Source organism: Barbatula barbatula (assembly GCF_947034865.1).
Source record: "Barbatula barbatula genome assembly, chromosome: 15".
Taxonomy (NCBI): Eukaryota; Metazoa; Chordata; class Actinopteri; order Cypriniformes; family Nemacheilidae; genus Barbatula; species Barbatula barbatula.
This window is the reverse complement of record NC_136778.1, coordinates 2,321,133-2,871,360: the sequence shown is the minus strand read 5'-3', so window position 1 is coordinate 2,871,360 and position 550,228 is coordinate 2,321,133. Positions and strand designations below refer to the sequence as shown.

The 550,228-nt window shown below is 39.0% G+C and overlaps 16 protein-coding genes across 26 annotated transcripts; 11 read left to right on the top strand and 5 right to left on the bottom strand.

Moving 5' to 3' along the window:
• Positions 1 to 18,705: 18,705 nt before the first annotated feature.
• Positions 18,706 to 28,771, top strand: fermt1 (FERM domain containing kindlin 1). Its single transcript, XM_079474701.1, has 15 exons — positions 18,706 to 18,778; positions 21,036 to 21,194; positions 23,460 to 23,693; positions 24,018 to 24,155; positions 24,265 to 24,454; positions 24,626 to 24,728; positions 25,206 to 25,313; positions 25,504 to 25,635; positions 26,569 to 26,618; positions 26,743 to 26,867; positions 26,962 to 27,068; positions 27,240 to 27,464; positions 27,582 to 27,706; positions 27,838 to 27,979; positions 28,140 to 28,771. The coding sequence occupies exons 2-15, from the start codon at positions 21,044 to 21,046 to the stop codon at positions 28,311 to 28,313; spliced, it is 2,004 nt and encodes a 667-aa protein (XP_079330827.1). The 5' UTR covers positions 18,706 to 18,778; positions 21,036 to 21,043; the 3' UTR covers positions 28,314 to 28,771.
• Positions 28,772 to 29,444: 673 nt separating this feature from the next.
• trmt6 (tRNA methyltransferase 6 non-catalytic subunit) lies at positions 29,445 to 34,169 on the top strand. Its single transcript, XM_079474191.1, has 11 exons — positions 29,445 to 29,745; positions 30,493 to 30,632; positions 30,709 to 30,818; positions 30,908 to 30,999; positions 31,091 to 31,174; positions 31,255 to 31,379; positions 31,530 to 31,855; positions 32,418 to 32,503; positions 32,648 to 32,750; positions 33,129 to 33,215; positions 33,394 to 34,169. Exons 1-11 carry the CDS (start codon positions 29,636 to 29,638, stop codon positions 33,544 to 33,546), a joined length of 1,416 nt encoding a protein of 471 aa, XP_079330317.1. The 5' UTR covers positions 29,445 to 29,635; the 3' UTR covers positions 33,547 to 34,169.
• chgb (chromogranin B) lies at positions 33,818 to 38,126 on the bottom strand. The gene is made up of 5 exons (XM_079474190.1): positions 37,926 to 38,126; positions 37,687 to 37,733; positions 37,519 to 37,612; positions 35,863 to 37,121; positions 33,818 to 34,269 (listed from the first exon to the last, which is right to left on the bottom strand). The coding sequence occupies exons 1-5, from the start codon at positions 37,969 to 37,971 to the stop codon at positions 34,210 to 34,212; spliced, it is 1,506 nt and encodes a 501-aa protein (XP_079330316.1). The 5' UTR covers positions 37,972 to 38,126; the 3' UTR covers positions 33,818 to 34,209.
• Positions 38,127 to 48,475: 10,349 nt separating this feature from the next.
• On the top strand, positions 48,476 to 62,572 carry gpcpd1 (glycerophosphocholine phosphodiesterase 1). Of its 3 annotated transcripts, none has more exons than XM_079474753.1 (20): positions 48,476 to 49,024; positions 49,511 to 49,582; positions 50,627 to 50,717; positions 50,814 to 50,898; positions 54,296 to 54,371; positions 55,100 to 55,141; positions 55,228 to 55,351; positions 55,501 to 55,729; positions 55,847 to 56,009; positions 56,299 to 56,428; positions 57,292 to 57,346; positions 57,436 to 57,528; positions 57,752 to 57,829; positions 57,911 to 57,950; positions 58,063 to 58,121; positions 58,206 to 58,271; positions 58,356 to 58,492; positions 58,589 to 58,724; positions 58,972 to 59,132; positions 61,525 to 62,572. In XM_079474753.1, the coding sequence occupies exons 2-20, from the start codon at positions 49,534 to 49,536 to the stop codon at positions 61,718 to 61,720; spliced, it is 2,010 nt and encodes a 669-aa protein (XP_079330879.1). In that variant the 5' UTR covers positions 48,476 to 49,024; positions 49,511 to 49,533; the 3' UTR covers positions 61,721 to 62,572. The 3 variants fall into 3 exon arrangements, with proteins under 3 accessions (XP_079330879.1, XP_079330880.1, XP_079330881.1); XM_079474754.1 differs by lacking the exon at positions 48,476 to 49,024 and adding an exon at positions 49,151 to 49,416; XM_079474755.1 differs by lacking the exon at positions 48,476 to 49,024 and having other exon boundaries at positions 49,428 to 49,582.
• A 1,283-nt stretch (positions 62,573 to 63,855) lies between these two features.
• napbb (N-ethylmaleimide-sensitive factor attachment protein, beta b) lies at positions 63,856 to 72,558 on the top strand. The gene is made up of 11 exons (XM_079475271.1): positions 63,856 to 64,066; positions 68,862 to 68,941; positions 69,177 to 69,293; positions 70,158 to 70,204; positions 70,443 to 70,520; positions 70,621 to 70,676; positions 70,749 to 70,833; positions 70,919 to 71,023; positions 71,103 to 71,171; positions 71,395 to 71,445; positions 71,525 to 72,558. Exons 1-11 carry the CDS (start codon positions 63,969 to 63,971, stop codon positions 71,624 to 71,626), a joined length of 888 nt encoding a protein of 295 aa, XP_079331397.1. The 5' UTR covers positions 63,856 to 63,968; the 3' UTR covers positions 71,627 to 72,558.
• Positions 72,559 to 72,933: 375 nt separating this feature from the next.
• On the bottom strand, positions 72,934 to 78,311 carry gzf1 (GDNF-inducible zinc finger protein 1). Its single transcript, XM_079474594.1, has 6 exons — positions 78,211 to 78,311; positions 76,234 to 77,531; positions 76,023 to 76,117; positions 75,563 to 75,730; positions 74,939 to 75,096; positions 72,934 to 74,760 (listed from the first exon to the last, which is right to left on the bottom strand). The coding sequence occupies exons 2-6, from the start codon at positions 77,517 to 77,519 to the stop codon at positions 74,083 to 74,085; spliced, it is 2,385 nt and encodes a 794-aa protein (XP_079330720.1). The 5' UTR covers positions 77,520 to 77,531; positions 78,211 to 78,311; the 3' UTR covers positions 72,934 to 74,082.
• A 38,295-nt stretch (positions 78,312 to 116,606) lies between these two features.
• trib2 (tribbles pseudokinase 2) lies at positions 116,607 to 122,357 on the top strand. The gene is made up of 3 exons (XM_079474098.1): positions 116,607 to 117,821; positions 118,711 to 119,003; positions 120,415 to 122,357. The coding sequence occupies exons 1-3, from the start codon at positions 117,552 to 117,554 to the stop codon at positions 120,887 to 120,889; spliced, it is 1,038 nt and encodes a 345-aa protein (XP_079330224.1). The 5' UTR covers positions 116,607 to 117,551; the 3' UTR covers positions 120,890 to 122,357.
• A 9,111-nt stretch (positions 122,358 to 131,468) lies between these two features.
• Positions 131,469 to 304,691, top strand: klhl29 (kelch like family member 29). 2 transcript variants are annotated; one of them, XM_079475406.1, is made up of 14 exons: positions 131,520 to 131,702; positions 144,784 to 144,852; positions 190,921 to 191,214; positions 225,459 to 225,606; positions 228,597 to 229,097; positions 250,026 to 250,164; positions 258,567 to 258,763; positions 260,999 to 261,258; positions 272,993 to 273,191; positions 287,530 to 287,712; positions 288,048 to 288,228; positions 299,538 to 299,731; positions 303,601 to 303,745; positions 303,838 to 304,691. In XM_079475406.1, the coding sequence occupies exons 3-14, from the start codon at positions 190,951 to 190,953 to the stop codon at positions 304,019 to 304,021; spliced, it is 2,595 nt and encodes an 864-aa protein (XP_079331532.1). In that variant the 5' UTR covers positions 131,520 to 131,702; positions 144,784 to 144,852; positions 190,921 to 190,950; the 3' UTR covers positions 304,022 to 304,691. The 2 variants fall into 2 exon arrangements, with proteins under 2 accessions (XP_079331531.1, XP_079331532.1); XM_079475405.1 differs by lacking the exon at positions 144,784 to 144,852 and having other exon boundaries at positions 131,469 to 131,702.
• A 303-nt stretch (positions 304,692 to 304,994) lies between these two features.
• On the bottom strand, positions 304,995 to 362,715 carry atad2b (ATPase family AAA domain containing 2B). Of its 2 annotated transcripts, XM_079474480.1 has the most exons (28): positions 362,408 to 362,715; positions 360,023 to 360,180; positions 359,778 to 359,809; positions 359,329 to 359,476; positions 358,388 to 358,484; positions 358,023 to 358,149; positions 357,765 to 357,914; positions 357,573 to 357,648; positions 357,340 to 357,441; positions 356,955 to 357,066; positions 356,403 to 356,518; positions 356,105 to 356,279; positions 355,723 to 355,811; positions 355,197 to 355,356; positions 354,415 to 354,505; positions 353,923 to 354,234; positions 352,939 to 353,083; positions 351,904 to 352,090; positions 350,856 to 351,041; positions 344,645 to 344,780; positions 343,283 to 343,476; positions 342,105 to 342,264; positions 339,083 to 339,205; positions 337,293 to 337,412; positions 319,923 to 320,477; positions 318,383 to 318,507; positions 310,146 to 310,274; positions 304,995 to 307,871 (listed from the first exon to the last, which is right to left on the bottom strand). In XM_079474480.1, exons 1-28 carry the CDS (start codon positions 362,516 to 362,518, stop codon positions 307,830 to 307,832), a joined length of 4,158 nt encoding a protein of 1,385 aa, XP_079330606.1. In that variant the 5' UTR covers positions 362,519 to 362,715; the 3' UTR covers positions 304,995 to 307,829. The 2 variants fall into 2 exon arrangements, with proteins under 2 accessions (XP_079330606.1, XP_079330607.1); XM_079474481.1 differs by lacking the exons at positions 304,995 to 307,871; positions 310,146 to 310,274; positions 318,383 to 318,507; positions 319,923 to 320,477 and adding an exon at positions 336,569 to 336,727 and having other exon boundaries at positions 362,408 to 362,705.
• An 846-nt stretch (positions 362,716 to 363,561) lies between these two features.
• On the top strand, positions 363,562 to 367,168 carry ubxn2a (UBX domain protein 2A). Of its 3 annotated transcripts, none has more exons than XM_079474598.1 (7): positions 363,562 to 363,684; positions 364,272 to 364,338; positions 364,429 to 364,555; positions 364,898 to 365,007; positions 365,185 to 365,322; positions 365,631 to 365,792; positions 366,272 to 367,168. In XM_079474598.1, the coding sequence occupies exons 2-7, from the start codon at positions 364,292 to 364,294 to the stop codon at positions 366,453 to 366,455; spliced, it is 768 nt and encodes a 255-aa protein (XP_079330724.1). In that variant the 5' UTR covers positions 363,562 to 363,684; positions 364,272 to 364,291; the 3' UTR covers positions 366,456 to 367,168. The 3 variants fall into 3 exon arrangements, with proteins under 3 accessions (XP_079330724.1, XP_079330725.1, XP_079330723.1); XM_079474599.1 differs by having other exon boundaries at positions 363,598 to 363,684; positions 364,422 to 364,555; positions 366,272 to 366,943; XM_079474597.1 differs by having other exon boundaries at positions 363,598 to 363,996; positions 366,272 to 366,943.
• A 784-nt stretch (positions 367,169 to 367,952) lies between these two features.
• On the top strand, positions 367,953 to 385,468 carry mfsd2b (MFSD2 lysolipid transporter B, sphingolipid). Of its 2 annotated transcripts, XM_079474642.1 has the most exons (15): positions 367,953 to 368,017; positions 368,711 to 368,882; positions 373,371 to 373,496; positions 373,701 to 373,825; positions 376,447 to 376,570; positions 378,963 to 379,041; positions 379,163 to 379,344; positions 380,693 to 380,783; positions 380,946 to 381,067; positions 381,562 to 381,645; positions 382,001 to 382,084; positions 382,511 to 382,620; positions 383,394 to 383,537; positions 384,430 to 384,606; positions 384,767 to 385,468. In XM_079474642.1, exons 2-15 carry the CDS (start codon positions 368,793 to 368,795, stop codon positions 384,816 to 384,818), a joined length of 1,590 nt encoding a protein of 529 aa, XP_079330768.1. In that variant the 5' UTR covers positions 367,953 to 368,017; positions 368,711 to 368,792; the 3' UTR covers positions 384,819 to 385,468. The 2 variants fall into 2 exon arrangements, with proteins under 2 accessions (XP_079330768.1, XP_079330769.1); XM_079474643.1 differs by lacking the exon at positions 367,953 to 368,017 and having other exon boundaries at positions 368,693 to 368,882; positions 384,767 to 385,193.
• Positions 385,340 to 390,241, bottom strand: wdcp (WD repeat and coiled coil containing). 3 transcript variants are annotated; one of them, XM_079474641.1, is made up of 5 exons: positions 390,105 to 390,213; positions 389,448 to 389,616; positions 387,426 to 389,349; positions 386,295 to 386,415; positions 385,354 to 385,790 (listed from the first exon to the last, which is right to left on the bottom strand). In XM_079474641.1, exons 3-5 carry the CDS (start codon positions 389,307 to 389,309, stop codon positions 385,618 to 385,620), a joined length of 2,178 nt encoding a protein of 725 aa, XP_079330767.1. In that variant the 5' UTR covers positions 389,310 to 389,349; positions 389,448 to 389,616; positions 390,105 to 390,213; the 3' UTR covers positions 385,354 to 385,617. The 3 variants fall into 3 exon arrangements, with proteins under 3 accessions (XP_079330766.1, XP_079330767.1, XP_079330765.1); XM_079474640.1 differs by having other exon boundaries at positions 385,340 to 385,790; positions 387,426 to 389,616; positions 390,105 to 390,239; XM_079474639.1 differs by lacking the exon at positions 389,448 to 389,616 and having other exon boundaries at positions 390,105 to 390,241.
• A 1,775-nt stretch (positions 390,242 to 392,016) lies between these two features.
• Positions 392,017 to 400,319, top strand: fkbp1b (FKBP prolyl isomerase 1B). 2 transcript variants are annotated; one of them, XM_079474251.1, is made up of 4 exons: positions 392,048 to 392,200; positions 394,361 to 394,408; positions 399,357 to 399,469; positions 399,622 to 400,319. In XM_079474251.1, exons 1-4 carry the CDS (start codon positions 392,164 to 392,166, stop codon positions 399,748 to 399,750), a joined length of 327 nt encoding a protein of 108 aa, XP_079330377.1. In that variant the 5' UTR covers positions 392,048 to 392,163; the 3' UTR covers positions 399,751 to 400,319. The 2 variants fall into 2 exon arrangements, with proteins under 2 accessions (XP_079330378.1, XP_079330377.1); XM_079474252.1 differs by lacking the exon at positions 394,361 to 394,408 and having other exon boundaries at positions 392,017 to 392,200.
• Positions 400,320 to 401,193: 874 nt separating this feature from the next.
• mmut (methylmalonyl CoA mutase) lies at positions 401,194 to 416,109 on the top strand. Its single transcript, XM_079474901.1, has 13 exons — positions 401,194 to 401,262; positions 401,826 to 402,268; positions 402,338 to 402,705; positions 403,380 to 403,537; positions 403,732 to 403,903; positions 404,214 to 404,462; positions 404,900 to 405,011; positions 406,038 to 406,153; positions 408,819 to 408,934; positions 409,958 to 410,089; positions 410,325 to 410,472; positions 411,876 to 412,043; positions 414,878 to 416,109. The coding sequence occupies exons 2-13, from the start codon at positions 401,869 to 401,871 to the stop codon at positions 415,004 to 415,006; spliced, it is 2,268 nt and encodes a 755-aa protein (XP_079331027.1). The 5' UTR covers positions 401,194 to 401,262; positions 401,826 to 401,868; the 3' UTR covers positions 415,007 to 416,109.
• A 2,419-nt stretch (positions 416,110 to 418,528) lies between these two features.
• On the bottom strand, positions 418,529 to 447,512 carry opn8b (opsin 8, group member b; the record flags this gene model as incomplete). The annotated part of the gene is made up of 8 exons (XM_079474539.1): positions 418,529 to 418,882; positions 420,578 to 420,903; positions 421,384 to 421,677; positions 423,038 to 423,115; positions 429,196 to 429,451; positions 430,167 to 430,498; positions 431,371 to 431,664; positions 447,443 to 447,512. 8 exons carry the CDS (start codon positions 447,510 to 447,512, stop codon positions 418,529 to 418,531), a joined length of 2,004 nt encoding a protein of 667 aa, XP_079330665.1.
• A 69,657-nt stretch (positions 447,513 to 517,169) lies between these two features.
• On the top strand, positions 517,170 to 538,560 carry runx2b (RUNX family transcription factor 2b). Its single transcript, XM_079474589.1, has 6 exons — positions 517,170 to 518,055; positions 519,122 to 519,278; positions 521,304 to 521,408; positions 531,792 to 531,965; positions 532,637 to 532,798; positions 536,207 to 538,560. Exons 1-6 carry the CDS (start codon positions 517,792 to 517,794, stop codon positions 536,692 to 536,694), a joined length of 1,350 nt encoding a protein of 449 aa, XP_079330715.1. The 5' UTR covers positions 517,170 to 517,791; the 3' UTR covers positions 536,695 to 538,560.
• The last annotated feature ends 11,668 nt before the right edge of the window (positions 538,561 to 550,228 follow it).

The window sequence follows — 550,228 nt, the reverse complement described above, 5'->3', positions numbered from 1 at the left end:
ACCTTGTTGACTAAACATCAGGTCATGAACATAGCGCTCTAAGCTTTCCATTGGCCAAAGGTGCTTTAGATTCAGGGATAACACTTCACAATGCATGTTAAGTAGCCTTAATTACTCAAAACAAGAGGACTGCGCGGAGTGAAAAGAATGTTTATCTTTGCCTTATTGTCTACCAGTGTGGGCTGAACCAGTAGATTGTGTCCGCATGGTATTTTGGTGTTTGTGCTTGAATTTTACCCGACTGCCCCATTAAAAAAACCTAAAGTCATTATCCAATGAATTGATTGTTGATCTAATTACGCTCTGATTGGATAAAATGTTATCTCTTTAAGTTCTATCCCATTATTTGGTCAAAGTGATCTCTTTTCGGTCTCCGAGGGGTAAAATTCTGGTCTGATGCTTTTAACTGAGTATGAACTCATGGGTCCCATAAAAATGGAAAAATAAAGGATTGACCTGTATGAATCATTCTACTTTTGGCCATGTGGCAGCATGTTTGATCCTTACATGACCATTTCAATGATGAGACCTTCAAGATCATTTCTATGTTAAGAGCTGCGTGCTGCCGATAAGATTATTGGGTCAGATCGGCCTGACTGAATTTATGGATGCCTAAGCAACCTCCGAAGCCCCAATAACTCAGTTTTGTGTAAAAGGTTCTGCAATGCTGGCACCTATTAGTCAATCCAAAAATTATTTTCTCACTCTCCTGTCATTCCGAACCTAAATGACTTTGTTCTGCAGAGGATGATTTTTTGAAGAACGTTGGTAAACGAACAACATTGACTCTCTTGGACTTCCACTGCATGGACACAAAGGCACAGTCACATTTCTCAAAATATCTTCTACCGTCATATTCAGGAGTTTTTAATCATATGAGGGTGAATAAATGATGACATAATTTTTATATTTTGGTGAACTGTCCCATTAACAGGTTCCAATATTTAAAGTACAGTACATCACCACGTATCTGAATAGCATATTTTTTAGTAGTAATTGTAATATATAGTGAGAATGCACACTGTAGACTTATTTTTCAACAAAATTTCTTTCAATTCATGTTTTTTAAGAAAAAGAAACAGATATATTGCCACAAACTATTTTTGTTTGAAATAATGTCATAAAAGCACAAATCAAGCCTGCAATCTAGCGCTATGTGTTTATAGACCTTAGTGTGAATGTGAACAGAAAGCCAAGGCAATTTAAGCTTGGCAACCCAAAACTCAGAACAACAGTGAAAGAATGTTGGTTTCCTGTAACCGTCACAGCTATTTCAATAGGCACAACGCTCCACACAGAACAAAATATTCAGCGTTCAACCCACAAATCCTTTTGACTCCATCCCAAACCTCCATGAGAGCAGAACACGGGTTTTGTCAGTCATCTGTCTGCATGGCCGAATCAAGCAGCATGTTATTGAGCAGTCCGGCTAACCGATGAAGAGCGGCCATCATTAAGGAGCATCAAAGTGACAGAGGTTCTCTCTCGTGTCCTCCAACAGAGCCGAGTGCAGATTCTGTCATCGCCTACATTCCATGGGTCTGTCTGGGAAAAGACACGGAGAGGACTCGGACGATTGTGCCCCTTACATCGTGCTAACAGTTGTTTGGCAGAATGCTAGACATTCCTCTGGTCATTGGGCAAGCTTGTCTTCAGTTCCCTTAAACCCTGACCCAGACCACCCCCTTGAGCCTTAACGGTGATGCTAGGTTCTCACAAAAAGGCTGAATAGCTCAATTTACATAATATATGTTTCTAACATTTATATTCTTGTTCTTCTTACTGTAATATAATGCAGGCCTACTGGTTTCTCAAAAGGACAGTTCACCTAAAAATAGAGAAATGTGTCAGTGGTTTTGTGTCTTTACAATGTAAGTCAATGGGCTTCAATGTTGTTCGGTTACCAACATTCTTTAAAATGTATCTTTTGTGTTCTGCGGAAGAGAGAAAGTCCAACCTGATCTCACAGGAATTCGTAACTATTTTACGGGGTAGCTTATTCGTATGAATTCATACATTGTGAATCGTTCGAAACCGTACGATTACTAGAAAAAAAAGCAATACTGAGGACCCCACGTAACAAAATTTTACTGGCACAAAGGCAAATCTCACTAAAATGTACAAATGAGATTGTACCTACATCGTGAAATACTTATGTTTTTTGCACTGAGCTTGTGTTGGAATACAAACAAAATCAGGATTTACAAAAAAATTGCGTAAATATGTGCAATTCATACGGACACTCTTGACGGCACGTACACACATTTTAAGGATAAAATCAACTCAAAGAGGCTCATTGTGCTTTGGAGAGTTGAAGTGTTGTTTTATGTACAAGGCCTGTATATAAACTGTAAAAAAATGCAACATTCATGATACAGGTAAAACAGCTATTTTAACAGCTACTGGTTAGGCACAGGTGTCCATTACACAAGTTCCCTTCCAAGAAAAGTTACTACGTTGAAATGTTTTACAGGAAGCATGAGTTCAGGTTTTCCTACAGCTCTATACATTTGGATCTACACAGCGTTCTTTGAAACATATAGGATTTTGACGACTGAACCCTTTGAAAATGCTCGACAGTAGATCTAAAGAATCGAGATGAGAGATATAACGCACTCAGGGTTCAGAGAGATTGGTAAATACAGGGATCTGCCCTTTGAATCAAACTGGCCTCGTAAAGACACCACATGTCACGGAATTATACGTTCGCATGATTAGAAGCTTGGGCTGCATAAACATCCCGTGTCAAGATTTACATTTCTCCGCTTAAGCGCATGCAGCTGTTTATAGACTCCTCCGCAGACATGAGAAGCTCCGGCTATACATAGCAGCAAAAAAAACTTTAAAACTACCATCTCCAGGGGCTCATTTAGATTAATGGATGCGATGTCAAATTAAATGTCAATTACAGGAAACCCAGCTACCGATCACCCATGTTACCACGTTCGCATTCATCCAAGAGGCGTGCTGTCTACAGAAACATTTAACGCTGTAGGACATGGCCTGCACAATTCCATAACACACACACACACACACAGAGAGAGAGAGAGAGAGAGAGAGAGAGAGAGAGAGAGAGTCCGGTCGGGTTTCTCAGGACAAGCCAAACGCTCTTTTTTTTCCCACAAATATAATTTTCTGCTTAGGGTTAGACGTGACCTCGAAATGGGCAGTCTGTGTCTCACCTATTCCACATATATCATTTGACAAGTAGAGAAAACAAGGCATTAATCTTTCCCCTTCAATCTCCAACAGCCACTTGGACTGACTGACAGCACGTGTACAGAGGGGTTTTTGGAAGCTTGCGACGGCGGGGCTGTGTCTCCTGGTCTGCAGGTTTACACTTGAGGCAAACTGAAGTGCACATACCAAAGATAGACAAACCTAAACATTGCATTTGGGCGCACGTCAAACAAATAAGGGAGAGTTCATGTGAGAGGCTTGTGTTATTTCATGGAAAGATACACAGTTTACATCAGATCCTCACAAGTGCTTCTCATACTTCACATGAGCTGGTTAAAGGGACGACTGTCGAATAGTTGAGTTTGGATGGTTTTGTTTCGTCCAAATCTATTTCTGCCCTTCCGCTCACCCCTGACAGGACACTTACATGGCGTTTTTGGGATAAAGGGCATAAACACAAACACCTAGCAAGCAACTTTTTCAACTTATGCAATCAAAAAATTAAGGGTTATAATAAACAAATAAATCGTAATTAAAATGATTGCCATATTTTATATGTACTATATGTTTTGTAAACATATATACATTTATATATAATATATGCGTGTTTGTTTTTAATGGTAATATGAGTATAGGTATATTAATGACTATATATACAGGATACGGTATAAAGGTGCTGTATAGGTTATATAAAACTATATAGTATTATTATAACATTCCTATAGAATATATACAATAATCTATACACACACATATTTATTTATGTATACTAAATTCTGTCTTTTGTTCGCCAACGGAACAAAATATTTGAAATTATGCACTTTTTAGGATCTTTCTCAAGCTATTTTTATGAAATAAAATGATTTTAATAATGATTCAAAAGCTCTGTAGAATTGTCCACATGTGTTTGAAAATAACAATCACTTGAAGTCGGGTTTGTTTTAAGTCACATGGACCATTTAAAAGCTTTTTGTGGCACGTTTTCCTTTTTTGTTTAATGGAGGGAAGTAAGTAACAAGCTTGGAAAGAACATGATGGCGAATCAATAATGACAGGAGTGTTTGTTCCTTTAATAAAAATCACTCTCAGTGCACAATTATGGCATTATATGTAGAAAGCTTAAAATGAAAGACCCAGTAAGCTACAGATGGAAGATTTTTTTCTTGAAATCAGCACCATCCTCTATATTTATATCTTGTAAAACATGGCTGTGTATATGTAAAATACATAACGGCTCAATGTTGACAGCATTATATACTGTATATATGCGTTTCTATCACTTTTCCTCGAAGCAATATGGGGCGAGTTGGAGAGCTGTAAGTATTCAGAAGGGAAGTAAAGAGCAGACACATCTTGGCATCCACACAGCAACATTAAAACTGTGTGGTTTCACAATAATAATAATCTTGAAAGCAGCTGTGTAAACATTTAACTGAGCACGCCTCTTGTGGCACGGTACAGGATCCTCGTGTTCTCGTGTGTATTTTAGTAGATGCGATTGTGCACTTATCAACACTTATCTAAATGCCTGCGCTTGTCTTTTCTGCATACTAGCCGTTATTGACATAACCCCAGGCCGCGATGTTTTCATTGCGCCCGGCTTCAGGAATTTAACAATCCGATTTAATCCGCTTTATGAAAGTGTGTCTATACTTCCAGATATTATGTAATTGCATTCCCAGTAAGGAGATCTCTTGGGTTTTACAAACATTGGCTTTTAATAAAAGACGAAAATCCATGAATTACAATGATCTTCCACTGAAGGGACACCCAATAATAAAAATGATTTCCTCACCTTCCTGTCGTTCCAAATCCATTTGGCTCTCCGTGTCATGTGAAAATGAGACAAAAGAAGTAGATCACCAATGCTATATTTCAGGTGTTTGTGTGAGGGACGGACCTAAATTTGATCATGTACATTAAACCTGACTGTCAACAAGGATGTTCTTGAGTCAACATCCTACTTTTTACGGTTACGTTTGGTTGAATCAATTATTTATCACCAAACAAAGCTATAATGTAATGCACGAGTTTATGGGCTGGCATATGAGCTCTGGAACAAGTTGAGTAAATAGCAACATTTTCAATTATGAGTGAACCCGTAACTGTAAGTGAATTCACACGTGCAGTATTCCAGATGAATCTGTACAAAGTATAACTCACCCGGCCAGTGAGTAAGACTCAGTCTGCAAGTTTCCAGCCCTCTGGGGTCACGTGACTTAATTGCCTGTTTGCTCTATTTATCTCAGTGAAAAACTGCTGGAGGTTCACAGAGTGTGGAGAATAATCAAGTGAATCAAACGCTGCCTTAAATTACAGCAGAATCAAATAGCGACTGATGCCTATTCATCCGCATGAGTAAACACTGTAATTCACTGTAATTCTCTCTCTCGCTTGCTCTCTCTCTCCCTCTCTCTACACACACTTCATTACCGTGATGTGCCACTAAGGCTGTCATAAACAAACTCCAGATGCTAAAGAGCACACCTCTTTTATGCAGGTTCTGAGACCTCCCTGAATCTGCTGGTACCCTCTTCATCTGATCTATTGCCCAGAAAGTGAAAAGAGGTTATGTGCAGAATAAATACTTGCTTACATGGACTGCATGTCTACTTTTATCTTTGTCCTACTAGGTTTAAAAAAACATCAGGAGTAGTGTGCTACATTTGTTAAAATCTATTGTCTCATAGGAGTCTAATTGAATAACAGTCAAAAAAGGATTTATTATATATTCAGTATATAGAAAATCAGAATGTACATTTATTGCATTTTTACATCTGTATACTTCAGTGACGTAAACACAACAGATTTCTGTGGAAATGTTTTAACATCTGTTTTGAAAATACAGTTCTGAAAATAGCAATACAAAGAATATTCCTGTTTATTTACAACTTAAGGTGTACGGCATTTGTGGCATGCTTTTGGTTTCAACAACTTAAATAAAAAAAGAATGGAAAACATGTTACGGTGTAATGCAATTGAGCAAGCTTGTTGACTTCAGGGTTTAAAGGAAAAATGTTCAGGGGTTACATTCATTACGTGTCTTTCTTAAACCCAAAGTTGAAATCCGTTCATCATTTATTCACCCTCATGTCGTTTAAAACCTGCATGTGACTCTTTCTTAACAGAAAAAAAGAAGGTACTTTGAGCAATGTCTCCGTGGTTTGGTGTCCTCGTAACGGAAGTCAATGGGGGCCAATGTTGTTTGGTTACCAACAAGTTTGTCAAAAATATATTTTTTGTTCTGCAGAAGCAAAAAGTCATACATACATGTTTAGAATAACAGGGCAACGTTTTTTATTCGGTGCAAACTAATGTTTGTAACTCGCTGCATGGATGACGTCTGGTTAAACTAAACTTCTGTGGGGGAAGCCTGCACCATAAATCAATAAAACAGTATCTCCATTCAAGAAATATGGTTTAAGGTTAATCTGACATATCAAGACAAATCGTTTTTGAGATCTAATCTAAAACTCCATTCAACTGATAATCATCTCCTCATTTCTCTTCATTCTGACAAGACTGTAAATCATAAAAAGCCTCCAAGAAAGCAAACTGCACGAGAACTAAGTGATAATCTAAGTCTGACCAGAACCGACTCTTAAAAGTGTCAGATCTCTTTAAAAAATAAATTCATTTTGATCGGCCTCATGAAACAGGAATGTAAACAACACAGATGATCTCAGATCGCACAGTTATCTTAAACTAGTCAGTAATTCATCTTTGATTCATTTGGTTTTTCCGCTCCCGTAGCTCAGAATGAGAGAATTCCCTTTCACCGGGTTTATGTATGGATCATTGAGAACACAGGGCCTCCTTGTCATCATGTCAAATTCTACCTAAGAACGCAACATTTTATTTTCCTAACCTGGTTAAGTAATCATATTACCTCAGGCTCCATAAAGTGGAACAAACAGTAGCATAGACGTTCAGCTTCTTTTCGCGTGCTTTGAGTGACAGATTGGCTTTCATCAAAGGGGCCAGAATCGAACTTATGGAGTCATTTCGCGTTGCTAAGAATACTAAATTGATTCTCACATGCGGAACATCTGGCAAAAAGCAATTTCCACCCCAGTGTTTTAGTATTTCCTCATAATTAATTTCACATGTACATGACAAGAGCTACTGGCCTCCCAGAACCGGCGCACAAAAGCCCGCTTTGTTCGTCGAAAAGTACGCTGCGGTCCCTAGTTAAATCATACTCGTTCTTTGACGCTCGAATCCATGATGAAAGGTTTGCTCCCAGTCATATCTCCTGCTTCAGAAGTCAAGAGAAGCCACAGTTTACACTCGCGTTGGCTTTGCCGGCCACCGTTCTGGCACCAAAAGTGGGGGAACTGAAGATAAGGGAGTGAACTTTTATTTGAAATCCGTTTGAAGCGTCGCTCAATCCCACATGCGTCGGAGGGACACGTGAAAAAAATCAAGTCTGGTTATCGCACTCAAATATGGTACTTGTAAAATTCGCAGTGTTTACAACATTACTCATTCTTTTCCGTACACAACAACGTTTTTATTTTTCCAAACATCTTCACTGACCCCTACGATATTCCACAATGCTTCAGAGCTGAAGAGAACAGAGGCCTTCAACTTGAGACATAACAGCACCTGTTCTTACTTGCCTCCAAAGTGTCTCCAGATAAAAGTCAGTCACATCAGATTAATCACTAAAACCACCAGGCGAGCCAGTGTCCGATCAAACGCGTCTGTTTGTATAGCACATCTGGGACCACCTGCGCGAACGCATGTACAGTAATGCTTTCTTGGCAGAACCCGGTGCCGTTTGTAAGCATATTGTTTTTTTAAGGACTTCCCCCTCTTTTGAGGTCAGCGCTTCATACGTAGTGGCTTTTCAGACGTCTCGTGTTGCCGTGAATGAAGTTGAACAAGAATGGAAAATATGTTGCTGTTCCGATAGCGAGCGCAGATAAAAGCAGGTGTTTGGGGGAACCGCTGTATTTAAAGCTATGAAACATCCTGTTTTCCAGAGCTCCAACACAAATCAAAGTGTCTAATTCCTCTTTATCTGTTTCATTTGTTCTCTTTGAGTCGGCCAGATGTTTTTCTACCTTTTAACTCGATTCTTCAGCAACAACCAACCCATAGGCTAGAAAAAACACATATGAGATCTCTCTAATGTCTCCTAGACGGCAATGCGACGACAGAGAGAAAACAAAGACTTTTGCTTAAACTTGGATTTTCTTACAAAAAAAAACAATCGCATGTGTCTACTAGTTTTATCATGCTCATACAAAGGTTAAATATCAGAAAATAATTTTATATCTTGTAAAGGAGTGATCTTACATGTTTCCACTCGTTTCAATCGTGATCTTAACAATGTTTCAAACCATGTTCATCCTCACACACTATCAAAAGTCTGTGATTTTATTAAATTAATTGAGAAAAAATATAATTTATAGCTCATATATGCATAATCTCTGCGTGTCTTCTGGTTTTAGTTGTGATCCCAACAATGTCTCAAATCATGCTCATCCACTATCAAAAGTCAATGATTTCAATATGAATATCAGATTACATGACAAATTATAATTTTATAGTTCATACCCAAATAATCACACGCGTGTTTACTAGTTTTAGATCTCAAAAATGTCTTAAAGACGGCTCATACACTATAAACTAGGACTGTCAAAGGATTAATCATGCATCTAGAATAAAAGTTTGTGTGTTTACATTATATATGTCTGTGTACTGTTGTGCATTTTAATTTTGTATTTAAAAACACAAAACATACAATTCCGTTTATATACGAATTTAGGAAATACTTACATGTGTTTATATATATCAATAATTAAAATTATATGAAAAGTGTTTAGTAAATACTGTATATGCATGTGTGTGTGTGTGTGTGTGTGTGTGTGTTTGTGTGTCTGTGTGTGTGCATGTGTTTATAAATACAAAATGAATATGCACAGTGCACAGACATATATTATGTAAACACAAACTTTTATTCTGGATGCGATTTATTGCGATTAATCCTTTGACAGCCCTTTCACAAACAGTCAAGAATTTCAATATCAGAGTCCATTGAGAAAAACTACTTTTACACTTCTTCTCTCTCACTGTCGTATGCGTCCATTTTTATGTCTCCCCGAGAATTTCAAGAGAAACATCTCAGACGATACTTAAAAGAAGCATAACTGTGAAGGCCATAAATTCTCTCAAGCTGTGAGAGAGCGATAAATATTTCCACTGCGACGATGATGTGTTACTATTTCAAATCTATACTAAAACAGAAGAACCCGAGATGTTTTCCCACCGCAATGATCCTTTTCATTTCTTTGCATTTTGCTTTGTTTGGCAGACTAATGCAGCGCTTATAATGTAGTCTGTTTCACTTCCACGTTTCTAATCCCCGACCGCCATTGTTAAAATCAGGAGAAACCTCATTGATCCCTTAACCCCGCTAACCCCGCCAATGACCTCCGGAAGGGATTGCATGACTCTCAGGTGATGAGTGGAGCGGCAGAGAGAGAATGAGCCTTACAGTCACGGGGGAATCTCGTCACTGAAAGGTCAAAGTCATGAGGGAGCACTATTATCCAGATGAACCCTGTTGTTTGCGACTTCAAAAGCATTTAAATACAACAGTAGAGTCTCAGAGAAGCTTTTGTGACCCGGCCTCTTTGTGCAGAGGTCTGGAGGGTGACTGGTTTCACTCACAGTCCTGACAGGTCTGCTGCTCTGAGACGTTGAAGCGTCTAGTGTTACCCGAGCCGCTCCGGTATTACAGCCTGTTGACGAGCAGGGAAAACAGCGAAGCCGCTTCATTTACCATCCACAAAAACACCAATAAGAAAGAGCCGAAGGAAACAACGGTTAAAAAGTCTTCAATGCTCACTCCTATTATTGGAAAATAATAGCGCCGTTAAAAGGAAGTAATCTAGAAGGCCTTTAATCAATTTCTGCTAGATGAGCGATTGGGGATAAAAGCTTCGGGACGGGGTCTACAGCTTCAGACGTTGTGGGCTGGTTGGAGTATTAGGAGCGATGGGCTTTAATTTGTCTTTCAAGGGTGTCAGGGCATCTTTAAAGGCTTAATTGTTACCATAGACAGCCTTGATGCCATGTGTTTGCGGAAATGGTTTCAAGGCCCACTGTGGTAAAATGACCACTGACTAAATGATGAAACACTGTACAGTTTAAAAGCTCATTCCAACTGCATTACACAAATATGACATCGGGTTCCGGTTTCTGTGTAATGTTACCCAAGCCCGAAGCGGCGGGAAAATAAATCTCTCGCGAAATTGTAGATCAACCTCAGCGGTCGGTGACACGACGAAAAGGAACGTTTGCAATTTGTTTTGATTGAGGAAGATACAATAATGCAACATTACCGTGACGACCGTCCACCCCGAGGTGGATCGTCTTCAGAAATCTTCTCCCGTTTCATCCACAACTAACGAAAATCTAAGAAGTCACTTTGTGCGCCGTCCCACGAGGTCCGGGGTCAGATAAACACCCATTGTCTCGCATTGTTCGCCGAGACATCATTTCTTTCTTGTGGTTATGATGTAAACTCCCATTGTGAGATTTGGCCCGAGAGGGAAATTCGGCCTGGGTTTTGTTCGCCGCACACAAGGGTGGTAATCCCTGCACCCGAGGCCATTTTTAGGGAGGCTCCTGTAAGCCGAGAGCTATCCCAGAACTTTTGCTACAATACAGACCTGCCATATTAAGATCCGTTACCAGTCCCGGCTCTGACAGGAATGTAAAGAATTCTGATGCTCTCTCACACTAAAAGAAAAAAGTGAAAAGTGGATTATTCAATTGTCAAATTTGTGACTACACTGCCAGCAAGTCAAACATTTACATACGTTCTTGGAATTGAGAAGCAAGTGATTTTTTAACCCTTTATGTTTTAAGATATTTCTCCTAAAATCGCTTGTGAGAAATAAAAATAGAAACAAACGTTATACTTCTTAAAAAAAGTATGAAGGTATAAATTGGGTGTTCAAGATATAAAATATGATTTGGCCAAATTGAATGAGAAAAATTGACTTGTTAATGCAGACGTTTGCAAATCTGAGCACAGTTTGTGACATTGCGGAGATCTTTTCTGAAACTAATGGATAGAGATTTCAGTTTTTTCTCACTTAAAGTGATAATTCACCCAAAAAATTTAAATTCTATCATCATTTACTCACCTTCTTGTCATTTCAAACCTGTCTGACGTTCTTTCTTCCGCAGACCACAAAAGAAGATATTTTTAAGAATGTTAACTGGCCCCCATTCACTTACATACAATAGAAATGAAGTGGTGCCGGCGTTTTTTCGGTTACCAACTTCCTTCAGAATTAAAATGTTTGGGTGAACTATCACTTTAAAATGTCTGAGACACATTTAAGACAAAATTTCCATTTGCTTTCCGTTTAATCAAATTGACGTCCAGGAGAAACAGTCGAGATATTTAAGAGATCATTTTTCATTCTTATGGGCAACCGTCTACAAACGTTTCTGAATTATCGCGTCGCATGAAGCGGCTTGTCAACGTAATTGAGAAGTAATCATTAGCGAATGCTTTGTAGTGAATATTTCAACATATATGGAAGGGCGAAGATAAAATCATTTCCTCTCCACAAGCCAAAGAAAACATCCCATCGACTTAATATACCGTAGCCATATTTCTACTTAAAAGGACAGTGGAAGGGTACTTGAATAATGAAGTAAAATTGCGCCAAGAGGCGCTAAATCGTTTTTTGACAGGTTCAGCTAGAGGACACCTGTAGGTTTTGTTCCTCACGTCTGCACTTCAAAGTTCTCCAGGCGGGCTTTAGGCTGCCTAAATGTGTCTACCTGATGGACGTGTGTTCAAGGAACAGAAGAAAACAGTAGCTTCTCTGTGTATTTGAGCAACATGTCATGATCTCTAATGCGACAGTAATTGCCCCTTGATGCCTGGCCTGCCAGCACAGAGCAAGACCTTTCTCCCGCGAGTCAGAAAGAAAGACTGCGAAATTGGAATGTCAATGGGATAATCCTCTTGTTGCTTGGGACGGATCCTCTTGACCTTCGACCTGCAAATATAAGGTAGAGTGAAGATCTTACAAACAACTTACGTTAACGATGGCTAAATGAGAAATGAGACCTTTTAAGATGTTTTTCGGGCGGTGCGTGAACACAAAGGAGGCGTTGCTGGAGGCGTTCGGTTCTTTTGAAGACGACCGCAGGCATGCCACCCGACAAAACAAAATGTGGGGAGTCTTGCTGCAGGTCGGCCCGGAGCATGTGGGAAACACTTGAATATATATATATCCCAGTATTTAATCTCAAAACAACGTGGGCCGTGGATCTTTCAATGGTCTGAATTCCTTTGCCATGTGTGAGAAATCTGCTCTCCACAACCTGCAATTTAAAACTTTAACAAACGTCTGTGGATTGGTAGGCCGTAACCATGACTATATAGGTACAGAAAGAAACAAACTCAAAGAGCGCGTCTACATTCCCGAAGCGAAGCAGAACTTTAGCTGACACTTGAACAAGTGTGCAAAACATTAAAATATTTAAAGTGACCTCGGAAACACAGGTTTTATTAAATTATGATCCGTAAAGCGGATCATATCAAACAAAGTTGATGCGAATGTGGTTTTATACTTGCGTGTACTTTATTTTTTTAAACATTACTTTTTGTATTTGAACACTTTCAAAGCAACTACAAAAACCAAAAACCAATGCACGCTTTTGTGGCCCAAACGTCACTTCCAGTTCACGTTTAGAATAGAGTCCCTGCAGATTATTTCTGATAATAAATAACAAGTACATTTATTTAGCTAGCAAGTTAAAAGTATGTCTAGCCAGTATATAGTCGAAAAAACGTTACTTGGCTAAACTTGCGTTAAGCGCATAAAACAATGCGACAAACTTTCACCACCCATTCAACAAATTGTTTATTTAATACAATTATTTTGCAATAAAATAGTACTATAAATTGATATTAATATAAAGTAAATAAACAAGTTGTTATATTATCACCCATTAGCCAGCCCGGAAGTTAAGTATTACGGAAGGGTAATATGAGGTTTTCGCCGGACAGCAATGATATGCATCTTTGAGAGTGCAATATATCCAGTTAAAGGTACCTAGCAACCAACTGGCCACACCTTAGCAACAGCTTGGTAATACGTTTAAAACCATTTAGAAAACTTTAGCAACTGCATATGAATGCACCGGATAACCCACAACACATTTTATTCAAGTAACTATGTGAATATTGCATTTTAATAAATAATTTAAAACACTACATCATATTTTCACAATTGTATAGAAACGGCGCAAATAAAATGTATATATCATATTTTTCCATAAATTTCACAATATTAGAAAACCAACAAATTACTAATAACATTATTTATCAATATATTTAATATTTGCTGAGCCCCACAGCACTGTACACAAAAAACCCTGTTTACCACATTTCTTGTGTATCTCAGTGCCGAGAGAAGACTTTATAAGTGATCTACATTTCAGCATGCACGAAGGGATCAGCCAAAAAATGTCAGTGGCTTGTCAGCAATTCTTCTGATTTGTCATCAGTCTTATCAGATTAAGCAGAGCATCTCCTTCCTGAGTGTGAATGGAAAAATGGCATCCATTCATTCGGCCTTAGAAACCGTTTGGCAGCTACATGTATGTGTGTCTTCGACTCAGGCTAAACAAAAATGGATTTAGAAAAATGGCAGATCTCTTCCAGATGGCTGCACACACCACCTCACTTCTGCGTCTGAGATCGCGGCTCGACGTGGCACTCCGTGCGTGGCCTCCCACGAGACGTGCACAATAACAAATCATTTGTTACAAAGATCTTTTGTTTGGTGCTTGCTTGCCGCTGATATAAGTGATCATAAACTAATTTCTCAGCAGTTTAAACAAACCCAGTGGCTGTATTACTTGCACATTATACAAGTGACTTCAAATATTGACGCCTTACAACTTCATATTACAAACAGACATAATCTTCACAAGTGGCAGGATGAATAAACGTACACACTTTTGGTTACCGTGTGAAGTTTGTTAACAGGAACAGGAAATGTTTTAGCATCACTGGATGAAGGTTCCAACCTGCTGGTCTCAGCAGAAGTACAGACTCTCTCCGTTCCCTTTCATCACTTTGTTCAGAACAGCCTTAAAAAAAGGAAAAAGAAAACGGCTCTGGTTGTATGATTTAGCACACGTAAGAATGTGCACATGTGTAAAAACAAGAATATTTATGTTCGAGCATGGCTGTAAAATGATGTGTGAACTTTATATATTCACATCTGTAACTAGTATTCCTCAAATGTATTTCCTAACTACAACAATATAGACAATACAGAAAAAATATTATGAAATCATCTTTTTTTAACACTTCATTACAGCTTTTTAGGCTAAAGCGTGGCACGAATGGGAGGATATAATAGCAAACAAACAAACAAAAAACATTACATATAAAACATAAAAGCTATGGCAAATGATGGCAAATGCGAATGATGCATCCGGAATGCTACATCGAGCATCACATGGGACTTGGGACCACGCGGCACAGGAGTGGCGCTCACGTGCACGCACGGCATTACACGAATTCCTTCCTAATTGTACATTTGACATCTTTCAAAGGGGAAGAAGTGGCAGTCCAGAAACAAGGAATCTGGGGATAAGGCGATACGAACCACATCCGTCCCGTTTCTCCCATGGGCTATTTAAAAGTACAGTAGGCTGTATTTTCCGCTGCAAAGCCAAGCACCCACCCTTCCGTCTTTGCACCATATTGGAAACAGATGATGTTGGATGCAAGGCCCGGCTAATTTGAGCGGACAGACCAGATGTAGCCGAATGATTGCACACTACCCCCTGTTGGCTTTCATTTCATAAGGTTTCAGAAACATGGCAGAGGTCTGCAGAGACCCAGTGAGGAATTGTTTTACTGTTGAACACTTTAGCACTGGATCCCGCGTGGGTAGACGCTTTCCTAAATAAGACGGTCACACGTATGGGACCCTATAGCTTTAAGTGCTCGTCTCTGAAGATAAAGAGGCTCCTGTTTTTATTTGAATGAATAAAAACCATTTCAAGCAGTTAAAGCACTCGACCTATAGAAGTTTTTCTTTTAAAGTGAACTTCAGTATGCGAACCGTGGTTGAGTTATACAATGTAATTTGCAGTCGTACGCTAGGTTAGCTCACCCAGTGTGGTCTGCAGAGTAATTGTACGGTATAAGGGCATGCCAACGTCACTATAGCAAACATTTAGTCATTTAATTCTATCGCAACCTGAGCCGGCCTTTATTTTCATTACAGGCCAGTAATATTTACTTAGGCGAGCCTGATCTGTGCATATAAGTATGTCAAATGTTTCCTAAGCCACGCTGACATGTTTGACTTGAATTAAATCTGCGGCTGTAAATAAGAAATCTATTGTGGTTCATCACTAATGGAGAGCAGGGGCACATTGTAAAACCAAAGCTATACACAAATAACGAGTGTGGGAACGTCGGGATGGTATAAATCAGATTTAACTAGAAGGCGCTCCGCTGCTAAGAGTCGGTTAGCCATAATTCTTTGCATCCACCCTTGGATCATTCACACACAGTCTGGCATTCCTGAAAAGAGCTCTGATATCTTTCTCTATTACTGGAAATATCTCGAGTCCATTTTAAGCAGGTGCCTCTGAAAATGCAGTTTTTCTCAAAGAAATCACAGTTAAGTCTTAGTATTACGGAATAAATGGAAAAGAATCTGTACAAGCTTACTCGAGAAAAAAAAGTATTCAACAACATGAGCTCTGATTGGTCGCTCTGCAATCTTCTAGTCCGAGGGGGCGGTTTTCAGAAAAAGAAAAAGCAGAAATGTAGACCAGACCTTGTGACGTTTAGCCAAAGGTCTGTTTTACGTGAGACATGACCCAAGGCGACAGAAAAAAACCGACAACAAAGGAAAGCCAAAGTAACAGAAGATAAGCACAATAAATACTGTAACTTTGTATAAGCATCTAGTTTAGATTCAATCTAAACTATCTGACCACCATCTGCTTTGCACGGGACAAAACAGCATTACGTCTAAATAAGAAATCCGGTACCGTAACCAACAGGTTGAGTTTGGTTCACGTCCTGTCAAAATACCCTCTCTATTTCCTGTGGTTCTGCGTTCATCCCTTAACCAAAAACGACAAGCCTGCTTCATCCTGGAGTTAAATAGAGGCCTATACAAGCATCAGATCCTAAGTTCATACGAAGCAACCTCCCGAGGAGGCCCTCCTAGTGTTTATAATTATTAAAATAACATTTTCAAAGAATCCTCCGCCAGGTTCACAGGAAGAGAAGTCTCTTTAAAGGCGACGAGAGAAAATTAAAAGGCCAATGTGGAGATGGAAAGGCATCCATCACCCCCTGAACTCTCAGGTTAAGAAGTTGTTTTGTTACGTCCTGCTCACCCTTTGGGCGTGATTAAGCCTTGTTTTCCCTGTCCGCCTCGTGTACTTGTGCTTAAATGTCAAAACTATGGCAGGAATGCCAGAGCGGAGAGGTCAAATGAGGTCACACGGAGGATGTAAACAACAACGTTTTCTTTTCTTCTTTCTTAATGGACTGATCCACTTAGGGAAAGAGCGCACCGCGAGCGTAGCTTGAGCCCGCGTGTGTGGATTCCTTGCAGGGATTTAGGTTTTAGATCACAATCGGACCCGACCTGAGTTTTAACACTGGATAGAGAATGATCCAATAGTCTGCACAATGGACTCTCTATTTGACACCGCAGACTAGCTCAAACAGTAATAGGTTAAGTCCAGAGAAACGGTCGCTGGTTTAATACTGTCTTTCGCTGGTGTTAAAGTTGCATTTGTGTGATTTTAAGCATTTTCAAGTAGAGAACTAAAGAACATCAGCTTTAGACACGGTGTGAATTAGAATAAAGGTAAAAGGCCACTTCTCCCACGGGTGTCTGCTTTAACAGCGCATATTTAAGGTCTTTCGACTGAGCCTTGACATTTGATACTTTGGTCAAGTTCACATTCCGTGTTAGGTTTACCAAGGCATAAAATAATGTCCATTGGGAGACGGAAACTATGCAAGGTTTAACTCAAATTGTGGCCAAACCGTGAAAGAACATCGGCTGTAGAGCATCACCTACTGTTGCACTGAAGTAGCACAGCTTGTAAAACAAAAAAGTTTGAAAATGTGCCACATAACCTTGAAATGTGTTTAAAATATTTTGGTAGGAAATATACAATATAACATAATATATAATATAATAAATAGTCTTTCCTTAGAAAAGAAATATTTGCATTTAAAATGCATGCCTTTGACTAAGTATTAATAATACAGCGAGAGTCCAGAACAGACGGGAATTATTTAATACTATTTAACAAGTATCCAAGTGACAATAATCTGGTTTATAAAATGCCTTGGCAGAGGGTTCATTTTGAATTTTCTTTCAAATATTGTCAATATTAATAAAGCAGTTCAATCTGTTCAAGGATACTTACATTAATTGGCATATTACACACAGTATTTACCAGGAATACATTCGTGTGCATGTTGTATTTCTTTAGTGGCACCATAGCACTGGTGGGTAAAGATAACAAAAAGTTGTATTACCTCACTGAGCCAAGACTGACCTCTGCTGGACGGACAATCAACCTCATCATCAAAAGTTTTCACAAACGGGCACGGACTGTGTTTATAGAAATGTATAAAAGTTCGGATGAGATTTGGGTTCAGCAAAACCCTTTTTGAAAAACTACAATCTATATTTGCAATCACAAAATACTGTTATGAAAATGTTCCCGACTAACCCTAAAACCAACCTTTAAAAAACGTCATGGGAAGCATTTAGTCAAGCAAAAATTGTTAGCTGGGTTATAGGCTATTGTCTGTTGTTTTACTATGTGTCATGCTTTTGAATAAATAAATGTGGGTTGTGCTACACTCAGGGTTAATAGTAAGATAGTCTCATTATCATATTTTTTCGTTTTAAAGTACAGCATCCCTTGAAATATGAATGTCACATTAAAAAAGAAAATAAGTTGTGCAGTATGTCCACAGTAAATGTGAATTTACTTCACTATGACAAAAACGTTTATCGCTGTTTGCATATTCCACTTGATATTTTAGTTATTTACATATATAAGCTATATATCATATTTATTATAGCCTCCTGACATTTTCGGTAACACTTATAATCTGTTTTCACATTTTATTATGTTGGTTAAACTGAGAAATCGTTTTTCCACTACGACACGTTAGTCATTATGCGCTCATTACATCTTGAGCAATAGTTACTGTCTGGTTAGTGTTCAGTCTTCGTGTCAGTCTGGGTAGTCACTTCCGTTACGGGCCTACCTGTCCAGACTGACTTTATGAATCATACTACTGTAGAGGTTCTTATTCATATTTGTAAGCAAAGACTGCGCAACAGCAGCAAAGCGCCTTCGAAATCGAGCGACGCGTCATACACGCACACCTGACGCACAACTCGTAGCCTAATTAATATTCATGAGACGCTCCTTCGCTGTAGTACGATTGGCAGACTGGGCGTTTCTTTCAGCCGCACACCTGGACGGTAGACCCGTTTCCTTTTCCAAAGGGAAAAAAACTTCGGAGCGAATTCTGGTGAGTGGAAAATCTATCTATACCGAATGGTTTGCTTTCGTTCATTAGATTCATTTGCATAAATGAAATATAAAAGCGATATATGCGATTTACATGACCGATTGTACTGTTTTTTATCACTCAAATGTAACGTTTAATAAAACAAAGTGTATATGACATCGTTATGAACGACGGTACGTTTTACATTGACGTAATTCTCGTGCTTTTATAGTTTCATAGACGATCTTATGTTACTTGTGTTGATGTAAGTGACACATAGTTCAATAGTATAGTTGCATGTTAGCAGTGATATCATAATGTTTGGTTTTGCAAATTCCTCATAGTTTTGTAGATTTCGATTCAGTTTAAGTATCTTTTTCTCACACTAGGAATGTGTAAACTCTTTTCTTGTTCCCCGCGGGCACGTTAACCTTCTCATTTACCAGGCTTGCCTTGGGGCTACATAGTTTTGCCTTCTTGGTTCAAAGAATATTCTAGCTGTTATCTCTAATCTCAAGCCAAGTCAAATCCATTCTTTACGCTCTCGAGTAAATGTGGATAAACCTGATTTTAAAGTCTTATTGAGAACTCTTTTAAGAGGACAACGCCACAATCTTACGTCTTATGAAGTTAAAAAGAAAACAAAAGACATCAGATTGCATATCTTACAAAGCATGATCTGACTGTGCTATTGTATCTCCAAAGTCTTGGGCTGTGTTGTTTATTGGTGTTTAACCAAAACAAATGCATGATGAGTTTGTGAGTCATACTGTTGGTCTTTACGGCCTTTGGTCTTGTCTCAGCTTGTCAGGAATGTTATTAGCTGAAGTAGCTCTTGTTCTGAAATCACATCCCTCCTCCACCCTGTGTCTGTCTATCTGGGGACTGCACTGACTGTCAGGGGCCATAGTCATTAAAAACCCTTTTAAGAAATGATTCATCCAAAAATGAAAATAATGTCATCCTTTACTATCCCTCAGATTGTTCCAAACCTGTATATAGTTCTTTGTTCTGCTGAACACAAAGGAAAATATTCGGAAGAATGTTAGTAAGCAAACAGATCTCATCCCCCTTTACTGCCATATCAGGGAAAAATAAATACTACGGGAGTCAATGGGGGACGAGATGTGTTTTGATTCTTCCAAATATCTAACTTTGTTTTACAAAGAGTTAACAAAAAAATGAAAACCTTCTCAACCTTAAGTTGCTTTATACTCAGTATTTATTTCTCTTCTGAGACCAAGAAGCACTACTAATCTGTGCAAAAAACCACAAGTATTAACACTTCTCGGGCTACTGTACTAGTTCCACAACAATAGGCTTTTCAACACCACAGATGACTCATAAACTAATATTTCACATAGACTTACACTGCCCTGTGGCATGGTTTAGCTCCTGACTACTTGAGTGAACTTCTCTCGTATTACAGTCCTTCACGTGCACTACGCTCTCAGGTGTCAGGTCAGTTGGTAATACCTAGAATTTCAAAATCAAGTGCAGGCGGCAGACCCTTTTCCTATCTAGCACCTAAAATTTGGAACAGTCTTCCCTGCCCTGTCCGAGAGGCAGACACACTCTGTCAGTTTAAATCTAGACTAAAGACGCATCTTTTTAATCTCGCATACACTACACTATCATAATATATATATTCTGAAGGTTTAGGCTGCACTAGTTAGATCAACCGGAACCAGGGACACTTTCAATAACAACGAGGCATTTGTTGCATCAAAGAGTGAAGAACAGTACTCTACTCTCAGCCAGTCTTGTCTTATTGTTCCAAGGTTACTAGAGCGGGCAGGACGCAGTCCATGCCCAGACCTGACAAATGCTGTGATGATGGAGCTGGATATGAAGGACTTGGCGACTCTACACAATTATTAATGATAATCTTAAATCTTTTATTTTTTTATTTTGCCTTGTTGTGCACTGTCGAGCTAGTGCAGAGGCTGCAGCTTTTGCCAGAGGGGAACTGGAATCCCCTGGTTAGGCCTGGTTTCCCTCTGAGGTTTCTTTTCCCCTCCAATGGAGTTTTGGGTTCCTCGCCACCGTTTGCATACTGTTTTTTGCCTGGAATTTTATAGTTTTATTTAATTAACACTGCATATAGGATTTTATAGTCTGTCTGATATTTGACCTGTGTTTTGACTTGCATAACCTGCTTATAGTCAATGTTTTCTTGTACAGCAGCTTTATAACAATGAAAACTTTCAAAAGCGCTATGTAAATAAATAAAGCTGACTCTGGCTTTAACCTTAGTTGTGTTTGTCTGTGACTGCAGGCAGAATCATGGTCACTGCAGTAGAATACGGAAACAACTCCTGGGAGCTCAGCATCCAGGTGGACCAGCGTGAGGGAGATGAGGGGATGAAGTTTAAATTACGGGTAAAGGGGGATCTCCACATCGGAGGTCTCATGCTGAAACTCGTGGAAAAGATCAGTGAGTAATTTTCAAAGTTTTCTGAAAAAGAATCATTCTGAATTTAAGATGGCAATCTTGCATTGGATATGGAATTGCATTTTAGATGACTAAAACCCGTATGATGGTAAAATTGAATTTACAAATTAGGTGATATTCGGCTGATATGTATTTTTATTATATTCTGTTAGAAGCTTTTCAACAATGCAACACAGAAACAGATGAATACACTTCCCTGCAAAAACCACAACCATCAAAACATTTAAACTTTGAAAAACATTTTTTAAGCTTTAACTTCGAAAATTTGCGGATCTTCAACCCCAGTTAAGCAATTTAAAGGAATAACCAATAAAAATCTGTTTAAAGCTCTTCAAACAATGATAGTTTGGTAAGCTTGACACTGGTTGAAAACATTAAACCTCAGTCAGGAATCCCATAAAAACATGAAAAAGAACAAAAAGTAGCTACTTCATTCCACATGAAAATCTGCATCTCTCACTGGTCCAGTTTACTGAATTTCAGTCTATTCTGGTTTTAATGCACAGGTACACCCATGTTTGCCTTCTATACCTTTGAATGGCCTCCAACGTAGTGCTTTTGTTCTTTAACACAGGTGTTGTTTGCTGACACAGGGTCTGAAGTTCACTGTTCGAGTGAGAAACTCATCCGTTGACCCAGTTGCTAATCATTATGGTTGTTCTTTAGGTCCTTTATTTGAAATAGTCATACGTGAATTGCGATGATCTGTTTATATTAAATTTCACAATAGATGTATCATTATGAGCACCCCATGTGCTGTGATTATGAAGTGAGTTAGATGATATTTACTGTAGACAGATATGTGTATGAGAGTACAAAGGTATTCATCAAGGGTTGTATGGAGTAGTGATGTCATCAAAAACTGGCATACAACACTGTTTCATAATGTTTGTACTATTTGGCGGCGGCTGGCTTGAACTAATTTTGTCTGGTTTATAAGTATGGTTGTAGTTTGACTTCATAATAAACCACCCTTCATATACCAAGCTTTTTTATGGAATACATGTAATAAAAGTGATTTGTGAATACTGACCAACCCAAAGCCAAGTACAAAAACTGTTTTTATGAAAAGACTGTCTTATAAAACAACAAGTCCTGGGTTTCCTTGAATACGGTATTTAAAGACTCCCACCTTTGTCTTGTCGTCCCATGTTATCTATTTATGTACGTTGTGCAAGTTCATTCTCCATGTTCTGTAAAAGACAAAGAGCTTCTAAAACAACTAAAATGAAACTGAATCTCTTATCTCGTCGACATGTAATTACTGAATTTGGAAGATAACGAATGCTGCGATTTGACCGTCGCGTGACAGGAACCAACATGGCCGCTGTTTGCCTTGAACTTCAAAGTTGTGTTGGACGTCATGCTATGCTGCGCAAACGGATCAGAACATGACATCAACGCACCGTGAGACCGATGCGAAAGCGTAATGAGCAGTCTGCTCTGGCCGGTATGATATTTTGACGGTATGATAACCTTCAGGGAAAGTGTCACGGTTTCACGGTATTGCAATTAAAAATGTGTTATTTTCAAACGTCTGCGGTTACAAACAACAACTTTTCATCTTGACACAAATGCATTTTCTTTTTAACAAACAATCATAGAACATGTATATGCCAGGGATTAATAAAGCTTTAAATTCTAATATTCTTTCAGAAAATGTATTTTTGTCATAGCCCATATATTATGCCGAAACCTCAAACATTGCATTACATGACTTAATTATTTATTTCTGCGTAAACATCTTAGAAACGGTATCACAGAAAATGTTAGTTGACTCTTTCAAACCTCTGTATACCTTGAAGCCGGTACTCGACCCATGCTTACTCTGGACATGCTCTTGCAGAACTTTGATGTTATTCACTGATCGGTCTGCGTTGCGTAGCGGGCTATATAGTCGAACATGTATAATTTACAAAATCGTGTTTTAATATTTATGAAATTTTGCGCGCATGAAATGTTAATAAAAATAATGGTTAAAACAAACAATATAGATGTAATGTTAAAATATTTTAATTCATAGTTTGAAATTAAAACTAATATCTATTTTACACCTTCATTACTATCATACTGTGATGTGTTTTCACATGACCATCATCACTATAGTCATTCAAAATCATTTATTGCTTGAATAAAAATGTCAAACATTTTTCACGCTTTTTGTGGTCTAAAGGTATGTGATGTCATCAGTGTGTTTGACATGGGTGTACTGGCTGATGTTCTCACATGATGTGCTGTGTGTGACAGAGGCCCCTCAGGACTGGTCGGATCACGCCATCTGGTGGGAGCAGAAGAACTGCTGGCTGCTTAAAACCCACTGGACTCTGGATAAATATGGAGTCCAGGCAGATGCTGACCTGCGTTACACCCCTCAACACAAACCCCTCTGTCTCCAGCTGCCCAACATGAAGAACATCATACTTCCTGTTAGCTTTTCTGGTGTGGTCTTCAGGGCTGTAGCTGAGATTTGCAAAGCGCTCAGTAAGTGCGCGTGGAATGTGCTATATTTCTATTGCATTTTAAAATGTGATATTTCCATCTTTATGTGAAATACAAGATAATTTTGTTACTGTGTTGCCTTTTCCCTGAATATTTTTAAGAATTACTAAAATATCAGACTAAGAGCCCCCAAAAAAAACATTTGCGTGTCATTTCTTCACCACAAATCTCACAAAACAGATGACACTAGCCAATGTAGGAATGTTTTCTTATAGTGACATATCAGGAAAAATTATCCAAAGATGGAAATGTTGAATGTACTTTCTTTACTAAACTGTTTATCTTTTCTGTCTCTGTTGTTCGCAGACATTAGAAGATCTGAAGAACTGTCTCTCCTGAAGCCACCAGATGATCAAAAGAAGAAGAAAAAGAAGAACGAAAAGGGCACAGGCTCAGGCGTAGATGAGATCTTAAACATGGATATTACCAGCGGCATGGCGGGAGGTATTCATACGCTCTTTGTTTTTGGTGCTTCCAGCGATGATATCGCTCTTTTTGGATAAACATGATTCTAAATAAAGTATTTACAAGTTGCCATTTTTACTTGCTGTAGGAGCCCTTGGTCTGTACAGTAAAACTATGACTCCGACCTATGACCCAGACAGCGGGTTGCCTGCGAATGCCACCAGTATGTGGTTTGGAGAGAGTCCTCTTACAGTCTGCCAGCCGAACCTGCCACCTGAGGAACTGGCCAAACTATACAAGACTCTTACCCAGGAGGAAAAAGCGGCCATTAACGCTGGGTAATACGTGGACTGAATTTACCGTACTTCACATATTTAGCACAATGTAGAAGAAAGTAAAAACAAGTCCTCAAATCTAGACAGAGATTTTTTTTGTCACTATGTGCTTCCGTCAAGTGCAAAAGAGTCACATGTGACTGTAATCGATTGTAACCAAGCTGTTGTCTTCAGGTGGCTGGATTCATCGCGCTCGCTGATGGAACAGGGCATCCAGGAAAACGACAGACTCCTGTTGCGATTCAAGTACCACTGCTTCTTTGACCTTAACCCAAAGGTGAGAGATGAATGAAGTCAAAACTAGATTAGCATTTCCCTTTGGAGACGTTTGGAATAACCTTATTTGTGAAGATGATATATGAATCAGATACATGTGTAACACTTTACAATAAGGTGCTTTTATTTAACATTAGCATATGCATTAGCTAACATTAGATTAAAAAGAAATAATCCTTGTTAATGTTCAATACGGTTATTTATGTTAGTTCATGGTGCATTAACTAATGTTAACAGTTTTCATTTTAATAATGTATTAGTAAATGCTGAAATTGACATGAACTAACATGTATAAATGCTGTATTAGAATTGTTCATTGTTAGTTCATTTTAGCTAATGCATTAGCTTATTGGTAATAAACTGCACCTTATTGTAAAGTGTTACCAGTAAATGATGTTTGGTGTGTGTAAGATAGTCTAGAGGAATTATAATAAGCAATGGATGAAAACCTCAGCAACCGTGTGTTTGTGTTTTATAGTATGACGCTGTGAGAATCACTCAGTTGTATGAACAGGCACGCTGGGCCATACTGCTGGAGGAGATCGACTGCACCGAAGAAGAGATGCTAATGTTTGCTTCTCTGCAGGTACATGCTCACAATGTTAACCGTCACTCCACACCCTTGGACTTCTTTCTCTGACATCACTCGCCAGTTCTGGTCGATTTATTCATCCCATCTCAAACATTATTCATAGTTATATGTATCTCTGGGGCTTTGAGACATTCAAGTTTTCTTAATGTAAACGTGATTTTAATGTGGACATCTTTTTTTTTAGTATCACATCTGTAAATTGACTTTGTCAGCGGAGCCACTAACGCAATCCAACGAGCCAGAGATTGATGAAGTGGAGGCCGCTCTGTCAAATTTGGAATTCACACTTGAAGGAAGAAACGCTGAGAAGATCCTGGTATCTATTATTATGAGTTTTTAAAGGATATTCTTTAAGATCTGGTCAGTTTTATAGATGACTGTGTGCCTAATTAAAGGGATAGTTCACCCAAAAATTTCAATTCTGTCATGAATGACTCACTCTCTAGTTGTTCCAAACCTGTATACATTTCTTTATTGGTTGAACACAGAGAAAAATATTTGGACGGATTTGTAACAAAACACTTCTTGGACATAGTAGGAAAAATATATCTTCAAATATCTTCTTTTGTGTTCAACAGAACAAAATGTAAAGAATTTTTTCCTACTATAGTAGACAATTGGGCCCAGTACTGTTTGGTCAGAATTGTTCCAAATACATTTTCTGTGTTCATCAGAACAAACATTTAAACAGATTTGGAAGGTGAGTAAATGATGAAAGAATTGTTAGTTTTGGATGAACTATCCCTTTAAAACTAAATGTTGATGTTAATGTTACCTGCTGTAGTTGAATATATTTGATTTGTTGTAAGAGGTGTAGAGAACTGTCATTTGACATATTTCAAATGTAAACTTTATAAGGGCTAAACCAAGCACAAAAAACACTTTATTATGCAGCGTGCATCATGATTAGGATTATTAATATAATTTATTAACAATTGTTTTTACATCATATATGTCTGTGCACTGTGCATATTCCTTTTGTATTGTTACAAATATTTTTAAGAAAGTATATAAAAATCTATAAAAATGTATGCATAATTTAAATGATTGGTAATAAATATGTATACATGTGTATGTGCTTATTAACACAAAAGGAATATGCACAGTACAAAGACATAATACGTAAACACAAACTTTTATTCCGGATGCGATTAAACACAATTAACCGTCTGACAGCCCTAGATTAGGACGACACAGTGTTATGTTTATCCATTACATCAGTGTTAATTTGACATTTTCCCTCTCCTAGGAAGATATTACAGACATTCCAAAGCTGGAAGATACACTTAAATTGTTTAGGTGAGTTGCATAAGAGATTGCATTAGGATTGTTGAAGAACGTGGACATTCATGCTGACTGTCCGTCTACAGGCGGGGTCGTGTTTGTCTTATTAAACATATGTTCAAATCTTTTTTCTCTACAGACCCAAACGACTGACATTAAAGCCGTTTAAGGAGTACTGGTTTGTTTTTAGGGACACCAATATTTCGTATTACAAAAACAAAGATTCTGCTAATAAAGAACCCATCGAGCAGCTTCATCTACGAGGTGAGTGAGCGACCAATCAGAGAGAAGATAAGGATAATCCATTTAAGTACATCGTTTACTTCAGTATGATGACGCATCTCATTAAATTGTACAGGATGTGAGGTCATCCCTGATGTCAATGTGACAGAGAGAAAGTTCGGCTTGAAGCTTCTGCTCCCGGTGGCCGACGGAATGAACGAGGTTTATATTCGCTGTGAAAACGTAAGTTTGTTGATCTCAACCTTCTTGAGATGTAAGCATTATGTTTAATGTGCACATACCAAATAAATATTATTTTGGTAATTATACTGTATGATGTTGTTTTAGTTCAAGACGCAAACATTGAGCATTTCTAGGTGTTTCGATTTTTTTGAACATTTCACTTCCAAACAGGAAACGCAGTACGCCAGGTGGAAAGCTGCCTGCATTCTGGCCTCCAAAGGCAAGACTATGGCGTACAGCTCATACCGCACAGAGGTGAAGAAAATCCAGTCTTTCCTGCAGATGAAGAGTTTAGCGCCCCCTCCTGGTCAGGCAGCTCCTGACGTAGCGTCCATGGAGATGAACGCGGAGTGTTTCGTTTCTCCTCGATACACAAAGAAGTACAAGCCGAAACAGGTAACATTACAGTTCCGGATCAATACACTTGCGTATTGGTACTGGTGTTATTCACACAAGAAGTCATCATACAGTGATTTATGAGACCAACAAAATTCACATTTATTGTTGTTTCAGCTAACCGTACGAATTTTGGACGGCCATCACAATATTTCCCAGCTTTCTCTCATGGAGGCCAAAATGCGTTTCATCCAAGCATGGCAGTCCTTGCCGGAGTTTGGCATCAAGTATTACATAGTCAGGTAATTATTTTTAAGCGTGCACCCCTTATTATACAACGTTCCAGGTTGTGTTTCTGGATTTGGTTACGAAACCCTGGCAACATTATGTTAAATAATCAAAATAATTTGTCTTTGTTTTTTTTGTTCTTCAGATTTAGAGGGATCAAGAAAGACGAGATTCTGGGAATTTCCTACAACCGAATGATTCGCATTGACATGTCCAGCGGTCTGCCGGTGACCACCTGGAGGTTCGCCAACATGAAACAATGGAAGGTCAACTGGGAGATCCGACAGGTAAATGTTTAGCAGTTTACAGCTTCCTAAAGTTTGCCAAACATCATTGAAATCTGTATGTGACTACTTTACTTTCGGCAGTTGTCAAGAAAGCCCTGATTTGTGTCTGTTGCCCAAATGAAATACAGTCTGTGATTGTTTTGTTTCTGATTTGTAACAGGTGGAATTTGAATTTGATCAGAATGTGTCAGTGGCGTTCTCCTGCCAAAGCTGTGACTGCAAAGTGGTTCACGAGTATATTGGGGGATACATTTTCCTTTCAACGCGCTCAAAGGACCAAAATGAAACCTTAGATGAAGAACTTTTCCATAAACTTACAGGAGGACAAGAATGAACACATCATCGCTGGATATAAAATGTCCTAAAATGCATGTACATTAGTATATTATGCTATTTTTCAATGTCTGATCCCTTGTCATTTGTACAGTATAGAGTTTACAGCACACTTTTTCTTACATTATTCGTGATTGAAATGATATAAAGTGGGTGTAGAACTATAGTAGATTTCTTTTAAGATTAGGTTGCAAATGATTTTTACAGTTATTCTGAAAGTTCAATATCCAGTTGGTTTACAACATAAACATGTCCAAGTAGCTTTTTATAAGATTGTTATGTTCATTGCCAATGTTGACCGTACAAGTAAATAGATATTTTGAGGTCTAGTATTGGATTTAAGATTCGTTTTTTCTGGTCAAGTTTCAAAGCTATGTATAACTTTTTTAAGTCAGTTATCGTTAGTTTTAATATTTACAAGAAATATTCAAGCAAAAGCAATAAAACGCAGTTACGCTGTTTGTTTGTTTACCATATCGTTTTTATATAATAGGTGTATGGAAGCCCGTTTCCGCCAGGGTTGGGATTTTTTTTAATTAGTATCTCATAATAATGACTTAGTATCTCATAATAATGACTTAGTATCTCATAATAATGGCTTAGTGTCTCAAAAGAATGACTTAGTATCTCAAAAGAATGACTCAGTATATCATAACAATGACTTAGTATCTCAAAATAATGAGATACTAAATCATTATTATGAGATATTAATAAAAAAAATACCCAACCCTGGCGGAAACGGGCTTCCATATTTAGGAGAGTAGTTTAGATGGAAAACCAATATATACCCGGTAAAAAGAGAACCAAATTCATATTTAGGAAAGAATTATTCTAGCTACGAGTTTTCTGCAATCGGCCAATGTGCCTGGCTGTGACCAAAGATCGTTTAAGGAAAGTCGCTGCACTAGCACTTCGAAATTAAACATGTCATTAAACCGTTCCTTTAGCTCGAATTAGGCTAAACGATAACAAATAGCATTTTTCCATTCACTGGTCCTTTATCGTCATCGTCTTCACGACCGGAAGGCTAATTTGTAGAAAAAGCCGGGACTTCCGTCTCCCGTTGCACTTTTCACCATTTGTTGTGATAAACTGCGGCGCCTTGTTAATGTGCGATCGTCTTTGGTTTGTCACTGGAAATCAGCGATCGATTAATCGGTCTGTTTAAGCAGGAAATGACAGAACACACGTGCGAAGAAGAGCATAGCATGAATGAAATACTGTTGTTGCTAATCACTTAAATTACCGCATTAGTGTTGGGTTTGAGTGTAAAGTAGTTTATAAACATCGTGTCACCGGGCATTATCCTCATTGTTGTGGTAAATGGCGGAGTGTGTAGAAGACAATGATGCGGAGAGCAGAATCAGTTATGGAGATTATATTGTGCTGAAGAGAGGAGACGTCTTCAAATCTGTGCAGGTCGAGAATAAAAAGTGAGTTTGACTGAAGATTAAAGACAACAAACGTTACTTTAGTTAAATATGACCCCTCGTATGACGTTAAATCTAAACGTTTTGCAGGTTGTACAGACGAGGGCTTAATGTTCTTCATACAGTGAGGTCCAAAAGTCTGAGGACGATTTAGGAAACGATTTCAAAGAAGGACATTTGTGTCAATATTTTAAAATCTTTAAAGAAAAGTGATGCATTTTCTTGCTTAAGATGCAAGACGTGTTCCCATGTGTCCCATTTGCAACACTTATCATGTGAATACTGCTTATGAATCTCTAAATTTACAATTAAAATATGAAATGAAGGTTTTAGACTTCTGGATATTTAAGGGGAAAATGAAATTTCAAGTTTTTGTCATGCACAACATTTGTATAAATGCTTAATGTGAGTTTTGCTCTTTTTAAAGGAGCTTTTAGCAGTAGACAATGACATAAAGACATGTAAGGAAGATGCATGGAATTGCATAATTGCCCATAAACAACAATAATATTAGTATTTGTGCAAGTGTGCATTTAAAGTGCACATGCTCATTGTGAAGTGCGCAATGCATGTAAAAAGCAAATTCTTACTGGAAACAGTCAAATGTATGTGAGCAAACAAACAGTCCAAAGTCATAGTAAGGACCAGGTTAAAAGAATGATCATGATCTGATATTTCTGACAAAATAGTTTTACAAAGTATTTAAGATGCCTGTTGACATGAGTGTCTGTGTGTTGTGCTCTGTACAAGAAAGGTGATTTTTGAGAAGCAATGGTTCTTCTTGGATAATGCAGTCGGTCAGCTGCACGGGACGATGTTTGAAATCGAAGCCGGTGGTTCGCTCCGAGTAAAGATGGTGAAGCGTGCCGGGAGCTCTTTGAGTAATGATGGTATGGATCTTTCATGCTGTGATCGGTTTAATAGGTTGTATTTTGAAGTGAAGTTTGTATTTTGCTCCCGTTGTAGATTCAAAGGAAGCAGGCCAAGATAACAGACATATCGTGGATGACGGCAGATCACAAAAACTGACCAGGGATGATATCGAAACGCTGAAAGAGCAAGGGTTAAAGGGCCAGGTGTGTACCGTACAGATCTCAGAGAAGTCATTTGTGTAAGACAGTTAAGAAAACGTCTTAATCATCCTGGATTTCTTGAACTTCTTAAGGAGATTGTTCAGCAGCTCATAGACAACAGCACGACATTCAAGGACAAAACTGAATTCGCTCAGCAGAAATACATCAAGAAGAAAAAGAGAAAGTGAGATCAATTTATTTTCATGATGAATTTTATCCCGCTCTCATGAAAGGATGTTGATGGGGCTGTCATTTTTCTGTTTTTAATCACACAGGTATGAAAGCGATATTACAGTTCTAAAACCCTCCACTCGACTCCTCGCCATGATGTACCACGGCAGAGAACCAGGAAAAATATGGTATGTCAGAAGAACCACAACTATATAAGTGCATTTGAAATGTCAGAAAATAAATGAATATTTTCTTGTGCACTTTTTAGTCACCTGCGCTATGATACTCTAGCACAAATGCTTACTTTGGGTAACATCCATGCTAGCAGTAAGATCATTGTTTTTGAGACCTGCGCCGGACTTGTTCTTGGTTCTGTGATGGAGAGGATGGGAGGTAGTCACACTTCTTGCTTACCTTTCACTTTTTATTTAAAGGCAAAAGCATTCTTGCATTCTCATTCTGCACATCTACCTATCCCTATCGTTCATTTGAACCCGTGTCAGTCTCGCTGCATTACGTTAATGTTGTGTGTCTGTCTCTCAGGTTATGGCTCAGTGATTCAGATGTATCCCGGCGGCGGGCCAACCAGAGCTGGCATGGAGAGTTTTGGTTTTCCGTCACACTTCCATGAGACGCTGCACGAGTTTCCGATGTGTAAGGTAAATGCTCTGCTGGCGGGAACGCTGGATTTATCAGAGAAGGACACGGACTCTCGGACCGATGGGAGCAGGGACGGACTGGTGGATTCTTCTCAGAAAACCTCAGGTGTGTTAGTGGAAGGAAACCCGGAACCTCAGAGCATGGAAGTCAGCATTGACCCAGAAGAGGAAATAAAGAGAGCAGAGAGAGAGAAACTGAGACAACAGCGGGTAGGAGTTTTTCCTTGATCACATTATGGTCGGCTGTTTTTGCCGCTGCGATGCTTTTGAAATGTACAGATTTTGCTACAGATTTAATTCAACAATCGGGTTATTTAGTTCTGCTTGTGTTTACACATTTCGTTGTTTTAACCTAGTCGTAGATTATGTTGGTTTAATCAAGATCCGTCATAAAATTATTAAACACTATAGTTCTTCAAACAAAAGAGAGAAAGAAACACCAAACGTTTAAATACTTATATTATTTTAAATTATTTTTTCATATGAATCATATTGAAATTATATTAAATAAGTAATAATTCAACTATAAATATCAACTATGGGCAAAATGTTGTCCCATTTGTGATACAGATTTCTCCTCGTAGTGCAAAAAAAACCAACCAGACACGATTCTCTTGCGTATGCGTAGTGTGTTGGACATGAAAAGCAGATACGGCAGTTCGAGTGTGAAAAGCAAGATTTAATTAATTCCAGAGGGCCAATTTCATACGTGCTGGTCCAAATCAGAGAACTTTGAAGACTTTTGTTTAATTAACGTATCTGAATCTAAAAGGCACAAGAAAAGAAAGTGAAGATGGAGGAAAGGAGGAAAAAACTGACCTCAGCTTCTGCACTGTTGCAGGGTCGAGATGCAGACGGGTATGTATTTGCATAATGCACATTCAATTTCGATTTATAATACATTCTATATCAGTTCAGTCTATTAGTTCAAACTGATTAATTTGTTGTTACAACGTTATAGTTCTTTTCAGTTTCAGTCATATCTTATTTTGTTTGTTTCAGGTTGGTCATTGCTAGTCGCTTCCACCCTTGTCCCGCGTTAATGTGTCTGCTGAAGTTTGTAGCACCATCACGGCCGTTCGTAGTGTACTGCCAGTACAGAGAGGTAAAAACTTCTTTAGTTATAACTATCTTTTAGAAGAAAGATGCTATGTATACTTTGTATAAAATTAAGCGTGTCAGCTACAAAAGGATGTATCCCTAGATGAACTTTGGCTGCTTTTATAGTTTTTATCATCATAGATTGTGTCTTGCTTATTGAGGGCATCATTCTTTGTAGAGCTACTTTGGAGCGATATGTATCGTGGATAGTCCTATACGAATAAAATAGTGTTATTTTCCTTTTTTTTTTTTTAAATATACTAACCAAGTGCAGTGTGACCAGTAGCTGGCAAAAATGAAACAGACCTAAAAGTGCTGTATAAACATAGAAACAAGTGAACCTGAAGTCTGGAGTGTTTAGTTTGTGATCTCTCTCGTACAGCCTCTGATCGAGTGTTATACAAAGCTCAGGGAACAAGGCGGAACGATAAACCTCAGATTAACAGATTCCTGGATCAGGCATTACCAGGTAATTCCTCTTTCCTGTCACACATCACATCGGTAGGGATTTTACAGTGTTGTTTACACTGTGGGAGTCAGTTTTCATGCTTCATGTTTATTACAAGGAAGTTTTTCACGTAGTACAATGCAAATTTTAATCTTATTCCCCTACAAGTTTTTTATAATTTTATATTATAATTTTCCAGGTGTTGCCCAACAGAACCCATCCAGTGCTGCTCATGAGTGGAGGCGGCGGGTATCTCCTCTCCGGGACCACGGTTGCCAAATCTGTTATTAAACAGAAATCAGAGGAGCCAGCTGCCAAGAGGCTAAAACTGGATGAGAAAAGTCCATCATAAGACTTATTTAAATGAGAGGATCACTATTTTGATTTGCGTTTACCTAGAAAATGTCTGAATGTTTTGACAGGATCAAAAAACGCCAGTATCTACTTTATTTTCTGTATCGGTTGCAAGAGTTCATTTTTTATTTTTGTCTTGCGTCAAGCTGCAGGAATTTTACAGTCTGTCTGTCTTATTTATTTTTTAGCTCGATTTTTAGCACCATTAAGTTTTATTCAGGAATAGGTTTAGTAAATCATCGCTTAAGCAAACGCTAAATTGTGTTTTTATCATTTGTTTATTAGATGCAAACAGTCAGGAATGCAGAGAATCTATTAAACAACAGCGATTGTGAAACACGTACTGAAACTTGAACATCGATTAGCATGCTGTTAAACGCCTCATTTCAGATTTGCAAGTCATATTATACAGGCATTTTGTTTTCTCTGATCATTTAGAATAAGCAATAAAGATAAAAAGGATATCACCAAGCATATATTTTTTACATCTACACTGTATTCTTGTTTCTCACTTTCACATTAAACATACACTGACTCACGAACAGTCAAAGTCTAATACAGTTGTTGTAGATTGACATAAAATAATGCATTCATCTAAAGCATCCCTGGACGACACATGTCAAGCTGATGGGGAAACAGGCAGCGGAGGAAGGATAACGGTTCATGCCTGGTTCTCTTTCATCTGTTGATCCACAGAGGCCAGTTTCTCGAGTTCTTTCTGCTAAAAAAGGAAACACAAATTTAGGTACATTGCCCTCAACTGGAAATCTTTAACGTTTTCCAGTTCAAGATAACATACGCAACATATTTAATTAAAGGTATAGTCCACCTAAATGTGTATATATAAATGTAATAGTTTTATATCCCTTTAAAATGAATTTTAAGTTGGATTCATGTTTATATTTAAAAGCCATTAACTCAATGTTACGTTTTAGATTTGCATCGTATCTTTCACTTTGGTGGAGTTTCCAATAAAAGAAAATCAGATGTCAAGCCATAAGTGATCTCAAACTCATTCTCTAGGGGCCGCAAACACCAACCCCTGGGCAGAAACTAGCTTGTTTATCGTGACTACATAAATACGAATTCTCCCATTCTCGGTGATGTAGAGAAAAGATTATACCATTCTACTGTGATGTGAAATGTTTCTTTATGTGTCCCGTCCCTCTGCAATCTCGAAGTAATGGTGATTTCTACATAGTTTCAGCTGAACACTTATTGACTAACCTCAATGTCTTTGCTATAAGGGAGCGTTTGACAAAAGCGGTCATTAGAGAGATATTGATGTATTACCACCTTTTAAGCCCAGGACGAGCAGATGCATTAAAGTAGGGTTACAGCTTCCCCACATCCTCTCTCTCTCTCTATTTCTGTCACAACTCATCCATGCTCGTCCACACACAAACTACTTCAGGCAGTGAATCTGGCCTTGGTTTTGCTTCTTAGGAAGCAATTCTGTGGCTGTTATTTGCAGGTAAATCATGTTTCGCATTTGTCCCTGCGTAGTCCTTTCATCTCAGAGTAATGCTTGTTTTTCTACTGCTCTGTGTTTAGTATTCTCTTTCACAAATTGTCATTTTCATCCTATTGTTTAAAATCTGAATGCTTTCATCTCTTCTGTCAATTACAAAAGATGGTTAGCTGTGTTCATGCTGCTCTTTTTCATTCAATAAAGTCAAACCGAACCAGAAAATCGCAACGTTCATGCGGTGGTTCTGTGTGAGGATGCTTCACGATGCCGTAGATTAAGCTTTTTTGTCTAAATGGTTTCATGAAAATCCTTTAACATCTGAATTATGAGAGGTAAGAAAGAGATGGTTCTTAAAAGAGCCTTTGAAAAATGGTTCTTCTATATAATCGCTGTGAAGAACCTTTCAAGCTTCACAGCGTTGCCATTGAAAAACCATTTTAGGTTCCACAAAGAACCCCTCAGTCAGAGATTCTTTAAAGAATCATCTCTTTCTTACCTTTCATAATCTGAAGAAGCTTTTTTTGCCTTTTGTGAGAAAAATATTCTTTAGATGTTAAAGGTTCTTTATGGAGCCAATCAGCCAAAAAAATGTTATAGCGTCTTGAAGGCAAGTTTTATCCACAGTTTTCATTGTAGCATCCCTTGTCAAACGTGTCATGTCAGTTTTGACATAAGTGACTTAGGGGCGTCATTAATGATTACGACACACCAAATGCAAAAGTTATGTAATATTTTCTACTCATTTGTACATTTTAAAGCTAGACTTCGTATAAAAGAACAGCGTGAACATAAAGCTAAACATAATACATTGCGGGATGCTATTACAAGTGTCGGGACCTGTACCTCTTCTGGTGTGAGAAGCTTCTGATCACGTGACTCCTGATAGGCCACGCCCCTTTTGTACCGAAGCGTCTCGGCGACCTCTTCTAGTTTACTGTAGGGATGCTGATCACTCTCTTGATTTCTCTTGTACCAGGCTGGATGGTAAAATCCTCTGTAAATCCATGGAGAGCGTTTGTCGTACACGTCGCCGTTGTTCTGTAGACGTTCCTCTAACTCGTTCTTTTTCTTGGCGAGATACTTCAGGGCGTCTTCTCGCTCCTCATCCTCCTCCAGGCTGTTCGATCTATATTTCTTTTCATTCAGCTCTCGACTAATTTTCTCCTCTTCCTCTTCTTCGGGAGAACGGTGCTGGAAGGGCTTGGATGCATCTGTGATCGGCTCCTCATCTTCTAATTCTTCGGAGTCTGCGCGCTTATGATGAAGTTTCTTCTTATGATGGTACCTATGGGTGGGTTTCCAGTATCGTTTTTCCTCGTTTATCTCTTCGGACCCCTCGTCCTCGGATGTCCCGTGGTTTCTTTTGTTGATGTAAGTTGGGAAGTCTTCTTGACTTCTGTAGTAGTCTTCATCATCTAAGTCCTCACTTCGCTTGTGGTGCTTTTTCTTGTGGTGGTATCTGTGTGATGGTTTCCAGATTCGCTTCTCTCTGTCCTCTTCTTCATCATCTTCCTCCTCGTGGTCTCGTTTGTGGGTGTAGCTCGGGAAGTCTTCTTGGCTTCTGTCGTAGTCTGGATCTTCACGTTTGTTTTTGCCTGTTAGAAGGTGGCTCCTTGTGTACGGGTACGAAGGGAATTCCTCCTGGCTGCGTTCCTCGTCAGGATTATCACGCTTTTGATGGTGGAAGATGGAATAATGTCTTTTCTTCTGGGGAAATTCTTCTTGGCTTCTCTCATCCTCAGTGTCTTTTTTATATTTGCTGCTTCTTTTGTAGATGTCCGGGAAGTCTTCTTGGCTTCGTTCATCTTCCCCTTCATCAAGTTTTTCTCTGATTCTTCTTTTAATGTAACTTGGAAATTCTTCCTGGCTTCGTTCATCTTCCGGTTCGTCAAGATCGTCTCTGATTCTTCTTTTCATGAAACTGGGGAACTCTTCCTGGCTCCGCTCTTCATGCATCTCCTCCCGTTTGACTGCATCAGCTTTGAGTAGATCCTCAATGATCTCCTCTTTGACTTTAGACTCTCCTCTTGGTCCTTTCTCCTCACGTGTCAGTTCAACAGTGTCCTCATCGCCCGTTTTCTCATCTTTAAAACGACCTGAAGCTAAATTCAAGGATAAAAACAAGCGAGCAACACATTAATACATAAATACAGTATGTACATCGTAACTGATTTTTATTCCATTTCTCGCGCATGGAATCAAGCCCATTGACCCATCCAACAAGCACGATATACTGAGGCTAGTAATGATGATGATAATGAAGTCTGACTGTTCACTGACTCTACATTGAAATGCATGATCAAGAAAAAACGCTTAAGAAAATAATGGTTTACTGAATGGGTAGATTTGATATTTTAACGTGTTGAACATCAAATCCATTTCATTGTAGCAACCTGAGCATATTTCACACCTAGTCGCAAGCAGTAAACAAATCACTGTTACATAAATGGTTTCATTCTCTGGAGCAAAAAAGACAACACGGCACAAACAACAAAGTACCTGTCTTAAAGATGCTGTTGCATTCTGGATGCAGTTGAGTACCGTCTGTTTTATACAGTGCTTTTGAAAGGATCTGAACCAGACACCTGGTAAGCTGAAATGAAAGTACAACTTCAACGATTAGAAAAAGAAATGCATTGTTTCAGAGATAGAGAAGCTATAACATACCAAGTCCTCTCTCCTCGCATTCTGCTCAACTGGTATGGACTTCACATCTAGAATTGTACATCAGAGTATGAAAAATGTGCAAATCGTAATGCTCAATTGTTAATTATATCCTGTGCTTTAATCATCGTTGAAGTATATGGCCATCGTGATGTACTCCTGCAGTAAACTGTCGTGGTGCTGACCGTGGTGCTGAAGTGATTTACACAAATATGATGCATGTGCACGAGGCTCTTACTCACCCGCAGAGAGGAACGCAACAAAGGACACCAAAAGCACAAACTTCATTGTTTCTGTTGTCGATGTTGTCCGAAAAGGATGATGTCTTGTTTGCAGTCTCCGTTCCGCGTCCTGCAGCTCGGAGCGCGCGATGCGTCTGTGATGCGCGATGTGGGACACGGAGGACCACAGCTCGTGAGTTCGTGGGCTGCTTGCGTCACGCCCCGTGTGAATCCTCAACGAGACCTTACTTTAAATGGGCGGTCTGTAACCAAATTTTCCACTTAACCTATAGATTATTTGATTCAGCTCTGGGGGACGCGCATTGCATTTGATGTATTTGGCAACATCCATTATACGTGACATAAATGCCGTGATTTTATGTAATTTAAGAAAATGTACGTGGGTTTTATTTCAGTAAAAGGGTTTTGGTTTTGCTTACATTAACGTATTAATCGCATGACCATGGTTTCACTTCAAATACCATATCGTGAGACAATTACACATTTGTGGTTATTATGTTTTTTCTGACATTTTATTCTTAAACCGAAGTAAAGTTCCGTTGCATAAAACAGTAGCCATTGGATAACCAGGCTTTATAGTGCACGATTTTTAGTAAAGTCGTATGCGTAAAAACGCACCGCTTACAAATCTATTTTGTATTTTGCTTTGTTCATAACTTTTATAGATGAGATCAATTTTAGTTCTTACAAAGTAAAGTTGCTTTAACATAAAGTTATTCGACTTAAAGGAGTAAAGTAGGACACAGCATGCTATTTAAAATGTTATTATTTAATGAAGAAAGATGTCAACAATATTAGCCTATGCGTTCACTTCATTAATGTTCTTATTTAATGAAGAAATATGTCAACAATATTATGCGTTCACTTCATTAAGTTTTGTCCATTAAATTAAAATATGAATGCAATTATGAATGTTCGATTTTAACTTGATATTGGACATGCGCAATCTTCTTTTTATTCATTATTCTCAAATCCAGCTGAGGAAGATTGTGTTTTTTCTTTCACACATTATAAATAATCACCGATTTGCACATAAAACCTTCTTATTTGTTTTCTCCCTAACAAATATGCTATTGGTTAGATTGTCAGCTCAAGCAGTGATAAATGTATTTCATTAAAAGACAGCATATAAAGTCTCATACATGATAATGGTATCGCCCTATCATACTGTCTTATAGGCCTACTAATGGATGTGGAACACGCACTTCTTAACAGCTATACATGATGCAGGTTTAACCTTTTAACCTGATTAAAATCTGCAGCATCCCAGTATTTATCGTGTTTAATGTCACCCCTGTCTCTCCCCTGGAAAAAGCCGAACCCCGGCACTGGCATGTGGTGCATAACATCCATCATGCTTCAATTCTGCCACAAAACTTGTAAAACCTGAATGCGATGAGTTATGAAGGTATCTCGCCCTTCAAATCCCTCTTCATAATTTATTCAGTCAAAGCAAGTGAAGCTATAAAGTGTCCCTGTGCATGTGTATTGAGAAGATTATAGCAAATGCATCAGGAAAAGCTTGAAAGAATGTGTTTGCTGTTGTTTGGTTTGTTTGGATTTACTCAAAATTTGCACGCAGAAACACAAGACTGTGACTATAGCATATGTCTGCACTTTGAGAGTTAGTGCTTTGATCTTCTATAGTGAAGCAAAGCATGGACCCGCGGTGGCCTTATCTCCTGGCTCCAGCGGAATATGAATTATATTGCTGGTGGTCCTTGTGAATAATGTTTTTTGAAGAGGGTGGGGAGTACCATAGCTGGTCACTTACTAGAGCTTTGTAAGCCCCTACTTCAGTCACAAAACAGGCTACGGCTGCAATGTCATAAACATACAACTGCCTACGATCTGTAAAAACAGTGTGAATTTAAATAGTTTTATTTCATTTTGTGCAGTGTGTAAAAACAACGTCTCGTGTTAATTCTGTTTTAAAATAGATTATTATATCCTATAGAAGAAAATTCTCTATAGATGACAAGTAACCAAGGCTGCCGTGAGCATATCCAAAATATCTAACTGAAATGGATTTAGTTTGGTGTTCTGTAGTTTACCGTTTGGAAGAACAAAACTAGATTCCAGTATTATTATTGACGATATAGCATTAAGAATTTCAAGTTATGTGAATTGCATTCATATTGAAATGGCAAAGTATCTTGGCAAAGTCTGAAACCAGACTTTTTTATTCCTATCATTAGTTTATACCTGATCTCACTTATGTGTGCCTTGTACATAGCTACTGTACATAAGAGAGAATGTCCTTTTGTTCCTGAAACCAAAATAAAAAGTAAAATAAAAATAATTTGCCAAAATATAACAGTGACCAAACAAACACTTGGTCCTGGACGCTTTTTGTGGGGTTTTTTCGGTCTTTTGAAAGGCTGCACAGCAAAGACACACGACTGCAGTCTATAATAGCACTGACAAGCACTCCTGCAGGTGCGCACTGAAAGCGCTGTGCTCTTTTATAGCGTTTGTGCATGAGAGAGGATGCCGTGACCTGGCTCTTTGTGTGCCGTGGGACTGCATAATCTCTCTTGTTTTGAAGAGCTGCACGGATATAGACTCCTTTTTAACTCTATGTCTATTTGTCTTCTTTTGATTTTCATCAGGCTGATCAGATGAAGCAAGTTCTGTTTATCGACATACAACCATTGCCCTTAGCTGAGAAACACACACAAGCAGGGCAAAAGTGAGACAGATGCTGGGTAAGTCTGCAAGCATCTGCAGCTCATCAGCCTTGAGTCCTGTTCTCATAACCCCTGAGAGCGCGAGATGAGACATATGTGTCTGTGAATCGAAACATTCAGACAGAATAAATAATGGAGACTACAACAGTCCGACTAAAGCAGACAGGAAAAAATGCCCAATAGACGATTTGATTAAAACCTGCTCCCAATGACCTTCATAATTCATCAAACACAAAGGCAGCAGGCGGCAACCCCTCCAAAAAACATAGTTTGACGCAATATGGTTTTCCATATAAAGAAACTAGTTAACGTGTTTATATTAGGAGCTGAAGGAAGAAAACATCTAAATGTATGAGATTTAGATTTAACTTAAATTGAACCTGAAAAAAGCAAACAACATCTGCACCAAAAATGATTTGAATTATAAAGCAAACGATTGTAACTAAAAAATTCTAATGTTTGTGTCTCGTGATTATTACGAGTTTATGATTAAAAAAAACATTTCAATAGATATCACAATAATATAATTATCTTGATATACTTGTCACGATAACTGTGTATTAAAAATCTGATATTGTGAAAGCCCGAATAACAAGAATATCTAACATGTGCTACAGATGCTTTGAAACCATGCACATTTTTAAAATGCACTGTAAAAATAAACTTGCATTGATTTAATTTTGACTCAGAGAATCACATTTTTGTAGATGTGAAAATATCTAACAATCATCAAAAGTTTCATTAAATCAAACTGTGATTATTGATACAGAGAATCTCAGAAGGGACAATCCGTCATGAGAAATGTAATCTTCGATGTGTTTTATGTAAAGCGAACCTGGAGAATGTTACCAGGTTACTGTACGACGAGGCCATTTATCACCAAATACTATAAGTGCAGTAAAATACATCAGTGCCGTAGTTTTAGCCTCAGTGTGTGACAGTTCTCAAATCTGTTTTATTTTAAAGTCAATGCTTGGATGCATAAGCAAGATTTAACATAAATTACATTTTAGGATAATGGTGACATCATCAAAAGCATAAAAAACTAATTTGGGAATTGCAGTGACCAAAATAAAAAAAGCCGCTTGCATAAATATTTCAAAACAATATCCATGAGAAACATAAATCTGGGTTTTCGTGTTCAAATTGAGACTTCAAACATCGCTACTTAATCTTCCGATTTGAATGTGGTTGGAAGAAAAAGTTCTAATGCAAAGGTCACAGATGTCTAAAGATTGTGAGAACAGACAATTGACTGACAGACAGATGAGATTGACAGCTGTGATAATCTCCGCCTGCAGTCATTAAAAGAATCTGATGAATTCAGTTCTCCAGAGACACAACAGTAGAAAAGAAAATCTAATACCAGCCGTCCACCCAATATCAGCCTATTACATGACTTAATTCAATCTATCCCAAATGTTTCAACATCCAAATGACCCACTGATCCACTTAAATTCATCCGTTACCCTTTGGGCGGCGTTTGTCGACTGAACCGATCCAGGTGCCCTATCCAAAATCGATCAGACGTTACAGATTACCTCTGTTCTCTGGATTACAATGAGAACTCAATGTGACAAAGGTGTTTAATTGAAGCCGACACAGAGATCTGACATTTGAACACTGTGCACACGACTGATCCCACATGCCTTGGGCGATGGGATGAGGAGCTATAAACATCGGCCTGATCTTTCAGGTTGACCTGCGGCTCTCATCCATGTGGAAAACTAAATGAAGAGAGAAAAAAATGTTAGACTGCATCATTCAATCGCAAGCCTGTTGGTGAAGATCTTAAAATGATGAGTGTTCGCCAGTGATGCTCTGGGGGACATGAAGTCTGAAGATACTGCCGTCAGGTAAACACTACACCTTTTAAAAGATCCCATTTGTCTGTAAAACACTAAAGTCATGACATGGCCAAAAGCGATGTCCAGCTTCGGTAAAATGCTAATATCGTGCAAGCTTCTGTAAAATACTAATATCGTGCAAATAAGGATTTGAGGAAATGAGCTCTCAAGCTTTTCTGTGATATAATAAACATGTAAACAATCACATCAAATGAATAATTCCAAATCTTTGAGCATTGAGCCCTATTATCCCTGAAAATACCAATGGAAACATGCAGGGAGGGTGAATCACATCACTTGTTCGTGTAAATGAAGGTGAACTGTATTTAATGAAATCTCATTCTCTTCATTTTGATGCTAGTTTAGTCTTTGTGTCGGTCACCAAAGCGACTGTGTATTATTTCTGTTGTCCGGTGTATGTGGGCCTGCTTATTTGTTCGCATACATAGTCTAAAGCCTCCTCTCGGCTCAAAATAACGTAAAGGTCACGCATAAAGGCTTGTCATCAAGCCCCGGTGTCTGATGTGCAAATGAACCGAACCGTCTGCGGCCCTGGACATGATTTCATGTGCAAATGGCCCATGAGTGATGTCAGACCCTTTATAATGACAGTCTCATCTGCATTAAAACCCTTTGTGCGGTGGAGTCTCCATCTTGCACACCTAAAAAATTCTAATGTTTGTGTCTCGAGTTTATGATTAAAAAAAACATTTCAATAGATATCACAATAATATAATTATCTTGATATATTTGTCACGATAACTGTGTATTGTGACACCGCACACCAGTCCATCTTAAGAGTTTGATCAAGGGTTCTAAATAGATTTTTGACATTTCAGAAGAAAACGTGGCACCAGGAGGATGGTGGTTTCCAGGAACACTGCTTTGCAAACTGATACTAGATTTGATCTTGCATTCGGGGAAATGTACATTTTGTGATGTTTTTACTTAAAAGAAAGAAAAAGCCATTTATCAATGGGCTAAAATAATCTAATTTTTCCTTTTGAATTATTATTTTCTTACACCACAGGCAAACATCTTCTTCTTTCGTTTTTTAAAGAACGTGTTTTGTGTTGGAAAACAAGACCATGTAAACCCTTCTGCCCCAAATCGCAAACTCCCATCTCCATGTCTTTATCATATTCTGGTTCCTACATGCAGGTCTCTCATTTAACGTGAGTTGTTTTTAACAATAGTGTCTGCAAGGAAACCAACCGTGAGTTTGATTGCCTAAGAAAAGAGGATTAGCAAGCACCACTTATTATGCAGTCAATTTCAAGACCATTCACGCATTATGCTGTCTTACCCCATAAATAATACTTAGCTAGTTTATTTACATTCCCTCTATGGGGTTCTTTGATAACTAAAGCATGGACTATAATTGCCCTCAGAGGAATCTCTGCATCACAACCGAATGAATCTAAGCAGCTTCCAATTGAACGCACAGCAATTCAATAAAAGAACAGCTTTAATAGTGATCTCTTATACTGCAGATTTGTTTCAAAATTAGCTCACACACATAACATGTCACAATGTCAAAGAGCCTTTTTAACTGTGTCAGCATGCTCTATATTTGCAGAACTGAAAATCCACCAAAATGAGGGGAATTATGTGTGGTTTCTCCCGTTTATTTAAAAAAGAAATGACTCTAATAGTTGTTGTTCCTGTCTGAAACAGCAGTATGATTCAATTGGATTACGGCCATGTACAAATCACGCCACTAGGTAGAGCTGGTTCCCCATTTACCAAGCTATCCAATTGTCAAATAGTCCAAATCTAAATCTCAGACACTTGCTAAACATACATGATACGTGACATACATGATGTGTCATTTTAAACCCTGTTGCTACTTACAAAGGTGTCTAGCTTTCTGGAGCACGGAACATCGCACAAACTCAGATCATCTTGTTCTCACAAAGCCACGTTCACACAAACACATTATTAAGTCTTTTCATTTTCTCCCTCTTTTTTAAAAATCCAAGAAAATAATCCCAGACGTGTTTTTTTCCTTTTGTGCGGGTTGGATGTGTGGGAGGGATGGGTGGGTGGACACTGTACTAATTACTCTCCAATAGCTGTTTCAGACACATCAACACAAGGGTAAACCAGCAGGAGGGTAAAGAGAGAGAAAGAGCAACAGACTGACTCATTCAATATTTATAATTCTGCAGTCTCATCCATTCAGATGTGCTAAGCACTGTCAAATAGCCAGCATTCGCCGGCCTGGGAGCAATAGCCTTCAGTTCAAAACATCCATTGTTTCCTACTTTTCAATAGCTTACATGGGCAACAGGAAAACCTACTGGTGCAGCAAACACCCGTCGCAATGAATTTAAGGGCAACGTTGTGCCAAACCTACACACAACTTAAAAGTATTGTTGTTATAGTCCACTCATTATTTGTTTATCCTTATATGTTCCCTTAGACTGCCTACTTCTGTAACACTGGCTGATCTCTGTTATGCAAGATTTTCCGGACATTGTTGTGTCCTCTAGCACTATAGCACCCCATTATGCAACCAGTTCTGAAAGTTGGTTTACAGGAAAAATCAATGTCTCTTGACTATTTCGACAGTAGAACTTATTTGATCAATTGTTGATTTTCAAATAAATGATGTATTGAAATGATTTGTTTGTGTGTTTTGCACTGTTGTGTAATTTCACAAACTCTGGATCAAACCGGTGTCGACCGAGAATGTGTATACCAAGTGTTGTTGTACAGCTAAACCTGATCTAAAACAGGTTGGTTTTGTCAACTCACAACTAACTCTGCAACTCTGTGTTTGTTCACCTCGTTTCGTGATACAGGCCACTGGGTATGTCACATAACCAAAACGTTCTTTAAACGGTAATGGCGGTGCGATTGAACACCCTGTTGTTGAGCTTGCTTTGAATTATTTTTGAATTATTTTAGGAGCCTACTGAAATCAGTATAAATACCTGTTGAATACTGCAAAACAGTTTTGCTTTGTTTGTTTGAACCTGTCCTGACAGTTACGTGTGTTTGATTTTGTTATTTTCTTTTCTTAGTCATTGTGTGACGTTATATGGATGGGAACAAGTAGAGCGCCTGCTTGTTATATCTCCTGTTTTGTCAATGACGCTGTGACTGTTCTCAAAAAACCAATATAATTCTTTCCTATTTTTGTGTACAGGAGCGGACGTGTCTAGGTCGGGCGGAATTTGGTGACGGTGCTTCTCTCATGAGTACTGTGCCATGTGAGTGTGTCCGCCCCGGGCGCTGCAGTGATAGCTGCCCACTGCTCCGGGTTTACGTGTGTTCACGACTTGCTGTGCGTGTGTTCACTAATCTCTGGACGGGTTAAATGCAGAGGTCACATTTCGAGTATGGGTCACTGTAACTGACAAATAAGTCCCTTTCATCATTGTGATGTGCCTGTTGTGCCCCATGTCCCGCCTCGGCTCCTGTCTCCTAGTTTTGGAAGTGCCTATTGGCACAGGTGATCCAACCTGTATTTTGTTGTTTTGATTTGATCTTTTATTATTTCCATCAGTCCTCTATTTTAATAAAAGTATCTATTTGTATACTCACGTCTCCTGAATGAACTGGATTAAGTATAAGTATCCTTTGATCGTCTCTGGCGATGCTCCAGGGTGGCGTAGTCGCTTTGTCTTCATTGGACAAATCATGCCTTCGGCACACTTAGTTGCTAGAGATAACCCACAATTCTTTGCGTCGGCCAACGTCTATTAAATATCCTGTCTGTTGAATAAACGGCAGCGGTCACACATTCAATCAAATATGTGGTGTTTTAACGTGATAAGTTTGCATTTTGTGTCACATTTTTTTGTATCTTAACAGGCAGATGTAGTAAATAGGTTTACAAGTGTTTATTGCTATTAACAGTAGGGCAAGATTTTTACATTTGTTTACATTTTGGCATTGTTTAGGGTAGAAAGTAACCTTCCAATCATGTAGAAAAAATGTGAGGTCATTTGACAGGTGTGTGAGTGCAAATTGTTGTCATAGCAAGTGCAAAGTTTCCTTTTCTTTTTATTGACAAAGATTAAACAATATATAACAACATACAAAACTCTCGTGGGAGAAAGTAAAAACTAATAAATCACAAAACAAAACAAAAACAAAGACTGGGAGCTACTTCAAAATACACAAGCCAAAGGCAAAGAGGCTAAAAGAAAATACAATTACAATTTGGAGCTGCACATAAAGGGGAGATAAATCAAAACAGTAGTTTCCTAAATATGTCACTGTACATTTTCCTTGCGATTTTTGATTTAATCTTTTTCAATGATTTAAAAAACAATTTAAAATAATTCATAAACCAAACAAAGGAAGGCTCAGAGCATCTCCACTTACTGCAATGCATATGCTATTTACCCATAAGAATAATCCTATTGACTAAATCTGATACTGATGAATATACATTATCCATATAAAAGAGGATGTGTGGCAAGGTGAGAGAAGGAATGTTGTCAATCTTAAGTGACAGCCAATTACGTATCTCAGCCCACAAACTAATGGCTACGGGGCAAAAACAAAACACGTGTTCCAGAGTCTCATCAGCCATCTCACAAAAACACAAGGGTCTACATCAAATTTGAATCTTTTTCTAAGAAAACCAGCAACCGGATATATCTTATAAATTATTTAATAGTGACTCTCCATTATTTTGGGAAATATGCCATTTAATGAATGTAAAATATTTTTTCCTATGGACAACGCATCCATATTCGAAACCCGTACACACAATCATCTGTTATAATCAAAAAACAATTTAGATTTCAAAACATCATTATTATATTTATTATTACATTTATAGTCAACTAACCACAATCATTAATAGCTAAATTTGGTAAGGTTGGTGAGGGTCTTATTATATATGACAATGTGCTTTTAATGAACTGTTATAATGGTACAGGTATTGCTTTACAGATCTTGTTGTATTCTCTATTTGAACAGTTTAAATTATATTTGTATAAGAAAAGTTTATACTCAAAGAAGTTACAATTACCATCAATAAAATCATTCACAAACACAACGCCATTTTCAAACCAATCATACATAAACACTGATTTCCTATTGATGACCCTGTTGGTCCATAAGGTGGATCCACGAGGAGAAAAGTTATGGGTGAATATCATCTTCCAATATTGGAGAATTTGTTTGTGGAAGTTTGATAATTTAACAGGAATAATTTTTCACATTTCACATTGCAAAAGTCCTTTTCTGCCAGTGTGCGCTCATGGCTAATGCTAAAGACTTCCGGTTCGCCGCTTGATCCCATTAGTTAGCATTTACCAAGTTAGCTTCAAAGCTTTAAAACGGACTTCATTATACGTTTGTCATTTAAAACAGCATAATATCAAAGAGCAGTGTCTACATTAATACACAGGGGCCGCACGGGCGTGAGTTTTTAACCTAGACCGTAAAAAACAACTTTGTTTCTCGCCGCCCGCAAGAAGTTCGACAGCGACATCTACCGGCACGGTGACATTAAACTTCAGCCGGCAGGCACGTGTGATATATCATATTTTGTTTGTACACGGCCAAGAGCTTTATATTTATAAAAACACTTTACGCAGCGTGGACGCGTTCTTTGCCATACCATTTCTAAAGCGGCAGTTGCTAAGACTCATGTTCTTAACAGGGGAGTCACAATCTAAAGGGAACATTTTGATACCCACACCCGATATAAATAAACCCGATGACATCGCGTTGGATCTTTGATCAAATAACGCGGTATTTTCGCGATAAAGCTGCTGTGTTGTTAAACGTGCCTTTATTTCTAGAGCTACAACTCTGACTAGGCCAAACGCACTTAAATACACACAAAGTACTTTTAAACAGTGTGTATTTCCGGGTCATCCGATGTGCATACATCTGTTTGAAGTGTAATAAACGAAACAATTTGTACATTATTATAATGTCATTTAGCCCTGGATGTACTATGCAATAATTATGTATTTGTGATGTGTCTGAGAGTGAAGAATGCAGAGCTGTCTTTTAATTTATCATGATTTATTTACTTTACGCTCGCGTTGTGTCACGTGGTAACACTCGTTCATAGGGTTCCCTGAGCTTTCTCAGAAAGCCGAGGACGGTACTTCTGAAGGACACAAGGACTCGGCCTTACGAAATGAGACACATATCCCGTTGCAAACCGTTTCCGAGAAACGTGTCGTTCAGCCTGGAAATCGTAGCAAAACATCGCGCACCGGTTTGAGCCTGAACGTGCCCCAGCCTTCCGGTATATACCCGCCAGACCACGCCAATCATTTCAGCGACCAATCGCATCCGTTCAGAAAGCGCAAAGAGGCGGAGCCGAACGTTCCACTCTTCCTCGTTTTATTATCCCTCAAACCTTCGCTTTGTCGCGTCTCAATTTACAAAACGTCTCGTTTTATTTCCGCCGTTGGATAAACAGAACCACTCGAAAGCAACTCTGCTTATAAGGCTCGAAACGCGATAAACATGCCTTTAATATTTGACGTGACAAAATGGCTTCGTCTACGGACAACGTCCGTTACGCATGCGGGCATGTAAACACGGGCACGTTTAAACAATAAAAAGATAAACTCAGGTAAAGTTTCTGCTTGTGTTGTTGTTTTGTGTATTTATTGTATTGTACGTGTAAACATTATAGTGGCGTGACGTCGTTTCTTCTCTGCGGATGCGTCTCAAATCTTGTCAACAACACTCGTTAGTTGCAGTAAACTGAACGATGATGTGTAGCTAGGCAGGTCACGAGGGTTTTGAGACGTATCTGTTATACCGGGTCTGTAGTTTGGGGTGTTGTTGAACGTCACTGACAGTAACCGGCTTCGGCCGGTTTGGACCGTATTGGTTTTGCTTCCTTCCCTGACTTGTTTCATCATGTATTGAAACCGGCGCATTCTCTTCAATCGCTCGTAATCTAAGCGATCTGACGCATCGTGTTTTTTTGCGTCTTCTTAATAAAGAAGAACGCTTGAGGTAGTAAAACACTGATATGATACAGCTTTGTTCACGTGGGTCAGATTGAGTTTTGCAGTGGGGTGAGTTCAGTTTATCTTCGACTGTGTTGTAGGTTCGTACTCCTCGGTGTCAGCCATGGAGAGCACTAAAGTCACTCTTACTGTGAGAGGCACCACAGCTTTGGGTAAGTGCACTTCTTTTCATTTGGAATGATTAAATAAAAGTAAAGTGTATTTATTCATTTATCTGATGCATTACGTTGTGGGTGATTGTGGGAAAAGTGGGGCACATTGGATACTTTTCAACAAGGAAGTGAATGACAATGACTTAAATAATCTATAGCTGTTACTTTAAAATGTTTTACATGTGCAGTAAATGTGCATTTAATTAGAATTGACCAGGGATCTAACCCACGACCTTTGTGCTGCAACCGCAACGGTCCATCAATTGTGTTATATGGTACAATGTGTAATGTTTTTTGTAAAGTAAATAAATTGATATTTGAATAATAATGAGAAGAAATAATACAACTTCTAAATACATTCAAGTGGGCATCTTCCTTCACGTTTACTATTGTGTGCCGTGTTTATTTGTCTACTTCATTGGTAAGACTGCATTCACAGCACATTTCACTTCTGTAGTGTGGCGTAGTCGAGCATGGAAATTGGCAAAACTTTTAATGTCTGTTTTTTATTGGCTGGTACAAAGCTCATGGTATTAGTTAATATCATTTTACCTCTCGTCCTCTCCACTGTGGCCTTTGTTACATCAGCAGTAAAGTTGATTTAAGGAGTAGTTTAAGGAGTTTTTGGTGGAATAATCAAATAGAAATGAATGGGTAAATATAAGTAGTTAATTCGAAATCTTTATGAAATTGATCATTGATCTTATGCAAACAAACATCAGAAAAATAAGACCACCCACCAAAAGAATTATAAGACCACCAACCAAAATAATTCATGTTCCAGCATTGTATAATTGGATGAGTTTTGGGTTTAATTCAAATTCGCGTTTAAGATTATTAGACTTTATTTGGGGGGCCGCAAAGCCCTCAACACAAAGGGGCAAAGAAATTTTTGGTGATTTCCAAAGGGATTTGTGGTGGATGCTCCGGCAGCATGGCTTTTCAAAAAGGGTTTGGAACTCATAACCAACCTCTCTATTCTGCTTGATGCTAATGGGACATCGAGCTGTTTCTTTAAGGCTGTATGTTTTATTTCTGTGTCAGGTGAGTTGATCGCGGTGGTTGGCAGTTGTGAAACGCTGGGCAGCTGGTGTCATCAGAAAGCCGTGACCTTGCAACCAACAGAGGACGATGGGTATGGGTCGCATGCCATTTTATATTTGTTTTCCAACTGACTTGACCTTGACGCATTAGATTATATTCTGTTGTTTTGCTTGTTTTGTCTCGTCAGCACCCTTTGGAGAACTACCGTTCAGGTTCCTAGAGGAGCTGAAACCAAATATCGCTATTTCAAAGGCCTCTTCTTCGAATCTAAGGTGAGACGAGATGGTTTTCCTAGTAATCTATTTAAACATAAAATAGCTTTTAAGGGTCCATGTACATTAAAATGTAAATGTGTATTGATAACCCTGTGCATTTAGTGAGGGATCTCTGCTTTTTTATTTATAGTTGTTACTGATATTTATAAACTCTTCTAAAGACATTGTAATCTATGCAACATGTACTGAAACTGTGGACAGAACTTGACACATTGGGAATTTACCATTTATATACTTTTTCTTCAGAGCCTTTCATCACTATTAGACATGTCTTTTACATGTTTATTTTAAGTTTGTTTTTAAGGATGTGAGTTTGTGGGGTTTCCAGGTCAATCTGTTCACAGCTGTTAATCTCTTTTAGTTTAACTCAACTCTGTGGTTTCTGGAATGTTGCCTGCAGGTTTTCTGCAAGCCAACCAGCACGCATACTGTATTTACAGTAACTGATGGCCATTTTGTTTTTAATTTTAGAAACATTTTCTCTTCTTCTTTAACTGTTTGCAGTTGCTGTTGTGTGTATATATTTATCAGTATACACAATGCTTACATTTCTTAGATAAGGCTTTACATAATTTGATCTTTGTCAACTCACTAAAAACCCAATGCTGGGTTATTATAGCACCGACCCATTGTTGGGTAATTCTTACCCAATATATTGGGTAACATGTTTAACCCAATTGTTGGGTTACGAAAGAACACATTTTTTGGGTTATTTTTTACCAACATGTGATTTATTATTTTATTATTGTTGTTAAGTTTGATGTTTATTATTTTTTCCTATTTATTATTATTTTATTGCAGTGTAAACAAATAATGCACAACATAGAAATACATTTATAATTCTTTATTTCCAATACAATAAGTTTTGGTTGCAGTTATTTTATTAATGTACTTCCTTTTATCATAAAGTCACTAGCAATAAAGTATCAATTTACAAGAATCAAATAAATAAATAAACAGAGCAGAGGCTAGTCTAGTTTAGACAATTAGAAAACTACTTAAGCGAACGCGACCTAACAGCAGCACCACCAGGCTTGGCATATTCCATGTAAATAAACAACACGTATCAACTGCTTGTAAAATACAGTCTTCCTCCAGCATCATGCTTCCCACAAAAACGAAAACGTAACCTATTCCACGTAATTAAGTATAACGGGAAGTCGTGAGTGCGCTTTCGGAACAGAGAAAGGCGAGCATTTGTGTTTATAAAGGATTTACTTTTTTTTTTTTTAAATGACCTATCGTTTCACTAGATAGGACCATTGTTCATCGTCTGGTATCGTTTAAAGCCCCTTTGAAGCTGCACTGAAATGTAATTTTGACCTTCAACCGTTTGGAGTCACACTATTCCTATTGGCTTTTATTGTGAAAATTATTTCACAAAGTTAATTTCCTGTCTCATATGATAGATTATTATATTAATTTATTATTACACGTTTCATTACAAATTTGTTCAAATGTCAAAATGAAACACTTTAGGACCTCATTTTAAGTTTTCAAACATTAATCTCTTACCTTGGGCGGAGCCAGATGTTGTAGACATGGGGGGCTTAGCCAAAATTATTGGGCATAGTCCCCCACGGAGAATATGTTTTCCCCATTTATGGCAGCTTTATAAAAAAAAATTATGTAAGTGTTCCTTGTATTATCATTTTGAAACAATAACAAAAGAAATGTTCACAATGACATTTTCTCTTCTCTTAACAGGCAAAATAAGTGTGCTGTAAGCCTGTAAATATGAAGTTACATAAGAAAGGTTGATCAGGAATTTGGAATAAACAGCTTTACTAATATAGAATCTTGAAGCCTGTAGTTTTCATCCCTGAATTTGATCATTTAACATTTGTATTGTAAACAGTTGGCTTTGTTGTGTCTGCCTTACGTCTCAATACAGTCATCTCCGCGCTAGAATTCACGCATGGTTTCTGTTACGTGCCCGCCTGCCGCTTGGCTGAAGTTGGGTGTTCTTCAGTCTGATTGGCTGATATTCTGCTTGGCCTTTGTAATTTGATTGGCTGGAATTACGTAAACTCTTGTCTTTCTCATTTGATTGGTAAACTTTTTTGACATTGACAAGCGCTATCCGCTGGTACTGCTGCTGCAGCTGCACCAAGTTACTATAGGGCACAGAAATCACGAGAAAAGCTAGTAACAAGTCCGTAAAAAATTATTACTTATGTTATTTATTTATATCCCAACAGATGGCCGGCCCACATTGAGCAACACAGACTATTCGCCAAGTGTTAACATTAGCCATTGACCGTAATCTCTGCATCAGATAACAGTTTTCACATCACATAACTATAAATACTTTCACAGTAATAGCGAAGCCACTGTAATAATGACCGATTATTACCTTTGCTTTTAATCTGAACGTCTTCTTCGGTAAAACTAGCTGGAGTGGAAGATTTTGGAAGGCTTGTTTTAGTCAGTGAACGGCAAAACATTTATTTGTTTCTATTAGCTTTAAAAATATGATTAAAGTAATAAATATAATGATATGGTCATTCGAATTCTGGTGCTTTTTACTGAGAGGTAGGGCTGGGAATCAATTCCAAGGCGTTGAGAATCGAGAGAATTGGTTTATTGACTTAATCACATTAGTTTCTTGTCTAAAACAGTACAGATTTCAGCCAAAACTGATGGATGGAGTCTAGAGCTGTGGAATGTCATAAAATAATCTGTTTTCTCACACAATGCAGAAATAATCGTTTATATTGTTAAAAAATTGTTAATAGTAATTTGATAGTAATAGTAAATAGTAATTTAATTTAAATTAGATTATTAATTAATGATACATTGGAATTGCAGGAGAAGATCGACATATTTGGTTAAAGTTTTTGTTATAGAAACAATTAAGAGTAAAAGTGACAGCTAAGAAAATTGTTATCAATCTTGGAATTGATTCATTCGATTCCCAAACCAATATTCAGAATCTTAACAGCCCTACTGAGCTGCGCTGCAGCTGTCGGGATTCAGGACACTCCCGCTTGGTCCTAAACCCTGAGTGTGCCGCCACACATCTATAATATGATTTCCACAAACGTTTATGACTTAACTAAAACGTACCTCTCGTCTGTCAGCAGTTGGCGGCGGTGACCATCTAAATGTAAATTAATCGCTCGCACAGCTAAATTTTAACCAACTGGCTGGGTTGTTACAGAAACTTAACTTAATTTCAGTAAAAACTGTCAAAAAAGTGACGCCAATGTTTTTCTTTTTACTATTCGATGCACTTTTCAGATGTCAAACAACTGGCTGGCTGGCAGAAAAATTGGTGACTATACCGATTCATACTCTCTTTTCAGAAGTGAAACTTTGGTTTAAGTGACCAAAGAGGGCTTTGTGTTTTTCAAAATCTGTCCATAATCTTTACCCCCATTTGGATTTACAGAATGCAGATGGGCCATGTCAAGTCATAGTCAATAGATGGGAGACCCATCAGCAGCCACGCTCACTGAGTCCCTCAGGTATCTTATCCCGGAACAGTGCATATGTTTAACACAAGTCACAGAGGCCCTGCCTTCTGCGAACTACATTCAGATCAGTGTTCCCCCTTAACTCCAAGAATGTTAAAACGTACAAATCAAAATAACCACAACATCCAGTGAGCTATTAGCACCCGCAGACAAACATATTTACACAGTATTTGCTTTTTTAATCCTCCCGTTGCTTAGCTTTTTTACTGTTGTTTTGAGAATACATGGTTGTTGTTGTTGTGTATACATTATTTTATTTTTTTATAATACTATTTAAGCTTTAAACAGCTTCACATTTTTCTTTTTAAAAGCAACAGTTTCCCAGGCTTTTTGCTACTTTTGTAGGCATGGTAAACATTGTTTTAAGTTCTTTAAAGGTTTGTGAATTTGTCTGAATATTTTTTGTCAGATTTATTTAGATCTAATCCCTTCGCAGTATTTTCACTTGTGCCGGTTGAATGATGCATATAGAATGTTGAGCGTTAAAATTTTTGGCAACCAATTGTAATTGTCTTGTTTATAACGAATTATAACATGGCATGAATGTTGCTACAAATGGTTGGAGTTTCATTGAGTACAGAGCAAAGTTTTACATATATAAACTTGATGTACCACATAGCATCCAAAAAGTCACTTTCCCTGTACCGGTGACTCTTTCTTTTGTAGATGAGTTGTAGTAACAGTTGATCTTCATATTAAATCATGGTCTTGTCTTGCAGAGCCAGAATTGGCGATTGATGACGGCCATTTTGGATTGCGAAGTGAGTTCTAGATCCGATTTGTTTATTTGACTGATATTGTCTTGCACCTGTTGTTTTAATGGTTTCTAATCATGTGTGATCTGCAGATGGTGCTGAATGTTTGGACTCCGGATGGTTGACGTGCCAGACTGAAATTCGTCTCAGGCTGCATTTCTCAGTGAAAGCTCCAATATCTATAACTAAAAAGAAGTTCAAGAACTCTCGCTTCAGGTAATGCTTCTCACACGGATCTTAAAAACATCATGAGCTCAACTGACAAATACAGTTTTCTGTCTGGTGTTGATGTGTCTTAGATGAAAAAAAAACACATCATGTTTGGGTGAGATGTCCTGTTATTGATAATTATTTGTAATGTTTAGATTGAAACTGATTGTTGAAGGCATTGAAGAGGAAGAGGAGGAGAGCCCGTCATCAACATGTCAGAAGATGACCACCACGTTAGAGATCAGTATGATTAACAATGATGGATACAAATCTCGTCATTCCCAGCCGGAATGCGGCTACACCCTGGCCCCCTTACAGTGGACAGAGTACAGCATTCACACCATGGACCCCGACAACCTGGAACTCATCTTTGAATTCTTTGAGGTGAGTGAAAAATGGAAGTTTTAAATAAAAATTTACTAAATCTATAAAAATTGCTCTGTGACAATTGATTTTCTTGAATACGGCTGGTTATACTCGTGTCATGTCTTTGTGGTTAAGGAGGACATGAGTGAGACCGTGGTTCAAGGTGATGTCCTCCCAGGCCTCGTGGGCACCGCGTGTCTCTTGTCTTCCTCGTTCGTGGAGAATGGCAAAGATTTCAATTCGGTCACCCTGCCCATCATGAGCCGAAACTCCAGACAGACCATTGGGAAATTCAGAGGTAACATCTATAAAACTCTTATGTGCTGCTGTTTAGACTTTAACCTTTCATTAGTTGACCTCATTAACTCATTTGCATTCCCTTGCCCATGATGGTATCTGTCCTTTTTGCTGCATTTGCTTCTGTCAACATGTCACAGACTGGCTGTGTAAATAAAGGTGGAAATTAATCACGACAGTAAATACCCCACAAGCATTGTTGCCTGGTAGCTAGAAAATGAGATTAAGATGCAGTTTCGTCATTGACGTGTTTATTAACCTTAATGCTTTCATTCTTGATGGGATTTCAGTGGATTACCTGGTGATACGTCCAATCCAGGGCCTGCAGTGTGACATGAGACAGTGTTTCAGCAAATACTGGAAGAAAAGAAGCGCATTAGATGTTGGACATAGAGGGGCAGGCAGCTCACATGCACATAAGTGAGTAGCGCTTAGCAGATGAGGATTTTCCCCCCAGAATTGTCATCAGATCTTAGCTTTTTATTTATTTTTTACTTTTAAAGTTAGCTTTTATATTTTAATTTATGAATATATGAAGAGTTTGGTTTCAAAATGAGATAACTCCATTATAAAAAATATTGAACTCTTCATATATTATACATAAAATATAACAATTTCAATTCAAAATATTACATTATATGTGTGAAGCTTTTATTTGGCTTTTAGCGATTTGTTATGTGCATTATTATTATATTGTTTATAAATATGTTAAATTTTGGTTTTATTATTTTTTACTTTATTTTCAGTTTGACTTTGGTTTTTATCATTAGTAGTTGGTATCATTATCATTTATTTTATCAGTTAATTCTTTTAGTGTTTAGCTCAAACTTTATTTTATATTATATAAACTAACATTTAAATTTGAGTTTTGTAGACACTATTCAGGCCTATATATTTTATTTGATTTAACAGAAATGCTTTAATAGTTGAAGTAAACTGCAATAACCCTGATCATCATTATCATAATGCAAAATCATAATTGAACACAACATTTATATATGATATTAAAATGAACACATGGAATTTACCTCAACAAAGGCTGCTACAAATGTACATTTTGCAAAAGTCTTATACATAGCATGATGAAAAGTGTCTATATATAGGCTTATATTAAGTTTAATCTATTTAGCCTTTTAATGTCCTAAGGCTTGTATTTACTCTCAGTTGTCTGAACAGACTGGTCAGGCTTGGACCGTCACCTGTATGCTTCACTTAAGGGAAAACTCTACATGAGTTTATCAAAAGCAAGTGGGTTTGGTTCTAAATGTTTTCTTTTGTTTCAGACATCACAAGATCAGGGAAAACACAATTGCCTCATTTTCAAGTGCCGCCACCCATGTGAGTGTAGATAAAGCCACTAAACCTCAATACATGCTGACTTCTAATAAGATTAAAAACTATAATACATCCCTGTCATTAAATCACAGGGAGCCGCTTACGTCGAGTTTGACGTTCATCTCTCCAAGGATTTAGTTCCAATCGTTTACCACGATCTCACCTGCTGTATTTCAACCAAGAAGGTAACCGCATCACATTTACTTGTGGGTTGAAGTTATTATGTAACAGCTAAATTATGTCATTTTATTCCCTATGACTGATCAAGCACAGTTGTTTTGTCTCAGATCAGAGACTTCCTGTTGTGAATGTTCTACATAACATAAATTGTGGTAAACACTGATTAAAATAGCAAATCAAAACGAGTTACAATCTCTCTCTGTGTGCTGTTCATGTGTCCTTTTATAGAAAAATGACAAGAATTCAATGGAATTGTTTGAAGTTCCTGTAAAGGATCTGACCTTTGACCAACTTCAGCTTCTTAAAGTAAGTAAAGTACACATTAAATACAATAACAACCATGTTCACATCAATATTCATCTGTATAACTGTGTTGGTCTATCACAGCTTGCCCATAGAACAGCAATGGAAGTTCAAGACCACAAAGGTAAAAATTGCCATCTTTGAACTCTACAGAGCAATAAAGTAATAAATGCATGCCTAATAAAAAGGACTTGGTCCAAAAACAATTATCCTTTGTGTGGTATTGCTTTGTCTAGACTTGCTGGATGAAGAGGATTATGTAGATGAACACCAGCCTTTCCCGTCACTTTCACAGGTATCACAACCACCTTTCTACTAGATTTTATGTTGCAAATAAGTAGTAGCAGTTTATGCGAACGTCTCCGTTGTTTGACCACAGTTATTCCAGGCCGTTCCAGGACAAGTGGGATTCAACATTGAGCTAAAGTGGATCACTCAGTTCAAGGTTTGTTGCCTCATGCAACATTTGTGTTGTTTTGATCTCACTAGGGAGGGAAACACACTCATTGTTGATGTGTCCCCCAAACAGGATGGTACCTGGGATGCGGATCTCTCCACATACTTCAACATGAATCGGTTTCTAGACATCATTCTCACATGCGTGCTGCAGAATGCCGGAGACCGGAAGATAATATTTTCCTGTTTCGATCCTGATATTTGCACAATGTAAGATGATAAATCTGTTTCTTGCATTTTCACTGGCATTGTTTATGCTTCATATATTACGAAGACCCTTAAATTCAACTATGTTTTGCTCTGCAGGGTCAGGCAAAAGCAGAACAAATATCCCATCCTGTTTCTGACCCAGGGTGTGACAGACATCTACCCCGAGTTCATGGACTTGCGCTGTCGGAACACGCAGATCGCCATGAGCTTTGCTCAGAGCGAGAACATTCTGGTGAGATCACACATGACCAGATGGTGCACATCTGTGACGGCTGATTGTACACAAGATAGCTGTGAAACTGCTCACATAAAGACGTTCAGTATGGCAGCGTAATGAAACCTTGTATTTACAAATTTAGGTGAAACTAAAAGAAATCTAAACGTGATTACTACATCTCTTAGAGGTAAAAGTTAGTGTAGTCTTGTGTTGATTGGGATTCAATTTATGCTAAAAACAAAGTTCTTGCATCTTCTCACAGGGAATCAGCGCTCACACAGATGAACTCCTACGGCACATGGAGTTTATCAGAGAGGCTCAGTCCAAAGGGCTGGTGGTCTTCTGCTGGGGCGACGATAACAACGACCACGGAAACAGAAGGGAGTTGAGGGACCAGGGCATCAACGGGCTTATATATGACAGGTTGGTCTCAAAATCACACAGCATATTGCAAACATGGGAGAGGAGGCATACAGAAACTGCTGTTCTTCAATCTTTCGCTCGATTTCCAGGAGTCTGTGTGTACGTGACTTTATCAGCCTGCCTTGAAACATTCGTGTTTGAAAGACAGCTAGATCGATGCAGTCTTCTGGAAAACAGCTACATTTGCTAAAATTTGAGAAGGTTGTTGCAAAAAAAAGTGCAGTTGGAGACACTTAAGCACAATAACTATACTTACATGAATAGTCTTGTTTTCAGTTATAAGGTTTTTAAAGAACCGTTAGTGTTGACCAGACTGGTTATGCAAGACTATCGTCCATTAAAGCAAATACATTCAATCTGACAACACTGGAATTAAATCAAGGAGTGGTCATCTTTTAAAGCCATTATAACAGGTGTTGTCCTAGAGTTGCATGTTGACTCTTTAAACATCGCAGTGCTTACGTCACCCTGTGCATGTAGATTTCTGTTTAATTGATGCCATACTTTATGGGCTGTTGGTACAGGCGTATCAGCACATTTTTGTCAAGCTGCGTTTATATCCGGCTAAAGGTTAAACTGATAAATCATGTTCTGTGTTTGAACAAAACCACAGATACCGTGTGTTCTCTTTATGTTCAGACAGAACTTTTACTTGTAAAATAAAAATAAATATTACCAATAAAAATACTGTGATCATATTCATTGTAATCGGAAAAGTAAATTTTTTGATCAACCGATATTACTCTTGACTACGACTTTATCTAAAGAAATGTACCTACTATCTATTTCTGAACTATACTAATGATTTTTTTAAATAATCTATGTAGAATATACCATAAAAATAATGAATCCTATTATAACATCCCTATTTTCAAATATTTCAGATTTAGGAGATTACACTTGCTTCAAGAGTCATGTAATAGTTATTTTTCCACGTGAACATAATAATCTGGAAAACCATAAATGGAGTGATGAAATGGGTGGAGTTATTATTTTCTAATCTTTAAAGTCATGCCATGTAAACAGATTGGATTTGTATTAGGTTTGTCAGAGCTGCCAGTGTTTTGTGTGTCTGGCCCCAGGTATCTTAACTATAAATGTAAATTACCCATGAGTCATTTCAGCCGTCCAGCCTGTGCAGTGGGTTGTGAGGAGGCTGATGAAGATGTAGTTATGAGTGGCTTTGTTTTACAAGGATTTCACCACATTTCCACCCGCGCATCATGATGGCCACTTTTGCATTTTATATACATTATTCAAACCGTGTACACGTGGACATCAAATAAGTGGACTTTGATGCTAATACCAAAGCGATCTGTAAGTGATTTTCTAATACTTATGTTGTGACTTCTACTAAGCAACCCAATTACGGGCTTCTCTTATTCTGTCTTTCGAAACACTTTTCTCACATCTGTCAAATCATGTTCTGGTCATTTGCTTCTTTTTTTAGAATACATGAATGCTTGGTGCCAAAATCCAATGCTTCAACTTCCTCTGATGCCAGTAATGTCTTCCTGTTGTCTTTGGTTTTAATTGGCATTTGTCTGCTGTCCGACTGATCTCACTCACCAGCTAGCAGCGAGAGAACTCTGTTGTGTTTAACAGCAATGATGTGAGGCAGTGCAACTTTAAGAAGTTGCAGCGGGGCTAAAACACTTACACATGCTTATTTTGATTCGATTTAAACGCTTGGGCTTACAGTTCAGCTGCCTGTTACAACATTCCCAGCGCTAAATGCTTCCTCTTTGTCCGGGTGATCTATTTTTACTGAACTCCGATTCCCATGCAGATGTGCGTTTTTATTTCCCCTGCGGACTTAAAAGTGCACGAATCCACTTAATGGGCCTCAATGATTTAGTCATTGAAGAATGATGATAAAGGCATGAATGAAAATGGTGTATTTATTTGGAATGCATTTTTCTTTGTGTATGATCAACGCTGTTAACTTTACTGCGGAGTCGGAAGGTTAACACCAATTTCATTTGGTTTAGCTTAGGTTTTATAAGTGTAGAACCGGGTTTTACTTTTCTAATAGTTAATGCAAATATTATGGACAAGGCAAGTACCTGAACAGAATGAATTGGTTTAGCATGAGCAGCAGCGATAGGTCAGACATTCAGACTGCCTAATCATAACATCATTTGTGGTGTAAAACTGACCAGTTATACCAGAAATAAAACGCATGATTTGTTGATGATAATGCAATGAAAGTTATGATTATTCAACTACTTGTGTTTGTAGTTTGTTAATTTGCCCCTGGTCACAACTAATGTATGTTGTACTAATGTACTTTTTTAGCTGTACCCTCTGGTTAGATTACAGCTCTTTGTTACCTATCCTGTCCTCAAATGATCAAGTTAAAACACATTGCGTTCTTTCTCTGTATCCACAGAATATGTGAGGATAAGACCGAACAATCAAACATCTTTAATGTAGAGGAAGAGGTTTCTATAAAGGAGGTCATCTCAGAGGAGACGCTACAAACATGTCCCTGCTCCACCTACAGTATTCCCTGCTCATCCACACCTTGTGTGGGTCAAGATCGGGAGACCAACGGAGAGTCAGACTCCGGCCTCAGTTCCTCATGAGGATCACTCGTCTGATCCACTTCTATGTATCAAACTTCAGTCTTAACTTCCCACAATGCAACAGAACCAATGCACAAATACACTCTGTCACTTGACTTTACTTGAATCTTATTTTGATGGCAGAGGACAACAGGTGTGTAGAGTATGAGACGAATTTCACAACACTACCTTTCTCAACAGCTTCTAAATGTTTTTGCTGCATTTAGACAGATTGCTGTGTATTTGAATGCAAAAATAGTATATGTAACGTGCTCAAGAACGCCCTTAAATTTATTTTCTTCAAGCATTTATACATTTCTCTTTATTTTATCTGCGAAATTAGTATTGACCGTATACAATGTAGTATTTCATGAATAACAAACGCAGGTCTATTCATATATCTGTGCTTAAATACAAATCTGGCTGATGTGTTTTCAAAAAGAAACCTAAATATAACTGCAATTTTATGTAAAAGCCACAGTCTATAGAGTTTGAGGGCTGTCTTTTTCTTGTCATTGTAGACACACTCCTGCTTTAAAGAAATACTACGGATCATAAATGAAACACAAATTGTTTTCAACAGATCAACACTTTAGCAGTGCAATTCTCATTGTGTATTTACTTGTATATTGATGAATGAATGAACGTGCTTCTGTAATCTGTACATGCATGTGCTAACCATCAGTGTGGTTGAATGTGCAAACAATAATACTGCTGTTTTACTGCAGGACACGATCATGTATATTTGCTGTCAAGCGCCACACTGGACTTAAGCGACTGAACGCATCCACACTCATTATATAGGTGTGCATCACTGTGCCAATTCAGAACAAAACTATTCTCTGAGAGCCAGAATAAACTGATTCCATACCAGTTAAACCTCCTTTTTCTTCAAGTGTTTAAATCCTATCCGATTGATAGTGAATGTTTTTATGAAATTCTTGAATGGTTTTGCTTTAGATGGATTCATTACATAATCAGCTCACAGATAAATGGGTTTAATAAAGGCCACTTGATTCCTGACATTTAAAACATTAATGTTGGAATAGGCTTTAATCTTAGCACAGGTGAAGCGGTCTTTGATGTATAATGTCATTCTGCAGCTGTGACACGTTCTTCAATATTTAACACTCACACAAGCAGCTCTTATTCTTCCACAGCAAATGCAATTAAGCTTTAAACATCCTTTTACAGAACCTATACTGAGCTTTCTGCATTTTTTGAGGCACGTTCCTAAGAATTGTGTCTATGTAGGAAGGTCACCAGGTTTTTAGACGGCCTATGCAGATCAGAGTACAGAGGAACCTAAACAAAGCCGGCGTTTCCTGAATTGAATTTTTTCCAGGAAATACGTGGTTTTAGGATTTACCCAATTTCACTATTTTTGAAGACAATTAATCGATAATAAAGGATCTTGGATTTACACAAGAAATTATTTGACAATGTTCTTGATATTAAAAGTGACTTTTAATACACTTTGGGATGTTTCTTTGGCATACCTGTGTTGTTTAACACAGTATATGCATCCTGCAATATGCATTTAACACAATTAAATTAATTTAAAAAGCTGATATGGTATTTTTGAACACAAGATGTGACCGTATATCAAACTATTTAGTATGGCAATGTACAGTGCCACCTAGTGTTCAAAATTGTTCACTTTTTCTAACAATTGTGCATTTGTTTTTCTTAAACAACCTCGTAAATACATTAATTAACGTACGATGTTTTCACAAAATGAGCTTCCTGCTTATAAAATGCTATAGAAACAGATGTTTCATAATATCCTACAATAATTGAAGTAAATAAATAAAAAGGAAAGGGAAGCTTAATCTATCTGCACCACAAATGTATACAGAAACATATTTACCAATCGTTTACACATACTGGGATAAGTAAAATACAATTAATGTTTTGTTTTCATAATGACAAAACTCTTTGTTTTATTCGTAATAGATGTAAACAGAGTTTTTTTCAATACAATCTCACTTTTTGAATGCATTGCGACGTAACGGTAACGATCGCAATATTTCGTAACGAGCTTTCCTGCGTGTATATGGGAGTTGTAGTGTATTTGTTACGGATTGTTTTGAAAAGCGCACGTTCCGCTACACTCTTAAACTCCAAATCCCATGATGCCTTGCGCTATCGTCCTCAACGCCTACGCTTAATAAACCGTATGACGGTAATCCTCCGCTGCCATAAGGGATACACGGCGCAAAAAGGCAGCAAATAAGTGAAATACAGGCCACACTTATCTCTTGAAAACATGGACAATTCAGGAAAAGAAAAAGAGGCGATTCAACTTGTGGCCGAAGCCGATAAGAAAGTGAAGTCGTCCGGCTCCTTTTTAGGAGGAATGTTTGGGTAAGATTATGCCTTATTGATCTGAACAGCGCTTACGATTTTACACAATCTAAGCACTAAACAGTCATATTGCCTAACTTCGATTTATGATGTTATATAGGTAATAGATAATAAATGCACTTGTGTTGTCTCTGGATCAGGACCCGGTGGCAGGTGGCAGGCCTCTTTGCGCAATACATCCTAAACCGCGAATACACATCTTTACAAAAACGCATACATCGAATCGTTTTGTAAAACGTCTTTCTTCTGGTTAATTTAATGGTTAAATGACATGAATTGACCTAATTGTTTTGGATCAGTAGTGTTTGGCTTTGGCGCATTGGTGGCGCAGGAGCGCTGCGGTATTAACCAGCTTTTGCTTTAAATCTTATTTCTATTGTAAAACAAATGTATTAAGTCATTCATTACCATACATGGATTTATTATTATGAGCATGTCACTTCTTTATGGCAAGAATCACCTGACATGACATTGCAATTAAAAGTGGACCTATGGATTTAATGCATGTCAGCTTTATTTATATAGTGCTTTTTACAAATTTCACAAAAAAACATTGACTATAAGCAAAACACATACAAGGTTATGCAAAACACTTTTTGGTAGTGCAAAACACATATAAGGTAGTGCAAAACACATATAAGGTAGTGCAAAACACATATAAGGTAGTGCAAAACACATATAAGGTAGTGCAAAACACATATAAGGTAGTGCAAAACACATATAAGGTAGTGCAAAACACATATAAGGTAGTGCAAAACACTTTTTGGTAGTGCAAAACACATAAGGTAGTGCAAAACACACATAAGGTTATGCAAAACACTTTTTGGTAGTGCAAAACACACATAAGGTAGTGCAAAACACATATAAGGTAGTGCAAAACACATATAAGGTAGTGCAAAACACATATAAGGTAGTGCAAAACACTTTTTGGTAGTGCAAAACACATATAAGGTAGTGCAAAACACATATAAGGTCGTGCAAAACACATATAAGGTAGTGCAAAACACATATAAGGTAGTGCAAAACACACATAAGGTTATGCAAAACACTTTTTGGTAGTGCAAAACACATATAAGGTAGTGCAAAACACATATAAGGTAGTGCAAAACACATATAAGGTAGTGCAAAACACTTTTTGGTAGTGCAAAACACATATAAGGTAGTGCAAAACACATATAAGGTAGTGCAAAACACATATAAGGTAGTGCAAAACACATATAAGGTAGTGCAAAACACATATAAGGTAGTGCAAAACACACATAAGGTTATGCAAAACACTTTTTGGTAGTGCAAAACACATATAAGGTAGTGCAAAACACATATAAGGTAGTGCAAAACACACATAAGGTTATGCAAAACACATATAAGGTCGTGCAAAACACATATAAGGTAGTGCAAAACACATATAAGGTAGTGCAAAACACATATAAGGTAGTGCAAAACACATATAAGGTAGTGCAAAACACATATAAGGTAGTGCAAAACACATATAAGGTTATGCAAAACACTTTTTGGTAGTGCAAAACACATATAAGGTAGTGCAAAACACATATAAGGTAGTGCAAAACACATATAAGGTAGTGCAAAACACTTTTTGGTAGTGCAAAACACATATAAGGTAGTGCAAAACACATATAAGGTCGTGCAAAACACATATAAGGTAGTGCAAAACACACATAAGGTTATGCAAAACACTTTTTGGTAGTGCAAAACACATATAAGGTAGTGCAAAACACATATAAGGTAGTGCAAAACACATATAAGGTAGTGCAAAACACTTTTTGGTAGTGCAAAACACATATAAGGTAGTGCAAAACACATATAAGGTCGTGCAAAACACATATAAGGTAGTGCAAAACACATATAAGGTAGTGCAAAACACATATAAGGTAGTGCAAAACACATATAAGGTAGTGCAAAACACATATAAGGTAGTGCAAAACACACATAAGGTCATGCAAAACACACATAAGGTAGTGCAAAACACACATAAGGTAGTGCAAAACACATATAAGGTAGTGCAAAACACATATAAGGTAGTGCAAAACACATATAAGGTAGTGCAAAACACATATAAGGTTATGCAAAACACATATAAGGTAGTGCAAAACACATATAAGGTAGTGCAAAACACATATAAGGTTATGCAAAACACTTTTTGGTAGTGCAAAACACACATAAGGTCATGCAAAACACATATAAGGTAGTGCAAAACACATATAAGGTAGTGCAAAACACATATAAGGTAGTGCAAAACACATATAAGGTAGTGCAAAACACATATAAGGTTATGCAAAACACTTTTTGGTAGTGCAAAACACATATAAGGTTATGCAAAACACTTTTTGGTAGTGCAAAATACACATAAGGTCATGCAAAACACACATAAGGTCATGCAAAACACATATAAGGTAGTGCAAAACACATATAAGGTAGTGCAAAACACATATAAGGTAGTGCAAAACACATATAAGGTAGTGCAAAACACATATAAGGTCATGCAAAACACATATAAGGTAGTGCAAAACACTTTTTGGTAGTGCAAAACACACATAAGGTCATGCAAAACACATATAAGGTCGTGCAAAACACATTAGGTCGTGCAAAACGCATATAAGGTTATGCAAAACGCACAGAAGGTTATGCAAAACACATATAAGGTAGTGCAAAACACATATAAGGTAGTGCAAAACACATATAAGGTAGTGCAAAACACACATAAGGTTATGCAAAACACTTTTTGGTAGTGCAAAACACATATAAGGTAGTGCAAAACACATATAAGGTAGTGCAAAACGCATATAAGGTTATGCAAAACACATTTTGGTAGTGTAAAACACACATAAGGTCATGCAAAACACATATAAGGTAGTGCAAAACACATATAAGGTAGTGCAAAACACATATAAGGTAGTGCAAAACACACATAAGGTTATGCAAAACACATATAAGGTAGTGCAAAACACATATAAGGTAGTGCAAAACACATATAAGGTAGTGCAAAACACACATAAGGTTATGCAAAACACTTTTTGGTAGTGCAAAACACATATAAGGTAGTGCAAAACACATATAAGGTAGTGCAAAACACATATAAGGTAGTGCAAAACACATATAAGGTTATGCAAAACACTTTTTGGTAGTGCAAAACACACATAAGGTCGTGCAAAACACATATTAGGTCGTGCAAAACGCATATAAGGTTATGCAAAACACTTTTTGGTAGTGCAAAATACACATAAGGTCATGCAAAACACACATAAGGTCATGCAAAACACATATAAGGTAGTGCAAAACACATATAAGGTAGTGCAAAACACATATAAGGTAGTGCAAAACACATATAAGGTAGTGCAAAACACATATAAGGTCATGCAAAACACATATAAGGTAGTGCAAAACACTTTTTGGTAGTGCAAAACACACATAAGGTCATGCAAAACACATATAAGGTCGTGCAAAACACATTAGGTCGTGCAAAACGCATATAAGGTTATGCAAAACGCACAGAAGGTTATGCAAAACACATATAAGGTAGTGCAAAACACATATAAGGTAGTGCAAAACACATATAAGGTAGTGCAAAACACACATAAGGTAGTGCAAAACACATATAAGGTTATGCAAAACACATTTTGGTAGTGTAAAACACACATAAGGTCATGCAAAACACATATAAGGTAGTGCAAAACACATATAAGGTAGTGCAAAACACATATAAGGTAGTGCAAAACACATATAACGTAGTGCAAAACACATATAAGGTAGTGCAAAACACACATAAGGTTATGCAAAACGCATATAAGGTTATGCAAAACACATATAAGGTAGTGCAAAACACATATAAGGTAGTGCAAAACACATATAAGGTAGTGCAAAACACACATAAGGTTATGCAAAACACTTTTTGGTAGTGCAAAACACATATAAGGTAGTGCAAAACACATATAAGGTAGTGCAAAACACATATAAGGTAGTGCAAAACACATATAAGGTAGTGCAAAACACATATAAGGTTATGCAAAACACTTTTTGGTAGTGCAAAACACACATAAGGTCATGCAAAACACATATTAGGTCGTGCAAAACGCATATAAGGTTATGCAAAACGCACAGAAGGTTATGCAAAACGCACATAAGGTAATGCAAAACGTACATAAGGTTATGCAAAACGCGCATAAGGTCGTGCAAAACGCGCATAAGGTCGTGCAAAACGCACACATGAGGTCGTGCAAAACACGCATGAGGTCGTGCAAAACACGCATGAGGTCATGCAAAACATGCATGAGGTCGTGCAAAACACGCATAAGGTCGTGCAAAACACGCATAAGGTTGTGCAAAACACGCATGAGGTCGTGCAAAACACACATAAGGTCGTGCAAAACACACATATGTGTCAAAACACTGGTCAAATATCATACAGACTATAAATTCCTATATGCAGTGTTAATGAAATAAAACTATATACAAATGTAACACTTTAAATGTATTGACAAGTTATTGTATTATACATTTTTCGTTTTTTCTATTTTAAGTTCATCTAAATCGGACCCATCTTGTTGAAACATGGAATTCAGGATTGATTGAAATAAACATGAACCAGTTAAACAAACCCACAGGATTTATCCAGGTCATTTACCAGTATAACCAGCCAAAATACAAAATATGTCAACTTTGTCCAAATCTATTTTTATTTATTATGAAGGTTTTGAACGCTTGCGTTATGTATACAATACTTGGAATTCTAAATAAGAGGATGACGTAAAAACTAACTGAATGTTCTCGCATCTTTCAGAGGGAATCAGAAAGTGGAAGAGGCGTGTGAGATGTATGCCAGAGCGGCCAACATGTTCAAAATGGCTAAAAACTGGAGTGGTATGTGCTTGCAATAAACGAACCAGAGATTCAGTTTGTAGCCATAGACCTTTAAAAGTTTCACTTTTATTTAGAACGTTGGTAGTATTGATAGGGTAGTATTGCAGCTGTGGTAGTCCCAAAGCTCCTTACTTTATTTTACATTGTCTCCCTGGATAGTAAGAGAGCTTTGTGGTGTTATAAGGCTTATTATATATTGATGTATGTACTGAAAAGATCTTTTACTTTTATGTAGCTTCAGGAAATGCTTTTTGTCAGGCGGCCAGACTTCACATGCAACTCCAAAATAAACACGACTCCGCCACCAGCTACGTCGATGCAGGAAATGCGTTCAAAAAAGCAGATCCACAAGGTGAGGCCTGCTATATTGTATCTCTCGATTATCATGGTTGTACGGTCTATTAATTTCTTCATTGAATTGATGTTATTATAAGCCGGTTGTTTTTCAACTGATACCGAAGAAATAAAGAGGGCGGTAAGGAATTAGCCCATAGTATACTTCTTTATTACGTGTATGTGAGCGTACGGACAAACACACAGTCTTGCAAAGTATTCTTCTTTTGAATCATATGCTTACACGCATGCGCATTACAACATATTGCCGGGCCTATAGGGGACAGGGTTTCGTCTACCACCTTGTACATCACCATGTACAGTTTCACAATTTTTAGAATAAAAAAACCTAATAAAGCATTGACAAAAAAGTTCTCGCCATGAAAATAGCCTTGGAAGCTACAAACTAACCACATACTGCCTTGAATCGCCGCGTTGCATCTTTAAATTAATTACTGCAAGAAATGCAGAAACGCTGTCCCTTGCCTACGCGTAAAAAGGGAACTGTACTTTTGCCGTGATGCTTTGTAATAATACTGCATTGCACCTTTTATTGTGTTGGTTTTGCTGAGGTCAGTCAGCTAGATTATATTGAAAAGAGATAGCAAATATAATCAAAATACAAGCTGTGTTTGATTTAAAGGACATTTGTGCTCATGTTTGCACAATAGAAAGCTCTGGTTGAGTTTGTTAGAAACATGGGTTCTCCAACAGTACCTAGTTACTTATTACAAGACCAAAACAAATTTTCCCAAACATGAGGGTAAATGTGCAGACCTTTGGTGTGTTTTATATATCAGAAACTGCATGTTTATATGTTGTTACCCTGGTGGTTTTTATGTCTAACTCTCTCCATCCTCTTTTCTTTAATGCTTGCGATTAGAGGCTATCAAGTGCTTAAACGCAGCCATTGATATTTACACAGATATGGTAAGATGTTATTACAGCAGTTTTATTTCTGTACTGTGTCATTTGGGCAAACGGCAGAAACGTTCACCAGGCTGTTTTAGCTGAATGTTCAGAAACCTCGATCTCTCCAATTTGGAGGAAATCTTCGTGAACTTTGCCCAAAATCAGTTTTTAGGGCCACCGTAGTCTGTCAGACTCGCGCTCTGTGTTATACATACTGAATGAAGCATTACCTAATGTTCTTTTATTGCGTCTTCAGGGAAGATTTACCATCGCTGCCAAGCATCATATCACAATCGCCGAGGTGTACGAGTCTGAGCTCGTGGATATTGAGAAGGTATGAAACCGCACAATTGTAAACTATTGTCGGATGTGCTGTACGTGGAAATGCACTCCTGTTAGACCGAATCTAATCTAAATCATTTTGTCGTCTTTAGGCGATTGCACATTATGAACAAGCTGCCGACTATTACAAAGGAGAAGAATCGAACAGGTGAGCCTCCTCAGAAGCTTAGCTATTAATGTTCTCCATTTATAGTGTTTAACCTCTTTGCTTGATGTACAGCTCTGCAAACAAGTGTCTTCTGAAGGTGGCATCATACAGTGCCCAGTTGGAACAGTACCAGAAGGCCATAGAGATTTATGAGCAGGTAGGCCATCTGTTGATCCGCTTTATAACGCCTGCTTAAGAAAAGATCCCAGAGTGTCTCTGGAATTTTCTTTGTCCGTAAACAGGTTGGAACCAACACCATGGACAATCCCCTGCTTAAATACAGCGCCAAAGAATACTTCTTCAAAGCTTCCTTGTGTCACTTTATCGTCGATGAGCTAAACGCAAAGGTCAGTTGATGACGGACTCATCTGGATGTTAAGATTCGGAGGCGGCAGTAGATGAAACTTTCTGTTCTTTCTGTTGTAGCTCGCTATCGGAAAGTATGAAGAGATGTTTCCGGCCTACTCCGATTCAAGAGAGTGCAAACTTCTAAAGGTTTGTGACTTGAAAATCATGTTCTGTTACAAGGTCAATTTTGACCCTCCTCTAGAGTCAAAGTTGTGTACCAAAAAAAATCTAAATGATGGTTTGTAAGAGGGTACAGTAATGTGGTTTGGAGTAACGTTCTTTGCTTTTCTAAGCACACAGTTTTCACCTTGCAGATAAAAAATAAGCCAAAAAAATTTGTAAATATTTACAAAGAGTTTTGTCTTCACAGAAACTTCTAGAGGCCTATGAGGAACAGAATGCAGAGGCTTTCACAGAAGCAGTAAGTCTTTTATCATTCCAAAAATAAATGTAATGCTTGCCTGGTTTCATCATACTTCCGTGGTTTATGCGTGTCTTAGGTGAAGGAGTTCGACTCGATCTCACGATTGGACCAGTGGCTCACCACCATGCTACTGCGGATCAAGAAAACAATTCAGGGCGACGAGGGCGACCTGAAATAATCCGTGCAGCGGGGTCATCATCCACCGCATGGCACCTTTCTCCCCCTCCCATTTCAGTTTTGTGCAATGGCCAAGTCCAGGTTTCTAAAAACAGTATGTCAAAATGTATTGCTGCAAACATTTCTAGAGAATATATATATATATATATATAAGCCTGCATTGATATTCAGTTATATTATAATGCACATATCAGAATTTAACACTCCAGTTCAAAGACTCGGCCTCCACACCCCGAAACCTTAAAGAAGGAAGTTTAAAGATGCAATGGGGATTCGAGATAGTCCTGCATTTCTTTTGTAACAATCATAGGATTGCAACATGCAAGAGATGCTTGATGTGTACAGATGTAATTGAGTCAGGAGATTTGCATTATTATTTATAGAAATAGACGTTTGTCTTACTTTTGTTAGCCTGATTACAGTCCTGTTAAATTAAGCCGTTTTCTACTACAGAATGATGAACATTATCTTTAGTGTTCAGTTTCAGTTCCCCGATAAAATAAAGGGAAGAATAATTTAATTATCGTAAATATTTTTTTATCGATTCGGTGAAATGTTACTTTAGAATGTTATTTATATTGTTAATAATCAATATTTATCGTTTAAAATCTAATTTCAAAATATTTTCAAATGTTAATCCATCATTTTAATTTGCACTGAAATGGAGGCATTTGTGAAATCCATATATAACCTTTAATTCCATGCTCTATATGTGTATAGTGTTGTGAAAGCATAGCTCATACCCTTCACTCCTGCGGTCTTTAGCAGCGCATGTCATTCTGTGTTTTAAGTGTTGTGTGATCGTCCGTGTTTTATCATATTCTAGAATTTTTAAGAAGCCATTGAGACTTACCAAACAATGTACTTTACTACAGAGCACCTGCTGTCTTTGCTGAATGTCTGTGAGAATGTACAGAATAAAAACAACTATTGAAACAACGGCACGATTTATGTATTTTATAGCCTATTTTATACTTCTCTTTCTCCCAAGAGTTTGTGGCACGGAGCACTAATATCTTCATCAGTTGTGTTATATATGAAATATATTAAACATTCAGTCTTCATTTACTCACCCTCATGTTGTTAGTCATTTATACAGGTTTGAAACAACTGGAGGGCGAGTAAATGACAGAATCTTCAGCTATCCCTTTTACCATCCTGTGCCCATTTTAGCAACGTATTTCAAGTGTGGGGTCATGTTCACCTCACAATGTTTAAATACATGATAGATAACTCAAATTTGAGTTCTTTGCATGAGTTTCAGAAACCACAAGTAGATTCAACAAATTCTTCAAAAGCAACTCTCACACGATTCAAGCTGTATTTCCAGAATGCATGTAAAATAACTGCAAACATAACTATTTTAAAATATTTATAGACATTTTATATAAACTTCATATTAACTTTTTTAGAATTGTTTCAAACATTACATGAGGGTTTCACTTACATGTACAAGAAGCAATTGAGAATTTGTATTCACTAAACGTCTTAAGGCTAAACGTAGCTTTTAACTTGTTGATTTAGGAGAAACTCTTAAAAGTTATGGGATGTCCTAATGTTAGGACAAATTTTTTTGCCAAGAGTATTTAACAAAGAGTTTTAGCGCTAAATAAAAACTTGAATTTTATCGTATTTTGTAAATGATCTCTTAACTTATTGTATTAGTAACTTGGTGTGTATTTTATCATCTTAATTTGAATACTGCATGAATTATATACTCTAAATATTCCATTTGAATACTTTTTTTAATATTTATTCTTAATTTAAATATGTCAGCACGAGACCTCATTCGTTAATATTTCTATGCTGAAATGACTGACAGAGTCCCATCCTCTATCAGCCAATCACAGTAGTCATAGTCAGCAAGCTTACTGTGATCATCCATAGCAATGAGGTCAACCCCGGCCTTTCTCTTGGCTTAAGATTTCTTGCCGTTACTTAGTAAAAGTTGCTCTAAGCAGCGTTGTGAAAAGGTTTTAAGTGATAATTCTTAACTTAAAACTATTACTGCTGTTTAGGAGAGCTCTTCGTGTTAAGATATGATGAATTCAACACTTTGAATATTACCTGTAGTTAAGGAAAGTTCTCATTGAGCAAATTTATTATACAACAGAATAGTAAAAAAAGGGTGTTACAGATAGATCTAGTGTTGATGTAAAACACATTTACTGTAAACAGCAGTATTACAAACAAAGGAAAGAAAGAAAAACCTTCAAAATAAAAAGAAAAGCTGTATATGATATACAGCAACACCGAAACTAAACCAGCTTTCAGAAGTTGAATATAATCTACATAATTTATTGTACCAATCAAAATAGGCATCTAACCTTATGACACGACCCCTTTAAGCTTTCTTAACCGAAGAGCACAAAGTATTTACAGCTTTCTCATTGATAATACAATTATAATACAATCATTGATAATACAGAAAGACAGACCACAGACATGTGACTCAAACTACTCTGCACTTTCTCCTGTTGAGATTTCCATGCAGTTTGAACCGTCAGCGGTCTGTGTGTCTTCGGTGCCATCCTGTTGACCGTCTGAAGCACTCGCTTCCTCCATCGCCACAGCCTGCACTGTTATACATTCATCAGAAGCAGACAGAGAAACCGATGCCGCAGCCAGAATGCTCTCTGTAGTTCCCTCTTCTGCTGTAGTCGTGGACACCATGGGAGCCAATATGGCGTCTGAACCCTGCCCGGGGACCGAAGCAGATAACGCTGGAGATACTGTGATGGAATGTGCCATGGAGATGGGAATGTTGAACGGGACGGTCACTGGTATGCTGACCGCCGAGGCGTCCAGGGAGATGATGCTGGTACCGTCCGCGGTCACTATGGGCTGTAGCTGCGCGCCCAACGGCACTTCGGTCTGGATGACAGTGAGGCCTCCCAGTGCGGTGTGACTAAGCAGCGCGATGGAGCCAGACCCGGCCCAGTCACCGGAAATGTTCACGGGCTGTCCGGACACTGCGACCACCTCTTGGTGTTTTTCAGTGTCGCTCTGGGGTTCAAGAACAGTCGCCGTCTTCTCCTTCTTTTGAGAGGAACCTTTTGTTTTCTTGACTCGATCTTCAACATTTCCCTTCAAAACAACCAGGAAGTTCTTCCATGGAGTTTGTTTGTCATGGGTCTGCATAATAAAAGTCAAGTTATTATATTTAAGCATTTGGAAGAAAATTTCGTGTGTATACAGTATACGATTTTGGTGTCATCCCTTATTAGACACATCGTGATTTATTGTTATAATGCCAGAAATTCCTTGCATGTGAATGTTTTCTAGACATTTAAAGCACTGTCTGAATTTTTACCATTGTGTGCCGCCGTACGGTGGATTTATCTGTAAATGTTCTTCCACACATGTTGCACATGAACGGCTTCTCCCCCGTGTGGATTCTTTGGTGTCTCTGAAGGGCATTGAGTTGAGTAAACTGCTTATCACAGTCCTTGCAATGATATGGCCTTTCACCTGGACAAAGAGCAGATTAGTCAGATTCAATGTAAAATGGGTGATATATAGACGCCTTGAGTGGACACGACCTTCAGGCTAATCCTTTAATATTATGATTATTTACAAAAATAATATTTACAAATAAATAATACACTGCTAAAAAAATGAATCATTAACGCTTAACACCAATTAAATTAACCTTCAGGAATATCAATCTACCCGGTATGGACGCATAAGTGATTGTGAACCATTTTCACTTATTTAGGTACACTGGTACAGGCAACAGCAAGGGTGGTTTGGGAAGACCATCTTCAGAGGGTCTCACAGACCTCCACATGCTATGAAGTATCGGGATGAAATCCTCAGATCTTATGCTGGTGCAGTGCAGAGACCTCATTGAAAGGCATTGATGCCATTGACTGGCCCGGTAAAACTCTTACACATTATAATAAGTATAAAGCATTTTTTCTGGGGTTTAGTATACCTGTGTGTGTCTTCATATGTTGGTGGAGTGAGTTCCTCTGAGCAAATGCTCGTTCGCAGGTTTCACACTTATAGGGTCTGAATCCGGAATGAATTCTGTTGTGATGTTTCAGGTATTCTTTAGAAGCGAAGCTCTTGCCACAAATCTCGCACATGAACGGCTTTTCACCTAGAGGGAAAGTGATAAGAATTAAAGGGATAGTTCAATCCAAAATATACATTTCGTCATTATTTATTCTCATCAGTCATTTCCTCCATGGAACACAAAAGAAGATATTTCGAGAAATGTCTCAGTGGTTTTGTGTCCATACACAATAGGGGCCGACATTCTTCCAAATATCTTCTTTTGTGTTCCGCAGAAGAAAGTCATATAGGTTTGGTATGACATGAGGGCGAGTAAATTATTTTTGGGTGAACTATCCATTTAACATCCTCTGTGAGTAAATTATACACCCATTCACCTGTGTGGCATCTCTTATGATAGACCAGCATGTGGTTCTGGGTAAATCGGGCATCACAGATGTCACAGGCGAAAGGTTTCTCTCCGGTATGGATCCTGAAATAATAAAAACATAGTTAAAATCATTTTCTGTATTCACACGTTATAAGCATAGCTATAAAGTTACTATCAGGGCAGGCAAATAAAAACATTCCTCTGGTGTTGACTCCTACCTCTGATGTGTCTTGAGGGCTGAACTCTGAGCGAAACAAGTTCCACATTCGTCACATTTGAAGGGTTTGTGCCCCGAGTGGGTCCTCTCGTGCAAAGTGAGTGCCGTTTTGGAGCTCAGAGATTTGCCGCAGATGTGGCAGAAGTGCCTGTCCGTGCCGCCCTCGTGCACCTGTCGTCTGTGTCGGGTCACGTCCTTCTTGCGCTTGAAGGTCTTGCTGCAGATGTCACAGGGAAAGAGCCTCTCGTCGTTGTGAACGTGCCGCTGGTGGATCTTCAGATTGCAGCGGTTGCGAAACGTCTGCTGGCAGACGTCGCAGCGGAGCGGTACGTCCATCTGAACCCCGTGGTTGACATTCAGGTGTTTCAAGTAGCTCTTCTCGTAGTAGAACGACCGACTGCATTTTTCACACCTGTACTTTGTGCTTCCTTTTTTGGCTTCCTTCTCTTCCTCATCGGCCTCATCCATTTCCTCATTAGGCAGGAAGTCGAAATCTTGAGTGTCTTCCTCAGGGGCAGAATGTGGTGACTCGGATCCGCTGTCATCACAAGCCTCTTTTTCTCCTGCCGTTTCTACGCTCACGTCTTGTGACTCCACCTCAGGATCTTGAGATGTTTGTTCTTCTTCTGCTGTGTCCGATTCCTCCATTTGTGTCTTTGATGCTCTTAAGGGGTGGTCCACGGACACTCTCCGGCCGGCTAACCTTCTGCTTCTCCTGCCCTGCATGTCCTGATCCATCTCCTCCACATTTTCCAGTTTCTCTGGCATTTTTAATGTCTTTTTTCTCTTCACAGCTCGCTTCAAGCGTTCCTTTTTCCTCTTTACCTGAGCACTGGAGGTATTTAAATCCACGTCGTCTTTATTCAGAGACTCCTCTGAAACAGCACTCGGATTTTGTGCATCGTTCTCCGAAGGTTCAAGGCCACAAGCATCCACTAGATCTTGGCAGTCCAACAGTTTAGCCATTTGTAAAATGACATTGATGTAACCTCTTTCGACCTCTATTTTCCCAGAATACACATATTCCAGGAATTTAGCAAACGCTTCTGGTGTAATGTCGCACAGAAATATTTTTGGAACTTGCGTTCCGGTTAAGAGGCGTGATTTGAAGTAACCGCTGGACGCAGCAAGGACCACCTGATGGGCTTCAAACTCCTCTAGCTCTCCTTGACAGTCTACCTGCACTGTGATGTCACACAGGGTTCCCATGGTCCTCAGCGTCCTCATGGCGTTGAGGAGATTTGTAGGATGACAGCTGGACTGGAGTTGAACCAATCCGTCACACATCTTTCCTGGTATCTGTGAGTAAGACAGACAAAGGTTGTTGGCATTTTTGCATCATTTATCAGTTGTGTCCGTACAAACTGAACAGCAGATTTATTACATCTTCATTGAATCCTAAATCTTACAAAATCTTTTTTGGAGTAACAACCAGATAAAAATTAATATTTTGAGTTTATTATTGTGTCTGACACATGAAACATTATTACACTTAATACTAATTTGTTTTTGACACTTAAATGAAACACGACGATTTTCTGCTTGAAGATTTATGTTTTATATGAATGGCTTATTAGATAAATTGAGTATAAATACTCTTCAAACTTTAAGTTTCTTTAAAAAACGCCAAGAAGCCTTTTAACCAGATGTCAACATTTGACATACTAAACTTTAGCCCGCAGGCCTTGGTAATAATAACAACACAAATCTTTACAGTATTTTCAAACATTTTATCTTTCCGTAATTCTTAATAACTGTCGATTCTAACTAGCTGGCTAAAACACAAAAAAACGAAATACTTGCATAAAGATAAAGGAAGGCTAAAGACGGTTAGCATCACTAGCCTGTCATCAGATAGCACATTCGCGTTATAATTTCACTTGTGATCTGTTTTTAATATATTTCTATGATATGTTTCATATCCCTCTGTGACAAGCAGTGAATGGAGGGCTTGCACAGCCTGCTGAAGATTTCTTACCGTAAGGCCAGTAAAACGGCAGCCCTGTACAAATCCACAGGCACAACAAGAGCGTTTTCCCGTAACCCAGTGCAGACCGCGGCGCAAAGCATCACGGGAAATGTAGTTCTGTGGATCCCTCGTTCCCACACGTATAATCATTTTTTCTTCTCAAGTCATGTCAAGTCAGCTTTATATATATGGTGCTTTTTAAAATTTTCATTGTTACAAAGCAGATGACTATAGGCAAAATATATCAAAGTAATGCAAGTCAAAGCCCAGGTCAAATATCAGACAGACTATAAATTCCTATATGCAGTATTGAAGTGTAAAACAGTATGCAAACCTCATTGTATGAACTAAATATACGTTTTAATAGGAAAGCAAAATATATCAAAACTATGATTGTTTGTCGTTACAAAAGTTTTGTACTCATTCGACTCAATGGTCAAGTGACCTTTCGTGACCCACAATTTCTCAGAAGCATTTAAGGACTTATTTCGATTTTTAGCCTACTTGGTACAAAGTGTGGGCAATAAATGACTTTGAATGAAAGTTATATTTCTGTCACGAAATGGTTTTGGACAGGACCCAGATGCAGGCAGACGAAGGGTAAATGTAAAACGTTTATTAAATAAAAGACCCACAATGGGGAAAAACAAGCACAAAGAAAACACTAGAAAAACAACCACTATAAAAGTGAAAATAAGTTCACAAACTGTAAACAGGAACAACAGGTAATCAAATGACGTGATCACAGACACTAACATTAGACAAAAGATAATGCAACAACACTGAACAGAGAGAAACTGAGACTATATAAAGGGAGACACTAACGAGGAGTGATTACATGGGGAGAGTGGTGACAGGTGATTGGAATGAAACCATAACGAGTGAAACAACTACCAGGTGATGGGAATAAAATCCTAACGAAGGTGAAACAGAAAACAGACGATGGGAATGAAACCCTAATGAAATTACAGGAGATACGAGGGTGGGGCTGAGAGACATAACAGGAAGACACGTGGCATCAAGTAACAACATAAAGCCACATGTCTCCACACACAACACAACAGAAACCCGAAAAACGTGGCAATGTCATGACTCTGCCCAGGGAGCTAGAAAGCTCGAGACAGGAAGGACAGAGTCCTAACAATTTCTATATCACTCTTTTCAACACATTATATTATTTGTGTAAGATATATATTTGTTTGTTAAGATTATGCGTGCACCTTCCGATTTTCTTTACATTTTGAACTGTAATGTGACAAATCTGTGGCTTCAGGTATGGGCTGACTGCGAGGTGTCATCCATAATACAATAAACGCCATTTGTAAAGGTTATAAAGGTTGATCACATTTATAAACTCAAGCTATACAACAATTTATCGCATCTTTACTTCGAATGCTTCAAAGGCTGAACCCAACCGAGACCCAAACCACGTCAGTACCTAAACTCTAAACACTACAACCCGCCCGCTCTGGGCCGGTGACTTGTGACCTTATGCTAAAGAGGATATTGCTCTAAAAAAAGATTTAAAGAGCAGTCGAGTTCACAAGTAAACGTTGTTGCTATTTTTGTCTGTAAATGTATAGGCCTACACATAAAGTAGGTCTGCAGCTGCAGTTGAAAACTGTTTGTGCCCCCCAAAGGCCTGTGCATAACCAGACCTCAATGTATAACTGCAGGTGTGTTACAGTCCCCGCTGTCATCAAAACAAACACAAAAGCACTCACAGAGATTAAGATAAACAATGTATAGCTTCAATTTGCAGTTTGGGCTATTATAAATTGATGTGAGTAAAATTCAGTAAACAAAATCACAAGGAGAAAAGGTCACCACATATTGAAAACAAATTTATAAACACAGTATTATTTCTTTATAATACTTATATTTGTAGCCCTTTGCTTTTAAACAAAATGAGTCACTGAAATGGGCACGTTTTCCCTTAGTCCACTTGATGTCGCTGTAGCTTGCATTATATTTACTAAAGTTCACTGGACCAGAGTTCTGCACACTTTCATTTGATCCTGTGCTTATTCTGACAACACCGCCAACTATCCACAGATCTGGACGAAGCTTACCCATCAGCCACTGAGAACTAAACACACACTTCAACACGGAAATGCAATAGCAACAGCCATGTGCATTACCTCTTAAGTAACCACATGCAAACATATCAAGTTTAAACGGCCTAAAGTGTCATTTTTTGGAAGATCTCTTCATCTCTATGGCCCATTGGCTTCATAAAAATGCCTCATCTTTGTTATCTATTATCTGAAACCGGTCTCTTTAATTATTCATTCAGGTCATGTTCCGTCATGCAAATAAGATGCAAGTTTAGATGTTAGAGCTCATGGTTCTGTGCTTCGGTGCGTATTATTCCTCCAGGATTCACCAAGGGGGTTACGTGGCCTGCCAAGCGCTCACTTTATTGACATAGGAAATCCATATGCCTCGCATTTCCCTTAATGAGTTCTGCAAGTACGCGGCTCCTTTCTGTGACTCATGCCTCACTTGTGCAGACCGGAGACTGTGGTTTTCCATTTACCTCTGGAGCTGAGCCACGGTGTCTGCGCTGCTGTAACCCGGCACGCTTTCAAAACCAGACAGCAACAGAGAGGCCTCCCTCTCCTCCAGCGCAAAACAACCAAGCCACATATGTGCCAGTGCTTTATGGTACAGCTCGTCTGGAAACCTTGTTGAAGAAAGAAACCGTGAAAAGGAATGTAAAGGTCATTTGGTCACGCTTTAAATGAGTTCAATAGTGCTGTTAATCCCAGAATGAGCTTGAAAGAGGAAGGGGTGTCGTAGGAAACACTTATGGCATTAAGTAGTCTGCTTTTCACAAAGAGGATAGGATGTAAAGTCTTAAAGGACATATAGAGGTGACCGGGGCTAGTTGTCACAAGTCACATGGGCATTGAGGTACAATTCATAAATGCTGTTGTGTAGCATGTGATTCATTTCTGAAAACCTTTAATTCTGTCTCTCAATCTGAAATTTTAACAGTTTAATAAAATAGTAGCTGTCGGTAAACGAGAAAACATATAAATTATAAATGGCACAGTTGTCATAATTAAAGTGGATTTAACTGGAAGTTTGATCTGTGTTTTTAAGAAAAGGTTCAATTTCTAAATGTCACATCTGAGAGGGTTGTAACATTCAAGTTGTTTTTATTGTAGATTTTATTGTACTTCTTTTGTTGATTTAATGAACTATTAAAATGTTACAGGTGATATAAAAGTGCATTGCAAACATGCCAAAAGACATTTCCAAATTTTATGATGGGCGAAGGAAAACCAAACAAACCATCTTTGAAAATATCTTCTGTATTCGTAAGCGGTTTTTAGTTGATGCCGCAACAACCAAAACAACCAGTTGGTGTTTATATGCTCTGTTTATGAGCTGAATGTCAGAGCTCTGCTCCAATATTCCTGGATTGGGGAATTTTGTCCTCGAATGACCCAGCACCGAGTTCAATCCTCTTTTGCTGGAAAGCAATAGCACGTTGGACCGTAGTGACTTTTTAATACAAAAGAACCACCCAAATCTCTGCCTGCAGTAGTTTCAGATTCGACCGCATTGTTAATAGTCTTCCAGTCAACCCTGCCAGTCAAGCCAATGTTCCTCTGTGGTGGATGTTTCTTCCATCTCATTTCAAAATAAATGTTATCACGGACAATACTTAACTTGAAACCCAATACGTGGCGGACAAGATGACCGGCTATTGTTCTCCGGATGCTATGGGAGCGTGTAATGATGATGAGAGGATGGGGTAACTTAATCCTCTGAAGAGTTTAAACTCTTTCACTTCCTGAGCATATTTCTGTCAAGATGAATTTACGTGCATATGGCAATTTGAACTGTTAACTCGGAATGTATTTAAAGGCAAGTCTGTGGAAATTTTCCACCCGTTTTTATTGTCCTGCACTAAAAATGACACATTAAAACAGAAAGCGGCCGCAAAGAACGGATCTATGCAAAGCAACATTGGTTTTTAAGGCATGGTTCTTGTGATACAAAAAAAACCACTTTCAAGTTATGTTATAAATCATGAAGCAAAAAATGGATTCAGTGTTTTTCACAAGCTGCTGCTTCTGGAACTAAGATGATCTCAATACCTTACAAATGGTACTTTCAAATGAACTGTTGCACACATGTCGAATCGAAATAGAAAACACAGTATGAAGTTTTGAGATACTGTTAAGTGATTTACCACATTGAATGGGGCCATGACTTACCCAGACTGAGTTTCTCCTTCAACTGCCCTTGTGTTTCATCCAGCGTGTAACTGTATACAACTCTCGATCCCTGATGATACAAGGACACTCACATGTGTGTCCTGGATCAGCAACTCAAGGACGACCGCAGGGTAATAATAGAACATTTGTGTGATTGCTGGTTGTCAATTTTACTCTGTTAAGGGCAAAATTTAGAAAGGGATGTTTGCCTGAGAGTAATATAAGACGTGCTATGAAGGATGTGTTTCACGCAAATATATTATCAGTTCAGAGTCTTAATGTATTTTCTTATTCTTCCTATTTTAACTTGTACATAAGCAGATTCCACAATTAACCCTCACCACGTGCCAAATACACTGCCTACGAGAACATATTGTCTATTACTGCAATGCGTATAAAAACAAAGTTCCTCTAGTGGTGAGATTGCGAATCACATCCGACAGCTCACTCCACCCCCATCTTCGTCTTCCAAAGATTCCCGGATGGTCTACTACTTCCGGTAGACAGATTAATCCACACTTTAACAGCTGATATTACCCACAACTCACCGTGAGTAGGCGAAGTTTAGTGACGTAATCTCAACCATACGTTTCAAATATAACAAAAAGCAACCAAATGCCAGTCACTACATAAACATGCATAGTTGGCCAGTTTGGCCATTAGCTAGGTGGTCACTTGCTTGTAAATTATGTAGCCGTGATTCGGTAAATACATTATTTCATTGATGAAGTAGCGGGGTGTGAAGTTAACAAATCTACTTTGCTTTTCCCTGACCATATTTGGAAATTTATGATGTTTTGCAGCCAGTATTTTCTGAGACCAATGTCGAATTAAAAAGCTCCTGAACCATAAAACTATTGCCATTGAGTTATAATAAAATTATACTAAAAGTGTAATAAAAAACATAAAACGTGTTTATTACCATTAAAACAGCCCCATTGCAATTTGGGAAATATCCCACATCCGAGTTGTCTCGGACACGGCATCAAAGGATTGGAGGCGGCGTTAACAGATGAAGACCAATCAGATAGCAGATAGCTTCCCATTGAGTTATAATAAAATTATATTAAACGTGTAATAAAACACATTAAACCTGTTTATTACCATTAAAACAGAGCTGTTGCAAGTTGGGAAATATCCCAAATCCGAGTTGTCTCGGACACGGCATCATAGGATTGGAGGCGGCGTTAACAGATGAAGACCAATCAGATAGCAGATAGCTTGCCATTGAGTTATATTAAAATAATATTAAACTTGTAATAAAAACACATTAAACGTATTTATTACCATTAAAACAGAGCCGTTGCAAGTTGGAAAATATCCCAAATCCGAGTTGTCTCGAACGCGCCGTCATAGGATTGGAGGCGGGGTTAACAGATGAAGACCAATCAGATAGCAGATAGCTTGCCATTGAGTTATAATAAAATTGTATATATATAAAATTATATATATTTAAAGACCAATCAGATAGCAGCCCTCCAAGAGTGACCCAATTGGAAGAGAGTAGCCAAAATCTCACAAGGAGTCAAATTTAGGTACAATCAGAATTTGCGAATGAAATGAGTTTGAATCGATTCTTCTCTTTTTATTATTTTCATAGAAACATTTCACCAAGCGCTCTGAATCGTTTTGCGATTCAGTCTGAATCGTTTGACAGCTCACTCACGCAACGAACTGCGTTTTTACACTCCGTAAAACCTAAACGTGTAAGTTAAGAACACACATGGAACAAAATCAGAGTTTTTCTGATGTAATATTTAACAACTACAACCAGTTGAAATCAAAACTGCAGACGCATATCATTTCTTTTTGCCAGTAAAGAAGCAGGTAAATAAAACAAGAGTAACAGTACTTGAAAACATATGACGTCATGGTAAAACTATGCTATCCTCTGAAGTACGATGTCTATAGCACAATAACTTGTTTTGACAGTGCAACAGTGTTTACATACTGGTATGCTTGTTAATTGATGTGCCCGGTGATTTTAATGAGAATGTTTGTACATGTTCTCTGTGTTTGTCTTTGTGTTTTAATTTGCAGAGACGCTCGTCAGCACATTCTTGAATCTCCCTGCATTCCAGTGTTTATGTTCATTAAATTGCATCACCCCCGTCTCAGGATTACATGCTGCCCACCCCTGCGCTTGTCATGTGTGGGACGTCGTTCTCTCTCCATATCCTTTTCTATCCCTCTGAATTTATGCACACAAAACACACTCTTTCATTTTGCTCGTTGCTGCAGGAATTTCATGCCTGGTTAGCAAAGGGAGGCTGCGCAGATGCGGTCCAACGGCGTGGTCTCAGAATGTAGTACTTGTACTTAGCATATTCGTATGCATCCAAAGTAGCCATCTAATCAAATCTAATTTACCAAGGAGAATTTACTATTTGCAAAACACTTAGTAAGTTGTAAATTGGATTTCTTTGGAATGGCTGCTTTGGATGCACATCTGTATGCATAGAATACAATGACCTACTACATTGCCATTTTATACAGTATAATGTGCAAAAATACTGTGTCCCACAATGCAATGTGCTCAAACTGACCTTTTACTAAACCGATTAGTTTGAACTGGAAGGATTCACCACAAACCTTTTATGGACTTCACACCGAGGATGATAACAAAATGTAAACAGGGTCTAGAAGCACTTCGGGTTTCTTAAACTTTATTTATTTATTCATTTCAAGGTTATAAATGTTATTTTGGTCCTACTTTGTTCAAGCGTTCAGCGTGCAAGCTTTGAATTAACATTACTGTTCTTTGTTTCGGATGCTGTGGTTATCATTTTAGTTCTCTTGCTTATCGTTTTTAGTGTGATCGGGCCTTTATTCATTTTACAGATTAAACCAGAGGCTTGTTAGCTTTCATAGTTACACCCTGTTGATAGATGCATCACGTTTCTTTCTTTGGCGAGCAGCATAAACTGCAAACAGTTCATTATATTATAGTAAACGTATTACCAGTGATTGATTTGTTGTTTGCAGGGGTCTAAACGGCGTGAAATAGACTTGTGTATTTCCCTTCAGCCGTAAGGAACTCTACATTAGAGTCATTAGTCACATGGGATTTTTGCCTCACCCGATTGGCTCAAAGAAAAAGATGTGTCCAGTGCCTGTGACCACAAAAGGTTGTATAATGCTTATTATGACAAATGGAATTCTATGCATACAGAAAGTGCTTTACACAGTCCGTGTATATATATACACAGCAGGAATAGTAAGGGTAGTATGGTAGTGTGCCATTCCAAACATAGCCTCACTGTTCGCTCACTATTCCGCCACCTCCTGCCCTCAAGCTAAAGAAATATCCTGTGGTTGAGGTCCGATCTCTCCGGATATGCCTTTATATAAAGCACATGCCGGGCTCCGTGTTCTCCAGAGATTTTTCTCCACCACACAATTCAACCCACCCCTCTCTCTCTCCATCCGAAAGGGGACCAAGGCCTCAGTGAAATAGCTGTCTCATTGGAAACTACTGTGTAGAAGGTTTTACACGTCTAAAATAAGGTGCTATGTTATGGCGTGGACAGGTTAGTCCGTTCTGTGGGACGTTGTGTAACGCAGTCGAATTCCACCCACTTGTGTAAGCAGGACGGGTGAAATAGTGCATCTGAGTCAACTCTCTGTCCTGTCCGGGTTTTCTGAAAAGAGCTCTTATGAAAACACGGAGAGAAATGCTGTTTAGCAATATTTGTTGACACAATGATCTCCACAGAGGATCTACTAATATGCACAATTCCTGCAGGTTTTAACACATTAAAAAGTAGTTTAATGATGTTCATTGTGTATGAAAGAAGTTTGACGTAAACATTTTTATTTGGGATGTGACAGTATCATAACTCTGGCAGATTTTGTAAGTTTTATGTTTATGGATTTGGATTCGGACAGGGATAGTAAACAAAAAGGTGAAAATAATTTTCAAACCCTCTTTCTGAAAAGAAAAGTTTTAATGTTGTGTTCTGCAGAAGAAAATAAGTTATATCTGTAGTATTATTCCTTTTCATTTTTTTGCAAAATGTATATGGTAAAATGCATTAAAAAGGCCAATATGTTTTCATTGGAAAAAACCCTAAAATGATCAATCGCTCATGTTGTATAATTCTTATTTTGTGTCAGTGGCTTTGTATGAAGACATCTGGTTAATGAAGAAACGTGCAATCATATGTGTCTCATCAGGCAGAATGCTAACATATGTTAGATAGGAACGTGTGTTTCTGTATAGTTTATTTTACATGCGTAAGACTTCTGTTGAGATGTGTCCTTCACTCAAGCAGTCTCTGTGGACGTCAGAAGGTCAAGAGGTGAGCTTTGCCTTTTTACTCATTTATAAAAAAACACAAATTCAAGTTCATGGTCAAACCTTAAATGCCCTGTTTTTTACGTGGTGGTTCTGCTACTGTATATTTCAGTCAGACCCTCTTTGAAATTGTTATATTTCTATCTTGTATAACTGCCAACAATTAATATATATATTTTTGTGCATTGATACAGAAGACTGTACATGACGTGTGGATTCAAAAAATCAGTTACACCTTTTTATAGCAAAACCAAGAGAATATGTAATGCAACTAAATCATGTTTGTGTCTTGCATTCTTATGTGTCAATTATATTTTCATGCTTGCATGTCAACCCACATTTGTGTTGCTAGCATTTTTCTTGCAGGTGAAATTCGACAGCCTTCTCTCAGAGAATCTCTCTCTCTGCCTCTCTCCTCTCCTGTTAAAGCCAAACATGTTTTGGTGCTTGTTATCCTCTCTTTTGACTGCCAAGTCATAACCGCCCGGGGTGGTTTAGTGGAAAGATTTAGATATCACAGATTATCCCGATTTTGAAGGATTTTCTTGACGTTCCATTAACTTTGACATTGTATTCGCTTGGCAAAGTCAAGACATTCGCAGCGGATCTGATGTTCCATTTATCACGCTTTATAAAGGCTACAGCAATGAAAACGCTCACAGTTTCTGCAGAGGAATACATTAGAATATGAATAATATCTCCTATTACTGTGATAAACAAAATAACCGCACGCCCCTACTTTTACCAAAAATGACATCATCCGTATACACGGGGGTGTCAGGCACGATTGCACTTCGACAATCATCTCTAGATAAAAAAAGACAGTGCTTGTGGTTAGTGTAAGAGCCATTCATGCCGTTGTTACATTCTCACACTGTTTTTGGTATTGAATGCTTCGCTGATTTGTGTACGATACATCGGTCCCACTCGACTGTTTATGATGCTTGTCGGAAGGAACCCGATGTTTTTGATATTGGAAACAGCGGGCGTAAAGGTTTCAAGCTTCAGTATTCGTGACTTCATGAAACATCTTGTAGCAAAAGTGACTTATAAGGTAGAAATGTTTTTGGCACCAGGTTACTTTCTCTCGTACTTGCTTTCTCCAAAATTTTTTTAGAATTTCAGGGAAAATTTGAGAATAAGTAGTAAAAAAACAATTAGGTTTGCTTCTGGACAAAATCCAAGTAATTGCACATGTCCTCTAGAGTTTAATATGTGCCAACAACACCTCAAACTGTTCCTTACGGTTTTCAAGATCGAATTAAAGCGCTACGCTATCCACTTCTAAAAATGCATGCCGTGTCTTAGCACTACCAACGGTTGGGTAAACCTTTCAGCCAAGGGTATGATAAAGTGAGGAGTGACACACTGTTGTTTCTGTCTGACAGTATAAATCAACAGGTGCATTGTGGGATTGAATGGTACCGTGAGCCGCTGCCACGAGCGGAGAGGGTACACCGTGTATCTTCCATTAGACGAGCACGCTCTCTGCAGCTCGGCGAGTAAGGTTACCTTGGTGATGAGCATGTTGTCACGGTTGTTTTTTTAAGTTGAGTCTATATACCCAACAATGGGAACGCACAGGTCGATCTGTTAGGCAGCTTTTGTGGCGTGTGGTTGTTTTCGTGCGAAATCATTGGTCAGGTGGTTTCTTACATTTGCATTTATGCATTTTTTCATTTTTGTTTTATTCAAGGCGACTTGCAATGCGTTTAAGATACTTGATTTAGTAGGGTGTGTTTTCCCTGGGCATCGAGCATGACTTTCGAGCTGCTAATACAGTAACATCCCGGCTACAGAAATGCAATTAAAAATGACTTCCATAAAGTCGAAAACCTGCTACCATAGTGGTTTTAAGTTAACCTGAAGTTGCGATCGTTCTTTCGTATTTTGACGCATTTGCGAGTGAAATGAAATTTCGATTGAGATAAATAGTGGGGTTGGTTTTTGTCTTTCTTTGGGATTTGATTGGATGTATAAAAACAGCCGTAGCATTATGAAATGGAACTGGCAGCAGACTGTCAGTTGAAGGGGAGGAGTTAACGGATGCCCCGCCCAAGCCGTCTAACATGCGTCATTTAAGATGGATAGTCACTAGAGGGCGGAAGTGCACTTTCAGATTTTAACCGAAGATTATGAGGGTACATGAATTTTAAAATGAGAATGACCGACATTGATTGAACTATTTACAATAAACGCTGCAATATTAGTTGTTCCATCATTTACTCATGTCATTCCAGTTTTCTCCTCATAGGGGTCATTGAGTGATCTCTCCAATGTCAGAACAGTAAAACCTGATCCTATTATTAAAAGTAGTTTTAGGAAGGGTGTGCACTTGAACCTCAAAATAAATCTCATAAGCATTCCGAATTTGCCTTAAACATAATTTTAGCACGGAATTCTTAGCGTCTGCTGCCGACAGGGCCTCAGGGCGTGAAACCAGCTTGGTCTATATAGAGCGAACTGGGTGAACAGTACAGCATACATGTCAAGGACAATCAGAGATTGCATTTAGATACATCTGCGCACAGTCAAGTAGGAACACGTGGAGAGAAGCGAGGCTACTGTGTTTTTCTATAAGGCGTGTGCATCGCTTTGTGCATTATGATGTATGAAAATTAATTTGATTTTGAGAATTTGAGATCTATTCATCTGATGCAGTGTTCTTTGCAAAGCCTTGCCAGGAACTTGCCAGCGCTTGCGTTGGTTGATGTGGATGGATAATTGCAGGTGTCAATCTAAAGACTAATGCGCCCTGCTCAGAACCCTACAGATACGCATTGGGAAAGCATTAGCCCGTGTGAGCTCAATGTCAACGGTGTCAAAGAACCGCAGCACAATGGCGTCCCTGTGAAACAGTAATTTGGCTGTTTCTCTATCTAAAAGCCTTAAAGGCTCTTAATGCCTTTTGATGATAAATGCGACGGTAATGTGTGAAAAATGACAACTGCTGTTGCAAATGGGGTTGCTTTCTGTATATGCATAAAAACACTATTGCAGTCTGTTTTCTATATGTGCCGTGGCCAACCCGTGCGGCGCATGACTCATCGTGCAGATAAACCATCAATGTGGCTGGACTTCATGACTCGCAGGGCTCTGTCAGGCGTGCCGAGGAGGGAATCCCGTCTTAGACGGAGCGCCTGTGTGTGCGCGGATGTTACCGGATAGCCGACCATTATTGCGGATGAGTCATCGGCAGAAGCCCTGCTGCTGGATGGGTGTGAGCTATCCAAGGATGCCCTCGAGTCTAAACCCAAGAAGATTCACACAGGCAGAGGAGATTTGAGGTCACAATGGGGTCTTTTCGTCCTCATGCTTCATTTATTAGCCTTTCTGATTACAGCGTTGCCTTTTATTTATGGCTATTGTAATGAAGTCGTACATTTCGTTCTGCAGTGCCCACCATACGCCCTCGAACTGTAGATAATCTGCAGCAAGCTCTTGCTTTGAGATGATGATTTATTTTAGGTTAAATTCACAGAGAGTATGTGTTTTGTTTAAGGTTATTTAACGTAACAGAATGTAACAACAGCTTTTATGGAAGTCAAACTGCAAAATAGGATATTTTGAAGAATGACAGTATTCTGTCATCTGTCAAACATCGGCTCCCATTGACTTCCATTGTATGAACATTTCTCAAAATATCTTCTTTTGGGTTCTTTGTAAGGGAGTCATATACAGGTTTTGAACGTCATGAGCGTAAATAAATGATGACAGAATTTGAGCTGTCAATAGCTATTGTCAAATCTTGGCGGTGTGAACTGTTGGTTTGTGATGTCTGACCCATATGATTACAGAAGCGTATCAAAAATCTTCTTTTCGTTTCTTTTCTTTTTTGCTGTTAGTTGCACTCGCAGGTCAAATCCCTTTTCTGCTTAGTAAGACTTCATCCGTCTTCTAATGATGTGCAATGGATCCGGTCCCAGTGAACCCAGTGGATCCGACCTATCAGGAAGCAATCACCAGTCTAATAAGCCATAAAGATGATGTCTCAGCATAGACAACAGGTGCTGTGGAGCTGATCTATATTCCTGCGGGACAGAATATTCTTTCCGGAGAGAACGCCGGGTAAGCACTTCACGTTCAGACCTGATCTGAGCTCAGGAGGGATTATATTCAAATGTATTCCGAAAATCCCTGTGGGAAGGATGTACAGTGACTTAATGCCAATGTACCCTGAAATCCCTGAAGCCAAGATTAGATCGAACAAATGCTCTGTTTGTTGTGCTTTCTACAACTAACTTTGAGATGAATTGGAACATTAACAAATGAACGTAAACACCAGTATGTCGTTTTATAAAAGAATATATGTTTGCATTATTTGAACATTTTCCAGGAGACAATATTTAAAAACTGATGTTTTCCATTCCTGTTTTTTATGAATGAGACTTCTTTATTCTCCCAGTGGGATTATTTTTAAATATATTGATCGCTGGGTATTTGTATCTCTCTTCCAGTGTCACTCTTTCTCTCACATCCCAGCCAGGCAGCATAACCGATGTCCGCATCCTGCGTCTCTCTCTGGCTGTGTTGCCATAGCAACTGCAGCGATGGGGAACACTGTGTTCCTTCCATCTGCAAGTGGGTCACGGACAAAACGCCACGTACAGAACCATATTGAATGGCTGGTGCTCCACACGACATTGCCAGTGACCTATATCACACGTCCAAACAGGAATCCCCGTCGGCTGTGTGACAGCAATGCGTAAGCGAGAGGAGTTTGTTGCGTTTTTGCACAGCACCAAAGTGATCGAGTTGTGTAAGCAAAAAAGTTACTGATAGTTATTTACAGCGGCACAGCAAACATTAAATTAAGAGGCATGTCTGAAAGATAGACCCAAAATTGCCTTCAGGGTACAGCTGTTATAATTGAAAGAAAAATGCTAAATATGCAGCAGCTTAAATGGTAACGGTTAAAACATAATGGACAACAACATTTGTGATGCGTAGCTTGATGTTTAGTGATTTAAAGAAAAAATGTGGATTTTCTTTGTCATTTCAGATTAGTTAAAGAGTTGCTATAGATTGTTTTATTTTTGCCACATCAATGTTTATTGTGCCAAAGTATTGACATCTAACCTATCTGCATGGTGAAAACCTTTTGTAAAACATGACTTTATTCATCTTAGGGGGTGACGTTTGCATGTAATTACACCCCTATATTTGTAATATTCATTTTTTGGCTTCTAGGACGCCGGTTACACTGTACGGATCTTCAAAAATGTCTACCTTTTAGATCCACTGAAGACTTAAGTCTTGCACAAATTTTGAAGTGACATAAGGGTGAGCATATGACTGTATTTTCATTTTCGTCTGAACTATTCCTTCTAGCATCACAATGAAAACACAATTGTGATGACAGCTAAAATGACAAAAATAAATCACAGCAGAGGAGATCTCAGCATGGAACTGACATAAGACGGACACGCCCGTAGAGAGCTACCATTTCATTATGACCTCACTGTGGTCAGACTGTAGAAGACCAAATCGGAACATCATACAGTCTTCAAGATTTGACAAAGACTCGACTCAAACCTCCAGATTACTATTCTACATTTTTATGATATGAGCGGGCAATCACAGATGCAAATTCATGAAACTTTCCTCCGAATTTCTGCAGTCTTCCTTCAAACTGAAGTAGTCTTTGCTGTAATGCATCGGTGTTGCATGCTGTGATCTGGCGTTTGTTGCACTGTAATCTGTCAAGGGTAAAATGAGAAACTCCTCTCTGTGTCCATGGGACAGTGCCATACAAAACTAACATCAGCGGTGTGTTGCTGTGGGTTCCTGGCACGGCGATGCCTGTCATCCTCAGCAGTTTTAATGAGACTGGAAGAGTGTGACATTAAATGAGAGTTTTGTTTGAAGCAGTACATTCGGGTCGCTGAGGGTAATTACAAGAACGTTTCGTAACGCTTTAGCAGTTATATAATGCCTTTGTGTTATTAAAATACAGATTTAATAACTGACGAATCATAATTGACACTTTCACTTTACTAAATGTCCTTTGTTTTATTGAGGATGATTCATCAGTACACATTATTATTATTACTATAGACTGTTTCATCGGACGTGCGTGCCAGGACTGCCGTTCACTTCCGGTCTGTGTTTGGCTTCATTTCATTTATGTTGTATATGTTTAAGTCGATGGAAGTCAAATGTCTTTGTGGGAAATCCAGTTTGATAGCGCATATTTTTTATATTTTTAATAAACTTGTCGATGTGAATCCGGTTAAGATAAGGAGAACGTTCTGAACTGATTTTGTAACCAAATTTTTTTACGGATAGCTTTTCAATTTAATCTGAATATAATTCTTTTTATTTTATTTTAAACTGCAAAATGCTAGCGGGAAGACGGTAACCTCCAAACTTGTTACGTGCTTGCACTTGTTATTAACTTCTTTTAATAACGTTTTAGAGACATCTGATGCACAGCCTTATAACTTTTAAAACAAAATCATGTAATCATGTTGTAATTATACCAACCAAGTACGGTGAAAGCATATCAGGCAACCTAGATATTTAGGAGAGCTTTTTTCTTGGCTTTCAGCCATATCTTGATGACATTGTAGCTTGTCCTCAAAACAGTATGATGCAATGAAACACAATCTTCCACACAGCAGTGAGCAGGCCCCGCTCTGAGAGACCTCCGTGCCTGACTATTCTTACATCCTCCTGGACGAGCGAGATCCATCGGTGCGCAGTTGTTGCCATGGTGCGGAACAACGGAAGAATGTGGTGAAATTGCAAACACACTTACCTGGAAGACAAGTCTGCAGGGTGCATATTGGGAACTGATATTGCCAAGGTTGGCTTCGGGAAAAACTGGCATCCAGTTACATCATGCTGGACTGAATGGATGCTCGGATTACAGGAAACACAAACACGGGGCCGACGATGGCAAAGTGCTTGTTTTATATAACCACAAGACGCCGGACATTTACACGCTAGACACTCCATTGTTTTAGTTCTCTGTGTTTATCGTTTAGAAACTGATTGCTGTTCCGAATTTTGTAGTTTGTAGTAGGAACCATCTGCTACCTCCATGTAGCCTGCAGATATAGTATTAAAACTACAGTTTAGCATTGGCAAGTACCATTCAAATTATGTTTTATGTAAGTTTTTAGGTAAAAATAAACAAAGACCAGTTGAGAACGTTCATAGAAGTTTACCCCAATTGACAACAATGCACTTATAATAGCGATTTATAGGTTGGACTGTGGGGATATGTTTTGGTGAGATGTATGCCAGCGGTTTCAACACTCTTAAAAGATGCTTTATGATGCCATAACAGACATTTTTTTTTTAGGTTGAATGGTCCGATAAAGAACCTTGAACCATAAGCTTCCAACTAAAGAACCACTAACACCTTTCTGTTTCCCAGAATAGCAATGCTATATAAAAACCATTTTTGTTTCCCCAAATAAACCAAAATTCAAATAAAGGTTATTTTTGCTTCTTTTTATAGACTAAAGAAGAAAAAATAACCTTTAAAAATGGTTTTTATACAGCATTGCTATGAAGAACCTTTCGTGGCACCATTAGATATCTAAAGCAATCTGCAATTTTATGTTTCAAACAGAGATGGCGATAGAGAAGCAAAAGTGGGTCACAGGCAAAGGTGCTCTGAGTGCATGTTTGTGTGCAAATTACAATACACTTAATAGATTGTTTATGGAAAACAATTTCAAACTTCAACACGTGCGTACATTTGGCCTCAAGTGCAACATTTTATATTGTGTCATATGCCTTATTTCTTATACGGTTGTATTTCTTGCACACTTACTGCTTTGGTGAACTGCTTATGAGCGCATAAGCAACCAAATGGAATGGCAGATGAACTCAGCTCAATTAAGCATCAATAACCCCAGTTGAGACTGTTTACCTCATTTCTCTTCTGCTTTGGAGAGAGCATTTTGTAGTCTGTTTGAAGTCTGCTCTTAAACACATTTGCGACATACTGGCTGACTCATACCTGTAGTCCCCTACACCGCTCCACAATTTCCTTTACGTTTCTGAGCAAGTGAAGTTAGTCATTTCCTTTCTATACATAAGTAGTGCACAGCATTAGGCACCTTAGTATACGTTTGTTTACAATTCGCATAATTTTTAGACGTTGATCTTTAACTGTGTTCTTAGAGAGTTCTTTATTAGGTTTTTACAAAGCATTGACATCGTTTTAGATGATGTTGTTTTTTAAATGAATAAATAATAAAAATAGTCATAGAGTATGTATTCAAACTTTTTTTTATTTGAGATTTCACACTGTTCACAGTATTCGTCCGTGTTAAGTTCTAGGGCTGTGAGCATTTGTTGAGAATAACATTTCTTCACATATAGCTATCGCATAGCTCCGGAAGACTTTAAATATATTGAATTTGAATATATCGAATATAGTAATCTTGACTTATTTTAATGAGCCTTTTCTGTACCTTTCTCACCTCAAAGTCTGAAATCGTATGGGAAACTGAAGTGCAGAATGATGTCATAAAAGGCATTGCTCAGTGTTGGCGGAGAAAAGAAACTCTACGTTTTCATTGTTCATTACATGCCTCTCTAATATGCAGTTTTTGGTTATATTTTGTAATAAACCATTTTTAGATATCTTTTAAGGTACGGGGTATGAGATTTAGCGGCATCTAGTGTTGGGGTTGCGTATTGCCACCAATGGCTCACTCCACCCCTCCCTTTCGAAGCACTACGGTGGCTGACACCGAACTAAGATGTCGTCACGTTTTTGCTTCATTGGCGAAGATAACCTATTTATGAAAAATGCTCTGTTGAGTAGTTTGTCCATTCAGAGCTACCGTAGAAACAACATGGCGGATTCCATGTAAGAGGCCCCGCGGTGTATGTTGATAGAAATAGCTCATTCAAAGGAAATTAAAATGCTTATTTATGACAGTTCTTTCTACTCCTATGAAGACATAGTTATGTAAATTGTATTGCATTTCTTCTGGACCTTTAAGGCATAGCATATTGATGCTACAAGCCCCAAAACTGAATTGTTTAATGTCATATAGGAACTAAAACTCTCAATTTGATCTTTTAATCTCACTGCTGTCCAAACGAAACAATTGGTGCATGCATTTAACAGATCTCGTATTACATTTTTTGTCCCCACAGGCACTTCTATGATCTGAAACCGAGTTAAACGGTACCTGGACGTGTTCTTTAGGAACAGTAATGAGCACAGATGGGTGCTGTCAGCTGTGGGGCTCTTCCTACTTCGCAGTCATTCCTCTTCCTCGCCTGCGTCTGTTTGGGGAGGCTGAAAATTATCTAAGGGGCAGCAATGCTTCCATGGCAACAATCTGTCACAGCATATGTGTGTGTGTGTCCTTCCGCTGTGATGTCCGTTCACCAGTCACAGAGGCAAAGGAGTCGCTGAACCAGGCCTGTGTTTCCCTGGAGACTGCAGTGACTTTGTGAGTGCTGGCACAGGTGACATTAGTCATACTAAAATACTGATGCCTGTACACGCAGATAAAGAGAAAGGATAACCACAGACTTCAACTGACACGCGGGTCAACCGCGGCGCTCTCCTCCTCCTGCTGCTCTACAGTCAATCACCATAATACCATTCAGTAAGACGACAGTAATGCGGCCCGTATGCAAAAGCTGCCACTTTTTTTTTAAACAAGATATACTACCCAAGCGTATATACAGTCCACTTGCTGAACAGAAGTGTTGGTATGAGTGTCAAGGAAGAATTACTTTACAATTGAATATTTTAAATAAGAAGTAGATGTTCCAATATCACTCTATTGCCTTTTCTAATAAGACTGCATCAGTCGAGAGAAAAAATCAGGATTACATTTTTTACCCAAACGTTTACAAAGATATTGAATATATAAATATAAGCATTTATTATTTGTTTACTTATTTTGTCTCTTTCTCAGTTTTTGTCTCTATCTGTCAATCCACCTGTCTGTCTGTTTCTCTTTCCTTCTATTTGCCTCTCTATATATTCCTTCTCTCACTATCTGCCTGTCTGTCCCTTTCTATCCATATCTGTCTGTGTGTATATTTTCTCTCTTGCTCTGCTTTGTCAGTCTGTCTGTTACTCTCTACCTGTTTCTCTATGTTTCTATCTGTTTGTCTGTCAGTCCCTTTCTCTCTATCCATGTAGCTATCTGTCTTTCTGTCTCTCTCTTTGTTTTATAGGGTTAACTCTCTGTCTGTCTGTTAATCTGTCTGTTCCTTTCTCTCTGTCCATATAGGTATCTGTCTCTCTGTCTCTCTCTAGTTCTATCTTTATCTGTCTTTCTGTTTCCCTCTCTATCTGTCTCTCTCTTCGTTTTATAGGGTCAACTCTCTGTCTGTCTGTTAATCTGTCTGTTCCTTTCTCTCTGTCCATATAGGTATCTGTCTCTCTGTCTCTCTCTAGTTCTATCTTTATCTGTCTTTCTGTTTCCCTCTCTATCTGTCTCTCTCTTCGTTTTACAGGGTCAACTCTCTGTCTGTCTGTTAATCTGCCTGTCAATCTGTCTCTCTGTCCATATAGCTATCTGTCTGTCTGTCTGTCTGTCTGTCTGTTTCTCTCTCTCTCTCTCTCTCTCTCTCTCTCTCTCTCTCTCTCTCTCTCTCTCTCTCTCTCTCTCTCTCTCTCTCTCTCTCTGTGTGTATATATATATATATATATATATATATATTTGTGTGTGTGTTTCTTTCTCTATCTGTGTCTCTTTATCAATCTGTCTCTCTTTTTCTCTGCCTGTCATTCTGTCTCTCTCTTTCTGTCTGTCTGTCTGTCTGTCTGTCTGTCTGTCTGTCTGTCTGTTACTTTGTCTCTCTTGCCGTTTTTTCTATCTATTTGTCTCTCAATCTGTCTGTCAACTTTTTCTGTCTGTCTATAAAATAAATAATTGTGAATGAAAATTGTAGGTTGTATTGTACCAATTGACTGAGAGACTGTTAGATAGATGACAGACAGAATTTTACATTCTGAGTAGCTCGACAAACTTTCCCCTGCCCTGGTCAATATAGAGTTGGCAGAGAGCATCTCTCCTATAAACTACATTATCATCAGTAACGTTTAAGCCTCTGCACTTTGACATACCACACCTACCTGCCGCTATGCATCACGGTGCAAGCACTTTTGGCCATAATGGCTACAGGATTATGCTGTTTCCGCACCTATCTAATTAAGGCCTCTCCGAAAGCAGCGTGTCTCATTGAAAACGGGGCTGTTTTGTATTAAAATATGATTGATTAGCTGGTTCGCTTGCTTTGCATCATGGGAGCCGATGCGGCGGAGCCATCAGCCTCGATGAGTCACAAGTAAATGACAGACTGCTTGTTCTGTTCCCTTCAGTTCCACGAACACGACAACAAAATGGGCCGTGAGACGGCGGCACGTACGAGCGCAGACTGATTTCCATTTACAGCTGAGAAACAGATGACTGAAGTCTCCCAGTACTTTCACTATAGAACGCTGTGAATCAGATTACACGAGTTGTTTTGAATATAAAACTTTGATTTATATGGCTTGTATTGGCACTTTGAATGAGCAGTGGGTACAAAAGGTTTTTTTTTGTAAACCTTGCTACCAAAAGTATGAACGTTTTTGAATACATAAGATCAAAATTAAGGTCTAAACACAGATGAAAGTTTAATTGGTTTTACTATAAACAAACACGCTTAAAGGGACAGTGCGCTGTGTACTTTTTTATCATCCAAACATAAATGGGTACCAAAATGTTAAAGCTCCAAAAAGACAAAAGTAGATCATAAAAATAATCCAAACAACTCCAGTGGGTTGATAAAGCAAAACTGAATCAAGTCTACTAAAGCAAAACTATAGCTGTATAGGAGTAAATCATTCACATTTTAATGTCATTTAACAAAAGAAATCCAAGCGCTCAATTCAAATATGTAGGTAATAACTTCAAATCTCATTGGTTCTCGATGCTTATTGTGTTTTGTTGTGTTGTGTAATGCATTAAAGGTGCATTAAAATGCATCTTTAATGACGACAAATTACACCCTGTTTGTGGAAGATGCTTCTTAATTGTTTTTATGTGTTAATGATTTTAATTGTAATATTTTTCAAAGCTAAGTAAAGCCTTTTGAATATTCTATATTATAAACTTGCCAACGTGGCGCCAAGTTTATAGATGTACTTTATTTTGTAGAAGGTTTAAAGTATACCAAGTACTCCAAAAGTACAATAGTACACTTTGTAGTTTTCAATGTCAATGTAAACAAATGTATGTTAATAGTATTCAAATATTAGCATATGGCACTCGCAAGATCCCTGCCACACGAGAAGGCCAGCGAGCCTTGCATCATCAATGACCCACGTGTTAAAAACAAATGGCACGTACGTTTTCAGGAAAAGAGAATTGAATTTTTCACCCTTCAATTTCCATTCCCTGGGTAATGACTCACTCCCATCCAGCCAATGTTTTAATGTTGGTAATGTTCAGACTGAACATGTTTATTTAATCTTTTCAGTTGCCGTGTTATGAGCATCTCATCTAGCCCATCTAATGAAATGAATGCTTTTGGTACCGTGCACTATAAGCTATTGACATTTAAAATGTTCAGAAATATGACAGAAGTTGATTCAGATGCCGAGTGCATTTATCTTGTGTAATTTGCAGTCTTGACAATCTTATAAACCGAGAAAAAAATGAAATGTGTTTTCACAAAACATCCTCTCTGTAGCTGTAGGAAGAGTCGTCCTATCGGATGGGTTTGAAAAATCATTTCCACATTTGTGGTGTTGTTCATCACTGTCTTTCTGTCGCAATATATTAGTGTGTGTCTAGGTTTCTTACGATTTTATGTAATGCTTTCATCTCATTTAAAACCATCTACGGTTTGATCCAAGATATCACCGTTATAATCCTGAAACCATGTAACGAGTACCTTGACTGTTGTTTAACTACTTGAAATTATGAGTAGCTTGTAACTTGGTCCAAAGTCCTAAATCAAACGGGTCCTAAAACAAGATCTTCATTACACACACCGCTGTGATGCACTTTATTCCTCCACAGGCTGGCACGAGTCCTTGTAAGATTTGCGAGCTATGTTCAGGATAACATTAAAAGCGTTTTGTCAACATGAGGAGTAAATCAAAACCATGCGAGCAGATGCATACAGCGTATGTGATCTCCGATTGAATTCCAATTACGCAAGGAGGCCTCCTTTGAAAAAAATGAGCATAAACAACGTCTGTTGACCCAGAAAGCTTTGAAGGACGTCGATGGTGAATGAGAGGGAATGTTTGGCTCTTGGATAATGGAAATCTCACTATCACTGCGAAACTCTTTTTGCTTAGCAAAGCAGGCAGATTTACATATACAGGGCTATATACATGGTAAAACAAACCTTCGCTGGCATTATAAAACGGAACTTTTCCAAATGAAATGAAGTTTTGTAGGTTGTGAATGCGTTGCAGCGGGGTTTTGATAGCGTTACTAATGTTTTCTAGGTGGTTGCAAACCCTTATTATTATGACAAATTGTTTGCTTATAAAAACAAAAGCACATCCTCTCAGCAAGCTGCACAATTTGAGGAATCCCACCAACTTTAATGAATGAAAGACACGTGCATTAAATGGAGGGCAGGGGGCGGGGTTAAGGAAGTCAGACTTGGAATGTGACCTCTAACCTCTGGTGTGAAGATGAACGGGATCACAGCGGGCGTGGAGGAAAGGTTAATCCATCAGCGCAGGTGAGGGCTTTTCATCATCACACACGTTCACAGATGCACCAAAATCCTTTTATTGTGGCTGAACTAAGCAAAAGGAATCCAATCGATCTGTGGCGAGAAAGGTCAGTTTCTCTCCTCCGCACGTCCGGAGAAATCAACCTGACACGGCTTCAAAAAGCGGATCAATTCTCATTCACACGTTAAGCTGCCCACAGTGAGAGGGCTTGAATAGAGGCCCAAATGTAATTTAGCGTACGACAGTCAGGGGTGAATAATATGACAGGAAAGATGGTGATTTAAACGCCTTTTACATGACTGGAGCTCGCCCAAGTAAAGACTCCAGATTTATTGCCGCCGGTCGAGGTGATGTATTGCCACTTTTTTCCTTCCCTTCAGGCCCTCGCGTGGCGGCCCGTCGGTGGGTTTCTAACTCTGAGCTCGGTGTTGCATCATGTCTAGATAATCGAGACAAATATAGCAGGCATCAGGGTGGTCGTGGCAACCCGCTCCAGCACCGGAGGAAAACTCGGAGATGTACTTTCCTCTGTGCTGGAGATGTGTAGGCCTGGAGATGTAAACATTGGAGGGCTGAAAAAGTGATTCAGTGCATCTTAAGAAAAGTGTGACTCAATTGCACGGGTATTGCATTATCAAAAGTTAAGCACCTTTCGAGTCGGACTCAGCGGGGGAATTTCTGCAGGACGAAAAGATTAAATGATCTGTGCCTTCTGATTAAGGCTTTATGCTTACATGAGCCTAAAAAAATCATGTTTCTTTTTAGGGCTTTTTATTTATTTATTCTTTTTTTCTTGTTCACCTGCTTTGATACAATGCCAATTGTAAAATGCTGTATGAAGATAAACTTGACTAGACATGGAAGTTAAACTTAAAAAGGTGAATATGTCCTAGATAAAATACGAAACCAGAAGCTAAACTGCGGAACATGCCCCAACTTTTTTAATATGTAGAAGTTAGATGTTAAAACCATCAAAAATATTATTTCTTTATAATCTAAAGTAGTTACATGGAGTCTTTCTTAGTTGGTCTGAACTTTTTTAGATTAGCTGGATGTTAGTCCTGTCAAGATGATGTGCATTTTCAATACCTTTACAGAAAATAGTATACTTCAAAATCATTTTATCAAGTATGTATAAGCAAACGTTTAGTATATTTTGGTGCAGTGTATGTTTAAAGTATGCAATAAGTTTTAGCACTACTCTACTGTGTACTATTTCAATACTACTTGGGACAACATTTTTAGTTTATAAAAGTGTACTTTTATGTATGCTTTAAATGTAACTAGTCAAATTTAAAGACTAGTTTACAACTACGTTTGTACATAAGTAGAGTAAAATTATACTTGATTATTAAATGTATTTATCTTATTTATATACTTAGAATAATATAGTGAGTTGCATATGTTTTTGAATATCACACCCTACGTGAAAAAAGTTCCAGAATGTACACTTTGTTAGTACACTTGAACTTGTATAGGCCTACACTAGAGTTCAAGTGTACTACAAGTGGTAACTTAATACAGAGATTGTACGCTAAAAGCACATTTAAGTTCATATTGATAGTGACTCAAAATGCATTTACGTTTAATCATTTAGCAGATGCTTTTATCCAAAGCGACTTACAAAGAATTCAGGGAGCAATAAGCGATATGTCATAAAAGAGCAATAGTACAATAGGTGCTAATACAAATAGAGCACTCTAGAGTACACTTGTAAAAGTAATTAAAATTATTATCAAAAGTACTCAAGAATCTTAGATTTTACAAAATAAGTGCGTGAAAATAGTGCACTTTTAGTACATAATAGAAGCGCACTTTTTTCAGCATTTTGTTTATTACAATACTAGTCTAGTTTATACCATATACCATATTGTTTATTTAATTTAACCTATACAAAAATATTGACAATGTTCTTTCTCTCTGTCTTATCCAGGCATTGTTTTCACAGTACATCTTTCCGACGACATACAAAACACCCCCTCGAGCTTGTGTGTCGTCTGGGGTGTATGAGTTGTCTCGTGATTTATGGAAGGGTGAGTAACAGGCTAATCTTCTGGGCTGGTCAGTGGTCGGAGGTCTTTGCGTGTTTGCCTCAGGCGCTGTGGTCTAATGTCTGAGGCTCCACGAGTTTTAGGTTTCAGGAGAAATGATGTTCCCCCCGAAAACAGGCGACAGCTTTCAGTCATGTCTCTCATTTGGTGGGGTTGAACGTTAAAAAACCTGCTGGTGCTGCCATAATTACTCAAGCGTCTCCGATGCGTTTGGAGTGTAAAAATATGCCCCGGAGGTAAAACATCGGCGTAACCTCGACGCGCGTTCAGCTGACAACAGAGATGGAGCGAGCGGGAGAGAATGAAAGAGAAACGGAATGCAAGAGAGGAAGTCCCGTGATGACTCAATGGTAAATTGATTTGAGCTCAGAGTGGCAGCATGGAGAGTATGAGTCACAGTTTCCACTGTGGATATCCCTCTATCTTTCATTCACTCTCTCTCTCTCTCTCTCTCTACCCCGTTCTCCATTGTTTGCATTTGTATCTAAAGGTGTGTTTGTATGTACTGTGTGTTTTGTTGCACTTAAAAGCCATTCTTACGTTCTCGGTCCTCCATTTGGTAGCATGCATGCAGAGACACGCTCATAAATGTATTTGTTTATTTCACCATGATAATTGTGTTCTTGGAATTCCATTTAGACCAAAAGCAGCATCGCGTATATCCCAAAATGCACTGCAACAAACTTTCAAGCTCTGAGGTTCATCAAGAGCAAACAGGTTTTTTTAGTTCAAACCAATTCATTCAAGCTCATTCCTGCTTTCACCAGGTTGTACAGAACATGTTAGCAAAGCAACCGAGGGGGGTTGAATATGATCCAACGTGTTACATGCTTTTCATTTGTGTGATGAGGTCAAACATTACATCCGCATGTTAAACCACATTTGTCAGTGTGGCCCAAAGCTTCACTCGTGCATGATTCGGTTTTGATTTCAAAACTTGACTTGGGAAACATTATATCAGAGATGGTTTATGGCCACTGGGTTGCTGTCAGAGCGGCTTGCGACTGGCTGATCATGAATCACATGTAGGTGGGTCACGAACACATTCTCTCAGAATGAGAAAGCGCCGGGTGAGTGGGCACGTCGATTCTCAATCTGTGGGCTGGGGCCACAAACGCTACAAATAAACACGAAGGGTATTTTTTTAACGGAAACGGCACGATTCTGCATGCATAGGCAAGAAAACTGGTTGCATCTGGACAAATGACATGTTAAAATATGATGTAGTCTTTCTCAGGAGATTCGATGGAGTTCACAGTGGTGCTTCTTTAAAGTATCATCTCAAGATGCATCTCCTACAAATGCTTAGAAGAAATAAAAATACATGTGAAAACATTAATTATGGAGGTGTAAAAGGAATATAGATTGAAAAGGTGAAATATTCTGGATTTGGGTATATTTGATGGGAAATGTTGGAGTTCATATTGAGATCTTTAGTGACAAATCTGAGCTCACTTGAGATCTTTTCTGAAACACTACTGAGACATTTTGTGAGATTTCCTGTCTTACTTATACATATGACACCGTGTCAATACCGGTGCGGTGCTGGATGCTATGCAACAAACCCATTAAGAACAAGCTGTGTGTCGCGCTGTGCCGATCGTGTCCCGTGTCAACGCGGTTCCAATTTGCTTTCCATTTGATGTCTAGGAGAAATAATTGAGATATTGTAGCGATCTCATCTGTGATTTGTCTTTTCTATGGGTTGTTACACAAGCAGCCTCGTGACCTTGCACTATTTGTTCTTAAACTATAGAAAACAGCACTCGGGTTGAGAATAACAACGTGATAGCAGAATGATCATTTCTGGATGAAATACTAACAATCATTTCTCAGCCGTTCTTCTATATGGATTCTCAGGTTTTCAATGCTCACGCTCTGACCGGCTGGTTCTCCAGTGGTCATAATGGCCCGCGTGTTGTTTTGCAATGGCCGTAATAACAGGTGCCCTGATAAGAGCTGCCCTACATTTCACATGTGTGAGTTCTGTAAAAGATAAGCCCTATGCATTAGAGCTCACGTCAAAGTCTCTTTGATGTGGCCGCACTTTCGATAGCATCTCTACATCCGGCTAACTGCAGCCGTGAGGCTCGCGTTTAAAGATGAGCAGATAACGGCAACAAGAGGAAAGAACTCCACTGGCTGTGAAGGTGATCGGGGAGCGACAGCTCTGTTATACTTTCCTTTTGTCGCCAGGGTTGCAGTCAGTGAAATAAGTAAACCAGAGATCACATGACACAAGCAATGTCAAGTTTGGTTATGTTTAATACTCGTCGTCTGTCCTCATGTAATGGTAGACGCAGGGCTGGGGAGTAACAGAATACATGTAACCTTGTTACGTTTTTTAAATACAAAATTTGAGTTACTGTATTTCATTACAGTTACTTTTAAATAGGTTGTAAACCAATTACAGTTAGACCCAAAAATGATTTCTGATTACCAAAGTGATGACTTGGAATTTTAATGTCAATTGTTTCATTTAAATGTTGCATAAATATAAACTGGAACAGACAATTCATGAATAGGTGATTCTCTGACTGTAATCTGCAAAAGCATCCTAAACTACAGTTATGCCCATAAATTACACACCCCGTGCCGAATAAGAGAAATTTTAATGATTTTAACAAATTAAAAGGGATCTGGGAAAAGTGTAAAATGGTGTTGTTTAAAATAATATAATAGGAAAGCCAAGTCCTCTGCTTTGCGATCCCTTCGTTTTATGCACAGTAGTATTCCAAACGTATTCTAACGTATTTACATGAAGTTACGATATTTGTGTAATATAATGAAATACGTTACAGATTACTTTTTTAAGCACGTCTTTTGTAGTGAAATACATTTTAAAAGTAACCTTCTGAGCCCTGGTCCCAGAGGCATAAATATACACATTTATGTTGCGGTAATGAGGTAACATCTGTGATGGTTTCCGCGGTCTTGTCTTTATAATAATTCTGTACTCTTGCAACTGTCGACATACTGTAGTAGTTATGGCATCATAGTTTAAACATGTTAAATGGTAACATTGGTTTAGTCACAGTCGAGATCATTTCAAACAGCTGTGGGAGGTGAAGATGAACTCAACTAACCACAGCTTGGCTGTTGTGTAGAGATGAGATGTATTTAAATACCACTATCAGAAATGCCATAAGGTAAAGAAAGATAGTAACATGACATTTGACTGTAGCCATGAAACACAGATAACAAGTTCAACCACATTAAACACAAATGAAAAGACATTAGTGTGATTTAGTTGGCTTACTACAGTAAATTGCAGTATACAGCTGTATTTTATAGTACTACAAAAACTTTGTTAATAGTATTCTACATTGTTTATAATAGTGAATTAAATAACTGTATACTGTTGTATAGGTATACCACGCTATTTTTAATGTGATAGTCTTGATGCTTTACTTGATGAAATCTATCCATCTTTTTTTCACAGAGTTGGTGAAATGGTTTTGCCATGACATTGTGTTGGTTTTGTCATAGATTACACAAAAATCTATCGAAATGAAACAACACAATACTGAATCACATCTTATTCCTACCAAATGTTTTTTGACCAGCGCTGCAATTTCACCCATTCATGTTGTAGAAACCAACATCGATTTGTTCCCTCTCCAGAAGCCATCAGCGGTCAGAGCTGAAATGCTTGAGTTGATGCCGTTTTAAGTTTGACTTGCATTGCTTCCCCTGTATTTTTCTGTCTCTGAAAGCAAAGCCCCAAAAGACGCCGACCGTACTGCAGAAACAATCACCGCAGCCCGTATAGTAGTTTCTCTGGAGGGGATTGTATTTCATTATGGGCTTCTTGGCATCCGGAGCTGTTCTGTTTGAGAACGGAGTCCGGCTGCTGACCGTATGACTCACATCGCCATTGATGAAGAGCTCAATGTTGAGTTTCACTGCACGGCCCACAGGGAGAGACTTTCTCTCTCAAAAAGGCCTAAAGAGTGTTTCTCTTTGAGACACGTAGAGGTCATTCATGCGAAAATCTCATATCGACCTCGCACATTAATTTCAGGACCAATAGCAACATGCAAAAGATGTAGTCTGCCAAAATATACACTACCATTCGCATGTTTAGGACCACATAATTCCCACCTTGAAATTCAAAGGTTCCATTTGCATTCGGTGCAGTTTTGAGATATTGAGCTTCAAAGTTTTTGCCTTCCGTTTGACTTTGTGGATTTTTGAGTTTTCTAAAAAAAGCCTCAAAATGTATATAGGTTGTCACAGAATAAGAATATGTGAATAACTCAGTTTTGACAAAAAATTGAATAACAGTGACTCTATGGAATGACATAAATGAAATTGTGCGAAACAGTGTTCACTGTTTCAATTTAAAAACTCACGAAGAAGTTAAATCAAATTGACTTTACAAGTCACTTATACTTGTAAGTTCAACAAAATTCAAGTCAGTTTGTTATAATTTAAGGTCAAATGACTTGTGAAGCCAGGTTGGCATAACCTTAGTCTCAGCCTCAGTAACGCCCGTCCGGCTGAACGTCCACACTTTTTTGGAAACACTTCAGCACGTTCGAAGTCGTCATCTGATTGGTTAAATTTCTCAGGATTTCCGGTAGACGTGTCGCGTTCTTAAACGGACCGCCTGGAAACAATACGAATCCGTCTGCTCTAAGTAAGCTGTCGTGTTTACAACGGTTACTATAAGAATTCTTCCCCATCGACATAAAAGTATGCGAGGTTCACGGCATAAACGTATAATAATTTTGTTGCTGTTAGCTTTAGACACGTTTGTGAATTTACACCAGTCTGTTACTGCGGGGACATTTCCACGCCTCTAAACATTAACGCGGCAAAATGTGATTGGTTGCTTTCCCTGTCAGTCATAGGGCCTATTGGGCGGGCCTTGGCCAAAACAGCGATAAGTTCCGGCTACGCGAGACTAGTTTAACCTTAAAATGTAAGGCAGCTTTTGAACTAAAGTTTTTACGTTGAAATAGCTTCCAAATATAAAAATCAATCAAAACAGTTATATTTGTAGACAGCTTTGCCTAGAATTTGCAGTAATGTTTATTGTCATTTGTCAACCAAGTATCGGAGAAGTTTCTATCTATTATGAATTGTTATTGGCTGCTCATTCATTTCAAAGCAAATAAAATTGTATATTTATGTAATGAAAGACACTATTATTGCACAATTATATATTTAGCTTGCAAATCCGAAGACATTGAAGCATTCGCCTTCGGATCTAAAGGTTCAAGAAACATTTTACTTTTGAACGGCAAAGTCTATTTACCACATTTAACTGTGCTCCATTAAAACTCATGTTTGGTCTTTTCTGTTTATATGGCAAATACGTTTGAATCCTTCCTTATTATGTTATCTCTTGTCCTTTTCTATCCCCCCAAAAAATGTCTTTTTTCAAGAAATTGGAAGCAGTTATCATCAAGTCTGATCCCATTTGTGCATCCTAATATCCCAAAAGATTCCTCAGCTATTAGTCACGATACTGTAGCTGAAAGGCAAGTGCTGGCAGGGCAATTATTCCATCTCAGCTATTATGGTGCCATTACTATTTTTTTCTTTATGACAGAGGCACGTTAGTGTTGACTACACTATTTCAACGGAATGTGTCGGACGAAATACTCAAGCATCGTATTTCTCCACAGAGACAGTCAAAGCCTCTGAAGTCTGCACTAGTTGCTATCGGACGCTCTATGCAACATGCATGGCAAAATAACAGCGTGTGTGTTTTCTGCATCCATTTTTCATTCCGCGTTATTGATTTCTGTTTAGCTTTGCTTTTGTTGTGTTTATCTGTTTATCCTGGCCACAGAAACTTGGCTTATATTGTGATCGCTGGCCTCTTTTCTTCCGAATAACTCGATGCGGTTCAGCCCCTGCCCGCTCTGAACGGCACGTTGAGTCAGATGTTATTGAAATCCATTTGCTTTATTCACTTCTGGGGACACCAACCATATCAAAGCAATAACGCAGAACGTCCGAAGAAATCTAATGTGATTTCCACTATGGAGGTTCAATATCTTTCCATGCACAATAAGAAAACACACGGTGACGATGTAACTGGCGATATTAAAAAGTAAAAAAGCATGCTTTTGAGTTGTTCACGGTTCCCATCCGGCCTCTGGTGTAGTTTTTTTTCTTTGACCTCATCTTGTCAGTGTCAGGAGATCACAGCGCTCGTATATCTCGACAGCAGTCCATTTCCTTGCCATAACATAAACAGGTGATGTCTGTGGAATGTGCCGGTAATATGCCAGTTTGGTCCTATGAGGAAAACAATGTTTTTCTGCTACTGGCACAGGAAAAGGAAAAATTTCAGTGGAATGACAATTGCTTCGGTAGGCACATCAAAGCCATTCTGAGAACAGAAGGAAAGAAAGCTGTTTCACGTTAGATTCCAACTAGATGTTATTTGGGACAATGTAAAACACCTTTGTGAATTGTTTGGTATATTTGCAGTCTGATCTTATCTTCTGTATATCGCTTATTCTTGAATGATGGTGCAAAAATGTGTTTAATGTGTGTTGAAAATGTATTATAAGCATGGACTGTAATATTATAAATATTGACTTTCCACCGATTAAAATGTGTCCGATGAAAAAAAAGGATTGTTTAATCCGGAAATATGGATTTCAAATACTGACTATAAATACTGACTATAAATATTGACTATAAATACTGACTATAAATATTGACTATAAATACTGACTATAAATATTGAATATAAATACTGACTATAAATATTGATTATAAATATTGACTAACCATGCCATTTAGACTAATAAAAAATGAATATAGATTGTTTTTACTAATGTTTTGTATATTGTTTTTTAAATTAAAATGTCTTTGTCTGGATATAGACGTTTTATTATATAAAATGAATGTAAATGTAAAGTAAATGCAGTTGACATGAACATCCATGTAAATGTGGTTTATTAAATACTGTACATTAACATAAAATGCTTTTCTGCATTGCACTTCTTATCATAAATATAAATAGTTATAAATAAGTAACATTGAGTTATTTTAGGGTCACAATTCATGTGAAAAGTAAATATTCATGTGTTAAGAACATTCTTAGAGTTGTCTCAGATTTGTTTCAGTAAAGTAAAAATGTTCAGTTTATACCAATGTCAGGTAAACTTGTGAAACAATAGTCTCAAAAATCAGTGAAGCTATACATTTTTTATGACATTAGTGAAATTTGTGCATTTTTTGACTCTCACATCTGCTCAGACTTGCAACTACACTAAGGCCTTTTAAAAGATGCATACTTGGCGTTTCACAGCAGTGAAAATGTCACCCATTTTAATGTAAAATCTTATCCAGCTTAATCAAATGTCTTTCGCTCTTACAGATATCTTTCCATCGAACAAATTGGTCTCCTTTGAAAGATAAAATCGTCTCAAAAGGAATTACTCTCCGTCCACCATTTCTACAGCGATAACCCAAGCCTGTTTCAATAATTGATACTCGAGGGCCTTTAATATATATATATATATTGTAGAGTTGTCCAATAAAATTCATTGCTTTAATGCGACCCTGAAAATGATTTGGCATGTATTAGATGTAAGGTTAATTAAACACGCCCGAGGCTGTATGTTCACCGCACATACTGTGGCTGCGTTTAAACCAGCCTGCTTTGGTACGCATTTCTTCAAGGCATGAAAATTGCAGCTACTTACACCGCAGACATGCTCTTCTAATCATAATTACGCTAACATTACTGTAATTGTGCCTCTACGGCTCAGGACCTCGTGCCACGGGCCTGTTTTCATTGTACTGTTGTGCTCTCGGCTGGCTGGATGAAACCTCTTATATTAATGTCAGCTTCCACGACTCAGATGTGTTCAGGAATGTTCCAGAAAGTGACAATATCCCATCGCTCTGGAGAGTTTGGTGATGGTGGTTAAGTGCGGAATTTTGGCACTGTCTCGATATATCAGGACTAATGCACTGGTGACATCATAGATGTCATCGCAAAGGAGGTTTTATTATCATAAGGGTTTTACTTAAAAAACTACATTTTGTGCGTGAAAACACACCAGAATAAAATAGATTGCAAAGAAAGATCTCTTTAATGTCCACTATCTTAAACGATATCTCAGCACCCTGAAAAATAAACCAGCACAGAAATTCTAATGGTTTCCATTAAAACACCACGATGAACCATTAGCTTTTTCCATTAAAACCATTACAAAATTCCATTTTGTTGTGTGTTTTTGCATGGAATTATTCCAGTAGGATTTATTATACCACCAAAATAATCTGTCACATAGACACCATTATAGTTTCCATTAAAACCAATATAATCCCTTTACAAATTATCACAACTTCTGTAATGGTTTCTTGTTTTTTTCAGCAGCGAGATCCTATTGGAATAACGGCCAAAACACACTTCAAAAATGATTTTCTTTCATAGTTTTATCGAAAAAAAAGGCTTATAATGGTATTTTTATGGAATCCATTAGAATCCATTCTTGAGTTTGAGATGAAAAGATTTTTTGTTTGTAGAAAATAATTCAAAACATAACATATTGATCAAGTACATTAAAATATGTCTTCAGAAGGATCTACGCTAAGTTTATATTTATGATTTAGCTTGTTTGAGCTGTCGGGTTGGATTTCATGTCAGTCTGACATTTTCAACCCATACAATTTCCTTTGTTAATGTATTTTTGTGACCTTTAATGGATCTTAGGAACAGAATGAATAGATTTGTTGCAGAATCACAAAACGTGGAAGTATTTCTATTTTGGCACATGTGTGAGGGTGTATACTTGGTAGGAGGGTTACTTTGTACCTACAACCTTGGCGAGATCAATGTGAGAGAATATGCAGTTTAGATGGTATGTCTGCCACCTGCATTGGCTCAGTAATGCCACGGCTGCCAGACTTCAAACGCCAGAGTCAGAGAGATGTTTGTTTGTGTGTGTTATCCCGTGCCGTCAGTCTGGCATATTGAAATGGGTCAAAGCTCGATTGATTCACACGCACAATGGCTTTCACTTCACTTTTACACTGGATGCTAACAAATGATGGCATTTCATTACAGAAACGCATTATGCATGATTTGAAAGTGAACTTTTAGTAAACAAACGTTTGTATTTGTAATCTTTCATCAGAATGTAATCAATTGTTGTGCCTTTGCAGTGACTGTCACTTTCGGTTGATGTCTTTCAGGCCTGGACGTGAACTAACAACACAGTCTCATGGGAATTTGTGAGTATTTTACGATATATAATTCTAAAGTATTCTTAAGTCTGCTTAAGCAAAGTTATTTACAAAGTGTATTTACTGTATGTTAAAAAGCAATACTATACATGCAAGTGATGCAACTGTTACTTGGGACTTTTAGTACTTTAAGAGATTAAAGAAAAGATCTAAGGGTAGTCAAATGAGCTATTTTAAGACATCATGAAAAAAAAGTACACATTTGTTTTTGGTATTTTAAGTACTTAATTATTGAGTGACTACAGAGCACTGAAATTATAAAAGTGTACTATAATAAAGTGTACTTAGTGCACTTTTTTAACCTGAGCTAAATTGGCACACATTTTACTTTGTAAAAGTGTACGTTCAAGTATACTTCAAGTGTAACATGAGAAAACGGAGTGCACATCTAAGTTACGCTTTTTCGAGAAGTACACAGAAAAGTACATTGGACGTATATTTTCTCTTGTAAACTTCAGTGTTGCTTTTTTCTAATATTTATATGATTCACATTGTGTGAATTTATACATATTAGCCACCTCTTAAAATACCAATTCCTGTGAGATCTCGCTAGAAAAAAAAGGTTATCCGAAAACCACGCATCCATTGTTTTGTTGTAGCTGATGCAAATTGATTTTAATGTTGACTTAAAAAATTCCTCTTGAATCCAAGGGGCGATGGTTTGGGTCATCACTGCATGCCAGCCATCCCTCTCTGCTGTTTGTTTTTCACTTGTGTGTTTACTTCATGTGCAATCTGTAAACAGACATGTTTAGACTGTTCTGATGAGGATAGAAGCTTGTTGCCATAGCATCTGTGTATGCAGTTACTAAAACCCTACGCAAAGTGCTTTGAATTAACTGCATCAGTTAACATAGAGCTTCATCCTTTTATGTGTTGAAATGCGCGAGCCATCCGCCCTGGTCCAGCGTGTCAGGCTCCTTTGACCTTTTTAATCTATTTTCAAGTTTGAAGCATCTTTTGCTTCCTGGGTAGGTTCTCAAAGATCACACATCTACAAAGACTCCTTCTACCAAGCATCCTCCGTCTTTCGATGAGATTCTACATAATACATTACAGCTTCTCCTCCCGTCATTTATTTATATCCTTACTGCACACATTTTCGCTCTTTAAGGCTTTCGTACAGCTACAGAATACATGTGTCATTTTTCTCATTCATTCATTAATAACCATATTTATAATTAAATACGACAAATGTATTTTGGCTGCTCTGTTTAGTCCCCTCTGTTGCCTGGAGCTCTGAGCCGTTCTGATGTTTTTGTTTATTTGACTTTTCGTATTGTTTTTCAGCCTGCGTGTCTAGAATCTGAGTCACTCTGTCAAATTCGAGCGAAGCTGCTCTGTGTTTTTTTCCTGGCCATCAGAATGCTTTCTGCAACGGGAGCCAAAAGGGTTGAGTTTGAAAATTTTGCCTGGAACGTCAAGGCCAAAGGGTTGGGTAGATGCTATCCAGCCATGATATTTCACATCAAGCTTCTTTGTGCTGTAAAACCTTTATGAACTCTGAGAAAGCTTTCTTAAACATTCTGCAGAAAAAGTCTCAAGGGCCACGTTTTGTGGTCACGTGAATGATGGAGACAGCGTTCAACGTTAGATGCATGAAACCGCATCAGCAACAATTGTTTGGAGCACACACGGTAGGTTTTTTTTACACATTTGCTTTCCTGTAGCTCAGTGGTAAGAGCATTGCGTTAACAATGTATGTATGACTTTCTTGGAACACAAAGGAAGATATTTTGAGAAATGTCTCAGTGGTTGTGGGTCCACACCTTGTAAGTCAATGGGGTCCGTTGTGGGTCACCAACATCTTCTTTTGTGTTGTGCAGAAGAAAGAAAGTCATACAGGTTTGGACTGACACAAGGGTGAGAAAATGAGAAAGTTTATAATATAGCACCCTATATTATTATACATTTTGCAATACAAATGTGATTGAATCCAGTCTCAATGCCAGGGTGGGTCCACATCAACCAATTAATTTCACTTAAATGCAAAATGAACAAAAATAAAACTTTACGGACAGAGAATCAACTTTCGGCCTGTTCTATCCTCAGAACATGAACATATTAACACAAATGGCACTTATCACATTTGAAAGGACATAATGGGACCAGATGACTACAAAGTGGCCATGAAAATGTAACATTGCCACAGTCGAGCCAAAGCTGGCCAGCTCAACTTCAGTCAATTATGTTATGGCTCACAAACACTTATGGTTTTGGATAGTGTTGGGGATATCACACCCAAAAACCCCTAACACGAGTGTTGCGCTTCACCCAAAGGTTTAAAAATAAAGAGACAGAAATATTTCCCGGCAGCTAAATTGTTTCATTTTCTCATGGTTAGAGAGGTTGACGGGTTGCTGTAGGGGGTTAATTTAGATTTTAGCCACCTAGTCTGACCTTTCGGAGATTGTCTCACAGGGTATACGCACTTCCCAATCAAAACTTATATTTTTCCGAGCTGATAAACTCCTTTCAGAAGAGAGTTACAGAAATGCACTTAGATGAAGACAATCTCATTTTTACTTCCACCGCTCAGCGCTGAGCTAAGCATATCCCCTTTGTGGCACACAGAATGTTTTGACCTAAGTGAGCGAGTACTCTCTGTGAGTTATATTTGAGTCAAACGGAGAGGATGAAACGGAGTCGATTTAAACCCAATCTTTAGAAAGAAAGCAGAATGCAGTCCGGGAAATCCTGACCCACTGTATACCAGTCTGAGAGTTTAAGAGCAATACGAGGTAATATTTCGGCCTTGGTAGCAGCTGGAGTCCATGATTCGGGATGAAAGGGGTTGTTTATGTGACAAATACAATCTCGTGCAGCGTGGGCACGCGGAGGCCATGAACCGTTGGAGAAAAGCTATCTGCTTCACAGCGTTATGTCAGGGGGTGGAAGCGGTTTATACTGAACAGTTCTGTCTGTGTCTCTCCTCCAGCTGTGTGCATTTCGTATGTGACGCCCCGCATTCCACAACGAGGGATTGCTCAATCTCGTATTCACTCACCTTCCGCCCCTGCCCTGCTGGAATGGCTTCGGGAAAGCAGATCATAAGATCAGGAATGCAAGTGGGAAGTTATTTTCTTAGACTGGAGAAAGAGAAGAATCGTGACTGAGCTGCTCACGGTGAAACGAACAAAAAAACATGCGCATATATTCCATAAAAGGACATGGCTGAGATTATGTCAATGTAGTCATTTTGTGTGCAATTTTAATGTTAGTGTTGTGAATTGTACGATTGTGTGTCTTTATGTAAAAACAATCTGTTTTGAATGGTGATTTTCCACACAATGCAGCAAATTCTTGAATACACTTACAACGCTTTTGTTTTTGTCTTGTGTGGTATAAATATGTCTCATCACCCACCATTCACTCTCACACACAAACAACACTTTGTGAATGCACTAGCGGCTGACACAACAATGACATTCATCCCAAGTACACCGATTGAAAAATCCTTGTTGATTTTTCTCCAGTACAAGCAGTTTTATTGAAATTCAACATCAACGCACTGGGTAACGAGAAGGTTATACACGGTCAACAACATACAGAACAGATTGTTGCTGTTCAACCTACAGTATATATCCCCTTAACAACGTCCCACAAAGGATGGATACTTGTGTTGTAGTGAATACAGAAAGACTTAAATCTAAATCATACTGCACAGAGACAAGATTCATTGTTTAGAATTAAAAATGTGCAATTTATATTTGCTTGGGTGAACGTTGTCATATTTCATAATATGATAATGCTATACTGTATACTGTAAAAACAAATACGACTGCGATCATTCTTTACAATTTAAATGATATGTATTTGCAATATTTATTGCATATTATTGCTCAATGTCTGCATAGCTTACGAAATATTATTATATAAATATATATACAAATGATATAACACATTCTAATTTGTTTTTAGTGCTTTGACTGCAGCAATTCCCAGATCTGGCTTTCGTTCAGAAAAATACATCCTGTATTTTTAAAGCAGAGAACAGCTACTTACATCTGGATATTTACCACAGCCAATGGTCCCATGTTTCTGTCTATGTAGTATGAGTTAAGCGTTTAGACACACCTCCTTTATTATAACTATGTTCCACATTTTAGAACATTAGAAAAGTCATTCGCTTGAATTATGCAGTCAGCAATACACGTTAAACCAATCTGAAGTATGTCATGCTCTACATGTTCTTCATAGTTGCCGCACTTCGAGATGCATGCTGGGATGTCTTCGCATGTATGGTACACATTATAAAGCTTTAAACCGTAGGCACATAAATTATATATAGACAACCATTCAAAAGGTATTTACGCATTTTTTATTCATATTTTTCCACGTTTTAGAATAACAGCAACGTGCATAATAACAGCATATAATATACAATAAACCAAAACTATCTTATATATTCAAAGTAGTCATCGCTTTGATGCAAGTTTCATGTTCAACTTTGTGCAGCTGGACACTTATTGGTTGTTTTTCATTTTTATTTGGTCCAAGCTTGACTTCAAGAACAAACATTTTTTGTTGTCATAATTTCAAACATCAAAACGTTTAGAGAGAGAGAGAGAGAGAGAGAGAGAGAGAGAGAGAGAGAGAGAGAGAGAGAGAGAGAGAGATTCCTTCAAAACGTAAAACTACTGTAATTTCACTGGAGTTCAGTGTCTCCCCTATATATTCACGCCTATAGGATTAATTATAATGGCAATGCATGGTGTCAGTTTTGCTTTAGTTCAGCCCCCAGAAACCAAGTGACATTTAATCATACAAGCCGTACATAACACCTACGTCATCCCCCCCCCCTCCCCAAATGAATAATGTGCACATCATGTAAAGCGCTCCAATTAAATCCCAAGGACAACAATTATCTCACGTGACCGCAAAGATAGACAGCAAGACCGTCGATGCGTCAGCGTCGAGGGAGTGACCAATGAGAGAGCGCTTTGGCTGTGACGCCGGGGGGCGGTGCCGGTCCTGCGCGTGGAGCGCTTCAGTCGGTCCCGCGAGCGCAGTCGGCCAGTCAGTCATCGCGTGCACAGGAACACGGCGCGCGCCTGTGCGAGAGTGTGCAGCTGACCCCGCGCGCTAAATGGAGTAGAATCCCAGCCACGTATGTAACATGATGATGATGATGATGATGGCGGCGGTGTCTTCTTGCTGAACCGAGGGACAGCCCGGGGAACGTCGGCCGTGCCTTCTGCTTTTACGCACAATCAAACCCATCGCCAAAAACATTTGGAGTTTGGAAGGAAGCACGTCGCATTCCCGGGCGTAACAAAGGGGGGCTCGTGATCCGGATGACACGTTTTTCCTTGCACTAGATTCGTGGAAATAACTCGGCGCGGAGGCCCGCGTGAATGAACACGGAGCGCCCTCTCAGGTTATCGGACACCACCGGTTAGCGGCGTTTTCCGCCGGCTGGCACCTTTCGGCGTTTCACTGAATGCGGTTCCGCGCAATAAATCCCATTTACCTGCCGTGCGGCTCTGACGTCACATGCCGCTACGTTGTATCTCCGATCGGAATGCGGCCCTTGTAACGTTGTTGCGGATCGCGAGAAACGTCTAATAATAAACTCGCGACATTCTTTGGGCGCACGGTGACGATAGAGGTCAAGATTCGTGCGTGCGCGCCGTTGCATGCAGATAGCGTTTCGTTAAATGCACATGCACGTTTGTTTCAGTGCATCCTTGCAAGATCGTCAGCAGCGGGAGCGTTAACGGGGATTTTCGTGTCTTTTTGTTGTATAATGCACATAGGACGGTGTTAAATAGAGGGCGTCTGACAATCGATTCAAACGCCCGTCGAAAGCCGTCCGTCAGATCCGTCGACCCCCTTCTGATCCGGACGACCCTCATCTTATACTCATGAACATACAGAGATCCAGTCCCATTAACATTTCGCGTTATGGGAGATCGAGGCACAAAGCGCACGACTTCGAGGAGCTCTCTTGCCTAAGGACTACAGAATTGAGCCAAAGTTTCAGTCCTAATTTAGGATCTCCCAGCCCCCCCGAGACCCCCGACTCTTCGCACTGCATTTCTTGCATCGGAAATTACCTTTTGTTGGAGCCTATTGAGGGAGACCACGTTTTTAGAGCCACCCACCTGCACAGTGGGGAAGAGCTCGTGTGCAAGGTGAGATTGATCTTCTAATGTGCTTTTCTATTGTATTTGAGCTGCGATGCACTGAACTGAAAAGGGTTTTATGCATTATGGATGTTATCTTTTACGCATGACGTTCTGAGGTCAGGATAAGGTTGCAGTTTACAGCATCTGATTCTTCACATGCATTTTATGATGCAGCTGACAACACGGCTCATATTTCCATTTATGCATTTGGCAGACACTTTCATCCTTACGGTTTATGTGGGTTTCCTGGAAGTGAACCGATGACCTTTGCATTGCTTACACTAGACTACATTAATTCATCTACAACCAAAAAAGCTCAAGGCCTCATATCTCATTCAAATGTTCATTTGAATTAACATTTGATAATGTAATAAGAATATGATATGTGAGGCATGTGGAAAAACACCATCAGGTGGGGAATACCTTTTGATTGCGCGCGCGCGCGCGCGTGTGTGTGTGCATGCATGAACGCTCGGCTGCATGCGAGGGAAGGTCCTAATGACTTTGAACCACAAGACACGAGGGTTGACGTGGGCAAAAAGCCATTAGTGCAACCGTCTTATCGCCCGATGAGAGAATAGCTTGCGATGTCCACTGCTGCTGTTATATTTAGCCCTCCCTCCCATTTGTGTCTGTTACTAAGCAACATCAAAATTCAGCGTTATGTTTTGGGGACCCGGCATTGCAGCAGAGGTCTAATGCTTTTTGACTCTGCTGCGCGGATTTCCATTCTTTTGTTTTCGGGATTGTGAATTGAATTAAAGACACAGAAAGCATATAAGCCGTATTCATAACACCAGTATCAAAAAGGGCTCTTGTCTGAAGGGCTTATACTTCCACCTGAAATCCATCGCTTCGTTTCACGAATTTGAAATGTTCCTTCCTGTTTTTCCAGGTTTTTGATATCAGTCGATATCAGGAGTCCCTGGCGGCATACTTCTTGCTGGGCACCCATGAGAACATTAACCAGATAGTGGAGATTCTTCTGGGCGAGACGCGGGCGTACGTGTTCTTTGAGCCGAGCCATGGGGACATGCACTCGTTCGTACGCACCTGCAAGAAGCTACGCGAGGATGAGGCTGCCAGACTTTTCCATCAGATAGCATCGGCTGTGGCACAATGCCATGACAACGGCCTGGTCCTGAGAGACCTCAAGCTGAGGAAGTTCGTCTTTAAGAATGAGGAGAGGTAAGAGCATCTTTAAACGGAACGACACAGCGAATGTGATCCCATTACTTGCTAACATTGTCAAACACGATTGCTTATTCGTTGTTTCGCGTTGATCCTGACCACATGCTTGGCAGTAATAGAGTCTGAAAATAATCCCAGCGTGCATTATGAATCTGGGTGGCCTTCCCATTTAAGCTAAATGGCAGTTGCCCCCTCGGCCAAATGAGTCAGCTCAGCTAGATTCCCTCTAGCTCACTCCTTGGAAATGGAGATCGCCTGGTTCTTTAAATGTGAGCTTGGTGACCTTACCCTTCCCATGCTCTGCGGTCTGGTGCGTCAGCCGTCCACCTTTCAGTGAGTGATTGCAAGCAGACACGTCCAAGAGTGGCGAGTGTTACCCTGGCTAGAAATCAAACACCAAGGGCACACCGAGTTTGGAAAGGCAAGCCAGGCAGAACCGGGTTCCTGACCCGGTGATGTCACGGGGACTCCCGCGACGTCACGCACCGTAGACCGCAGGGCGTTTGTTTGGAATCGGTCCCTACAATGTAATGATGCTGCATCCACCTAAGTTTGGTTCTTGACCCGGCGTTGCTCTCTGGCGTACCGCATGTCATTGAAGAAATATTTTAGGCATGTCTTTCAGCTGAGGTCACAGGTTCAGGTCAGAGATGGGTTTCTGACCCTCGGGTAATTTAGACGACATGCGGTAGGATACTGAGCCAAGTGAAAAATAATATGACTTATTTTGAGATGAGAGGATTGGATGGTTAGTCGAGACTGGGTGGGCGTACAGTTATGATTCAATTTGAATCTGAGTCATACATCAATTTGTGGATCCGAAAGATGTTTTCAATGCATATGTGGAAGGAGTCTTTGTTTGGTTCTAATTATGCATGAATAATTGATCTGAGCAAGACATTATCGTGTGTTTTATGCTTTGCAGAAAAAAACCCAAATGATTGAGAAATGTTGGTGGTTTAAGGAATTCCATCTGTAGCGCTTCATATTCCTGCTTTTTATTATTCAGCGGATGAATTACAGATTTCCGTTTGGATTGTTTTGAAACAAGCGGGAATGTCTGCAGGCCATCTTCATATTGCTTTTTTATTCATGGATTTTGCCATGCAATATGTAGTGGATTTTTATGCTTTGCCGTCATAAAACTATCACCCTTTAACTAAATAGTTTTTGGCAGGCTGGTTCCTTAGTCATTTCACGTCGAAGGTCATAGAAGATTCTAGTTTACGTTTAATTTATCTAGAAAGCCAATCCCCATTTCTTGTGTTCTGCAACTTTCTGTGTGCGTAAAACTTTGGGGTTTTTGACCAGCTATTTAGTCAGTCGCCCGTGAAACATTGTTCCTTGGACTTCTTTCACACTTTATTTATTCAGTTGTTAATCAAATCTCTTTTCTCCACCCTTCCAGAAACCATATAAAGCTGGAAAGTTTGGAGGACGCTTACCTTCTCGAAGGTGCCGATGATTCTCTCTCAGACAAGCATGGCTGTCCAGCCTACGTCAGCCCTGAAATCCTCAACACAAACGGCAGCTACTCCGGTAAGGCGGCGGATGTGTGGAGCTTAGGCGTCATGCTCTATACCATCCTGGTGGGCCGCTATCCTTTCCACGACGTGGAGCCCAGCTCGCTCTTCAGCAAGATCCGCCGTGGCCAGTTTAGCATCCCCGAGACGCTGACACCCAAAGCCCGATGCCTCATCCGTAGCATCCTGCGGCGGGAGCCGGCGGAACGCCTCACCTCTCGGGAGATCCTGGACCATCCCTGGTTCTCCGCCTCCAACGGCATGTCGCCCTCCGTGGGCCACGGTAGGGGGGAACGCGAGTTGGACCAAACTGTACCAGAGGCCAACATGGAAGAAGAACTGGAACAGTTCTTTAGCTGAGCACAAACTCATCATACATTATGCCACGTCCTTTTAGATTATGAAAAATACACTCATTGCAATGGTGTCTATCGTTATCGTCCATTCCGTGGAGAGACATGGTGGATTCTGGCTCAGGTGGTGCGAAATGCTCCTCGGCTAGGGCCTCTGGACAATGCTAAATGCTAATGGCGTCGAGTGATGTAGCAGGACTTTGTTTTTTTTCTTGATTTCTGTTATTTTCTATGTTAATTTTACAGTATGTGGTGCTCATGAGGCGCGCGAGTCACATTAAGCTACAAACATGCATTACGGCACAGGAGAACGCGGCCAAGGAACAACGAAAATAGCAGGCGAAACCTCCGCTAAGCTCTAATTTGTAGTAAATGATTGTCTCTGATTTTCTTTTTTCCTCAAATGCAATTTGCTGGCTGTCTGTTATTTACATTAAGTATGTTATTATTAAACCCGTTTGCTTTTCGATAACCCTTCAGGTCAACAATGTAAAGATGCTAGCTAAAGAATGAATTAGCCTCTCATCCCAAACTTGTTTTTTGTTTCGAACGCATTTAAAAGAACTATTTGTGTTGCGTCAAGCTGTTCTTTTTAACGTATTATTGCTGCTTTTCTGCTCTTAACCGAACTGAAACGGTCTCAGCGAGCTTTCTAAAAAAATGTTTAGCACTTGACTCGCCCAGACGTGGAGTACGATCGATTCCACCTCTCTGGACTTGTGTCATTTATTTAACTTTAGTTTTCCTTTTGCTGGAGCGAAATATATAGTTTTATTTATAATGGAACTACTACTCTATTTAAAAAGAATTTGTGCAGGGTATTCGTTTTTCTTTTTTAACCCGATTAAATTTTTCACAAGTAGGCAATACATTTGACACAGGACAGGTTTGTCTTTTCTATCAAAGCTTGTCCTAAGTTTGAAGGTCAGTGCTGTTAGTTGCGCACCCCAAAACTCGCGCTGACTGTGTCCCTATTTTGCATTTGAGTCCATATGGATATTAGCAAATATTTCTGCGACTACACTGTCTCCAGTACCTCATGTTAATTCTACTGCCTGCATAGGTCTGTGAAATGATGTTCTGAATGGGTACATATAGACACGTTTCGTCGTATATCAATGTTACTTGAAATCGTAATTTATATCTAGTCATGGCATGTGCCCTTTGAATGCTTTAGCCTGCCTAGCAAGGGAAGTTTGCTTGTTATCATTTAGTTTTTCTTTAACGAAGGATTTTTAAGAGTCCAAATTCAGCATTTTTTTGTCATTGTACTTTTCCCCCGTTTCGTAGAGTGAACTGCCTACCTAGGTTGGTGCTGATTTGGTGCTAATGTTGAAAGACTTTATTTTTCTTTTGTTTTAGGGGAGGGGGGAGTGCATGGTGGGAAATCTGCCTCAGATGCTCTGATTGTAATGTAACGGATTTTGGTGTTTTGTCCAGATTTATTCCGAAAATAAATTGTGAACTGCACACTGAATATTGTTTTCTTTATATTTATTTAAATCTCTAAAGCAAAGACGGGTAAGAAAACTAAGAAACATGGTCATTTTCTATAATGTTGTGGCATTATTTGTAAAAGTAGTTGACTCTTGGCTTTTGGATGTCTGTACTTAAAGCTACAGTTCACCCAAAAATACAAATTATGTCGTAATTTTTTTACTCTCGTGTGGTTCAAAACCGGTGTATGACTCTTTCTTCAGTGCAACACAAAAGGGGTTATCTTGAAAAATGGTTTGTGTCCAAATAATGGAAGTCAATGTTGTTTGATTACCCACGTTTTTTGTGTTCTGCAGATTAAAGATGTTAGTAAACCACTTTCATAACCTTAAGCCAAACCATACAGATATAAGTTTTGTATAATGGCAGATGTTGCTTATATTGCACAATATTTACTCACAATTCATTCACCAAAACCTTCGCTCACTGACCAGGCTCACTGGTCACCCAATGGAGCTCAACATTTATGATGTCTTTTGCACATTACGTCCTTGATCATTATCACGCCGTCTCTGACTTTATAATATAATGCCGTTTTATCCCCCCCAGATCGCTTGATTTCATTGCTCCGACTCCCACTAAATATGATTTAAGCCCGCGGGGAAATAATCCATCAAATACAGATTAATGTCTTGTGCGTGGGGCCTGTTTTATACGGTCTGTACTTAAAGGCTAAATCCGACCCTGCAGCCGCCTGCAGTGTTGTGACCCTGCGGTCTCGTTCATATGCATGCAGCGTTTGGAGCCCGTAACCTTTCTTTAGTGTATGCAGCGTTGTGACCCTGCGGTCTCAGTCGTGTGCATGCAGCGTTCTGACCCTGAAGCCTCTCTCATGCACATGCGACGTTCTTCCCCGCAGCCTCGATTAATGCGTTAATGCAACCCACACATATTTTTTTCACTTGCGTTTCAGGCATTAAGATAAATAAAACACTGCTTAAACATGCAAACAGAGCTGTGGGGTGTCATCTTTGCTTAAAAGAGTTTTACATTACAGGAACGTCTCATTCATTAAAGTGTCATCTCGCAGCCAAACCTGCGATTTAAAAAAAAGCTGTTGATGTTTCACTCCAGTCCCCCATAAATACAGATGCAAATTTGTTCTTGTTCAAACACACCTCCACATTTCCAGAACAGGGCGTTTTTCTGTAGGCTCCATAGTGCACTGAAAATAGATGAGTGCATTTGCTGCGCCAGATGTGTCTGTACCACAACACTTGGCCCAGGGTTCCTCCTGCAGTTCACCAAACAGAAGTTCTCGTGTGTTTCGAGTGTGCCTCTGCCATTTATAAATACATACCTTTTTCCTTTCCCATCTTGGAGTGCCGGTAATGCATTTGTCCATTCAGGAGCAAGCTCGACACGCGCATCAAAGCTTTTCTGGAAGATTATAGCAAAGAATTATAAGCCGTTGGATTTCATTTGTGTAGTCTGTAGCATTTAAGAGATTTTCAAATCTCGTTCCCTAGGGCTCATTGCGTTCCCGTTTAATCTACACGTCCTCTAATTAGCATTGGCATCTGATAAGAGCAGGTAAAGCCATGTGCGCATATGCATCCAAAAACTACAGTGTGTTCATAAATAATATTTCTGCAGATAATCTTCTCTATTAACTGCTGAGACCAAATTGAATAGCACACTGTGTGAGACATCATTAGGATGGCAGTTTGGGCCTATTGTGCTCCTTTTAATTCGACCATGCGCACAGTGTGGAGGTAATAGCTTTCTGCGAGGGAATTACAAAACGACCCCTCGTTCGTTGTGCGCCCCCTGGTGGGCAAATTGCGTTTTCCAAACGGAATCCGAAACGCATTTGCACGGCGCATTAGTTTTCTCCACAGGTGACATTGTTTGCAATGTTTTATGTTAGTTAGGCAAATATGATTCTGACAGCAGTGTAAACGATTCACATTTCCACCCAATGCGCTAATCCTCTTTTTGTTTACAGTCTATGGAACAGTATGTAGCCTACTTGGTGCTTGTGTTAAAGGGACACAAAAAATAAATTCTGTCACCATTAATGCACCTCCAGGTTTTTCAGAACCTTGTTTATGACTAAATATACATTTAGAGAAATGTCTCCGTGATGTTTTGTCAGTACAGTGGAAGTACAATGGGGACCAGTATTGTTTGGTTACAACATTCTTCAAAATATCTTCTTTTGTGTTCTGCAGAAGAAAGAAAGTCCTGCAGTTTTAAAAAAACCTGAGGGTTATGAGAGTAAATGATGCATGGATTTTCATTTTGGTTGAACTATCGCTTTAAGGTTGTCCGGTTAATCCTCTGCAGAGCGTAACATCTGGATAAACAGACACGTGGCGATTTGTTTGTGGGTCATTCTAAGGGAAACACTTTCATTTGCGTGTGTACATTTCCGGATTTACGTACTGTAGCCTATATATGCGTTTTTCATTTTATTTAAATAGATTAGACTTCCAAGAAATCATATTTTCTCACTTCAATGCCAAAGTGCACACATGGCACACAAATGACATCATGAATTATCCTTCAGAAGTCCTTTAAGTTGCCATTTTCATAAGACGCAGAAGTACTTTGTACTATACGATGCTTGAAACGTACATTGATCTTTTTGCTAGTCTCTGATTACTTTCTTTATTGTACAGTGTATTGGCAATGGCACTTTTAAAGGTGCTATGGATTTATTTCTACTAATGGATACATTTGGTACTAATGTGCCAATAAGATGCATAAGCACGCAGACACATACACACTCAATGCATCAATACAAACCTAACCAGAAGAGATTCTAATGGACTGACTGGTGCTTCAGACATCAGCAGGGCATCTTCCCAAGACACACTGTAAAACCGTCACCAATAAACCAGTGAAACCTCAGAGATCCTGCAGGACTCACACTGGACCGTAAACAAACCCCTACATTCAGCAGTGACGCATGAACGAAACTAGGTTTCTGCGTTTGGCTCTATAGATTTAAAACAGTTTTTGATGACGTGCCTTTTAAGTTTCTGCTACGAATACCAAGATATGCAGGTGCTGCTTCTGATGAAAAGCAAAATAAGCATTTCTGTTTGTCTTGCACTGTTTTGGATTGCACTGGATCTAAGCATCTCATTAGAATGCAGTGGAAATACTTTCCATCAAATGGCAGATAAAACACTGATCAAGCATTTATCGTTGTTTGTGTTTCTGAGTGTTTTGCATTCAAACAACACTAGATCCTGGTGATATACGAGTGCTAAACAAACAACTTGTCTTTAAAAAAGTATATAACCCCCCCATGTATAAAATGACCAGACCGATTCCAACTCATTGAAAGCGGCAGGCCTACATTGGCTGTTTTATTCAAAATTACAATCATCTAAAGGATTTATTTCCCAAAAGACAAAATGAATACTGCCATGCTGTGAAAGCTGTGAAAACCCTTGATCGACACGTTGAGATATTTGCAAAAAATTGAGCAATGAAGAAGCCCATTGGGTCCAGCATGCTGTAAACCGACAGCTATGAGATGATGTTAATTCTTTCTCTGCCGTTGGAGATCGTTCTTGTTTATTTATCTTTCCCGTCATAAATCCAAGACAGAAGCTCCAGGAAACAGGCCAGAGCTAATGTTTCATGTTGTGCTTGTTTTAATATCCCAACAAGTCTTGCACGGGTTTGCTGTAGCGCACATCTGGTTTATGGCCTTTTCATTATCCAGGATGTCAATAAAACAGGAGATTCGCATTTGAAAGGGCGCAAAGGGGAACAAAATCATTTCGACAATGCAGACGCAACCTCCACCCATCCCGGAGAGGTGGAGTTGGGTTTATGGCTTTTGGCACTGAAGTCAGCATCATATGCCAACGTCAGTAATTCCAAGATATGGAAACCAGGCATACAGTATGGGTTTTCCAGCCCATCCGAAGCATGTTTATGTTAACCCAGTGCAACACAAACATCATTTACAGACTGTTGCTATGACTCCCGTGAGGTTCTGGCCACTCAATACCTCTTTTACCACATTGACAGGGTCAGTTTACTCATTTAGAAAAAACCCATATGACACTTAAGCCGAGCTGAGCCACTGGATGCAATAAAACATGCGAGTCAGCTACTTAACTAAAGTCACAAATGTCATGGTTTAATCTGTTAGAAATGAACATTACTGTCAATAAAATGAAGTGGACATCACGGATACGGAGAATATGAAAACGTAATTAATGCAAAATACAATTAAGTAAAGCAATTGACTGTTTTAGACATGTGCAGATGGTCAAGAATGCGGCGGCCAGATTGTTAACTGGGGCAAAAAAACGTGATCACATCACTCCAATTTTAGCGTCGCTTCCTGTCTCTTTTAGAATTCTATTCAAAATGTTGTTGTTGCACAATGGACAAGCCCCATAATACATCTTTGATCTGATCTCATTTCATTCTGCTCTTAAGTCCCTCAGATCTGCTAATAACGCTCTTTTGTATGTCCCATAGGTGACAGAGTCTTTGCAGTAGCTGCTCCACGGTTATGGATTCATAACGCATTTTTAATCTACGGCCTTTCCTGAATTTTAATCTAAGGATTAGTATTGTTTTCTTGCTCTTAATTTGTATTTATTTGACATTGTACTGCATTTTTTTATTGGTTTGTACAGCACTTTGGTCAGTGTAGGCTGAATTTAAATGTGCTTTATAAATAAAATGTACTTACTTATGTACTTATTTTAACATCGTTTGATCAACAATTTTATTTATATTTGTTAGGTTTGTGTGAGGTGAATGGGATTTTTTTATGTTATTAAACTCGTCAATACTATTTAAGAAATGACCAGTAGATGGTGCACTGACATGCCTATTAAGTGCTGTGCACCTTGAATAACTGCAAACACATTGCAAACCAAAATCTGTTTATGTTCTAAATGTTTAATCAAACAAAACAAAACAATATTAAAAATAATAATCAGAAGAAGAATTTATAATTGTTATGTCATTATTATTGTTGTCATCATGAAATATAATAATAATAATAATAATTAGTATTATTATTAAATAACAGTAATACAGGTTTTATTATTATTATTATCATCACTATTGTGATTATAAACAACAACGATGATTATATAATAATAGAAATAATAATATAACATGTCTCTAACAAAATAATGGACATATATATATATGATTCATCCAGCATCGCAGTTGCAAATAATGGAAAAACAAGCACTTAGAATACCTATCTATAATTTATCATTCCCATCCATCTCTTCATTTTGTTGTCGAAAAGCAATAAAAAGTTTTCCCGAAAATGTCTTCTATTAACACATCATAAACTGTTTTATAATATTAATAAAATGAAGCCTGTTACATTAAACGCAAACAGCTGGTGGGCCTTGAAGAACAAGCGTTCTTCTGCGTTTAATGTTTACTCCCACAGGAAAATAAAATACATAGGCGAGCTGTTAAACATCTCCATTGTTTCTTCTAGACACCAATTACATTAAACGGAGAGAAAATTGCTTAAATCAATATAAAGCAAACAAGAAAGCGTGATGTGTTTCTCCATTCGTCCTCAAACAGACCCTTTAAGCAGCTGTACTGGTGGCTTTGCTTGAGAAGTAGTCAGTTAACCGGTCAACCAGCCCTAAAAGCACATGATGACAGTTAATTGGAGTGTACGCATGAGTGTGTGTGTGTGTGTGTAAGTGTGTGTTCACGCCCATTTTTGGTCAATATGCAATTATTCTCCCCTGCACTTCCTGAGGATTGGAAACGCAGAAAATAGCTCAAGGATGCGTTGTGTCCTCATTGCTGCTAACATTAGTCATCCTTACGTATTGATCACACGTTAGATGCAAGATGCAGGAGCGAGGTTGCGTGAAGTCATGGAGTGGATAAAGGGTTGTCTAGTCCATTCACCAACCGTCAACAACAGGCTCCAATTAATGTCTTCAAACACAAGGGTTTGTTGGAATGAGGACACACTTCATCGTGAGGCTTTTTCTGAAACTGAGAACACCTCATACTGAATGAATGTCCTTGTTTAGCCTATACTGTTCAACTTTCTAATAGATGTTTTTTATGCCATCACCGAAATTACGCTGCCATGATTTGGGTTTTAATCACACTGTTTTCTCCTTTGTCTTCTTTTTGAAATCAGAATTGCAATTGGAAGCGTGAATAACTACACCGTGAAGATGGTGCAAATGACTTGCCTGGAGTGTGCGCTCGCCTCTGGGAGGCTGCTTGTTGGAACCTCTGTAACAAATGAAGATTTTTTTTGTGCTGAGAGCGTTTGATCATGCTTTTGTGGTGTAAGCCCACCTACACTTTTAAAAATAAAGATGCTTAAAAGGTTCTTCACAGGGATGCCAGGGACGAACCATTTTTGGTTGCACAAAGAACCATTTAGCCAAAGGTTGAATTATTTTTTTCTTTTATAATCTGAAGAACCGTTCGTGAAACAGGAGGGTCCTTCAGATGTTAAAGGTTCTTTATGCAACCAAAAGGTTCATCTATGGCATCGGAGAACCTTCTGAAGCACCTTTTCTTAAGAGTGTTACAGCAAGAAAATACACACACATTGAAAATGAATTCTTCCTTTCACATGTCAATAGCCTGGCATGGTATAACAACACATAAACATGCTTTAAATTAAGCGATCGAATTTGGGTTTGCTCTTCATGTCAGAAAAATAATGTCATGGAGATCTGCTTCTTAGACATCTTTCAGAACAATATTAAAGGTTTCCAGACACTTTGAAAACAGTGGTGTTAAATCACAAAATGTTGTTTCTTGGACAATCCCTTTCATTAACCTGAAATCAACACAGAATATGTGATAAAAAGCATAACACAAATAGCGTGTTAATAATTCAAACATCCCTTTTTGAGAATGAATGAATTGACATCATTTTTGAAGAACAGCCCGTGAGAAAGAACCTTTAATATCTCGGTTAACATCCGTGAGACGAGAGCGAAGGAAGCATTTGCTTGAGTCTCATCTGTGTCTCAGATATTCCTACCGAGAGAAAGAGTAAGTAATCTCATAAATGTCTTGAGTTTTAGAAGAGATGAAAACATTATTGAAGATCTCAATATGAACTCATCAAATTTACCCATATCCAGATTGTTTTACCTCTACAATCTACAGTCATTGTACACATCCATACTCTTCATTTAACAATTCTCTCGTGTGTTTCTATTTTTATTTCTCCACAGCTCTATATATTTTTCCTCTCGGAGAGCGTAATGAAGGAGTTCAAAGAAAGACAAATGTTACAAGCTATTCCTTTAACATGAATGAACACAGCATCTGATTCTATTTATTTACTCTCTGAACAGCATGGGGTGATGGCAAAGGTCAAAACCCGCCCGTATGTTACGTTCCCTCGTTGATATATGAGATGTTAGGTGGGTAAACCAGCCGTGCAGGTGAACTTTTGCCTCCAGTGACCATTTATCCAGCCGGCTCTGTCCAGACTCCAGAACAGGGGCGTGCGGGGTGGTCAGCAAATTGGATCTGTGCTTTCCCCCCTTTGTCTCTAATGAAAACTGAGCAATGCAAGGAATATATGAACTATACGGCAGTCCCATCTAGACCTATCGCAGGCATCCAAAGAATCTGAAATCTAAAATATGCCGTCTGATAAACAAGCACAGAACGATGCACAAAATGGCCAATGGCGATGACTCACTAGAGGTCTCCGAATGCTAGCAGCGGTCGGATGGAAAAACTTGTTCAGGTCCAACGGATCCAGACGAAGCGCGGTGTTGCGCTGTGACCCTGGAGCTATTCCTACTCAAGCAGAGATGCATACATATCCATAAATTGCAGGCCCGCTGTAGAGACAATGCCGGCGATTGTATGACAGGCAGTGAATCAGAGAGCGAACTACCTTTGACACAGTAGTCGTGTTTATTATTAATGAAAGCTTGCCTTCAATATTTTAACTGTTGTAATGTATTATATATGTAGGATCCTATTACCATGGTTTTGGTCAACAGAACTGAAGAATGTAACGATTTAAACATGCCCTGAAGCTATGAAGGTGTTCATTGGTTGATTTGCACTTGATGGTGTCTCTTAACCAGGAGAAACATTAGCCGTGTGAACTAACTGCTCATTAACAGCTTCTGCTCATCGTGACTTTTTGATCCACAACCTTTTGGCCACTCCGAAGCATCCACAACATCAGTTGAAATGAAAGTACACCAACCCTTTCTCTTCTCTCAACAGGTAGCTTGAAACTAGTAACTTTGTATTTGCACCTATTGTACTATTGCTCTTTTGTGACATAACGCTTATTGCTCCCCGAACGCTTTGGATAAAAGCGTCTGCTAAATGACTAAACGTAAATGTAAATGAAACATGTGATGTGTTTGTATTATCCATTATTACCCTCGCCAGGCACCATTGGTGCCAAAGTCTGTGACTGGCAAGTGTGTGCCAAGCGCACTCTCTTTAAACGAAGGTCACTCAATGAAATAAGATTCATTCCTATCCTTTAAAAGCCTTAGAATACAAATGTTGCCCATTTTCTTCACTTATTCGTCATTTGAATTATTTAATGATCATTGTGTGTCTGTCTATATCATTTTTACCTAATTGATTGTGAACTCTTTAATACAGTTTTTATGACGGATTGACAACTAGCTTAACCATTTTATAACTCAAATACGAACTAAAGAGGTGACTCAAAATAATGCTTTGTTTTTATATTAACGAACGAAAATGCTTTTTCATTTTCCCTTCCAATATCTGCACATAAATATGTTGTTTTTAACATGGCTTTATTCTAAATGCACTTATATGATTTCCTGTAGCTCAGTGGTAAGAACATGGCAAGGTTGTGGGTTCGATCCCAGAGGATAATGCAAAGTAAGTCGCTTTGGATAAAAGCGTCTGTCAAATGCCTAAATGTAAATATGATGATTGACGAAAACATTACACACTGACTTAAAATGGTTCATTTCTATTCGAGAAATGAACCAAAGCGACCGAGAAAACCATTAATGCAGTTGTCAAAAACAAAATGAAAGCGTTCCGACTATTGCCTGTTCAATGGATGCAGTTCTCCCTTTTGCCAGCAGGCGCCGCTGCCTTTCAGGTAAACGCACGCACGGTTTGCGGTGGGAGGAGCTTCTATGGAGTAAACTATCAGCTGGGAGACAGAAGCGGCCGTCACTCGCGCACAGTGCGAGGAGAAGACACGAGCAGCTCATCGCAGCGCACGGAGACGGAACAGACACCTGCTACCGATGCCGGAGGCCGGAACGCGCGTTATACCGCCATGCAAAGAAACGACAGCCAGCTCGTAAGGATCTGACAGGCAAAACGTGGGTACCACTGGGCAACTCGATTAGAAGGTGAGGCTGGAGATGATGTTGAGGATGGCAACTGTGCATTACCGTTGCGTGGAGGCTGTTGTCGTGCGCGATGTTATGGTCACCTGCGCGTAACGCGCTGCGTAAAGGTGCGTTCGTGTCCGATTGCGCGCTGCGTGGAGACAAACTTCCGGACGGGATTTAATGTAAACACATGAAGAATGGATGGATCGGATCACATGGTGATACTTTTGTGTGGGATACTCTTAAGCGCATATGCGAGGATGCCTTGTTTTGGAGATCTACCTGCTCTAACACACCTGTATGTTAAAATGTTCCACTTGAACTAAAACTACACGGCCGTGCATCTTATTTTGCATCATTTAATTGCATTAAACAATAAGTTGCACATTTTACGAGCGTAGATCAAGGAAGGCACAGATCTTTATTTGCAGGTTGAGTTGTGTGGTTAGAGAAGGGGTTGTAAACCTTTTGGGACCCATAATATCAGAATGCTTTGGGGTATTATTGTTAAGTAACTGTTATTAATAATCGGACAAGCAGTATTCTAATCTATCTAGTGTTGATCAAGTTGGGGTTGATCAGTGGTTTGATGGTGGTTTTACATATAGAATTAAGCAAAAATGAATCCAGTTTAATTGAATGCTGTTGATTTGTTCTATTAATGTAAGACATTTAGAAATGCCTTGAAGGTTTTTCTTTGCATGTCATTTTAAACTGGTACAATGTCATAAGACTGACACATCCAGAAACGCTGTTACTGTTTTCGAGTTTGCTGCAATATCTAAGCAAAAGCGATCTGAATTTACCCCTTCAAGGCAACGTTATAGGAATACTTTGAATGGTAACGATATTATGTGTAAATAACAGTAACATGTCACCTTGCAACAAAAGTGTCCCTTAAGTCAACGCACGGCTGTCAATAGTCAATAGCTGTAGTGTCATCTTGGCTTTTAGCTTTATAAACAGTATATTTGACATGCCACTGGAATGCTTGACTGTGGCTTTTTTCCCTGTGCCGTAAGGATAATCTCTGTCTGTCACGTCACGCATGTGCTCTCTTGGGCACACAGAAGCGCCGCTACAGACGTGGCTCTCTGAGGAATAGCAGCTCAGTCATGTTCCCAGACTGAAACATTGATAACATTGGCAAATATATCGTGTGCAGCTTGGAACATGCGTGGGATTAAGGTTTACGGTTCGGGCGGAACGGGGCTGAGATCTCTGATCACGAGAATGAGGGCTCACTCACTCACGAAAGCAAGCACACACATACTGTACGCACACAAATCAAATGTTGTGACACTTCCAGTAGTACTGAAATATGACCGAGGCTCAACTAAGTGAATAAACTCAAGGCTGGGATGCTTCGTTTTATTCTTTATTGCATTTCTGTGGTGCCGTGGTTGTGTTCTGGTTTTGTGGTTTCATTCAGGTCAAAATCAATATGTTTTGAAAGCAGCTATATAGGGAAGAACAAAGAAGGAGTTTTTTGTGTCTTGGCAACGCTGATGTGCTCTCATGGAGTTAATGAACACGGATACATTTCTTTGCAATGAAAGAGAGGTTTTTTTTGCAAGAACACACTGTCAACATACTGAAAACATTGATTGTTGTGTTAAAAGAATGTGGATTTTTTTCTGTATTTGAAGAGAGAATGCAGGTGAGGTGTCTGTGGTAAAGCTCAGGGGTTTCATTCTGGATTCGCTGCGTATATGCTTGATTTGGTGAGAGCTGAGGATAGAACCCAGGTGCTACGTTGCATAATTTTCTGCCTGCTTTTCTCTTTGCTGTCTGCTGTGATGCATTAGGTGTTGTGACCTCAGGCGACCCGCACGGAAAATGTAAGTTAATGTTTAGAAAAATAAAAACACCATGTGATAATCTTTTTCTGCTTACTCGCGGTATAAAGATAAACGCACCTGGAGGTATCATCTTTGACGTGAAGCTGTAGTATGTTGTTTTTTGTACTGATTTGATGTTTCCTTTGTTTATTCATTTAAAAAATGGCCGTCTCCTGAATGATGGACACCCGGGAACGTTGGGGGTCCTTACTGAAGTATTTTTTTGTCTTGGCGTGAAAGGTCCACCTATCGTAATTATATATTTATTTGCAAAGGTGAATTTTTTCTATTTATTGTGTCTTTTATGTATTATTTTGTTAATATATATTTGGTTCAATTTATGAACATTTTAAAGTAGTAAAGGCTGCATCGCTGTTGACGGCTGCAGGATTGCGGGGTCAAACAGGTTATTTTGTATGAGTTTGACACGAAAAATTATCAATTGGTTGTTCGTGATTTGTTTGGCGCAACTGAATGTTTTGTCCTGGATTTTCACAATGTCTGATACATTCAATCAAGCACCTGGAGAATTGGTGAAAGAATGAAGCAGATGCTCCGTTGTTGTTTATTTGGCAGCCGGGTTACATAAAACCAGTAAAAGACCTCTAAGGAATCACGGTTTTCATTGGTTTATTTATCAGTGTGCTTACCTATATTTATCTCACATCTAAATAAACTGATAAAGGTGACGTAAATTGTTTAAATAGTGCTGTAAGCAATTTTAATAGCATGTGCAAAACATCTCCAAAAACTATCACAGGCGGTTATTCAATAACTAGCCAATCAGACCCGCAGAATCGCTGAATCGCATTTGCGCATTATGGATTGCTTATATTTGGTTGGATATCATGTCTTTGTATTGTATTTTTAAAGCTGTTATTTGGCTTGAGTTTTTGACCTCAACAAAGGAAATAGACAATTTTTAAATCCCTGTGGCCTAAATGTGTTTTACATCTTTTCTTGTTCATTATTCAGCATTTAAAAGCGGAGTCATCAAATTCCAAATGGGTTAATTCATCCAATAAAACACATAAATCTGCATTCTTGACAATCTATCGATTCATTTACAACAGATCTCGATGTTGAGTCGAGCGGGCACATGCCACGTCTAAACCTGGGCGCACTTAGTGAATCCAGAGCCGCGGGAGTATGTAAATATGACTCCTGGCACGATCAATCTGATGCCCGTATATAGTCTAAAGCTCATGAGAATGCATAACCGAATTCAAACAAACAGATGGGATGATGTAAACCACACCGTCTCTGACGATAAGACAAATGGAGTACCTCGATTGGTGCGCACGGCGAGGTCAAATCAGAGAGACACGTTAGACCGGCTCATAATTTGTGGATTTAAGCCAGTTGGGAATCCATGGCTCAGTGAATGTCAGGCTGTGTGATGAGAATTAGTATGCGAAATATTCATCTCCCAGCCAAAGCAAATGGAGTAATATACTTGCTAATGTAGAGGGCAAAGGCCTTAAGCGAATCGCACAGTCTCCGAGCTCTTAAAAGGCTGCGCGAGCCATTAGAGACTGTTGTCCGCCATCCGTACCCTCCCCGAGCCGTCACCTCCAACCTCCGTCGCTCTCAGCGCGCAGTGATGTAGGTTCTCTGAGCTGTTTTGAAACTCAATTTTGCCTCGGAGCGAAAATTTAGCATAGTTATATTGTGTCGGAGAATGAGAAGTGCCTCTGACGGTGTCATATCCCCCATTAATGCCGTCATTTCATTTCACATTCATTAGCTGCCTACATAGGCAGGTGCTTTTTAAGGGCTTGACGAGGGGAGACGTGCTGATGCTTTTGTAAGCGGGATTGTAGATTGGGATTATTGCGTTATGTACAGTATATTGACCAAAAGTGATGTCCGCCATCAAGATATATTAAATATTTTGTATGCATGTGGTGTACATGTGCTTGGACCATAAATTGAAACTTAGTTTTGAGAGGAATTAAGGAAAGACGGTTTTGAAAGATTATGCATAACACATCTGCAAAGCTTATGACATCAACACAATATGAATAACTGATATCAATGATTTCCATCTCTCTAAGCTTTTTTTTTTCTTTAGCATTTTCTGTAAATTACAATAAAACATATTTTCGTTACTTCATTGTATGCCGTAGTTTCACCCTTAATCATTTTGTGAAATAAATACCTTTTTTTGTTGTTTATTTATTTTACACACACACAAATTAGAGAGGTTTTAACAGTTTGTCTTAGGAGGCTATGTTTACAATAAGAATGCACTTTTACTCACGCACAAAATTGGTCATACGCAAATCTTTTGCAAATATCGCCACCGGACGCATCCATTTTGTCCACTACAGTTACTGTATATACAAATGTAAAAGTCTAGTTGGTCGGTATTGCTACAGCCTTAATTATATTATCAGAAAACCTTTTTACTTTGAACAGAATAGTTACATGAACTTTGCACAATAATGAAAACTAGGCTGACGTCATAAAATCCAATAATGAGATGAGCATAAAATGTTGATTTCAACCATTCATTTCACTATGATTTCAATCTTGGACATGGCAATACTCAGTCAATATATCAAATATGAATATATGTGAAATAAATCAATGCTACGTTTTCACAGAATGTTCTTTACATTATGTAGGATGATTGATTTTCTTTGTAGAACGACTTTTCACAGACTGGGTCACAGATTAAAAAAAATGATACAATAGAATCAAGCGCTTTGTTTTCTCTCCAAGTTGCTTTAGAAACGTGAACTAGCCCTTTGAGATCAGGAGTTGCAACTCTGAAATTCAAGAGCCCGTGTTTGGTTAAAAATAGACTCATCAGGGTCAGTTAAAGCAGTGGAACGTTGGCTTAATGGCCAGTGAATGTGGTGCTTATCAGAAGCTGTAATCTTCCGCTCTTACATTGAGCCCCTCCCAACAGCACCGTTACCCAGCAGGGTGTAGGTTAAGCAGGCCGCTCTGAAATCCCTCTCGCCCTCGACAGCTTCGCATTTCAGCAAATCCTCAGCACCCTGTCGGCCAGCGCGGCACGTCGCCTCGCCTCCGCGCATTTTTCACCTTATTAGGTTTACGTCCTCCATTTGCATTCCGCTGCCCGATACCGAATGTCATTTTCTTTTGCTTTGCTAAATGTTTCAGATGGAAACAAGTTGTCAGACATGGCTGGAAAGCACGCGGTGCTGTGGGATGTTGCGTGGTGGGGCATTATGTAATAATTTATTTGCTGGGTAAATTATTGAATCTGCCTTCAAGGACAGTTGCTGTATCTAGGGCATTAGAGAGAGTTCAGGTGTAAAAGTACGCCGGTGATTTATGACTTGTTCTTCATGCGTTTGCCCTCTGTGGACCGTGGTTGGGAGACTGGCCACTAAATACCGCACCTCTGGGGTCATCGTGGATGTTTACATGATTTAATAAGAACCTGTTTAAGTGTGCCGTTAACTACCGCTCTCCAAACCCGCCGTCACCTGTCGTGGTTATGAATGATTTATATCGAGGATCTCTTAAGTTGCAGAAAGCATCACGGTTCCCGGCGTGACGACTGTTTCAAAGGAGAATTCAATCCAAGGATGCGTTGCACTGAGCAGATGTAGCAGAAAGAAACATTGGCTGTCATTTGTACAGCAGTGAAGTGAAGATAAGAATAGTTTTATATGATGGAAACTACCGTTTACCTACCATTTGCATGTGCTATTTTCTTTTGTGCTCATAAAAGTATCATGCAATCCCAGAATGCATTGCGCTGAGCTAATTGAACAGATATTTCAAGATGAAGCATAAGAAAGTTGACTACTGATGAAAATCGTTTAATTAAAGTTTCATGTTTTGCTCGTATGTCACTTCAAGCCTGTTCATCTTTCCGTGGCCGACATATTTATTTTTCTGCATTCTCCAAATGTATATTTTCCACACACACTATTGAGCTCTAAAAATGCCAAATAAACCCTAAAAAAATATGTATTTACTGAAAATCATTTCTCCGCCACAGCTAAGAGCTCGCACAAAACCGTAACAGCTTCGGGAGACTTTGAGTAGCAGCTTTCATCGTGAAATAGAATTGTGATGATAAAAACAGCTTGGACATTTGCGCGTGAGATCTCTGATAGCGCACTTACATCTTGAGACGTCTATTTGATGTCTGCAAGACGTTTTTTGATTGGTTGCTCGCACATACATTCGGGAGACGTTTATTTGATGTCATCAAGACGTTTTTTGATTGTTTGCTCATTCGTCTCCGAGACGTTTCGTGTCAGATGTCATCTACAACATCTAGAAGACGTCTATGAGATTATTATTTCGAATGTATGTAAAACTTCCTTTAAAGACGTTTATCAAACGTTCTTTACACACATCTTCAGATCTTTAGCAGACATCTGACAGACGTACCTGTGCTATCAATGCATGCCGAGTTTGAGTGGACACGATGTTGAGAATATGATCATTTTGGAGTATGCTTTCGCCTTTAAATGCCACGCAAATGCTTTTCCATGTCATCTCTTCTGAACGCTAATGTGTCACAGTTTTCAGGTTTTGGGTCTAATCGTCACAGGAAATGATTATAGGAGCGAGTCGCAACCGTACAGCCACAGACGTGTCCTTAAACTCGCTTCATCGCATTCATCAAACGCAATCACAGCACACCTCAGAAGGGATATAATGATATTCATCTCTCTGATATCTGTTTTATCCGACGTGGGAACTATTTGCTCCGGGCGCTCACTTTCTTCTTCAAGTTTAGCTGGAGTGCAAAGGTTTGTTTTAGGGGGAAAGAAAATGATTCAGGTTGTGCTGCTCTTAATGAAAACCGTCTTTTTATTCGAAAACAAAGATATTTTATAGGTCCACAGTGAAACTGAAGTACATCCCGACCGTGGTGTTAAGCTCAGAGGCCGGCAACCTCAGGCACGCTTGCCAATAATCATTGGCACATGAGCGATAACCGAGCGAGAGATAAATATTAAATATGTTTATTTTAGAAAGTCCCTCGCATCCGCTTGCCAAACTAGATTTTTTCCCCATTAATCCTCCCTTATCGTCGAGCAGCAAGTTTTATTTAGTTGTGAACCGTACGGAAAGCCAAACGCTACAGCTGAAGCGTGCAGCACGGATTAAGTGCCTGCTCCACCCGCCGGACAAGAAACTGTCGTGCGTGTCCCGCGGCGCCACTCTGGATGGGTTCTTACTCTCGGAATAATGATAAAAGTAAAAAAACAGGACATTTAAAAGAACATTATTAAAAGAAGAGGTCCACGACACATCTGAATATTTACTGAAACATCAGTAAATATAAAATCAGTTAAATACTCATTTGCGTGATTAATTCACGCCGTGGTGCATGCTGGGAAACGGAGTCCAGCCTCCAGCAGCGTTTTGGCTGGCTGGCTGGTGGTGCTTTACATTGAGATTAGTCGCTTTGTTCCTGTTTGCAACTAGGATTTATGATGCTTTTCACAATTGAATAATTTGATCACGGCACTTGGCTCTGATTTCCATCGGTAGCGAGCAAATTATGTGCCGCAGTATTAATGCTGATGATAAATGTGGAATTGTCACAAACAATCTGTGCCTCTGAAACGCAGTTCAGGGAGAATTAGAAGCGCAGTTGGAGAGGAACAAAATTGGATAAAGTGAGATGATTTGGGTAAAGACCACCATTTGGTGGTTCCGCCGTCGTCATGCTAGATTTGAATAAAGCGGTTGGGAAAATTATACGTTGCCTTCATTTAGAAACACGGCCAGCGGGAGCTCAGTTATAAAGGCGAAACAATGAACCAAATGTTCAGTGTTATTAGATGCTTTAAGAATGAAATGTTTGCTATGTTATGTTACTGAACTGGGCTAAAGTAGCCAGAACTCTTAACATGCGGTGGTGAATGTGATAGAAATGTCATTTTCTCCCCTTTGTGACTCCTAAGAAAAGCCAAATGTAAAGACAGGAAAAGACTCCTTTGAATGATGATCATTTTATCCAAGATTAAATACAGAGTAGCTTTAGAAGCATGTTTGTTTTTAATTTTCAAAAGTTGTTGTCACATCTTATCTGTTTCATACGGTACCTTGGTTTACATCAGCAGAGTTGAGCTTGGCACTAGTTCGTTAAAGGGATGGCTCGCCCCCCCAAAAAATATTTATTTACTCACCCTCATGTCTGTCCAAACCTGTAAGACTTTTCCTCTTCTGCAGGACACAAAAGAAGTTGTTTTGAAGAACGTCGATGATAACCAAACAACTTTCATTGGATGGACACAAAACAACTGAGATATTTCTCAAAATATCTTCTTTTGTGTTCTACAGAAGAAAGACTCGTACACAGGCTTTGACCGAGATTGGGGTGAATGAAGAAGGACAACATTTACAGATAAATGCAAAAATGGCTGATCATTGACTTTACTCCATGTAGAAAAGTTTACAGAAGCAATGTTATTCAACAGAATGGCCATGGTTTGCTATTTTATCTAATGTTTCAAGTGTTTAAGTATTAGTTGGGGTGCTGTATGTATAAAGAAGTTAGGTCACGGCCGTGGGCATTTGTTGCCATATAGACAGAAGAACATCAGAACATTGCCGGAGTTCTAACCAGGTCCAGAAAATACGATCACGTAACCCCAATTTTATCAACCCTTCACTGGCTACACATTAAGTATCGTATTGACTTTAAAGTTCTTTTAATCACTTATAAAGCCTTGAAGGGTTTAGCCCCTACCTACCTAACAGAGCTTCTGTCACACTACAACCCATCACGCTCTCTAAGATCTCAAAACGCAGGAGTTTTGATAACACCTAGAATAACTAAATCCACCAAAGGGGGTCGAGCTTTCTCATATGTAGCACCTAAACTCTGGAACAGCCTTCCTGATATTATTCGAGGATCAGACACACTCGCCCAATTTAAATCTAGATTAAAGACGCATCTTTTCAGCCAAGCATTCACTTAATGCAACATATGCTAAATAAACCACCAGGAGATGCTGACATTAGATATTATTTACTAGAATAATTGGATTTATTATATAAAACACCATGTAGCGTGTTTTACCCTTTCTTGGGTTTTCGTTTTTCCCCTGTAAAGCTGCTTTGGAACAATGCAAATTGTGAAAGGCGCTATATAAATAAAATTGAATTGAATTGAATCAGCGGGTCATGGCGTCTGGGTGAAGTTGGCATTTCAATTCATCCCAGAGGTTCTACATCTGGGCGTTTTATAGTTCATCTGCATCACGCTGTGAAACTTTTTTAAGAATCTCACTTAGTTCACTAAGGCCATTGGCGTAGAAAATAGAGACACAGGTGTCTATAATGTCTTCATTTGCTTCATTGGAATTAAAGAATGTAAAACATTTTATGCTGTGGTTTTATTTTTGGGAGAAATATCCCTTTAAGATCCTTATTTAAATAGTTTGTTGACCCCCAAAATCCGTCATCATTTATTCACCGTCATGTTAACATGAATTCACGGGTTTTGTCTGTGGTCCTAAATAAGAATGTCCAGATATTTCTTACAAGTTGTAGATTTGCCGTGACACAATTCTTGCCGATTGCCGGTCAATTTTAAATGAACCACCGGAAGCTCATTTTCCAGATGATGTTGAGACAATACAGCCCAACTCTTGTTATTAATGGCTTGCCTCTATCTCATGGCTTGTAATTGGTCTCTGGTGATTGCCAAGTCTTTCGGATTAAGAATTGTCATTAAAATTGATGTATTACGCCTGCAAGTCACTTTCTTTGTCAGATAGCTTTTTTTAATCAATTGATAATTACTGAGATGATTTATTGCTTGACTATGTGTTGACAGGTAGACAATAACTGAGATATGGAAGTTTGAAAGCGGACTTTAAGAGACGTTTTACCCATGAATGTCCGACTCCGACCGGTGTGGCGGTCGCCTATTGGTTAAGGTGGTTAGTTTGCAAGTAACGTGGAATGTAATACTACGTGAGCCCATGAATGATATCGGACTTTGTCAATTGATTTGGTAGCGTGAACAGTCATACAGTCGACGTTTAAAAAGTAAACGACTTTTACGCTTTTTTGGGTTTCCTTTACTTGCCAAAGATTAATAGTGATCCATAACAACAGATTCTGCGTCCCATATGCTGTTATACCACTTCGGCATTTGCGTGTTGCTTTAGTTTCTAAAACCGGAAATGGAGGGTCGTGCGGAGCAGCGGATATTAAGTTCATTGATACGCTACAAATACAAGGGAGAGAAGGGACGGCCATTATTTTAAATAAGAATCCCTCTGGATTTGCACATTCCTGGGAACATTTGGGATAATGTAAGATAATGTACAGTAACTGCATGAAATATATCACACCGTGCAAGTGATTTTTGGGATATTTCATAACAAAATTATTCAAGATAGAAACAAGATTGTTTCTATGGGACTGTTTGTAAGAGGAATGTGTGTAATGCATAGAATGGCTCATGAAATGTCTAGAAGATCAAAATTTCGAGTACTTTGGATTTTAACGGATAGTTTTTGGGTGTGAAATACAGTGTCTCTCTATATCGCCAATATCTGGTGTATGTTTATGTTACAGCTACATTGTTTTGAATGCACTACAGGATAGGAGAAAGCATTTTATAGATCCACTGAAGTTCCCTTGGGGGGGACATATTGAGTGCCCCTCTTTAAAAAAAGAGTAAATGACCTCACAATCTGGAAGCTAAAAAGCTGAAGTGCAGAATGATGTCACAAAAATTGTTGGTCCGTATTGACGGAAGTGAAAGACACTATTGTACATTTTGTCAATGTATTGTTTTATATATCTTAGGATAACATATTCAAATAAGTAAAAAATGGTTTAATTGGAACGTTAACATCCCCACAAGGACACACTTTTAAAGGCATAAATATAACCCAATAGACGTTCTCTTTAATCCTGTCGCATTTGTTTCAGCACTGCAGAGGATGGATTGAATGTCTTTTTTTTATACTCCTGTTCTCGCAGTATTCATAATTGAAGATAATCTACCATGCATTTTCTTTATTAATTTCGTTCCCCAGCGCCCTGACATAAAATGTCTGTTTCCCTGACAAAGTGCAAATGAAGGCTGGGAGCCGAAACGGCGAGATCGAGCGTAAGCCCAAACCAACAGGGAAGTAAACGGTCTTGTTTGATATAATGGCAGAACATTTCTCATTTCAGGGCAAAGTAAACACGCATCTAAATACGCGAGCGAGCGTGTGGGCTGAGTCGAAGGGGTCGTGAAATGTGTGAGATGAGGGAAGAGAAAAGCCGAGACTTGGGAATCATTCTGTCCAGACGCGATCTGATGAGATTCTCCTCCATCTCTAAAAGCATTAGGTTAGACAGTGATTGCATTCAGAATCCTATTACGTTTATATAATCGGGCAAAGAAAGGATTATTACTCCCTATCAGTGTTTTGGCCCTGTTCTTTTTGTGTCTTGGTAAAAGGCTGAAATTCACTTGAATTTCACTTGATTTACTGTGTCATGACTTCATCTAGACGGCTTTGTCAGGTGATTGCGCCGTGTGCCTCTCGAATGGAGGCAGAGAAGCGGACGATATTTTATATTCCCGAGCGAAATTTGACGTACGTACTCCATTAGAAGAGGTCCGCTCGTTGCTGCCCGGAAAAGCATCTTTTCAGAATGCTTCTTTTTTGAAACGTCGAGTTGTTTGAAAGGAGTGATGAGGTCAAAGCGTGTGTTCACGGTGCTGGATGTGATTTTTCATATGATGTCATGCCTGTCGAGATTTAAGACATGTATCGTTGAGCGAATGAGGTGTGGCGTGTTTGTACACGGTCATGCAGGCAGGATAGTAGAGATATTTGGGGAATCTTTCTTTCTTTCTTATGGCTCTTTAGCAGAACAAGCAGATTACTTTATATTATTATATTTCTAATGATTATTTTTAGGGTCCAAACTTTTTTCCAAGGTTTTGGTGCACAAAGAATGCTTAAAATACAACAATTACAGCAAAACCTTATCATAGTATTTCATATGGGTTATGGTATATTGATATATTGATATATTTGGGACCCAAACGGCAGTATTGTGAGGGTCCTGTTGGATCTGCTCCATGTATTTTTTATACAACAAAAACTCAATCATATTACGGCATATTTTTATTATTAGAATTTTTATTTTTGCTTTTAAAGCATAAACATAGATGAATACAATATAGCTATATTTATGCTTTTTCTATTTATACATGCTTAAAAAGCATAAATATAAATTCATATATAATACAAATCTAAAATTATAGGATTACAGTTTTCAGGCATTTATATATACGGTTTTATATAAAATAAATAAGTAACCAAATTGTGAGGGTCCTGTTGGATTTATTTTTATGTTGTTTTCAGGATTTGTATTTTTAGGGCACTAACAAGGTTTTGGTGCACTTAAAGGGATAGTTCACAATTCTGTCATCACTTACTCAACCTCGGATTATTCCACACCTGTATACATTTATGTGTTCTCCTAAACACAAAGAAATATATTTGTAAGAATGTTAGTAACCATACAGATCTCATCATATTTATATTTTTCTTATTTCCTATTTTATGCATTGAATAAACAAATAAACTAAATTAATCAATAAAACAAACAAACATTTACATTTAGTCATTTAGCAGATGCTTTCATCCAAAGCGACGTACAAAGAGTTCGGGGAGCAATAAGTGATATGTCACACAAAGAGCAATAGTACATTAGGTGCTAAAACAAAGTTACTAGTTTTAAATGAATTAAATCAATAAAGTTCTTCAATTTAGAAAGTCTTTTGTCATATAAAACCGAAATCTCAGGCAGGACCTGATGTCTATTTCCAAAAGGGCTTGATTTCAACAGCACGGTTGTTTTGTGTTAAAAGATGGTGTCGGCAGATGGATTCCTGTTGACTTCTTTGGTATTTTGAGCTGTTTGATTAGCGTACCTTTAATTTACTCGAAGGAAGCATCAGACATTACAGACTTCTATAGATTGTTGCCATGGCGCCAGACCTAATTTTTATCTCTTGCATTTCATTTATAAAACAGTACAGTAGTCATGAGAAAGATTCTGACTGCTGCTTGGACGGCGAAGGTCTTCTGAATGGTTACTAGGGCACTGCTAGGGTGATAAATGTACGCCTGGGTAAACACATGAATATTAATAATAGTATCTGTGCATTATCATTCATGTCCGTTGCGTAACCGTAACAGAATGTATTTTGCACATTAGGTTTGACACTTGGGGTTAGGGACTCTTCTGTATTTACCAACCCTTCTCTTTTGTTTTTGCAGGCACACCTGACTATACTCCAAAGATCTCATTAGTGTGTGATGAGCATCATCATCCAGCGCAGACCCGAGGTACCGCAATATCTCAAAAGATCCCGTTTTATATCTTTACACCCGCGAGCCTGTCAAAAAAGATACATCAGTTAGCTCATTTATTGCAGTCTGTGTACAGCTGTGCTATATTGTGTTCCCCTTTGTATTAAGCTGAGCCGGGCTTGACCATGTAATTGCTTTCTTCTGCTTGTACTGGAATTTGAGCGTTTTTGACGAAGAAAGACGATATTTCATATAATTTCATCAGTTTTTAGACCTGCCTGTTTTTTCTTGAACTCATTTTACGAATGTTCATGCAAGCATTTCGTTTTACATTCGGACTTCCACGAGTTGTTTGTTTAAAGCTGCAATCTGTCAAGGTTTCGGTATAAAAAAAGTAGTTATTGAGCAAATGCATTCAAATAATCTCAATACTTTACCCCGATCCCCGGTGGTCGTTTTATAATAATGATTTATAATTTGAGCTCTTGGGTTTTGTTGGAAATATCAGTTTGATGTCATTAAGCGTAGGTTAAGTAACCTGCCATTCTATGTTTCAGACTGAGATGGCGAATAAGAAGCAAACTTTACAGATTGCCGCTTTCTTCAACGCATGTTATTTGATAAAAAAGCCCTCCACATTTTTTTGCCACGTTTCCGTATAGTTTGAATTTACGGCGCAGAAGAGCCGTCTTAAATCAAGTCCCGCGCGAGACCTGTAAGAAATCCAGATCTGAGAGGCTGATTGATTGGAAACACTTCCTCAATTCCCAGCAGTGGAATTCCATCATGTTGCAATTACTGGCTGTCCGCACACAGCAGCGGGTCATTAGGAGGCGGGATTACATACGAATAGACAGCCAGGAAGGCCACGCCTCCTCAGCTCTGATTAAATGGACATGATTTAATTGGGTTACCCCACTGAGAGTTCTGGCTAATGGGATGTGGGGCTTTTTGATCATTGGTACGCAGAGACCAGCTTTGACCCGGCTCAAGTGTAGCGGCAGGGCTCGGTATATGGCGAGGTTGATTTCACTTGAGGTCAAGTTTGTATGCTTATTTAAAAAAAAAAACTGCATTTACCTGTGGTCCTATGAGAGTCATTATTAGTAATTGCCGTCATGTTTAGTTATAAAACGCACTCGATCGGGAATATATCTTTATTGAACAACCCAACGTGTTTTGTAATTGGACGTCTTATGCATTGAAAAGAAAGTCAGGAGTCTTCTGTTTAAGTCTTTTTTTGCAAACCTATTTTAAGTCATCAGCTGAAATCTACTACTCTTCCGAGTATGAAATCTTCCTGTTGTTGTACGGTTTGCTAATCTGAAGCTTATTTTCACGGTACATTTTTTGCCAGGCTCGGGAGGGGGGTGTCACGGGCCGGGCCGCCGGTGCTTTCATTAGGCGCATGATGTCAAAACGAAGTTCCCCGCTGATAAAAAGTGTGAACATTTTGGCTAATAATCACGGCCCTCCTGAAAGGCGCGTGCATAATTTTGCGTACTCGTAATTATTAGGTTTTGCATATCTCGTTCATTTGCATTCCTAAAACTTGCGGTCTTTCGCACACCCTGATTAAGACATGTCGGGCGCAGTCGGGGTTATCGTGTGTATCAATGTCTCGCGGTGTCGGACCCCTGGGGACTTGTGCACAGCAGGGGTTAAAATGACATTACATGTCATTTTAAGCGGGTCATTGAGCCTAATGCGTGGGAACGAGCTGCACGCGGGCCGCTGCTCGGGGAACGGGACCTGAACTGTTTAAGGGCCATTAGAGGATCTGCTTTAGCATAAGCACCATCTGAAGTGTTGTAAAGTGCAGAAAATACAGGCTTGTGTCCAAGTGCTAAACATTTATGTTTGGACGGTGTCTAAAGTGCTAACAGGTTTGCTTGATTCTGGAAAAATATGTGGAATTTGACTATAAAAATGTAGAACAAATATGTTACGCCCCCCCCCCGACACTTTTTTACCAAAACCTAAAATATTATTTTGACAAAAATCATGTTTTTTAACGTGTCATGTTTTTATTGTGTTAATTAGCTGTATTTTGTGAGGGATACTTGATCAAAACAACCAAACTGCGGTCTGTTTGATATTACTTGAAATGCACAATAACAAATAGATAAAAAATGCAGTTATCTGTTTTTGCAAATGAACTTTTCATATATTTTTTAATATTTAGTAAATATGTTTTAAAAACAAATGACTACGTTACAGGAAGAACTCATAATTATATGAATAATAATGTTTATAATTAGTACACTTTTACTAGTATAATTATATTAAAGCAAAATCAATTATATTAACAATTATAAGTAATTATTAATGGATAATAAAATAAAAACTGTTTTATAGTAATGGAAATATGGAGCGAAATGTTCTTAAAATACCTTTTCATGGATTTTGGGGTGGAATGTGACCTTCCAAGGTAAAATCAGAATACGAGTTTAAAACAACATGAGCATGAATAGAAGAACTGAATTTTCATTCATTTCATTTTTTGCATCAAAGGAACTACTCTAAAGTAATTAGGGTCGAATTTGATTTTTGTAAGAGCAGAAATGCAGGTGTAATGGAGCGAAGCGAGAGTACAAACTCAGCTGATGGATTTCTTGACTCTTAGGTGCTCTGAAGAGAATGTTACCATTTCCTTTCTAAATGTCACGGCGTTCTCCAACTTCACAGACTGTGTCACCTGCGCTGTCATTGATCGGCTAAGCCGGGCCCTTCATCTCCTGTTTTATGGATGACCAAGCGAAAGATCGTGTCCTCTGTAGAACACAGTATCCCCAGATCGTTGAGAGCCCCTGCGTTGACACGGTCATTATTTGGGCCTGACGTCAGGTGCGACTCTCAAACCATCATGTGCGTAGAACAACAGACAGGATCAAATGATGTGTGAACTGGTAACTCAAGTCGGATCCCTTCACTAGCGCAAGTGAGGCCTGTAACCATAGTAATAGATGTGTAAGAAAGTGACTACTAATTTAGATTTATATCATTCTCTTAAACAAAATGTTAACTTTAAAAGCTTACAGATGAAGTAACACACGGTTTCTGCCAATCTCACATTCATCTTGAGTACCTATACAGTAGTATTGCATTGCATTGATTGATCAAATTTATAAAAGAGAGATACAGCTCTACGGTTATTTCCGGACAAGGACTAGCGCCCGGAGGCATGCAGCACGACCGCACAATACATGATCTCATTGATTCATTACTAGTTCGGGTTGTTTATATTATGCACATACACGCCGATTGCTAACAAATGTGTGACTTAGTTTGACTTACAACGTGATGTTCATGTCCGGCATTTTTTAGCGCTGGGGGTGCTCCATCCATCAGTTTCAAACTATCTAGCGCGATTATATAACATTCATCCCCCGAATGCAGTGAGCAAACAAACACAGCTAAACTTCCGTAAGCCGAGTAAAGCGGCATTGATGGGCGTGCTCTTTCTCACGCTGGCTGGTTGACGCGTGGACGTGCTCTTTCGGTCACACCATTGCGTGCTTTTCCGGAAGTATTCCGGAGTGAATCGCGAAATACTATGTCACACGTTTTTGACAAGTTGACCATGTTAAGCTTGAGAAGCCAGCACGTTTAGCTGTGTAAAGAAGTCATAATGCATGAAATCGCATGTTACCTCCTCTTTAAAGGGATAGTTCACTTGGAATGGAAATGGGTATTTTTATGTCTGGGGTGAACTATCCCTTTAAAGTTATCTTACATTACAATATGCAAAAACCACTAACACAGTGTTATATATTTTGTCCCAAATGTTATATAAAGTGACATGTATGAGTAGTCATTTTGTATTAAAGACTACGTTACTTGTGTCTAATTCATTATTTACATGATCATGTGATCAAACGGTTATAAAACTTGATTTCATTATGTCATCATCTCATTACGTGTTGTACCCTGAATGGTTGTGTGACTAATAAAACTTAAGACTTTACTAGACAGCAAATGTAAAGTACAAACACCTCAAAACTACCTGAACTTCAAGTGTTCGGTGTGTGTGATAATATCCGCGTCTAATACTTCAAACCGTATGTGTTGAGTACTGTCCCGCAGTTGTGAACGTTGCCAGTGCTTCTGGGTGTTTCGAGTGCGTTTCGAAGCGTCCTTGACAATTTCCCAGGTTTGCGTGCTTTCTGTTGTTCATTAATTCCACCGGCATGTACAGTAATCTTATTAACTCAAGTGGGTCACAGCGAGCCAGTCGAAGCAGCTGTGACATACCGTGACATTTGAACCAAACGTTGACCGCCGTTTTCACATTTCCATAATATAATCAAGCACTTCAGATCAGCTCGGTGAATTCACTCTAATGCCGTACAGAAGAGAGAGCGAGAGAACTCAATCGACATAGATTAAGATGGAGAACTTTTATAGTCTCCCCAGCATCAAGAAATGTTCCAAGCTGTAATAGCAAAGCGGAAACCTTTGGCCCGTCAGTGCCTTCAGCGAGCGAGAGAGAGAGACGGGGCTGACCATTGACAGGTAACATCGGCCCTGACACCCTCTTACCCCGCCAGTCAACCTGTCCTGCTTCGGCCTCGATCGTTCTGACAGTCGAGCGCTCCCGCTGATATTTAACCTGACAGAGTACGGTCTAATATTTGGAATTTGCGCTCGGCGTCAACACACGGCTCCTCGAGACTGTCAGCTGTTGACTTTACATCAGCTTAAAAGCGTTTACTGGTTTGTCACAGCGTGTGGGGTTAAGCCGCCTTAATGTTTGCATCGATGTCCTACATTCAACTTCTCTCAGGAGCTAATCATTGAATTTCAATTATGGTGAGTTGAAACGTGCTAATAACTAGATTAAACGCGCTAATAGCTACATTAAAGTTGCTTAAAGTATGCTAAAATAAGGATGTTAAACAAGTGGCTTCTTTAAAACGTCTGTGAACGAGTTTAATGTATGTTTGGTCACGTCTAGATACTTATTTGGTGAAAAGTTCTGATAGATGTATGCACGATATTGTTCGTATCACTTTGAGAGCATTTTTGGGGACACAAATTTGATATATTGATAAAGCCAAGAATTTTTATTTTCGTTTAATCTGCATTTCTAGATGGATTGTGGCCGTTTCAGTCCAGTGTCGGTTGAATTTCAACCAAATCAAACCTCGGGAGTGACATAAAGACATCCAACAGCAATGTCTGACAACAACTGACAAGACACACGAAAACTGTGATAAAATAGGTTATCACATAAAATTTTTTTCCTAAATACACGTACAAATATGTAGTTTTGCTTAACAGTGAATATGAAGTTGTTTTCTTTGCAGTATTTGAGGTCTGAAAAAACATAGAGCATCTTTTCTGTTATTTTCACCAGTTTCTCCAGTTTTCATTTTCTGCAAATAAATGCAAATAGAAGCAATGCTTTATTTGAGAGAAATTTCTTTAGTAGTCCACAGAATGAAACAAAAATGATCATTTTACCTAAACACATATACGTTAACTATAAAAAGTACATTCAGAAAAACTGAAAATAGTTTCGAAATGGTCTTTTTGTTTTTTCCACATCTGTATATTGATATATACTTGATCAGAATGTGTTTTCTAGCAATCCTTTCCCAATCTGGCATTACGAGCTCCATGCTTCACCATGTGAGCTACAAAAACAGTACTGTACACTATATACTGTATATATTCCCCTTAGAACACAATAGAAATGTCAGTAAAAGTTTGCCGAAGTCAGTTTTGTGAACTTGTAGGAGTACACTAAGTCGGCCTTTAGGTGCTTGGAGCCACAAAACTTTACTTTAGATTTCTGGAGGCTTTAAACATTGCAGCAGTTATGCCCACAATATCTCGGTTGTCGAAAACTTTACTGCATTATCCTATTTTATTATTACTTTCCCTTGCAGAAAGATTTCACAGCTGTCCACGACAGGGAAATTAAAACGAATGCCCTTTACGATGAAAGCGTATAATTGGGTGTATGCATATTAATATGAGCGGTATATCTATAAATAAAATTGAGTTGCTTTATTTATATGCGAAGTAGAAATTAAAATGTCATGCGTTTGGTCCCGGGTTGGAGCTTCGCGAGGATTTGTGCATCTTTCATGGCTCGCTAGAATTCTCTGTGTTTCCAAATTATAATGTAGTGTATTGCAAAGCAGCCTAACACTTACAATACAGTGTAATTTCGTTTTCATGATATCACAGAAAAGTGCAGATTGTTGGAACATCTGGATTATATTACCTGTTCTGCAGTGTTGGGGGGGTGAAAAATCGCACGAATGATGCTCAGAGAAGGAATGCAACAGGTCTTACAAACGCCATCCATACTCTCGCAACACGTTCACTCGAATCCTGCTTTTATGTTCAGAATGATTCATCACCGGGCGAATTACAACCGCGTCTTGTGTTGTGTCCTATGTATCATCACACAAGTAACAATCGGTAAACAGACATGTGTCACGGTGTCAATGAAAAGTGCTTCGTTTTAAATATAATTTCCTTTCTGCCGTGCGGAACGGCTTTACAGAAAATCCCATGACATTTAAGGTATGGCAGAAGGTTGAGAGGTTGTGTTTGTTTTGATGGTTCTTGCGAGTGTTTTTCAGATCCATTAGCCGGCTTGTGGTGCCATTAAAAGGATTCCAGAGAGATTTATAGGTCGGCTACATGTGTCGAACAGATGCTGAGCGTGCTCTATAGGTGGAGAGATGTTTGTATGTGCGTGGCCAGAATCTATACTTCAGTTCCAAAACTTAGTGAGCTGCGTAGATAGTCGGCCGCCTTTTGCAAGCTTCGTAAAGGACTCGTTTGCATGAAACATTTATGTTTGGTGCATTTGCTCAATTCTGTTATTGACCCGCAAAAGCAAAGTGGAGCCTTTTTGTACTAATGTATCAGTTTGTGATTGTTGTATTCACACATATATGACAAACACATGACGCGCTGTTTACACAAAAAGCACATCTCAGATGCCACACGTCAATGCGTAATCCTTTTGCTTTTCCTCATGGGTGCTTTAAGTTTGACCTTATTCAGTTTGATGATGTGGGGCTCAGTGCATCGCCAAACCCCCCCTGTTCTAGCTCAGTCTTCCCATAAAAGCCATTAGAGGAATTGCTGTGCTTTATAAAAATCTGCCCTTTGAGTACAGCATGATGGAGTCGGATGAAGACAACACATTCAGCATTGCACTCCAGCCTCTCCAAACCCCGTTCAGAGCATCATCTCATTAAGATACGCGACGGCTGACCTTCAGAGGAGGTTTATGAGATTTCCTATAACCTGATTCTGTGTTTTTATTGTCTCCGTGTTGATGTCAATAGCCTTGTCTCTCTTCTAGTGTTCAATACAGAAGCGTCGGCCATCAGTCAGCGCCGGGGACTGAATTAAATCATGTAAAAATGAACGGGACTGATTATAGGGGGTGTGTGTGTATTTTTGAGAGGTGGGTATGTAGTCATGTTCGACAGAATAATAGGCTTTGTTCATGATAAAATAGCTTCAGTACATACTGCATAGGATGCAGAATATATGCATACTAATTTTATGATAATCAGTTCGCTGAAGTTTCCAAGTTTTGCGAGTTGTCACATCATGTTACAACGTGGCATGTTTAATTCAGCGAGACGTATCCGGTTGCCATCTAGTTGCAGTATATAAATAAATTACATTGTTGCATTTTTCATTAAACTTTTGAAAATCCGATCAGGTGGTGGACCCTAGAAGATGTTTAAAGTTGGATTTTGCTTCTCGGAGATTAGAAATGGAAAGTTGCACATTGCATAGTGGGACACAAAAATGCACATTTTGGCAAATGTTATAGATTACAAGGGACAGAAAAATCCCCAACGGTGCAGCAAAAACGTACCTAAGAGTAACATATACGAGAACGACTCTGAACACGACAGCCCTGCTGACTGTATTTCAGTTTCAAGCGAGTCCCAAAAGCTTTCAACTGTTCCCAGACATTTGCACTGTGCCTGACCCCCGCCCTGACCTCCTGACGCCCGCTGATGAAAGTGTACAACAATGGAAATGTAATGTACTTGTGTGGAGTGGTCTTGGGTTTTGATGGATGACAATATCATCTATCAAATCAGATTCGAGGGACCAGAGAGCCGCCGGTAGCCGTAGAAGAGAAGAACTCGTATAATGAGAAGTCGAATTTTTTCAGCGGGAGAGGTCAGCGGAAGGTTGCAGGAAAATGTGTGCAGAGAGCTTTTCACATTTACATATATTCATTTAGCAGATGCTTTTATCCAGAGTGACTTACAAATGAGGAATTCTTCAATATGAGCAATTCATCCTCAGGGACTGTAACGCGAGGCGTTTTACAATAGTGGACTGTGAAGTTTTTGAGGAAAGATGAGCTAGAAAAGAGATAAATGTGAGACTATATCTTTAAGAGTAATGTTTGTGGTTCAGTTACTGAAAATCATTATTACAAAAATCATTTTAATTTGCAATAAGTTTACAATGCGGCTGGACAGAAATGCAGAGGACCAGGTAATAAACATTCAGATAAATACTGAAATAAAATGTAAGGCTGCACAATATTGAAGATAAATGCCATAACGTGCTAAATAATGTGATATATTGATGCTTAAAGTTTGTAAAATAAATTTGAAGTTGAAATTTGAAACTATATTAACATATGTACAAACATGTTACCCATTTATTATGAAAACTTATAATAATAATAATACGTTACATTTATAAAGGGCTTTTCCAGGTAAATACGATTTTGTTGAATAATTGATCAACAAAAATACAACATTTTGTTATTTGATTGCCCTTCTGTATTCAGGAAACATTACCACAAAGCTGTCAATAGAGTTTAAGTGGACTATCAAACTGAATCCGTCTGCACATGTACGAACGCTCAATCATACATTCAATTTCCTGATGCTAAAAGGTGCCGAGAACTTCTTTATTTCCCTCTTTACCCATTAAAGAAGTGCTTTGCTTCAGTTCAGGTGTTGAAATCAATACGCCCGTCTGTTGAGGATGAGACTTGGGTCCGTCTGTCAGCTCGACGCTGTGGCTTTTTCTTCATTGCTGCAGGGATTGTCAGATATATTGCTGACGGTAAAGTGGGTCAGAGTTCTCCGTGGCATGCGCTGGTCTCGCTGCGGCAGGATTTGGAAGAGATCTTGTTCATCTGTTCTCTCGTCCTCTTGGACACGGCAATATAAACGTGGTTTTGGGGGGCTAACGTGTTGCATGTGAAAGACGCTGCGCAAACAATTGGGCTGTCTTATAAAGCATTCAATGCATATTTTGTTAATATTGATAATATCGATTTAATAATCAGTTCAAATATTTATTGGCAAATATTTATAAAATATAGTTTTTTATAATTGTACAGTACAATATATATATATCATCACTGCTCTTCTGAAATCCTCTGTAACAAAATTTGCTGTTTTTCAGGAAATGGAAAATGTTTACTTTTTGAATGATTAAACACTGTGTTGCGAAGTTGACAAACACCCTTTAATACTTTTTATTGGTTAGATATTTGCAAAAAAACAGTCATAAACATGAAGGGTGACTATTAATTGGCTAATGATTTATGGAGATACAAGGTTTCAGAGGGACAGCGACATCATATAATCCTATATTAAGTGATATAAATGATAAATCAATGAATATATTGATATGGGTAGTTAACAAAAAACGTACATGTGTCCTATGGTGTGACAAAGTACTATTTCCGCACAATTGAAGTATATTTGGTACAAAATTATTTGTTTCTAATTTAGCAGACCAAGTATACAAATACAGTGTATTTTTAGTATGATATAAATATGTAAATGGTTTCGATTTTGCAGTATACTTAGAATGAAATAAATGTATTTTAAATACATTTTAGTGTATTTATTTTTCACTAGGGTTATTATAAAAATAAATATCATAAAATAAAATAATGTATTATTAACAATTTGCTGTTTACATTTTTGCTGTCACACCATAGGACACATCTATGGTTTGTCAACTGCCCATACGATGGATATAGAAATATGCATATGCATTCATATGCACATTTATTTAGCATACAAGGATATATAATAATACATTTAATATTCTTTTTCTACTGAATATTTGAACGTCACGATGTACTGATGGTCCAACTTCAATTCATACTATAATTCTGATGTTGATCTGATTGTTTATCCTCTTCACAGAGTCAAGATATTCTTGACCATCTCTCAGGATTCTTTTTAAGCTCCATAAGATGCCGTGCTGCTCATTTTATGGCCCTAGTCCCAGGTATGTGAGGGCCGAATGGGCTGTGAGGTCCTGAGCGCAGCGGTGGCTGCGCTGGAATGTTTGGACCAGGAATACGCACGCCTGTATTCTTCCCTCTCCTCGGTTAATGGGGCATGAGGTGAACCAGGGGCCTGTAAAACTCAACTGCTGGGGTTCAACAGGCACAACACATCGCCGCGATCTTCGCCAGGCAGCTGGAGAAACCATCACGCTGAGAAGACTTCCTGCAGGTCTGCATTCCTACACAGCGCCCGGCTGCAGGCGCTGAAAGACCCTCAATCTTTTTGGCACTGTCCTTTTGCCCTCGCTCAACCGGACTTGAATCTGGTCCTCGTTGCAGTTTGTTCTTTTTATGAACCACCCACAGAAAGTGACCGTATGATGCGACCAATCACATTTTGTTTTGCTGTCCACAGAAGACTCAGTCACACCAAAAGTGATAACTACGATCCTGTTATTTTTACTTTGAGCTCTCGTGCTACATTTTGACATTTGAAGTCCTAGTGAAATTTGTATTTTTTCATGAAATATTGCATTGCGTTTATATTTAATAGCTTATCAATGTGGGCCATTTTCTTTTTTAAATTCATGTTCCCTCATAGTCTTCATTTAAAGTCTGAAAATGCACTTCCGCCCTGAAAGGACGAGCCATCTTTAATTCTGTAAACTCCTCCCCTTGAACTGTTAGTCTGCTGCTTTTTTCATTTCAAAATGCAACAGCTCTTTTTATTAGGGCTGTCAACTTTAACACAGTTTATTGCGCAGTATTAACTTCTCTTTTGTGCTTGAATGAACAAAAACACTCTAGATTTATGAGTTAAATAAAGTCTTAAAGGAATGCAAAGAGTAGTGAAAAAAGCATCAGCTCTTAAAGGGGCCGCGATCTTACATTTACATTTTGTCATTTAGCAGTCATTTAAAAGAGTTCAATAAGCGATATCACGTACAAATCTTAAACTTGCTGCCGTCAGTCTAATGTTAATCAAATAACAAAAGAAAAGAAGAAATCAATGTGATTTCGTAGCTTTAAGTAGAGTTTTCTGTATTTCATGTATTTAGCCGAAAGCCTGAAAAGTGTTTCAGAACTTCTTTTTTATATTTCCTACCTGTTTGACAAGGCACAATTATTATAATGGGTTTGATTAGTAGAAAAACATTATATTTAATAAAGTTGCAAAGCCAACAATATTAGAATGTTGGCTTTCATTCATAAAGCGATGATGCTATAGAAATGTGTTGTTTCTACATCAATTCGAAGATAAAATGTGAAATTATTAGAATGCAAAAGTATGTTTAAAAACATAAATGCTGTGTGTGAATTTTTTTAATTGACCGCACTAAAATAAACATGTTAAACAAAATAAATGTGTATGTTAAATTCACTAAACGTGTGCGATTAATCGCAGTTAATCCCACGAAACGGGTGCGATTAATCGCGATTAAAAATGTTAATTTATTGAACAGCCCTAGTTTTTATACATCCAATAAATTTGCAGTTAAAAACGCAAGCCACGGCCACTATTTTTCAAATTTGGAATTCCTTTTCACTCGGAAATGCGTCAAAATATATGGTAAACAAGTAAAAAAGTTAAATCATTTTAAGTAAAAGCGATACAACGTTAAATGGATTTAGTTTTTTCATACGCTTTTTTAGTAATTTAGTTTTTAAAATAAAATCCATTAGGCAAGTTAAATAAATTCTTACTTTGTAAAAACAAGTTCTTATTGATACTTGAATAACGTTAAAAAGAGAATCTCGGGCCTCTTCAAGTTTTTTTTGTTTAACATCCTCTGCTGTCATTGACTCCGCCTGTTGTGTCTTTTGGCCTCTTGGTATTCGGATTCCAGGGACAAACCCGATTTTCAAATACGCGTCTAATGACAATTCCAAGTTCTCATTGGCAAACCTTTACTCATTTCTTGAAGTCGGATAGTTTAAGAGTTCCCCGGAGCACAGTTATTTGCTCACGGACAAATATTTCAAGAACTTGAGCTTGTTCTCGTGGTTTTCTTTCAGGGTCGGACACAAAGCCGCGGTTCTGTGCCGAGAGCTCTTTTGTAAACACACACCTCTCGGCGTTCGCTTCTTAAATACTCACTCAGAGGGGTTTTTCTATTGGCTTCTTCCGGTTCCATTTTTCAGTGCCTCTTTTCAGTCTGAGCGCCATCTGTGCCAAGCGCTCGCCGTGTTTTCATTGCACTTCATTCTATTCGAATGTGAAAGGCAAGCAATCAGTTTGGATGGCTTTGACGTGAGCTCAGAGGGAGGATTTGAGAGGCAAATATCTCTTCCTGATTCCGCCTCCCGGTGAACAGATTGTGTGTCGAAATTTGCAGACTGTGCCTTTCTCCTCTGGCAGCTTGTAGTCGCCGCCAACGTCAAACACCGAGATTGACAAAGAATTTTGTGAGGGCGGCCGCTTCATTCATATGTATGTGTGTACACACTGGGAAGTTTGTTTTCTATCTGCCGACGGCAATTGAGTTCACAAATCGGCGCTTAGCAAGGACACCATCGGTTCTGACAGAAGGGAAAGAGCAGAGTGTATTTAAGCTTTTAGTTCTGTAATGCATTACCAAAACCGTTCAGTTGATGCAATTAAACGTGCGCATTTGTTTTTTGTTAGCAGTAATGACTGTGACTTGGCACACAAGAGTTCACACTGAGTCTCGTGGTGAGGCTTTCTATAACTTGTTTGAGTTCTTAAACATTCCTGGCACAGTTCAGTCGTCTTGAGACTCGGTTTGATCAATATTGCTCACAGATAACACATCTTCTGGTCGTTGGCAGAATAAATTAAGTCCACTTAGCACCAAGATTGACAGCTGGTGCGCCCACTCAATGATTCGGGAATGCAGTACTGATTTAGTAATTAAATTAAATCGTTTTGCTGCATTTTGTCTCCGAACATAATCACAGCTTAAACTTGTGTAGATATACCATATGTGTGTGTGTATGTATGCAATATGGGTCGTTGACGAATCGACTGCAAATGTGTTCTATACAGTAAAAATCTCCCCTATTTTATATCATAAATAGGAATCGAAAATATTACAAATAAAAATAACGTATGAATAAAAACAGATATCATAGTGCTTCATTATTTGTGTTCTCCTCTGAATTTGTGTAACATTTGTCTTCGAATCGAAAACCAAGCACCATTTTCACGGCAGGAGGAAGACTGGAGAGAAGTATGATGTCAACCGGGATGAATTTTGAAGGTGTACATTAGCTAGATGGAGAAATAAGCAAAAACCGGAATGGAGTTACTGCCACAAATCTATTTGAGTAATAAATGACTATGAACATGATTACGTAAGAACATTTGTTACCAATAATAACTATATAAGTCAATTATTGTTAATATTGCTAATGATAAGGTTTTATTCACAACATTTTGACAGCATTTGTTGATCTTTCTGATCCAATATTTCACAGGCACCACTTTGACTTATTAACATGTTTTGTTAGAACGTTTCTAAGTACTGAGATGAATAATTCTGTAGCCGTGTTGTTCATTTAGTTAATGGTAACTAGTGTTTTTTAAACTTTATTGAAACGAAAATAAAGATAGTCTATTTTTATCCGTTTATTCTTCATCCAATTGAATACGTATTTCAATTCATCCCTAAATATCACATTATTCATTTGAATGCCTTTATTGTGCTTTTGTTATTCTTCACCTTCGACAGCCCTCGATTCACTTTCATTATATAAATGAGTGGGAAGGCGTTTGTTTAATCCCTCTCCACACAGGTAGTGTTACATCAGACTGAAAGAAAGTGCTGATTATTTTCCTTAATAGTAATGGCGGGTGTTTCCTGAAGATTGCTTTTAGTTGGGGGCTGTTCTGTTTTTGCAGCAGGCAAATTAACTGGAAGGTTATCTTTTTCCCAGGTGCCTGACACGACTTCATTATGTGGCGATGGCACACTGGCTGAACGCGGGGTTTAACTGCTTATGGCTTTAAATGGTGATTGTATCCATCAGTAGTGATGTGGGATAAGATCACAGCGCGACTGGCTAATTGAAACGTGCGCTACCTTCATACCGAGATCAAACTTCCTCCTCCTGCGTGATGTTCGGCTCTGCGTGTGTGCGTGTGTGTAAAACAGTGTGTGCCATCACACTCGAGTCTGTGAGATGTCGCACCCTTCAGGGACATAATTATCGATTGAAGAGAGAATATAGGCACTGAACGGCGCGTGTCGAATAATGCTGAATGTGCAGCAACAAAGCAACTTTTGACATCAAATATGTGCTTGTGCAGTGGCTCCGGTGTGCTGCGCCGGATGATAAATGTGAATATTCCAGTGTGACAAATCATGACTAATAATCGTCCATTTAATCCATGCACAGGATTTGTGGTTTATGATGTCATTCGTTTGCACGTTTTCTCTTTCTAGAGAGCATATGAGTCATTTTGGTCAGTTTGCATGGTAGAGAGAGATTACTATTGAAAATGCAAATATTGTTTAGCAATTTTGGCAAGTACAGTAGCATATAGATGCATGGCTTCAAAGCAGAGATGCACCTATACAACATCCACCAATACCGAAGAAATACTTTCAAAATGATATGAATTCATATAATATTGAACATCAAACTGGCGATGTTTTGTTAGCAGTTTTCTATATACCGAGCATGAATTCATTGCATTTTAACAGGATATATCGGCCCTGATCATCGGCTGCTTTTAACCTATCGACCGATGTAGCCGGTACTGTGAAAAACTGCTTTCATCGACCGATACCGATCATCTCCACTTCAAATCTAATGTAAACTTTTCATTAGGTCGCAAGAAAATCTGTGAGAATATTATACAACTGAATTTAAAGGAAAGAGTCACTCAAAAGGAAAAGTAATCTTGTCACCTCATTGCAAGATCCTGGATTTAATGTCCTTTCTTTAGTTTGACCACAAATGAATAATTGTATATTATAATTAGGGCTATAATTAGCGTTACAATATATAATCACGCTCTTATTCATGTACAGACCTTTAAACCATTAAAGCATGATTTAATACTGTTGCTTTGATGTGTTCAGTGTAGATCGACAGCTTCTTGCTGTGGGACGCGGCACAATGCGACGCAACAGTGGTCCCGTCTGGTGTAGGCCCATACAGTCACGGGCTAAAGGCTGCGTTTGTGAATCTCTCAGACATCGCATCCGTATTAAGTTCTCTTTCGTGCTTGAATGAACAGAAACAGATTATGCCTGAATGCCCGTTTTGTCTAGCATTTTCCAGTTGTGAAGGGGCCGCATTCTTAAACCTGCTGCTGTGACGTCATTAATGTTGATCAAAGAAAAGAGGAATTCATCGTGTTTTGTAGCTTTACTTCTGTATTTAATTTAGAATTTAGCATTAAAGGCTTTAAAGTGTTTGAGAATTTAATAACATGTATATTTCCTACCTGTTAGAGATGATAGCTCTCAGTCCTCTACAGTACTTGAATGTTGAACGGCTGTTTTAAATAAAGTTAACATAAAGAAAAGATAATCCATTTAATGGAGACATCAGTTCCAGTACTAATATAAAAATGTTGGTTTTCATTGATAAAATGATGAAAGAAATGTGTTTTTTCAACATTAATCTGGAGATGTTATGTGCGATTAATCGCGATTAATCGGATTACTTTTTAATCGATTGACGGCACTAATTATAATGCAGTTACTTTATTTTCTATGTCCGTGTCTACACCGGACACGACGCGGCGCAATTCGTGACTTGAGCCTCAAAATCCAACCCTCTTGGCTCTGCCCCGATCAAAACAAGCACATCTAAAGAGTTATATAAAAATAGCTACAAATTATTAACTTTGAATATCATTGGTCGTTGTCTCTTTACTAGCTTTGTCGTTAGACACGTTATCGGCATATTGCTATGGCACTAGTGTGAGTAAATTAAAAGAGAGTGTTTATTTTTTAATTAAGAGCCATGCACTTTCTGCTAGAAAAGGGGCGGAGACCAGCAGCTCATCAGCATTTAAAGAGACACACACCAACTTTCCTCTGAGGCAAAAATAGACTTATAGGCGCAGTATAATAAAAGATCTGAGGTTTATTTTGACCTGAAACTTCACAGACACATTCTGTGGACTCCTTAGATTTATCTTACATGTTGTAAAGTGGTACATCAGAGGCCCTTTATTCTTAGTTTATATGGAAGTCTAAGCTACAAACGTGAAAGAATTAGAATGGAGTATTTGAAAAATGTTTTAATTTTGGTCTACTTCACCTTTACCCTACTAACCACTTTGCCCTCAGAAATGGTTTGATCTCACAACACACACTGACAATGTTTCCCCTCTCGGTTTACGGTGTGCTCATCAGAGTTACCGAGCGTGTCACGATGACGGACAGCAACTCCTTTCGTGATCTCTCAGTCGTGTCCATAACACCTCTTCAATGCAAACGTAGGCCATATGGCGCTCCGTTAATTTGATCGGCGTTCGGCCCCCATCATTGCTTCACCGGCCGGCGTTCCATCAAACCGTAATCAGCCTCCCCGGGGAAAACCAGACCGGGCTTTCCGTATGTATCTTTTTTCATCCCGAGCGTAAATGAAGTGATACCGGTACATGCTGCTGTTGTCTTTGAATCGATTCATGACACTCCGCAAGCGGAGAGGTAGAGGTCTTCCCTGGGCTCTGCTTAGGCCAGGTCCAATTTCCCCCCTGAAAGATTCAGCTTGATGTACCGTAGGTCCAGGGGGCTAACTTGCACGGGGCGATGCCTTTCTTCTCATCTTTTAATCTTATCAGTCTTCACATTTTTTATGAACATGTCTTCAGCATTTTGAACCTTTCATGGTGAGAGACAGACGCGAGCGTGAGAAGCGATTAAACCTTCTGCCTTTCGACCTCCCCGATGGGGATAGAGCTAGAATGACTTCTCTCTTCTTCTCTGATGTCTTTTGAGGGCCAAGCTGTTCGCAAATTGCCACGTTCTCGATTTTGTATGCGAATAAATGAAGAGGCATACAAGAGATTGTTGGACTGTCTGGATGATGACGTGATGGTTGAGTTGTGCTGAACATCTAGCGGATGTCTTCATTGCTTTAGTCAGTATTTCTCTCAGTGTGTAGTTTCGCAGGAATAATCTGTCCTTGGTGATTGTATTACACAGCTTCTACACGTGCAGTCTTGCTTCAGATGAGCTGTCGGAAATCGATGCGTTTCAAAGCTTTCATCAGTACAGCGTCAAAGTGAGTTGAACACGTACATCTCTTTTAAATGTTCGGAAAAATCCACAGGAGGGTTTTGAGAAAGTTTGATATACACAACTCCGTAATATATACATGTGATGGACAAACTGTCCAACTGTGCTGGCACCATGTTGCTTTGATGCATGCAATGGTACTGCATACATTATTAATATATTTAAGTATTTACGTGGCATTTTAAGAGATTTAAAGCATCAAGGCAGGGTCCAAAAAGCTGTGTAAACGATTTGGATTTTTTATCAAATAAGCTTTGAGAATACATACTATAGCTTAATGTTTATTAACATTTTATATTAGCTTTTGTTTTTATATTTGTATTGTAGTTTTCCAAACTAGCAAACTTATGTGCTTTTGTTATTTCATTATTAATTTGTTTAGTTTGATGTTGCTATATACATTTACAGCGATGTATAATATAGTTTTATTAATATTTTAAGTGTAAGTAATTCGTTTTTTAATTGTATTTTGGTTTACTTCAATTTTTTTGTAGTATCTCAACCAAAACTTATTTTAGTTTATTGCTTAACAGTTCTAATTTCTATTTCGCTTTTCTGAGTTTTCCAAATAACATTTAAGCCGATATTTTACCGTATCTGATTTCAATGAACATTAATATTTTAATGGTATTTTAATAGCAAACTCGAATAAACTTGTATTTATTCACAATCAAGTTCACCGACATTGAATATGTATTTATTCATTATAAATGATTTATTTATTATTTCGTAAGTAGTCACCCTGACACCACATAGACCAGCTTGCCTACACTAAAGCTCTTTTCGGGCCAGACAAAGCCACATCAATTAAACTTCACTTCTTTCTTACCTGAAATCCTTCAGAGACTTTGGATCTTCAGAATATGTAGGTGCGTGTGGCATATAGACGGCTCAAGGAGAAATCAGACATCCCGGTCATGCTTTCAAAGACGTTTCAGACTCATTTGAATAGCCATAATGACTTGGAAATGAGACCAAATCGTCGAGGGCCGCAGACGAGAGAGTGAAAAGCAGTCGATAATGAAGCTGTAAAGCGAGAGAGGTAAGAGATGGCATCGCAGATGTGTGCCGTTGAGACCCGAGCAGACACAACAACAGAGACCTCAATCAGAGCTTTCTGATTGGCCGGTGATTTTTCATTCTGAAGTGTTATTGGCTAAAGGTTTGAGCTGTATGCGCGCTGATATTTATTTCTTGGCCTTAATGACCCATCATGTTTATTTGCTAATGAAATCGGTGATTTGTTGGTGGGTTTGCGAGGGTATTGAATGCAGGACACAATCCAGGGAGAGAGGGAACTGATCATACATCTGGTTTAATGTGATATTAATGGATGAGCTATTTATTTTTCCCAACGATATAATCCAATCCAATTTATCTGATGCACAAACACGCTGATCTTCTTAAGCAGGCGTTGTTTTTATTAGTGGCGCTTGCTAAGGGACTACGTTTCTCATTTTCCTGAGGGTTGAGACTGTGTTATAATCCCTAAACCAAAGCACTAACTCAACTGTTTGTGTGTTGTGGTCATGCTTTTGCATGCTCACGTTTTCTTAAAAGTGTAAAAATATACCTATATACGAATGTTGTTGGTGTTTATCAAAATCTCACACAGTGTTTTATTAGGATGATGGAGTCGTGTCAGACCGGATATGAACCACCGAGGCGGTTACTATAGAGATACTTCTGCATCGTCATGATGATTGTGATGCTCTACATTAGCCCGTCTCAGTAGAAAAGGAACGATTTCTTTAACTGCATGGGTATGTTTGCCAGGTCCTGATTGGACAATAATGAGTGTTTTATCTGGGGTGATGTTTCTAATTTCTATTCTGCATGACTGGCTTTTGTAATTATTTCGCTTTTTTTATTGTAGCTGGATGTGAGGCGCAAACGTACAAAGTCGGGTGATGTTTTTCGTTTAAGTCCGTATCAAGAAAATGTGGGCGTTTGTTCCCGAAAGAAGGGTCGTATACAGGTTTAAGGGGGAATAAATAGTAAAATGGTAAATAAATGGAATTCGTTTTTATTTTTAGGTGAACTATCCACTAAAAGTTTACCAACAGCCTGTCTGCAGGGATTTAAGGCTGATGTGGATCATTTTAGCCGGGTGCTTTTTGTACGATTTAAAGTAGTTGTAAAGCACTTTTTACAATTGTTGCTTGTCAGACTGTTCGGACATGATCCTAGCTTTACGACCTCAGTTATTATTAATGTCAGACTGTATGACATTAAAGACTCAGACACACGTTAGAAGACTCGTCTGGAGTTTTATATCATAAGTCATTGAAGGAGAAGCCACGCTTCATTCTGCTGTCAATCGAGCAATCAAAGGATGCTAATTTTGACCTAAGATCATAGGAATCTTTGAGGTTTCTAATATAACGATTTGGCATTATACTCTTTAAAGGGAAACCGTAGTTCAGACAAAAATGAAAATGTTGTCATGAATTACTCGCCCTCAAGTTGTTCCAAACCTGTATTCATTTCTTTGTTTGCTTGAACACAAAGATATTTGAAGCAGCTGAGATGTCTAGGCACCATTGACTACCATAGTACGTTTTTGTTCTGTTGAACACAAAATAACCTATTTAGAAGAATTTAGTAAAGCAAACTGTTCTGGGGCACCTTTGACAACCATTTTAATGGTGCCCCAGAAATCTCGCTTCCGAACATTTTTCTAAATATCTTTCTTTTTGTTCAACAGAATAAAGAAATGTATAAAGGTTTGGAACAACTTGAAGGTGAGTAATTCATGACATTCGCTTGATGCCATCATTAAATCATGTTGTGTATTCCCTGCGAATGAACCCACGACCTTGGCATTGCCAGTGCCAAGCTACGCCAAGAAATCTACATTTTGTCTTGTTGAATATCCATTTTCACTCAGAATGTCACATTACAGAAGTAAAACATGCTGCGAATGCCATCTTATGTTGACTTTGTAGTGTGTGTAAAGAGCAAGAAAAGGCCAGTTCCATTACAATGACACCCTCGCTCTCTCTCTGTCTCGCTCTCTCGGTGGCAGTGAGGTGAAAGGGGGTCTGCTCTCACAGTCTTTTATAAGTGATAATGCTGTGTTGTTCTCTGCAGTATGCTGTTGTTTCTTTCTGAAGGACGTTGGATAACCCACTCGCGTTCTATCTTTTCTGCTGATCTTCTGTATAATAGGTTCATTTTCAACTTTAATAAGCAGAATGTCGCCGCTGTACAGATATTCAGGCAGGCCTGGCGTGAAAAGCCCCAAAGAGACGTTTAGGTAAATGAGAACCGGTCATGTGACCTGGGTGAAGTCACAAGCAATGTCTTTAATGATATATAGGTAAACAATACCTACAATATGCTATGCAAAGATGCAAGAGTGTAATGTAACTGTTCACAAATCGGTTGAAATATTTCTGGATAAACCACAAAATTATTTTAGATTAACTTATTTCACAAAATTAATTTATTTTCCTTCTTTGTCAGTGTGTTTGTTTAACATTCATATAAAACATTCATGTTGAATCCGTAGTAATGCAAGCCTCCTCCTGTCATTTGCATCAAAGAAGCACTTCTTCCAGTAATACATCAGTGTTTCATTACCGTTAGTTTTCATCTATATAAGGAGCTGAACACTTCAAAATTGCGGTAACTGGCTGTACCGAGCAGCACGAGCCACTGGAGAGCAGATCTGTTTACATAGCCTGCAGACGAAGCCCATCCAGGCCCTGAATTGAACCTCACCGGACCGACAGTAGGTTCCGCAGGTAAACCGATCCACTTTGTGCTGACTTGCATGAGGAACGAATCCGCAATCCTTTAGGTCAGGTTGTGCGGTTCGGTTGGGAAGCGCAGTGCCACCGCTGCAGCTTTGCTTTCCTGGAGCTGGAATGGGTTTCGCTAGCAACGTCACGGGTTTGATTCCCAGAGAATGCATTTATTCATAATGTATAGCTTGAATGCACTGCTAGTCGCTCGGTAGGCTCTGTCAAACGCATAAATGCAATGTGAAATCCAGTGCTACAATATTTGATTTCTTTTGTGGGGGATGTACTTTAATGTATAATCATGTAAATATGGTAACACTTTACAGTAAGGTTGTATTTGTGTACAATGAGCGCATTAGTTAACTTTGACCTAACAACGAATAACACTTCTACAGCACTCATTCATCTTAGTTCATGTTCATTTCATCATTTACTAATACATTTTTTAAATCAAACGTTGTAGCTGTTAACATTAGTTAATGCAGCGTGAACTAACATTTAATATTCACATTAACAAAGATGAATAAAAATTATTATGGCTCATTAATGTACGCAACACATTTAAAAATATATTTCACTTTCTTGAAAGTTTCAAGTTTAACATGCTGAATATATAAATCACATTTTTTTTACCATATACGGTACACACATTTATACATTTTGGTATTATTACCCGAATGCAAAACCTACACGGTTCTGGCAAAACACTGAGCTTAACATTAACAGTTACTAAAAATGACTCGTCCAAAACTTTTCAGTGGTGTACATTTGTCTTTTATGCAAACATTTGACCATTTTTTGTTTATTTGCAACACACCGATATATCATTCATAATAAATGATATAAGCTCAAAATGTACTTATAGACTAAAACCTTGATGCTACATGAAAATAAATATCAACACAAGAATCGTACAAACACTATTAAAAAGATTAACTAATGCATTAACTAATGTTTACAAATAGAACTTTATTGTAAAGCGTTACCGTCTATATTATTTTGCATACACAAGTATTGTGTTTCTTGGCAATTGTTGTGCTATTTCGTGATGTCAGAAAGTGACGTATCCTACGTGTTGTAGATGTGTCGCGTACATTCACTTGAAACTAACTTCTCTAGCCACAGACCACAATAGAATTTGTTTGAAAACCTTTAAATGCTTTTGTACGGACGGGAAAGTGCAGCTAAGTGTCTCCATAGCAATCATTTCAGAAACAGCGAGACAAACGATTCAATTAGGGCCTGCTGGCTGCATCGCGCCTCATATTTTGTCATTAGGGCGATTCTGTTTCAGCCCAGGGCAGTTCTGTCTAATAAAGTAAAGGCTTTGGCGTTTGCTGGTGAGCTCACTGCTTCTGTAGCCGCACACACACTTGCATACTGAGATGTAGGGCACGGGCCACTGAGCTACATCATTGCTTCATTTGGATCAAACTCGAGCGCACTATAGTCATTTATCTACATAGTATGAGAGTGTGAGCGTTTGTGTGTGTGTGTAACCTTGAGGCGTTCTGAGCTCAAGTAGCAGGAAAAGAATGAAAAAGGGGGGACGTATTCCCCTGCAACCCCCATAAAGCTCATGCCTTACAATGATGGAAAAACTCTGTGATACAAGCACACAGACAGCCCGCTTGTTTCGGTAATGAGAGTGTAATGTGTGTTATTGCGTGCTATGCTGTTAGCGTTTATCGGGATGTGCTGTGTTTGCATGTTTGTTGATGGTCGGTGTATGTTCATGTGCTGTCGGTGCTCATTTTCTGGCCTTGGCAGATGGAACGTTCGTGGATTGAAGTTTGTATATACAGTATCTTTATATATGTTTTTTAAGGACAAAAAATGATATTCAAAACAAGGTGAAAACCTGCGTCGCGCCGCATCTAGTGTGGACAACATTTCGTGTAAACCGGGTGCAAGTCGTCTTCCAATGCAACACATAAACAGCAGTCAATTCATAAGGTTAACATGTTGCAAAGATAACAATGTGACATTCTGATAATCATGGAAATATGTTGCATATGCAAATATTTTGAACATAGATATGTATATATATATATATATATATATATATATATATGTATGTAAACATTCAGAGTGGGTCCATGTACTATCACGAGCAAGTTGACTTTGCATCTGCAGTCATAATCTGCAATTACTTTACAGTACTGTTGTGTAAACCTATAAACATTATCATTGTTCAACTAACACAATACAACGAGATGAAGATATTGATTGATTGATGTTTTTTTGTGGCATTTAGCAGAAGCTTTTATCCAAAGCGACTTACAAAGAAATTAGGAAAAAATATAGCTATTTGTTATAAGGAGAGGTTCACAAAGCCAGAACAATACATGTTAGAGAGAGAGAGAGAGGAGTTTTTTTTTAAAGGAACTCAACATGTACCTGTCAAAAACTCAAGAAAGATTATTTAAAGATTTGTTTTAATGTTGTGAGAGATGTGGTTGACCAGACTACATTTCACAGTACTGTATCCTTCATAGAGAAGGCACTCCCAGAATGCACCGTTAAAGCCCCTATAGAATTGGGATGTAGTGAAATGACACCGCTTAACTTTCGGCAAAAACCTTGCTCGGGCAGCTTTCTTTTTCTAGCCACGCAGTGTTTAAACGGAAAAAAAGCATCCGTGCGTTGATCACGTGACCTACGCACAAGGTGTTTATTTGTGAATTCACATTTCTCTTTGAACGAGTGACAGGTCTCTGAGCAGCAGGTTTCCGTGGTAACATCTTCTTTTGAACTGCCTCTTTTTAATGGTTTGTACGTGAGTTGGTTCAAGGTGTTTGTAAGATATTTTAGATGTAAGGATTCGGTTCATGCGGTTTGTTTTACTGATTTTGTACATTTATTTTTGTAACACTTTACAACAAGGTCTTATTTGTTAACTTTGGTTTTAAAGCGATAGTTCACCTGAAAATGAAAAAGATTTCATCGTTTACTCACTCTTGGGTCATTCCTAACATTCTTAATTCAGATTTTCTGTCCTCTTCAGAAACCGATATTATGAAAAACGTTGATAACCCAACAACATTGGCCCACATTGACTTCCATTATATGGACACCAAACCAAATTAAATCTTTGGTGTTCAGCAAAGGAAAGAGTCATAAACACATGTCATGAGGGTGAATAAATAATGAAATAATTGTTCTTTTTGTGTGAACTATCCCTTTAATGCTGTGTAGTACAAATACTGTATTGTTGTTCATTGTTCGTTCATTGTGCATTGACTGATGTTAACAAATACAGCGTTTGGTTTTAAATATGTATTAGTATATGTTGAATTATTACCACTAACTAAGATTGTTAAATGCTTTAGAAGTCTTGTTTATTGTTAGTCCATGTTAGCTAATGCAATCTTATTGTAAAGCATTATCGAGATCCCTCAGTTCTTGTAGGTGCAGTCAACAAGATGAACTACATTTTAAGCGACTTCGCACGCACATTATTTATTAATTATTTTTACACCGATGGCCACATGAAATGCTTTCCTATTAGACATTTTCAACGATGACGCTTTAAAAGAAACTCTCTCGTCTTGACATGCATTTGTGCATTCACATAAGAAATAAAGTGTTAATGGTAAGACAGACACGTTCCTATTGACTTTGAATGAAACGTGTTTTCCCAGGCTTTCGGCTTTCCTCATTGACCGTCCCGTGACCGCAGTCCTTCGAGACCGGATGGGTTAAGTGGCGTGTGCTCTCGGCTGATCCGGTCTATAACACGCGTGTGCGATGCACTCCTGGTGACCCGAGACTGCGTCAGGACACGGCCGGTGAACCGTGAGGGCCACATCACTTTTTAATGATGCGGCAGAAAGCCTCACCACTGCTGGGACTGGTGTGTACTTTAAAACGCTCTCAGTGAGGTAGCTGTTTATAGCCTCAGTCAGAGCAGAGCCGCCCGCCAGCCTGAAAGGGTCTCGACACGCAGTGCATTAAGAGGCGCCCGCGGTTCTCACGTGTCCTGCGGAGTAGATAATCACGCTGAGTGGACCATCAAGCGTCAGGAGAGCAGAAAGTGACGCCGAGTGGACTCGCAGGGTTTTTATTTATGGCCGCATGCTGCTGTTCTTGAGAGTTGGGCTGCGTGGTGTGTGTTTTGATAACCTTAAAAGAACAGTTCACCCGGAAATGTACTCACCCTCAAGTCTCAAATCTGTTTCAATTTATTTGTTCTGATGAACACAGAGAAAGATATTTGGATGAATTCTTGTACCAGACAGTTGTTTGGCCACCATTGACTACTATAGTAGGAAAAATGTCTTTTTTTTCTGTTGAACACAATAGAAGATATTTTGAAGAATGTAGAAAAGCAAAGAGTTCTGGGGATCTTGTGACTACTATTGTATTTTATCCTACTATGGGAGTCAGTGGTGCCCAAGAACAGTCCAAGCATTCTGCTAAATATATATTCTGTGTTTATCAGAACAAAAAAATGTATAAAGATTTGCAACAACTCGAGGCTGAGTAAATGAAGACAGAATTTGTATATATTGAGTGAACTCTCCCTTTAACGTGTGTTTGTTTTCTGTGAATTGTTACCGGTTTGTTATGTATCAACCCCTACAGTAAACTAAGAATTATGTATTTCTGTAAGAGCGTGGCATAACAACGCCAAAGTCGTGGGTTCGATCCCAGGGGATTGCACATACTTAGCAAAAACTTTAGATGGTAATGCAATGTAAGTCGCTTTGGATAAAAGCGTCTGCCAAATGCGTAAATGTAAATGTATATGTATTTACATTAAAAGTCAATTATTTGCTGGCAAATTAATTTTTTTGAAGATGGATGTGACGATGCAAGTGTGGTTGCTAGGGGGTTGCTATGAAGCTTCTTTGTGGTGCATTGATTGATGGTTACTCGGTTTTGAAATACTTTTTGTTTACATTAAGCAACATTTTCTTTGTTTGTATTTGGTTTTTATTTGCAATGCTTAGCGTCTCTTTGCTGGATGCAATGTAACTAATGTAACCGATCACTGATAAACTGCAAGTCCCTCGCAACCCCTTTATCTGATTGGCTCAAGAGTGAGATGTTCTAATCAGGTAAGGTCCAATTAAAATGACTTGTTTATTAGATTTTTCCTGACCCAATTTCCAGCGAGCCAAAAAACAAGAGTGCAGCACAGACGCATTTGTCTGCAATCCCAGATGAACAGTCGGCCCTTTGCACAGATTTACGATCGCTGAGGTCGAGGCGACAATACAGTCGCCAAAAACCTCCTCCCTCAAGGGCGACGCTTTTATGAAAGCTTAAAAATGTGCTTGAACGCTCCTCGAGTGTATATATATACTCCCTTTTGTGTGTTGCCTTACAATCATTTGAACTTTGACCTTTGGCTTATTTATACTTGTATGGTGGTTTTTAATAAAGTTCAGGTGAGGAAGTAAATCCGGAATGTGTTGAAATGAAAGCCGGCAGAAACAGGTGCAGGGGAAGCATTTTAACACTTCTTAAATGATTCACACGGGCTCTTAAAATAGACCGAAGTTGGGATGAAAGCTGTGCTGTTTTCTTTGAGCTGTAAACTAACAGCTTCAAGAACGAATAACTTGTGCTGCCAGTCATGTGAAGGTTTTTATTGGGTTTTTTTGCGTTTAGTAAACACATACAGTATACATTTTTAATAAACTGGGAAAAGCCCCCTATGAAAATTATAGATATTAATTTGCCAGATGAGTTTTTAAATCCTTGTTTTTACAGTTTACAGCGCTAGTCAACTAGCGGCCCGCGGGCCAAATGCGGCCCGCCAATCATCTTTACCTGGCCCACCTTAGCATTTCAAATAAGTGGCGAGATTTTAAGAATGGTGGGCTTTGAGAAACGCACGTCCTGAGACGCCACATCTTTGAAAGTCCAAAATGCTGCTACATTGAATACGAAGGTTATCCCCGCGTCTCATAACGCTTGACGTCTTATAAAGGGATTTTATTGATCCGTCCAAGAAACGTAATGTTATTTACAACTTATAATCGGCAATTCACAGCCACAGGCAGTCGGTTTGCGCTTGCGATAGGTTACGTTCCAAAACGCGTCTTGTGTGGCACCACACCACGTGAACTGTTGTCTCAGATATGCGTAAAACGATGTTGTTTTTATCACCGCATTCATATGTACGATTTAAACAGCTTTATTTATGAAAAACAGCTGTTCATCTCCCTCCAGAACTTCAAAAGATCTGCCCTGCTAAGTGAATGCGATTGGAATTCACCCGAAGATGAGATAAAAGCGTTTAGTTTCTTTCACAGACCAATCGATTCGCTTTATAAAACGCCAGTTTAACGTCACAACGGGCAGGGATTACTTTTGTGCTCAATGTATTCGCTTTTAGATTTTAGCTTCCATTAATACAACCAAATACATTCATATATATCTTCTCGAGAAAAAACAACAATGCCACCCACATCTCAGAAGGACTGGGGGTGAGAAAATCAACAGCGATTTCAATTTTGGGTAAATAAACGCCCAAAGTTATATAAAATAAAATTGAAAAGACAATATCCCTTTTTAATTCAAATGTCTTGAAAAGGCACAAATACTGGACGCAATCGTTTTAATATATGACCTATAAGTAACAGCGACACAAAATGTATAAAAGGAACAAAATGTAATAAATAACAGAAATACAGAATGGCCCGCATCCGATTTATACTTTTGGAATCTGGCCCTCAAAGAAAAGTAGTTGAAGACCCCTACTCTAGACTATTAATATCTTAACAACCTTACCATAGCTTTATATGGATCAGTCATATGATCTGTTGTGATAAATAGGGTGATGTTTTCAGCACAGCACACGTGTATACATGAATATCTTGACATTTACATGAAATGTCACATGGTTCCACGGCATTATATTGCTTCTGCCAGGCTTGCTGTTACTATAGAATGTAAAATGCACGTGTGCTGAATGTTGTCGGGTTCTCATTTCAAATCTATTGAAAGAGCAATAGGTATCAGCTGCTGGAAAACTCCACATCGATCAGCCACTGTGGAGTAATTAACAAAGAACCTTTAAACCTAAAGTAGAGAAAATAAGCTAGCGTGTAGGAAGCTGAAGGCCGATAGATTTAATGTGACGGTATTATCAGTTTGTGGTTAGACAATCTACAGTATTGATGTTAGTACAGATTTAATCTAAACAACGTTTCATTGGACGCACGCACCTGGCCCGAAGTTAACTTCCAGTCTTTGTTTGGTTATAAAACAATTTATTAATTGTATTGTTTTATATTCATATTCGATTGTATATTAATTGTATTAAATAAAAACTAGTAAACAGTTATTGATTCTTTGCGTTCTTTGGGCCACATAACTTTAGTTTATGTTGTTGCCGCTGAAATTGCCTATATAGTGTATGAAAAAGCCTTGTGTTAAAGGTCCAGTGTGTCATTTTTATGGAGGATCTATTGACACAAATGCAATATAATATACATGATTCACCAAAGAAGGGAAAATGTGACGACATGTTAGTGTTGCGAGAGCGGACGAAGTGCTTCGAAAGGGAGGCGCGAGCGGTCGATTGCGCGTTTGGTTGCAATTCGCAACCACTAGATGCCGCTGAATTTCATACACTGGATAAAATGATACGTTATTTTATTTATAGAACCCAAAATTAAGCTGAAAACGCACGTCCATCCTTCATAAAGGTAATCCAAACAACGGCAGTAGTGCAATGAACATCCAGTTAAGCTTATTTGGAGAAACCAAAGGAAGCATCACATTTAAAAATGCCACATTTATGACATTCATAACTCAAATCTCATTGGTTCTTATGTGTCTCGTGATGAAATACCAAATGACATCTACTGTACAGTAGTCACAAAACACTGTCCTTCATTTGTAAAAAGAGCTTAATTACTATTAACTTCAGAGTAGTCGGCATATTTGAATTTGCATCAACAAGAGGAATTCTCTGTGGGTTGGAAGTACATTATGTTCTGTGATAAGCTGTGTGTGTGTGTGTACACCTGCGATTCTTTTGTCTTGTTGAGATCCTGATGTCCTCAATTGACCAAAAGAATGACCTCATCACTGTTTCTCTCCAAGCACATTTTATTAATGTCATGCAACACGTTCTCCCCCAGTAAACGCTGATTCTAAAGAGGCTTAGGAGAAAATAACACTCAAAGCTGGTTTATGGGAAAATGCCATTCTCTCTTAAACTGCTTAAAGTATGTGTGTTTTTCTACTTTGAATTAGTGGAGCATAAATGTAATAATGACAGCAGCGTGGTGGAAGACACATTCTCGGAAGTCAAATCCACGAGCTCGGGAGGGGAAAGGCGCAGATTTCTGGCACTTCTGTGCTCGCTTTGAGAGGATGAGTGCATCCAACAACTGAGGATAAAGGTAGACGGTAGTGGAATTATTTAGATTTGAACATTTAAGCATTTATTTGGGATATTAATGCTTTTTTAATGGCTGATGCTAATAAGGGGAGCAGGATGATTGATGTATATCGATGTCACATTAATGCATGTATCAATGTTGATTAATGCATGTACTTTGAAGAGATTGTTATATATATATTTTTTTTCTAAATTTACTAAATATTTAAAAAACAATTGCTGCATTATTCAATGGTTTTGGAACTCACATGAGAGAGATTTTATCACTTGAGTTAATCGGCCATGCGGGCACATTTACAAGCCAATGCTCATAATCCTAAAATGGCTAAATCAATATATAGATTTCATTTTTCCCCGTTGAGGGCACTTATGGACTGTTAGATAATACACAATGCCATTTTTTCTACTAACAACTTCCTATGATAATGTATATGGATATGCATTCTTCACAAATTATACACAAATGTCTTGCATTAAAATAGTCTTTAAAACGTTCTTTATAGCCTGATTGAAAATGACACTATCAATATTCTGTTTAATATTGATGTTTACCTTGATTGTTCATTTTTACATTTTATCTCAAGCATGCTTTTCGAGAGCACTAACCTTTAATATGTATTAGTGTTGAAATGGTCAAAACCCGAAGGACAGCTGTAACTGATATTGTTTTTTTATTTCTATTATTACCTTCTGTGTTACAATTATCATATTTGATGTATATAATTTAATGTTGTAATATATATTTATTAAAATGAAAAATATTGTTTATTTTTAAATTTATATTTTATAACACAAAAAATCTTTTTATATAACTAAGACGCTTTTGTTAAAAACGGGTGCTCTACTAGAAATAGATTTTTCCTGATATCTACTCTGTTGTTTTGTGGAGAGACTGTATGTGCATATATTAGTCATCTACGTGATTACCTTGAACACTGTTTTGTAAAGCACAATCTGTCGACCAGACCGTCTTGGCACACTTTCGTGTGCGGGTTGCCTGGAAATCGGGCGGATGGGTTGTTATGTTATTTTCCCTCCACCGTTGATAGAGTACCAGGAGAATTAATTTGGTGAAGCATGCCGTGTCTGGATGCTCGTGTCCGGTGGGGCCGCCGCGAGGCAGGGGAGCAGGAGGTCACGAGGAGTTCAGGATGAACACTTTGTCTTTTGGGACGCTGTAGGGTCTCTCCTGGAGTATTCCATCGTCTACCGTATCAAACATGTTCTCCATGGGTCCCTTGTGATCCCGCTCCTGTTGTCAAGGAAGTTGTGTGATGTCACGTTTCTGCACGCTCGTGTGCTCGGTATGTCCTTGTTTTTTTGTGAGCGTATATCAAAAAAGCAAGCTTGTTGTTGGAATTGGAGGGGGTGATGGGAAAGGGTTTGGGATGGTAATTGCTTTGGAATAATATGACTTGCTATAGAATTCACAACATTCAAAGTTTAATTGCATTTTTTGGTATGTATATTAATACAAATGTAATAGGTCTGTCTGTGAAAACTAAGATGAAATATTTGTATTTATATTGGATGATGATGTACACACACACAAACATAAAAACTCATCATCTCAAATCAGCATCTCGAAAGCAATGTGAACACTAATTCTGAATTCCCTTTAGTTAAATGTTAATTTAATGCATTGAAAAATGATACAGAATGATCCACCTTCCTGCCATTTCATCCATCCTTAATCAAGATGAGGAAGTGGGCGTGGCTTTGTCAGAGAAATGGCGAATGGAAGAGCGTCAGGAGACAGACAGGCAGGCAGACAGAGTGAGAGTGGAAGCAGAAGTGAGACTTAATGTCTGCCACAAGTGCTTTTAGCATACTTCTCGGCGCCTCGTAAAATAAAATGAATTGATTTGATGGTTTTAGCATCTCGGATGCGTCACACGGACAAATGGCTTCTGTTGCATTCGTTTATCCTTGGTCAGAAGGTCTGTCTGCATGCGGCCGTTATAATGCGCTATGAAGGTGGATAATTCATAATTTAAGGGCATAATATGGTTTTGTGAATCATCACTGGTGTACAATGACTGCGTTTATCTTTACGCTTAACTTATTAGCCATTTGCATGTGTGTTGGAGAAGAACGTATGATATGCTACTGATCTTTAAAGTGCTTGGAGCGCATGCTGAGAACGGTCATGTTAGAAGCTTTAATGTACAAAAATCAGCAAGCATGTGTTGTGTAAATGATGAGACCCAAAACAAAGAAACATAGACATTCTGTTTGCGGCTCTTTTAAAGCGCTGGCTTTTCTTCGAAGACTTGACTGATGACCTTTGAGTTTTGGCATGCAACGCTTGGCGCCCGATGAATTATGAAAATGTACTCGAAACGCCGCGGCTGTACTTCACATCCGCATATTTCCATTTTCACTCAGTCCTTTCAATGCTCCTGTTATTTCTAAAGCTTTCTTATCATCTGTCTCTTAATTTGATTCTTTCGGGTCTGATAAAGAAGTGGCGACAGCTCAAAACGTTCAGACCTCAGACATGACTTGCTGTAGCGATGGTGCCAAACACAAGTGGATGTTGATCTTGTTGTGCTTTCTCTTATTTTCGAGTCGGACTTATCATCGGTTTGCTTTCCCTGATCAATATTCTCCTTGAATTATCATTTCTCACCCTTGTATCATTCAAAACACATACAGTATATATCTCGAAGTTCTGCAGAACACAAAAGAAGATATTTAGAAAAATCGTCGTTTTGTGTCCATAAAATGGAGGTCAATGGGGGTCGATGTTTATTGGGCACCAACGTTCTTCAAAATATCTTCTTTTGCGTTCGGCAGAAAAAAGAAAGTCAAACGTGAACGATGAAATAATTTTCTCTCTTTGTGAATTATTATTTCGTAGTTCAGTTGGCTTTGTATACATTTGATTGTTTATATTTGGGTGGTTTTTCATATTGTTGTACTCAGTCTTTGCATTCAACTCATTTTCTCACCCTTCATTGTCAGTAATAGTAAAAGTTGTCACAGGCTTCTAGTTTGACATATTCAGTGCCAAAAGAAACACGATGTTTGATCAGATTGAGATATATAGCATTCGGATTTAGGAAGAATGCACTTGGTTCATTTGTATAATCCAACATTTAAGCCTCCTCTCTCTCTCTCTCTCTCTCTCTCTCTCTCTCTCTCTCTCTATGTCACTCACTCTTTCACATCTCTCTTCAGGCTTGACTTCCATTCATTTTCCTTCTGTCTTATTGTCGCCTCGGGCTCAGTGTTTGGGATATGATTGGTCCTGGCGTCATCAGAGCCCTTCACATGCTAAAGTATAATTTCACGTCCTCCGTGTGGGACGGATGCCCCGGTCAGACCTCCCGCTTGTCCTCTGATGGCTGTAATTGTAATTGTAACGCCGACCGAAGCTCCATTGTTGAAGGGCAGTGAAATGCGGTCACGCTTTTCACCCTCGATAATCGGACGCCCAGAGGAACGAGCTGTGAATGAGTTTCACGTTTGTCCCCAGCATTCAGTCTAATAAAGCGGGTTTCTACGGGTGTCACACATACACGGCGGGAAATGAGGTCGGGCAGCGGCTGGTTTACCAAATGCTCGGCCCTCTCTGCGGGATTATTGGTCTAACGCGCGCCGTCATGCTCCAGGGGTCTCAGAGCCGGAGAGGCGGACTTCGGGTAGAGAGCGAGGAAGCAGGATGGCAGGTTGTTGGGGAATGGCCTGATGTTTATACAACCTTCAAAAAACACTGTAACGCTGTAAAAATGTGACTCTGCTTTGTGAAAACCAGGTATTTCTGTTTTCTACATACATTCATTCTACATAATGTACAGTAAAACTAATTCTGAGATATAGCTGGATATCTTAAATAGTGACTGTGTAAGACCATATCAAAAATTAAATTAATATGAAATAAATGGTTGAAATCAAACTTTGATGCTCATTATCTCATAATTCTGATATGGAAACTTTAGCGTGGATTTACAGATTGAAGTTGATTAAAACATGTTAACCCCTTCATGCAAAATCGTATGACACCCTTAGCTTTTTTTGTGCATTTGTGTTTAAATTGCTCTTAAGGAGTATATAACTTTGACACATTTCTCATAGAGATTTTCAGGTGTCCAGTCGTATGGACAGTATGCTTTTTATATTTGTTTGAAAAACTGTTGCCGTCCTCTTTTCAGGTGTGAAAGGTTTAAATGTAGTTAATTTAGTAATTAATTCACTAAAATTGGTTAGATTTGTATAAAAAAAGAAAACAATTTGTATATGACTAAAAAAATCATTACAATACTTTAATATAGATCAACATATAAACATGTTTAAGAAACACTAGCATAAGCATTCTGATGTTCAGGGTCATTTATTTATTTGTATATTTTATTATATAGTAAACAAGACTGTCAAATGATGAATAGCATCTAGAATAAACGTTTGTTTGTTTAAGTCTGTGTCCATGTCAATTTTGTGCTTAAATTTAGTAAATATAGACATAGTATTTGATTATATTTACTAATAAATAAACGTTTATTCATTTTCTCTTTAATATTTGCATGTGTGTATATATATATGTATATATATATATATATATATATATAATATATATATATATATATTTATATATATATATATACTATGTAAAGACAAACTTGGATGCGATTCATCTTGAATAATCGTTTTACAGCCCTAGTAAACTCATCAATACTATCGATCAATACAAATGTCAATATAGAAATTATATTATGTGACAGAAAATACCTTAAATATATCAAAACGGTATATGTTTTTATATCTTAGTATCAGCAAACTGTTTCCGATAAAGTACCACCTTTAATAAAATGAGTTGTTCCAAGTACCACCTAAAGACCACCATAGAAAACACTCAAATAATGAATTAAAAAATGAATCTTTATCTTTACACCTCGTCCTCTAAATTTATCATATTAGTAATAACAAAAACGTTTTTATTAACCAGCGGTTTAATAAAAACTAAAGAACTTGTTTTTTCCATGTTTTTCAAGTTTATCAGCAGTAATACCGGACACTGTACTGCGCTGTAAACAAGGCTCTGTAATTGACTTTTATGGAGGATTTATTCACTTTGTGATGACTTGCAGAAAGACCACAAACTTATATCATAGACAAACAATGCGGAAAGAATATCTAGCACAGAAGATGAATACATATATCTATACTTAAAAGTCAAGAGAACAGCTGTACATAACAAACAGAGACTCACACTTTACTGCAGCAGGTTTTGTCAAAGCGGCGCGTCGACACGCGCTTCATCGATTTAACCTCGAGTAGATACAGACGTGCGTTGAATTAGCGCTTTACTGCAACAACTACAGCTTTAAACAGCGATTCAAGCGCAGAAATGCATAAGAAACATAATTTGCATGCAGCTCGTCGAAATAGAGAGAGACACACCAAAGAGTACACTCACGCGTCTGAGTTAAATGACACTATTTTAAAATTGCACATAGGCTAATTTTATCAATCATGTATAACACATTTGAAATAGTATTTATAACACGAAATTAAAAAAATTATGTCGCGTCATGTACCACCGGGGAACCGTAACACAGTTTGAGAACCACTTCATTAGATCATGAAAAGTCTTTGAGTCAAGTGACCCTAAACTTTTAAATGTTGGTCTATCTTATCTGAAAACTCTCTCCCTTTTCATTTTTATCACATGGAGCTGAACACAACTCCATCTTTCTTAGGGTAGATTGTTTAACTCTTCAACCACCTCATTTTAAAGAACGCTTCGTTCTTAACCTCCATTGCTTAAAATGTTTCAATAATTTGTGTGCTATTGACAGAACGTTCAACAAACAATTTCCTTCTTTGAATATTTCCATCGTTTGGTCACACCGTGTTCAACATCTTCTCACCGAAGATCCATTAGACCTCATAAAACTAGCTCGCTGTTTGACAAATTTTCCACTGGACTGAATAAAATCTCAAGAGGCTTTAGTGAGAGAGAGAGCTCTGGCGTCTGTATTTTACACCCGTCTCCTGCGACTCAGCTTTTACTGTCGGGTAATTTATCGTTTGCTATCAAACGCAGTCTGCTTCAGGCGCCGGTCTAAAAGTGCGCCGTAACACGCAAATGTGCGCAGACTGGCGGCATTCTGGGTCATGGGACTAACATCAAAGCAGAGGAGTGCGGTAAAGAAAGCCCCCCGTAAATCACATTTCCATAAAAGGTTGAACATTTCCACTATTTAACCATTTTTTAAATGTGCTGCGTTCGATGAATTTGATTCTCATTCTACCTGCTTTGCATGCCGGGTAGCGTGTCGCGGGCAGGGAGGGAGGTTGAAAGGCCATTGTAGAGTCCTGAGTTTCTTGCTTCTATTAGCATTGATTTCATATTCACTTCGAGACATATTTAATACCATTCCGGCCTATCCCTTCTTTTATTTATGACCGTGCAATACCGCCGGGACATCAATTATCCTTTCAACCGCAAAATTGACAGTAGAGGCAGACAACATAGTTTGGGAGTCTTTGAAATCAGACTCTCCACACATTTGTTATGCTTGGACATTATCAACGGGTGTTTTATGAATTCATAAATAAAAAAAGGAACCGGTGATAAAATATTGAATTTGATCTAGTGAAATCTTTCCCAACTACATAAAGTTCATCCCAATATTAGATAAAAACCATTAGGCCTACCAAGGCAGGAGATATGTTGACGTATATCATAAGTCTCATGAACGAGTTCACGTTTGGATAGGACCAGTGTTTTATTAAATCGATTCGTAAGACAATTTGGAGAATCAAAATTCGACTATTTTTGTGTGTGAGATCATGACATACTTGGAGGGGATAGTTCACCCCAAAATAAACATGCTTTCATCATTTATTCACTGCCATGTCTTCATAAGAGCTTTATTGAACGTACAATGGAAGTAAATAGAATCCTGTGTTGTTTGGTTGCCAACATTCTTCCCAATATATTTTTTTGTGTTCTGCAGAAGAAAGAAAGAGGTGATATGAGGGTGTGTCAATAAAAGAAAACCTTTTAAGAAGCCCCAACCAAACAGAGAGCTAAACATATGAATATAGATTGGGTATAAAAATCCTCCATCTGTTTGTTTCCCTTGAGACATACTGACAATTACTTTAACGTTGATATTGCAACAAAAAATTGAGTGACTATTAAGTTAGCTGAACACAATGTGATTCATGAACGACCAATTTTAATTCCATGAAGGAGTCATTGGGTGTAGAAATGGATGGGCGGCCGGCAAGAGTGATGTTTCTGACCCCTGTGATGGGATTCTTGGCCCCTCGCGCGTTATGGCCGATCTTGTGTTTTGCCGGAGAGCTACTGTAGGTTTGATGCATTGCAGTCCTATGAGATTTGACATCGCATTGTGGCTTCACCCAATTTGTATGAGGATGTGCTGTTTCCAACGGCGGCGTATCTGACAAAACTGCAGCTCTGCGGCAACATATGTCTTTTTGGGTTTCGTTGAGCTACCATTTGTGGTTTTCTGTTATTTTTCCAGACATCTGTGTTAAACTGCTGTGCGAGTGAAAAAGTTTGAGGACATCGAGTTGAAGATAGAGAGTTTGTTTTTGCACACACGCGTACGCACGAATCAACCTTGTTAAAAGTTGGTTCGGACAACGCCAGCTAAATTAAATGAATGTGACATGAAACGACGGTCTGATGGGAAAACGCATCTAGAGTTTTCCCCAAATTATACGGTATTAAATCTTTCTGTCTTGGCGTCCGAGCCCGAATTACGTTGGCATCACATGGGCGCTCACGCATTCGACACTGTCAACTAAAGTGATGTACAGCATTATATATTTTATCCCGATATGTGTTTCCTTGGAAACGAACCCGTGACCTTGGCATCACTAGTGCTTTTTTCTTTTTTCATCTGTATATTTCTGTTTCTCCCGGCTCATGCTGTGCGTGCCATAGATTCCCAGCTGTAGGCCGAGAGCAGGGCCTGTGGGAAAGCAGTACTGTTCCTAAAATAAACCCCCTTGCTCACCTCACCTCCTATCCACAACCACCAAGAACAACGGTTCGCTTCATACCACCCAATCTTCCTCTTTTCACGCGTTCGTTTAATTACACAGCCTTCAAAGTCTACCACACGATATATCCCAGAATGCATCTGGAGCTCAGCTTGAAGAGCGAGGCTAAATAGCACGCGTGCATTAATTCAGACAGACACTCTCAGTCTGTCAAGTTATATTCAAGTCTTCTCTGCTCATGACAGCAAATATTCTACCAGCTGGGCCTTTTCATGCATTGAAGAGTACAGTTTTCGTGTGTGTGCGTCTTCACTTTTTACATTACAATGGCTGTCATTCTTCGGTACAGTGGCCTAGCTGGAGAGATCTCCCAGGCAATTAATCTGAGCGTTCTTCTCTCTGCCTATACAGCTCTCAAAAGCCTCTGCGGTCACAGAGATATCAGCGGTGAATGAATGGAAGAGAGGTGCTTCTGTCGGTTTGTGCGAGAGCGGCGGTGCCAGGGAAGCCGATCGTCAGTTTAAGTCGACATGAAATGAGAATTGACCGTAAAGACCTCATGAAACATTTAGTCCGTGTCTGTTAGCTTTGAGGCCATGAAGTTTGAACTTCAGCCTTTATCAGACATTTGCCGGGTACCCCGTGGAAATACTGTAAGTAAAAAATTAAGGCTTTTTCCTCGTGATAAATCACGCTTTTGAAAAGACAATACCGTAAGTACATTACATGTCACTAACCGAAAGCAGCTACATTACAGCTTACGAAAATAAAACATACTTGCAATATTTTACAAATATTAAAAAAAACATGCTAACTATATTTACAACATTTCAATATTTTACAAATATATATTTGTAACTAATTATATTAGAAATGATTTTTTATAGATCATTACGTTTAAAAAAATTTTTAAAAGATCACAAATACATAAAATATTTATACACTATTTTTTATGCTGCAATTTTTTTCCCGACAGCTAAAATTATAATTCATTATTATAGCAAAATGTAAACAACAAGGAACATCCTGTTTTTGTTAACCCTACACGAACGATTGAACAAAATACAACTAACAGATCATTATAATCGAAATCAAAATGTTAAACAAATATCTTTAAGATGTAATTATATTTCAGATTTTAAAAAGTGGTCATAAAACAACTCTCACCTGTTATTGTTATGTGCTTGATTTTTGAGCAAAGAAAGTTAAAGAAGTATAACATTTTCACATTGCTACTAATAGATGTAAAATGTCATAAGCGACATTACACGTCACTAACAAAGAGCAGCTATAGCTGCAATACGTTTTGAAAAAGTGCTCTGTGTAGCTAACCTTTTATTTCTATTTAATTTATTAAGCACTGCATCTGTAACGCATTGTGCTGGTAGTTGAAAGCAAACATCATGTAATTTTGTAAAAGTGTTATGTTTGTGTGGATGTGGTTTGGAAGCTGGAAAGGCCCCGTGAATGTTCTGTTGTTGCTCGAAATGGCTTTTGTCTCATCGCAGAACAAATGCTCGAATTGTTTGCAGGGACAATTACGCTGTTAAGAAAGAACAGTGCCCGGTTTCCCTATCTCTTTCTCTCTTTCTTTCTCTCTTTCTTTCTCTCTCTCTCGCTCTCTTTCTTTCTCTCAGTCTCTCTCTGTCTTTCATGATTCAAGAAGCTTTGTTTTTCAAAAGAAGTCAAATCAGTCTGGTTTTGTTGCTCCTGATTGCCACCACGTGTGTTTTTATGCGTTTTATATTTGTTTAAATATAATATTTTACTGTGATTTCTTTGTAGAATTACTATATGTCTTTTGAAAGCGTGTTCGTATCTTTGCGTTGTTTCTGAATGTTAATGAGCGTGACATGTTGATGCATTTGCACTGTTGTCTGCTCGCTGTGTCTTTTGCATTTACCCATCTGAACACTGCAGGCGTTATGAATGTTTGATAATGTGGGGGGGCGTTCCGACAGAAAAATAGCAAAAATGTTTTTGAACATCGCCTAATGCAGTTGTATTGTGTTTGCGTTTAGATGTCGGGCACTTATTTTGCGTTTTTATTCTTGCATCTAAAATGTTGCACTGTGGGTGATTTCAGTGGGATTTATAAATATTAATAAGCAATGCCATTTGCAGAACTTTGCCCGTTTCGTCTTTGTACGTTTTGAATAAAGATTGAATAAAGCAGTCCCCCGGCCAGCAGAGACTTACAGCGCGAACTGTTTGTTTCTCACCCTCATGTCGTTCCCAACCTGTATGACCTATGACACAAAACTAAATGTTTAGGGTTAGTTCTTCCAAAAATGAAAACGTTATCATTATTTTTGTCTTTGTGCAAAAGCATACGCAAACAACACAGTTCACTACTGTTCTGTTGTGGATATCAGTGCTGTTTAGACGTTACATATTATTTTTATAACATTGTGTCGGTGACATAGTTCTTCAGAACCAAAACACCAAATTTCTTTGTGCCTGAACTAAGATAGTCATCAGTCTGTTAACAAGCACCTTTGGTGGCTGCTCGATTATGACACAAATCATGAAACATCATAATCATGATTATTTTGCCCAATATTGAGATCCCGATTATTTAACACAATTACTCATTAACCTTTAAAACAACATAGAAAATAAAAAAACTTTTAACTGAAAAATTAATGTAAAGAAATAGCACTGCTGAACCACTGTAAAGAAAAAGGGTGCGTTGTGGATTTATACTACAAGAAAAGAAAGGTTTATAAAAAAATATTCGTTTTTGTGATTGATGAAGGCCAAAAATGACGATTACGAATCATTTTTGTTGAATTGCACAGCCCTAGGGTGAACTGATCCTTTAAAGGGACAGCTCACCCAAAAAAAGAAAATCTGTTATCATTCACTCGCCCTCGTGTCCAAATCGGTATACATTTCTTTGTTCTGATGAAAACTGAGAAAAATATTTGGAAGAATGCTTCTAACCAAGAAACGATTCTTGGCCATCATCGACTACCATAGTAGGAAAAATGACAACGTTAGTCAAAGGTGCATTTCTACATTCTTCAAAATGTCTTCTTTATAAAAGATGTCCTACCTAAAGAACTGTTTGGTTACCAGCATTCTTCCAAATAACTTCTTTTTTGTTCAACTGTACAACAAAACGTAAACAGATTTGGAACAACTTGGGGGTGAATAAATAATGATAGAACTGTCCCTTTAATCAGAGTGTCTTAGTTGTTCTTTCTCATACTATTGTTTTGCACACTTCAGTGCCATGAAATCACTTGATAATACTCGATAGTCTTGCCAACGTTAATCAAATCTAACTTTTCCGCGCAGGTCTCACATCGCTAGTGGAAACATGTGACTTCGTGCCTCTTTTGTACCAACGTGTGTGTCAAGTCAGCGGTCCTGCCGTACGTAAATGTATGTCGCTCTAGTTCACCTCAATGTTAGTAACTAACAGAGAAAAGCACCGGTGAGGTGAGATGGGTTTAAACAATGCCTTCTTTATTCCACAATTTGAAAATGGAATCACTCCTGACAGGAAGTCAATCAAGTTTATTGCTCTCCTAACGCACCGTAATGGGCCTTTTAAAAGCGTCTGGTGTTATTTTGATTAAAATGACCCCGTCGGGTCGCGGGTGTGTGTATGAATCAATCCGAACGGGATGAAAAGCGTGCGATGGACCGTCTCCCAGAGTCAGACTGCCAACTTCTGTTTGATTGACATGGAGTTTTAAACATAAAACTACGGACCGGGCTTTGTGTTGTCGATCGTTGCCTCTCTTTTGTTTTGTGCTGCATTGTTGATTTTTTCTCTCACGCTTCAATTAAAAGTCGCTCTTTGGAAGTTGTGCCAAAAATAGAGGCACGTAGTGAATCGCAGGGCTGTCAGAGCTACAGCGTGAGCGATCAGGTGGGCTACACCTAGTTTATCGGTGGATCTTTTCTCCATCTGTCTCTCTCTCCAAAGAATACAGCTTACCTCAGCTTGACACAGAGAATTAAAGATAGTCTTTATCGGCCCGCCCGTGGCGATTTGTGTTCCGACCGACTCTGCGATTATTTAAAATTCACTCAGGGTTTCTCTCTGTTGTCCTAGCGTAGCCTGCAGTGGTGTGTGTGTGTGGGAAAGTCTTTCTGTGGGTTTTAAATGTGTATCTATTGTTTGGATTTGTGCATGCGGGAGCGCTGCGCTCAGGACTCACCGGGCTCCGCTGCTCCGGCAGTGTAAGGATGTCATCATCGGCTCATATCACGTCAAGATTTCTTTGAAGTAAGCCCCGTCAAGGTTTTCTTTTACTGAAAAGAAAAAAGTGTAGAGCTGTGAGGTTTTCTGTTCAGATTCCCTCAGCATCTAAAGGAGAGATGGAAAAAAGATGGATGACAGACGTGTCAAGTGTTGTGCTTCAGTCCATCTCTCTCTCTCTCTCTCTCTCTCTCTCTCTCTCTCTCTCTCTGCATGTGTCACTCCTTTAGCTGTCTTACCTTCTTGCTTTTGTCACACTTTTTCTAACTTTCCTCCCTTTCTAGATCTCGAGGTGGCTGTCTCATGACCTGTCTCACTGTCTGTCACTGCATCTTTTCCCTTCTTTCTCAATTTCAATTTCAAGGTACTTTATTGGCATGATTGCAAGTTCTTACAATATTGCCAAAGCATTGAACATATAACAAAAGACATACAATAAGTACAAAAGAGAGGAAAGTACACGAAGATCTCATTTGATCATCTTCTGGCAGATTTCGTGTGCGTGTGTTTCTTTTACCCGCTGCAGATTTATTTTGGTTAATTAGTCCCATTGCTTCTTCTTTTTAGTATTTTATTTATATTATGTTACATTTATTTATATATATATATATATATACATACACACACACACACAAATACATACATACATACGTACATACATACATACATACATACATACGTACATACATACATACATACATACATACATACACATATATATATATACATATATATATATATATATATATATATATATATATATATATACATACACACACACACACACACACACACACACACACACACACATATACATAGTTTTATTTTTCGTTCTATGCTGTTATTTCATCTCTTTTGGTCTCACTTTCTCCTTTCCCCACTTTATTTCTCACTCTCTCTCTCATTCGCTCCCTCTCTCTGATTCTTACTCTGAAGCATCCCAAAATCGTCCCAATACCAAAAAAGGAATGACCAAAAATGTACCAAACCACAAATAATACAATGCATGATGCCTGCTGAAAGTAAATAAAAAGAAATTGTCTTTTCATCGTCTTGTCTTTTAAGATGATAAAACCACATTTGTATACAAAAGCACTTTCTCCTGTTTCTAGTGGGTGGGGCCCCTGGGTAACTCCAAAGATGTTTTTGGTACAGTGCATCCAGAAATAAAGATTACACAAAGAGCCACATTGGATAGTTTGAATGGCAGCATCTGTGCCAAACTGATATATATCTTGTGAATAATGAATGCGTCTTCGTTTAACGTGAGATGCAATTATTGCAGTGGTGTGGCGAGCAGTGTGTACTTGTGTGTGAATTTTCGCAGTACAGTATGTGATGAGTCGAGTGTTATTAATAGGGACGGATTTAACATCACATTTCCTGTAGAAAAACCAGTCATCTGTTGACGGTAGCGAGCTGCTCTCTTTCACTGCGATGGTGTTTTAATGTATTCTTTATTCTTGACGCTGGAATGTGATTAATTTCTCTGAAACGCTTTCACTTGTTCTCTTAAAAGAGTAGTTCACTTTAAAATAAGCCCTCGTTGACTTTCCGTAGTGGGGTAAAAATTACTATAGAGAGTCAACGGCGGCTTATTTTAAAGTGAACTACTCCTTTAAAGTGTCAGCTTTCCTGTGGCTCAGGGGTTATGTTGCTAGCAACGACAATGTCATGGGTTCGATCCCACGGGATTGCACATAGTCAGAAACAGATGCACCGTACACAATCCAATGCGAGTCGCTTTGGATGAAAGCGTCTGCCAAATGCATAAATGTAAAGTGCTAATTAATATTAAAAACTGTCTGTTAGCTTTAAGGATGTAGTGCGCTCCCAAAAGTTCTGAAGCAGATTTATGTATTTAATAATTGACAGACTTTCTCTAATACTAAAATCATTTTTAAGCGGTGTCGTGATGAGCAGTGGTGTCTTCGTGTGGCGCTTCCGTGTTGAGGCACGCCTGTGAACGTTTTGCTGAGAATTGTGTATTTCTCTGAGGTTAGTGAATAATTGTTAATTGTTTAACGAATCGTTCGTGAATCATTTAAGGCTCTGAATCATTATCAGAAGCTGAAGTGTTAATGAGCTCACATTCATGGACTTCTTTACTTTTTCTTCGTACACCCTGTACACTTTGCTCTTCGTGGAAAGCCACAGTACCAAACAACAGCTCCAGTAAACCTCATTTCACACTTCTGTCTAATTTAGCTGACTGCCACATAAAACTGCTAGCCGGAGCGCAATTTTGTTGCAGAGGGGCAGAAAAGACCAAAAGTGGCTTATTTTACTAAGAGCTTAATCTGTTTCCACACATACAAAAGAGGGAAACTAATAACGCCGCTTCCAACCTGAGGTCTCCAGAGTTATTACGAGTGGATGTCTGTGAAAGTGACGGCGAGATGAAGATGGAGTAAGCCTTTGGCTCTTCCATGGTATTAACATGAGTTAGCACAATTGTTAGAATAAACGAACAATAAACAATATTTTTACAGCATCTATTCATCTTAGTTATTAGGTTTACCATTTGTGCATTCACTCAATTTACCAGCATACAAGCAGATGGCTTCACGCTCGCCCTGTGGTTTTATACGTCTGGCTCAACATCACAACAAATCAAAACAAAGCTGGATTTGATGACACATTTATAAATACTTTTTATTGTACTTTAACATTTTGTTAATGCATAAGATCAAGGTTTTTGAAACTTCATGATGCCAAGGACCCCCAAATAAGATGAAGCTAAAGTGAGAGACCCCTTTCTATAATACACGTCCATCTATAATTTTTTATAAATATTGGAACATTTAAACTTTGTCATATAAATTGTAGATGTGATATTGTAAAGGCAACATATCGCTTCTAAACTTTTTGGCTAAAATAATGGGCTACATTCAATTCAAATGTATATGTAGGGTAGAAACTTTGAGTGCGGAAAAAGGTACTATAGCGGAAAACTGAAAAGATCCAAATACAAACAAAACTGAAAACTTTTCATGTAGCATAAAAGAGATCAAAAGTTAGTTTAGTAGTCCTAATGAAACATCTTTTTTTCCGGGGACCCCCTTGAAACCTTCTGGAAGCCCCCCAGTTTGAAAACCCCTGCACTAGACAACATGAACTATAATTGAGAAAGTTTTATTTTGGTTTATTGAAATAAATGTGAAATAAGTGTTATTTTAGACATACTCTAGAAAATGCTGGCTTATATGCGACCCAACGTTTTGTCAAAGAAGGGGCAAACCCAATCGTTGAGTTAAATTAACCCAAAACATATTTTTATATTAGAGCCAAAAATGAGTTACAAAAGCAACCCAGCGTTTTGGGTTGAAATAACCCAACACAGGTTCATTTATAACCCAACGTTTGGGGCGGTACCTTTTTGACCCAATGCTGGGTTGAAAATTCACTTTTATAGATGTAAATGAACCAATGTTAAACATTTTCAATTATAGTTCATGATATCTAAAGCATTAGCTCATGTGTATGTATAGAATGTTACTGTACAATGTATTTGTAAATGCTTTGCTTTGATTGGCTGTGGTGCAAAAGCACAGAGCGAGATGCCGTTTGCTTGCATGCTGGTAGATTGAGTGAATGCACAAATGGTTAGCTGTGATCCTTCTGTGGCTTGTGTTCACGGATTTTGGGAAAATCAATTACTAACACTTCTGCCGGCCGAATTTTGCATCACCTTATTAATATTCATAAACTGATAAGATTTACAACAAGCACGGTTTTGAGACGGCTCCCGCTCTTTCTTAATAAAACTCATTCAACTGGCTTTCTTGTGATTAGATTAATTAAAATCGCGAGGTCCTGGAGCCGAACACTTCAAGTCATAATGAAACCTTGCAATAGTTGAACGTCTCTTAACCATATGGAAGAGTGTGAGATTTCCTGTAAACTTCCAAATAGGCATTTTTCCTTGTGGGTCAGGTAAATAAACGCACATTTTTTCTCCTTTAAACGTTGACAGAATGTGGATTAAAATAAGTAGGTGTGCTAATTTTCTGCACGCTGCATCTCATGTGGTGTGGGCAGCTGTTACGAGATGCTTTTAAAATGCACAAAGAATCTGTGTTACCATCGCACGCATTGAAAGGCATTGAAAGTGTCGCTCACGTGTGTTTTTTTTACACCTGTCGGTCTAAAGTGCATGTTTGCTGGCAGATATTGAGATGTCGAGAGTGAATCTCGCATGTCACACCTGCCAACTAGTGCGACTTGTTTGCTTCGTTCTATTTCTAGGTGTGTTATGACAGGATATAATGAAAATGTCGTTTTCTCTGTCTCTCTAGAAAGCGCCACGCATCCTCTAAGAGGAAGTGATGTCACGACACCACCACCGTTTCGAGAGGGACTATCGAGCCCCCTGGGATCGCCGTGAACGACCCACCGGCCTTCACAACGGCACCTGCTCCTCCACGGCACCTCCCGTCGCCAACGGCAACAACCGCCCAGGGCTCCTCCCGCTCCCGGTCATCCCCTCTCTCCTGCCCACCCCCGTCACCATCGCCGTGACGACGGCCAGCAACGGCCTCGCCACCAAGCGTTCCGGGGCTCCGTCGTCTGCCGCTGCGCCCCCTGTGAAGGTAGGCCCCGATATGAGAGACGAAAACCGACAGCCAAACCACTTGCATTTCCATTTTACTCGCACCTTCCTTGCTGCCAGATTGCTTCATTTAGTTCTCGCTCTTCTTTTCCTCACTAATTTTCTCTTTCATTATGCAAATGAGAAACTCTGAGCAATGTGCCGAATTAAGCCTGAGCCCGTGGTTCTGTTGTGAGCGAGAAATAAAAGGCGTCAGCTTGCTATTTGAGCCGAGATCAATGCCATTCTGGCGAATAAGTTGAAGGAAAGAAAATACCAAGACTGCTGTTTCCCTCTCCATGCTGTTTAATCAGATTAGTCCGTGTTTCACTTGGATATCCTGCATAAAGACACTTTACCAACTACTTACCGAGCGAACCTTGATGACGCGTTGATTGACGTGTCCGTTGTTCATGTCGCCCACGTCAAAACAGAACTCATTTCAAAGATATTGTTCGCTGGTCACGGGGTATACTCCTCAATAATAGGCAGTGATGTTTACTATGATATGATTTATTTTTGCATTAGAGATACTACACGTTGTACTTCATCTTGGAGATGTGAGTGGTAATTTCCAGGTTAATTTCTCTTGGTTTCATTCGTTGCACAGTAGAGTTTGCCAGGTTCTCTTTATGCATTTGAAGGCCATCTTATGGGACAATGCAGGCTCAGAATCCTGGCATCTCAAAATACAGCTACTGTCATCTCACGCAGCAGTTTTTTTCTGAAGCTTTAAAGTTAGCTTAGCTACAATTCAGCTTCTATTTCGAGTTTTTTCAGCCTGATCTCATAAGAGTTTGTGACTTTTTTACAAGATGGCTAATTCCTGAATTCATACGATGTGAAGCATACAAAAACGTACGATTATTAGAAAAATGCAATACAGAAGGTTCCCCCTAATCCGGTGGTTCTCAACAGGAGGTTCGTGACCCACAAGGAGGCCCTGGCTGATTTCCAAGAGGGCCTCAGGATGACTAATTATTTTGAATTAGACATAATGAGCATTGACATGCATTTTAAAGGGGTCATATGGCGCGAATACCTGTTTATCTGTGTCTTTGGTGTGTTATCAGTTGCCCATGCATGTATTAGACACGTAAAATTACAAAAAATTTAAGTATCGTAAAAAAGATGCATTCTACCTTAAAGTGAATGCGCACCCAGACCTGCCTGGAACGCCTCGTGTAACCACACCCCCACAAATGTACGTCATTTCGTGGTATGATTTGACTAAGACCGCCCAAATGTAAACGCAAGTAAGGTGGAGATACCTGTCAGTACGATTGCTTTGGAACCTGATGTTCCAAATATGGTAAGAGGCGTTACATTTCCGTCACACGCTTGCAGTATTCGACCAATCACTACGCACTGGTTAACTAGCCAATCATTGCACACCTCGCTTTTCAAAGAGGCGGGGCAAAGAGGAGATACAAACATGCACGGTATGTGGAAATTACAGCGTTTTTGAACGTCAAATCGTGTATACACATCTCATCACATCTAAAACAAACAATAATATTCGCTTTAGCCGTGTCACATGACTCCTTCAAAACAACAAAAAACTGAGATAATTCTTAATATTTGTCTATTGTTAAATTGAATAAACAAAAAAGTAATTTGATGTCAACGGCCATCAAAGTTACAGTGTTGCTTTGCCCATGGTCCAGCTAGATATTATACAAATTAATATAAAAGAATGAAACGACAATAAGCCTTGCTATCTGACAAAGAACGTGAGAGCGAGACATAAGAAAGACAGAAAGGTGTGTAATTGATAAGAGATCGTAAACCCTTGTGTCAGCACAGTATCTGTCTATTTGCGTCACACATTCTATACTCGTTGAACGATGAAGAATGAGGCTACTGTGTCTTTAAAAGCCGCCTTTTCCTGAGCTGTCTGTCATGACAAACGATTCGCTTCAAAGCGAACAAACGACTCTTAATTGAACTAGAGGTGTGGCAGACTTATTTACTAGCCTCCCCCTCTAATTAATTTTGTTCGTAGTGCTTTTGTTTATTTATTTATTCCCCGAGCGTGACAATAAATCTAGAGGCGTTGACAGCGTATTTATTCATAAAACCCAGGAGTACCCGTGAAAGTTATTATGGTCTGTATAGAGTGTCAGAACTAGACTAATTACTCACACAGATCATAAACAAACAGAAGTATCCAAAAAGTAATGAAAGATTCATTTGTCATGGTATTATGCTTATATCAGGTTTTTGGGTATGAATTGTTCACAGCGCTATAAGTTTCGGGATCTTTCGTGCGAATGTGGTAATGAATCATTTTCATAGCTGTCAATCACGAGTGCAGAGGTAGACCCAACAGAAGCTGAAGATAATGTGGGTGTGAAACTGTAGGGAAGCCAAAACTTGTTGGCAGAACTTGTTAAAACTAACAAAAATATTGAACTGTGTCTGCAGATTCTGTTCCAGTCAATCTGGGCATGCAACAATGAGTAACAATGAGAATCTTTACTGGAAAATGAACTACATTTCTCTTATAGTAAAAGTGTACTTACCATGTTGTTTGGTTTACTACAAACATAGTCATAGTTGGGAAAATTGCTTTATGTCTTTGTTCTGTTGAGCACAAAAGAAGATATTCTGAAGGAAGTAGGAAAGCAAACAGTTCTAGTGCACGTTTGACTACTATTGTCATTTTTCCAAGAACTGTTTGGGCACAAGCATCCCTCCAAATATCTTCTCTGTGTTCATCAGAACAAATACATTTATACAGGTTTGGAACAACTCAAGGGTGATGAAAACATTTATTTTGGTCTGAACTGTCTCTTTAATCGGAGGAATCGTGGATTGACCCCTACCATCATGCATTGCTTGTCAGAGTTATTTGTGCATCACAGAATAATCATAAAATCTTTTTTAGCGTAACGGCATCTTAGCAAGGTACCTTATGCCATTGGATATTCCATCCAATGTTTATGCATGATGCCCCTGATTTTCATGTGGGGAGCAACATGCAAAAGATTCCTTCAGATTCCACGCAATATGCCATTTTTTATCTTAACACCAGCGTGTGATTGGATTTGTCTGGAGGGGATGTTAGTATGAATATTTCACAAACGCTTCAGACATCCAGTTAAAACTGGCAGCTGTGTAGAAATGCCCATACTGAGTGGAAGTTTAACCCTGTCTTCAAGGGATATTGCTTGCATTTTCACACGATGAGATTTTGATTCTGGCGTGAGTACAGTAAATATAGACCTTTAACACAATCTTGGTGAATCACTTTATTAGAAGGGAAAAGACTGTATAATTTATGCTGCGCAGAATACTAAGGGTGTATATGTTCTTGTAGCTCAATTGGTAGAGCATTGTGTTAGCAACGCAAAGCTTGTTGGTTCAATTCGCAGAGAAAATGCATATTGGTACAAAAAAGCGTACATTGACTCTCAAAATGGATGTGTTAATACATACAAATTGTGTTATTTTAACACATTTTATGTTGATTCTGTGCATAATAAATGAAAGGGACAACACAAGTTGTCAAAAGTAACACAAAATGTGTTGTCCCGAAAAATAACATTCGTTTTATCATTCACGGCTGTTTTAAGAGTGTTGAATGCACTTAGATGTTCTACCCAACATCAGTGTTCCATGGTCGAAAGAATATCATACGGGATAAATTTGACATTGAATAAATAATGAATGCAATTGTAATTTATTTTTATGGTTGTCTTTAACAATATTGGAAGTCCCCTATTTCTACCTGATGAGATATTCTGTTGTGTTGCATGACTAGTTATGAAAATAACCAGATGCTTTGAATCCTTATTTTTAGGCTCCCTTGTGGACCCTGTTCCCCCGGTTACATTGTGGAGGCACTTTAATTAATTTCCAAACCCGCTTCTTTCGCTCATCTGTGTTTTGTTTCTGAAACCACATACGTGACCACATACTGTAAATGTGAGAGTACTGTATAAATAACACAGCCGCTGTATATTTGTATTTACAGTCGTTCTCTAACTACTGGTTTACCCAAAACTCAAAACTCTACATTGGTTTGCCGTGTAATTCTAGAAATGCAAATCAAGTTTTTTGTTAAGACTCTTTTGGATGAACTTTGTTACGTCTGCCAGTGCCAACCCCAATTTCCCTCGACCATTTACAGTGGGTTTCTGTGCGTTGAAACCCCATTTTAGTTTCGCCATTTAAATGTTGTCTACTAGTTATGCGCTTATTTATCAGTAGTTTCATTCGGCAGCTTCATCTCGAGGCTGAATAAACATTCGTTTTTTGCAACACGAGTGCAGATTGATGCGGAAGGATGAGAAGGCCAATTCATTTCAATGCGAACGCCATTCTCACAGGCTTTAGCTCTCACTCACACATTTCAAGGGTGCCGTACACTACAGTGTGCAAATTCAGAGAGAGAGAGAGAGAGAGAAAATAGACCAGCTGGAAGTGCGAATCTGAAAACCAATGAATGATGGAATCAAAGCGCCGCTGTTGAGCCAAGAGCCGTTCTGCGGGGGAAAATGAACTTCAGTTGACTTTCCAAATAATGGAAGTATTACTGTAAAGTTGCAGAGAAGTGTTGGCATTGATACGATTTCAGTGTGTCAGGGTTTTTTTTAGCGCTAGAGTTTGTGCGGCTGTTTTCCCATCTTGCATTTCTTTGCAAAGTCTTTGCAAAGTTTCATTTATTATTTACTCATTGTCATGTTGTTCCAAACCTTTTTTTATCCGGGAGACCGCCGAAGGAGATGTTATAAAGATCCAGTGAATGTGTCGTGTTCTTGACATCCTGACTTTGTGCCGTAATCGATATAGAAGGTTCAGCGTGAAATTTAGATTAAATTTAATGAATGACAAATTTTCGACTGTTTATTTTTGGGTGAACTGTTTCTTTAACAATTGTCCGGAAAACGGTACCCTATCTACGGTAGAGTCTCTTCATGGATGAATTCAAGCTTACAAATCAAGCAATTAATAAAACAGCAGCTTGTCTTCATTACCAAGACGCTGGGAAGGTCAAAAAACACACTTGCTGCTGTTTTTACCAACATCCGTCGCGTTCCAGTAAACATATTCAACACGAAGTAAATGAGAAGGTGATTCACGACGTCTTTGGTCGTACCAAGATTATACATCACAGGATACAGATTGTGTTAATTTCCTCCTGATATTTACCGCTCGTTTATTTCTCCTCAGGGAGAGCAGAGGAGAAGTGGAGACATGGCGGTGGCATTTGAATCATTAGTCCTGTGCTGTCATCTATTGCTCTCTGCCATTTATATCTAGAATGGGAAGAGAGGGAAACCCAAGCGCCTTCTTCAAAAGTCATGAACATGAAATATTAATGCTTGGTAAAATTCCGTTCCTGCTTTTTTGTGTTCTGGCCTTGAAAACTCAATTTACTCTTCGCATGTGGATTATGGAATAACCGGACGTATCTTTGGGGTCAAAATGTGCCGGCCTCGCGTTTATCTTCTCATCTCATCCTGTGTGTGTTTATACATTTTAATATCACAACTTGAGCGTGTTGAAGTGAGAACGCAATGCGTTGGTTTTTTATGTAGTATAAACTAATTTCTGGGTCTGTTCGATGTTTATCGTATCGGGATCGGAAGGGTTTATGAAGCATTTATTTAAAACTTTCAATGAGCAACAAAAAATGAGCGCCCTAAACATGCTTTTGTTTATTTTTGTTGGGTTGAATTGACCCAACATTTTGTAATTGCTTATATTAATTCAGTATTTGATAGTATTTGACTTATAAGGTTTCACATTCTTGTAGTTGTAACACAGTATATCGATATTAATGATTACTTTCTTTTTAGACCATTATTCTGTAATTTCTTATAGTTATACCACAGACATGTAATGTTTTGTTATTTGCGGTTCTTTAGATTACACAAAACACGTTCTTATAAGTAAAACGTTTTTCTATGGCATCACTGTTCGAAGCACATTCATTTTTAAGAGTGTTATCTTTGTACTTTTAAATGTTTTCCAGTCCAAAGATGTGTAGAGAACATGGCGTCAATTATGGGGTCAATGATGGGCGAAAGGTTTTGGTTCATTTACTCAGATTCTTATAAGAAGCATATATCCTCATTTTTCATATTTGAAAAAGGCTATTTCCACAGCAATGAACCATTTGTGAAACTGTAAAAAGTTTTTTATGGAAGCATTCAGCAAAAAAATATTCTTCCATGGTAATGTAAAGCACTTTTTTAAGATTGCATTGTGTTTTTGAATGTTTAGTTTGCTGTAAAAGGTGGTCTTAAACGTAGACACTCAAGGCAAGTATACTGTGCTTTGTTTATGGTAATAACAGATTGTCAATCACACACGTGCAGGCTCTCTGACCTGGAATTCTTCAAAACGTGTTGGAAATATATTTTTCTTTGCAAAGGGCTTTGAGAAATGTTGAATGGAGGCAGGAGGCCATTGTTCCAGAGACAATGACAAGTGACGGAAGTTTAAATGTGATTGAGTGATCCAAACGAAAAGAGCCATTTATTTTTTCCACACAAGTACCATTTTTATTGAATTTCAATATATTATATAAGCGTGTGTCTGTGGCACGTCTGTTTGTAAGGCTGCTGATCACATGGCCTTCCACAATTGTTCCTCGAGAGACACATACTGTAAATGTACTGTACAGAATTTCCAATCCAATTACTTTGCCCGTTCAGCTTTGTGTCTTGAACATCACTTACAGTTTCCGACCGTGCGTATTGAAACGGTTTTACTGCTGTGTCATTCAAAGGCGAATCCAAATGGCTCGGTTGCCTTTTCCGTCCAGTCCCAAATTAATTTGTTTGATGTGTTCCCACAGCAGAAGCATTTAGAGCCAAGTTGCACATTTTAGTTGTTAATTGTACACAGTGGGCAGCCTGTTTTCTGATGCTCGCCAACGGAAGTAACATGCATTTGTTAACTTCTTTGTTCCCCGATATACTGTCATGCTTAATGTCTACTGCACCAGTGTGTTAATATATTATAACATATAATATACATATGATCTACGTTTTTGTCGGATTCCAAATGATATTTGTTAATAATGTTTAAAATGATTATTAATCTTTAATAAGTATCTTTAATATGACATGGACTGTATAAACAGAGCCTAAGAAATGTATTAGACCACATGTCATAATAAAGAAAATTTAACAATCTCGCCAAAACTTTAAAAATAGCCAAATTCTATACCCAAATGTAAAAAATTAACCTTTGGAACTTCGTTTTAGGCATTCATTAATATAAGGCATCTGAAACTTTTAAATGGATGGTGGTTTAGATCATTTTTGTAAACAAGGCAATTTTAAAAAAGCTTCTCTGAAGTGATGGTATTTTTGGATCCCCAACAAACTTTCGTGAACCATTTCTTGCGCAAGCTTTTATGAACTGTAAAATCTTTAATTACAGCAATTAACCTTTTGTGTAAAGTTCTGTGGATGTTAATAGTTGTTAATGGAACCATGCAGCTGGACAAACAACATTTCAAGTTTAGTCCGATCAAGTAATTGGATCAAATATATCTAGTAGCATCCGTGACTTTAAATTACGTAAATATCTCGTAGCACTTCTTGCTTCGGACTGGGCCTTTAGCGAACTTTATTTGACATGCAGTAGAAGAGAAAAATAAAAAATAACACATCTGGTCAAATCTTTTTTCAATTTGTTTCAATCTTGATCTGAAGGTGTATGCCTAAATGTCTGAAATTTAATTTACGGACAAAAATATAAAAAAATGTCATCACAATCTGAAACTTTTTTAAATACATACAATACATTTTTCACTCACAACATAATTCTCATAGTTCCCTTTGTGTTACTCCACAGTTTTGATGGGCTAACTATTCTTTCTACAATTAAAAAAAAATGAATATGTAGCCTAAGTAAGTGTTTTAAAACTCTTGACCGGTAGTTTATGTTTTGCTGGAAAACCATTATGAATGATTTAGGCGGCTGAAGAATCCCATGATACGTACGATTTTAGGTTTGGAAAGCAACCGTGAACGGAAGGTTAGAACCTTGGGGGAGCGCGTGGGACGGATCAGTCCTGGTGCACCTTTACACGATCATCTTGGATTTGAATCAGGAAACCTGTGTTCTTTATAAATAGCCCAGTGTGGACCTGACAGTCAGACTGTGTTCAAGAACATTCCAGCACTCGAGAGGCTGTACCTTTAGCCGTTACATCTGTATTAGAGGTGTTGTCATTTTTTATGAAACATTAAGATGTGTTTTATCTCATTGCACATTGTGTGCACATGCTCTCTTGTTGGGAATATTCTAGATTAATTTGCATTAGAATGAGGTTTATGCGTGTACATATATTTACATTTATGCGCTTGTATTCAAAGCGACTTTCAGGGTATTCGAGGATCACGTTTCCTTGGACTTCGAACCCATAACCTCTGGGCTGACGCAATGCTCTATCAATTGAGCTACAGACCCGCTGCTTATTTCTGATGCCATGAAGCTCCCGGCCGCAGAGACTTCCAGAAACTCAAACATATAGTGTTGAGAACTTATTGCAACTCGCCTCTCAGAAAGTCCAGCGGTAACATGGCGATTAGCATTTTTCAGTGCCAGAAGACAAGCCAAGCGCTGACTGAGTTGCAACACTGTTGCCCTAAGAGTCTGTGTCTGGCGGAGCGCCTGCAGGAGACGAATGTAGATCTTGTTCCTTTTTCCATCTGGCTGTTTTGTGGAACTGACAGTTCTAACATTTGTAGTAATAAGAAACGTGGCGTATAAGCAGCGCGCTTGTCAGGCGTTTCCTGATCCTGTTCTTTCCTTTACACGTTTTCTGTCTCCTTTTCCAAATAGCTTTCATCCTGGGTGGTACAAGCGGTTCTTGGCGGAGGGCGTTTGTAGGAGCCGAAGCCGGCCTGACTGTATGCACGCCTGTGTGAAATTGCTTTGTTCATCCATTGTTTCTGAGTGGCAGGCATGTGATGCTCATCTGATGGTGTCGCTCTCTGACGTGATGCATTATCACTTTTGAAGAACTTTCTTTGCGGTTATTCAGTGCAGGCACTCATGTTTTACATTTTATATATAAAATAATTGTATTGTCATGAAGCAAGGTAGATATGAGAAAGGTATTATTTTTATCATTAAAATACTTTCCTTCCCAGTTGAAATTCCAGTCGAGAGAAAGTAAGTTTGCATTCCTGAAGAAAGTAAACAATGTGGTGCTCGCTTAATTTCCGTGGCTTTTTTGTTTGGAGCGTCAGTTTCACAGTTTTTAGCAGTGATGTGAGACAGGACAGAAGGTCGGAGAGTTCGGGAAAGTGATTTGCATACAAGCATTATCAATCGTATTTCTTCTAATTGCTATTTATAAGTAAGTATTTTCTATTTAGTATATTTTACTTTTAAGTATCATTAATCTGTCCAACCTTTAAGTTTCTAGCTCAACCAATGGTGCAATTTTGGCGAGGGACTACCTCTCTGTCCTTCCAAAACAAAGCAAGTGTTGTAATTGTTGATGTTTGTTTCCAAATAGTTTAACTATTATTTTGTCTTTGAGTCATGTGAAATGATGTAAAAGGCATCATGTGGAAATATTTACCATGCTGTAACTAAAGTAACCATAGCTATTTGGATTAAGTAAAACTATAGTAACCAAAAAATGACTGTCTTTGCATATACAGTGTTAAGATATGCACTTAAAGAAATGGAAGGATCGATAGATATTTGTATTTATTATTATAAATATATAAATGTTTTAAAGTGTAATTTTTGCTTGTATGTGATGAATGAGTGCTATTTTTATAGTATAAAATAGAGGACTGTATTCTGATTGGGATCCCGCGGGACCCAACGCAAATCTTGCGGGAGTGGGCGGGCTAGCAAGGATGGAGCCGGTAAACAAAGTAGAGAGGAATATTAAAGCTGGGATTTACTGCACAGAACAGAAGCAAGGGAAGTCCGACATTTGGACAAATTTCTCTATTGTTACTGACTAAAGTGATAGAGAATTATAATTCGTAAGTTGCAATAAATGTGCAAAATTGTTAATATACAACGGACACAAATCTGGGACCTATGGGTTGAGGCGACATACCTGCTCGATTATACCTGGTCAAAGTAAGCTCTGCTTCAAAGATAAGTGTTAAGCAAGATATACCTCTTTTCTTTATTATTTGTCAGTTTCACATTGTTACGATTGAATACTGGTGTGCTGTTATAGGCACAGCTGAAGGCTAGATTTATATAGCCTTTCAGAAATAAAAAGTTTTTTTGGTCTAATAAAAAATGTCATTTGTCACATGTCGTAATTTTTTAAGTTATTTGTCGGGCGTGGTGCTTAACCCTCACATGAACATATTTATCGCCCATAAAATTAGCATTTAATTAGGCGCAAATGTTCTATATTTATGAACATTAGCATACCTCATTATTGGTTTTAAATTCTATACGCTAAATTGTTCGCGGGTGCGGGCGGGAGCGAAACACACACGTTGCGGGAGCAGGCGGGATTGGTCAGAAATTCACTGGGAGCGGGCGGAAGCGTGATTAAAAAATCAGTCCCGCGCAGGGCTGTAGTATGAACAATTATCATTCTGCTCATCTCTGTGAATCCGAAGTTACTCTTGATGGTGTTCTGTGCTGTCCACCACATGAAAAGGTCAGTGGTTCCATTGCCACCATTAAAAAGGTCATTTTAAAGGGCCGGACCTCGCGAGCAGAGCGCTGCGAGCGGACAAGCTGTCTTTGAGGTGTGCTGTATTGGACGTCTGGGAGAAATGCAGTGAGTTGGTTTTAACTGACAGATTCTTTGTAAGTAACACCATTACTGCAACCTCACGAACACCCCGAGGTTCTCCTGCCAACAGCTATAAAAATGATATTCCACGGGGCCATTAATTTCAGGCAGAACGCTTTCTCCATTTTGCATGTTAGATTGAATTGAACAGGATGTCCTTGGGGTTTTTTGTGAGTGGCATCATTTTGTGGGCAAAAATTAAAGTTTAGTTCTCACTCTGTTGTTTTCCATTCCGTGACCTTTCATATAACCTGACCTTTAATCACACAGAAAACCGTGTCCGTGTAAAATGCCTGCGCAGGGTGAGACCTGTCGAATCTAGATGATTCGTTTGTCGTGCGTTGCTTTTGCTTTCAATCACGGATATTCAGTTCTTTTTTTGTCAAATATAGCTCAGCCGAAGGCGTCCGTTGACGGGAGTGGATGCTTTCAGACCGCCATTTATTCAATCAAATATCTGCCGTTTCAAAAAGAGCAGCAGGAGAGCCAGACCCCCCAAGCAGGCTTTAAAATGTCCTGTGTCCGAATGCACCCCTACTGGGCTCATGAGCGTCATGTCATTTGCTTCATTGGAAGAAAAAGGACCATCTGCTTGGTTACTTTCCCCACCACACAAGACCTACATAAATAACTGGCATTTAGAAAGGTCCGACAGTAAGAGTTGACATTCAGTGGACCATCTTCTTTAAGGCTAACTTTGTCCAAAAGCTGATAACAAATGCATGCAAGGGCACCTTCATACTTGCCTCAAGTCATTGAAATGGGGAAATTCAGTTGAGGTGACTCTTGAAAGCAGGGTGAGATAAACATATATAGTATGCCAGATCATCCCCTATACCGCCTAGAGCAATTTTACAGCGGTACAAACTAGTACATTGGATATTAAATGGTGACCCATCCCAGTATAAGACACAACCAGCATATTGTCGCTGTTCTTCTGAAATATCAAAACTCGATGTTTTTCAGGAAATGCAAAAAACACTGTACTTTTTAAAGGATTACATACTGTGTTGTCAAAGTTGACAAGCAGTTTTTAAATACTTTATATTAGTTAGATATAGTGACGAACATAAAGGGGGACTTATAATAATGGTTTACGTCAAAAAATAACGATCACAAAATATGGAGATACAAGGTTTCAGAAGGTCTTTTCTCCTTTGACAGTAACGCTCAATAACTTTTTTTGTTATTCACCTTTATCATTTTTTCTCTGTTTTCTCAGATCAGATCTGCAACCAAGTTGAGAACTACGGTTCTATTGAAAATAAACGTCATCGCAAAATCCAGCTCTTGAAAGGCTATGCACAGCCATTTAAAAATGAATGTATCCATTAATTGTTTCATAAAATAATTGCCCCACACTTTCCTGATTTCATCTGGAAACAAAGCGATTGAACCGCATTCCCATGGGCTGATGGTGACTAATAACGTTCTTCGCTGGGCTTTGAGAGACACTTCCATTTGTCTACATTTCCAATTGGACGCGTCTAATGGCACATGCAGTGCATTGTTCAAGTTTGTTTGGGGCCACTCTGCAGGAAAAGCGATCGATAACCAATTGACCGTGATTTCATAGCCTTTAATTTAGTTCCGGGGAAATTCTGAAGCGAGTCTTTCATCAGTCTTGCCGTGCCCGTTATTTAATATAATCTTAATCGTTTGATGTGTCAGGCTTAAACGTAATGGACAAAATATGCTGCATGTGCAGACTGATTGTTGGGAGATGACAAGCACAACCCCCTCCTTCTCTCCATCTTCACCCTTCTTCATCCATCTGTCTCCACCGACAGGTACAAGAAGATATGCAGCTTGTGTCTTAATAACAAGCGTATTTGCTCCTCAACCCTATAATTCTCAGGAGATCCCAGATTTTCACGTGACATGCATTCATTAAAGATGAGCTATCCAATGCATGCCAACTTAATGCAAGGTTTGATGAACACTCGCTCGTGAGGGGTTCTGCGGTTTCATTGACGAAGAGTCATTTAAAGGGACAGTTCACCCAAAAATAAATGCATAGTTTCATTTATTCGTCCTCATGTCATTTCTAACCTGCATGACTTTCTTTCTTCTGCAGAACACAGTAGAAGATATTTTGAAGAACGTTGGTAACCAAACATCATTAGCCCCTTTTGACTTCCATTATATGGACACAAAACCACCGAGACATTTCTCAAAATATCTTCTTTTGAGCTCCACGCGCATCTGTTCCATTTGTTTGATAATTACTAGTTCAACTCGAGGACAAACATCATCCAAGTTCTTGAGTCAAATTTCAGTTGTGCCTGTAGAAAAGCAAACAGCCTGTAGAAACTCTCTAGGGGACTGGCGGTAGTCGCGTGTCGCTAGTCTCTTGCGTGCGCTGTTGCTCTCTAGCGAACGTTTCCCGGTCTTTCCTATCAACGTTATCTTGAAATGGAGCAGTGATGTTTGAAGGTCATAATGAAATTAGAAGTCTTTCATCATGCCCTTGTCAAGAGGGTAATGCGCGATAAATATTATTGAAGGGCAATTATCATTTCTTACCTCTCTTGTGGGATATTTTATCACACATATTCTTTGACTTTGTCCAGTGTTTATTCTACCCGTGCTGCTGGGAAGGTTTTATACTGTAGGTTTTATGATTCATCTGGGATAAAATCAATGGGGTTTGGGTTCACAAGCTCATATTTTAAGCTTTTGAGAAATCCCAGAATGCATGAGTCGTTAGGTTATTAGAACTACCATAAGAAAGCATTGTGGGAAAATGCCTCTAAGGTTTATTCTTTCACTGATGTTTTTAAGTAATGCAGCAAACAGATGCAAATATCAGGCTGAATGGACGGGCGGTTTCTTTGGTGTGTGTCGGCACGAGTATCAAAAACAATCTGCTTTTTTGTTTTAAGCTCTTAGTTTAGATGAATTCAATATCTGTTTGTTCAGTGGCTTTAGATCAAGTGTGTTTTTAGCCTCAAGTGTGAGAGACGCTCAGGATAAAATTATCTTGACCCCCTCCTCTATAGTTGTATATTTGTAAACTTTTTTGTTCAATTTAATTATTTTATAAAACTGTTAGTTCCAGTCCTTGATTCTGATTGGTCAATAGCTGTGCTTTATTCAAGCAACGCAAACTGTTGTAGTTTACAGTCATTCAGGGACTATCATTTTCAGTGGGAGGAAGGTTTTAAGGGATTTAACTTCATGAAAGTTGCGGCTTTATTATTTGTATTGTGTGGTAACCGTTACTTATACTCGAGGCTTGTGCTTTATGGTGAATAAATCATGACATGCGGCTTTGCGTCTTGCCTTATGACGCCATTTAGACGTGATTTTTTCGATTTTAAAATTAATCAATTGATTAAAAGGTTATTTATTGCTTATCCCTTAGTACTCGCTTAAAACTGTGATCTGTAACTGTAGCTTTAATCGCATTGCATGCTTATTTAAGGTGTGCCCCTAGATTTTTTGCTTGCGCTCCTACAAATTCCAGTCGGGGGCAACAGTTAGTATGGAGTCCTGCGATGGGTACGTTTATAAAAATGATAGATATTGTTTTCATTTGAACTAATCACAAATGTTTGATTTCAGTTGGACCTTACACATGTGCATTTCTAACATTTGGTTTAATTCTTCAAGTTTTAGTTTCGTCAGTTTTGAAAATCCATTTACTTAACCATAAACCCGTGATGCTTGCTTAAAGAGACACGGTTTAAAATAAACATATTTTAAACATAGACAGTTGACTTACAGATTGAACTAAAAAAAGCCTCTTTTATGTTCTCAACCATAAGCCTATGGTTTTATTTTCATTCCGTGTCTCATCTTTGTCTTTTGAATCATCGGCGCCCACGTTTCAATATGTTATTATCGCAAATCAGGCGCAGAGAGAGAAATTTAATTAGTTTTGAGCGAACGCCAGCTAATTATTGACAGAGACTTATAGCGCGTGTGAAAATTTGTGTCTGACCCTATTGTATCAGCTAGGTGTTCACCCGACAATGAAACGGTAATTACTTTTTTGTCTTATTGAAGATAATTAACAATTTCTCAGCTCAGAATCCGGTGATGTAATTGGTACGAGGGAGCGCGATGAAATGTGCGCGCGCGCCGTCCCGCGAGGTTCAAAATGGCTGTGAACTTCAGCAGAAGCAATTTGGTTTCATTTTCGTCCTCTTTTCGTCTTTTGAAAAGTCTCGCTCCTCTCGGCCTTCACTAGGCAGGGTGAGGCATCATTACAGGGTAATATTCTCCAGCTTTAGGCAGGAGACGTTTTGATTTATTTCTTGTACGAAAAATATATTAATATTTATACGCGGTGATGGGAGGGGAAAACATTTAGGCAGTTGTTTTTATTCAAATCATTTAAATTTGTAATACGTAGGGTGAAAATCCGAACAGAGCTGTGTTGAGATGTGAGACGCATACGGAGTATGAGATGTATGAGCGGCGTGGTGGAAAGAGAAAAGAGTTTTGGGAGAAGAACATCCGGAATGTTTCGTAAGCAGAATTCTGGGGGTTGAAGGTGTTGACAGGAGCTTAAAGGATGTTTCATAAATGTGGCCGCTTCAAATTCTCCTTCAGCTCACATCACAGCAGGAATGTATCACATGCGGCTTGTGGCGCACAACATCATAGTACAGCGATATAAATCAGGTACCTGTTTATCCAAAGAAAGCGTGTACAGAGTGATTAGATATTTATTGATGCTCTGCATATTGTAAGACTCTCTGTGGATGTCTGTAAAACTTTTATGGTTTGGCTAATAAACTTAGGCTGTGCAACAACAATAGCGGCCTGGTGCTTTGATAAGACAAGGAAATTGATCTACACAGTATTGTGTATTTAATCTTTTTTATTATTGCGAGTACCATGGCACAAACTTCTACTCGTGAAGTGTTTAACCCCGTGGTTACTTTACAGGTCAGTGGGATCTGTTTTCAACCGTTGCTAAAGATGATTGATATTCAAGATTGTTTTTTTTTCAGCACATTTTTTCCTGTGCGATTTAACATTATCAACCGTATATGTTGTTGACGTTGCTCGTATTTTAATGAACTATTTTATTGTTGTATTGATTCACAAAACGAATAATGAACATCGGCTGAGTAACAAAAACATGAACGCCATTCAAGAGTTAAAGTGCACATATGATGTCATTCAAAGTTTCATGTTATTTGAAAGGTGTGATTGGCTTACCTGTCAGTTTTCAGTATGTTGCTATTGGTGGGTGTCGACCGAGGTGCTAAAAAAATATTTTTTTGTTGATCTCTATGGACCGTTTTATCGGAAGAGCGCGGCTGAGCACCAGTTAACTTTGTGTTTGCCAAGTATAATTTTTTTTTGTATTTTATTTATGTTAATATTAATTTGTATTATTATTTTACCGTATAATTGTATTAAATCAACAATTTGTTGAATTTTGTTGTATGTTCATTTTATTATTTAAACAATTTTAAATGGATCCTTTAGTTTTGAGGCATTTAAACAAACCGTATGGTACATTGACATCTAGCGGTTCGGCTTGGTATCAGAGTCTAAATTCAAAACATTGGAGAGACAAGTTTAGCCAAGTAACGGTTCAGGGGCTTTTGTTTGTGAATGTCTACCGGAAGTTAAGTTGGGGTCACAAAAGTGCACGTGCGTAGTAACGTTTGTTTATGTTGTTATAGTACAAAGGTAAAATTCTCAGTGTTGGCATTACTAAGCTAACTAATAATTCACTTCACTTTTTATCGCTACTTACAATCTGCACGATGTACTGTTTATACTTTCCACATTTGAATTTAAAATCTAAATTTGCATTAAAGTTAGAAATAATTTTTAGAAATTGATAATAACATACATTATTTGAAAATATGTTTTGAAAAGCATTAAGTTTAAGGTTGACTTTTTTAAATATTTTGTGGAGAACAATTTTGTATACAAAGCACCTCTCAAATAATTTCCCATGCCTTCAAGCAACACTTGCCGCCCCGAGACGTATTTCATTATATCCCGAACTGTGAAATGAACCACGGTTCACTTGTATCGTACACAACAGCGGCTCAGGAAACGTATTCACGATCGCTGCCAAAATTCATCTGTAGCCACATCGTGTCCTTTCAACGCGCTTCATGTTCCCACGTAATTGAAACAAATACTTCAATCATTTTGTTATTGCGGGATAATGGGGCCGGTTAAGTGCATTTTATTTCTTTGACATTTGGCCCCGAGCGCTGCGGTCACGAGACTTTTGCCTCCCTTTGGCTGAAGATGGATGACGGCCCCTAACGCGTAACATTGAAAAATGGTTTCGGCGTCCGCGCTCAAATATACTGCCTCATTTCATCAGTTTTAACGACCTCATTTAAACGCACTTAATGACTCTTACAAATGTCCGGGCGGAGGAATGGATTCCCGGGTTACTCTCTGAGGGCTGCGTCCTCTGCATCTCGTCATGCGGCCGAATGCAGCTCCATTAGAGAGCAATCGCGCGGGAGTGCAGCTGCGCACCAATTATGAGCCGTAGAGTGCAGGCGACCGCAGGAATCACTGCTACCGTTTTGTACCCATTTCATTTTTTTTGTACTGTTATAGTGCTGTTCTTTCATATTACCATTTTTATTCCTCTTGTTTCTTATTGCTTTTGCAAGTGGGCTATTTATCATGGTTACTGGTATTGGGAGGTGACTTCGCACAGGACATTATACAGATTATATTGCTGTTTTCTACTTAACTACCATTCATCAAAGACTATGTACTATGTAAGTGGTAAGTAGTGTACGGCAGACGTGTATTATAATCTTAAAATGTTTGTCATTTGTTGAGGAGTTACTATTACAATGTTCTTTACATTTAATGCAGTGTGTAATGTTGCTGTGTGTGAATGTAAGCTGTCTGCCAAGTTGTTAAGCCAAATGTGAATGAGTGACAAAGTTATTGGCTTGCGGAAGTCAAATCTGAATCACGCGAACGAGTCGTCTGCGGTCTAATTTCAGTTCCGGGTCAGATTGCGTCACTCCGTGTAATGCTCGCCTATGTTCATTTTATGCTCGTGCGTCGCACTCCATAAACTAAAGTAGGACCTTAAAATCACTTATATTTACTCTTTTAACATTATTTACTTTAAAGGGATGATTTATAGACTGGTATCCTACTTTTAGTGCCTGTATGTGTAAGTACAATTGGCTTTATAAGGCATTTCAACAGGCGTTCAACAATTATGAAAACAAACTAATCTACTCGATCATTTTTGTGCTGCATTTCGTTGAGCAAGAATTGTCTCTTCTCTTTTTATTCTTTTTATATTGTTTATTTCACCCCCAAAAAAATTCATTTGTTCCTCGAGTTGCTCCAAATCCTGATGAACACAGGAAAAGATATTTGGAAGAAAGCTTGTAATGTTCTTGGCCATCATTGACAACCATAACCATAGACAACGTCTGTCAATGGTGGCCAAAAAAAAGAAAGTTATAAAGATTTAGAACAATTTGAGACTAAGTAAATGAAGACAGAATTTTCATTTTTGGGTGACTTTTATTTTAAATGTATGCATTCATAATTTATTTGACATATTTTTACATGTAGCTTTATTATTTATTACGTTGTATCCAGTGGTAAATTATAAGTAATTTATTTATTATTATTGACTTTATTCCCATAGTTTAAAGCGTTAAATAATCATGATCTCTACATTGTGCAAATGTACCATATTTTTTCTCATTATCAAGCAGCTAGTACTTTATTTACTTCATCAAAATAATTTGAGCAATTTCCTCTTATTTTTATAAGTTACAGCAACCGCTGTGCAAAATGTAAAAGTTGAAAATGACCTGAAAAGCCAATTTGATTGTTCTTGAACTATTGTGCTGCTTTGTTTGCATTTTTAACAGTCTGTATTATTAGGATCAATTAAATGAAACAAAATATAGTCGTAAACTTAAGCACTCTGTCCTTTCTTAGGAACCAAAACTAATATTGCTTAGTGTTCGCTTCAAAAGTAAGCCTGGATGAAACTTGATGTGAGATATAGGTAGGAATATGATATGAAGGCACCGCATATCGGATATTGGTTTACTTGTCATCTTCAAACAGAAAGTACATAAATCATATTCTTTATCTCATAAATGTCATCACAACACAGGCCGGTATAAAAGGGAATGAACTTTTTTCAGTCTTTGAAGATATTAGACCGAGAGGGGAGCAAGTTTGAAATTTTTGAGAAAATTAAGGATTATATTCAATAATGAACACACTTACATTTTACATTTATACTAGTTATACATTAACAATTGTTCATTGATCAATGATGGGATTTGTTCCAACAGATTATTCACAATCGGTGTTTCATAAAATAGAATATTTCCAGAAGCTATTAATTCAAGATTCAATGTTTTTTTACACCCGTGACCGCGCTATGATCGGTCTAGATTAATGCGTAAAATCAGCAATTGCAAAAATCATCACAATATTCTTTGATAGTTCAGTTTGCTTAATGAAGTACACTTAAAGAAAGTTTTGTATTATTATCATTGCTAGCAACTTTCTTTTGTAACATCATTCATCATTCGTTTATTAAAATGAAGAGTTCCTGGTGCTTTGTTCACCGATGTTAATCTTTACTCCGTGACCCGTTTTCACGCATTACAAAAGCCTTTAATTACCCGCTCACTAAAATCTGATAAAGTGAGTCTAGACTTAATTACTGTCGGTGAAGAGGTCGGAGCGAATAAAACAAACAATCTCCGTCCGTGTGGAAGCCAATATATGTTAGGAGTCAATCTGTGACATAAAGCAAAGAAAAATCAATCTGCCAAGGTGATGCATTGTGTGACGCATTATTTTGTCATTAAAGAAAAGTCTCCAATTGGACGTCAATGCTGTGTTTTAGACCCATTAAGCCACATACAGTGCATTTAATGTATACATTTTTCATCAATATGTTTGTTTAGAATGATTCGATGACCTTTGCTTTGCTGACATTATGCTTGTAAAAACAAATTTTAGTTATAATACATTTATAATAATATAATATATTAATAATAATTTTGTACAATATCTATAGGGACAGCTGAAGATAGAGACAAAATAATGCTTTAACAACAGATGGCCATTGAACACCGGTGTGTTGTAAGCTTGATCTCCATGCAGAGTGTCCGTACGGTGTCTTTTAGCTTATTGATGCTTTTAAACCTTCATTGGAAATCTGCCATTTAGTTGTCAAAGAAAATTCTAAACGACAAAGAAAAACCAGTGCGGTCGAACGTTATACCACAGCGATGTTCAATCTCATTTCTGTAAGTGGATTTTTGTAATCTTCCCATGCGCTGGAGGCTGAGTTGACGGGGTTAGCAGAATCTATTTTATTTCTTGGAGGATGTAGGAAAAAGCCGCTTAGCTAGCGTGATAACGGCTGTGTGGATAACGCACCATGTTCCTGTTTACACCACCATCTGTAATGTGGAGAATAGATGTGAAGTGTAAAATACAGACAGTAACTTATACCATGCGGGTCTCGGGGTGAGAGGGGATGTGGGGCGGAAGATTGCTGGTCGACGGTAAAGGGAGATTCAGAAATGATTCCTGATGCACAGTGGATATACACACAGAAATATTTATGTATAAATGCATGTGTGCGAATGTACGTGTTGCTTGAATATGCTGAGAACGGTTACTGGTGTAAGAGCCCAGAATGGATGTGAACTCCTTCAACACTGTTTAAAAACCTCAAAAAGCTGCTTTGATCAAATGAAAACAATACACGTCGCAAATGTTCAGTTTGTGTCATCCCAGTTTGAGTTTACTATTATCTAATGCTGAAAAAAGTTAAGAATATAATGAATGAGTGCCTTTTGAATGTTAGTGTATATATCTAATGCCATCACGGTTCACTGGTACCTCTACAGAGCTTTATACGAGACTCGGTAGAAGCCCAGTGTGATATTCCCAGCATCCCATATCAGACAAACAAAAGTTAGGCAAAACATCATTCACACTGTACGTCATGAGATTAACTCGAGTGCCAGGTGCTTGTTCAGCCAGTGAATATTCCTACAGCTCAAGCTGTGACTCTTTTTGTTGTTTTGTGATTTTTCCTCATGATTGACCGTCGTGCGGTTTGGGACAGAGTCCCCGACCGATGCGAGACGTTCTGCTGGGGTTCCCACTCCATTTAATGACCCGATTTCCTGCCGATGTGGCTGCCTTGACAAAGCCAAGGCCCGGACAGAATTGTGCTATTTCTGCCCACTGGTAATTGGAGAGAAAAAGCAAAGAACCCTTTTCTACTGTGTCTCTAGAAATATTACATCATAACTCTGGGGAGGCGTATGCTGTTATTTTTGGTGCTGGTGTTTTTTGTTGTGCCCGTCAACATCATCTAGAAGTTTTTGTTTGCCGTGGTCAGCTTTTCTTTCTTTAAATACGTTCGTAACCCGGGGCCAAGTTTGCTCTATTCGTTCTAAATGCCAGAGCGGGCAAACTTACGTCCGATACGAAAAAGATATAATAGCACATTTCCATTAGTATTTGGCTTGTGTTCTTTTTCCCAATTGAAATTATTTGAGGGTCAGAGATATGGCATGTAGTGCGCATGCTTCATTGCATGGGTGTTCGGTTTTCAATCCGGCTCTAGATGCCCTAGTTCTTTAAATACTGAAACAATTAGCCATGTTTTTAATTAAAATGTAACCTTATTCTCAATATAAAAAACCCTAACATATATAATCTATATATAACCTGTGCTGGAATTGGGCCAGGCTTTAAAGTACCTGCAGTTCTGTTCTATTCTGTCTATATCTGTCTGGCTGTATCTCTCTGTCTCCATGCGCCCGTCTTCCTACCTCATGCCAGTGAATGCATTTTTCCCATCGGCCTTTTTGTTGACAAGCCGCAGATATTACGTGACTGAATAACTGGCGCTCATCATTGGCATTTATAGGACCCAACTTCTCGTGACCCGTCTTTCATGACTTAACCACACTCGAGGGACGACTGTGTCGTTTTTAATGCTTAGGGACTGTCACAAAACTACAGAGCGATCATTGAGATGAATTGAATCAAAACGAGTCTGGATTGAATATGAATCAGCCCTGTGAGTTGGTTATATGAATGATGTGTCACTCAACTGCTCAGGTGTCACAATAACTTTCTGTCTCCTGCCCTGTCATGTTTGGGTGTCATTGACACAAGAGCTTGTCGGCATAATGGACAGCAAAATTAGACTTGTAAATGTGGCCAAAATGTATTCTTCACATTTACGTATACGGCGTGCACTGCATTTTGGTGGTGCTGAATGGTAGATATACAGTATGGATAGAAGGCAGAAAACCACTGTGTCAATAGCCTACACGACCAAAGCGAGAACAAAACTATAGAATAAGCAAATGGAAATATGAATATAGTTGCTACTTTAATTCATCAAATAAAACCTGTTATATTTTAGCTTTTTCGATTGCATATATAGAAATTAACTGTGGTTTTATAACAGTTAAAGGCAAAGTATCCATGCAGATGTATATATTGTGTATTTTCTTTCTTTTATAAAGAAGACTTTTACCGAAATGCCCATAATGGGAAACTCGTACGTAACAATAACTAAATTTCTTAGAGATGCTTTTGATGAATTTTTTACCCTAGTTTGCTTCAAACACCAATGGTATGCGATATATACTGTAGTAAGACAATAATAAATATGTGTTCGCTATTGTTTTAGTAAAACCAAAAAAACGATGGTTACTATAGTAAACCATGTTAATCATTTTTCTAGGGGATTTTCAAAGCAATTTCTACGTATCCTCAGTATACTCTCACCCTTCATCTAAATGTACCTGTTCGGGGAATGCTGGGAATTCTTTTTGGCCTGGGAACAAGCGAACTTTGGAAACCATGCGTAAGTGTTAAAAACATTTTTGCAGCACTTTCATTGCAGGCTTGAAATCAGACATAAAAATGGCCAGCAGCCCAATATTAAAATAAGTATTGCTGAAAGAGTTCCAACGCCTACTACTTTTCTACTTCGCCTGTTGTTGTGTGCCTTTGGTTTGACTAGATGTTTGCACTCCAATCAACATTAATGGCTGAGGTTCAAGTGATCCAGCACTTTAAATGGCCATCGTCCAGACCAAACCGACCCCATATTTTGGCGTGTTGAGTGTTTATTTTGGCACGCAGCTGTGAGGGGTGAAGAAAGAAGATTCATACGGGAGCCGTGGAGAGGTTTTCTCTTTTTGTGGCTCTTTGGGTCAAAGTGGTGGTTATGTTCCGTGAATCAGAACAGACAGACTCGAGCCAAGTGAAAATAGCACGTCAAAGGAAATTATATGACACTAGTTGATAGATGGATGGATCTTTCTTCTGGAGTCTACACTCTCTCACTCTTACCATATTCTCTTTGTTCGTGACACATTGAGAAAAAAATTTGATCAAACAATTCATTTTGCTACTGCTTTGTGTTTAGCATATTCGTGATTCCGGCAGTCAGGAATTAGAATATTGTTTGTGGCAGGTGGTATGTGTGAATGTCACAGGTGGTGTTATTGAAATGTCGATTTAGATTGAGTTTGAATACAGTGATATAAACAGTAAACAAATATAGTTTCTCGTATGTGAACAAAACATGCTCATAACGGTTGTAATTGCAAACAAAGAACGTGAGGTCCTGAGTGTTGTGTTTGGTAGTTGACATGTTGCTCTTTAAATCAATACATCCTTGGAGGAGTCCGACTAGAGCACATGCACTGATGTGGTGAATCAGAATGATTTTTTGTTGTTGTATTTATTTGCCTTTTTTGTAATGAAGTATTCTAGACGTTAGACATTTGAAAAAAACAATCTTGTTGTACATTATCTCCCTTGCTTACTCCAGCTTTGATCCTCTTAGTAGCATGGCCTTGTGAACGTACCGTACTGTTTAGCGTGTTGACAAAATGTTTATATGCTCTCCTTTGGATAAAAGCGTCTGACAAATGAATAAATGTATGTATCTATAAACTGAATATGTATTAAAATAGTTTAGCAACCAACCATAATTTACTAGCAACTTCATAGCAGCGTGTTGGAAACACTCAAAACATTGTAGCATATGCATAACAACACCCCATAAACAAATATTTTGGTATACTTTCGTATTTACTATGGTAAACAGTTGGAAATTGAAGTATTCTGTAGTATAGTAAGCTATAGTATTCTGTAGTATATTATATGATTGTACTATAGTATCGTTCCTATAGTACTCAATACTTTTTGGAAGTAGATTATATAATTATTTTATAGTTTAGTTCCTATAGTACACTATAGTATTCTGAAGTTATTCTATAGTATAGTTCCTATAGTACACTATAGTATCCTGAAGTATATTATATCATTATTTTATAGTATAGTTCCTTCACTATAGTATCCTGAATTTATTCTATAGTATAGTTCCTGTAGTACACTATAGTATTCTGAAGTATATTATATCATTATTCTATAGTATAGTTCCTGTAGTACACTATAGTATTCTGAAGTATATTATATCATTATTCTATAGTATAGTTCCTGTAGTACACTATAGTATCCTGAAGTATATTATATCATTATTCTATAGTATAGTTCCTGTAGTACACTATAGTATCCTGAAGTATATTATATCATTATTCTATAATATAGTTCCTGTAGTACACTATAGTATCCTGAAGTATATTATATCATTATTTTATAGTTTAGTTCCTATAGTACACTATAGTATTTTGAAGTTATTCTATAGTATAGTTCCTATAGTACACTATAGTATTCTAAAGTATATTATATCATTATTCTATAGTTTAGTTCCTATAGTACACTATAGTATTCTGAAGTTATTCTATAGTATAGTTCCTATAGTACACTATAGTATCCTGAAGTTATTCTATAGTATAGTTCCTATAGTACACTATAGTATTCTGAAGTATATTATATCATTATTTTATAGTTTAGTTCCTATAGTACACTATAGTATTCTGAAGTTATTCTATAGTATAGTTCCTATAGTACACTATAGTATCCTGAAGTATATTATATCATTATTCTATAGTATAGTTCCTGTAGTACACTATAGTATACTGAAGTATATTATATCATTATTTTATAGTTTAGTTCCTATAGTACACTATAGTATTCTGAAGTTATTCTATAGTATAGTTCCTATAATACACTATAGTATTCTAAAGTATATTATATCATTATTCTATAGTTTAGTTCCTATAGTACACTATAGGATTCTGAAGTTATTCTATAGTATAGTTCCTATAGTACACTATAGTATCCTGAAGTATATTATATCATTATTCTATAGTATAGTTCCTGTAGTACACTATAGTATCCTGAAGTATATTATATCATTATTCTATAGTATAGTTCCCGTAGTACACTATAGTATCCTGAAGTATATTATATCATTATTCTATAGTATAGTTCCCGTAGTACACTATAGTATCCTGAAGTATATTATATCATTATTTTATAGTTTAGTTCCTATAGTACACTATAGTATTCTGAAGTTATTCTATAGTATAGATCCTATAGTACACTATAGTATCCTGAAGTATATTATATCATTATTCTATAGTGTAGTTCCTGTAGTATTCTTTAGTATATTATATGATTGTACTATAGTATCGTTCCTATAGTACTCAATCGTTTTTGGAAGTAGATTATATGATTATTCTATAGTATAGTTCCTATAATACACTATAGTATTCTGAAGTATATTATATCATTATTCTATAGTATAGATCCTATTGAATACTATAGTGTTCTGTAGTATTAGCTATGGTAAATAAAATGTGTATTTATTATAGTATGGTTTAATAACACTGTTATCTCGGAATTTTACTACAGTTTACTTAAGTAAATACTAAGTGGTTTTATATGGACACGCTGACATATACATGTGTAAATGTGCAGGAAAAACGTAATATTTAATTTTGGAACACTAGCTATTGAAGTGTTAAGGACCTTTCGTATGTCTCAACTCGAGCTCCTTTATACTGCTAGGCGTGATTAACATTTTACTGACGCCCTGTTACTGACCCAGCAACCTTTTTCCGTCTAACTCGCACTTTAATTCACTCTTTCGCTGCCGTTACTCTCTCACACACACATTACCACACGTCAGTCACATAACATGTTCGGGAACAGCACGTTTATGCCAGGAGCAGCAGATGTCTCCAGCATGCCTTGACCCGCCGGTTGTGAATGAGTCATGCGCCCACCCCTCCGCAGACCAGCTCTTCTCCCTGCAGCTCTTTCTGTTTTCCATGAATAAACACTCCGTCCATGATAGCTGTGATTGAGGAGTCAAAGGTTTGGGAATGGACTGTTATATGTGTGTGCCAAGCTTATATACCTGGAGTGCAATTAGTTAGCTTTCACATTCATCTCAATGGCGTTTGCTTGGCTGGCACACGCAGCTTCGGGCGTGCGGGACCCGGATGCTGTAATCGTTGGAGTACCATATAACTGATCACCTTTGTAGTCATGTAGTCTCATTTATTTTCTCCATAAGGAAATTGATTTGTAATGATAATGTATATACTTGTCAAGCCAGAACTGCTCAGGGATTGCTAATGCAATGTAAATGATATAATCGAATCTGTCTCTCCACATTTTCAGTTACTTGTTTATTCGTACATAATTTGCAATGATGTTAACTATATTGTATTTTATAAGATTCTGCAAGATAGCAGTTCTATGTCGCAGAGTTAATTTGTTATTTACAGTGCTTCATAGGATTTGTAGTTTCATACATCATAAAAGATGTCAAAACTTGTATATGACTCTTTCTCCCGTGGAACACAAAAGAGGAAATTTTGACAAATGTTTTGTATCCATTCAATGGAAGTCTAGATAACGCTTTAGATTGCGGCCCGCAATGTACCGCATTATTAAACAAAATTTACAGCGTAACTAATTGTAACAATAATTTACATATCTAAAGTTAAAGGGGAAGAATATGCAACGTTTGGGAAATTTAAGGAAAATAAAAAACATTTTTGAGGGAACTTCATGCCATATAAACATCCAAATCAAACCGCTCTTGAGCTCAAAAGTCTCAAAAGATCAACACATTAAAACTCATCTTAACAACTCATAATTAAAATAAATGATTTGGGACCAACAACCCTAAAATCAATCAAATAAAAATGTATCCTAAAGTCAAATTTACAGTTGACAGACAGTCTGCGTGCTTCATTCGTGCTCTTTTACTTCACAAAAACAGAACACATGAATTCCCCTTATGTCATATTTGCTATAGTAATAAAATAAGAACCCCGTACTTCATAAATTTCCACAGTAGCTTATTTATGGGTACATTGTGATTACAAAAATGTAATGTATGTTGACGCTAAGATTGCTGTTTAGCATACTGCAGGTCATGCAAATACTTACAGTATAAATATATTTTTTAATTCCCCAAACTTTGCATATTGTAGCCCTTTATCTACAGATATGTACTGTAGGGGTTCATTATTGTTACAATTAGTTACGCTATAGAACCTGTTTAAAACTCTGTCTAAAGCGAAGTCTATTGCGTTTGGTTTCCAAAGTTCTTCTGAATATCTTCTTTTGTGTTCTGTGGAAGAAAGAAAACCTCAGAGGTTTGAAATGACGAGAGGATGAGTAAATAATAGAAAAATATCATTTACATTTTTGTGTGAACTATCCCTTTAAGTACACCATTTTGTATGTTTTCTCTTGTGCTTCAAATCAAAGGTTACGATGTTGTGATCTCTAAGCAGGTTGGTTTGTTTCACTCTTATTTTTTTTAAATCGATTAAGTTTTGTTCTATTTCTTAAGAAGAAATACATGCATGGAAATGATGCATTTCGAAACCAGAAGGTGTTGTGCCTTGTAAAGTATCAGCAGAGACAAACTGGGCCATGTTACCCAGCCAAACTCAACTGAAGATCTGTCCTTTTTCTTTGTAAACAGATGTTTCATAAACAGAATATCATTCGAGGTCAACTGCTTAGTAAACTGATTGTAGAAGCTTAAACTTTGAGTTGTTGTCATAGCCCTTAGGCTTCTGTTTAATGATCCACAAACGCTGTCAGGTAGGGCATTGTGAGAGTCTCACGCAGGCCTTCAAACACACGCTGGAGCTCTTATAGCCAAAGAAAAACACACCAAATGGCTTCTTCGAGTGCTCGACATCGCTATTCATCTTGGCCTGCATTTGATCAAGAGGCCTTAAGTTGCCCCAGGCAGGAGAACAATAGGGGCATATAGAAACCCTGAAACCCCCCACCGGACAGAGGACCGCCGTCTCCTGTTCACCGGGAGATGCGGTTTTGATGTGTGGTGCGCTTTGGTGCATCGGACAGGGTGGTGGAGTAGGAGATAGATCTGTTGGCGCTGGATCTCTGCGGCCAAGCTTTGCTCGGTATGAAAAAAGAATGCTTCCCACGTTCAATGGTCTTATTCTTCAGGTTGGCTGGCATGCGTCTTTGCCTTACGGTAATACAAGAGCTGTGCAGGATGTATAAAATCATCGAGGGGCCCCGCATGTCTGTGAAGAGGTCTCTGAATTACATTCATTATTCTCTCGAGTGCAAAGAAAGGCTCTTTGTTATGATGTGAAAACATGATCGACTTGCGATGACAGTTTTTTTTCTATTACTGAATATGACGTCCATTTAGTGTTAATGATACCAAGGGATTTGTGTAGTTGGATACTACTTCAGCCCGCCTTGGGCCCATGCACACGACACATCGAGTGGCAACATTGGTGGTCCAAAATGTAGTTATATAGAAAACACGATTAGAGAACACAACACGTGAAGTATAGCTGTCACCAATAACATACACAAATTTGGTGGTTTAGCATCAATGTTTGTAAGTTTAGCATTTCCTGTAAACATGTTATGTGAAATAATGTATTCAGGTGAGTACTAAATCAAAACAAAACGCTATTTTTAAGATCACGCTTTCTTTTAAGATTATAAACAGTATGTAGATTCTGCAGTGGACATTAAAAATACTGTAGTATACTATAGTAGAGTTTACTATATTAAAATGCAGTACACTCTTAAAAATAAAGGTGCTTAAAAGGTTCTTCACAGCGATGCCATACCATTTTTGGGTTCCACAAAGAACCATTTAGTCAAAGGTTCTTTAAAGAACCAACCTTTTTATATTCTAAAGAACCTTTTTACACCACAAAGAAAGCATAACTTCTGTTTGTGAAACAGAAAGGTTCTTTGTATGTTAAAGGTTCTTAATGAAACCATTTAGACTATGGCACCGAAGAACCACTTGAAGCACCTTTATTTTTAAGAGTGTAGATATTATAAGTATTATAGTGTATCCCTCTGTTTTGTAAATGATAAACATGCATATTCTGCAAGGGACAAACAAATACTGTAGTGTATGTCTTTTACTACAATTCACTATTAAATACCAAAGTGCACTACAGTAATTTTCATTTGGGGGTGTGCAAACGTGATGCAGGACGGTACAGTACATGCATGTTGTGTTACCCTGATGTCAATGGAGGCAGCTCACAGCTGTGCTGTATGGAAAAGGATGTTACCATGGTGATATTTGCTTCAGCTCCATCCCTGGCTGCAGTGCTCTTAGATAAGGCTCATTGGAATAGTTTCTGACCAATCCCATTCAAGCCAGTACCTCATCTGCACACCTGCTGTATGTGCGGTTGAAAACATAGCCATTACATTTGTCATTTTTAAATGTGCAAGAAGGGATTGACCTGTCGCATGTGACACACCTCGTGCATTACAAATTGCATTAAAGAGATTAAATTGTAAAACTTGTTGTCTTTGTAATGCATTGCATTGAGTACCCTACAAAAGTGTCTTTGAATGTTGTGCCGCTATGAGCTATTAGTTATGAGAAACTATTTGGATCTGGGAACATCCGACTCTTGAAGAGGAATTTGCTAAGCAGGAATTGTAACCGCAGATAGTATTTGCAATGTTTTAGCACCCGATTCATTAAAGGAATTATGCAAATAATTTATCATGCCCAAACGATTATCCTTTACCTCAAGCGAGTTGCAGTTCCCCATGCAGCAGGCCGGTTCTGAGAGACACGCTGTGAAGGATGCAGCAGACGATGTGGTCTGGCAAGAATGAAGCGGTATTGTACATCATCACCCGTGTATTCCAGACACCTGAATCAGACGCTGGACTGGCCCAGTTATAATGCTCGTCTCCATTATTTGATGAATTATTGCTGCCGTTAGTGCAAGAAAATGTACACAAATCATTTTGTTTAATCCGCAATTACCTGCGTCTCTGTGTGGTTTTATTGCAATCTGTCTAATTCAGATGAGTTGTACTGTCACAGTAGTTTTTTTTGAACGTGGGTGAGCTAGTTGCGATTTCATGACATGAAACGTTTGATACCTATGAATAATCAGTAGCTCATTCACAAATAACTATGTTAAGGAAATCGTTGCAAAATTAAACATGGTTTTATTAAACTATTTATTGTGTATTGATTATCAGTTGATTGTTGTTTTACTGCAAATACCATGGTTGAACTATTGTGTAGTAAAAACCATGGTTTATATTTGGTTACAATGCCTTAAAGGACCAGTATGTGTTTTTTGGGTGTATCTGTTGACAGCGATAAAATATACATGTGTTCAGACGTGTATAAAGACCTTTTATCATGAAGCGTTTGTTTTTCTTTTCTTAGAATGAGCTATTTCTATCTACACACAACGCGGGTCCCCTAACATGGAATTCGCCGTTTTGTTTCTACAGTGGCCCTAAACGGACAAACTGCTTTGCATAACGCGTTTCATAAATACGTTATCTCTTTCGGCAAAGAAGCGAAAACGTGATGACATCTTAGTCTTGTGTCAGCCATTGTAGTGCTTCTAAAGGAAGAGGGGAGCGTTGGAGTGAGCCGTTTGTTTGCAATTCATAAACCCTTCCGCTAGATGCCGAAAATTTAATACACTGGACCTTCAACCATAGTAGCCGTAAAGACTTGTTTTGGTTTAAGTAGTAAAATTAGCATAAGTCTGCAATCCATAACATGTGCCTCTATTGTCATCAGACATTATCTTGCAAACAGACATTATCTGTGAAATCGTACCGAACAGCCCAGATTTGTTATCTTTATTTTATCCTAACCCGTTGTAAATGAGGACAGTTTGGATCACTTTGATTTAAACTTGCTCAGTAACCGATTTATTTTTATTTTTGAACTTATCAAGTAAGATTTCATCTTATTTTAACATATGATTTATTTAGCAGGTCATCGGATAAATGCATGGATAACAAAAGCTGGAGGGTGTAAGGTTTTATTCTATCTTCAAACTGAAATTGCAGCTGTACATTACTGGATGTACATGAGGAGAAACGTTCGTTTGCATTTTATTCGGTAGAATAGGTAGCGAGAGAGAGTCGTGCTGGAGAGAACATTGCATAACAGTCACATGATCACTCGGCATTACGAATAACAGATTCCAGCCACTCATTATAACACACCCTGAGCAGGTGCTTCTTTTTTGTAGATGCATTCCTGCCGCTGGCAATTAAATATAGTGGGCACAAAAAAGGCGAACGTAAATGATGCTTCTGGTCTAAACATATGCATAATGGGACTGCATGCGTTCGCTGCACCCTTAGGATGGAAAGTCCAGCGTCTGTGTAATAAGATGATTGGAACACTAAACTGACTACAGGCGTTAAACTTCTTTGTCCCGAAAAGCATTAGAGCATGTATTTATTTATTCATTTATTTTTGGCTGCTTGCTTTGCACAGGACAAACACACACACTCACGCTATCCCAGGCTGTTTTCTGTCGAGTCAGGAAGCCATCTGCCACCCTGCGATAATGGCCCGCCAGGGACGCGGAGTTGTATAACCAGAGATGAATTAAAAAAGCGAGAATATAGGGAATGCTTGTCGTCGCTCAGGTCCTGCCACGTTTTACAGTGTCTGTCATCCCCCCCCACCAACTCATCCCACCCCCTGAACTTTGAATATCCAATATCGCATTTTGATATTATAAAAAGAAGAGCAGAATAAGGAAGATTTGGTATTTTGTGACAGCAGGTCGTAGGAAATGCCTAGGAGTACTATGGCATACCACGGTATAAATCATCAATTTTCACGAGGATTAGAAAACACAAGATATGACGAGGAACAAGCGCGAAACGACAAAGAGTTTTTGGGTGTTATACATGTCGAGCGGCGGGTTGTTCATGAAAAAAGGTTACTGTCAGTCAATATATAAATCCATCCCATAAAGACGTACAAGATGAACATCTCGCTGGACCCTGGGCCTTTTAGGCATTCCTTTTTTAATAGGAAGTTTGCGAACTAGGACAACGTTGAAGTAGGTGGGCAATGACGTTGAAGTCTTGTGGGACGGAGAATTTAATGGGTTGCTTTTTATCTCTGTATATCACTCTGTGGAGAGTTTCTAAGAGATTTGGGGAAAGTAGATGTGGTTGGGATTATTGCTTAGGGCCACTTTATTTGTTTCCAGAATGTTATACTTGTCTTTGTATTCGTGTTTTACTGGGAATCTAACCCATGATGTTGGAGATGTTGGCACCTCATTCTACCATTTGAGCTACAGGAACATATTTAGTGATTGTCAAGGAAAAACACATTTTGTTAGAAAATGGCCTGCAGAATCTATTTCTGTTGCTCAAGTGATAAAGCCTTGCATTAGCAGCGCAAGGGTCGTGGGTTCAATTCCATGGAAAACATTTTTTTACTTTGAATCAGCGTTTTGGATAAAAGCATCTGCCAAATGCATAAATCTAAAATGTCGATTCCAAAAAACGTCTTGTAACTATTTGTTCCAGAACTCCATCGAGTTTTTGAAAGCGAGCATTGAACTAACTCGACCTGACCTCTGTCAAACATATACAGCCCCACTTAAGTTGAATTCACGTTTTTTTTAATGGTGTACGGACAGATAGCTTAGCACTCACCGTCCGGAGGTCGACCGCTGGTGTCTCGTAGACCAGTCCCGATGAGATGTTCCGCATGTCGGCGTGCAGCTCGAACCCACAACAAATTGGCTTTAGGCCGAGGTGACAGAGATGCACGATGGGTAAATTGATGAAGTAAAGCGCGGGTCAGCCGGGATAATGGAACGAAGGAAAACCGACGGGCCGGAGCAGTGGGTTGATGACGAGGTCTTTTCCATTAACTCAGAGGTGCGGAGCGGGGTGAGGTTGAGATGCCGGGTTAACTCATCTCTCTGGAACTCGCCTCGCGCATCTGCCCGGATCACATGGTGTGCCCCGTCACTCCGCCTGCCTGTTTGACATAAAACCTCAACTCAATTAAAGTCGATGCGAGCAAAGTTTCTCAAACTTCCTCTACTATCAATCTTTGTTGACATCTGGATGGCTTTTCCTTTTATTCTTGTTTTTTTTAGCTCATACATTTCATGTGGAGGAGTCGGTTATAGTTCACTGTAGGGTGATAAATAAATAGCACTGTTGTGAAACACTGTTTTATACTCTTTTCGTATGTTGCTTTTGGGGATTTTATGGTGCTCTTCGAATGGAGATGTAATGATGGCGTTTAGTTATTGTCTCCTTGACGTTTCCGTTTTTCTTGCGCTTATACTTCATAATGAATTACAGATCCCGGCCTAATACGAGCACTTCATTGTGAATGGTGATGAGGAGAGACGGAAAGCCTCACAATGTGCAATTACGGCCCCGTAATTGCAAAGATGCAGGAAACACGCATTTCGAACATAAAAGCCGAAATCTGATATTAACACACAAAATTGTCGTTTGCATTTTGTAATTACAGTTATTCAGATTTAGTGGGAATATTTTAGGGTGGAAATTACTTTTTAAATCCGTGAATAGACTGTAATCAAAATCGGACAATGGCAAAAATTATTTGTGGATAGAAAATTGGGCCTCGTGTTGTCCAGCGTTTATCTGGATCTGCATTCTGATTGGCCAGTAGATTTTCTTCACACTAGTAAAATATGTTTTACTAGCGAACATGTTACTAATGAATGCCTTTCGCATTTTTTTTATTCATTTTGTTTTTCGTACTATTTCGTTCATGGGTTAGAACTTATTTCAATTGGTTTGTGTAAAACTGTCTTCTGAAACTGACCCCAAGTCAGTGTTTAAACAGGGGTCTAGCAGTTCATGGAGGTTTGTTATGATTTCCAACTGATGTAAATTCAGTCTGACCTAAATGCTGTTGATATAATACGTTTTATGCCATTTCTCATCCCTCACAAAATGTAACCATGGTTTTTAAAAATGGATTATTGATTACCATTTGTATAAATATTGTTTTCCTTAAAATACTATGGTTAAAATCTAGTTACTTTAGTAACCATGTTTAATTTGTAGTTACCGTGTCTTTTACATTTATTTGCCTCCCTCATTATATTCATAATAGTTATATCATGGATTTTACTGTAGTTCCTTCAGAAGCTGCATCAAAAATGTCACCCTTCCGTGAAAACCCATTTGACGTCAAGTTTTGGTGATAAATGCGATTCAGATCTTCATCATATATATGTATATTCTCTCCACAGGCGTCAGGCCTTTCTCCCGGTGAGACCCAGACACAGAGTCTTCTGTTGGCCCCTGGGGTGAGATGGGGTCAGACTCCCATCAACCAGAGCACACCGTGGGACACAGATGAGCCGCCCACCAAACAACACAGAGAGAATGACACCACAGGTATGTCCTCACATCTACATTTGATCCAGAGAGTTTAACAGGCCATTTTAAGATAAATGGTTTCAATTGTAGTGTCCCACTTTTGTAAATCTGGATAAAGGCATGTGGGGTTTCCAAAGAGCAGACACACATCTGTGCTCTTCATTAATGTTGTTTTTGTTTGTTTTGTTGTTTGCCGTTTATTGTTCTTGTTTTGTTTTGTTCCGCGTTGTCTTAACAGACCGTCAGATAACCGTCTGTCTCCGTCTCAAGGTCGTGAGAGACTAAAGAACAATTGTTGAGTTGAATTCTGGTCAAGTGAGAACAGACTGAGCTTAGAGAGACACACTAAGATCATTTAGTAAATTGTGTATGGATATCTCTTTGTTGGAGAGTGATCTGTTACCGTAAAACTGGACGTGAACTCACAAGTTTGCAGATAATGATGTTTCCGTGTACCAATGAGTCCCGGTTTGCACCGGCTCAAGTCTCCTGATGTGATTTTTCAAACTTTGCTTTTGAAGCTTCGGCACGGAAAACCCCCAAAAAACATTAAACAAGAGAATCAAGCCAACAATAAGAGGTCAGCCAAAGCCCATCACGCTACGCTGGCGGTTTCTCTCATCTCAAGTTCGGTTGGCTCATATTAATAAAGATAGGTTGTTGACCTGTCTAGCCTTTTCTGATCGATTATACATGGGGAATGGGACTTTAATGCTCAAGAGGTTTGTCGTGTGTTTTTTGCTGGCCTCTCCAGAGCCCCCCGGGGCCTCCACAGGGGTCCCCCGCTGTGCCGTTTTAGTAGGAGCCGAACAGCTCGTAGAAGGAGGGAGCATTAACATTGTGCCGCGCTCGACAGGGCTCCGCTTCCGGCACCTTCCTCAAAACACAAAAAGAGATGTCACTCAAGTTCTCCTCATTCGACAGCACTGAGCGTAATGTGACATTCGAGGGGATGTGCCTCACATTAGCCCTGAGACCAGCTCAACACGCTCAACAGACAGAAAGCAACATGATTCTCAAAACATCTCTGCGGGCATTCATTAATCATGGCGACGGTGTGCGCTTTGCAGCTTTTTCTTTAGTTTTTTGAAATATTTTGGGGAGGTTATGGAAGTTTACGAATATCTGGCTTGTTTGTGACATTGATTTACTTTATTTGGGCTTTGAAACCCTCATGTGCAGTTAATGACTGATTTAAAGCAGCAAACTGTAATGTTTTTTTATTTTTCTGAATGAACATAAAGACGCAAAATGATGTGAAGTATTGGCAGTTTTAATCCAAAATGGTGATAAAGAGGCAAAGGTTAAGGATTGCAGATTTAATTTAGTTTTAGAATAAGCACTTTCATAAAACAGAAAACACTTTTTCCTTTATTTTATTATTAATAATAGTGGTCAAGACTTGACTTACAGCACTTTTGTTTTTAATATTTTGTTTTATTTATTTATTTGTGTTATTTCTTATTTGATTTATTGTTTATATATGTTGTATATATCGTTGAATTATCGTATTATTATTCGTATATTTATTCTATAATAGAAAACTGAAGTGTACACAGGAGAGTAAATGGTGAGTGAGGGAATGTGGGATTGGGTCATGACTGGAACCCAAGTCCCTTTTTTAATAAAAGACAGATATTGGACGATCTTTCATGACTAATTCTGCATTGGTTAAAAATTGAACATTTTTCTTTGACTTCCTTCTGAATAATGCACCTCCTTCAGGTTGCCGTTACTATATTCTTTCTTGTATATCAGGGTCTCTTCAGACCATACCGCGGTAAAGGCCAACCTTCCTCAAAGATTAATGTTTTTTCATCTGTTTTGTTCACGTGCAGTCTTTCCAGAGACGGAAGGGCATGCATCCCAAACAAGTGCATATTTATGAGATTCATCTCCTCTGTTTCATTGTGGGTAATTCCCATAAGAAGCATCAATCCAGTTTCGATCCTATGATCCATTTTCCTCACGAAAGACACCATGTCTGAGCACGCTGCCCAAGATCAAGCAGATGATGTCTGATCTGATCTCTGTTCACAGACAGGGGGATATTGCTCATATTCTCTCAGCCTGGTCTACATCTGTTTGCAGCATGAGATGACATCAGGTGCCCTGAATGAATCATATTCTCAGCGAGAAACATTGAATGTCATTTGTGTTTAAAACGAGTGAGTCAGGAGGCGGAATTTGAGATTTGGCGAAATAGACTCAGATTCTCCAAAATAAACGTTCGCGCTTTTGCTAAATATTACCTGAACTTTGTGCTCCCCATCAAATGCTCCATCAGACCTTTCTCTACTGTGAAGCGCTCGTAGGATTTGCTCACGTGTCTCTCTCTGAAATTGTAGTGATACAGTAAGAATAGAGATGGTGAATGTAATTTGAAAGCGTGCTCTTTTTCAGGTGTTTTTTGTATCGCATACATCGCGTCTGTTATAACCGTTCTGCATCGCTGCACTGGTAATTGACTCTCGTTTGACCCACAAGAAAAAAAAGAATGAATGAAGAAATGGATATTTTCCTGTGGATGCCCCGGTGACTGTGGAAAATAGCTTTGAGTAAATCCCAGACCGAACCCAAATTCAGGTCTGAAACATCCACACCACTGATGGAATCTGAGCGGGCAGACATGTGCTAAAATATTTCCATCATGTTATCCTCTTGTTCTTTTAAAGACCCTGTGAAGTAATAATGGTGTTGTAGTGTGTGATAGTTTTGAGGCCATCCAAGATTCCCATATTTAAACATTCTTTCTATTTCTTTCATAAAATAGACCAAATAATTGGAAAATTCTTTACTCATGTCATTCCAAACATTTATGACATACTTTCTTTTACCGAAAAGAAAAAAGATTTTTGAAGAACATTGGCCCCATTGATTTCCATTGTTTAGACAAAAAAACACTCAAACATTTCTCAAAATACCTCCTTTGTGTTCCTCAAAATAAACACACAGGTTTAAATAACATGCTAGTAAATAAATCATCATTGTGTGTTTTTGCTCCACAGCACCCGCTTGGGTTCCTCCGGTGGTGGCGGCTACCCAGCCCAGCCTGTTGGCTCATTCATACGGGATGCCTCAACCTGCCATCTACAGCCAGGGAGTGTCCGTCCAGTCGCCGCTCGTCGGCGTTACCCCAGCCATCCAGACCCCCATCGTCCCACACCATCCGCTCATGACCGCCCACTTTCAGCTTCCTCCCGTCTCTTCCCAGCCAGCAGGAAGCCTGGTCATGAGCTTACAGAACCAGTCGCCCTACGCCACCACCCAGCCACAAATCACCCCGTCGCCCCTAAGGACCCCCCAGAGCATGATAGGAAATGGTCACATGACCCACCCTCTGTTACACCCGCCCACTCTGCCTTCCGCCGCGCTGCCGTTGACCAACGGGCAGGCGACGGTTCAACCCACGCCGGCCTCGGCCAGTCAGGAAGGTCTGAACGGCCTTCAGATGCTCCGTACAGTCGGAATGGGGAAGTACGAGTTCACAGACCCGAGTCATCCGAAAGGTAAGCGAGCCTGGGTGGACCTCGTGCTTTAAAGATGTTGCGAAATATCTTTCGCAGGTTGTCGCGTTTGATGCCCGCTTGACCACTAACATGACAAGATGCTGTCGAAATAAACCTTGTGAGTAACAGGCTGATGTACAAAAGCATCTCCAAGGTCGACGGTTCCGATCTTAAAACAACATAAGCAGGCTTGTTTTTCTGTAAACTTGTCGGAGAGTCTCCCGCTGTGAAATCTTGACTGTTTCCGAGGCTGTAAATTGTTGTTTGTACAAGATAACCTTGGACGGGACTGTGTCAGTCCAGAAACAGGTGTTGCGTATTCCCTGAGCAATTTCCACATTTAATGACGCTTTTAATCTAGGTTTAGATTGGCTTTCTAAACTCATTTGATTTTTTTTATGAGCACTATAAAATGAGCGCAATTTGCTTTGCACATCGAAGCGACTTCCAATTGTCTCTCAAGATTCAAAAAGAGCCGGTTAGATTAGACTTTTGTGAATTTTTGCTATTTAAATGCTCAAAACGCAGTAAGAGGGGTGGCATTGGAGCACCTCCCGTCATGAGAACTATAGCAGTTCAATTTGCCATGTTTGCTGCAACATAATAGCATATTTTAATAGGTTTATATCTTGCCGGAACTTTAATATTAATATTATTTGAGAGCCCATTTTTATTTTTTCATTACGATTAAAGGCATAAGTGAAGTGCATGAAATCGGTTATTTCTCTGTAGTACCTCACTGTGCTTCCCTCCTTAAAACATCAGCCTGTTTTTTTTGTTCTTGGCTGGTATTTGTATGAAATTATATGAAAGAGCCCATTAAAATACACTAGACCTGCTTCTAAGACAAGGTAACTCAGATAAGCCACAAATAAACCACATCTACTGATTTTTATCTTCAGCAGGTTTATATTATAGTTTGACTTATTTGTTGTTTTCCTCAATTTTTTCAAACTTGTTGAATTGTTGTGACGGAACTGTTCTGTAACAAACATTTTGACTTTGGTGATCTGTCCAACAAAAAGAAGATATTTTTAATAATGTAGGAACTGTCCCTTGAAATATAAACACCATGATTTCTTTCGGGCTTTTAAAACATTCCTCTGTTTGTTTGAGCCCGCCCAATGGCGTGAGTTAAAGGCGGGACTATCTAATTCTTTAACCAATAGAATAACTTTACTTAAGAAACCTGTTAAAAAGTCTTAATTCATGATTCTAGTAGTACAGAAATTACACGCTTCATCGTCACAACCGAGGCACTTTGATCCGTTGACTGATTTATTCCGATGCCCGTGTCGTACATTTCACATTGTTGTCCACATTAGCTTGTAAGAGCACTTCACCTCTAAACTCAGTTTGACAGAAACCTCGGGTTCCCTGGTGTTTTTTGGCTGCGTTTCCCGCTGATAGAACCCCTTAAAGACGCCAGGATCCTTCACGGTTCAGCACACAGCAAAAGCGACTTGCAAAGTGTGAAGTTTTCTCTTTTAATACAAATGCATTGTGCTCAAGTGCAGTTGGCAAGGTTACTGTAGCACTAAAACCACCAGATTAAGGTGAGGACGGAGTGCGGTCTGTCTGCTCTCCTGTAGGATCTTAAGGGCAGTTCTTTGCGCCCCAGGCCTGTTTCAGAAACGTAGATGGATAATGTTCCCACCAAAGAATGCGGTGTTCAACTTTTCTAACATTCCCCAAAAAAACTTTTGGGATGGAGTGTTTGATCTGGTTTCATTTGGTGCGCTTTTACTTGGGTTGTAGCCTCCAACCCAACCACCTTCAGATTGTTCACTGACCCTCTAATGCAGATCTAAGACCCTCTAATGCAGATGTTGATTTGTTGTTTCTAGTACTATATTAGGTTGTTTTCTTATTTCTAAAGTTTTACACTTTAAAAAATTGTGCTATATAGCACTTAAAGTGGTTCTTGGAGTGTAATCCTAGGGAAATTGGGAGTGCTATATAGAAGCATATCTTCGTGCTTTAGTGGTTCTTCAGCCTGTTCACACAAGGCACGATTGCTATAGTTTGAGAAAAAGAACAGTCGACGTCCGGACCACATCATAACAATAAAGATAAAGAGATCCTTGGGGTCACTTTTAGATTAATTTGTTCCAGCTGATGAATAGTAAAACATTAATCAAAATTAAAGGGCTAATGCATTTAAAATGTGAATCTGCAGCATTAGAGCTTTAAAAATGACATCGTATACCTAATATAGTTATCATTATCATGTTTACTGTAGTTATCATTCTTGGTGTGAAAAGGCCTACGCAAACTCAGATTTTATACCGATAGTCAGAAGTCGGATTTTAGATAACATAATACAAATCTAACAAATTTATCCTTTTGTTTGACCTCTTTTATTTTCTAAAGGCTCATACATAAAACAGGGATCAGGGGTATTAAAGGCAAAGCAGCACAAATCCGCTGCAAAATGAGTGATGCTACGTTTCATCAGCAGTTTGGTTCGTGGTGAAAAATACATCAGTTTAATCGATGTGAAAAAAAAATCCATATATATATAAAGCAGAAAGAGCTCATTAGTGTAATAGCTTTCTTTTATGAGTCCAGGTTTTCCTGTAACTCCCATTTCATCAGAAAGACGCTCAAATCAAATATTTCTGACCTTGACATTCAGTTGTTTCAACATCTGTATCTAATATTATTGATGGAAAATACGTTTTTTTCTTGTAGTCTGTGCATGAACTTCTAACTTTTTTATTCATGGAAAATGCAGTATCTCCTTAAGTACTGTATGTGATGATATTAGGTCCATAACGATGAACGCATTAGCAAGATTAAGATTTAAGTGTGCTGTTAACACGTTTATTTAAAACCATTTAAGACAATCCGACGTCAGCAGATCTGGACTCTCGAAATGATTGACAGGTCAAGAGTGGTTCTGGGTACAATAAACGGTCAGGCTTTGGAAGTTGCGGGCTGAAGATTTAAGGCCCATGAGTTGTTGCAGAGCAGTCGAGATGATTTATATTTGTTTGAGGGGTTAAAAATACGTCTCTTAGTTTGAAAAGTTGGGAAATATAGGCTTTATAACTGACATGTGTTTTAGTCACACAGTTGTTTTTGGGAAAAGGCCCTATGCAGAGCTCCAGTGGGAAGAAACGTTTTAAAATATGTTGTTTCTCAATGAATAGCTGACTAAAAACACACTATTTCTCAACAAAACAGCAACGATTTGAAGCCTGGGCATGTATTTTTAGTCTTTTGAGATGTTGCTTTCAATTGGCACCAAAGCACAATGTTGGCTTCTTGGTTTCGAGATTTTGGCTGCATTCACTCTGTATAATTGGCAAATATGGTTTTGTGCCTTTGCTGTCGAGTAAAATGGTTATGTTGCTTCATGTCGTACAGTAGGCACGTTTAAAAACACGCACAAACTGCAAATAGATTCGGCTCGCTTGTATCATCAGCAAGCATCGACGAATCAACAAATGCTTTTTGAAAAAGATTTTTTTTCATGTCACTCGAATTCAAAGGCGCAGTCACTAACCACATCCACCGATCCCCGCCATGCCGTTTTCCACATCCAAGTGACACTAGAACTTCCAGCTTTGATCCGTCTGGTTGGAAATGACAGTCACGTTATCCAGAGTTGTTCCGACTCCCTGTGAGTTCCATCTTGGTGAATAAATCGAGACAAGCTTCTGGGCCGTCGACACGGAGGCAATCGCAGAATTCCTTGTCTCATTAGGACAGATCAGCCCCGGGCCATTCCGGCTGCGCCCCGGAGTTCCCCTCCACACGTGGCGAAACTAAAGTTTCGTCTCAAGGACTGTTTGTGATACGCTCGTGTGCATGTTAATGCAGAGAATGACTGTAGCTCTACAGGGATGCGCTTGTGACGGACGCCGATGCTGTAAATATCGAAATGGAGACGCCAGCGTTCCCTCCATGGGAAACCATCGATAGTGAGAAGCATAACGTTCTCGTTCTTCTGTTTACCGAATATACTGTTTCCCAAAACCGAGGAAAAGCTCCCCTGTCGGCTCGCGCAATCTTCCGTCTTCTGATATTGTTTTTCAAGGTGTCTAGATGAAAGTATAGATACAGAAAATGAGCCTCGGCCTGCACATAAGCTCCTCCAGGAGTGTTTGGTTTTCCGCAGAACACCAAATCCCAGGATGCATCATTGTGAATAAAACTCTGTAAATAAAACTCTGGTTTAAAGCGAAGCCACAGAAGCATTGCTCATAAGGGTCGGGATTGTTTTCGAAACAGCTTGCGTGTGTTCGAGCACCGTTCCCTTGCCATTCCAGACAAATGACCTGTAATGGCACGCGTAATGTTGGCGGTTCAATTAGGAAACTAATCAGTTTAGACAGATGATTAACACGCCGATGCCCCGTCCACCCTCAGAGCGGCCTTCTTCCACGTGGGGCTACGTTACGGTTTTGCATATAGAGTTATGCAGTTGTGTGCATTTATTAAAACATTGCTGTCATTGTGTCTTCTAATTACGAGCTTATCTGGAAGACCCGCCATAAATTTCATACAATGTAATGAGCTTCTGCTTTTTTTTCTGTATGGTTTTAAAAGCTAATCTCAAATAACAAGGTTGGTCGAAGATTTAGGTTTTGTTGGGCCAAATCTGTGCTTAAAATGCACATTTTATTCTAATGGAGGCACAGTAGAATTTGATGTTGTTTGTGTACATATTTACATTTACATTAGCGTTTAGTCTAATAATGGTTCAGCAGTATTAGATTGAGATTTAGTCTAGATAAACATATGTTCATTTGTTAACCCTTGATGGTCGATTTGAATCATGATTTATGGGGGGGTCACACCATGATATTTTTTGGGGGGGACCAAAAATCCTAAAACTTAAAAAAAAAAATTAAAGAAAATATGTAAAACAATACTAAATATATTATGTGAAATGTCTATTGTCACTTAGTGCAAATAGCTCATCTTGTTGGCAGAGGCTATTTACACAAGCTCCACCCACCAGTATCTTATAGGAAAAGAGATAATATAAAAGAACGACCCTGTTAAATATGTGCAGCTTTCGTCACACCATAGTATTGGATAAATTCAGAACAAAGAAAGAGAGAGAAAGACAGTAAAATTACCGCGTGAGGATTTCTTTGCGTGTTTTTGCTCAAGCTACCTTTAGAGAGGCCCTTAATAAACAGTAAACGATATCAAGCACTTTCATTTAAAAAATAATTGAAATGCTTATTTATTGTAATGAATTCATTCACAATGTTTACAAATTTTCTATTTATAATCCGTATTATTAATATAAATATCTGAAGAGGACCCTCTTATAGCGGGTCCCCAATACATTATGGGGTCATGGATTCAATTCAATTCGAGCTCTGGTTCCAGGTCTGTCACAATTTCAGATTTTCATTACACAATTATCACAGTCAGAACAATTATTGTGATATCCATTGAGATTTATTATTTCGAAGATATTATCATATGTGTAATATTAAAGGGATAGTTATGTGAAAAATAGAAATCCTATCATCATTTACGTTGGGACATCCAAACAGTGTTTTCCAAACCTGTATAAATGTATATAGATTTTTGGAAGAAACCAAACAGTTCTGTGGTACCGTTGACTACTATAGTAGGAAACAAAACTACTATGGTAGTCAATGGTGCCTCAGAAATGATTTGCTTCCCACATTATTCAAAATATCTTGTTTTGTGTTCAACGGAACAAAGAAACTTGAGGATGACAGAATTTTCATTTTTGTCTGAGCTTTCCTTTAAAACAATATAAATGATCACGGATAGTAAAATCACGATTATTATCAATATATTGTGAAACCACACATGATGTTTTGCTGTTTGACTCAGAAATTCAGATTTGTGTGCATGTTTTAGTTCAAATTAAAGATCTTATTTGTCCTGCTTTAGGTAAAATAATGTTTCTATATCATATTTGTAATCCGGGCTGAATTGGAGTCCTCTGCCGGCTGTATTTGACTGGTGACACCCCTGGGGTATCGTGCTTGATGACTGCAGTTACTCTGTGTGACACAACACTGTAACTGCAGTACTGCATCAAACCTGAACAACCATTATTGCTTTCCATAAGATTTAAAGGCTTTTTCCAACAACCGTCAAGGATGCTCAGACCGACGGGTGCGGTCACATTCTTATTCACAAACCTTCAATGAGTTATACTGTACTTTTCATTGCCAGCCAGTCTTGTTAGTGTGCCACGATGGGAAACATTCATATATCGCATTTGAATTTAGGTATGTTTTGAATACCAAATTTTAGTCCGTTGTACACTTACAGTATATGTGAATGCCAAGCAGGCTGTTTCGGACAGGTTGCCTGACTGTTAAAGGTACAGAAAGCAATTTTAGGCTCATGCAGTCTAGCAATAGAAGTGAAATCAGGTTGATTGTTGATGTGTACTTGCAGTGAGCGTGGAAAAACAGAAGCGAGCAAAGATGTCACATCCCTTATAAAAAAATACTGTAGCATATCTTCAGATAAAAATAGAGTCAAATCTTTTTGGAGGAGGAGAAGTGTTTGGTTTTTCAGAAGGAAAGGATGCTGTTTACTATTGATTCCCTAGACTGTATAAAAGATGGACGGCATAATGCCGCTTCCTTCCATTGTATTGAATTGATCGACGATGGGCACTGACATGTTACACATACACGTCAGTTTGGAGTCCGGGCATGCGCAGAAGGAATCATCAGTGGAGCCGAAGTCTGCGCAGCAGTGAGCATGAAGTGAAGCGCGGTATCAAGGTCCTGCCAATATTGCCCGATGACTCAATCGTAAACGAAAAAATCATTACCGCACCCCTTTTTTATAACATCTAACAAAAGCAAACTTTTTTGAAAAACAAACACTTGGACATACAAAACTACTGACTGAAACACTAGAAAACGTGAAAATTTGAAGTGTAATTGGATTTTATAGTATGGCTCCTGCCCCATTCGTGTACATGGAGAAGGCGGGGCTTATGACCTGTGGGCCGGCAGCTGCACTGTTCCGGACCTGTGACGCACCCCTGATTGTCACATAACATCTGAAGCGAAAGTGAACTTCTCTTGAGGATGTTATTATGAAAGATTTCATACCAAGGCTGAGATGCAGGAGCATTTAATTAAAAACATTCACATTATTATTTCATAAAACTTTAATAAAGTATAGCGGCAAGTGTCTTTGGTGTGATTTAAAGAAACTTGAACCTTCTAAATTCATCAGCGTCTCACTTTATTGAGCTTAAAATAATGCACAAAGCTAATAGTGATTTAGCTTGACAGCTTGCTTAAGATGTCGTTGGATTAAGACATCATTAATCATCATCAACATTAACTTTCTTTGTTTCTCTTTTATCAGTTTTGTTTTCGATTGCTTGTTCTGAACCCGACGTTGTGTCCCAGTGAAGTCGGCCACGTGAATACGGATGTCTGTAATGTTCAATGAAGCGTTTACTTTAACGTTCCGATGCTTTCTCGCGCTTTGAGATTTCTTTGTACACTTTTTACATTGAACAGTTAATCAATACCGAAATGCATTGTTGACCGTTTTCATGATCCCGTATTATAGATTTTAATGATTTGCTTCTGCACAAGCACACACTGCAGAACTTCAGCATTGCAAAAAACGAAAAGCGTTTGTGCTTTAGGTTCTTCTAGCAGAACAACAGAATCAATGCAGGAGACGTGAGGAATGCTCGCTGAAGGCAAACACTGGCAGATGTGAGGAATGCCGTGTACTGTTATCTCAGCCTCCAGGATCCAGTGCTTTTAAAGTACCCATGAAATCTAAATAAAAGTTTTTTTGGCTTTTGGTATGAGTATGTTAGCTTTAAGGGTGTCTTCTTAGACATTCACATTGCCACTCTTCAAAATGTACATTTGGAGCTTCACTAATACGAGTATGTGTTTTGTTATGACATCATTTTGGAATTCGGCTGAGGTTAACGATTGGCTATTTTTGAAAGGAGAGGAATGTCCTGCGTCCTGTTTCATTGGAAACGACGTCGAAGCATAAAACAAAGCTACGCATTTCAAGGTATTCGACAAATTTGGTTTTCAATTTCAAACCTCAGCTTTCATCCGCTGAGACAAATTTGGAGCCTGAGTGGAAGTAGATGTGCATGTGCGAGATGAAGTCGGTTCTCGTTACCGTTCTTAAAGACGAGAAAGCCTCCGTGAGCCATATGTTACATCCCCTGAAGTTAATATGCAGTCGGCAGGAGAGCTCATTAAGATTGATCATTCACCGGCCACCTCCTCCGTACCCCAAACTCGGCTCTGCCTTCATTAATCACTCGTCTTTCAAGATAACGCACAGCGTCGCCTGACAGGTTCCCTGCAAGACGTCCAACCACGACAGACAATGCTGCAGAACTCCCCTGGTTCCTGTGAGCTCTTGGCATGTCCACAAACTGTCACCAACTTACAAACTCTCTCTTTTTCTCATGGATCTGTATTTTTCCATAGCTCTGTTGGTTTCTCCTGACATCACGAAATCATTAATCATTATAATGTCCTATAATGCTGTCCTTCTGAAACTTTCTATCTCTGTTTTTCGTGATTACATTTTTTTGCCGTAAGTCATCATGAGTCACCTTTATGTTTGTCGCTGGGTTGTGCAAAAATCTAACCAATACAAATGATTAAAAAGTGCTTGTGCGCTTTGACAACACAGTATGAAATAATTTTGATAGTATTTTTTCCATTTCCTGAAGAACAGTGAATTTGGATATACACGGTTTTGGAAGGACGGCGACGGTATTATCTATTTCGTGGATAAAATTCATTAATTCAATAAAATGTATTCAAATGAAATTGAAAATATTTTTATATACAATAAGCAGTGTTGCCAAGTCATTTCTTAAATATAATTTAGGGCTCTTTTAAATCAAGGCGCCCTAGCAACTATTCAGGATGTCTTGGCAACTGGATCGTGACATCACAGCAACCTGCAGGAGTGGGTTGATGGGTTTACTTTGGCAAAGACCACCCACATTTTTTCAGAAGCTTGGTTTACATGACATTTTTTATGATCGTTACGTTTTGTTTTGAAGGCCTCAAAGGTCAAATGTTTGATATCCGCAAATATTGGCTACTTTAAAGATGCTAATATACCACATCATTTAATTATATTTTAGATTCATAAATTCAAGAGTTCGTTTGCAAAAACAGAAAATACAAAAATGTGCATTCCAACTAATATCAATCAAACTGCAGTTGGGTTGTTTTGATTAAGTAATAATTACTTAAAAATACAACTAACTAACACGATAAAACTAAATAAAACATAAAAAAGTAGAGTTATCTGTTTTTGCTAATAAACTATCAATTTTCTATTGTAAACACAACATAGAATAAATGATCCTAAACCTTTGAATTGTAGTCTATGTAAAATACTGTGGTTACGATTGTGAAAATACAGACCATAACGTATTACGTTTGTTTGTTTATTATACGGCATTCTGAAAATTATTAATTCAAGTTTCAGCATTGTCTTGTTTTTTTATTTCTGCTTCTTGTTTTCTGTTTCGAGGTCTGTCTTGCACGTCAGGTGTTTATTGGCTTGTTTTAAGCTGGGAGTGTTTGCGATTAGGAATCATGTCATGAACGCAGGGATTAGCCTCCGGAAAACAGCTTTACCCAATGTACCCCTCCTCTCCACCGCGTCAGATACCTTCCTCATAAAGTTCTCGTGTTAGTACCGCCAACGTACGCCGGGGCCTCCCGCTCTAATTATGAGAAGGGTAAAAATCGAGGTCAGAGAAAATTGATGCCAAACTAGTTCCTTTCATTCTCACCCGGAGATGGGGGGCTTTCAAGTGACATTCAGCAACGGCGGGCAATCAGAGGTGCCTCGTTTGCATCTCACCGGAGGGACATTTTTTTCAGCCAATCAAATCAGGCCTCCGTTTCCTCCGAGAATGCTCGCAACAGGGTGCGGACGGAAACCGGCGGGGTGAGTGCCGCCCCCTCCCCAAGCAGGAAGCCTCGGACGTTGAAGTCTACAGTACAGAGATGAAGAATGAAGCAAGATGTTTAAATGCTCATTGTAATGCAGCCGTTATCGAATGCGACGTGACTCTTTGGAACGAAACCATTTCGTTTGCCCGAGAAACAATAGTTTTGCATTTCTTTTTAAAATGAGGTGAGAACGAGTGGGTTTCCAGCGGCGTGCAGGAGAGTTAATTGGCTGTGGTGGCACATATGTGCGCTATATTGAATATGGGAAATGAAATAGACTGCAATGCATTATCGATGAATCTGCCTGTAATGCGAGCAGATGCTGGCACACGGCGTGCAAATGATGCGTGCATTTCCCCACTAATGAGAACGTGCAGAATTAGGGATCTAGAAACAAAGGCAAGCAAACAACAGAATAATAAAAATATGAACAAAATAGTTGGCACGAGCACTCACACATGAAACATGCTTGTAGACTTCAGTTTGTCATCTTATGGTTTATGAACAGTGCTGTAGTCTAGGTTTTGGTAGTAAGATTTCAATACCCAATGACAGCTGGGGGAACTTGCTGGTTTTGTTAATCACACAATTGTTACTTTTAGCTTTTGATGGTATATGAATACGATCCCTAAAGCAAAAGATTGCAATTTTCAATGCACATTTGTGATCCATGTGAAAACCAACCTATAAAGTGATTTATTTGTGATATGCTATTTCTACATAAACATACCCTGCTAAAAATAGTATTACATAAATTCTAGTGGTTTCCCAAAAAATACCATTATGATCCACACATAAAAATGTTTGTGCATTAATGGGTGTTCTATTAACTCCCATCTGCATTTATTGTGTTTTGGGCAGGGTTATATATTTCTTTCAGAAGGGCTTTACAACACAATGCAAAGACCCAAAGTATATCATATTGAAATAAATCACACTCACGTTACTAATAACTAGATTTTTAGCCTTGTTTTCACACACTGGGTCACAAAACGATGTTGTTATGTATCCTAGCGCTTTTTTAAGTGGGTATACGGAAATTCTTGATCTTTTCTAGTGCCATATACCTGCGTAACACGTAGACTACACCACCGTTTATGAAGTTACTACTGATCTAACTCAGATGCAGTACTTCATCTTCACAACAGCAGTGAAATCAAGTAGAAATCTTTTTAGAAGCGTTTATTTCTTCGATTAATTGCGACTAATCGATTCCAAAATTAACGTTTGTGTTTATATAAATTATGTGTGTGCCGTGTATATTTCAGTATATATATATATATATATATATATATATATATATATATTGATATATATATTGATATATATATATATAAATACACAATGTATATGTATATATTTGAGAAATAATTTACAGGCAAACATACATACACATATACTGTATATACATAATGAAAAACGTGATATACAAATGTATCGTAAAATAGAAATATATATAACTTAATATATTAATGTATATGTTTTTATATATATCAATTGATTTATTATATCTATATTCATTTAGTATTCATAAGCACAAACACACATGTATACAACATTTACATTTATGTATTTTTGCTTACTTTATAAAAATATAGTCTTTTTGGTTTTATAGAGATGTATACATTTTTTATTTCATATTTTTCTTAAATATATGTATGTTGTTATAAATACAAAATGAACATGCACAGTACAGTACTTTTATTCTGGATGTGATTTATCAGTTGTTTGACAGCCCTAGCATTTTCATATAGACATACACGCCACACACACATTTTGGCATCGATTAATCGTGACTAATCAATCTGACAGTCCTATTTCTCATGGAATGTATTGCTTTGGTACTGGATACTAACTGGACAAAGAAAGCCGAGCTAAATTCATCAACATGGAACGGCATCTTGTACCTAATTTCTTATTTAAACATTAACAAATGAAGGCAGTTTTTTGTGCTCTTTTTTGGTGTTTGCTTTCAATCTTAGCTAAAGCGCTTCAAATTCTCACAGTTTCTCTTTAAGTGCTGTATTCCATGCGTGGTAGAAATAAATCATGAAATATATAAATATCATATAAATGGAAGTTCCCTCCCTAGTGTAGTCAATATCGGTGTTCACGTGTTTATTGTAGTAAATGTAAAGTAAATGTTATACGGTTCATTTAAAGTTTCAGCAGCTATAGATTGTGCCGGAAAACCTTAGCTATTAAAACATAGTTTCTCAGAAAATACAGAGGAGAAAACATTTCTTCGCTATTAGCCTTGCTCAACTTGAACGCATGTGCAGTAATGAAATAAGGTAAAGTATACAGAAGGTGTGAAATACGCTTGCTTTGTCATATTTTACGATGCAAAAGCCGGAGTCAGCACTAGGCTTGCGGAAGCTTATGATGTGTAACGTTACATGAAATGAAAGGCAAATGATGTACAGTAGAGCAAAATAACTCATTCGTGAGTGGACAGGATGGTGTAACAGAATAATACTCTCTTGACTGCAACATGTTTTATGGCTCAAATGATAATGTGGCTCTTATAATTGAAGCATCTGTCGAGTGGGATAATGCTTTATTTTTACTGACGTTTTTAAAGCATGCTGTAGTTCTCTGATAAAACATTGGACTTGTTTTGTCTCTCTCTCTCTCTTTTGCTTTGTCTCTATTGACTCTCTTTCTTCTTACACACAGGCCCATAGTTTCAGCACAGTCTAATATTATTATTTATATTATAAAAATATACATATACATTCTGTATGTGTAATGTTATACAGTGAGCCTAATGGTTTTGAAAAGGTCATTTTAAATGTATGTATTTTCCTGGTAACTAAAATTAATAAATATACGTATTACACTAGGTGTTTGTCAAATGTACAATACTTACTGAGCTTGTTGAAAAATTGGACAGGACTGAATTTGTTTTAGACTATTGGAAGCACCATGTTTTTTTGTATTAATGCTAAAATGAAAGTAAATTTGGTTTCATGCAGACCAAAAGGGCTCATTGTTGTTTTCAAGCATATTACGGTTAAGTCAACAATTAGTTAAAATCTAAGCATTTTAGAGATAACATTTTGGGTACGAAATATAGCTAGTCATTTCATTTTCGTTTCCAAATGTTGATGTGATTGAATGAACGGGTGAATACATGATATCTGTGTGTATTTGACCTTAAGTTGTGTGTTTTTCCAAAGCAATTTCTCTGGAGAGCAAGTCCTTGAGGCAAAATGATTAACAGAATCAACTTTATTTGAAAAGGAAACATTAAACATCATTTTTGCGACAAATCAACTTGTAATGTTTTTGCACAAGGCTTGATATAACTCGACATATAAATGCTGTAATTCACAAAACATGAATAATTAAACTAATTCAAACGTAAATGAAACGTGATTTATAAGTCAATAAAGGTATTTAATTATGAATGCTTCTGAAAATTTTCATTAAATTAAATGTAAAATTATAAGTTAATATTCAGTTTTTATTCTCAGTCAGACTTTATTTAACAAATGTGTAGGTGGATTATATATATTTTTTTGTAACAAGAGGGAAAGAGGAAAGTTTTTTAACTCTTCTCGTCGTGTTTTGTTCATTTTTAATTTAGAAATGAGATGTAAACGCTTGAACTCAAAGACTTGCCCATCCCAAACAGTTTAATGGTTTCCCGATCAGTCAGAATTTGTGTGTGTTTTTGTGTTAAGTTGTGACTATGCATTTAAAATAATTGCCTATTCCATGAGCTAATAGCTTTCAAATTGCTGCAATTAATTAAGTTAATGAATCCCTGAATTAAGTCAGATAAATGCATTTGTGAGTTGTCTGCGTGTCCTTGCGTTGCTTATCAATTATGCAGTTTTGTCACGGTTACCCTCTTCCACAACCTACATGAATCTGTATCGGAACATAACTTTTCCTTGTAAACCAGTTTTATTTTCATTTACAGGATAATTAACATGACGTAAGTGGACCGGCGTGGCCAGTAATGAGAAATATACACACTTCAAGATGTTTTATTTCACGTACAATTTTGGTCATCGCTACACTTCCATTTAATCTAGTTTTTTCCCACTCATTAACACAAAGCAAATACTGTATAACGCACGAGTGAATGACAGCCTGTGAGTATTTCCTGAGAATGATCTGTTCAGGTTTGTGTGTTTATACACTCCTGAGATAATAACTCGATCGTGAGTCAACACATGCTCAGGACGGTGGGCTGAATTATCAACCCGAGATGTTTGCGGCCGACCCGTGCGGAACGGTTATCATCACTAACTGCGTTTTGTCACAATCTATGAAGTTTAATCTAGCAGGAAAACAAGATCAGCAGCGACAGATGGAAATAAGTTAGAAATACGTTCAAAGCTGAATGCGGAAGCACTTATAATGCCCATCACGGCTCTTGCGTTTGTGCTTTCTATATCTTTGCAAAGTCACATTCTCTTCATTTTCCTCCATTAAGTCATATTTCTCTCAAGTAGAGGATGTGTTGTGTAACTCTCAAACTTTTATGTAATAATTGTATATTTATGTGCTAAAAATGTATTCTTTGTGGTTTGCAACATTAACATGAAACAGATATTACAATAGAGTTTTGTGGGGTTAAAATCATGTTTTAAATCAAGTTTTTCCATATCTGTGATGGTCTTCATAGAGTTTGTATTCCAGTGCATGGTGTTGCATGGTGTTGCATGCACGTTTTCATGCAGTTTGTCATTATTGTGAGCAGTCAGAGAACCTATTTCACATTACAGCTCTGTGAGTCTGTTACTATAGTATATCAGCTGATGATCTCTGAACCTGCAAGTGACAACCAGCTACTGCCGTGGTAACCTTGATGGATTTTATTGGTGGCTCTTGTAACCTGTGTTCTTTTAGCTTGCGAGATATTTGTTATTGTAAGGCCGTCTGTGTGTGTGTGTGTGTGTGTGTGTGTGGGTGTAGTATGAAGTGCGCTATATGCTTGGACACTATTGGAAATGAAATCAGAGAATGCTGACAGGCGTCTCCTTCTGGTGTAACAAAAGACCAGGATTCATTTGTCCAGTATGTCACAGGGAGAGTCAAACCTGTCTCAGTATTTGGTGCTGGATCGGTAAAATCATGTAGAAGTGCCACTATTGCCACTAAAGCTGTGACACTACAATAAACAAATCAAAACAAAAATACATAAATGTAGTGCATTTGCAGTTGGTATTTAATGTTAGTGTATATACAGTATGCTGTGTGTACATTTATATATATTTATGAAGTATATAGTATATTTAGTAATACATTCAGTAGCTATACTGTACATATTTTTTCATCTTTTTCAATATTTATTTGATTTAGTTCATTTTTCTATTTCTTACAAATCCATACAATAAATATATAATTAATATATACCAAAACTATATATATATATATATATATATATATATATATATATATATATATCTGTATGTACGTTTTTATTTATATATGTATGTTTATTTATCTTACAATTTATTATAATTATAATTTATTATATTATATCTAATTTATTATATATTTATAGAATATATATATATATATATATATATATATATATATATATATATATATATATATATATATATATATATATATATATATAATTATATATTATCTCATATATATATTATATCTTTATAGAATGTATATATATATACATTATATATTTTTATTATACATTTTTGTATACTTTTTCTGCTCATTATATCTGTTTCTAATAAGGTCTATTCTCTCAAACCTTCACCTCAGACTTGTTATTCTATAGATGTTTTATAAAACATTCCCCTTGTGCAGTTGTAAATGGACTCGACCACAACTGTGTTTTATTGTTGAAGGAGTGACACGATTTGCGGCTTCTGATTGGATGTGACCCTTTTTTTTCTTTTTTGATTGGCTCCCTCAGTATCTGCTAAGGAAACCACTGTGACGTGCCACACGACGCTGTCGATTCCAATAATAAACATTCACCTATCGCACGCACTTCATATCCCTCCTCCCGCCTCCACGTGCTAAGCAGATGCCATTTTGAAAAACGTGAGCGAATCTTAAAATAGCTCAATAATACAGCTCCAAACTCATCACGAGACTGTTCTGTCTGAGGCTATAACATGTCATCTGTTCAGCCGTCCTAAACACCCCTTCTGTTATTTACCTCTTTCATCTGTTCATTGTGAATGTGTTTCAGTTCATCACAGTTCAATTGAATTGAAGCTCCGGCCTTGTTTGTGCTGCACGAGGGGCGATGGTAAAAAGCCGGCGTGGAGAAGGACTCTTTGTGTCGCTAAAGCTCTTGCGTGTACTGTAACCTCTTTCTTCAGCTCGCTCCAACAATTAGACCGCCGACAGAATTGATCTCGCGCTTAACGTGCTGGACTATTTCGGCCTGAAAATATAGATTTCGAGGAGTCTTTGTGCAACTTTTTTGAATATAAAAGGCGTCACATTCTGTGCTCTTTCCATTTATAAATCCACCACGAACAGACAAAATCAATGGCATCCTTTTTGCGTTGGAGACATGCTGTGTTGCTTTTTCTCAGCCGTCATACGGGATAAGCGTGACCTTACAAGTCTCATACAGAATTATATAATTTATTTAGCAGACGTCTATTTCCAAATACATTTTTATGCAAAGGTTTATGAAAACTATAACCCATATTAAATACACATAGTCACCAGTATTGTGTTGTTTTTAGTGCAAGTGCAACAAATATTGTCTAAATGACAAACTATTTTATAGGATATTTATATTTGCTATTATATATGCTTTAGTTATTATGTACAATAACCAACAGATTCATTATAAATATTATTTAACAACAATGTATTTCAATACAGGGCAAATTATATTGTTTTCCATTATAATGATGATAATAATAATAATTATTATTATTATTATTAATATTACTGTTATATAATTACATTACATTACATTAGAGTTATTTTTATTATTATAATTTTGTCATTTTGTGAGTAGATAAGCATTATGAGTGAATATATCCCTGGGTTCTTGACCATACATCTTGACTATTGTCTTATCGAACTTTCTTTCGTTCTTTATGGTTAATGGACTGAAACATGCTGATTGGCTGTTGAAGGCCACTGAAAGTCCGATCAGGTGCGCAGTGAGACAGGAAGGGATAATGACCCGAGGTTGACACGTGACTCACCATAACACCGTTGTTGAGTGTCTCCTGATGGCTTTCCATTCTACATAGATAACCTTCAGACTCCATTTAATGTTGTGCATTTGAATATTGGAACAGACACGCAAATGTTTTCTGAACCGTCTTGTAGAGAGATTTTATCATTAGTACCGTGCTCTCAAAGTAAGTAGGTTACAGTTGCACCATGTCTGCGAGACGGCCAATTATTTTCCCATTACATGCACAACACGCGCTGTCATTTTCGAATGCAGTGTGTGTTCAAACCATCAGATAATCTTCCTCTGTGGTCGACTGGGGTTCGGCAACCTCACCTGCGCTCTGCGGCTCGGAGAGAGTGCCATGTGATGTTTCTTGCCCCGCGTTAATGGCTAACCCTCAGTGAGCGCTGACCTCGGGCCGCACCGCATAATTAGCTTTCCTTCAGGATTTTTCTGCCGCGTCCAGCGACCTCGTGGGTGAACCATTGCTTACTGACAACTGAGGTTCCTCCTTCCTCGCTCTTTCCTTGTCATCCGCTGAAACGGATGGTGTTGTGGGCTACAGTGGAGCCATGTCGGTTGGCGATGAATCACAGTGCCCTGTTTGGCTTCTGCATCGATCATACACACGCGTGCATACATGTACAAAACCAAAGGGCTTTGGGACACAACATCGGTGCTTGAATCTGAATTGATGGGTTAGTAAAGGAAGGCTTGTGTTTGTTTGTTGCTGGTGTCTGGTCTTTGTTGCGTGCTGCATAATGTTTATAGATTAATTGTTTATTTATATCGTTGCTGTCCTTCTGAAACCTTGTATCTTTATATTTCATGATTTTTGTTTTGGTATAAATCATTAATTTTAGTCACCCTTTATGTTTGCCGCTGGGTTTTCAACTTTGACAAAACAGTATTTCATTATTTAAAAAGTACAATACTAAAAATTTTGACATACAGGGTTTCGATGGGACATTGATGATATCTTATGTCTATAAGAATATTTGTTTGTGAGAATTCGTTCTCATTTTAGAAACCAATTATACACAATTACATTTTGTCTGCAAAATAACACAATTATTTACAAATACACGATTATATTTTGTCTACAAAAGTATTTTTAAACATACACCTGGAGATTCACAGATTTTTATGATCATAAGGCACATTTTATTCACGTGTTTCAGAAGGGTATACAGCTGTGTTATAATTTCATTACAATCTGCATTTCTAGATGCCCTTTTAGTCCAGTGTCTGTTGAATTTCAACCGTATCAAACCTCATCCAAAAACAATGAGATTTTTTCCGCGGCTGCATATACATACATACATACATACATACATACATACATACATACATACATATATATATATATATATAAACATGCAGCTGGGATGCCAGAAATGTTTTTAAGTAACATGTTTTTCATTGTTATGCACACTTATACGTTTGCATTTTATTTCTGTAGTTGTGAATATTCTGTAAAATTAAAAGTAGAATTTCATAAAATTAGTAAATATACATTATATGTGCATACATTAGAATATATATGAATATACACTCACAGCTTTGTCGGTTTTATTTTGTGAATATTTATAATCACAACAATACACAGTATATAGAAACCTAAATAATTCAAACAGAAAAGCATTATTCTTTGAATTATTTTGTATTCTAACTTTAACTCAGACACTATATATTTGAAGTAGTCTTTCTAGCAATTAAAGCCCCCACAGTGTTTATTCATCCCCACATCTTTTTTATTTGACTCAATTCTTGTATAAAACGCTTCAACGACTGAATCTCTAGTGTAGAGAGATCAATAAATCAACAGTTTTGTTTGTTTCTTTTAGATGGCCCTGAAATTAATTGTTCAGTGTATTACTAAACTGGCCACCGGGACTCAATCCTCTCATTATCACTGCGTGTGTGTGTGTGTGTGTGTGTGTATTTGTGTGTGCTGCGTCCATGTAGCTGTTTATTTCCTCCATGTGTCTACGATGCAGTTTCAATTGCATCAGTGCCCCGATTACATTTATTTCTGAAATCGTACCTGGTTTTCGATCGTTCGATTCGGTTCTTCCATTCAGCGGATCTTCAGAGTTGTCTTGGTTTTTTCACGTGATTCAGACGAGCAGTTCATCAAATAATAAGAGTCCGCAAGAACATTTACAAAGAAGCTTTTTTCATTTGATGTTGGATCTCTTCATGGTCTGTATCAGACTTGCAAATGGCATACCAGGGTGGAAATGAACTACGGTCGTTTTGCATTTTTACATTACTCCACACGATAACTAAATGCTTGACTAAAGTCACGTTTTACTACATCATCTACAGCTCTCATCTGGCCTATAAAATGTCCCAGCAGGTACTGTAAGTCAATAGGAGCCATTAAAAACATCACAGATTTGGAACAATGGACTGTGGAAATAAATAGTCTCTTAAATCCCCAGTGTGATGCCGAGCATTGAGAACATTTTGCATTAATATCACATTGCATAACATATTGTCCACAGAGTCTCATAATCATGTTATTTTGTTTAATTCTTATCAGCTTAGATGTGTTTTGGCTGTTTCGTTTTATTTATTTAGAAAACATATTAGCTGATGCCTTCACGCATATGTGAGAGACAAAATGGCGGCGGGTGCGCTGCCTTGAGTTGCCGTGTTCTACTGTCGGTTATTTGGTGAAGTCCGGCTGTCTTGAGCAGTCAGAATCACATCATGAAGCCTCATTAAACTGGACTCTGCTGCCCGTCTCTCTCGACTTCTGCCGCGGTTGCTGTCAGACACCTCATTACATTTACATATGCGTCCACATCTTCAACATGTGTTGACCGCTTCCTCAACCTGATGGTGTCCGAAGGCTTCCATGATGCTTACAAACACGTCCGAATCAGGAACATTCAATTAATACCAAAATATGATTATTTAGCATGCATGCACATTTATGTTTTTTAAGGTTTTCATTGTATATTCGTTCAAATAAATAAACAAAAGCGTGCATCAACCAACAGGAGGAGATAACTGTGAACACATCACGGCACATAAAGTGACATTTGTTACATTCTGGTGGCTGGAAACATAACCAAAGTGAGAATTTAGTACAGTTTTGTAGTTTGCCGACTCTTGAAAGCTGATTCTCCATATTTTTGTATCCATGCCAGGGCTCCAGACTAACATGCAGTATTTCATGTTTAACCATTTTTTTTGTTTTCTTGTTTTTTATTCTGACAACAAAGTCGAGAAGCATTTTTTTATCATGCACGCCTCGGGCTGGTCAATAAGAAAATTGTAATTTGATTAAATCCAAAGATTCAAGCTGTCAGGTTTTGACGCACACGTGCCTCTAGTTCAATTGCGTCATTATTTCTGTTGGCTCGAGTACAGGCAGTTGTCCCAAATTGTTAAAATAGCCCCAGTACCCAGCGGAATATGATATTAAACCAATGCACGACTGTGTAGTTTGGGCAGAAAATGCATTTTTAAGTTTTGCCCCGAGCGCCAAATATTTTACACATTGATATTGGCCAATATAGGTCAGCCAGTTCCAGTTCTTCGGCTTCCAGGGAACAATGAATATTTGAGACACAATCCTCCACGACATGAAACTGTGAAATAGGTTGTTGTACTACTATCTTCCATCTTCATACCACATGCTCAAACGTGCATTGTCTGCTTTTTTCAATAGTGTCCATAAATTGTTGCGTTGGAATTCTCCTCTCTGTGTTTTTGCTTTGCCCCCGATGTGGTGATTCTTGCAAATGTCTGTTGTTTTCTGCGTCCAAAAGCTTAATTCTGAATTCTTAACATGTGTTTGGCATTGTCTGTTTCTTCTTTGTTCTACAGAGATGTTGAAGGAGTTGAACCAGCAGCGCAGAGAGAAAGAATTTACAGACCTGAAAATTATAGTTGAAGGCAAAGAGTTTGAAGTCCACCAAAATGTTCTAGCTTCCTGCAGCTTGTATTTCAAGGACCTGGTTAAAAGGTTTGCCTTCTTTCCTTCCCACCAGCCATTGATCCGATCTGTTCTTCTCGTAGGGTGCATTTATGTCATTTTGCATCCCCTTGTTTCTCTCTTGCAGGTTTGTCAGAAGACTTTGGTTTCTATCGCAGGGGCCAGCAGCCATTCACCGTTTCCCTCAAATGAATGTATCTTAAATTGGAAAAAAGGGCCGTCCTTGTGTTTTTTTTCTTTTGTTACCTTTTCTCTCCCCCATTTTAGAATGCATTAACATAATTTCCATTTTTAAAAGCAGAGAATGTGTTCCATGACTGAGGGATCTTTAAAAAAAACTCACAATAGGCATTCATCCCATGAGTACCAGATTGGGCATTTTGGATAGTGTCCCTCCAGAAGCAGTGTACGGGATGAGCTTTGTCAGCCATTTTATCAGCAAGCGTATGGTCTTCATACAGCATAAAACGTTTTCCATTCATATGTTAAACGTTCACGGTGGGCGCATTGAGCGGGCGGGCCGCATTCAGAGTCGCAAACAAAGACAAATTTTCTCGTGATTCGTTACCTTCGCAGGTCAAAGCCATTTTCTATATTTGCTCCGGACGAGTTGCCGTGTTTTTTCACATTTTTATTTACACTGTTCTACATTCATCGCCAATTCTCTTTTCTTTAACAGCATAGTATCCTATGTTAGAAATGACAGCAGATAAGTCTAAGCAAGGTGTAATTGCATGTGCCCATGAATTCATTTTTTATGCTAATTTGATTTCTTCTTTTCAGTGTTTTGTGTTGTATCTCATGTAGATCAAGCTTCTCTGACACTTGCCGGCCAAACTATACTATACACTTAACATAAAATATTTAACTACAGTAGCTAGCGTAATAACAGATTCTTAAGGCAATTTTTTATTATATGTCGGATTATTCAACTCACTACGTAAAAATCAAAGCAGTATTTCTACGCCACAACATTGTAGGGTGACAAACAAGATAAATTTGAGCTATTTAAACAAGAAAACAGCAAAAGAAAAATCTATTTAGAAAAAACTAATGATAAAAATGACATTTCGAGATACGACAAAGCAAATATATATGCAACGTTTTTTCGCTATGTGAGGCAAAACATCTTGCTTGTTAGCTTGTCAAATACGTTAAGCATAAGTGCAGCATCACTACCAGCAAACATTGCTCATCCTGTATGGTACAGTCTGAGCTCCACCGAGATGGCTGTCCTGAAATGGCCTCGCTTCAGTTTGGCATAAGTACTTTTCACATTCCCAATTCCTAACCTCAGTCCAGTGGGCAGCTTTCTTACATTTTTTGACTCGCTGAGTCACCTGTCACCCTCTATTCAATGAAAACTGAAACTCGCAGATGCTCTGGATATGTGCCAGTTTTCCTACAGAAAAACACAGCAGCCAACTCATCAGATCTCTTATAAAGAGCCTAGATGGAAATTGTAAATACTGGACCGGTGTACACACAAACACAGCCGTTTAAGATCTGTTAGCTTTATTCCACTGTCACTAGCTTGACGTTTTTACGATGGACGTTATAAGATTGTCTGGCGATATCAGACTGAGAGAGACGCAACATCTATTATTTCTTCCTATGTGAATAGAAACGTCTCTCCAGCTCTGAATTTGAAGTCTTCATTGTTATTTTATGGCTTTGATGTCATAGCCTAAACATGACATTTGGTAGAATTGCTCCCTCTGATACTTCTTTTGCATGCGCCGTTGCATAGCATTATGACGTAGTGCATGTCTTTGAAAATCTTTCAAACTAAATGCGCTTTATAAATGCTTTTGCTTATTGAAATAAGGTCTCATTAATGATTGATTTTTTTTATTTTTAGAATACTGTGTGCCGCGCATCTCGAGACAAACAAATCTACTAACTGTATTGTCAGCAGTGTGTGCGTCTTTCCTTATTTAAAAAAAAAGTTTTGTAATGTAATTTATAGTTATAGTAATAATTTTCTGAATGACGAATTCACATTTGTGTGTAGAAAAAAACAAAATGAATGCTTATTTTGTCAGTAAGTTAACAAAATTGACTGTGCATTACAAACCACGACGTACCATCATTATGGTCACCAAAAGGCACCAACAATGTATTTGCCCGATTCCCTAAAGGAATAAAGCACATGAGGAAATGCAGCCAACTTTAGAAAACTTAAACTTACACTTGAATTTATACTTAAAAAAAATAAAGTGTGAAAAGTGTTTAGTCACTGTAGCACCTTTATAACTAACCGTTCAGCCCTTACTAAAATGAACCATGGTTTAAAACAAAAAAACACGGTTGCTGTAGTAAAACTATGGTTATCACAAAATATCCATGGTTTTCAAAAACATGGGTTACTATATTAAAACCATGGATATGCCAATAGTGATCAATGGATCAAAACATTTCACCACAAAAAACATGGTTAATTTTCTGAAGGGAGTCTTTCACTTTTACGCCAACGCACTTCATCCTGAACATGAGCAGGAACAGTTTCCCCTGAAGCAATCTTGGGTAAAGTGTCTTGCTCAGGGGCAAAGTGATAAAAGAGCAGATTTGTGATCTCAATAAGTCTCAAGGATCTGGGTCAGTCTTAGCTTGACTTGAATCTGCAGCATTTAAACGTGTTTCTTGAAATGGTGAACAAGCTAGTTTTACTTTTCAAAGTTTTCTGGCAATGTTATGTCACATAGTCTATATTGTTATTTTTTGCACAAATGTCAAATGTCAAAAATGTCAAAAAATCAAATGTTTGGGACGTGGACAAATAATTATTTATATGAACAGAAATGATGCAGTTTTTAGGCCTGTTCACATCAAGACACATAACGTTGTTGTCCTTCTGAAACCTTGTGTGTCCAAATTTGTTGTTTTTCAGAAAATTTTAATAACAATTGTACTTTTTTTTTAACAATTACAAACTCTGTTGTCAAAGTTGACACACACTTTTTTATACTTTTTATTGGTTAGATATTTGCAAAACTCAGTGACGAACAAATAAAAAGTGACTAATAATAATGATTTATGACAATAATATATAGAAACCAAAATACGGAGATACAAGGTTTCAGAAGCACAGCAGCAATACCTTAAAAGACAACTATATTAGAGTCTACTGATGATAACTTCTTAATGTTTTACCTTTCATCAGTTAGAAAAATCTTTTATAAAGTTCTTAAAAAATCTTTTACTCTGTATCTTTATTGTTATACTTTTGTTGTGTTTTGGACGCTGCTGTTCTGTCTAGAATTAACTTTATAGTTTTCTTTATCATTTTGATAGAAGGAATAATGTTGACACAGTTTGACACAAGGGCGCTACCTACGGCCGTAGCTGTCTTCAGGGACGGATTAAGGTTGTCAGGGGCCCCTAGGCTGCTCTGTGTTTGAGGCCCTCCTTAGGTGGCTTTTAGGTGCCTTTCACGCTTGCAGTTTAGTTTGGAACGGGGCACGGTGTGCATGAAAAATCGCTAATATGCAAGCTGTCACGCAGGTGCGCACCCGGGTACCGCATCCTACGTTTACGCTTTAGCCGATTACAATGTATTTACTTCAATAAAACACATGTAAGAGATGATAGCGTTGGTAATTTAAATGAATGGTAATACGATGTTTCCAGATTTAAAAATAGTCTGCTTGCAAGTAGCAGAAAGCTGTAAGCAAACATGCAGTTAGACCGAGTGTTGTTTACTCTTCGCTGCGCACAATAGCATCAAGTGAATAAAAAGCCCAATATATTGACCCGTGTTCGTGTTACTATCATGTTCACGTTCGTGACGACGTAAGAAGAATGCAAAAGCAGAAGGGTTCAATAGAATCAAGCTGAGACACCAAACCAATATTACGATGGGCGTCAGGCGTCGGGATACACACACATTGAGAGAGCAATGTTTCCTCTTCGTTCATGGTTGCTTAGTCCTCCTGCTGCTTCCTAGGTCACCAGTGTTGGGTAAGTTACTCTGAAAAAGTAATGAATTACTAGTTACTAACTACATATCAATAGTGTAATTACTGTACAAATGACTCTCTCCAAAAAGTATTTAATAACTTATTAATAATTGCTTTCTAAATCCAACATCAACTTTTTTTAGTTGAGAGGTTCAAGACATGAAACAGCTCTTTTAATTCACCCAAATTAAAAATATAAAACTACATATAGTATAATTAACTGACCAAAGTATGACAAATGTGAGAATTACACATTAAAGCACAGGTTTAAAGTTAGACTTAGAATTTTGATGTCAATTTCACTTTTCCACACACATGTATTACACACGGCGTTTAGTTTAATTACTCAGAAGTAACCGTAGTTAAATTACAGAAAAAAACAAGAGTAATCCCTTACTTTACTTTTTCAATGGAAAAGTAATTTTATTACAGTAAGTAATTACTTAGTAACTAGTTACACCCATCACCGTTGGTCACGTTGTTCTTTTAACTTTCGGATTTTCCGTTTTTGTGCTCCACTATTTTGTACTTTCTTCTGAACATTTTTGTCGCTATGCCGTCTAGCAATCGCAGTGACGTAAATAAAATCCGTGTTCCATGTGACCCAAAAGTAATTTTTTAATAAAAATAATCTGGCCAACCAGAGGCCCCTAAACAGTTGGGGCCCCTCGGCTAATCGGTTGCCGCCTAAGCAAGCCTGTGCTGTAATCCGCGCCTAGCTGTTTCATCAACATCTGCATCTAAGGCAAAATGCCCTTATTTACGAGTAAGAACATTGTTCCCCTTCTCCCGGCGCTAATTCGCAACTCGCTATCGCCCGAGCTTCCTGCTATTTTTACCACGGAAAAGAACATGTCACCTGAAGCATAAAATGCACCACCTAAATGTGCACGCACGCTCCCCTCGGCCAAGGAAAAAAGCTATTACCCTCCCCTTTAGCATCTGCCGCGTGGAGCGCAGAGACGGATTGCCCTCAGTAATTCCATTTTCCCCTCCGGATTCTCAATAAGTATGCTCGGTGCCACTTTAATTTATGGGTAGTGCATTGGCACCGAGCCTTCAGCGCATGTGCGTTATGTGAAACGTGGCCAGCTAAAAGTAGCTTTGACACCCTGCTTTTATTTATTTATATAAGAGCGGCGCGTTTGTTTTACAGTACGAGAGCAAAAAGGAGCGAGGTGGCGTTCGGAGAACAGCGGGAGATCATTAATCCTGTGGGACGTGACAGTCGACTTCTCTGTAGGCGCAATTACCTCCTCCATTGCTGAAAAGTCACAGCTTGAGTGTTTTTCGGGAAGGGTTGAAGTTTATGTACAGTAATGAAGTTCCACAGTATGCTGCTTCATTCATATTTCCTTCCGTAATGATTTGGCTGAACAAATTTCTCTCCAGACCTCTAAAAAACTATTTTTTCCCATCGTTCCTCATGTGGTCTGGCTTTACCGTCCAGATTATTTTGTACTTTTTTATCCTAAAATGCGACGTGCTTTGTTACATACAGATCAGATCCTTAGTTGCGCCATGTTATAGTGCCATTTTTGTTAGCGTCGTGGAAGGCCGTTTTTGTATTTTCATATTTAATCATGGTTAACTGGCGAAGGGGAGACCAAATGCGTTCCAGATATTCCTAATTAATTCTTTGAGTGTGTTTGTGTTTGGATGTGTTGGAGTCAACAGCGGCCAGCATTTTTTTCCCCGGCTAATTTATAATCTCGGTTTGCACGCACACACATGCGATGTGTGCCCACCATCTTCATCCTCATGCTGGCTGCTAATGCTGGAAAACAGGACTTTAAGTGAGAAAAATAGTAGATGCTCATTTTTGTAAACACTTTCTCTGCTTCCACATTTGCCACAGACATGCTCTCTCTCTCTCTCTCTCTCTCTCTCTCTCTCTCTCTCCATCCTACTAAAAAAACAACGCATGCAATCAGCAGCTCCATAAATATGCACCTCTCTCCAAAGCCAGAGTGATTTCCATAATAAAAGTGCTCAGACAAAGCTAATTGCTACTCCAGCCGATTCAGATTGCACTAATTGACCTGGATGATGAACATGCTTTTGTTTTATTTCTTACTCTCTCTCTCTCCTCCGTTCTTATTTTTCCTTCCTTCTCTTTATCACCATCACAACTTAACCCAGGATTACATCCCATTCTGTTATCTTAAAACCTACGGCCACGGCAATTAGATGGTACAAAAATAACAAACTCTGGCTTTTTTTTGCTTTTCAGGAGGGAGTGATGTTCTTAATCTTTTCAGCTGTAGTTCCAGGGCCGTAATTGCACATTTGTCCTCTCGAGTTTTCCTTCTACCCTCTCAAGTACTCGCTCAGTGGAGACTAATAACAGACTACGCACTCCTATGTTCATGCACAGGGGCACGCTGACATTGCGAATGGGACTTTGTTTAGGTTTGGTGGGGGGTCATTCTGAAAGGTCCAGGGACAGTCATGGAACACCTCCTCACGTCTGGAAGAATGGCTGCTGGCTTCCTGTGGCAGAGCTAACGTCCCCCTTTCCCCTCCCTCTTTTCTCTGTTTCTTCTCTCTTTTTCTCGTTTATTCTCAACTCTAATTCATTGTAAAGATCCTGCACGTTTGTTTCACGCCTGTCGTCTGCTGTGTTGTGAGAGGTTTATCAATTTTACAGGTTTTCAGGGATGTCGTGTCATAAATGGCTTTTGGCCAAATGTAACCCAAGCATTGTGTTAGAGGATAATTCGCCCAAAATGTTTTATTTTCATCGTCTGTTTACCCTCATGTCATTCGAAGCCAATATGACTTTGACTGCGAAGCAGAAGGATTTTTGAGAAAGTTGGTAACCAAACAACATTGGCGTTCATTAAATTGCTTTGCGTGTACACAAAACCCCTGAGACTTTTATCTTTTGCGTTTCACAGAAAAAAGAAAGTCACACAGGTTTTAAAAGTTATGGGGATGAGTAAATATTTACTTTACTTTTAAAATTGTTTTACATACAGCAAGAAATCTATAATCTGTCATCATTTTCTCTTTTTGACAAATGTCAAGTATATCTTTAATACTTATGTCAAAGTTAGTCATTCATTTGGTTGAAATGATACACTGTAAAAAAACGTAGTTGTACTTTTCTTACAGATATTCCCCGTATAATTCGAATTTCTAAAGAATTTGTATGTTTTTGAAATACGTCACATTACTTAAAAAGACTCAAATTTACAACTTCAACATTGATTTATTAAACCATTTATGTATATTACTGTCTATTTCTGGCGCCCCATTTGCCAAATAAATTCAGGATTTTTTTACTGCACTACATTCAGTTCTGAATTGAAAGTTTTAACACATCAACAGTCCAGACTGCTGTTATGAATACCGTATCATATAGACACTTGATGTGTGCATCACATTACAGACACATCTCACTCAATGGGAATCAAGGGGAACACTTTAAAAGGAATATAGAATCGCATGAAACATTAGAGCGCTCGCTCAGCATCACGCTTTTAAGCGACGGGTCACCAATAGCGTCGGCTGAAATGACCACCAACCAATCCGATCAATAAATCAGGTGGAGTGCGTTCACCCGCTTTGGTTTAAAACCTACGGGTGGATTATCTGTGTATTGTATATCAGTAGTATCCCTTTTGTTACCCGGCCGAGAAAACATATCTAGAATGGCCTAATTTTCACCTAATGGCCTGTTAGTGTATATCGACTTTCCGTCTGCTACCTCGGCAGTTATCTGGTGACTGTACACATCAGCGTGCTATCTTGAGCCGACACTAAAACACAATCGACGGCTATTAATTTCATTCCCCTCCCCTTGACCTTCACAGGATTAGCGTTTCACTCGGAGCATAAAACCCCTGATGTTGGCCATTATTCACATTTCCCATCCACCCCTGGGAATTATCACATTTGAAGTGATCAGTGCAATTGGATTTGAATGACATCAGCGGGCAGGTTACCGTGGGCTAAAACATGTGAGGATGAAGACCGCCGAGGTTGTGTGCTACGAAAGCTTACGGATCTTATTCGTGTAATGGAAGATTTCCATCTCTGCTAGTTTTTTTGGCCGATTCTCAAGCGGACAGGCAGATTGCGGTGTCGTTTTCTTCTCCTCTGTGTCTTTCTCCCATCATATAATTACGCATTTGCCACCTATAACTGTTTTCATAGCATGTCATGTGCAGGCCCAGACTGAATCTGCAGACTTTTTAGCTTTTCTGCACTAAATTTTATGGAAAATTAATTGAATTGTATGATTTAATTCAAGTTAGGTGAGGTTAAAACTTTCAGATTGAGGATTCCGTGTGGACCTGGTCATGAGTCATAACAAGTGCTTTTACCTTTGATTGAGGTGGTTTCATTTAAGGACCAAGAAATTAGATTTACGTGTTGCAAATATAAACACAAGGTGATTGTATGTATTTCCGTTTGCTCATGACCTCTCCGTATGTGTGTTTTTGGTGTGCGTTTACGTGCCGTCAGGTCTTCCAAAGAGGTGGGAAGCGGAGAGCGGCTGGAACTCAAGATGACCAATATCGGAGCAGATGTCCTGGAGCTTCTTTTGGAGTTTGTGTACACGGGCTCGCTGGTCATCCACTCGGCAAATGCCAAAACCCTGCTGGAGGCCGCCAACAAGTTCCAGTTCAACACCTTCTGCAAAGTCTGCGTGTCTTTTTTAGGTACGGCATACCAACAGTCATGTACCTGTTTGTTTGTTTCACAAGCCAGACTGTGAATTCTTTCATTTGTAAAAAGGTCAAGGAACAATCGTATTGAAATGTCAAATCCAATGTCGCAATCTCTGATAACATCCAACATTAATCTGGTTGATATGATGTGACAACCGGCCAGGAAAGGTCTGGAAGTTCGTAAGTGGAATGAGTAGATATATACTATCAATAGTTGGGAAGTGGATGTGGTTAACTTATCAAAAAGTTAAGGTTTGTTTTGACTTTGATAAATGCATCACAAATACGGTCGAAAGGTCTGTTTATCAGACCAACAGACAGTGAGGAAAGACCACCATTACTTATCGATTTGTTGCTTTCAGGTCTGCAGAAGTGCTGTGATAATTGTACTAGAAGAGTTGGTAGGACCCCAGCTAATGAAAGTCAAGTTGACGATGGGTTTGTGCCTTTGAGAAAACCGTCAGGTTGCTTGTCAAAGTTAGTGAAGTACACAACAATTGATTAAGTCCAGAGGGGAAACAAAAGGGCATGTGATAACAAGAGGTTTGAAAATAAATCTTAATGGGGACGTTTTCTAGAAATTCAGGTGTAGATCAATTTGACGGCAGTATAGTCCCTAACACTCATTTTTCCATGGTAGGGCGAACATTTTCATGCCAGATTTAAAAGGATAGTTACCCCAAAATTATGTCGTTAGTTACTCACCATCATAACCTGTGTATGACTCTTTCTTCTGTGAAACACAGATGGAGATATTTTGAGAAATGTCTCAGGTGTTGTGTCCGTATAACGGAAGTCAATGGAGTCCAATTTTGTTTGATGTTCTTGAAAATATCTTCTTTTATGTTCTGCAGAAGTAAGAAAGTCAAACAGGTTTGGATTTACGTGAGGATTTTCATTTTTGGGTAAACTGTACATCCAATAGCATCCAAATACAGTGTTATCCAGACTTTATACAATAGCTGCGAGCTGTTCTTGTTTTTCCAGCCCAGAACCAGAGCGGTCCAAGCACTGGCAGCCTATCTGTGAGAAAGGTCAAAAAGCTGTTAGAAATTAAGATGCACTGGATGCAATTTGATTTAAAGACGGGGTTGAATTCCAAAAGTGTTACCATTGGCCGTTGGTGTTTTGTAATGCCACACGCATCACGGCAGATTCAGAAACTTCAGAGCGTGTCTATAAACTGACCATAAGCCTCGCTCTGCGGTAGTCTGCGCCGTGCTGTTTATGACCCCTGGCACAAACTTCACCTAAAAATATTTTTTTCTTCTGAGAGTGGAGACGATGAGAGACCAGTTTGGCTGGCACACAGCAGGCCAGCCTCCCAACCTCTAGACATCATAAAACCCCATCTGCTTCCACCAGACGCACACCAAACCATTTTACAACCATTTGTACGGTTCTGTTTTTATATTGGAGACTAATTTGGCTTAAGTTAGACTCACAAATTGTTCTCAGTCTGTCAGCTAACAGAGTTTCATACGGTACGTGTTTTATACTGTGTGTTTATTTTGATTTGGTTGAAGCTGGTTTCATTCGATGATGTGTTTGTTGACTTTAATTGACTAAATTGAAGTCATTCAACTTATTATTTTTGATGTTTAAACGTTTTTTTTACATTGCTTACTTTTACATTGCTTATTTTGTAAGCCAAAATATAAAGTATAAAATATTGAGTTGGAATGACTTGTTAAGCCAATTTGACTGTACTTGATAAAAAATAGTAATAGTAAAGAAACTATAAAATGCTTTTGGATTACAGGAACAAATTCATATAATGTAAATTTTGGTCTGTGCAAGCATTCATTTTGGTGTCAGCTGTCTAATATACTTTCCGTAATTGAATTTAAAAACCAAAACTATAAGACTGCCAATCATACATATTTAGGCTTTTTGCACTCTTTTAATCGCTGTCAGATTCATATTCGAGTATCTGTCGATAAAGAAAACTCTTGCCTTGTAAATTTGGACCTTTGCACCAGCCGAGGACTCGGAGGGGCTCAACGCGAGCTTCACCTTGCAATGCTAATCCATATGACAGCGTCCCGAACCGTCGCTCTGAGCTCAATTGATTTGTTCTGTTGTCGTCCCCCTGGCGCGTTAAGCGGGGGGCACTCTCCAGAGCCTCCGAGATATACAGCGCAGATAACTTCACTAAGGCCTTCATCCCCTCTCTGCTGTGATCTTTTATGGATGTGAGCGAGACTCTTTCTCCTTTTTTCTCAGAGAAACAGCTGACTGCATCAAACTGCTTAGGGGTTTTGGCTATGGCCGAGGCTATGTGCTGCACCGAGCTGCACAACATGGCCAAGGCCTTCGCCCTGCAGAACTTTCCCGACGTGGCGGGACAAGACGAGGTCCTCAGCATCTCCAAAGATGACCTCATCAACTACTTGTCCAATGACAGCCTGAACACGAAGGCCGAGGAGCTGGTTTATGAGACTCTTATCAAGTGGATCAAGAAAGACCCGGCCAGTAGAGTACAGGTGAGACTCTTTCATCAAATGTATTTCATGTTTTTTAGGTCTAGTCTGAATCCTCCTTGGCTGATACAGAAACATTGAAACATACACTGGGTTTTCTTTTTAGAAATGTTTCGGCAGTTTGCGACATGTCAACAATGACATCAACTCTTAGCTTTCTAGCTTAACGAAACATTTCACCCAAAAGTTAAATTTTGTAATATTGCATCAACTTTATGTTATTTTAAAGCTTTAAGGCCTATTTAAGCTAAAAATAACAAAAAATGATAACTGTATTCGCGTCCACACTAATGGACGATAATATATTGTTTATTCGAAGCGAACTTGCTGCAGTTTTACATTTTCTTGCTGTGAATTGGCCTTTATCGTGTGTTTTATGATATAAAAAAATGTGGATGAAGGATTCAACTGTGAAATCTGATTGAAGATATGCAACACTCGTTTCTTCTGATGAAAACGGTTGTACAACAAATTTGTTATTCATATCCAGTACTAGCTGCGTAATTCTTGGACATTATTGCGTAATTTTCTGACGGGTCTTGTAGGTTTAGTTGAAAAACACGGGCATCCTAAATGCATGTTTTTTAAATAATACATAAGGAGCGTCTTTATTGACCTTGGATTCTCAGAACTTACCAGTCCTTTCTTATTAAACATTGTGGCTGCACTCTGTTTTGTAGATCTGTGTGAAAGCTGAATTTATTTTTGTTGAGACACACCAGAAGATCAGGCCCCTGAAGTGCCTCTGTATCTTTCTGGATCAAAAGACCTGTCTTGGGTGGACTCTAGACAATTTGAGAGGGTTTCCTGAAATCTGGCTCCATATTGTAAAATGCTTGGCTTCCCGGAGCCAGAAGAACAAGGGGTCAACATCATTTTGCTGGCCTTGCACTTCTGTCTCTGTTTCCCTGAAGAATACATCGGGGCAACTTGAAGCAAACATAAATATAGAGCGGTGCAGAGGAGCCGGGGCTGAGATCAGATATTCAGGGGCTGTGTGGCATGACATTAGACCCTTTGGAGTACTGATGGTGTGCGCTGACTGTCTGAAATGGCTGAAGCGTGTGTGACAGCGCTGCCAAATCAGCCTGCTGTTTATGAAGCCCCTCACGCACTCCAGAAGTTTCTCCACTATAAAACACACCACCACTGACTGTATAAACATCACTGGAACATCCCTTTACAATCACTCATACTGTCTCTCTCTCTGTCTCTCTCTCTCATACTGTCTCTTCCTGTCTTTCAGACTCTCTTTCATACCATCACTTGCTGTCTGTCTGTCTCTTATACTTTCTCATTCTGTCTGTCTGTAATACTTTCTCTCAAACGGTCTCTCTGTCTGTCTCTCTCATACTGTCTCTTCCTGTCTTTCATACTCTCTTTCATACCATCACTTTCTGTCTGTCTCTGCCTGTCTGTCTCTTTTACGGTCTATCTCTCTCATACTGTCTTTCTGTCTTTCTCTCTCATACTGTCATTCTGTCTGTCTGTCTCTGCCTGTCTGTCTCTCATACTGTCTCATTCTGTCTGTCTCTTATACTGTCTCTTAAACTGTCTCTCATACTGTCTGTCTGTCTCTCATACTCACTCTCTCTCTGTCTGTCTCTGCCTGTCTGTCTCTCATACTGTCTCTCTCTGTCTGTCTCTGCCTGTCTGTCTCTTATACTGTCTCTCTCGTATACGGTCTCTCATACTGTCTTTCTGTCCGTCTTTCATACTGTCTTTCTCTCTGTCTCTCATAATGCCTCTGCCCATCTGTCTCTCATTTTGTCGTTCTGTCTGTCTCTCATACTGTCTCTTAAACTGTCTGTCTGTCTGTCTCACATACTGTCTTTCTGTCTTTCTCTCTCATAGTGTCATTCTGTCTGTCCTTCATACTGTCTTTCTGTCTGTCTCCCATACTGTCTCTCTCTGTCTGTCTCTCATACTGTCTCTCTGGCTGTTCATCTCTCTGACTGTCTGTCTGCTCTACATCTGTTTTTTGTGTGTGTGTCTGTCTGTCTGTCTGTTCCTCTGTCTGTCTTACTCTCTCTTTGTGCCTTTCACTTGCTGGCAGACTCCGCTGTAGGCATTTTGATTGAAACCAGTGACATTTCCTAAGGATATATCTGGTCCAGTTGTCACAGTCGTTGCCTAAAAAGGACAGGCAAATATTTGCAGTTGCTCTTAGTGATCCTTTGTTCGTGTGTTTGTCTCTCCATGAAAGTCTACGGGAATGAAAGATGAAGGAGACGTGGGGACTGCGGCCGAAATTATAGATAATGAAAAAATAACTATTGTTATGCTTCACGCTAAATTAGTGTTCATTTAGAGAGCGCGGCATTGTGCGTGTGGGCCAGGGCTGCAGACAGACCTCCGTGAGCAGTGATGTATGGTTCTTTATTGTGCGATCCTTCACGCGGATGCACAGTTTGCATTAGTTTATTACAGTGAGTCAACATGCTTTTTATGTGCTTGTAACACAGGGGCTCGTGTGGGCCGCTGGGGAGCGACTGGAGCTTTAAATAGAGGCTCTTACTACACACCTGGGACTGACGCCGAGTGCTCGCATGAGATGTGAACGATCGGCCCTGTCCTAATGTTAGTAAATGATCCTTGCTTTGTCCTTGGTCTAATAGTCATAAGTCTAGATGAACTGAATGGTGATTAATAGTGTCACATGACTGGAATACGTAATGAGGGACTCTGGGATGAAATTCGATTGAGAACGAGTAGTGCAGAGGTATAAAAGTTGTGCAGTCGTAACGTTTAGCCACAGTATAATAATACATCAGTTATATATTTTACATTTTCTTAAAAGGATAGTTTTCTAACAAATTCTGTGGTTTTCTTTCTGTCTTACTTAATTACTTACTTTCTTTCGCTCATTCATTATTTTACTTTCTTTCTTTCACTTTTTACTTTTCTCTTTATTTCTTCTCTCATAGTTCTCTCTCATGCTTTCTCTCTCTTTTGTTCTTTTGCTTTCTTCTAGTCTTTCTTTCACTTTTTACTTTTACATTTTTATTTCTCTCTCTTTGCTTTTTTCTCTCTGTCTCTCTCCCGTTCTCAATCTTTTCGATTATTTTTATTTCTTTTTGTTTACATTAAATCTCAACTTTTTCCTCTTCTTTTGCCTCACCCAGCCATTGTTTTACTTTCCAGTATAAAATCTTCTCCACATTACAGGTTTTTGTCCAGTTTACCTTCAAAACTCAAGATTATTTCTTGATAATATACTCTGTATAATGATATACAGTGCTGTGAGAGTTGTATCAGAGACAATACAAAAGAGAATAGAAGTAAACCCTGTTTTTAAGAGCTTAGTCACGACCGATGCAGTTACTTACCAAACAATACTCTTCATCCATGATAAAATTCACACTAAAGCCTCTCAAGTTTCACTTTGCTCGGAAGACCAGACTCCTGTAAATCTCAACAAACAGAAGCCAACATACATCTGCTTTCCTCAAAACGCAAAGTGAACCTCAAAGCCTCACAGCCTTTATGTGCACGTGCATAACCCGAAGTCAGAACGTGGCGGAGGCTTTTCTAACCCTTGAGCTCTAATCTGTGCCACCTGTGCACCTGCTGGGACTGAGCAGCAGTCACGCTGTCACTCAAACGCAAAATAAACTTCCCAAGATTGCTAACAGCACGACGCCGGTTCTGCTAAAGATCAGGACCCGTCCCGCCGAGTGCGTGCGAACGGCAAGTCATTTCTGCCTCCACGACGCTTCCGAATCCGGGCCACTTGCTTTCAACTAGTAGAAACGCCCTCAACGGATTCATACGGCGGTTTATTGCGACCGGTGAGGCCGTCTGGCAAAGGAGGTTGATTAATTGCTTCTCCTTTGAGTAGAGAACTAATATGCAGCTGTAAAGCGCGCTTAATGATGGTTTTTGCACAAGGGGGCAATCTGCATTCACCCTCGGACGGGATATCTAATTCAGCAGTCAGAAAATAACAATGTCTGCAGCGTGGTGGATGTTCAGTCCTGGCAGACAGCACTCATTAACTGCTGGGGTCATGTTTGACTTGAGGGCATGGAGGAGAATCTTCCCATTTCACTGTTTTAATGAGATCAGAACTTCTTGAATTTGCAGATGTTACTTGAGGCTTTAACCTCAGCACCCCCCCCCCCCAACATTCAGTCTTCATTTTTTAATACACACAAGGTAAATTAACCGGTTAAAATGTCCATTTAGTCTAAATTATAAGTGATTATGCTTGTTTGAACAAATCTACAATTAAAAAAGAGTTCTGATACAGAATTGTTCTTAGGCTACATAGTTTCATTCAAAGTAATTCACAAATGTGGATCAAAGTATTTAAGTCATGCTCATTGCTGTCAGGCTCACATTTATGTATAAATATTCCTGCATACTATGACAGGTCGATGCATATCTATAGGTCGACGGACGGACAGAGAGACAGAGAGACAGAGAGACAGATAGACAGGTAGACAGGTAGACAGGTAGACAGGTAGACAGGTAGACAGATAGACAGATAGATAGATAGATAGATAGATAGACAGACAGACAGACAGACAGACAGACAGACAGACAGACAGACAGACAGACAGACAGACAGACAGACGATGATAGACAGACAGACAGACAGACAGATAGATAGCCTGGTTATCACATACATAAAAAATATTTAGGAACTTTTCCTAAATAATTGTAGTTATAGACGGTTGTATTGCATGTATTGACTGAACATGAACTTGTTTTATTTCCTGTTGTTTGCATTTTATGCAAGTAAATGCAAATTTAAACCATTTTTTTTTCAGTTCACAGAATAAAACATAAATTATCGTTTTACCTAAACACAATACAGTACAGTATAATATATATATATATTTGCCCGCTGCTGTATATTAACATGTATGCTGTTATTTTTTATAGTAGAATATATGCCTATAGATAACACCACGTGATAGCAAATGATATCATATGTACCTGTAACAGATGCTGTCCTTTGATTTCTGTGTGTGCGTTGTGTTCGGTCGCTTCAGACACTGAAAGCCAGGCATAAGGCCAGCTGAATCTCGCTTCAACGCACACAGACTTTCCCCTCTTTCTTTCCTCTACGCTTCTCTTCTCTTTTTTTGCACATGTGTTATCTTGCTGTCTCTCTCTCTCTCTGTCTGTCTGTCTCTAAGGAGGGAATACCCCCCAGCTGAACTCTTTTGTTTTGTGTGTGCGAGAGAGAGAATATTTCAGTGGCTCATCTCTTTCTGCTTGGCTGATGTTGGAGACTAAATAAAGTTTCTCCACACTGGTATCTTTTGCATAAATTCAACATGAGGTCTCTGGCACACATAAGCTCTGTTAGAGAATCCAGCGAGATGCCTACAGAGGCAGCGTTTTAAGGCATCGTGGAAGCTTTCCTGACGTGAAGGCTGTTCCGCTGGCTGGGCATCTTAATTATGTTTCCTCCTCAAACCTTGTTTAGGCTTCATTCTAAGGCAGAATCTTATACAGTATGCCCTTCACAGAGACGGCAATCCCAGAATGCATTGTCATGGGCTCAGTGAAACAAAAACATGTGAAAACCTGATTCATTCTGGCTTGCACGAACAGATAGATTAAGAATAGGCATATGGTTTATTTATTACTGAAGAGAATTGTCTGTACTGTGGGCTGTAAATATATTGCAGGAAAAATTGACTTCTCTACCTAGTATACAGCATGTGTGAGTTTATTCAGGTAGCTTTCATGTGGCGGCCATGTTTATTGAATGCTTTCTGGTAGCTAGCAGCGGTCATCACATACAACTTTATCCTTGAAAATTATTATTAAGCATTTCCTTCAAATGTAGAATATTTCTGATAAGTCACTTACATGGTTCACCAAAAGATGAAAAATCAAACATTTATTCTCACCCTCATGTCATTTCAAGCCTGCATAACTTTATTTATTCTGCAGAACACACAAAAACATATCTTAAAGAACGTTGGTAACGTTCAACACTGACTCCATTGACTTCCACTGTATGGTTGCAAAACACATACCTGTTGTACATGGATCGTTTTGGTTTTTCGTCTTCATGTGTTGCACATTCAGGTTTACGTTGACCAGTTGTTTGTGAAACAGAAAGGTGAAACGCAGCGCTGGTTATATACGGTAAGCCAATACCTTTTGCATTATAAATGATTTTAGCATAAACTTTCTTTAAGTGACCGCTTTGATGGGTTGGTGTGACGTAGTGGTCAGAAGCCTAGTGATGGTAATTTAAAAAAAAAATGAAATTATCTTTTAATAATGTAGTCTATAATATACATGTTGTAGACATACTAATGTTTTCAGAGTGGTTGCATTAAGATGGATAAAATACTATGAGTGGTTGCTAGGGCAATGCAATGTGGTTGCCTCGTGGTACGGGGTTGCAGGTAAAGAGAGCCCATGCCTCGAGAATTAAGTACGATGTGTCATTTTTTGGAAACAGAAATGCAATTTAATATACATAAGTATGTCTTCAGAGCCTTACATAATGAAGCATTTAGTTTTAATCACCTTAGAATAAGCTGTTTCTATCTACATACACCGCGGGTCCCCATGTTGTTTCTACAGTAGCCCTAAACGGACAAACTGCTCTACAGAGCGTGTTTCATAAATATGTCTCCTTCGGCAAGGAAGTGTCGACATCTTAGTGCTTTGAGAGCCTCCGTAGTGCTTCGAAAGGTGCAGTTTCGAGCTGTTGTTGGCAGTTTGCAACCTCACCACTAGAAGTCGCTAAATTTCCTATACTGCATTAAGCAGAGGCTTTTATCTGAAGCGACTTGAAATACATTTACGATATAATATATTTATTTAGTTGTGTTCCCTGGGGTTAAAACCCATGACCTTTGCATTGCTGGCACAATGATTTGCCTGTTGATCTACGGGAACATTCTGGTCCTTGCCTCGGGTCCTTGTGTATTTGTATTTATTTCTCATTTTATCCTCTGCTTAGTGAAGTCTGATCACTTTGAAAAGTAATAACCTGGCCCACACAGAAGCTGTGCTTGCAAAACTCAGAATTGGTTTGCTTGTACAGCTATAAAGTTTATGAAATGTTTCGGCTAATTTGGTAATGATCCTGAAAGGCTTTTAGCTACCAAAACCCATGTTGTAAAATGTTGGGTTGTTATCCCAAGTTGTTATTCCACACCTGTATGACTTTCCGTCAAAACGCAAAAGATGATTTTTTTTGACCCCCATTGACTTCCATTGTATGAACCCAAAACCACTGAGACATTTCCCCAAATATTTGAGTTCCGCCAACAAGCCGCACAATTGCAGTTGTCATAGATGCTTTTGTGGATTTGTTCAGATCCCTAACCATCAGCTTTTTGTGACCAGAAGTGCATTTTGGGTTCTCTGCTCTCCTCATCTGTTGTCCAGCAGCTAGACTCCCATCAGTCCCTGTGTGTCCCGTACTCTCTGTGGTGATCAACACCTGACAATTACATTACAGAGAAAGAAGGACCTTCTGTCTCTTGAGGTCCCGGGTGAAATAAAGAAAATGTGTTAACCGCATGCCTGGACACGGAGACAGATAGCTCAACGGGACATCTGAGAGAAGACGGGGAAACTGAGGTGCGCGAATTAGTGCTGATTTTGGACTACGACCCTGACACGCCCTTCTAATGAAGTCTGTCAGGCGGAACAGAGGAGACCAGCTCAAGCGAAGGATGTGTGTCGTTTTTTAAGCATTGATTTAATGTGTGTAGGAGATCGGCGTCTTTAAGCTCATTGACAGATTGAGGCTAGCATTGAAAGGTATTTAAGCGAGAGGTGCTGGGTATTTGAATTTCATTGAGACAGAGACACAGGACCGTCTGTTTGCATGCCTTTAGCGTGATGCTGCTTTGTATTTTATGGACCAATAATTCCCATAAATGTTTGCGATGGATGAGCTTTTAGTGTTGTGTGCCTGGTTAGAGGTCAGAGAAGGTAAAACAGCTGCGCTAATCTGCTCAAAGTGAAATCATGCTAAAACAAAGCTCAATGTCCCCGAGGGCTTTTAGCTTTAGTCCGATCTACTGAAGCTAAATATACATTGTGCTTGCAATGTGTGCTTAAAACAGACTGTAAAAGAACTAAATGTTGGATTTTGCATTGTGGCACAAAATCCAACATTAAAAAAAGTCAATATTTAGTAACCTTGTATTTAGTGCATTATGTATTATTTGTATTACTTTAATTTGACTACAATTACCTTAGTTAAACTTTAGGGACAATTTCGTTCAGTAAAACCACGGTTCATTTCCATAAGAACAAATATTTTTAACAAACCGTCATTGTGTGCAGAACTTTAACTGTGTTGAAATTATCAAAATAATATTGATCTTTTATGTATAATATAAGCTTTTTTATTCATTTCTTTTATTTGATTTGGGTTTTTTTTGTTTACATATTTATTCTTTTCATTAATTACTGTATATTATATAAAACATTATAATTTAACTATACAATAATAATGAATTTAATTAAATATAAGTTATGTATGGAATTCTTATTAGTGAATAATATAATATATAGTATAATGTAGGAAAATTGTGTTTAATCATACCCTCATTTTGCCCAGACCGTACTGTAATGACATTTTTCTTAAATTATTAAAATAACATTTATATTGTATGGATAATATAAGCTTTTTTATTCATTTATTTGATTGACATATTACCATTTTCATTAATAATATGATATAACGTCTTATAATTTAACTGTTATTGAATTACTAAAGATATTTGTAATATATTGAATTATTATTAGTAAATAATATAATATATAGTATAACATGGAAAAAACATATATGATACACATGCCCACATTTGGCCCAAAACGTACTGTAATTACTTTTATTAATAAGTAAAACAATATTTTATATATTATTCATATTATATTTAGTTTCTTTATTTTTACATTTCCTTACTTTACCATTTTGATTAATTAGATAAATAGAATACTTTATCCTTATACAAAACTATAACAATAATTGAACTAATAAACCTATTAGTAATACATTAGATTATCATGAATACATCATATAAAGTATAGTAATATAAGTATAATAATATATAATAAAGTAACATCAATAACATTGATATTGAATTTGCAGTATATTAAATACAACATTTGAATACGTAGTATTATTAATAATGATATATAAATGAATTTGAAATAAAACATTTATTCTATAATAAAAGGCCTGATTATGCATGCGTTTGTATATTCACTATATACATAATTTTATTAATGATTGCACGCTTAAACCTCGACAGCAGACAGTAGTGTTCATGGTGTATGTCCCCTTTGAAGACTCACATGTGCATTACCGTGCAACACAATATCATTTTTCATCCTAGTTTAATCTAAATCTGTGATTTCTTCACTCCCTTGCATTTTTTATTCCTCAGGATGAAATCTGTTTCCTCCGAGCAGCTCTGCTTCTTTCTCACCTTCTGGAGGACTGCATATTTTATCACTATCGTTTAATCGGCCGGCACAAGACAGGGGCCCACGAGCACCGGCAACACATTTCGCAGTTTAGATTTATGAGCTACAGCTGAAATCCCTCCTCGTCTGCTCTCGGCGGCCGGGTCGAGCCGGGAGCTCGTGATTATTTTCTCTGACCAGTCCAAAGCGGTTTGGCCAGGTTGGCTAAAGCCGTTCGCTGGCAGCCGCATGGCGTGAGGAGGGGGCGGCGTGGGGGGATTGCGGCCGTCTGCTCTGACATTATTTTAGATCAGATCCCACTGCGATGGATCCAACGTTGCCCCCGTAATCTCTGATCTCACAGTCAGGAGTAAGAAACACGGATGCCGTGGTGGGCGGGGCATATGCTAAAACAAACAGCCAATTATATGGATTCATTAATGTCAAAGGTGCACATGACTTTTTAAAGAGATGTTTAACGTCCCACGAAGGAACGTTGGAGGTAAACCATAGGGTTTAGATCAATAAGAACATTCAGGAAGCTTTAGCCAAGCATGTGTAAAGATGCGCTGCGAGCTGGCAGGCATTTCCCAAATCTCTCTCGGGCCATTGCTTGCGTCTGGCCTCTCGCCTTCTATTGTTTGGAGAACATGTTTGCTATACAAAGTGTTTTTCTTTGGGGGAGCTGGATGATAGATTGTCAAACCAAAATTCAACTTTCCCAAGTGAACGTGAAATCAGAATTAGGCATGTTTGTGCGTGTTATTGCAAAGCGAAAAAAGACCCTTTCAAAAATGTAGTTTTTTTATGGCCTTGAATGAATGTATGCAAGGTTATGATTTAAACATGTATTTTACATGGGAGTTTGCATAGGATTCACAAGAAACATTTTTCAAAAGCATACTGTACATGACCATGTGTTTTGTTCTCTTTCTTCTGTAAATTATGCCAACAGAGAAGAAATACTGAAATATATTGTAAAATCTGATTCCATAATTTCTCTTTTCACGATCCAATTTCAAATGTTTTTTTCATTTTTCCCCAAATAATATTGATCCATTAATCGTTAAGCTATACAATTTTAAAGGCCGTGAATACCTTTTCACATCGATTATAACAGACACTGGAAAGCAGAAGCGTCTTCTCAAGGTCGCATCAGGTACAATCTCATCCGTCTCTCTCCCGACTCGCTCTGAGAGCCAACAGAAGCCCAGGTGCGCAAACGGGTCCGTGTCTGTTTTTATACGGATGTTTACGTAATGTGTTGTGAGCGCTGAGGTGAGAGGTCGAGCTGGCCGCTGTCCCTGTCAACTCATGTTTACAGCATTTAACGCTGATGTGAGCAAAAGCTCCACTGAGGATGACTCTGAACAAACAAGCAATCTGGCCATACCTAGCTTCACCATAGCAACCCCTAACCCATCCGCTCGCTCTGTGCCTGTGTCAAAATCTGCAACCAGTAGACGGAGAAATGCATCTACACACGTAATATCTGGTTTACGTAATGTGTCATGCACTTGATAATTTGTTCAAGACGAAGCCAGCAATGCATGTGTCCTTTGAAGAAAATGCTATCCCAGAATGCATTGCTAGTTAAATAAACGGGTGGTGAACAAAGCAAGAAAATAAAAATGTTCTTACAGTTCATTCATGGAAATAAAATAGTTTGCATTTATTTTCTGAGCAAAAGAAATAGTTTGAAGTTGTAATTTGCCATTTTTTTTAGTTAAGAATGTAAATAAAAAGTGTTCAGAACTGTATTCCTATCTTACCTTGATTCACATCGGTAAGCCTATAATAATGATTCGCAAGCTATTTTTGAGCGCTGCAAAAAAACGAATGTTCACTATAATTTTTAATTATATATTAACTATAATTTTATTTTATCTTGTCTTTCACGTCAAATATTTAGAAAGCAAAATAATAATAGACGTCTATTAAATGTTGTTTTTTAAAAAGAAACAAAAGTGCTTTTATGCTTAAAACAGGGTCATTGGAGTAAGAACATTAATGACGTTTATGGAATACTCCGCAATGTCTCGTTCCCGCTTCTCAGGGAACCGAGGTTACGAAAGTAACGAGACGTTCTTTTTATATTCGTACCGGAAACCAAAACAGAAATACAAACTTTTACTGATTTAAATGTCTTTTTGTCGTCATGTGACTCCAGCACACATAAAAAATAAGTACGCACACACGAGAGAGTAAGTGTTGTGAGGGACGCTATGGGGATTGATGGGCACAAACTTAATATTTTTCCAATTCTCTCTCTCTCTCTCTCTCTCTCTCTCTCTCTCTCTCTCTCTCACTCTCTCTCTCTCACTCGCAGCACATATCCGAGTTGCTGGCTATTGTTAGACTTCCATTCATCCACCCCAGTTACCTGCTGAACGTGGTGGACAATGAGGAGCTGATTAAATCGTCCGAGGCTTGCAGAGACCTGGTGAACGAGGCCAAGCGCTACCACATGCTGCCTCACGCGCGGCAGGAGATGCAGACGCCCAGGACGCGGCCGAGACTCTCTGCAGGTGTGACTCGCAATTACAGCCGTATGACTGATCTGTCTTTCACCAATCACACGCTTGCTGCTTTTTTCCCACACAGCCAGTCGGTGTGTTTGATCACGCCGGTGAACCTTCACTCACATGTGGATTAACAGTTTGGTTTGAATTTGTATTTTGCCCAAACCTGTGCTATCGGTTGTCTTGTTGGGGTGGTCAGGATGCTCAAACAAACCAATATTTGGAGAGATTTTAATGTTTGATGACGTGGTTGAACACTGTGCTTTCCTTTATATCTGTTTTCTCACCTTCTGTGGGAGAAATCAATCGCTTTTTTCGTTGAGGATTTGGATGTCAAGAGATGTTCGGCAAGAGTTTTATTGTGTTGACATCTAAAATGAAACGCCAACCCCAAACTTTAAAGTTCAAATGATATAGACCCTGTTTGCTTTTTTTACAGATGGCATAATTCTTATTTCGCACCCTGGCAGTGTGTTGCCACAATAGATTGCATTTAAGTCTTGATATAAAAAGGCTACTTTTCGCAATCCAATAAAATCCAAATGGATCAAATCAAGGCATGCCATACGGTTTTGATGTCGAATTTGCTGTTTCATGACATGACGGAAGTTGTAAATGCCTGTTCATAACAACTTTTTGCTGGGGAGCCAAAAGACTTTGCGTTGCACAAGACGAAGCTCAATCATTTCAAGAAAATTACCCAAAGCGAGACCAAAATCAGTCCTACTTGCATCTCCAGAAATTCAAAGTCTGTGTTTTTTCCGCTCACAGTAGATCTGACTGTCACTTCTGTTACTCTGATTGTATCTAAAGTCAATCTCAGGCCGCTGTAAAAATGCATCCAAACTAATTTATGGTTCAATAAGACCGTCCGCATGCAGCGGCGTGAATCACTCTCACAGTTGCAGCCCCCATGATTCCCTCTGCAAGACATGAAGCCGTGAGTGAGCTGTACATTTATTTAATCTTGATATACTGTGGCTCTCTTTCACTCTCCCCTGAGTTTTATTGATCCCTGCTCGCTGCGGTATTAGAACCGAAGCCATCCCACACCGAATGAAGATCCTTCTCTCAGGAGCCATATCGCACTCGCACACCTTACTATTACCAGATCAGATTGATCAGTTTGGGGGTGCAACTTTAAAAAGGTACACTCTGAAATATTCTAGGTTATTTTCGACCCCGTGTTGGGTCAAAAGAGGGACAAATGCATGGGTTGACGATGCACAAACGTGTCATTGTTGGGTCAAATATTAAGTTAATTTAACCCGACGACTGGGTTTGTACCTTTCCAACGTTGGGTTGAGAGTAACCTTTTCAATCTCGCTTTCCAATTGATAAGCATCATTAAAAGGAACTGTTCACCCAAATGTGGAAACACTGCAACTTGGAAGTTGTTAATATTGAATCCTATCATTTTTGTCTTGTGACGATAAATGCAACTTCAGCCCTATTCGGACAGAGTTACAACTGTTCCCACACAAAAACTGTATGTACCGATTCGGACGGGACTAGATCTCTTAGATTATTACACTGGTGGGAGTGTCTGTTTCATTCGCTTGGGCGTTTCAGAAGATCACATGCTCTGGATATGTGCATTATAGTCACATGGCCCAACAACAGCAGCCTTCTTATAATAAACCCACAGAAATGAAGAAAACGTGATTATTTTAAATAAGAATTTCTTATTTTCATGAATTACCATTAGCATTACATAATTGAGTGAAAAAATAAGGCTGTGTTCAGGACTGATATCAGTAAACTGTAACTATTACAGTTGCCAGTCTTGACAGTTTTATTTTTTGTATTTCGCAGAATATCTATACGATAGGAATGACTGAAATGACGAAATACACACTTTTTTACTAAAATTGTGTGAGAGAAAAAAAACAGACTTTGCAGATTTGCACGAGATTAAAATCAAAGAGTACATCTGAGAAACATGAATTTCTACGCCGGTAAAACTAGTCTCGTCCGAATAGGGCCTATGACTTGAGAGATTCTTTGAGATTTGATGTTATATCAATGTGCTGCCATATAGATTTTTGATACATGACATAAAGAAAACATCTTTATTTGAGTGATGGATTATTTTATGTCGAGCACTGTATAACATTTGAATGCAAAATGATTCATTCGTATTAAACTGAAAAAGGAAAATCATATACATCTGGGAAGGCATGAGAGTGAGTAAACCTAGCGAGAATTTTCACATTTTGGTGACAAAACCTTTTAGTTAACGAGTTAATGTTAATGATACTTTGCAAGCTTGAAGTGTGGCTGTTGAAGAATCCGTATCTTTTCAAGTCAAACAAAAGTTTTTGTTCTGGCACAAACACAATAGCTGTGTCTCCAGCAAGTTGTATGTTTAATTTATGTAAAGAATTGGATCATACCAAACAATATAACACATGATTTGCTGCAAACGTGTAGTTAATGTTGTTGTTCACCAACAAAAAACATCTTGAAACCAAGATTTCGTGAGCATCACCCATGTGGAACATAAGAGGAATCATTGAATAATGTTGACTTTGCTCTTTTATCCAACAATTGAAGTATACTGACGGTCAAACGTTTAGAATTAGGCTTCATGACAAAAATGTTTCTCATGATCTTGATTTGAAGTTGTTTGTTTCAATGTTAAAAAATGACTTTTGTAGACAAAAATATAATTGTGCCAACATGTGGATTTATTTTATTTGAAAGCAAAATATTTATTTAATATTACTTATATAACTTACTTATTATAGTTTTGGTTTATAATATTAGTTTAATTTAGTTTTATAAATATTTTTATTAAGCTTTTATTTTTTTGATTTTTAGAAGTTTAAGCAATTATGGTAAATGCTTTTGTCATTGTATACTTATTTTTTTATTTTATGTTGCTAAATAAATAGATATTTTTTGTTTATTATTATAATGTTAGTGCTTTTTCAAATTTTCCTTTAGTTTAGTTTTCAAATAACGTTTAGATCAATATTAAATTTAATTTCAATTGTCAGAAACGTTTTAATTTTAGTAAAATAAAATAACCTAGCAGCCAATAAGAGTTCAGCATAGATGAAAATTCCTTCAATGCAATTTCAAAAGCTTCGTTTGTTGAGATTTCGAGAAGCTGGATGATAAAATGCCAATTGTATGATTTTTGCATATTCTAGGCAAAGACTGACTTTTTTGAAGATGCTAAAATATATTTTCAGTTATTTCGGGTGCTTTCAGCCAGATTGGTTTACTTTTATTCTAAAATGTGGAGAAATATAAATAAAGAATGAGTAAGTGATTCAAAACGATTGACCGGTAGTGTAAATGATGTCCAAGATGTCCATAAAAGTTTTGGAACCGCCTCATGGTGAAAAATCTGTTTATTGAGTTCTGCATATTAAACGTCCGGAAATGCTTTGTAAATAAGAGGCGCAGTTTGTTGTGTTTATTCTTACTATTAAACAAGATATTTATTGCAATACGTAGCCTCAGCAGAGGAACAAATTGCTCTCGGCCGCTGAGATTTTTCCTACTCGGCAGCCAGAACTCATTTAATAAAGTGAAGTTTAATTATTGTCTGAAAGGTGTTACGAGCTCTGCGTGAACATTGTGTCACTCCCCAGAACTTATTTTCTGCCTGGAAGAGTTAAAGTAATTGGTAAACAAGCGTCACTTTACGATGCTTTCGTGAGTTTAGCTATATTTAGCTAACAAGATGTCTGATGTCTAACTGTGGTTCACCCAACTGGAGTTTTAATTGTTGTTTTCGAGTTCAGGTGACATATTAACTCACAGACTTTGCATAAATGTCTAGTTGAATTTATTCACTTACAAAGTAGCAAAACGTATAATGTCATCATCATTTTTTAAGATCATTTTCACACGTCAGTGTGAATATTGGAAAAGTACGAGATTTACATTTAGTCATTTAGGGAGTGTGTTTTTATACGTTTTTAGATTATATGTATATAAACAACTGTTTTAGTCATGTTTTTGTCACAGAATAAATATTCTGTATAGTCTGATAACATTACGAAGACTTAAACAGAAAGTTGACCAACAATGGCAATTCTTTCATCACTTTCTCCCCCTCAAAACCTGTATGACTTTCTTTCTTCTGCATAACACAAAAGAAGATATTTAGAAGAACGTTGGTAACCCAAAAACATTGACTTCCATTGTACGGACACAATACCACTGAGACATTTCTCTAAATATCTTCTTTTGTGTTCCACAAAAGGAAAAGTCATGCGACGATGAATAAATGATAACAGAATTTTCATTTGTAGGTCCACCATACCTTTAATAGACACATTTCTTCTGTATGTGTGGCAGTCATTTGTTAACAGAAGATGGACTGAACTGAAGTGTTTGATGGGTCTGCTGTCTACAGAACTGTTGGGTGAAGTCTTTATGGTTTGACCATCTGGTCGGGGTGATGAGAAGCCGCGTGTGGACCGTCACCTTTAAGACCCAATAATGAGAGAGAGAGAGAAAACCCGACAACACTCAAGTGCGGTGGAAAGCATAATTTGGTTCTTTTGACAGAGATTGAAGTTGCTCTGCCAAGACTTTGTTATTGTGTGTTTGTTTGTGTGTGCGCTCTCTCGCTACCTGAGCTCGGCTGATAAGTATCTGGTGTGTGAACAGACAGTGGAATGTTTCTTTGATTTCATCCATGAAACATTTTTCACCGAGCGCTCACTCCATCACCACGCAAGGCTTGTTTCACAGCGCACGTGGAAGCAATATTAACCATTACAGTATTTGTCAGAGCTCAGTCTATTTGTCATCATATTTTCTTACGGAGGAAATATAGATTAAAATGCTCCGTAAATCTATTAGTCAACACATTCTTTTGCGAATTCAGCATACGGTGACAGAAAGCTTTATATTCATTAAATCTGACTGAATTTAGATGATGTAGGCAGTTTAACAACACTTATTTTTGGACCCTGTCCCGTGTTCATTATTTACAGTTTTGGTGTAAATGTTACGCCCCTCCTCGTGTCTGTTCGATTTCAGTTTGTGATTATTATCAATGGCCTGTTCCCTCGACACTCAATGCAGGGAAGTCACTTTGTTTTCTGATGCATCTGCATCTTTGTTCCACCTCTCATGAAAAATGAACCTTGGTTTTACCAAAGTAAAAGCTATAAATACTATATCATGAAAACTATAGTAACTACAACGTGATCATTTACGATTACTGTGGTTTTACTACAAATGTTATGATTAAACTATAGTTGCTATCCCATGGCAAATATGGGCGTACCTTAGTTTTATGACAAATATTATGGTAAAACCGGAGTTACCATGCCGTGGTATATTTGGGCTTTCTGTGGTTTTAATAGAAATATCATGTTAAAACTACAGTAAAGTTACTATTCCATGGTCAATTTGGACTTACTATGCAGATATCATGGCTAAAGGACGGATTTTTATGTTTTTTCTACAAGTATCATGATTAAACTATAGCTACTACTATACCATGGTAAATCTGGGCGTACCATCATTTTATTACAAATATTATGGTAAAACCATAGTTACCATACCATGGTAAATTAAGGGGTACTATGATTTTATTTAGCATTTCATCGTGATACTGTAGTTAATGTACCATTGTTAATTCGGGGGGTTACTGTTGTTTTACTACAAATATCATGGTTAAAGTATAGTTACCATGGTAAATATGGGCGTACTATTGTTTAATGAAAAACACCATTACTATAGCATGGTAAATTTGGGTTTTTACCAAAGATATCATAGCATGGTAAATTGGGCTTTCTATGGTATTACCACAAATATCATTGCTAAACTATACTAACTATACCATGATAAATCTAGACTAACTGTGGTTTTACTATGAATATTGTTGTTAAAATATAATTACTGTACCATGGTAAATTTAGATTTACTGTGGTTTTAATACAAACATCATGGTTTAAGTGTACTTACTTTACCACAGTAAATTGGGTTTTACTACAAATATCATGATTAAAATGTGATTCCTGGTCAGGCAAGGTAGTGAGACAAATGTGTGGTTATTATGATTTGACAACAAATACTCTATACTATACTTACAATAGTAAAACCATGGTTCATTTTCATACGGGACAGCAGAAGTGATGTCGTGTGAAACAGCATGGATTCAGCTCAGGTGTGTTTGGACGCGGCACGTGCCGCGCTCCCTCAGAGTCACAGAAAAGCACCAACTGCCCTCAGACTGACAGCATCGGTGGGCTCACCAGGGAACCCGAGCGCTCTTGTCCCTTCCAGACAGATCAGGGCGACAACACACCTGGTGCTCTCCCAGTAACTCACATAGATGGGCGATCCACCCTAATTAAACTCGACAACAGTCTCTCCGACATTAAACAACAGAACAAACCTCAAAAACAAAGAATTTGTTTTCACCGGTCTATGTTTACTAGCCAGTATTCTTTTGAGCTTTCAGTAATTTCTTAAACGTCCAAATTCAGGCTGATTTTAGGGGATCAATCCCATGATCTTTGCGTTGCAAGCGACCAATTCATTAGGACTGCGTGCCAAAATTTGACATAAAAAGCATCCCCTTGCCTTTGAGCTATAGCAACCAATATTAAGTCTCTGGTATCCTTGAGTTTCTGCATGTGCCGTCTCTTACGCTAATTAGTTTTCGATTCAGGATCTGTCCTTCCATTTGGCGAGCATTCACAAAGCTCTTACACAGTTCTTGGAGGTCGACCTCTCAAAACGAAACATTCAATCGGCAAGTGACCGCGTCAATGGTATTGGATTTTGCTGATTTGACACTTACCCCCATCCTTTACAGACCACAAACTGCTTTTACCGACTCATTTCTCCACTGCGCTTGTCTTCAGACCGGCAGCCGAAGGTTGAGAGCGGAAGGATGGCGTTTCTTAGGGCGTCTGCGTTTGTTTAATTGGTTTAACCGAGCGGTGACCGCAGGCTGAGCCTCATTGGTTTTCGAGTCTCACCTTCAGCGTTGGGTCAAGTCAGAATAATTAGTCCTTCATGATGATAAAACTCAGCGTCACAGTAAGATGCCCAGGGATCTCAATGACGTGCAGTTGTTACTGTGGCTTAGATGGTGAAGCATTGCAAAGGTCATTGGTTTGAACCTACACATAATGTGTACAATAAATGTATTGCCTGTCGCTTTGGATAAATGTGTCTGCCAGAGCACAAAAGGTTTGAGGCCGAGCGCGGAGTGTGCGAGACGAATTGAGAACATTTCCAGCACAACTGTCTGCTTCTTCAGCTGCAACCGATACTCACGCGGCTCCCCGTCCGTCTGCGACTCCCGTGTCAAAATTGGCGGTTAGTTCATTTGATGGAATAATTGAATTTCCCGTTCACAAGTCTCTTGTTGGATTAGTCGATGGTGAAGAATGGAAATGAGAAATCTGTCAACGCTAATCACAAAGTTACGTTCAGCTGTTTCAGCTGCTGATCACTTTTCTTCATGGAATTTACATCTGGAAGTGTTGAAGGATGATTTTCTTGGGCTTGGTGGGCCCGCAGTGTTTTCAATTCGCCTTTCAGATTTAATCCCATTTAAGTTGCTCTATCGAGCAGGATTTTTGCTCTATTTTGGCTGCTAAACTATTAAATAAGACATTGCTGCTTTTAGAGACAGAGACTAATCGACAAGGCTTTTGAAGATGAAAAATGTACAGACTGATTCAGAATAATGTTTTACGATGTCTGGGAGTTATTTTCCTTGTAGAATGGAGCAAAGGCATAGGGTTTGATTCCTTTGTAGGTAGATACTTTTATTTACTGTACGTTTCTAAACAAACGACCATGAGATTGCTAAAGTCGGCTTTTTGTAAATTGTTTAAATTAAAAAGTCCCGATAAAGAACTACACTAGCCAAATTGCAGCCACAAAATAGAGATGTTCTTGTTACCATGGAAACAAGAAGCGCCACCCATGCCTTAACAAGAGCTCAGGAGCGACTACATGATCCCATGACGCATTGCAAATTTTCTAATGAAAGGTCCCAGCCCTCTAAAGACTTAAATAGATATTATACTTCAAATATATCATACTTTATTCATTTAGTTTATGGATTGTGTCACTCATTTTATATTGTACTGTTTATTTGAATATATTATTTACAATACTAATGGAATAAGTAATTAATCACCTCGTAAAATGTGTTAAGTTTCAAGTAGTAAATTTCGAATCGTTTTTTCCTCCGAGTCAGTGTTTGTAATGTTGTGATATATCTCAGAGCAGGCCGGTTTTATAGCTCAAAACTCTTTATTGATTTCTCTTTTTAATCACTGTAGAGAAAGCGGATGGCAAAGATTGTTCTGGGACGTAGGCCGCAGGAAAGTGGCCCATCATTGTTGTGCGGTATAATTCTACTGGTGCTTGTGTTGTGAACAGTTTGCTCATAGACTTTTAATGGACTTCGAGTGCAGGGTGAAACGTTTATGTGTTTATGATGATTCAATCTGTTCAGGCTGTTACACTGTGCACCCACGATCAAAAACTATTCGCTTTTGCCAGAGTTTGTAACTTTATGGCATCAGCTCTTTGGAAATACATACAGGATTTTTTGGGGTTTGTTTTTGCAAGTATGCTGCTAGTAAACTTGATGATATTATTATTATAGGTATTAACAAGGCATTTTGGATATATACATATAGGTAGTTGGATGGATGGATGGATGGATGGATGGATGGATGGGTGGATGGATAGATGGATGGATAGATGGATGGATAGAGTTGCAGTATTTGAAATCTGAAAAAATACAGAGCATTTTTCCTCTTATTTTGACCTGTTTCTCCAGTTTTTGTTTTCTTCGAATAAATGCAAATAGAAACAATATTTTTATTTGAAATTTGGGAGAAATGTTGTTAGTAGTTCACAGAATGAAACGAAAATGATAATTTTACCTATAAATAGTAATTCAGATTTTTTTATTATTTCTGTTGCTGTACTTATATACCGTATACTATAGCTTTATTATTTTAAAGGAAATGTGGTTGGTCTCATAAAAACCCATCGATCAGACAGCTTCTTTGGTGTTTTTAACCCAAAGCAAGCAAGCCGTAGTCTGGAACTCATGTTATGCCAGCAGCCAGGAGTCTACATGGCTCACGTGACTGACCTGCTCATGTACCTGAGCCAAAATTAGAGGGTAAAGCCAAAAATCCAGCGGTGCAGCGGGGTTCCCAGCTTAGAGATTTATAGCTAAGCGGGTACGCCCAGGTTACACAGAGCTTTAAAGGGACTTCGTTCATCCATTACTGCTATGAGAACGAAAGGATTTTCATTTAATCTCTAACTGCAACATTCTTAAAATAATCTGCTGATAAAAGAAACATGTTTTTGCGTGTTTACATGCATATCAATAAACCGGCTACGAAAAAAGAAAACATGTTTACATGGAAGTTTGAGACTTGCCAGGTTTCTCACGTGCAGTGACTTTACCATCGATAGTCCGTCAAGAAATGAAAAATATTCATTCAAAGCTGTATTTTTATACCTCTTCTCAATTTGGCAGTACCTGCATATGCAACAATAGTTTTGCCATTTCTACATCAACTGCATGATTCGAGAGCGGACTTTTATGCATTATTTTATGGCAAGTTCCATTTGAGACTTTTACTAATATGCTTCACATTATCAAAACTGGGAATAAACAGTAAAGACGTTTACATGCAACTACCTTAGCCAAGCAGGTTTTGCTCACGCTGTTTCCCAGATAAAAGAAAACCGTTTTACGCGTTTACAAGACCTTGACTTTGCATGTAAACGCGCTCAATGTGTTTCTGAGGTGGAGCATCTTATGGCTTCTTCAGTCTCGATTGATTTGCTCTTAAATGTTCAATGGTTTTTGGATCACACTGGAGGGATTTAAAGAGAGATCAAACCCAGACAATTCTGACATTGTGTATTTCCTGTCATGTTATTTATAATCTTTTTAACTCATTCTTCTGAGGAACCCAAAAGACGATATTTTGAGCCGTCTTAGTGGTCCATAAGATGACAGTCAGTGGGGTTCAGTGTTTGGTTACCAATACCAACATCTACTGCAGGATAATGTCATACACGTTTGAAATGACATGATTAAATCATTTCCACTTCCCTTTTAAAAGAAATGACATCCCATCACATTCAGACTTACAGGTTTAAAGCTACAATATTAGAACGAGCCTACTGTAGGCCTCTTAAGGAGAGAGAGAGAACATACTCTTCTTCTCGTTTTTGGACACGTCCAGGTTTAAATGGTTGGAAAGAGCAAGACTCGGGCAATTACGTGAAAGTCAACCACTTGCGGGAGCACGTCGAATCTTGGTTAAGGGACTCCGGGGTCTCCTTCCAGGCCAAGGTGACGGTTGATTTGAACAGTTTTGCTTCCTACCAGCAGTGAAGGAGATACAGGAGAGATTGAGCGCAGGGGGAGAGGAGGCAAGACAGTTATTTACCGACTTTCTCCTCTCTGGATGTTATCCTTATTGCTCTTTAGCTCGGTGGGGGATGAGAGCTACCTGGCTGCCTGACGTTATGTCTTGCAAACCTTTATTTACCGATGGCAGCCGCTCAAGCGATGCCATAGATAGGACTCATTAGGAGGAAGCGGTGCGGAAGAGACGGGCGTGATTGCGGGACCGTTTCCTGTGGGAGGCCGTGAGCGCAGAGCGAGGAGAAGCTCACCTGTCAGAGGTGTGGAGCGCTTCCCGTGGCTGCTCATCATGCCGGGAGCGTAAGTGTGGGGAGGTAAAAGGAAAAGTAGATGTTGGGGGAGTCCGCTCCGCCCCGTCCCCGGATAAACTGTTTGATTGACGGATCATGCTGCAGCCTGACTTTTTTATTGGGAGGTAACATAAATGGGTTTAGTTTTGGCTCAACAGATGTCTAGTAAGCGGTTAAAGTCTACCAAATTGTTTCACGTTTATTAGTGTTTTATTAGTAAATGCTTTTAGTTAAATGCATCACGTGCACTACGCTCTCAGGCGTCAGGTCAGTTGGTAATACCTAGAATTTCAAAATCAAGTGCAGGCGGCAGATCCTTTTCCTATCTAGCGCCTAAACTTTGGAACAGTCTTCCCTGCAATGTCCGGGAGGCGGACACACTCTGTCAGTTTAAATCTAGACTAAAGACGCATCTTTTTAATCTTGCATACACTAGATTATCATAATATATGTATTTCAAAGATCTAGGCTGCACTAGTTAGATCAACCGGAACCAGGGACACTTCCAATAACAACTGATGCATTTGTTGCATCAAAGAGTGCAGAACAGTACTCTACTCTCAGCCAGTCTTGTCTCATTGTTCCAAGGTTACAAGAGCGGAGCGGGCAGGGCGCAATCAATTCCTAGACCTGACAAATGCTGGACGAAGGAAGTGACGTCCCTACAAAACTTCAGCCACTATTAGATTATTAATGATAATTTTAAATCTAATTTTTTTTTATTTTCGCCTTGTTGTGCAAGCACTGTTGAGCTTGTGCAGAGGCTGCAGTTTTTGCCAGAGGGGAACTGGAATCCCCTGGTTAGGCCTGGTTTCCCTCCGAGGTTTTTTTTCTCCTCCAATGGAGTTTTGGGTTCCTCGCCACCGTTTGCATACTGTTTTGCACTGTTTTGCCTGGCCGGGGGGGCTGCTAGAATTTGATAGTCTTATTTAATTAACTCTGCATATAGTAATTTATTGTGTGTCTGATATTTGACCTGTGTTTTGAATTCCATAACCTTTTATGTTTTACTTATAGTCATTTTTTCTTGTACAGCTGCTTTGTAACAATGAAAATTGTAAAAAGCGCTATATAAATAAAGCTGACTTGACTTAACATGAATGAGAAATTTTGTTTTTCAGCATTTTGTAATGTTTGTGTTAAAGGTCCAGTGATGTTTTTGGAGGATCTATTGACGCATATATAATATACTACATATATAAGTATATGATGCAATATAATATACATAACTATGTGTTCAGAGGTGTATAAAGACCTTACGTAATAAAGCTTTATGTTTTTATTAGCGTTATTTTGTAAATACGTGAATACGTGACGACATATTAGTCCTGTGTCAGCCACCGTAGTGCTTGGTGGAGTGAGCCATTGGTTGCAATTCGCAGCCTCACCGCTAGATGCCGCAAAATTTCATGCACTTGACTTTTAACTACTAGTACTCAAAGTACTTAATGCTACAAAACTCTTATGGTGTAAAACGTTTGCCAATGTTATAAAACAAATTATCAGAAAGGGTAAAGATTTCCTTTCGCTTTGAATGTCTAATTTCAGAACTGAAGAAGATAAGAGAAACCTTCAGCACATTAATAGTCCATTTGCATCAGCGCCGTCTCTCTCCGGCTGAACGGCGCACGAGTCTCTGCCAGCTGCTTTAGCAGTCTGAATCTTTCTTATATCTCAGTTAAGACAAAACCCCTCATAGTGTATCCATTCCTCTCGCTCGTTGAGTTTTTTCTTCTCTCTTTTCCACTCCACTTGTGTGTTACCTGCCCTGGAGAGAAGCGCTCAGATTGAGGAGAAGAGCGATAGAGAAATGGAGAGGGGGAGAGAAAAAGATGACAATGTTTTAAAAGAAAGATGCTAGAGCGAAGAGAAGCCCATGGATCAGGAGCGCGGCTGTTGTCAGGGGAGCGCAGGGGAAGTATTGATTCGGAAAGATGAGCCGGCGGTTAGAGGAAGCTCCAGAACATCTCCCTCTCTCTCTCTCAATGTTTCCTCCTGCACCTTAAACAAAAGCCGGTCTCCGGCAGGCGATTTGATGACAAGCCCCGCGCCGGTGTAGACATGAGAAGTCTGAACATCGTGACCCTTACACACAACAGTAGGCTTATATTGAATGTATTACTGGGTTTGGTTACACTTGGCGATTTTTGTCGGAATTCTTCATTTTCCATCGGCTGGAGCATTTCAACATGGTTTAAGATTTCTGTGCAGTAATAAAAGTCAATAATAGGCTTTTATCTGTTCCCCAGGTTGGGAACCACTGGCCTAGAGTTTTCTATGGTGCATTGCTGTGTGGTTGCTAAGGTGTTTTGAGAGGTTTCTATGGTGTTCTAGATGGTTCCTCCAGGCCAAAATGTTCCTTTATAGCATTGCCTCATAACGCTTTATTAGTTAAGGTCTTTATACACATCTGAACACATGGTTATGTATATTATATTTCATTTCTGTCAACAGATCCTCCTAAAGTTAAAGGTGTCTGTCAAATACATAAACTGCACAGGTGTAGTGTCCAAAATGCCTACGTCTTGAATATTGGGGTGTTTCTAGATATGACTCGACTTAGAGACTATTCAACCCATTTAACATCCGCCGGGCAACACTCTTACATTACAAATTCAATTAACAACGCTCGTATTGTCAATAAAGCTGCATTATTTGAGGCATCATTCATGTTTGTAGCACACACAGCTTTTTATATATAATATGACTATATTTTTTTCATCATTTATTAAACCTCACGTCATTCCAAATCTGTTTGACTTTCTTCCTTCTGCAGAACACAAAAGAAGATATTTTTAAGAATGTTGGTAACCAAACAATATTGCATTTATTCATTTGGCAGACCCTTTGTGCGAAGCGATAAAAAGAGCGATCCAAAGCGATATTAACCCAACACTCATTGACTTCCATCAATGGACACAAAACCACCGAGACATTTCTTAAATATCTCCTTCATACAGGTTATAAAAAGGTTAAATAAAAGATGACGGAATTGTTATTTTGGGGGAATCTCTCACCCAATCAGATTTCACTTTTATCATTGTAATTGTTCTGCTCTTACAAACGATAAACAAGCACTTTTGAATATCTAAGCTGTACCACGTGAAAAACTCCGAATGAAAGCGACACGGGACAAGATCACGGATGAGTGCACAGGTGCAAATGATGCATTTCATGTGGTGCTGAAGCTGACGTGCCGGCGGTTTTAAGACACTTGAGGGCATGCGGCCAAACAGATGGTTATGAGTTTAGTTAAGCTCTGATAATTCACTTACACTCTTCATTGGACACACACGCACAGACAGACTCGTGATGTGGGGCGCGACTTAACCTGGATTTCAGATTTGATATCAAACTGAACGATAACGCTATAAAGATATATAGTGTTGTGTATTTCCTTACTGTTTTATTTTTGGGAAAGCTGTTCCTTTAAGAAACTTGTTTCTTGTTTTATACACCGTCTCTAGTGTTTGTCTGATATGGTGTGGGAGAACAACAGTCTTCTTTGGGGGGTCCCTGCAGTCCATCAGTACACCATAAAGAATGGCCTCTCTCCCAGCCCAGTCATGCGCTCTATTTCAACACCTCGACACCCCACCACAGGGGCGATAAACTCTGATTTTTGTATCCTTTGTCTAACCCGCAGGTGTCGCAGAGGTGATCGTGCTGGTCGGAGGCAGGCAGGCCATCGGCATGAACCAGCGTTCTCTCACTGCCGTCACCTGCTTCAACCCGCAGAACAGCAAGTGGTATCCGCTCGCCAGCCTTCCGTTCTACGACCGCGAATTCTTCAGCGTCATTTCGGCAGGGGACAACATTTACCTGTCAGGTATGTCGGATTTTGGAGCGAACGTTGTTTATCAAGCGAAATACGAAATGTGGTCACTTCTCAGGCGCTGACTGTTTCTCGCCACATGATCTCGTGAAGGATGGTCCTAACGCTGTGCATTAATCTAGGCCGGGACTCGATCCGTGTCTAGGGAACTGCCCTTTAGATTCTAGCAGACGCACAGTATCAAAACAGCAGCAACAAATCCCACATCACCTGGGTTATTTCAGTTTTTCTACTCTCTGAGACCGAGTTAATACGAGTGTACATGTTCGAAATGACATTGTGCAATGTCAGAGTCATGTGGTGTGACCGATACGTCACCCTGTTTCCAGGTGGGACGGAGTCGGGGGTGACGATGGCAGATGTGTGGTGCTACATGTCACTTCTGGACAACTGGAATCTGGTTTCCCGAATGACCGTCCCCCGCTGCAGACACGGCAGCCTGGTGTATGATGGGAAACTTTACACCATCGGAGGACTCGGAGTGGCCGGAAACTTGGACCATGTGGAAAGGTGATTTTTGTTATTTAGATCAGCTAGACTTGCTTTGTTTAATTACTATTCATTACTTCATGACTGCATTTTTATGCATGACCTTTAGACCATTTTGACCATTAAACATCACTGACCAAGAAGCACAACCCATTTCATTTTTAGAACTTAATGAAGACGTCAAACGAACATCTTTGCGACTAACAAAGATGTTAAATCTCTGTCTAGTCATTTTATTAAGCATGTGTCACCTTGAGATGCTTTCCAAACAGTATTAAATGAGTTCACATCTAGTCTGAACTCTTATTGGCAGCTTATTCTTCATTATGCCGTCATTCAATTCAAAACATTATAATAACTTTTTGCTTTTTAATGAAACAAATCAATGTATTTACCAAAATAATTGTAAATATTTTTGCATACGTCATCTTATTTAATGATTATGAGAACATTTCACGTGATCCTAAACCTTTGAGCATTGGTGTATAAATAGCATTTTGGCTTAACACCTCATACGCGATGTCAGATTTGAAGTCTCGATAAATCTTGCACTAATCTCAAAGGGAGATATCATCTGTAATAGACTTCTGTGAGATACTGGCTCAGTGAAACGGTGCATTATTGGTAATGCGGTCTTTTTTATATGTGAAGAAAGTTTATATCATCTGTTGTGATTGTGATTAACCTCTCGGAGCAGCGCTGTAAAAAACAGGCCGGAGCTCCGATCGCAAGCGGTGTGAAAGCGCCAGATTAAACGGCGCGATCAAAAAAACATTATGGTTTGTATTAAGAGAGTCTGCTGTAGCTCATTACTGCTCGGTGAATCTATCTATTTCTTTAAAATGCCTTCTGTGGCATAGTAACCAACCCGCTTTCCTGGCCGTACACTTCATTTACACGTATGTATTCGGAAGACACTGCATGTGCCTCACAGCGTATTTAATAGATACATTTATTTGTAGATTCCCTAGGAATCGAACCCATGACCTTGGTGTTTCAATGCATACTACCGGAATGCGTTGTCTATGCTCGTGTCATATTAATGTTTCATGTCGGTTATGTAATGCCCTCAAGCGTGCAGTACATGCATGCAGTCGATCGCATGGCTTATAACCATCCCTTCCACAACGGAGAGCTAGAACCTGCTTGCGTGCGCATGAAATCGATATCATAACCCAGAATCCCCACCATTACATTCTCATTATTGACACAGAGACTGCAGGTTGAGCAGAACGACATGCCTCGCGGTTCAGCGCCGCCACGGGGATAAACACTCATTACTTTTGAAAGCAGTTATTCGAATCGCATCAATCTCAAACACCTTAAACACTCGATGTGACTTTGCATCCGCAGTGTACAGTGTTGAGTACAGTAGGCTGTGTCGAGGGTCTCCGCGTCACGAGGGGCTGCGGAGTGTTGCTGCCTCTAGTAGTTGAACGGACGAACTTCACACGGCAACTTATTTTATTTCGCCATCATTAGGTTATTTGCGGTGTGTCAGCAATAGACTTACATGGGTTATGGTTGAGATGACGTAGTAGGTGTTGTTTTAGGGGTGCAAGTGTTTTAGGTCGCTAGAGCTGTCGCCATATCACTGAATGTTATCGATTGAAAATGAACAAAAGTGATATATAGACATGGTTGTATGATTATATGTCATTTTTTGTTATTTTTAATATAACGGGCCATTACACAGCTACTTACCGCATAAGCAATTAGACACAAAATATCAGATATAGGCAACATATTTTATAGTTGTTTTATTACGGGAAACGGTGATTTTACGACTGTAGTTGAGCGGTCCGATATCACTTAATCCCAGATGTGAGATGGTTATCGAAGAATCAGATGTGAATACGAAATGATCTGCAAAATTAGGAAAACTAGGCTTAATGATGTTACGTTAAAGGGATAGTTCACCCAAAAGTAGCAATTCGGATATAATTGATTCACCCTCATGTCACGACTTCTGTCTTCTGCAGAACACAAAAGAAGATATTTTGAAGAATGATCCCCATTGACTTCCATTGAATGGACACAAAACCCTTTCTCAAAATATCTTCTTTTGTGCTTCACTGCTACAACTGAATTTTTATTCAATGAGAACATATTTATATTTTTGGATGAACTATCCCTTTAACAGATGCTTTCTTCCATGCCTAAGGTCTCTTTATAAAGCTCCAGCGCCGTATTTTCCTCCATCTCTCTCTCTCTCTCTCTCTCTCGCTCTCTCAATCTCTTGCTCTCTCAATCTCTTGCTCTTCTTGTTTATGCCCCACCATCTGTCTTCTCGCACGTTTCCCTCCGCCCCAACCATGAAATCAGTCACGCTTTTATGAATTATGTCTTCAGTAAGCTTGTCTCACGGCCACCACTCGCTTCAGTCCTACCGCAGCACGAGCGCCGAGTGGCCAGGCATCACGGTCTCCTGTTCTTTTTTAATGGTACAGTATGTTGTTTCGAAACAGTATGTTGTTTTTTGTGTGTTTGTTTGTGCATAGAGGCAAACCGGTGAGCGGGGTTGATTGCTTATTCTAACAGAAATAAAAGGAAATGCTTTCCCCCTATAAACTTCATTCTGTGTTTAATGAGCTCATATAGTTAGTACAGAGAAAGCAGCGTGAAATATTCATATAATTGAGTTCATTTGGGTAATGAGAGTTATAGTGAGATTGGTGTGGAATGCGTGACATCACATAAGCACACAGTCGGCATTTTTGACGCTATTAAAATGAAAGTCGCCGCCTTGATTTCATGGGTTGTTTTTGCAGCTTTCGCTGTTTTGTAATTGCTACACTTGTATTTGGTTTGTTAAATGTTTCATTTAATGTCGGATGGATGGATTATATTACAAATAGTAACAATAACTTCTCGTTGATGACGTTGTAATGTATTTTTTACAGCATTTATTCATTTGTTAATGTTAGTTAATGTAAATATAATTGTTCTTTTATGTTGGTTCACCACATTTAGTGTTAAATATTCGTTAGTTGACATTAACTAAGATTAATAGACGAACTACGTAAAGTACTTTTTTCAGCATTTAATTTTAAATCACACTTCCCAGTTACTGTAGGAATCCTTTATTTACCAAATATATTTACTTTTCACGTGCTAAAGTGCCTACAAATATTTAAACGTCCCAGTGCTTTTTTTTTAACTATTTATTTAGTTATATTTCCAAAATGTAGAAATAGTTTTCCCCGGGTGTCGGTCCAGTCCCGTGACAAATCTACACTGATAGAGTAGTCCATTAGACACCAGCACAAGTATGACAAAAGAATGGATGGCCCGACGCTTTACGGCCCGATCCCACGGTCGCCTGGACTCAAAAATGCTTTCTGTTCTCAGATGAGAATCCCCCCATCTGAGGTCCATTTACTCTTCGTTTACCCTGCCCGGAAATCAGCGTCCCTCCTCAGAGATGCTTTGACAGTAATCCTGTTCCTATTGTCTGCTAACCTGAAGAATCTGTCAAGTCCTTTAGTGCACCCCACTGGAAACATACACACACAGAGAGAGAGGTTAGATGCTCTTTATTTCAAACAACATTCATATTTCAAATGTATTTCTTTTTAGGTAAAACAGATACTAGCTTACTTCATATCAAAGCTCTCATCTGTATGTGTGAAGAGGAGGGGGTGTGATGTGTGTCTGCACCTCCGTGGGCCCACGGGTGTCCGTGCCGTACCGTGGGGCGTGTTCCGTCGCACCCTGCCGTGATAATCCAGCACTCGGTGGGATTATGAATCTTCAGAACTCCGTCGCCCGCTGCGGCCCCCCGCCAGCTAGTTAGACTCCCATCTCCTGCCGCCGCCGCCGCCTTCTGCCCATGTGGAAATGAGTATGAAGAGCAGCCAAAACTGAACTAAACCCCTTCTCTAATTACAAACCTCTCCACTTCCCCTCGCCCGTCTCTTCAGCTCACATAAACAAGTCCGCGGGCGATGTTCGATAGCCAGCGTCTCAGAGCGGCGTGCATGGCGGGTGGCTAGCTTTGCAAATCTAATGAGAGAAATCTGCCGATTTCGTGGGATATGTTTTTGTGCGTCGCCTTAATGGCTGTTCATCATTTAGTGCATTTTAAATTATTTCATTTTGGAGTCGTTTTTGAGCTTACCACAATTCTTTCCACGTTTTAGAATAAGTCATAGAAAAATAAGAAAACATGTAATGTAACTTTGGGAGTTATGTCGTGACTAAAAAACCCCAAAATAAATCATTTGCGTTTGCCTATAATTCGCAAAAAATGGTTTATACATTTTACCCCAAATTGCGTTCACATCATTTCTGGGATCATTTTTATCATTATTACTCGAAAACATTTGAACAAGTATTTTTATTTTATAATTAAGCCAATGAATATGTTGGCACAATAATACATTTCCCTATATAACTCATTTCAGACACATGCTTTTAGTTTAGTTAGACCCTAGACTTCTATTATAATCATTATATTTAAAAATGTATTTATGCATAAATGTCTATTCCTTCAGAATACACGGTTAAATATGGGAAAATAGGTCAAATTGGTGTAGTTACTGCATGTACCACCTGAGACCACCTGTACTAACCAGACAGACCTCGACCCCTCGGTCACAGCCCAGAACTTCAAGGTGTTCTCGAAGCATCGCCACTCGTGTCCGTCCGGCATCACGTTTCCGGACCTCTCCGTGTCAGTTCCACAGTCATGTGTAGTTTGACAGGAAAATATCTCGTATACGCCCGAGGAGGATATTAGGTTGGTGGAGGTAATGGATGTCTGAGCGAGTCTGTGTACCATCAGCCAGATAAATGACTGGCTGATGGTTTGGGAGATTTCCAAGTTGCACCGGCAGGCAGCTCATTTCTCTTGTTCATTCCTGCTCTCCCTCCGTCCCTCCAGCTATGGAACACTGAAGGTTTGCTGACAAAAATATGGCTTGTGGTTGAGAAAGAAAGAGACGTGCACAACAGGAAACGTTTGGATCCTCTTTAGATGTTACCTCTAACATTTCATTGTAAGACGTTTTTGTGTGAAGTGTTGCATACTATGGTACGATTCACAATACTGTCCAATCAGCAGTAACTACCCCGGTCACACAAAAGACCTACCTTTTCCGGTTTGACCGAATTGTCGTTGTGTTTTCTGACTTGTCGTTGTTTTTTCTGACTTGTCGTTGTGTTTTCTGACTTGTCGTTGTGTTTTCTGACTTGTCGTTGTTTTTTCTGATTAGTAGTTGTGTTTTCTGACTTGTTATTTTGTTTCCGGATTTGTCGTTGTGTTTCCGGAATTGTTGTTGTGCTTTATGGTTTGTTAATGTGTTTTCAGATTTGGTGTTGCGTTTTGCGATTTGTTGTTTAGTTTGGCACTTTACGGCTTCCTTATTAAACAGATGTTATACTGTAAATTCTACAATATATATATATCATAACGTGTTTGTGATATTGCGATATATCATCACACCCAAATGTTTTCATGGAGCTCATGTCACGGCAGTATAAGATCACAGTAACTCTCTGTCCTCTGATCCCTGCGTCTCAAACCGCTCGTATCGTGAGCGCTTCATTCAGCACACAATGAAAAGAGAAACGACGGGCGGGTAATGAAGTCTTGGCCGAGGCTCCGCGGCCGTTTGCGCTGTGAGCTCTGGTAATTGGCGCATGACCTACTCCGCCGTCGACTTGTAATGTCACAATTTGTGTGTGATGCCCAAATCCAATTAAGTGTGAGTCCTGTGTGGAGTTCTGCTGATGGAGACTCAAGGTGCCCTCTGCAGAGATTGAGAAACGGATACTCGCGTCTGGAGAGCCGTGTTACAAATAAGTGAGATCAGAGCGATTATTAGGCATATCTGTGTGGTCTGATTATACAGAAACAGATTACATGAAGTTACAGAGCGGTAAGCAACGCTTCACAGGGTTTGCTGACTGTTTTATGCGTATTGCAGAGCAGACTTTAAAACTTTAGATAACACTTTGGCTAACTAACGTCTCAAGGTTTTTATTTTTTCATAAAAAAGATATATAGCAATTGTAAAAAGTCTGGCTCTTACATTCTGTGTTTTTCTTAGCTATAAAGGGTTTTTTGCATTAAGGAATTTGGGAATGATGTGAAAATACTTGATTTTATATTTTTGAAATGATAATATTGTAATTATTAAACAAACGACATTTATATCTTTTTTCATTTACAATTTTTCCATAAAAAGGAAATATTCACCTTTTCTCTGGTAACCATTTAACAGCTCAAAGCACCTTGCCATTCAAAGTGCTGTCCACCTGAAGCATTCTGGGAAGTGTTGATGTCACTGTGCTATTTAAATGCTCCACGTCCTTGATATATAAAATGAAGGTCTGAAGGTTTTTGGCTGGTTGACGTGTGATGCATATAGATGAACGTGTTTGTTTGTAGTTAGAAGAAAGTTCGTGGTTTACATTTTGTGCTTGAGAGCTTTCAATAATGAGTCTGAATAATGAAATGTTGGTTATATTTTGAATAATGAATCGGTGTGGGTTTGCTTTATTATCTTATTGAGATGATACATTCTGTCAATTTTCCCTGACCAGTGTAGAAAGTGTAAAGAATGACTTTTATGAACACGCACAAATTCAGTTCTGTGAGCTCTCTGAACTTCTCATCTACCTGTATGACAGTGGAGCTTAGTTTTTCACTATATTCCAGTATTGTTTTAAGGGATGGGACATACGTGCTTAAAGGGAAAGTTTATCCCAAAAACTCAATTGTGTCTTCATTTACTCGCCCTTCACATCTGTTTACAGATATTTGGAAGAATGCTTGTGACCAAACAGTTCTTGGCCGCCGTTGACTTCAAAAGTAGGAAAAATGAAATTGGTAGTCAAAAGTGCCCCGACAGAACAAAGAACTTTAAAAAGCAAACTTTCCTACTGTGGTAGTCAATGGTGGACATGAACTGTTTGGTTATCTTCCAAATATCTTTCTCTGTGTTCATGGGAGTCTAATTCAAATCAAACAGCCATCTTTACAGTTACTGTTGCTCACGAAACTATAGATTTCATCGTTTTACATTTTTCTCTTATTTTTCCATTATTTCTTTACAGGTTTCTTCTTGTCTCTGCAGAGAATTGTTGGTGTTTGAATTGAATGTAATATTTTAGTTGTAATATGTTATATTATCCACTTCTTAACACTGTGCATCGAAAACTAATTTGAGGTTTTTTTATGGCTTTTATGTAAAGGTCATAGGTTTGATTTCAAGGGAAAGCAAGTACGATATAAGTGCATCAATGAACATTTTTAGCCTCAGTTTAGTTAAAGCATGAAACATGCATCTGTTCTGGTTTCTGGTCATATTTGTATGTAATGTAAGGTAGTTTTTCTGCGTTAGAGGTTCTACGCATTGCAAAACAGAAGTCATTGTAATGACAGACTAAGATACTTTTGTCACTCGCATCACAATATCTGAAGTTCATGTGATGATCTCGGCAGTGAATGTGCTTTCAGCCCAAAGCTGTTTGTAATTGAGGTTACGGCCCTTCACAGAAACACCAATAAAGGCTTGTGGTTCATTGTATGTGTTCCTCAAACATACAAGCTATTGCTATTATACTTATAGTGCAGAGACTCTGAACCCTGACAGACCGGATCTCATCATTTTAGTGAGTCTCTCAAGAGCATAAATATATCCGGCTTGTTGTCTTTCTAAATGAGTCTTTGCTCTGTGAGGTTTATATGAAGGTCATGCTTTGGACAGCGGTTTCTGGTTTGGAGATAGTTTTATTCTCCACTGTCTGTCACTTTGTTCTTGAAATGAAAGAGTTTCGTATTGAATATTCAACATACTGTTGGTTGTGAAAAAACACTTTTTTCAACTTATTACGTGCTAGTAGTACTTTAAAAATGATATTATCATGAGTATTTAAGCAAAACGTTGATTTGCAAAAATGTGCTTTATCATTTTAAACATAAAGTCATCCAACAGCAATGTGAAGGAATGACAGCACGACAAGACACGTGAAAACTGTGATAAAAAACAAATACAAAATAGTAGTTTCACTTTTTCTAAACACGTGTACAAATGTGACTGTTGTGTCGCTTAAAAGTGAATGTGAACTTGTTTTCTTTGCCGTATTCTGAAAAAGTACGAAATAAGTCTGAAAAAATACAGAGCATCGTTTCGCCAGTTTTCATTGTAAATAGAAACAACATTTGATTAGAAATTTGGGAGAAATTGTTAGTAGTTCACAGAATAAAACAAAAATGAGAATTTTACCTAAACACATAACTATCGATGTTTATTTACCGCTAAACGCTGTTGGCCCAAGAGGGTGTGTGTAACGTTTGTCCTGACGTTTTACAGCTTAAAATCCCTGAAACAGCCATTAAAATCAAATCGGTGCGTATTAATTCAATAATCAAATGTATTGAAGGCATACGTCAGCATTTCCTCACCTTCGAGTTGTTCCGCATCTGTATAAATGTCTTTGTTCTGATGAACACGGAGAAAGATATTTGGAAGAATGCTTGAGACCAAACACATGTTGCATCCCATTGACTACCTTTTTATTTGTGTGTGAACTTTCCTTTTAAGTTGTTCTAAAAGAAAATGATTTGTGCATACGGTGAAGTCTTTGGCTGACAATACAGTAAACCACGTACGTCTCGAAATGAACGTATCGATCCCATCCGTACCTTGCATGTGCCGCTGGCTGGGCAAGAAACGTGCACTTGACCCCGTGACCTCAATCCTGAAGCAGCTGTAATGTGAATGTAACCAAGAGGCATGCGAGATAAGCAGAGCTTGTTAAGGTAGTCATGATAAGGTCAGACAGACGCTCAGAAGTGGCCCACACACTTTCGTCACAATTGAAACGATTCACAGAGCGTCGGCTTTATCAGCGGAATGAGGCGGATGAGATTTTCTCTTCATGTTTCTTAACAGCCTTCCTGTCAGGCGTCACCGCGACCGAGCTTCTCTCTCTCCCTCTCTTCCTCCATTTGAACCCGGTTGCTCCCTGCAGCCCACAGGTTATCAAAACAGCCAATCGGCTGCTTCCCTGCGGCTCTGGTGTGATTAAATTGAGTCGGGTGTAGGAGCAGGGGAAGGAGGTATGTGGGTCACGGTATAGTAGCTCTTATAATTACAGAACTACAGCGATGCTATCATCATAGAGAACAGATCACCTCCATACCGGACGCAACCGACCGGATGATACCGCACTGATGTCACTGCGTGATTCATACCCGCTTCACTTCGTCTTGATCTCATTCTTCCACTGCCCTGTACAGTGGCGGTCTGTATAGGGCACTTCTCTAAAAATAACAATACGGGAAGCTGTTTCATGACTGAATTGATTTCTTAGGTACGAGATGCTTTTCTGTAAAGGTGATATCTAGATTCGAAGGAAAAACGGTCATTGAAGAGACCCAAAAATGAACCTTTTCATCATTTAGTCACCATCACCTTTACGACTCATCTTCCAAACAAGTATGACTTTATTTCAGCAAAACACAATCGATGATATTTTGAGGAATGTTTTTAACCAAACAACATCCAACCTCCTTGACTTTCATCGGATGGGCACAACATTTCTCAAAATATCTTCTTTTGTGTTCATCTGAAGTAAGAGGTTTCAGAAGGACACCATTCGACTGTGTAAACAGATCAATCCTTATTAGTAGTCACTGCAAATATCTAACCAATAAAGACTATTAACAAGTCAACTTTGACGACACAGTATTTGATCATTACAATAGTACAGTGTTATTCCATTTCCTTGAAAAACAGCAAATTTGGACATCGGAGGTTTTGGAAGAGCAGCGACCATTTACAAGTCTTGAAAGTTATGAGTGTGAATAATGGATAGCATTTGTATTTTTGGACTTAAAAGAAGATTCACTTATAGATGCGAGTAGGTTTTAGCAGTGTCTAGTCATATTTTCGGCCTTTGTAGCATTATTGACAGAATAGTGAAGAGACTATAAAGGAAAAGTGGGGAAATATATATAGATCCCTGGTGCAAAAATGGAAAAGTATACAATCCGTGCCTGCACTCCAAAAGTAGAACATGCACAGTTGACATCTGTTTTATTGGTGTCTTAGTCTTTCAGCATTTATTCTGAATGAAATGATTTATACTGTAAGGACGCTAATGTTTTGTAGCCCGAGGCTTCTCATCTTCGATATATTTCTTTTATACCCTCCAGTCTTGTCTCCAAACCTTTCTATGATGGAAGAATTGTGTTTGCAGTGAATACTTGAGCCGGACTGTAAAAACCCAGCGAAAGTCTTATTTATGTGATTTATTGTTTTCTTAATAATATCATTCAACGTTCTGTGAAAATACAACTGTGATATTTTTATATCTTCCAACGTGGAAGGCCAAGTCAAAGTTCAGGAAGCCAACATCTGGTATTGTTGCGCAAAATAAAATGTAGTGTAAATAAAATCATTCATTTTGATAATTTATCATATTATACAGCGTGTGAAATTGTTAGTGGTGTATCTTGAAATCTATCATATAATGTATCATTTACTAACAACAACGTGAATAAATCTCCATCCACGTTTTTAGAGATTTGTGCCCACGTTACATTATTTGTGAGATGTATACGCGCGATGACATCTAACGTCCCCGCCAAAGGATGTAGCCTCTTTCGGCAACTTGTCGCCTTTTTGAAGACACAATAAAGCTATATGATAATATATAATATGAAAAAAGAGTTTTTAATTGGTTTTATATCAGGTGTTTTCTTAACCAAAGAGCTCATCTCAGGCGATTTAGCAAAAACTAAACCCAAAGACTTTCCGGCGATGGAACTGTTAGAATGCTAACTCGCTAGCGGGGTTTGCCTACAAAAATACGTCATCTCTGAGGCGCCCTATTATGTTTGATTTATTTCGTAGTTACAGTTAGAGTGCTTTGACCCAAAACCTACAGCGGACTTTATTTACCAGTTCTCTGTTACAGTAAACGTCATTCCTCGAAGCTGATTCAGCAGTTCACGTTGACCTTTCGTTGGCAATCGCCCCAACGGGAGATGGATGAGCGCTGACAGTCGCAGACCTCCTCTCTTGTTAAATCTGGACCTGCATCGTGCGCCGGTGGAACATTCTCCCAGCCATCATGAAGAGCAATTAGAGAGGATTCTGTGCTCTCTTGACAGCGGTGTGATCCGGAGAACAGCGGGGGCAGCTGTAGGCCCACGAGGTCATGTGACGTCGTGTGATAGAGGTCTCCATTGTTATTTGATTTAGTTCCATCACTGACGTCAAGCTTAGTAGCCTGAATGTATCGAGGCACCCGGTTTGATCGCTTCGTCCAAATCCCAATCTGCTGTGTTAACAAGCTTGGTTTTCTTTCCTCAGGTACGACACCATCACTAATCAGTGGGAAACCGTGTCCCCGCTGCCCAAGCCCGTGCATTCGGCAGCCGCCACCGTGTGCGGAGGGAAGATCTTCGTGTTCGGTGGCGTAAATGAGGCGGGACGCTCCGCCGGCGTGCTGCAGTCTTACATCCCACAGACCAACACCTGGAGCTTCATCGAGTCCCCCATGATCGGTGAGCGATGATACCCAAAGATCATTTGCGCAGGAATGAACAATTGAAATTCATTAATGGAAATGAAAATTGTTTATCCGGGCGCCCCAATTCCCGCCCGAAGACAAATAAAAAACGTATTAGCCAACACGGAACCAATAAGTGGTTCCATATTTATGGTGTGAACCAGGGTGAGCGTTCTTGAAAGGCATTTCTGGGCTAATTTGCTTTTCTCAAGGGCACAATTGTACTAGAACAAGAGGACTGATGTAGCGGAGTGGGGCGCCGCTGATCTTTATTGCTGCGTTCGGCTCATTTGTTTGCTGTGCTGTGCCATCATCGGCTCTTTCAGAAACCAAATGAAGTCATTAATTAAATTAAGTTGCATACAGTACACAAGGCAGACGGGGAGTCGTTCTGAGACACGGTAAGATTAGATGAACACACCATACAGGTGTCACGAAGGAGAAAAGTGCGGTGTTCTTGACTCGAGTTGTGTTGGTTTAGCTCGGAGTAAAGATTTTCCTAGCAGGTGTTCCGGTGCATAATTCATCAAGGGATGGAGTTGAGGATTTTTTCAAATGTGAGAGGGGTCTGTAAGCCCTTACAGTGTTGTGTCAGTTGCCTGAAGGCCATTTTACCCACGGGGAGGGGGTGTGAACAGACTTGGGACACAAGTTTTAAGAAAATGTCCTTGATCGGTATTGAAAATAATGTATCGCAGAGCTAGTATTCATACTTGACAATGTATATTCAATTATGATTATTATGTACAGTATTAATAATAATACATATAGGTAATACTATTTAATTGATATTAATATGTATTAACATGAAATAATTACAACAATAATTAATTTGACATATTATTGTTATTATCAGCATATAATTATAACAATATAGTTTTTTATAATTACTGCTTGTTTTATATTTATATTCAATAATAAACCAAAAAAAAAAGAATTACAGAAGATGTATATAAATTATATAAAATAAAAACTAATAATTATGATGAAATGTGGTGAGTATACAGTATAGACAGTTCTTCATCTATTTTTTATATATTATATAATTTTCCTTTGTTAAAATGTTTTCTTTACAGTCTTATTGCAAGTAGTACAGAAATTACATTTATATCAGAATTTATATAAAAGAATGGTATGGCTGCGTCCGAAATCGCCTACTTCCATACTACATACTATGCAAAAATGAGTATGAGTCCATGTAATACTACGAGTAGTATGTCTGAAACCTCGGTATGCAAAAAACTGTACCCGGATTGTCTACTACTACTAATTCGTGAGTGTGGACAGCTGAGCAACGGTCAAAAAGTAAATCAAATAAATAGAGCGGAAAAATTTAAACCAATAAATGAACTTCTCGTGACTAAATGATGTTTTTATCACAATCAAGTGTAGGGTGTTGTTAATGCGTCATAGGTCAAAGAGCACACGGGTGTAACATGACCTGTCTGAACATGGCATGTCCGAAATACATTCATACCACTCATACTATATAGATTGTAATGTTTTAACGGTGGATAGGTAGCAACCTTTTTAAAATTCAGTACGTTCTGTCACAGTATGCGATTTCGGACACCTTTGTCCGTGAAAGCACATAGAAAGTTATAAACAGATGTTATTTATTTGTCATTTTCACTTGTAACTTTGTGAAACATAAACAGGATATGAAAAAATACACAGATGTTGAATCAAAATGAATCTAATTGGCTAAATGGAGTGGGTGGGCTTCCCCAGGGTCCAAATGCCTTCAGGTTAAATGCTGTGTGTAGAGCCAGTTTAATTTCTCTTCCTGATCAATTCAATTACCAACGGCAAATGATTAATAAATGATGAACATCCCAAGATGTCCACTCCGTAGAGGTGGTTTGTTGTTTCAGTGATTTTGATATTTCTGCATTCAGTTGTAAACACTAAGCACGAATTCAATCGCTGCGTCAAACAGATGAACCGTCATCGAAGGTCGAGTGAGAAAAACAAATCTAAGTACATGTACGCCGAAGAAAAGATGGCGAACAATTACTGTAGAAATGACACAAAATTGGCGGTCTTTTTTAGACTAACAGGCACATTAAGATTCAGAGAACCTCAGATGAGTTATTACCCAACACTCAGCTAACCCTTAACACCGGACTCATTCAGTCAGACCGTGAATCATCCGCAGGCCATCTCAAGCTACCTGGCAACGAACATGCGAACACCAGCTTGTGTTTATCCAGAACTTCTTTTAGCCCAAAAGGCGATGCGAGATGAGTTGAGCTCCTCCACTCGTTTATTGAGGATCGAAGGTTATTTCCAATGTCCTCGCCTCATTTTCAACCCGCTCATTTTCGCTTGTGTTTTTTAATAGCTTTTAGTTCTTCACCTCACCCGTCTGAGGGTTTGGAAAATTGAGCGAGACATCTTTTGCAAATTGGTATCATGAACCGTTGTTTTTGTTGTCTTGCTTTGCTTTCAAAAAAGCTGAATTCTCTTATGTTTCCGTAGTGGCAGGTGGGTCCCCGTTTGATAGAAACCTCGAGTCTTGCCGGGGGCAAAATTTCAGCATCAGAGCGGCAGATCCGGCGCGGGGCGTGACGTGAGCCCCTCGTGTAGCGGTGGCAGGCGGATCGTGGGCCAAGCCAAACAGTCGCTTCTGCTGATAGCATCTGTTTTGCTTTGGCACATAAGACAACAAACATATAAACACTGGTTTTGCTTGCGTAGAAGGAGGTCTGGCTTTATAGGACTGGATCCTGCTGGTTCGGAAAGTTGATGACGTAAACGGAGCGCACGTGGAGGTTGAATGAAGCGGCTCGTCGTGCGTTCAGGGGCCTCGCAGCACCGCGTGCCAGATTTGACAGGAAATTGTGCACGTTACAGAAAAAGACGCCCCCCCTTGGGTTATGCCAACTATCAATTTGACGTCTCTCGCTGTGACTGACGCCGTTTGGGGTGATGCACAAATCCGGACTGTCACTCACTCGCGGGTTTTTTAATGAGAATCACCTGACTGCCGTGCCTCCTTTTCAACCGTTAAATCCAGCGGCTGTTTTACAGATCGCTTCCTCGCTCTGCTTCTCAAGAGAGACGCGTCGGCCGAGGCACAACACAGCAAAACAAAACCTCGAACCTTGCGTGAATTATTCATAGGCCTTATAAATTGGCCCAGCTGTAATCGGGAGACGTTTTCTCTGTCTGAGCGAGTCTCTCGTCCGGCGACCATATGTCGGTCCGTCAGTCATTCGCGTGCTCATGAAAGGCTGCGATCACCTCGGTTTCTCGGCCATTTACTCCTTTGAAGACGGGTAGAGTGAGTAAAGCCTGTCACGTTGTGAAGGGTGTCCGTGTATTACGGAGGTCGTTTCCTCTGAATGGAATCATTAGACAAAACAGCCTCCGTGTTTTTGTTAGAAGAGCAGCCATCATTTGTCATTCTCTGCTTAATAACGTACAGCACAGAGGATATGTGGGGAAATGGAGTGGGTTGAGGGAAAAAACAAATACGTGCGGATAAAGAAGAAAAAACGAATGCCTTGAATGAATTCACAGAATCCACGACGCACAGCTCGTCGTATAGTAACAATAAAGAAGAGCTGTTCACGATGCACCTCATCTACTAGCCTGTTTTTCAGTGAAAGATCATTATTGTGACGTGGTGATAAAACGTAGCCATCCCAGCAGCCCCGTGAAAGCATTTATTTGCCCCAAGGATACCGTACGCGGCTCGAGTTAAAACATCGCGGTGGGCGGGGCTTAAGCAGGCCCTCGACGCCAATAGAAACGGAAAGCAAAATAACGGCGTTATTCCCCGGAAAATACATCTGTGGCCGGAATGTACATCAGAGAGGTAACTTTTGTCTGTTGTTCTCTTCTTTCGGGGTTATTCAGATAACAAGTACGCTCCCGCTGTGAGCCTCAACGGTTTTATCTTCATCCTGGGAGGAGCCTACGCACGGGCCACCACTATCTACGACCCAGACAAGGGCAACATCAAAGCTGGCCCCAACATGAATCACTCCAGGCAGTTCTGCAGGTTTGGTCTAATGAACACAATGCTACACGATGCAATAAACGATGTTCCACATTACAAATGAAGGGAAAACGCTGTTTGTGCTTCTCCCCCAGCGCGGCTATTCTGGACGGGAAGATTTGTGCAACAGGGGGGATCGTGAGCAGCGAGGGACCGGCGCTGAGCAACATGGAGATCTTTGACCCCTGCAGTAACACGTGGACGCTGTTACAGAACCTGCCGTGCCCGCTGTTCAGACACGGGTGTGTGGTTATAAAGAAGTACATTCAGAGCGGCTGACGGCAGGCTGATCATTTTGGACTTCTTAAACGGAACAAACTGGCCCGAACAAGCCAGCCAACCTGGGTGGGTCACGATCGAACCCCTGGCAGTCGAGATTTAGGAATCGGTAGAATAGCTCCCCTCTCGGGTGTACTGCCATCTGAGCGGTTTTCCAAGTCGGCCAAATTCAGTTTTTCATATTTTTCTATGAAATAAAAGAATCTGCATTTCATTTTTAGTTGATAGTCATGTCATGTATACAATGAGAAAGTTCCGTGACATGCAGGAAACATGAACGCTCAGCCGTGTCTTGAAGTGCTAGTCGATCATGTAGCCCACCAGCAAGGGTCACGGGATCAACTGAAGACCCCCCGAACTACAAAGCACAAAACACCAGAACCTGTGATTCCCACAGGAGCCGGTTCATCTTTCCGCCTCTGAAAATCATTCCAGCTTTCTTTGTGGTTTTTATCTCCGCGTTTTATTGAAATCCACAGACCTGCAGCCATGGCAGAATGTAGATGGAGCCACACTGTAATATAGGGAAGATATGTATATTTTACAAACTGATGAAAATTGTGTATAAACGTTTTTAGGATATTTCGACGGATTGGACGACGTCTGTTAATCTGTACCCTACCGGAACACTTTACATGTTATTAATGCTGAAATACATATCCACAGTTCTAAAGAAATGTCTGAATTGTTTTACTTTTGCAAATGGTGCACATAAACAAAATGCAAGATCGACATCCGAAAACACGAGCACACAAATGTATTTTGTCCTTTTTATTTCCTTTTGAATGAAACTTTATATCCCGATGCTGAGGCTCTTGTGTAAACGAGGAGACAAATGAACCTGTGCTTATTTTTTCCGCTCCAAAGCAATACTACATATTACAAAGCTCGTGTCCTTTCAGACGTCAATTTGATTTATGAACGCGTAACCAAAAACAAGACTGGGTTTGAATTTTAAACACACCAGAAAGTTCAGTTTGCACCTTTTATTCAAGTATATCACAGCAGTTTATTTCAGAAATTACAGTAAATATATCATTTCCAACAGACTTTCACAAAAGGACCGCAGCGAAGGACAGAACAAGATGTGGGTTTCATTTGCTGCCTAGTAGTAAAATGAAACGTATACAAATTCCGGTAAAAAAAAAAACCTCAACCTGGTATAAGGGTATAAAGCTACTTATTACAAAGAATGATTAACTAAAAATACTGAAAAACATTATTTGCAACCCTCTCCAAAATGTAATGCAATTCATCCAGTATTTACACTGAAACGTGGGTTTTGTGGGTCTCGTTTCTAAAGCAAATGCTTTTCTTCTATTAACTTTTACAACAAAACACAAAGCTCAACTTAACAAAAGAAACGTAAAACAACATAAACCTTCAATGCCCACAAAGGGTTACTTCTCTTAAACTGTATTTATGGTGTCATGCTAAAGAGCACAACATTTGTTCTCGAGGTTTGAATTCAGAGCAATATCATGGCATTGAAAAACACACATTTCATTTTAGTTGCAAAACGTGAGCAAGTGAAGAACAGAGTACTTTTGAGTGAACACTTGTTTAAGAGTTCTCCAACGTTACATCAGGCATGTCAACCCCACACCCCTTTATGATAATACTCAATGAAAATGAATCATAACCATCGTCATGGAATAAATAAGATCCTCACTGTAGCAGAGACCTGAGAAACCCCGGCTTCTATCAACATCTGCTAAAAAAAACCTGCTACAAATCTCACTTTTAAAATCTGTGTAACAATTTTCCGATTAGTCTGTTGAACTCATGAGTTTAGGACACGCTGAACTTCTCAAAGACGTTGTTTAATAATTTAATAAATATGAAATTGCAACAGAATGAAAGCAAAAAATGTGTGTAATGAACCGACGGCGAGAAGTCATCAAAAGCAAAAAAAAACAAATCAATTCACAAACACGACCTGGGTCTGAAAATACTCAAATCAAGAGCAAATCATAGAATGCAAATGTAATAAAATAGTGAAATACACAGTATATAACATGTCACCAATATCACAATGCCATTTCTTTTCCCGGCTCAAATGCAGTACAAGTCAAAAACAAAATACAAAACAAACCCGGTGGATTGAGAAGTGTGGTGATCTAGTACCTTAGCCTGAACTTCTGAAGGGTGTAGAGATATTAGAAAGGTGAAGAAACACTGTTGGACAGTAAACAGCCCATCACTCTCTCTCTCTCTCTCTCTCTCTCTCTCTCTCTCTGCATTAAAACTGTTCGCTGAGGTAGCCATGGTTCTGTCTCTCAAATGTACTGCAGTAGTCCAGAGCTAACCCACGTCTTCTGTATCTTTTGCATATGTCTTTAAAAGTGTTTTCATTCATAGCACCGAATCCAAGACAAGGTCAACGATGATCTTGAACTTGGATCAATGTTCTTTACAAAGTGATGAGAGCAATGAATCAAAGAAAGTAAAGGGGAGCATTGTTAAAGGTACTCGACAACTAAACTCATGTCACTATGGAAATAGATTTAACGTTAGCACAATGCAAACACTTTAAGGGCAAACAAAAGGATATATTTTTAAAAACAGTAATTGTTTACCCGCAAAAGACCCAGCACTGCCTAGACTGCCACTCACATTAATTGTTAATCCAAAGATGTCATGCTTTCGTGGCGAAAACAAGTTTGGAGTCTGTCGCACGCAAACCATGAAGAACAGGTTGAATCATGTTGGGAGAATGACTGAACACAACATGCCACGTATATTTTTACCGTAAAACAAACAAACACAGCTCTATATATGCGTTAACGCTGCAGAAGAACTTTACGTTTTTTCTTTTGACAAAAGCCGAGATGTTCTTCAGTCTTTAAGAACCGATTTGAAAGGTTAAGGCACATGCTAGGCAGTGCAATCTGTAGATACCTAGTTTCAAATCCAGTTTATACCAGAAAATCGAACAAAAAAACTGGAGTATGAACTATTTCTAAAGGGGATCTAATATATGTTCGTTCATTTGCATCTCCTAAAGATCTATTTTATACAACCAAAAGTAATGATCTGACCGTTTTCGAGTCTAAACAGGAGAACATCAAAACGTTGGTTTACAGTACAGAGACCTCAGAATCGTACAATGAACATCCAGTAAAAAAAACAATAAAATCCTGCAGGATCACGTCACTTTTACAAAATTGTGTTTGTTTTTATTTGTTTTTGCAGGAGTATCCTTGTGGGTACAAAGTGTTGATAATCCCAATGCTGACATGTTGTGACATCACAGCTGAGGGGAGAATGTGATGTAGTTTGTTTCCACTCGACGTCTTGTTCGTATCACACCATCCTTATACAGTTTCGCCCCTGCTGGTGAGAATCCGTGTCACCGTGTGTGTGTGTTTTCTTCCAGTAAACAGAGGCTAAGGTTGCACCGTGACATCACACAATCTTCTTCTGTTCGTGTTTTTCTTTGCTCGTTTATGAGAACAATGAGCAGCAGACGAAAAAACAATAGCACCCAATAGCACCAAGAACGATCATCAGCGATTGGCATATGTGTATGAGAGTTTACAACCAAACGAAAAAAGGAAAAGATTAAGATAACGAAACCGATGGGGTTTTTGTGTTTGGTTCTGTAGACTGGTTCTGTCCAGGCACCTGAGAAGATAAGCACCAAAATCGCCTTTGTTTCAATTGTCTGCACCTTTGTTCCCACCATCGTCATTAAAGATGGAGACGCCGGGACCCCCTCTGCGTTAAGGGCTCGCCTCAGAGCGCTGCTCTCTCCCTCGTGTATCAAAATACTCGATCGGGTTTCTCTATGAAAGCCCTCTTTTCATCACAGGAATGTTTGGAAATGCTGAACCTGCCTCTCCATCGCCTGTAAAAGACACAAAACATGAGCGTATGCGACTGAAAGCTTCACACAGTGACTCAGAATCTATTTTTCCACCATTTATAATATCATAAATATTTCACAGTATTGTTGGTGATATCAAGGTCAGGGGTTTGAATCCCAAGGACGCACTTACGAATGAAATGCATAGCTTGAATGCACTGGAAGTCACTGATAAAAGCCTTCCTCGAATGTAATGCAATATCACAACTACTTCAAAACATCACAAGACGGGCGAGAGAGAAAGAAGTGAAATACAATAAAAGTGACCTCTCAGGACGGCAGAATATTGAGTAATTAAACGTAAAAGAGGACTTTAGTCATAACGATAAAACGTTGTGTAGGATGAATGGAGTTAAAACCCACAAAAGGAATCTTGTCTAGAAACGACACAACTTAGACAGTTTTGTATCTGCATTGCACAACTCACTTCATCTATCATCTTTTCTTTGATCAAAAGAATTACCCACAATTCACCTCTCAGATTCCCGGGACAACAAGGGAACAGTTAATAAACGAAAGTTTAACTTCTGCTTTCCTTTGTGGATATCAGCTTCAGGTCACTGACTGCAAAGTATCAAACACTCCGATGGAAAGCAGAAAAAAGAGATTACAATCCAAACATACACTGGCTTCCCAGATGGTGCTGATTTTGAGTCATCCTGGAATTAATAAATACGGCTCCATTAGGGCTCTCTGGAAGACGAATTGGTACACAACATGCAAATTAGCTTTCAGTCACGCCGGCCATCAATTCCTTGGAGCAATTCTAATCCGTTTCTGCTGGGCAGCTACCATTACTATTGTATTTGAGAACAGCACACATAATTTCCCTGGAGGGCCGCGGCAGCTCTCCGCCGTCGGTGCTGCGGCGTAAATTAAGCGCAAGGCAGCTGTTGTGCGCTCCTGCCTTCTCTTTCTATATATCCATCTCTCTTCTGAGCTGCCGTCACACGTGCGACATTACAAAGTGATTAGTGAGCACACAGGTACAAGCCGGTTAATATTATTATAATGATATTTGTAATTCAGTGTTATACTGCCCAACACTCCTGACTGCAGAGTAAATACAGTGGGCAGTCATTGTAATTCAAATAAAGGTACAGAAGCATTTGCAACCAATGGCAAAGATGTACTGTCTAATCCTGCTCATACTTATGTCTACTAACACTAATTCATATAACTAACTTTTTGGGGCAAAAACAAAACATAAGCAAGAACAGCTCAATTTCTGAATCATATGCAAAATGTTTTGGAAAGACAGGTGGATAGACAGGTAGACAGACGGATAGACTGGTAGACAGTTGGACAGATAGGCAGACAGATGGACAGACAGGCATACAGAAGAATAGACAGGCAGACAGAAGAACAGACAGGTAGACAGAAGAACAGACAGGTAGACAGAAGAATAGACAGGTAGAGAGACAGATAGACAGACGGATAGACTGGTAGACAGACGGATAGACTGGTAGACAGACGGAAAAACTGGTAGACAGTCAGACAGACAGGCAGACAGATGGATAGACAGGTAGACAGAAGAATAGACAGGTAGACAGACGGATAGACAGGTAGACAGACGGATAGACAGGTAGACAGACAGATAGACAGACGAATAGACAGGTAGACAGAAGAATAGACTGGTAGACAGAAGAATAGACTGGTAGACAGACGGATAGACAGACGGAGAGACGAATAGACAGGTAGACAGACGAATAGACAGGTAGACAGACGAATAGACAGGTAGACAGATGGATAGACAGACAAGTAGACAGAACAATAGACTGGCAGACAGACAGATAGACCGGTAGAAAGATGGATAGACAGGTAGACAGACAAACAGTTTAAATTATAGCAACAACAATTGAACAAATTAATTCAAAATTCAGCAAAGAAAGAAAGATGTTAGACAAACAGATGGATGGACGGAAAAACAGGGTTATAAATAACAGCATGAAAAAAAGCATTCTATAATAATAATAATTTTGGAAAAGAAAGAAAGATGTTAGACAGACAGCATAGACAGACAGACATATAGACAGACTGATAGATACACAGACAGACAGACAGATAGATACACGGACAGGCTGATACCAACATTAACCAAAGTAACATTTTTACTTTTAACTCGATATTCAGTAGTTTTCAGTAGAGTTTATTATAGTCTTAAACTTCACAGAATGTGGGATGAACAAATCTCATTTCTAACATCTAATGTCACTGAACATTATATTGATCTGTGTGTGTGTGAGATCACTGGACCTCGATCAGGCGGCTCTTGTCGTAGTCTCTGCGGTGCTGGTAAATACACTGACTGAGCACAGAATAAAGTCTCTCCAGTTGATCCACACTGAAACCAGCACCTCTCGAAACCACCAACTCCAACAGCTCCTAAAAAACACAGACATTGGGCTCAGTTTTTTCTGCACACACAGGAAGGGCTGAATGTAAAAACAACGTCATCATGTTCTGGATATTTCTAGACCACGTTGCCAGATTTGCCAATGCAGTACAAATGCTCTTAGAGTAGATGGCTATTAGCATTTCATTTGTTAATGGCAGTAATGATAAGACTCATGTAATCTTTTTTGGAGAATAAAAGCTCCTAGACTTTAATGAACTATATCTGTTGAAGAGCATTTGGAGGAAAGGTAATGACTTGAACATTAAAGGGATGTTGCAACGGTGTGTCATGCGTTCTGATTTCTTTAGTGTTAAACGTGTTGTCTTGGACGTATGACGTAGAATTTCGAATTCTTGGTCCCTTATTGGACAATTCTACCGGAAAAGCACGCGGCACGTCCACGCATCAACCACGGAGAGCGGGAGAAGGAGCATTCTGTAAGTACATAAGATAAACATGAGATATACAGAAACCGTGTAAGTTAGGGCCACTTTAAACCCAGAAGTATTAGGTGTTTTTGTAAGGGTTACAACAGAAAGTCTCATTTTATTTCACTTCCAACCAGAACCTGCCAGCAAATAACATTGTGACCGCCGGTGAATGTGCGTCAAGTGTTTTGTGGCTCTGCTGGAAAATGATTGTGCTGTTCGGAACAATGCGAAGAGGTTTCGTTTGAAGTTTAATGACATTGTTTTAGTTTCTAGAGACACAGCTACACACATGCAGAGATGGAAATAAGATCTGACAGCTAATGCGGTGCGGGCGGCAGGTGTGGAGGCGACTTCACAGGTGCCAAATTCAGCTCATCCAAGCGACAGGTGAAGAAATCCAAACCGTGCTATAAATAGTGCCACAATCTACACATTTACATCAGTTCTCCACCAAATATTCAACTTGAAATTGTTTCCAGACATCATGTATGTACATTTACAATGATGTCTAGGGACAAAATGCATAATTGGCAAATGTTGTGAAGGCTTTTTAGATATGGCGTTTGCTAATATACAATGATCTTATCTAACTGATGTTTATCAATGAATTTATTGATATAGGCCTTTTTACAATGTTGCATTGTTTCAAAGCAGCTTTAAAGGAAGAAAAACGAAACAAACAAAAAGCAAGAAGGTTGAAAATATAGCAGTACAGGGTATTATAGAAACAGTAAGACCATTCTAATGTTATTGGTAATTTCAGAGGACTGAGCTTATCTAATATTCGCAGTCTGCCGGCGATCAAGCCAACATGGCCCATTGGCAAGCAACCCAAACTGATGATAAATAAATGGAGAGAAAACCTCGGGAGTAACCAGTCTCAGCCGGGAGGGCCAGGTCTCCTCTGACCTGTTACAGCTGCACACAATAACTTTGAATAAAAGTTACGGAGTAAATGTTTTTGATTGGCAACGAGACCTTATTAGTAGTGATACATTTACACTGTGTGAAGCTGTTGACATCTTATTTTCCTAGACTACTTTGTGACCGATATCAAACAACAGAATGCTTTAGGCAGGGATAATAACAATCATTTTCTTTACAAGATGACATATTATCCCAAAGAAACAACACTGTTAAGGTGGATATAATTAAAGGTCAATGATCATTATTCAGTAATGACATCAAATAATTCAGTTTTCTTACTTTACCCAAGTTTGTAACAATAGCTAACAGACCATTCTACAAGACATAAACGACACTGGTCCAGAAACACTTCCTCTTCAGTTTCAACATATTTCATTAAGTCTAAAAGATATGTAGTTTATAATAATAGTTCATTCAATTCCAAATGTTTTCTTTGAATTATGTTTTAATGTTTGTGTTGTTTAAAAAACAGGAAGTACTTTTGTTTACATTTTGCAAAATGGTCTGTAATAATGATTTATAAGGTATCAGGTAAGAAATATCAGTTTGAAGACTTAACCCACGTAAAGATGAGAACATAAAGTAACCTGCACATTTACTTGTGTTCATTTAGTAATAAACATCACTTTTTGCACAACAACAACTATTTATTAATTGTCATTTATATTCATGCATATGAATAGCAATAACACCTACATGTGTCTTTCAATAATGTGGAACCATCTTTTAAAATTTTATATATTTTTCGCAAGGAAACATCTTATTTTTAAAGTACTTGGGTACAAGTCGGAGTAAAAAGCCCAGTAACATTTTACTTTTGTTAACATTAGTAAAATAAACTAACAATAAACAATATACTTTTTCAGCATTTATTAATCTTCGTTAATGTTAGTTCATTTCAATACAATCATAATGTTTATGGTGCATTGACTATGTTAAATTACAACGTTTGAATTTAAAACTATATGTAAATGCAGAAATGAACATGCACTAAGATTATAAATGCTGTAGTAGTATTGTTTATTTTGTTAGTTCATGTTAACTAATGCATTAACCTCATTGTTAACAAATACAACCTTATTCTAAAGTGTCACCCAAACACCTTTAATGCCATTTTAGAAAAAATGAGGCAATGAAGGCAAATAAATGATGAACATTAACCTCCAGGAAATATTCTGACCAGACGCACACCTACAAACCAAACCACAGTGACAACATTGAGCCCTCCGACACCTCCACGCGGGAAGAGGAGGTCAGCCATCTTCAAAAGCAATTAAGATCACAGCGACAGCTAATTAAAGCCAATCATAATTACCTTCCCAGCATCAGGATGCATGTATTTACTCTTTGAAGAACTCACACATCCATTCAATTCATGACATGTTACTTATTACTCCACCTGCCTTGCGGTTTGTGCGGGTGCGAGTCAACATCAACAGTGCTGGCGACTGATAAGGTTCGAGTCGGGTAGAACAAAGAGCATTCAGACACACGGCAGCGTGTGCAGATTACCGATGGACGGCTGTAATTGAGGCCTCGTGTTTGGTTTTAGGGAGTCGTTTAATGAGAAAACTCATCCCCTGGGGACACCTGATGACAGCCCCGGAGATGAATGAAAACAACCCAAAGTCTTTGTTAAGAACCGCTGGAGGACAATGAAGGTAAATTTAATACTTCTGGAGAGAAGCGACTTAAATAAAAACAACCTCTAGCTAATCATAATTTCTAGCTGTTATAAATGATTAATCCTGATGATTAATTGCCATAATTTGTGTATTATGAGATTGTGACATCATCCAGAAGACTGAAAACTTTAGGAGTGCAAGCAAAACATTAAGCGGCACACCTTAAATCAGCCTGCAATGCAATTATTCAATTCTTTTCCAAAAAAAACTGTATTACTGATAGCCTACTACAAATAAATTACTTTATGAACGCAGATTTGGTTCTGTTTATTTAAAAAGAGTCTTACAGAGAAACTTTGTTATTGATTGGTGCTAAATAGAGAAAAAGTTGTGTTTTACAAAAAGTATATATTTAATTTAACAGTGTTACATTTACATTTATGCATTTGGCAGACGCTTTTATCCAAAGCGACTTACATGGCATTATCCTATACATTTGTTTCTAAGTATGTGCGATCCCTGTTGTTAACACCATGCTCTTACCACTGAGGTGCAGGAAAGCTCAGAAATATCAGCCATTAAATCAGAATGAATGGTCTCGTGTTGTTACGTTCTTTCGAGGATTTTATTGCTTATGAAGCACACTTTTCCTCATGTTAACACAACACATGTACATTTAGTCGTTTGTTCTTGCTTTAAACGGATTTGAAATGATTCAGCACCGTCTCAAGTATTCAACAGATAAACAACGTTTCCTGAACTCCTCCGCGGTTAGTTTAGTTTTTAACGTCTCGTATAACAAATCGTTCTTCCTCGGACTCAAGAAATCAGACAAAGCAAACAGCGACTCGTAGTAAAGTGTGCATATACGACATCAGTGATGTGAGTGACGCGCGCAGTTGACTATCACGCACAGCCTGCACTCGTGGCGGGTTGCGTTCTACTCGTCTTTCCACATGAAATAACAACGAGAAGAAAGTCCAGATTTGAATGTTGCACATGCACGAGTATTTGTAAAAAATGCGTGTAAAATACGAACATTTAGTCGCAGTCTGGAGCCATGAAGCTGTTTACAGACAGAATACTAACTTTAAAGTTGACTTAAACTTTATAATGAATATGTAATATCGTCCATGAAATCCTAAGAAAATCATTACAGCGGGATTTGAACTTGAGCATTTCACACGAGAACCATGACTCAATGTGTCAGACCCCATGTGTGCTAGGATGCAAAAGGGTCAACATTTCAAAATAAATTTAACATTTTCTCTACGTAAAACCCACAGTCAGATACATCTGGTTTAAGGGAGAACAAAAATCCCAGTAATTGCTTTGCAAATTGATGCCTCACCAGCCCACACACATACACAAAAGGTCGGTAAGTTGCAATATGCAAAACCAAGCGTGAAAACTAAGAACTGTTGTTCTGGTCGAAAAAGGTTCGTGAGAAAAATGTCAAAGCAGACTACCATATGTTGCTTTGAAACTTCTTTGAAAAAGAACAAAAGTCCATAAAGTTACATCACACTGAACAAAATAAGATTACGAAGAATAAACACTTTCTTGAAGAGTGACATCGGTGTCAAAAGCATTACGTGTTAATAAAACCAATACTGTGTGTTCTCAAGAGTAATTGTTGAATCATTTAATAGTTAAAGAGACATTTCTTGTCACTATAGAGAATTTCAGGACTGTGGAAAGAAAGTTTAATAGCATCTCTGGTGTACTCCAACTCAAAAACACCCTGATCATAATTCAATCCCAGAGAAATGGAGAGTTGAAATGGTCATTAAATAATAGAGTTAAACTGCGTTAAATAATCGAAAGCAGGCCTTAAGACAGAAACATTTGCATTTCATGTTGTGATCGTCACAAAAATAGCTGACACACAATGTACTGTATGTATACTGACACTCTGAAGTCAAAACCAAGCGTAATGTGCAGCCCTGTGTAAAATACAAACTTAAACTGAATAAACATCACTGTGGTTAAGTGTTTGCACGCTGCCGTCTATAAGAAACGTCTGACGCTAGTTCATCAGCCCGGCGGTTCAGCACTGACACATTCGACATAAAATCGATTGTCAAAGATCCAAGAGCCCTTTGGGCTAAATGTGTGACATGCATCACCAAAATGTACTGCTGCTCTAGCTACGAAGAGAAAAAGTGGAAAAGTTTCAGATACAGACTGAAGGTCTGATCTGCCAAATTTCATCACGTCTAGTGCGGTCTAAATTTCAACCTGTCAAAGCTCTTGTTCTGGAACAAGGTGGCCTCCTGCGACCAATTAGAATCAGTCTTTGTTTTCTGTTATCTCCAGTGACAGCAGCAGGAAAGCACAGATACGACCGAACTGATGTGACGTGTTTATGTCAATGCTTTGTAATTGTTGAGCATCAATTTCTGAGAACTTAAGTGACGGCTGGATGCATCAACAAGGGCATCCACTCGCATCACTATATAACAACAAGTAAACCAAACAGGTAGCTCTTACATTTTCCAAACATCCGGATTTTTTTTGCTATGAGCTGTATGTTTAGTAAGTTTGGACAACAAGTAACCCAAATATGTTCACGAGCAAGTGTGGTATGTTTGTCCAGCGCCCAACGTTAGCAAATAATGTGGTACAGGTCGTCATGTGTTTTCTTCTTACTTACTACAGTGTTGCTGAGAAAGCAGAAGAGGTTACAATTAGCAGACTTCTGTGATTCTATGTTTTTATGTGCTGTTTCTCTATTTCATCAATTATACAGACAGTCTGATCTTCCCAACACAGATCAGACATTCTGAAGGTAATGCCAGCTGGAGCTGTGCGAGTCGTCCATTTCTACTTAAAATCATTTTGGATGTTGTACTCTTAGCATCCAAATCTTATTGAATAACAAACACTGTCATGATACATATATACAGTACCAAAAATATTTTACACTCTGTCTACATTTATACTATAACATACATTTGTTTTTTTATAATTCTCATTTAATTCAGATTTTTCTACGCATACCATACGTATATATTGTATTTAGATTCCATTTTATCTGTACATTTTTATTTGTCATTGTTATTTTGTGTCTTACTACCTTCGCTCTATTGCTTGCACGATCTAAGAAGAGATGACTGGGCATGTGACAAACTGAATTGAATAGAACCGATGTTTCGCATTATGCTAATAAGAATCTGAGAATATGAATAGTCTCAATGTACAGACAGTTTCATCGGACGTTTGTTGATCGGTCTGGCTAAGTGGCTTTTCATTTATATTTTCATCTTATTTATTAATAATATATATTAATTAGGGCTGTTAAACGATTAATCCAGAATAAAAGTCTGTGTTTACATAATATATGTCTGTAGACTGTTCATATTAATTTTGTATTTATAAACGCATACATGCACAGAGAAATCACAACCTCTGTAAATACCAAAATCTTTCTCTAGCTCTGCAGTCTTTCATTGTTATTATATTATCAAAACACTGACATGTGATTCTGGCTTCCTGAAATGCTCAACACCATCAAGAGAAGATGGAGCTCATGGTTTTCTGTGACAGCTTTTGGTTCTAGATGCAAAAATGTCAATAGTAATGAGCACATCTCCAGTCAATGAATATGAATGAAGCGTTAGGAAAACAGCCCACTTTCCATTCCTAATATGTGTCGGGCATTTTGCCACACCAACCAGGAAGATACCCGCTTAAACGGCAACTCTCACCCCACTTCAACGGCAATTCAATTTGTTCTGTAAGCCTGGGATGAAAAAGCAATTATTCACAGCATCCGACACTTCGCGATCTGTTCCTTAAAGATATCGGCCTTTTCTCGCTAAATGAACAAATAAGCTGGAGGATTAGTGCCACACGTGCTCCGGGGCCTTCGCCCCCCATCGCTTTCTCCAGCCCGCTGGCCGGAAAGGACCAGCCATCCGAAGACCGAGCAGCGGAAACGATTGATGTCGTCTTGGGGTATTTTTTATACTGATTGGCGTCTCGTACGGTGAGAAAGAGGTCGTTTCTTCAATCTTTGACTCTTTAAGATGCTGCAGTCACAAGTTTACAAGAGTTGGCACTTCGGTGTTAGTGAGAAGCACACTCAGCACGACTAACACTCGCTGCTTTGAAAGTGTGAGCCTCCGACATATGTCACTGGCTAGGGATGTGCTGCATATGAAGCCATAAATGAAAGGCCAAAAATCGTTCATTATTGACTCACCCTCATATCATTTTAAACCTGTATGACTTTCTTTCTTCTGCAGAACACAAAAGAAGATTTTATGAAGAACGTTGGTAACCAAACAATACCGGCCCTCGGTGACTTCCATTATATGACAACTCTTACACACTTTTTGTACAACTTGAGGGTGAATAATTGATAACAGAATAATAATAAGATGTTTTTTAAGTATGCACGCAAGCATTCAAAGAGTGTGAATAAAGTGAAACAAAACAAAACTTGGGAGTTGAGAAAAGGCTTAAATGTGTTTGTAAGAGAGAAGACAAAATCAATGATTGCCGCACTAATTTGATGAACTTGATAGCAAATAATGAAATGGAAATTAATGATTTTGGAAGCCAATGCCTTCAGCTTTACCGTCTAATGATGATGATGATGATGATGAAGTCTCTACACTGATGAGTCTCCATCTAAAATGAGTTAAATGATTGGAGTGATTTTCCCTTCTGGGAACGTATCGTGATGCAAACTTGCGGCGGAAAGCGAGACTTCTGGATTGAGCCTTTGATTGGAACACAAATCGTGTTCATATTATTGTACTGTTTCTACAACAATATTTACCCACATGAACACAAACTGAATCTACAAATATTACATTTTGACCACAGCAGCCTTTCGCCAGATATGTACGATATCTACAGTTCCAATGGATTTTTGGAAGCTAAAGCACCACTTTAATCTGACGAACTCTTGCCTAAAGCCAGTAAAAGCACAAAGAATTTGTGGCTGGAGGGTTCTTTGAGCTTTCCTGTAGCTCAGTGGTAAAATATTGACGCTAAAAATGCCAAGGTCATGGGATTGCACATACTCAGAAACAAATGTATAGTATAATGTAATGTAAGTCGCTTTGGATAATGGTGCAAATTCAACTGCTGTCTTCTCACCTTGAGCCGCTTGTGGTCAACCATGAGAGCAGGAGGTGGAGGAATATGTGCATCTTCCTCGAGCGTGTCGTGTGACTGTTGCTCTTCTGATGGACCTTTAGCACATTCCTTTGCTTTTGGTGATCCTGTTAACACATGAGCAGTCACGTTACGCAAGACAGTCAAAGGTGAAAACATACCACAAACACCTGAGGATATCATGTGTGCAGTACTGGCTGTATAAAAAAACAGTAGTAAAAATGGCTTTAACAGATGGTGTTCTGAGGACCGTAAACAAAGATTGATGTTAAAATGGGACTGTCATACAGCTGACTGTAAATACTAGGAATATTAGAATGTTATTTAATCGTGACTTTTAATGAAGTTAAAGTTATTCAAGCGTTTGATCAAGAAAAGAAACGAAAAGGTTTCATTAAAATAAATTGTCATGTCAAAAATCCTTAGTCTCCTGTAGGTTTATGAATAGTAATTTTGAAGTCTAAAGTGGGCGGAGCCGGCCATCGCCATCTTGGTAGCGTGTCACTTCCGGATGATAAAAAAGCGCAAAAAGGTGGGTGGAGCCGAGGTGCCTGCTTGGTGAAACCAATGTCACTAAAGTGACTTAAATGATATTAAGCCTTAAAATTCTGCATAATTAAAGCGGATGAGTTATTAAAAAATCCCCCGATTACAGTTGTCACGAAGGGCAAAAATAGCTTTATAGACCAAAGTCATTTTTGGTACTTGGCTGTAAACATGTTTTTCCTGCTATAATGTTGAGCATTTTAACATGGTGTTCAATGACATTCTGCTCTCTTTTGGAGCCAGTCAACGAATTGCAGTTCAAGTAACTTCCGTGTTGGCTTCACGAGAGAGACCACTCGGTAAAAACATATAGCGTGTATAATGCTTAACACATTTATTTCACCGCCTGGTATAATTAAGAGAAAACGCCAATATTTGTCAAATCTCAAATGAAATTAGAGCCGACACTCTCAACTTCTCCAAAATGAAGCGTAACATTCAACAAGTTAAACTAATTGAGCATCTGTATCAAAATAATGAAGTGCTTTCTTTCGTCCTTTCTTGCAAAACAGATCATTTGAAAATGTATGGATAACAACAATAATATAATTTTAGCATTAGAAGTACTCCTGTGACTAAAGAGCTTACACATACTGCTGGATTCACTTTTACAGAAACATAACAAATGTTTTTGGTTCATAACCAAACCAATACCAATAACCCAAACTCTTCTAAATTAAACCTCAATAAACCTTACATTGGGTGGTGGTCTAATAAATTTGATGTACATGTACAATCAATGAATACTGAAGGAACTTGATGTTTATCTGAAATGTCTTGTCTTGTCTTATGCTCATTGTGTGTGTGTATATGAACATATGAAGAGTCTGGTTCCAAAATGAGATAACTTTGAGATTATGGCTCAAATAAAAAAATCTGCCTTTTTAATTGATATTAATTGAATGCAGTCAAATCTAATTTCGCAACCAAACTCTTATTATTTTTGCCTGCTTTATTTATGCAAAGCAGGTCGTACCTTCTTTTTCATGGTCTGTATCACACATCGTGTCCACCTCTAGCGTTTCGTTCTCCTCTGCGTTGCATTCTGGGCCGGAGGATTCTTCATGCTCCGCTGGTTTCTGCTCCACCGCACCTCCAGTGTCAGACCGTGAACCTTCCGTCACCTCCTTTCCACCTCCTTCAGTTTCTTTACCGCTTTCAATGCTGTCCATAGACTCATTTCCATTCACACACTCCTGAAGAACGGGGACCTCTGACACCTTTCCGACGGAAGCCTCGACTGACAGAGCCTGGTCTGCCTCCTCCTCGCCCGGAGAACCTCGAGAAGCCGTGGGCTCACAGGAATTCTCCTCCTCTGTGGAGAGGACATGTCCGTTGGCCTGGAGTGGCTGTTTGTCAGGCTCCATGGTGTCACAGGAAGACTCGTCGTGCACCATCGTGACCGAGTCTTCCACCCCTTCTTCCTCCTCTGGTTCGTCGTCCTCCGTTTCTTCCTTTTTATAACTCTTTTTCTTCCGAATGATGCCCCGTCCCCAAATCGGTCGTCTTCGCAATTTGCGCTTTATGTTATCTGAAAATGACAAAAGATTTGAACGATTATTTTCACATTCTGTCTGGTTTTTCAGAACATTAACTGAGCACTTAAAAACAAGTATCGGTGTAATATCACGAGCATTTGAATAACTCAAGATCATCGCTTCCTCCCATAATGACATGCAAAATCCCTTTTAAAATCACGGGTGTGGAAGTCGGTCTAAAGCCTTCATTAGACACGACTGACTGCGTGATGAACCCCTCACCCTCATGTCTCACAGTCACTCGCATGACAGCAGGAAGAAAAAAAATCGTTGTCCTGACCGTCGCCGGGGGAGCTTGTGTCGAGCGTTCCCGAACCACGGGGAAAAAATAGACAGAAGCGGGTGGGCCAATCTGTCAGCGCTACACGACACCTGTCCACTGTGTAATTGGTCGAAGTGGAGGGGGGCTACGGAAAAACACAGAGCCGGCGTCACTCGGCACGCGGGAGTCCGTGCTTAAAGCTGTAATTGAAAACAATGGAAGGCGGCCCAGATGTGCTTCATACATCAGAGCCCGAAAGGACGAGCTAATTTTCCTCCGGTATCGGACTCACAATAATGGATTCCCAGCCCACCCCTTCCATTCTAAATACTAAGTCTTTTTTTAATCGGAGAGCTTGATTGCCGAACGCTTGGTCCTCCCTTCGGATGTAGTCACAATGATCGAGCGAATAGAGAGATAGTGTCTTGGAGATTTCCAACAGATGGAAAGAGTGCAAAAGCTATGAAAGCTAGCGTGAAAAATCTGAATGAAAAAAGTGCCTTAAAAATGTCAAAGTGATGGCAGTAAAACTTTAACAGGTTTGATTTCGCACATTCCTCCGGTCAAGTCAGGGGTGAAACGTCTAAGGGTTCAAAAGTGATGTTTTTACTGTCGTTCCCTTCTGCAGTAGCTGTTTATCTAAGATCCAATATACGAGGTGACGTGTGCTCATTTTCAAAAGTTAGAATACGTTCTCCTGAGCGTACATGCAAAGACAAATAAGCCATCCATGTTAAATGGACCATAAAGCATAAACACGGCGACTGCTGAGTAATTATTGTCCTGTTTGTTTAGTGCTTCACGATAAGGGCTGGGTATCGATTCTGACGTTCTGATTCACAAGCACTCGATTCGATTCGAGTGAATATAGATTTAATGCAGATCCTGTAGATATTTAAAAAAAGATCGGTAAATATCACAAAATGATATCGGCTTATATCCCGATTAATCCCAGCCCTATTCACGATGCCATAGAAGAACTTGAGAAGGTTCTTTGCGGAGGAAAATGCGTATTTGGATTATACAGACAAAGAAAGAAATGGTTCTTCTGGCATCGTTGATAGTTGGATCATCCAACAAGACTTCATCATCATCATCATCATCATCAGTCTGTTTCTATCAAGACAGCTATTTATGTATCGGATCATGAAAAGCACAACCGTAGGACAAACGACAATATCAGTCGAGATCATAATGCACGTGTACAACATCTGATGTTGAATACAGATGGACAACAAATAAAGCGTGACTTATAAGCCTCAACTTATTAGGATTTAGAAACCGTATGGAGCCAGGGCGCACGCAGCAAGCAATTTAAGCAAAGGTCATTTTTTTTGGTAGCCATTTCACTTTTTCTTTGGTGGCTACACGAGACCTAATTTGACATTTCGCCCAAATCTCGGCACACAATAGTCGTGACTCTCTCCAGAGAGACCCATGCAGTGCATCATATCCTAATGATCCCTAATTTAGTCCACAAAAGCTCAGACTACTTGTGTGTTCAGCCAGAATACTGGATTTATGATTGAACGGCACTACAAAGGAGCTGGAAAATGCCGGACCGACCGGACTGACTGATAGAAAACACAAGAATTGCCGCATTGAAAGCGATTTAATGAGATTTTCGAGACGGAAGCCTGCTTTCGTGTTTAACTAGGTTTTACTAGCTCTATACGAGGCTTAAAGCCTAAACGAGAGAAGGAAAACAGCGACAAAAGGAGCATTGTGAATATTTTTCCCTCTGGTTTTAAAATCAGATTGATGATACAGCAAAAGGCAGAAGACTTGTAGACTGTGGCCTCCAGGACTGTTTTATAACCCTCGGGTTTCACCGTTGAGGGAAAACGCAGTGCAATATGGATATTTGTATCTCTAAAACGTTCATTCCAAGTCATAAAAAGGCAGTTCGTCACATCAGACAAATGCTTTTTCATGTCTAATAGGTAGAGAAAACGAGTGAGGGGATTATGATCATGATAACACAATACAGTCTTTGATGCGTTAAAGCCTTGATGTGCTTCTTGTTTCTCGCACTAGCAGATGTTTTCATGACAGACTGTCTGAAGTTAGTCAATAACAGGTTTTATTTCAGATAATACTGGTGTGGCTATCAAAGTTATTCTAGACACTGACATGTCTGCGGAAACAGAGTATAGGAAGTACAAAATAAACAAACCAAAAAACTCACATGTAGAAATGACTCGGAATTTACTCGTATTACATTTAATGAATGAGGCCCATAGAGGCCACAAACCAAAGGGAGTTTCTCTCAAAGCATCTAGCACAGGACGATGGTGAGCTGGACAGGGTAAAGAGCTGTTACCCATCGCATGCGGATGGATGAATCTGCACTACAGCATCTCTGTCAGAAAGCACAGGAAAAAGGGAGGAAGAGATGGATCGAGAAAAGCTCACCAGGGAGGACTTCTCACAAGCGGAGATTTTCACAGCCTGGCTGTGTTTGTGAATGGAAGCGGCTCAGAATAAACCAAAAAAGCACAGAAAACATGTTTCAGGATTTGAGCGCGTGAGGTGGGGGACTGCCAAAAATAACGCTTGAAGATGCTAGAAAAAAGACCTACGCTTTGTGTAAGCTTGCGTACGTGTTTATGGTCCTTAATGTAACCCCTAAAATATCAGATGCAGCGCTTTTTCATCATATGTGCGTGTTTGCTACATAGACGCTTTCATTTATAAATGTCACCTTTCTAAACACGGTGATTACTCATAGCTCAGCTCTCCTGGCCACGTACAGGCGACCTTTCCTGTTACTGCGAGGGAAATGGAAATATTTTTTAAAGCAAAACAAGACCCGCAAATTTTTATAGAAACAAGAACGTGACAAGGTTTCTCAGTAAGTTCCGAGTAGGCGAGCACAGGTAATGATGTGCACATCAAAATATGATATATGGAGAAAAGAGAGAATAAACAGGATATTTGTATAAAAACACTATTATACTTTAATAAAAAACTGATGCAACACGTTTATTCTTCTCATATTTACCAACAGGCTACATTTCCTTTGTTATTATGCTAATCGGTTTCACAATGTTAAAATAAGAAAGCTGCGTGGCATCCGTGGAACTCACCGATCCCCCCATGTCATTAAAAAGAGAGAGGTCAGAGGTATCCAGGTGTCAGGTGGCTACAGTGGTCATTACCCGAGAGAAGCCGGGCGCTGGCCAAGAGAAAAAGTTGTCATTCCGCACTCTTCCCACGTTTAAATAATGCATGGGAATTGTTGTAGCATAAACACACAGTCCCAGACGGTTTCTATAAAAACGCATGTGTGTATGTGTGTGGAAATGCTCTTCTTAGAATAGCTCAGCACTTTGTAATAATTAAAACGGCCACCGCATGCATATTTCATGCGGCGCCAGGAAATTTAATCTGTGCTGCCACCAACTCCCCCTCTCGCAGCTACCTGCCGAAACACCTTATCTAACGTTCATTAATTGTTTCACAGCACACAAATACAAAATAAGTCATTTTAAAGGTCCGTCTTGTAGGGACACCATTCCCCACGACGACTCCCATGATGCAACAGCCTGAAAGCGCGGGTCTGCTGTTCATGAGGTACACATAACAAGACAAACCGGTTAAAATAAATATATTCCACATGACAAATATTTTGAAAAATATAATATACAGTACAAAATATAGGACTTCTGCCAAGATGCACCGATACTAAATTGCACCACCAACACGATAACAGATAATTCGGAGTGATATCTGCCGATACCGATTCTGAAGATTAAATAATATATCTTGACTTTCTGACTGTTGTTAGCTCTTAAAATGACTATTAATATTGAACATCAATGATGTTTCTTAACATTTTATAGATACAGAGCACAAAGTCATTGCATTTTCCTGTACTCTTTTGATTGACAGGATATATCGGCTCTTACCATCAGCGGTTTTCAAAATATCGGCTGATAGTCAATGGTGTGAAAATGTGCTTTTCGACTGATAGCAAGTTAAAATGATGTCTTGCCTGTATTATTTTGGGTTACCAAGAACCGTTACTTGGCTAAACTTAAATGCGACAAAGTTAAAGAACAAATTGTTTAATTAATACAATGAATCTTTACTTAAATCACTTGCACAGTGTGATACATTTCATGCAGTTGTGTACTTACATTATCCCAAATGTAATGTAAATCCAGAGGAATTCCTATTTAAAATAATGGCCCGTCCCTTGTCTCCCTTGTATTTGTCGCATTTCAATGACTTACTATCCGCTGCTCCGCACGACCCTCATTTTCCGGCAAATGCGAAAGTGGTTATACAGCATCTGGGACGCAGAATCTGTTGTTCTGTTCTTATGGATCACGATGACTATTTGGTGAGTAAAGGAAACCCAAAAAAGCGTAAATGTAGTTTACTTTTTAAACGCAGACTGTATGACTGTGTTAAACACGAAAAACTGTGTAGCATTACGCTACCAAATCAATTGAAATCCAATTTCATTCGCAGGCTAACGTAGCATTACATTCCATGTTTCTTGCAAGCGAATTCTTTACGATGACATCAAAAAAATGATTTCATTAACTCGTCTGTGAACATAATGTCCGATCTCCATTTAAAGTGTTCATATCATTATTGCTTGCTTGCAACTAAAAATCTTAAATCAAATGTAGGCATTCATTTCAAGACAAAAGTCTCTCCCTAGTTCACATAACATTGACTTCACCAACAAAAACTGAAAATGTGTAATGGTCGTGACAGTCCCGAGCTCATTTACATCTCACTCCCTTATCTGTGATCTCCCCTTAATGTTGTTAGATTTTCACACGCCAAGAAGTTAGCAAATTATATCAGCTTAAATGCACAAAATCCTTACAGAAATCCAAACCAGCCTGTTTAATTTTAAGGCTCAGCGAGGCTAAAAACGATTACGTAATGTTATATTATGACAAGAAGCTTAACTAACATCACTAAAGTACAAATGAAAGTCTTGTAGGCAGGTAAGGGCGCTGTTTCTCAGGACCACATCATTATTACAATAGTTTCTTGTCAAACATTTCCGTGGCTTTACAATGGCATTCATTCAGCCCTGTTCCAACACGTTTTTACTCCAAATCCATTTGACTAACATTTAGTCTGAAACAAAACAGTCAAGGTTAACAAAAGGTGCCGCAATAAAAAGTGTCAAGAAAGCTATTTTACAAGCATATTTAATACAGGGAGCATAGTTTGCAAACGAAACACACAAAACTTTTGGAAACTAAACACTATAGATAAGAGGATGGAAGTTAAGCTACAATCCAAACAGCATCTTTGTTGCGACTGCTTGACATGGATTGCTTTAGAATTAGCAAGCGCTCGAGAGCACTCAAAAACGAAATGCCCGGCAACACAAAGTCTCAAATAGGGAACACACTGAATACCAAACAGTGAACACGCAGTTCACAAACAGTTCTTTCAGTGACCTCGGAGTTCAGCCAAATCAAACAGATTCAAATAAACTCGAAAAGCCTTTATTTTTACAACGGGTGGATGTTACAACAGGGAGCGTATCGTTCATTCATTGCTCAATTGGTGGATGCAGGCCTGTCGTCGGACTCAACATGACCTTCACATAAAAGGCAGCGGTTCATATGATTGCAGCCTCTCTTTACAGCTTATTTTGGTTGTTATATCTTAAATGTTAAATAACCTGACCCTGTTTGATCAAGGCATGTGACGGTTTTGTTTCAATATACCCAAATGTGCCCAAAAATCAAGTTTAAAAAACAGGTTTCTGGCTGTTTTTAAAACACCATTGTAATCTGATGTTTTGATGAGCCGATGTCTATTTTTTAGAAAATTGAAAGAGAGAGAGAGAGGCGACACAGTTAGTCACTCTGCCCTTTGTCATGCACCGAAGGAACTTAATAAGGTCTGTGGATCAATCACAGATTCAGTCTATGCCTTTGGAAATGAAGCAGATCAGTCATGCGCTTCCTCGGCCGACTGCAGAGAGGAACACGTGAACATGCACAGGGGTAATTCATCTCTCCTGTAAGTGTGCTACCGTACAACACCAGCAACGGCTTCGTCACAGTCTGTTCTCAGGAAACGTCTATGGGGATAACAATGGCCCCCTGAAGAGCTCTCAACACCACTGCGTTGACACTTGGGTGGATGTGTACGTTTGACGGTCGGTGGTCTCATGCTAAAGGTTAAGAGCGTCTCGATGCACGGATCAATCTTTAAACTAAAGAGCTCCTAAAAATAGGTACATCTTCAAGCCGTTACACAAAGGACGGTTGCATCTTGTATGAATGAGTCGAAAGCTCGTGTTCTCGTGAATGAATCAGTGGCTTCTGTGAAGGGAATGACATCATACCTCTGAAGTACTGGGATGTATATTTACCAGTCCCGGATGAGATTCAAAACAAAGAGGGGCATCTTGGCATTTGCTAAGCCAAGCGCTGTGGATAAAGACGATTTTCAGATTTCACAAAGCCTGTAGTTTCGCCTTGCACACTTTCTGTCCAACCTTTGACCTGCGAGAGCTGTCCAGCGCACTACAGAGAAAAGGGTTTATCGTAAGGATTTGACAAGATAGAACGTCTTTCATCTGATATGAGAATTGTGGTTCAAGCTAAATCAATAAAAGGCCAAGAACAGAAAAAAACGATCATGATCAAAATTTCATGATATCATCTACATAATTTGAATGCAAACACCTCTTTTGGTGTATCTACTGTCGGTATTTAGTAAAAACAAGCAGTGAATAATAAAGGTGTGGACACGGCTGTTTTTGTGACAGACCTTACTGCAATGTAGAAGTTTCCTCTTCAAACAAAAAAACTTCATAGAATGAGAGTATTTGAATAAATCAAGCCACGTGGTTTACTAAGGTTTGCGCCCGTCATCGTCCTTATGTTGCTCCTAGTACTTTGGGGAATCAAATATTAAACCTGTATTTTTTAATCTGCGCCTTGTTAGTAAATCCCCTGTAGAGATTTTCACTCTCATCTGTGTTTTTTTTTAATTGTACGCTCACGCTATTTTGTGCTGTTCAGTAAATCTGGCTCCAAAAATAATTGTGCACTGCCACAGCCTACTAACAAACTACATTTAACATGTCTGACTAAACGTGCCACAGAAAAAAATAATAGAAGTGAATAGAAAAGAAGTTGAATTGAAGTTACTTATTTGTAGTTAGTTTGTTAAGAATCTTAAGTGCGGTTTAACAATCTTCATTTTGTTATTTACTGAAAAACGTACATTTCCATAAAGGCCAAAAGAGATAAGCGGAAAGCCACCTTCACTTCGATCATATCTGGTGTTAAGAGGCAACAAAGTGAGAATGAAGTCTTCCTGGCAAACATCCTGGAGAACGGCCTAGCCTTAGATTCAGTCATCACTTGCTTGGCATCCTGGGGTTCGCTGCGCTGGATGCTTAGATTACACCGTGAGCTTTATGTAGAAGCACATAATAGACCAAACACATGAACTACAGAGCATGCTTTTAATGGACACCATTAGGAGGCCGCGAAATTCGGATTAATACCAAACTGGGATTGTGATTACGTGAAACCCGGGTGAGGAGAATGTGAGAGAGTCCGGCCTGGCTGGTGTGGATTTCAATCATTCATCCTCTTTCATACAAAAATCCGCTAAACAGTTTTGGGCAAACAAAGCAGGGAGTTTGAAATAAGAGACCACAGGTAAAAGCCAAAAGAGTCGGACCTTTACAGCACATTAAAGAAATTGTCAGTTCAAAGCTAGAGTTTACCCAAGCACTGAACGGCCAAACTGGTCAGATGCGATTACGCCCAACAGGGACCGACGTTATGTTGTGCCATGAAACAGCGAGCAAAACCTGTCGGTTCACCTGAGACTGATGTCAACAGATCTGTAGCATCAGAAGCTGAAATTTTTATGGGCGGATTTATGAATAAAACATCAAAACCGTCGCAATGGTGTGTCAGGTCAGATCTGTGGCGCTTTTAAAAGGCGAAATGACCAATACAAGACAGAAGAACAGGCCAAACATTTGTTCTATCAGTCTGAATAATTTTATATGGACGAATCAATCAAAGGTCAGCAGATAACCACCATCGGATGTATAGCAAAAAATCATACTCATCCTGAACAAATGCATTGAACTACAAAGTGCCCACAATCTGTCTTCTGGGAATTAAAAGATACACAACAAAATAAAGAAATTCCCCAAAATAGTCATCCAAATACGGATTTACTGCACCAAAATCATTTCCATAATCCTTACTGATAAGACTTTGCACTTTCAATGATTCATTGATTCTTGTGATGCATTCAGAGAAACCAGAATTTTGTCTTAAACTGAATTTACTTAAACTTATTTTTGTGACAACACAAAAATGCATTTTTGCATTTAGGCCCAACGAAAACATGAACAAACTGAATCACCGAACGTGTCACCTTACTTTCAAAACCGGAAACGCACAAAGCCAGAAGATTACTTGCCGAAGAAACCAGATCCGCTAACAAGGTGCTAAAACATAACCAAAATAGCAATTACAAATCACAAAAGACTCTTCTACGAATGTTCCTTTTTGGGTTAAGAAACGTCTTCACGAAATTACACGCCATTACCGTAGGAATGAAACCTGCCCTTTTCTGATATCTCATGCGTAAAAGCGATTGGGTAAGTCAGGGGATAAATGAAGTTTTTCCTCACAAAGGTAATGGCTGCGTAATGACTGCATTAAAGCGGTATTCATGAAGTCTCGAAACCCCGAGAGCGAGATGGAGAAGGTGGAAGCAAACAAGAACTCTACGTAGATAAAGTAGCATGACATTGGCACCTAATACACAGAAAGGGAGCAAAACAATGAAATGCTAAAGGGGGATGAGAGAGAAAGAACTATCCTAGATTTATCTGCAGACACCGTTTTATCATTTATAGCTTAAATTTCCTGTATGTGGATTTGTGGTGCATTAAAAACGTTGTTTTTTGTTCATCCCAAACAAACAACGGCATAAGTTTAGCCATTTTAATAACCTGTATGTTTTATTGTAAGCTATGCTGTTTTGTACTGTACATTACATTCATTCATTCATTGCACATTTGGATTGCTAGCGGTTTCAATTAATGAAACCAATGTAAAGCATAGATTGACATAAAACACACAGGCCATTAAATGGTTAAATCAGTTGTTTACAATGAACCTCTGCTTCTAATCTATATTCATACCCGACCCAAACAAATGCACGAATGAGCCAAAAGGAAATGAAACATGCCGGTTATCAGTTTACAAATGGAGCCTGTGGAGAAACAATATATTGAACAGTAAATGTGCTAAATCGATAAAGTAAACTACTTCTGCCATCACAATCCGTGTTGGGAACAATCTGACATTGATGGACATTTTAAAAGGGAATTCTAACTCATCCGTACTCAAGGTTTTCAAACCTAAAATGTATTTCCGGGGTCATTTATGGCAAGGACGATTTCCTTTATAAAGGTTTCATGAGGTCTTTGCTCGGAGTAAAGGATTGGAAAGAAGACGTCATCTAAACTGACCCTCAAATCAATGTCCAAGTTTTCCAGAAGGACAGTAGTGTCCTTCACGCAAGGCTTTATGCTCGTGCAATCCGAGACACTTTGTCTGTGACAAAAAGCTCCTGAGAACGGCGTAATGGTTCGTCGTTCGCCAAAGCGCTGCTTGAAACATGCTGAAGTATCTATCCTCACACCACTCCGGCAAACTGAACTGAAATAATAGGCTCCTGTTGGATGTACACCATTACAGCCAAGAGAAGAGGATAAAAAATACCCACAATGCAACAGGGAACGCATCGGGCAAGCAAAATCTAAAAAAATTAAAACGTCTAGTTTAATAATTAGTTAGCTAGAATGGCTTGTTCCAGAAAATGCACGAGACGGGAATATAACCAATTAAAAAGATAATAGTTTAAATAGAGGACTTGTTGCATAAAGAATTAAACTGAACATTGGAGGCCGATAAGTGGTATATTGGCCAATATACAGTATCTAAATATTAATAGAAATTTGCCGAAAACATAAGGCAGAAAGGTGTCCACAAACTGTTTGGTTACAAGCGTTCTTCTAAATATATTTCTCTGTGTTTATCAGACCAAAGAAATGTATACAGAATATAGAGTTTCTTACAGAGTAAATGACAGAATTATTATTTTCTGGAGAACTGTTCCTTTAAGAATACGGTTACATTAAAATCGCTAGTTGCACAAGATGGCAATTTTTGGGAGGCCTGGTTCGACAAACGAATTTCCTGTCGTATAACACCGTGCGGGAAAAGGAGGATTTTGTGCCGACAAATATGGGTTTTTTTTAGATAAAAAATAATAAACAATGTATCGGCGATATGACAGATCCTCTCCCTATTGCTATACGACCAGACATAAGTTTGCCGGTCCTGGCGTCCCAAAAGCTCACCGGGCCATCTTGTGCAACCAGCGCAAAAAAGCTTTTTGTTCACTGCAAAAATATTTGTAAAGATAAACTTTTCAAAACATGAAAAATTATTCATGCAGTTTAAAATGGCTTTAACAACTAAGTGAATCATCGAAATGCATTTCACCGTAGAAGCTCGGGACAGCGTAATGATCATGCTGGGGACACGAAAACTGAAGACTTTTACTTTGAGACACCCATCTTCATAATTAAGTCAATTAGCGCTTACATTAGAGAAAATAAGCGCAACTCTACTGAGAGCTCAGATCCGCTCCATGTGTAATTTGGGGCCAACAAGATTTCCCTGGACTAACCTAGTAGCCCCAACGCAATATAAGTTATACATTATTCAGGCCAAAGGCTACATCACAAACCGCAGAAAAAGGCTTGTTTAAACTAGATGTTTTTAAACGGGGATCCATTTTCCGTCAAAGCCATTACTGTTAATTGCTCATTTAAATGTATCAGCCACCGCATGAGAACAGCATAAAACTATAAATGAAACAAAAGTTGTGTGAAGACCAAAGCAGGGCCGCATGATAAAACTTTACGCAATCCACTGAGATGACTGCGACGATGGTGAATGATCATATATACAGCAAGCCTCTGAAAGGGCGTCAACAAACGCTATTTGTGGTTTATCATCCCTGGCAAGTTGCCTAGTTAGATCAATATCCCACTGACAGATTCATAAGATTTAATTTTTCATAAGATGCCTCCCTCATAAGATGCTGCAGTTTCTGATTTTCGGCTATAAATTGCACATCTACGAAAGACCAAAAGGGAAATTTGCAGAAATACAATTTTAGCACTATTGCATACAATAAAAGGCGGATTTAAAAAAACTCTGTTTACTTACATTTTAATATGGTGAAATGAAGTAACTAATGCGTTTTTTCCCCACAAAAATAATCATAAACATATCACAATTCTATGAATTATTGCTGTTGCACTTCAAATTGGTCCAAGTTGCGTTTGCCTGCTACATTTTCTGTAAAAATAATGTCAATAAGCTGCTTTTACATAAAGACATCTGTGTGACATTACCAAATGTTTTAGGGCCATTAAAGAATGCTTGCTTTGTTTTCACTATGATTTTTTTTTTTACTTCAAATGTCTTTTAAAGCAGCATGTCTTGTTTGCATGGACAATAGTGATGGGACTCCCCCTTTTCAATGAACGTCCTTTCTGTGAGCACGAATCTTAATTCTACAGCGTATAATTGTGTGCTTCAAATTGTATAGCAACAGTTTGAACTGCTGCTGAGCTCTTTGAGCTCTTTTCCATTCCAACATCTGTGTGCACAATTGATTTTGTCAAGTGTGGATGAACAGACATCCCCGAACAGCAGAAACCCTCCAAAACTGTTGCAACAAAGATGAAATCAAAACTCTTTAAAATGTATGCCTTTTTTGTCCTTATAGTGTATGTATAAGTGATCTCTTAAGGAAAGATTTATTATATCTTAAACCTTTTTTTCTCAAACTCTACAGCAAACGTACAATTTGTGCACCAATAACCCTTTCAATGTCAAATGTATCCCGGCAATGATTTTCTACGAGAGAAGTTAAACGCATTCGTGGACACAAATTAGTGACTTGCCATTTAGCAGTAACTGTTGGTCCGGTCCCGCTGGAGTGATTCAGGGTTAAGTGGTTATTCACTGAATGATTCTGGATAGTATACTTGTATACATTTAACCTGTAACCTTTGTGTTAGTTCACTAGATACTTAACCAGCCCGTAACACTTAAGGCTGTATTTGTTATTACTAGTAAATCTGCTAACATTATCAAAGATTAATACATGCTGAAAAACGACATTGTTCATGTTAGTTAATGTCAATACAATCATTCATGTTCGTTCATGGTGCATTAACTATGTTAAAAGTTACAAGGTTTGGTTTTAAAAACGTATTAGTCAATGATGAAATTAACATGAACTAAGATTGACAAATGCTGTTAAGTTTTTTTGATGTAAGCGAATGCACTACTCCTTATTGTAAAGTGTTATTGTCGTGGATAAAGACCTGTTTATTCTGTTACGGAAGTGCATTTGTTTTTTCCAAATATTAAAAAACATCCAAAAGTAAACAGGCTTAAAACAACAAACTGGAAACACAGTTGGGTTACGTTCACATCTGCTCCAAATCGACTCCCGGGCCTACCAACTATCTTTTGGCTAACGCAACCTCTTCAAAACAATGTTTGAATAGACACGAAAGTCAAGATCGTGCAGACATAGAAACATATAACTTCAACACACACAAAACCTTCACTTTCACAAAGTTTTGCAACACAAGAGGACATTCAACCTATAAAACATATTGTCTGTCTTTCCAGCTCAGGAAAGCATCTGGTGGTCTGCGTTCAGCCATCCCTGAATGTGCTGTGCATATCTGAACGCTGTTAGTCTCTATAATGAACATGTGTTTTCCATATGTATGAGATTTATCCAAACACACGTCCACATAAAACTTGATTTAGAGCTTCTCAACTACTGCGTGGCAGGTGTGTTTAGGGTCACAGACAGAAGGGTAAACAACACTGTACGTAAATTATAAAATATCAATATTGAACAAAGTTAGAATAGTAAGATAAACAGCAGGTTTATAAAAACTTTTTATAAAAAAGGATAAGTCCAGTAAATAACACCTCACATTAAATCGGCATTAACCTTGCATTGATGCACCCTGTGTTTTATACGCCATGCATGAAACAATCGACATTCAAGAGATATTTACAAACGAAATTGGCAATTTATTGTTGGCCAGAGGCATTTCATGGCAATATCAATACGTCTTGTTACATTAACACCTTTGTTTTCTTTAGTTCAATAACACTGTTGGCCGGGTCTACATCTCAGTCCTGAAGTTGAAAAGCCCTGATTTAGAGCGCGGGCAGCGGTTCACAACCTTCGGCGTCAGATAACAGAACAGATAAGCAAAAAGAGAGCTCATCCAAACAGCCAGAGGGATTAAATATCTCTTCTACTCCCATATTCAAGACCTTGATACTAGACCTGCTGAGTTTTACAGTCTCTGTGAGTTTGCGGCTGACTCATCACCCGGACTATAGAGAAAAGCAAAAACACAACGTTTTTTACCAGTCTCCATCTTTATGGCTGCTACGACACCGCTGAGGTATCTAAATCGGACACTTTGTTTGTCATCTATCCACTTATATGGCATTGAGCACTGGCTTTCATGTCTGTGAATGTAATTAAATATAAGACACGATATCCTGTATATAATTCTACGGCTTTAAAGGAACTACTGTATATGTACTGTATACCTCATGTGTCAAATGATTGAACAAAGAAAAAAATATATAGAGAATATTTTATTATGTTTAATATTAATTACTTTGATTTCAGGTTAAATATGTCCTGGCCATCTGCTTGAACGATAAGACAACCTGAAAATCTAAGTTAAGACTTGGTCCCTTTTGTCTTTCCGAAAAAACATCAAAGATAAAGCAAAATATGCGAGAAATGTAAAAATGTTTAGAGGAAAAAATATCTTCGGCACTGAAAGCTTTAGAATTGATACGAACTCACCATGTCTGCACAGCAAGAAATATAACACAGGCAGGGAAAGCCACCGGTCTCATCCTGAGGTGTTTATTGCTTCTAACAGGCACCTTCTCATCTCTCAAGGATGTAATCATTATTTTCGTTTCTTTTCCCTTGAGCGGCTACACTGATGCTCGGAGGCCCTGTCCTGTCATACAGCCGAGCAGAGACATGAGCCATCTTGTGGACGGACGAGGAAGAGCGGGACACAAATTAGAGGACAGCGTATGGTGTCTTACCAATAAGATTAAATGGCCATGACCGAGTTAAAGGTAAAGTTACATTTTGTGTCACTATAATGTTTTAATGTCACTATAATTTCTCCTTTTATAAATAAATACGCAAAACTATATGCAGTAACATATGTACACATAGGCAGGCACAATCAAAATATCAAATATTGGAGGCAAAAAATGTAATAATGGCAACCAGCATGACATGGCAACCTTGCCTCGACCACAGAAATTACACATTATATGCGATTACACGTGTTAGAAAGGCTATTCCTAGAGAGTAAGATATTTCATTTAGATTCGGGCATAACTAGAAAGTTATATGCCTATAATCTCCCAGGATTTTGGGAAATTGGTTGTACTCCTGGTAATGCTTCATATTTTATTTGTGTGCCACAACAAGTTGTTTTTGTAGTAATAATATATAATAATTCAACATACAATAAAACAACCTGCGCACAAATACATAACGACAATCCAAGACGAAGACAAAAAGCCACTTTAACCATACAATACTCAATACTCATTTTATACAGCTGTAGAAAAACTTAAGACCATTTCAAAAGAATTTTCTGTTTTTCTGAATTCACCATTTATAGTAAAATTATCTTTTTGTTTCATTCTGTGACCTATTAACAATATTTCTCCCAAATTTCAAATATAAATACTGTTTCTATTTGTATTTATTTGCAGAAAATTGAAGAAATAGGTAAAAATCACAGAAAATATTATCTGTGAGACAAACAAAAATAGTATTTTTACATGATAACCTCGGTTTTTATGACAGTTTTTATGCTGTCAGTCGTTCACATTGCTGTTGGATGACATCATGTCGCTCCTGAGGTTTGATTTTGTAGAAATTCAATAGAATACACTGGACTGGCATGACCACAGTATATCTAGAAATGCTGATTCAATGAAAATTTGTAATGGTCTCCTAATTCTTTCTGCACCTCTATATAGAAAACGTCTGTATGAAACATCAAGTCCAATACAGATGAAAGAGAAATGAGCTGATGAGTATAATGCAGTTTTGATCAACTCTACACTACTGGAAAAATATCAATATTACTGTACCGTGACCCTGACAACAATATAACACCTCCACGCTTAACAGCCAAAATTGTACAAATCTGAAAATAAATAACCCGCGACTTGACCTGCGCATGACAAGATTACGCTCGCATTGAGTCGAAGTGTTTCTCAACACAGCTACGCTTCAGAAAGTTGCTAATTAATCTCCCAAAGTGCATATGAGAGAATCCCACGACTGCCATCTGACAATTTATCCTCAATCTAATGAGTCCACGTTGGCAAAGCTGCAAGAACAAACTCGCTTGGCACGCCAGGGGCGGCAACGGCAGCTCTCGGCAATTCACAGCATTATGGCGTTATATGGATAACGGCAATGCGTAAACAAGCCGCTTCCCCACAACAACCTCTTGTGGGGCGAAGCAAAAAACAAACGTGTGTGATGAATGCTTGGTAAAACCGTTGCCAGCTGCTGCACGGATGTGCATGCGTGCCTTGTTGCGGAGCAGGTGCAGAAGCTACTTTCTGAGCCCTGAGCCTTCCCAGCATCCCTCTCCATCTGCTGGGTGGCCACAGGAGAGGTCCGCCACGGCCGGTGATACGGTTACAGGGCGGCAGGATGGGAGTGCGATCAGAGGGTGTTGCTCTGACGGTCAGAGAAGCTTTGCTCTGGGGGTTGCAGCAGTGTTGCGGTCGCAACACCTGCGTCAATCCTGCCTCATTGTCTCTGCGCAAATAACAATAGCACCGGGACTACAGGTCACAACACTGCACGACGTCAGAAACAACAGCATGAAACAAAGCAAAACACATCGACATGAGGCCTATTTGTGCAGAATGATAATCAAATAATGCGTATATACGCATGCAAGTATACATTATGTACATTCTTAAAGTGACAGTTCACACAAAAATTAGCCGGTCCAGAATTTACCAACCTTCAGTCATTCAGGTTTCAATTGACAAGAGGGTGAGTAAATGATGACAGAATTTACATTTTTGGGTGAACTATCACTTTAAGTGACTCCGTCAGGTAGACAGTGACCCCTTTAGCTCCTTGTGAGGTGAAAGAGAGCCAGTATTAGAACAGCCGTGTACCTTTGAACCCATCTCACAATCACCCGTAAAGACTCTTTACACAGTCTGAGCTGTTAGCTAAAGCGTCTGAGCGTGCAAAACAAAGCCATCGCCCTTGTTTCTCAGCACCAAGTACACCCCGTCCCATCACCTGGAAATAGTCCAACCTAAGAGCTGTCACACAATCTCCGTTGTCGTGTTGTGCATGTACTTACTGCTGCAGTGCTTGTCCACTCCATCCCCCTGAGAACTGCTTAACCCCGCCTCCTCTCCCGCAGGCTTCCTGGTCGCCACGACGCTCAGAGTGACGGGCGGCTGCGGTGGGTCCTGAGAGACTGAGACACATGAAAACAAGAGTTACACAGTAATCAAAGTAAATAAGTAATAAAATAAATACTAAACAAACATGAGGGGAGAAGTTCAAGAGGCGGAGATTTGTAGCATTTTATGAATAATGAACGATGCGATTCAGTGCAAATCTGCTGAGCTTTCCGTGCAGGCTAACCTATAACTCTCCAACCCGCTGTATAAAATATTCAGCAGCACTTCTCTACAGCAGGTCATTTTTTTACCCCACCGTACTCTTTCAACACTGAACCGGTGCTAAATGAAAAGGTACCCAGGGCCGTCCCAGAAGGGGGCAGCGCGGAGTTCTCGTTCTGGCAGATATGGAGAGATCGCATGGCAGAAGTCAGAGGTAAATCTGTCTACCGGAAAACCTCTGGTGATTTGGGTGGGTGCTCGCAAAGACGCTCACTGCAGACTTTAAAGCCAACTACACTCATCTTTTTTCTTAAAAGTGAAGAATGTGCAGAACATTATGTGCCTATTAGGATGAAACCTCCATAGATGAATGTTAGTGCTGGTGGATGTTAATAGCTGTTGGCGAGAAAATCTATTGCTGAATCCCGATATCCATACTATCTGCTCTACATAGCAAGATTTAATGATTGCACCCCTCTTTTACATCAGTGGACCTTTAACTGGGGAACCCAATAAGGTTCCAGGAGGACCGCAGATGTTCTGGCATTTTATGAAACATCAGACAAATAATACCAACCAAAATAATTGATGTTTCAGTTTTGTATAACTGCATGTGTTTTTGATTTAATTAAAATGTTAAGTTTAAGATTAAAAGTCTTCATTTTGGGGGGCGCAAAGCCATGCACCCTAAACAAAGGGGGTCTTACAACAAAAGTGTTTGAGAGTCACACTGTGTTACATGTTAAAAATAGTACAACATCCAAATTACAAGGCGACTTTGAAGTATGTGTCTGTACATACAATTTGGACAAAAATTCCCCATAACCCTGGTTAAAAGACCCCAAAGTAATCCTCTGCAATGGTTTCTGAAAACAATGATGCAACAATTATATATCCAAATAGGGTAATGCTGACGATTCATACATAAATAAACAAACTTGTACTGTATGCTTTAAAATAAAGGTTACTGTTTACCCAGGCCAAAAGATCCCCCATGAAAATGTTTTTACAAAATTAAAAGATCAAGATTAGTCTGCAATTTCATGACATTGTAGTTTTTAGTTGCTACATTTGTAAAGTTTGAATCCTATGTACACTTTTACCTACATTTACTCACCTTTGAGAATCTGTATTAATTTCTTTATGATGATGAACACAGAAAAAGATATTGTAACCAAACAGTTCTTAAACCCCATTGACTACCATTACTTTATCATTTTTGGGGTTCTGTTGAACACAAAAAGATATATTTTGAGGATTGTAGTACAGCAAACAGTTCTGGCGCACATTTGGCTACCGTTGTCATTTTACCTATTATGGTAGTCAATGGGGTCAAAGAACTGTTTGGTTAACAAGCATTCGATCAAATATCTTTCAGCGGTCAACCAAACAAAAAATGTATACAGGTTTGAAACAACTAGAGAGTGAGTAATTCATGACAACATTTTTGGGTGAACTATCCCTTTAGGTCAATTGGGATTTAGTTTATCTTAATTGATATGTTTCTGGGCTGTTTCGTTACCTTTCTTCCGGCGCGACTCCTTGATCTCCTCGCACATGCGGTCAAACTCAGGGTCCAGTTCAGAAGCGATCATGGCGTGTGCCGTGTCCTTCAGGCTGCATGCCCTGTGCCGAATGATTTTATCTGCGAGCAAACACAATGGGTGAGGTCATTTTCCACAACATACGTGAATGAAGAAAGAGCTTCCAGCTTATGATTCTGTACACATCTGAAGGGCCGTTCGCACGAAAATGTAAAAAACAGTCGATTTAAATAAGACTTGCACAATCTTACACTCAATGTGAGTGAAAGCAACTATCATCGCTTTAATTCAATTGAGCAGCAACGACTGATAGAAGTGATAGAAGCGAAGGGGATATCTCCGAGATTGTGGAAAAGTTACTATATCGTTGACTGCTCAATATGACTTTCTCTGCCCACGTACAAATACTGAATGAAAATAAATGATGTGTCTGTAATCCATGCGTTGTTGTGCACTGACAATCATCCATCATTTTTATTTTATGATGTATTACGCACATTACTGCAACGTACACACAGAATGGTTTTGCCAGGGAGAAACTTTAAGGAGCAAGAAAAACAGACCCTTGAGATCTTATTTAAACTGACATATGTGATCAGCACTTTCCAAACCTAAAGTCTACAAGTAATGTTACGGTTTTCTATAGACAAACAACACATGGCGTTTGAATCACATAAAAGTGACCAAAATTGATTTAGTTAGAAGTCATGGGTTACGTTTCCCAGTTAAGACAGCAGCACTGTTGTTTTAGAATAAAGCATCTGCCAAATGCATGAATATATATATTACTGATGCTGGCAAGCTACACACAGTTAAAAATACAAAACAAATCTATTTGCTGAAACACAATGTAAGAATGGGATTATTGCACTTTCTTAAAGCTGCCCGCGGAGGCAAAGAATGTTGTATTCTATGATTAAATTAAGCTGATTTTTATCATGTAGGGAAGTGTGTGTTTGTGTGTGCGCGAGTCGGCTGTATTAGCGGATAGCCCTCATTACTCCAGGATGAGCTGGAGGTCAGGATCTGGCAAAGTTCGTCTTGTAATTGGAAGATGGGCCAATTAAGCCATCGAGAGCGAGTGAAGTGGACAATCTTTACTTTAGTCAAGGATATAATGGCAGGCTGAGGGGAGTGTAAACACACTTTCCTTTTCTAAGATTCAAAACTTCTGGTGCCAAACCTGACATATCAAACGATTCCTTGCCGAATGACGCTAATGAAGAGCAATTGGATCGAGCACTGCCCGACTAATAACCACTTTCATAGCCCAAATAAAACGACTTTCTAAAATAAAAACTCTGTTAGCTTCATGCTTTAAATCTTGATCATTTCAATATTTGATATCAGCTTAATAAAGCTGTAAAAAAAGGTGAAGAAAAGTACAGCGTATGTTCGACTATTAAATAAATGAAACATTAACGCGGATGCTTCAATATACTTTTCTCTTTCAACTTGTTTCCGTAGAAAAACGTATGCGGTGTAACAGCCGTCAATAGCAACTTGCAATATCAGTCACGGCAGATGTCTTCTTTAGCATTTTCCAAAAACCCTGAAGCTTTTTATTTAAGTGTCTGCACTTGGATGGAATAGGTGCAGCTTACAAAAGAAACAACATTGATTGAGCTAAAATATCACTCTATAGACACCTTAGATTTCAGGTCTTCATGCTTCACTCCAGAGAGTAATGCTTTACAAATGCAATTTTGACAGCTCCTAAATCCCATATTCCCCGGCTCCAAATGGAGCAGGAGCCTCTTTTGGTTTCCTTATTAAAGTGGCTAATTGCGTTTTGTTTCGTTTGTTCAGTGGCTCCTCTGTGGATGCTGCGTTTAAACAAATGACCCACGTCCTTCCAGCAAATTGGGCTACTATGATTTATTCATAGGCACCGGCTGCATTTAGCCAACAACCTTCACTGGCTGACCAATTAATCCAGACGGCTGGGAGTTACGTATCGACCAAACAAAACAACGTTGCGGTCCTCCGAAGAAGAAGCGGCTTGCAAACTTCCCAGGACATGATGAGAAATCTAAAAAGAATACAGACCTCGACTCACCTCAATGAGATTGACACACTTCTCTTTGCTCTTTAACTAAATCGCTAAGTGAACTAAAGTAAGTTTAAAGTGCACCATCATTTTAATGCTTTTATAAATACATGCTTTGTCTTTCTGATGGGTTGGTGAAGTCACGTTCACCCAACGCTTTGACGGACAGGCCGGTGGGAGGTTTACTTTTAATCTTTTTCTTTTGTTGTTCTTCAGCAAGCTCATCAAACGGGAAGCAACGTAAACATAACCAAAGCAGGCACTGCCTTCAAACACTTCAACGCTCCTCTCATTCAGATTTAGTTTGTATTAAACGAACATTTACATAACACCATCACAGCCTCGTTCATACCGCCAATGCATATATAATCATACGACACGATTTGTACACTGCAAAAGCCTAACCGTCCGTATGGCCGGAGAATAGCGAGACATCCATTAAAGCGATGAAGGTTTCATAAAGACTGCTCATTACAGTGCAATTTTTCTCTGTGGAGAGATCGGAGACGACGATTTCCCGTCGCTTTTGAATAAGGAAAGGTCAGTGGGTTAATATCTTGCCTCATCAATTGTCCTCAAACTCTTAAATGTTTCAATGAAGAACTGGCTAGTCTGTCGGATTAATCACCGACTTTATGTCCTTCAAGTGTGGATCTCGACTGGCTGCTGCTGCTATGATGGCTGGTGTCCTTGCTTCCATCATTGCCAACTGCATGTTTTATTGTCTGTTTAACGCAGTACTTATAATCTTAAACGGGTTGAATGGCACCGTTTGTTTTCTAGTTGAATGAGTAAAACAAAAGTCGCTGTCGATCATAATCGCTTCAAATTATCTAATTCTCGAAACAACTTTCAGTGAAAATGAACGACTTCACCGCTGCAAATAACTGTCAGTGTGAACGGCCCTTACAAAGCGATTTATATTTGTGAGATCTGTATTGTCTCTTTACCTCCCGGGTCCTTGTCTGGATTGTATTCTAACGCGTTGCTGCAAATGAGGTCAATGTCCACAAGAAAATCCTTGGCGGCAGTGTACTTGTGAGTGTCGATCTTCATCATAATGTTGGACATGTCCATAGGTTCTTTAATAACCTCGAGGTAGTCTGACACCTAAAAGCAGAGTGTAAAGTATACATATATTAAACATATAAGGACAATATTTGCCATTTATCTGTTAAAACACATATTTTGACAAAATAAATAGAAAAGTAAAATATATAGAGTATGGAGTGAAAACCATGTTCATCTTAAATAAATATAAATGTAAGGCTGAAAGAACAAGGACATCATTTTCGGTAAATATTTTGAGTGTATATCTTTTTTTTATATATATATATAGTTTTTTTGGGGGTAAGCAAACAAGTCCCACAGACCCGAAAACCACACAAGGGTTAAACCAAAGCTAAGATTTCATAAGATTTAAGTCCCATTTAAACACATTAATGTGCAATATATCAATATTTGTTCTAAACAGAATCTAACAGGGTCCCTATTCTCTCTCTCTCTCTTTCTTCCCAGCAAGAGTCTCTTGACCTCAAAAATGCTGAAGACACCTGACTTAGTAAATCTCCCTAAAAAACATTTTTCTAGATACATGATAATAATGAAGCCCATCCCAACACCCTTGACAGGTGGCCAGTCCATCTCAGGGTACTTAAAACATATTTTTTCATCCCGAAACAAATCCCATTTTACCATAATGAAACGAGAGACCGTTTCAAAACCTTGAACTTTATCATAATTGTCATGCCAATATTTTCAACGCTAAATATAAATTTGATTCAGATTGAATTATGGCCCTGGCATCTTCTTGACAGGCTGTGTGACGTTTACCCGATTACAGACTCAAAAAAGATGAGTTCAGGACAAATTTGTGTATCTCCAGACACACAGTCCTTCTTGTTTGCCTCTTATATTGATGATTTTTTAATTGCCTTCTCAAATGTACCGATCCAGGTAACGATCCTGCCTACGAGCTGTAGTGTAATGACAATCATTTGATTTGTTTGGTCTGGGGGGCTGCGAATAAACCATAGGGGACCCTAATTTGATGCTCGTATTGAACGAGAAGAGCAGAGAACCTTCAGGCATTCATCATACAGCTGTTGAAAGTGCAGTAACTGCTCACCTCCTCAATGTCCACGGGCTTGCTGAAGATCTGGAAGCGCTTGTCCGTGGCGAGCCGCTTGGTGACGTCCCTGAGAAAGAGGCGGAGCTCACGCAGCGTGTTCTCCTCCTGCTCGTCCAGTCGCCTCTGTTCCTCCGGAGAGAGCTGCCGGGGGCCGGAGTCTTCAGCGTGGGTGAGCACCTCCAGAGTACAGGCTAAATACAAAAAAAGATTAACTAGGGACTTAAAGACTACACTTAACAATTCCAGCGCTTTCCATACGTTGCGGTACGTAGACAAGCTCTTTTTCTACAACGTTACACTGTTGCAGGAACAAAATGTATTGCAATTTTTTGTGCATATTGATTTGAACAGAAACAACTTTCCATGTTTCCGTAACGAGCACCCAAGCAGATAAAACGGAAATGCTCTTAAACAACACAAATGATACTAAATCTATGCCCGAGCAGCCAAAAGAATTACAAACACTCTGAATTATACGACTGGAGAGCAGGAACGTTTCCCGTTGCAGCGTGGGCCGCAAAGTGTATTATTGATTTCTGAAGAGCTCCAACAAACAACCTGACATCTGCAGTAATTTAAGGCCGCATCTATACAATGAAACAAAAACAGATGGCCAGAAATGAACAAATACGTGGCACTGTCTTAGAAGAAAATACTGCCGACAGGAAAAAAACAGGCAGAGCTGTGGTTGTGTCGGTCTGAAGATTATCCTCGAGCTTCTGAAATTTATCATGTGGCAACCGCAACAGAGCACTATTGCAAACCGTGAACGTAATTGTGGCTAAAGTTACTGCCCGGCATTGGAAGACCCTCTCACGTCGTGCAGTTCCATCGGCTTTGTATTTTTTTCAGAAACACCTGCGGTCAACCCTCAGGAGGACCCCTGCTCGGCGTCAACGGGATTTGACGCTCAAATTTCCACTTTAAAGCAATTTTAGGCTTTTAATGACTCCAGCTGTGAGAGAACCGATGAGCATAGTAATCGTCCATAAGAAAATATTCAGAACAGAAACATCAGGAACACACAGGACACCAATAGGCGTGTAAACATCTTCTGTTTCTGATTGTTTGGCATCTTCTAAGCATCTCTCAGCTCAGACCCCAAATACAGATTTTTGTTGTATCTAATAGTGTTTGAACTGAAATGTCAATATACCGACTTTGACACACCTACTATTTTCACAGAGAGGATTTTAAACACGAAAATAAAACATTTTGTAGTGTCTCTCTAATGGACACGAGGAAGTTGGCAAAGCTTGAGAAAAGTAAAGATAATAAATTAGAAGCACAAGTGGGGATACTCTCAGTCAAGACGTGATAAATCTGTAGTTCAGCGCGCATAAACACAGTAAAATTCACCTGTTTTTCTCTTGCGGGGGGGCGCCTTCGCCGCTTGCACCAGAATGAGGTCAGAAAAGAACCTTCTGCGAGCCTCCTCCGCTGGCGTTGTTAAACAGACCACCTCCCCGTACGAACGCCTGAAGAGGCATTTTAGCTGAAAAACAAAAAAGAAACTGTTCTAATGACACTGAACACAAAATATTTATATTGACATTTCAGCATTTTGTTATAACGGAGTCTGAGCACTTTACTTACCTACAAGACAAATTGCCCCATAACTCTTTCAAACGCACTATTTCAACCCATTACAAACATTCACATCTGACATCAAAGTCTCGAAACACTAAACTGCCGGTTCATGAATTCAACATACAAACTTGAAGATTCGCTTACAGTCATAAATTCATCATAATGTGCTTCAAACGCTTCCAAACCGCAGGGATCACATCTCGAGAATTCCAACAAACAAAAACCTAGAAAGTGAGTTAGAATAAAAAAAATCATCTTAAACTTCTTGAACCCTGTCACTTTGGTTTTTCCCAACAAGCTATTTCCTCCAAAACCACAGTGCATGACAGGTCCCAAATCTCATTGCTTTATTTCTCCTGGTGTGATGCGTTGTTCTGCACAGCTTAAACTTAAAGTTTTCTTAAAGTATACATTATTTATAGCCGGGCGACTCAACTTCGGTCCAGGAGGGCAACTGCTGTCAAGTGCTATGTGCGAAACTCTAACCAAAACACCATTATTGCGTGAAGTGTGGTTTCTTGGATCAACGACTTTGTTGGTACCTGAAATAACATTCATATCCCATTAAAATCAGATGTGAGGCTTAGGATTGCACAGGGTTTGAATCGAAAAGCTTTCTTCATTTCATTCAGGGTAGTTCATCCAAAAAAAGAGAATGAGTTCATCATACAAAGTCTTATTTTGTGTTTCACAGAAAAAGAGCCGTGTGGGTCGTTCTATAATCGTTCGGTCAAAAAAAGGGTTTATATCACATAAAACTCGGCTTTTAGCAGCCAGGTTTTGTAAAGTTGCTCATTGTATTAAAATAACCTAAAAATAAAAAGCATAAAAATAACCTCAAATACAAATCGCGATAGTTTTGTCATCAGTTAGTTTAGATAAACAAGACATCTGGATGTGCTTTTCAAAGATACACAGTTGTGGTATTTCTTATTTTATGCGTGTCTGAGAAACAAGTGTCAACTCTGTTACGTACTACATAAACCTCTCTCAAAAAGGAATGGATTGACCCGACCTTAAATAATTTGCATATTGTGATGTCACAGAAGTGTGTGAATGAAAGACAAGGAGGTATATCATCTCTCTTTTCCCAAATATTGGTTAAAATAGCAAACGTGTCAATGGATTAATTAACTGTCAACAATGTTGCTCAAATATTGTTGTTACAATATTGAAATGTTTGAGTAAAACATGCGTGTATGAAATTGTATTTGTAAACATACCATGTGCTCTGCAGTTCTTGGCTTTTTTAGGTCAAAAATGTTTGAAAAACATTCTTACTTTGTTACTCAGTTGGGCAAAAATATAAGATAAAGTAAACCAGGTAACCCTGAGACAGAATAAGTTTAAGGGTTTAATATGTAAGGTTGTTCTTGTTTTTAGTTTTCAAAATGTCATGTGCCACATGTTCATGCAATTACAGAATGACCCATATACAGGTTTTAAAGGACACACAGGTGAATAAATGATGACAGAACCAACCAACATAATCATAAACCTGAATCAATTATGGGTTTTTTAGGACCTATAAAACTAGGAAGGTGTCCTTCACAATTACCATAAGTCATCCATTTTGATATAAAGGGAAACGAAATGGTTTTATAACGCGATGTGATAGAACAGAAAGTGAGTCAAAAAGGAGAGCTGTGGTGTTGGACAGCAGAGCGAGAGAAAATCCCAAAATAATGGCCAGCGTCTGGTTTGCATGGTCATGTGTGACTGAGGAGCGCTTTTTAACAAGCGGTTTCAGAACGCTATATTTAACTCTAATTTCACATGGTGTGCCGTGCCAGTCAAATGACTGCAGGCTGAGAGCGCAAGAGCTTGTTTTAACCGCATCAGCATTAAAACTTCACCATAAGTTCAGGGAAGTTTCTGCAGGAACCAAGACAAATGAATTCAGAGGAAAAGGCTAAAGACGCGAATATTATTACGTTAATATCCAGAACAAACCGCGCCATCTTAAAAACTCCCCCGAGGTTAACGCGTTCAGCAAATATTACAACAAAAAGAACAACAAACCGCACAGCGCATTTTCCCCATTAAGAGAATTAAAAAAACAGCACACAGGGTACTTTAAGGTCAATATCGAATCATGAGCGTGAGCGGAAGATCTTTATCAAGCACAATATTGTATTTCGTGCCATATATGTGGATTAATGTTCAGTCTGGAAACTCTTGAGGTAAGATGAAGGAGGGCGTCCACCCCTCAGATACGGAGCCAGCCGGCGGTTTTCACAATGTTGTCTCATCTTGTAGACCTTGGAGACTAATGCAGATACTGAGAGGCAGAGCGCTGAGAAACCAAATAAATCCTTTCAAGTCGCAGGAGAACAAAACATCTTTAGATTGAGGAAAATCAAGAAACACATTTTCTATCTCCTGTCTTTTTCCCACTTCTGAGCTTTTACTCACGCCTCCAAATGGAAAAACATACAAAAGAAACTTTAAAGCCTTGCTTGTTTAAGAGTAAAACAAATCACTTCACAGAGGGTTTAAAAAACATCATCAAATGATCAATGTCAAGTTACAGTTTCGTCTGCATATTTTAGTGATAGTTCACACTAAAATGACAATTCTGTCATCATATATTCACCCTGATGTCATTTCAAAAGAAGATATTTGTTAAAAATATTGGTAACCGAATGACGGCGGTACCCAATCACTTCTATTGTATAGACACACGACATCAATGGATTACTAACATTCCTTAAAATATCGTCTTTGCAGAAGAAAGAAAGTCATACATGAGGATGAGTAAATGATGACAAAATAAAAAAAAAATCATCTCTTTAAGCTGGAAGAGAATAGAGCATACAGAATAAAGGTATGAATTATTTCGGAAGTAATGACAAAACATGACTCCAGATGACATCCAAAGACATTTAATGCAGATCCTGAAGGTGTTACTAACAAGGGAACACTTGGGTATAACTTTACACCTCTGGATCTGTTTGCTGGCAATCTTCCAAGACACGCTAGCATCGGCCAAACCCCTCCTTCATCCGAGCACAGGGGCACCTACAACCTTGCCACCTTCCCCACCGCAGCTGCTGTTTACAGACACAACTGGCATCTGCGTCTCTTTAAAAAATGAGGCGGTGGAAGGGTTGAGAGATTTTTAGCTGTTATTTTGTTCCTGTTTCTTTAAATTTATCAGAGACCCTGATGTGCACCACCGCAAAGAGGACAGCTGTCTCGCCGACCGTGCCAGAAACCGAGGGCCACTCCAAACTGTTCTTCAGCAAATCTACTTATTTGCATATTTGGGCTTCACTTAATGCAGATAAGCTGCAGGCTAATGGACCTTTAAAAAAACAAGAAAGTTCAACATCTTCCCACTCAAAACCCGCCAGCGGAGGGACATAAATACAGTGCGAGTACGATTTCTTTGTCTGTCTTTCACAGAATTGTTTTACTTCACCTTTCTTTAAATGTTTTGACATGATTGAAATGGAAACCACACAAATTGTGTGTCAGAAACCGCTGAAATGTGTCACTCAACTAGGATGCCATCATATGTTCTTAGTTATGTAATTGACCTTTAGACTTAAGTGCAATCATTTGCATTCAGTAAGTCACTTAAAAATCTCAGAGTTGTATATTTCAAAGAAGGTTGAGTCCATCAGTGTGAATTTCAAACACTTTGTTCCTCCACAGTGTGAATTCGGCATTGCTGCTCTTCCACATATAAAATCTCGAAAGCCCCAGATTAAAATGTTCACAGGTCATTTGAGAGGCCGGGATGAATTATTCTACAGACAAAAGTAGATTCTGACCGTAAGAGCTCTTGGTGTTATTGTGAAGCTCCAGTATTGATCGTAGCTTTAGCACAGGACCCCCTGCCCAGATGAAGAGACCAAGGGTATCGCTGGTACAGAGTGTGGAGGGTATGACTCTACCAAAGGGGCCTTGGGGGACCAGTTAAAGCATGAACGAGCTTTGTGAATTCAAACTGTCGATTCTGACACCGTACCTACACCGGACGCAAATCCAATGTGGACAAAATGTTAAATTATAATGGGTTTAACTTCTAATGCGTTTCTATCGTCTTGCCGGTCGTGTAGACCCGGTGTGAGAATCGGCCCACATCATAATTCAATGCCACTTTAGAACACCAGGGGTTAAAGTCAACATAAAACTCTTTACCAATTTCATATCTGCAATGTGACATTTCTGACTGAAACAAAATAAACCATGAAAACAGGACACAATGCATATTTGATGAATAAAGTCAAGTGCCACAGCAGGAGCACATCACGGCCCATTTACACCAAGAACAAAAACTAAAGTTGTAAAACAATTCAAAATTTAAAGGAAGGGAAAATTAAAGCGTTCTCCCCCTCATGTCATTACAAACCTTTATGACCCCATTGACTTTATGGACACAAAAAAATTAAGATAATTGTATTATTTTCATTTTCGGATGATCTCTCTTTAAGAGAAAGATACTATGGAGTAACAATATCACTGATATCAATTTCAGAATGATTTGGACAGCAGATACATTATCAAATATTTACGGCCTTTCAAATTTTAAAGGGCTAGCGCATTTAAAATGTGAAACACCTTTAGTCATATCTTTTGGTGTGTGAACAGGCCTCAAGTCAAGACACTATTAAAAAACAACCAGGTTAAGTAACTCTGTGATAATCTCGTTGAACGCAACCGCTGAAAAACAAACAGTTGTAGCACAGAATACATAAAAAAAAATGTGTTTAAATAGTAGAATTCCTCTTTCGCGATTCCTTGCATGTTTTCCCACATCGCACAGATCATAGGGCTCTGGATCAATGGACTCGATGCAGACAGAAAACAAGTTTTAAAAAGAAAATAAATAAGGGTGCGCCGTTAGTTAACCTCACGCACAAACAAACAAGAACAAATTTTCCTTGCATGTGCGACTGTACAGCCCTTCAAACATTATAGTCAAAGCTTTATATACCAACACGGCACAAGGAATCTTCAAACCATCATTCATTGCTGAATGCCTGGAGGTCATTTTCCAAAGCAAATGAAGGAACAAAAAACAAGAGTACTGGAATTCAGGACCACGGACAGCGTCACACAGATACTCATCCTCATCCGTCTTAAATTAAACATGCTTCCTTCCACAGAGGAAGCTTGAAGGATTTAATGAACACACCTTACGGTGAGAGAGAGAGTAAATAACATTAATGACTTCAATCTAAATATTCCCATGCCCTCCTGCCAGGCTCCTGTCTCATCAGCAGGGGCCACGATCAAGGGCTTCGCCACCGGCCAATCACGAGCCTCCAAGCAATGCACCCTGGCATGCATGGAGCACACAGCGTGAGTCGCTCGATACAGGCTTGCGAGGTGAAACCGCAACCGTGCCGGAGCAGATCGCCTTCAGCGCAATTAAGGAAGACCGTTTTTTGTTGGGTGACTTCAGACTGCATTACTTATCTCTGTCCGCCACCCTCTCGCTCCCTTTCATTTTCAAGTCTTTTCTCACATGATCCTCCTGCCATTTCTTTGAGAATTGATTTTAATGCCCCTGGTGTGCTCAGACAGGACTAAAAAGGGAATAGTGGGTAACTTGGAAAAAAGAAAAGGCAAAGAACTTGAAGAAGAAAGCCTTTGTTCTAAGGAAAAGGGGATGGGAAAAAGTTTGGACGTGGGAAATGGACTAAAAGAGCCGAGGCATAGTGGTTAATGGGTTAACAACAAATCAAGAGGAGGTGCTCAAATGGATCACACAGGCTCATATTTAATCTGTGATATTTCATTTATCCTCTCTCTCTCTCGTGACCTAGATGCTCAGAAAACCAAGAACTCACACAGGCACCACAGGTTCATACCCAACCTATGGCAATAAAGGTGTGCCACAAATGTTCTATGACAAAAATAATTCCTGACATACATTTTTTATTTAAGAGCAGACATATTGAGAAACAAGTGCTTTTCATAAGGACAAATGCTTTTAACAAATTGAAACAGAAAAGCAGACCCTCACCTCTTCAGGAAGCTGCTGGTAGACAGTCTCTGCTGTGGCGAGGATGAGGAGCGGGGTGAAGGAGGGCACATCCTGCAGGAGTGTGAGGAAGGTGCTCTTGATGGTATCGCTGATGGCTTCCCACCAGTCACTGATGTGAGGCATGTAGATGACGCTGGGCACACACCGCCGAGCCTCACGAAACACCTACACATGCAACAAGGACAAGCAAATGAAAATGTCATTCTAAAACCATCACGTTAAGCCGACACAAACACATCGACCGTGTATTTCAGTTCACCTGAGCACATGCGATTGTGTATTTCAGCTCACCTGAGCACATGCGATTGTGTATTTCAGCTCACCCGAGCACATGCGATTGTGTGTTTTTCAGCTCACCTGAGCACATGCGATTGTGTGTTTTTCAGCTCACCTGAGCACATGCGATTGTGTGTTTTTCAGCTCACCTGAGCACATGCGATTGTGTATTTCAGCTCACCTGAGCACATGCGATTGTGTATTTTTAAGCTCACCTGAGCACATGTGATTGTGTGTTTTTCAGCTCACCTGAGCACATGCGATTGTGTATTTCAGCTCACCTGAGCACATGCGATTGTGTATTTTTAAGCTCACCTGAGCACATGTGATTGTGTGTTTTTAAGCTCACCCGAGCACATGCGATTGTGTATTTCAGCTCACCTGAGCACATGTGATTGTGTGTTTTTAAGCTCACCTGAGCACATGTGATTGTGTGTTTTTAAGCTCACCTGAGCACATGTGATTGTGTATTTCAGCTCACCTGAGCACATGCGATTGTGTGTTTTTAAGCTCACCTGAGCACATGTGATTGTGTGTTTTTAAGCTCACCTGAGCACATGTGATTGTGTATTTCAGCTCACCTGAGCACATGCGATTGTGTGTTTTTAAACTCACCTGAGCACATGCGATTGTGTATTTTTGAGCTCACTTGAGCACATGCGATTGTGTATTTCAGCTCACCTGAGCACATGGCGATTGTGTGTTTTTAAGCTCACCTGAGCACATGGCGATTGTGTATTTTTAAGCTCACCTGAGCACAGGACTCCTCTGGGGTTTTGGCACTGACTGAATACAGCGAGGGAAGGTCGAGACGGTGCACAGTGAACTTTTCCAGGTGGTGCAACACCGCAGGGGCAAGGTGTGTGCTCTGCCCCGCCCCCTGGGGCCCTGTCAGCAGGAGCCGGGGCCGGTACGATGTGGGCTGCTGGTAGGCGGAACTGAAAAAACAAAGAAATGTCAACATAAGTATGGGCAATATTTGGTCGATAACGATGTCACGTTTTAATACAAAACCATTTTTAAATATAGATATATTTATGTATATCTCTAAAATACAAGTTTAATGAACACGGCTGTGTTGTGTATATTAAAATAAAAGCACTTTGTTAACAAATAAATAATTATTCAAATGAATTTGGCACACAGTTTTAATTAAAAACTTTAAACAGAATTTAGTTTGCCAATTTAGGCCAATCACGAGCCTCCAAGCAATGCACCCTGGCATGCATGGAGCACACAGCTGCTAAGCTAATTCCCCAGACACAACCTTAATTCTGCTTGTCAGCTGTACTTTCCAATTGAGAAGCTAAGACATTTAACTGAAATCCTAATAATGTAATAAATGGAATTAAAGTGATTAATAACATTGGACGTAGATGTATTTCATCCAACTGTCTTATAATAAAAATCTTGTTTGGGTCTGAATCATTGTAGTTGTGTGACAGATGTATTAATGTCTACAGGCTACAGCCATAAAACATTATAGTATTTAACTGTGTAGAGTAGAAATGCATGTCAATCTGAGTGCAATTGTTCTGCTGAGCAACAATGCAGATTGGCAGTTTTCCAGGTTCCCAACAGATGGCAGCATATCACAGTATTTGACTTCAAAATCAGGTTCTCAAATGTACAGATTTTAAAATCAAACAGATAATTAGCACAAAAAACTACAGCACATTTACAGTGAGGTGTGACAGAGCTCTTGCCTGGTGATGTCTTGAAAAATTAAACACAAATTCAGTTGCAGTGTTAACTTTCATTGGATTTTCATGTAACCCTAACTTACGTGGTAAAATGTAGAAAGGGTTTATGGGTAGTGAAGGAAGCTGTGCTCTTTAGGGATGCCGACTGAGGTTCATATATAGATGGAGCACCGACACCCTCCTCATTCTCACTGTACGAGTCTTCCTCCAGCAGATGATTGTCACTATCTGAAGTTACAGAGGAACTCTTAAATCACAAAATACACTTTAGACGTTTCAACGATTTAATCCGAGTGTATTTTAAAGCAACACTATAGAACTTTTGCTCACAGGTTCCCCCATGTGATTGATAAAGGCAATTGTCTGTTACCGGTGTCATTAAATGTCACTGTCTTAGCTTCCCTGTGGGCATCGCAATACACATGAATTTGTTTACAAAGGCTGATGGAACCGGTGAATGCAGAAACGTTGTTTGGAAACCATATAACACTCTTCCGAAGGCAGGGGATGGGCGGTGCTGTGTGTACCGACCCGAAATACTGAACTTACAGAGTGTGGTTGTAGCTGCTATGAGGATGCTCAAATAGCAGCGGCAGTAGAATCCGTCTTTTTAAAGAGTTGTTCACACAGACATTATTTTATGGTCGAAAAACTACAAAGTGTTGCTTTAAAGTGCAATGATTTTACAGAAAAAACATACAGAAGCACCCAAAACATTTTATCAGACCGGATTCAAACACATTACGGTTCCATGTTAAAACTTTAGTTAATGCATGAAGTAACATCAATGAACAACGAACAACAATGTTTGTTATAAACAACATAACGAAAAATGTATAAATGCTGTAAAAATATGTTGTTCATTGTTAGTTCATATTAGCTTTCACAGATAGAACCTTATTGTAAAGGGTTACCAAAAATAGAGTCTGTGAATTGCTTTTAAGCAAAGCAATGTTTGTTTGGTGCAGTTTCAAGACACGGCAGAAACACCTCTGGGTGTCTATTCTTCAGCAATATCTCACACACAAAACAACTTAGGGAAATATTCCAGGAAATGGGAGACCTACCATTTGTGTGTTCCCTGTGGAGGAGCTCTGCATGGGGGAAGACTCGTAACAGGCAGGTCAGCGTCTGAGCCAGCGTGGACTCCAGCAGTGGCCTCAGTATGCAGGAGAGGGCCTGTCCGGGCGGAGGCAGAGCTCTCTGACCTGCGGGTACAATGGAGCGGAGAGCACGACCAAAGTCCTGTGGCCCTAAAACGATGGAGCCCACGTCCAGCTTATACCGCTGGCTGCTGCCGTAGATTTGAGGGTAGCGCCGTCGCAAAGCAGCGAGCGCAGCCTCTGTGCAAAGTGCTTTGATGTCGGCCCCACAGTAGCCTGAGATACGAGAGACTTCACAGTAAATCTTTTGTAACACAGCAACTTAATTAACATGCATTACAAACTAAGGTGAGACGACAATTACGTAAATCTTACATTCGACTTTTGATTAAACACAGTATAGCCATCAAACATATTTTCGCTCGCAGTAAAGAGAGAAAAACCCTTCGATCTTACCGACACATTTCTCCGCGAGCTCATCGATGAAAGGTTCAGCTAGTTTGGGGCTCCAGTCCCTGGTGTGGATTTCAAGAATGTGCTTACGAGCCTGATGGTGACAAACACAAACAGCCAGACAGCGTTTAGTTTAAACCAAGGACTTCTATGGAACTTTTTGAAATGGACGGCAAAACGCTTTGTTTTGATCATAACACTTTGAACAGCGGTGCTTGTGTAAACACGAGTGCAAATGCTTTGATTAGCCCGCAACCCGCTGTGAAGACAAACTATACACGTGCAACAGTTTCACCAGTGCCGTACTTACCTGACATCACTAAACCTGCAGCTACGAAGCTTGAATGTGATTTAAACTAATTCTGAATCAATCTTTGGAAGTAAACAAGTAAATAAAAATAGCAACATCAATACCTTTAATATTCATAGTTAATTCATTAATTATTCATGTTCAACAGGCTAGTCTGCGTGTAGATGAACTACTTTAAATTATGAGCAGTTTGATAAGCTGCAGTTTCAAAGTAGTTCCTTTAACCCCGCTTAGCTTTGAACTAACCAAGAGCACTCAAATATTGTCTGCATGCTAAATTAATTTCATCAAAATGAATTGCTGTTTGATTCGTCAAGCAGTCAACGTGTTTGACGGATAGACCCTGCGAGATGATCATGAATGAACAACGTCTTGTTTTAGTGGTCAAAGTAGCTGTAAAAGACACTAGAGACCAAGCTGAGACGGCTCGCAGGCGACAGATGAACTTCTTGTCAGACACGAAGGATTTGTGCACCTTTTTATCGGGCAGGTTGAACAGAAACTCCCGGTCAAAGCGTCCGGGCCTCCTGAGTGCAGGGTCGATAGAGTCGAGTCTATTTGTAGCACCGATGACCACTATCTCCCCCCGACTGTCCAAACCATCCATCAATGCCAGTAATGTGGACACTATGGAGCTTAAAGAGAACAAAGAGAACAATAAATACACCAATCAAAACTCTCTTTAAGGGGAACAAGTTCACACTGTAAATGGATTTTATCTTTATAAATGTAAGCCAAACCAAAGTTTCAATGTTATTTCAAGTTATTGCTAACATGGATGAAGCATGAGATTCCAGAAAAATATGTTTTAGCGGCTCAAGAAGGATCTTTACTTGTGAATTTTAAAGTTAGTCCACACAGTACACCAAACTCTTCCTCAATATATTAAAAAAATTCCCAAACTCTGTGGAAAATTCTTATTCAACTTCCAGCTACCTGGTTTCTTCAGCAGCTTTTCTAATCCTGATGATGAAATCCAGAGTAATACAGGAATGAATTACCTGTGAATTTGATCCTGTCTGCTCGAGCGAACAGGAGCGAGGCCATCAATCTCATCGAAAAAGATGATGGAGGGTCTCATGAGGTATGCCTGCCGAGAGGAAAGGAAAACATTACCTGGCTGGATAATCACACACCAGAACAGCTGGGAGAGAACCGAGCAAGACACCTGATTTATACGGATATGTGCTTCTCTAAATCTATAAGGACAACTCGTGTTATGCTGCAAGATTGCAAAGAAAATTAAAGATTTGAAGGAGAAAAAGAACGTAAAGTGACAAAGTTATTTCATTCTGTGTCCGTTGCACATTCGTGTCTGTTCAAATCCCCTAATTTGAGAAGGTCATATTAGGTCTAAAACCAGGAAGTTATCTTTTACCAGACCTGGTCAAAAAGCAGGCGTAGCTGTCGCTCAGACTCTCCCACCCATTTGCTGAGGCAGTCTGCACCCTTGCGCATAAAGAACGACACTTTTCTTTCTCCCTGACTGCATTCATTAGCCAACGCCCGCGCCACCAGCGTCTTCCCCGTTCCCGGAGGCCCATAGAACAAGCATCCTCTGCAGGAAGCAAAAAAACACTAGTGGGTAAGATGTTATGAACTTGGTATTATCATGACCTTGTGGCTTAACACTCTTGAAATTCACCAGACATAACAGATAAGGATGTGAAACATGCCATACCTCGGGGGCTGGATCTTAAACTTTTCAAACACTTCTGGATATAGTAGAGGAAAAACCACCATCTCTTTCAAAGACTGGATGTGATGCGTAAGACCTCCAATGCTGTCAAACTTCACCTGTAGTGTGATAGATCAAAAGGTATGTCCATGAAAAATGTATCGATCCAACTTTGAGTAAGACAAAAACGTTAGACCCTATAGGGACATTTACGCAGAACATGTTTTTGCGTCCAAAAGTCAAAAATATTTTTGGTTTTTAAAAAAGCACGGTGTAGAACGCGAGGGTCTCGAGACACCCCTGCCATGTCATGCCAACTTGCTACTGTCAACAGAAGCTCGCAACGCTTGCCAGCCTCCAAACTCTTCTGATTGGTCCACTGCTTAAGAACTCACAATGTTGAGCAGTGCTAAGTGTAAAAGCTGAAATTCTATTCATTTGACACATCATTATAAAAACGCGACGCTCATGTGTGAGGCGCTGCAAAAGACACTGTAAAATGAGACTCAACAAAGATGAGCATTACACCCAGTAAATCTAGACCACAAGACTTACAGAAGTGTCCAGATTCATGGGATCCACATCTGCCAAACTGGCACCCACTTTCGCTCGATCCCGAAGCACACCGCTGGCCAGATCCTCCGCCCGCAGGTTCATGGGTAGACACCTATCAAACAGAAACAATCCTTGTCAGATCTACACAAGCATCCCTAAGTCACAGAAACTACATTTCAGGATATTAAGCTTTTAAATTTTGCCAGAAAACTTTTAAATAAGTTTTATGCCATTTACAGTACAGTCATCCAGTCTGTCTGTCAGACAGACATTCAGATTGGTTTAAGGGTTTCAGAGTGGCTTTGCTAGCATGTTCAAAATAAATGAATACAAGTAAATACATGTCATACAGTGAGGCAGATACATTTAAATATCTTGACCGCACCTGTTGCGAGCACGGCTCATGCTTTTGCTTTTTCGCCTCTCAAACCGCTCTTCGTCAGATGATGATGTCGATTCACTGCTGTGAATGGCGTGTTTCTTAACTCTGGTGGTAAATATTGTAGATTGATATTTAAGATAAATTATAATCAATGCCACACTTTTATAATACACACAGCAGAGAGAAATGAAACAATTTGGAGCTGTATTGGAAACCTTCTAACAAACATTATTCACCTAATATGGCTTCTTCTTGCAGGAGATCTGTGTGTGTCGAACAGAGAGCCCTTGCTTTGCTTCCTGTTCACTGGCTCTGAAAAAAAAATTAAACTTTTTTTTAAATAAACACAATCACTCTTTGTACATTCAGTGTACGTGTTGTTTTTGAATGAGATGGGCAAGACGTTCGAGTGAGTCTGGATTAGGCACCTATTGGGGGAGCTTCATAACGCTGCACAGTTTTACGCTGCCTGAGGTTATACGGTCTGTCGTTCTCCTCGCCGGCCTCTTCTGCCTCATCTCCTTCGTCGTCTTCATCATCATCTGCCTCCACATCTTCCTCTTCCTCTTCGTGAGATTCTTTGTAAGAGAACAAAAATGGTTGATAATCAGATTCATCTTGTAAAGGCACTTTTGGTGTTTTGACATCAAAAGCATATGTTATTGAACTTCTTTAAGTGCATATACCTTCCGTTCCCTCTTCCTCATCATGATCTTTTGATTTGCTGATGGCCTTGTGATGTGCCTGCATTCCAAACGTGTTCCTCCGCATCGATTTCCTTCTCTTCACGCGGGAATACATGTCCATGTTTTCCTGCAAAATACATATACACAAACACTTCAATGAGAAATATCAAAGAATCAATGGAGCAATCTAGATTTTAATGATCGGTGGGTTCACAGACCACATTGAAGAGAATGGAAAATGCATAAGCGCAATGCTGGAGTTTAATAACTGCTATGAGGGCAACCGTCCGATTAATGAGATGGAAGATCTGAACTGAACAATCGCTGTTTAATCGTCAATGTTTAAGGATAAACAATCAAGTCACCAGTTCAGTATCGGTCCACATGCGGAGGCGCTCCACTTCTCTGTTCTGTCGTATGCTGCTGATGTTGTCCATCTCCTGAAGAACCGCTTCTGCCGTACTGAAAACATACACAACATTTATGCATAAGATAACTTTTCACACTTTCATATTGTAATAAATCAGTAGTGTTTCAAATGTGGGGATACCTCCAAGTAATGCGTTAGAAGTGCATGCAATAATGAACGTTTTCATTAAAGAAAAAGCATTTTATTTATCATTATTAAAATGTTTGCAAGGCAGCACTCCTTTGATATAAAAAAAACTACCAAATATTAAACGTATGCAATATATTCAGCCTGAATCACTCAACATACTAAACTCTCACTTACATATAACAATATAATGTGATGCAGTTTAATAAATAATAAAGGACAACACACAAAATTACATATTGGTCCTTGTCATTTTATATAAAATCACCCGCAAACTGATCAGTAAATACATATTACTTAAATTTACTCTAATTTAAAATATCGGAACACTGTAAACTAGATTAGTCCATTCTATCATGTCCAACACCAGCAGGTCTGCTCTCTTCATACCTTCCACCATCTGTTCTTGACCACCGGCAACATGCAACCTCATATGACAAACTTGGCTTTGGGGTGGTTGACAATTTTGTTGGTTAAAAACGAGTTTTTTAAGAGGTAACCAATGAAAGAGATTGTTTTCCCTCTCAGTTTTCTTAAATTATTTTCAAATCATTTTAATTTGAGTCTAGTTTAAATTGAATCCATTGTAATGTCAAAACACACACTGCACGTAATGAACAACTGCACATAATATCATTAATGTTAGGTTAAAAGTCTGATTTGTAATTTGCATAATGCACTTCTTTTAGATCAGAACTTTATCAAGCAGTCTACTAGCATCGTCTAGCAACACAACCAGCAGTTTTTTACCTGTTGACTAGCTGGTCGAAAAGTAAGCTCTGATTGAGATGTGCGAACTGGCTCTTCCTGATGCGTCGGCTTCTTTTTAGCTCAACGTGACCGTTCATGCGACTGTGCTCCCCGTCTCTCGTGGCATCACCCCTTAAACTCATCCGACCTACAGATTATTGACATAACTAAATTAAGCCAAAAGGCAACAACCAAAACATCAAACATCTTAATTTGTTCATGTGACCATATTTAATTGACACAAACATAATTGGAAGTATAAAGGTGCTTTATATTATTTGAGAAACACAGCAAAGGTTTAGTCCAACATAAGTATAAATTTGGTTGTCACACAAAGCTGTCATATGACCTCAGAAGAATCTACAGGTTTATATCGGTGAATAAACGATGAACTATTGTTTTAAAGTACACAATTAAGAATACTTAAATACATCTGAATTAATACTTACTGTGTCCATTCTGCAAGGCACCAGTGGACAACCTAGAAAATAAAGTGAAAGTGAGAAAAAAGTCCATAACTTGTAGTATACCAAAGACATTAACTTTACTACATAAACAAATGTGTGATTGTCCTCCAGGCTTTAACCGTCATTAATGCTTGCGGAAACACAATATGAGTATAAGTAATAAGTCACAAAACGTTTCAAGTTGAACACCGACCAGATTTGTTAACATTCTGATTGCCCAACCTCACCTGGTACAGTGTTTGGACATAGTCCAGGGGGCTCTCTGGCCTTTACTTTGTGGACTTGGGGAAGTATCAGTAGAACTCGGGGGCGTCTGTCGGCGTGTCCGTTTGGACGGCGGAGACAAACGTGGGCTAGTGCTGTTAACATCACTGCCGGCCTCGTTCTGTGACAGACAGAGAAGCACAAGACTTTAAAAAGCTTGTACAATATGCAGAATACAAAAAACACGAGACAAATATAATGAAAACAAGACTATGCTACAAATATGTTCTGCAATACAGATAGCAAAACAGTCAGGAGTCATGTCAAATATCAAAAATACACATCATAATACACGTCATATTGGAAAAGCGAGGGAAAAAAAGACATCTAGCCAAGCACTGGCCTCGTGTCATCTCACTCCGGGGTCTTCATTCATTCAAACTATATACTGTACGATTCACACCATATCTACTGCTCAATCCCAAGCAAGGCGAAGACAGAATGAAAAAATGTTCAACTATTGCATATCAAGGGATCTTGAATAACAGCATAAAGAAATCAAGAGCTAAAGAAACCTAAACTAATGCACCTTTACTTTATAGCACAAAAAGAATATAAGATCGATGCGAAAACTAGCACAGAAGCAAACTTGACACATATTGTCACACATATCTACAGTGAGTTGAATCACTTCATTGTTTTTGCTCAATTTTGCTTAAAGTCGCTTCGTGTAAATGTGACCCTGGATCACAAAACCAGTCTTAAGCAGCACGGTAACATTTTTAGAAAAAGCCAGAAATACAATGCACGCGTCAAATTTATCGATTACTTTTCTTTTATGCCAACAATCATTAGGATATCAAGTAAAGATCATGTTCCATAAAGATATTTTGTAACTTTTCTACCCTAAATATATACGAACTTTATTTTTATGAGCTACATTCTCAATATTTCGATTTTTATTGAATCCTCAGATTCCAGTTTTAAACTGTTGTATCTCTCCCAGATATTGTCCGATCCCGACAACCCATACATCAATAGAAAGCTTCATTATTCAGATTTCAAACAAAAAAATAAATTTCCTAAATTTGACTCATGAGACTGGTTCTGTCGTCCGGGGTCACAAACGTGTACATCTGTTACGAATTTATGATTGTCAGTCGATTGACACTATTCACTATTATGACACCCTTTGATGACACTTCTGTATCTCAACTAATAAGTAGTTGGGTTAGGAAGATCAAATTCATGTGTTTGATCCCAAGACACACCCACACACGTACAAAAGACTTAAATATACAGCGAGTTCCTTCGCGTTCATAAGAGCACAGATATAAACGCATCAATTAAACAACATAATGGTCAATTAAAATTCATGATGCTCAACGACTATATTTACACAATTTGGACCTCAACAATCATGGTACCAAAAATGGTCAACAAAACTAAAGCATCCAGAAGCCCTACAACGTGTGTTGACATGTCAGGTGTGTTGCAAAACAACAGACTAGCTTAAGTTTGTCATAAACATTCACTTCCTACTAGCATGAACAATGGCTGTTTCGAGCCACAAGGGGTCTGTCTCAGCTGAGCTCTCCCTTCCCCCCAACACGAGCTTGTTTTACTGTTAAAGACACAAGGAGGACGCCGTTAATATTCCGACAAAAGTCAAGGTGTCAACACGTGTTTGTTTTGGTGTTTTAATCGGCCGCCCGAGCGCGTGACAGCGGGGAGCGCAACAAAAACGCACAGCAACAACAAAACGATCGATTCAATTCAGCGAGTCAAACGATTCATTTTATTAAAAAGTGTTCATGTAGGTTATCGGCGTATTATTTTATATAGTCAAAGATGTTCAGCAATGCCATTTTTATTTAAACAGTATATCACACAATGTGTATTTCACGTAAACTTCCGTTATTCGGTACGAATTGCCGTTTACGAAACACAAACAAGTTTCTCGTAGGAATGTTCGAAAAAAACACTTCAAACATCGACTTATTTTGATTCACTCCATAACGTAATTCTCCACACGCAACGTACCGGCGCTGCGAATCGGTTCGTTCGAATCGCTCACGAGGGCATAAACGATTCATTCGCGAATCGAACATCAATACAACAAAAGACAACTTGGGGGCACTGAGTGCATTAAACCAGCCGGCCGGCTTCGGTCAAGTCGTGTCGATATCAGTGTAAAAACACATCAAACTACACGGCGAGCAACGAATGAGGGCTGTCGTGTCGTTAAACTGCATTTTATGCAACGCCGAGAGTCATTCAGGGCGCAAATGTGGAACAAAAGAGGTGGACGTCACTCCATCTATCTGTCTAGCTATCCATCCGTCTACGAGAGCAGCTCGCTAACCGGCTGCCTGAGAAACGATAGCCGGTGTCTGTCTCTTCCTTACACGGCTGTTGTGCTCGTCCAAGTTTGGGTTGTTCCTCAGAGACGACCTCGTCCGACCCGAGATGAATGGACTGGCGGGCTTGCACTCCGAGCTCTTTCTGGTGTTCACCATGTTTGCAGTCTGTCCCCGCTTATAAACGGGCTCTGTCCCGTCGCTCTAGTCCGTCGCTTTCGTTATTACTGTCTCAGCTAGTAAAGTGCCGAGGCGCCATTTCTCTTTCTCTCTCTCTCCCTCTGCTGTCAGCCAGCCGAAACTCTCCGGCGAGCCACTTCCGTTACAGAGAGACGCGAGCGAGCGTGTGCGCGCTCTCGGAAACTTGGCGCCACAGACGTTTTAAAAAGCTATTTTTGATATTTGTTATATTTATTAGTTTGTTATCTTTGTATTCGTGTCTATATTTACTCAGTAGCACTAGAAATTCATTCATTTTCATAATTAAATTGATTTAAGTCAAAGTACACACTACTTTGACGCTGTGTCAGTCATTTGGGGGGGTTGTTGCCAAAAGTAACTTGGATTTGTTCAAAACGTTTTTGTTGGATAAATACAACTCATTTTTCTTTCAAGTTAAAATATTAATAAAAATGTAATAATGTGCAAACTCGAGGGTTATACGGTTTCTGCGTGATATTAAACTAGTTTACAGAGCTGTGTGCATAACAGAATGTTGAAGTATTTTTAGTGTTTGTGTATTGCTGAGCTCACCATCTGTCACCCCAATAACACACCCACGCCAGCAAAATTATTCATGTTTTGATTCGTTTTAATTGTGTGTTCTGTTAGAGAAATCATTATAATAACATATAAATATAGAAATCATATATAAATAATAACAACAGAGTGGTGGGGGAATACTGTAAATAATATAAATGTTATAATTCAACGATATCTATATGAATAAAGAGAAAAATGAAAAGAAAAATACATGCATGTGAATTCGGAGATGTTCTTTGTGTGCGAGGTTGATTCATTATTTCTTTTTAAAAGTTGTTTCTTGAGAGAAAATGTGTTCAATAACAAAATTACTCAAATCAATTATAATCAAATATTTATTCTTAGTTTCTTGAGTGGTGTACATGCTCATCAAAACACGTCAACATTTTAACAGCAAAGGTAAACAAGGCTACATTTAGCTTCAATGACGTCAATACAACGTGCGCGCATACGTGACGACAAGCGACGATGACGTCAGACAGAAATGGTGGCGTAAAGTGCGGCATGACAGAAACAAACGAGCCGAAGGAACAGTTGCGCGGCAGCCTTGAAGCTTAACACTGGTAACAATTTATCATTTTAGGATCGATATTGTGAACCTGCTGTCCGGTGTTTGTTATTGTTTATTCCGCGCGTTAGCTGTCGATCGCTTCGCAGTGCGCTTGCGTGCTCGCCACACACTACGTAACGTAAATTTAGCGCACCGTCTTAATTTATTATGCTATATTGTATAAAGCTGTCACTTTTACGGACGTGGCATCTGTGTGACCCCAGTTCTTCTTCTTCTTATTAAAAAAAACAAGATTTTAAATATGCACTTGAAACCATGTCGTCATATTCAATGTCATTGTCAGGACATCATGACATCAGCAGGGGTAACGTTACATGTTTGATGTGTGTATTATTTGCAACAGTAGTTGACACATATTTGTTTTTAACAGAAATGTGAATCAATCCGCCTTAAGACCATGGTTAATTCACATTATACTATAATAAAAGCATGGATACATTTTCCTAAAGCATACCAGCGTACTGCCCCTTGATAAAGTATTGCCATTCGTAGAAGCTTCATTCATTATTTAAGAAGCACTAATGCTTCTTGAGATTGTGTCATTAGTGAAAATTTGCCTGCGTGTGTTTTTGCTGCAAGATGGACAACAACAAAAAATCATGATGAAAAATTTTGATTCGAGAGAAAGGATTCAAGATGACACATGGTGAGTTGCCTGTGGACTTCTGTGCTTTTAATCGTCAACATGCAAATTGAAAAATGAACATGTGAAATGAACTTCTGTGTGAGCTCTTAGGTGTGAAGGGGCACAGAATGATGAAGAAGAAGAAGAGGAGCCGAGCCCCATCAGATCCAGTTTCTCTGTCGAGGACCTGCTCGATGAGGTGGAGAAGATCAGCAGTGTCGCCAGTAGCGGCAAAAAGGTCAGACATTTAATTTGATCTTCGTGTGCGTCAACGCGTTTAGAAAATAGAGGTGACTACTTCTGTGAGAGTGTACAGGAATACTAATGAAGAATTTAATTTCTTTATCACTATCGTCACCAAATTGACTTGCAAAAATATTGAATTGTTTTCCAAACACTCTGAAATGTTAATAAAAAAGTGTTTTTAGCCAAAGTTTCTACACTAGTCAACTTAAAGAATCGATATAACGATAGCACCACGGGGCAGAATGGTTCAATGCTCATACGATCGTAGGCAAGACATTTATCAGTAAAATCACGTCACGCGCTTCACCCGTGATTTCTGTTATTCTCATTACAGGTGGAGATCGTAGTGAGACTGTGGAAAAACGGCTTCACGGTAAATGATGAAGACTTGCGAAGTTACACTCTGGAGGAAAACCAAGAGTTCCTGGAGGCCATCAAGAAAGGGTGACTGTTGTTTCTGTCGCTGTAAAGGGATTATTTATATTCAACATACTTAAGTTTAGGTCTTGCCATCACTATGTCCTTTCATCAGTCTTATGGTTATGTACAGAAAAAAACACTTCAATCGGTCCTTTTCTTTGTATCGTTATTGTATAATCTAAAATCCTAAAATTTCTAAAGTGAGCTGCCTCTGGAACTAGAAGGAAGAGCTGAGGATGAAGAACTAGAAGTCAATGTGGAGGACATGAAAGATGAAGTTTATGTCCCGAAGAAAAAGACCTTCCATCCATTTACCGGCAGAGGCTACAGACTGGGGAGGTAGCACACCTGTTCTGTGTTATAACGGGTGTATATAAATAAAGGAAATTTGAAATGAAAATGAAAGTCCTCATGACCTAGTCTTAGTTCCACAAACGTCCAGTAGATGTCCTAGTAATCCCACTCTGTGATGTTTTGACCCTATAAATATGTTGAGGATTATCCAGATGTTACTGTTCATCATTTGACCCTCTAATCCTGTATAAAATCCCATGAAACCACAAAAATGGCTGTACATCAGTTACATGCAGCAAAACAATCCTAGTTTCGTGCCAAACGGCATTAACTGTTGAAACTGTCTTCTATAGTGTGGCGCCACGAGTGGTGGCCAGGTCTCGCTCGATACACGAGGACTGCTCTGGTCCTCCTCTTCCAATAGTGGATGTGAATGAAGACCTCCCCGTGACCTCTCTCCAGATCTGGTTGGCAGATGGTCGGCGTCTTGTGCAAAGGTTTAATCTTTCACATCGGTGAGTATCATGTAGTCCATCGTCAACCTTCAGTGCTCTTAATATTGACACTATCAACATACTGTTGGGTCAAATTAACCCTCTACCATGATGAATAAATGTATGCATCTCATTTATTCTAAAGACATATGAGAATGGTTTGGCAAGAAATAAAACGCATCCAAAATCTAAGGCATGTTGGTTGTTTATCTTGCTTTGTATGTACTGTATCTTTATAAACTGTAAAAAGATGAGAAGTGTATTATCATCCCGGGCGTGTCATGACGCTGTGATTTTAAAGCTCTCACATAACTCTCATTTATCATTTATGTAATGTAAACTCGCAAGGTAAAATGGAAGAATCGTGAAACAAAACTTCATTGCGGTTCAGATTATATTGGATTTAATGTGTGCGTCAATGCCTGTAAGGATTTCAGACCTCTGACTTGCTAACATGATTGTCTCTGAACATGCATGTCGGCTTTATGTGATTGCTTCAGGATCTGCGATGTGCAGGATTTCTTGGAACAGGCCCAGAGCACTGAAGAGCCATTCGTCCTGACTACATCCCTGCCGATACGAGAGCTGAATGAGCCGGGTCAGAGTTTAGAAGATGCCGATTTAACAAACGCCGTCATTGTTCAAAGGATCCTGAACACACAAGCTCCATTTGGTCATTCCTGATCGGTATTTTACAAATCTTCAACTGCAAAGGCCCCCATGTCTAAACTCGCTTCTGATTGATAAGATCCTATGATCCATATTTATGTGTCTGATTTTAAGCACTTTGATAATATAAATGGCAAGAGGTGTGTAAATACGAAGAGCTTTAACACTTGAACCCGTGAATGAGGAAATGAAGTAATTTTTTGTTGCGCTGTATTATTTCACAGCTGTATGCCTCGGCCCTCTCTGATGCGATGCTGTCTGCACATGCCAAGTCTATAATCCTCACGATTTATAAATGTTTACACGTAGATCTATAAAGAAGCTGATCGCGGATTTGCTGTAATGCTTGACAGTGTTGTGTTCTACTGAAACAGATCGTTTGGTTTCGCTGTTGTGTTATTGTAGACTGTTCATTTTTGAATGTCAATTGTTTTATGGACCTTGCTTAAAGCAGACGCTCTGTTGCACAAGATCTCTGCTAGCAATAAACCTGTTAAAGATGTACGGATAGTTTCTCATTTACAGTAAAAGAGTAGGGGATGGGTTTGATCTTGTTATTGGTAGTTCATTCGAAAGTGATTTTAAAACATAATTTACCCACCCTTTTCTGCAGAACACAAAAGAAGATATGTTTATGGGAATCAAACAGTATTTGACTTTAACATATTGACATGGGTTCTTGACCTATACAGAAATGATTTTATCTTGTTTATTAAAAGCATGACATTACATTATCTAATCTTTCTCTTACACCACCTGACAAACCCAATACTAAGTAAAGAATAAATGTAAAACCTAAGCTTAGAAATATAACAATTGTCAAAAATATTGTAATCGTATCATGTCAAAAAGAAGTGACTTTAGGTAAAATCACCAAAAGTTACTTTACATGCCTCACATGCTGTGTTACGTGTTATTCACGTGTCGTTCGTTTTAATACACTCTTAAAGTATACATACGACACGGTCAGCTTACATAGTAAGACCTCCCAGTGACTTTATCTCAGTGCTGAAGAATCAATAAGAGCTGAATCTAGACTTTCTGACCCATATACCGTCTTCTACGCGAGTAGCTTCTCGTTCTTCTTTGGGAATGATCCATTATTTCTTTTAAATATTTTAAAGGGTAAAAGCTTACAGTGAAGGTTAGGCTTTAACCTTTTGAGTTTATTGAAATGACATCAGTGCTCGTATTCGCCAAACATTTACATTATGATCAGGTATATAATATAATCCATTATCAGTCATACTCTTCTTTACACAATTACTTAATAATTTGAAGTCAATTATGGAATTACTCTTTTTGTGTTAGGATAACGAGATCTCAACGATTTTGTTTAATAATATTTTAACTGTCACACTGACTTAACACTCGATTATGTAACTCTGGATCACTAACTCTAAACTCTAAACACACATCTGATCCATGCAGTTACTGCAGTGTAAGTATGATATCTGTGTGTGTCTGTAGGGGGCGCTCGTGTGTGTTTAGTAATCAGACTCTTGTGAGAGAGACTGCAGGAATGAGCCGCAGTTCATCAAAGCTTCAGCAGCCGCGGAGCTCAGCGCATCACTCAGGTTAGAATACAGCTCTCTCTCTCTCTCTCTCTCTCTCTCTCTCTCTTTCTCTCTCTCTCTCTATATATATATATATATTTCTATTATTTCTTTTTTTTCTCTGTCTATATGTATTTTTCTCTCTCCTGATGGGCAATGTGATATTGTATAGCCTGTACATGTTACCTCTGTGTCACTGTAATAAATATTATAAAACAGTGTACTAACAGCATTGTATTAAAATATATTAATGATGTGAAATATAAAACATGAGATAATCTAAATCAATGATGTTAAATAGAAAACATGATACTTTAAGATTCTCCAAAGAATATAGTAAATAACATTATAGTAATCTACGTTTTTGTTAGTGTAATATATGATGTTAGTTTAGTATAATACTATATTTTGTCTTATGTTAATTGATTTTGCCATAAAAATAAATAGTAGAACCAAACGTAGTAGAATCTAAATTGCCAGTAAATACATTTTACAAAGCATAGGAGCAGATTTTAAAATCCGGTTGTATGAATGTTTATTTCGCAGTTGTAAGTCTGTGATTCTGATATGACAACTTATTTAGGTTCAGGTCCTAAAGAGCTTGTTTTAATATAGTGAGCCATCCGATTGGCTGAAATCCGTGATTGACAGCTAGGAAAGTGTGAGTGGTTTCTGTATCTGTAACTAACCCTTCCTTTCCTCGTGCCGGTGCAGTATGTGAATGTAAGCAGGCACAGCCACCTCTGAGAAACCCAGCAGTTCGTCTGCTGTCTCTGCACCCGTCCCTCCGGACAACATGGCCAAGGGTGAGAAAGCACCAGTTACAGCCGGAGATAAACTCATGAGGAACCATCCTGAACCTGCTTTCACCAAGATCCCACCACAGGTAAGACATGGGATGCCTTTTGATTCATCAGTCTTTCATCATTTTAGGATCCAGTGGAAAATCTAAAAAATAGCATAACGCGTGAATTGTATAGCGTCGAAAAATGATTAAATCATCCCAAATACATTACAAAAACAACACACTTGGATTCTTCATAAAGACTTAGCAGGGAAACAGGTGTTTTTTTCACTTGCACTGCTTTCTGTTTTGATTCGCCTGAAATATTTCTGCATCCGTATGTCTATGAAAATATGTGGAATGGCATGTTTTAATGATGGCATGGAATGCATGTAGGGATGCTTTTCAAACACACACATGCCCGAAGGCTGTTTAGATACATCACTGATTCTGAAACTCAAATGTACGTTTGAGTTGAACCTCTTTAAAACAGCATTTCTTTTATATACCTACAGTATATGTAAATTGAGCAGATTTACAGTAACAGAAGTCGAATAAGAAAGATAGGAATTGGAGAATTTTTGTTGTATAAAAATGCTGACATATGACAAGCTGGTCATACACAAGAGCGGTATGTTTGACCATTTTGCGACTTACGGAATATAAAGCATTGTCTTTTTATAGATCTGTCAGATCTCAGATAGTACCAACTGCATGTTTCTTAAAGGGATAGTTCACCCTAAAATGACAATTCTAGAATAATTTACTCATCCTCATGTCATTCCAAACCAGTATGAATATCTTTCTTCCGTGGGACACAAAAGAAGATATTTTGAGAAGTGACTATTTGAGAAGGTCAATGGGGTCCAATGTTGTTTGGTTATCAACGTTATTTAAAATGTCTTTTGTGTTCTGCAGAAGAAATAAAGTCATTCAGGTTTGGAAAAACATGAAGGTGAATAAACGGTTATTCATTTACATCTTTAAATGAAGTAGATGCACCTATAGACGCCAAGTAATGATTTCAATCTATAGAGGAAATATTGTTTTACTCTGAAAGATAGAATGGATCAGCAGGTTATGAAAGAGGGCGTGCAAATAGCAGAAGGTCTGGAGACACAGTGACCATCAGATATTAAGGATGAACGGTCAGTAAAATAAAAGTCAGATTGTTCCTCTGCTGTGACCTTCTGGTGGAGTAATAGAGGAAGATGGAGGGTGTGTGTCAATAATGTATGGAAAACACTTATGGAGCTCTTGTTTTCTTACACAGGTTCAGTATCACTTCTGAAGGGTTGAAGAATAGTGAGACAGATACTATACATTGCTTAAAGGAACAGTTCACCCAGAAATGAAAATTCTAGAGAAAACGGATCTCTACATTTACCCGTCGAGGTTTGGAGGTAGTTTGACGCAGTCTCTGCACAAAAATCTCCTTTAGATTAGATGTGAAAAGCCAGGATGGATTTGACCTTGTAATGACCAAATGTGTTTTCAAATCCCGCTGGTCATAAACCCTTCAATCCTTCATTATGTCACCCAGATTCATTCTCACACAAACATACACAACGTCAGATTAGAGCTGCGGGCGGCTGTGGGGCGGATGGGCTCGTGTGAGGAAAAATTATGGGTTTTAATGGGTAAATATAATGTTTGACCTAAAACTTTAAGGTAAAAGATAAGAACGTTTAATTGATTTAAAAATCAAGTCTTTTTATGACCATCAAGATTTGTGCTTATTTATAATTTTGACCTGTGACATTTTTGGATACCTCTCCTCATCCTGTCCAAACACAATCATATTTAAGATACAAAATGTTAGTAGTAAGAAATAGTACCATGATATACTGCATAAATATTTTTTTCATATTATGAGTGTTTGCATGTAACATAATAGTGTAATAAATAGCATGCATTTTAATGCAAAATATAATGCCTTTAATTTCATTTTGGGTTCAATTATATTCTAGCCATGTTTTGCTATCAGGGGACATTGCATGTTATGCTTTCTTGTGTAAGGTGCTAAGGTGGATTTCGTCAACATCGATTCGTCTCATATCTCTCTTCCCGCACATAAGTGCTGCTATCGTGAATTCAGTCTTTTCAATCTTCGAGGAAGTCGGATATTTTGTGTCTCGACTCAATGACTTCCTGTTTGTGACCATCACGATAAGAGCAACCAAAACAAGCTTTGTGAGAAAAAGTGAGATCCATTTTCAGCCCATGCAGAGACTTTCCAAACCCACATTTATATTGTATTGCGGCCTTTTAGTTGTGATTTCAGGTGTTTTTCCTCTTTTTCTCATTACGATGGTGTTGAGAACAGCAGAAACAAAGTCAGCAAGTCTTTTGAAGAGCGTCTTGTCCTCTGTGGTGGTTTTGTTGGAAGGGCTGGCCAGAGTGCACATTGATGTGGAGACGCCAATCATTGGCTTTCATTGAATGGATGAGTGAGTTAGCAGCTCAGAAGCCGTGTGTGAGATGTGTATTTTCAGCGTCTGTCTGACTGTCTCGTGAGATCTCTGGAGGAGAGATCGTAAATATATGCCTGGCCAGATGGAGCTTAGACTTTCTTTAATATGTTGAAAAGATTTCTTCTCGGCTCTCTTCTCACACCACACGTTTGCGGGCACACACCCAATAAAACACACGTTTACTCTCTCTCATTCACAAGAAAGCCACTGAAAACACACAAAAAGACATAATGATGTTTTGTTGATTTCTTTTTTCATATTTCTTCTTTCTTCATATTGCTCCTTTATAGCGGGGGAGATTTGTTAAAGTTCTCAGTTACCTTTCATGCATTAACTTAGTTGTCTTAGATGTTCAACTTCCATCCATCCATCCATCCATCCATCCATCCATTTTCTTCCGCTTATCCGGGGCCGGGAAGAAATGTTGATATGGGTTCATTTGTTGAGAATCATTGGAGTTCATTTTGAGATCTTCAATAATATTGACCTTTGATTGACTTGACAAATTTGAGCTCAGTTTGAGACATCTGTGAGATCTCTTCTTAAAATCTAATGGAGACATTTGTGACATTTCTTTCGGAGAAATATCTAAGGCAGGAGACTTAAGCAATGGTTTACATCTGCTCTCCATTTTCATCTTATTTATTTCCAGGAGAAATAATTGCGATATTAAAAATCATCTACTTACATGTATCTACAGGTCCATTTAAGAACCCTGAAAAAAGATTTGCTTTAAGGACCATATTCATAACCACAGACTTATTAACCTTTTCCTTAAAAAAGGCTTTGTGGAACCTCACGTGGTAGAATCAGTAGAGATCCATTATTTTTAAGAATATTTTCTTTAATCAAATGTCTCGTCGCCGACTGCGATGAAAACATCTGGATTAAATATTACTTGAGGTTCAAAGGGTCACGGGCTGAAGACCCTTTAAACTATCCCACCCACATACTGCAGTAAACTGAGACTCTACAGCAGAAAGCCAGATGCTGCTTCTCACCCAAAAACCTCAATGAAGACTCAGACAACATAACTGCACACGGTGATGGTCTAGCAGCCGTAACCATCGATCATCAGTCAACTACAACAAAACTGAGATCCATTACACTGAGGAAATAAGCAAAACTGTCACACACCAGGGTCAAACTCTCATTATGTTCTACTGAGTGACATGAAACTTAAAGGGACAGTTCCCAAAAAGTGATTTTGTCATCTTTTCTCACCATCATGACATCATGACTCCTGTGTGACTTTCTACACAAAATATATTTTAACCGAACCACATTGTATGGACACAGAACCATTTCTCAAAATACCTTTTTTGTGTTTCATATACAGTACAAGTTTTGAATGAGTGGGAATAAGGGTTTTTTTCTTTGTTGTGCAAACTATTTCTTTAACTTTGTCTGAATTAAAGTTGTACAAAAAGTTGAGTTTGTTTGTGTAAAAAGTTGAAAGATTTACTTGATTTTACCATTAGAGGTATCAGCATGTTTTTGCATGCCCTCTTTTATAACCATAACATTTTAATATAAAAGATATACAGCCATAAGAGGCCATTCACACATTTGATTGAATTGGCATTTCTAGATGTATTAAGATGCATTTCAGTCTATTGAATTTCAACAAAATGAAACCTCAGTAGTGACAAAGTCATCCAACAGCAGTGTGAAAGACTGACAGCATGACAAGACACATGAAAACTGTGATAAAAGTCCAGGTTATCACTTTTCCTAAATACATGTGCACGTATGACTGTCGTATTGCTTAAAAGTGAATATGAACTTGTTTTCTTTGCATATTTGAGGTCTGAAGAAATACAGAGGATTTTTATGTTATTTTGACCTGATTTTCCAGTTTTCATTTTCTACAAATAAATGCAAATAGAAAGAATATTTTTATTTATGGTTGTAGTTCACACGGAATGAAATAAAAATGATCAAAAAAAGGATAAAAAATATATTTTAACCTAAACAAATAGCACATTTTTAAATCAGAAAAACAGTTTTTAAAGTGGCCTTTTAATTTTTCTAATTATTTATATAAGGTATTAGCTCCTATCATCTGCTTTTTATTGTCACATTCAATCCGACTGACACCCTAAATATTTTCCAGACTCGGCTGGATCAAAAGCTCTCTGTATGCAGCAAACTATGTTACGCCATCGGTGGAGCACCAAATCAGGTGGCTGGGAGCGCAACCGGCTTCTTTCTGCAGATATATCTCCTTGACATAGCACAGGTGAGACATTAGAATGAAAAATGTATCCATATCATAGCCGAGGGATGGTGTTAGTAGAGAACATTAAATCACTCCTAAATGAGCAATCTAAATTAATGCAGAGCTTCTGTTCTTATACTTTTAAGCAAGAAATGTAAAACAGGCTGAATAGAGAAAAAGGATTAGACTGGATGTGCAGTGCATCACTTTCTCTTCTCCAAACAGATTAACCCATTTCAAGCTTCAATGGTGTTGTTCGTCGGCAAGGCCTGGGGGGCGGTCACTGACCCCATTGTGGGATTCTTCATTACCAAGAGCAAATGGACAAAGATTGGGCGACTAATGCCGTGGTAAGAGACATGTTCTGTTTTATTCCTTGAATGTTTTGATTTGTGACCCTGCTTGTAAAAACACAGCAGAATATAAAGAAAATAACCTTGATATCATTAATATTTACTGAGGAAGACCAAGAGATTTAAACAAACGTTTATGATCATGTTCATGCTGAAATTCACAGATTTTGCTTAATATCTACCTATCACAATGTCCCATGTGTGCTTCCCAAACAGCTGAAGTGACGACTTACAGGAAGTTCCCATTATTACTTATATATGACACCACGTTGTCTGGCAGGAAATGGTTACATTTTGTGTTTAGAGCATCACTGCGAAACATCTCAGCCTTGCCCATCTGGGTCTCCCGGTTTGTCTAAATGTTTATCGTGTCAGAGCCTTTCCAACACAAAGACAACATTTAGATTTTCAGATTCTACAACATTACCTCTTCAAAGGGGAATTTCCCCCATTACTCGTGTCATCAGTGGGATCCAGTTATTATGCTGAAAACGTTGGTTTGCTGGTGTACAGGCCCGACCAACAGACCATTCTCTATAACCACTCCAAAACCATTAGACCAGTCTGACCAGTGGAAACCAGCTTAGTGGCCAGATTGTACCACCAAATCACTTTAAGCTGGTTAAAACAATTTTTTATCATTATACAGTAAATCTAAATATGTATTGTGATTATTTATATAGACCACTTTAGAAAACGTAAACAACGCTGGTCCAAACTAACTTCCTGTTTCAGTTTTTAACATTACACAAATGTTTGAGCAGAATACAACCAACGGAACATTTTTAACCAAATCAAATTGTAAAACGAATACCTTTAATAATTTATTATACATGTAAGATTATAAAAAAGATTATGAAAAAATGAAACGAGAAGTAGTTCTGGACACATGTTTCTGGTCGTTATTTTTCACTCCTTTTTAAGCCACTATTGTTTTTTAGAAGCTCCGTGTCGTTCCTACATTCACAAGCTGCTATAAAACCTAAAATATCTTTCATTCCAAATACATTATTTAAACAATATACTGTATAGTCCGTGATACAGACATTTGTGTTTGAGGATTTCTAAAATGATCATCCAAACCTTATTTCATTAATGTATGTATAATAATATATATATGTTTAATTCTGTTTTCTTTGTTTTTGAAAATAATAGAAATTAGCATTTAAATGTTTTAAAGAAATAATATGCACTTATTTATGTAGTAAAATTGTGTAATTTTAATCCAGAAGTTTATAATAAGTGATAATTAGATACTCTCTCTCTCTCTCTCTCTCTCTCTCTCTCTCTCTCTCTTTCTCTCTCTCTCTCTCTCTCTCTCTCTCTCTCTCTCGCTCTCTCTCTCTCTCTCTCTCTCTCTCACTCAGTCATTCATTCATTCATTCATTCATTCATTCATTCTCTCTCTCTCTCTCTCTCTCACTCTCTCTCTCTCTCTCTCTCTCTCTCTCTCTCTCTCTCTCTCTCTCTCTCTCTCTCACTGTCCCGTGGCTTTTTTGTGTAGCTGAAAGCCAAGCAGTCATAAGGGGACACAGGGGCTCTACATTGCAGCGGTGGCATCTGGACTGTGCCAGAACAGGCCCGTCTCTCTTCCTCCCTGTTCTCTGTGCTGCTTGTTTGCTTATGCTTGTTTAGTGACACAGAGGTCAGCCTCTAAACCTGCTGAAAAAGGATCTGGACACACGCTGAGGTTTTCTTTACAAGAACAGGGTCGATAGTTCTAGAGTTGACTGGCAAAGGTCAGGCAATTCAGTATTTAACAACTGCCCATGCGGGACAAGCTTTGCTTCTAGTCAGCTGTTAAAGGGATAGTTCACTCAAAGATAAAAATTCTGTCAGCAATTATTCACCTTCGTGTCGTGAGTCTTTCTTCAGTTGAACACAAAGCAAGATATTTTAATGGTTTGGGACCATTAATGGAAGTCAATGGGGTTCAATGTTGTTTGGTATAAATACTGTATATGGTACATACAGTGTAAATTATTTGCTTGGGACTGAATGCTTAAACAAATATACGAAATTCCTCCTTTACTAGGATGTCAGCTGCCTCTCTAGTAATACTATGGAAGGATTGTATATGAATTATGAATGGCCGGCACATTTCCTCACATCCTCATAACATTTCCAGTATTGTAGAAAGAATATGTTTTGTGGTCTAATGATGGAGATGGTCATTCCTACAGCCCGCTGAATCACCTTTGCAAATGTTCACTGTAGCTTTAAGAAGACACTCAAGTTGCTCTGTTTAGATTATATTGATTAGTATAGGAGCTGAAATGAGGGAGAGCCGCAGATCATCTATCAAAGACAACATTCAGTGTTTGGTGCCCTTATGACTTGCCTTGAAGGAGGTCTTGTTGGTGAAGCTATAGTCACATTCATGCATTTGACGGACACTATTTCCCAATACAGTGAATTCATTTGTATCGGTATGTGTATGACTTTGGAATCAAACCCATAATCCAGATTTCTGACTCGTTGTCTCTAAAGAGATAACTGAGCCAAAGCTTCTGTTTGCTCTCCGTTTAATGTCCAACGATGTCTAGGAAAAGTAATTGAGAAATGAATGAGATTTTGTCTTTCTAATGCACATCCTCAAGTATCTTTTTTCTCTTTAGGATGGTTGGCTGCACTCCATTTATGGTGGTGTCTTATTTCTATCTGTGGTTTGTTCCACCTTTCACCAATGGGAGGTTCATCTGGTATCTGGGCTTCTACTGTCTCTACCAAACTCTCATCACAGTACGTATCCGGCACACTTCATTAGCTTTCGTGTTTTTAAAGGTTGCAGTCAAAATACTCTGGTCGATCTTAATACCAAACACTGACTAACCACTTTTAAATCTCCATCCATCATGTGGTCTCAAACGCCCCGCAGATACATTCAGATCGAACGCTGCCTCTGTGATATGTTTTGTTTTCGTCCATGCACAAATTCATCTGAAACATGAAGAAAAACAAGCAGAACATGCATCTCATATTAATCTTGACTACATATATAGTATTGGATGCGTTGTATCTTCGAACAGTATTTAGTTTGATCAAATTTATAAAAGAGAGACACAGCTGTACGATTATTTCCAGATAAAGACGAGGTGCTGGAGGCGGGCGAGACTATAGCATGAGCACGCAATACATCATTGTATTATCCATTCGTGTTGTTTACATTATGCGTGTACGTGCCGAATACCAACAAAACACAGACATATGACTTAGTTTGACTTACCCGGTGCTGTTTATCTCCGGCATCTTTTAGTGCTGGGACCGCTCCATCTATCAGTTTCAAACGATCTCCAAATCTAGAGTTATTTCCACCATTTATATAACATTCATCACCAAACTTATGTAAGCCTAGTGAAGCGGCATTGATGGGTGTGCTCTTTCTCTTTCTCGCGCGTGGGATTAAAAACCCTTGTTACGAAAATGGGAAAAAAAACTTTCTGAAACCTGTACGAACCGTGGTGGAGTGAATTGAGCACAGAAATACATCATACGTTGAACTGGTTTTTGACAAAGTTGACCTTGTGAAGCCAGTACGTTTAATTGTGTAAAGAAGTCAGAATGCATGAACTTGTTACCCCACCTTTAAATATTTGAGTATTTTATAATGAATATTATTACTGATAATGAATAATTTCATTGATATGTTTTATATATCAGTACACACCCTACACTACCCCGGTTTTAAAATAAACACATCCTTGTCAACAGAAGTGGTTATCTACAGACCCAGTGTCTTTGATGCCTACATAGACTTTTTCATCATTTATTTGTATTTCTGTCTTTTGTTACCGTGGCTTGGCACAAACCAACACATACAATCCTGGGTAAATCTCGCCAGCTCGAGTAGGAAAGCCTCCGCGACCGCAGCAGTCTACGGCGTAATGAAAAGTCACTACTTGATAAATACATGGTTAAAGCCACCGGAGAGTATAAATGCCGGTTTCTTCTTTTAGCATGTTTCATTGTCTTCCGGACACAAGTCTGAGAAACACCAGCTGCTTGTAGTATCCAAATGATGCATATATGAGATGAGAGTTGTGTGCACTATTCTAATGAGTGCGTTTTTCATTATTAGACCTTGGGTTGTGTATAAATTAAACAAGTCCTCGAGCTCCTCCGGATTAAACCCAACACGGCTTTTTGACTTGGGGCATTTGTAAGGAACAAAGGCAATCGCTCTGAATTATTTCGGTATCGGTCTGCTTGGCTTTTAGAAAAGTTTGCACTTACAGTAAGTGTGTAATTCAATATGAAAGTTCAGGGAAGGTTTTACTGTACTTTGCAAAGTATTGATTTTCTTCTACAGATTTCAGCAGACAATGCTCACTTTGTTTTTGGAATAAATACAATTGATTCCGAGCTTGTAAGTTATTTCTGTTTAAGATAATGTGAGCGGTTATAAAGTCCCTAGTAGATGGACTTGCTCTTCATTTTGGATCCCCAATTCACTTGCCTTTTTATAGATTCTTCGCTTGTGAGAACTCACAGAACTCTCCACCATTTCAGCTGGTATTTCGAAGATGTTTTTGTCGTTTCCACATTTTAAAATCAAAAGTACCAGCAACGGGACCAAAACTGCTAAAGATCAGTTTTTGTAGGAGTCGTTGTGTGGTGATGAGGGTACCAAAACTAAACTTGAGACAATGTGTGTGTAAAACTACTTAAACAACTTTCTGTTTCGACCAAACATGGCAAAGGTTATAGGACTCACTTTAAACATCTTTATTTCGTATTTAGCATGCTGCTTGTTGTATTTACTTATAATAATAATATACCCATAGGAAATATTCAGTCATAACTATATGAATGTACTTTTCTTTGCATGATTTTGAGAATTCAACGATTTTATCAAGTTGGACCATTTAGTTTGAATCATTTAAACTGGTACACTGTTCAGAAGCACCCTCGATGCAACATTGCAACTTTTTTATTGTCCAAAAACCCATGTTACCGAGAACCAAGTTACTCTAGAATCCAATGTATAAAAAAGCAAGGATAGTAAAATCTGAAATCATTTCTCAGGGTTAGTCAATTTGTCAATAGCAGACAAAACATGGATGTGTCTTTTTATAAATACGCTACTGTTTGTGATGTTTATTATTTATAAGCATATTATAATTTCACCTTGCAGTGTTTCCACGTGCCTTACTCCGCCCTGACCATGTTCCTGAGCACCAACCAACACGAGAGAGATTCTGCTACAGCTTACCGTAAGCACAGCTCACACACACGCGCTTGGATTGAACTCATGAGGTTATGTTCCTGCATGCTTGCATTTTATCCAAGTAATACATAAATAATACATTTTCTTCATGCACGTGTGATCTGCAGGTATGACTGTGGAGGTACTCGGGACGCTGGTTGGTGCCGCCATTCAAGGTCAGATTGTAGCGAGCGCACACACAATGAAACACTGTCCACATCACAACCTGTCAGCCGGTCACCTGGGAAACAGCAGCGGCATGGAGATCACCAGGACTGTGGCGCTATCACATGACTTCCTGTTTCATGCGGTATGTGTCCGTGTCATCACTGTATTACAGTAAAAAAAGTAAGGGATTTAAATACAGTTACTTCTGAAGTAATTAAACGTAATACTGTGTGTAATATAGGTGTGGGTGCAATAGTGCAATCAACATCAAAGTCCTATGTCTTACTTTACAATATGTGCTTTAATGTATAATTCTCACATTTGTAATACTTTGGTCTGAAAAAAATGCCAGTATTGAAAAGGGTCAAATTAACTCTCACAGTGTATATGTAATCCACACTCTCAAAGTGTCCGTTATATAAACACTGTAAGGGCCCTATTTTCACGATCTAATCGCATGGTTTAAAGCACACGGCGCAGGTCCGAATCCAATTTTGCTAGTTTAACGGCGTAACAAAAACGAAAAAACACAAAAAACAAAGGGTAAAACACAGAACATGAATAGTTTAACTTGTTATAAAAAAGAGCTAGTAAATAATATCTAATGTCAGCAACTCCTGGTGGCTTATTTAGCATATTTTGCATTAAGTGAATGCTTGGCTGTAATAAGTAACTAGTAAATATTGATATTATTTATTATTTATTACACAGCTTTTTAAAGCAGAACTGGAAATAATGATATTATTTATCAAATACTGGTCATAGTATACATACAATATGAGTTTAATTGCAAAACCAAAATGCAGTATGGTAAGAAATCATAACCATTTTCATTGCTTGTCGGGTTTTGGCCAGTTTGGACAGTTTTGGGGTTTGACCTTAGGAAAAACAACTGAAAACAAAAACCTAAATAAATGCATTATCAAATGTAAATGTTGGCCCCGACAACCTCATTACTCCGTCAATCTATTCCAACATGTCGCCGAAGCGATAAGCTGGGTTTGTGGATGTGGCCGAGGGTTTCACAGTATAAACCCAGCATGAAGAACCATGAATGCCCACAGCTATTTAAAGCATGACTGGAAAGCTTTTCCTGGTCAAACCTCTCTGGGACGTCCCGGGTCGCCAGCCGCTCCGCGTCACCGTGCATTCCTCTGTGGCGAGGCTTATAGTCAGCGGGACGGTTGGGTGTGCCTGTCAGCTCTTCCAAAACGTCTCTTTTTGATCTGAAACAATATTGAAGGCCTTTGCGGCAGTCCGTGGAAATATAGCAAACAATCCTGAGGTTGTTTGAAGCATCGCAGTTCCCGTCTGTGGGGATTAGATTGAAAGGTTCCTCTTGTGGTGTCGCAGCTACAAGAGCGTACAGCGAATGACCGACGCTGCAAATCACTGAATGTCATGAACCAGATACTCAAACAGAACTGCAGAATTAAATGTGAATGAAATATTTGGTTCCATGATCTCTTACGGTCTGTATGTGTTTACAGAAAGAGGTGTACATGATCGCAGGCGGTGTCATCGGTGGACTGTTTCTGGTCTGTACAGTCATCATGTTCCTGGGAGTCAAAGAGAGAGATGGTGAGCATGTGTGGTATTAACTTATAAGAAAGGAAAATCACAGATCAGATCTCTTGTCGTTTCTCCTAGACATACATAGATGTAGACACAGTATAGATGAACTATCTCACTTTAACTTTGCCGTACTTCATCTAATGAGATTTCTGTGTTTTGCTGCTTTAGATCCATACGCACCTAAAACTGAGAAATCTATTCCCTTCCATAAGGGCTTTATTTTGGTCATGAAACACAGGTCCTACATCACTCTCACGGCCGCTTTCCTTTTCATATCTGTGGCCATCCAGGTACGTGATTTTCTTAATTATTCATGGTGTTCATTGTTCGTATGACAAGCATAACTTGGCTGAAAAAACTCATATTGGAGAAAGGGTTTCTATATCTGGAGACCAGAATATTACATTTAAGCTTTTGGCAGACACTTTTATCCAGAGCGATAAGATAGTGCTTATAGTTTTCACAAAAGCCAGTACAATACCTGTAGTTTTTTTTAACATTTACCTGTCAAGTTTTCACGTTTTAAGTTGTTTTTGTATGTCATTTGAGGCTAGTTTATTTGAGTGCATAGCAACACCTTAGCAACCTGACAGCACACCCACAACAACTATGAAATTTAGCAAATACAAATGGGTTCAGAAGCCAAACGCTAGAAATAAATTCATTCACATTTGTTCAACAGCAAAATCTGTGAAAGTGTCATCTATTGCTTTTCTAAAGGATGACATCACAGGATGTAAATTGTATTTCTTTGTGCTAGTAAAATGAATGTCTTTATTCGCAGCTGATACAAAGTAACTTTGTGCTGTTCTGCACGTATGCGGTGGAGCTGCGGGATCACTTTCAGAACATTGTTTTGACAATTTTGGTGAGTACTGGATAAAGACATGAAAAGATGACATCATTGTACAATTTAGCCAATGACAAGTTATTGATATACAGTATGTATATCCTTATCAATACTTTTATCATTTTGTCAATGAGAATGTACCTGAAACGTCAGTTTCTTATCATAATGATAAGCTTATGATAATGATTTATAATTTGAGCTGTTGGGTCAGATTTTGCAGGACATATCAGTTGTTTCTCGAAACGTAGAAAGAAAATTTGCCTACATAAAGGAGGCCGAAACAGAAATGGCAGCTTTAATCAAATTCGAACAGTTTAAAGTTTTTTAACGGATTTTAAAAAGCAAATATATATTTTATTTGACATCTTTTCAGATGTCAGCCTCAGTGAGCATCCCGTTCTGGCAGTGGTTCCTTGAGAAGTTCGGGAAGAAGACCGCAGCATTCTGTGGCATTACGGTATGTGTTTTGCTTTACCAAATGTTTTTTAGCCAAACCCTTTCGTCGTCTCCTTTTGGTATTACTTCTATTTCTCTTATGTATTTTACACCAACGATTGCCAATAGCGAATGAAATAGTCTTCAGTCATGCATGTCCTATAATGTAGTACATTGCATTAACAGTCATGGGTTCAATTTCCAGAGAACAAATGTACTGATAAAGTGTATAGCTCGAATGCACTGCAGATCACTTTGGATAAAAGCATCTGCCAAACGGATACATCTCATGTGATCACAACATGGCAGCCAAAATAATGGGACCCCCTCTTTATGGTCACATATGTCATATTATTTGCATATCAGTTGAAACGTATTTTTTTGTTGAAATGCCTCCTTTAAATCAGCATATGTTTGTGTGTTACATGATAGTTTGTGTTTTGTACAGTGGATCATGCCCTTTACGCTGATGCTGGTGTTCATCCCTAATCTGATAGTGGCTTATATTGTGGCCATATCATCTGGACTGAGTGTGGCTGCTTCTCTCTTGTTGCCATGGTGAGTCTTCCAAAATGACTACTGCATTACTTATAAGAAAATAATCCAATATGAAGCGTTAAAATATACAATACATCAATTTGGCATTGTCAATAAAAAGGGGTGCTTTTATGATTTCTATCACTGTTTTTTCACAAACAAACACAGATATAAACCATAACACTTAAAAAAATAGGTTATATGTCAAAAATATTTAGATGGAGGTTCTTTCTAGTAGAAAAACTGTAAAAGTCAGAGAAAGAAATGGTTCTTTGTAAATCTTTGAATTCTGTGAGGAACCACAAAAGGTCCAAGGCATTGTTGCACAGAACCCTGTTTAGCACCTTTAGCTATGAAAGCGTAGTCATTTGAAGGAATCTGAGCCGTATCAACCCCATGTGATTAAAAGGCTCAGAACAACTTAACAACCACATAGCAACGCCTTGGAACCCACACATAACATCCTGTAGCATTGTGCACATCTACTTGTTTATCGTTTATGTAATCTTGCACTGACCTTGTCCATGTGGTGTCTTCGAGAGAAAACATTTAAAAGCCTCAGCGTCATCCATAAAAGTCCAGAAGAGTTTATTTAAACCACCCAGACTTTTATATGTAGGTTTAATACGCCAGAATTTTTGAAATAACAGGTTTCATGGCTTTAAAGATACTCTCTGGTTAATTGGTGACGTCCCGAATTGAGAACCGCAGAGCTTTTTATTAAAGTACTGAAGTCTGCGTTTAATAGGATTTGTTGAATGATGGACGTATCATGTTTGTCGTGTCATGTCCAGGTCGATGTTGCCAGATGTGGTGGATGATTTCAGACTGGTGAACCGAAATTCAAAGGGACACGAGGCAATTTTCTACTCTCTGTATGCTTTCTTCACCAAGTTTGCTGCTGGGATTTCTCTCGGAGTGTCCACGCTCTGTTTACAGTGAGAAAACATTTTATTTATTTACAGTGAAATAAACAATTGTAATTGTGATATGGGTGTATATTTTGTCATTTTAGTGGAAGTAATGAAGAGCTGTTAGCAAAAAATCAAGATTTTTATCGTGTATTCCAAGTAATATCAAACAAACTGCAGTTTTCAGTAACAATAACTTAAACGAACATACACCATAAAGCACGGTAAAAACAGAAAAAATACATGATTTTTGGACATTTTTGTTGTATTGCAAATAAACTCTTCAGATGCGTTTTACACCTTTGGTTGTAGATTATGAATCTGACTGGATGAATTCTGAATCAATAAAATACAAACTGAAAAAATATTATTTTTCCTGTAGAACTACAAGAAATAAGTCTAGTATATAATACATTATTTTCCAGTTTGTCTTTTTCTGTATTTCAAAAAATATATATTTTACATGGAAAACTGTAAAAAATGACAGAACAAATATGTGAAAAATGACAGTTTTTTAAATGAAATAAAGTATTTTAAAGCAAATGCTTTTTCTGCCATGCATTCAGAAGCTTCAAGCCAATTTCACTTAAGAGCATCCCTTATGAAAAGTAATTGTGGTACAAATAAAACCAATAAACTAACGGGTACTATACCAATGTATGAATGTACCACATTTGCTACAGTAACCAAGGTTAAACCGTAGTATGTATAGTAAAACTGTGATTCCAAATGGTAACCAATCTGCCTAAAAACAGGCTTTGCTGTACACTTTGGGGTCATTTTTGTAAGGGATGTGGATTCAATCCTTTGTGGAATTCTCCTAAACTGTGGGAAACCCACCCATTTACTAAAAACGTTGTCTGATGCTCTTGCTTGTGTCCACAGTGCAATGTTTAGTGTATTTTGTCAATGGTTGCAGGTTTGCTGGTTATGACACAGGAGCGTGCAGACAGCCCCCTCCAGTGGTGTACACGCTGAAACTGCTCATCGGTGCCGCCCCGGTGGTCTGCATCATAACAGGCCTTATGATCCTGGTGGCCTACCCCATCAGTGAAGACGTCAGGTTACGAAACAAAATCGCCCTGGAGGAGCTCAGGTGCGTACATCACAGATGGCTTTTGGAGTCATACATGGAAAGGTTTTTATACAGAGATTCACCATGCAATGTTGATCACAAAAGCAAAGTGTATAAAAATATTGGTTTACATTTATTATTATTTTACAGTAAATTCTGTATATGATTTCTTCTTCTTCAGAAAGCAGAGCATCAGTTGCAAATCTCTCAGGGTCGATCTGAACGGCGCGTGACGTCTGAAGACAGCAGATCCAGATTTTCCAGCTCACCGCTGGGATGAGTTGTGTTAGTGTACATTACACTGTAAGTGAGCTGTTATATGTCGGACTGTAAACATTTGAGTTTCTTTTTTCAGTCCATTTCTGTATTTTTACATGAAGTAATAGCCACATATGCAATTTTACTGTTACTCTTATTTATACACATGGACTATACGTCATGATATATCAAACTTTCCTGAATTGTATTAATAATTAAAATATTATTGAATGACTTGATTCCAGGTTTAATAAAAATCTGTGTGGCTCAGGTAGCTTCAGCATATTTTTTAAATGATTCTTTTATATGAAAGAAAAATCATAATAAAAGGATTTGTATGTATTAATTACAATTGTATGATTATTCGTTGTATAATGTTGAACTCATGTATGCATCTATGTCAACGCTTCATTAACATGAATGTTTCCTTGTCTTATTAGAATGTGCAAAATGCAGTTCTTCTATCCCTCAAACGTTTTTAAATCAAGCTAATAATGACAAGCAAAAGCGTACAATCGCTATCATTTTTTATTAGCACATTCCAAGTTCTCTTCATTTTGTAGTCTGTACAATACGGAACAAGTCTGAAACTATTTCAGCAAAATAATAAAGCAGGCACTGAAGTATTTCTTCTGAGAAACCGTCCTTGCTTTCCAGATACAATAGTACAGCTGTCAAATTTCACAAAGCTACAACATCCAGCAGATCATCACAGCATCACATTTTCCCTGAGTCATCGGTATCCCGCCGGTTCAGAAGAGAAGATACGAGTTGTCATTTCTCTGAACTTGGAGATTGTGGACTTTCGGTGGGTAATTCATCTGCACCACTAGGGGGTCTTACAGGAGATTTCCTCTTTGCGCTTCTGATCGTGAGCTCGTCCTTGTGTTTAAACATTAGCGGGACAAAACCATCCGCATCAGCCACCAGGACAAGCCACATGGGACCTGTGATGAGAAAAAAGACAGCCATGAGAGAACTCCGCATCTTACATTCTGCTATAAAAATGCTCTGTGAAATGAGCATCGAGTGCTAATGTCACAGTGGTACGAGTGTATATCGGCTGCGGACATGTGTGCAACAAAAGGCTGTAAGCTGATTAACACTAAAACCTTTCAAATCCTTTGGCAGCTAATAATAGTTTCCCGTTTTGGTCAAAGATAATTAAACGAAGCCAAAGCACAGGAACAAAGAAAAACACCCTTGAAAGAGAATAGATCCCATCTGTTGTAATTCAAACGCGTTTATTGTAATTCAAACTACTTTCCAATGTCCATGCGAGACATCAGTTTATTGATGCAATGATATGAATTGATACACTCCTGCATGACTTCACCCTGATGAACAAGTCAAAGCATATACTGTACAAACAGTGACAGACATGGAGGAAGTTCTCTCTGTGTTTAATAAAGAATGTAACTGTAATGGGAGACACATTCTTCCAGACATACCGTGCATCATCTCCACGACCGCCAGACCGAAGAGCTCCTGTACCACCTGCAGGCTGATCTTTCCTCCACACAGCAGCATGGGCCTTCTCTCGTCTGTATAAACGTTCTCTGACAACTGTTTCTGGAGGAAGAGACACATTCACAATATGACTGTCATTCATACATTTTAAACAACGGATACGGTTACGAGAGGGTTAGTTTCAATGAATTTAGCTTTTTTGCACATTGCAAAAACTGTATTTACATTGAACAAAAATATATTATCAAATTGTTTGTTTAAGCGGTTCTTAAACTGTGAATGATACCGCCACGGAGAAAAATTAGAGAACAATTCAAAATATTTTATTCCCGATTTGAAAATGTACTACTTATAGGTAGGTGTTAGTAATGTGAAAAAAAGTATCTTTTCTTTTATTTCGACAATATTTTTATTTGAAAAATGGGAGAAATATTGTTAGTAGTTCACAGAAATAAACAATATTACAAATAAAAACATTGTTTCTGCTAATATTTATTTGCTGGAGAAAACTGGAGAAACTAGCTGCTTTGTATTTTTAAAGACCTCAAAGTTTGCAAAGAAAACAAGTTCACATTCACTTTTAAGCAATACAACAGTAATATTTGGACGTGTATATTAGAAAAGTTTAAATATTTTTTTATGTGATAATCTTGATTTTTATCACAGTTTTCATGTGTCTTGTCATGCTGTCAGTCTTTCACATTGCTGTCGGATGACTTTGTCAGTCCTGAGGTTTGATTTTGTTGAAATTCAACAAGCACAGGACTAGAATGACCACAATACATCTAGAAAGGATGATTCAATGTTAATTTGGAATGGTCTCTTGATTTTTTCCACTGGTGTTTATTCATTTAAAATTGACTTACATTGTTATAGTGTTATTAACATATCGACAATGTCTAATATATGTGTAATTAAAATGTAGTTTTATGCATCATCATGTGTTTACAGTATCATTGGAGATTGCAGGAGTTCTGCTACGTACACATTTTTTTTATTTATTTGTGTGGTTTTCAACGGTGGCGAGTAGGCTGCAGTAGGTGGCGAGTAGATTCCTTCTCAAGTTTAGTTTCCCCTGAATAAAGTGTGATTTATACGAACTTTTTTCATACCTGACATGTGATGTGCACATACTGCGGCTCATAAGCAGATGGATAACTGCATGCCGTCTTCTTGCCGTTTTGCGTGAAGTCTTTGATTTCAGAGAGGCACTGCTGAACATCAGCGAAGCGGCAGAAGATCCTCTCCATGTTCTGCGTGAGCTGCTCCAGGTTCTTCTCTTTGGACTGACAGCTGTTTTTGGGTGGAGTGGCATCGGAGTACATCTTCTCCGAGGCCTCGTACCTGGGCGAACACGGTCGACTCGAATCGCGGCTGGCCTGGCCGGCTATGGCCAGCGTGGTCATGCGGTTGACGTGATCCATGTCGTAGCTTTCCAGAGTTACCGAAGAAGCGCTAGATGTAGCTCTGTCCGAGATGTCCGCCGAGCTGGCCACGGGACTGAGCTCTGAGCTGCGTACCTCCTCGATGAGTTTCCTTCTACTGGTGGGAGAAAAAATGGCTGAACCACCTGGAAGAATTAAGTCCTTAATTGATAAACGCTCGTCTTTGGAGATGTTCTCAGAATGCCGTCTAATCCCATGACGCTGGATCGGTGACTCCGGCTTTAGAACATCAAGCGTGGCAGCGCCCTCGTCGACTACCAGCTCTTTCGCCACCAGTCTCAAGATGTACTTGTCCGTGTTGGAGGAGGGAAGGAAAGCAGGATCATTAGACTTCTGGCGGCCAATCATAAAGAGCAACATGTTGCTGGTGAAAAAGCACACCCCTTTGGGCCTCTCGTTCTTTTCGAGTTCAATCTGTTGGACGTTGGGCATGGAGGAATCTGTGATGCAATAAACCAGAATCATGTTGCAAGTGTTCGAGGCCACTGCCACGGTGCTGCTGCTCGGATCGAAGGCGATGATGTCGGGAACCAAGATGCCGGGGATGCTGACTTTCCTCGTGGTGGTGACCTTGCATTCATATGTCACCAAAATCAGATGGGACGAGTCCTGGCCGGATCCGGTCAGGTGATCCCGCCGTCTCAAGTGAATGAGCGGGCTCGGGTCCGACTTTCTGTGTTTGGCGAGAATATGAGTAAGATCCATGGGTCCGGATGAAGAGGCGTGTCCAGAGCGCTCTGAATCACACGACCTCCTTCTAGAGTCCAAAAAGTAGTCAGCGTCCACCGTGAGAACGGGAGCTGGCCGTGATGATGCCGGCTCGGATGCGTTTGGCAAGTCGAAGGCGATGCCCGCGTTGAGCCCGCAGAGTTTATCAAGAGGCAGTTCTGTCGCTACGGCAACTTGGGTCTCGCCGGTGGACTCGATGGCACAGATATACCCGCCTACATCAAAAATGGGGCAGAAGGAACAAGCCACCAGGCTTTTTTGAATATCATTCCAAATGTATGAGTGCAGCGCACTTCCGATGGCAACAACCAACCGGGTTCCATCTTTAGTCCAACACGCACAGTGGATCAAGCCGCTGCCCTTGATGTCGGCCTTCACACGGCGATTATCGACCCGCACGGAAAACAGAACAGAGGCGTCCCGCTTGGTCAGAACAGCTAAGATGTCCATTTTGGGATGCCAGACGCATCCCTGGGACAGCAGCGGGAAGGGCTCACTCATCTCGCAGGTCTGCGTGCACAGTAGTTTGTTCTGTTCCAAGGCGCTCAGCTGAAGTTGCCACACGGTAATGTGTTTTTTGTGCTGGACGGCGAGCAGGGCCGGGGATCCGGAGCAGCACAGCGGCCCCCAGAAGAGTCCCAAGACGTGTTCGAACTGTCCGATGACATTTGTGTCGCCAAACGTGGGCTCACCGTCAACAGCATACAACCCCATGAGACAAACTTGTTTACCATCCGTCCAAGCTATTCCGTGCACCGGGTGAATGGCTTGGTGGAGGGTGTTCAGCCCTGTTCTCAGAAGCTTGGCTTTTCCGAGCTCCATGCTTGGGTCAGTTTGTTCAGCGGAAGTGAAAATGATGTTCCTGGTCATACAGCAAATAAAGTGAAAATGTTAAAACTGGCAGAAAGCAAGACTGTGCAACTCTTTGCTTCACTGTGTGAGGATTGCCATCTCACATACTCTAAGAATAGGTAAAGCCTCTTCCCTGTCACTTTAATCCTATTGGCCAGAGGGAGGCGGCACTCGAGGGTGACCAGATTAGTTTGACAAGACCCCTGGCGTCATAAAACCTTCGGATGCTACGTCTTTTCACTTCGTTTCTTGTGTCCCAGTCCATCAAAGCAAAAAACTACGATACATCCAGACAACATGAATGTCACATGGAACAGTGGATGCTGATATCGCGGTATTATGTTACCATGGTAACCACAGTTCATACCATATGTTTTATTGTTATTGCTGGATACTATAGTTGTTATTTAAAATAATAATGACAAAATAAATCATATAAAATGACAAATGTGATAACAATAAACAATATTAATAACAATAGCACACACTTCAGTGTTACTGTAGTCAAATAAACTAAAATGGTAGGAGATCCTATTCAGTTAGCTCAAAGTTAATTATAGATTTACAGTAGCAACCATAATTAGCTCGGTTACCATGGTAACTATGTGAGGGACATTGGCAAAACTGTCGCATTCACATTAAATACAGCAACACATCATGCTAGTCTGTAGTAACAGGCAAACTAACGGACAAAAGTCATAACAACTGTGGAAATATATATATAAATATATATATATATATATATAAATAACGTTACATACATACCATTATGCAACTCACAACATAGAAGAAACCAAAGACATCGCCACACTTTGTGAAATCTTCCTAACATGACATAACGTGTGTGTGTTTCCCCGCGGAGATGTTTGAAGTCATGGACAACCGGAAGTAGATGTGAGACCGGGGCATTCTGGGGAGTTGTAGTTCTAATGGGGACGTGCGTGCGCGATTTTTACGAAATGGAATTAAAATATATGTATATTAAATTATAATGTTCCTTAAACACTTTATCAGAACAAATAATAATAAACATGATGATAATAATAATAATAATAATAATAATAGGCAAATAAATAAGTGTTAAATAAAATGTACTTATTATATGTAGAAATGTCATAATGTTGTACCTGACTATACTTTACTATAGTAAACAGTGATCAAATTAAGATAGGAATCCGTCCTTCGGACGAGACGTTAATCCGAGGTCCTCCTGTCTCTCCGTGGTCATCAAAAGTCCCAGGATGTTTTTGTTTTCTTCTTGTTTTGTTATTATTATTTTTTATTTGGGTTTTATGTTATATTGTATGGAAATGTCTCGATGATAATTGAAGTTTACGCTGGACAGTTATGTCGTGAATGTAATGTAATATACTAAGAGATATTATTATTTGTAGGCTACTATATTGCTGTATTTGCATATATTATGTGTATTATGTGTGAAACAACAATACAAAAAGAAAAATGTACATCGAAAATGTGGATACAATGTTTATAAAAAAACAGCCCAGGATATATGTCCTTCGAATAAGAGTTGTAAACCCCGGCATCCTGGCCATTTCACCTCCACATGTACCAATTGGCTTAGTAACTAAGTTTTCTCTCCCCCATTAAGCTGGTGTGTGGTGGGCGTTCCGGCGCAATATGGCTGCCGTCGCGTCATCCAGGTGGATGCTAAACATTGGCGGTGTCTGAGGAGATCCCCCTTCAATGTAAAGCGCTTTATAAATGTCATGATTATTATTAATATTAAGAAAATGTGGTGTTTTTGAACCATAGTATAATACTCCAGTATACAGTACTTGTATACGAGGCGCAGTCACACAAAGTGAAGTTTCCTGCCGCCAGCACGTATGTCGGCCAGTTTGCGTTCGTTACTAGGCAACATAGATGCGCGAACACACGGAAGTCGACGGAACATTCTCGGCCACCGTACGTCGTTACTAGGTAACCAACAATATCGCGCGAACACACTTCGCGATGGAGAAGGTAAGTTGGAAGAAAGCTCGTCTAACATTTAATATATAGCCCATCGTATACATATTGATGCAGTCAAAACATTATCTGAAAACTAAGGGAAATGTTAAAGGATATGGGAAGGAATGAAGATGTGTTTCTTCATTTTATTTAAAATTATATACTGTATTAATAGTCTTTCTAGTTACATTAATAATGCTACGTGTTATTTGTGCTGGTTAATTATGAACAATGGATAAAATGCAGGGGGTGGGGCTCCATTAGGGCTCCTCCCCTAATCGCATGTGATCTCGCGCCAAACTTGATCAAACTTGATAACCCTGTTAAAAGTATCATTGTTTTGGTTGATATGACGTATACTTTCTCCTTTGTTATGTTCCTGTTCTAAGCATCAATAAAAAATTAAATAAAATAAAAAATGATTATACAGTTAAACCACAAATGCACGTAACGAATCCACCACAAACATTTTACTATAATAAAACCGCGGTTAATCGTCGAAAAGGTTCACTATAGTTTGTCAATTCAATACAGTTAATACAACAGAATAGACCTACTGCAGTATACATTACCAAATGTATTTTTACTATAATACACTACAGTCTAGACTACAATTTCTTGCAACTGGCAATAAAAAACACGGAAGTATACCACATCACATGGATGCAAAATGAACCAAGGGATTATTTAAATAAAATAGCGTGTATATGTATTTTGTGCCAAGCGCGTGGACCGTCGCATTCATGTCGGTGGGCGGAGTGACATCAGCGCCGTGTCTCTCTGAGAGTCTCCTTCTCTCCCTCACCGCAGTCGGTCACTTTCTGCTGGAGGATTCACTCGCTCCGGTATCATGGGTGTTGAAGTTGAAATAATATCACCGGGAGACGGTAAGACGCCATAACGTTACAAGCGCTTCATTACTTTAACACTTAAACACGCTCTAAACACGAGATTCTGTTGCATGGTATGTATGTGTAACGTTATGCAATGCATTTTTAACGCCTGCTGTTCATTTAAAGCCGTGGCCAGGTTTGTAACAAAATGTAACATCGCTGTGACGTTTCGAGTCCGTCTAGTCCGCGATTGAATAGATCTGTGATCGACTTCTTGATTTATTTATAGAACTTAACCATAGAGATGACACGTCGCAGTATAACTTAGGTGTTCATGTGCATACAGGGTGTTCAATAAATAGCATGTTCAGCCTGGAACATAGACATAGAAAGAAAGAAAAATAAACAAACAGACATGTAATTATACGTCACTTAAGTGTTTATTTTAATTTTGTATGCATATAAATCTTTGAAAGTAACAATATCATACAGATCAGACAATAGACCACACAAAGAGGAAGAGAAAGAAGAGAGAGAAAAGAAGAAAGTATTTCTCCTCTTTCCTATGGATACAATAAAATAAAACAAAACACAAATAGAGCATCCATACAAACACTATATGGTACAAAACAGGCCGCGTATATTAAGTTGAAAATAACGTCTGCAAACATTTTAACAACTTGACTTTTTTTGGTTGTTTATAAAGTTCTAACAAAAATAACTCATTTTACAAACTTTTGTTTGTGAATATAATATTTGCCATGTAAAATATAGAAATTCACCACATAATCAAACATTTTACAATCATTAGTGTATGAACGTATAACATCTTTAAGAGATAACCAATAAACAATCTTTTTATGGGCAAATAAAAAGGAGCTGACACCAGACCAACATTTAAGGGTATAAGTGTGATCGGCGCTGCGCAGACCGGTCTGCGTATGACGACTAAGTACCGCGAGAGCGACTCGAAAGACCCGCTAAGCTCTCGCGATACTTTATCGTCGTACGGCAGACGCATGATAAAGTCAGTCGCATTTTCGTGTCCAGAATCTCATTGAATTGCTGTTTGACATAATAAAGACTCTGAAACACATATGCTGGACTCAGTCTGCATAACGCAGTTGTCTGATTTTGTATCGGACATTGGGTTGGATGTTGGTGGTGTGTGTGTATCAGATGGCAGGGTTCTTGCCCTGGCTAGACAAGTCTTTTGATAGTAATCCCTGGGGGTTTGGCAGGATCATTCGGCACAGTTGGCAGTCACTGTGTATCCGAGACCTGATCTTATTCTCATGGCACAGTAAGATGTGTGTTATGTATACCGACTGCAGCTTTGCCTGTTTGGTGACACATGCACACAAATATATATATATATATATATAGATTCGTATATGATGTGTAAAATAAATGACAGATAAACCAAAATTAGGTTATTATACATTTTTACATTATATCCTAGTGGCATTTATTTTATGAAGATCTAGAAAAGATCTGGCCTGGTAGTAATTCAAAGCTGATAGGTTAAACATGGTGCTTTTTAAGGTTATGAGTGTGCTGTATTTGGGTCTGATCGTTCTTCAGACGCAGGTCAGTGAGTCATACGAACATAAATACCTGATTCCTAGAAGCCTTAAATAAATGCAGGAGTCGCCGTGAATGAGCACAGACGCCTTTCAGACGTAGAACAGTTGGCACAAGGAAACAATCTGAGGAACTGCCCGCTGAGGTCACTGGTGTCAGGAAGCAATGTAATGGCACTTTCCTTTTCCATACTCTCTTGTGTCTGTGGACCCTTCTTGACGGACACCCAATCTGACCCCCGTCAGCCTGCCATCATGTCAAGAATTCCTGAATACAGCACACATACACACACGCATACGCTTTCTCCAGATGAGCCCTTCAGGACCCTGCAGGTCAGGCCAGAGACCAAACCCAAATCTCATGACCGGACATGCAGTGGTGCTTTCGGGCTTTAAGACAAACGAAAGACTGCAGGGCGTTTTCAAGGTCTTTTAATGTCACAAACCTCAAATCCAACATCTCCTTCCCCAGTCGTTGTAGACGGTCAGCGAAAGGTCAGCAGAGACAATCAGCTATTGAATTAAGTCATTGGCTGCAATGCCTCTCTCATCACCTTTCATTTTTGGATATGAAGGTATTCACATGCCATGAATCATCTGTGTAACTGTCTCGTTCTTTATCTCTTTACAGGAAGAACCTTTCCGAAGAAAGGACAGACATGCGTTGTACATTACATAGGTAAACAATCTGTCACGTCTGCTGTTGTAAATGTGTTTTTGAAGGTTTCATTGAGCCAGTCGGTGCACTCCGCAGACTCCAGAATCAGACAGGAAACAGGATGTCGATAACCACATTCCGTCCAATTTTGTTTGATGTTTCCTTCTTCTCAATGTTTCTCTTTGATTGGGGTAGAGAAGTATAAGTGTTGTAGGGTCCTCAGCAGTGTGGTTTATTGTGTATAAGTCCTGCTCGTGATTGTTTCTCAAAGTCTGGTCTTTTCCTATATGACATGACACACAGGATGTTTCCAGCTAGACAAGATGTTTCCTTCTTCCTCTCATTATGTTCATATCATATTCAACATTGTTGAAACTAGTAACTTTGTATTAGCACCTATCGTACTGTTGCTCTTGTATGACATATCCCTGAACTCTTTGTATAAAAGCGTCTGCCAAATGACTAAATCTGAGTCTGATACCCCAAGATAAAAGTCATTTTTGTTTATAAAACAAATATCGCTAAATATTGTTTGGGCCAATAGTCTCGTGGCCTGTTTCCAAACATACGTATACGGTACTGTGGCACATCCGTGCGTGAGATTTTCCAACTCCCCATATCTCTCTTACAAAGATTCAGGTCATCCTCTCTACCATCAATATAAAGACATACAGAAGCTTAGAATATACAAAATGAATTGCACATTTGTATTATTTCCAGAAGTAAAGTAAAAGCAAGTATTTGATGTATTTTGCTTCTCTTTGTTGCCTTTTTGCATGCGATCTCAGACTTTTGGACCCACCTGTTTAAAGGGAAAGTTCATTTACTCTCCATCATGTCATTCCAAACCCGTTTGACTTTCTTTCTTCTGCACATCACAAAAGATATTTTGAAGATCGCTGTTAACCAAACCACATTGAACCCCATTGACTTCCATCGTATGAAAACAACTGAGACGTGTCTCAAAATATCTTCTTTTGTGCTAACCTAAGAGTCAGATACAGATAATGACATGAGGGTGAATGAATGATCATAACATTTTCTTTTTTTTAGTGAACCGTCCCGTTCATGCCTTTCTTCATCTAGGCTGCAAATACAAGTCACCAGAGACGGCATTTAAAATAAAACCAAGATTACCATAATCCTAGATTTATCTGCCGAACTCTACTTCTGTTCCAAATCTTTCCCCCGTCCATTTTAGCCCAAAACTGTCTGTGACTGAATAATACTGAGTATCTGGCCGTCTGTGGTGCCGTGTGTGCTTCAGTTTCCGCTCAGGCTCTGCAGTGCTATATTAAGTGCTGCAGAAGGACCGTATTGACGTATGCGATGGGACTGACCCTGTTAGCTGCTCTGAGTGCTAATGACTGCCAGAAGCGCATCTTATAGTCCGTCTGCGCATGCGGTGCCGCCTGCTGAGTGTCTCTAGCATCTGATCGAAATCAGAATTCTGCCTGGAGTTGTTTACTTGTGCGCTAATACAGATATCTGTTGAGAAGATCATAAAGAAACGTTTCTTTTGGATTGTTGGGTTTTTTGTATCTTCATCATAAAATATTCTTGTTCAGAGGATTACGATTACTCAAAGCATTTGTGTTACGATAAATACCATGTTCATAGACTATAATGACATTATCTTCGAATTGAGTGGGCAGAAAGCATGCGTTCATGACAGGAACATTCGTGTTGTGTGTTATCGGCGGATGGCTGGTGGTCGCGAGCCAAACCAAACAGGATGGATGTTATCACTCATGAGACCTAACGCCTGAATTAGCAGTGAGCACCCCCACACACCTTTCTCTGATCCAGTCGGGCAGAACAAATCAATTAGGCAAGTCCCGCTGGATCCCCTGGGGTTTATTATTAGGGCACAGGAAGACATCGGACCTCATGTGACTGGCATCTCTATTAATAACAAAGGCAACTCTATGTATAATTGAGAGATTTGTGGACTTGAGCCCCCCGTGGAGCTGCAGGATTAGGATGCTCTAATGGCCATGAAGGGAAACTCGTTGTCGTCGGTGTCTAGTTTCGTGAAGCCGAGGCGTTGAAGCGGGGATTTAATCTGTAATCTTGGGTGTGTTCATTACGTTTTGTTTCAGAGTATGTTTCAGTGTGAGAACCACAGGTCAATGAAACAAGCGCCATGATCATGTCTGGACAGATTTCATTATTTTTAATTCTCCATTAAACATAAAGAGGTCCGCAAAATGATTTGAGCGAACCAGAAAAGTGCACATGGCATTGTAGCTCTATAGAACATGTATTATTATTTAATGACATCATGTTTTTGCAACAGATGGACATCAGGTATGCTGTTAAAACGCTGTTCCTTGTTTTTTTTCTTTGCATGTCGACACATGAGCCGATGCTGAGCTCTGGCATGTTTTTAACTGAAATGTCAGATGCGTGCAGGCACCATGTGAGTCTGATTACATTTGTCGCTGACTTGGACAAACCGGCTGCCGGCTCTCAGATGGATACTGTATGCAGAGGTGTATAAATAGCCTCCCGGCCTCCTCCTGCTCTCCTGATCCAAACTCTTTCACACTGATCCCTCACGCTAGGGCGCTGGAACCGAGAATGACCTCAGAGATGTTCCAGTGAAGACGGTCACTGGATCAGACCGGCCCCAACCACATCCTTCAGCCAGAATAAAGCCTCCGCCCAGCCGGGCGCTGATGTTAATCACAGAATGAGTCGCGGGGGAGACGCTGCAGATACGGGCCTTAAAGTGTCTTTACTAGAAGCATCCTGGAGCGTTTCCTTCCCAAAACCTGGCTGTTTCTTTTGGAATTGGCAATGCTGGTTTTTATTGCAGCTGCTAAGCAGGCTATAATTTTCAAATAAGCTTTTGTAGTCAAACAGTCTGCTGTTATCATAAATCGTCCTTTTGGAACAGATCCTACCATGCAGATATCTTGGCCCACGCGGGGGGCTTCCTGGAAGTCCCTGCTCCTTTTAAATCCAGGGAGGAGTGAAAGTTAATACCGAACTGTACTGAAGTGATCTTCATATCTCCCTCGCCATGAATCAGACCGTGAGGAGTAAATGCTTCTAATGGTGTGTCTGATTCTGTATAAACAAAGAGATGAAAGACTTGGTTCTTACTGAAACAACTTAACGGTGATCTGTACACGTAATGGAACTTATATCGGATTGACTCGTGATATTTTTGGAGTGTCGCCGAAATATCTCCTTCACATGGTTTACGCTGTTTAATGGGGTTCAATATTATTGCAGAACAGTGTACTGCTTTTGGGTTGTGAGTTATTTTGGGAACACCAAAATAAGATTTCATAATAACATGAACTAAGAACATAATAAATATAGTATGGTTTAATGGTCATTTATTGTTAATTGTTAAATTAAAACGTGTTCTGTTCCTTGAAAATGATTGGAAAAATTTTACTTAACAAAAAACTGAAATGTTGCCTCAGAAATAAACTGAAATACACACCAAAATTATAAAAAATAAACAAAAACTACAATAAAAATAATTCATATTATACAGCATCATACAATATACATAGTAAACGGACCAAAGCCTAAAACAATTTTGCTAAAAATGTGACTAAAATTGACATATAAATAAAAGCTCATATAAAATATGAATAAAACTAAACAAATCTATAATAACTCTGTTTCAGTTTAACTAATGCGTCAACTAATGTTATCAAATGAAACGTTATAATAACATGTTACTGTTACTTTACATACTCTGTATTAATTATTATGCAAATTTTAAGTCTGCTTTTATTTTTAGAAATATTTTTGCAAATTTTGTTATGCTTTTGTCATTTTATTTTTTGTTCATTTTGCTATATAAGCCTAATTCATTAATTATTCATTTATTTCTTATTTTAGTTTTCTTTAATCATTATAATTATAGTGCCTTAAATTTATTTAAGCTCCATCTTTAGGCCAGCATTTTATTTGATATCAATAAATGAAGTTTTCAAAGTTTTCATTTTTGTAAATTTATAACCTGTCCAAGGCAACAGCAAGTCTAAAATGTAGTAAAATGTGAATATTTTCGAAACACCTTTATTTTAAGAGGCTTTTTAGGTAGGCCTACATTAAAATAATATCGTCACTTTACTTCATGGCTGACTGGAGTGTTTTTGTGCAAATCTTACTCTCTTTCTTCCGCCGGTCTTATAGACAGAGGCAAAAGGTGACCTGCTTAAACCATCGGAATAATCCGGCGAATTAGGCCAATGTTTCATATTTCATTCTCATCTGAGTTTAGATACCTCATGAGATTTGGAGAGAACTGTGTGACTGTAAACCACTCCTGGAGTTTTAAATCTGTTGGATGGGATGGGTGCCAAGCTGAATTGAAGGAGTCAAATGTAGAATGTACTAGTGGTGTCTTCAGTTTCACTAGTCTTGCTATTAAAAGTGACAGAACACAAATATCTTTAGCGTTGACCGCTTCATTTCAGCTTAGAGCAGAAAGAAAAGAAAGGGCTTACTGTCTTTTTTAAACATGATGGTTGATGTAGATACGGGCACCTCCTGTTTTCAGAGCAGCTGTGTGTTCTGTGTTTCTTTATTGGGTTGTATGACCTCTGTCTACTGTCAAACTGATGTCTCAGGATGTTCTCGTGATGGGATCTGCTACTGAGTGTTTGGTAATTACCCACAACTCCCTGCATGATGAACCACAACTCTAGTTGTTCTTGTTCATATAAGTTAAAGCGATAATTTACATAAAAATACAAATTCTATCATCATTTATTCAGCCTTCAAAACATGTTTTTGGCCTTTTTTCTGTGGGACACAAAAGGAGATATTTGGAGAAATGTCACAGTGGTTTTGTGTTCATGAAATGGAAGTCAATGTGTTTTGTCTGATCTAAGAGATTTCCTTTTGACAAAAAAGGCGTATTGTAAAAAAGCCTATAAAAATAACATTGACTTGATTAAATGGTAATGCGTATTATACATTTCTTGTTTAATTGCAGGAATGCTGCAGAACGGCAAAAAGTTTGACTCGTCGCGAGACAGAAACAAGCCTTTTAAATTCAAGATCGGCCGACAGGAAGTTATCAAGGGCTGGGAGGAAGGAGTAGCACAGGTAACTGCGTGGCTCAAATCACTGGATTTGTACAGAAACTAAACACTCATCACAACCAGCAGGTCTTTGAACACGAGGGTTGTTCTTTGTTTGGTTTTATTTCTTTTTTTTATTTCCAATAAGTAACCGATTCAAATTTTGTCTTAATTCAGATGAGTTTGGGTCAGAGGGCGAAGATCACCTGCACCCCAGATATGGCTTACGGGGCAACAGGTCACCCAGGGGTCATTCCTCCCAACGCCACCCTTTTATTCGATGTGGAGCTGCTCAAACTGGAATGAATCACTGGCTTTTACAGGACAGAAGTGCTCAGATGCTGAAGGAGAAACACTAGCCCCACGAATACCTTCATCTTCTTTATCAGCATCGTCTTTTCTGTTCTTTTCCAACAAATGCAACGTGCAGACACTTTCAAACCTCTACACACCTCGTTGTTTTGGCTTTTTGATTTCTTTCAGTTATAAACTCTTTTTATTCTAGGTCACAGTTTATTGAGTGTTCATGCATAAAGCATCATGATTAAGTTAGTATTTGAAGTAAATTTATACCGTACTGAATCCATTGCTTTATTGAATGTGAGTAGGGTTAGTATTTTACAGTCCTGTACTCTTGAGGGGCATTAACAACTACTGTCAGCATTGCCACTTTTGATAAACGTATATCGTGCTGAATGCATATGATAAATAATAATGTTACTGTATTTACTATATATTTTATATTATATATCCCTTATTAACATTTTCTGCAAGTCTCATTGCAGTTTACAAAAATCAAATATGTACCTTAGAGTGCTTTGGCTTCTATAAACATTTTATCAGCTTGCTCCTAATAAACATATTTGAACTCTTTGAATCCTGTGTTGCCTTGTGTTTGGTAATAATGATAATTGTGGAAAATCAAGCCAGAATAATGTTATTATCTCCTTTCTACAATGAGAGTCTTAGATAAACATACTATTATAGAAGGATTTGTTTTGTGCAGTGTAATGTTCTGATTTGGTACACATGAAAACATGAGCATTTTGAGCAATATCAATTGAGTTCATCCATAGGGCGACAACTATAAAGATGCTGAAATATAACATATATTACAACATTATTCCCATGATGTGTGTCATTCATAGGTTTGTTGACTTTTCAACAATGTATTAAAATATATATATATATATGAATAAATGTATAATATAAAACAATATTAATAAAGAATGAACAAGTGACATTGAAAAGCAGTGCAGTAACACTACTATTTAAATAATCTTTATTTATTTACTAAGACTACATTTCTTGTTTGTATGAAGAGCTGCTCCCTTAGGCTATATGTTTTCTGTATCCTAATCTGAAGAAAAGGATTGTTATGCGGCCATGTTTCTTTGTAAATCTTGATATTTTAAATAAATAAATAAAATAAAAAATGTGCATTTTGTTTCATCAGGACTACAGAAGTGGGATATGTCGCCACCCACCGGAAGTATTCTTACATAATAGCTCGATTACTAATAACTATTTCTGTAGCCAAACTATGTCATTTAAAATAGATTTCGCGTGACTTTCTCGTAACAAATTAATTAAAATACATGAATGAAGTACAAATACACGCAGAACGTGTATTTCAATATTCTGAAACGTCGGAACGCAATATTGAACGCTTTAAAATCACCCGGGCCGTTTATTTACTGCACATCCGGGTCAGAGCGTAGCTTGACGCTCATTGGTTTATTCTCGTTTGTTGTTAACCCTGATTGGTCGGAGTGCAACACGCCTGTCAGTGGCGCTGGCAAAACAGACGCACGCAAGGTCAGAAACGGTTATAATTTCGTTTTATTAAAGGTTTTGAACACGTGAGATGTATACAAATCTCGTATATAAGTTCTCATGAATTGTCTATTTATTGGCATTATGCAAAGGCTTTGAGCAGTTTGATCTAAACTGCACACTGGGTAAAAAGTGGAAGTGATCGGCGATCAGTGATGTGTAATAACAGTTATATAATGTAATCTAAGCCTTTAGAGTAATGAAGTCGTTCAATAATGTGACAGTATTGTTATTTTATTCAATCGTATGCAGTCATGCAATGCTGAAAACTAAAGATGGTCTAATGGTTACCATAACAAGTACCGTAATGAACCATCAACAGTTTATCTTGTGGCGTATGTCATGTTTTTTGGTTCTTATATAATGATTCCCACCGGTAGACCCCCAAACATTACCAGTGGAGACCACTATAGTTTCCCATTAAACTTACAATTCTATTATAACCATTAGAATATCTGTTGTATTTTTCAGAAGTGTTGTTGTCTGTTTTTCGCTACATACAATCAAATATGTTTATGTCGTGCAAAACTGTTTATGTCTTTAAGCTCCTCATGAGTAACTAAACTTTCACCTGCTAACACACACAACATGCTGACTGCACGGAAAGCATGGACATCTTTCACCGGCTGCCGGTTGCTGGGAGTCTCCTCGGCCCTTGACACCCAGCACCATCCTAGACGGTTCCGTACCGCCGCCCCGCATCGGGATGGAGTGAAGATCCACGAAGGTTGGGCCGACTTGGCCAAGAAACAGTTGAAGGGAAAAAATCCAGAAGATCTGATTTGGAGGACCCCCGAGGGCATCTCTATTAAACCCGTGTATACTCAGACGGACACTGCCGCGGTCAAAGATGATCTGCCTGGAGTTTACCCCTTCACACGGGGGCCGTACCCCACCATGTACACCTACAGACCGTGGACCATCAGACAGTATGCCGGCTTCAGCACTGTAGAGGAAAGCAATAAGTTTTACAGGGATAACATTAAAGGTATGTCATCATAACAGGTTCTTCTTGTTTTTTTGCCGTAGAGTTGTTTAAAACGTTCTGTCTTTACAGCGGGTCAGCAAGGCCTTTCCGTAGCGTTTGACCTTCCGACACACAGAGGGTACGACTCGGACAATCCCAGAGTTTACGGAGATGTAGGAATGGCGGGTGTAGCCATCGACACAGTGGAGGACACCAAACTGCTATTCGACGGGATCCCACTGGAAAAGATGTCTGTTTCCATGACGATGAATGGTGCCGTCCTTCCCGTCTTAGCTATGTTCATCGTGACGGGAGAAGAGCAAGGCGTGCCCAAGGAGAAACTGACCGGCACCATCCAAAATGACATACTCAAAGAGTTCATGGTGCGAAACACGTATATTTTCCCTCCAGAGCCCTCGATGCACGTCATCGCAGATATCTTCGCCTACACCTCAAAGGTACACAAAGGTTTACACCTTTTTTGTTCTTCTACACCCATTTTCTGGAATTAATTCAGTTCCAATAACTTAATAAAGACTTTGTTTGACAAATTGACATCATTTTTTGGTAGACGTTTTTTGCATAAGTTTACTACATTGTTTTCAATTCAAGGCTTAGTGCCACAGAAAGCACCAGAATATCTTAATGAACTGGTCCGCTTAGCTGTTATTGCTTGCCTTTGCAAATGCACATCTAGATGCGTCTAAAAAACGAATCGTATCTCTTTCATATCTACATATTATATGTCCTAGACGATAGACAGTGAGATTAAATGAAGAATCTCCCCTGCGTCTCTTTCTCCTTAGAAAAAGGAGTCTGAAATCTCACAAGGACTCTTGTCATTAGAGTATCAGAAGAATGTGACAAATTGAGCTCAGATTTGTCAAGTCTGCAATCAAAAGTGAATATTATTGAAGATAATAATATGAACTAGTATTTACCCAAACCAAAATGAATTACCTTTACAATCTACATTCACTTTACTCCTGCATATATCTAGTTTTAAAAGCAGTTTGATCTTAAGTTGATATTTAATAATACACAACTAAGAACTAAGTACATATTCTCTCTGGGTTTGAGTATTGTTGCTGTATCTCTCCAGTTTGTAACATGTTGAATTGTCCTCCTACAGAATATGCCCAAGTTTAATTCCATTTCCATCAGTGGATATCACTTACAAGAAGCCGGTGCTGATGCTATCTTGGAGTTGGCCTACACCATCGCCAATGGACTGGAATACTGCAGGACGGGTCTGAAGGCTGGACTCACCATCGACGAATTTGCACCCAGGTTCATATGATAAATGACTGTCTGGCCAAGACGAAGTATATTTAGTCGATCAAACCTCAAGAAATATATTTGCATTTGAATGATGCTTTTATCCAATGGAACTCCTGATCAAAGTGCCATGTTTTGCTACTGGATTCTAGTCAACGAGCACACTTCATTTTTCATATGTATGCAATACTAATCTTTTCCCCTAGATTGTCTTTCTTCTGGGGGATCGGCATGAACTTTTACATGGAGATCGCCAAGCTGAGGGCAGCGCGTCGACTGTGGGCTACACTGCTCAAAGAGAAGTTCCAGCCCAAGAACTCCAAATCTCTTCTGCTCAGGACTCACTGCCAGACATCCGGATGGTCTCTGACTGAGCAGGTACCATCATCACCCGTAGCGTCTGCAAAACCACATCTGATCCCTTTGAAGATAAACAACAGCTTTGACTTCAACTTTAACACGTTAAACAATGTGTGACAAGACAATTGTTTCTTTTTGTGTAAACTCATGGGGGGTATGACGTTTAATTTGTCAAAGCTCCAGCTGTATTTTTGCAGTTCTAATAACTAATGTTGAGTCACACTTGATATTTTACACTTTTTATAAAACTATTATGCAAAAAGTTGGATACAGTTGCCTGTATATCGATGTCAAGTCATCAAATGAATTTATCACATCTGCCTTTCAGGACCCCTACAATAATGTGATCCGGACGGTGATCGAGGGGATGGCGGCCGTGTTCGGAGGCACACAGTCTTTGCACACTAACTCTTTTGACGAAGCTCTGGGTCTCCCCACCGTCAAAAGCGCCCGTATCGCCCGAAACACCCAGATTATAATTCAGGAGGAGTCGGGCATCCCGAAGGTGGCTGACCCCTGGGGTGGATCATACATGATGGAGGCCCTTACCAATGACGTGCACAACTCGGCGCTGAAGGTTTGGACCGATTCTAACCTTTATTTCCTTTTTCACATTGAACGCTTTCTGTGTTTGTGTGCCATATTCACTGTTCAATAATCGAGTTTGCCCCCATGGAATGTCTACATAATATGACATTTATTTAACATTGTGTAATATAATTCGCCTTGTAGTATTTATACACTTGACATATCTAGAAAAGTCTTGAATCTGAATGAGAGTTCAGGCTTTATGTGGAGTCCGTGGAGAGATTTGAAGTTTAAAATCTATGTGGAAGCTATGGTGTTGCTAGGCGGTTGCTTGGTGTTCTGGGTAGTTGCCGGAGCTATCCATGGATAAAAAAGTGCTTAAAATAAATGCTTTTTCTCTTCCTATGGCACGGGATGTGCTGGCATAGGATGAATTTAAGAAATGATGTTTTAATAACTATGTTATTTCCATATGTTTGATTGCAGTTCATCACAGAGATCGAAGACATGGGTGGGATGGCTCGAGCCGTGGCCGAAGGCATTCCCAAATTGCGCATCGAGGAGTGTGCCGCCCGCAGACAAGCTCGCATCGATTCAGGTGCCAAAGTACAATATTACTGGATGCACCTTTTACATGTGAATAAATTCACAACGATAGGCCTAGACACGTGATTATATCTCAAGATTAATATGCATGCGTTTAGCAGGTGTATCCAAAGCAACGGACAGTTTATTCAGGGGGGGTTTATCAGTATTTGTGTTTCCTGGGAATCGAACACATGACCTGTGCGCTGCTGACACAATGCCCTATCATTTAAGCCACAGGAAGAGTTCATATGCAAGATGATGTTCTTTACAAACTGACATGAAAGTGAACGACTGCATTTTTATTTTCGGGTGAACTTGTTCGTGTCCTCTGTGAAAAGTGATGCACTGGTTAAAGACGTGTGCTCATCTGGGCACTACTGATAAATGTTAACACATCACCACTAGATGTCAGACAGCTTTCATGCGAGAGTAATTATGCCAAATGCATGCATTTAAAATGCATTAGGATTCCGCATGCATGCATGCTTATATTCCCAGTCCTGGAGTCTAAAGTTCACATTTGATTTTGGTCTTCAAATGTTCAGCTTAGGTTCGTTTCGCTGGACTTGCAAAACATGCATTATTTACTGTTCACGTGTTAAAGAGACTGCTCATCTGCATATTTGAAGGCCTGCAGCACAGATGCATTGATTTGGGATGGATCACCCTGTGGTAAACATTAAAGACTTCTTTAATAAGTCTGTTTGAATCCAGAGAGGCCAGGAGATGTGAAATTGAATCAATGAAGAAGATAAGATACACCTTCAGAGACAACATCCACGAGCAAATGCTTTGGCACTACACGTGCACAGTTGTCATGCCAAAAAGTAATCTTAAATTAACAATTGACATCAATAAACGTCTTATTTATATCATGAAAATAGACATTATCATTTTTTTTCACTTCACTTTAAGTTCGCTGAAAGGTTTTGATTGGTCATTTAAACTCAAGGTTGTCTGTCTCATTCAATTCACATTCATCCGTTTAGTTTTTCAGGTCTATGTATTGACGCCTTCTCTCTCTCTGTCTCTGTAGGCTCGGAGGTCATTGTAGGGGTCAACAAGTACCGTCTGGAGAAGGAGGAATCAGTGGATGTGCTGGCGATCGACAACACAGCCGTGCGAAACAAGCAGATCGAGAAGCTGAGGAAGGTCAGTTCACTTCATCGATGTGGAAGCAGCGTCGCAAATCTCTTTTACTGACTCATCAATGCATTTCATAATGTTACCTAATCACAGTCAAGGGCTTTTATTCAACCCAGCGTGAGTTTAATCTTTAGGTAAATAACAGCGAGCGTATGCTTTAAACACAGTTTAAGTGTTGAACAAGTAGAGATTGGTTATGTTTGACATTATCAAGGTGAAATGTGTCATAAGACATCTTATTGAGACGGGCGAACACGGCTAAAACTTTGCTTATCTCCAGTATCTTAAACACATTTATCATTTATTTTTTGTTTGTCATCCATCTGCACAACCTGGTCTGTATCAATCTTCATTGTTGAACTTTTTGCCCCTCAAAGAGACGAAAGATTGTCGATTCTCTCAAATCACGCTCTTTGTTGTTCCTTTTTCGGCAGTACGAGTTTTCATGAAAGAATTGCATGCGTTTTCAATGACGCCTGACCCTTTGCGATGCCATTTCACCGATCGTTCCCGGCAGCGTGACGCTCATGGCGGAACAGTTTCACATCATATTACCCCCGAAGCCCCTGAGGTTAAGGAAAAATGTTTGCTTTATGTTTTCAAAGCAAGCTGGGATTCTGGGACTTTGAGGTTGATTTCTCTTTCCCCCGACTGAAGACTCATAATAAACCTCTATGATGATAAAAGAGGACGGTCGGCTGGATTCTGATGGCACTACAGTCCGTTTATTGATGTTGAAAATGCGTCTGACGCGTATGAAATGCCCGCTGTGACGGTGGATTGTTTGGTGTGAAAACGTTTGTTCACTCATAATCTCTTCATGGTTGTCCACGATATATTTGGCATGCTTTGTATAAAGAAATGGAAAAATGAACAAAAATATAAGAAAGATGCGATGGTTTCGGACTTCGAATACTGCAAAGAATATACATTTTCAATGAATTCATTTCCCCTAGCTGTTTACCTGTACTGTCTGGCTGTCGGTACGGAGGAGAGCCGTGTTACTGCCTGAAATGGCATTATGTGATTTCTCAAATCATTCCCCCTGAATGGCCACTCATGGGATGTAGTTTCGAAGCAGCAGGCTTGTCTTAGATTCGCTCTGAAGAGACACAAAAGCCTCGTGATGAGAAAGTCATGTTGCCATGTGACCTGCACGGAGAGGTTGAGTGTCTGGACAATGAAGCTGAAATAATGTCTTTGAAAGATTTCAGTTTATATATTTATATATAAATAAGGAATGCAAACTCAAAATTTAGTTCATTTATTGTAAAACAGTGCACAATCACATTTTATTATTTTGCTTCAACAAAGAATTAAAGCTTTAACAAACTTGAAACAGGTTTACAACAATTAACAGTAATTTGTATAACAGCTTTTTAAATGCACAATATCCATCTAATAGTTAGTTATAGTTTAGTTTTTTGTCCTGTAAAGCTACTTTGGAACAATGCACATTGTGAAAAGCGCTTTATAAATAAATTGAATTGCCTACTAATAAATTGTAAAACTTGCATTTTAATCAACTGTTGTGAATTTAAAGGCGAGAATACGTGTTTATCTGTGCCTTTGGTGTGTTATAAGTTGCTCATGCATGTTTTAGACACGTAAACTTGCAAAAATTAAAGTGTCGGAAACAAAAGATGCATTCTATCAAAACGCGAATGCTCACCCAGACCTGCCTGAAACGCCTCGTGTAACCACACCCCCACAAATCTACATCAGTTCGTGGTATGATTTGACTAAGACCGCCCAAATGTAAACGCAAGTAAGGTGGGCGTACATGTCAGTACGATTGCTTTGGAACCTGATGTTTCAAATATGGTAAGAGGGGTTACATTTCCGTCACACGCTTGCAGTATTCGACCAATCACTACGCACTGGTTAACTAGCCAATCATTGCACACCTCGCTTTTCAGAGCGATGAGCTCGTGTCAGAGAGGCGGGGCAAAGGGGAAATACAAACATGCACGGTTTGTGGAAAATAAAGCGTTTTTGAACCATAAATTGCGTTTACACATTGCATTACATCTAAAGCAATATAATGCATATTTGTTTTAGCCGTGTCATATGACCCCTTTAATACATACAGCTGTGCGCGCGCTGCTCTGAACTTGAGCTGGTAATATTCCCATACAACACAGCGCAGCCTGCATAGCGTGTTAAATCTCATTTGGCTTATTTAAGTGACAGATTTACGATGTTCCAACTAAAAACATTTTAAAGGAGCATAGTAATTGACATGTAAATTGTCAATGTTAAGCATTATTTCAATTGTTGTGAAATGATGTGCTTGCAGCGTGTTAGTTACGTTACCAACAGGTCATGTTAAATCAAAATATTACCAATATATTACGTAACTGGACCACTCTTGGTTATCTTGCAAAGTTGGGAGACCGGAATGGCAACGTTATGAAGTAGTCATTTAATGGTACTGAAATGACATGCCTGAGACGTACCAGTGACCTTGACAGCTGGTAGGTACCAATACATTACGTAACTTGTAGGTCATTTGTTAGCTGGGATGAGTCACGAGTACTGGTGTTGATGAAGTGCTCATGGGGTGCACAAAACAAGAAAACGTTGAGAAACATCGCTGTTCCAGACATGTGCTGTGGCTGATCTCAGGTCAGCGTTTGCAGTGCATAATGAGGCTGTGTTTCCGTGGCAGGTCAGAGAGAGCAGAGACGCAGGCGCTGTGAAGAGATGCCTGGCTGCGATCGAACGCTGTGCACGCACCGGAGACGGCAACCTGCTGGAGCTCGCCGTGGAGGCTGCCAGAGCCCGGTGTGTCTGCTTTCCATTTGAAAAACAAGAATATGATGAAGACACACACACACACCCACACTGGTTTATTACCTCCGTGGGAAAAGTCTGTAGGCTTAATGAATTGTATACTGTACAAACTGCATATTTTATCCTCTAAACCTAACTGTCATTGAAAACTTTTTAGATTTTCAAAAAATATATTTCACCAAGAATGATTCCTGCGTAAAGAGCCGTTCACACTGTGGACGATAACTATAAAGGCCATTGCACATTGAGTCGGAATTTTCAATCCGCGCGTTAAAAAATAAATAGGACCTGACGTTGTGTCAATCACATTAACACACTGTCTCCGAACTGGGTCCGATTTTCTGCGTCTTTCGCATCCGTAGCGAGCATTTCGAGAGGCATTTCGAGAATTCAGAGACACCGTACAAACGAGTGCAAAGTACGAAGAAACGCATACGAAAATTCCTTCTTTGCTGTAAAAAAAACTAGTTTTACATTAAGGAAAAAACATGTGGCACTCAGTGAGAGCATCCGGTCTTTGCTGTCAAATTTTGGTTAATTCCTCTTAAATTGACATGATTATTTAAGTTTATTTAATGAAAAAAATAAGTATTTAAGGAGCCAGTAATATCTTTAATATACACATTTTAGTGAATTCTAATAGAAATATTTTAGTTACTCAGATTCACTTCTTTTTTTTACTTGCATTAACTCAATTTCACAGCTTTAAAAATTTATTTTTGTGTAAATTGTTTCAAATTAAAACGTGTTTCTCAGATGTCTGGACTCTATCATCAGGGCTTAAGTGAAATCTAAACGAATGGTTCAATCAATACGTATATTAGTAAAAAATTCATTCTCTGAGAATCTGTATATCAAGTTTTGACTGATATTGTCACATTCGTAACCCTGGAATTGCCCTTCTGCATCTTTACTGCAACTGCAAACATCAGTTCTGAGATATACACACCGAACAACAACGTGTTACAGAATATAATGTAATTACAGATAACAGGATTTTCTTGCATTCTGAAGGTGTTCGGTGGGGGAGATCACAGATGCCATGAAATCTGTTTTCGGGGAGCACAAGGCCAGCACGCGCATGGTGAGCGGTGCGTACCGCAACGAATTCGGAGAGCACGAGGAGATCTCTCTGGCACATGACAGGTGATATTACTGGTCTGACAAATCTTATAATAGATTTATAAAGCTCTCTGACGTGCATATTTGAACACTCTGGGAACTTGTCAACAAGACATTTTTCGGTAGTCTGCTGCACTTGAACGTCTAGAAGTTGTGCTGTGGCAGTCAGAGCCTAACCCGAGTTTGTAAAGGTCTTGCCACTTTTGCGTGTGGTGTGCCTTCGACGGTCTTTGAGAGGATATTCTTGTTTGTCCCACAGGGTCGTGCGGTTTAAAACGCATGAAGGCAGAAACCCACGTCTGCTCGTGGCCAAAATGGGACAGGACGGTCATGACAGAGGAGCGAAAGTCATCGCCACTGGATTTGCAGATCTCGGGTTCGATGTGGACGTCGGGCCACTTTTCCAGGTTTGTTGAGAATGTATTAAAGAAGCTCAAAGTAAATTCTGTCATGATTTAATGACCCTCAAGTTGTTCCAAATTTGTGTTCATTTCTTTGTATTTACAATACGAGATGCTTGGAAGAATGTTAGCAACTCAGTTCTGGGGCACCATTGACTACCAATTATTGTATAATTGTCTAAATTCTGTTGACCACAAAGGGAAAGCGAACAGTTCAAGGGCACCTTTGACTTCCATTTTTCCTACAATGGAAGTTTATGACTGAATTTTCATTTAAACTGTCCACATATTAGCGTTATTATTGGTTGTTCTATTGGCACGGAAATGCCATATCGATGCATCTCTAGTTTCGTTTGTTGCGCTTTTGTTTGTATGTGTAACAGATGTCGTAAAGTCATCATGTGTCAAGATGATAAACCAGTTGACACATGGTTCCAGAGCTTAACGTTTCTTAATCCTATATTTATCCCACTGGAGTGACATTTCGATCTATCCGATCTATTGAAATGAGGCAGAATACGTCATAATATTGAAGGCACGGCTCAAGAGATCAAATGCATACCTCTGAGCTACACTTCCATTTTCTTCTGGTTTTCAATATAAAATAGCTCATTGGTTAGACCATGACGGTAACAACGCCAAGGGTTTCATCCCTAGGATTGCACATACATTACAGTGCAATAATATAAAAGCGTCTGCCTAAGGCATTAAAAATAATCCTGTCCGATCATGTACTCTTCGAGAATCCTGTGTAGTAGGTCTTACAGGCTTTGAAGTTTAAAGATTGATTTAGTCCATTTTGAAGTTATTTAACTTCCAGTTATTTATTATCCACGCTCATGCCATATGGTTTTTACTACACACAGTCATTTACAAAAATGATATCTATCAAATCTTTTCTTAAGAAGTAAATAATGTTTAATGTTTAGAAGTGTGTTTTTGGACAGTGAATCAGACCATGTAGGAAGGAAGAGAGTTTGATCCATTTTGTGATGTTTCCCTTAAGGGACTTTTTACGATCATTTTTCTTACCCCGCTGGCAAACATCTTTTTTCTTTTACCTATATTCAGCAAAAAAGAATTCTGTTAGATTTCTCTGAACTCAAGACACCGTTGCTTTTGCTTTTTTAAGAAAATCATAATTATATTTATAAAGCCACGGAAAAAAACAAGAGACCATGTCAAAATGATATTAACTTTATCTGAATTTACTATTTATAGGTGTTTGTTTAGATAAAATGGTCGTTTTTTGCTTCATTCTGTGATCTAGTGACAATATTTCTTCCAAATTTCACATAAAGGTTACTATTGGGGTCAGACGTCCCTGTGTGGATGTGCAATCAGGTATAATGTCATTTCCTTGTGTTTCTGTCACATTGTGTCTGATGGAGGTGTTTCTATGACGACAGACCCCAGCTGAGGTCGCTCAGCAGGCTGTCGATGCAGACGTGCACTGCGTGGGGATCAGCACGCTGGCCGCCGGACACAAGACCCTCGTACCCGAGCTCATCAAAGAACTACGGAACCTCAACCGGCCAGATATCATGGTCATCTGCGGAGGCGTCATTCCACCCCAGGTATCACCTGCCCTCAGTCAAATATTTACATTGATGAAAGAAGCATACACTTTGATTTAAAGCCATCAGTAGTATGGTTTGTTCCTTGGGAGTCAATCGGATTATCTTCGCACTGCTAATGGCAGATGAATGTGACCTATTTTGACCAAGCGACGTCTATCGCTGCTTTTCTTGAAAAGTTCACCCTTCACTATCTGTAAAGTGGCACATTTCTACGGCCAGGAACATGACAAGCTTTTCACTTCCATAGAAATCGTTTTAATGACTCTTTCTTTGTTCATGTGGCCTTTGAGTGACACGCGGCCAAAGGTGACATATTTCAGAACCACTGTGTTCTTTTTATAGGAAACAGAATTTCATATAAAAGCAGAAAAACTAAGATAGATTATAATTGTAAATATGAACCATTACTAACACCCTGTCTACACCAGACACGAGCAACAACCCCATTCAGAACAAGGCATTTGTCATGTCGCAATATTTTCGGATTTGACGGGTCACATCGCGTCCGGTGAAGACAGGGTGTTACTGTAACAATACATTTATTATATTTGAGGTTGTAATGAACTCTTCAATTCATAGCACATCTATACAATCTTACTTATGTATTATATAGGGGAAATTCAGGTAGATTTGGACACTTTGCGATAAAAAATGGACCTGAATTCAGCCTACATAAACAAACATGCAAACATCTGATCTAATCCAGTGGTCAATCATGGATTTGTGCTCATTCAGATCAGTGAACTGTAACTTGAACACCGATGAGGAGATCTGAAAAGAAGGCTTGTAACCAAACAGTTCTTGAGTTACATAGTAGGAAAATTTGCTTTAGAAATGGTCCGGTCTTGTTGAACACTAAAGAAGAACGTAGGAAAGCAAACCGTTCTGGGGCACTTCTGTACCGTGGCCAAGAAGTCAAAAAAGCTAAATCAAAAATCAAAATGACACATCTGAAAATGCGATATGAAATCTAAAAACAGAATAGCAAATCTTAAACTCAACAACAATTCGGAAAACAAAATGAGTCACAAACCACATCGACAAGTCAGAAAACACAACGACAAATCAGTCAAACAGCAGTAGCTATTCCATTCCAACAAAACACCCACCTTTTCCCGTTTGACTGATTTGTCGTTGTGGTTTCTGACTTGTTATTTTGTTTCCCGAATTGTTGTCGTGTTTTATGATTTGCTATTTTAGATTAGATTTTATATTGCGATTTCAGATGTGACATTTAGATTTTGGGGTTTTTATTTAGCTTTTAGATTGATTTTAGTTTTGCGATTTGTTGTTTTGTTTTGCACTGCACTATCCGGCTACCGTACTTCTGACTACCATTGTCATTTTTCCTACTATGGGAGACAATGTTGGCCGAGAACTGTTTACAACGGTTACAAGCGTTCTTCCAAAGTTTATCAGAACAAAGACATTATTCTGCTTTGGAAGTTGGAAGATAAATGTTTTTAATGTGTAACTGTGATCTGTGCCACAAATGTACACAAAGCACAGATGAAGAAAGAGCAATGCTGCTATAAAATGTGCTGTAACTAGTTTCAACCTCCTGCTCTCGATGGCTCGGTTTGGGCTTCTGCGTGGATAAATTGATAAAGCAGATCATCTCTACGGTATGTTTAGTTGTGTTGATGATCTCGGATTGCCTTTAAGCGCTGGTGCTTTTCTTCTTGCTTGACATTTCACACACCTCATCCCCCAAGTGCTGTTACGCCAGTATTAAGTGCTTGGTGGGATTATCGGGCGGCCTGTCGCGAGCGGGGATAAAAGCTGCGGTAATTGGAAGACACATAAGAAATCTGTTTGTTTATATAAGAGCCCTCAGGGAGTCTGAGCTCTCGCCGCGTACTACACAGAAACTACAAAGGCGGTCAGAATGCACACGGAAGATTTCTCCTATGTGCTTTAATCCGGTGGTTTCATCCGCTCCTGTTGCGTTTGCATTGAGTTCAACAGTCTTTAAAATATAGACGATGCCACAGAAGATCTTAGATATTCTTTGATATTCTTTGACATTGTGAAGCACTTTTATTTTGTATAGGATCGCTTGTGAAGAATATTTTTTATAAACAAATCAACGTGTTCAGTTGACGTCCAATATACATTTTAATTTAAGGCATCCATGAATTCTCAAATGTCTCTTAAAGGGATAGTTCACCCAAAAAGGACAATTCTGTCATCATTTACTCCATTGTTCCAAATTTCTTTGTTTTGCTGAACACAAAGGAAGATCAAAATCAAACCGGTCTCATCTCCCATTGACCAAGGTTATTTTAGTTCACTACAATCTAAAAAATAATAATACTTCATTGAAATTAAATTAAATATTTACCTAAAAATGTTTGGAAAAACATAATGAAAGGAAAGTTTAAATGTTGCCACAAAGTAAACTGAAATAAGTTTAAAGCACTAAAACGATCATAATAAAAAATCATCGTATATATCAACATAAAAATAAAAATAAATTATACAATGACAAAATACCAAAATTGCTAAAACCTTAAGTAAAATGACCATCAAAAATAAAATAAAAAAATAAAAGCCAATTCAAAAAATGTATAAAACTAAAATCAAAACTATAATAACTCTACCACTGACTTCCATAGTATGTATTTTCCCTGCTATGGGAGTCAATAGGTGATGAGATCTGTTTGGTTTCTGACATTCTTTCAAATATCTTCCTTTGCGTTCACCAGAACAAAGACATTTATCTGAGGGTGAATAAATCATGACAGAATTAAAAAAAAAAAAGGGTTTTAAAAAATAATGATTTACTAGTTTGATTTTCTTGTGGAATAAGTTCTCAAAACTCTTTTCAGGACTATGACTTTCTGTACAAGAGCGGCGTCAGCTGTATCTTCGGCCCGGGGACCAGAATTCCTCAAGCAGCGGTGGACGTACTCGACAACATCGAGAAAAACCTGGAGAAGATCCGGCAGGCCATGTAACGGCGATGTCGGCCCCGAACGATTGTTTTCTAACCGTTATCAGTGTGAAATGATTGCTTGTCAAAGCTGTGTGACAGCAGATTTGTGTAGTTTGACAGTGCATTAAAACGTCTTTATGGTTTCATCACAAGCCCTGTTATTTTCTGTCGTTCATTCTTCTTGTGTGACAAGACGATGTTTGAAATGCACTTTGGGGTTTGGATCTGTCGCTTTATAGATTCTGATAAGAGTTTATCAGTTGATTTTTCATATTCGGTAGGGAATGCAATAGCACACTCATGCAGCGACGTCACATAATACAAAGCACAGCGTTATGGACTGTTTGTACATGATAATTATCATTTTTATGTTTGTTTCTGCTGTTGGTAGAAATAAAAATGTGGATGAAAAATCCACTTCGACTAAAAACCCTTGTTGATTTGAAAGCATTGGCTTGCCTTTTTATCGACTCGAGCTTTCACATTTGTCCGTATCTCTTGTTACTCGCCAGTACTTCCAAGAGTTAATTGGTTGCATTAAGCCTTTGAAAAGCTTTCAAGGAGATGTTCGACATTGTCACTCCTGACCACTCACACACCTTCTTGATGGATTCCCAAGATGCTAAATCTGTCATCTGCAGGGCAAATATTTCTCAAGGTGTGTGCGTTTTTTCATTCGCTTAAGCTCTGACAGTATAATTCGACATGGTAAACAATCATTATATGGCAAACCAATCTCATTGAATGATAAAATGACTGGATGACAGATGTGAGGCATGAAAACCTGAATGCGTTAAAATAGATTTTAATGCAAGAATCTGTCAAGACACATTTTACGTTTCAAATGTACATTCACATTTTGACGGCATTTTCAGAACCCTAAACAAATATTAGCACGTAACCAAAGAATTTCAACATATAACTACAATAGGTCAGATAATATGACCTGTGTGTGTTGACACGCATCCAAACAAACCAAATCAATGATGTCGCTTTTGGTTTATTAACAGACATTTGTTATTTTTCTTCAGTCAATATTACAGCGCACAGTTTAAACATCGATCTCTAAATTGTATATCATCAGTCATTTGTTTAGATAACACATTAAAAAAAGAATACATTGTTTCTTCTTCTTCATCTTGTTTATTTTTGAGGTAGTCCAAAAAAGTTGAAGCTTCAAGTACTTCACACAATTTCACTAAAAACATCAGACCCATCGTTCTTCATCATGAAATCAGATCAAAATACATCTGCATGGACCTCCCTGTTTCCTTTTTTCGTAAGAAAACCCATGTTCATGGCTATAAGATGTTCAAATCCAAATATACAGTATATTATTGACTTTAATATAGTTTTACAGAGCATGTCGCTTGTGCTGTTTCTTACCATTTCTAAAGTTGAGCCGGACTAAACATTGAATCGTGAGAAGTTTGTAGCTTAGTTTTTTTATAAGATTCGATTTTATAGGGTTCTTCATGGTGATGTAATAGTAGAAGCTTCTAAAAAAATTGCTTTTTAACATTTGAGAAGTCATATTGTAAAACGCAAAAGATTTTTATACACGGTTTCATCTTAACAGCATAAACAAACTTTACTTTTGTGACACCAACTGAACGTCCGGTACACATTCACAAACAATCAAAAGAAACCGAGAAGAACCGTAACTTGGCTAAACTTGTCTCTCCAATATTTTTAATTTAGACTCCCAAGTCCACAATGTTTTTTTTTAATGCGACATAACTACAAGACCCATTTAACAAATAGTTTATTTAATAAAATGAACATACAACTAAATTCAACAAATCGTGTATTTAATACAATTATTATACAATAAAATATTATAAATTAATATTAACATAAATAAAATGTAATATAAGTAGTTATTATAAGCCACTAGCCAAACACAAACCGGAAGTTAACTGGGGGTCAGGTGTGCACGCGTCCGATGGAACGGTCTATAGAACCATACCAAACACATCCTACTGTGACATCATAAAATCACCTTTTTTTCAGACTGTATAGACCACTTAAGAAGACATAAACAATGCCGGTCCTGAAGAACTTCCTGTTTTTGTATTTTAACACTACACAAACATTTGAACAGAATAAAAAATGTAATGGTATATGTGAGCGGAAACAAAATTTAAACAGGAAGTTCATCTTGACCACTGTTTACATCTTGTGAAGTGGTCTATATATTTCACTTTTATTGTTTATGTTTAAAAACATGTGTTGGCATCATGTGTTTTACATAACCAATTGAATTGTCAAGTTTAGCCTCTGCGGTTGATATGAAAAAGAATATAAATGCCTTTTTCTAACAGACGATGGTACTTTGGTTTTCAGGGAGTGTGAGACCGTGGTGTTACCCAGTGGCCATCGATGAGGAAAAACAACCTGCACAACATAATAAAGGGCATTTTCTTCACAGAAAGCAATTTACATTCATAAATGACTGTGATTTACATGTGTCACACTGGGGCGTGTAAACTCATAAATAACTACAAACTGTGGTAAAGGGAGTGTACGTACGAGAACTCCTCCTGTTTGCCTACAAAGTCATCAAAGAGGTAAAAATAACAATTCAGCATCTTTTCGTTTAGCTTGAGAAAGTTAGACATACTGTGGAACAATATGGATCATCATCAACAGCCTAGATTTATGAAACTGTGAGAAAAAAAATATATTCTGGCATTACTTATCCTCATGTTAATAAATACCGGTGCTGTCAAATCGATTAATCGATTTCAGAATAAAGGTTTATATTTAAATATTTATTTAAACACAGTATGTTTGTGTGTGTGTGTGTGCATATATATACATGTAAATATACACAACACACATATTTAGTATATAAGCACAGACATTTATTTTGGAATCGATTCATCGCGATTAATCGATTTGACAGCACTAATTCAAACCCAATGTGACTTTCGTTTGAAAGGCACGTAATGAGAAAGCCAAATGTTAGAACTTTCTCCCCACATAACAAAAGTGGATGATGGTTTATTAGGCCAAATGCAGACAGGAAGAAAAGACTTGTCTGAAGCCATTCAACTATTATTCCAGTTATTAAGTCCATTCTTCACATACAACCTTTTCCTTCTGCTGGACCTTTCAAACTTCACGCTGGCGTACAAGTTTTAGATGTGTGATGTGATTGTTCATGACACGTTGTGCTTAAAAAATCTGTCTCATTCACGTTTCCTGCTTTGATATTTTCTTCAATATTCCAGAGAAGAAATTGTACAGACTGACATGAAAAATCATGCAGCGAGTAAATGACCATGAGGTGAAATCTCCTATAATGAGTTTTAACCGCATCTGAATCGCGTGTGCTGTTATGATCCATGTTTTCAAATGCAGCATGCTTCTGATTGGTTGACCCCAATTTACATCTGCTGACCGAATTACATAGACTAAATATCACTAAATTTACTTTATTTCATGAAACCTTGCAACGCATATGAAATAACCGTTTTATAAAAGCATAGCAGTGGGTTACAAGTGCATTTTATAACAGCTAAGGGCGTCGCCATTTAGTTCAAAATGACATTATTTGAGTCTCGGCCTTTCTATTTTTGATCGCTTCTTGTTTCTCCTTGTTTTCCACACACACCAGGTAGATGGTATTCTCTGGAAAGTTTTTGGAAGGTGACGCGTGGTGCATTTTGGATATGCCGCACAGACGGCCCAGCTGGTTGACCTCTTGTTTAAAGGTCTTGCTGAAGGTGTAGTAGATGAAGGGGTTGTATACAGTGGAGGTCTTGGCGAACAGACATGGCAGCATGCTGACCTCGGGAGGGATGGAGTCACCGGGTCGGTAGATGGACCAGAGGCTGACGATGCCATAGGGTGTCCAGGAGGCGATAAAGCCGACGCTGATCAACACGGCGATCTGTGAAAACAAACAGACAAAAATGTGTGGTGTTTCATTGTCCAAGTGTTTGAAACGTGCATATGTGTTGTAGATGTCAGTGGAGTAAACAACATCAATTATCCTACAGAAAAACACACTTTGTTCTTCAACGCTCCAGTGGCAAGAGCATTAATTAAAAATAATAACCTCACGAAGGGAAAGATCAATGCCTTTAGATGAAACAACCCACTGCAAACAGTCTCTAGAGAACATGGGATGGGCCTTAAATCATTTACAGAGCACCACATTAGCTTCTGAATGAAGTTCACCTCTTATGAAATAGCAATTCACAATACAGTGAAGCCTCACATTAATTACATAGAAAAATAAAATGTTCATGTCGAGATCATCATTGCATAGAGAATTTAAGACAACTGGGGTTTCGGATATTATGAAGTAAAACATCCGACTTCAGACCTCATTCCATTCCAGTTAACCACGGCTTACATTTACATGTTACGTGATGTCACTATGACCCCGTTTACATGGACATCATTAAGTATTTGCCTTATTCTGACTAAGCTAATATTACGATTAAGGTGTTTACGTGAGTTGCTTTTAGAATATACCTTTCATGTTCCCGTTGTACATGTTACACTACAGAGTTGGATTAATGGCATACATCATTACGTCCCTAAGCGACGCCGTTCGACATTCCCACCATAATTTCATGTATCAACAAACAGTTCCTCTTCGCCATGGTACCACATATAGATTTTGGTTTTTCATTTATTTTCTAGAATTGTTGGCATCTTTCTTGTTTCCCGTTCGCACCAAAAATGTGCTTTCTTGCTTGAAGCCATGTTGTTTGCCGTAAAGCGAAACGGCTGTGCACTGCCGTGGTTGTAAACTGTCGTAGAGTGCAGCGACAGTTCCTACTCGCCGGGAAAAGTGCGATTTAAGGTGTGAACATACCGCACTTTGATAATGCGACTAAAATAGGATTACTCCACCCGTCTTAATTCGATTTCGGTTCACTATGATTATGCGTTTAGATGGATTAATCTAATCAAAAAGCTCTGTTTAGTGGTCCATTCTTAATCAGAGTATTGTCTTAATCGTGTTAATATTGGTTTATTGTTGTCCATGTAAACGTGGTCATTGAGACGCAGAGAAAACGTTGTATAGTATTCAAACGTGGGCATTTGTTCATAAACAATTTCTGGATATATTAACGTTCATGTTTATATATACTGAACTTGCTAATGTATGTGTTATTTCGTTTATTTGTTATCAGAAATAATCTACAGAGACTCTATTCTACGGGGATGTTTACCGGAAGTGAAGTTCGGGCCACAAACGCATGTGCGGTAAAGATTGTTTGTGTTGTTGCTTTGAAACCGTCTATAGTCCGTTTCATCAGAGGCACGTCTCTGGACTTCCTGTATGAATTATGTGTGAAGCATTTTAAGAAACCGTATGGCACATTGACATCTAGCAGTTGAGCTTAGACTTGCAGTCTAATTTCTAAATATTGGAGCGGCAAGTTTAGCCAAATAACGGTTCTTCTCGGTTTCTTTGTTATATTGTTATCAGAGATATTATAGGCACTCTGTTGTGAATGTGTACCGGCAGTAAAGGGCAGTCCACGAACATGCACATGAGCAGTAACGTTTGTTTATGTTGTTGCTTTAAAACCGTCTATAGCAATAAGCTTTTTTATGTGGGTCTTACCAGCATGAGACGACGTTGCATCTTTATCATGTTGGGCATGCGGTTGATGTCGTGCATAGATTTGTACGTCACGTACAGTTTCAGCGCGATCCCAGAATAACACGAGATGATGATGACGGCCGGGATGACCAGGTTCATGAGGAACATGGTGATGACAAAGGACTGGCTGTGGTCCTTCATGTCTCTCCAGGCCAACGTGCAAGACAGACCGAAGGGTTCTGGACCGTATTTGCCCCAGCCAATGAGAGGAAACAAAGCCCACATCAGCGCGTAGAGCCAGGAACCTGCCACCAGCATCCTGGCATTTCTTTTGCTGATTTTTTCTTCTGTGGATAGACAGACGAGCATGAGGAAAGCGGGTAAAATTTGACGTTTGAGTTCTAATATGTTTTTTGTTTACATATCAACTCTTAGACGTTTCTCCTAAAACTGCATACAAGAAATTGAAATAAAAAATGAGACAATGGTTTAGATCCATGAAGAGTATTGAGGTGCAAAATTTATGTAGATTGTAGAGCTAAAATAATCTGGATTTGAGTACATTTTATGAGAAATATTTTAGTTCATATTGAGATCTTCAATAATATTAACTTTTGATTGCAGACGGGACAAATCTGAGCTAATTTCGAGACATTGTTGACATCTCTTCTGAAACTCTCTCAAGAGAAATATTTGCAACAAAGGAGACTTAAGCAAAAATCACCATTTGCTCCTAGTTATGTCTGGTGATTTAACGGAGATTAAAGAGATCTCATCGATGATCGATGAAGGTGCCCTATGAGGAGAAAACCACTTGAGAAACTCACTGGCCGATTGGAGTGTAGAAGACACGACAAAGCGAACGATGGCCATGATTGTCAGTGTCATCATGCTAGCCGCCCCAAAGAAAAATCCCACCAGGCCATAGTACACACATGTGACGTCTCCCCCGATCCAGTGATGGTTCCACGCCGAGGCTATGGCCAGGGGGTACATGGTAATAGCTGCTCCCAGATCAGTCACAGCCAGGTTCACGCTCAACAGCTCTGGGGGTTTCATTTGTGTCGACCGCTTGTATGTCATCACAAGAACAAGCAAATTCCCCACGAAGGAAAGAATGGCTGTGTGAAACAAAGGGAAAAACACAGAAATCATGAGATTACTTAATAGAAACATGATGTTTAATCAAAACATAGAATGTAAGCTTCTAGAAATGCTTTGAGTTCAATCTACATGATTCCATGTCAATCTTTTTAGTGCAGTGGAGAAAACATGTCTTTAAAAGTGCCTACTGTGACCAATGAAAGCTTATAATGCCAAAATTCAATATTATTATCAAATTCAATATAATTATTAAACAAGTCTCTCTCTCTGTCTTCCTTTTTTAGTCCAACCTTCATATATAATGTAATTAGTAGATAGGACATTGATATAAGAGATGCAAGAGAGTCCTTGGGCACATTCATGGATAAACCTGCATCAACAGAAGAATTTACCTTTATTCCTCCATCAATTACCTCCGTCACAAGCCACAAAGTAGTTGTCCAGGTAACAGGAGACCTGCTTTCTGCAGAGCATTATGGGTAACTGAAGCATGCACAACGATGGTGTATCATTTCATTGATGATTTCTTTCACCGTTGAACGTTCGAGTTCATTTTTGAAGCGTTGATGCTGCGTTTTCTCGATTTAGTGTAAATAAGAACTGAGGATTTCAGTCGCAGTCTGCTTATTGGTGTGTGTTCCGGAAGAAAGTCCAACGGGTTTGGAAAAACAATAAGTAATTAATGATTATTATTTAAGTAATAATTAAATATTTCGATTTTCATTTCTATGCCTTTGAAGATATAACATTTTCTGAATTGCAAAGTGGGACAAAACTTCTTTTTACATGCATTTCTCAACACAACAGGATGAGAAGCCACAGTGTTTAAACACTCCTTGATTTGGTTTCTTACTCCTTTTTTTGTTCCCTTATTATGTGGATGTATTTTCATTACTTTAAAGCATGTTTTTCGAAGCCTGCTGATACTCAATTTATTCATGGAAACTAATAATAAGTGTAATAACCTATAAGTGTATAGGTCTGGGTGAGCTGGCTGCCTGCTGGCTCTCAGATGGCAAGCTTTATTCTTTGCGTACACTGTATTGATTCTTTTGCAAATCGTTTAATGAGGAGAAAGTCAACAAGAGACACTATACAAATGCTGAATAACTGAACGAAACGAATTCACTCATGTTGGTGACAAACGATGTCAACATTACGCACTTGTAGCCTACTGCGCAAGTTAAAGAATACAACAGTAGAAGATGCCAAACACGGATTCCTTCTCACATCGTTTTCTGTATAACGTTGTTTACGTTTAGAGTTAAATATTACAAACATTGATCTGTGAAGAAACAGTTCAGAAATATCGTTTGGAACGAAATGACTCGGCATTACGCACCAAAAATCCAAACGCAAAAAAGTTAAAAGTCTTACCAATGAGCAGCAGAAACGCGCCCACTCCATAATCCACAGCAGGTGATAATTTCGATGAATAAATATCCATTATGACAACTGAATTAAAGATTTATTAATTTCCAATTCATTAATTTTCCTTTCAATGCGCAGAAGGAGAGTCGTTGAACATTGATTGTTGTGCGTTCGGGAAAAGTTCCCGTAAATAAACGCGACGTGAAATGGCACCGAGAAATGCCCTTAGAGGACTTAATGCTGTCCAGAAGAAATGAAGAACGCAATGCTCAAACCTCACCAACAGACCGAGAGATCAAACCTGCGCCCTTGAATGTAATGAAAAACGACGAAGACAACGACATGGGCAGGTATTGACGCTCTTTCTTGGGGGACGTGTTTCAAGGAGGGGCTTTGCGTTATGAGCATTGGCGAAGGCTGGATATGATTTTCATTTTCACAAACAAAATCCTATTTTTGATAAACGACCATGCAAAAATGGTGTAATTCAACCTAAAAAGCTTTCAATACATGTATGACACAATTGAAAGAGCAGCCATTTGTTCCACAGTTCACCCAAAAATGAAAATTCTGTCATCATTTACTCTCTTGTCATATCTTTCTTTCGCAGAACACAAAAGAAGATATTTTGAAGAAAGTTGGTAGTTGAACACCACTGGCCCCCATTCATTTCTATTGCATGGACACAAAACTAATGCAAGTGAATGGGGTCCACTTAACAACATTTTTCAAAATATCTTCTTTTGGGTTCTGAGGTAGAAAAGGGTCATTTAGGTTTAAAACGACAAGAGGTCGAGTAAATAATGACAGAATTCAAAATCTTTTTTAAATGAACTGCAGTTTAAGAGATTATTGTCATTACATAAGCATTAATGTGATACAATAAAGTTATTATTTCTCAATGATACGGTCACAGTCCTATGCTTCTATGCATCTTATGACATCATCGATCTGATTTCACATGACAGAATATAGCCGGAGGGTCCACTGATCCACATGAATGAAGAACCCAGAAGAAATTAATTTCACAAACCTCATGTTCATGCCTCAATGATCTTCCAAGAGAATCAGTCTTTTCATGTGATCGAGTAAAACTTTGTAAAAGAACCAAATGTCAAAAGATCTGCAAATTCGTTTTCACAGTTTCTAAAATAAAATGACTTTTATTTGAATATTTTAGCGATTTAAACATTTCGTCACATGATTAGGTATTTTATATCATATACTGTACATTTATGGAGTTTCAACTTCAACAGGGCTGTATAAATTTTAATGCAAATTCACACTATCATCTTGGATACACACCACTAACCTGTTCAAGATGGGTTGTACCTCTCACAACATAGTAAAATCAGCATGTTGCCATGGATACTAATGGTGCAAATGACTCTAAAGTACCCCGTGAAATATCATTATTTTGTTTTGCCGTCCTTACAAATTTGGAAATGATAATCACATATGTGAGCCAAACCATTAGCTCAATTTCCCAATGCACATCTTTTTAAAGCTTCTTTACAAAGAAATCCTTTCATTTCATTAGAGGCCTTTAATATGAGTACTTATTTGAAGCACTAAGAAAACTATGCCATAATATATTTATCTGTAAGCACCAGTTGAGTAAAGGTGACGGTGGCAACGTATGAAAAATTCCTCACAACATTGCTGTGCGAAATCTTTCTGTGTACAAACAATAGAGATGAACTTGAGAGGGATTGAAAACACAGCAGTTTGTCCGCTGTTAGTCGTGGAACAGAAATTACACACGATAGCTTTGACAGATAACCCCTCAGGCCCTCAAACACACTGGCCTTCTGTTTCTTAGTTTTTTTCAACATCATTAGAGCATGCAGATCTCTTGTGAATCTCGTGTCTCTTGAGGTAGTTCATTGAGTGAAACACTTTCTTTCCTCTTTTGATGAGCTGTGGCTAAACGCTGGAGTGTCAGGCTTTATAAACCAGCTGCAGAAGTGACCCATGTATGCAAGACGCATTACTAGAGCTACAGTTTCTCACTGCTCACAGACATTCTTAATCCAAGATTAAATTCAGTGCTCATGCACACTGTTTATTTGTATTTCTTTAAATGGTGAAGAAAGAACAGAAATGACTGTCGGCAAGATGCATTCTGGTCTCTAATTCAATAAAACCCCCTTGTTGACAGTTTCAAAGTTGGTGTGGAACACATCTGTAGTTTTAAGAAGCTTGTGGCGAGGAACTCTATCTGTCCATTGACAGTTTGATATGTTCTGTGACAGATATGAGGGTGATGGACAATTCAATTGTTTTGGAATAAACACGGAGGTAAACACATATGCTGGTTGTTGTGGCAGAAGTAACACTAAGTAGCGCATTACAGTAGTCAAGTCTTGAGGTCATAAATGCATGAATAAGCTTCTCTGCGTCAGCAACACAGAATATTTCGTAACTTGGCAACATTTCTTAGGTGGAAAAAGGCTGTTTTTGCGACATTTGAGATGTGATTTCGAAATGACAGGTTGCTGTCTAATATAACGCCTAGATCTTTTACTGTATTTGTTGGAGTAACATCCTTCAACTTGCAGTTTATAATCCGAAATATTTGGTTTGTGTGTCTTTGGTCCGATAAGTAATATCTCTGTTTTATTAGAATTTAAAAGAAAGGAATTACAGGTCATCCAAAGTTTTATATCTTCAATGCACTCTGCCAATTTGGATAGCTGGGAGGAATCATCTGGTCTTGATGAGATATAGCTGAGTATCATCTGCATAGCAATGGAAGCTAATTCCATGTTTTTTAATAATGTTTCAGAGGGGAAGCATGTATATGGAGAACAGCATGGGTCCCAGTACCGATCCCTGAGGTAATCCATAGTTTACTTGCGTTAGATTTGATGATTCCCCATTTAAATGGACAAATTGATGTCTGTCTGACAAGTAAGATCTAAACCATTGTAGTGCCTGTCCCTAAATACCAGTACAATTGTGTAGGCGATCTAGAAGTATGTTATGGTCTACGGTATCGAACGCAGCACTAAGGTCAAGCAGGACCAGGAGTGAGATGTTACCTTTATCTGATGCTATAAGCAGGTCGTTTGTAATTTTAACGAGCGCAGTTTCAGTGCTATGATGCGGTCTAAAGCCTGACTGAAATTTTTCGTGTATGCCATTATTTTCAAAGAAAGAGCACCACAGAGTGCACACTACTTTATCTAGTGTTTTAGACAGGTATGGGAGATTTGAAATCGGTATTTTCCTAGTTCATTTGGATCTAAGTTTGGTTTCTTGATAAGAGGCTTAATGACGGCCATCTTAAAGGGTCCTGGGACATGGCCTAGATTAATTGACGAGTTGATAATTTTATAAATGGGCTCAATTGCAACAGGTAGTAACTCTTTTAATAGTTTAGTTGGTATGGGGTCTAATAAGCAAGTTGTAGGTTAAGATGTTGCAATAAGTTTAATTAAATCTTCCTGTTTTATAGGTGAAAAACACTGTAGCCTTTCTTTTGGAGCGGTGGTTGGTACTAATTCATAGGACAGACTTGGAGGTTGAGTTTTTACTATTTTGTTGCGAATATTTTCGATTTTCTCTGTAAAAAATGTCATGAATTCATTGCTACTGAGGTGTGGCGGAATAGCCAGATCGGTTGATGTCTGTTTATTTGTTAATTTAGCAACTGTGCTAAATAAAAACCTTGGATTGTTTTTGTTGGTTAAGGAGGTGCTCAGCCTTTGCTGCTTTTAGTCTTTTAAGCCTTTCTATAACAGTTTTCACTCTCTTTCCACGCAATTTTAAAGACCTCTAATTGGGATTTGTTCCATTTGCACTCTAGTTTACGTGTTTCTCTTTTAAGGGTACGCGAGTGATGCTATTGTACCATGGTGCAATATTTTTCTCATTAATCTTTTTTTACTTCAAAGGTGCAACAGCTTCTAATGTATGAGAGAAAATAGTGCCCAATTTGGTGGTCATGTCATCGAGCGATTCTTAATTTAATGGTATGGTTATTAAAGGAGTCAGATCTGGCAAGATCTTTGCGATTATATCTTTAGTAGTGGAGGTAATTGTTCTACCCTGTCGATAGCGAGTTAAACGGCTGATTCCTGCTGTGCGCAATGTACCTGTTATAAGATATCGGTGACATCGTCGCTTCGAGGCATAATATCTATATTGGTTATAGATATAATCAGGTCTAGTGTATGATTAAATCTAGACCTAAGTAATCATTTGGTTTAAGCCAGGTCTCGGTAAGACAGAGTATAGCAAAACTTTTGTCTGTGATCATTTCATTTATAATAACTGCCTTTGAATTTAGTGATCTAATATTAAGTAGGCCGAACTTTATGAATTGGTTTTGGTTGTGTATTTCATTGTCTTCAGGTTTAATCACGATCAGATTTTTTCTCTGACTTTTGCCACAATAATTACTTTGTAGTATTATTCGGGGGACACATACGGAAATATTTGGAAACAGTAACATTTATAGCAGTTGAGGAGTTATATTTGCTTTTAAAATTTCGTTGTGTTTTGCACTAGTGGACCACCGTACTTTGTTCTATTAAACACAAAGAAGATAATTGGAAGAATGTCAGTAAACAAACAGATTGCATCCCCCGTTTACTGGCATAGTAGGGAAAATAAATACTATGGGAGTCAATGGGGGATGGCTACTGACATTCTTCCAAATATCTTCCTTTGTGTTCAGCAGAACAATGAAATTAAATACTGGTTTGGAAGAACCCGAGGGTGAATAAACGAAGACAGACTTTTAATTTTTGGGTGAACTATCCCTTTAAGAAGTATCGAATCAACTTGACAACATCTTGTTAAAGGCATAGTTCACCTCATTACATTTACAGTTGTGCATTTGGCAGACGCTTTTATCCAAAGCAACTTACATGGCATTATCCTATACATTTGTAATCCCCTGGGATCGAACCCACAAACTTGGCATTGTTAACACCATGCTCTTACCACTGAGCCAGCTCAAAATAAAAAATTCTGTCACCATATATTATTCAACATCATGTCACTCAGAACCTATATATGACTCATTCTTCTGCAGAATATAAATAAGATATTTTGAGAAATGTGTTTTGTGTTCATAGAACAGGAGCTGATGTTGCTTCTTTTGTATTCTGAAGAGGAAGAGAGAACACCATGAGGGTAAGAAATGACAAATATGTTTTTTGGGGTGAACTATCCGTTTAAAGGTTCTGGATGGGAGGTAACTTCTATGGCGAAGCTCCTAAATCAAATTTTATTGGTTGTTTGTTTGTCACGCAAACACGTACGCTTCATGCATTGATCAACTCATTAGTAATTGCAGTTTTGGATGCATAAAAATCTTTATAGACAGCAAGAATTGTTGATGAATAGTACAGAACGCACAAGATGATGACTATAGAGCTTATTATTGGCGCGAACAAAAATTACATTCAAATAGACAACCAGAAAGAACCTAGAATACACAAAATAATTTTAACAGATTTTTTCCTAAAGAAACATGATGATGGATAAAAAAAGATCACCTATCCAGTCTTTCTGAAAAGCACTTATTCCTTATAAAGGATCGCAAAATTCTTTATCTGACAAAAATCTGTAGAAACAGAAAGGGACGGCCAAGGTTGGATAAACCAGAAATAGTAATAGATGAAAAAGAAGAAAAATGGAGGCAAATAGAAACAGAAAAGCCAAAGAATGTGTGTTGAATCCAGGCAGAGATTAGCTTTTACTCAGATGTCCTTGGAGCTATTTGAAATTTTAATTCCATTCACTTTTATTTCTGTAACACAAAATTCCTGGCCCTAAATTTTGTTAAGTGATTGGTGCCTTTTCCGATCCGTAAATATGACAGAAATGCTTCAACTCACATTCTGGTCTCTCAGATTTTCAATACGATAGATAAATAAATAAATGAATAAATAAATATATTAATACTATATGTCAGATTTAATTCACTCAAAAAAAAACGCTCCATGCTACAGCCACAGACATAATGATCACCAAAATGTCAAATCCAAACAATCTTCCATCCTACTGTCTTTTTGTTTATTTAATGCCGCTCCTCTCCTCAGTCTATTTTTAAGGATGAACCTTCTAACCTCAACCGCTGTGTATTCACTTTAACGCTCTCTCTTGTTTTTGCAGGTTAGAGGGTTCCTCGGCATGACGTCCTCCCCTACAGAGCACCGGTGCGCCCGCAGCAATCCGTCGGACACAACATGTCCAGATTTGTCGCAGCTCCCTGCGGAAAGACCTGCGGAAGATGTAGTACACAAAAGGGTTGAACACCGTTGAGCACTTTGCAAAGAGGCATGGAAGCAAGCTGACGATGGGCGCAACGCTGTCTTTGCCTCCCGAATGAAACATGGTCCATAAACTGACGGTCACGTACGGCGTCCAGGAGACGATAAAGCCGGCGCTGATGAGAATGCCCATCTGAAACAAAGACAAAAGACATAAAAGGATAGTAGAATGGACTGAAAGGTTTAGAAGGAAACCACACAGGTTTTGTCTAAACATCATGCCTGGCATCTCACAATTGTTGTAAGTTTATGAGCTTGGAGAGAACTGAAAGTTTGCAGATGTACCCAAGTGCCATTTTGCTCCAGTTTCGACAGTAAGCTTTGGATGCATGAATGCAGATGATGTGTCTGTCACTTTAGCTAAAAAACTGTGAAGTGTCAAGCAAATGTGTGAACCCTGTAGAGGTCTGATCCGAAAGGTGTTAAACGCTTATTAAATGAATTTCAAAATGAATTGACCCTTTTATGTCAAGGCGCGTTACATTTATCCCGGAGGAATATGTTAATGCTTTGAAGTTGCTCCTTTATAGCATAGTTCCCACAGTTCACCCAAAATGAAAATTCTGTCTTCATTTACTCACCCCCAAGTTGTTCCAAATCTGTACACATTTCTTTGTTCACAGAAGAAGATATTTTGTAAAATATAGGAAAGCAAAGGGTTGACTACCATTGTCGTTTAACAATACTATGGTAGTCAATGGTGGTCAAGAAATGTTTGCTCACAATCATTCCTCCAAATATCTTGAGACTGTAATTGTAGAAATACATCAAGAGTATGCGAGTATAAAAGACACAATATCTGTTTATTTAAATTCTTTTTTTGGGATCACATCAATGCAGAATCTTACCAGTGTGACTTTTCTCTCAACGGTCCTGGTGTTAGGCAGGCTCTCGTGGATCTGGATGGACTGATAAGCCTTGTGGAGCTTCCAGGCAATGCCAGCGTAAGAGAACAAGATGAATCCACACGGGATCAGAGTGCACAGAATGGTCAAAGCCATGATGAATGAAGAGCCGTTTAAAGAGTGCTGGTATCCGGCCCAATCCACAGAACAGGCCAAACCGTAGGGTTCAGGCCCGTATCCGCCCCAACCCAGCAAAGGAAACACGGCCCAGAGCAGCGAGTACAGCCAGATGACAGAAATCAATACACATATAGTTCTTCTCTGAAACCTGTTACCTGAAACACACAGATACAAGTCCATCGATGCTGTTAAAATGTCTCACCTAAGTAAAGTTGTCATTATTTACTCACTTTAAATAGAATATACACTCTACGTAATACGAAAAAAGTTTTTAAAATTGATGCTCATACAGTGTCTTGGTTTTTTAAAAGGTCAAAAGAAAAGAAAAGCCTAGGACCAGATAGCTTCAAAGGCAAGGTGTTGAGCGTGTGTAATCTACAGTTAAGTGGTATATTTACACATATTTTTACCATATCTCTTAAATTGATAAGAAATTACATTTTGATGCTAAAACCGATGCCAACAACGTTTGTTTTTCCTATAAGTAAAATGAATTCTTTTAAGGTATGCCCAGTGTTATTGACATTGTTTTATTGATTCTGTTATTTCTTATTGTGTCATTGTATGCTTTGGTTGCGTTCACTTGTCTGGCAGAAACAGAATGACTAAATTGATTAAGACTGCATCCAAGGTGAATGGAGTTCAATTGATGTCGCTTCAAGGCGTTTTTAAAGAAAGGGTAAATAAAAAAGCCTATGGGATTATTAATTGTGCATCTCATTCATTACATGGGGAGTTTGTTGTTCTCCCATTGGGTCGTAGATACAGAGCAATTGGGGGAAGAACCAGAAGGTTTAAGAATTAATTCACAACTGCTTTTGCTATGTTAAACCATCGGTAGGCATGGGTAATTTACTGATAATTGAATGTATGGTTATTGAATGTTCTGTAAATGTGTGTTTGACTGTATTGTTGTGATGTGCAATAATAAACTACTAATGCTACAGTTTCGTTTGTCCTTTTTTGACCCAACGGCGTTGATGAAATAAGAACCCACCATTTATTAGAGTGTGGAAAGTACACATACCTGATTTCGGTGGGTTTCCTGTCACCAGATATCTCACCAGCGCCATGACAACCAGGGTATTGATGCTGGCCACACTAAAGATCATACCCATCAGGCCATAGTACAGACAGGATTGGTCACCTCCAATCCATGTGTGATTGAAGGCGGAAGCGATTGAGAGCGGATACATACTGAGAGCCATGCCAATGTCAGTCACAGCCAGATTGACCGTGAGGAGCTCAGGGGCTTTGAGAACGCTGTGCCGGCGGACGGCTGTTATCAGGACAGCTGCGTTGCCCAGGATGGTCAAGATGGCTGGGAAGAAAGCATACAAGTTGATACTTACACAAGGTTAATGGTACATACCCATGCAAAATATTTTTCTGATAATTAGCAACAAAACAAACTGAAAACAAAAGTATTTGAAAACATATCTCCAAATGATTTTGCAGGGACAACGGTGCAACATGTCTTTGAAAAGGACACAAATATTCATGGTCCATAAAAATGCCATTTTAGGCTAAAATCCAGCGTCGGGGAACAAAATATCGTACAAATGAAATTTTCAAATGGCAGATCTATAACAGCAGAAACTGTAACACAGGAATTCCCAAAGAATTCCCCAAAGAGCGGCATTTCCAAGAACTCTATATTGACAGCACAAGAGAGTCAGTCAGGTCTTCAAGCTTGAATTGGCACTGGCAGTAGATTGATCTGACAAGCTTTGCTATTCGGCCCGAGGCTCGAATGTTCTCGAACATCAATGGCCAAAACAGAAGAATCGATTTTAGGGTGAATTTCAATTCTGTGCAGATGATGAAATTCTTGATGATGATGCTTCACTGTCATTTTCTTATTCGGTTCTATAGTGGCTGTCCAAAGATTCCTTTAGCTAAATAAAAAATGTTAATGTATATACAAACCTGGAAAAAAATATGATACTTTTATGTGTTCAGCATTTCTAAATGTATTGTGGTCATTCCAGTACAGTGTCTGTTGAATTTTAACTAAATCGAACCTTAGGTCTTAAAGTCGAACAACGGCAATGTGAAAGACTGACAGCATGACAAGACGCATGAAAACATCTCCGGTTACTTTCGTAACCTCGGTTCCCTGAGAAGCGGGAACGAGACATTGCGGAGACCGCATATGAAACTCCTCCTCTTTTTCACTTTTTCTGAAGTCCCATAGGATAACGGCAGTAAAAAAACTGGCCAATTGTCGCAAGACATCCTGTTAATTTGGGAACGCTTCGGGAAGGCGGAAGAGGATCTATTCGCGACAAGCGAGAACGCACACTGCCCGTTGTATTTCTCGCTGATCCACTCCCCCATGGGGAGCGACGCGCTGACGGTGCATTGGCCGGTCGTTCGGCTTTACGGGTTTCCTACGGTGAAGATTTCCTCAGAGACTGTGACCAAAGGCCGGATGCCGGCATGCCCTCGCACACCGCGCCCCATCCCGAGGATGACGCATCCGTCGTAACGACTATACGTCTCGTCACCAGCCCCAGGGGAACTCCCCGACAGAACATGCTCGGGTCGAGCCACGGACTCAGGGCGCCGAGGCAGCTGAGTGTAACCGGGACTCGCGCCCGACCCGAGGACCATGCTCTCCATGGAACCCGAGCCTTCAGCCAGAACTGTAGTGGTCGCATGTGCCAGAAGACCTAGGTGGCAGACCGCCGACGCTGACGCCATGAGACCCAAAAGCCTCTAGAACTCCCTCAGGGGAACAGATCGGCCCGTCCTGAGCAAATGTAGAGCTGAAGAGATGGACTCCGTCCGCTCTGGGGAGAGGCGAGCGCGCATCTCCACTGAGTCGAAACATATGCCCAGACACGTTATAGACTGACTCGGCGTGAGTTTGCTCTTCTGCATGTTCACGCGCAGCCCCAGGGATGTCAAGTGACAAAGCAGCATCTGCGTGTGACCGATTAGCGCCTTCCGAGAGTGGGCTAAAATCAGCCAATCGTCCAGATAATTGAGAATGCGCATTCCGCGCGCTCTGAGAGGGGAAAGTGGCGCGTCCACGCACTTCGAGCAAATTGATTCGCTGAACCTTCGGTGGCGCTTGGCTATCTGAACATGAAAGTACGCATCCATCAGATCTACGGATACAAACCAGTACCCGGGACGCACTTGTGCCATGATCTGTTTTAGAGTTGTCATTCTGAACGCTCGCTTGTGAAGCGTTCGGTTGACGGGTCTCAAGTCCAGAATCGGACGCAGACCACCATCTTTCTTGCGAACTTCAAAAAAACCGGCTGTAAAACCCGCTTTCCCGCTCGTTCGGGGGGACACGCTAGATCGTTCCTTTCGCGAGCAGGCTGCAGATTTCCTGCCTCAACACAGGCCCGTTTTGCGCTGATGTAAGCGACGGGACCACACCGCCTGAACTGCAGGGCGTACCCGTGTTCTATCACGTTTAGTAGCCAAAGAGAGATGCCTGGAATGGCTTTCCACGCGTCCAGAAACAGAAATAATGGCCAAATCTGATCGGGGTTACCGTCAGCTGACCGTTTAGGGGAGCGCGCTGGCCCAGCGAGGCTAAATGCACTGGCGGGAAAATAGCTCGCGCGTGAGAATCCAGCGGCCTCTCGTCCACGGGAGAGTCCGTGGACGAGGGAAGGCTGGTTATAGTTGTGACTAACTGCGGCTTCGCGCTGCACCGTGGCAGGGCAAGGGACGCAGCATTGTGTGGGTGAGGGGGGAAGTGCTTCTCTTGTGAACAGGTATGTGTTTTTATTGCATTCACACAAACAATACTTACAACATTGCAATAATCGCCCGCAATCCCGGGGGAAAACTGTTGCGAACAGCAGCGTTTGGGGGCCGCCGGCACGTTCACGGATTCTCTCCTCCTCTTCCCAGGTCCGTCAAGAAAGCGGCTTGGCAGCCGAAGACGCTCCGCCGTCGTGGCGCAGACCTCTAGAGGCAGCACGTGACTCATGGCCTTGGCGCAGTTTTGCGCCTCACCAAAACGCTCTACTACCGACTCCACGACGTCACCAAAGAGGCCGGAGGGAGTGATCAGTGCGTTCAGAAGGGACTTACGATCAGCGTCCTTTAGATCCACCAACGTAAGCCACAGATGACGGTTGAGGACGACCATGAAACCCATAGACCTGCCGATAGCTTGTGCGGTGCGCCTTGTAGCCATCAGAGCGAAGTCGGTCGCCGCCCTCAGATCCTTCGTGGCGTCCGCCTCCAGGCTGCCGCTATCCAGCGACGGAAGGATCTTAGCCTGGAACACTTGCAGCACCGCCATAGAGTGCGGCCGCGTAGGCTTTACCGGCAAGATGGGCGGTAAACCTGCACGGTTTCGAGGGCAGGCCTGGGTCCGAGCCACGTAGAGGACTGGGGAATGAGTTGACGGCAGAGGACGGGGGCCCGGTGCCGGGTCGTCGCCGCCACCTCACGGGGTGGGTGGACTCACCAGCGGCTCGTTGGCGGCGGTGAGCCTCGACCCTATGAGTCCACGAGTGATGTTCCTGCGAGTCCTCAAGACACGCGCCGGCAGGTCCGCACAGTGTGCGCAATCAGACTCGCAGAATGCATCCTCCGCGTGACCGAGGCCCAGGCAGGCAATGCAGTGCTTGTGAGTATCCTGCGGGCCAAAGGGGCCCGTGCAAAGACGACAGAATGAAGCCATCGGATGAGGTGAAAGAAGTTCTAGTTGCGTATTCAACGATGGCAGCGTGAAAAAGAAGATTCTGAGGATTGTGGTCACATGCACTGTATTTATACTGTCTAGATTCGTCAGTATTTGCATACTGTGCATGTCTTGCGACAATTGGCCAGTTTTTTTACTGGCGTTATCCTATAGGACTTCAGGAAAAGAGAAAAAGAGGAGTTTCAATGTCGAAGTGACCGCTCTCGAAAGGGAACAGTTCATGGCCTAGGCACAACATTTGCAATCTATAGATTCGTGTTCATGGACATTTACATTTATATATTTATAACCTGATTCGTCCATATTTTAGGAGGTGGCTAACCAACAGCTTACATCACCCCAAACACTTATATCACAGCCGCAAAGGCTAATTTAGCTAAAAACGCAAGTTTTACAAGGTGGCAAAGCTACAATGAATGGCTTCTCAAATCTCGCCCCGTAAACCTAATGTTACAGGGACAAGTCAAATCATTACAAAACACACAAATGAGATAGTAGCAAATAGGAATTCACACGAAGAAGCCACTTGGTAAAAAAGGTATGAATTCCGATTGTGTTGATATATATGTATACATACAGGTATGTATGATGCTACTTGTTTAAATATGTTAAGTCGTGCTGGAAAAAGGGAGACATTTGTGTCCACAAACACAAATTAATATTTCAATTCAATTCCCTTGAGACACTAATTTAAATGTTTAACTTTTCCTAAGAACATAGTGTTGTATTGCTTAAAAGTGAATATTTCAGGCATATTTTCTGTTATTGTGACCTTTTAAAAAATTTCTGCAAATTAATGCAAATAGAAACAATATTTTTGTTTGGAATTTAGTAGAAATTTGGTATTAGTTCTTAAAATGAAAGAAAAAAGATAATTTTACCTAAACAAACAACTAATTCAGAAAACTGACTTTAAAATGGTCTCTTTAATTTGATCCACAAAACATAGTTTCTTGTAACTGTGGGTCTGTAATTCTTGCGTTTCTGCCTTAATTTGTTGGATCCCAAAAAGGATTTATGCCGGTCAATCCATTAAACTATCACGCCGATATGATCTGAGAAGGCTTGTTCAGTGAATACGTCAAAACAGGATCTGAATTAAACCGTGAAACAGAACTTCAGTCACTGGAGATGAATGTCGAGATTACCATATAACAACCATGATTGTTTTTAAGAGACGACACAGATTTGAAGTCCACATTAATCAAGAGACAACCCAAATCGTTTTATTGGTATTGAAACCACATTCATATTTCAAAAAGTTGCATGTCTGCACTGAAACGTAAATATGCTTGTCGGACGCATGGACCTTATGTTTTAGATTTCTTAAACACTGTTACACACTACCTTCATTTAAAGAGATTTTTAAGAGATCTTAATTCTCATGATATGAGTCTTAAAAATGATTAACTCAGATTTTGCTGTAGTTCCTGGAGGGCAAGTGTCCTGCAGAGTTTAGTTTCACCCTTAATCCAACACACCTGACAGCTAATCTCATTACTAGAAGATGATGAACTGATGTGTCCACAGAGCCTCAGCCCTCAGCCACAGTGACAAGAACACATATAGTAAACTGGCTCCTTTTCCACATTATTATAACAATCAGCTAACTTGCCATTATCACGAGATCAGGACACTTGCTTAACACAGGACATGTATTATACTGTAGGCTATATTGCAAAATCTTAAAACTAGTTACAACGCAACAGCTGGTGTTTTCAGGCATATTACAATGAATATGCACAAGTGTAAACATGACTGATAACTGAAAAAGCATCCTGAGAGCACTTTATACAGAGATTTGTCTTTAAATGTTAGCACGTGACTCTGTCAACATCTGTTCATGTCAAAAAGTGGCTTATAAAATCGAAGCAACCTCTGAGCAAGAAAACATCCTCGGGTTGTCAGCTAACTTGTTTTGTTTTGATGCTCTCTCATTTCAAAGTGTGCTAAAAAGAAACAAAGCAAAAGAGCAATACAGCTTCATAACCTCTATTAATCTGACTCTAATCACACAAACACATGTGACTAAAAAAAGCATTTTAAATGACTGCAAACAGTTCGATGAGGCGATTCATTTCTGCATCAAAACTCTGCCCTAAAAGCAAGATTGCACTAAACACTACACATTTTACGCAACAAAGAACTGAGCAAGAATAAAGTAAACATCGATCACTATCAAGTAATTCCCAATAACAGGAAAGCTCCAGCAGTGCCTCGGCATTGATCTGTTGTGAACAGTAAACACCGAGCATTATTAAGACGCTGAGCAAACTTAATGATTTTAAAGGGGTTTGTTTTCATTGCAGTGCAATGTGTATACATGATTTACGTTTCAAAAACGCTGTATTTTCCACAGACCGTGCATATTTGTAGGTCCTCTTTGCCCCGCCTCTCTGACATCATCAGATTTTATCTCCGATACTGACATTTTTGCAATTTTACGTGTCTAATACATGCATGGGCAACTTATAACACACCTACACAGAAAAACATGTTGTCACGCCATATGACCCCTTTAAAGAATTTAAGTAGGTACTGCACAGTGTATTTAACATCAAAAATAAGGATTCAGTACTGTATATAAAATAATACAGGTATAATCAGAAAAATTATTATTTCAGGGAATAATTTTCGGAATGCTCGGTCAGCCTTTACACATAGTGGCAGAGCATTCCAAAGTGCTGGAGCCGCAACAGAAAAGGCGCGATCTCCACCTCAGACGAGACCGTGGGACTGTCAACAGCAAACTCTGAGAAGAGCGCATTAGTCGATGCGATTGGTAAGGGACCGACATATACCTTATGTACTCAGGATCCTGGCCGTGTGGAGCTTTATACACAAACATCAACAGTATTGTATTCGATATTGTACAGGAAGCAAACACAAGTGTAATTTGATCTCGTGTTAGTAAATTGTCTGGCTGCAGCATTCTGAACATACTGAAGACGCATGACCAGAAATAATTTATTCCTAAGTATAAAGCATTGCATTGCAACAGTCCAGCCGCAAATAAATAAAATCAAATTCCACAGTAAAACCACAGGGATCGTTTGACAATGGTCCTTGGTTTCCGACCATAACTTTCTGGAACTGCTTATTAACCAAAATAATATCATTTAATTGAAGAAAATTATTTAAAAAAATATTTAGAAACTTCTGTCAAGCTCCAAAGGATAGTCAATTTGCAAATCATCAGCATACAGAGGATAATTCTAATTGTATTCCCTAAAAATAGATCCCAAGGGCAGCCTCTATAAAGAAAACTAAGTTGGACCAAGAATAGATCCCTGTGGGACCCCCAGGAGAAAGTAGCAGATGAGTATGGGGTTCCAAATGTGTTTAATTGTTGATTGCGTTGTAGAATACAATGGTCTATGTCTAATGTTATTGCCTGTGTTTTATTTGTTTTTGGTATGCATTTACATATGTGTCATATGTATATGTCCTCCTCCCTGTCGTCTGCGCGGGCGAGCTGGGCTTCTTCATGCGCCAAGTCATTTTGACTTTTGGCACTAAGGTGGCTTTGTGACAACAAATGCAATTGGCCCTGCTCTTTTCTGAAACTCCCATTGTGATTGGCTGTTGCTGCCGCCCTCAGGTCAATGACAGAACTATAGGGAAGAAAATTGGGGAAAATACGATCTAAGGAATTCCCATTAAGTAATATTTTATATGTTGGCTGTATTCTTTTAAAACACGTATTTAAAAGTATTTAAACACGGAACATCGAAAACGTTAAAATATATTATTATAATAGGCCTATATATATATTACATTATATAGGGGGGCGGGCAGTGTCCCGAGATTTGCAACTTCTACAGGTTTACATTTTACGCGCAAGCGTTTTCAGTGTGCTCGGGCAGCTGTAGTCTGCTTTGTGCTCTGTGTGCGTCTTCATTTTAAATAACGAATATGTGCGCGAAAAAGATGCGAAATGTTCTAATCCCGCATACACGTCACTGCCCATGCCATGGCTGCGCAGCACACTGCAATTTACACAATTTTCTAGGGGCGCACCGCTGAGTACCGTGTGCGCTCCGCGGGTCATTTAAAGAGAGAAAGAGGCGTGGCTTCCGTTTTTCGCTTAGTTTTAGTAGCGAAATGTGAATCTGGCCTTAGGGCTATCTTGACAACTGGGAGTGACGTGGACCATTCCAAAACGGCGGACACGTCTTCCTGGAGCGCTTGAATGTGGCATCTAGTTATTTATATTTATGGTGTCAACAAAGATAAATGACATATAAAGATGACAGTTAGGGCGACACAAACAGCCGACAATGAGGGCGACATAAACAGACGACAATGAGGATGACACAAACAGACGAAAATAAGGGCGACATAAACAGACGACAATGAGGGCAACATAAACAGACGACAATAAGGACGACACAAACAGACGACAATAAGGACGACATAAACAGACGACAATGAGGACGACATAAACAGACGACAGTGAGGACGACATATACAGACGACATATACAGACGACAGTGAGGACGACATACTGAATACAGACGACAGGGAGGATGACAGTGAGGACGACACAAACAGACGACAGTGAGGATGACATATACAGACGACATATACAGACGACAGTGAGGACGACATACTGAATACAGACGACAGGGAGGATGACAGTGAGGATGACATATACAGACGAAAGTGAGGACGACATAAACAGATGACAGTGAGGACGACATAAACAGATGACAGTGAGGACGACATATACAGATGACAGTGAGGACGACATACTGAATACAGACGACAGGGAGGATGACAGTGAGGACGACACAAACAGACGACAGTGAGGATGACATATACAGACGACATATACAGACGACAGTGAGGACGACATACTGAATACAGACGACAGGGAGGATGACAGTGAGGATGACATATACAGACGACAGTGAGGACGACATAAACAGATGACAGTGAGGACGACATATACAGACGACAGTGAGGACGACATAAATAGATGACAGTGAGGACGACATAAACAGATGACAGTGAGGACGACATCTACAGACGACATATACAGACGACAGCGAGGACGACATAAACAGATGACAGTGAGGACGACATATACAGACGACAGTGAGGACGACATAAACAGATGACAGTGAGGACGACATACATAGACGACATATACAGACGACAGTGAGGACGACATACTGAATACAGACGACAGGGAGGATGACAGTGAGGACGACACAAACAGACGACAGTGAGGATGACATATACAGACGACAGTGAGGATGACATAAACAGATGACAGTGAGGACGACAGTGAGGATGACATATACAGACGACAGTGAGGATGACATAAACAGATGACAGTGAGGACGACATATACAGACGACATATACAGACGACAGTGAGGACGACATACTGAATACAGACGACAGGGAGGATGACAGTGAGGACGACACAAACAGACGACAGTGAGGATGACATATACAGACGACAGTGAGGATGACATAAACAGATGACAGTGAGGACGACATATACAGACGACATATACAGACGACAGTGAGGACGACATAAACAGATGACAGTGAGGACGACATATACAGACGACAGTGAGGACGACAGTGAGGACGACATAAACAGATGACAGTGAGGACGACATAAACAGATGACAGTGAGGACGACATATACAGACGACAGTGAGGACGACACTGAGGACGACATAAACAGATGACAGTGAGGACGACATATACAGACGACATATACAGACGACAGTGAGGACAACATAAACAGATGACAGTGAGGACGACATATACAGACGACAGTGAGGACGACAGTGAGGACGACATATACAGACGACAGTGAGGACGACATAAACAGATGACAGTGAGGACGACATATACAGACGACAGTGAGGACGACATAAACAGATGACAGTGAGGACGACATATACAGACGACAGTGAGGACGACATATACAGACGACAGTGAGGGCGACATATACAGACGACAGTGAGGACGGCATATACAGACGACAGTGAGGACGACATATACAGACGACAGTGAGGACGACATATACAGACGACAGTGAGGACGACTTAAACAGATGACAGTGAGGACGACATAAACAGATGACAGTGAGGACGACATATACAGACGACAGTGAGGACGACATAAACAGATGACAGTGAGGACGACATATACAGACGACAGTGAGGACGACATATACAGTCGACAGTGAGGACGACATATACAGACGACAGTGAGGACGACAGTGAGGATGACATAAACAGATGACAGGGAGGACAACAGGGAGGACGACATAAGCAGACGTCAGGTAGGACGACATGTACAAACGACAGGTAGGACGATATATACAGATGTCTGGGAGGACGACATATACATACGACACACATAAGTACATACCAAAAAAACAAATAAAACACAGGCAATAACAGTAGACATTGTCATAATTCCGCTATCATGTCATGTTTATTCTTGGTCTTGCAGCGGAGTCATGGCATAGCCTTTGGTTTTGTGTGAGAAAGACATGGCTTTTTTGTAGATTTTGACTTGCCATGTGCTTTCTCATGTCCCGCCGGTGTTCCCCGCCCTTTTGTCTCGTTAGCCTTCCCATTAGTGTTTCATTACCTTCACCTGCCCCTTAGTAATTATCCTGTGTTTGTTCCCCTTTAAAACATCCTCGTGTTCATTGTCCAGTGCTTGTTCGTTGTTCTTGTTACCCCGTCCTAGAAGCCTTGTCCTGACAAATACGTTTAAGTATATTTAGTCTGTGTGAGTGTTAGTTCAGCTCTAGTCTGCGTGAGTGTTAGTTCAGTTCTAGTCTGCGTGAGTGTTAGTTCCAGTCTGCGTGAGTGTTAGTTCCAGTCTGCGTGAGTGTTAGTTCCAGTCTGCGTGAGTGTTAGTTCCAGTCTGCGTGAGTGTTAGTTCCAGTCTGCGTGAGTGTTAGTTCCAGTCTGCGTGAGTGTTAGTTCCAGTCTGCGTGAGTGTTAGTTCCAGTCTGCGTGAGTGTTAGTTCCAGTCCGCATGAGTGTTAGTTCCAGTCTGCGTGAGTGTTAGTTCTAGTCTGCGTGAGTGTTAGTTCCAGTCTGCGTGAGTGTTCGTTCCAGTCTGCGTGAGTGTTAGTTCAGTTCTAGTCTGCGTGAGTGTTAGTTCCAGTCTGCGTGAGTGTTAGTTCTAGTCTGCGTGAGTGTTAGTTCCAGTCCAGTCCGCGTGAGTGTTAGTTCCAGTCTGCGTGAGTGTTAGTTCCAGTCTGCGTGAGTGTTAGTTCCAGTCTGCGTGAGTGTTAGTTCCAGTCTGCGTGAGTGTTAGTTCCAGTCTGCGTGAGTGTTAGTTCCAGTCTGCGTGAGTGTTAGTTCCAGTCTGCGTGAGTGTTAGTTCTAGTCTGCGTGAGTGTTAGTTCCAGTCTGCGTGAGTGTTAGTTCCAGTCCGCGTGAGTGTTAGTTCCAGTCTGCGTGAGTGTTAGTTCTAGTCTGCGTGAGTGTTAGTTCCAGTCCAGTCCGCGTGAGTGTTAGTTCCAGTCTGCGTGAGTGTTAGTTCCAGTCTGCGTGAATGTTAGTTCCAGTCTGCGTGAGTGTTAGTTCCAGTCTGCGTGAGTGTTAGTTCCAGTCTGCGTGAGTGTTAGTTCCAGTCTGCGTGAGTGTTAGTTCCAGTCTGCGTGAGTGTTAGTTCCAGTCTGCGTGAGTGCTAGTTCCAGTCTGCGTGAGTGTTAGTTCCAGTCTGCGTGAGTGTTAGTTCCAGTCTGCGTGAGTGTTAGTTCCAGTCTGCGTGAGTGTTAGTTCCAGTCTGCGTGAGTGTTAGTTCCAGTCTGCGTGAGAGTTAGTTCCAGTCCGCGTGAGTGTTAGTTCCAGTCCGCGTGAGTGTTAGTTCCAGTCCGCGTGAGTGTTAGTTCCAGTCCGCGTGAGTGTTAGTTCCAGTCTGCGTGAGTGTTAGTTCCAGTCCGCGTGAGTGTTAGTTCCAGTCCGCGTGAGTGTTAGTTCCAGTCCGCGTGAGTGTTAGTTCCAGTCCGCGTGAGTGTTAGTTCCAGTCCGCGTGAGTGTTAGTTCCAGTCTGCGTGAGTGTTAGTTCCAGTCTGCGTGAGTGTTAGTTCTAGTCTGCGTGAGTGTTAGTTCCAGTCCAGTCCTCGTGAGTGTTAGTTCCAGTCCGCGTGAGTGTTAGTTCCAGTCTGCGTGAGTGTTAGTTCCAGTCTGCGTGAGTGTTAGTTCTAGTCTGCGTGAGTGTTAGTTCCAGTCCAGTCCGCGTGAGTGTTAGTTCCAGTCCAGTCCGCGTGAGTGTTAGTTCCAGTCCAGTCCGCGTGAGTGTTAGTTCCAGTCTGCGTGAGTGTTAGTTCTAGTCTGCGTGAGTGTTAGTTCCAGTCTGCGTGAGTGTTAGTTCTAGTCTGCGTGAGTGTTAGTTCCAGTCTGCGTGAGTGTTAGTTCTAGTCTGCGTGAGTGTTAGTTCCAGTCTGCGTGAGTGTTAGTTCTAGTCTGCGTGAGTGTTAGTTCCAGTCTGCGTGAGTGTTAGTTCTAGTCTGCGTGAGTGTTAGTTCCAGTCTGCGTGAGTGTTAGTTCCAGTCTGCGTGAGTGTTAGTTCTAGTCTGCGTGAGTGTTAGTTCTAGTCTGCGTGAGTGTTAGTTCTAGTCTGCGTGAGTGTTAGTTCCAGTCCGCGTGAGTGTTAGTTCCAGTCCGCGTGAGTGTTAGTTCCAGTCTGCGTGAGTGTTAGTTCCAGTCTGCGTGAGTGTTAGTTCCAGTCTGCGTGAGTGTTAGTTCCAGTCTGCGTGAGTGTTAGTTCCAGTCTGCGTGAGTGTTAGTTCCAGTCTGCGTGAGTGTTAGTTCCAGTCTGCGTGAGTGTTAGTTCCAGTCTGCGTGAGTGTTAGTTCCAGTCCGCGTGAGTGTTAGTTCCAGTCCAGTCCGCGTGAGTGTTAGTTCCAGTCCAGTCCGAGTGAGTGTTAGTTCCAGTCTGCGTGAGTGTTAGTTCTAGTCTGCGTGAGTGTTAGTTCCAGTCTGCGTGAGTGTTAGTTCTAGTCTGCGTGAGTGTTAGTTCTAGTCTGCGTGAGTGTTAGTTCTAGTCTGCGTGAGTGTTAGTTCCAGTCTGCGTGAGTGTTAGTTCTAGTCTGCGTGAGTGTTAGTTCTAGTCTGCGTGAGTGTTAGTTCCAGTCCGCGTGAGTGTTAGTTCCAGTCCGCGTGAGTGTTAGTTCCAGTCCGCGTCAGTGTTAGTTCCAGTCCGCGTGAGTGCTAGTTCCAGTCCGCGTGAGTGTTAGTTCCAGTCTGCGTGAGTGTTAGTTCCAGTCTGCGTGAGTGTTAGTTCTAGTCTGCGTGAGTGTTAGTTCTAGTCTGCGTGAGTGTTAGTTCCAGTCTGCGTGAGTGTTAGTTCCAGTCTGCGTGAGTGTTAGTTCCAGTCTGCGTTTGTGTTAGTTCCAGTCTGCGTGAGTGTTAGTTCTAGTCTGCGTGAGTGTTAGTTCCAGTCTGCGTGAGTGTTAGTTCCAGTCTGCGTGAGTGTTAGTTCCAGTCTGCGTGAGTGTTAGTTCCAGTCTGCGTGAGTGTTAGTTCCAGTCTGCGTGAGTGTTAGTTCCAGTCCGCGTGAGTGTTAGTTCCAGTCTGCGTGAGTGTTAGTTCCAGTCTGCGTGAGTGTTAGTTCCAGTCTGCGTGAGTGTTAGTTCTAGTCTGCGTGAGTGTTAGTTCTAGTCTGCGTGAGTGTTAGTTCTAGTCTGCGTGAGTGTTAGTTCCAGTCTGCGTGAGTGTTAGTTCCAGTCTGCGTGAGTGTTAGTTCCAGTCTGCGTGAGTGTTAGTTCCAGTCTGCGTGAGTGTTAGTTCTAGTCTGCGTGAGTGTTAGTTCCAGTCTGCGTGAGTGTTAGTTCCAGTCTGCGTGAGTGTTAGTTCTAGTCTGCGTGAGTGTTAGTTCCAGTCTGCGTGAGTGTTAGTTCCAGTCTGCGTGAGTGTTAGTTCCAGTCTGCGTGAGTGTTAGTTCCAGTCCGCGTGAGTGTTAGTTCCAGTCTGCGTGAGTGTTAGTTCTAGTCTGCGTGAGTGTTAGTTCCAGTCCAGTCCGCGTGAGTGTTAGTTCCAGTCTGCGTGAGTGTTAGTTCTAGTCTGCGTGAGTGTTAGTTCCAGTCTGCGTGAGTGTTAGTTCTAGTCTGCGTGAGTGTTAGTTCTAGTCTGCGTGAGTGTTAGTTCTAGTCTGCGTGAGTGTTAGTTCCAGTCTGCGTGAGTGTTAGTTCTAGTCTGCGTGAGTGTTAGTTCTAGTCTGCGTGAGTGTTAGTTCCAGTCCGCGTGAGTGTTAGTTCCAGTCCGCGTGAGTGTTAGTTCCAGTCCGCGTGAGTGTTAGTTCCAGTCCGCGTGAGTGTTAGTTCCAGTCTGCGTGAGTGTTAGTTCTAGTCTGCGTGAGTGTTAGTTCTAGTCTGCGTGAGTGTTAGTTCCAGTCTGCGTGAGTGTTAGTTCTAGTCTGCGTGAGTGTTAGTTCTAGTCTGCGTGAGTGTTAGTTCCAGTCCGCGTGAGTGTTAGTTCCAGTCCGCGTGAGTGTTAGTTCCAGTCCGCGTGAGTGTTAGTTCCAGTCCGCGTGAGTGTTAGTTCTAGTCTGCGTGAGTGTTAGTTCCAGTCTGCGTGAGTGTTAGTTCTAGTCTGCGTGAGTGTTAGTTCCAGTCTGCGTGAGTGTTAGTTCCAGTCTGCGTGAGTGTTAGTTCCAGTCTGCGTGAGTGTTAGTTCTAGTCTGCGTGAGTGTTAGTTCCAGTCTGCGTGAGTGTTAGTTCCAGTCTGCGTGAGTGTTAGTTCTAGTCTGCGTGAGTGTTAGTTCCAGTCTGCGTGAGTGTTAGTTCCAGTCTGCGTGAGTGTTAGTTCCAGTCTGCGTGAGTGTAAGTTCCAGTCTGCGTGAGTGTTAGTTCTAGTCTGCGTGAGTGTTAGTTCCAGTCTGCGTGAGTGTTAGTTCCAGTCTGCGTGAGTGTTAGTTCCAGTCTGCGTGAGTGTTAGTTCTAGTCTGCGTGAGTGTTAGTTCCAGTCCGCGTGAGTGTTAGTTCCAGTCCGCGTGAGTGTTAGTTCCAGTCCGCGTGAGTGTTAGTTCCAGTCTGCGTGAGTGTTAGTTCTAGTCTGCGTGAGTGTTAGTTCCAGTCCGCGTGAGTGTTAGTTCCAGTCTGCGTGAGTGTTAGTTCTAGTCTGCGTGAGTGTTAGTTCCAGTCTGCGTGAGTGTTAGTTCCAGTCTGCGTGAGTGTTAGTTCCAGTCTGTGTGAGTGTTAGTTCCAGTCTGCTTGAGTGTTAGTTCTAGTCTGCGTGAGTTTTAGTTCCAGTCTGCGTGAGTGTTAGTTCTAGTCTGCGTGAGTGTTAGTTCCAGTCTGCGTGAGTGTTAGTAGTTCCAGTCTGCGTGAGTGTTAGTTCCAGTCTGCGTGAGTGTTAGTTGCACTAGCCTGCACTTGGGTTCTTCATTTATGTTCCTGACAGACATAGACAGTTGTATTGTTCAACACATATGGAACCCCATAGATGATGAGATAACATTTTAACTGGACATATTTAATCCTTTAAGGAAGAAGAGTATAGAAGAGAACCACTTAAGTGTAACACAATTCATTCCAACATATTCTCTAAGACGTTGTATTAAAACATCTATAGTGGTGACAACACCCTTCCTTGAGTCCATGCTCAAAAATATATCATTAAAAACCTTAAGCGGGGCTGTTTCTGTACTGCGCTTAGTCCGAAATCCAGACTCTTCAATGTAAGACGCCCATTACATTGCAGTCCATTACAGTTGATTGATACCTTTATCTCAAATCCTGGTCGTTTAATGGATTTATACAATTGCATACATAAAAACATGGAAAATCATTAAAAAATCCAAAAACTGAGCCTTGGGCAGTACTGTTTAATATCATAATGTCTTGTAGTTAAATTGTTTAATTCTTTTGCACTGTTAATTTATCTTTTTTCTTCTTCTAGAAATTAAGCCTTGTGCAACGTGAAGTACATATATTTATGTCTTATCTGAGTGGGTTTGGGTTCATAACATGCGAGTTGAATTGGTATGAAACCGGATGTCCAATGAATGTCAAACGTCAAGATGATGCCCTTAAATGTGTTTTACTTCGTATCAGAATATGTTATTGTTAAATCCTGATGTACAATCAATATTAAATAATGTCATTATAACATTTAACATGCAATCAAACAAATGCAAATTTGTCTGATGCACCAGAATCCGATTTAGTTTGATAGAGAATCATTCTGAAAATCGAACACCAATTTGCCTCGATCTTACACCTGCATGTGTAAAATGTAATTGTATGCCAAAATAAAATCTATAAATGATACGCATGCATATATATAAACCCCTTTGTTTTATATTGACTCCACACACAAACATTTGTTTTACAAAGCACTTTTCACCCCACACTCTTCATGCATTATCCTTCTAACATAAACTGTATAGTTGATTAAATATAAATATGAAAAAGCAGCACTTACCAATCATCAGCAGGAATGTACCTGCACTATAATCAACACCGGGAGACAGTTTAGAGGTGTATCGATCCATTCCTGTGTCTCAAGCAGAGCTGTTAAGATGTTTGTGAATGGCACACAGAGCAGAAACACCTATTTGACATCCTGTAATAATGATTATGACACTTCCCCTCTTCACCCCCCCACCTTTCTCCAGCATGAGTGGACACATGCAGACTCGAGTTGGTTGGAATAACTATCACTGGTATAGCAACGTGATAGTTTAAAGTGTGTAATAGTATAGTGCAAAACCTTTGTCACACAACAGGCTCTTTGTAATGGAAAAAGGTTCTTTAGACCAAAAATGGTTCCTCTGTTATTTTTACGTAGCGCTGTCACGATTATAACATTTGGCCAACGATTAGTTGTCTGTTAAATTAATTGATTTCAATCAAGAAAATATATACTTTAGAAATGTGAACATGTTATAAATAAATAATATTTTTTTTACCGTACGGTCACCTTAACAGAGAAGACTGTCTTGAGCACTTCGGATGTGAGGGTCTTGCTGTCTTGATGCAGCAAGTCTGGAAACAAAACAAATCAACAACAACAAAATACAAAGCTCATTTGAATGTAAAATTGAGTGCAGAAGGACAGTGGATGTGCAGCAGGTACGGCAGATCACCCTGGTTTTATAAGGATGCACAATAAATGCATTTATATCAATAAATTGCGATGATTCATCAATAATGACGTCAAATAATTGCAACAGCACGATTATTTAATAATGGTGAAAGCCCTATTTGAACGCACAATTTGTAAACGTGTATGCACATTTGTATTCTATGCACGATACACAAATGCCTCTTACTTCATGAATATGTTATTCCACAGCTTCAACTGAAAAGGTAGAAAAAATCGATTTATATCCTCATAAAGCCCTGAATCATATATTTATATGTTGATATAAAGCCCTGAAAATAATTGCATGCGTCAAACCAATACGATCATACTGTACAACCTACTGCTATTTTCTCTGCAGGTAGGAAGTTGGCAGCCAATTCAAGTTTAGTTTTTTGCTGTAAGGTTGTGATCACCAACAGTCAACACTGTAATTACATGAGCGATGTTCCTTTTCTGAAATCTCTTTTATTTCTGTTAATCTGTTTCAGCGTTGCGCCGATGCACAAATGCATTTACAAATGAGACACAAAGCCTCTGGAAAGCCCCTGTCGGCACATCACTCATTAGTTCTCTATTGATCACAAAGAATGTCAAATTGTGCACCGGTTCAAAGTCCAATCTAACAACCAATCAGCTGTGGCTCTGCACAAGGACACAGAACAATGAAAGTAGATCCCGGAGCAACTGAGGTTTGTGTCTCGGCATAATGGTTAGAAAATGAATTTTTGGATAAAGTTTTGTAATGTAAAAAACAATTAGTGATTGTACAACTTACACATTTTGTTTAATATCTGTTTTCTAAAAAATAAAAAAAGATTTGTTTGCCTTTGCCATTTTTCTCTACTGGGCAATTCCATGAAAATGTCAACCTTACCATGAAATAGAAAGTTTTTACTAAAAGGTTTTTTACTATAGTGATAGCACAGATATCAACATTTGGTTGATATCTGATACATATTTCTTATAAATATGCGTAAACAAATAGAAATAAAGTAACTATTTTATGTTCTATCAAGTGGCATCGCTTCTCCGTTTGGTATTTTTGCTTCTGGTTTGTGCATTTTTGTTCACAGATCCCACAAAGTTTGTCATCTCTCAAATACTGTGTCCATTTTTTGTCACATCCATAACGCATGTTTATTTTTCTTCGAAAAAAAGAAAACATGTGCATAGACTGATATTTTTCTAATGATTAAACTGTATCAACAAGGGTTTAGTAAAATATCAACTATATTGGTAACAAATACATTCTCTGAGCGTTTATATGTCACATCCATAACCCTGGAATTGCCCTACTCATAAGATGAAAAGGGGAAAGAAACTTGGTTATGGGTGCCGTCTTTGACACATTATTCTTAATTTCTAACAATATTTAATATTAACAATATTCTGTCAATATCTTCAGCATTTTTAAGCCAATAGTGTCTAATATTCAGTATATCACCAGCCCTATACCACTAATAAATCTTTCATAAAGACACATATAGAACGTGACACTGAAAACACTCACACAGACTAGAACAGTATAATATTTCACCTTACGTTTATCATTTCACTACACAACATTTAGTATTTTCATCTGTTTGTATGTGAGGGCGCATGTTTCATGCTTGTTTTAGTTTGATGCATAAACCAATCGTTTTTTCTTTTAAAATTAGATCCAGTATATCCCTGAAGATAAAAAAGATCTCGTGGAGCTTCAAGCATACGTATCTGATCCGTCAAAGCACTCGAAGGTATTTTTCTGTATGAGTGCCACGCAGATGTTATCTAATGATGAGTTTGACCCCTTTACACTGCACTTTTATAAACAAGTCAGCCTGCGTGAGTTTTAAACTAAAATGTCTATTAATACATTTAAATCTTGAATTCTTCATACTGCAGACATTGAAAGAATTCAGACCAGAAGAAACGTCTAGTTTTCCTTTAATATTAAAGTGACATCACGCTGTGTGACTACAGCCTGTGGAGGCTTTTCTCTTTTCTGGAATGTCATGAAAGAGGAAATAACTTTTATAATATTTCCTCAAATGTCAACGCTGTCTGTGTTTGATGTCTTTAATGCATGAGGCCGGACGGAGAGCGGTTGCAGGAGTCTGTATTGCTGTCAGTGCGATCGCTTCGGAGTCGAGTAAAAGACTTACAGACTGTCAGAAAGATGATGTCACATACCTAGAACAGTTGAGACGAGAACAATCGACTATAAACAAGCACGTGAGCCAAACATCTGTACTGACTGAATACCACAAGACTATTGTTTTAAGGATTTAGGATAGTCTTGGTCCACAAACTCATAGATGACAAGGTGCCTTGCTTTTCCCTTTGCTGCATGCTTAATGGATGATTTTAATTTACCTGACATATTTATCTGTGTTCTAAATCAGGAAGTGATTTTATTAAATAGAAGCTGTCTGTAGATTAATGTGCTGAGGTAATAATGCACAGGGTCTTACACAACAAGCTTTATATTCCATAATCAAACAGCTTTTTAATATCTCAGTACGCAGCAATTTTAAAGACGCTGTTTGCCAAAGAGTCATTTATTATGTGAGAGGAATCCTGCGTTCATTCTGAGCAGTTCCTGTTTGTGTAGTGGTTTATACGTTAATGTCATTTAGTTTGGTAAAATTGTTCAATCTTTTTCATAACTCGTTTATTCATACTGACCTTTGGTAGTTGGTGTAAGACCTTACACTCATTAAATCCACACCTTGTGTTACAGCTTATCAATTCTCAATCTCTGTATATTTGATTCTGAAAATACACAATTTCCGTAGGAGTGACAGTGTGAATGTGGTCTTGACGATATAAATCTGGTGTCCTGTGCACCGATTCTGATGAATCAATCTTTTATCTTAGTGTGTAGGCACATCACCTGCTACTGCAGACATCATTATCTCAGAGGGCTTTAGTGTCAGCAGAGAGCTCATCTGCAGTCACCCATTGCTTTTTATTGCTTGGTGATGTAATGAGAGGATCATTGGCGGCCCTCTCCCACCACTGGAGGAACTGAACAGTTCTCACTGTCTCAAGAAGGCAAGAGATATCTTAAGACACATCTCACCCCGGTCATTCTTTATTTTGAACTGCTGGAGGTACAGAACAATTAAGACAAGGACAAAAACAGTTTTTATCCAAAGGCCATCATGGCTTTAAATGCTGCCATATAAACTGACCTGAGAGTAATGTGCAGTGACAAGAAACTAGTCTATCTATTCTATCTAATAAATACTTTCCTTTAGGACTATATACTGTATGTAGTCAATAACGGGTTTAATAAAAAAGATTATATTTTTTGTATCCGTCTATTGAAAGGGGAAATATTCACATGTGAATACTTGTGCTAAGACTACCAATAGAGAGCAGTATTGCTCAATGATGAAATGACAAAAAGATTCTAACGAAAATACACATTATAATGGTGACATCTCTATCTTCTATATACCATACAGACAGAAATACAACGAAATACATTTTCGTTGATCTATTGAAAAAACATCAATTTAAACATGATATGAATAACTGTGGTTATTTATATTGAATCTATTGATATTTATTAGGGATTAGAGCAACAATATCTCTCTGCCTCCTTACGCTCATATTTTGAGCAGAATAATACAAAATAAAATATACAAGGATCAAATTTGACTGATAGCAATATTTATTTAAATTCAGTAAATATAGTATTCAACTCAATTTTTGTGAATTCTCCCCGCCAGTTCTGGGTGTAACTAGTTTTTAACTGTAATACAATAACCTTTCCCTTGAAAAGGTAAAGTGAGGGATTACTCTTGTTTTTGTTGTTGTAATTGAATTAAAGTTACTTTTGATGTAATTCAATTAAATACTGTGTGTAATATATGTGTGTTCATTAGTGGAATTGACATAAAAATTCAAAGTCTAACTTTAAAATCCGTGCTTTAATGTACAGTATAATTCTCTCTTATGTAGTTTTAGATTATTTATTTGAATGAATTGAAAGACCCTTTTCATGTCTTTCCTTCAATCACTTAACTTGTCAAGGTTTATACTAAGAAAGGAATTAGTCATTAAATACTTTTTGCACAGTGAGTTATTTTTATTTAGAAAATATTGCCATAATCGATGAAAAAGGCAACGATTCACTGTAGTGTAAATAAAGGCCCTTATGATATAGCATTTTATTATGCACGCGGTTGACACATACATTATACGGATGTCATGGAAAACTTTGGGTTGAACATAATTCTCTGGCGCATGTTGTTTTAAAACCCTTGCATTTGTGTGTTTGATGTATATGCCAAAGGCCACTACTCATTTATGTTTTCCAACACCAGCCGGTGGCAGTTCTGGGCAGCCTTCTGTACTTACGGATTCTGTTGCGAAACTGTCCAGACATGGAAAAGCGAAACCTTCAATCAGCATGTGCCCGTGAGAGTTAATGAAGGGGGAAAGATCCTTTGTCAAAGTTTTTTAGGAGGAGACAGAGATTATGCTAAGTCTGTGGTTTGAAACCTTGTTGGTTTTTCCTCCGTGGAGTTTGGGTGGTCCGGCAGAAGTGCCGCTGGGTTCAATGTCTTGGCACAGGTGCCAAAGGGCTTGGATGACCGAAACAGTCTCCACGAGTGTGTAATGCAACTTAGCCCTCTAATTGTGGGTGCTTCAGCAATTCAATTACACTGGATATGCTTTTCAGAAGCTTTTGCCAGGGGGCCTGAATGGTAAGAAGTTTAAAGCGAGAGGAAAAAGCCGAGGAGGTCCAACTTATCCTATATATTGTGTTTAACTGTAAAATACTAATAAATATACCAGTCCACATTTTTCCCCCAATCACTACAGATGTTATGTTCTAACTACTAACATCTTTAAAGTTTATTGAGTTTGCAAAATCATACTTGGAATTTGTAAAACAAAAACCGTACTTAAAATACATTTATTTATTTATTCAGGAATTCTCATCTCGTCCTCTTCGGTTTAATTCAATTATTAATTCATTTTTAATAAAATGTTTATATTTTTCTATTAAAAGAACCAAGTTGCCACAGTTATATTTTTTTAACATAAATAATCATATACGTCTAACATAAATGAATTTTATAATATTTTATTATTTTAATTATTTGTTTAACCAGCCATACATTACAAATAATCATTAAAAATAATGCACATTTAGCTTTAACTTAAACTAAATGATGTTTTATTAACAAAGTTCGGGAGGAACCTAAGCATATAAAAAGTCTGATGTTCCATCAGCAGCAATCACCTATCAGCCGAGCGCGCAATCTCTACTTAATGATCTAGGCTGGTTCACTATCAGCAATCACCGTATCTACCCTATCAGCTCCAGCAAGCTCTATCATAAATTGACAAACAATCTTACCTGATGTATCTTGCCAGATAAGCATCGTCAAGTTTCGCCACTATGTCAGAGTCTCCCGTGGTCTCCAAAGTAGCAAACGTTCCAGAGCCTTCGGTGCCATCATGCGCACCCCAGCTTTCCAGCTTTCCAGCTCAGGGTCGGATTATACGGACTATTCCCAAGCTTCGCCGCGGGGCCGACATCCCCGCCGCTCTGAGCGGCGTGCATCTAAGAGGAAGGGTTCGTCATCGCTCCCACCGGCACGATCTCCACCTCATTCACCGGCGTCATCATACGCCTCTGCGCTCCCCAAGATATCTGCATGCAGCAAGTGGACGATCCAGAGCCTTCGTCTGGCCCTTGCCAACGCGGACGTCCCATTCAGCAGGCGTTCTTCGGCTTTCTACAATGCTCAGAGATCACCACCACATCCAAATTCGACCCTTCAGTTCACCCCACCATGAATGACCTCCAGGTGCTGGATTCGGAGACAATATCTTACTTGATTAAGCAAAGTAAGACTGACCAGACCAGGAGAGGCCATTTCGTCTATGTTTTCAACATCAATTCACCGATTCAGCCGTATCGAACCCTCCTAGCCTACCTTCGCCACAGACAACCCCGTTCAGTGGCCTTATCAGATCCCCTCTTCGTCGACGACTCTAATCGCCCGGCCTCACGCTTCTGGTATCAGAAGCACTTCAAAGCCGTCCTGCTCCAATCAGGCATCCCAGCAGACAACTTTTCTTGGTCACTCCTTCCGCATAGGCGCAGCTACCACAGCCGCCCAAAAGGGCCTATCCCAGCCGCAGATCCAAGCCCTAGGCGATGGTCATAGGAGGCTTTTAGAAGCTACATCCAGACGGACCTGTTGCTCCTCAGGGAAGCCCAGCGAACACTCCTTTCCCGTATCATCTGATAGTCTCGGATGTTAGTTCAAACCTCAGCCACTTTGACGCATGACTCCCTGAAGATCGCATCACCTTCGGACCAATCGACTCAAGCAGGTGTCGCATTCAAAGTTACCAGATGTCCAGCTTTGTCATCCGGGAACGCCTCCGGACCAGTGCTCTGCAGCACCAGTCACAACTTGCCATGGAGACAGTATCGCAGCAGCAACCGGCCCCACAGGGGTCCGAGCTTCCAACAAGTGCTCTGTAGCAGCAGGCACCACCAGCAATGAAGCCAGTATAGCAGCAGCGACCGCCCCCACAGGGGCCCGAGCTTCCAACAAGTGCTCTGTAGCAGCAGGCACCACCAGTAATGAAGCCAGTATCGCAGCAGCGCCCCGCCCCCGCAGGGGCCCGAGCTTCCAACAAGTGCTCTGTAGCAGCAGGCACCACCAGCAATGAAGCCAGTATCGCAGCAGCGACCGCCCCCGCAGGGGCCCGAGCTTCCAACAAGTGCTCTGTAGCAGCAGGCACCACCAGCAATGAAGCCAGTATCGCAGCAGCGACCGCCCCCGCAGGGGCCCGAGCTTCCAACAAGTGCTCTGTAGCAGCAGGCACCACCAGCAATGAAGCCAGTATCGCAGCAGCGACTGCCCCCGCAGGGGCCCGAGCTTCCAACAAGTGCTCTGTAGCAGCAGGCACCACCAGCAATGAAGCCAGTATCGCAGCAGCGACCGCCCCTGCAGGGGCACGGCTTCCAACAAGTGCTCTGTAGCAGCAGGCACCACCAGCAATGAAGCCAGTATCGCAGCAGCGACCGCCCCCGCAGGGGCCCGATTTTCCAAAAAGTGCTCTGTAGCAGCAGACACTACTAGCCATGAGGTCAGTATCGCAGCAGCGATAGCCCTAACGGGCCCTCATCCTTTCGTTTTTACAAAATTTCGGGCTGCACCTCCGTAACGCACAGCATGGCATTTTTTGTGGGTGTAAGCGTACTTCGGCGGTTGTCCAGCTCTATTTTGCAATTGGTGGGTGTGTTCTTGGCTCGAGCCGGTTCCGAGTTCGGATAGATCCGGCGAGCTCGGAGCCCACTCCCTGCACAACACGCCAAATACGCATAACCTTCATTCCCATGCTTTACCATCTATCCCAACAAGGAGCTGTTTATCGGCGGGGGCGAACTCGTGAATATGACTTGGTACTGACAAATATCAAGTTGTATATCAATCATTGCTTGTCATTTCATAAAGGTGGCTTTCACCAGCCAGGTACATGTATATATCCACACTGAACATAATTATAAACAGCTTTATAATAAGAGTATTGAATTATAATAATAATTCAAAATAAGAGCTTCTCACTACGAAAGACAGATTCAAGTCATCATCAGGACTACTTAGACGATTTGTCTGACATTGTTGTGAAATTGGGTTTAGCTGCGAGACCAAATGATCGGTAATTTCATTTCCCGATTGCCTTCTGAATCCTGACACACTTACAAAGCAAACAGAGCCAGCGGTGTCGAACACTGAGCGTGACAGATCTGTGGCCTGACACCTGATTTTTATGACACTTGTTATGATGTTTTCAACATTTGCTGGTATTGGTGGGTCACCCAATAGAGATCCCAAAGTCAACATGTAGAAATTGTGTTTTATTTGAATTGCCAGCCTGATCTCACAGGAGTTTGTAACGCTTTAATGGTTTTATTTTCATGATTATAATGGCCAAAAAGTACCATAACAATATAATTTCAATACCTAAAATAAACAAAATAAAAAATGTATGTGATGTCAGTATTTAGTTTCTTATTTTGGCCAATGAATCACACTCAACATATGAGTATAGGAGGTTAAGAGAAAGTGTGCAACCATTGTGGCTCTTAAGGCAAAATGTTAAATAAGTGCAAAATTTGACCAGACGATAACATAAGCAAACAACAAAAACAAACGTTTTGAGGCCCAAATTTATGACCACCGCAAAATATAAATACTAATGAATAGTTTTAATTTAATGCAATTAATTCACAAAAAAATATGAATTATATAAAAATGTATCATCTAAAATATATAAATTAAATCTAAAATAAATTGTTATATATCCAAACACAGACTGAAAAACACAGCTGAAAGTTATTTAGAATATCAAAAATGACAATTATTATGTATTTCAACACCCCTTGAATCATACAAAAAAATATTCAAATATTAAAAAAAAGATTGTATCCTATTCATATGAGTAAGCCGTAGTTAGAAATTGCAATGAGATTACACAGATGTATAGATATAGACCGTTTCATCAGACACGCGTGCGCCTGACCCCCAGTTAACCTCCGGTTCGTGTTTGGCTAGTGTATAATAATATAACTATTTACATGTTATTTAATTTATGTTAATATTAATTTCTATTATTATTTTACCGTATAATAGTTGTATTAATTAAACGATTTGTTGAATGGGTCCTGTAGTTCGGTCGTGTATGGTACATTTACATCTATGGGTATCGCAGTCTAATTTTAAAATATTGGAGAGACAAGTTTAGCCAAGTAACGGTTCCTCTCGGTTTCATTTGATAGTCATCAGAAATAATCTACAGGCGCTCTATTGTTTGTGAATGTGTACCGGAAGTTCATTTGCGCAGTAATGTTTGTTAATGTTGTTAAGATGAAACCGTATATGCAAGCATCAGGGATCAGGATAACTTTTCAGGCATGCTTCTGGATTCTGTATACTATAATGTAGGCCCTGTTAAGGGGTCTGGAGGAATGCGAATATGATGGCAGCAATTAGAGAGAATGATTTCCGTTTAGACGTCCCTTATTTTATAAGAGGCCCTGTGAAAGAGATCTGCAGGGATCAGTTCTGGCACGATGCTGAAAGTTGCTGAGGTTTCAAAGCTCATAAAAAGTTGTCACTTTATTTTAAACAGCGACCGCACGGGCCTTACATCCTTCTGGAGAAGCCATCAAGAGCCGAGGTCTGCTGGTTATCGACGGGGGACGGAAGTGGTTAGAGGAAACTTTTATTTCTCTGTTGTCATTCCAAATCATTAAGACTGTTTGACCCACAAGCCAGAGGATAATTACTGGGTTTCTTTTTCTCCGCCGCTACGCTGAACGCGCCTGTCTGGCGTCACTTGTCAGTCTTCTGAGGAACTGAAGATTATTTATGAGTCCGGCGGATAATACCTGATTAAACTGCGATGCTTGCGATGTAGCCAAGATGGGACCGTGATATTTAAAAGAATCATTTCCCAAAGAAGATGGATTTTTGAAGCATTGCCCACACTACTTTATACACAAATGTCGACGTCCCCTTCTAATAGGTTTGGCTATTTTAGTCATTTTAATAAGTATACATTTTGATGCTACGGCATACCAGGTTTTTCTAAAGTGATGGCACGTTCCTCCAACGTAATATTTTTCTATTCCAATGTGACAGTGTCCCTGTACTGTGCAGTCATTTTGGAACCAAAATAGATCCTTTACAAACTATTTCGACATCGCTGGAAGCATAAAATCTTTTAAAATGTCACATTATATAGCATTAACATTTGTTTGGATTGGAATGACTGGAATCGTTGTCTATCTGGTGGGGTGTTTATACTTTTTGGCCGTATTGTGCCTAGTAAAATTGTAAAACAGCAAACCATTAATTCAACAAAATCATGCGATTGTAATCGACATTGGTAATATTTTCAAATCTGACATGTTGGGATTGAATAACAGAGCTTGTTTGAAATCTGCAGAATGCTTGTTTCATGAGTTTATTGGTCTTGCAGTGAAGTTTTTGCGGGGTCTCTTTCATTGATCTGATTAGTTTGTTGGAATGAAACGCCGGCTGAATTCAAGCGTTCTGCCGCCGCCAGAGCAGCGTGCCAGTCCGGTGGCGCTACATTGTGAAAGCAAAACAAAACACGAACCCAATTGAAGACATCTGGTCTGGCTCTGTCTCTTTACTGTACAGAGAACTGTTACTGTACGCCTCTTATTCACAGCTTTAGACCAGGATCATAATCACACCAAAACATAATAATGTGTAAACGCACAGCACGGGACATTTGATCCCTACTGCCTCGGGTAAACCATCTAAAGCATTGAGTAAGAATGACAATAGAGGAACCCAAAGGAGTCCAGCCGTGAAATATGTGTGTGTTAAATATCTGGGTTTCCTTTCAGTGGAACAGTAGACTTCAGTTAAAGTCAACCTCAAGTACTGCTCCCACATACTGTACACACATCGGAACCATCTAGGAGGAAAACGAACTGCTGTATTAAAGATATACATCACCCAAAAACACAATTCTGTCATGAAATAGTTGTCATAAACTTGTAAACATTTATTTGTTCTGATGAACACGAAGAAAGATATTTGGAAAAATGTTAGCAACTGACATTTCTGGGACATCATTGACCAACAAAAAACCAGAACTGTTTGCCTTCCTAAATTTTTCAAAATAGTTCATTAAACACAAATTATTACACGGTAATGTTTCCTACTATGGTAGATAATGATGTCCTAGAAATGTCATTTGCTAACATTTTTCCAAATATTCTTTCTTTGTGTTGATCAGAACAAAGACATTTATATAGGTTCAGAACAACTTGAGGGTGTAAATCATGAATTTTTGGGTGAAGTATACCTCAGGGTCAAGGGTTATCACAAAATTTTGAGTCATCCCTGATTCAAAATTCTTGTATTTATTTGCCCTCCGAATCTTCTTTTCCAGACATTGAAATTTGTTTATTGATCAAATTTGTTCATTGCTACACGTGATGTGGCATCTTACCCAGATTCACAGAACCCCGTACTGAGTGTTGAGTTTTTATTCATAATCACTAACAGTTATATTTTAGAGCAATTACAGCACGGGTCAAAAGTGATGTCCGGAGGGTCTATTTTCACAACACATGCTTTTATTTTTTCAGGTTCGGTTAAGCCTTCAAAATAGTAGGTGTCTGGTACAAAATGGAGAAAACACTGCAGTTGTTTAAGCTATTCGTTTGATTAAAAAAAGTGTTTTAGGAGTTTTCATTTTCATACACACAACATGCTGTGTATGACTAGCCAATCCTCCTTAAATTTATCTGAAGACAACTGCACATCATGCATTCAATACTTTTTTATATATTTGAATAAAAGGAAAATACATGTGTTTGCTGGACATCACTTTTGGCCATTATTGTATACAGTATCGTGGTTTTATGATTAAATGATGCTGTGTTTTTCACAAACACATTTCATATCGCTGCTGTCCTTCTGAACCTTTGTATCTACCTTTTTGTTCTAAATCATTATTATCAGTCACCCTTCATGTTTTTCAAATATCATATTATACGGATGAAAAAGTGCTTGTCAACTTTGACAAACAAAGTATGTAATCGTTTGTAAAGCACAGTGTTATTTTCCCCCTTTTCTGAAAACCATGATTTCCGAAGGACAGCGACGATAAGAAATATACCAGATACACTCAACCTATCTATTCTTCAATGCAAGAACATAAAAACTTTATACCTAAACAGGACGTGAAAAAAGCATATTGTTTTCATTGAAATAGATTTTCTGAGGAACGCTTTCTTTGATAAACCACAAATTCTAAAACTAGAAAGCAATTAACATTTACGGTCATAGAAAAAACAAGTGCACATTCACAAATAACGTTAAGGGGGTCTCTAGCAAATTAAATGATTATAAGATTGAGCCGACCACGGTTTTCAGATGGAATTAAGATAAATCTCGCCTCAAATGAAACACTTATTATGACAGCTTTCCCCAGCATTTGTTCTAGTGGTTTATAGTGCCAAGACAATATCTTCAGGCACATTCAGAACGCACCGGGCCCTGAGATGACTTTACACAGACTGTAATTGCTACATTATTGGCATTAAATGCAGTATACACACGCAAGACCCCTCTAAAACTCATGTGTAAAATTAAAGAAACTCAACGTTTCTTTCTAGCAGGACTCTCAGTCCCTTTTGTTTTACTGTTGATCTTTAAAGTTTTCAGTTTTGACAGGAGGAATGTGTGCATTTCATCATGTTTTTGACAGCAGGAGACTGCGCGAGAGAGGCGAAGGCTCCCGCTCCGTGTTTGGATTGGACGCCAGTGAATAACAGTGTACGTGGAAAGGAAATTAAAAATGCAGGGCTGTAATTTACAAGAGAGGGGAACTGATTTAACGCACCCAGTTCTCTTCTCTGACGTTTTTTTCGTGCCTCGTCTTCCAAGTCAACCAAATGCGCAGCAGATGAGATGAGAGATCACTGTGTGCTTGTGGCACAGAAGCTGCACTGGATCTCCTCGACTGCAGAGGTGTGATGGAGCGAAAGGTAAATGAGTTACAGTATCAGATCCAAATGTTGCACATGCTTTTCGATTTATAGTCAGAATGCACATCATATACATATTATCTGTGTTGTATCATAAGGCCCACAATCCTGTTGTGTGTGTGTATGTTTAAATCATGAATATAATAAAATACATGAGTGAAAGTATCATTTCAATTGTTTCAGGAATGTGTTACATAATCGAAGAAGTTAGTTTGAAGTAAGTCGTGTTTATTAATATTTATAAAGTTAAGTGAATGAAGGTAATTGTTTTGACAAAATATAGCTTATTTTTACAATTCTTATATTTTTGTTATGTATATATATATCGTATATACTGTATTTAAAATATATGCTATAGTCTCTATCTCTCTCTTATATATATTTAATATTGATTTAAACATTTTTATATTTATATTTCACATATTCAAGACCATTGAAACAATTATGTTGATTGCAAAATAGAATATAAATCTTTGTTATACTTCAGCATCTTCGTTGAGTCAGCCCTTTTTAGAAAATTAACATTTCGTCATTTTATCAAGCTACTTTCACAACTTTTTGGCCTCTTATTGGATTTTTATGTAATATTAAGTTCAAGTAATTTATTTGAGAAACATTTTTATGCAATACAATTTTTCTCATCTAATGAAGTTAGATATATAAATCTTCTAAATAAGTCTACAAAAATAACTTTAAATCTAAAAAAATATGCTTAAATGTCTAAAGATTTTTAAGAGCACAACAAAAATGTCATTCAACTGACCCTAAACCTTTCAACGGTACATTATATTTAACTGATTTACTGTTGTCATCCACATCGTTGCAACTCCTAACACAGTTTCTGGGACATTCATCTGAATATCCTCACATTTGTATGCATGGACTCTTTGATGACCACGTGTGAGCCACATAGTTTCCAAACTAGAATACAGGCCACAACTGTGAATGCTCATAGTGACACACCTGAACATCAATATAATACCTCATCATAAATCACCAAGAGATGGCGACATTGCACAAACCTACATGTGTTTGACCCTCTTACTTAACATTTCCTCTTTCTAATGTCCTGTCCTCACTCTTCGCTCTGTGTTTAAAGTGTTTGAAGATGAATTATGTGACAAGGAATTCACGTCCGCGCAGGTCCGGCCGTCACACGGCTACGCAACGCTGCTTTACCAATGAAACTGGTTTGAAACTCCTTGATAGACATTCGATGTCTGCGGGACCTACAGAAGGTGAAGCGGACATGCCCGTGACCACAAGGAGGCAAGACAGAAAAAAAACACAAAGTTAAAGTTTCAGAGCAGGCCGAGCGAGATGGATGAAGTGGCAGCTGAGATGTTTGCGCAGGACAAACACAAGTCGGGGGTTCGCTTCGAATGATTCTGAGACGTCGGGCCTACGGGGTCGCGCCAGAGGAATTTTCCTAAAAACACAGACTCCGAGCGAGCCCAAGATAGACAGGAAAAGAGAGAACAGTCAAGTCGGGACCCTCCAGAGAGCAGTGAAGTTTTTTTCCAGCAGGGTTTGGCGTGTTCTTCTGGCGCCGGCATGGGTGTTAGCTGACGAGAGCTCGGCGTTCCCGGTTGATGTTGCGAGCGCTCGTGTTTTCGCTGAGGGGAGGCTGAGGTTTGCAGGATGCAGACACCGTTTGCGAGTATAGTCACAGAAGATGACACATTTGGTTGATGCTTTGACTTTGTGTCTTAGCACCGTATGATATTAAATCCTCATAAATGTGAAAGTGAAATCCCGCAGCTTGTTAGATTTCCTGCTGCTCGAATCTGCTTCACCACATTTCCCCACAAGTGCCATTTCAATATATTAAAAACACATAAGCTCTAATACACGGGTGGCGCTTAGATGAACTCTAAATCAATCAATAACATTTCTGCAAATGTACTGAGCTATTAGCGTCAGAGCTTCTAGCGTTGTATTGTAAAATATTGCGAATGTGCGTATTACAATGCTTTGCAATAACACTCCAAAAAATGCTGGCTTGTTTTCAACCCATTGTTGGGTCAGAAAGAAACATTTTCTTCATTCATTTTACCCAGCAGCTGGATTTGTCCTTTTTTGACCCAACGCTGAGCTGAACACGACCCAGAGTGAACTGAATGATTTTAATACTTCAATAAGTAAGAGTTTTCAATTGATGCAGATAGCAGGCCTGGCGAGACAGAGAAGCCGATACTTGATTTTCCCAGAAAAACATAGTAAACATATATGTCGGTTACAGTATATAAGAAACGAAATACAATCCATAAACTTTGCCTCTCTATCTGCATCTCTGTTTGAAGCATAAAGTTGTTTTAGATGTTCAAATGTCCAATATTTTCATGTAAAATCCGATCCGACAACTTAATGACGGTTTTATCGGACACAGGCACCTGGCCCAAAGTTAACTTCCGGTGCGTGTTTGGCCTGTAGTTAACTTCCAGTACATATTCACAAACAATAGAGTTCCAGTAGATTATATGACAAGCAAAGGAAACCGAGATGAACCGCTACTTGGCTAAACTTGTCTGTTAAATATTTTGACTTTAAACTGCGATACCAAGCATAATACAACTGGATACGACAACGAACACAACAAAAGACTTTGCAAGAAATTGTTCAAGGGATGAGGTTCAGGTAAAAGTGCAATTGTGTTGATAATCGGGTGCGAGGGATTATGGGAAGTGCAGTTCGTGAGTTCTAAAGTCAGGTGAAAGGGAACAGGAATAGTCGGGAGAAGGTCCTGATGCGGGGGGGGGGGCGTGGCAGAAAGCAGTTGTTACTGTTTCTTTAAATGCGACCAAATACTGGACCCATTCAACAAATTGTTTAATAAAAAAAAATTCAACTAATTGTTCATTTATTACAATTATCGTACAGTAAAATGATCATACAAATTAATATTACCATGTATAATATTAAATATACCTGTAAATAGTTATATTATTAGACACTAGCCAAATACAAAACGGAAGTGAACTGGGGTCAGGCGCAATATTTGATTGCATATTATAATTCAATTATAACAGCTACAGATTCTTTGCGGAGGTCTACTGGAAGTTAAGTTTGGCATGTTGTTGCCGCTGAAACCATCTACAAATCATTATCATAAGCTTTTGCAAGTCGTGGGAAGGAGACATTTTCAAGTCTCACTTTGTTATCTATTTGCACAATAACAACTTTTATATTGATAGGACAGTGGAGAGAGAGACAGTAAGTTATGGGATGAGAAAGAGAGAGAGCAAGAGGAGCCTTGAACTTGGGTCACTTGAAGTGCTCCTGCACAAAATGTATTAATCAATATTTCTGTGTATTTGTCGACGAAAAAGTTAAAATAGCATTATCTTTACAAACGTTAAGCATCAAAGATATTGCATATCACAGATATAATGGTTAGCAATGGCAGAAATCAAACCAACACGTCTTTAAACAGTAATATCATGCGTGATATACTTACAAAAGTGACAGAATGATATATAAAACAAGGCTTTTTAACTCATGCATGATCGATTTATCATTTTAATACGGTTTTGTAGCAACTGCGAATTGTAGAACTGTAGATGGAGGGATTGAGAAGGCATTCTTTCAGCAGTTTTCTTTGTTTGTGATTGACAGGTCGTAACAGAATAAAGGCATTTGGGTGTGCAGTGCTGTACCTGGATTTCATTTAGCTCTCTCCAAACACTCGCCGCAGCTGTTTGTTTTTACTATTAAACACGCGCCGACTTTTCATTTCAACAGAGAAAAAAGATCTAATCTACACCTGGCTCAAAACAAAGAGAACAGACGAAGTGTCCCAAACCATGTACCATCCCAGTCCTTTCGTCTCTTGCACGTGACTATGTGGTACTTTGATCTTCACATGGTGAGCGTTGTGTGGCAGGTTCACGGTGGGGTGATCGCCGAGTCGCAAGAAAACGAGAAGTATACACGATTGAAAATATGCATTTGAAGTTTGAACATATTGTTTTGATACAGAAAGACAATGCGGACTTGTTGAATGTGGGTTTACAGAACTACTGTCTTGGGATGCTTTTTAAATTAGTTCAAGAAGCGAAGCGCCACGGCAACAGGTTCCAGTCTGTTAAAGGCAAATAAACCAATAAAGTAAATATAAATGAATAAAAATAAATGATGTGGTGAAAATGTAGATGCAGAATCGAAACGTGTGGGGGTGAATAAGCGTGACAGCGCATGCATGGACAATTTATGCTGGTGTACACAGTGGAGTCCAAACGTCTGAAACTGGATTGAATAGCACGGGTTTGAAATATGATTTATACCTGGTAATAAACAAAGTAGGCGGAATTTGTGTATGTTAAAATGTCAATGAAATAAAAATGTTAAACATTGGGACTCAAATTGAATGATAAATATTTAGGATTCTGCGTTGTAGCAAGTTTGCCGTCACATGGTGTGCATCGACTATGTTAAAGGTCTAATGCATGATTTTTTGGAGGATCTATTGACAGAAATGCAATATGATTTACATAACTATGTCTTTAGAGGTGTATGAAGACTTTACACAATGAAGCATTTTGCTTTTCTTATCTTAGAATGAGCTATTTCTATCTACATACACCGCAGGTCCCCTTACATGGAACACTCTATGTTGTTTCTACAGAAGCCCTAAATGGACAAACTTCTCTACAGAGTGCGTTTCGTATATATGTTTTCTTCTTTGGGAAAGAAGCGGAAACGTGACGACATTTTCGGCCTGTGTCAGCCACCAGAGTGCTTCGAAGGGGAGGAGTGGAATGAGCCGTTGGTTGCAATTCACATAAAAAATGAAACCCTTCATACAACATATGAGTTCTTTGCCACCACATTAAAAATATGTTGAATTTCTACAATTTATGCAGAATTGATATTTTTCATTTAAATATATGCATTTGGCAGACACTTTTATCCAAAGTGACGTATAGGGCATTGATATTGTGATAATCAATATAGAAGATAGAACTGCAGAATGCAGAATTGAAAAAAAATGTCTCAACTGCAGTCTCAGACGTCCGGACTTCACTTACAAGTATACATGAAAATCCAAATATGTAGGCCGCAGACATTAGATATGCAGTATGTTGTGAATTTCATATTTTGCTGTCTTTAAGGGTGGAATTAAATATTCGCAACTTTCTTTCAAAGCCCCTCAGAGCTGGAGCCGTGTGACAACAGCGAAGCTGATAAATTCACCCGTCATCCAGCGAAAACACATCAAACCCCAGATCGCCGAATAAACATTCCTGTTTACTCAGGGGCTGTCCCGGCAACTCTGCGATCGCGAGACTTTTAATCCGTCCTTATGCATCTTTACACATCCATAAATATCCGAGTACGCAGGGTACAAGGTAACAAGGACCAAGCAAAACAAGCCCAGGGTAACCGAGATACAGAGACCGTGTGTTCGATTGCTATACATTCATTAAGTCGCGGCCCACCGGCCTCATTCGACTGACAGGTTGGAATGGTCACCGGAGGGCCGTGTGATTTTGTGCCAAGCGCGTGTGTGTGTTATACGAGTGATTAATGGAGCTCTCAATATGTGAGGGGGTTGTATTCAAAGGCGTGTATTTTTAAGCTTTGGTGCACATATGTGAACCTCTTAAGGCATCATTTATCCTTTATCGCAGTTATGTTGATAACATCCTCCGGAGCACATGGGGAAACGTCGGTGGGGATTCTGGCAGCCGTCAGCCTCGAACAGTACGACACAGGGCAAGACACATAAATAAAAGCCCAATGTTTAGGTCTCCGCCAGACTGCTTTTACTCGTTATAATACGAGGATGTTAAACAGGAAGTAATAGCACATTGTATTGAATGGTTTCCTTCCTGTACAGACAGTGTTCTTGTTTGGGACGTCCCATGACACACCGAGAGACTTTTTGCCATGTGTCCCGGTCCTGTTGCTGTCTGGATGGACGGCATATTTGATCCTGCAATCCACAAGTTTTATGTCGCCATTTTAGCTTGAAACATAACATCGCAGGTTACTTTTCGTACAACATTTTTTCCAGTGCCAGATGAATGTGTGTCAAAATCACAGAATAAAGAGCCCTGATCACCGCGTCTCTTTTCATTTTTTGTGTATGTTGTTACTTATGTTTCTTCTATTTCACTATAAAATATAGTAAAACCTGCTTCTGCACATTACTACCTTTCACTAATAATGATAATTATGACAATTTCACTTTAATTATGTTTATTTTCACTGGTATTTTTTTATAATTGAAGGTTGGATTCGGTCGAGCAGTGGAAACTTCAGATATCTTTTTCATTTTCCAGGACCCAAAAAAAATGATTAACTTATTTTGTCATGTTAATACCCCAACATTTCCATTTCAAAACCAAATGAATGACTCTTCTTCATCCTAAATTAGCATGAAATGGTTATAAGATATAAAATGTCTTCTGCGTTTCCAAATAACGGGCTCTGCCAGGCCGTGGCTCTTTAACAAGAAAATGCAGTGACCGCAAATTGCTCTCAACAATTCCATTGCTCCTGCAGTTGACCACTTTAAAAACGTCTTGCTCCAGGATTAAAAATACTGTTTGATGGCTCCGTCAGAACGCCGGGGGCGGAGGGGGTGAGTTGGCAAGCGGGCGTTCGCCATCTTGTGGGGTCAGAAAGGGTCGAGGATCTTTTTGATGTGGGCGGAGACTTTAAGCCCCCTCCACCACAAGGTTCTAGGGTCTAAAACAGGAAGTACACGAGGAAGCAGGTCTCATAAAAAGAGAAGCACGTAACTCGGTGCGAAGCAAAATCAGAAACATACCAGGGTTAAGCTCAATTCACCCTACAGAAAAATACTACCATATAGAAAGAGCATTTTGGGAAATAAAGTTCCTCCATTGTGCACCAAAAAAGAAACATATTGTTAAATACAAACATATATAAAAATCTCCAATGATAACATGTTTGCATTTATTTCAAGCTGTAAAATGAAATGATTAAAAACTTTCTGCGCTTTTGGTAATTTAATTTCATTAAAATGTTACGTTTTAAAATTTCAATTCTAATTTCAATTGTGCGTCATTTTTGCTACAATTTAAGTTTCTTTTTGAAATTAAAAATAAAAAAATTTAAACTACACTTTCATAAAAAAAATATTCAAATGCATTTCTGTCTTCTGGAATGAAATATATATATATTCATCTTATTTAGCAATCAATGTCACGTATCCATGGCAACATACAGATAAGCACGATAAATTAAAATATGATGACACAGTAACATAAAACATCATTGGTTGGAGCACATGACAGCTAGTCACGAGACAAGTAAAAACCATTACAATTGAATATTTTCATATTTGAATCAATTATTTCTTTCAAAAAGAAATTAGAAAATTCACCAGACGACATGCCGTCATGTGTTATGTGTCGCTCACTGAACACGCTCGACAAAATGCTCATTGTCTGCATTTCTCATATAAACGTAAACACTCTCAACATGGTGATGGGATGTCATCATCATCAACACAGTACATTATTACAGATGATGGGATGAGCACATGATACAGTATGCGTCAGCATCCGACACGTTACTCTTTCCATTGCAGCGCGTTTCAAAGCTTTGACCCCTGGACCTCTGTCTAGTGCGTGGGACCGGCGGGTCAGAGGAGGTCATGTGGGCATAACAGTCACTTCTTAGGTTTTTATTGTCTGCTGTGAGACAAACTTCCAGTAAACAGGGCTTTGAGTTTGGTAAGTGGGTTATGAGGTCAGCATTGGCCGGCTCAGAACAGAAGCCATATAGCCGTCTCTCTCTCTCTCTCTCTCTATTGGCTGTTTGACTTATTTTAGTCAGCTAAGAATTTTTCCTTCACTCTCATGTCTAAACAGTTCCGTATCTTTTATTTTAGATTACTGCCATATGTGAGCATGTTTGGTTGTTTTTCTTTGATGATGTGTGTTTGCTTTAATTTAGCCATTTCTCAGTAAATAAAAGTCATTTAATTGTTTACTCGATCTCTTATTACAGATTGAGAAAAACACTTTTTAATGCAAAACCATGCTTTAGGCCGTTTATACAAACTAGTCGTTATTTGTCTCTCTATCGCCATCTCTGTTTAAAACATGACATTGCAGGTTACTTTACGAATTTATTGACATTGTCGAAATGATCCAAGATCCCATCGTGACAGCTTATACAATGAAACATTATTAGCTTGTGACAGTGTTTTTTTTATTTAAAAATATAAATATAAAGCTTCTTGATATAGATGGTTAAACGATAGGAGCAGTAAGCCCTGCTAGAAACACATTTCTGGAATGTATAAAACGTGAGATTGATCAAAAGTCTTAAGATTGTTGAGGAAGAAGAGGGGTTGTACCTTTTGAATTGCATGATCCCTGTGATTTACTGCGAAGGCCAAGAAAGTCCTACTTCTATAAATCTGTTGAAATATCTGTGAGCTGGGTCCTTAAATACAGACAATTATCCCTTGCAAGTGAGAATCCAGCCCCCCTTCCTCAAAACAGAGGGGCAAAGGGACTTTTTTCCTGCTTAAATGTTCCCATGTGAACAGGCACACAGAGCCAGTGAGTAAATGAAGGGTTTGCATGAAGATCTGAGAGAAGCCAAAGCAGTGATTGATGGGACGCAAGAGGGTGGGGAGCTTTTGCTTCTGACACTGAGAGCTCATCCAGGCTCTGCCCGAGATCACAAAGGCCCGAGCTGCTTTCTTTGCCCCGCGCGGCCAGCCGCGGAGACGGATATCTGCCTCCTATCCAGTCATTTATCCCACCCGGAGAAACTCAATGTGCCTCTGTTTATAATTCTGTTCTGGACAGAGCACAAAGGAGAACATTTGCTCGGTTTTAACGCAGAAACACCTTGCGGATATTGAAAATGCAATGAGAGACGCGATGAAGCCAGTTTAAATGATGACATTATTGTCAAATGTTTTTATCAAAGTAACTCGTCGTCCAAGATTGAGTGAATGCTGATCCTTTGATGTCAGCAACAAAAGAAATGTTTGATGTGTTTCTCCATTCAACATTTGACACCCCTTCACAAACAAATGAATTAGAAAAGTAGAGAAAACTGCTTTTTCTCATTTATTTTGTGAAAAAATGTCAGTGCCTGGATTTGCATTTTATTATAATAAAAACAAATGATATGTATTAAATTCTATATGTATAACATGATGTTATAATATCATTTAATATATCTTATTATTATTATCATATTATTATTATTACTCCAAAATATGATCAAACATAATAATAACAAAAATGTTTTTTGGTAAAGCAGCTTTGAAACAGTAAGTATTGTGAAAAGCTCTAAAATAAAAGTGAACTTTGAAATGTAAAGAAATTGATTTATTATGATCATCTTCTGTAAAGCAATATTGTAAAATAAACATTTTAAATGAAAGTTGTGTTCATTTTATTTTTCCTCAAGTTTGATCTCTGAGTAGGTGTCCTTCAAATGAGCCCAGACTTTATTACATAAGACAAATGAGTGCTTTGATGTGGGTGAAGGGAACTTCCCTGTCTGATCTGGTCGGGTCAGACAGAAGGTCAGTTGGCCCTCTGGGTCTCTATGACCCTCATGGCTACTGTGAACACACAGGTAAGAGAGTGAGTTCTTACTCACACAATCGCTGGAACTCGTCCACGACCATGTGAGGCCCAGCTGTGTGTGTGTGTGTGTTCACCTGGACAACGCCTGCACATGCTGGTAAAACTCCCACACTTCCAGTTCCTGCTTTTGAGGATATTCTTGGTCTGGTATTACTCACAGCTCTGACAGTTTATTTCGTTTTCAAAAAGCAAACCCAGTGTGCCCTGAAAGACCTGCCATCACGTTTGTGTAAGGTATGAAGTATAAAATACTCAATGCAGTAATAATTCATCCGATATGTAATCTAGTCCTTTTTGGAGTAAATCAAAATGTATGTGCATGTTTTTCGCAGGCTGACCTCAATTGAGCAACACCCTGGCAACCATATGGTGGACCTTAGCAACGGCATAGTAAGGGGATGGAAACCACCCAGAACATTTTCAGGTATTAAAGCATTGCGGTAGCAACACAAGTCATGGATTTCATTTCCAGAATACATACAAACTAATAGGAACTAGTTGAAGAACTGCTAACAAATGCGTGTTTTCAATCTGCAAAATGCATGTTACCCTCCCAACCAAATTTGCGGCCTACAACCCCCAATCCAAACATACCAGAGACGCTGCTGTAAACAACACATAATGCTCAAGATAGATTTTCCACGGAAGGTTCATATGAAGTTCCAACAAGGATTCGATCGAAATCAAATCATCGGGCCTGCATTGGCAAACTCTGAACTCATTGGCGATCGATGCCAAATGTGTCCCTTTCCCATTTTACACAAGTTTAGGTCTTTTGATTGGGCCACAAGCTCTGGGCCCGCTTTATTTTCACCAAATCGAAACACATTGCCCTGTGTGCGCCAGACACAAGCCAATTACCGCATACGGTTACCCTGCTTTTCGTTCGCCTGATGTACTTGGAAGGCCTTGATATAATAGAGTCAAGAGAAGTTTATTCTGTTTAAACCCTGTCTGTTTCCAGAGTTAATTTCACTGGCGTGTTGCAGAAGTTGCAGTTTCTTACTATGAAGCGGGTGAACCCACGCACAGACACACAGGCTCCTGACCATTAGACGGGCAATTCTCATGCACCACCCTAATCCAGCCGTCATCATCATCATTTCTGGGTGGCTTTACATGAAACGTCCAGAGTTTAGAGCGCTTAGAGGTTTCATATACGATTTGTTTGTATTCCCACCTGTTCACGTTTTCCCGACGTTCCGTATAAATAATCGTTTTTTCGGCGAAAGATGTTATTTCCAAAAGCATCACCCTGGATGACTGTGAGATTTCGTGGTTACGCCGCTGATTGAAAGTGACACTCAGAATTACCTGAGGTCATTACGTACGCCGCCATCATTTAGAGGCATGGCGAAATCTAACTCGCACAGAAAGTATTGTTTTCGTTTCGCCACGGGATGATTAGCGCAGTCTCGCAAGGAAACCCCGTTCTGCAATTGGAGCGTCAGGACATTTACTTTAAGTTTCTGCCTTTGTTACGAGTCAGTCTGAGCATGTAAGAACGGTTTAGTGTCGTACGAGCATAAAGTAAACGACAGCGTGGAAGGACTATTAAAACTCTACAGGAAGTCAGTGAATGGATCATTTCATGCTAGTAGTGCAAATATGTCAAAGCGTAACTTTTAAGAAGATTTAAAGACGAATGCTTGAGGTGAAAAGAGTTATCAAAATGTATTTTTATCTTTTAAGACGTAACCGAGGTATAAATCTAAACTTGCAAACCAGATGTGACCATTTCAGATGGAAACATTACAACCGGTTCACACTTTCTGTACTTTTATCGTTGAATACATGGACAGTTGGTTTTGCCGTAAAAGCTGTACCATACCAAAAATAAACATTGGGTCATCTTTTATGAAACCCTGTGTGGTTCAGAACTTGTATACCAGTCTTTGTTTCAGTGGAACACAAAACGAGATATTTTAAGAAACGTCTCAGTGGTTTTCTGTTCATGCATTGGAAGTCAATGGGTGCCGATGTTGTTTTGTTGCCAACGTTCTTCAAAATATCTTCTTTTGTGATCTGCAGAAGAAAGAAAGTCATGCAAGTTTGCAATGACAGTAAATCTAGAACTTTAGAATCACTTTCGTTTATTTCTGATAATCTGAAAGTATGACTTAAAGTTAAAGAACTGAATAAATAGTAATTTGGTCCTCAGGCGGTTCTATGAAAACGTTCTCCAATCTTTGATATCAATGTTTAATATGTTAAAGTTTAACACCTCTACATACACAAATATTTTCACACCATTAGAGAAAGCCACAAGTCACTTTACACCTCTTAATTATTTTAGATTGAACGTTTCTCACAATTTCTGTACAGGTGGCTTCAGGTATATCCCTATCGGCAGCGTCCTCCGAAATCCACAAATGTAAAAACATGTCATTTCCATCTTTACCGCGCTCAAGTAGAGTAGAGCGGAGCTCTTGTTCTCTGCTAGTGTTGCGTTAAACCAGTGGAGAAAACTTTTCATGCACGGCTTCTGCTGCTTGAGAGAACTTATAAGCTCTCAGGGACTCGCTGAGACCAGAGGTGATTCAAACTAGTTAAAATAACATCACCGCCCTTAATAAGGACTTTTTGTGCTAATATTTTCGCTCGGTGAAAAAAAGGCCCAGTCAGAGTGCTGATATGTTTTGGTCTGCGTTCAATAATTTATCATTTTTCAATGCCGCACATCAAAATTTTCCATCTCCGAGCAGCACGAATCCCCGCTGGCAATCAGACGGTCATTTATGGCGTCGCTAATTTGATTTAAAAATATTTTAACGCGCTCTGAAAACACAAAACGGGTGCAAATTGACACAAATTTATGGGGAATATTTTATGGTAACGCACACATGCGGCAAGTCCGATATGAAAATATTTTTCTCCGTCACACTGTAACGGCGATAAAATCACAAACCCATCGCCTAAGTATTAAACAATATTTTGACGCCTCCGCGGAGGTTGCTTTGCCATGTTTTGGTTGTTTCGAATTACATGATGTTTTTTCCACCTATTAATAACCGCACAAGATCCCGGCTTTTAAATCACCATTTCACCCAAATTAATTCAGCAATCATATGGAAGGAATCTTTATGAGCAGACAAAACGCAGGAGGACCATCTTCCCTCTCAAGACCTCTCATGTGTTTGTATTGCTTATTAACTGAAACACCTCATTTATCAATGTCAGTTCTCGCACAAAATGATAGCTGTCCTCATGCAAATGACCAAATCTGACGAATGGTTCAGAATTAAGTGGCTGTGTTCTCATGAAACGCGCACTCTGTGGATGAACTGACCCCAGCAACCACCCACGACCGCCTTTTTTTCTGTTAGCATTTGAGGTGGAAAACTGCCTGAGATCGGTGTGAAACCGGACTGATCTGGCACAGAACGACACCCGTTGCTGTCCGCATAACACAGAAAAGAATGAAGGTGGTTACGACGAGCTATAAGCGAAACCCATCGGTTTGTGTCTGCCTGGACCGTCCGTTTGCTAAACAGATTAACAGAACGACGCTGATGCAGCCAAACCACAACGCTGCACAGAATATCTGATGTAATGACTGTAAAGATAAAACCATCAAAGCATGTTCAGTTCTCGGCTCATTATGAAAAGCGATGCTACTACTTGAATACAAATTCGCTGCGTACGAGCAGACATGCTCTTTCGGTAACCGGCAAAAATACTTACGGGAATTTTACGAGGTATATATTTCTACTATTGTTGAATACAAAACCTAACAGTCACTGGCGAGAACGCAACATGTATTAAAAATGTACAGGAGAAACAAGATACGAACTAGCCACCACGTGGTCGTGAGATAGTGTCGTCAAAAAATTTTCTTTAAAAAAATTGTATTACAATACAAATACATTCAGCTGAAAATGTCAATGGTAGCCCTTATTTGGAGATTTCAAATTTGTTGTAATTTGTCAATAGACTAAAACATTCAAAATTGATGGGTGACAGCACAGAAATTTAGAAAACAAACTGTTAGTAATATTTTATTTGATATTATTAATATTGATATTTATAATAGTATCAGTAAGGTTTATCTTCATAGTTAGTTTTTATTTTTGGCTTTAGGACACATTAACTTTCATATTTGTCAACCACCATATTTAGTTGAAAGAATAAATCCATGTAGCTATTTTGTAGGTTGTGACGTAGCAAATATTGCACTTTTTCCAAAAGTGTTGCTTAAATTGAATCTGTAGTTTCACAAAACTTCCCCAACATTCTTATAGTCTGATATATTGTCTGAGGAAACAAGACATTAGTGACTTACGTTGAGGCAAACGTGTAATTTAATGATCTTTTGATATCGGAAACTACTGTTCATCTCATCATTTATGGAATCCAGGTTCAGACAGCAAAACTCAGTCCAGCTTCTGATAGTTAAACATTTTAAAGGTCACGACAACTGTAGCGTAAAAACGCCAAGGTCAACATTTTCACAACTGATATGATTACTGGTTACAAAACACAAGCCACAAATATACAAGGTAACACAGAACATGTTTACGCTAACATCCTAACAAACCGACCACGAAGAAAACGCTATAAATCTGCAAAAATGGACCTCAGACCCAAATTTCTGAACAATAGCGTGCTTGTGCCTCGTTCTCTTCTGCTACACAAGGTTAAGACGTTTCTGTATTTGTTATTCCCACTAAAGCTATAGCAAACTGCATAAGTGGCCTCAAAATCTCCGAACGGGCCCTGTAGGGCCAGGAAAAACCAGAAGGAGCCAGACAAATAAAAAGCGCGGAGCTCAGACGCCGCCGCTCGGCTCTGAATCTGGTTCCTGTCAGGGTACATCAAGGGAACACCCGCAACGCAATCTCCAAACTGCTGCCTCCCCGTAACCATACGTGTCTCGCTGACAACACGACTGAACCGTTGCCAACCCTCCAAAGATGATGCCTTCTTTTTTTCCCTCTGCTCCCCTTTTATTTATTCCCTTTCACCCACCCACTTTTCTTGGAACTGACCCACATGGATGAAGATCAATTCTGGATGATCTGATAATTATGCTGTCAGTTCCAATTGCCATGTGATGAAGTGAGAAATCAGGCGGAGGAGAAATACAAAAAGGATCTCCAGTTTTCTCGGACGAGATGTATCCACACGTGCGGGCGGCTCTAGCCTTCACATGCGAGTTCAGAACTGGCTGTTACTTGTTTAAGACCTGTTTCATAGGCTGATAAATCGCCGTTTAACGGGTCGCATGTGCGTGAACATCAGATTTCTCCTGTCCGTCTCTTTGACGCTGCGTTTGGTAAATGGCACGTCATTAAAAACAGTCTGGTACAGTAATGCTTGTAGACTGGGGACTAAAACAAGGTTAAAAGATCAGCTAAAGGTCTCAAGCGTTCTTTTGGTTAAAAATGAACAGTTAGTTAAGCAATTACGTAAAATCTGTGAACTGTCTCCTACCCCAATTCACAATCACTTATACTATTGATTTATATTTTGAGCTGTTGGCTTGGATTTCATAGGAAATATAAATTCAAAATCATTTGACACATGTAAAGATATGCACGTAAAGTAAGCTGCGATTTTATGCTTCCAGCAGAGACGGCGCCATAGAGGCAAAAACATAACAATCCGTAAAAATAGGGCACAATATTCCCTATTCATTTTTACAGTTGCTTTACCTGTCTTTTACATTTTGTACTGCATTAAATTGCATTTTAGCATTAACAGAAATGTCTGGAAAATAAGGGAAAATGTACTGTTTATTTTCTGCCAGTACTTTATACGTTTTTTACAGGGTTTTGTTTTAGAGTGAGTTGTTCCAGAAGCACTTTTACATATAATTATATCTTAAAGATATTCATTTCACATCTTTATTCAGTTGGTTCTGTTTAAAGATTTGTGTAGGCATCTGTTAAAAAAACAGGAAGTTCTTTTGGACCAGCCTTGTTTCTTTTCCAATGCGGTCTATAGGAATTATGCACAATACAAACAATTTTGTTAAAAACATAAATAAAACTTAGATGCGTGTTTGCACTCAAAAAAACTCGAGATGCATTTTCGGCGCATTTAACAAGAAAGTTTATGCACAAAAATGACGCAACTGTTTATCAATTTCAGCTCTTTAGCCTCAGGGCACCTCAGACGGCTGCCCCTATAAATAACATACTGTACCGTACGCTCCCGCTGGAAGAATCTGCTGGTAGGAAAAGCAAGTAAATGAAATCTGTATTAGTAGAAGCTGTTCGGTCCATTGCAGCTTTAGCAAAACAGGCAGAGAGGATGTATACAGTAGCCAGTGTGAGAGCATTGGTGTCGGGCTGATCTATGGTCTGTACGCTGGCTGGATTTGTTTAACCCTGAATGTCAACCGGTGCTGTCTGGAGCATGTGTGCAGGTAATATGTACCAGATGACTGCTGTTGTAGCCAAGGCAGCTTGAATACAAAGCCAGTGTGGAGAGGAGATTGAAAAAAAACTGACAGCAGGTCAAATCTCTATTCAGGCAGCTTGCAGAAGCAGGTAATGGGGAAATACTTTGAGTTCAGATGCTGTAAAAGATTTAGAAAAAAACAAATACACTTGTATAGACAAGTTTTATGAATTATAGAACAACAAGAGAGAGAGAGACAGAGAGACAGAGAGACAGAGAGAGAGAGAGAGAGAGACAGAGAGTCAGACAGACAGACAGATACTGTAGATAGACAGACAGACAGACAGACAGGCAGGCAGATACTGTAGATAGACAGACAGACAGACATATACTGTACATAGATAGATACTGTAGACAGACAGACAGATACTGTAGATAGACATACAGACAGACATATACTGTACATAGATAGATACTGTCGACAGACAGACAGATACTGTAGATGGACAGAAAGACAGACATATACATTTTAGATAGACAGAAAGACAGATACTGTAGACAGACAGACAGACAGACAGACAGACATATACTGTAGATAGCTAGATAGCTAAGAGCTAGATAGCTAGACAGACAGACAGACATATACTGTACATAGATAGATACTGTAGACAGACAGACAGATACTGTAGATAGACAGACAGACAGACAGATACTGTAGATAGACATACAGACAGACAGATACTGTAGATAGACAGACAGACATATACTGTACATAGATAGATACTGTAGACAGACAGACAGACACTGTAGATAGACAGACAGACAGACATATACTGTACATAGATAGATACTGTAGACAGACAGACAGACACTGTAGATAGACAGAAAGACAGACAGATACTGTAGATAGACAGAAAGACACATACTGTAGACAGACAGACAGACAGACAGACAGACAGACAGACATGTACTGTAGATAGCTAGATAGCTAAGAGCTAGATAGCTAGACAGACAGACAGACATATACTGCACATATATAGATACTGTAGACAGACAGACAGATACTGTAGATAAGACAGAAAGACAGACAGATACTGTAGATAGACAGAAAGACACATACTGTAGACAGACAGACAGACATATACTGTAGATAGCTAGATAGCTAAGAGCTAGATAGCTAGACAGACAGAAAGACATATACTGCACATAGATAGATACTATAGACAGACAGACAGTCACTGTAGACAGACAGACAGACAGACAGACAGACAGATACTGTAGATAGACAGACATACAGACATATACTGTACATATATAGATACTGTAGACAGACAGACAGTCACTGTAGATAGACAGACAGACAGACAGATACTGTAGATAGACAGACAGACAGACATATACTGTGCATAGATAGATTTCTGTAGACAGACAGACAGTCACTTTAGATAGACAGACAGACAGACATATACTGTGCATAGATAGATACTGTAGACAGACAGACAGTCACTGTAGACAGACAGACAGACAGACAGACAGATACTGTAGATAGACAGACAGACAGACATATACTGTACATAGATAGATACTGTAGGCAGACAGACAGATACTGTAGATAGACAGACAGACAGACATATACTGTACATAGATAGATACTGTAGACAGACAGACAGTCACTGTAGACAGACAGACAGACAGACAGACAGATACTGTAGATAGACAGACAGACAGACATATACTGTACATAGATAGATACTGTAGGCAGACAGACAGATACTGTAGATAGACAGACAGACAGACAGACAGATACTGTAGATAGACATACAGACAGACATATACTGTACATAGATAGATACTGTAGACAGACAGACAGTCACTGTAGATAGACAGACAGACAGACATATACTGTAGATAGACAGACAGACAGACATATACTGTACATAGATAGATACTGTAGACAGACAGACAGATACTGTAGATAGACAGACAGACAGACATATACTGGTCATAGATAGATACTGTAGACAGACAGACAGTCACTGTAGATAGACAGACAGACAGACAGACAGACAGACAGATACTGTAGATAGACAGACAGACAGACATATACTGGTCATAGATAGATACTGTAGACAGACAGACAGTCACTGTAGATAGACAGACAGACAGACAGATACTGTAGATAGACAGACAGACAGACATATACTGTACATAGATAGATACTGTAGACAGACAGACAGATACTGTAGATAGACAGACAGACAGACAGACAGATACTGTAGATAGACATACAGACAGACATATACTGTACATAGATAGATACTGTAGACAGACAGACAGTCACTGTAGATAGACAGACAGACATATACTGTAGATAGACAGACAGACAGACATATACTGTACATAGATAGATACTGTAGACAGACAGACAGATACTGTAGATAGACAGAAAGACAGACATATACTGTAGATAGACAGAAAGACAGATACTGTAGACAGACAGACAGACATATACTGTAGATAGCTAGATAGCTAAGAGCTAGATAGCTAGACAGACAGACAGACATATACTGTACATAGATAGACACTGTAGACAGACAGACAGATAGAGTGTTTCATATTTCATCATATGATCTATGTTCGACATTATTTGAAGTATCCAAGCATCACTTCACTAATAACACTAATAACTATCCAAAATAATTTTAGGGAAACTGTATATAGTATGTTACCATTGGATAGTATTATGTACGGCCCTAGTTCAATCGTTTTTGTTTAGGTCATATGCAAACTAGGCCTCATCATTTGTTTGTATTCAACACTGCTGATAACTTATTTCCTATTTCTGTGTTGCACTAAAAAAAGCCTGCTTATACACAAGGCGAATCAATGTTTGCCCACTAAACTGAGAGTGTGCCAACGCAATATGGTCACCGCATATGCCAGTCAGTGTCTGCGCAGACCAACCGCAGTCTGAGTGAATAAATGAGCCGCTGTATGCAGGATGTTCTGAAGAATATCGCACTTTCCATTATGCATATTCATCCCGAAAACAAATAAATAAATCTCCCAATCCAAACATTCCGGAGGCATCTTTGGCGGCCCAGCCGACCACCCAGACTGCCACAGGGTTCGGTTTTTAAACTCTCACAAACACTCAAACAAATAACAAACATGCCCGGCGTAGTTGCTTGGGGCATTCTGAGCTAATGAAATGAACTAAAAACGGTATTGAAAGGCGGACATGTGTCTAACTAATAACTAACCGTCTAACTGTCTAGCTTAGTTTCATTCGGTGGCATACGGTTCTTGCTTCAGGGAACTTCTTGCTGCATCATTAAATCTTTAGCCGACAAATAAAGAATAAAGCTCTGCAAATTGCTTTGCGTTATGAGTTTGAGGAGATACAGTAAAATATAGCAATCCTTACAGAGCACAAGCTCCTGCGAGTCGAATAAATCTCTGCGCCATCCTTTCCACTCACTAAAACGATTTAACTTTACAGGCAAATGTACCATAAGAAAGAAAAAAAACTAAGAAAATTCAAAGACACACACACAAGACGAAAAAGCACCGCCTGCAAAGACATTTTACAACCCAACTACTTGTAATTAAAAGTTTTCGTAGAAGCGCATATTTTACGTGTGCATTTAAATACATTAATCATGTGCAAAGACACGAGGGACCTTTTCGCATCACTCGCTGTATTTCACAGTGTCGGCCCCCCAAGACGAAGAAGAATAAGAAAACAAAAACTAGGCCCATGGGTTTGATAAAGATGTAAGGTGATGAAAAGTGACTTAAAACGGTTGCCTGCGAGCGAGAGTCTGGCCAACTTTTGCACCTGGCTCCGACGGGCCAGCTAAGCAAACTTCCTCGTCCCGTTGTGACGTGTTTTTACATCCAAATTTTGGCCTCTAAACGGACGGGACAGCTACAACTGCTTTCGGCTACCACCAAGACTCAATCAACAGGACCGCAGGTTTTGCTGATGGCGAAACTTCGTATGATAATCGGACATACGAAACGGGCCGTCCGGCATCTGCAAAAGTGCAACGAGTTTGCTGCAGTTCATCTGGACTTCATAATGCAATCTAATGGACACAACGTCTTCGCTTAAAAGCCTATCAAGGGAATGTGTTTTCCTGTAATAACTATTTTCTCGTGTTGGTTCTAATGACTAAAAGACTATTTAGAAAGCACTTACATAACGCGATTTCCACTTGAACGTAATGAGCTGAATTAGTGCCTGCAAGTTCCTCTGCTCTGCAGAAAAGCATCATTATTAGTTTTTCGCATTATTTCTCAATGCGTGTTTGTAAAAGTACTTGATAATAGCAGGAAGCTTATAAAATGATGGCATTCAAGTTTCCTGAACATGATCATTAAACATTTTAATTAAATATAAAATCATACGCATACTAATCAGATTCATTACAAATATGATATGCATAAATAAAATATTCAAAAACATTTCATTATGCGATATAAAAAATAGAAATCAATACGGGATGGTCCAGCCAAAAATAAAAATGGCTGCAATTTTGCTGTTTTTCACTCTCTTGTCCATACTGTAACTCTTTCTTAAGTGGAACACAAAAGAAGATATTTTGAGAAATGTCAAGTGGTTTTGTGTCCATACAATGGAAGTCAATGAGGGTCAATGTTGTTTGGTTAACTATCTTTTGGTTCTGCACAAGAAATGAAGTCATACAGGTTTGGAATAACATGAGGCCGATTAAATGATGAAAGAACTTTACATTTTTGGTAAACTATCCTTTTAAGCAAGCCAGTGTGTTTATTTTGCAAAACTTAGGTAACACGGGGCAGTGAAATAACCCCAAAGGTTGCTCAGGGGTCGTGATTAATTGCCTTTAACTAATTATCTGCACCATATTAACACGTTGAATTGACAATCGCCTTGCTTTTATTCAACTGTAGTGTATTTCACAGAGTTGATTGGGAATATGCAGAGAACGGCTGGAATCTTCAATAACAGCGCTGGTAATTGCACTGTTGGTTCACATTAATCAAAGTGTCAGCCGCAAAGAGCTAAAAGCTTTGTTTTGAAAAGGGCCTCCAACTAACTTTTACCACAGTGCATCTATTAAGGGGTTAAATAAACACTATTTGCTAATACGCCCTTTATTTCGGCTTAGTGCAAGGAAATCGTGTCACCGAGTGTTTACAATGCAGGTATGGAAGCAATCTCTTAAAGAAACGCAAACATTCAGGACTGTCCACAGAGGCACCATCTGTGTGTGTGTGTGTGTGTGTCTGTGTGTGTGTGTGTGTGTGACAGTGAGGTGGTAAAGCTACTGCAGATGCTGCTGTGCACACTGTCAGTTGAGGGCTGGGGATGATTGCCACATCTGGAGTGAATTTATCCTATAATTCAGCGTATTACTGGCGCGGTCTCTATATAAGTAGCATGACCACGTTTACAGTCCAGTTCGTAAGTGGCCTCTGCCCTATGCTAATTTATACTTGTACAGGGTAGAGAGCACAGAATTCATTATAAAATCTACACTACCACGGTACATGTTCAAAAAACATGTTAAGGTCACAACACGTTTCATTATTCTTATAAGAAAACTAAGCCTGCAGGGACACCTTATTGCAGAATGTAACTAGAGCAACTAAAAGTTGAACTTATCATTAATATTACTATTATTAATTAGTAATGATTAATGCCAACGATTCACATTACTATTATTATAATATTTCTATACATTATTTATATTACTTTTATCGATGCTTGTGTTATATAATGTTAAATATGTAAATCTGAATATATATTATTGTTATAATTTGTTGGGTCTAACCCTGAGATTTTTTACTATTCTATTCTGAGCTCTTATCTTATCTCTTAGCTCTTTTATTTTGTCGTGAAAAAAAGAAATATGTTGGCAGCGGCACAATAAAAACTTTCTCTCCAAATTAATTTGACTATTAACTCATTTGCTGCATTTATCATATACAGTATACATTTATAACTATAGACGGTTTTGGTTTGGTTATAATATAATCATTTATTTTAGATTTTTTAATCTTAGATTTTAGATTATAACTACTCAACAGTTATTGATTCTTTGCGGAGGTCTACCGGAAGTTAAGTTTGGGACACATGATGTTTGTTTGGTCTATATAGCTTTTGTTTTCAACCCAATGAACATTTTCAGATCCACCCTACAGAATTCCACACATTTTTTCTAAATGCAGCGCGACACAGATTTCGTCCGGGCCTGTTGCTTTCAAAGCAAGGTTACACTACTAGACAAAGATTGCTGTATCATCTAATCCATTTCATCCATTACATAAACAGAAAATGGTGGCTGGGCTTTGCCTGCAGAACTTTAATGAGACACTGTTGTGTCTGGCTGATGATGAGGTAATAATCAGGGTATCTTATATCTGTTGATATATCATATCGCAAGTTCATTCCTGCACGGCTGTGCTTCTGCCAAAATTCAGATCAGAAAGCTGAAGATGTTATGAGTTCTTTGTAGAACACTAGTTGTGTGGATCTTCCCAGTATATTATGCGTTATGTTCTCCTCCAAGAGCATGAAGATGAAACATGAAGATTGATTTCACAGATTATTATTATTAGGAAATTATTATTTATTATGTCAATTGTACATGGCTCTAATGACCCTAATTGGCATCTTCAAGCGTGTTATTTCTATTAAAACGTAATATCGGGTGATGCTGAGATGTTCTGATGTGTCAGACGTCGGGAATGTTGACAAAGCCCATGGGCTAATTTGACAGACTAATTTGCCAAAGTGTAAACACATACTCAGACATAAAAGATTAGAAATACTTCAGAGAGTGGAGCAGGAAGATGTCCCGGCTTGCCCAGATGTGTATCTGTTGAAGGAAAGATGAAAACAGTTACCTTGCACCAGACAAAACTTGATTGACGTGAAAACATTCTTGTAGGTTTTGACTGGTGAGACTTGGGCTCACGGAAGCCCAGAGGAAAGATATTAGTGCTATTTCACAGCTCAGAATACTTACAGGGGTTTTAGTTAAGCTGTATTTGAGTTAAACGTTCTCTCAGATGTTTCTTCGAAAATAGCCGAAACAAAAACACAAATGAGACAAATTTGACACACCTTACGATAAAAGAAGTTAATTCAATTGTGCTATTAGTATACTTCTTTTAAAATAAAAATAAGAAAGTACACTTTTTGTCCACTTTTTATTATAAATATCAATGGCGATAGTAAACTTGGAGTGCAATACTAGTTTCTGTACTTCTGTACAATACTAGTTTCTTAGTTACATACTTGTAAACTAGCAATGTACTCAAAGATTACCACTGTTACTTAAAAGTTTATAAATTATACTTAAAAGTATATATATAAAAAGATATATTAGCCAATAATCAGCGTCGGTTGATAAAATACTTTTTTTCAGGCTATTGGCCGATAGTTAAAAAAAATGATCAGGGTCGAATCGATCTAAAGAGGACAAGAAAATGCAATGAATTTTGCTCTGTATTTAGAAAATGTTAGGAACCATCACCAGTTTGATGTTCACTATTAGTCATTATATGAATTAATAACAATCATAAAGTAAAGAAATATAAATTTAATATTTAGAATTGGTATCGGCAAGTAGTACTCTGCATAATCAACTGTCGTATCGGTGGAGAAATTTTGTATCGTCGCATCTCTACTTAAAAGTACATCTTTATATCTAAAAGTGGACTTCTACTAGTACATACTACATTAAAGGAGTAGTTGACTTTAAATTACAAATGTCATGATAACCTTTGCAACGTGATTGTGTAATACGGATATCATTGAAGCGCATCCTCAAAGCACTCAAATATATATTTATGTTATAAAATTATATATTTTTACAGTTTTCTTGTAAAATGACCAATGCTTTCGCTAAACAACACCTTGAATCATCGGCTGATGTCGTGTAGAGACTTTTCAAGCTGCGATGAAACTGAAATTTTGACAAGCCCCCCGTTCATTATAAGTTCATTATATGGCGGAAAGCTTTCCTCAAAAGCCTTGATTTGTTTTCGACAGACGACATAACCACACGGACGGCTTGTATGACAAGGGGGTGAGTGAATTATCATGAAAAGTTCATTTTAAACCACTCCTTTAAGTATACTTAAACATATACACTCTTAAAAACGGTGCGTCAACAATGCTATACAAGAAACATTTTTGGCCAAATGGTTGCATTTACAAAAAGGAAGTACTTCAATAGTACTCAATAAAATGAACCTGAAGTATGCTCATGTTTTTAAACGGACAATAGGCGCGGCTGTTGTATAAATCTGAGAAATGTGTAAGTTCTTATTAAAACCTCTTTGACTCCTGATTGAGTCATATTCGGTCTCTTGGCCAATCTGAGCACAATGAGACACTGTTGAGAAACAAGGCACACATGTGAAAAGCAGTTAAGCAAACACCACCCATTTAGACTCTTTTTAATCTCATTGCGTTCGTTCTGTTAAAGAGATCTGATTTGTAATTGGACTTTCTTAGAAGACATTAGTCTTCAGTTTTATTGATGTAAGAGTACATCTAACGGTATCTAGAAGTGTTTCCAGACACATGGTCATGGTTCTGATTGCATAAGGGAAAAAATGGTTTTCCAGTATTCCTTAAATAGGAAAATAGTCATTTAGCACAATGGTTTACCCACCAGCTTGCAGGTGATGAATTGTTTCCTGACAAACCGAAGATGTAGAAAACCACATGTAAAGATGCTCATAGAGTTTAATTAGAGACCTTCGAAACAAGGACAAAACAACAAAAAACAAGACGTCATTAAACGGCGGTTTCTTAGTGTGTGACATTTAACAAGCGTTCTGAACAAGGCAAAAGACATTTAATGTGAATATACGCACAGATCAGCCAGGATGTGAAGCAGCCACCAAAGCACAACTTGAAAGTCTCTTTCTCGCTACGCATGTTTTGTCGCCTGCATCTGACTTCGACTTCACGACATGTACTGTAAAATGTTCTGTTTCTTCTCTATTGTAAAAGCAACATTTCACATCCAACAAACTTGTAAAATGCATTTTCCTTTCCATAAACAACAGAAAAAGAAAGAGTTAATTGGGAATGTTCTTTGACCGTTGAATAAATGTTACGTTTTTTTGTGCTTCATAAAACAATGTGTAAAAAATGAATTCTGCCATTATTTACTTACCACCATGTTGTTCCAAACCTGTATGACTGTCTTTCTTCTGTGGGGAAAAAAGACATTTGTAAGAATCTTTATATTTAGTCTTTTCCACAGAGTTACAGTTCATAGTGTTGCTGATATGCTTAAAAAGCCAAAAGAGCCACAAAGCATCATCGTCAATGACTTGTGTGCTGTATTCAATGTATTCAAAGAAAGACAAATTACAGATGAGATCTTGTTTATTTGTCCTAGACATCAATGAAAGCAAAAGGAAAGTTTTGCTTTACTCTCCTGAAAAAGAGTCTCAACAATATCTCAGACTGAGCACAGATTGGTCAAGTCTTCAATCAAAAGTCAAGATCTCAACATGAACTCAAACATTTCACATCAAATTTAACCAAATGTCCTCTGGGTGAAAACAGTGTTGACATGTATGCTTTGATCGTGTGATTTCCACACACGCTTTCATACACAAGTTCTTTATCCTTTTGTTTGACACTGAAAAGTTCATATGGGTTTGGAATGACACGAGGGTAAGGAGAGGATTCACACAAACAATGTTTTTGTTCTGAAGAGAATCAAGTAAATGAAGACAAAAGAAACCAAAAAATATATCCAGTTAAGTTTATTCTGAGCTGAATTTCAAATCTGTGGAAGATTTATAAAATCAACATGCAGGTTTGTTATCCTTGTGCTTTTGCTCTTCTTGGTTAAGGAAATACCCACACACAGGTGTGGAAATTAACCATGCATGCCACCCACACGCCACCCATGCCCGCTTTCGGATACACGGTCTGCTGTGTTACGGAAGTGGCACGGATGTGTTTATTCTGAGTTTTACAGATACATACGCGTGACTCTTTCCTCCCCTCTATACGCTCTTAATATTAAAGCACTTTAGACAATTTAACATCGCAAGAGTCTTCCAGAGACCAAAGAGAGACTCAATATGAGGCGATTCAGATAAACAGAAAAACGGTGACTAGGCAGAAACGCTGGAAAGCCAAGAGATGGTCTGACTCACTTCTCTTTACAGTGTTTCAGGAAAAAGAGAATCAAAATATACACGCTGCTTTAAAATGAACACCAAGCTTTTCTGGGGATAGAGAACCCTTGGAGCAGCTCGGCTGGTGGTTGTGTTTAAACTCAACAAGGTGTGTCTGGAACATCTGAGTGTGTGTTACGAGACCCCGAATACAGTCAACTAAAACTGGATTGAGTTTACATCTATTTTTATATTCTTTAGAACAAAACACCCAAGTTTTATCAAGGACATTGGTTTCTTGAGTTTGCTTTAGATTTTTTGTGTCTTTTGATGAGTCCCTAATGTTACATTCTTCAGAACTAGAGATTTAAAATTATTTGTGTAACACTTTGCGGATATAAAATCACAAATGAGATTTATTTAATATCTTCATTATTTCCACTAGACATGAATGAGAGTAAAAGGAGAGCAAATGGAAACTTTTGCTTAAGTATCCCGTGTCTCAGATAATACTCATGAGAAAAGGGTCAGAAATCTCACTAATCTGCTGTTTTCAGAAGAGAAAAACTGAGCTCAGATTTGTCAAGTGTGCAATGAAAATGATCTCAAAATGAACTCAAACATTTCTCATCAAATTGGCCCAAATTCAGATTATTTTACCTCTACAATCTACATCAATTTTACACTTCCATATTCTCATTTGTATCTATTTGTATTCCTCTTAAACATCTAAAACTAAGTTGATACCTAAATCAAACACAACTGAGAACAGAGAGTTGTCAAAGACAAAAAAATATATATCTGTTATAGAAACTTATTTATATACATTGTAGCCTGTCGGCACACCAAAACTTTGACTTTATATACAATTCTTTTTTGGTCGAGCACCAACTTGAGGTTGATGTGATTGCTTTTTTATTTTATTTTTGTTATACATTATAGCCTACAATCATTCAAATCCATTAAACTACATCAATTTATACTTGACTATTTTGAACAACTGTTTATTGAATTCATATTTTCCACGAATACATATTGCATCACACATGACATTGTGCATTCTACGTTGTGTACATATGGTGTTCACACACTATTTCTTTTGATGGTGTGCATAAACAAACCCTCCCACTCTGGTTTATAGAATCAGATCAAACCGTTAACATCGCTCAGGAACAGAGATGTTGTGAACACACTCTTTTTGTTAGCTACAATCGTGATGGATTTATCAATAGATACCACCAGTCGTTCATTTGAAGAGGACACAGATCAACGCTGCGTCTGGTTCGTAGAAGTCTGGAGTGCCAAGAACCTGGTGATAAACACATGTATGCTATGAGTCGGGTTCATAAACCATGACCGAGTACACTGTTATCTTACAATACACAAACTGTAACTACAGAACGGCTGCGTATCAATAAACCGTCTTGTTTGGCAGATTTTTGTAGTAGCCCGTGAGTGGTGAAGCCTCACAGAGCTTTGTAGGCCCTGCCAGTGTTTTGTCTATGGAGGAAACCCCCCTAATTCATAACAGTTTTGTGAATTTCTCCATTTGTTAGTCTGTGTGGCTTTTGATCTGGCACAGCTATGCACAAACAGCCTTTGACTACAATCGTTCGTTTGTCTTGGGGTGAAACGCAAGAAGAAGAGAACAGAACCGAAAACGCAACGGCCTGTTTACAGTCTGTACCGTATTTATGAGAGCAGACTTAACCAACGACACGTCACTTTGATTTAAAAGGCGGACCACCGAGGGAATTACGGGGAAATACGTTAGACATACAGAATAAAATATTATTATCATTAAATAATAGATTTAAAGATCACAACTTAGAAAATACTCAAATCTTCTTTTTATTAAACTAGGGCTATGCCTATATTTTTCTTTACTATTCTGTGGCCTTATATTAAGGATTATGCATTTATATTAGATTAAGTATTTTTTATATGAATATTAATTAATAATTGTCACATGCATGTACTATTCACAACCAGGTAGGAAATACGTACTTTTGGATCAAGATGAAAAATAAAGTATGCCACATTTTTTCTGACAATAAATGCAGTGTTTTTTTTGCATTCTGTTGAATTTTCACTCATCGCTTCTCTCTGGTTATTGAAAAGTGTTTCTCCGCTAACATAATCAGACAAAAGCATGCGGTCTCCAGGGATTCTAGCTTCCAATGCTCTTGGTAATTATTCTCCAGATTGCATGCAGTCATGATGGGCTCTAAACTGTAACCAATAGGAAAAAGTGCACGTGAATCATCTGAAATAGAGTATTGTATGCCTGCCCGATATTCCTTACAAATCACTGGCTGCCTGCTGCATTGCTGTTCTACATCTTCTGGTGATTTATCGGTTCAAACGTCAGCTATCTATTGAAACCATGTGTCTCATATTAAAGTCTTCCCCTCCACTTCAAATAAATCAAGCATACTTGACACTCGACTTTATTGAAGCCACATTACTCAGAGCCAGGCGGAGACTGCTGCCTCCTAAACATTTACATATTTGGGATGACATATATTTAAAAAATACAAAATTATACACATTGAAATTAGTTCCATAAAGACGGATAGATTTGGATGCAGTTAAACTGACAACGGTCGCGAGCGCAGCCGCAGAACAAACACATTGGCCTATGGGCGTTTCCTTCGAGTCGACTGAAACGAACACAACAAAACCAAAGTGCAGAAGAAAAAATTGACCCGCAGTCTCCCTGAAATGACAGCGACTGGAATAATGGCCTTTTTGATCTGGCTTTGCGTCTTGTCATTTATGGCCTAATGCAATTACGAGGCTTTCAACATTAGAACGGCACACCTCATTAAACAGCTTCCTGCGCAAATATCTACAACCCGAATCAAAGTCTGTCAACACCGAACGATCATTTGTTATATTCGCCCCGTGTTCATACAGACGTTCACCCAAAGCTCGCAATAAACGATTACCCTGTTACTCTGTTTCTCTCTGAAAGCTGAAATGACTGATATAAGCTAACATCTTGACAATGATAATATAAGTTAGCATTAGCGATGACGGAGGTCCTTTCAACTTTCTTCTGTTTGGTGCCGTTCCATTAAATATTTTGAAGGCTGTCAGTTAATGCTGAAATAGCATAGATACGCTCTCTCCAGATAAATAAACAACGTCGGCTCGTAGCCGCCCAAGTGAACGGGCTATTTTGTTCGTTCCTTTGGCAGGCCTCGGTCATATAGAAAATCTGCTTATTTTGGTATGTTTCAAAATTTTAAACTCATGTCTGTTAATATTAAAAACAGACACAAGCGTTGCACGGCAGGCTGTTTCTCTTTGGCACCGTGTGGAGGAAAAGAAACTGCGAAAGATGTATTTAAAATTCCTGCCGAAAATGTAAACTGCGTGATTTATATTTTACACTGGATTTGAAACAATGTTAAGGTCCAAAGGGCTTTGGATGCACATATACGCTGCCGAACTAGATAAGTGCTTCGAAACCCCACTATGAGTAGGACACAAAAATAGCACGGTGCATTCCAAACCAATATAACAGTGGCAATACACCATCTCGAGACCACAGTAAATGGTCAAATTATTGTGAGCCCATTCTGGGGCAGGTCTAAAAAAGACCACTGTGTCCGCACGCGGACCGCAAGCATCAGATAGCACTTAAAAATCCTTCTTTTTAATGTATGACTAAACATTCTGCCCGCTTTCCAAAAGGACAGCTAGACCCATTTCGGTATACCCGTCACAATGCAGTAAAGCTGCCATCCCTTCAATAACAGGATATGGTCGCAGTTTGCAATGCTTAAAATGCGCATAAGGAGCGCTTGAATGTTTTCGCTGCCCACTACCAATGGCATTTGGAATTTTGACTTCTTTTTACTCTTTAGCCAGGCGTGCCGTGCCAATGCGCTCGCCGAGGTCAAAATGCGATTAAGAAAGGAAGAGGTTCTTATTACAGACGGAGAGAAAACTCAATTAATACTGCCATTAGATTACTTTAGAGCAACAGGAAAAGGACAGACCTCAGTAGGTCACGCTTTAATGCTGTTAATCATGGGCTCTATAGCGCGGCCTTGATCCACATAGTTCTGGTGAGGATCTTGGGAGTGTCTAACCCACAGCAAAGCCAGAAATATATCTGCACCGCAGTTGGGCTTCGAACCACCTCCTTAAAACTTCCTCAAAGGCCAAAGTGAACCCAAATGACATTCGCACACATCTCCAGTCAGTGTTTAGATATATTTCAGTTCTATTTGTTTATTTGATTTTGACGTCGCCTCAATATCACAAAATTCTTGACATTCTTATTGCCCACCTCAAAATGAAATAAAAATTATTTCATTACTTACCCCCCTTTGTCATTCCGTGTGACTTTCTTTCTTCTGCAAATTACAAAAGAAGAGTCACATGACTCATATCATTTTAAGAGTCATTTGCAGGTTTAGAATGACATGCAAATAAATATTAGATTTTTTTTTAAGACTGGTGGACTCAATTAATCTCAAAACCGTTGACATGTTGCAACACATTGTCAAAGCAACTTTCTAGTTTTTAGTTACTTTAAAGGGACTGTTCACCCAAAAGTGAAAATTCTGTCATTCTCTCTAGTTGTTCTAAGCCTGTATGAATTGATATGTTTGGTTGAACACAGAGAAAGATATTTGGATGAATGCTTTTAACCAAACAGTTCTTGGACCCCATTCAGCACTAGTAGGGAAAATTACAATTGTAGTCAAAAGTACATCAGAACTGTTTGCTGTCCTACATTTTCAAAATATCTTCTTTTGTGTTCGACAGAGCAAAGAAAGGATGAAGTAATTTTTCCTACGATAGTCACTGGGTTTAAAGAACTGTTTGGTTATAATTCGTCAGAACAAAGACATTTATACAGATTTGGAACAACTCGAGGGTGAGTAAATGATGACAGACTTTTTATTTAGGAGTGAACTATGACTTAAATGTAAAACAGTGACATGGGTTTATTCCAGGACACACCTGGACACGAGTCTTTTTTAATGCAAATATGAGGCAAACCCCTGACGTTCTTCTAGATTCTTGAAGCACAACACAAGTTTCACTTCCAGAATTGCTGAGAACAAAGCACCGAACAAATAAAAATCAAAATACTTTCAGAATATGCAGACCTCACGCCCAGGATTTAAATAATCCAAAAATCACACATCCATTTCAAATTGATTTTGTGGCTCCAGACATTTGGCCTTTCTGAATATTTACCGTTTTATAAATGATGATATAAAACTCAAAGTTGAGTCTATTAAATGTCTTAATAAATGTCCCTGTTATTTAGTTTCTGCTGACATAACCAAAAGAGTAAAAACCTTTTCCACATATCAAAATAATTTCATTGTACATTTCTCTCGAGGCACAAGAATCACATCTTTTCCTCCGCCGACGAAAAGGCCTCAGTGAGTCTGTGTCATCAGTCTAGCTTACTGTATTTCTGATTGGAATAATTGTGTGTTTTTCCTTTAACTGTCCCCTGTATAACTGCCCCTTACATACAATACAGCGTCAAAACGTGCGGTAAGCCAACAGACCACGTACTTACACAACGGAGCCGGCGGTAGATTTATTTCACAGAAGTGATTAACAGCACAGGAAAACTTGGATAGCCAAAAACACATTTAGTGACTAAATCTCAAAATGGGCATTTTCAGGCTCAAGAGTGAAGGATCGGGCCACAGAGTATTATCCTCACTGTATTTCATACTAATACATGTTCCATTCAGCGATTCTTCATTAGACTCACGCCAACATTAATTACCCTGTCGGCTTTTAACTTGAGTAATATATTTTTAGTCTGTGCCATTAAACACACATCTATAAATCACGGCCAATGCAGTCGGGTGAGGACCTTGGACCTTGGCTAGCGAGATATGGTGCGGAGCCACGTGGATGATGGACCAGGATTCGCTCCCCACATCGTCTGGACTCGATTACTCAGATTTGCCAATGACTCTGTGGGTTTACTGAGACTCTAAGATACCGCTCGCTTGCTCCCTCTCATCGGCTTTGCCTACAGCATTCAAACCATATGTGAAATGGGAGACATAAGGGTGTCATTTACTGACGAATCACCTTGAAGCGGTGTGCGTTGTGGTAAGTGTTGCTTGAGCGTTACAACGGAGATCGTAACTAGCAGCACATGGTTTGGTCCACCTTGCAGTTTATCATAATCGTCTAAACTAAGTGTTACGTGATAAAGCGATAAAAGAATGAAACGAGTGCATCATTCAATCGCTCAATCTCTCTTGATTCTGCAGCCACAGCATTACTAAGAGTGTTTACAGATCGACTTGAGATTCGATTCACCACAAAACCAACCAATCAGAATGACGAAAACATAATCAGCGAGTGTCATTTGTTTTTATTCACCCTCGATTAGATTTGACGATGAGCTTCAGTAGCTAAGCTGGGCTTCTCCATTAACACTTCATAAACAAAAGACGAACTCTCAGAAATAAACATGTACAATTGTATAAAGACTAAATGTTTTATTAAATATTAAATTCATTTATCACTATGTAATGTGCATGACTATTAAACAGCAGAAATGCTGTCAATGTGAAATCGCATCATTTTGCATCGATTGTATACATTTTTTGTAACCTTCATCACCGTGACCATACACTGTAATATCACGGTTAGGCATAGTCCGGTATGAAATTTTGACGGTATGATAAACTTAAGCAAGCGACATGACTGTATTGCAATTACAGCTTTTAAAACATATTAATATTTGGTAAAAAACAGCTTTCTTACTAAAACACAATTTTTATTTTAAGCAACACAACATTTTTGGAACAGTAGTAAAGATGTCCACTATGTCAGGTTAAATATGTGATTCCCGAACGTTTTGAAAGCATGGCACCCCTTTCTAGTAATTCATCTTAAATGCAAACATAAATATAAATAAATTAAACGCAAATGATGAACCAACACATTTAGCATGAACAAATAAATAGCACAGAACCTGATGGATTTTTATCTTTTATGAGATATAAAAAAACAGCTCATACCAATGTCACAGGGAATTAACACAGGGAAATTTTGTGGTCTTAAAACCGTGTTTTTTGATGATACAATCCTTGAAACCAGTAGTTGACCCATGCCTAATCACGTTATTGTATTCCTATAAAACAAGTTAAAACACTTCAGTGTTGTCTTAATAGTTTGACATTTAAAAAACCTCACTAAATATCTAGGGAAAGAACAATATCTAGAAATAATAGTTTTACAAACTGGTATGTTTTAGTGAAGATAAAAATGTCAAAGATTTGATCTCTGTTTTACTACAATGTAAATATCTTATTGACAGACAGTTATTTACGAATTTGTTTCAGGATGCAAAACTGTAAACAGCCCCTTATACACGCCACACATGCAGCGTTATTTTTTTAGAGAAGAAACAATGCAAGTTCTTAAAAATCGAAAATAAGGTACTTCTATTAATCTACTGTAACTTGAAGTGTGCAAAATAACATTACCATTCACGTTCATTATCACAATGTGTTATATTATTGAATACCGGCACACATCTAATGCAGCGTGAAACAGGCTGTGTTAAATAGATCAAGGTAAAAAGTAAGAGACATCGCCAAGTACAAATCTAATGAAGCGCACAAAGGTTTTATAGCCGTACATAACAAGTGTAACTGCTCTCTTTACATTACTACAAATTGACCCAATGACTGAGACCTGCAGTAAAACCACGGGGGGGGGGAATGACTTATGTCCTGCCTCCCGAAACAGAAATTAAAACAGCAATACAGAAAAAGGGAAAAACATATGTAATAAGTTGTCATGCATACAGACTGTTTTGAAAGTCAAACGGCCCTTATTATGACCACCCACGAATGAGGTGTCACTTCATCTTTCTACAGACCATGCTGAAGATTTTCACAGAGGCCGGCGTACACTGACCACACACGTAAGTGTAATGGTAAAACAGGGAAGATATTAAAAGGAATAAAATAACACATTTCCTCGAAAGGATAGCAATAATGGAAGGTTCTTTTGAAATGAACACTGTTTCCGGAGTCAGCAGCCCTCCAAGGTTTGCCCTCACACTTCCAAAGCAAGCAACACGAGCATATCGGATACCGACTCCTGAAATCTTTCCCATCACAAAGAACAATTTCTGCAACATTGAATATGACACATATGCGAAATGAAACGGGCGAGAGAAAGGTGCTCTGGGTCAGGACTGTTATTGTTGTCCATTGTGTGTCGAGAGCGTTTTACCCACATGTGTAAGGGCAATTGTTTTTTATATATGTACTAAATCGTTTTAATTTTATGTTTCAAAGTTATGTTTACCTGCAGAGGTAACTTCAGCAACACCGAAGGAGAATTTATGTATTTATTTACATTCAACTATAAAAAACATATATACATTTAACAAAATGCACTCTGAAAACTATAGAATTGTGGAAAAAATATAAATAACAAATAGCTTAAATGAAGGAATGAGTTAAAAATTAAGAAGTACTCATTTCATCTTAATTTGAATCTAACTGAATGTATGCCACATATACTGTCTTCACAAAAAAAAGAAAAAGAAATGAAACATAAAACATGATAAACAGTTGATACCTTGAAAATCGTTTTACAAATCACACACAGGTCAAATGTACTGTCAAATGCTTTTTGCTACCAACATAGGGACAAAATGCTAAATATGATCTGGTATTCATTACCGAAATTGTAATATGTCTTCAGACATAAACAAGACAGATTCAGCAGCTATAGCTTGAGGTAAAGGGAGAATTAACCAAACCAAGAAAATCCCCTGTGCTTTTTTTAGATGGGCTTGGTACATTTTGCATGCCTAAACAAAAACACAGTTTTGCTAAACGTAAAAATGAGAAAAATCCATTCCACGTGTTTGGGCTGAATAAGGACATGTGGTTTGAAGAATGTTCTGCATTCGGCAATATGAACAAGGTCAGTCATTTACGGTCAGCAAATCTATGCAATGGATTCAGCCTTTCAGGTTTAAGCTTACGACTAAATACGCACGACAATACAGCCATAGCCATCAATTCATTTTCCTGAATTCTTCCGTTTATAAAATTCGCCTTAACGGCATCCAGACAAATTAAAGTTTCAATGAATCCCAAATCCAGTCATCTGTGATCTTCATCACGTTTTAGTACAACGGTAAACTCTCCACACATCGCTCTTCACAGGCTGCCTTCCTTTACCCACAATCCAGCACTAGCTGAAGGGGTGTCAAGAATACCACCGAATCACGATCTCTCAGGGCGATCAAACCATCCGTAAGTGTATGAACTCTGAAGATTGAACAGACCACCAAAACGGAGAATAGCTGGCACCGAGGCAGACGCTTTGGTGAGCCCATTAAATCATCTTTGCCTGGTTCCATCTCAATATAGCAGCAGAGTAAATATTTGAGTAATACTTACTGAAGGTAAAGTCCTGGGCCCAGGCCAAAATCACCACTACAGGCTAAATGACTGAATAGAGAGTATTCACCAGCCACAGATCATCAGAAGAATTCTACATCTCTGTATCCCTGGAGTAAACGGGAATAAAACGTCGCCGGTCCAAAAGGATAGCCCTGACTTTGGACAAACTAACAAACTAATCAGGAAAAAGCCGTAAGCTCCTCATTAATGAAGGGGAATGGTATTTGCCGTAACAATTTGGAGTCTGTAGGCTACTGCTTCATTGGTGTGTAGTAAAATATAGATGGGTGGTGTTCCTTACAACCCAGAAAAATTGTGCAAAAGCCTTATTTTACAATTTAGACTATGATTTATTATGCTACTACATTACTTAAAACTTTACTGTCAATGTAAATGGTCTGTATTTTGGCGTAAAATGTTTAGCAGTGCTGTTTTCAATAACCAGTTTACTTAAGTTAATCGACTGATTCACACGGAAATGGCTTTCCAGTGGCTCAGTGGTCCGTGTGTTGCGCTTGCTAGGTCATGGGTTTGATCCCAGGGGATTGCACATACTCAGATACATTGTATAGTCAATGTAATGCAATGTTAGTCGCTTTGGATAAAAGCGTCTGCCAAATGCATAATGTGAATGAATAATTCTGCATTGAAATTGCATGTGTAATAGAAAATTATCGTGTTTAACAAATCATGTAAAAAAATGACAAAGGTAGCTTTGTGCTTATTGTTGACTCACTAGACAAAATCTGCATAAAAGTTCTGCTAAAGAAAATAAATGTGTTATGTTGATTCTAAGGTACGCTTTATTATGTAAGGTCTTTATACAGTACACCTCTGAAGATGATAGATACGTATGTTATATTGCATTCATATATGACATATTCCCTACTGTTACGTATGTTATATTGCATATTCATTAGATGATCCTAAATATTACACACAGCACCTTTAAAGCATGTTGAATAACATAATCTTGTAGCTAATTCAACACATGCAGGTACACTGCATGCAGGTATGTTTTGACCCATATCACCTCGTATTCATGTCATCAACATTTTCTTGGAAAGATGCATTTATGGTGGTAACGAACTACCTCAATGGCTGCAATCCAAAAGTACACAAGGTTCCTCAGTTTTACCACTGCGCAACTGCCATGACTGAATATCTGTTTTACATATTGATATAAATTTCCCCAAATAAAAAGCCTTGGCTGAACATTGGTTGTGATGAGTTGCCCCACAAACATTCCTATTTGATGCTTTTATTAACATCCTCTTAAAACTCCTATTAAAGGGAAAGCCCCTCTGCAGTAACCTGAAGTTCCTTTGAAGCAAGTCATCTGCATCCATATTCGTTACGCCTCCAGGCAGATATTTTCAGTCATGACAGTACAGCTCCGACTATATCTACTTGGTAAATGGCTAAGACTAAAATCTCAGCTTCTTTTGCAAAGAACAAGTTGCATACCAATAAAATGATAGCAACAGTACAACAACAGTACTGCGCCCCTTCACATCAGGTCCTGATCACACTGTCGGGTTTAAGGTAAGAAATGACGTTCAAATGTCGAACATGCAATTCGGTTTAATCATTTGTAAATATAATGTCATGTTAGTTATTATTAAAAGACATATTTATATTTGTCCAAAAAAACTGTCAAAATGATTTGCTACATTCGGGATGTGTTATTAGTTTTGAAGTGTTGTTATCTGGGAATAAGGCCAATCAGAATAAGGCATTCCAACGAGCCGTGTAATGATGGTTGTTAAATCACACTTGAGTACCAACTGTACGGCCACAGACAGTCAGAGATTAACTCGGGCGCGTAGATGGGGGACGGGGTGGACATGACCCCCCCAAATTCTAGTGACCTGATCCTCCCCCTCACTGTCACTACGGCAGGCGACAAACATCGGTTAAAACTGAGGAATAATCAGGGTTTCCGCTTTGTACATTAGGCTAAGAAGTCCCACCGCTCCCTTCATTATTTGGCCTTCACTGCTTCAGAAGCGGGTCGGCAACCAACGTTTACGTTCTCTGTGCTCTCTGCTGCTAGCCTGCTACGACTCCTGACCCCGTTCTTTGAGGAGCTGTTACCTGCCTCAATTGTGCCTGTAGTAGCGGTAACCATTTAGTGATCAAATGCCATCATCTATGACTGAGCTGGTGATTTTTCAGGACTGAAAAAATGGACTGCATAACTGCCACATAAAGGCAATGAACAAACTAAAAACGATCACCTTGTTGACTATGCAATAAGGTGAGTGGACAGAGGAAAATAGGGAATTAACACAAAAAGATGCTTGGATTAATCAAAGAATTTATCGTCAGGGAATAAGGATGTATCTGGACTTGCAGAACTAAATTAGGATTAATAAATTGACTGAGGTGCTAAGAAAATGTACTGATTTACGTTTAAATTAAACATATTTAGCAGAATGCATGAAGTTTTGATCATGCATTGCTGATTTATCCATGATTTCAAACAAGAATCCTCCAATGGCTTTTTTGTAAAAACCATTAGCCCAAATAACGCAAAGTAACTTCTTGAGCACTAGTTAAAGCCCAAATTATGCAAAATAACTTACAAAGTTGAAATAATTTGCTCACAGCTCGCCCCCCCAGTTAAAAAATCCCATCTGCGTCCCTCCTCATACTCAATTTATGAGTTGTTTTCTACACAGAGTCAATGGCTATAATTCATACTAGTGAAGTGAAGATAAATTATATTGTCTAAAAGTCAACTTGGTTGGAGCAAGATGTACTGTACTTAACGAAAAATATTTACGCAATTGCAGTCGCATATCAAACATTTTCGTTTATAGGATACTTTACATTTCAGTATTTATCAATTTGCTTCTTATTATGAATTTGGATATACAAAACACCAAACCAGCTTTTCAAATTAAGAATCATTAATAATTTCAACAATTTTACAGAAGTCTCTCTCGTGTGTGTTGGGATTGAAACATCCATCGGGGCAAATAGAAAACTCGCCTTTACGACATTGTGGTTCCGTTCTGGTAAATTCAGGGGAAGATGACCTACTTGATGGATTTGAGATTGAAGGAGGTATGCTTTATGTTTCCTTTTAATTTGTTATTTTTACCAGTGTATCATTGTATCAATGCAAAAAGCACAACGCTTGTAATTCGCATTTTAGGCCAATCGTAGGATCATTCAACATCGACATCGTACTGACTGCTGAATTGTACGTCAATATCGGCGCCGTATTGGACCGGACAAAACTATGCAATAAACGCATACAAGTAAGTAAATAAAATGTTTTAATAACGTTTGCATTTCACTATAGTTTTGAATGCTTTACAGTTTGCATAGTGTACAAACAAATCTGTAACCCGTTAATTATAATCTCAATATAAGTCATTGATTATCAGTTATTGTTTATCATAAGAAATTGTAAAAATTCTGACATGTCAAACATGAATGTGGTTTATTTTCTTGGTTAGTAATGTATTAAGTATTAAGGTAATGTAATGTAATTTATTGAAATTTTGTCTATGTAGGTGTATGGATATAGTCACAACGTCATTTATTTGCTTCAACAAACAGACAGCCCAAATAAAATGTATTAGAAATGAGCAAAAAATAATTATTCTCTAAAGTTTATTGACTTCTCACCTATATATACTGTGGACAACAAAATATTGCCCTAATATCACTTTCACACAAAGACTCAAGGCATATATAATTGGAATCAAATATATGTCTAAACGATCACACCATATGCCTCATTTGACGACAGAATGAAAGTGAATATTCTTTCATAATCAAGTCAAGGAGACGTTTGTGTTTTCAGTCTTTCCAGGGGCTAATTCAAACAAACTATATTCCCCCATCTATCTTGGTACACCCAGTTCTTTTAAACAGTGTCAGAGGTCTGTCACATTAGGAGAATCATTGTTTAACTATAAATCTGAAATGGAGTCACTCTCCACCCAGTGCACCCAGTCATCCAATCTGTGTAGAATAGCTCTTTTGAGCAGACAGACATCTTTTTGTTCTTGTTTTTGTTTACCGCACGCGCGGAGTCATAAAGCCTTGTTTCTCTTTGAAAGTGAGCTCTGTCAGTGAAAATACTGTGCAACACTCCTCGCATAATAACAAAGCACTAGGCATCTATCTGTATCTAAATTAGTTTGTTTTTAAGTTATTCTGCAGTTGTTGTAGCTTGATATGAATATCACAGTTGTGCTTAATGTCTGTATGGCTTAAATGGACATTTAAACATACTTCCTAATGGGAAATATTGTAGATGAATGAATTGTATGCTGAGCATTCACCTACTCTAGGTAGACCCAAAACCGCCTCAAACAAGTAATTAAACGTGTGAAGAAAACCTTGGAAATCATCACTTTAGCTCCCTTGAGACGCTGGCATTTATACTGCTGTGTAGATAGATTTGTGTTTGTTCTGGACGGAATTCTTGATTAAAATGGCAGAGAGGAAGAAATTGCCTGAGTTTGCAGTGGTTTAGGCCACCGAACTAAAATACCGTCTTTAGCAAAATGTTGTTGCGCTGTTTCTAGACTTTTTTCTCTTGAAAAAGTTTTGATTTCATTTCAACTGCGGGAGTTATTTTTAAAGCATGTTGTAATTGTAAGAGAGCCATTCGATATTAAACATCCCCTCCGCCCACCCGAACCCCCCCCAACGTACGCCGAGGGCGATTTTATTTTCCTTCCAAGCTGCAACTCCAAAAACAGTCGACCAGACGCCACAAGAAAGGCCCTCTAGGTCACTCAAAGATGTAGACTCATTGGACGGCAAAAGAAAAATATCGACTTTCATTTAAATTATACGTTACAGACCATACCGAACAATTCCCATCAAATATAAACATCCTTATGGAAATATTACCTCAGATATTACGTTACTCTGCTTGGCTATGCCATGGACCTTCCAGAAGGTGAACGGTACTTCAGAGTCCATCTCCTTTTAAATACGGCAGAGCTTTCGAATGCATTTCTTAATATAGTAGATCCCCACCTTCAGCGATGCTCAATATTTGTATTTGTAGCCGCTGCCAGCAGGAACCTCTTGCAAGTGGTGTTTGTTTCCTATAAAAGCATGTTAATTCAGACGCAGCCACAGTGTAAACTAGTCTGGCGTTTTACAGATGTAGCCTGTTAAACTAAATCACTGTACCTGCCTGTTCGTTTCGTCTAGCGATGGGCAGGATATCAAACCAAATCTGAACATGTGTGTGTGTGTGTGTGTGTGTATAATTTTGTGTGTGTGTGTGTGTGTGTGATCTCTGTTATTGCACATTTATTTTTAACATTTGGAAAACATTCTGCGAGCCAAATTTGCTCCCTCATATTTACATATTTGAAATATCACCTCTATAATTAACAGCCTTAAATGAGTATCATATTCATGCACATTCACAGCAAAACTGTACTGTTTTTTGTTTTGACAGTATTTCACTGGCATAAATGTAAATAAAATGCATGTAGTACAGCTTAATAGAAATGAAAACTGAAGTATTCAGTCGTATTTAGCTTTTGATGACGACATGGAATCAAAACAGTGTAATATTTTTTTATGTAAAGTGTCATTTATCATTTATATTATTCATAATGTATGATGTTCATTTATGCATTCAACTATAAGCGATTAAGCTAACATTTACATTAGTGTGATGCATTTAATGGTGATGATGAAACATATTTACAAAGGACATGGTAATGAGTCTTCCTAACACAAAAACATTAAGAATGCATCAGAATCAGAAAGAGCTTTATTACCAAGTATGTTTATGGATTTGACTTGGCGACAGGAGCTTAGTGCAGAAGAATAAAGATAATACATTAAGATAAAATAAAAATAATAATGCGCTATATACAAAGGTAAAAAGGTAAAGACAAATACTGATGTGTTATTTACAGGTCTAACCTATTGTTTCTTACAATATACAGTTTCCATTGTTTCCAGACACCACACAGTTTCAAAGGTTTTATACAGTTGCATCTATATTATTTTGCATACTGAGTTCATTGTTAGTCTCTTCACCTCCCGTCTACACTGCTAGTGACGCATTTCTGTGTTCTACAAAGCAGAACAGCAAAAAAATACCTAAAGGATTCCTCACATTCCAGACTCTAGATACGTTCGTATAAACAGAATACCTTATCTGTTTAAACAAAAAGCTACAAGTGCGATCAAACAACCCCAGAGCCATTTCCAGGCAACAGTCAGCGTGTCGTGTGAAACCTGTGAGTCAGCGAGCGTGATAGCGGTCTGTCACGTGTTCGCGAGGCATCTTTTATTCACACACCCAGCTGACAGGTACAACATAATATATTGCCTCTTACAGGAATCACTCGCTTCGGTTCCAACCTGTTAGAGAACAGAGAGGCCGCCTCATCCGAGCAACCGCACATGCACGCATACTGAAAAAGAAAAACATTGTTGTTTACTGACACTATGTGATGATATTTACACCTAAAGTTGCAAGAGTTCTTACTTAAGTTAGACAAGGTATTACAATGAGTAATTCAAAGTTTTTTCCTTTAGTAGCAGTTGCTTTTATGATATCATTAAACTATTGTTCTCTAAAACGTTGAGAGAATTCATGTTTTGAGTCCCTCACTTCCGCCGATACTGATCTGTGACTTTTATGACATCATCCTGCACCTGAACTTCTTATCAATTTCCAGGCTGTGACTCAGGTTTCAAGATTTTATTCGTCTCATACTCAATGATATAAACATACAACCGATAGTGAAATATGAATGAATCTGACATACTGTGTGAAATAAAACTTTGTAGTTCTCTCATTGTCAAGAGCACAAAATGATTACTTATTGCTTTGAGGCGATGAATTGTCTCACATTCTTTGAGTTAAACTGATGCACGGTTTGCGGAGCTTTCCAGACAGTATGAAGAAAACTGAAGGAACCACCTAGAGGCTGAGTCTTCAGACGGACGCACACCTCCGCATTAAAACCAGCTATCCTCACATCACCTCGGGGTCAGTCTACGGCCTGACTGCAAAGGCACGCTCCCATCAGGCTCCGAGATCACCGAGACCCAGCGAGAAAGAGACACGAGGAGAAGATGGAGAGGTTGATAGAGGGCAGGGAGGAAAGAAGTCTTCTCTGCTGAGGCTGCTCAGCATTCACGCCCCCTCCGAAGCCTCATGACTCACAAGGGGTGAGTAGCATCACACCCACCCCTTCCCTCCCCGTGGCCCCTGCTGAATGCCAGGAAGAGCCGAACCACGCGTCCCCAGCAGAAGGAAAACAGAGGAAGGCGGCGGAGGATGAAAAAAAGGAGCCAAAAGCCACAGCAGCAAGTTGGCCCACACAACTCCGCTTCTCCCGTGATGTCACGAGCATGTGACCCTGCTTCTCCAGTGACAGGGAATGAGAAAAGAGATTTTTAAAGGCTTGTGCCTTTTTGGGTTTGTGTGAAGGCTCCGCTCACCTCACGAGCGACCACAGAACCACAGAAGTTCGGCTCAGGATTTTCGCACGAGACGGCGCGTAAATGGTTAATTGTCATCGGTCAACTTCAGGTTTAAGGAGCACACCAGCCAGTAAGTACACTTCAACCGCACTATACTCTGCAGTACGCTTAGCTCCATCACGTCCAAAAAGGCGACATTTTTTTGTAAACCAGACCTGGTCATTACTTGTGGTCATGAAAATAGTTGATACAGAAACGCATTTCTAGCGGATGTTTTTTTGCATCTTCCCCTGGCATGCCGCGTGTTCCTAACCCAAGACGCATCAAGGGTCAGCGAAACCGCAACGCAGCAAAAATTTACACGCCAAGTGACCAACTGTGGCGACATGGCATCCAACAGCCTCTTCAGTTCTGTGACCCCGTGTCAGCAGAGCTTCTTCTGGGGTAAGTGCCCGGCGATTTACTCTGTTTTTGAGCATTCCACGTGGAAAACTTTGTAAAGGATCTGCATCTCATGTGTTGATGTTTACAAACATTCCCCATGAGGCCGACAAGCTGAATGGGTGTATGAACTGTTTTAGAAAAGCTTGAATACCGAAGAATGTTTTCTAATGGATATATTATATCATGCACTTAAAAAAGGAGGGTATGTGAAATCCTATATGAAGCAAATAAGTAAATGTTTGACATGGACTATTGGGTTAGTGGGTGCGCACAGGCTTAAAGTCAATTTGTGGGATGTAACTGTCCTTACATGGGGTAAGGTAGAGAAAATCATTTTAAAGATCAGAGATAAGCTTTAAGTTTGAAATAGATTTTTGCAAGCTGTGTTCCTCCTAAAATAGTCTTGTATGCGTGCTATTTTTATGGTGAGCTTTAGAATCCTACTGTTCATTTAAAATGAAAATCTCAAAAATGTTTCTTTATTTGTGTTATTATTTTGTAGCAGTAAAAAAAATGATAATGAAAAGTTTAAGATTTCTTGACACCTGATGCTAAGCAGAAATATAAAGGAATGTCTTTGTTTTTATGGTATTAAAAAAATGTATTAAATACACAAATCTAACAGGCAGCCGCAAGCGCAAATCCATATTGTGCATAAAGAAATACGACTTTCCCGTGTCACAAGGAGGAAAAGTAAGAGAGCCCATTCATTCAGGGCTGATCTATGGCTTTTGCTGATTCCTCCAAGAGAAATGTTGTAAAGCAGTTTTCAGGTCTCAATGTCTGCTTTCCAAACACAGCTGTGCGAGGCCTGTTCCCCTCAGCGTGCGTTTAGCTCTGTCGCATGCGTGCCGAGAACCACAGAGAGCCACTCGCAGCAATCAGCAGCCTCTATTAGCATGTTAACCTCTGACCCTCGGCAGGCTCTCTGGGGTATGACTAGACCAGGATGAGAGGAGCACGGAGTAAAGCTTAGCGCCTGCCGAGGATGAATATGTCTTTGCTGTGGCTAGCACAGAGATGTGCGGACGAAGAGAGTTTGGGTTAGCCGACCTAAAACAGCCCCCCACATTTGTAACGTGAGATGTACAGTAAAAAGACTGTGTTAAAAAAGAAATATATTATCATTTAATTACCCTTGCGTCGTGTGAATCCTGTATATCAGTTTTTTGGAACACTCAAAAAAAGATATTTTGAGAAATGTAAATACAGGGGAAGTCCGGTTCATGTTTATCAACATTCTTCAAAATATCTTCTTTTGTGTTCTGCGGAAGAAAGAAAGTCATTCAGCTCTGGAATGACACGAGGGTAAACAATTTATAATTTTTGGAGGTTTAAAAGCATCACTTTTAAATGTTTAATTTTTCGGTTTGGGCCCTTTTTTCACTCATGCGTTGTCTAAAAGAATGTTTGAACTTTTACTGTAATGCAATGTTTAACTGTGCACGTGTAACTACTAAATATTTCTCAGACTTTAATATAATCTGCCTAATACGTTTTGACCAGAGGAAAATATTGAAATAGTAAGTTGATACTTAAAATGACCAGTTATCATTTTATACAGCATCTGACAAAGTCAAGTGAGGATCCACAGAACATGAGGGTTTAAGCTGTTTTAATAGTACTTAGGAATAAGGAGCAGAAGTTTTATCATTTTATTATTTCACGCGATACACGTATTTAAAGGATTTCTGCGATTCTGACTCTTAGATTTAAGGCCGTACACTATAGTGTTACATACTAAACATAAAGTAAAAAATCCCAGAACAGAAACAGACCCAGACACATTATATTTCATTCAGGCTCCACTATTGAGAGATTTGGATTTAATTAAGTAGAAAACATTCTCTGTAACTCTGCCTAATGGCAGATGGGTGTGGAGTAATCGTCTACATGTGTGGCATAAGACAGACTCGCTCAGTTTCTCCGGGGCATATTTTGTTGCTCATTCTCAAAGCTGCGCAACAGTATTGACAATTATCCCATGGTAGCAATTATCATTTAGCGAGAACGCCACAGAGATAGAAAGAAAAAACCTAAAACGAAGGTCTGATGAAAGAAAATATGATTGTTTAGTTACTCCACGAGCATTCCAAAGAATCCGAGAATCCTAAATTAGTCGAGAAGGAACATCAGATGAGCATTAAAAGGCAGCTTCTGTTGCCCGCTTAGATCCCGCCGCTGACATCTTAAAAGCGAACCAGACAATGTTTTTCCAGAGCAGGGAAACCTTCTCATCAATAGGTAATTGAAGCGGGGGAAATCTCTAAGAAATAGTGCAGCTTCTGTGAAGGGAAGGACCGTCTAAAAAAATCATCAAAGGCATATTCATTTGCAGCTATTTAATTGTAGCTGGCGAGCAAACATGTCATTTTAACAGCAATTTTTAGATATCGAACGCTCCCTGGACTGTGTTCATTTGCTAATATGGAGATTTCGTGTGTGTGCAGGCACGTTAATGCCCAGAGGAAAGATTTGTGGCTCCAATGTTGTTCTTTCGTAGCTCATTAGGCTTTATGCAGTTGTCATTTTTGTTTTATTCAAGGATCACCTTTGCATCAGGGGGTTTTCTTAAAAAAGATGAAATAAAAGAGACACGAATACTTTTGCGAGCATACAGTTAGAGGACAGAGTTATTCAATTATTGAGGAAGGCGCACTCTGAAAAAGGGATAAACCCAGATGTTGTGTTAAACTAACCAGGAAAAGCGTTTACGTTTGACCCAACTATGTGTTGAAACAGGCCAGCCTACATTTGGGTTTGTCTCGACGTCGCGTTGAAAATAACCCAGCAGTTTTTTGAGTGCATCATTTGGAATCTGATGAGATGTTTGAGGTTTATTGAAATGTATGACTTTTGATAGCAGGCCCTGATATAAGTGAGATCTCTAAATGTGAGAAGCAGGGGACTCAAGTAAGTCTCCATTTAATCTTATTGTGAAAACAATAGAGGTATAACAGAGATCTCGTCTGTGTACGTCTGTACGTTTCTAACTTTATATTTGGTTTTTTATAATTCGAATATACCGATTCTGTTCACCAGTATTCAGTCATTTCCTATGAAACGGATTCAGATCTTATTGAAGCATCACATGAACTCGTCATTTATAACCTGACGGTTTCTACACTAAATAAGAATAAGCAAAGCACAACTTCATCCTATATTTCTTCCTATATGTCAATTTAAATGTTAGTAATTTGGTATCCATCATTCTCGTGAGAAAGATATATCACAGATGAGATCTCTTTAATATCTCAGTTGTTTATGTTAGACAGCAATGATATTAAATGGACGGCAAAATATGGCTCCTGTGTCGTCATTTATTCACTCTCATGTTGTTTAAAAACTGTATATGACTCTTTTCATCCGCGATGTTGGTTGTTTTTAAAACATTCTTCAAAATATCTTCTTTTGTGTTCTGCAGTCATGCAGGTTTTAAATGAAATGAGGGTGAATAAAGGAATTTCCCTTAAAATAAAAATATACGGCCACTACCAAAAACTCAAAGTGTTTGTTTGATCGAATGCTAATATGCAATTATACTAAAAGCTGCCTCGAAAATAATACAATTCTTATCAGATAAATGAGTTAAACGTTACATTTTTAATGGGTATACTTACATAATACTGGAGGTTATTCTACACTTGTAGATGTATAAGATCGTCCATTCAAACCAGGCTTTGATCTTGCTTAAGAAACTGATAGGAACAGATGAATGAGAATAGGAAAATGCAATTTGATTAATGCACTTAGTCATACAGCGCAAGAACATAATACTAATCCCTTTTGTCACAGTCAGAACATACAGTATGCTGTGCGCCGGAAATGACGCTCCAAAAAAGGGATGGCCTTACAGTCACGATACAACAAGCACCATCTCCAAATTCAGTTCAATTACCAGCCCACACACTCCCTGGAGGATAAAGGTGTTAAATGGATGGCTTAGATCAATTGCAAACCTGAAAATTAGTTTGTTGACATTGGAACGGTAAGTCTGGCCACGGACGCCCACACAAGCCCCATACTGTAATCTGAGCTGACCAATGACAAGAACAGGAAGTTGTAAAAAAAGGTAGGGATCACCTTGCGCCTCAGAGCTGCTCCTGTAGTGTCACAAGAGATGAACAGGCAGATCAGACGCCACCCACCTGCTTCACCAGCAAGAGGCCTTTGTCCCATCTGCATCACCTCCCCCGCGTTAAAACGCGATAGCTCAATCGGGCTCTGCACAAAAGCCCCATACCTGCTGTAAAAAAGCCCCTTAAATCTTTGACATGCCACCTGCGCTGCATTCTGGAACCGGACACAAAGGATTCTGGGAGGCGCTCACGCCCACAGCAGCCCACACACACGCTGACATTCACAAAGGCCGGAATGAAATATGCATGGGGCACAAAGCCGAATTCGAGGGGGAGAGCGCACACCTTGGCACCGCGTTGAGCAAGTGCCTTTGATGCCGCTCTAACAATGCTTAAGGTGTCCTGAGGGACGCTGGGAAATCTGTGCATGGGGAGAAATGGGGCGGGGAGCTTCTTTTCAGCTCCCGTTTGACTTTCACTCTACACATTCAGAAGGGATTCAAAGTTAAACAAATCTTTTGACAGCACTTTGAACTTGAGTCACAGGTTTTGGCTGGAGTCTGCTGCATGTACTTACAAAGAAACGATAGCACTTGACTAAATGGGTCTTTTTACACTTCGACTGATCCAATAGACGTTCTCTCTCAAGTTTTATTTTAGACGCTCTTTAATGTTCTTTGTAAAGTATAGAGTAATATGCGCGAGCAGCAAATGCAAGAGACTTCAAAGCGTCGATGTATAATTCTGGCACATTAGTTGATTTGTCGGGAGCGTGCATGTCTCCGTGTGCAATGTTTCCATGTGTATGTGGGAAATGGAAGGCCTGCGAGAGAATGGCACAGAACGGCAAAAACACCGATTTTACAAGAAACTTCCCAGAGCGACAAGAAAATGAATATTGTGAAATATTTCACATTGGCTTTGTTGTTCCAAAACCTAGTGAGCTGCCTTGTTGTCTACTTCATGAATAAGCCTTCTAAAGGCGTAAAGCAAAAGTTATTGAACCTTATGAGAACCTTTAAAGTTATAATATATATGTGTAAATATATATTAGCGGTGGGAAAATTGTCCCCAAAAAAATCTAGATGCATTGTGGCCCTCCCAGGCCCTCCCAGTCTGTTTTTATTTCAACAAAATTAAACCTCAGGATGTGAACAGCAATGTGACAGCATGACAAGACGCATAAAAACTGTGATGAAAATCCAGGTTATCACATAAAAAAATAGTGTTTAAACTTTTCCTTAATACATGTTTAAATATTATTGTTGTATTGCCACATGTCCATGCTGCCTTCACAATATCCCATGAGGCCTTGCAATGCTTACTACAGTCATCACAGTCACAGACGTTCTGTGAGAAAATGTCTTCAAAGAAAGAATGACAGCTCTTTAAAGACGGAGGCCTGTAGCGTTTTTCTTTTATATGCCATTTTTGTTTCTTCTTTTGAAGGCACACTTGACACATAAACATGTTTTCTCCATGTCTCTTTTTGTTTTAATGGTCTCTCATTTGTTACATGCCTTGAATTGAATCAAAACTAGTTTAAAAGCTATAGTAAACTGGGAGAAACATTTAATTCTTGGTTATTGTTGTTTGCACAAAACAAATCTCTCCCAGGAGAAGTTTTTGTTCTAGCTTTATTTGGACTATTTGACTTTTTTTCTCCATGGAAACAAAGCAGCCCTGTTTCATCTAAAAGTCCTTAAAATAATCCCACGTATACTGTATGTGAACATGTTCTGGCCACATGTTCATACCAACCTACACAACCACCGGGATACACACTCGGCCTACACGCCGCCTATGTTCTTTCCCTTCAGGGACAGCGGAATTTCGATGGTAAACAAGACCCAAGTGGCTGCTGGGATACCTCTCAAGGCCTCAAAATTACTTAAAATGATTGCTAACCCAAAAATACAGTAGAGGAGAGCATTTACAGTAACATAGCCCGTCGCTCGATCCTTGCTGTATTAAAATCAAAAGCATGCAATGAAGATTATGTCACGTTGAGAGTGTGCTGTCATTGGTGGATTTGAGAGACAATTGATTTATAATGAACAGAAAATAAGTTATCCAATTCACCCGATGCCCTACGCCCATAGCATTATACAATGGATGCCGTATTAACCGTTATCCACGTTTTTTACTGTAGTAAAAGGTTAATAACTATGTTCTTTGTTTTTAGGAAAGTTTGATTACCAGTTCTCCTGGTATGATTTTACTACATATAAACTTTTAAAAAAGCTATGCTTACTGCTTGCTATAGTTTCAAAGGGAATATAGTATTTATCTAACTGCAGATTGCGTTTGAGTCTACTGTTAAAGATTTTGGAAAGTTTGTCCAATCAGAACAGACCTGCCGCCCTAATCGCTGATTTACATTTTCATGAGGAGAATTTCTGTGTACTTAAAATGTTCACAGTGTTTTTGTTCAGTGCTTGGTTTATTTTCATTCAAAGTGTGAAAACAGTGTTTTGTACTGATCAGACACGCTGACCCTGAGGGAAGGTTAGAAAATAACATGGGTAATTAGTGATAATTAAACTGCCCTCGGGATCTTTAACCAGTCGACTACATTAGCTCCCTTTAATTCAACTTAGATGTGTCGCATTATCTTAATGAGCATAATTAAGACCAAATCGTTTTTCCATTCACTGCGTAGCTTGTTAAAATGGCTTTCGTTTATTTATATCCTTCTTTGATTGTTAAGAATAAATGTTCGAGAAATTGTCATGCGATTGTATTTCAAAAAGTAAAACATTTTACTGGAACTGTCATTTGCTAAAGTTCAGAAACGTTGTCACAGTTTAAGAGTTAAACGACAGTAATTCGGAGACATCTGAGATCCCCCGAGTCAAATGCCAAATAGTCATTTTGGTCAATTGTGAAAATGTCTAGATTGCATCGGTATGTCACAGGCGAACCGCAGGCGTATCACTCCTAAAGTGCTGCGATTACCAATAATATAAATTCTCCCGATGGGATTCGAGAAAGGCAGTCAAATGTACCTCCGTGAGCCACAATTCTTCTGAGTTTCTTAAATTAGATATCATTTGGATTTCAAAATGTGGCCCAAACAGGCCGTTTGAGAAAAATGACTGCGTCTCAAGGTACGTTTAGTGTAGTTTCACCGCAGTCATTTATCATTTCAATCTTTACAACCTGTTCCAGTTGTGTTCCACCCTGCTTTGCCTTTTCTCCAAAAGGCTCGCGGACAGTTTGTAGCTTGCGAGGAAGACTCGGTTTCATCCTGATGATGCATTATCAGAATGAGACATCTGTGTGACGTGAGCCAGTTATTATTTGGAAACATTAAATTCATATGATCGCCATACTTAAGAGCGGTGGATGCTATAACAGGGTGAGAGAGTTCAGAGAGGTTGGATGTAATCCGTGCAGGCTGGAGTCGGTTCCTTAAGAAAATACTCTCAGACCCTAAAGACATTGCAGTAGTATCATTACCGTATACTTGTAGTAGCGTTTTCTCTCAATTACGCCCCCCATCCCCCCCACATCCATCCGATTTGGCCTGTTACCGTCTCGCGAATCGGAGACTGAGAAGACTAAACTATTTTTGAAACGTTTTCGGGTCGTGTTACCATTTTCCCTTAAGCGTTGGGAACGAGCAGCTCTAGTTGAAATCTCTAGAAAGAATAGAGATCCGGACAGATTTGCACCCCTTGAGAATGATTCGATTTCGAGCTAACAATGGCGGCCTTATTTTTACGCGAGAGAAATATCAGACTAGTAGCCAAGCAAATCACCTGGTCCCAGTGATTTTTGACGGGTTGGAATAATTCATTTCATCCACCGCTGTGCACATATGGCCAGGCTATATTTTACCCCATTTCCAAGAGTTTACCTTCATGAGAAGCGTTTTGCACGAGCTAGCAAGCGCAGCTGCGTTAATAATTCTGTTTTTTCCTTTTGAAACACCTGAGAGAGCCCTCCCGCATCCAAACAGGGAAATAAAGCCGGAGCTGTGCGAAGAGGTGATAGGTGATAGCTCCCTCGCGAGTCACTTTCTGGATACCTGCCTATGGGGCGTCCTTCAGTGACTCAATCCATCAGTGGTTCACATTATACAGCCGATAAATCATCCCCAATCTACTGCGGGACAAGGTGAAATCCCCCAACATAAATCTGCTGCTAGTTTTTCCTCGCGCACAACGTAGAACTAACGGCTGCGGACACATGAGAACGGCGTAATAACTATAAATATTTTTCAACTAACCGGGCCGTTTCAGAAAGGAAGTAACGCGACGCAATCCACAGCGGAAGGGAAAAGTGTGAGGTGGAATTCTGAAGGTTAATTTGGTCCAAAATAAGCACGCTCTTGCTAAGACTTGATACCCGAGCTGCATTCAGCGGTGCCTTCTGTGAAGGTCTGCTTTAGACTGATCTGTGATTATTCCTCAAACTCACTAATCCACAATCGCTCAATTACACAGAAGATATTATTTGGAAATGCACTCTAGCCTGTGCGTGTAAAAGACAAGCCTTTCGCCATCCCCTTTAAAATGACTCTCTGTACATTTATGCTAACAACAATTGATGAACTGGGATTGGAGAAAAAATTCGATTTCATTGGTTTGTGTGTGTTTAGGTGTATAAAGATTGTCTGTTTAGATGCATAAATGTGTGTGTATTTCCATGGATGTGTGCGTGTGTGTCTGTTTGGATGTGTATACTGTATACTGTGTGTGTGATGAGTGTGTGTCTGTTTGTGTCTATGAATGTATGTGTTTGTGCACCTTTAGATAACTGTGTGTGCGTTTGTGCATGTGTGTGTATTTAACTGTGTATGTGAGTGTTTGTTTAGATGTGTACACTGTATGTTTGTGATGATGAGAGAGAGTGTAATAAGCTGTGTATATGTGTGTTTCTTTTTTAAAACTGTATGTGTGTTCGCGTGTATTTTCATTGTGTGCATGTGTGTTTAGGTGTGTATACCTGTCTGTGTGTCTAGTTAGATTAGTATACTTTGTGTGTGATGAGTGTTTGTTTGAGTATTTGAATGGATGTGTATGTGAACATTTTCTGTACGTAAGTGTGTGCATGTGTGTGTGTATTGATAGCTGTGTTTGTGAGTGTTTGTTTAGATGTTTATACTGTATGTTTGTCCTAAATAGTATTGGAAATTATAATTAGTGTGTCCCAAATCATAGTATGCTGAAATTAGTATTCTCAAAATACACGGATAGTCTACTGTTTCCAAAGTGTGAATCCATGGACACTGATATTACCCACAACTGAAGAGCTGTATTTTGATGTTTGATATTTGTGAAACTTAAGGATCACAGTGTCCTCTAGGTAACAACGGCCACTTTCGTTTCACGTTTGTATGTCCTAGTGTGTGCATACAGTTTTGCAACGCACTCAAATGTATATACTTTTCCATAAAAAACAGTACATACTTTAAGAACATAGTATAAGAAGGCGAATTGGGATTCAGCAATGGAGATGATTTGAGTCAGGTGTGTTAAATAAAGAAAACACAAAATGGGCACCACATTTAAGAATCACTCCCCTAAACCACCACCACCGCTTCATAGTGTAACTCAAACCCTCACCAAAAACGGCTTAGAAGGTAAAGCTTCCTCGCATCGGGATATCAATATGACATCTTCCTCCAGAAACTCAAATGCTAGTCCCACACATACTCGGAGAGGATGGCAAAACTCCTAGCCGTCGCCATGGCAACAGACTTCCAACGACCCTCTGTCTCCATACTCGACTTCACTGTTAAAAGTTATTTAATGGGAGCCTTCGTCACATATTACCCCCCCCCACAAGCCACAGAAGTTCCTTTTCTGTTCCTATTTTTATGTACAAGTGATCTCAATTAAAGACCTCCGTGAAGGCTACAGGCGGCAGACGGTTATGCCAATGAGAGCAAAGAGGAAATTGTCTTTGTAGCGCACCCCCCCCCTCTTCTCCATCACCACCACAGCCCCCCCACCACCACACTTTCCAGACCGAACTGCCATAACGAACACAGCACTCATCCAAGGACAGCACACATATTCCCCGGTATGGAAATCACCCCACACTTTCCCATTTCCTCCCGGTTTGTCAAAAACGCCACAATCTTGTCCCTCTCTCGCCGAAGTCCTCGTGGTCCGTTTACTGTGCTGATGTCATAAACCGTCCAATGACAACACAGCAGTTACAGGCTCAGATTAAATCTCGGGGTTTAGAAGGTCTTCCCGGTGAGGTAAAGGGTCTGAATTCTGCGTCTGAATCGCCGTCGTCTCCCTCTCGCCATCGCTGTTCTCGCTGTTCCAGCGTGCCAGAGATGGAAAGTAACCTCATCAAATTGCTCCCCATAATTAAGTGTCTCCAAAAACGCACCACTGTGAAATGGAGCCATGATCCAGGGATTTAAGTGGCTGTACTTTTCCTCTCAACCGACGAAAGAATGTGAGTAAGCAAAAAAAAAACATTCATGTAGCACGTTACATAATCCCGAGGCTCTATGAATCTGAATTGGAGTCATTTGGATATCATTAAAGCCCTTGAGCTCAATGTCTCTTCATGTTTACATTACCAGCCAACAATGGTGCCTTTGTCTTGTGTCATCACTTGTCATGCCGTGGATCACTGTGTGTTTGTGTCGGGAGGGGGCCGGGCGGGGGGTTTGGCTGGCTGATGGTTGTATGACTACTCGTCTGGTTGTGTCGAAACGGTCGTGACAGTACCTCTTTCAGAAGACTCCGCTCAAATGGCCGTTTGATGAGCCGGATTACGCTGTCAACCCCGTTACGAGCTCTGCGTAGGAGATAAGGGTTCTGTTACATCTGGTTTATCACATCATCAGTGCGTGAGCTGGTTCTGATGCTGTGTGAGTGTCTGGTGACGGAAAGCTCACGGTAATCCCAGGTTCTTGCTCGGTGGACGGTTCCTAACCCCTCGTCTTTGCAGCACATCATAGCCAGCTGTGTGGGCTCCCCTCGGCTCATTAGGAGATCAAACGAGACGCCCGAAAAGAAGTAGGCAGAGTCCCATTCTGGAGTGAAATTACGTGCTCCACGCTGATATTGCTGGCAGATGGCGGACAAATACCGTGGGGCAAAGTGGATTCAGATGTGACACATGCTTTTTGATATCTTCGCGTGTATGTGATTCTACACGCCTCTCTGTTTGGACGTGTTTGACAGGCGCTTTATTTCTCTTATTAGGTTTTATTTGCTTCATTGTGTTGTCGATAGCCACGATTCTCACACGGACCGTAGCTGACCGATCCTTAGCGAGGAAGGCTGTCCATCTGCGAGGAATTATCACAAAGACAAACATAAATCATCAAATTTTCCATCGGAATTTATTAAGGATTAGACTAAACTGTCAAATGTCCGTGACTGTTTGAATCATATGCAGGGCAATTTTAGTTTGGGTGTGTTTAAAAACGTTTGCGACTTTAATTACAGCTATTCTGATTTATCTTTTTGTGAATTGGAAATTGATCTTTAAAAACGTTGGCCAAAATTGAACATATTTTCTGCGCTCGGGGCAAGCAGAGAGGGAGTGTAATTTAATCGCAATATGTATAACTCAGACTACACTTTTTCCTGCGTAATGATGTGCCAGACACATGTCAATGCAATGTTTTTATATCCCTCCCACATACAAGACACACACATGTCGTGCCCGAGAGACCCTCCCTCCCTCATGCCACCCTGTCTGTCTCACGTCAGTCCTGCTCGGCTCTACAAAGCCACTTTACTCATTTTCAACATTTGAGAGGAAGTAGAAGGTTTTGTTGTGAATCCCTGTTCATACACAAGCAGTCACATACCAATAAACTTTTTTATTTGGATATTTTTGCTGTTCCTTATCCAGGTGAAAGCTCCAAGCATTTACAACTTCATTTCTCCACTATTGAAAAAATCACAGACATACATGACAGAATTCGATTGACAGCCATCAGCCAATTTTCGTTTTTGAGTTTTGTCAAGAATAGTTACATTGCTTCTTTAAATGCTATTTTGGTTATTGGCCATTTAAGCTTTTTTAAACCTATTATTTGAATCATTTTGGAAACGTGTGAAACCTCCTGCATCACTTCTGGCTTGAGTTAAGACCTCCATAAATTGGTAAGTTGGAGGCAGAGATTGCCATCTACAGTATTGCTGAGAGACAGGGAGCTAGCGTACTTCTACACTATATGCTTTTTAATTTCATTACAAGAACATGGAGAGCAATGTGTCTGGACACATTGTTAAAAATTCAAAAAGCAGTTTGCTTATTATGTGTAAAAATTGCTTCCTTTTATCCAGTAGATAAATATTACATTTAAGACAAGTCAAGTATTATTAAATCAAGTATACAATCTTTTGGGTAAGACATTTATAGTGTAGATTGGGACTCACGCTTTTTATAGGGACGTGGGACAACTTTTTGGGTAAGACATGTACCTGAATCTACACATACTTAATGTGCAGAGGTTGATCTATTTATCTACCGTATGTTCATGCAAAATATTGGCATTATTATATTTAAGTGTAGTTTATTTATGTAGTTACATTTTGAAACACCAAGTGCTTATAGTTCCTCCTGATTTCCATTACATTTGAAAAGTTGTTTAGTATCTGAAAACACTTAATGTTCTGTTTAACTCTTAATTTCTTCAGCATATGCGTCTTCAGTTTCTGTGTTTCCATTGCCAATTTGCAAAAAAACAATGCCTGGCCTGGCCTGGCCCAGTGATATAATAACCTTATCGTGACTGATTTGAAGGATAATATAAAAATGGTATTATATTATATAATGGAGTTTATTCCGAAACTGGAAAATCCAAGGCACCTAAAACCCCACTTGGGCAGTTCGCCCTGTTTTTAATCAAATGTGATGTACATAGAAAAAAGTAATGCTGTTTAACATTTTCTCATGCATAATTTTAGCGAGATATAAAATATGAGTTTATTCCAGTTTTGTAATGTGACCGAGGCAGCACGTGTTGGAGTGGCATTGGTGTAATGATTGCATGATGCTGGAACTATATAAACCACACCAAAAAAACGAAATCTCGGTCTTCAAAGACCAACCACATTGGAAGCAACAAACATTTCTCCTCCTGAGCTCCTTTCATCCTCCTTACCGCAACTGTCTGAATTACAGAAGCTTAATATGATCCTGCGCGCTCTCCAAGGAGTTCCCTATAACCGAGGACTGCACCCAGACACACCAGAAGTAAAATATTAAATGCGTTACAATTTATTTATTGTAGTCCATGCTGATGTAACAGATATTGTTGATATGCGTTTAAATCCTACGTACTTTTCATACGTCGGTGCGTAATTAAGCAGTGGTGTTTTCGCAATGTATTTAGTATAGCCTATCTCTAATCGGCTCCGATAAGAAACCGTCTGAGAAGCTTGTTTGGAGATTTTACCAAATCGTACCCGTTTTCCTCGTGAGGCTGAATTAAGCACCTTTTAATACAGGAAAACGTCGTTAATGACGACTGCGCACAAAGCGCCAATTGAAGTCTGGTTGCGTGTGCGTAACCCGCAGCACTTCCCAAACTCATCGCAGACTGGCAGCGCAGCGCGCACGGAGAGGGGCGGACTGAGCTCCACTCAGCAGAGAGACGATTTTCTTCGGCTTGCCGGATAGTTTTACCTCTCTTTGGCTAATCGAGACCGTTGTGATGCGCATTCCCGTAGATCCCAGCGCCGGCCGGAGGTTTAGTCCGCCGGTCTCGGTGAAGATGAACGATGTGAACTCGATCGCAGGACAGCAGCAGCAGGACGGCGCGGTGGTGCCGAGACTCCGCGCGCAGGAGAACCGCTCCATGGCTGAGATCATCGCCGATCACCCCGCCGAACTGGTGCGGACCGACAGTCCAAACTTTCTGTGCTCGGTTCTGCCTTCTCATTGGAGATGCAATAAAACCCTTCCGGTTGCTTTTAAGGTAAGAACTTGTTTTTTGGGGTTTATCGGAAATGTTTTAGACTTTATGAACGCGCAAAAGACGCAATGGTCAGGCTTTACGTAAGTGTTAAGTGTGTACTTTATTCTAGGGTATGGTCGTATTTACAGATCAGCTATGGATAACTGTAGGGATTTTTTATTTATTTAAGTGTAATGTCGCAATCGGGGCGCTGTTATTTGGATTCTTGTTGTCCGTTTTTAATATAGGCGTAACTTTATGGAGAGACAATATTTGCAATATAAAAAGGTGAATGCTGACTGCACGTGACAGAAAGGAAAACTACTAAACAGCAATAAAAAACATGTTTAATGATTTGCAATGCACCTTTATATTTAAGCTTGATGACTGTCAAGGGAATTTGGTAAATGCAACAGGCGTATTATTATTATTATTATTGTTATTTTTACCTTTTAAATTCATTTTATTCTTATGACATTTGCTATCCCTATAGGGACACATCAGCTTTAACTTTTTAGTAATTTTAGATACTTAATTAAGGTTTGTCATTCATGATGAGCTTTTTATTCTATAGTGTTTTGGGGTCTATTATGCATCCCTGTGTCAGTGGACTGAACTTACACACACACACACACAACAGACAGAAGCAAACGGGCCTTTTTTATTACTAAATATATAAATGATGCTCACATTACTGAGTGTTCTTGATGAGTAATTCTGGCAGGTTGATTTCTCTTGGCTTGTGTGTTTATGGTCGGGTCTATGCAGGTGTGGTTAAAATTATTAAGTAATTGACAGATTAGTCATGTTGAAATAGTAAGCATTGCAAGAACATTTTCAAATATATCCCCTTGGGGAGATTTATGCATGAATTAATCAGATTTTGCAAATGAAAGTAAATAGCAAAAGTCATTTTCTTTATTTCTATAAATGCACTGTCACAAATGCTCATATGAAATAGACCTTATAGGACGTTTCCAAACAAGCTGTTGATAAAAATAGTGTCTGCATTTGTGTTCACACGCAACGCAATGAAATATGCATTAGAATGGTTGCGTCATTACTGTGGCCGTTGTTGTCTGTGCAGGTGGTCGCCCTGGGAGAGGTTTCCGATGGGACGGTGGTCACCGTGATGGCCGGGAACGATGAGAATTATTCTGCCGAGCTCAGGAACGCCTCAGGTGTTATGAAGAACCAGGTGGCCCGCTTCAATGACCTACGATTTGTGGGCCGCAGCGGAAGAGGTCAGTCCTCCCTTTCTGAAATATTTATAGAATGACTTAAGCCAATGCCATGACTGCTGGAGCTTTTAAAATCCTGTATACATGCTACATATGGGAAGGTTCAGGACCAGGTTGTTTTTTCTACATTTATCAACATTGCATGCGTTCTGTTTGGCAGGTTAATTATTCGTCACTCATCGCATGCTTTAACTTGATTGTCTGCTGCCAGGCAAAAGTTTTCCCACACCTGTTTATTCTTTTACTTTTCACTACATTTCATAAACCAAAATGAAACTGAAATAACACAAACAGATGAATGGGAAAGATGTAATGACCTAAAATAAAATATTTTTGCTTTTAAGAAGTCATCCTTTGAATCCACAAATGTAAAAATATATATCCTTTTCAGTTTTTCCTTATTAGACTTCCTTATTTATCACGTTATTTACACGTACAAAATGTGATGAGAAGCAAAGCTGCAGGGAGATGTAGAAAAACCGCAAGGTCACCCAGGGACACATGACATTCTTAGAATAATTATAGTCAGTCTGTGTAATCTGCTATCGGTTACGAGTCAACACCGTTGTGTAACCACATCACCAAACTGACGGTAAGAATGCACTCATTAAATTACAGGTCTGCGACCGCTCTTTTCTTGGGTTACTCATACGGTACGCCAGCAGTAACCTGCGTATGTGACCGCCTAACACTGTCATTCAGTTTATGTTGAGTAATGAATTGAGTTTAAAGACTTTTGTTAAATGCATTTTGCTGTTGACTGTAACAGGACGCTTTCATTTCCTGGCTGTTTTGTTTATGCTTTCCAAACATTTCTTGTGTCTCTGATTGGTCACAAAAAAACAGATAGTCCCGCCCTAAGAAAATGTTTTGATAGCACGGTGTAATATTGTACATTTTCGTTTACAAAAAAAGTATTAATAAATAAATAAATGAGCGGCAGGAATCTTTGCTTCCTTCAAATATTTTATTCATAAAGCTCCGGGATATTTGATACTTGAGGTCTATTTGATTTTTAAAAGATTCCAGGCCACCATGACATGTCGTATATTGTATTACCAATGTCTTCAAATTATTTTTACGTTTTTTGGTGGTTTTTTAATATTTTATAATCGACGGTCTTATGAAATCAGTGTCAGCAGATTTGTGGTGCCGAGATTCCTGCCAGCTGTTTCCCGGCGTTGCCAAAGCATTCCGCCCACCGTTTCCCGTCTCCCCAGCAAACCAGGGGCATTCATGAGTAGCAACCATTGGAGCGTCATGTTAATCCCTTGTTCCCCCGTATTAAACCACCAGAGAGCACAAATTGTCTGGAATCTTTGTTTAGGGAAGTAAGCTGTCGGACGGATGCCAAGATTGCCGATGCCACTCTGAAGCGTTACACAACTCTTAGCTAAAGTTTCCCAGCAGCACGCTGCCTATGTTTACGGCCAGACTTTATTTAAAGCATGTAAATAAAACAATCCTATACAGACTATTCTTTTGAGCCTGAATTGCTAGCTTCCTACATAAAACTATGTATTTTAGGGTGGTTGGAGCATTTTGGACTTAAAAAAATGAAGTAGTACAAATTAAATCTTTGTTTTGATATTTCATAATGTTGCGAGGTTATGGGTTTGATATTTAAGGGACACAAAAACGGACAATATGTAAACCTTAAGTACACTGAACTATAGAAATTTGTTTAGAAGTCTTTCATCGTTCACCCAAACCTGTATGACTTTCTTCTGCAAAGCACAAAAGGAGATATTGGACCTCATTGGACACTATACGTAAAAGTTTTGATCCATTTCTCGAAATATCTTTTTTTGCGTTCCGCAGAAGTGTGCCAAACAAATGAATGTAAATGTTAATACGTCTATACGTTTTTCAATCTTCCTACTAATTCCCACCCTAGTATAACACAATGCAGAAAATCCAGCTTCTCGTCACAATTGTTGAAATCTTTCAATATCCCTCAGGTTCTTAAGTGTATGTTTGAGAGGTACATTAAGAGTAAAGCCCTTAAACGTGTCTGTGTTTACACAGGGAAGAGCTTCACTCTGACGATTACAGTATTCACAAACCCACCGCAAGTGGCCACTTACCACAGAGCCATTAAGGTCACGGTGGACGGACCACGAGAGCCCAGAAGTGAGTACACGTTATATTTCATCACATTCATACACGTTCACCTGTATCACATTCACCTCTCTGCTGGGCCTCTGTCAAATGCTGTTGAGTGATTGATTTTCTTGCTAAACCTGATTTCATTTAGTCATTGGCAATGTGTTCAGATGAATGCCTGTGTTTGAATTTTGAACAGATTGAGATTATGATTGTCGTTGGAGTTTATGTGGGCTATTCAATTTAAATCTACGACAAATCCTTGTGACTTAGGGGTGTAACGATATATATCATAATTCAAATATTATTCATCTCCTCGAATTTGTATTTCAGAGTTATGGTTTTACAGAAAAATTACATCTGTTTAATCCTTTTGGTTGAGCTGCTGGCATGTGGCATTTGCCTGTATTTATAATGTTTAGTGGGTTTTCTCCTTAATTTTGCTTTAATATGTTCTCTGTAAATTGTTTATTTCGCAAAGTAATTTTTTATGTTGATTACTTTTTCGCTAGTCCTATTTTGTTACAGAAGCTACAGAAGGTTAAATTAATGTTGTTAATATAAGTTGTAAGCATAACAAAAATGTTAAGGTTATTTGTTATTGATAGAGACATCTTCGGAAATTCAAAGTTTGAAACTGTTTCAATATATGTCACATTAAAAGGAGCAGTTCACCTTCAAAATGAAAATACTGTCATCATTTACTTGTCATTTTAAACCTAATGACTTTCTTCCGCAGAAAGAAGATACTTTGAAGAATGTTGTAAACAGCCCCCAATTCACTTGCAATGGTTACTATTGAAGTGAATGGGGGGCCGTGCTGTTCTGTTATCAACATTTTTTTAAATATCTTGGTTTGTGTTCTGCAGAAGAAAGAAAGTCATACAGGTTTGAAGCGGCAAGTGGGGCGTGTAAATGATGACAGAATTTTCATTTAGAAGGTGAACTGCTCCTTTAAAAAACACGATAAAAAGAGAAAATCGAAAGTCCTTCTTTACCTGTGTTTTCATCTTCCGAAGTGGGCCATTCAATTTCAGTTTTATTTTTAAAGATGCTATTGTTCTGGGAACTCAGCGTTGTGTGTTGTATTGAATCGTGAGTGTATCGTCACGCCCCTGTTGACAAATATTGACATTGTGGATTTATTTTAGCAATTGTTTTGATGACCTTTCTGTTTTCTCATTGAGAATTGAGGCATAAAACTATGACGAGAGACAGGTGGTTGGAAGGGTTTACATATAAGCGTTTTGTAATGTTTTTCTATTAAAGCCATTCTGTTTGGTTTCCCACTGCAACAACAAAACCCTGTAGTGGTTCACCGTGCTGAATCTTCCACAATAAGACCAGGATAATGCATACAGTAACTTTCTTATCAAAATGACCGTGGCTTTACTATAGTAACCATTGGTTTTATTTCTTTCATAGTAAAACCATTGTAAACACAAATTTACCACGATCTCCCTATAGTTAAGATAGTTGAACCATGATATTTGTAGTTAAACAGTGCTTCACAAAGCAGTCAATTCACAAAAAACAAAACATGTAAACTTATCTTTTACTATAACTAAAATCGTGGTAAATTTTCCTGAGAGTTTAGAAATTATTGCACATTTAGTTCACACATTTTTCCAAGTTGTGTCTTTAGCTCTGTTAGTGTTTTCTTAACAAGCTGTCTGTCTGGCCATACAGAAGTTTCAGCGCAGTAACATAGTGCTTGCATCAGCTTGTTTTAAAGACCCTTATAAAAAGAGCAAAAAATATATACTACATCTGTCAGTGCCAACCGGTCTGGCAGGCAGCTGTTTTACTTTATTATGAAAAAAAATCTGCACTTTCATCTTGGCGTGGAATTCAAGCCTATCACATCCCTAACAACATTTCTGCTTCTCTCTTTATTTCTCTTTCTCTCTCACTTCTCACTGAGCACATATGGTACTCGGATACAACGGCGTGTATATGGTCTTGATTCTTCATTGTATTACAATGGCCTCTAGCGACTACAGGCCTCGGCTTTGATGTCGAAGACTTCCTCTCGTTCTGCCTTATCTATACGTGAAGCTTTGAAAGGCTCGCAGGCCGTGTTATTGTGTGTGGAGACAGATGAAAGCTTCGGAGTACCGGAGGTCTTTTAAAGGCAGTTTTTTGTGTTTAGGTCTGATCTGATATTGTTAAGCTCCTGCCTGGGCTGCGTCTTAACTACTCGTGTGCGCTTTGCGTTACGCTGTGAGCTTGCAAGTCTGAGTGCCACATTTTCAATGTATTACACTCCAAAGGTTTTGACATTTATTACTCATTACTTTAGTTTATCACGAGTATTCGATTCCAAAAGAAATGCTTGTGTGTGTTTAATATATTTGTGTGGCGTGTTTATTTATATGTATGTATAAATACATTCACATACATGTGTATGTAACAAATATTTACATAAATATAAATGTGTATTTAAATATATTTTACATTATGTATAAACATAAATATACGTCGTGCATTTCTACATGTTTTTTGTGCATTTTTATACTGTACTTATAAATAGACACACCACACACACAAACACTTCTTTAGGAATCGATTAATTGCGATTAATCGATCTAACAGCTCTAATTTATTTATATTATAAAGGAATATAATAAAATAAGCTGTATTCTGAGCACGTGCGGATCTGAATGCGATCGCTTGTATAACTAATCACATGCCTCCTCTTAATAGTTTCACTGCTGATTCCATCAATTCTGCCTTATTAAACCTCTAATTGGTGTTAATGAGAAGAAAACGAAGGAGGAGGCCGTCCCTCACACATTCGGACAATGCCCACAGTGTACTGGCGTGCCGACACGTTCTCTGACAAAGTGACTCTTCTGTCTGTAGCTGTATTTTTGAAGAATCGTAGAAATAACTGGAACATGTTTTCGTACATCCAATTATTATTATTTCTGTCCAAATGGCCCGCTCTCATTACGCTCCGTACGGGTGGCTCTAATGTTCAATTAGCCTGTGTTTTTCCTCGCCCACCACACAGACCTCATTCTGAGGCTAATATCCAGCGCAGGAAGCGTATTAATGTGTTTGTGTATTTAATAGATCTTGATGGGTGCCATATGAATTCTGCCAGAGGACGAAACTGAGAGCCTCGAATGGTCGAGAGCGCGGGACAATGAGACTGTTGAGTGTGTGGCTGTGGCAGACATCCCTTCTTGATCGGCTCACACGCGGGATGTTCTGGTAGCCAGAAATGCTCGTCTGCACACCTGTTTTTTATTGTACGTCAATCGTAATAGCGCAGGTCTGTTGTCATAATGCTATGGAATGGAATGATGCAGAGAGGTTTTTGTAGTTATTATAAACGTTTTTGGTGCCCATCCAACCAGCAAATGCTTGTTGATTTCTTTGGTTAATTTTAACCACAGTCTGTGACAGAGCACAATGATATATTAGTGCATGTGTACTGTAAAGATTGTTCTCAACCAAAATACAGAGTTGTTTATCTAAAGCCTGAACATGCTTTTATGGAATTTCACCTTTAAAGAAGAAATTTGTTATGCGAAGTGGGATATGCGATACTCGACACTATAATGCGTTTTGTCAAATCAATTACTATATTTTTAAAAACTTAAAATGATATAGCAAACATACGTTTCACATTATTTATAATGCACCTATAGGCACCTAACAATTGCATGGCACTTTCTCTGCATCAGCTTTAAAGATGCAAATTGCGATATGCACATTATAATTATTTTATAATTACCATATACATATAGTATATCATTTTTTTATTCAATGGTATATGATTCGTAACGTAATGAAATATGCTTGCTTACTTTTTTGTTCATTTTTTTAAAGTGTATAATTTTTTCGACGATAGCTATACAATTGTAAGTGCTAGAAAATTGAATATTGTGTTTATCTTTAATGTTTTGTTAAAGTTCTTTGTATTTATCCTGAGCCTGAAAAAGTCCATATTTTGAAAAAGGAAGTGATGTAATGTTGCCAACATCATTTATTTCCTATTTTAAAGACTTCCCTATACATTTTAGCATTACAGTGTATTGTAGACAGTAAAAAAGCGAAGTTACAGTTCATACAGCCCTAGAGAAACTTCAGTGTGTGTGAAATTTAAACCATAGTGTTGCAAGCTATTGAGTTTTGTCCTACACCTTTCCAGCTTCCACTGTCTGACAGGAGATGACTGCTTCCAAATACCGAGTGGTTTTCAACAGGGGTTCAATTGGGATTTGTTATGTGCTTCTGTGGGTTATTTTGAGGGGTGCATATACAGAGCTTAAAATTATAATATAATAAATATCTTCATTTGTTAATGTCCACAGAATATGACCTGTGTATTTCCAGTGTCAAAACTTCATACAACATTCACAATGACTGAGATGACCCATTAACATGTGCATCGTTGCTGCCGCACACACCATGAACAAACCCCTTCAAATGCTTGAATTTAATTAAAATGACATAATTTGGAAGTCGAGCCTTTCTTCACAAACAGATCATTATGACTTGAAACATTAAAACAAAAGTGCACATCGGACGAGAAGCGGCACCGCATGATGTCTACAACTCGCAAATAGGCAGCGGCTTTTTGACTGACAATTGTGTTTTTTCCTGGAGAGCTTACACATCAAGAGCTTTATTCGTCGAAGAGAGTAGGGCATAGGAATGATCACTTCGGAATGCATTGGGTTACTACGAGTTGGGTTACTACGTTGCATATAGATACGTTTTTTCCGCCATTGTAAGTGTATACACTGACAAAAAGAGGTAAAATGTTACTTCAACTAGAGATTTATACTGGGGCACGACAGAGTGCCGCTCAATAACACCAGAAGGGCCGCACACATGCGGGGAGAAGAGCTAGACGGTTAGCATATGTGCCAGGGCTCCGCCCCGGACGGCCCCGGCCCAATTTAACCCCTGATTTTCAGTTGCCTCCATCAAGTACGTCTGTGTGCGTCTGTTAAAATTTTTGTGTACACACGAACTCTAATAGCACTCATTAAACATCATTTGATCTAATAGTCGGGTGGGGTTGGTTAAACTAACACAGGGGGCCCTGTGTGTAATCACACATTCTGTGTCACCCGTTGTAACACCTTTAGGAAGCACTTTCTATGCATCTTTGTCTACGCCGCTCAATCCCAACAGTACGGCACGTAAGAAGTTACGCAGACCACATACGATCCGCTCCAAATCCCATTTCGAGCAGATTAGCTTGAACCAGAAAATTCCAAATCCAATGCATACATCTTATTGTTTTGACAATGTCACACACGATGGAGTTGAAAGGGGATAATAATTTAGATTTAGCAATAACACCGTCTGATATTACAGTGAAACACGGCAGATTTGGCGCCTTGCTTCCGAAGCAGACCACACAAGACCGACGGACATTATTTAACCTCGCAATGAAAGAAAAAAGAAGTCGGTTTTAGCTCGGCAAAGGCGTCACTTTGGGGCGAGTCAAGTTTACAATGGGAACTGCGCACATTAAACCAACCCAAACAAGAAAGAAGTCTAGAAAAACAGAGCCGCGAGTATCCAGTTTGGGAAAGCGCCGGGCCTGCGCGTGACGGTGCCAGTCGCCCGTGTGTGTGTGTGTTTGCATCTGGTTGCTTCGTACACAAGTGTCGCATCATTAGAAGCTGAGAGAAAAACTGATGGGCTTGTGTTCCGAGTCTCGCTGCTTTCATATCCGTGTGGAGGTGATGAAGACGTGTGCCGGCGGTTTGAAAAGGGCCGAGGGCTTTTTGGTGTGTGCGTGTACCCCGTCCCCGCTTGGCTTGTTTCCTAAATGCTGAAACGCACAGACCACACAGACACCTGGCAGCGCTCCACCACAGCTCGGCTTTTTTCTCCCTTTCTTTTTCGATTTCTCCCTCTCTCTCTTTTCCAGTTTATTTCATATTTCCTTTCCTCTGACGTTCTCAAAAAGGCCGTTGATGACGGGCGGTGATAAACTTCCATAATTTCCGGGCCCGTCCCGTTTGCACACTCACATCGCCAGGCTGTCTGTTTCGAGGTGTGTTTTTATGAGAAAGATAGAACTTTACATACAGTGTCTTTAAAACATAACCCATCGGATGTAAATGTATTTGTAAATGCTTATAGTAAGTGATGTAAATGAGATGATTCCACAGGAATCGTCTCAAAATGGAGCTCCTAAAATATTTTCTTTGGATTACAGGGATGCAGACGACCCGACCAAATCAGCTTTAACAGCATCTTTAAACTGATGAACTGACTTATTTTCTGTCTGCTGAATATGCAAATTAAGAATTCACATTCAAGCATTATCCATGAAAGCCACCTCTGCATTTTGATTGGTTGTCAATGTTTTAGATTGAAAAATGCTTTGAAAGTGATTGCAAAGACACCGGCCCTTTTGTCATTTTATTTTTATTGTTACAGTTACAGGATAAAACAATTCGTTAAACAAGTAAAAAAAAATCTTCCTAGTTTGCATCATAGTTATCGTTCTTGGTCTGATCTCAAATAGGTTTGTTCATAAAACAGATGCTGATTGGTCAACGTCATTCTTAAAATATGTGATATAATAACAGCCCCCGAGGCTGAGAAGTCACCGTCGAATTTACACAAACTGTAGTCTAAATTCATCTGTAACTGTTTTCCTTCATCTTCTGTCGGAAGTGCACAGCTGCCCTCTTAATTCTACCGATTTGCTAACGGATCGTCGGTGTTTGTTTAGACTCGCTTGTCCAAACAGACCCTCACGCTGATCTACAAAACCCCAGATCATATATTTCACACTCGTTTCATTTTTTTCATTGTCCCCGGATCAGTTAATCTGGATAAACAGACTCCCCAGTCATCTCAGAACTCCCGAACACAGGATTTACTTCATTATAGTCTGATCTGTGCTCTGTGATTCTCAACCTGAGATAAGATCTGTGTCAGCAGAGGACTGGATCGCATCCCACAGGGCCATTTAAACATCTGGAATGAATGTGTTAGCGCTTCCGCTCCGTGATTGGACAGGGAAGTGCTGGCTATCAAAAATCTAACTCCTATGGTGGGGGCATGATGGGAATTTTGGGGACTTTCCCTCCAGCGGTGATTTCATCTGCTTTCCTGGACCTTATAAATACGTTTCTTTAAACAAATGATGGCCCTCTGGTAATGTCTTCACTGCAGCTCACTGGGATCCTTTCTGAGACGATCGAAACGTTTAACTTTTCTAAATTTTTTAATATAGGGAACAGTGTTCAGAAATGTCACAATCCAGGGTTAAAATATTGGGTTTCTTTTTAAATAGCACAGTGGATGTCAACCTATTGGACTTCTAGATATGCAGGGCTGTACTTAAACTTTTTGTGTACACAGCACCGGCGCTACAGAGTTTTAAAGTTTTGTAGCACAGGCCAAACTGTTGTAGCACAAGTATACGTCTGTTATCATCTTTAAAGTGCAGGCCATCACATAAATGAACAGGTCACTGAAAATTGACATTTACATTATGGAAATGGATAAATAAGTGTCATATCATTCTTAGTTTTGACCAAATTCGTTTATTTGATATGAAAACGACCAAGTTATTTGTCTGTTTAAATAAAGTTTTGTCATTTTGGAAATCTTGAATCCCTTGGAAGTTCGCAGAGGTCCTCACAGAGTTTTTGGCAAAAATATATTGAACAAGCGATGTATTGTGATTTTACTCATTTTTATCGTTATCAGATTGGCTTATTTTGAGTCTGTATTGCATTGTTTGCATGTTGGTGTCCCCCAAAACATATTGATACAGTATCGGGGTGAAATATCGTAATATGAAACATCTGTTGGTACAGAAACACCAAATAACTGTGAAAAATGTTAAATAAGTCTTATTTAAATACGTTCTTTACGTGAATAAAATGATGGACGTGCTTCCAGAGACAGCTGCCTTAAGGCAACCTTGAGTTTTCTGCTGTTGAGACAGTTCAACAGAATTGTGACGGAGGTAAGACTTGTTACCGGGTTCGCATTTTATCCCCACCTCTGGGATTGAACTTAAAACCTCTGTGTTAGCAGCCCAGATTTTTAACCGCTTGGCTGGCCTCACCTCTCCCATGAGACGCTTCTCTGGAGAAGGAGCGTAACCAGATGCATCATCCAAATTGAGATGGCTACACAATAATTCAGAATGTGAAAAAAGCAACTGAACATTCTGTAATTCCCATTGTAACTTCTGACTTTGTGATTTGGAGTGTCTCGGTCTTAACACCCTCCCCCCCCCCCCCCCCGGTAAAAAATAAAATGTCTTCATGCGGCTTTAGCAGATAGAACTCTGCGCTCATTTGCCATCCGCATGGAAGCACATTGAGATTTACTGGTTCATCGTTTCCAAATGCGGAACACTGTGTTTAATGTGAATCTGTAGGAAATAAGTCCATACAAAGCACATCTTTGTCCGTTTTATTTCCCCGGCAGAATTTATGTTACTATCAGTGTCTGAATTCAGCTTGTCATGAAAAATGATAGTTATACACATTGGCTTTGTGTGAAAGGATGGAGTTTGTTTAAGCACTGCACTTCCCAGTAGGTTATGCTATGTTTGCTTTTGCCGTCGACAGATGTCATGTTGCCTGTTGTTTTTACTAACACGTTCACTGTGCAACAATGTCATGATCTTAGACTCCTCGGGTGGGTTGTGCCAACAAGAATTACGTTTATATTATATCAAGGTTTGTTTGATAGTTCCATTGCACAAAAACTTGTTAAGAAGTAATAGGGGTTACATTTATATTTTAGGGGTAATAGGGGTTACTATTTTGGTTATTATTTTAAGATTAAAAATACGTTCTTTCGAATTATATAAATAAATATTATTAACAAAAAGGAATCAAATCTAAGATATGAAGGGACATGATGCTCCAGTTCCAGTAACCCAACACGATCTCATGGCAATTCGTAGCTATTTTAAGAGGGGATAATTACTATGAATTCCTACATCTCATTCGTACATTTTGGTACTCCTATAAGATCAGGCTGGGAAACTACAAGTCATGGCAAGTTAAGGATGGATTTTGGTAAAGACTTTTTCGCTTTTCATGACTATTTGGACTTTTGGCTCTGAGGTTGTGTAATTGTTTGGTAGTTTGTTAAGATGGGCAAAAACAAACTTCGCAAGCGAATCCTGAACGGTGATACACTTGTCAGTAATCTTGCAGAAGCTTTGCTGTGTCTACACAGTATAAATGTTTCATTTTAGAGATTAAAACTGAAAAATATTTACAGACAACATGTAGCTGAATACAGCAGAGATGACGTCTTGTTCGATGATGACTGGAAGCCATCAGGTCCTTAATATTAATATGAAAACATACAACATACGTTGCAACAGTGATTTATGATCACAGGGTGAGAAATCGTTGCTTCTTCTTGTTTCTTTTCACTTCATTTGTACTTTATGTGTGCTGCCGTATTTTCTTATGGCTTGTGAAGACCATACACTATATATACTTCTACCTGTATATAAATGTACACGTTTGTATATCCTTTGTGTGCGTTAGAAATAAATAACATTGTTGTTTTGGTTACACAGGTGAGGGTTTAATCATAAAACATCTCTCTTTGTTCTTCCAGTGCAGTCCGGTTACTTTAGATCTAAAGGTAGCTGGCTCATTCCGTGCCAAATGGACTGCAGCCAAATCCAGGAGTAGTTCTCTCTCTCTCTCTCTCTCTCTCTCTCTCTCTCTCTCCTGTTTAATATTTACTTTACTGCCTTTTCAGAAAAAACTAGTACAGGCTGACACAGGGCCATTTTAATGTGGAAAAAGGGCCTAGTTGTGTATTGGGTTTATCCCTCTTCTAATATGCCGAGAATAGACTTCAGGCTATGGACTCTTAAACGCTCTTGTAATGGCTTTCCAGAAAGACGCTAGCCAGTGTCAGGACATCCTACAGCGAGGAAGTGCAGACGGTCTTGTATTATATAAGTTGAGTATTCAGGGCGTGTGCCAACTGCGTGTAATGCCAAGCATGGCACTTCATTGTCAAAGCCAAATGCCCGGCCTGATGGGACGGATTAATAGATGATATTTGTGGGATACGGAATAAGTAATACGTGAAGCTATTTTTGAAATGAATTTAGATGTGGTTTGCTTTCATAGCGAGTCATAGCGGATTGTGGCTTAAAAGGCTAAGATGCCACGGGGCAAAAAAGAGCGCTTATGAGGAGGGGAAATGGAACACCTGTTTTATAATCAAACCTGTGCCGTCTACATCATGGTTACAGTCAACATGAAATGCTATTCATTGTCAAGTCTTCTACTATATTGTTGTATATTGCTGTTGCACAAATAGACGTTACATGGCAAACTGAAAGAAACTTTCAGGTAGAAAGGAAAGCTGATTCAAAGATAGAGATTTGTTTTTGTTTATATTTGGTTCTTATCATGATCGCAGGACACAGACCAAAGCTGGACGACTCGCCGAAAGCCGGACTGTTCTCCGACAGGCTGAGTGAACTGGAGCGGATTCGACAGAGCACGATGCGGGTTGCCGTGCCAACGCAGACGGCACGGCCAACGCTCAGCAGTCCGAACTCCTTCAACGCCCAAGGACAGACACAGATAACAGGTACAAAATCAACAGCTTTTGCGTGTGAAACCTGAAATCATGTTTATATCATTTCTCGAAGCAGTTGAGTAACTCTTTCTGTTTAAAAGAAACAAAAATCTGACCCACATAAAAATATGTGAAATAATCTGCTTTTCAGACGGAAATTGCTATAGAAAGGCACAAGTTACAAATTGATGAGAAAAGGCTGGCATCCATTAAATGTAATTATAATGCAATGTAATATTACACAATTATTTTCTTGTTTTGGCATCATCAGCACGCATATTATTACTGACATCAGGAGGAACCGCTAACATTTTAAAACATTGTTTTCTTTGGCCAAGTTTTCCTTCACTTTTCTTCATTATATGTACTCGTCCACCCATGTCAGTTCATCTAGTCCGTGTAACTCTGAAACCCTGTTCGTCTTGGCTCAAAGCTGTTTATCTACACTGAAATCACACACTGTGACATGATGGACACATGGAAACCGGACAGCCCGTGGCAGTGCGATCTGTCACAGTGAGAGAATGAGATATCGCCTGTCCTTTAATTACTGATCCGAGAGCTTCTGTTACTGGACTGTGTGCTGAATCTCCTTCCAACATACTTTTCTTCTTTCACATTGAACTTGGCATGCCAGGTTTTTTTACATGCATTTTTAACCTGCTCCTCATCTGTACCCTTAGATCCACGTCAGGCTCAATCTTCTCCGCCGTGGTCCTACGACCAGACGTACTCATCCTACCTGAGTCCCATGGCCTCTCCGTCCGTGCACTCCACCGCCCCGCTGTCGTCCAGCCGAGCCACGGGCCTGCCGTCCATCAACGATGTGCCCAGACGTCTCCCAGGTAACCTTCAGCCTCAGACCTCCAGCAGGTGCGCGCCCTACCCCTCCCATACAACACTGCAGTGGGGGATGGGGTGGACACGTGTTTTATTGTGATTCACACATTTTGAAGGGTTTGTGTCACTCGTGCCTGTGGTGCATTGATAGAAGCGTTATTCACATGTGACTCGAAGAAGAAATTTTTCGGGAGGGCGGTTTTCTTGAACGATCGTTATTCTTTAATGGTGTGTCAATCATATTGAAGCATCGTAGACGTAACCGGTCATGTCATAATTCATTAGAAACACAATCTCACATTTGCTCAGGTTTTATTAGCTAATAGCGCTGTCGATATGTAAGCCGAGATGCTTTTAAAATTACACTAAGCCGAGAGCATATTTTTTAAACTCGGGGAAGAAAAAAATAAGTTTCTTCTCTTTCCACGACTTTGATCCTGCGTAGGATACCGTTAATAACAGACCCAGACAAAATAACAGGCAAGCGGCAGGCAAATAAAGCAACTTCATAAGACAGAAATGTTCCGAGGGAACCTTCGGGGAACTAAAGGCCACCGGGTGCCCGAGTTGCACCCCATGAGCTGATTTGTCCTCGCGTGCCCCGCACACACCCTGTTAAAGAATAAATGTATACAGACAAGTTTCCACTTCCAAACACCTGTTTGACTCGATGCCAGGTAAGAGTTTTGTCTCTCATCTACCGGCATTCTACACCCTTTTCTTTCCTGAGAACCTGGATTGATTTAAATTGATTAAATATGAATCTCGTTCACCTAAGAGCCGGTTGGCAGGTTTTGGATACTGTCCACACGCCCTGTCATGTTTAATTAATTTGGCTATTTCATCCTTTCATTCCGCGCTGGCACACTTTTAGCTTTTGGTAATAATAGGTTTAATGTGAGGTAAGGACACGCTTCTTTGATGTGTTTTGCTGTGGGTGCTTAATCGTGAGGAGTAACAGTGAAAATATGCTTTGTTGATGATGCGTACCGCAGATATAAAAGAGCGCAAGAGTATTGGCCTCGGGCCCGTCACATAGTCAGAAAACAAAAAAATGCACACATGAATGCCTGAACATCTCATTCTGTGTGTAATGTGAAGAGATTTGTATTAGAAAAATAGTTAAAATGCAGTTATCTCGGCTCAATGGTAGAGAAAAAAGTAAGGTGTTCTTGAGATGACTTACCTGAAGTCGTCACTGTTATTGCTATCAAAACATTGGAGTTGGAGGCAGAGCTATCTGTTTGGCAATCCGTAACGCTTGGTCAAAATCTGTTTTTGAGGAATTATTACATATAAAATTGGTGTCGAGAAATGTGATTCACAGAAGCAAGTCGAGCTTCCAGGTACGATTGCCTTAAAATGTCTGTTTGACATCGTTTGACATAAGATTCAATTTTATGTTTCAAACAGAGATGGCGATAGAGAGCCGAAACCTAGAAAATTTAGCTTTAAAAAACATTGTTGCTATTTTGTTTGGCGATGTTAGTTGAACAGAAATGGCACACTTCATCTCTTATTTGTTTTCCAGCGCTGTTGTTGTGGTGACAAATATTTTTTTGATCTTCGTGCAGTTAAACCAGATGTGTTCAGGTAGCAGCTATAAAAATGTCAACATATACCAAATTGCTCAGCGAGATTCTCTTTTGTTGCTTCACCATAATAGCAGTTTACCAGAATGAGACAATTTGCTGTTTAAAAATCTCACTAAAGCCCTTGTTGTGTAATGAATTGTGGTTCTGTTTATTCGTAATGCACTGACGTGTAAAATTTTGTATGCATAAACCGTAGCCTTTGAGTACCTCCATGCTTGATCAATTTAGGTAGTTTTTAATAATAAAATGAAAGAACGCTTGTAGATAAGTTGTAAAGAACCGTAATTGTTTGGTTCACCTTAACTATGAGTCATTTCATCAAATGCATCTTTTGTTTTACATACACAGCATTTGTTCTCAAGAACTAAGTCGTCTCCTCTCTGGATTTGTGGTGTCTAGCGTCAGTGAATGTTTCAATGCAGCGCTGCATAACCCTCATTTGTGCTGTATGTAAAAAAAAACATTTGCTTTTATCACGGGGCCTTTTATTCAGCGCACAGACTCCGTGTAGCCCGGGGCGAGAGACCCATTATTGTCAGCGGATCAAACCAAAGAGTTTGAATATGAAAGAAAAAGGCGAGCCAGGCCAACATCAGCGCCACAAGGGCGCGGGCGACAACCCGTGCCTCCGCAAATGGCCCGCGTTTAACCATGCCACCCTATCGGACCACAGGCACAAACACGATGACAGAAAAGACGCCCGTGATTTATGAAGAGTCAGCGTTCCAGAGGTGGGGGGGGGGGCGGGGGGTTCTGTTTGTTCCTTCTTGGCTCCAGTTTTAGCTACAGACCATTAGTGGTTTCTGATTTTTGGAGAGAAATAAAGAATATTTTAAGGACAGAAGGGCAGATGGACAGTTTAGCAGGAGCCCACATCAGTGTCTGTCTCCGCTTCGCGCCCCTCAAAATGCTTCCAAATGTGCAAGCGATTATGCATCCTAAATGTGCTGCAGGCGAGCGAATACACACACAAACACACACATGCGCTTTCACATTCACAGATACAATTTAAACATGCAGACAAGCGTACACATGCATACGAAAAGCCCTGGAGACACAGATGAACCCAGACGTTTAACCGCATACATGAATACACATACACATGAACTTGTCTGTGATGAAAGAAAAACCGCAGTGGAGCGAAGTCAGCTAATCGATAAACTGTTCTCTACTGCGTGTGCTTGTTATTAAAAACAAGCAAAAAGGTCGAAATTGCATTACAACCTGTTTTAAAGGCTTTTGGGGGATAGTTGAGCTTCGCTAGGCTGCTATTCATAACTTAACAAAAGTTGACCGTCAACAAAAGAAAAGAGTTAATGACATATACATGAAAATTGTGATAAAAATACAGGTTTTTTGTACTTCTCCTAAATGCATGTACAAATATTTCTTAAAAGTGAATATGAACTTGTTTTCTTTGCAGTATTTGATGTCTGAACAAATACAGAGCATCTTTTCTGTTGTTTTGAACTCGAGTTTTCATTTTCTGCAAATATGTGCAGTAAAAACAGTATTTGTATTTGAAACTTAGAAAATGTATTGTTCACAGAATGAAACAAAAATGAACATTTTACCTAATAAAATTATTTTGAAATTGTCTTTTTTGTTCCCTCCGCTTTACATATGTACATATTATCGCATTAAACAGTTTTACAGGAAAGGTCACTTTAGTACACCTGAAAATATGTCAAGTAACCTGCAATTTTACCTTTCAGCCAGAGATGGCGATAAAGAGGCAAAGAGTTGTTTATAAGTTGTGTTGATTCCCATTAAGTTCACATGAAAATCTTAAAATCTTTCTGTGCTTGCTTTCTGCAGGTTCGACGGATTTGAGTCCTTTTCCTGGCCAATTTGAACGACAGTTTCCCGGTTTCTCCTCGCTCACAGAAAGCCGATTTTCCAGTCCAAGGATGCACTACCCGGCCACCTTCACGTACACACCCACCCCCGTCACCACCGGGATGTCACTTGGCAGTGCCCACTACCACACCTACCTGCCCCCGCCCTACCCCGGCTCAACCCAGAACCAAAGTGGACCCTTCCAGAGCAGCAGCACACCCTATCTCTACTACGGGGCCTCTTCCGGCTCGTACCAATTCTCAATGGTCCCGGGCGGAGACCGCTCGCCAACCCGGATGATGCCGCATGGTACGAGCGCCTCCACGGGTACGAGCATCGTCAACCCGAATCTCCCCATCCAGGCCGACGGAGGTGGGGGAGTCGAAGGGGACGGTAGTCATAGCAACTCCCCCACTCTTCTCAATCCGGCTGGTAGGATGGATGAAGGCGTTTGGCGACCGTACTGACGGGATGAGCGGCGCAGTCCTTTATTAAAACAAACGGCATGGTTTTAAAGCACAAACTTACTTGGATTTCCATCCTGTCTTGCCTGTCTTTACTTATCAGTTTAGGAGTATTTATGAACCTTTTAAAGGGAAGTATTTTTTACATGGAACTGCCTCGTGCAGTTGTCTGTCGATTTCTGTGGCTGTTAAACGTTATTCTGGACTTTCTGACCTCTGGGAGTTTTTGTTATAGGCGGGGTTACGTGGAATTGAAGGAACAAACGGTTCGAGTGTTTCATCAGCATCGTTTTATTTTTTACTTGGCGCGTCTTTAATATTTCACTGAAAGCACTGAACAGCAGACGATTTGAGTCGCTTTTTTGTGCTTTGGTTTTAAATTAAGCATTTAAGTTATACGTGTTTGATAAAAGGATATTAAGTAACTTATGAAGCCATAGATGAATTAATGTATTCGTAACTTGAGTCATAGAGGGGATATTTTTGTAAAGCGTCATACGCAAGTAATTTAACTTTCTGTGCCTTATCAATTTCTCTTTAGTGCATTGAAAATGAAATCGGGTCTCTCTGTCTGTGTACACTACATTGTCAACAAAAACTGAACTGTTCTGCAGTCGATGTTGTTTGGTACCAAAGGCTTTAAGTTTTTTAAAGCTTTATATGAAAGAAACGGTCACGAACGCTTTAAAGTGTTTGCCAATGTGTTAGATGAAACCTTCTCTGAGTAGCGTGCATGTGCTGGGGATATTTATTTAGCACTTAAATTGCTTTATAAGAAGCTGGAAAAGATTTGCAATGGGGAATACTGAAAGATTCTGGATCGTACAGTCTTTCTTGATAACTGGAGCGCTTAATGTACCCAAAAAGACACTCGGTTAGGGCACCATATTTACCCACAATGAAGCTGATATCAATTGTGTATAATTGTGTATTTGGGACATAATGTAATTATGTAATTTATTTCTAATTTACATCATCCGTATTGAAATGAGGTTCTGGATCAACGTCTTGATTTCCATCGTGGACAGAATCATGCGATCGTGAGGCTTTATGTTCCTCTAGTGCCTTAATAAAACTATACAAACCTCAGTAAACAACTGAAAGCTTTAATGAAACACTGCTTGTAAAGCCTTTATTTAAGCAATCGAATGAAAACAAACCAAAGTTCTTCGTTTTTTTACGTTCAATATTTTTCTAATCTTGTTTACCTGAACGGTGGTCCAGTATTACATCTCTTGTAGGGATTGTCTGGTAGGGACAACGTCTTTTTACGGCGACCCCCTTCTTTACCACAATAAACCATGAGTTTTATTATAGTAAGTGTGTTAATCATGTTTTTGCTATGGTTTTGATTTGTGCAACAACACTTTTACTATAGTAACCATGTTCTTTGCTTTTATTTGTCGTAAAACCATGGTTATTTTTCATAGGAGGGGGTCTGGGACAACATTCCCAGTTGTCCCACCGTCAACGGCCTTGCTTTACATGATCAGGGTGTTAACCTACACATTTGAATAGCTGTGAGTGTGTGCGAATTGTTTACAACATTCAGTGTATGTTGTATATCACGGGGGTAAATACGCTCCCCTGTTTCGTTACGTTATTATCTTATTTCTTCTTTTGTAAATGAGTATTTATCTGACAGGTTACCGTGGGGAATTTGTAGCAAACTTGGTTCTTGCATGCTTTGATTTCTTTGCACAACCGTGTTTAAATTATCTTGCTTTTTCTCCGTGTGAAGGCCGTCGTCTTTTATCCACGGTTTAAGAGAACAATCATGACAACAGTGAAAGAAATTGGCTTTTTTGATTGCTGTATGTTAATATTATAGTTTTCTTTGTAAGGGAAATAAAAGATTTTGCAATGATCACGTCTCTGTTTGAGTGGCAGTATTTATCATAGTGTCCTGGCGTTACTCTTCATAAAAAGATAAATCACCTCCATCATTAAACTTTCTCTCCTCTTTTTCTCCTTGACATTGATTAAGAGTCACCACGGGACCTTAGTGAAGAGGAATGGGCAAATGTCCGCGCATCAGGTCGTTCCATTTACAAGCGGTTTCATTGCCTTAACGTTGAACCTCGGAGATAGCTGGCCTGAGATTAAAGCCGGGAACAAACTCGGGGCTCGTGCACTACTGTAGGACGTACCGACTTGGATCACAGATTGGATCAACATTTGCTTTGGAGAGTCCTGCGAGTGCATGGCTGGTCTCGTGTGCTGTATTTGTCTCCGTCTCGTCCTGATCTCTGTTAAATCAAGCTTAGGAAACGAGGGCTGTTACACATTATTTCAAGACACAACCGACATAATCACAGAGCGCTCCATCTCCATTTGAACCGGGAGCCATCCTGGGATTTCCCTGAATGCGAACTGGGCTGGAAATGCAGAGACGGTTTCGGGTTCTAAACGTTCCGATCTGCATCCAGCAATTAGAATAATGATCCGGAGAGGACGAGGAACCGACCGATGTGATGACCGAGAAATAACATCTCCAATGATACAGTGGAGTCTAAATGTCTGAGACCACAAGTGAATATGCTTTTATTTTGCCTTTTTCTGAAAAGGCATGTTTTCATTAGAAATATCATCATAACAATTACTGTCAAAAGCTAAAGACAGATTTTCCAAGAATTGGAGCGTGATTTGAGAACAAGAGCATCTTGTGGGGATCGTCTGACCTTTTGTTCAAATTCACCCAAAAATGAAAAATCTTTCGACATTTACTTGCTGGCATGTCAGACTTTCTTCTGCAGAACACGAAGATATTTTGAATAATGTTGATAAACATACGACATATTCCCGTATTGATTTTCATTATATGTACACAAAACCATCGACACATTTCTCAAAATATATTTTTTGTGTTCCACATAAGAAACAAGAGTCACATACAGGTTTCGAACCACATAAAGTGAATAAACGATAACAGAATTCATATTTTTTGGGTGAACTGTTCCTTTAATGATGTGGTCAGTGTGTGACACATTTGCTTATTTTCCAGGTTAAATTAGATTCTGAATCACAGTTCAGGAGACACAGAGCCAACACACAAACCAGTCACGCAGACCAATACAAACTTCATTCTTGTTGTACGTGATCTGTGTTAGTTTGAAACAACATTCAATGTATTCTACAATCTGACTTAAGACACAGCTGAAAGGTAAACAAGGAATATACTGTACGGTGATATGAGATGCATTCACTCAACTTCACGTCAAACCTATATGACTTTCTTCTGCAGGACATTGGCAACCAAACAGCATTGAACCCCGCTGATTTCCATCACATGGACACATTTATCCAAATATCCGTTCCACGTAGACAAGAAAGTAATACAAGCATTGCACCATTGGTGATGACTTGATCCTTCCGCGTTCCCAATCTCCTTTAAATTCCAACACAGACTCAACCGTTTAGAAGCTTACGGTGTGTCTGGTTGCTGCGTAGCTCTGTTTGGTGGCGTACAGTTGTTTTCTGACCAATATATTTTACAAGTATTTCACAACTAAAAGACTCTTTTTAAATGATGAAATTCACATGGGCAAATGAGTGGCAGTCACATTGGCTCGGTTGCGCCATCTAGTGCCTAACCACACTGCTGCACTTGATCTTTCTGAAGTTTTTTGGAGAAATGACCCATTGCTCTTAAAGTAACAAATCCATATAATCACGATTAAATGATTTCTAAAGACTCCAAATGAGCATCGAGGCTTAAGAAGTACAGCCCTTCACGTGTTTATTTTTTGTTTTCCTTTTGAAGGAATTCTGCTTTTAATGTCCTCCGTTTTGAAGCGTTTGGAAAATGTACAGATGCGATACATTTTGGTAAAATTGCTTGCTAAAACCCACAAGAAACGCGCTGACATCAGTACCATGGACAGCTACTCCGCGAACAATAGATGTCATTGTTGGATGTGCCAGCGGTCTCCCATCACTTATCTCCCATCAAACCTGTCAAAGGTCGTTCGATGCCACCGAGCCTTTCAGCAAAGATCGACTTGCACATGATGGACAGAATCCCGTCGCTTGCCAAATATTCATGCAAAACGGCCCTTTTCCACAGAATTGAGCCAAACACTAAAATGTGAACTATTTGGAAACGAAACTTCACCTTGACTGTGAGCCAGCCACGGAGAAGCAAAACGACATGCTTCTCGTCAAGCAAGCGGCCCTATAAACCTTCTGAGTGTTAATCGAGATCTAATGAAGTGGAAATACAAAACAGTCAAATCAGATTCCCCAAAATCTCTCACTATGAGTGACATAAAGTAGCAGTGACATGCTGTATTTAGGAAAACGACGAAGCGATCTCGCCCGGCGCGGCAAGCCGAGCGCTTTTATCCATGGCCAGGTCTGGTCCTCATTTCTGTCTCCAAATATCCCAACGCGTGTTATTATATTAATGACAGATTCTATGGTTTATGACTGGAAAGTCAAACTTTCTCGATTTCCTGTAGAGCTCGCGATGATTTATATGGCTGAATGATAAAACGAATTTTCTTGACAGCTGCGGACTTCTGTGGGTAAAGCGCGAGCAACATATCGCGCTCTTGTGTGGAGAGATGTATTGTATGATGTGCGCCTCGGCCGTATTGGATCTTTACGCGCTGGCACCAAGTCCGTGTCTTAAATGAATTAGAGTCCTCAGCTGTCTGTGGAGCCACATCCTGCCCATACAGGAAAAGCAACATTTTCATACTTAAATTAAAAAGTCAAATGACGGTCTGTTTCTACTAAAGCTATGTAATCGCCCTTTCTGTTCGCCATATGAATCATGTTGAAGATAATGAAGAAATCGCTGGATTGAATCAATCCGCTTGCTGGAAAATAACGGTACGGCAGACTATATTACCCATCATGAAATATATCAATGAAGCTGTGCGTTTTCAACTCGAGAGATTTACATGTTTGCAAGCGTTCTGCTGTTAGTTATATTGGATATTTTAATTGGACATTACAGGCTTCGTGCTGCTCTTAAAAAAAAGAAATGCTGACATTTCTCATTTTTTATAGGCTGTAGTTGTGTTCATATGAAGAGTTTGGTTGCGTTTTCAAAGTATTCAAAAATCATGTTTTTTAAGTGCCTTTCAGTTAATATCAAGCAAACTGGTTTTACTTACACAATAAAACACAACGAAAACATGATAACATCATACACAAAATTCTCAGAAAATGAGTTATCTCATATACAACTTGAGCGAAATGTTACTCTTGACTTGATCGGAATGCGTCAGTTCTTTCATCTGCATCAGTTCTTTCAGTCTAAAATGAGTTTTGTCTTTCGTTATGAAAATGGTGTTTAATACGGTGTTTATTCTTTGAAATAGATGACTTTGACTGAATAATTACCACAAAGCAGTCAACAGATGCTGAAGATGCTGAAATAAGACATTTGACATTATTAGGAATGTTTCAGTCACAAAGGGATTCCCAAATTTATGTTTGCATAGTTTTCATGAGCTTGGTGGTGTTGTAAAATGTGGGGAAAATATAACAACTTATTTGTGTAAACATTTTTTACACACACACACACACACACACACCTATGGAGTGGCTCAGAGATGACGTATTTTGTATGCAAACCCGGAAGCAAGTAAGTATTTTAAGACTTCCGGTTCCATCACGCCAAAGTCTATGATTTTTTTTAATGGGTTTTTGTAAAGTCGCCTGAAATAAGGTCGGTATATAACAAAACCTCTAAATATTTTCACGTTTTAATCCATGAGATAACACACACCAGTTGCATACCCGTCAACAATTTGTGTACCAAAATGTGGGGTCGTGGTAGTGGTAGGAGTTATGCTCACTTTTTGGTGTTTTTATTTAATCTATGTTGTCTCTTTATTTTTATTTAGATTTATATTATTAGGGTTTCGAGCACGAAGTGCTGAAAACCTATTGTTTTTGTAAGGATTTTTATTCTTTATTATTATTCCGCCATAAAACGCGTAGCCCAGCCCAAACCGTAAGTCGTAGAAACTCGAGACTTTGTCGGATGGTAGTAGTCTTGCACGCTACTCAGATACTCGGAGCCAGCCAAATCAGCCCATAGGTGGCGCTATAGCGATAGCCAATGCGTTTGAGCTCAATGCTCATAAACCGGATGTCGCACAACAAAATGTTTGGTGTCATTGGAATCCTTGGCTCCAAACTTAAAAAATGGCTATCTCCGATTTCATTTCCGGTATGCAAATTTTTCCGCTAATTTGCATTTTATGAAAAAAAAAAAAAATGAACTAGTCCCTGGATTTTTGCCCGATCGGAACCAAACCGACGCTGATGAATTCTGTGGAGTGTGAATATGAATATTCATTGAAAAAAAGTTGAAATTTCGATTCAGGGTCGCTGGGGGGCATCAAAACGTTCGAACCGGAAGTAGCCTATTTCACTAAAATGACCATAACTCGTGAACCGTTTGAGCTATCTTCACCGGGCTTAGACCGTATGTGTAGACCCTCAGTCCGGGGTCACAATAAAAAAGACGCGGTGTTTGGCCACTAGGTGGCGCTATAATAGCAAAGAACTCGAAAAGGGCTATAACTACGCAACCGTTTGCCCGATCGACTTATTATTTGGTATGGTGTGTCTTTGTGTCATGCACCGTGACTGTATAAAAGGACTTTGGCGTTTCTCAAAAAACATGGCCGCCATCGCCCAATGAATTTTGAGCCCTCATTAGACAGGGTTAACGGGGGCCGATCGAAACGACACTCGCAGGGCTTGTTCGACTCGTGGTCCTGAAGGTCTGTAAGAAATATGAATTGATTCGGCCACTGGGGGCGAAAAAACGTTTTTGCAGTGCATAAACAATTGTGTATCACGTGACATTTGACATATACTCAAACTATTTACATCATATGATAGCTCTTCTCATTCTGAACAACTTTGCCTCTGGACACGCTTCTGTCAATTGAACGGTTCGTGAATTATCGCTGATGATGTCAAAAATCTACTTTCGCGAACTAGTCCCTGGTTTTTCAACCGATCGGGACCAAACCAATGCAGATGACTTCTCTGGAGTGTGAATGTAAATAATCATTGAAAAAAAGTTGAAATTTGTATTCATACACGGTAGGGGGGGGCAAAAACTGAACTGGGCGGAGCCTATCACATTAAAATGGCCATAAATCCAGAACGGATTAACACATCATCATGGGGCTTGGAACATATGTGTAGACCATCACTCCGAGGTCACCTACAAAAGAAGGTGCCGTTATGACACTAGGTGGCGCTAGACCAGTAGAAATGGTTAAATTGACGCGTATTTCATTACTTAAACAATTGTGTATCATGTGACATTTGACATATACCCAAACTATTTACATCATATGATATCTCTTCTCATTCTGAACAACTTTGCCTCTAGAACCATTTATGTCGATCAAACGGTTCGTGAGTTATCGCTGATAATGTCAAAAACCTACTTTCACAAACTAGTCCCTGGTTTTTCAACCGATTGTAACCAAACCAATGCAGATGACTTCTGTGGAGTGTGAATGTATATAATCATTGAAAAGAAATTAAAATTTGTATTCGTACACTGTAGGGGGGGGCAAAACTGAACTGGGCGGAGCCTAAGACACTTAAACATACGTTGTTAGAGAAGGGTTTGAGATAGCTTCACGGGGCTTAAAACATATGTGTAAACCTTCGCTCTGAGCTCACATCAAAAGAAATCGCGGTGATTGGACACTAGGGGGCGCTATAACGGGAACAATGGCACTAAATACTGTAATTATGCAACGGTTATACATCTACAGGTTCTGATACGCTTTGAAAATAAACGTCTCGGCCCAGGAACTTCAGACTTCTTGAGTTAGAAAGCACCTTCGCCTCAATTTAAAAGCCAACAACAATGAAAATCGGATACTCATTAACGTATTGTCCAAATTATTTGACATGCTTGTAATAGAGGTGCATGTTTCTGTAAGCATGCATAGTTTCTATGAGTTGATACCTGTGATTTTTCTGTGCGTGTGTGTGTGTGTGTTGGACTTTGATCCTTCACGCGTGTGTTGAGGTGTGACCCCCTAACCTGTTCATGAATGCATGACTGCTTTTGACTGCCTTAAACCTCGAAACCCGCTTAAAGGCTGCTTGCAGCTTTAATTAGGGTTTCGAGCACGAAGTGCTGAAAACCTATTGTTTTTGTAAGGATTTTTATTCTTCTTCTTATTATTATTTTTCCACGATAAAACGCGTTGGCCAGCCCAAACCGTAAGTCGTAGAAACTCGAGATTTTGTCAATTGGTTGTATCTGTGCAGGTTACTCAGATACAATGACCCAGCCAAATCGGCCCATAGGTGGCGCTATATCAATGGCCAATGCGTTTGGGCTCATTGCTCGTAAACCGGATGTCGCACAACAAAGTTTTTGGTGTCATTGGAATCCTTGGCTCCAAACTTAAAAAATGGCTATCTCCGATTTCATTTCCGGTATGCAAATTTTTCCGCTAATTTGCATTTTATAAAAAAAAAAAAAAATGAACTAGTCCCTGGATTTTTGCCCGATCGGAACCAAACCAACGCTGATGAATTCTGTGGAGTGTGAATATGAATAATCATAAAAAGAAGTTGAAATTTCGAATCAGGGTCGCTAGGGGGCATCAAAACGTCTGAACCGGAAGTAGCCTATTTCACTCAAATGGCCATAACTCGTGAACCGTTTGAGCTATCTTCACGGGGCTTAGACCCTATGTGTAGACTCTCAGTCCAGGGTCACAGTAAAAAGGAGTTTACGTTTGGCCACTAGGTGGCGCTATAATAGCAAAGAACTCCAAAAGGGCTATAACTACGCAACCGTTTGCCCGATCGACTTATTATTTAGTATGGTGTGTCTTTGTGTCATGCACCGTGACTGTATAAAAGGACTTTGACGTTTCTCAAAAAACATGGCCGCTATCGGCCAATGAATTTTGAGCACTCATTACACAGGGTTAACGGAGGCCGATCGAAACGACACTCGCTGGGCTTGTTCAACTCGTGGTCCTGAAGGTCTGTAAGAAATATGAACTCATTCGGCCACCAGGGGGCGAAGTAACGGTTTTAGAGCGCATAAACAATTGTGTATCACGTGACATTTGACACATACTCAAACTATTTACATCATATGATAGCTCTTCTCATTCTGAACAACTTTGCCTCTGGACACGCTTCTGTCGATCAAACGGATCGTGAGTTATCGCTGACGATGTCAAAAATCTACTTTCGGAACTAGTCCTTGGTTTTTCAACCGATCGGAACCAAACCAATGCAGATGACTTCTGTGGAGTGTGAATGTAAATAATTTTTGAAAAAAAGTTGAAATTTATATTCATACACGGTAGGGGGGGCCAAAAACTGAACTGGGCGGAGCCTATCACATTAAAATGGCCATAAATCCAGAACGGATTAACACATCATCATGGGGCTTGAAACATATGTGTAGACCATCACTCTGAGGTCACCTACAAAAGAAGGTGGCGTTTGGACACTAGGTGGCGCTAAAACAGTAAAAATGGCAAAATTTACGCGTATTTCATTTCTTATTCAATTGTGCATCACGTGACATTTGACATTTACACAAACTAATGATATCATATGATATTCCTCTACAGTCTGAACAACTTTGCCTCTTGATCCATTGATGTCAATCAAACGGTTCACGAGTTATCGGTGACGATGTTCAAAACTTACATTTGCAGACTAGTTCTTAGATTTTCAAGCAACTTCAAAATTTCCACCACAGTACAATTCTCTGGACTCTCTAGGTCAATAATGATCAAAAACATGTTGAGTTTTTTTTGTTGTGTGACCATTACAGGGTCCTTTTTTATATTAACGTGAATAATGTACGTTAAAGGTTGCTACTCCTTAATAAATAATCCAAAGGACTTGCAATTAAGTAGTATTATACATATTATGACTCAAAACAAGCATGCTCATCAGAAGAGGCGTGCCTTCATAAAAGTCCAAAAGGTGAAATATTCATTCAAATGGGCTTTTCATACATGTCTTTGTCAGCATGCGTAGTCTGCATAGACTGTTACTGATCACCTAAGTCAAAATTCTGGGTCTAAAGGCCTATCATTCATTGAGGATGTGTGTTAGGGCCATTTCTGAAATGGATTTGACCTATTTATCCTGATAACGTGAGTCTTGCTACTGAATTGTCCGAATGACTTGATATGAGAAAATGTAATCTATGTCCTATATGTGCATGTGTGTGTGAGCATGCCTGGGTCTGTATGAGCCAATGCTGACCCTTTGACTCATTTTTCTGGGTGTGGGGTTGTATTGTCGATTGTGGACATGTTAGTTTGCCATCCCTGAGACTGGTCGACGTTTACTTACCTAAACTTCTCGAAACCCGATAATTGCTGCTTGCAGCTATATTTCTTCTTATTATTATTCCGCCATAAAACGCGTCGCCCAGCCCAAACCGTAAGTTGTAGAAACTCGAGACTTGGTCAGATGGTAGTAGTCTTGCTCGCTACTCAGATACTCGGAGTCAGCCATGTCGGTCCATAGGGGGCGCTACAGTGAGGAAAAGCGCCTTTTTGCTCGTAACTCCTAAACCGTTTGTCGCACACCCACGTGTTTTATATCATTGTAATCATTGGCTCAAAACTTAAAACCCTCATGGCTCCGATTTTATTTCCGGTATGCAAATTTTCCCGCTAATTTGCATTTTATGAAAAAAAACAAAAATGAACTAGTCCCTGGATTTTTGCCCGATCGGAACCAAACCAACGCTGATGAATTATGTGGAGTGTGAATATAAATAATCATAAAAGAAAGTTGAAAATTCGATTCAGGGTCGCTAGGGGGCATCAAAACATCCGAACCGAAAGTTGCCTATTTCGCTAAAATGGCTATACCTAGAGAACGGTTTGAGCTATCTTCACGGGGCTTAGACCATATGTGAGGACCCTCAGTCCGGGGTCATAATAAAAAAGACTCGGTGTTTGGCCACTAGGTGGCGCTATAATAGCAAATATCTCAAAATCGGCAATAACTACCCAACCGTTGGCCCGATTGACTTATTATTTGGTATGGTGTGTCTTTGTGTCATGCACCATGACTGTATAAAAGGACTTTGGGGTTTCTCAAAAAACATGGCCGCCATCGGCCAATGAAATTTGAGCACTCATTACACAGGGTTAACGGAGGCCGATCAAAACGACACTCGCTGGGCTTGTTCGACTCGTGGCCCTGAAGGTCTGTAAGAAATATGAACTCATTCGGCCACTAGGGGGCGAAGTAACGCTTTTGGAGTGCATAAACAATTGTGTATCACGTGACATTTGACACATACTCAAACTATTTACATCATATGATAGCTCTTCTCATTCTGAACAACTTTGCCTCTGGAAATGCTTCTGTCGATCAAACGGTTCGTGAGTTATTGCTGATGATGTCAAAAACCTACTTTCGCGAACTAGTCCTTGGTTTTTCAACCGATCGGAACCAAACCAATGCAGATGACTTCTGTGGAGTGTGAATGTTAATAATCATTGAAAAAATTTGGAAATTTGTATTCATACACGGTAGGGGGAGCCAAAAACTGAACTGGGCGGAGCCTATCGCATTAAAATGGCCATAAATCCAGAACGGATTAAAACATCATCATGGGGCTTGGAACATATGTGTAGACCATCACTCCGAGGTCACCTACAAAAGAAGGTGGCGTTTGGACACTAGGTGGCGCTAGACCAGTAGAAATTGCTAAATTGACGCGTATTTCATTACTTAAACAATTGTGTATCACGTGACATTTGACAAACACACAAACTATTGATATCATATGATAGCTCTTCTCATTCTGAACAAATTTGCCTCTTGATCCATTGATGTCAATCAAACGGTTCAGGAGTTATTGCTGATGATGTTAAAAACGTACTTTTGCAAACTAGTTCTTTGATTTCCAAGCAATTTCAAAATTTCCACCATAGTACAATTCTCTGGACTCTCTAGGTCAATAATGATTAAAAACATGTTGAGTTTTTTTTGTTGTGTGACCATTACAGGGTCCTTTATTATATTAACGTGAAAAATGTACGTTAAAGGTTGCTACTCCTTAATAAATAATCCAACTGACTTGCAATTAAGTAGTATTATACATATTATGACTCAAAACAAGCATGCTCATCAGAAGAGGCATGCCTTCATAAAAGTCCAAAAGGTGAAATATTCATTCAAATGGGCTTTTCATACATGTCTTTGTAAGCATGTGTAGTCTGCATAGACCGTTACTGATCACCTAAGTCAAAATTCTGGGTCTAAAGGCCTATCATTCATTGAGGATGTGTGTTAGGGCCATTTCTGAAATGGATTTGACTAATTTATCCTGATAATGTGAGTCTCGCTACTGAATTGTCCGAATGACTTGATATGAGAAATGTAATCTATGTCCATGTGTGTTTGAGCATGCCTGGGTGTGTATGAGCCAATGCTGACCGTCTGACACATTATTCTGGGTGTGGGGTTATATTGTCGATTGTTGACATGTTAGTTTGCCGTCCTTGAGGCTGGTCGACATTTACTTGCCTAAACTTCTCGAAACCCGATAATTGCTGCTTGCAGCTATATTTAGGGTTTCGAGCACGAAGTGCTGAAAACCTATTGTTTTTGTAAGGATTTTTATTCTTTATTATTATTCCGCCATAAAACGCGTTGCCCAGCCCAAACCGTAAGTCGTAGAAACTCGAGACTTTGTCGGATGGTAGTAGTCTTGCACGCTACTCAGATACTCGGAGCCAGCCAAATCAGCCCATAGGTGGCGCTATAGCGATAGCCAATGCGTTTGAGCTCAATGCTCATAAACCGGATGTCGCACAACAAAGTTTTTGGTGTCATTGGAATCCTTGGCTCCAAACTTAAAAAATGGCTATCTCCGATTTCATTTCCGGTATGCAAATTTTTCCGCTAATTTGCATTTTATAAAAAAAAAAAAAAATGAACTAGTCCCTGGATTTTTGCCCGATCGGAACCAAACCGACGCTGATGAATTCTGTGGAGTGTGAATATGAATATTCATTGAAAAAAAGTTGAAATTTCGATTCAGGGTCGCTGGGGGGCATCAAAACGTTCGAACCGGAAGTAGCCTATTTCACTAAAATGACCATAACTCGTGAACCGTTTGAGCTATCTTCACCGGGCTTAGACCGTATGTGTAGACCCTCAGTCCGGGGTCACAATAAAAAAGACGCGGTGTTTGGCCACTAGGTGGCGCTATAATAGCAAAGAACTCGAAAAGGGCTATAACTACGCAACCGTTTGCCCGATCGACTTATTATTTGGTATGGTGTGTCTTTGTGTCATGCACCGTGACTGTATAAAAGGACTTTGGCGTTTCTCAAAAAACATGGCCGCCATCGCCCAATGAATTTTGAGCCCTCATTAGACAGGGTTAACGGGGGCCGATCGAAACGACACTCGCTGGGCTTGTTCGACTCGTGGTCCTGAAGGTCTGTAAGAAATATGAATTGATTCGGCCACTGGGGGCGAAAAAACGTTTTTGCAGTGCATAAACAATTGTGTATCACGTGACATT

What these genes read in the sequence shown, in the direction of transcription:
- fermt1 (XM_079474701.1), top strand. Translation starts at nt 21,044, where the DNA reads ATGGTCACTGCAGTAGAATACGGAAACAACTCCTGGGAGCTCAGCATC. An exon ending in GAAACTCGTGGAAAAGATCA is followed by an intron (nt 21,195 to 23,459) that starts GTGAGTAATTTT and finishes TGTGTGTGACAG; the next exon opens with AGGCCCCTCAGGACTGGTCG. An exon ending in AAAGCGGCCATTAACGCTGG is followed by an intron (nt 24,455 to 24,625) that starts GTAATACGTGGA and finishes TGTTGTCTTCAG; the next exon opens with GTGGCTGGATTCATCGCGCT.
- trmt6 (XM_079474191.1), top strand. Translation starts at nt 29,636, where the DNA reads ATGGCGGAGTGTGTAGAAGACAATGATGCGGAGAGCAGAATCAGTTAT. An exon ending in TGTGATGGAGAGGATGGGAG is followed by an intron (nt 31,380 to 31,529) that starts GTAGTCACACTT and finishes TCTGTCTCTCAG; the next exon opens with GTTATGGCTCAGTGATTCAG. An exon ending in TGTACTGCCAGTACAGAGAG is followed by an intron (nt 32,751 to 33,128) that starts GTAAAAACTTCT and finishes TCTCTCGTACAG; the next exon opens with CCTCTGATCGAGTGTTATAC.
- chgb (XM_079474190.1), bottom strand. Translation starts at nt 37,971, where the DNA reads ATGAAGTTTGTGCTTTTGGTGTCCTTTGTTGCGTTCCTCTCTGCGG. An exon ending in TGTTGCGTTCCTCTCTGCGG is followed by an intron (nt 37,734 to 37,925) that starts GTGAGTAAGAGC and finishes GTACAATTCTAG; the next exon opens with ATGTGAAGTCCATACCAGTT. An exon ending in AGCTTCTCACACCAGAAGAG is followed by an intron (nt 34,270 to 35,862) that starts GTACAGGTCCCG and finishes TTCCTTTTTTAG; the next exon opens with CAGAAAGAACTCGAGAAACT.
- gpcpd1 (XM_079474753.1), top strand. Translation starts at nt 49,534, where the DNA reads ATGGAGAGCACTAAAGTCACTCTTACTGTGAGAGGCACCACAGCTTTG. An exon ending in TTTCAAGTGCCGCCACCCAT is followed by an intron (nt 57,347 to 57,435) that starts GTGAGTGTAGAT and finishes ATTAAATCACAG; the next exon opens with GGAGCCGCTTACGTCGAGTT. An exon ending in CTCAGAGCGAGAACATTCTG is followed by an intron (nt 58,725 to 58,971) that starts GTGAGATCACAC and finishes ATCTTCTCACAG; the next exon opens with GGAATCAGCGCTCACACAGA.
- napbb (XM_079475271.1), top strand. Translation starts at nt 63,969, where the DNA reads ATGGACAATTCAGGAAAAGAAAAAGAGGCGATTCAACTTGTGGCCGAA. An exon ending in TTTTTAGGAGGAATGTTTGG is followed by an intron (nt 64,067 to 68,861) that starts GTAAGATTATGC and finishes CGCATCTTTCAG; the next exon opens with AGGGAATCAGAAAGTGGAAG. An exon ending in CAGAGGCTTTCACAGAAGCA is followed by an intron (nt 71,446 to 71,524) that starts GTAAGTCTTTTA and finishes TGCGTGTCTTAG; the next exon opens with GTGAAGGAGTTCGACTCGAT.
- gzf1 (XM_079474594.1), bottom strand. Translation starts at nt 77,519, where the DNA reads ATGTGTGACGGATTGGTTCAACTCCAGTCCAGCTGTCATCCTACAAAT. An exon ending in GCCCTCAAGACACATCAGAG is followed by an intron (nt 76,118 to 76,233) that starts GTAGGAGTCAAC and finishes TTATTATTTCAG; the next exon opens with GATCCATACCGGAGAGAAAC. An exon ending in CCGTACGGCGGCACACAATG is followed by an intron (nt 74,761 to 74,938) that starts GTAAAAATTCAG and finishes TTTATTATGCAG; the next exon opens with ACCCATGACAAACAAACTCC.
- trib2 (XM_079474098.1), top strand. Translation starts at nt 117,552, where the DNA reads ATGAACATACAGAGATCCAGTCCCATTAACATTTCGCGTTATGGGAGA. An exon ending in GGGAAGAGCTCGTGTGCAAG is followed by an intron (nt 117,822 to 118,710) that starts GTGAGATTGATC and finishes CTGTTTTTCCAG; the next exon opens with GTTTTTGATATCAGTCGATA. An exon ending in GTCTTTAAGAATGAGGAGAG is followed by an intron (nt 119,004 to 120,414) that starts GTAAGAGCATCT and finishes CCACCCTTCCAG; the next exon opens with AAACCATATAAAGCTGGAAA.
- klhl29 (XM_079475405.1), top strand. Translation starts at nt 190,951, where the DNA reads ATGTCACGACACCACCACCGTTTCGAGAGGGACTATCGAGCCCCCTGG. An exon ending in CCGCTGCGCCCCCTGTGAAG is followed by an intron (nt 191,215 to 225,458) that starts GTAGGCCCCGAT and finishes TTCTCTCCACAG; the next exon opens with GCGTCAGGCCTTTCTCCCGG. An exon ending in AGTCTGCGTGTCTTTTTTAG is followed by an intron (nt 258,764 to 260,998) that starts GTACGGCATACC and finishes CTTTTTTCTCAG; the next exon opens with AGAAACAGCTGACTGCATCA.
- atad2b (XM_079474480.1), bottom strand. Translation starts at nt 362,518, where the DNA reads ATGGTGAACACCAGAAAGAGCTCGGAGTGCAAGCCCGCCAGTCCATTC. An exon ending in TGGACGAGCACAACAGCCGT is followed by an intron (nt 360,181 to 362,407) that starts GTAAGGAAGAGA and finishes TGTCTGTCACAG; the next exon opens with AACGAGGCCGGCAGTGATGT. An exon ending in ACCAGCAGCTTCCTGAAGAG is followed by an intron (nt 344,781 to 350,855) that starts GTGAGGGTCTGC and finishes TTTGTTTTTCAG; the next exon opens with CTAAAATGCCTCTTCAGGCG.
- ubxn2a (XM_079474597.1), top strand. Translation starts at nt 363,948, where the DNA reads ATGTCGTCATATTCAATGTCATTGTCAGGACATCATGACATCAGCAGG. An exon ending in AGGATTCAAGATGACACATG is followed by an intron (nt 364,339 to 364,428) that starts GTGAGTTGCCTG and finishes GTGAGCTCTTAG; the next exon opens with GTGTGAAGGGGCACAGAATG. An exon ending in TCGCCAGTAGCGGCAAAAAG is followed by an intron (nt 364,556 to 364,897) that starts GTCAGACATTTA and finishes TTCTCATTACAG; the next exon opens with GTGGAGATCGTAGTGAGACT.
- mfsd2b (XM_079474642.1), top strand. Translation starts at nt 368,793, where the DNA reads ATGGCCAAGGGTGAGAAAGCACCAGTTACAGCCGGAGATAAACTCATG. An exon ending in TCACCAAGATCCCACCACAG is followed by an intron (nt 368,883 to 373,370) that starts GTAAGACATGGG and finishes AATATTTTCCAG; the next exon opens with ACTCGGCTGGATCAAAAGCT. An exon ending in GCTTCTCTCTTGTTGCCATG is followed by an intron (nt 382,621 to 383,393) that starts GTGAGTCTTCCA and finishes TGTCATGTCCAG; the next exon opens with GTCGATGTTGCCAGATGTGG.
- wdcp (XM_079474640.1), bottom strand. Translation starts at nt 389,357, where the DNA reads ATGACCAGGAACATCATTTTCACTTCCGCTGAACAAACTGACCCAAGC. An exon ending in ATGTGCACATCACATGTCAG is followed by an intron (nt 386,416 to 387,425) that starts GTATGAAAAAAG and finishes CTCTTCCTCCAG; the next exon opens with AAACAGTTGTCAGAGAACGT. An exon ending in GGTCGTGGAGATGATGCACG is followed by an intron (nt 385,791 to 386,294) that starts GTATGTCTGGAA and finishes TTCTCATCACAG; the next exon opens with GTCCCATGTGGCTTGTCCTG.
- fkbp1b (XM_079474251.1), top strand. Translation starts at nt 392,164, where the DNA reads ATGGGTGTTGAAGTTGAAATAATATCACCGGGAGACG. An exon ending in ATGCGTTGTACATTACATAG is followed by an intron (nt 394,409 to 399,356) that starts GTAAACAATCTG and finishes GTTTAATTGCAG; the next exon opens with GAATGCTGCAGAACGGCAAA. An exon ending in GGGAGGAAGGAGTAGCACAG is followed by an intron (nt 399,470 to 399,621) that starts GTAACTGCGTGG and finishes GTCTTAATTCAG; the next exon opens with ATGAGTTTGGGTCAGAGGGC.
- mmut (XM_079474901.1), top strand. Translation starts at nt 401,869, where the DNA reads ATGCTGACTGCACGGAAAGCATGGACATCTTTCACCGGCTGCCGGTTG. An exon ending in TGCACAACTCGGCGCTGAAG is followed by an intron (nt 404,463 to 404,899) that starts GTTTGGACCGAT and finishes GTTTGATTGCAG; the next exon opens with TTCATCACAGAGATCGAAGA. An exon ending in GAGGCGTCATTCCACCCCAG is followed by an intron (nt 412,044 to 414,877) that starts GTATCACCTGCC and finishes AACTCTTTTCAG; the next exon opens with GACTATGACTTTCTGTACAA.
- runx2b (XM_079474589.1), top strand. Translation starts at nt 517,792, where the DNA reads ATGCGCATTCCCGTAGATCCCAGCGCCGGCCGGAGGTTTAGTCCGCCG. An exon ending in CCCTTCCGGTTGCTTTTAAG is followed by an intron (nt 518,056 to 519,121) that starts GTAAGAACTTGT and finishes TTGTCTGTGCAG; the next exon opens with GTGGTCGCCCTGGGAGAGGT. An exon ending in CGGACCACGAGAGCCCAGAA is followed by an intron (nt 521,409 to 531,791) that starts GTGAGTACACGT and finishes TCATGATCGCAG; the next exon opens with GACACAGACCAAAGCTGGAC.